This window comes from Crassostrea angulata, chromosome 3 (genome assembly GCF_025612915.1).
Source record: "Crassostrea angulata isolate pt1a10 chromosome 3, ASM2561291v2, whole genome shotgun sequence".
Taxonomy (NCBI): Eukaryota; Metazoa; Mollusca; class Bivalvia; order Ostreida; family Ostreidae; genus Magallana; species Magallana angulata.
Window position 1 is genome coordinate 25067856 of NC_069113.1, and position 563445 is coordinate 25631300.

At 33.2% G+C, this 563445-nt stretch overlaps 24 protein-coding genes and 1 pseudogene across 28 annotated transcripts; 13 read left to right on the forward strand and 12 right to left on the reverse strand.

Annotated features, from left to right (window-relative positions):
- Positions 1–999: 999 nt before the first annotated feature.
- Positions 1000–11749, forward strand: LOC128177793 (serine-rich adhesin for platelets-like). The gene is made up of 5 exons (XM_052844662.1): positions 1000–5573; positions 6276–6464; positions 7053–7172; positions 7961–8108; positions 10022–11749. Exons 1-5 carry the CDS (start codon positions 1065–1067, stop codon positions 10150–10152), a joined length of 5097 nt encoding a protein of 1698 aa, XP_052700622.1. The 5' UTR covers positions 1000–1064; the 3' UTR covers positions 10153–11749.
- A 180-nt stretch (positions 11750–11929) lies between these two features.
- Positions 11930–17262, forward strand: LOC128177794 (neurogenic protein mastermind-like). Its single transcript, XM_052844663.1, has 5 exons — positions 11930–13046; positions 13803–13985; positions 14225–14371; positions 14718–14868; positions 16978–17262. Exons 1-5 carry the CDS (start codon positions 12078–12080, stop codon positions 17181–17183), a joined length of 1656 nt encoding a protein of 551 aa, XP_052700623.1. The 5' UTR covers positions 11930–12077; the 3' UTR covers positions 17184–17262.
- Positions 17263–25334: 8072 nt separating this feature from the next.
- Positions 25335–46025, reverse strand: LOC128178052 (uncharacterized). Its single transcript, XM_052845043.1, is given in 32 exon segments — positions 25335–26790; positions 27227–27428; positions 27872–28057; positions 28340–28471; positions 28678–28785; positions 29092–29177; positions 29292–29451; positions 29688–29867; positions 30198–30329; positions 30554–30672; positions 30819–30951; positions 31040–31161; positions 31452–31573; positions 31771–31883; positions 32152–32289; positions 32540–32743; positions 33075–33350; positions 33505–33645; positions 33939–33991; positions 33993–34128; positions 34225–34506; positions 35219–35350; positions 36596–36719; positions 36986–37077; positions 37997–38102; positions 38951–39014; positions 41380–41524; positions 41717–41831; positions 42378–42521; positions 42594–42692; positions 43766–43849; positions 45771–46025. Coding segments are annotated over 32 exon segments (4602 nt in total). The 5' UTR covers positions 45939–46025; the 3' UTR covers positions 25335–26486.
- An 11778-nt stretch (positions 46026–57803) lies between these two features.
- On the reverse strand, positions 57804–82817 carry LOC128178053 (uncharacterized). Its single transcript, XM_052845044.1, has 32 exons — positions 82718–82817; positions 81923–82174; positions 77119–77211; positions 76455–76553; positions 76217–76360; positions 75007–75121; positions 74123–74267; positions 73619–73682; positions 73257–73362; positions 71782–71873; positions 71391–71514; positions 70390–70521; positions 69851–70132; positions 69557–69760; positions 69227–69367; positions 68782–69057; positions 68308–68511; positions 67908–68048; positions 67543–67655; positions 67205–67326; positions 66762–66883; positions 66513–66645; positions 66211–66329; positions 65987–66118; positions 65488–65667; positions 64237–64396; positions 64041–64126; positions 62922–63029; positions 62315–62446; positions 61696–61881; positions 60994–61195; positions 57804–58330 (listed from the first exon to the last, which is right to left on the reverse strand). The coding sequence occupies exons 2-32, from the start codon at positions 82088–82090 to the stop codon at positions 58027–58029; spliced, it is 4629 nt and encodes a 1542-aa protein (XP_052701004.1). The 5' UTR covers positions 82091–82174; positions 82718–82817; the 3' UTR covers positions 57804–58026.
- A 4469-nt stretch (positions 82818–87286) lies between these two features.
- On the reverse strand, positions 87287–130798 carry LOC128175740 (uncharacterized). The gene is made up of 51 exons (XM_052841577.1): positions 130634–130798; positions 124471–124558; positions 124290–124326; positions 124031–124151; positions 123676–123727; positions 123186–123286; positions 122514–122611; positions 122242–122288; positions 121238–121292; positions 120953–121028; positions 119304–119394; positions 118720–119006; positions 118541–118595; positions 118288–118434; positions 117860–118083; positions 117232–117362; positions 116811–116992; positions 116101–116246; positions 115329–115658; positions 114870–115012; positions 114604–114674; positions 113692–113852; positions 113289–113458; positions 112809–112983; positions 111842–112446; positions 111343–111602; positions 110914–111120; positions 110178–110378; positions 109927–110063; positions 109616–109787; positions 109283–109353; positions 108962–109119; positions 107592–108827; positions 107135–107229; positions 106254–106423; positions 105749–106115; positions 105172–105349; positions 104709–104893; positions 103443–104128; positions 101878–103325; positions 100825–101090; positions 92518–95664; positions 92129–92434; positions 91910–92038; positions 91628–91772; positions 90943–91106; positions 90585–90670; positions 89378–90471; positions 89235–89279; positions 89101–89133; positions 87287–88893 (listed from the first exon to the last, which is right to left on the reverse strand). Exons 1-51 carry the CDS (start codon positions 130796–130798, stop codon positions 88128–88130), a joined length of 15510 nt encoding a protein of 5169 aa, XP_052697537.1. The 3' UTR covers positions 87287–88127.
- A 286-nt stretch (positions 130799–131084) lies between these two features.
- LOC128175741 (uncharacterized) lies at positions 131085–142848 on the forward strand. The gene is made up of 25 exons (XM_052841578.1): positions 131085–131272; positions 131522–131730; positions 131854–132150; positions 132409–132734; positions 133537–133670; positions 133751–133824; positions 133960–134094; positions 134244–134417; positions 134616–135199; positions 135310–135448; positions 135621–135832; positions 135964–136091; positions 136351–136465; positions 136662–136706; positions 136808–136861; positions 137079–137303; positions 138262–138392; positions 138495–138798; positions 138895–138943; positions 139050–139795; positions 139905–139998; positions 140129–140316; positions 140464–140661; positions 141100–141290; positions 141509–142848. Exons 1-25 carry the CDS (start codon positions 131087–131089, stop codon positions 141779–141781), a joined length of 5211 nt encoding a protein of 1736 aa, XP_052697538.1. The 5' UTR covers positions 131085–131086; the 3' UTR covers positions 141782–142848.
- Positions 142849–144283: 1435 nt separating this feature from the next.
- On the reverse strand, positions 144284–191791 carry LOC128176808 (uncharacterized). Its single transcript, XM_052843356.1, has 46 exons — positions 191431–191791; positions 185592–185679; positions 185277–185313; positions 185019–185139; positions 184841–184892; positions 184517–184617; positions 182579–182676; positions 181368–181414; positions 181099–181153; positions 180888–180963; positions 180013–180100; positions 179413–179699; positions 179237–179291; positions 178991–179137; positions 178547–178770; positions 177242–177372; positions 176678–176859; positions 175702–175852; positions 173547–173617; positions 172828–172988; positions 171315–171484; positions 171044–171218; positions 170142–170743; positions 169707–169966; positions 168722–168928; positions 168240–168440; positions 167983–168131; positions 167687–167858; positions 167319–167389; positions 165729–165886; positions 163684–164898; positions 163391–163485; positions 162385–162554; positions 161906–162272; positions 161304–161481; positions 160873–161057; positions 159985–160670; positions 158434–159881; positions 157654–157925; positions 154286–157429; positions 153900–154205; positions 153692–153820; positions 153415–153559; positions 146826–146989; positions 146388–146473; positions 144284–146173 (listed from the first exon to the last, which is right to left on the reverse strand). The coding sequence occupies exons 1-46, from the start codon at positions 191587–191589 to the stop codon at positions 145022–145024; spliced, it is 14238 nt and encodes a 4745-aa protein (XP_052699316.1). The 5' UTR covers positions 191590–191791; the 3' UTR covers positions 144284–145021.
- A 3913-nt stretch (positions 191792–195704) lies between these two features.
- On the reverse strand, positions 195705–200650 carry LOC128175743 (translation initiation factor IF-2, mitochondrial-like). The gene is made up of 7 exons (XM_052841580.1): positions 200573–200650; positions 199996–200121; positions 199172–199406; positions 198819–198956; positions 197940–198104; positions 197379–197519; positions 195705–196037 (listed from the first exon to the last, which is right to left on the reverse strand). Exons 1-7 carry the CDS (start codon positions 200615–200617, stop codon positions 195868–195870), a joined length of 1020 nt encoding a protein of 339 aa, XP_052697540.1. The 5' UTR covers positions 200618–200650; the 3' UTR covers positions 195705–195867.
- Positions 200651–214588: 13938 nt separating this feature from the next.
- LOC128176809 (uncharacterized) lies at positions 214589–278925 on the reverse strand. Its single transcript, XM_052843357.1, has 48 exons — positions 276666–278925; positions 273066–273153; positions 272880–272916; positions 270392–270512; positions 269760–269811; positions 268428–268528; positions 267781–267884; positions 267438–267484; positions 265720–265774; positions 265501–265576; positions 263905–263995; positions 263357–263643; positions 263161–263215; positions 262920–263066; positions 262038–262261; positions 260908–261038; positions 260580–260761; positions 254188–254333; positions 253107–253436; positions 252651–252793; positions 250174–250244; positions 249796–249953; positions 249459–249628; positions 249207–249381; positions 248294–248898; positions 247851–248104; positions 246834–247040; positions 245915–246115; positions 245649–245785; positions 245322–245493; positions 243255–243325; positions 242965–243122; positions 238489–239724; positions 238226–238320; positions 237964–238133; positions 237511–237877; positions 236753–236930; positions 227984–228168; positions 227050–227735; positions 225441–226888; positions 223001–223266; positions 219656–222799; positions 219260–219562; positions 219060–219188; positions 218789–218933; positions 217996–218159; positions 216335–216420; positions 214589–215746 (listed from the first exon to the last, which is right to left on the reverse strand). Exons 1-48 carry the CDS (start codon positions 276828–276830, stop codon positions 214589–214591), a joined length of 14721 nt encoding a protein of 4906 aa, XP_052699317.1. The 5' UTR covers positions 276831–278925.
- Positions 278926–283557: 4632 nt separating this feature from the next.
- Positions 283558–307881, reverse strand: LOC128175742 (translation initiation factor IF-2-like). Its single transcript, XM_052841579.1, has 17 exons — positions 307724–307881; positions 304126–304409; positions 303236–303347; positions 301775–301840; positions 300694–300817; positions 298818–298978; positions 298347–298523; positions 290096–290145; positions 289721–289810; positions 288952–289076; positions 288347–288425; positions 287696–287821; positions 286828–287062; positions 286473–286610; positions 285782–285946; positions 285215–285355; positions 283558–283884 (listed from the first exon to the last, which is right to left on the reverse strand). The coding sequence occupies exons 2-17, from the start codon at positions 304396–304398 to the stop codon at positions 283715–283717; spliced, it is 2232 nt and encodes a 743-aa protein (XP_052697539.1). The 5' UTR covers positions 304399–304409; positions 307724–307881; the 3' UTR covers positions 283558–283714.
- A 7361-nt stretch (positions 307882–315242) lies between these two features.
- On the reverse strand, positions 315243–360164 carry LOC128175744 (fibrocystin-L-like). Its single transcript, XM_052841582.1, has 53 exons — positions 359118–360164; positions 356903–357160; positions 356482–356677; positions 354722–354830; positions 351347–351549; positions 348743–348816; positions 348204–348246; positions 347706–347884; positions 347295–347384; positions 346441–346709; positions 346117–346211; positions 344482–344768; positions 344052–344201; positions 343552–343712; positions 343079–343312; positions 342695–342822; positions 342288–342448; positions 341806–341972; positions 341058–341157; positions 340609–340766; positions 340003–340228; positions 339308–339580; positions 338762–338886; positions 338430–338568; positions 337737–337917; positions 337312–337559; positions 336795–336983; positions 336461–336643; positions 334549–336042; positions 334134–334283; positions 333538–333706; positions 332977–333133; positions 332542–332698; positions 332098–332177; positions 331459–331588; positions 330786–331154; positions 328780–330299; positions 328459–328630; positions 327690–327923; positions 326687–326944; positions 326048–326296; positions 325278–325454; positions 324639–324872; positions 324149–324445; positions 323633–324058; positions 323321–323486; positions 322806–323038; positions 321637–321879; positions 319338–319901; positions 318561–318868; positions 317744–318112; positions 317094–317490; positions 315243–316666 (listed from the first exon to the last, which is right to left on the reverse strand). The coding sequence occupies exons 1-53, from the start codon at positions 359182–359184 to the stop codon at positions 316533–316535; spliced, it is 13380 nt and encodes a 4459-aa protein (XP_052697542.1). The 5' UTR covers positions 359185–360164; the 3' UTR covers positions 315243–316532.
- A 6767-nt stretch (positions 360165–366931) lies between these two features.
- Positions 366932–372424, reverse strand: LOC128177638 (uncharacterized). Its single transcript, XM_052844436.1, has 6 exons — positions 372316–372424; positions 370915–371031; positions 368983–369290; positions 368206–368574; positions 367531–367924; positions 366932–367104 (listed from the first exon to the last, which is right to left on the reverse strand). The coding sequence occupies exons 2-6, from the start codon at positions 370979–370981 to the stop codon at positions 366971–366973; spliced, it is 1272 nt and encodes a 423-aa protein (XP_052700396.1). The 5' UTR covers positions 370982–371031; positions 372316–372424; the 3' UTR covers positions 366932–366970.
- A 13302-nt stretch (positions 372425–385726) lies between these two features.
- LOC128177780 (uncharacterized) lies at positions 385727–387647 on the forward strand. The gene is made up of 2 exons (XM_052844648.1): positions 385727–385959; positions 386750–387647. The coding sequence occupies exons 1-2, from the start codon at positions 385854–385856 to the stop codon at positions 387439–387441; spliced, it is 798 nt and encodes a 265-aa protein (XP_052700608.1). The 5' UTR covers positions 385727–385853; the 3' UTR covers positions 387442–387647.
- A 323-nt stretch (positions 387648–387970) lies between these two features.
- On the reverse strand, positions 387971–389422 carry LOC128176810 (putative nuclease HARBI1). Its single transcript, XM_052843359.1, has 2 exons — positions 389370–389422; positions 387971–389016 (listed from the first exon to the last, which is right to left on the reverse strand). Exons 1-2 carry the CDS (start codon positions 389420–389422, stop codon positions 388005–388007), a joined length of 1065 nt encoding a protein of 354 aa, XP_052699319.1. The 3' UTR covers positions 387971–388004.
- Positions 389423–397561: 8139 nt separating this feature from the next.
- Positions 397562–400597, reverse strand: LOC128176811 (uncharacterized; annotated as a pseudogene).
- A 3792-nt stretch (positions 400598–404389) lies between these two features.
- Positions 404390–408647, forward strand: LOC128178387 (ectin-like). Of its 2 annotated transcripts, none has more exons than XM_052845520.1 (6): positions 404390–404537; positions 404910–405005; positions 405292–405441; positions 405574–405744; positions 408066–408171; positions 408400–408647. In XM_052845520.1, exons 2-6 carry the CDS (start codon positions 404981–404983, stop codon positions 408440–408442), a joined length of 495 nt encoding a protein of 164 aa, XP_052701480.1. In that variant the 5' UTR covers positions 404390–404537; positions 404910–404980; the 3' UTR covers positions 408443–408647. The 2 variants fall into 2 exon arrangements, with proteins under 2 accessions (XP_052701480.1, XP_052701481.1); XM_052845521.1 differs by having other exon boundaries at positions 408093–408171.
- Positions 408648–411036: 2389 nt separating this feature from the next.
- Positions 411037–414752, forward strand: LOC128178385 (uncharacterized). Its single transcript, XM_052845518.1, has 3 exons — positions 411037–411131; positions 411392–411467; positions 413475–414752. Exons 1-3 carry the CDS (start codon positions 411129–411131, stop codon positions 414113–414115), a joined length of 720 nt encoding a protein of 239 aa, XP_052701478.1. The 5' UTR covers positions 411037–411128; the 3' UTR covers positions 414116–414752.
- Positions 414753–420657: 5905 nt separating this feature from the next.
- LOC128178386 (coadhesin-like) lies at positions 420658–423280 on the forward strand. The gene is made up of 6 exons (XM_052845519.1): positions 420658–420808; positions 420951–421046; positions 421359–421508; positions 421650–421820; positions 422504–422613; positions 423138–423280. Exons 1-5 carry the CDS (start codon positions 420748–420750, stop codon positions 422602–422604), a joined length of 579 nt encoding a protein of 192 aa, XP_052701479.1. The 5' UTR covers positions 420658–420747; the 3' UTR covers positions 422605–422613; positions 423138–423280.
- Positions 423281–426992: 3712 nt separating this feature from the next.
- Positions 426993–474344, forward strand: LOC128176384 (fibrocystin-L-like). Its single transcript, XM_052842670.1, has 55 exons — positions 426993–427111; positions 428819–428940; positions 433864–434121; positions 434449–434644; positions 435475–435583; positions 435878–436080; positions 436949–437022; positions 437764–437806; positions 438133–438311; positions 438539–438628; positions 439450–439718; positions 440513–440607; positions 440763–441049; positions 442054–442203; positions 443178–443338; positions 443513–443743; positions 444468–444595; positions 444914–445074; positions 445433–445599; positions 445725–445824; positions 446344–446501; positions 446869–447094; positions 447453–447725; positions 448301–448425; positions 448630–448768; positions 450314–450494; positions 451033–451280; positions 452038–452226; positions 453979–454161; positions 454354–455847; positions 456126–456275; positions 456843–457011; positions 457178–457334; positions 457758–457914; positions 458311–458390; positions 458952–459081; positions 459295–459663; positions 459776–461295; positions 461473–461644; positions 462059–462295; positions 462621–462878; positions 463115–463363; positions 463663–463839; positions 464963–465196; positions 465319–465615; positions 465707–466132; positions 466285–466450; positions 466731–466963; positions 467800–468042; positions 468243–468806; positions 468995–469305; positions 470799–471170; positions 471482–471875; positions 472190–472371; positions 473511–474344. The coding sequence occupies exons 2-55, from the start codon at positions 428871–428873 to the stop codon at positions 473856–473858; spliced, it is 13782 nt and encodes a 4593-aa protein (XP_052698630.1). The 5' UTR covers positions 426993–427111; positions 428819–428870; the 3' UTR covers positions 473859–474344.
- A 2031-nt stretch (positions 474345–476375) lies between these two features.
- Positions 476376–482007, forward strand: LOC128178869 (uncharacterized). Its single transcript, XM_052846256.1, has 21 exons — positions 476376–476636; positions 476973–477032; positions 477139–477210; positions 477472–477525; positions 477657–477707; positions 477884–477937; positions 478076–478135; positions 478419–478484; positions 478599–478655; positions 478784–478834; positions 478950–479003; positions 479230–479286; positions 480001–480042; positions 480171–480221; positions 480365–480409; positions 480538–480591; positions 480732–480794; positions 480912–480974; positions 481118–481195; positions 481383–481472; positions 481868–482007. Exons 1-21 carry the CDS (start codon positions 476592–476594, stop codon positions 481922–481924), a joined length of 1224 nt encoding a protein of 407 aa, XP_052702216.1. The 5' UTR covers positions 476376–476591; the 3' UTR covers positions 481925–482007.
- Positions 482008–488518: 6511 nt separating this feature from the next.
- LOC128178868 (uncharacterized) lies at positions 488519–503903 on the forward strand. Of its 3 annotated transcripts, XM_052846252.1 has the most exons (6): positions 488520–488885; positions 489146–489436; positions 491375–492825; positions 494476–494662; positions 494785–494933; positions 500022–503903. In XM_052846252.1, the coding sequence occupies exons 2-6, from the start codon at positions 489247–489249 to the stop codon at positions 503412–503414; spliced, it is 5370 nt and encodes a 1789-aa protein (XP_052702212.1). In that variant the 5' UTR covers positions 488520–488885; positions 489146–489246; the 3' UTR covers positions 503415–503903. The 3 variants fall into 3 exon arrangements, with proteins under 3 accessions (XP_052702215.1, XP_052702212.1, XP_052702214.1); XM_052846254.1 differs by lacking the exons at positions 488520–488885; positions 489146–489436 and adding an exon at positions 490294–490477; XM_052846255.1 differs by lacking the exons at positions 494476–494662; positions 494785–494933; positions 500022–503903 and having other exon boundaries at positions 488519–488885; positions 491375–494436.
- Positions 503904–508042: 4139 nt separating this feature from the next.
- LOC128178932 (uncharacterized) lies at positions 508043–512594 on the forward strand. The gene is made up of 2 exons (XM_052846367.1): positions 508043–508383; positions 510825–512594. Exons 1-2 carry the CDS (start codon positions 508197–508199, stop codon positions 512072–512074), a joined length of 1437 nt encoding a protein of 478 aa, XP_052702327.1. The 5' UTR covers positions 508043–508196; the 3' UTR covers positions 512075–512594.
- A 975-nt stretch (positions 512595–513569) lies between these two features.
- LOC128177368 (uncharacterized) lies at positions 513570–524349 on the forward strand. Its single transcript, XM_052844060.1, has 5 exons — positions 513570–513891; positions 518016–519442; positions 519862–520048; positions 520186–520334; positions 520810–524349. The coding sequence occupies exons 1-5, from the start codon at positions 513702–513704 to the stop codon at positions 524173–524175; spliced, it is 5319 nt and encodes a 1772-aa protein (XP_052700020.1). The 5' UTR covers positions 513570–513701; the 3' UTR covers positions 524176–524349.
- Positions 524350–534443: 10094 nt separating this feature from the next.
- On the forward strand, positions 534444–543538 carry LOC128177366 (uncharacterized). Of its 2 annotated transcripts, XM_052844058.1 has the most exons (5): positions 534444–534657; positions 535391–536856; positions 539057–539243; positions 539359–539507; positions 539776–543538. In XM_052844058.1, exons 1-5 carry the CDS (start codon positions 534489–534491, stop codon positions 543157–543159), a joined length of 5355 nt encoding a protein of 1784 aa, XP_052700018.1. In that variant the 5' UTR covers positions 534444–534488; the 3' UTR covers positions 543160–543538. The 2 variants fall into 2 exon arrangements, with proteins under 2 accessions (XP_052700018.1, XP_052700019.1); XM_052844059.1 differs by lacking the exons at positions 539057–539243; positions 539359–539507; positions 539776–543538 and having other exon boundaries at positions 535391–536980.
- Positions 543539–550500: 6962 nt separating this feature from the next.
- On the reverse strand, positions 550501–561026 carry LOC128177411 (E3 ubiquitin-protein ligase arih1-like). The gene is made up of 13 exons (XM_052844110.1): positions 560515–561026; positions 560202–560357; positions 559502–559579; positions 558976–559124; positions 558262–558328; positions 557769–557875; positions 557184–557298; positions 555426–555556; positions 554877–554934; positions 554403–554486; positions 553903–554076; positions 552484–552596; positions 550501–552013 (listed from the first exon to the last, which is right to left on the reverse strand). The coding sequence occupies exons 1-13, from the start codon at positions 560731–560733 to the stop codon at positions 551926–551928; spliced, it is 1539 nt and encodes a 512-aa protein (XP_052700070.1). The 5' UTR covers positions 560734–561026; the 3' UTR covers positions 550501–551925.
- Between the last annotated feature and the right edge of the window lie 2419 nt (positions 561027–563445).

Consider the following 563445-nt stretch of genomic DNA (forward strand, 5'->3'; position numbering starts at 1 on the left):
GGAAATGTAGAACATCATTTTGTGGCGAATAATTAAGATATTTATGTACCTATGTAATTTATATATCCTATGACTCATCTATCTTCAAAATATTTTCATGTAAATAATGTGTTTATCAATATTTGGATTATATCTAGACTCACGATTTTTAAAATACATGTAACAAACAATAATAATCGACAGACATGTCTTGTTTATTCCTTAAGTAATTTAAGGAAATTTTTACAGAGAACAGAGACAAATAACAGTGCACTTGTTGATGCATAAGAATGTTCTGTTTTAATCATAAGAATATATTTCATATATAAGATTATGAATTATGTTTTGATGCATTGCCGTTGTATTAAACTGTCTGTATTTCAAATTCTTTGCTTTGTATTAATATATCTTATACATATGTTCCAATATTGAGCCATTTGACTTAAAGAATAAATAAAAAAAAATTCCGGTTTAGGTGAATGTGCTAAATAAGCAAAAATTTCGCTCGATTACAATTCAAAGCAACAAGCCTATAATGATGACTAGAATATTCATTCCTCTAACCAACTGTTATACTCGGTCGCCTGTTCAATTCAGTTTACAATTTACAATTTAACTTCTCACTGAAATCACGTTTAATTCAACAATCGCAATAATATGTGCGTAGTTCGTCAACTGACAAATGCTGTAGTTTTTGGGCGATTTTTTTGGTTCTTTTTTTTTGTGTAGAAGTTGTCCAACGACACATCGCCGTGCCTGGAACGTGTCTTGGGTTTCGCGGGACGACTAAAAACCGCAAAACGTCTGGGCCGACATTATGCCGCAATAAATAAATAGTCACTGTTCATTCGGTATTCATGGTTGATCAGAGAGAAAAAATGCCGAAACATGATCCTGACAGGTAATGGCTAAATATCGATATAAATAAATACACTTATATCCGACCGTGTTTCAAATACATCACACGAATGACAAACATTTCTAGATTGCGTCCATGTCATTAAGAACAGAGATTTTGGTGCGAGGATGTGCTTAAGGTTCCATATCGGTGTACTGTGAATTTTTCAAAAATAATATCTGCAACCATGGTGATAAAATTCAATTTTCGTTTTGTTCTTGTTATTGTGTTATGTTTTTGTATATACGGATTTTCAAATGCAAAAACGAATTTGAGACAAACAACGAGTGAAACTGACACTGTAGATAAATCTAGAACTTCAAAAAGTAAGGATGCTGAGGCAACCTCAAAAGCACTGAGTGGAAAAAAATTAAAAATTGAAATGCCTGCAATAATTGTGAAAGAGGACCCTTCTCAAAAGTCTTCCTTCTTGCTTCCTTCACCAAAGAAAGAAGAAAAACCTTTTTCGCCAATCAAAAGACGGAAAGCAATTCGGCATAAAGCAAATGAATTTTATTCAAAGGAAGCACCGGGTGATAAAACAAATGTTGAAAATGATGTAAATTCGTTTCTTCCGGATCGAGCAAGAGCTTCTATTACTAGAAGCATGCATCAAATCGTGGTCGAAAAAGAAAAAGGTCTCAAACCTAAAATTGAATACAAAAGTGTGAAATACGTTATGATGCCAGAAGAAGTTGGAAATGAAATTCAGACCACTTCTAATAAAAAAGACACCCACATGAAGGACCTTGATTTTCCGCCTTCAATCAGTAAGTTTTTGATTAAACGAAAGTATTTAATTGGGTCACTGAACGGGAAAACCTCGGAAAAGAAAGACTTTCAAGTTATTGTTGACGGTCATACAGTTATGAACGATAAGTATCTCACTTCAACGGCAGATCCCATCGGTTATAAACAAAAGTCGGATCAGAAATCTGTTAATGCACTAGAAGAAGTAAAACTAATGAAAACAATGTCTTCAAAGAAAATGTATTACAAAGAGCCCGATATTGCAAAACAGAAAAAAGGAAAAAAAAGTAAAACGAAATCGTTGACAAAAAAATCTAAGCAGAATAAGTCCGAGAAGAAACAATTACCTAAAGATATTGATGTCAAAAGTTCCCCAATTACAAAATACGATAAGATGACGATGAGGGAGAAACTTGTATATACGCAACAATTTAACGAAAATAACCCTACTAAAACAGTGAAAACGGAATTTGGTTCCAGTAAGCCACTAGTAAAGTCAGAAAAAGTAAAAGCAAAGAGTCAGAAATCAGAGGTGTTTGTCACTCGAAGAAAGAGCATTAGACCAAAACAAAACGATTCAAAGTATTCGTCACAAAATGTACCGTTGAACATTGAAGTTGACACCAAAGATTGGAAAAGTAATTATCGCCGAAAGAAGAATGATTTAATGCAATCAATGCTGGAATCAAAACCTGTTTTGAGGAAAACGAAAAACAACGAAAATGCTAAATCATTTAAAAAGAAAAACAAAGAATATACAGTATCGATTAAAAGAAAGAGCAAAGAACATATAGTGTCCATGGGAAAGAAAAGTAAAGAACAAAATATTCCTGCAAAACTTGACCAAAAAGATACTGCTATGTTTGGAAAGGAGACATTGTATGGATCCAATCCAATAAACATCAAAATTGACACTAAAGATTGGAAAACTAATTACAGCAAGAAAAAGAACAAATTACTCCAAGCGATGTTAGACTCCTCCACTTATGAAAAAGGACGATTCAAAGAAAAGAAAAATAAAGCAAAAGCAAAATCAGTCAAAGAAGTTGTACAACAAAAGAACGTTCATAGTTATTTGATTAAGCCAAATACTGTTATCGAAGTTGGAAACACTGAAATAACTGTTGGGATTCCGCCCCATGTTGCAATACAGACTCGAATTACCGACCGAAAATCGAAAGGAAATACTTTAAAGAAAATAAAGACGGAGATTAAAGCTCCTGCTACACTGAAAGCTTTCCGCTCGGATGAAGTGAGAATAAAGATCGATACAGTGACTGTTCAAAACGCAGAAAAATCAAATGGGAAAATAAGTGCAATGCAGACGACAACAACAGCCCCGTCACCACCTAAAGAAGCCCTTAGAAGTACAAAACAACCCGCAACGACGACTCATTTTCCTTTGAAAATTGAATTCGTGACAGCAAAGATACCCGCTGAGCTAGAAGGTAACAGAAACAAGTCATCACTGACAAAGGGAAAAAACCACAAGAAATTCATCACTAATGGTTTATCAGAAGATTCACAGAAATCTCGAATAATCACTTCATCTGAAAACTTAAATGTAAATCTCGATCACTACGCCGATTTTACAAGGACGGGGATAACAAATGGAGAAAACAACATTGTTGTGGGAACCTTGTCCGGAATTAAAGACAGAGCCAACGCCGGAATGATTAATTTGCAAGTAGATACAGCTGAACGAGAGCAGGCAATGAATGTTTCAAAGACTACAGGATCAAGACCAAATGATCGGCAAACAACAAATAAAAAAGTATTCAATGTAAAAACCAAGCCATACAACATACACAAAACAATCAGTACTAATTCTCAATCACAAACTAGCCTTTCAAACGTGAAGAAGCAAGATAAAAGCATGACTGATTTTTCAATTTCACTTCTGGCAGCTCATGAGGTAGAAAAAGCGACGCAGGCGCCACTTAAAAAGAGGAAACCCACACCAAAGGCTCCTGTTAAGAAATCTCCACGATTTGTAATTCGCAATAACAATAACAGTGGGAAAAGTTTTGTGTTCAGTTTCAAGACGAACAAAAAACCCAAGAAAAATGTACCAAAGGTGACAAGCGTGCAATTTCAGCCTGCTTTTATTTACAAAGACACTGCCGAAATTCACAGGTCAGAGAATTCTCTCTTCGCAAATAGTATTCATGAAAAATCGGAGAAAACCCCAAACACTTTTTACAAACATAGTATCATGCGAGAGAACCACAAAGACTTTCGTTGGCCAGTACCGTCTAAGATTGTCCAGGGAATACCCGTGACACAACCTCCACCGGAAGTGAGTACACTAGGATTAATCATATCCGGAGACTTTGTTTCAAGCTTTGCCGAACAAGCTTTTAAAGATGAAAGTTCAGATAATAAAGTTTCTAGACAGTCAATCAACAGAACTACTGCCAAAACTAAATTTCAACCCAAACAAACAGTTAAAAGTGACTTCCTCTTCCCGATTCAGTCTTTTTATACTCCATCTCCGAAGGCAATAACCACCGTAGATTTAGCTCTTGTCACTAGACAAAGAAATGGACTGTATCAGAATGATAAATATTATTCCAGTGACATTCATTACCAAATTCAGGAGTTGTTAAATTCTACAGAAACCAATCAACTTACTGATATTCCTGGGAACATTGATATTCAAACCTCGACTGTTCCTTTACCAAAAATGAGGAACACTTTTATTCAAAGCCGGTCCAAAACTATGCCATTTGTTTACACAGCTGAATCGCAAGCTGGAAGGACTAAAATGCAGAGAATTAACAACAAACAAAACGTTCGAAACCAAGTGGAAAGGACAACCTTAGGAAACAATGCTCCGCCTAGTATAACTGGCTTTGATTTAGGTTTATCTATGAAAAGGGACAAGTCAAAGAAGAACCAAATACAAATGACCCAAGCCACCCAAGCTTTCGAAGAAACGTCTCAAAGTCCGATGAAAAATATAGTAAAAGGGAGTTCCTCCTTATCGAATTTTAGGAGAATGCAGATTCCTTCAAGACCAATAGAGACTGTAATTTATCCAACAGTTTCTGTACAAACAGAAAGAAAAGGCGCAACTGAAAAACCACGCATGTTGAAGAAGTTAACTTCAACAACAACAACGACGACAACTACAACAACAACACCCAAGCCTAAAACTACATCAACAACATCAACAACCTCAACAACAACTGCAGCAACAACAACAACAACAACAGAGGCGACGACAAGAAGACCAACAGTAGCTTCTACAACCACAACGGAAAAACCATCAACTACAACTACGCCTGGATCTATTAAAGAAGTTATTTCCGACTTATCAAGTCTAAATGATATTGCGAAAAAAGCTAAAGACGCTTTGCAAAGAATCAGCGAAGTTTTCAAAGGACCGCCTGACAATATTATTGCTGTTTCTAAAACCGACGCTTATAAGAAATACAAAAAGGCCGCAACAGAGGTCATCGAGATGAAGAAGTCTCCAACCATGGTTCCGGCTGTGGGTATTATCAAGCCTTTAAGAAAAAGTGAAGCTATATACAAGTTCTCTCAGTACGGAAGCAAGCGTAGTCAAGAAATGACTGAGGACAATGCAATCAAGAGAGAGATTAAGAAACTGTTAATTCAGCAAAACACGATTTATCCGGGTCCACTACAGCAAGGCCCAGTCTCGTATCCAAGAGTAACCCCTATGATGGACCAGAATGTCTACACTCAAAACGAAATTACATCAAACGCGAGGGGAATGTTGTATAATACACCGGAAATGACGTCAATGATGATTGCGACAGAAAGTATGGCGCCCGAGCAAAATGGTGGATATATTCAAAATTATAACTTTCCTGGAGCCAACCGACAGGCCCTAGGGAATTCAGCAAGACTTCCTTTCCAAAACAGTGTCAGGGTAACACCTCCAATGCCCATAGTTCAACCTATAGTTCAGCCTAAGGTATATTGCTTATTTAATAGTTTATTATTTCTAATTTTTGAACCTCCATGCAAAAGCCATATCATGAAAATTAAAACATATCAAATCACTGCGAGAATGATAAAACTTTTCCTTCTTTTCAAAATTATACAACGAGCATCCCTCTTTCGGAAAAGTACAAATCTATAACTTCTGATAAAGCCAGTGATTTGTTAAAATAATTGAAATTTGCAATATGTTGTTAATTTTAATTTTTGAAAGCTCCTCTCCTAGAAAAAAATTATATTTGAATAAAAAAAGACATTTTACAATAATAACTTTTATAATTATATTATTTAACATTTGCATGATGCAATTAATGCCATTGTTTATAGAAATTCTTCAACATTTGATCAGCCTGCGTCAAAAAAATTTAATAAAAAGGTTGATATAAAAAGAATAATTGATAATATATATGTACATATTCGTTTACTTTGTATAGTACCAAGCACTTTAAAAATTAAGAGGCCTTTAAATTGATTCCAATAAAAATAAGTTACTTTGGAAAGACAGAAATCAATATCTATTTTATAATGAGTAATTATAGACGTTATCATTGACACTTAATAACTAATCAAAATGTAAGCAAAAATCTTGAACGCTCTTTTCTTTGAATAGAAGATTTTCCATTGAACTGTGGTTTATTTTCTTCAAATTAAATTCTTTTTTTTAAAATAACTAAAGGTTTACCAGCCCTCGGGTGGGCGGGGCACGCATCACAGAATGTCGTGGACGACAGTTCTCCCGAACGGAAGTACCATGGACGAGTTTGCTATTGTGAAAGATGACGAGATGGTGATATTTTTGGTGTCCGATCAGACCCCAGCCCACTCCACCCTCGATAAATCGTCAACACTTCTGGACTTCACAGTTGTAAGTAAAGACTAAAACATATTACAAAGACTATGGTGAAACCCAGCCCAGCTCTTGGTTCATACTTAGGCATAATCAATTGAATTGAACAAAGTCTCATATTTTTTTTTATTGTATATACCATTTCAAACCAAGATGAGACTCGATTTTACTAGTTTTATGATTGTGTAACCGGAGGTGATAAAGAATTTATCAAATAAATATTGATAATCATAAGTGTTAATTTTGTTGAATTGTTGTTTACCATGTGTGACATGTAACTATGAAATTTATATATACATGTAGTTCAGATGATAATTACTTACTATTATATGATAATTTTTTTTACCTTCATAATTGATAATTGCAGGAAAAGTCAATATATTTATTTGAAAATAACCAATAAATATGTTATTATATTATATTATGTTATGTAAACTGTGCGGATAAACAACACAGTCAGGTATCATTTGGAAAACTGAAAACAATTTTGGAGAGGTGAATATACGTGTACGAGAGAGAGAGAGAGAGAGAGAGAGAGAGAGAGAGAGAGAGAGAGAGTATTATTTTATTAATTTACGTTTATATCTATTATATAATACTATATAGGGTCACATGGCTATGAGATTCAATATCGATGGCACAAATGGACAAATGTGTTTTGTAACACACACATCAGCCAAATATCAAAACACCAAAGAAGCTCTACAGAACAGGGCTTTGTCACAGGTAAGGTGCTCCAAATTCTCCCAAATAAGAGATTTCATGTTACATACAATAACCCTTTCAAAGTGAATCTCTTATAATGTAAAATTCTGCTATTTGTAATTTTCAATTCTAAGAATTGTAATGTACATGTAATTTGCAATTCTGTATAATATTTCCTGGGCATGCTAATAATCGCTACTTGATTACCCGAATTTCTAGCCAAGGATAGATCCATAGTTATTGACTCTCATCAAGTATTTATTTGTAGGTTAATAATTCGCAAACTTTGCTTTTTTCACATGATATGCGATAGGTTCAATTTAAAATCGTAAAAATATGACAGGGCTCTTTTTAAAACATGTTCTACATGTAAATTAAACAAAGGTATATGTGTTCGAACAAAATGGTACACATATCGACCTTTACAGATGTTTTTTTCAAAACAGGCACGCATCATCTTTTTTTAAAAGGAAGGCAGACCTACCCAAACATCTTGAAAATATGTTAACCGAAAGAAAACTCCCACTAACTTCACTAATCTTCAAAATTTTAATTTGTGGGATTAGAAAGAATAGTGTAACTAGTATATCATTTACAACAATTTTGTCGATTTATCCAAAGATTCGGTTTTGTGAAATAAATGGGGGGGGGGGGGGGTTGGGTTGGGGTTGCTTGTCCTCCACACTTTTGCTGCGTGCCCACAAAACACTTATGAGTGTATGGAAAGTGCGCTTTCGTATCCCTTTTGTTCCACTACTTATAACTATAGATGCATGTATACTACAATACTTTAATAAAATCATTTCCAGGTGGTGAGATTAGCGGACCCTATTCAGCTGTATGCAGAGTTAACTACCCACGTACCTCAGCATGATCTGCACAGAGTGGGCGGTTCAGCCTTCTACAAGTTCTGTAAGATTGCCATCAAACAAGACAATGTATACGAACTCGTAATGGGTAAGTCCGTCCATTTTTTTTACGATACAGTTTATGAGATTGTTATCACGATGAAATAATGACTTAAAACTGCTTTTTGGTAAAATAAAAAAAAATAACTTGATATTTAAATTTTGGAAATTAGTATATCAGCATAACTTGGATCTTGGAAAATTTTGTTGTTTAGATAACTTGTATTTTAGTAACAAGATGCCTTTAGTTGATCAAGTATATTTGTTAAATCAGAGTTGCATATATTTTTACCTCGTTGTCTCCAAGAATGCATAAAAAACTTTAAATCCTTTAGGCAATTAAAAATATTGCTTAACTTCCGTTTGAAACACGCTCCAAAACATACTTGTACCCAAATTGTGTTTATGTAACGTGTGCACCTCGTGTTAGAGGGTATATTGGAGCAATGTCTCAGAATGAAAATAACTTTCAATGGCAGCTACATAGGAATCAATATATTAATAGCTTAAAACTCTAATGGAATATGATGTTAAATACTAGAAAAACATCATACGTGTTATAAACGATTGATAGTCAGAGAACTTCAAAGAACTATTTTTTTCTGTGCGCATGCTCTCGATCGGAAGTGATAAGACTCGGCCTGCATTATTTACAAAACCCATAGACGCGTTGATTCTTTTGAAAAAATCTGCCTAAAACTACTTTTTGGTTTATTTGCAATTCTTACCGTATTCAAGATGTTAAGAAATATCCGAAAACCATTTTTTTGATAGATCAAGTGAATAGTTGCAGTTTCGCAAAAAACTAAATACATGGTTACCTGTAAATGGCAACAAACTTAGCTTTTTTATTAATCTGGAACAAATCGAAACATTTTTTTCCCATTATGTAGAATCCAAAAATAGAAAATTGATTGTTTATAACAAATGATTGAAATTATTAACCTTTAATATATGACATAAAAAATGTACTAAAAAATTAAAAATGATTGATTTAGATACATGTATGTATTCTTTAATAGCTCTGCTGTGCTCACGTTACATTCAACCCACCTATGACTATTTTTTAGACACTTGTTTTCTTTTTTCTCCCTTCATCAAAAAAAATTATCATATCAATTATAACCAACACAAAGGGTCAAACTAAAAGTATTCATTTCTTTCAATGGCTATCGCCGGGCAACACTTACACTATAAATGAACTCTTTTTAAAGCAAAGGAACGACGCAGATCGCTCAAGTGACATGTTTATTGGCATAGAGTATGATGAAAAACTGTTTTATATTGGCATAAGATGAGCAAGGTCTGATGTTACATGTTGTCAGTGGTCAGCGAAGGATCGCAAACGTCAGGAAATATTATTCAGGAAAATAGATTTATGTTTGAGCGCGAAGCCACGGTGTCACAATTGTTCTGTTGTCTTAAGACAAAACACATTAGAGATTAGGATCTAGATAAAGCGATTCCTCTAGAAATAGATAAACAACAGTCGGTGCATACATGTAGTTAAGTGTATCTTCAAGGAAAACACATTCGTTCTTCATGTTTGAGATGATTACGCATTATACATAAAAACAATGCAAGTTGAGAAAAAAAAATAATCTTAAAGGAGGATAACTGTTTTTATATTTGACTATTATCCACTGAAATATTAATGTTTTGAAGTAGAGAATTTTTTTAACAAATATAAAAAAGAAAAATTTAAATTATTTGTGTCGTATTTCAAAGAAAATTAAAAATAATAATTGAAGTCATACATGTAGATTTTGGTCAATTATATGCATATGACTAGTTGTGATATTTTAAAAAACATCAACAACAACAACAACAAACCTTGAAAAGTTTTACTTACTTTAAAAAAAAGATCAAACATGCATACAAACATGTACTTGTATTAAAACATGTTTCAGCAATTTAAATACATCTGTACAACTTTTTTTACAATCAATTTTTTAATTGTAGAACCAACCGGAAATATCGGTCCAAGATCATTTACCGGATCCGGACTTGTTTACCCTTCAGAGCCCGGATTGTCAGTACCAATTACCATCAATGTTGAATCAATGATCAATTTGAAGAAAAAGCGCTTTTAAAGGTTTCTGTGACACCCATCATAAAAGAATTCCATTGTACATATATGTTTTTTTTTTTCATTATGTCATGTTTTAGAATATCTGTACAATTGACTACTTGTTTATTTGTCTGCAAAATATTATCAAGAATGAATATCTGGTTATATTTGAACACTGTACATTTTTTCCGTAAGCTCATTGTCCAATTATTTTTTTTTTAGTTCTGTTATTTGATAATCATAACAATATTTTTTTGTCGCAGGTAACAAACAGATATGCAACTTAACTCAGATATATGATCAAATAATGTAACAACTATTATCTATGTATTCCTTAGTGCTTAGCAGAATTCAATTTATACATTTGTTTGTAGTTAATGGTCATGAAATTCTTTTTGCCTTATTTAATCTGAAACTTTGTACAGATCAGTGATTTTTTTTTGTTTATTCCATTATTTATTTTAATGTACATGTATGAGTTTTCATTTTGTGCTAAGTTGTAATAGTGCTGTATGATATGTATTTTATCATTAATTAAAGTTCTCCTTTTTTAAGCAGTGATTTTTTTTCTTACAAAAGTACATAATTTAACTGCTTACATGTACATGTATAGGGTGTTTTGTTGTATACTATAGTTTTCTGTGCTACTTTGTTTTCCTTTTGCACTGACTTCAAAGTATCCCTATGAAATTCCTATATTAACAGCTGTAGATAAAAGAACTAACTTAGCTCGCATTCTCAAACGGAACGGAATAAAAATGAAGGGTACATAATATTATTCACGCTGTAAACTTTGGAAGTCCCAACCGCAAAGTTAACGCACGTTTATATTCAGTATATATTTTTGAAACAGTTATTTTAACTTATCATCTTTAAGAATACGAACTTTGAACCTTAAAAAAACATTTCTATGAAATAATCGATTTCTTTTTCTTGATAAGTTTGCAAAATTATTGAATGATATAATATTGTTCCCTTGGCATAAACATAACATTGGTGAACACGTTTTTAATTTCTCATTTATTTAAGTCGTCAGTATGTCAGGTGACGTGCGTCATATTTCTAAGCTTACTGTTTCATTGGGACACCACGCATTCATTTTCGTTTCATGTTTCGAGTCTTTTGATTGTTCAAGACGTTTCGCCCAATGAAAATGCATGTTTTATCTCCTTGTGGTGATAGCGCCAACCAATCATCTGTGGTTTTAGATCAGCCATGCAAAGACAGGCTTATAGCAATTCATTACACCACCCCTTCACAGACATTAACTCTGCTAGATTTATAAATGAGAGAAATGAGTGATTTATTAAATCCAGCCTATTATTTGTGCTAATTATAAACACCATTTGCAAATAAAAGGGATACTTATTTCAAAAAGGCATTGGAGTGTATACTTTTATCTTTTTTCACACAGAATGACAAGAATTGATGATAAAAAAAAACTAAAAAAAAAAAAAAAAAAAATAGAGTTGCCAGATGATGTTATTACAGAGAATAAAACTAATGAAATTAACAAAAAACAAAAAACAGGAGAAATAAAAAAGCGACATTTTTTTGTTTATCAAGCAATTGATGTTTGATTAGTTTTTCATGAGTTATGGCTAATCGACATGCAGGCAGTGACCTAATAGTTATGTTACACTATGTTACACTATCGCTGGCACGTTAAAGACAATTTTAGACGGGATGAATTCATGAGTATGCCCCATGAACTATAAAATCTGACATCCCGCGACATTCTCTCTTTCTTCGCTGACAGTTGCTGTGACGCATGCGATGAACTATGAATCTGTGAACAAGACTAAAACGCGTAATATCACAAGAAAAATATTGATGCATTTCGGGAAGCCACCTTTGAGTACGTGTGGGTGTTTATATTCTTGATTTATTCGTTGATTAGTTGTCGCCAAAGTTTTTTTTTCATCAAAAAGGATTTATTCATTAACAATGTCTCGGATTCAAACCATACCTGCTTTTTTTGTTTTGCTATTAGTCTTTGACAGCTGTTATTCACAAAATCCGAATAGTTTTCGAAGAGGACCGAATTCAAGTTTTAATAATGGACAAGGAAATAATTTTGGAAACGGACCTCCAAACAGAGGAAACTCGGGTCCACCGGGACAGAGAAATGACAATGCAAGGTTATCAGCGCAGCAATTAGGGATGTTTGGTGCACAGACTAAACAAAATGGACGGAATCCGTTTAGAAATCAACCATCCCCGAACTCATGGGGAAATGGAAATTCAAACGGACAAAATAGTATGTCGCGGCCGCCATTTCAACCAAACGCAAACGGGGGAGCAAATCAAGGTCCTAACCAACTAAATATAGAAAAACTAAAACTTCGTTTAAAAAACGCACAACAGAGACTGCAGCAAAATGCTCAGAGTAATCCCAATCAAATCAGTCAACAGAACGCGCCGAACAATGGAAACCCTGCTAACTTTAACAACCCATCTGTAGCAGCAGGCCCGAACAGAGGGAACATGAATGCAAATGTGCAACAAAACATGAGAAACATGCAATTCCAGTTTCAATCGAACCAGCAACAAAATTCAAATCCATCCGTCAGGAACATGAACAACATGAACCAACAGCAACAGCCACAACAACCAGCTCAGCAACAACCTCAACCTCCTCAGCAGCCACCTCAACCTCCTCAGCAGCCACCTCAACCTCCTCAGCAGCCACCTCAGCAACAACAGCAAGGCAGGCCGAACGGCACGATGGGGCGAAATGCTGCGGGCAATAAGAATATGAGCAGGGGAGGAGGGGCAGGAGGAGGAGGAGGGGCAGGCGGAGGAGGAGGAGGAGGGGGAGGAAGAGGAGGAGGAAACGTGAATAAGGCAAAGAAAAACCGAGGAAATATGAAGAGGCCCAAAACAACGAAACCGGCAAATAATCCGAATGGCATGGTAAGTAAATGTAGGTGTAAAACACCCTCATTGAAGACAATAATTTTAAAGATTTAATTTTATTAATTTTTCATGGTCTTTTGATTTAAATGTCTTAATTTTTTTCCCTAGTGTTTATCATCCCCATTATAATTTGTGAAAATTGAACATTACCGCATCATATTCTGAAGTTTAACATTCAGCAAACTAGCAAGGAATAATATGTATGCTTCAGACAAAAAAATGACCAACAAAAAAAATATTCATGGAATGAATTTGGATTGAAAAAAAATATCGATAAATTATTCTGCGTTAACTGACAAATGGTGACCGATGCCCACATATAGACTTATATCTTATGTGTTGCTTGACCTAGCAAATGAACTGAAGATTGGCCTTGAGGCATACGACACACGTAGAAGCGCCATTCCCTTTGACATGTTTATTATGAGATGGTATTAATGGGCACTAGTCTTACCTAATGGGGTCATTTAGCTATTAGTCAGCGGTTAAAGGATTAATCAATGAAAGATTATTAATCAATTTAGAAACTTTTAGCTATAAGAAACGGCTGAATAATAATAATAATAATAATAATAGTAATGATAAAATAACACTTTTCTCATGTTGTGAACAAATATTCAGAAAAAAAGTATAGCGTGTACATCAATTAAAACAAACTCAAATTCTATTTATCACATTTATTTATGATGATTGATCCATACAAACAATTGTCTCATGAGATATATTACTCATTTATGAACATTCTTGTTTTAGAAGTTAGCCCCGAAAAAAGTATCACCAAGAAAATTCTACTGGAAAACTCTCTTCCCAAGCGGAACTGCTTCCGAGGAGAATGCGGAAGTCCTGTACAGCACTAAACTGGTTCTCATCAACTCGGAGAACGCCCCAACAATAGACGAATTCAACAAAGGAGGCATTCTAATGGACTTCAAAAGAGTAAATACATGTAGTAACCATTGTATATGCAAAATCTAGAGATAAACTCAGTGCTATTATTTCACTGATTTTTAACAATTAAAACACAGAAACAAAAAGATTGTAAATTTGCTGAGAATCATTCATTGTTCATTTATATATATATTAAGTTAACCCCAAACCCTTAAAAATTACGGTCCGAACAAAAAAAAAACCCAAATAATGTATATGCTTATTTGCCATTGTTTGTTTTTCAACAGGGAATGATGGCCGTTCGAATTGACGTAGTTCCCAGCACGGGCTTTCCTGGAATGCCGTTTAATGGACAAAGAGCATGCTTTTTACTGAAAAACATGACTACATTCGATCAAACTGTGAAGGAACTGCATACTAGAGGAAAAACAAAGGTAGAAAACTTCAACTTCTATGTATCCAAAAAAAATGTCTTAAAATGCGCACACATATTTGTACTTGAATTATTGCCATTTTGAAGTGAATTTACTTGGAAACAATCGATGGTTTTCACTTATCTGACAAAAAAAATCACTTTTTATACAGTCATACACTTGAATTATATTATCAAAATGATTTTATTTGAAAAAATCGATGCACAATTGAAAATAGTTTAATCTGACGTAAGATCCTAATATTTTAAAACATCACGTCTTATTGTATCCCCTTCCTAAAAAATTAAGTTTTATTTTAGTTGTTCGAATTAAGATAGAATTTTCATATATTTGAAATCTTATTCAGAGAAACCTGGAGCTCGGGGAGATGATCCACATGGTGGCCGCGGAGAAAAATCGTCTGACGGGACCGGAAGTGCGCCGGAGGGGTGGGGTTTTCATCACCCGATACTGTCAGGACGCCATCAACAGCAATAACGTGTTTCTCCTCCTGCCAGGTTTGTACTCGCTACTTCGTAATAAGGGCGTTTATTTCTCGTCCCCGACCTCGTTTCCGTTTTTTTTTTTTATTTTGGCTATAGTCTGTCCCAAGTTATTGCTTCCATCAGTTTTTGATGATTTTTAATGAAAATACTCAAACCTGTGCAAAAAATAAAGTTGAAATCGATGAAAGGGAATATATTCCCGACATCTTCTTGAACAATCATCATTGTTCACTCATAAAAGTTCACAGGAACGAAAACAAATTTCTTACGGAGATTTATAATGGGAAATGTTTACATCTTTTCTCCATTCGGAAGTACTCGGGATACCTAGCGCAATTTTTCAACGTTATCATCCGGGCTTATGAATGGCTGTTGCAATGCAAAATTCCCGTAGACTTTTTTGGGGGGAATGTGTATTGAAACCTGAAGCGGTAGAGGTGGCGTTTCAAAATAGATAATCTGGACATTTTTCATATTAGTGGATGAACGTAGTTTGAGCACAAAGGTATTTATGATTATCGAAATATCAAGCAAAAAGTGGTGGAAGCAAAAACTCGGGACAGAGTATAATATTTTGGCTTGGCATTTTGGTTCGGCGATCGTAGTTCGTTTTTATTTTTTAATTTTTGGCCTTTCCGACAAGCGGAAAATATTATAATTGAGGCCTGCATAAAGTCGTAAACAAATAAAGAGAGTGCTCAAAATGGCGTTCTGTTTTTATCATCAAAGACAACGTCAGATTGATAACTAAAATCCCTAGTAACAGCCTCTGTATGGATTCGGGGGGGGGGGGGGGGGGGGTTCAGACCTTTTCATTAGTCCAAGAATATGTTGTTTGTTAGATCCCCCCCAAGGTATTATTTTGTATATGTTTATAACATAACTGGTGACTAAGTTTGATAAAACAGTTGCCTGCTCTCTTGGAAGATTAATTTTGACAAAAATTTAATTCAACTAAAGAAATAAGATGAGCTTTGTGACATCATCATGTAAAGAAAAGAACGTTTTCTCCAACTTTTTATTTGGGAAAAAATTAATTTAGAATGATTTCACTTTTTATTTGAACTGAACCACAATTTACAAACTTGTACCAGATAATCGGGGACACCCTTTAAATATATTTTAGAAAAATCAGCAAACTTGCCCTTTCAATGATATTCTTCCTGATCAAAATATTGAGTTAATTCTTGCGGCTCTTGCTCCTCCCATCTTCTTCGAAAAACATGTATGTCCACGCCTGTCATGGAAAACCCTTTCATGAACCTAAAAATCAACACTGGGCAATGTATAATCTATTAAGATTTGGGCCAAACTATATAAAACTCAATGATAAATTCAAAATTAATATACAACAGATGATATTTTCAACAGTGTCAATCTAAAACTACAAAATGGTTGTGTATCATTTTAACATCCGGTGACGTAATCAAAATTTGAAGAAGTGTTTCCCCCAGCTTTGTTTTTTGAAATGGCCAACTCCAGTCCCCCCCCCACACTCCCCCCCCCCCCCCCCCCCCCCCGAAATAAACCCAAAGCAAAACAAAACAAAACAGGATAGAACATTTCTATTTACATATTGTCTGTATAAAATAAATTTAACTTATTCAAATGATGACACTGGTTATAATTTAAGGAAAATGAAATAGAATTTTTTCAAGAATAAAAATCAAGGCAAGCATGCTTGTTTGCGTGTCATATCATATGCAACATGTCCTCTCTTTTTTTTAATTTAATTTAATGATAATCCTTCCAATGTACATTAATGTTTTCGAGACATGTGATAATTAAAGTTGTGAAAAATTAGCAATAAAATGCCATACGCATAACTGTTATACAACTGGTTTACAACATCGAAATAGATATGGCTAGCAACTTTTGTTCACATGTGTTTAATCAACCAACAGATATATAGCTCCTCCAAACTAAAGAAGCCACTAAATACTGAATATGCCTTAAAACCGCTTTAAGAGAACAGACAATTTTTGGCTATTTCTTTTCTGTAATTATAACTGAATTAAAGGAATGAATTTGTTTAGCCAATCAAATGAGGCGTTACAACAAAAATTAAATTATATAAAGATATATTTTCAAAGGGTTTAAATGACTTCTATTTTTACATAGAGGCAGCAGTCGAGATGAGTCCCAAAACTTTCCAAGTGTCGGGCCTGGTCCATGCTATGGAACCCTTGTACCCAATTCCTGTCAACATCGCTGTGGAAATTACTATAGACTTCGGACCTCCTCCCACTATGACCCCCGCCATGAACTTTAACCCCTCCACACCCGGATGGGGAAAAGGCTGGGGAAACAGCGGCGGTTGGGGTTAAATGTTATTTTGCTAACTTATTTGGTTTTATGTTATTATTCTGTTTATTTGAATAAAAAACATTAAAACTTAAAAGTAAAGCTGCTCGTTAATACATTATACAAAATGAACATTATGTCTCCTTTTTTGTCAAAATTAGACTGTTTTGAATATAGTTACTTGCAGGCAAAACCTAGGATAACAAAAATTATTATTCAATTTAATTTTAAAGCTGATGAATTTATGTAGTAATGATAATCTCTCTCTCTCTCTCTCTCTCTCTCTCTCTCTCATTGCACAACTTTTACTGATTGCCTGTTAATATGATTAATAACAGTGACCAGCTTATTAGTTCCATAAGTAAATCAATAGTTAAATAATAGTGTACACGGTTTTTGACCTACAAGTATCAGTCATAGAGACCCACACGACGATTAATTATAGCTGCAGAACTGAAGCTCTTCGGAAAATTTGGGTTGACGGACTACAGTTATACAACAAAAATAAGATATTTATTGCGCACAAAAAGTTGCGCACGTATTTGGACTTATCTAATAGTTTAGGGATTCCAATTTATCATGTGAATTTTTTTAGCTCAACATATACAACAAAAATTAGATATTAGTTGTGCACAAAAAGTTGCGCACGTATTTAGACTTATCTAATAGTTTTGGGATTCCAATGTATAATGTGAAAATTTTTATCCCCAAAAATTTCTGTGACATTTTACTTCAGAAGTCATTACTTACTTGCCTCTAAGCATCTTTTAAACATCCTTACCAGCCCTGAAAAGAGAAACGATGCGGTTTGCATTTTTTTGTTTACAGGTAAAAAAAAATAGCGACTATTAATACAGACGTATATTTATCATACGTCAATTTCAAAGATCATTAGATTGTTTAGTAAAACGTTTGAGTCAAATTAAGTGGTTGCCTAGTAGCTAAGTCTCTCGAAGATTTTTTGGTATGAAAATATTCACAAAATATCTTTCTAAATGAATCCAAAAACCAAGCGCAAGTTTTAGTGTGCAATAAATTTACTTTTTTGTATGGATGGAACTGTAGCTCTACGGTCCGTCAACTTGAATTTTTCGTAGCGCTATAGTTCTGCAGCTAGGAGTGACTGAATAAAAGAAATTTCACATCTAAGTACACACACCCCTTCCCCCTTAAATTCCGAATTCTAAATAAGCAGGGGACGTCCTACTTACAATATTCAAAATTTTAAAAAGTGCGTAAATTTTGTTCTATTTTTTTTTTATCATTTTTTTTGTGCTGTTCATTACGTACCGATAAACTAAATATAGTCTGTTTGATTAAACTTTTTGAAATTAATTAATAATATTTGATACCCCAAACCTTATCTTGAGAGATAATAATCTTGCACGAAATACTGTAATGCAATCTGAAAGTAATAGATCAATTACTAGAAAGTTTGATTCTCTTAAGACTTTAATTATACTTTAGTCTGTAACAAGTAATGGCTTCCGTCACATTTTGATTTTTTCAATTTAAATAAACATTCCTGTCAATGAAGTACAATCAAATCGATAATGTGGGAAAAAATCAAAGAGTTTTCATGTTTTCCTCGGAGATATTCACATAAAAAAAAAATCTTACGGAGATTCAAAATGGGAAATGTTTGCATCTTTTCTCCATTCAGAAGTACTCGTGACACCTCGCACATATCAGGGGTACTTTCGTATCTTTAGCAATGCAAAATCGCCGCAGACTTTCTATTTTGGGTTGTGTATTGAAACCTGAGCGGAAGAGGGGGGCGTTTTTGAACAGACATAAAACCATTTTATCAAGAGCTTGGACTTTAGTAGTAGTGTCAAACAGCAATTGTGACGTAGATATGTGTATTTCATTTCTAGCCACTCAGCCATGGCTCTTTGAAACACGATTTGTTTGGATTATGAACAAAGACTATGCAATCGGTGCATATTTCGCTTGAAACCGCGTCAATTTTAACTTGTTTTGACGTAAGGAATGAATAGCTACGTCTTACTGAAAGTCCAAGGTCTTGTTAAAATGGTTTTAATCTGAGCTGTTTTCATTCAAGCGAATTGATGCATACACATGTAGTTTGGTTCCAAAGGTTTTTATGATAATTGAGATATAACGCAAAAAATGGTGGAAGCAAAAGCTTGGGACAAAGAAAACTTTGGGCAGTCAAGCTATTGTAATCCAATTTCATCCTTTAAAATAAAAAAAATACTAAGTGCACTACCTTAGCTGCACTACACACCGTACCTTACTCGGATATCTCGACGTTTTTAAACAGTCCTATCTAGTTTAAGATATCGAAGTGTGATTGTATGTGTCGACATTTCGATACATGTATATGTTAAGAAAATTGACTAACTTATCTTGCTTATAAAAAAATTTATAAAAATGAAATAAACCCCCCAAAAATACCTCATCCATGAACCAACTTGTAAAAAGCGGAAAATAAATGGTTTAACATCATGTGACCACCGCGAAGGTCTGCAGTCATTATTTATAACTAATGAGAACGATAAAAGTACGATCTCAGCAGGTTTATTTGTCATGGTATTTAAAAAGGTGTTAATAGAATGAACACTTTCGAAATCTTCAAAATAGATTGTAAGAATTTCCATAAACATCCACATGTATCCATGTAAGTATTTTATATTTTTACGGATAACTATGCCAGGGTCGAGGAAGTAATTTTACACCCCATTAAAAAGCAGCATAATATGTAAAACTAACATATATTATATATCTATTTACTGGCCATGAGGACAATAGCAAATTAATTGTCCCCCAAGACAGCAATTATTTCCCGAGGCGAAGCCGAGGAAAGTAGTTGCTATCGAAGGGGACAATGAATTTTCTATTGTCCGAAAAGTCATTAAATGAGTATTTTTTTTGTCGGCAATGCAGATTTTCTTGATAGTTAACAAAATAGAGTTATCGGACTTTGAATTTAATGTAGCGAGTTAGATTACACCAGAAGTATTCCGAGTTTAAGGTGGTATGGGGCATCTCCATAATGTGACGTACTTCCGATCGAAATATACAATAAAACCAGGTATAATTGTATATAATTGTTTACTACCAAAATTGTCATCAAACAGCGTAGAATAATCGGTTTGAGCGTTAACTACGAACTTTCCTGTCATTATTTTAAATCCCGCTGGGCCTTTTATAATTTTTCCCTTTCTAAACATTTTTTTAAGAATTAATTTTGGTCAAATATTGTAAACTCTAAAATTCTAAAACAGTGAAAGTACTTTTCATTCTCTCATCCCACACTATCTCTCCTTCCCACACTCTCTCTCCCACATACACTTTCTCTCCCTCTCCCCACTTTCCACACTTCCCTTCTCTCTCTAACTCTCCCCTCTTCTCCGAACTCTCTCTCTCTCTCTCTCTCTCTCTCTCTCTCATTCTCTCCACTCTCTTCCACCCTCTTGCTCTCCTCACCCTCTCTTACACACACTTTCCCTCTTGCTAACCACACTCTTCTTCTCTCCCCACTCTCTTTATCTTTCACTCTCTTTCCCTCCCTCACTCTCTCCCTTTCACATTCTTTCTCTTACCCTCTCTTTTTCCTTTTCTCTCCTTTCTCCTTCCCCTCACACCCTCTCCCCTCCAACTATCTCTCTACCCTCTCCCTCTCCCTCATTCTACCCACTCTCCCCCTAACTCCTGCTTTCTCCCACACACACTTTCTTTCTCCTCTTCTCTCTTTCTTTTTCCTCCACCTCAATATCTCCCTCCCTCCTGATCTCCACTCTCCCTTCCACACACTTTCTTTCTTGCTCTCCACAGTCATCTACTTCCCACTCTATCCTTCATTCACTCCCTCCGGAACACTCCTTTTTCCGCACTTTCTCTCCCATTCTCTTTCTCCACGTTCTCTGTTTCCCTCACCTTCTCTCTCCTCATCCTCGCTCTCTCCATTATCTCTCCCTTTTCTCTTTCCATTACTTTGTTTTCTCTCTCTCTCTCTCTCTTCCCTCCTCTCTCTCTTGAATACTCTACCCTTTCTACTCTCCCCTCCCCATAATTACCACTTTCTTCCTTTCTCCTGTTCTCTCCCACGCACTCTTTCTATCTCTTCCCATATATGCATTCTCCTTCCGACTCTCCCTACCTCTCTCTTTATTACAATTTTCTCTCCCTCCAACACACAATTTCTTCTCTCTCTCCCCCTCTCTCTTTCCCCCACTTTCTCTTTTCCACACTTTTTCTCTTCCAACTTTTCTCCAACTGTCCCATTCTTTTCTTCGATCGTCCTGTTCTCTCTCTCTCGCTCACTTACTCTCTCTACCCACTTTATCTTTCTTTTTCTCCCACTCCCCTACTCTCTTTCTTTCTCTCCCCACTCTCTCTCTCTCTCTCTCTCTCTCTCTCCACGCTCATTCTCCCAACTCTCTTTTCCCCTCATTCACTCTCTCCCTAACTCCCCCCTCTCTCTCACTCCTCTCTCTCTCTTCCCACTCCTCTTTCTTTCTCTCTTACTCGTTCTCTCTCTCTCATTTCTCTCTCATTTCTCTCTCTTTCTCTCTCTTTCTCTCTCTTTCTCTCTCTCTTCCCACTGTCTCAATCTCCCCACTCTCTCTACCTCATTCTCTCTCTCCACTTTCTCTCCTCACTTTCTCCATCACTTCTCTCGCTCTTTACCTTACTCTCCCCGACTCACTCTCTTACCCCTTCCCACTCTCTTTTCTCTCTCTCACTCTCCTCATTCTCTCTCTGCCTGTCCGTGTAGTGAGCGATCATCATTAATATTAGTTTGGTTGGGCAATTACAGGGGTATATGGTACACCTTCCTACAATAATTAAGCAAATAGTTTCCTTTTCTCCATATCTTTTCATCTAACAACTGAGCATATTAGAGTAAGGTGTAAGCCACTTATCTGCAGGTCCACAGGGGCTTTTAATTTTTTTTTAATCTTTGTATATTGAAAGATTTTTCATTTGCTGTCATATTTGGCATTTGAGTTGAGGTTATATTTCGATAAGAGTTTGTTTCTCCTATGCAATTCCTTTCGCCGTCCCATATACCATATTTTGTTTGGCAAACTTTAAAATCATCATAAAATGTAGATAAATTTTTTTTTGTTTTTTTTTGTTTTTAATCTTTGTGTTTCATTGAAATCTTAGAGTACGCGTTATTTTTACCTAAGAAAATTCTTAAAGACAATATTTACGGATAATATTAATACGTCCTTACTTATATTTTTTTTTTTTTTTTTTTTTTTTTTTTTTGTAATGAATTTATTAATTTCATACAAGCACAGTTATATCATAATGACAAAGCATGAAAGTTTTCAAAAAATGTTAAATGGCCTAAATTGAAAAAACTTGTCTCAGAGAGAGAGAGAGAGAGAGAGAGAGAGAGAGAGAGAGAGAGAGAGAGAGAGAGAAAGAGAGAGAATTATGTAAATAAATGTTGCCATATTTCCCATCTGTTATTAAATTCATTCATTTTATTTTCCACACCTGCAGTGTATTTTATTGCCTTAATATATGATTCGATCTCATGTAGTACTCCAAGGACTGATAAGTTACTTTTAAAGCATCTGCTTCTGTATATGTATTGCTTAACTAGCATAAATATAACATTGCTCTGTCTAATATTTTCTTTAGTTTTGTATTCTCCAAACATGAAAGTATCTTGATTCAGTTCAATATCTATATTCTTTATTTGACAAAAGTTTATGAAGTTATTAAGAAGCTGCTGTACAGTTGGGCAATTCCACATTAGGTGGCAAATTGTTTCCTCTTCACTATGACATAGATTACATAATTTTGAATCAACTTTCCCAATTTTAAACATAATACTATTTGTTGTTAAAATATTATGATTGATGCGATATTGTAGCCATTGTAACTTAGCACTATTGGTAGTAAAAAATGGGATAGAATATATCTTTTTCCATTGTAAGTCAGTAATTTCAAAGATTTTCCCCCACTTTTCCTGTGCACCTGGCTTGACTTCTGATCTATTTAATACATCATACATAGCTTTTGATCCTTTTCTTGTTGTGACAAAAATCTGGATATTTATCGGAATAAAAGGTTTATCTAAACATACATCTCTGTATATATTACACTTTCTCATATCAGATATTATAGCCTGCTTGATTCCTAAAAAAGTTACATAGTTTGTTTTTATATTAAACTTCAATTTTAGTGTATCTAAAGATATAAAATTCCCCCGTTCATTCAGTAGGTCGTTGACATATATGATATTATTTTTATACCAAGATCTGTAAAAAACTGTTTCTTTCCCTATTTTAAATCTTTTATTATGCCACAAAGGCTGGCTAATATATTCTTTCCAATTACTAATTTGGTTTTTATCTTGAATGTCCTTGAGCGCTATAAAAACATCTTTCCAAAAATCATTTTTAATATTCTCTTTTAGGCCAACTAAGTATTCAGTTCCTGTGCTTAATAAAAGTTCGATATCTACTATGTTTTGTAACAAGGTTTTCCACTTTGAATTGTTATTAAAAAGAATTCTTCTTATCCATGTAGATTTTAATCCTTTTATATAATTTTCTAAGTCAAGCATTTTCAGCCCTCCATGAGAATATTTTTGTGTAACAATCTTTCTTTTTACTTTATCAACATCAGAGTTCCATAGAAATCTAAAAATAATGCTATTTAGTTCTTTCATTAGTATTGGTTGCGGGTTTGGTAAAGTTATAAATAAGTGGTTAAGTTGAGATATGATTAGAGATTTTATAAGAGTTATTCTTCCAATTGGTGTTAAGTTACGCTTTTTCCATTGTTCTATTATACTTTTTATTTTTACCAGTTTTTTGTCATAATTCAATTTATTTATTCTTGTTAAGTCCACATCATAGTGAATGCCCAATAGTTTAAAGTTTGTTGTCCATTCGAAATTAATTTCTGTACAGATTTTGTCTTCTGAATATTTTTTACTTCCTATCCATACAATCTGGGTTTTTGCATTATTCATTTTAAGCCCTGACATGATATAAAACTTCTCCAACTCTTCCATTGTTGCATTTAATGACTTTTCTGATCCATCCAGAATTATAACTGTATCATCAGCATACTGTGATATTATATATTCATTATCGTTTATTTTTATACCTTTAATATCTTTGTTATGTTTTATATTTATTGACAATATTTCAGCACATAGCAAAAAAATGTATGGAGAAATAGGGTCTCCTTGTCTGCAGCCTCTTTCTAAATTAAAAAAATTAGATAAGATGCCTGCTTGAGTTACACATGACACAGACTTATTTTGAAAAGTTTTAACCCAATTTGAAATTGACGGGCCAAAATTGAAGTAGGATAGGACTTTATAAATGAATTTCCAAGACACCGAGTCAAAGGCTTTTTCAAAATCAATCATAGCTAGGACTCCAGGAATATTACATATTTCAGTGTAGTTCATTAAATCATATATTAATCTCGTATTTTCGCCAATATATCTGCCTGAAATGAAACCCGATTGGTCTGAACTTATTATTTTGTTTAAAGTGTTTTTAATCCTTCTAGCTATACATCCTGATCCAATTTTATAAACTGTATTAAGTAGAGTTATAGGTCTCCAATTTGCAATGTTAAATTTACTTTTACCCTCTTTTGGTACACATGTTATTATCCCCTGTTTCTGTGTTGATGATAATTCTCCAATTTCATAACCCCAGTTTAAAGATCTTATAATGAAATATCCTAACTTGTTCCAAAACATTTTAAAAAATTCAGCTGTAAAGCCATCACTTCCAGGGCTTTTGTTATTTGACATGTTTTTTAATATTGTTAATGCTTCATCATATGTAATTTTTCCCTCTAATTTTTCACGTTCTAAGTCCTTACTTATATAAATAAATATCGGTAAGAATAAGTGCAAATAAAACTTTGACAGTATATCGAAGCGGATGTTGTGCTTAATGTAAGTAATGTTTTTTTTAAGATAAACCACGCAGTCAATATCAAATAGCAATCATAAAAGTTTTCTTTAATAATGATTTGTTAAAAAAATCGGAATTTACAGGATATCAGTTTACACAGGCTGTGAAAGTATTATGCATTTAACAGGAACATGGTAGATGTAGCCTTTAAAAACTCTATAACAATTTATTTACTGTACGTACCATGAATTTTGGAGGAACAAATTCATAGATTAAACACAGTTAATATTTAGTAAGTAAGTAAGTAAATATTTTATTATAGTGACATGTTCATGTCAAAAGTATAGTGCATTATAATATCATACATCATTAGAGTACACTCAGCCCATTGGACATATATGTCACTTTGAAATCATTGAAAATACAAATTTAATATCATAGTAGATACAATAGTTTAAGGGCATAGGTTTACTTTGATTTGAACATTCAGATTATTTTGTCTTACTGAGTAAATTATATTGAGATATTTGGCGGTTGGTCTTTGATTTTTTCCCACTTTAATATTTGAGCTGACAGTCTCATCTGAATTCTTATTCAAATTAACAAATTAAAATTGTTTTCGTAAAATTTGCAATTGAAAGAAAATATGTTTCATCATCTGTCTTTACAAAAAACACATCAATTTTTTTGTAGAGATTCATTTCGATAACGACAAGAATTCTACCCAAGGAGGAAAGATTTCACGTCTGGATTGTGTCATCAAAGACCGTTCCTGTTTGGTTATGTTCATAATTGATACTTAGGGTTCTAATTAAACATTTTGTTTGAACGCCACATACATGTACATGTATGGCCTGAGCTTAGTTAGATACCTTGTTTTCAATCTCTATTTATTTTTATATTTTAAATACATGAATAAAAGATTTAAATTTGTTTTCGTCACAAATAGGGATAAAATCAAAATAGGAACACATATATGATTTATTTATAGATTTTTCTTTACTTGTCAGCACCATGTGTTGTTGTTACGAAAACTCTACAAGAAGACTTTTTGGTAAGACGGTCACCATTTTTAACCAGGTAAAACGTAATTTTGTCGAGTTGTGACCGCATGTTGTAAACTTTTTTGTGATTATAAAACCTTTTGTTCACTGTTAGTTATAATAATTAATACACATCGTTGTCACAATAAATTAAATACGTTAAAAACAGGGTTAATTTACATGTACTACAATTTTATTTCATGTGCAAGAAAATGCATAGAATATCAAAGAATAGCAAATATTACAAAAAAAAAAATCAGTACAGCAAATGAACTTCTGCAATAGTTTTATTATTTTCGATTCAATATGGTTGTTATTCTAACCTCTCAAAATGGCCAAATTCATCTCAACTATGCAATGCGAAGAACACCAGAAAATATATTTAAAAAAAAAGAAACTGGGGGTTAATCTACATAATAAAAGCAGTGACGGGTATTATCCTACAGCTATCAGAGACATCCTGAAACGTGTACTGTGTAGAAACGGACCAACCAGACACCGAGGATTTCTTGCTCACTGACTTCATGACTGACCCATATGTCTCTCCACTGGTAGCGGTATCACATCGCTCAAAAGGGATCTCCGCACTGAGAGAAAAAATGCCGATTAGATCTCCATTTTGGACGTCAATTTGGTTTTCAGTGGGGACTTCGAAAGTTCGAATCCCGCCAACAAAAGAGTTAGGTATCTCGTCCTGACCAATCAACATGTAGCTGAAAAATGAAGAAATCATAATCAGTAATCCAAGTGTAGTTTGTAATGTTCGGGGATTTTACGATAAAAAAAATGAAAGGTTATTTTTACATTAAATAACTATGGAAAAAAATGATACATGAATAGATAATATTAACTTAATTAAAACAAAAAAAATTAATACAATATTATTGATTTTTGATTTGAAAACCAATCGTCAACTGTAAAGCTACAATGAACAATAATACTAACAGAATCAAAACTTGGTTATAAATTAAACGTAAATTTAGCATATCACAAGGTCAACCTAGTGCAATTAGTCAACTTAAATGTGACTGAAATTTTACTTGAAAGTGACTGAATGGTATAAAACTTGCCCCCAGTTACATTTACAGACCGTTATGATTAGCTTTTTAAAAAAAACCCCAAAAACCTGATGATCATAATTTGCATTACGTTTTATCAGTGGGGGTTGGTCTCCAGACTTGTAGAGCCACCGTTCCGTCTGTCTCGCTGTAGAACTGCCATTTGACGAGTTTCCCACTCTTCTTGATCGTCATCATCTCGTTCATACCGGTGAAGCTAAATCGGGTTGAAAGAGATTTCCCCATGGAAACCAATGGTGCGTTATTGTTGGGTTCTAGCACTGTACTGGACACTGTTTAAAATAATATTTTAATAATCATGATTACAATTATGATTATTTTATTTGGTATTACATTGCTTATCACAGAAAAAAAATAATTAATGATTTTGACTTTCCACAAATATCATAAAAAGAGCATTAAAGAGACTGGGTGGTCAACAAATTACCCATCAACAAGAAATTACCCATCAACAACAAATTACCCATCAACAAATTACCCATCAACAACAAATTACCCATCAACAACAAATTACACATCAGATTTGTCTCAAACAAGATATTGACAATAAACTATAATATAATTTAGAAAAGAAAAACTTCAATTATTTTATATTTGAAGTTTGAATGTTTCCCTCAATAATAACTGTTAACGTTTTTATTACGTTGGTGTCAGAGTTCCAAATTTTACATTAAGCCGTATGGTTATCATACATATTGTAGTATTTTAAAATTACCTGAACATTGGGGTGGATCCCCTGTAAAAGACCCACTTCTTTTGCACGCTCGGTAGAGATCACCTTGGGTGTGGGAATATCCAGATTTACACCTGTACTGTAACACGTCACCGATTGCTAGAGCACTGTCGGTATTGACCAGTTCTGTGTTGCTCTCTAAGGTAATGCTGGGCACAGGGCAATTGTCTAATTAAATGAAAACAACAAAAGAAGAATACTGTAGAAGAACTAAATCGATTTTATTTTGTGTATAAAACAAGGACAATGAGTGAATTAAAAAAATTCAAAAAGATACAAGTCATGTACATGTATACGTACTTCGTATTTACAGAATGGCTTCTAATACTCAAATAAGGTGACAGAAATCTATCTTATATTTTATGAAATTGCTACTTATTTTTAAGATGTTAAATTAAAAAAAGAATCACTAAATCTCACTCTAGATTGAAAGAAATCAAATATGGTTACCGTCTATTTGGTTGCAGTATCCACAAGTCTCTGGACACGTGTGCCAAACAAACTCATCATTAGTGCATGCTTGGGCGTCAGCGTTTACATACTTCACGCAATTGTCTGTAGCATCTTTGCAAATCTTACGAGCTATGTAATATGTGCAATGTACTAAATCATCAACATTTAATAATATGACATGTTATCAAATACCAGATCAAAAACTTGTCATGATTTGATATGCTGCTTATTCATTTCTCTAATTAAATAATACCTTATCATAATACTGACTCAGGTGAGGTCAAAATGCAAAAACAGAGGTTAAGCCTTGACCTAGAAACACTAAGTACATGTACCTTGTGGAGAATACGAGCAGACGTAGGGGATGTAGTAGGCTGAAGAACAGCCTGTACCCTTCCATTTCCCGTTCCCGTCGGTTATGTATGCACAACTTTTTGTTGCACCTAAAACATACAAAGCATAATTCCACCTTTCAAAGTTAATATCACAACAAACTGGATAAAAAGTCTGTGAAATATTAAAGTTGAGTCATTGATATTATGATTGAACAGATAATTTTGGGTGCTGTAGACGACATGTATTAAATGCAAAATATAATACTGTCAGCATTTTTGGAAGTGTAGAAGATCTCTTTTTTTATTAACAGGCGATTTGAACATTTTGCTTTGTAGACGCGTATATTATCTTAAAAATGATATAAAGCATTGCTCTATACATGAGCTATACACCTTCATTTTACATGTTGCTACCTGATTTATAGTTAGTCCATTCCACTGGTTCTCCGTCCGCCCATAAATTGTCTTTTATACCAATCCAAAAAGGGACGCCATCTTGACTTAAAAACATCCAAATGACAGTGCTATATACCTAATATACCTAATCATCTTTCAATTTTCTCACAAATAAACTATCATTAAATCTGATATATATTTACTAATGAAAAAATTACACTAAGCTAGTCAGAAATCCATTTTCCTTTGTGTCTCGGCTTGACGCTAGTATCGCGTTGTTCTCAGACGCACATCTGGTTACTGCGGTATCACGGTCAACTTCATCGTAAAACGCCTTGTAGCATTGGCCCTGGTAAGGAATCCATCCGGTTTTACAACCTTATTCAAGGAGGAAACAGTGAACATTCGTAAATTTTCTTTTGATACAAGAAAATACCTTAATCACAATAAGACCGAAAATAGACAAAGAAATTACAACATCACGAAATACTGCGAGAACATATATGGTTTGCAAGGCCAAACAAAAAGAATTCATTTATGAAATAATCACAAAATAATATATCTTTTACGCAAGAAGTAATTACATTATTTTTGTATTATTACAACCAACTCACGTCCACAAGAAAAGCCTGCGTTCGACCATGTTCCGTCAGCTAAACAGGTGATTGTCTGAGTCTCGAACGCGTTTGTTTCACAGAAGAGTACCACCGTCTCATCAACAGAGTAACTTTCTTTCAGGACTCCACTTGTGGAATCTGAGGGTACCACCGGCATTCCACATGTCACAGAACCAACTGTTAATGATTTCGACTGCGTGAATACCATAATACATAATAATTTTTCTACAGATCTTTGGATTTGATTCACACCAGAAAACAACCTTTATTTTACATTTGCCTTAATACTGTACAGTGTATGCAGTACTTACATGTATGGCAACTTAAAATATATCACCATATAAAACAACGTTAACAAACTGATGTACTGGACATAATAGAGGTAAATTCATTTTCCCATCTCTCTCTGGGAAAGAGCGCACAACTTATGCATGGAATAACTTTATAATTATATCCTATTACATGTTACAATGACATGTTACAAGTTACAAAAATGTCTTTGAATACCCCCTGTTGCTGGTTGTCGGTTGCACAAATTGCAAGACATTCTACAGCTTCTTTGTAGTTCGGGATCTCTTTCGCAGCTCAGAGTATCAGTTACCCTTTCTTCGCAATCATCAAATATGTCGTAACATTTTTCTGCAGTAAATGATATTATATTTTAGATATGATGCTAGATGATTTTTTCCTGAATGAAATAACTGATATGAAACACGATATTAGGAAAATTAAGATTCTTTTAAATAAAATCATTATGAATAATGATGAATAATGATATCATATGCTATTCAGAAATTTTGATTTTCTGGATAAAGAATAACCAACAAAATTATGATATTTAGATATTGCGAAATAAGATTCACCGATCCCACAAACGTCACAGTATCCTCTGGTACACATATACTTGTTGGTTATACACCAAGGTCTGGTGCCATGGCCAGGATTTCGACAATAATTATTCAGAAGATCGTCATCAAGATCCCTATAAAATGAAAAATCAAATGTTAATTTTGGTCTACATTTTATATTTATATTGATAAATTGTACGTGTAGCAGTTCTCCAACTGTATCAAGTGCATTGCTGAACACGAATGAAATTTTATGTAACTACTATTGTTGAATGCTTACATAGGATTGTATGTACTACTTAAACAGTGTTTGACTTCTGACCAAGGCACACATTTGGCAAACCGTCTGGTTATATCAACTGTTCCTCTGTAGTTTTCTCCGTTGTTGGTGTAACAGAAGCTGGAATCATTTTCTGTGCGACCAAGAAAGGAATCCATAAATTTCAAAGTTTTTTGATAATGAGAGTGCAATTTCACAGTTTTTGGATTGCATGTACATACCATTAAGTAAAGTAACCCGAGCCGAAAATCCTTTTGCAGAATTACGGAGACTTGTTTCAAAGGTCAAACCTAACTGATTTTTCTCTGTAATAATTGTGTCCGGGAATCTGTCTCCACAATAACTGCAATTCATTTTATAGACATCAATTACTAACACCCAAAATAGTTTATATTAATCACTCTAAGGTTGTTCGGTGATACTGACATTCAAATTTAATTAAATCTACCTTACGATTGGGATTCATTGTAATATAACATGGTAATTCTATAATGAAAAATTCATTCCCGAGTTGAGAGGGATGAATTCCGTCATTTTTACATGGACATGTCCAAAAGAAAATGATTCTATCTTATGGCCTGTTTCAACTATCTAATACATGTGATTTGACTAAAAAATTTGGAACCAACTTACCTTAATCCAAATTGACCCGGAAGTGAATGCCTGATTTCTAACCTATCCTCACATGTTCCATCTGAATTAGCCACAATATCAAAATCATAGAAGTCAAGCTTCAGTTTGGATCCAGGAGGTGCCTTTAAATAAAGGATATTTTTTCAAGAACTACATGCATTTGCTTTTGGTGCATCGATTTTCATCAAAATTATTTTTTCCTCCAACCGATTAGGCCTGGAAAATTAACCGATGATGAGAAAAGGAATCCATGACCCTCTTTTTCAGATACATGTCCTTTGTTAATTAAGGTTGAGATTTATTCGACTGAGTTACTCACTATAACGTTCCAGTAACATTTTCTTCCAGAGGGGTACGGTAAGGGGTATTGAGGACTGGAGATATCGACAGTGGTTTGTCCGGTCGTTGACAGATGAATAGTCTCTCCACAGTCTGATTATAAATGAATAAGTAATCCGAATCAAAAGGAAAAAATACGGGTGTGTCTTAGTAATACCCATTAATGAAAGAGATAACATCAAAACATGCAAAATTTCTTTGTTTATGACATTTATAACATTAAGTGAAACAGTTTTAAATTTTAAATTCATAAAAGAGTTTATATCGCCAATACTTTCTTAACGGTATAAAATCGAGTAAACGAAAGCACAGTTGATATTGACACAACTCCCAAAATGATCTAAATCAATTTTGATCTTACCATATGTTGTTGGATAGTAGTAACAGAAGTAGAAATCGACTTTTCCGTATCTGGTAGATATTTTTGGAGTCTGTCCGGATTTTATCGGAACCTTGTTTTTTGTTCCTACGGAGTATGTTTCTTCCTCAAAACTCATATCTGAATTGGTAGATGAAAATATTTTTCACTTTTAACGTTTAAGATTAAACTGGTAATATTATTGCGTTCATGAATAGCATCCTGTAAAATAAAAAAATAAATAAAATTGATTCGCAGTATTTATATTTTCAATTTTACCGAAATTAGTCTAAATGCCTTTTGTTAATTATAAATTTTGCGATTTTATGATTTCATATCAAATTCAATAATATAATATATGCCCAGCAAATTTAAAACATCCTTATTTTACCATCAACTTTCTGGCAAGCTGAAATTTTTTTGAACAGAATAAAGGGTTCTTTGTTTGGAATTAAAAGCGGGTTTCTAGCGAAGCCATCCTCTCGACAACAGAAGTGGAGAGTAACGCTATCATCATAGGAACCATCAGGGAGGGATCCAGAGATGTCAGATGGGGGCTGGCTGTCCACCAGAGATATTGATCCTTCACTGAATCCTATCAATGATGTTGACTATAATTAGCAATGAACGAAATTCTTCAGAACGGTGGGTCTTGTTGCAAATTTTATCAAAATCATACACCTAATATATATCATTTATTTTGTTATTTTGTAATATACCAATTATTACAAAATACTCAGGAATGTGCTTCATTTTACGCGATCGATCATCAGATCAAGGGAATAGGGAATATAGAAAACGTATTCCTAAACATAAAAAAATTAAAGAAGAAAAATAAAAAATAAGGCACTAAATCAAAACATGAATGTAAATTGAAAAGAAGAATAAACCCACGAGTATAAAACGTTTGCAAGACGGAGAATTACCTTCAGGACAACTCCCTCCAGATCTGATGATACAGTAAGAACCTGGGCCCCACGTTGTTTGTTCTCCTATAGGGACAGTCTGAGGTTTTGTACAGAATTGATATTGTAAAGATTGGTCTGAGGATGTCAGAGCAGAATATGTATCTGAAGAAACCGAGGAGTAATAGGAGTACTCCACAAATTGCCCCGGCTCAAAACCTTTAGGACACCCTGTAGACGCCTGTATCAAAGAAAAGGGTTCCGCCGGCCATCTTGAATAAGAAGTTGATTCATCGTCTGTAGAAATTGTGAAAGGATATAAATAATTACATATCAAACCTAACATTTTTTGAAAAGGTCCTCTTGTATAAAAATTGTTGTTTATTGGTAGGAATTTATGTAACATATTTGATTATATACATGTACGTGGATCTTGATTCAAGACTCTCACCGAATCCCAGTGGTGTGTAATAACAGAAGTGCAGTTTGTAGTTGACAGTGTAACTAATCGTCATATATGGTATATCTCCATATCTATGCAATAATTCCTTGTAGTTTTTAATCCTTAAGAATTGTCGACTTGATGACATTCCTACAAATAATGAAAGAAAAACTAAATAAGCTAGCATACCCCACGCTTTCCCATAACTTGACTTTACATTAAACTTGTAGAAAACTTGAGTCGGAATATATGTATTGGTTTTATACATACATAAATAAATAAAGAACGCAGAAGTATTGTGTGCTGCTGGTAACTTAATATAACATCACAAAGAAAATGACTGACAAAAACATTAAAGGTTACAGGTTTACCATATTTTCACAAACGCTCGAAAAATGCGGATACAAGTATTACGTAAATGTATATTCCATTAACAGTCAAACCTGTAACTTCCTGACAGTATCTTGTAGACGGAAACATGATGAAAGGTTCACTGGGATGAAGATGTGGAACCGTCACTACGGCAACAGAAATAGAACCTTGAGTCGCTTTTAAACTGACCATCGGGAAGGATTCCGGAAATGTTAGAAGTGTTTTTCAAATCATCGTATTGAATGTATCCAAAGGTAAACCCTATAAATGAAAAAAAAATCGAAGAAAATTCCTCTAATTAAATACTAGTACGTTCGTAATCATTCTTTATCAAATTGATACATGTAACAGCATTACCTGAAGGGCATACTTCGTCTTGTTGATATATGCAGTATTTTCCCGCTGGCCAACTCAATGAAGTAGCATCTTTGGCCGTTTTTTTCTTTGTACAAAAGTTGTATGCCGTAGATGTCGGTTCATATATTACATCAGCACTAAAAATAGAACTGACGTGACTTTGTTTAGTATCCTTGTGATGCTGAGTGAGGCTGCCTTCATAAAATCCACTTGGACAACCAGTGGTCTGTGTACCGAGATTCGTAAAGGAATCAGAGGGCCATTTGGAAGCTAACATTCGGTCTGAAACCAAACAAAACTTTCAGAAGTGTTTTGGGGAAAAAACTATAGTTTGTCTGTCCTAAGATAATCATGCTACACATTTGGACCAATGCACATACCTGTGACAGAAGTGCAATTGAAATCCATGAAAGGAAAACTATCTAAGATATCTCAATTTACTCACTATCATTTTTTACTCGGAAAAATTCACAGGAACGATAATAGACATCTTAATGGAAATTTAAAATGAGAAATGCTTACATTTTTTTTCTTTCGAAAGTCACTCGAAATACCTCGCACAATTTTTAAACATTATCATCCGGGTTCTTTCATCTCTTTTGCAAAGCAATATCCGCGTATTCTCTTAATTTTTGTCGTGTATTGAAATTTGTCATGCTAGAGGCGGCGTTTCGAAAGGAAAATGGGATGTTTTACACTATTGAATGAATATCGTTTGAACCCAGAAGTATTTAAAAATATAGAATAATTAAAGAAATTTGCGGCATAACTATATATCTTTGGACCGATTATATATTTTTCAAACGTTTTTAACCATAACACCCCCCCCCCCCCACACACACACACACACAAACACACACAAACACACGAATACTTAAAATTGACTGAAAATGGATCACCGTCTGTTTTAAATAGAAAAATTGAACATCCAAGAGTTGGTGAAAGACTAAAATTTCAATCTGTCTACATCTCAAGAAATTCATAGTATGGGTACCTCCGTCATAACGAGTGCGACATCCCATAGCTGGATCAAGTCCTTCTGGACAGCGGCAGGTGCACTGGTCTTTGATGTAAGCTTGGTACCCCGAATTGTCACAGGTCAGAGAAAAATCGCTGCACTTTAGTCCTACATAACAAGTTTATTCATATTTATATATGCAAATATTTACAATCTTTATCAATAATTATACTACATAAAAGTCTGTTAACAAAGTCAATAGTTTAAAAGTAAACTGAGCAATATGTGAGAATCATATAAATACAAGTCATACGGAAACATTCTTTGAATACTATCAGGTGATCAAATACAGTCAGGAGTGATCAAAACCAACACAGAGCCCTTCAGGCTCTATTAATACCCCGCTTTGTCGGCGACCAAAAGTGATCAGTCTTTCCGTACGTCCGTCCGTCTGTCCATCCAAGATCTATTGTTCGGAGTTTATTTTCTCTCCAGTTCCTTAGCCCAATGTGGCTTATAATATACATTACCATACTTTACCCACAGAGTGCCTTTTGGTAAATTGTGTACAGTGACCTTGAACCATATTTCTGGGTCTGAGGTTAAGGTAATGGCGTAATGGCATGCAAAATTCTTGTCCTGAGCATATCTTATTTCTCTTATTTCTCTTTCATACAAATTGGCTCATATCTCGCCCACAGAATGACTTTGGTCAAAGAACATGCAGAAATCTTGAATGAAGTTTGTAAGTCAAGTGTCAAGGTCATAGTGGACCACTCAAAAGGATATTTTTAGAGCATTTATACCTTTAATATATTCCTTTTAGCATTAGTTGGCTCATTTTTTACTTAAACAGCTTGTGGGTGATGGGTGTGCAGTGACTTTGCAGCAATTTTCAAGGTCAAGTATAAAGGTCATCATAACAAATTTCTTTATAATCTATATTTAGCCCATAAATTATTTCCCATTTGTTTAATCTTGCTCTGATTAAACAAAACAAATAGGTGTAGGTAAGGGGTAATGATGTTGAATTAAAATTTATTTGTCAACTGGACAGGTTTAAGTTATAGGTTAAGGTCAAAGCAAAATTGCTGCATAGCTTTTAATCCTATTGTTATTATTTCAGCGGGACTCTTTGAGATGGTCACCATTTTTATGATTTCTTGTTTGATTTCATCAGCCCCATTCGGATTTGATCACCATTTAGAATGATTTTTATTCCTTAAGCAACGATTTTGTAAAAATAATCTTTTTTATTTTAATCAGAAATTGTTTATTATACGTTTCATCGTTATTGTAAATTAATTTCAATTTACTTATTACAGGTAGATAGTTATGAAAAATTGTATTTAAAACGATGTTTAATTCTGCAGCTCATAATTTTGTCTGTGATAAAATAAGTATGATCGGTACCTTTGCAATCTGTAATCTGAGACACTTCGCTGAACAAATAATATTGGTAAGGATCTGTTTTTCTTACAAGATATTTTAGATCCGGATCAAAAACAGACATCGTTGGACCACCAGTAGTAAAACCCTACAGGACATTGGATTAAACATACATGTTAATGGTCAGATAATTTTTCTCAAGTTTTTTTTTATCATTTACAATGAATTATAAAGCTTAACGACTAGTAATCACTGAGAAAATTTTATTTCAAGCTAGTGAAAATTACCATAATAATTGCAAAAAAAAAAAACCATAACAGTTTCAATTTGCAATCATCCATAACTACTTGTTCCGACCAGAATTTAATTTAGTACGTGTGATCACGTAACTGCAACATCTAAAAATTAACTTACATACATTCCGTAATGCATCACGTTTGACAGATCATAATACCCAAACAACCGGCTCCTTTTAATGTTACTCTCATAATACTGACTCTTGTACTCTAAAATAAAGATCGCTTTGATTAAAATATTTCGAAGTAAAATGTCAACGTAGCAGACTATTTGCACAGAGTATCAAAGGGGCATGGTCACGATTTTGGTCAACAAATTTGTTTTTTTCCCTATTTTAATATTTAGAATGCTTCATAAAGGTACTACATTTAAATTTAATAGGCACCCATAACATGAGTGTTGTTCGTTGAACTATTATAAGCGAGTTACAGAACTTACAAGTCTTTGTAATGTAAACAGACCTTTTCTTTACATTTTGAATTTCGAAATGAAAATTTTAGATTTAAAGTGATGAACGTTAAGAACTGTTTGTTAATGCTTAAAATGATTACAAAGATAGACTAATTAGCTTTTAAAAGATTTTTAACTGACCTATGTAAACAAAAAACAGGACAAAAGCCTTGTTTACATGACAAAGAATTGTGGGCCTTGTATCATGCTTATAACTCTACAATTGACTCTGATTATTAGAAAAGAATTGTAAATAATAAAAACAGGAAAAATAGAATTTGACCAAAACCGTGACCATGCTACTTTAACACTATAACATTTGTAGAGTGATGATTTGTGAAATAATCATTGTACATGGTATTGATGAACTGCAGCAACACGACGTGCTTATTTAATGATTGGACTAATAGATCATGTCAGGGAAACATCTGTCATATCAACATCTTAAACATGTACTACATAGTTACTGTAGCAATTACATGTACATTAATAGCATTGTAAATACAACTACTGATATTACAAATCTAGAACAAGAATACAGAATTTTTAAATATGCATGATTTTCAGTTGATGCTGATTTCAGTTTTACATGTATACAGTAATCACATACTTCATTGCGTAATATGATATGTATAAGCAAGTATATCGTAGTTACTTTAACACTATGTTTTTACTCACTCTCCTGTATGTTGCTGTATTTAACACTCAAAGAGTCATCATGCAGAGGGTTCTTCTGTTCGTGATGTAGCCCAAAAGCATGACCAAGCTCATGCACACAAATATCCTTTAAAAGTCGGTAAAACCGGAATAACTTTCATAAAATTCTGGACGAAGCATAGACCATTTTGGAAGTTTTTCCGTTTGGATTTGTATCTTCTATGTTAGAGTGTGAGTATAAAACACTGTACCGGATAATTTTGCCAGTGCCAAGGTGGCATTTTTGCACCCGCTGAAGATGCAGTTTCGGAAAAATCCATATATACCAAATTATAGAACATTGCCTAGAGAGTATATAATCACTTTTGGTGTTAGTGCGTTTCACCTGACAGGAGATAAATAAATATCCCATAGAAATATTATAATTCCCATATGAGAAATAATTCTCGTACAGGAAATATTGACAATCCTTTTACGATTTTTCTAAAATTCCTAAAGAAAATATATTTCCTATAGGAGAATGGTATTTCCTGCAGGAATTTGATTCAAACAGGTAGTTTCCCTGTAGGAAATTAAGATCTCCTTCGGGTTTTATCAAATCCTGTCGGAATTGAAATCCCTATAGTCAGTTATTGTATTCCGATAGGAAATTCCAAATTTCCTGCAGGATTTTTGTTTTTAGTCTGGGAAAAACTATTTTCCTGAAGGAATTTATTTTTGAAAGGTAAATATTTCACCAAAAGGTGAGATACAGTGATAGCTGAGGTGGTTGTAAACTCTTTAAGCAACGGTCTATCATATGGCATATTTGAATTTTACGATATATGCAGATTATATGCAAAAATGCCACATTGGCAGTGGCATCATTATCCGGAACAGTGTAATAAACTCATTTCGTCTAAAATACTTCAAAATTAATCACAACCATTATGAAGTTGGAAATAAAAATTTAATACATTGGGTTTGCATACTTACATTACCACAACAGTTGATATTTTGACCGTTCTTTTTAACTAGATTGCCAACAAATGACCAGCATCTAAAACAGAAAAAAACTTATGTAACTGTTTATCACTGTATTTGAATCTAGTCTTTGCTTTGTATATTGAATAAAAGTTATTCGGATTGGCAACTGATTTAACATAAAAGTTCATTGTTAAAACTAAGAAGATGGGTGTATAATATAGAGCAAATGCCCTTGTGGTCTAGTTGTAGAATACAATTTCAACAAATCTGATTTTTTTCAATTTAATTTTTTGATTATATTTTATTTCAATTTTGCATTAGCACAAATTCTAACTATACACTATATTCAGTTTTTACGAAAGCCCATTGAGCTCATTTTCGTAGGTAAAAATAATATTTTTTTCGCGAATAAACGCGAAACTTTCGCGATATAACGCGTTAGTTTCGCGAATAAACGCGTAACTTTTGCGAATAAACGCGAAACTTTCGCGAATAAACGCGTAACTTTCGCGATTTAACGCGTGCGTTTCGCGAATAAACGCAAAACTTTCGCGAATAAACGCGAAACCATTATATAAATATTGTCATTTCATACAAAACCCTTATGAAGAAAAATGATTGAAAACAAACACATTTTAAGTTTTACATCATAAAATATTTATTATTCATTATTATTATAATATCCGTGTTACGTTGATTTATGAAGACAAAATTATCTTTTTTGCATATAGATAATAATAAATCTGATAAAACTTTATAACATTTTTATATATTATTTGTCCAAAGTAGATAATAAGTTTGAGCATCATATTTAGATTTTCATTTGTTCGTCGACCCTGTGTTCGAACAGGCATTCATTGGTTTTCTTTTTTTTATAAAATTGATATAAATTCAACTGTTGGAAACCTTTAAAATCTTAGTATTAATTTTCAAATGACATATGTGATAAATTTGGAGGACGAAATAACGTCATCTAGATTTGAACAAAAGCTTAAAAATTTCAATTCACCGCTTGACTTATCTTTCTGATATTAAACTAGACGTTAATTTATGTCGCGGCGATATAACATATATCATAACGATTTAAACAATGATATCCTTTAAATTCTAAAATGATATTTAATAAAACGGTTAATTCGAACTAAAATCGTTATAATCAAAATATGTTGCTGCCTCTTTTTGAAATAATACAGCGCCCATTAGAATGTGAGAAGCGCGATGCATTATGTCCTTTGAAAATCAGTACTAAGATTTTAAAGGTTTCCAACTTTTGAATTTATGCTATTTTTTATAAAGTTAAATCTTATACATCTTTATATAATATCATTTTGTTTTATTTAAATTAATACATTTGTTTTTAGTAATTATTCTTCATAGGGGTTCTTCTATGAAATAACAATATTTATATATTTTGCGTTTATTCGCGAAAAAAAACGCGTTATATCGCGAAAGTTTCGCGTTAAAAATATTTTTTTTACCTACGAAAATGAGCTCAATGGGCTTTCGTACGTTTTGAATATTTAAACAAACGATAAAAATAATATTGCCTTACGTTTTGGTGATATCGAACCCACAACATAAAGAGCCAATATCAATGGGGTTACCAAATATATTAATGTGCTTTAACATCTGAGCCATTTCAGTCACAACAAAGTGATATGTTTAAATGCTATATGCGACTCTGGCCAGGAATGAACGGTCTTGTTATATTTTTAAAAACGTTTTATTGTTGGGATACAAAATTAATTAATTTACACGATGTTTGCAAAAGCTTCGTCGTCGCGAATATTTCTCCCCGTAAACCAGTCCTTGTGATATGTTTATATAACAACACGGGTTTGGATTAGGCTTAGTAGCGAAAATCAGTTTGTGTTCAGGAAATTTGCCAAAAAAAGTCCTCGCGAATAACATGAGTAAATTTCGGTGTAATGAAATCAGTCGTTTTCTATTAGACCTTATTTAGACTATTATAAAAATACGGAGCACAGACCCATTCTAAAAAAGAAAAAGTATTGAAGTTCTTAAACCAAGACTTGGAGGTTTTATACGCATACGCCAAATTAAATCAAAATACTCCAAGTATTGAACATATATTATGGTCGCAAATCGATGTTATGTTAAATATGTATTACATTAGCTTGAATGATTTTTTTAAAAAATATATAAGATTTGTTGACATTTTAATTTTACAGATTTTTTATTTGTCTTGATTAAGATATTTTAGATGCCATATTCACTCATCTTCTTTTTCCCACGAAATAATTAAAAAAGAATTCAATGTATTCTAAAAAGATTTTTAAAATAGTTTGATCGCCGAAATTCATACTTTGGCTGGTAAGTAACTATTCTAGAGGGAGTAAATGAATTTTGTAAAGGAAGCATCCTACTGATTAAGATATTTTTTGTCTATTTTAATCTTATCCAATATTTTCATTCACCCTCCTGTGTTGAGGTGTTTGAGGTAATTGTTGTGACTCAATCCGTAGTCATTCTGGGTGGTCTCTGTGTACGGGGTGAACCTCAGACATGTCCAGTACTCGTAGTGGTTGTGTGCGCGAATCCGACTGAACTGCTTTCTTTCGTCTTGAAAATTTTAAATGGAAAAGATCTTGTATACTAATTGTTTAATATAAATTCACTGCAAGTAAATGTTTTAGTGAGTTGGAAAAATGCATATTTTTTTTTAAATTCAATGATTTTGATTCAATTTTGAATCAAACACTGGGGGCAATTTATTTTTAACCAGACACTACAATGTAAAAAGAAACTACATACCAGACATTGATTCCACATCAAATAAGAAAGGCACGATCCCTTTATCCCAAACACCAGGATTCCAGGCGGCAAACCGTTTAGATCTTCCATTCATTCTTTTTTCATTCTGATAAATCTGATAAATACATGTAACAAATTAAATATTTTGTATTTTATTTTTGCTTAAAATTTCACGCCCTCTATCATATTTGAGTTAGATTCATGGATTCCTGTTTCCTTACAATTATGATAGCAATGTGCGTGCGTATTTGTTATAAACTTTTACCTTTAAATGCTTTTTATGAGGCGCAGTTTTGATAGTTATTGCCATTTAGTGATTTAGGTTAACTATTCAAATCACATAGGTATTATATATATTACAAAAGATGGTATTACATGTAACTATATAAGTTATATATCTCCTGTTTTCATTGATATCTTTATTTAAATAAAGAATAATCGCCCTTTTTAAACATTTATAGCTTAAAAATAAATACGATTATAAATTGCAAGACAGTGAGAGAACCGAGTATAACTGAAGTGAGGGCGTGTTACATATACTATATACTTAATTCAATAAAATAATGTTAATTTTAGATTTTTTTGGCTTCTTCGGTGAATATCATTTTTATAAAAAAAAAAAAGCAAGATATTCCATTGCACATATTATGTCTTGCTGCACCTCACAATCAGCACCCGGTTTTGGAACGTCTTCCGGTTTTCGGCCATGTTTAATCGCCAACTGTATTTGGTGAAAGTACTCCTTGCACTCCTCTTCCTGTTCTTGTATTACGCCTTCTGTGTTATCAGTATGGGCATCCTTAATCTGTTGAAAATAACGCAATAATTCAGTAAAAAGAAAGCGTAGGTGTATCACATTACATTTATTTCCACTCACGTGATCTTTTCTGTATTTGTCGTGGACAGCCTTAGAGTCGCCCTTTTCCCCCAGCACCTTGTAATCGTGCGCATTGTCCACATCCCCTTCGTTGTCGTTCTAGATTTGAACAATAATGTCAATTGCCATAAAAGTAGTTATTGAGTAATCAATTTACGCATGCTGATATAATCTCTTAATGATTTGTTGTTTTTTCTTTGCATTCCGTGTATCAATAAGGTTCGCAAAAGCCATTGTTTAATTGATCTTGGCATCGATTAGAATATACAAAATGAGGTGAATAATAAAATAAAAATAAAAAAGGAAACATGAGTTTGAGCCAAGAATTAGTTCATTTTTTTTAAATTTGAAGAAAATTGTAGATTTGAACAATATTTTAAAACTAGTATTTGCTAATTTATTTCATTGGTTTTAAACACCTTATGGCAGAGTGAGTAAATTACACTCACACCATACGAATACAATGAAAAAAATACGCTATTTACTATACACAATACAGTCACGTATATAAAAAAGATTGATGAAAAGAATTATTATATACTAACTAACTGCTAAATATTGTATTCAAGAATAATTTTATGATCACAAAAAATCATATAATTTTACAGAATTCAATGTACAAGATGTTTTGTTCTATGTTTTACTCATGAAAGTAAATAATCTATGTGAAGAAAATGATAAATTCATGAAGAATATTATGCGTGGTACCAGTAAATCTCAACTAATACAATAAAAATCAATAATGTTTTTTTTATGAAAATATTCAATATTTGAATTGAACAAATTAGTCACGACTTGGTTTGTCAACAACTTGTATTAATCAAAAGAATGTAATTGGCATCAAAAATAAAAAATAAAAATATAATTCATTAGAACTATTTACATTAAAAGTAAAATACATGTATTTCATAAATATAAAGTTTGTTCATTCAAATTGACTTACATCATTCAACTTACAAGTAAACATTTATCTAAATGGATTGTTAGCGTCGTTTTCGAAATATTGGTGTTAAATTTCGTTGTTTTTAAGCATTCATTAATCGTAATGACGTTGACATTTTGTCTCTTTTTTATTCATAGAAAAATTGATTAAACATGGAAAATCGCATCACTATGCAATTATAAACTCATTGCCAAATGTATATTAGATCAAGGGTTATTTGATTACTTACGCCAAGGTCATCGTCAGTAGCATTTTTACCGTATGCTTCGGGGTCACGCTTCACCGAAATTCTTCCACTAAACTGCAGACTTTTCTGTAAAAATTGACAAAAGACCAAATGAAAATCAAAGACTAAAAAATTGACCCCCCCCCTTCCCTTCAAAAAAAAAATCTAAAATATAATAAAACGATATCCTGAAACATATGAAAACGGCCCTTTTTAGTACAATGAATTATAGAAAATCTACCATGCTTTTGATAATTAAAACAAGAGTGAATAGAATATGACAACCCGATTAGCAATGATAGATTGGGTCGTATTTCATTTTAATGACTGACTCATTTACGAATGTTTGGTACACCCTGAAAAAGTTATTTCGTGGTTTCTGTTTCTATCGTTCCAATGAATAAAAATGAATAGAATGACTGGACCTTTTTTTCATTTTTTTGACGATTTATAAATGAAGGAATTTAGATAGAATGCAACATCAGATTTTATGTTTTGGTTTGGTGTATCGTTTCTGGAACATGATTTTGTTGTTCACAGAATGATACGTGTATACCCTTAGTTATTTTAGTACAGAACTTGCGTTAGCGCGCGGGCTATGTAATCCATTTCTCGAAATGATCGCTATCCCCATAGTCCACATTTCTCATGATGAATGAAACGATTTTATTTTTTATCTTTCCTTTAAAAGATTATTGAATTGATCAGAAAGACCAAGAAAATAGCCCATTCTTCTTTGTCTGTATAGGAACTTGACATCATTTTGTACAGTTCGACATTTTTAAAAGTTGCAGGGAGTTTCGATCGAACGATAAACTGGTTAGAACTGGATCGTTAATATATCAGTCATGTCAGTTTCTATAGAGGTATTAACCACAATACGTATTTTTAAGAAATAAAGATGAAAATACTCAGGGGACGTAAGAACATGTATATACCTATATTAATTAATCGGGGAAGATATGTATAGTATGTGTAAATAAATAAAAATTATCCGATTATTTAACACACTAGAAAAAATTCTTATCAGCATCTGCTACATGTATCAAAGAAACAGTTACTGTCAGAACGAATATTTTGGGAACATGGTTATTTAGGCCCGCCCGCAAGAGAAAACTAGCAACACGTTTTCCATTTTAACCTGGGATACAGTACTGAGATGGATCTAAGCGAGTGTTCCGCATTGCATGTGGTTTACCTTAACACCTTAAAAATAATATCTATGGACACCAAATTCACGGGAAAAGGGCTGAACCAAATACAAAAGACTAAATGCCAAGATCCTCTTCTCTTTCAAGGTGAACATATTTGTTGCATGCATAACAATCATAATTTTTACATTTACATGAATGCCTCATTTAACAAAAAAATATGTAATTCAAATGAAATGATTTAAAACAATGTTTGACACGTGTTTTACGATTAAGTGTATAAAGTTTCAACATTATCTCATCTTTGTCAATTGAGTAGTTCACAGTGGAAGGTATCGTGTTTATTAAGGAAGTCATTATACATGCAATAGCTTCCCGAAATTGGACGATACCGGATTTCCTAAGGTCCGCCTTCCTATGGTTATTAAGATTTAATGCACACAGGTCTTCAAAGGAAAACCCCTGCAACCATTATAACTAAAACAATCTTTATAGCAAATGTACATTTGCCCATAATTATTTACACCGCACATATAAATTATTTTATAGTGTTATTGCTCGTTCTTTAAGGAGTATTGAAATCAACTGAACCATCATAACGCTCATATCCTTGAGATATTTTCTTTCATCTAAACTATGGCGGTTATTTTTCTTTAACGCAACCTTAAGTATATTTGTAGTTTAATCCAGTTAGCTATATTTGCCATTTTATTTAAAAAAAAAGGACATTTTTAAAAACTGAAGTAAAAGATAACTATTTAATTAGCATACATCATAACATCATATGATAATTTTACCTATGTATCATGTTTAATCTAACGAATTCAACTGCAACAAACAGGTGTAAATCATCCTACCTGGGGATGACGTACATGGTTTCTTTCTATCAGCACCCGTAGAGCATTTCTCAAAATCGACTCTTCTCTCTCACTTCTGTGTAACTTGCTGCTGTCCTGGGCCAAGTTTGAAGACACAACCCCAAATATGAGCAGGGAGCCAAAAGCGACCCAGCTATGCAACTGCATCTCTCGACAGTTCTATATGAATCTGTAGTCCGCGTCTTTTTGAAACATGCTCTGTTTATCATAGATAACATGAACCAGTTGAGCCTGAAATGACACCAACCACCCAACAATACCAACATATAAATAAGGTACATGTTTGACAAATCTTGATGTCATGCTTCATTACGCATGAGATAATTGAAAATTTAGTTCTAATTGAAAGGTCATAAATCGTGCAGAAATATCTTTATAAGACCATGAACTAGAACGTTCACACATAAATGTACATCATCAGAAAGAAAATAAGATCTAGCTACTGTAACAACAATAGCTTTAGAAAGGTCGTTGAATTAAATACTCCAATTTGAGACCTGTATTTTCCATGATGAATACATGTTTAAAAGTACTAGTGCTAAGGATATATTTTGCATTGGGTAATGATGAAATAATTGATCACAATTTTAATACATACGCAAACACACAAAACGCACGGACGCATGTACCGGTGTTATATAGTGCCTTTTCCCCCTAGCCATCTTTCCCCCGGAAAAATGGCTATATAGCAGTTCTTCCCCCCGGAAAAATGGCTATATAGCAGTTTTTCCCCCACGGAAAGCTGACTATATAGTGGGCTTTCCTCCTTTTTATAGCCAGATTACCCCCACGGAAAACCTACTATATAGTGGATTTCCCCCCATTTTTACTTTCCGGCCATGTTAATTGCGGACCACACGTGACAATAATTTGCAATAACTGATATGATATTAATTTCTCACAAAAAAGGATAATTATGGCATTTATTAATACATAGAATAAAATACATGGTTTTTCAACCCCAAATATGAACTAAGGCATGCGCCTTCATAACATGCATGTGTCATCATCGTTTATTTCACCTGTTTTCACCCCTTTTTGGAACACCTTTTACACGGATTTCGGAATACTTCGAATCTTTTGCATCTAATCGATGCTTATCCACAGTTTTGACTTCGACGTTATGAACACGTGAGAACACATTTGAGTGAAAATACGCCGGTTTGGAAATTTGATTTTCCAATGTATTACCATCAATGTATAAGCCTCTCCCAGGGAACTAACTGACCAATCTTGACTTAATTTTGTAGAGGAAGGGAATAAAAAGTGGAAATGTATTACTCCCTTCGTCCAAAAGGTTATCAATTTTAAATTAATACCGTTAGAATTGACGATCTTAAAAACAAATATATATTTCTTCTGCTAAATATCAAACGGGAGACAGGATGCAATGATATGATGAGAAACTGAAATGTTTTAGTTTTACTTTGATTGATGGGGTTCTAAATCATGGGTAAGGGGTATTTTAATTATGTATTAAAAGCATATGTGAAGTTAGTGTTTACCATTTCGTTTTAAAGTTACGCATAATTTTGTTTGTAAATTTAATAAAAAAAGCAGCAGAATTAAAGTAATTTTCAATCATTTTGATAAAGAAATATATGAGTGGTTGTGTATTTTTAATTGATGTTTTTACTATCAAATGACCGTAAAAATATGTTCATGTGGTCATCTACAGTTTTTGAGATATGGGACCCTAAAAATACATATTCTTTATAATTGGATTTCAAACATCGGGCTCGAAAACAACAAAGGCTCCTACCCTGCATGGGGGCTTAAATTTTCGGTGTCATCTACTAGTGGTATACCACTATCACTGTGCAAATATGGTTAATTGGTCATCTCTAGAATTTGAGATTCGGGTCACCACTCATAGAACAAATTTTTAAAATCGAGCTCTGAAACATCGGAAACAAAATTTCTCTAAAACAGAAGTTTAGCCTGGATGAAATTTTCACAAATAGACAAACAGTCTGATAGATTTATCAAGAAAGTCTTAAAACATTCTCGTTTAATACAATTTCAGAACACAGAATTATGAATATAAGTGTTTAACTCGTAAAACTTTTTTCATTAAATTACCTAAATTAAGTTCTATGTGTAATTCCATTACACACATGTTCAACTTTCAGCATCGTCTATAAAGATAATAAATCGGCAAAACGAAACTTAACCTGTACAGATTATTGCAGATATACATGTATGCAACATAGGAGTGTAGAAACATTGATTTTAATCCTTATTGGATTTCCATAAATATTTTTTATAAAATCTGAACCAAAAACGTGCGGGAGAAACCCTACTATGGGGGAAAAGCTACTATATAGTAGCTTTTCCCCCGTGGGGAAAGGCTACTATATAGTAGGTTTTCCGGGGGGAAAAGCTACTATGGGGGAAAAACTGCTATACAACACCGGTACAAGTGAGTTGTACACTTAAATATTTACATTGAATTTGTGAGACGCGTTATATAAATTACTATTTCCGCATTTATAAGATCATTAAAAAGCATACTGGAATAAGCATACTAGGATTTTATTGCAAAAGTTAGGTGCAAAAGAAGCTGAATCTCAAATTTAAGAACATTTACACCAGAAAATCTATCTTTAGGAAATGTTATTCAGAAAACACATGTACACATCCATGTAAATCCTTTCTTCTCCTGGTTGACAAACAAAGGACTATGTGCGGTTTTATGCATTTTTCGCCCTAAAATCAAAGTTTTAGAAAGAACTTTAAAAATAAGGTGAAAGATAGTTAAAATCATATTGGAAATAATGGTATAAAAGGTTATCACCACAGTGACGTCATAATGTAGAAATGACGTCATAAAGATTGCAATATTTTAATAAATTGATGTTTTGTAGCAACATATGGGTGTTTTCCGATGGTTTTTCGACTGGGAAACATCGAGCGCAGGCTTGCTCAAGTACCAGTTTTTAGTATAATGTGTATAACTATCTGAAGAAAAACATATGTAAAAATCGCACATGAGCAGACCTGCGCTCTATACTTCCGAATGCAAAATATAGAGCAAAAATGAGAATATTTTCATTTGTTTGCAAATTTACGGGAATTAGGTCATTTAGGTGACGTCATAGATAAACAGCGAATGAGCAATGATGACTAAAATCAAGATTAAAGTTATAGGCATCCTCTATACAATGATTTGTAAAGTATTTGGAACGACTTTACTTTACCGGTCCCTCCAAAAACGCGCTAAAGTATAGTATCGCCGTAGGCGATTTCTATATATATGAGATCGCGTGAGCGATCGATAAAAATGAAATTGTGAGGTTTTGAGCTATTTTGACCCCAAAATCGAAATCTACGGTAGTTTTTATGGTTTAAAACTTCGTTTTTTAAAACGAGAGTTTTCAACCTAATTTTAAAATAAATTTCAATATATGTTGATGTTTATAAAGTGAATATCGATGATGTATGATCGTTAACGAAGCGCGAGCTGCGCATGCCTAGTGGTGTAATTTTCATAGTTTGACAGCTGCAATGTAAATAAATACACGTGATGCCGTTGAAGCTTAAGGATCTAGCAAAAATATGTGAGTCTACAGAATCTATTATTGCATGGCTAATTAATCTTAATTTACTCCTTAATCTTAAAGACTGTATATGCAAATTTTGTGAAATTGGGCGTTTTGGATTTCGAAAAGATTCCTCCTTTAGCCGGGATAATTACGTTTGGAGATGTTCAAACAAGAAATGTCATAAAAAAGTTTCCGTTCGAAAAGGATCGTGGTTCGAGAATCACAATTTGACATTAGAACAAATTCTTCACATAACCTATTTTTGGGTTGATCGATGTAACCAGGAGTTTGTGTGCCATGAACTGGGAGTTTGTGAAAGGACTATAGTAGACTGGTATAACTACGCCAGAGAAGTTTGTGATAACATTCTGCAAACCAATGAAAACAATGTCATCGGTGGCCCGGGAATTGTAGTGGAAATAGACGAAAGCAAGTTTGGGAAAAGAAAATATCACAAGGGCAGACGGGTGGATGGAGTCTGGGTGTTTGGGGGCATAGAGCGGGACTCAAAAAAGTGTTTTTTCACAACCGTTGAGAACAGAACTGCCGATACCCTTGTCAATATAATAAAACAACACATTAAACCCGGATCAACTATAATTAGTGATTGTTGGAAAGCCTACAATTCTTTGGACAAGGAGGGTTTTACTCATTTGACAGTAAACCACTCGGTAAATTTTGTAGATCCAAACTCAGGTGCTCATACAAACACCATTGAATCTACCTGGAGAGCATTGAAAAAATCCTTACCCTCCAACGGTACACAGAAAACCCTGTATGACAGTTATTTTTCCCAGTACTGTATTCGTAAACTATACCTCAACGATTCCACAGACCCATTCACGCGTTTTTTTAGAAATTATTACAAAAGTCTACAACCCTGAATCCATCAAATCCGACTTCATTACCATCACCCCCGCTATTACCACGAAAGAACCGACCAAAAAACCCCGAGTGGCACTTGTAGACCTCCCTCAAAATCCGAACAACAGTCTTGACGACTTTCAAATCTAAGGTAAGATTTTATTCCATTCATATCGTTGTATTTTGTGTCAACTAGAATCTCGGAAGTTTTCTGATCGAGAGCTCAAAATGGCCGCCGTAAATAGATGCATAGCAACGACCTAAATCTTACGTCATAGTGCAATATGCGCGCGGATCTTGATTTCTGGGGACCGGTAAAGTAAAGTCTACCCAAGATGTTATTTTTATACGATACTATTTTAAAATTGGTTGAAATCGGGGGCAGATATTTGACCATACCACACATAGTCCTTTAATTTCTCTTTGAGATAAAGTAATTAGAAACAGTATACAAATTGTTTAATACCACGTGGCGCCAAATGGATAGCTGTGGGTTCAATATCCGATCGCAACTAACCAATTTCGCAAAAAGCACGTAGCAATATTTAATGATACATGTTTTGGTCAGTTGGATACCTTAGCTTAAAGGCAACTGGATAGTCAACAAATTAACTATCAGATTTGCCTTAAAGTTTTAGATACGAAGTTCTTAGCCGTAATCATTAGTTTAATAAAGAAGAATTCAATATATTTTAGCTTTGTTTTCCTATATCTTCATACATTGCTCGTTCCTTTAAGGACTGTAATGAATATAACCTTCTAAAAACCTCAAGTCTCGCTCGGCATTGGCTCGATGAAGAACACTTGCATCTAGATCCCGATTTCCTTAAGATTTTTTCCTGAGTCCTGAGTTTTTATGTCATGTTACCGCCCCCCCCCCCCCGCACACACATGTACAGGTAGGCACATTCTAACATTCTACATGTACGTGTAGGTGAAAACTATTAACATCTTATCAACATACGTGTAACGCACTTAATGTTGAAATCTAAATGCTCTTTTGATAGAATTTACAAATCATGACTCTGAACTCAAACTAAAAAATTTACAAAGAAGATGGAAGTATTTTAAGAATGGATTGTCTCTTTTTAATGCAGTGTTAAACCTAGGAGTTATTAAAATATAGATTTACAAATGGTAATTGTATAAGTTCCAGTAGTGTTACATGTATCTCGTACGACTTTAACATTCATAGCAGTCATAAAAGAAATTATCCTCGAAATGTATATAAACGGTTTGGAACGTAATTTGAGCTTTGATTCATGATAGAGATGTGTTAGAAACGTTTTTTGTCCGACATCATTTGTGATGTCATGAAATCAAGTGAATGAAAAATGTGTTTTCAAACTGCATAGTTGCAAATTCTTTACAAAATCACACATGTTTTATGTGATTATCTATCTAAATAATTATAAGTACAAATTATTAACAACACAAAATAACCAAAAATTTTAAAAGAATTTAAAGGATTGAATAAATAACTTTTAACGAATTTTATACACCTTTTTACAATATTAAGAAGCCCTTGTAAAATTTTGTTTCTCTCAAAATAATCACACTTTAGATTTGGAAATAAAGACAGTTACACGTACTTGAAAATCTAGGCATGAATATATAGAAACCCTTACAAGTATAGACAGAATGTCCCAGCCTTTTATCGCTTTTCCGTTTGTATTTCACATGAATTTGACAGGTTTTATGTAAATGCAGCAAGTATACCTTATTCAAATTGACCTTTGTTTGATTTTGTGTGATACCAAATTACCAACACCTTTAAGACATAACGCATGAATGGTTTATATGATAATGGACACACTGAGGTAAGAAGTCACATCGGCGAGGGTATATATAAATCAGTTTAGTAAAAAAAAAAGGGTACATGTAGTTCACACCTGCTTATCAAAGCAATTAATTTTTTTTATTTCTGTATATTCTTTATATATATAAATTAATTTTCTCTTAAAAGAAATTTGCTTTAATATGATGATAATATTAACTAAATATTGGTAATTTAAAACTCTGGACGCAGTTTTGAATCTTGCCATTTAGCTTCTCACCGGTTTTGAAAAATTCGGTCATCTGCTTCGATTTTGGTGGGTTTTTTTTCGTCGGATGACAACATAATAATGATTTATATTCCATACGTTTTCGATTTGTTGAATATAGATTTCCATGCAATGGAAAGAGACGAAGAAGCCGGATTTCGTTCACGATCAGTGTGGATCCAATGGTCTGTCTATTGTCGCCCGAATCCATTCATATTCTATCTCATCGTTGTTGGGCATCAGCTGGTTAGCGCTCCATTTTTGGACGGTGGTGGGCCGATTCAAGTATGATAACATTAATTGCCAAAGGTCAATTGTCTCGTTATCCGACTCTGGTTTTTTTTTTAAAGTCCTTGTACCTGACCATCGGCTTTAATGCAACAGAAGCACATGTATTCATATGAAAACGACCCCCTTTGTCACCTGAACACATTCGAAAACAATGCAGATTGTGAAATGTATCAAAATTACAGCACATTGTCTCAATTGTTTGGTTGTCCGAGCGTGTCTTGAAGTTGATTATAGACCTTTTTTTAAAATTTAACTTAAATATTTTTTTTCATCCGCGAAGTGGTTACAAAAGAATTTGAACTACACTCGCATTTGCAACAGATTTTTTTTAATATAGGAATCGTCCGCAATGACTTGTGACGTTTGGGATTTGGTCAAGGAAGATTTCTTTATAGAACCATTTTAACAAGAGCTTGGACTTTGGGTAGTTGAGGCAAACTGCAATGTGACGTACATGTAGGCCTGTCTATTTCATTGTAGGCCTCTCAGGCATGGCTCTTTGAAATCAACACGATTTGTCTGGCTTTTGAGCAAAGACTACGCAATCGGTGTATATTTCACTTGAAACCAGCGTCATTTTAACTTGTTTTGAAGCAAGAAATAGATCGTTACATCCTACTGAAAATCCAAGGTCTTGTTAAAATGGTTCTATCTTCGCTATTTCGAGTTTTTTCTAGCTTTAGTTGGGGTTTGATCTGAAGTTAAATTACAGCTCCAATCTTGTGGTCGAAGCGAGTGGGATTGTGCAATAGAATTGTCAAAATCTGAGTAGGTATTTTTGTGTTAAAACGATCTAAAGGACGTATTATAAAGCGTGCTGTTTTTTGCAACAGAATATTCTCTTTCCAACTACCAAATGTTCGGGAACATAAGAATGAGGAAATACAAAGAAAATGGTCTACATTAAATTTAAGAATAATTTTATCACAAATATACATAACTGTTTGAAAAATTATATTGACGACATGTTTGTTCATGCTTTACTCCAAAGATTATAAAAAGATTATGTGAAGAAAATGATAAAACCAAGACAAATGGATACCATAGAATATGTGTCAATAAAACCTGCAAAATCCTGTATTTTATAAAAATATTTAAGTTTGACTTAAAAAATACAAGTATAATGATTTGATGTAGCAACAACATAAATTGTATCATCAACGAGAGGCTATGTAGTTTTTTAATTATGAAATTCTGAAATCAGGAATCTGTCCAATACTAATACCTCTTAATATCATTTAATTTATTGGATACTGCATCATTACTGTGTTGCTACACCGGATATTCTATAAGATCCGCCTCCGTAAGGGTATTAAGATTAAATGCACATAGGTCTTCAAAGGAAGAACACCGCAGGCTTGATAGCTATAATAATCTTAATAGTAGATGTGTATTTGCCAAAAATTGTTTAAATCGCAAATATAAGTAAGTTTACACTGTGCCATCGTTCGTTCTTTAAGGCGTGTGATTTAACTGAATCATTTTACGTACATGATATTAATCTTTTTGAGTATTTTTTTCTTCTTTAGCGCAAAACTGAGTATGAGTTTAATCTTATTCATACACTAGCTGTATTTACCATTTCAAAAAAATTAAAAACTAAATTGAAAGATAATTTAGTCTATCTAATTAGTTTACCATAACTACATATAGTTTTAACATAATATGTTTTTTAACGAATTAAAATGCAACAACGAACAGATGTAAATCATTATTACTTATTAGGTTAGCTACTGACTCACTACGGAAATATATTGGGTCGATCAATCTCATAGATGGCGAGGCGAAGCCGAGCCGTCTATGAGATTGATCGACCCAATATATTTCCGTAGTGAGTCAGTAACTAACATAATAAGTGTTTTTTTTCCCCCAAGGACTATCAAGCGACATATTTTTTCCCAAATAGTGATGATCTTTACAAAGCCATTTACAAGATGCCTAACATCTCGTCCAATTTATTCTCACCTTTCAAATACTCTTTAAAAATCTTTGCTTCACCCATGTTTACTTAAAATGTTTTGTTGCTATTCAATTTTTATATGTTTTCCCCCTTTCCTCTGCAGAGATTTGAGCAAATTTCGACGCTGCCATTTTATTCTCCTCCAGACAAAACAATGTGACGTCAATATTCTACAGGCAACTTCTCTGGTTTTAAAGAAATTCAAAGGGCAACTACTCCAAATACTTTGAGAACTTATAGCATGCGGTTTATGTATTAAATACTATGAAATGTCGAAATGAGTAATCGAAGCATCGGCCAATGACGGCCATATTGCCTAATATTATTTCTCACCGAACAAATATTATAATAGAGATATATGAGGCAATCACGTGCTTTGTTTAAACCAATGAAAGTGTGACATTTCAGTCCAAGGGAAAACAAAAAATAATATTAGTCTTTGCTGACAAACATGGTTTCTTTCTCTCAGCGCCCGTAGAACATTTCTGCCAATTTAATACTTCTTTTATTTCGCGTAGTTTGTTTCCTTTATGGACCGAATCTGAATACGCAAACCCAAAATATGAGCAAGGAACAGAAATTGATCCCGATGTAGAACAACATCTCTTAAGCCCTATATGAATCTGTGGTCCTTGTCTAGTTTTTAAAACATGCTTTTTCACAGAGATGACACAAACCTGCTAAGCGTGAAATTAAAATAACCATCCAGCAATACATATACATACATGAACTTACATATTTGACCCCCAACAATTCTTGATGGTACGCTTCATTACGCATAAAGTAATTGGAAGTTCAATTCTAATTGAAATGCCATAAATAATGCAGAAATATCTCTATTAGACCATGAACTAAAACGAATACATACATACATACATCATTAGAAAGATGTTACTAGATCTACAACAAAGCATTTGAAAGGTCGTTACACTTTATATTAATGCTCTAATTTAAATGTACTTATTATAAACGCATATATGTTCAAATAACCTGGGCCTGAAATTTAAAACAAGCACCCAGCAATGCACCTGTATTAAGCAAATACATATTTGGCCCAAACTGTAACAACCTTGAATTTATGGTTCATTACCCATGAAGTAATCAGAAGTTTAATTCTAATTGAAAGGTCATATATCGTGCAGAAATATCTTTATAGGACCATGAACTAGAACGGATACCCACATACATCATTACAAAGAAAATAAGATCTACAACAAAAGCTTTAGGATGTCGTTAATCTTAACACTCCAACTGGAGACATGTACAAATCATACGGTGAATACATGTTTAAAAGTGTTAGTGGTAAGGATATATTTTTCATCAATCAATTATAACGGGGCCTTCAGTAATTAATCTATTTCAGTGGTAATACGGATGCATGACAAGCTACATGTGATTTGTACATTTCTATGTTTACATCAAATTTTTGAGATATGTATATTTACTATTCAATTTCCGAATTTATATTCTCATGAATAATCATTATAGTATTTTATTATTTTGTAAGCGACAGAAGAAGATGAACCTCAAATTTAAAAATAATCTGTACAGAGTGATTTTTTAAAGGAAACACATGCATATAAATACTTTCTATTCGTATATGTGTATCGCTGATCATCATAAAATACTTTCTACATAATTATACTTTTGGCCTGTTGTATTTTATCTAAATCTTAGCTAATTTTTTTCTTTGAGATCAGATAATTTGTTACAGAACAATAATTCGTTAAAACCACCTAGGCACCAATGAAAAGGCCGGGTGTTCAATATCTAATCGCGACTGATCCCTATCGAAAAAAGCACGTCGCAACATATAAATGCTTTCATCGGTCAGGTACCCTTAAGACGGCTGGATGGTGAATAAATTAACTATCAGATCTCCTTAAAGGACTAAGTGCGGTTTTATGCAATTTTTGCCCCCCAAAATCAAAGTTTTAGAAAGAGCTTTAAAATAAGGTGAAAGATAGTTAAAATCATATTGGAAATAAAGGTGTAAAAGGTTATCACCACAGTGACGTCATAATGTAGAAATGACGTCATGAATATTGCATTATTTTGATAAATTGATGTTTTGTAGCAAAATATGGGTGTTTTCCGATGGTTTTTCGACTGGAAAACATCGAGCGCAGGCTTGCTCAAGTACTATTTTTTAGTATAATATGTATAACTATCTGAAGAAAAACATATGTTAAAATCGCACTTGAGCAGACCTGCGCTCTATACTTCCGAATGCAAAATATAGAGCAAAAATGAGAATATTTTCATTTGTTTGCAAATTTGCGGGAAATAGGTCATTTAAGTGACGTCATAGATAAACAGCGAGTGAGCAATGATGACTAAAATCAAGATTAAAGTTATAGGCATCCTCTTTACAATGATTTGTGAAGATTTCATTTTCATACGATACTATTTAAAAATTGGTTGAAATCGGGGGCAGATATTTGACCATACCGCACATAGTCCTTTTAAAAGTTATTTGCCTTTATTGTATTTTAAGCAAAGGAAAAAACCCATCCCCCCTTCGCCCCCAAACACACACCCATGTACACGTACAAACATTCTAGGTGGAAACTATAACATCTTATCAACATACGAGTGCAGCATTTAATATAAAATTCTAAAAGTTCTTTTGATGGTATGTACAAATGACTAAAATAAATGCATTAACAAATGTGGATGGAAGTACTTTAAGGGGGTATGGGAAACCTGTCGATATTGATGTAGGGAAAAGTACCGTATAATCAAAATACTTTCACCGTTTCAAAATTTTTGATTTTACAGCATTTGAAAAATAAATTTTAAAAAGGAACATTTTTAAAAGTACCTGCGGGATTCAAACTCAGACTTCGTAGCTAACGCTTAAACCCATTGTGCTACACTGTTTGGTAACAATTTTTGATGTAAACAATTATATAGATCTAGAATTATTCTTTATATTAAATTATATTTTATTTCGATAGGTGTTAAACCGTTTATGGGTATTTATATTTTTTTTAATTTTACACCACCCACATGATTTCAAAATCTGCAAATGTAGAGTATGTCACCCAAATTTTTCCAAACAGAGTCTGATGCATTAAACAGGAACATTGCATGAATGTTCTTTCTTTAAAGATTATGAATTTACAAAATTGTTTAGAAATTTTGAATTCTACTCATTTACAATATATATTTTTACATCTTATTTTTACCTCAGTAAAAAGAAAATTATAATAAATGTGACCTTATTTTTATATGGGTCCCCGTACATCTACCATGGTTTTTAATAATTTTTGTCATAATAAAAACACGTTAAAAATGATGTTGAATTAAAAAATTTATTTCATTAGCGAGTGAATGCATTAACTACCAAAGACTTGCTAATCCTACTGAAAACGGTCCATACTGGAAGTGTAAGGAAATACTTTTTCATTTACGATACAAAGTTTGGTTGTTTTTCTATATAAGTCAAAATTAATCAAATTCATTTCAACTATGCAATTTGAGAAACTAGTTTAAATGTTCATATTAAAGAGATTTGAAATATTAATCTACATAATAAAAGCAGTTACGGGTATAATCCTACAGCTGTCGGAGACATCCTGAAACGTGTACTGTGTAGAAACGGACCAATCAGACACCGAGTATTTCTTGCTCACTGACTTCAGGACTGACCCATATGTCTCTCCATTGGTAGCGGTATCACATCGCTCAAAAGGGATCTCCGCATTGAGAGAAAAGATGCCGATCAGATCCCCATTTTGGACGTCAATTTGGTTTTCAGTGGGGACTTCAAAGGTACGAATCCCGCCAACAAATGAATCAGGTATCTCGTTCTGACCAATCAACGTGTATCTGAAAAATGAAGAAGCTTACGTGTATTCTGTCTTAAACAGTGATTTACATTCCGCGCAATTGGAAGCAAGAATCAATTGATATTGAATTGTAATGCGCGGATCCAGAGGGGGGGGGGGGGGGGGTCCAGGGGTCCGGACCCCCCCTCGAATTTTGCCAAAAAGGGGTTATCAGATTCTATTGTATAAACAAAATTGAAACACCACCACTATCCGGTATAGATCTGACAAGATGCCTATTAGGCTTGTCATTCGTTAATGCCAATTCAGCTATAAATGTGATGTAATTAACATCACATTTATAACAACTATGAACAAGTCGGAAAAATATGACGTCACGATCCACGAAGAAACCCTGAAAAATTTGCCCTTTGTAACAAAATTCGTCGCTGGTAAGGAGAAAAAGTTGGTTGGATAAATATAAATGGTTGACACACAGTAGCGCACTTCAGGTGGGTCTTTGAAAAATTTGTATGCTGTTTCCTCAGTCAGATGTAAGATGTTACGACACCTTTGTAAGTAAACCATTCAAAAAATTCAAGAAAGTTGGCGGAAAAGATTGTTCAATTCTAAGACACGAACAGTCTGCCTACCACAAAAGTGCATGCATTGAATATCAGACTCTGAAAGCAAGCCTCACTTCCCCAGAAACCACAGTCCAGTACAAGATTAGCTCACAAAACAAGGACATGTATGACAAAAACTTGAGGCCCTTGAGAATGACAGTTGAATCAGCAATTCTCTGTGGAAAACAGAACATTCCCCTGAGGGGACACAGAGATGACTCCACAAGTACATCATCCAACAAGGGCAATTTCTGGGCCATTCTAAATTTACAAGCTAGTCATGACAAAGAGCTGGCTGATCATATAAAAAATGCACCAAAAAATGTAACTTATACCAGCAAGACCATACAGAATGAAATCATAGACACCATTGGGTCGCACATCAGATATCAAATATTGGAGGGCCTGAAAGGGAGGGGGTTTTACTCTACCATAGCTGATGAAGTAACCGATACGTTTTCAAACCAAGAGGTCCTGTTTTTTGTGTGTGCGATTTTTAAATGAAAGTCAAAGTGAGCCATATATTTGAGAAGAATTCTTTGATTTTCTCCATCTGAAACGTACTATTGGGGAAACAATTGCAAATAAAATAGTAGAGGTTTTAACAGAGAACAAAATTTCCAGTTGTATGAGGGGCCATGCGTACGATGGGGCAGCAGCAATGTCGTCAGAAAAGGTAGGTTGTCAAGCTCGAATAAATTCTATCAATCCACTTGCAGTTTACACACACTGCAACAGTCATGTCCTGAACTTGAGCATAGCCCATGCGTGCAAAATACCTCTTGTGAGAAATATGATAGATGGGGTAAATGCCACATTCGTTTTCTTTGACGTCTCTCCCAAAAGGCAGCGCTTCTTTGAACATGTCCTTCAACATCATGGGTTGGAATCAAAGCGTAAAAAGTTGTTGGGGTTGTGTAAAACAAGATGGGTAGAACGTCATACCTGCTATGATGTATTCTATAGCATGTATACTGCCGTCATTGAATGTCTCCGGTCCATCGTAAACCCAGGGATTGACGAAAATACCCAAGATGAGTGGTCGTGGGACGCCCAAACTAAAATCACAGCACAGGGATTGTTGGCCACTATGATGTCGTACCACTTTTTGGTGACGTTCATCTATGTCAGGGCTGTTCTGCAGACAGTGAAGCCCCTTGCATCAAAACTGCAGAAACATGATCTGGACGTGTATGAAGCCCGTACATTGATAACCGATCGTGTTGAGAGGGTGAAAGAGATGAGAGAAGGAGTAGATGCTGAGTTTGAAACGTGGTATGAAGATTGAAAACGAATCGCGTATGAGCTTCAAATAGAAGAGAAGGTGCCGAGAACATGTGGTAGGCAACCACAGAACAAATATCGGTAGCTCCACTCCGCAACAATATTACAAAGGCACGGTAGCTGTTCCATTTCTGGATCATTTATCAACTGAGCTCAATGACAGGTTTAACAAAGATGACAGTGTTGCATATGCTTTTGGCTGTCTGAATTTTTCTTCTGGGAATCGGACTTACAATCTTCATCTTCACAAGATCTACTAGGGCATTTGTTGGAATGGAAGAAGGCTGGTGGGAAACTCGGGAAAAGAGCATCACAGCAAACAATCTCCTAGATACATAGAGAATTGCATACGGAGACATTTTTCCAGATATCAAAACACTTCTTCACATTGGTTGCACCTTACCTGGCACCTCTTGTGAGGCCGAGCGCTCATTTCTGGGCTTCTGGGATTCGTCGCATTAAAAGCTATATGCGAAGTACAGTGAATGAGGAGAGATTGTCGTCACTAGCCTCATGCACCTACATCATGCAAGAACTATCAATGCCAGTGAAATCTGCCAAAAATTTCCTTGAAATAAGGTTGTATCTTTTACAATGCATCAATATGTTGGTAGGCTCTGTCGGACCCCCCTAGGAAAAATGTCTGGATCCGCGCTTGGTTGTTATGAAAAACGTGATATGTCTATACATCCTTGTAAACAAATACAATCATGTATATTCCTTTGTTTTAATAATTTTGATTTAAAAACCGACCATCAACTATACACAGTATAACAAATTAAACCAGAGGACTTGATCATCGGGATATTATTACGTTTTATCGGTGGAGGTTGGTCTCCAGACTTGTAGAGCCACCGTTCCGTCTGTCTCGCTGTAGAACCGCCATTTGACGAGTTTACCACTCTTCTGAATCGTCATCATGGCGTTGACACCGGTGTAGCTATATCGGGTTGAAAGAGATTTTCCCATGGAAACCAAAGGTGCGTAATTGTTGGGTTCTGGTACTGTACTGGACACTAAAAGCATTTTTTTTGAAAATCATGACTACGATATATATATATATATATATATATATATATATATATATATATATATCGATTGTTGATATAATATTCAATATATATATATATATTGAATCATTTTAAGACATACTTAAATAAACAACATGGGTAAACGTTTTCTTTACGCAAATATTACTCCAAAAAAGAGGGCTAAAGAGACTGTATGGGCAACATATTACCCACCAGATTTGCCTCAAACATATAATTTTGACCATACCCTCTAATTTATTGAATAAAAATTCCAAGTATTTAAGATTTAAATTTTTTTTTAATATACTTTTACAAGTATAAAAAGTTCTTCATCTAAAAGGGTTAAATATCGTTTAAAATTGCTATGACCATCAAAACTTAAACTGTTGATAACATGTAAAGATTCCATATTGCTTTGGCGTCAGAGTTCCAAATTTTTACATTAAGCCGTATGGTTATCATACATATTAGTATTTTAAAATTACCTGAACATTGAGGCGGATCCCCTGTAAACGACCCACTTCTTTTACAGGCTCGGTAGAGATCACCTTGGGTGTGGGAATATCCTGATTTACACCTATACTGTAACACGTCACCGATTGCTAGAGCACTGTCGGAGTTGACCAGTTCTGTGTTGCTCTCTAAGGTAACGCTGGGCACAGGACAATTGTCTTAAAAAAAACAGCAAAAGTATAAGATACAGGGTTGTATATAAGAATCGAATTAGTTTTTTTTTGTTTATACATATAAAAACAAGCAATCGAATTTAAAAGAGACAAAGGAATACTTCATAAAGAGAGTACTTCTCAGGCTCAAATCAACTGACAGACATTTTAAAGCTGTGCTACATACATATAATAATTCTCCAAAAGGTCAAATCTTTATCTAAAGTATTGTTTTCAAATGATTTATAGTACTGTATGCAGTATTATTTTCGCCCTTTCACACCTGAAAACGGCTTCATCCAGTCTTGAATTGGCATTAACTTAGTTTATGGTAGATACTATTTGTAGTCAACATAGCAATTAATTTTTTTTTTAATTGGTCCAAGTTCGCATTCTAACTGTATACAGTATAATTCTAGAAAAAAACCCATATGGTTACCCTCTATTTGTTTGCAGTATCCACAAGTTTTTGGACATGTATGCCATACAAACTCATCATTACTGCATGCTTGGGCGTCAGCGTTTACATACTTTCTGCAATTGTCTGAAGCATCTTTGCAAATCTTTCTAGCTATCAAATGAAATAAATCAACAACAATATTCAGTAATGTTACTTGTAAACAAAGGACTTGATCTGATCCATGCTTATTCATTCATTAATGTCTCTTACTCGTAACTGTCAGAAAGGCATTTGTTATAAAATTATCTAACTTCTTACTTCTTAGAGCAAAAAGCTTAATTCATGTAATGGTTAAATTCCATTGATAACTACGTAATTGTCATGCACATTAACTACTCAAAGTTAAGAATTATCGTAAGGGCAACATGTGTGAATCCTTTTCATGTCAAGGGGAAAAAGGATTCAAGGAGTTTAAATACAAAAAGAATTCATTAAATTCAAATTGCTTGTAGCACATTATTCTGTTTCTAGTTTTTGTGAGTTAAGAACCATGGCATTGTCTGACACCTTAGCTAGTAGAAATATTCTTAAGGAAAATAAAAATGTAAAGGCAAAGTTTGCGTCTAGACATGGAATAAGTGGGTACCTTGTGGAGAATACGAGCAGACATAGGGAATGTACTTGGCTGAAGAACAGCTGGTACCCCTCCATTTCCCGTCCCCATCGGCAATGTAAGCACAGCTCTTTGTTGAACCTATATATTGAATAATACAGAATTACAGGAGACCTTGTCAAATAACTCCCACATATGTTGAAATAAAACGTCTAAATGTGATTAAATAAAGTCAATGCTGCAGAAAATAAAATGATATAACAAATGATCGGTGATCTAGGAGAACACTCTCGGGTAGTGAATGAAAAATATAAAACCGTCGTTATCATAGAGAGAGTAAAAGAGCAAAATATGTTTAAATTAACAGGCTATTGTACAGTTTGTACTCTAGACGCATGAATTACCATCCAAAGGATTAAAAGAGCATCACTTTTAGTACAGCTTTTCCATACACGTAAACTCTATACAGTAAATTCCTAATTTTACGCGAGTACCTAAATCCGCGATTTAACTGTTCTGTATCAAATCGCAAGAATATAAAATAGCAATATCCATTTTTTATCTATAATTTCCTTAAGGTCAGACGACACGTTCCTCAATTTTAGATAACTTTTTCCAGGAATGTGTTAATGGTTTACTACTACTTTGACAAGCTTTCTTGCAAAAAATTAGGGTACCTTACCAGGCATTTCTGCAAAATACTTGAGTATGCAATTTCCTATATAATCTTCTTGAAAATACACTTGGATTACTGATACAAAAATAAATACAATGTACATCTACAGCACAGTGAAATTCACTATATTAGAACTATATCTTCGCCGGGGCGGGCTTTGAGCTCACGACCTCTAGAACTTATACGCTTCCGGCATTGAGCGGCCACGGTTCAAACCACTCGACCATCTAGACACATAACCAAAGCCAAGTCAATTTTGATCACTTTAAAGTAATTATAAAATTTAAAATTTTTATTGGAACTTCTTATTACGAGGAGATACAAAAAAATTCTCGAGGAACGTGTCGTCCGACCTTAAGTTCAAAACTGCCTGAAAAATAAAAGCGAGACTTTAAAATATGCGAGGATTGCTTCTCGTGATTATACGCGGAAATTAATTCCTCGCCTTTCATTAGGAATTTACAGTATGATGTTACCTGATTTATAGTTAGTCCATTCCACCGGCTCTCCATCTGCCCAGAGATTGTCTTCAATACCAATCCAGAAGTAAACACCATCTTGTCTTTAAAAATTCATCAAATACCTTGGTAATCATTCTCTTTATAAGTCAGCATTCCAGTATGTACTAGATTATCATTTCAGTATTTTAGAATAATAAAATAAGAAACGTACACTAAACTTGTCAGGAATTCATTTTCCTTTGCGTCCCTGCTAGAAGCTAGTATCGCGTTGTTCTCAGACGCACATCTCGTTACTGCGGTATCACGATCAACTTCATCGTAAAACGCCTTGTAGCACTGGCCCTGGTAAGGTATCCATCCGGTTTTACAACCTTAAGTAGAATATAAAGGTGCGGTTTCAAAAATATTTTTATTTTCTAAAACCATTGAAAAATCCTACAAACAACCTGATCCGAAGAGAAATATTAATTAAAAAAAAACACCACGAACTAAAAACTGATAATCGGTTTGTTTTGCTTTTGCTTTCATACCGAAACAAGTAGGGCTGATTGGTCGGAATTTTTCTCCCTTTTTTCACAGGTGTTTGAGGACAAAATCGACCATCCCACCTTCCACTCCCACCCCAAGTATATAGACCCGGACTTTATTTTTTTTTTAAATAAAATTATCCTTTTATGGCATATTTCTAATCTAATTTATACAATTATTGCACACAATTACCTAAAAAAAACATTTTTTAAAAATCAGGGGGTTGGGGCAGAAGGGGGAGTCGATCCTGTTCTCAAGCACATGTGCCTTATTTAGCAGTATCTATACGTGCCTGTTTGATACTGAACACTGCTGAGAGTGTAAAATGAGAATTCAAAATAATAATAAGTTGAACAATACCTGAATTCTTTGATATTTATTTTCCATACAATACATGCTACGTGCATATAAAACAAAACACTTGCATGGTCGTTCTAACGAAGTTTATTACGGAACGCCATTGTCTATTTTCACTTTGAAAATATAACAGAAGGTTACTTGCTTAAAAAGGAGCGTCATTGTGTGGTGATTCAAATTTGTGGATATATCGATGATCCAACTACCGTAAAAGGCGGTCACTTGATTAGGGCCGAGGGTTTTATGCAAGTGACCAACTATGCAGAAGTGTATGCTGAAAGTCGGATATATACTGATTTCAAAAGAAAAACTGCTACAAGCGACAAGATGACAAGATTTTTTTTCCAGATCGGACAAATACGGAAATTGACGATCTTCAGTTAAAATCATAAATAAAGTTTCAAGTTGGTGTAGCAGTCTAGGGTCGGTCAGGAAAGTGGAAACAAACCTTTTTTTTTTCTTGGCCATATAATAATAAAAAACAGTTTGAATTTGTAGAGCTAAACAAAATCAATTTTTTATGTATAATTGCATTATTACTGTTATGCAAGGAAAACTTGGTAAAGAATTTTCTCACGTCCGCAAGTAAATCCTGCGTTTGACCATGTTCCGTCAGCTAAACAGGTGATTGTCTGAGTCTCGAAAGCGTTTGTTTCACAAGAAAGTACCACCGTCTCATCAACAGAGTAACTTTCTTTAAGGACTCCACTTGTTGAATCTGAGGGTACCACCGGCATTCCACACGTTACTGAACCAACTGTCAATGATTTTAAGTAAATTTTAACAGTATATATTTATTATATTTGAATAACATAAAAGTAATTTAATACACATACTAGTATATGCATTAGTTTGCCTGACAATGCAGTACAAATAACTCTAATTAATATCTACATGTATTTTCTTCACAATGTGTTTACAGACTGACAGATTTGACAAAATACAGATAAGCTAGTTTTGTTTCCAACGCGAGGGGGAAAAAATCAAAAGTAAAAAAAGCCAAAATCAAAAGTCATACTAGAACCACATCAGAAATCATAAACAAATACAGTTCATTGTAACTAACAACTAAATACCTCCTGTTTGCAGTTGTTGATTGCACAGATTGCAAGACATCCTACAGCCTCTTTGTAGTTCAGGATCTCTTTCACAACTCAGCATATCTGTTACCCTTTCTTCGCAATCATCAAATATGTCGAAACATTTTTCTACAATAAAAATATTACTTTCTAGATACACCGCCAGAAGTTCATTTCTTGATATATCATTATCAAGTGTTATATGATATTCAAAAAATCACCGATTCCACAAACGTCACAATATCCCCTGGTACACAGATACTTGTTGGTAATGCACCAAGGTCTGGTGCCGTGGCCAGGATTTCGACAATAATTATTGAGAAGATCGTCATCAAGATCCCTGGAAAAAAAAAAGGGGGGGGGGGGGAATAATATTATCATACTATGTCATCGATTTCGGTCTAGAATTTATATATCCGTATTGAAAGCATTATACATCTACGTGAAAAGTTTCTTTAACTTTATCAAGTGCATTGATTAACACTTAATAGATATTGTGAAATCACTATTTTTGAATGCTTACATAGGATTGTATGTACTACTTAAACAGTGTTTGACTTCTGACCAAGGCACACATTTGGCAAACCGTCTGGTTATATCAACTGTTCCTCTGTAGTTTTCTCCGTTGTTGGTGTAACAGAAGCTGGAATCATTTTCTGTGCGATCAAGAAAGGAATCCATAAATTTCAAAATTTAAAAAAAATTAATGTGCATTTTTTGCAGTTTTTGTTGAGATTAGGTAATTCGAATTCGAAACTTCTGGATTACATACCATTTAGTAAAGTAACTTGAGCAGAAAATCCTTTTGCAGAATTACGGAGACTGGTTTCAAAGGTTAAACCTAACTGATTCTCTTCTGTAATAACTGTGTTCGGAAATCTGTCTCCACAATAACTGTAATTTATTTTTAGTATAGACATCAATTACAAACAATTTTTAGTTGTTACTTAAAAGTTTATCAATGATGATAATATTCTCAATTGATGTATACCTAACTTATGATTGAAATGAATAGGACTATTTCAGCATAATTTTCACTACAATATTGTACAGAAACTTAATGGTAATTCTAGGATGGAAAGGATAATTAAATTATATTAAATATAATTACATTATATTAACATGTACGTGTCTAGACGAAAACGATTTTTCTTCATGCCTTGTTTCATTTATTCTAAACATGTGATCTGACTTAAAAATTTGCAACCAGCTTACCTTAATCCAAACTGACCCGGAAGTGAATGCCTTACTTCCAAGCTATCCTCACATGTTCCATCTGAATTAGCCACAATATCAAAATCATCGAAGTCAAGTTTGAGTTTAAATCCAGGTGGTGCCTATTATACATAAAAACATGTTATTCTTTAGTAAAAGTACATGTTATTGATGCATCAACTATTATTACATTTTATCCATTATAAAAAAAATTGATTAGACGAGGAAGATAATTGATGATGATACATAAAATCTATGGGGTTATTCGTTTTACACTTTTTAAACATACATGTCTTTTGATAAGGTTGGGATTTACTCGATTCCGTTGCTTTACTCACTATTATGTTCCAGTAACATTTTCTTCCAGAGGGGTACGGTAAGGGGTATTGAGGACTGGAAATATCGACGGCGGTTTGTCCGGTCGTTGAAAGATGTATTGTTTTTCCACAGTCTGATCAAAATGGTAAATATCCGAATTCATAAAATTGAAAAATTTCATGTTATGTTATGTTTAGGGTATGATAAAAAATATTAACACATGTCACACTTCTTACGTTTAAGCGAGACAGTTTAATCCGAGTTTAAACCGCATATGATCTCACACCAATAAGCAATAATAATTGTGCAAAAGCATTGAACAATCAGTAATGACACAAAACTTTAAATCTGTTTAGATTTTGATCTAAAGCAATTTTGATCTTACCATAGGTTGTTGGATAGTAGTAACAGAAGTAGAAATAGACTTTTCCGTATGACCTGGCTAAGATTTTTGGAATATGTCCAGATGTTGTCGGAACATTGTCTTTTGTACCTACTGTGTATGTTTCTTCCTCAAAGCTCATATCTAAATGAAAAGAAGAAAGAAAAAATATTGTAATAGGGTTTACGTTCAAGATGAACAGTTGTAGTTCTGAATTATTGCGTACCTATCAATATTTTAATAAAAACATTTGCAACTGTCCATGTTTACTTTGTTTGCAACAAATCGCATCAAATGAATATCAATAAAACCACTTAATAATTTGCAGATTGATTTCTAAACACAGGCATTATACATGTGACATTTGCCAAGCGAATGCTTAATATAATGATGCTTGTACTACCATCAACTCTCTGGCATGATGAGGTTTCTTTGAACAAAATGAAGGGCTCTCTGTTTGGAATAAGAAGCGGGTTTCTAGTGAAACCATCCTCTCGACAACAGAAATGGAAAGTGACGCTATCATCATAGGAACCATCAGGGAGGGATCCAGAGATGTCAGATGGGGGTTGACTATCCTTCAGTGATATTGTTCCTTCACTGAATCCTATCATAAACAGTGATTTATTAAAATTAAAAATTGTACACTTTAGATTTTTTGGTATGATTGCCCTTTTTATCATTTTCAATATATCTGGTCGTGTGAATACGAATTAAGCCATGAAGAACCAACAAATTCAATTCATCAGATCAAGGGATGAATTGAATTTGAGCAAAAGCTCTATGAAGAAAAGTTCAATCAAACAACAAACAAAATCATGAACGTAAGCTGATAAATACATGAAAATGCTCCAGGCGTCGTAGGATAGATGCTTACCTTCAGGACAACTCCCTCCAGATCTTATGATACAGTAAGAACCAGGGCCCCACGTTGTTTGTTCTCCTATAGGGCTAGTCTGAGGTTTTGTACAGAATTGATATTGTAAAGATTGGTCTGAGGATGTCAGAGCGGAATATGTATCTGAAGAAAGCGAGGAGTAATAGGAGTACTCCACAAATTGCCCCGTCTCAAAACCTTTAGGACACCCTTTAGACGCCTGTATCAAAGAAAACGGTTCTGCTGGCCATCTTGAATAAGATGTTGAGTCGACGTCTGAAGAAATTTCATAAAATGCTATATTAAAACAACTATATTTTAAACTTTAAAATGTATGCTATTGAAAAAGTGAATATGTTTTAAAAATTTATATATATATATATATATATATATATATATATATATATATATATATATATATATATATATATATAAGTGCTCTCACTGAATCCCAGTGGTGTGTAGTAACAGAAGTATAGTTTGTAGTTAACAGTGTAACTAATCGTCATGTACGGTATATCTCCATTTGTATGCAATAATTCCTGGTCGTTTTTAATCCTTAAGTATTGTCTATTTGATGTCATTCCTAAATCAAATTGGAAATATAAAATCACATTCTAGATAAAGTCATGTTTTAACAAATAATAATAAATAATATTCAAAAAGTCAAAGTCTATTTAACTTCTATGAAGTTTTATAGTGAGGTCTCGTTAAGAAAAAAAACATTATATAAAAGATAATGAGTAAAACATTTTTATTCTGTAAACAGTCTAACCTGTAACTTCCTGACAGTATCTCGTAGACGGAAATATAATGAAAGGTTCCCCAGAGGGCAGATTTACTGGTGAGGAAGTCGAACCGTCACTGCGGCAACAGAAATAGAATCTTGAGTCGCTCTCAAACTGTCCATTAGGAAGAATTCCGGAAATGTTAGAAGGGTTTTCCAAATCATCGTATTGAATGTATCCCGAAGTAAACCCTACGAAGGCCAAAAGAAACCAAAAGAAATAAAAGAATTGTCTAATACCAGTTAATTTGTTTAAGTATTTTTCATCAACAATAGAATTACCTGAAGGACACACTTCGTCTTGTTGATATATGCAGTATTTTCCTGCTGGCCAACTCAATGAAGTAGCATCTTCGTCAGTTTTCTTCTTTGTACAAAAATTGTATGCCGTAGATGTCGGTTCAGATATTACATCAGCACTAAATATAGAACTGACGTGACTTTGTTTAGTATCCTTGTGATGCTGAGTGAGACTGCCTTCGTAAAATCCACTTGGACAACCAGTGGTCTGTGTACCGAGAATCGTAAAGGAATCAGACGGCCATTTGGAAGCTAACATTCGGTCTAAAATGAAACAAAGGTTGATATTGGGCAAATGCTGGAATAATTGTTATAGTCTGAGTAACGAAACATGATTAAGTAAAAGATTCCTTTTAAAATTGAATTTAAATTAAGCAAAACAGCCTTTTGTCTTTCCTTTTTTTCAAATTAGGTTCAGAATGGACAGATAAAGACTAGAATTGTGAAAGCGAACTTTTTATTCGCCAATCTTTTAATATATGAACGAATAAAAGAACACAGTAAATCTATCGTAGATGTACCTCCGTCGTAGCGCGTGCGACATCCCATGGCTGGATCAAGTCCTTCTGGACAGCGGCAGGTGCACTGATCTTTGATGTAAGCTTGGTATCCAGAATTGTCACAGGTCAGTGTAAAATCACCACACTTTAGTCCTACATAAAGAGGTTAATCATAAAGGTCAATCCAAAATTAAACATTTTTAACAATTCACAAGGAATTTATCAAATATATGGGAATTACTTAAACAGGTTGGGACCAATCTCCAAAAATGGGATATAATAGCCCGTTTGGGATTTAATAGCCCAAATGGGATATAAATTTAAAGTGCAAAAAATTAAAAAAAATTGATATAAATACGCATTAAAATAGATGAAATACAACAACTTTTGGTAGACAACCTTTTCTGTAATTGTACTATTACGGAGATTGATCCCTCAGTATCTCCAAAACTTCTTGGAGATCAATCTTACAAACTACAGACATATAGAAAAACTTCTTAACCATAAGTTGTTGCTTTTGATTTACATCAATGCGGACTATATCAAAAATTTTAAAATAAAAAAAAATATTGTTTGCACTTTAAATTTATATCCCATTTGGGCTATAATATCCCAAACGGGCTGTTATATCCCAATTGGGAGATTGGTCCCAACCTGTTAAATTTGTAGTTTAATGTTCAAACTTAATTTGTTAACGTAAATCAAAGGCATATTTTATATCTTAAGTAGGGAGGAATATAATGTGATATTTTGTTTAACAAGTATGTTTTACATGTTTTCTACCTTTAAAATGTTTAATTAATTTTGAGTAAAAATTTATTGCAATATAATTTGGTGTTTTGTTTTCATTTATCGTTTATGATTTGAGTAACTATATCCAAGGTAAATTTCTGTTTTGTGTTCATGATGAATGAGAAGGCATTAGTATATATATATGCAAACAATATTAAGGAATCTAATGTATCATCTTTATGATTGTGCTTTATAAACACGTACTATAGGTGACCCATATATACATGTACCTTTGCAATCTGTAATCTGAGACACCTCGCTGAACAAATAATATTGATAAGGATCCGTTTTTTTCACAAGATATTCAAGATCAGGATCAAACACAGACATCGTTGGACCTCCAGTCGTGAAAGTCTACAAGGCATGAGAAAAAAAATATTCATAAAAGGTCAAAAATTTTCTCATGGTTTATTTGACATATTGAATATTGATAAAGCTTCACGAATAGTAACCCACAGAGAAAAAAATATTCAAAAAGATTACGAAAATTACCAACAAACTTTTCGTGCCGGTTGTATTTCTTAAAAATTTGCAATCTGTCCTAACTTCTTGTCCCTATCAGAAATTAATGGAGTACATATGATTTTGTAGCTGCAATATGTAATGTAGAAATAAACTTACATACATTCCGTAATGCATCACATTCGACAGATCATAATACCCGAACATCCAGCTACTTTTAATGTTACGTTCGTAATACTGACTCTTGTAACCTACAATAGATATTGCTGAAGTTAAAATAATTCAATGTAAAATGTCGTCCTAGCAAAATATTTATTCAGAAAATGAACACCTAAACACCAATTAAAAATACAATATTTATAAAATCATTTTTGGCAAACATGATTTAGTGAACTGCAATTACACGGTTGGTTTATATATTGGTTGGCACAGCAGATCATGGTCAGTGTACCAGTGCCACAACGGTCATCGGAATTGACTGGAAAGCCTTGTAAACCGTACGTGTCAATCACCGTCTATACTCTGTCCCAAGTTTCTTATTCCACAAATTTTTGCTAAATATTTCCATGGAACGTCATAGCTGCCTAATGTGGCTATTTCATAAGAAGATGGTGCTTTATCATAGTATGCTGTGGTTATTGTATGTGAAGATGGTGCTTAATTTTATTAAGATGGTGCTTTATTAAATGAAGATGCTTTATTAAATGAAGATGCTTTATTATATGAAAGAATTAAAAAGCACCATTATATAAAAAGAACCATCACATAAAATAGCACAATCTTTATATAAAAAAGCACAATCTTCATATAAAAAGCACTATCTTTGATTAAAAAAGCACCGTCTTCACATAAAAAGCACCATATTCATGTAATAAAGCACCATATTCATATTTTAAAGCACCATCTTCATATAATAAAGCACCATCTTCAAATCATAAAGCACCATCTTCGTAATAAAGCACATGTTCTTCACATGAAATAACCACAGCATAATATAATAAAGCATCATCTTCACATGAAATAGCCACATAAGGCAGCAATGGCGTTCCATATATTTCGATAATCTTATGAACACCTTAGTTTGTGTCCAATCTACGTCCAGAAGAATGAAAAAAAATCCAATGTTTTTGTTTTAAAAAGCCCTCTCTATTGCTTCACCGAAAAGAAAAGAGTCTATTGTTATGTTGTATTGCGATCGAAATGATAAGATCTCGGACGATTATGTTGAAAAACTGTGCAAGGAGTCCGGATAATTTCCAAGCATAATTACTGTAAGATTTTCCAATCACAAAACCCAGTGAGAAACGTATTTTCGCTCTCATGATTTTAAGGGTATAAATATGTAACGTGAAAAAAGAAGAATTTAAATTTTCATATAATTTTTCATATTTTAATTTCACTTGTTTTCCTTTGACAGCCATTGTATCAAGAAATTACAATTGCATTAATAGCATATTAAATGAAACATCTGATTGTTAAAAACTAGTATCTTGGGCAAGAGTACAGTATGTATATTGTAACGAATTCCATTTCATTGTTATATGTATATAAGGAACAAATTATTTATAAAGTATTACATGTATATTATGTTTACTAGTAAGTAAATGTAGTTATGAATATATATTGTAACTCACTCTCCTGAATGTTGCTATAATGAACACTCAAATAGTCATTGTACAGAGGGTTCTTCTGCTCGTGGTTCAGCCCAAAAGCATGACCAAGCTCATGCACACAAACATCCTATGATAATACAATAATTGATATTAAATGTCGGTAATATTATCGGTAAAATTTAGATAACTACATAGTATAAATAATTCTACATGAAGCACCGAGCAATTTAAAGTTTTATTTCCCTTGATATTTATAACTTTTCTAAATATATATAACGTACATGTATTGATTTATTCCATCTATAGTATTTCAAAATTAATCATAATTTTATAAAAATTGTGATCTCAGCAAAAACTGTTTAACTAAATGTTTACGTGCTTACATTACCACAGCAGTTGATATTTTGACCGTTCTTTTTAGCTAGATTGCCAACAAATGACCAACATCTAAAACAGAAAAGAACTTACGTAACTGTTTATCACTCTATTTGAATCTAGTTTGTGTGCTATTTCTATGGAATGAAAAATTATTCGGATTCACTTCGGAATGAAGTAGTCAAACTCATTGTGAAAATACGTTTTTTTTTCTTCTTGAAATTAAAACAAATCATATTTTAGTATGCAAGTTATTGTTCTAGGGATATACACGTAACACCAAGGAAGGGAATGGGGAAAAGGTTATCTTTTAACATGAGTTTTTCTTAAACTTTTATACAGAAAGTTGACTTTTGAAGAGTTGCCCCCCCCCCCCAACATTTTTGAGTGCCTATAAAAAGATTGTAGAGATATCAAAATAAACATTCAAATAGTAGTTGTAGGGACTATGCCGCTCCCCTCCCCATGTATGTGGAATTTGAAGATTGACTGATAGATTTGTTTTCATTTACCCTCCTGTACTGAGGTGTTTGAGGTAATTGTTGTGACTCAAACCGTAGTCAATTTGGGTGGTCTCTGTGTACGGGATGAACCTCAGACATGTCCAGTACTCGTAGTGGTTGTGTGCGCGAATCCTACTGAACTGCTTTTCTTCGTCTTGATTATATAAAAGAAGATTTTATTTTTATTGTTGAAAGAGAACACTTGAATCAAACTAAAAATTGAGCTTTAAAGTGCAATACTGTGCACCGTATGTATGTCTTACATTCAATTTACTGCAGAAATGTAACTCCACAGGAAATTTGAATAGATGGACCGTGGAGCTACAGTTCCAACTATACAAACCTGTATATTTATTGAACACAAAAAATGAACACAGCTTTAAGATTATTAAACTAATTCTGCAAACATTTTCCTACCAAAAAAATAGATTATTTTACTACTCATTCACTCCTTATTTGCCTTTAAAGGTTTCCTAAGCACCCATTTTACTTTTTGGGACTTGTGAGGGTGTTTAAAAGATATTCAGAGGCAGATATAATAATGAAACATAAAGTAAAATGTGTCACTGATATTTTGGTATTTACTTCAACAAAATATTTTCTTAAATTAGGTTAATATGTCCAAAACGAACAATTTGTGCACATTTTATGCGCAATAAATATACAGTTTTTTTCTTTTGTATGGATGGAGCTGTAGCTCCAAGGTCTGTCATCCCGAATGTCCTTGGAGCTGCAGTAACTGTACAGCTTTAAGTATCGTTTAATACACTGTCGAGCTAGCAAATGTATCCAACCGACGAAAAAACGCAACTTTTTACAGCCCAAAATCAATGTTTGTTCAACTCGGTATGTTGGTGAGCATTTTGAGCTACGTATAGTTTATTGATACTTACCATACATTGATACGGCATCAAATAAGTATGGCACGATCCCTCTATCCCATACACCTGGATTCAAGATGGCAAATCGTTTAGATCTTCCATTCATTCTTTTTTCGTTCTGATAGATCTTCAATATATGAATAAATTTTAAAATTAAAGGTAAAATTTTTTTAGCTTTAAAAGATGACTGCACTTGAGGACATTTAATAATAGCGAAAATTGATTTTAAAAATGGCATGTTTCTTTTCATTGTAGGAATTGCCAATGTTTTAACTGCACCTGAATGAAATTTCATTGATATAAGTTTATATTTACAAAGAAATAAGTCGTTTTCATAGGTAAGAAAAATAATGTGTTCTTGAATATCCATAGGATACTAAAGAGGCCCACATTTTTACAGATTTAATACACAGTCAGTGCATGTTTGACTATTCTTCTCCTTTTCATGGCAGTTGTATATGTTTATATTCATAAGCTTGTGTTAGAAGGAGAACAAAAGACAAACATGCTCTCATGGTTAAATAGACAAAAATCTGTTATTTCTTGCGTTCGTGTTCTCTGTTGTAAACGGTATACTTTGACCTGTAAAATATTATAATTCACCACGTGATTTTTAACCCCAATATTCACCCCCGTTTAAATTTCGCCCTCGTTGTCAGTGGTCAAATTTAAGGCTGGACGAATTCCAATGCCCAAAATCAAAGCATAGTAAACACAAGCATGTCTGGGTGAATTCAAGACGGGGCGAAACTGTTTGAAAGTTTAGAAGAGCCAAAATTACACGGGGCGACAATAACCCGGTATACAGTATATCAGATTAACCCTTCATGCATATTCATGAGTCTAACCTTCAATCAAGGGCAGACAAGTCTAAGTTCAAGATTTGTGATGAGCATTAAGGTTTAGAAAACAACGAATTATTTCCAAAATTTCCATTAAAAGAAATCTTGGAGAAATGATTTTCGCGTGTGTTTGAATTTTGTCCCCTTCAAACGGAAGGTACATGTAATTTAAAAAAACGAGAAAATTATGATATGATATTTAATAATAATCTAAATGTACCTTAAACATATGAGACATGTTTAAACAGAAGTAATGGTTTGTTTGCATACACATATTTTGAATATGTTAATTTTAAAGTAGTTTTGCTTAATGCGTCAATATCGTTGTTTTTTCAACAAACAAATAATGGGTTTTTTTGTATATAACATGTTCGATTTACCTCACAATCGACATCCGGCTTTGAAACGTCATCTGGATTTCGGCCATGTTTGATTGCCATCTCTATTTGGTGATAGTACTCATTGCATTCCTCTTCCTCTTCTTGTACTCCAGCTTCTGTGTTATCAGTATGGGCATTCTTAATCTGTCAAAATTCAACCAATATTTTACTGCTTGGTTGTATGATTCAGTAGTAAAGGAAGACTCTGTATTTCATACATGCATGTATTTCTACTTACGTGGTCTTTTCTGTATTTGTCGTGGACAGCCTTAGAGTCGCCCTTTTTCCCCAACACCTTGTAATCATGAGCATTGTCCACATCCCCTTCGTTGTCGTTCTTGATTAAAACAAAGAAAGTAAAATATATATACATTGTATAACATTTTAAATAATCACTGTCTGTACCATTTAAGCAGCATGATATTTACCCTTTTATTGTGTATGTTTACTTGAAATAAAAAACTTTTTCAATTAAAAAAAAAATTAATTTCCCCTTTAAATTTTCAAAATATTTACTCAACAAAAATTAGTTTAAAGGGATTATAGAACAGCGCTCAGAAAAATACAATTTATTGAAACGATAAACATTACATGTAAAAGCTTTAGTTTGTTAATTTAAATGGTCTTCTATCCATTTACAAGTAAACATTTTAATCAACTTTATGGACTGTTAATATCGTTTCCGATATATTAATGTTCTTTATTTTTTGTTATATTTGCTAGCCTAATCTGTTTTTAAGCATCCAATTATCGAAATGATGGAGATATTTCGTCTATGTTTATTCATACAAGAAAAATTTAAACATGAAAAATCGCATCACCCTGCAATTTAAATGAGACCAAAACTAATTTCGATATTTCACATAATCAAAAGTGTATTAGATCATGAGAGATTGGCTTACCCCAAGGTCATCGTCAGCAGTATTTTCTTTGTTTGCTTCATTTTCTCGCTTCAGCGAAATATCAGCATTTCTTCCAGTAAAATGCAAACTATTCTGAAATAAATGACAATGGACAATGTTGTAAAAAATATTAACAAGTTTATACTTTAAATGTAGACCCCAAAAATCTCATGTTTTTTTCATTTGCTTTTCTTATTAGATTTTTATTGCAAATTTCTTTCTTGTATTGGTGTCAATCAAGAATATTAAAGTTCTTTTTTCTAGTAATGATTTTTCTTTTCCTTTCTTGAAATTCTCCGATTAAATCTTCAAAATCGAAAAAACAAAAAATTATTTTATTTACTACTTACAATATGCAATATTTTCATTTCGGTGTAAATCATATATGTCTAAAAAATATTTTCTCCTAAGGAATATTTCTTATAAATACAAAACACCTCTCCTAACAGGTATATGTACATGCATATAACAGATTAGATGGGGCCGATAAGTCTGCTTATTTTGTTTTTCTTACATTATGCCCGGCCCAACGATTCGTATCTTTTTGATGGCCCGGTTTTTTTTAAGCTTAAAGGACTTTGATCATACACATAGTCAACATTATAATAAAAACCAACTTAAATTTATTTTTCACCAAATGTTAATTATGTTATGAAATGTGGTTTTATAAATTAAACAAATTAGATTTCTTATATGTTATTTGATCTTTTATACTTTTATTATCCACTCTTCACGCTCTTGGTAAGATGACGTAAATATACTGCGACCTTCAAAGTTAAGAAAAAATATTTTATGACACACTTCTATCAGTGAAAGGTCACCATGACATCAAAATGCAATGACATTGATACTTATTGCTACCTTTTTTATATTTTCCCAACGCTATGTTATTTTGATCGTCTGTCATTTGAAAAAAGTAAGCGATGCATTTATTTGAACAATAAATTGCTTGCTTTTGTGATTCATATGGGTATGAAGGTAGCAAACAAGGCTTACCTGGTTTCATGTATATAAAACAAAACAATCTGCAATTATTGCAACCTTCGTAGCCCACATGAATCATGAAAGAACCATTTTATTATTCATTTTCACATATTTCTTTCAGTTATTGAATTAACTATAAAGATGAAGTAAATTATTGATTTGAATTACTGTTATTATTTTATTATTCAGCGGTACGTCTGACTGAAAAATCTTTGTATGGGAATTTGGGTGTAACGGGAGCTGAAAGGTTTGATCGATCAGCGTATCATACGGATTTCCTGACACACCAGACATCTGCAACTGCATCATTTTAAAAGCATTAATTCGAATAAACAGGCAGTTCTCAACAAGTGTTTTTTAATCAATCAAGCAAGTCATGTATAGCCCCCCCCCCCCCATTGCTTTTTTTAAACAATTGCAAAAACAACTAGAGCAAAGCTCGTTGCAAAGCAACGAGTGGGTCTTCCGTTAATGTTGGAAGTAAAGCTGGAAGTTCCTGTAAGAAGCAGAGCTCTTAAACCAATAACAAGAGTAAATAAAATAAAAAGATGAAAAAATCGAATTATTCCTGGTACGACTTAACAAAATCCGAATGATTTTAAGTACGACTTAACAAAAACCTTTCTGATTTCAAGAACGACTTAACAAAAAAAATCCGAATGTGGTCAAGTACGACTTAACAATTATTTTTGGTACGAGTTAATTTTACTTTAAACATTACGCTATTTTTTAAACCAAGGACGCGGAATCAAAATTTCCGGAAAAATCAATTTTTAAACCCCGATATCTCTGTAATGCATCGTCCGATTTTTAAAAGGCTTTCAGTGTTAAATTAAGTTTAATAAGCTCCACAAAACACATATTCATTTTTGATTTGATCAGAAAATTCATTTTTTCGAAAAATTTGTTTCACTTCCGGTTTTGACCGGAAGTGACAGATTTTCATTTCCAGCCTTATTACAGAGGTAAATTGACCAAATCATAACCATTGAAAATTTCAAGCCTCTATCTTAAAACGTTTTTGAGAAACGCCGCGGACAAAATGACTTTTTTAAAATTTTAAAAATGACGTTACGTCAAAACGGAAGTGACGTTGTCAAGTAAACTTTTAATATCTTTGAGCTATAATAGTTTTACATTATCTCTGAAAGTTTCATTAAAATCGGTTGGAAACTTTTTGAGTTATGAAGCCAAGAAGGAGTCAGAAAAAAAAGAAAAAGTATAATAATAAAAAGAAACCGAAGAATAACTAGAGCAAAGCTCGTTGCAAAGCAACGAGTGGGTCTTCCGTTAATGTCGGAAGTAAAGCTGGAAGTTCCTGTAAGAAGCAGAGCTCTTAAACCAATAACAAGAGTAACAAAAATAAAAAGATGAAAAAATCGAATTATTCCTGGTACGACTTAACAAAATCCGAATGATTTTAAGTACGAATTAACAAAAACCTTTTTGATTTTAAGAACGACTTACCATAAAAAATCCGAATGTGTCTAAGTACGACTTAACAATTATTTATGGTACGAGTTAACTTTACTATAAACATTACGCTATTTTTTAAACCAAGGACGCGGAATCAAAATTTCCGGAAAAATCAATTTTTAAACCCCGATATCTCTTTAATGCATCGCCCGATTTTAAAACGGCTTTCAGTGTTAGATTCAGCTTATTAAGCTATACAAAACACATATTCGTTTTTGATTTGATCGGAAAATTCATTTTTTCGAAAAATTTGTTTCACTTCCGGTTTCGACCGGAAGTGACAGATTTTCATTTCCAGCCTTATTACAGAGGTAAATCGACCAAGTCATAACCATTGAAAATTTCAAGCCTCTATCTCAAAACGTTTTTGAGAAACGCCGCGGACAAAATGACTTTTTGAAAATTTTTAAAATGACGTTACGTCAAAACAGAATTGACGTTGTCAAGAAAACTTTAACATCTTTGAGGGATAATAGTTTCACATTATCTCTGAAAGTTTCATCAAAATCGGTTGGAAACTTTATGAGTTATAAAGCCGAGTCAGAAAGGAGTCAGAAAGGAGTCAGAAAAAAAAAAGAAAAAGTATAATAATAATAAAAAGAAACCGAAGAATAAGAAGAGGGTCTTCCGTTGAAAACGGAAGACCCTAACAAGAGGGTCTTCCGCTGAAGACGGAAGACCCTAATGATTTTCCTAGTGTGGCGGTAAAGGCTCTTACAGGAAAGACGGAATGTTGAGAAAAAGGTGGTTTTGATTGGTAACCACCCCACTTCTACTTTTCATATCATCTATTGTACCTTGAAAACTAAGTGCAATCCACGGAATATGAGCTGAATCATTTGCTAGTAAATAAGTGGCTCGACCCGCCTCTGTTTTATGAGGTTAACAATTGTTACATGCTAAAACAATTATATTGCCTCAATCCACACAAAGTAGTAAAATTGGGTGAAATCCTTTTTCACAAAACATATATAAATCAAATAAAATTGAAAAACAATGTTTGAAAAGTGTTGTTTGATAACGTGTAAGTTTTAATATCCTTTTATCTTTGCCACTTAAGTGGCTCACTTGGAAGGTATCGTGTATATTTAGGAAGTCATTATACATGCAGTAAGTTCCCGAAATAGGACGACACCGGATATCCAAAAGTCAGCCTAGCTACCCTATCTATGTATATTACCCGTTCTTTACAATTCAGTTCAATGTTTTATTGACATCACCTTGTTGGCAAACAGTCAAAATGAAATCAAATGGCAGACAAAAGAATATTACAACTCAGAGGGTATAGTATGCAAAACAATTTTTAAAATTCTTCCGAGTCCCTGGAACTGTTTTCTCTGCATAAAGCATCTATCTAAGTTGATACATAGACGTGTTGTAGTATTATAATCACATGATCTTTAATTGGATATACCAAAATATAATTCATCAATAAAATTTTAAAATTACACAGGACAGTAAAGTACAATTTTTAACTTATAATTTACAAGCGTAGCATAAACGTTTTTCCTTTGGGATAATTGGTTTACAATATCTACCTGTTTAAATGAATAGTGAAAGTGCACTTATTCTTAATCTTGTAAGCTGGGATTTTTAATGTCTTTTCAAGTGAAACTTTAAATATTCTTGCAACTTATACTCGATAGAATTTAATATTTTACTGTAGAAAGGAAGATTTCTTGAGTAAGAAGATGAGATTTTGTTCAATTGTTCAAAGATCATATCACCAAAAGTTTTATTCAACTTAAACCTCAAATCCTTATGGTAAATATCTAAAGATGTTACATTTAGTTTTGTTGAAGATGAGAAAACTTCCTTTGCCATGAAGTATAACTCATTGTCTTACGCTTCTTTAAAAGCTGATACTGAAAGTGCATTATTATATATGGTATTTGATTTAATATTTCTTAGTCTGATGTAGAATTTAAACATGTTTTCATAACATAAATGGAAAAATTGGATAAGAACCCAGTTCAACATATGTTTTATATCTAATTTATAGTTAGTATTGGCAACAATTGTTTAGCTTAATATTAATGTTCTTTAAGGAATGCATTTCAATTGAACCGTTATAATTCCTATGTAATTGAAATCGTTTATTTTACATAAAAACTATGGGGTTATTTTCTATAAAGCAGCTTTGAGTAAGTATGGTTAAATCTTATTATATGTATCAGTATTGTTAATTTTAAATCAAATAAAGGACATTTTTCAAAAACCGAAGCGAAAAATAACTTTTCAGTTATTATACCCTAACTACATACTATAATTGTACCCAAATAATTTTAAGTCAACGAACTACACTGCAAATAACAGATGTAAATTATTTTAAAATAAACTCTACCTTTTGCTGACGGACATGGTTTCTTTCTATCAGTGCTCGTAAAACATTTCTCAAAACTGATTCTTCCTTTTCAGTTTCGCGTAATTTGCTGCTGGCTTGGACCAAATCTGAATTTCCAACTGCGAATATAAGCAGGGAGCTGAAAGCGATAGAGCTGAAGAGCTGCATCTCGTCAGCCCTTGTCTGAATTTGTAGTCCACGTCTAAAGTTTAAAACTTGCTCTTTTTATACAAAGAGGACATGAACCAGAGCCTGAAATTAAAAAAAAAACCTAACCACCCAGCAATTATACCTATACATATATGTATATACATAATTGACCCCCAACAGTAACAAATCTTGATGTCATGGTTCATTACGCATCAAGTAATCGGAAATTTAGTTCTTATTGAAACGACATAAATCATGCAGAAATGTCTTTTTAAAACCATGAACTAGAACGGATGCTTACATGTACATACATCATTAGAAAGAAATTAGATCTACAAAAAGCATTAGAGAGGTTGTTAAACTTAATATGAATGCTCTTATCATAAATATAAATATTATGAAATGCATTCAAATGCATTTAAAATATATACTAGTGCTTATATTTGGCATCGATTAATTATAATGGGACAGTGAGCAAATAATTAAACACAACACACGGGCAAACACCCACACATGGGCAAACATCCCCCTCCCCCCCCCCCCCCCCCCCCACACACACACGCACTTATGCATGCACTAATATGCGTAAATTGTTTACTCGACGTATATTTACATCAAATTGTCAGATGTGTGAAATTATCTTACCCTTAACCCTATTCGATTTCAGCATTTACAAGGTCATGGATATCCTCTTGAATTACCAAACGTAAGCAGCCGAAGATGATGAGCATCTCAAAGTGAAGGAAAAAATCTGCACCCAAAAAACAGGTCTTTGAAGTCTGATCTTTTTTAAGAAAACACATTTTCATGTATATACTTTTTATTTCTAGTTGACAAACATGAACACATAAGGCTGATAGTAAAATAATTTATATTTTTTGTCAAGTGGTATTTTAATCTAAATTTTAAAATGAAACAAACTTTCTTTGAGAAAGAATAGCTTGTAACCAAAAAAATAAAAGTTTAGAACTACTGTAGCGCTTAGTGGAAGACCTTTAAGTGGCAAATGGTCATGGGTTCAATATGCGGTCACGACCGACCTCTGCCATAATAAGCAGGTAGCAAAAAATGAATGATATGGATCAACCGAGTACCTAAAATACTCTTGTCTCCTAAGGCATTGGCTCGATGAAGAACACTTATGTCTCAATATTGATCGTCTTGAGCTCCAAATCACAGATTCTTAACATCGAATACCACGTTACTAAGAGTTTATTTCATCCTCCTCGCAATCAAACATGTTCACCCACTCTGTGTGAATTCTATCAACATGCACCATATACATGTGGTGTAGAATTTTAAAGCTCGTTGAAAGCTCCTTCATTTAAATAAAGTTACAAAAAACTCGATCGGCACTCAAGTCTATGTATATACAAATGTGGATGGAAATGCTTTAACTGCGGAACATTTCTTTTTCATGCAAAGTAATTTTTTATGCTGTAACGTTATACGATCGAAATTGTGCAATGTTCGTTATTTAAAAGACATACAGAGTTAGTCAATCACTCACACAGCATTCAAAGTATTTGACGTCAAACAACTGAACGCGGGTACATGTATCTATGTCCATAAAATTATATCAATGAAATTCTTGTTTCTGATATGTTGTCAATCCACCAAAATGTGACTCATTTAGAATGGTACATGTAGAATTTAGAGAGCGTATTGAGGAATATAGTTAAATTACCTGGAATATGCATGTTTTAAAATCACTTCAGTGATCAATGCTCCTTTTAAATGTGAAATTTCTTGTAGAAAGAAAAAAAGGGAAGAATGATCATGATTCTTAATTTTATTTGTAAATAAATACATGTATTTAATATTACATGCATATTACCAATGATAGAATATCAAAAGCTCGGAATGATTGAGAAAATCACGGGAAATAAAATACCGGAAATTCAGATTGACAATCATAAGACGAACACTTACCATTAGGATATCATTTAAATCTGGGAACACACCAATGAAAATGTTCTACCATCAGGCCTTATGACATCGTTTGATTTGAACAAAGATAGCTATTTTGATGCATAACATAAACCTACTGTTGTCAACTCTTGAAAGAAATGTGTGTAACGAAACAACCAGTCTAATTAAAATAAGTCCGTACGTATTATTATTTGTGAATAATAAAACGCTGGGCTAATTTATTACATAATAGACTGCGATAATCATGAGCAATACGTTAATGGAAATAAACTTTTTACATTTGTAAATTTAATTTCTTAACGTTAATTTGAAATAATGCGCATGCTTCTGTATTACATCACTGATGGATTATTATGGTATTACTTTCGCATATACCAGGCCCGTATATTTTGTTTGTCGTTGTGTAAAGTAAAAAAACTGTTAATTATTACAGGTACAAAGGTTTGATGCCAATAAAATATCTATTTCAGGAATGTGTATGGTGCTGAAATGGTATATTGCACACATTAAGTGTCAAATTAAGTTTTTATTGAAAAATAAAAGGATTCCAAAGTCTAATGTAAGTCATTTATTAAAACTCGTCATATGTCTCATTAAGAAGGCTGGAAGAACGTAGCCACTATTTGACTGTATAAATCTCCTTAAAAAGAGCTCTGTATAAAGACATTGGTAAACATTAAGCAAGATGAAATAAATGGAGTTTTTCTTTACAAAATGGAAGTCAATAGTTAAACAATTTAAGGTAAACTTTATATTTTAAAATAATATGCCACATTTTGTTGAATATCATATTTGATTATTTATAAAAGCTAACTATCACATTGTTTAGGGATTTTACCAACAGACAGCATAGTAGATCAAAATAATAGCTACTGCGGGATGCTTTGCCTTGCGTAAATTTTGTTAGTCGCATTTAATCAATATACCTACAAACTACATGTATCATCTCCTTTCTCAGCAAAATACTTTTAAAAAAATGTCGAATACTTACACAATAAGTATTTGTGGCATTTACATTGTAATATATGTTTTTCTTCTGTAGAAGGTCATGCGTTTTGTTTAAGTGCTATAATGCAAATTCAAAAATGGTTATTTAAGCATTGATTGCTTATTTTGGGATGTCATCAGTCCTGTAACACAACAAGCGGTGCAGACAAATTGAATACCGTGCGTTAGCATACATTGATGATATTATGTCTATTTGTATGAAATATATATGTACTGTCGCTGTAAAGCCATGAAACATACAGGGAAAAGCCATATTAACATGTTATTTAGTTTGCTTCCGCGACTAAAATTAAAGTGCCAGAAGCTTTGTAGAGAAAACAAATTTAATCAAGGACTAGATACAATTTCATGTTTATTTTTCATATACAATCAAATTTGTTATTTAAGATTGAACCTTGTATTTAATCTTACAAAAATAAATATACTCAAAACACGAACAGACATTTATTTGTGCTCATGGCGCATGATATTGCAAAGTGTATTCATAGAAAATTAAACGTCGCAGATTTCCAATGCAAACATAGGGGAAATTTACACCGAATGTTAATATAAGAAGTCGAATGTTAATTTTATAATTGGATCAAATCATTTGTTATTATACATAGCACGAACTGCAAATCACAAGCCCGATATACTAACCACTGAGCTATGATGATATACATGTACAACCAAATCCACTGATACAAACAATTAAATTCCCATTTTGTGACGTAGTATAAGTCTTGATGTAGTGAGCTACCTTAATGTGCTGACATGTTGTGTTTATATGCCGATTACATGATGAAATTAATCTAACCTTTTCTATCGCTAAAACATCTTTTAAAAAGTGTCTGGACTTCTGATACATGAAAGCTTTAGAGCCAAACACTAATCTAATTTAGGCCTATCTATATCATTGACAATCATCTCGTTTTTGACTGACGCAAATCAACAACATTTGTCGATTCTAAGTTGTTCGTACGTTATAAGCGTAAATTTCATCTTTATATACGTATACTTAATATAGTTATACATAGTTTTGTTTAATAGGTCTATAAATCTTAAATAGTAGAATTATTAAAAAATAAAAATAAGATAATAAAATCTCGCTCTTCCCAGTTTTGTAAATAAGTATCGTTCTTTATTGATAGCCTTAACTGAGAATCAATCATTTTCAAACTAAATTAAATCTTTTGCCAGCCGAACATTACAATCACACATTACACAGTTCAATCATATTTTATCCCATACAACACGGTATACTTATGATTGATCGAGAAAAAACCCAGCTTAGATAAATTAAAAATGAATATAAATAAAAGTGTAAATAATAGGTTTACCTTGATTATTCAAATGTATATGATTTAAGGAATTCAGAAAAAACTCTTTTATCGAGGGAGATGCATGTAACTCGGATTTTTTTAACATAGTTACATGTAGTTACATGTTCTAAGTGAAAAAACACTGACGCAGAGGGATTAATACGCGAAAAAATGTTGAAATCCAATCTTCTCATTCTTTATTGTATAAAACATATCCAATTAATATGGGAAAAATAACATCACTTTAAAAGCTTTCATTATGAATAGGCTTGATGTTCGTGAACATTTTTAAACTATATCTTAGTCTTATTTTCAGGTAATTTGTAAACCAACATGCATCTTCAAAACCTTTATATAGTTATCGTGGAGTGAAATTTTGACAAACTTGAAAGACATTTTCGGGAAATTTAACTTACTTTTATTCATTTGGAAAAGGATTTATAATGTACCTTTCCACTATTACAAGACATTTCGCTTTAGTTATAATTGATTATTTATTGTACACACTTTTACATCACACCTTTGATTTAATCGGTTCACTCAAAATAAAGTTTTACTCTATGCCATATTACTTTTACTATTTGAAGCATTTTTGTCTTATTGCCGCTGGCTATACATTCCCGTTTTCCTCGGTGTTTGTTATAATAATTGTGATGAATTGCGGTTGAAAAGCGATGTTCCCTTTACAATGTTGCACAACTCTATTGCAGGTTTGTTTATCAAGTATAAAAATAAATGACAGTGTACTGTAAAAAAAAAATATCTCTTCGAGATTTATACTACATGTACATACAGTAGTTATTATTATGTTTAATGATAATACCTTTTCTTCTTGTTTTATCACAAACGATATTTGTTTACATTTATAAGTCTCTAATGTATGCATTTGTAGATTATGTAATTAATTGATGCTATCGCTAGGTCAAGATCCTAAATTTAATACATACAATGACAAATAAGAGCCACACTTAAAAAAAATTATTTCTTTTATTGTTTTATAGATCCGAGTGATAATTATTTGCTAATCAAAACTAAAACTACAAAATTGTTTAGAGGCGAACAGCTTTATGTCAATATGGAATATTCACTAATAGAGTTTATATCTGAATTTAAAGTCTATACTTTAAATATTTTCTTATTTCGGAAAACAATCAGAAGAAAAAAAATAATGCTAATAAATGCCATCAAAATCAAACACCAAATGATTCCGGTAGTATCTACAAAATTTTTAAAGGTCGGCGGGAACTTTTCAAAATCAACATAATTTATAGATAGTGCTACACAAACATACTACAAGTAGATTATTCCTACACGATATAAAAATATTAGATTACACAGTATCTTAATGGACAAACACAAATCCTCTTTGGATGTTCATGTACTGCAAAGGCATGTGCTACAGAACTAAATAAATATAAAACCCCAAAAATCCAACCACACAAAAAATAAACTGAATCACAATAATTAAAAACAACAAGCCACTGGATGTTAATCTTGAAATAAGATCTTTAAAATATGTATGGAACAAACATCCCTACATTTTAAACCATACTTTATATTAAAATTTCGAATTTCAAAACAAAAACAAAATATCGTATACAGATTGTTGTTACCGTTAAATGACACAAAACAGTATGTTTTGAAACGCCAGTACAATTTTCATTTTTTTTTAAATTAATCATTCTTTTAATTGAAATTTGAAACAAAAAATATACATGTTGTAAACAGGTTTTTGATATCGTTAAATGACACAAACCAGTATATTGTGAAGAGCCCGTATCATTCTGAGTCTGTTTTATTTTTATTTTACTGTTTCAGCATTCTGAAAACATGTTGTTATCCACAACACCAATAGGTGTGGTAGTAACAGTCCTGTTTATCGAATCCACGGAATTCGATCGTCGACGATTTTTCTCATCAGGAGATGCAACTCGAAGGATGTGCGAGTTATATGTCTTCATTTCATCAGCAAAATTGAACTTATCAGGCAAATCAGGATATGGGTGTTCGAAGAATTCTTCGTTTGTTTCTTTTGGTCTTCGCTTTTTTGAGGTTTTTCCAGATTTAGCTGTTGTGGTTTGCTCTGAAGTTGAATGACGCCTCCCGTCTAGTGGTCGTATGAAGTGGGGTTTTGGAATAGGATCTTTAAAAACTGGTCTGGGGTTTTCATGGAAAAACGGTCTGTAGAACGTATTATGGACTGTTGCTGTGTTTTGCAATGGAAGACTCTTTTTCAAACCACTAGAAGGCGTTGAAGAACCGTCTCCCGAAGTAATGACACTACTATCTATGTTTTTCGGTTCGTCGTCGAAGTAATCATCAGAAGCCGAAAAAGCGTCGTTGTTGTAAAAGTCAGGGTAAAAGAAGCCCACCTTTTGCATTGGGCTCTTACTTTTGCTTTGAGGCCATTTTATCGCCGTTACATTTTGGTCATTCATTGTAGTACCATTTGGTGCTTCCGACGTTTCGAAACCTCCGTTGTGTGACGGCCCTGGGTTCTCCTGGTAAAACGGTATTGTTTCTGATTCTGCCAATCTGGAGCAGAAGTGTGTGTCACAAGGTGGGACCGTTTTTGTAGGCCTGCAATCCACATCATAATAAAATACGTATATATTTTAAATATCTATAAAGTTATATGCATATTGAAAACATATGTGGGAAGATAATAATTTACAATGTATAATCCCAATAGTGTTTAAGATAACTTGTTTTAAATTTTTAGATTGATATCTTCAAAATGTTTGGACGCACTACAAAATTTTGACCAACTTAGATAATTATACTTACAAAATGTCGTCATCAGAAAATAATTCATTGTCGCTAAAATAATAATAAAAAAAAACCTTATTAGTATTCAAATGTATATCATATAGGTAGGTGTCAACAAAACATTAATTTTTAATATTAAAAAATAATCTTACAATTCGCCAAAGTTGTTCTCTTCAAATTCATCTTGAAGTTCCTCCCTGCAAGTATAAATCATTATTATGAAAATTATACCAAATCCTATGTATTTGATTGGTGTAAAAATGTAACAAACAATATCTTTTTTACAGCAATTTACCTGGAATTCTTCTTATTATTCCTATAGCGAATATATATTATGCCAATTATGATAATTACAAACAATCCAGATAAAATCAGGCATGCCAGTGCTTCCGGTTTTATGACACAGCTGTAGTCGTTAATTTCATTAATACAGTTGTAGAGACTACCACAAGGTTGCTGCAGACATTCATTTATCTCTCTTTCACACCATTCACCGTCATATCCAGGATAACAGTTACATTTGTATGAATCAAACGAAGCGGCTCTTGAGACATCTTCACATGGTGGAGAATCGTTAAATTTAGGAGAACAAATTCCGTTAACACATGGTGACCAAAGAATATAGATATGAGTTTCTAACCGCTCAGTGTACACTTTCTGGCTGTCATACCCTAAAATATAATAGAAGAAGTCACCGTGAAAATTTTTGTTGATTGTCATCTCTGCCGAATATTCCTGATGTGTCCTTATATCAAAATCTCCGAACAAGTCTGGAATAAACAATGATGCATCACTCCGAATCATTGAAAAATTGACATTGTTTGGATTAGTGACGCTTGATAAAAACGATAAGGTTTCATTGTCGTCAACATCTGCAAAGCCGAAATCAAACAAATAGTGTGATGTCGTGTTGCCTTCGAACGTTAGCTCTAGACTTTTGTTTACCATTACATTATATGCTGAGTTGTTGTAAAGGAAACCAAACAGTGGCATATCATTCAACCCAGTCACAGTAATCCTCATAGTTGTTTCCACAACTGCAGGATAACTTGCATCATCTTGCAGTTTGATTTTTATGCTATCATTTCCGAAGAAATTTGTTTTTGGATAGTACGTTAGGCTTCCATTTAAAGTTATATTTGCATCACCGAAGCTAGGGTTTTCTGTCAAGTAAAACTGCACTGAGTCCAGGTCATCATCATGATAAGGTATGAGGAAGTTGATAATCGGTGTATCTTCTTTTGTCACTATTGTATCGATATCTATTACAGGTGGGGAGTTGTAATACGATACGTTCATAGCTGTTAGCGTAAACTGGTAAGGATGGATTACATTTACAGCTGTTGATCTCTTTTTCCGTGATTGGTTTTGGAAGATGTGCAAGCATATCTGAAGAAAATATTTTCAATTAAAACATTTTTAAAAATACCAGATAAATGTAAGACTACATATGTAAAACTTTGGACAAAAGAAATTGGAAAATGGACATAAATGAAAAAAACCTGAGTTTTATATATGTTTCCATCAAGTCTTGGTTTCGTAATATCTTCCCCACAGTTTTCTTCTACATGACGCCAAATTCCGTACGCTGTTGAAAACATGAAACGTATTAAAATATATTGTAATTACAAACATTCTTTTCTAAAGAAATTTACATTATTTTTTTGTTTTGTTAAAATCTGCTTTGATACGCATGTGCTTAAGGATTCTATTTGAACTACGCAGGTAAAATGAACACCAATATTAAATAGAACATAGTTTGCTCTAAGTACAAAGTTTGTTTAATGTTTTGTTCAACGTAACTTGTCACTAAAAGATGAAAAAGCTGTAATTTAAACACATTTTAAAATCACAGCGTACATTTGGTTTCAGAATTGAAGGCGTAGATATCCCATAGAAGAAGCGCCGGTACTGTGTTGTTAAGATATACCAAAGGATTGTACTTGATGTGAACATTAATCTTTTCCACAGCCATTTCAGGTGTAGGGGCGACAAAAAAATTGATCCCAATCGGCATTATTATTCTACAAAGAAATAAAGATTTTGTATTGAATATAAGTTAAGTTCAAATTTATGATTGCAATAAATAATGAACCTGTAACTGATAATATGTGCATAATAATATAAGACACGGGTTAAAAGTTAAGTTTATGAAATAAAAAATTTCATTCTTTATACATATTGAAAACATTCTTGTAAATACTACTGAGTACTAACTATTATATTTAAAAAGAACTGTGAGCAGATTGAACATTTTTATAAAAGGCTACCCCTTATTTTATTGACACTTTCACCTTTGTATATGTAATAAAGCTATAAAACGATTGTATTTACAATGTATACATGTATTTTGCATAAATACAAGTAGAAAACAAATACGTTTTAGAATTGCTGCCTTTTGTCAAGCATGTAATAACAAGGTCTCTCTCTCTCTCTCTCTCTCTCTCTCTCTCTCTCTTTCTCTCTCTCTCTCTCTCTCACACACACACACACACACACACACACACACACAAAACACTTAATTTTGCTTTAAGTAATTACCTACCTGTTTCGTATTTCGCGCGTTGTTGGCCAGCTCGTTGTATTAGGATTAGTTAGATACGTCCTGTAATCAAAGGACGAAGCTGATCCATACTCGTTGTTCAGATCTGCATCAGACAGGACTCCTACAGTAGCTCCAATTACTTGACCTTTAATATAAAAGAGATGTCAAGATTTCAATAAATATCTTTCAAAGCGTTTAATCCTAGTAAATGTAACAAATCAGTCTACACGATGCGGTTTTTTAACGCACATAAATATGATTACCATTTTAAACTAAACTTACCCGTTATTTGTAAAACAACATGTTCGTTTCCAATAACATGCTGTACTTCCTCAAACTTGTCATTAGAACTCCATCCAATAATCGTTATATTTTTTTGTTGATTATGAATAACCAAATCTTTGTCTTTTCCTGAAATACAAAACATAATGAATAATGTTGAAGTGTGTATCTATACTCTTAGATTTATTTTCTACTTTACTTTTACCGACATAAACTTACTTTTGAAGCAAAGTTGTTGCGTAGATATATTTGCCTCTAAGTTGGAATACCCAACAGCTATCAGGGAAAGATAAACACATCGACCGGGTTCCAACAAAAACCGAAAATCGCTCTCTGTGTTGCTTATTTCTTGTTCTGTAAAATTTCTCCAGGTGCTGGGTGATAATGCAGCGAGAGATTTTCCCGTCTTGTTGCCATTTAAACACAATTCACCGCCAATTACCTGTGCACTTCCTTCTTTAGTTAATCCTATAATGGTCGGTGGGATCACATCAGCACTTCCTTTATAGGTTCCCATTTGCCACTCTAAAAAGTTACATGTGCATTTCAAATCACCAGAAGTTCAGAATTATTTGTTGAAGAAATGAAAAGTTAGGAAAAATACTTACTATAATACTCTGTATCGTTCTTCTTGTTGTTCCAAGTAATTCCGAATTGGTCCAAAGTGTCCACAAAGCCAACACCAGTGTCAGTATCAAATCCCGAGGAATGTATTATTTGTGAGTCAATAGCTGATACGTTAGGCGGTGAAAGAATCGTTGTAACATTACAACTGTACATAGCTGAAAGACCAGCACCATTATAAACCAAAAGATTGACAAAATAAGTTGTTCTGTCGTCAAAGTATATATTATCTTCCAAATCGACTCGAACGTTTGAAACAGAACCGATATCTTTTTGCTTATATTTGTTTTCGTCTTCTTTATTGCCTCTATCTTTATTTGCAGTTCCGACTTTAATATAAACACTCTTTATTCCACTAATATTGTCATCGCATGACCAGTAAGCACCTATTGTCTTATTAGACCCCAGTGTTTGAGTTGGTGATTCCATTCCCGTTAATACAGGATCCACACATTCGACAAACTCACAAACAGGTGGTGTTGTATCGATGATAATAGGGTTTGTAGTACTTATCACTGACTGACCGGCAAAATTCACCATTTTCAAATTGACACGGTATTGTGTTATATTGCGAATTTCAGTATGCACACTTGCATTTAACCCATCATTCGAAAGAATGGTTGGTGTAAGAGTTAAATTGTGAAGTTTGATTGGTATTATTTCAAATTCTTGTAACTTATTATCTTTAAAAGCACAATTTGTATCACAGCTGAAATTACAATTGAACATGCAAGGCGTGCACATTCTCTTGTATAACTCCATTTTCTTGACATTACCAGGTTCATCGACATTGTCTGACACACCTGCCCATATTTCTGCTATCCCACTTTCTCTGTCATAGAAACCTGTTCCATGAATGCAATCCATTGTTTTATTAGAGGGAATTTTCATTTTTGAAAGGGTTGCTTGAGATCTATACGGATGTATGGGATCTATCAACGGCTCCTGATAATTATTTAAGTTCCATGTTTGGACGAAAATATTCATTTCCTTATCATCAACACTCAATCCATATATATTCGCCTTTTCCTCTCCGTCAATTAAAAATTGCAAATCCAATACAGCTCTTTTATCTTGTTCTCTTTTTGTTATCTTGATATTATACACAAGTTGTGATTCAAATGGGTTTCGTTTTATATTGGTCCATTTATGAATTTCTCCATATGTATCTTTTGCCCAAAACAGACAGTCCCAATACCTGCTTCCGTTGTGTTGATCCCCTAAAACTTGGAATCCAAATCCATGGGAAATTTCTGTATCTACGTTCTCGTATGTTGGTCCAGTTTGATTATTTACAACTAAAATGGGAGGAGTTAAGGATTTTGTTGTTGTTGGAACATTTGTGCCGTTCAAATTATTTGAAATGGTTTCATTTACAAGCTCAGTTTTAGAAATATTAAAGGTAACATCGTCCAAACTTCTTTGATAAGGTCGGACAAATATTTCTGGGAAATATGGATTTTCTTTTGAAGCTGACATAATCACTGACGTTGTTATATTTTTTCCTTTTGCTGCTGATAACGATATAAAAAATTTTCCTTCGTACAATGCACCGATTTTACGCGATATTCCACTTTTTAGAACTTTAGTTAGGGGAACGTTATAACCAATTTTGAGAACATACTTGTTTATATTTTTCAATACATTTTCAGGGGAAAAGTCACCAACTAAAGTTTCCCATCCAGATTCATCTTTGCAAGGAAAAAGTGTATCAGTGTTATCGCAAAGATATGCATCTTCTGTCCTTGCTATAGCTGTTAAGGCTTCAATTGTTGATGTGGAAGATTGGTACAATTGATCATGATCCCATTTGATTCCAATTTTTGAAGTTCCGACAAAAGGTGAACCAGTGTCAAGTAACATTATTGGACTTCTCAAGTGGGTTTGTAGTCCAGCGTTGTTACTTGCTGTAACTTCAATGTAATAGTACTGATTTGGATGTAGTTCTAGGCTTTTCATTCGTACTTTTGGATCTGTTAGGGCTTCAATTTCTTTGAGAACAATCGTTCTCTGTTTCTCAGATGTTGGACAATCCAAGTATTCATGTAAACGGAAAGTAATAATGTCTATACCACTTTCAGGGTCCTCCAGATCTAACAGTTGTATTTCAATTTCATTTGATTCTGTCACATAAAACTGTTTCAATCCACTCACATTCCAATTATTTATCATGAATGTAACGTTATCGTCAGCTGGTGGCGTCGTGTCAACAAGAAGTGGATTGCTTTGGGAAGAAGAGCATTGCCCAATTTCATCACTTGCAATTACCGTAATGTAATAGAGCATCCCGTGATTTAGAGTTAGGTTTGTAAAAGTTACGTAAGTATTAAGCCCGACTCTTGTTAAGTTTACAATATCAAAAAGCGAAGAAACCTTTAGAATGTCAGAGCATGAAAAGGTTTTATTACTCAGTGTAACGAATTTACTAGAAACAGCAACCGAGTACTCATTTATCCCAATATCTGATTGAAAATCAGTCCATGAAATAGATATTTCACTTTCGCTGCTCTGGACGACATTTGTTTCTATGGCTCCTGGGATAATACCCAAGCGATACCCTACTAGCACACCATTTGAATAATTTTCCTCATAAGCACCTGTGATACTATAACCTCTTACAGTTACGAAATATAGTATTATCTTTGAAGTCAGATTTAGACCAGTAAATGTGTAACTTTTGTTCAAACCGACATTTGTAAAATAATGAATGTTAGTTCTTGTTGTATGGTCTTTCGTGTCTTCTCCTATGGAAATCTCATAATGATCAATTTGTTGCGTAGGATCATCAGATAGCTCATCGCCAAACGCATCCCAGTTTGCTGACAGAACTGTTGTTGATTCTTGGTAGTCAATATCAATATTATCAAGACCATCTCTGACAGATCCATAATATGGGGGCTGGATCCTTACGGTGATGCCATCTGACACACCAGTTTTAGTGCGATTTAAAGCATCGGTCAGTTTAATTTTGACAAAGTAGTGAACATTGTTCATTAAATTAAGCTCATCATTGTAAAATAAGAAGCCGTTCCCTGGTATTATTGTAAAATTTTGTATGGTTTTCCCCGTTAAATCCTCGACAGACCATTCAGCTCTCGTGATAGGACAGTTGTCAGAGTAGCGGTAAGATCCTAAAAGATAAAGAATCAAATGAAATAAGTCTTGCAAATGTTAATTTTTTGCATCAATTTATAAAAATAAACAGCCCATATAAAATATAATCTTGGACAATGGTTTTTAGTAGTCTGAAATTTAAACGGGGCTAATGGTCATGTCAGCTAATTTATCTGTATCTACTTTTGGATGATTTCGCTTGTTAGCACGCACTATTATACTCAAAACTTACTTTGTCAGAAAAAAAGTCAACAAGCCTAAAGTGACTCACTTTATCTCGAAATATTTCTCAAATCTTCAGAAAATTACTTTATTATGATAGATAGCTTGATAAAAATGTACATAAAAAGTAAAACACGAAATCATATTGACGCAAGCGTCATATGGGCCGCAAAAAATATAATTGTTGTATGAATCATTGGTTGTTTACATTAAACACACCACATTGAAGAAAATAAAAGTTGGTTGTACTAATTTTTATGGTAAATTCTAATTTACTTTCAGCAACTTGTTTTGAAGTTTGACATTTTACTATCATCATAAAGAATCGAGTTCATTACTGTAAGCATTTCTAACGGTAATTCTATGGTCATTGCCATAGTATGAAGTAATGGAGAACACGATTATTTGTACATTACTGTAATACAATAAGTCCAACTCATCATTTTTCTCTTGGAGATTATGTATTTCAAACCATTTTTTGTTGCATTGTATTGAATGAAAACTTAATGCATTTTAAGGGACCACGTGATAAAATAATAATGGATTAGTTCAAATTTTCCAGTCAATTCAAATTTTCATTTTTGTCATATTTTTGCGTAAATTATTGATATGAATATAATTTCATGATAATTTCTACCACATTTTACATGATAATATTATAAATACACAAAGTCATTTTATTTGACACGGCACATAGAAATTCAAATATATCATTAATATAAAATTTAATGACATTCAGGTCTTTAGTATTTCGGGTCTATAGTACAGGTATGTCCCGCATACCGACCCCGATGCATTGTTTCGAAAATACAGGGCGAAAAACCATCTTTAAGCAAGTCCTTAAAGGTGGCTTAAAGGTGACTTAAAGGAGCTTAAAGGCTATACAACCTTTAAGCCGCCTTTAAGTCACCTTTAAGCAAGTGCTTATAGGTCCTTAATGTCCAAACTTCTTTAACCACCTTTAAGCCACCTTTAAGCCATCTTTAAGCATCTTTAAGTGGCATTTACGCTCTCTTTACACTGCCTTTACACTGTCTTTAAGTGGCCTTTAAGTCAATATTGATCAAGCTGAACAATAAAAACATATATTAAATGCAAAAGCTCTTTTATAGAGATGGGAGGGGGTCATCCAAGTGATAATATAATTTCCAAGGAAGGGGGGGGGGGGTGTTCCAGGCAGTTTTAATCGTTGCTCCATTAAACACAGATCGCTATCATCAGCACCGCTCCGATGGACACAGATTGCCGTTATAAAATTCTTTATAATTTTTGGGGGGTTTCAAAATTATTGTAGGGATGATCTTAATATGTGCATAAAACTAATTAAAGTATGTTTGTTTCCTATTATAAATTAATCGGTGAAAAATATCTCTCTCTCTCTCTCTCTCTCTCTCTCTCTCTCTCTCTCTCTCTCTCTCTCTCTCTCTCTCTCTCTCTGTTCCTCCGGTTATTAAACAAAATAAAGATAATGAACTTTTTTTCAATTTTCATTATTTCTAACTCTAGATCTGCTAGATACATGTTAAAGATGTAAAGACTCTCAACTGCCTTTGTTATATCGGGCAGGATATTACTGCTTTGTTTGTCTAGACATAGTTTTGTTCGTTTGTGTATATCTAATTAGAGTCTATTGTTTGTCCAACTTAAGAAAACCCCTGGAACTAACACAGAATATACAAGATATACACAGCAGTTGTGTCGTGTGCCCAGGTGCATGTTTGTGTATATCTAATTAAAGTCTTTTGTTTGTCCAATTTAAGAAAACCCCTGGAACTAACACAGAATATATACAAGATATACACAACAGGTGTGTCGTGTGCCCAGGTGCACGTCAGGGTTTCTAAAGGCGTTGAATCTTAGTATGTACGAGTATACGATAAGTCTAGTGAATAAAAGTTAATTTACATTTGTAATTCATTTTCAAAGTATTATTTCCTAGCTCTGGCTTTCAAAGATGTTACGTCTACAAATTAACGATACATGTATGTAAGAGTAAAATCTTGAGGCTTATTAATTAATGTACCGGTGATCATAAATAGGGGTTGATTATTTAAATATATGTATAAGGGTAAATATGTCAAATATACCCGGCCTGGCACATCATACAATTGTATATACAAGTCATTTGCAATTGCCACATGCAGTAAATACGTCACCGGTAATTGGTAATTTTGTTTGTTTTAGAATTGATAGTTTAAAAATCATGTACATACAATCACATGTAAATATTTAAACATATTGGAACGGCGCCGCGATCATGAAAACCGGGAAATTGCGGGAAATTGAACAAATACCCTAATAGTATCAATGCATTTCATAAAAGAAATGATTTCATTTTCTTTCTTACAATTTTATAGCTATAAATCAGATGAACGTATATCTACTCGGTTTAAATTTATTAACTAAGAAAGCCTACTATAGTGAACCTAACGGTTTCCATTTAGGTATAATATATTTTTGTTCACTGAAGACCAAGTTCCGTATTTCATTCTAAATACACGCATGCATGTAATTTAATATAAAAACGGTGTGACCGTTGGACCGAGCGCAGATTTCACACTGTGCAGTTTGATTTTTGTAGAACAAATTAAATTTATTCGAAACGCACACAGTAGGATCCGCCTGGTTGCCTACTCAAATCATTAGCCAAAGTTTACTAAACGTCGCGTGCTCTGTGTACATTATGACGTCATTTTTCAGACGTAAAAGGTACACGTTTTGTCTTCGGAAATAGCCGAAGAGAGTTACGTTTATTATTCCGAACTTTTTTAAATTTCATATTTTATTGTTTATCGATTTAATTCATATAAATGCCGCGGTAATAAAATTGAATACTTTATTCAGTATCTAAAAGATCAGTTCCTTGATGTTAATGTTTTTATTTTCCATCTGATAATTTGATAAGACATACATAGAACTAGTCGTGTTTCTTGATTAAAGCACTATTGGAACTTATCTGGTGTCCTCTTTTATTTCTTTTAATTTAAATTACCTTCTATTAAAACACTGGAACATTTCAATCGAGTTTAGGGGCAATAAACATCGATAAGTACCTGTCAATCAATGATCGAACTAACTTTTTCAAAACAAAATGGCTGCCAATATGGCGGCGCCCAGGGCTGGAAGAAATTTTTTTTGGCCTTAGTACCCCCGATTCAACATTCATTTTTCACTGATTTTCTTATATATACGTGTTACCATTAATCCTCGCTTCGCGAGGCGGGCTTCGCCCGCCTCTCGCTGCGCTCGGTATAAATTAGATATAATTGATTGTTACAAACTGAATGGTTTGTCAAAATCTTTTCAAGTAAACACATTCAATACAGTGATTCAATATCCACTAATGTATAGGATATAAAAACGCTCATATATATATATAAGTTGCCGTGGCGCAGAGGAAGTATGGTGATGCTAGTAAACTAAGGGTCGTGGGTTAAATTCTCGCCGTGGCCGGGTTTTTTGGTGTTTTTTTTTTTCATTTTTCTTTCTAGAACAAAAACCGTTTTAATACCTTTTCTTTCATAAAGTTAATACATTTTGTTGGAAATTAAGCACAATATTGAAATAAAAAATTTTAATGGCTTAAAGGTGGCTTAAAGGTAGCTTAAAGGTGGCTTAAAGAAGTTTGGACATTAAGGACCTATAAGTTGTCCTTAAAGGTGGCTTAAAGGTGGCTTAAAGATAGTCTTTAAGCTGCCTTTAAGCCATCTTTACGCTTTCTTTAAGCCATCTTTAAGCAACACATATAGCTTAAAGGTAGCTTAAAGGTGGCTTAAAGATCGTCTTAAAGCTACCTTTAAGCATCTTTAAGCTATCTTTAAGGAGAACTTAAAGATGGTCATTCATCCTGTGAAGAATGAAGAACTCCGAAATTTTCCGAATAGATTATAGTCTCGATAAAAACGCGCCAAACACGTCGGTCTATTAATTATGACCTATTTTTCTTTAACGAGTAAAACCAAAAATATGATATTTTTTATAAGGCATAAAACATATTTCTACATGCAAATTTACTTTCAATTCATAAAAAGAAGCAAAATATTAATTCTATTTAAAAAGAACTATCCCGAAGAAACGCAGTAACACTATTTAAATGTATATCAAATAACGGACCGCCTTCTGGCGGCCCGTAATAACTCAAACAGGCAAATAAATATGCAATTTTGTATCTAAAAACATAATTTCCCAAATTTTAATGAATACTAAGTCGTGATGTGCGGTTCACACGTCCGATACTTTGACAAATGAGCGATGATAACATTTAACCAATTCAAACAATACTAACAATTAAACACATTGATATCGCCACCTTGTGATGTAGTGTCTTAAAAAGTCCAAGGCTTAATAAAAAGAGGTACATTAACGATATCAATAACAAAATATAAATTCATATGTTCATTTGATTATTTCTACAAAACCTAAATTTTACATAAAATATTCCTATTCTGCCGAAGAAAAAACATGTTTCCCTTTACCGATACACTACTTGCATTTGGCAATGTTGAAAATCCCAGAAAATTTATAATAGATCAAAATGTTTGTTTCTCTTTTTGCAAATTCGTTTTTTTATCTATCAACACTTTTGCTTCATGAGCGATTCTGCATATTCATAGTTAGTCGTCACAGCACTGCGAACGTTTCCATAAATTTCTGTATAAAAAATTACCGTATTTTTTGCCTCTTTTTAAAGACTGCTATCCTTTAAAAACACTTTAAAAACATGATACCTTGATTTTTTTATTTTTTCATGTTTTGCTGAAATGATCTTGAAAGGAAAAATAATTTGTTTTCCATGTCATTTTTTTAGTACAATGGTGTTAATTAAAGTCAAACTGACATTTTTTACTCAGCTCAACTTAAAGAAAAACCCTAAAACACCAAATAAATAAAATTGCATTGCCCCCCCCCCCCAATAAAAATATAATAAAATAATTCTAAATAATACCCACACTTGCCTTGAATAACATGGAGATCACTTTGGTAATCAATATCTTTTTCGCCTTTACCGTCTAATACTTCAATCACAGGATCAGGACTCACTGTTATTTGGTCTGATGTCACGATATTGTGGAGTCCTACTTTGTTATAAGCTCTGACGGTGGCAAAAATCTTTGTTCCGGCGGACACAGCAAGGTTATCGATGGTAATATATGTTCCCCTCAGATCTTGATAGTCCTTGATATCATCCAACCCAGGTTTACTTCCAAGACAAATTTCAGCTCTAGATATATATAATATGTATTGGTTTAATAACATACAGTAATAAATTTAGTTTTTAAGACAATACGTAATTTCTTTATAAATACAAACAAATAACCTTATGCTGATATCGTATTATCGAATCAATATGAAAATACAACTTTTAAGTAAGTAGAGTATTATGATATGGCAATTTTTAAAAGCACAACAGTGCATTGGAAAATAATCAACCTTAGAACTGTAACACAACACGCCAACAAAACGTAATTTAGCACGCAGTTGCACTAATTAATAAATCTGCACAATATGCTCTCGCGCTGACCGAACTACGCACAGCACGATCATGCACTTACCTAACTTTGCACAATGCGACGGTGCTCTATTTCATTTAATTTGCCTTTGCGTAAACACGAATTTCTTAACTTGCAATCGCTTTGTCACACAAAAAGCCGCCGCGTTCACAAGTCGAAATTGTGTCAGAACGACGGCAAGTTGTGTGAATCTTTATTTATTGTTTTGAACGCGTTGTTTCGTTTTTGCAACAGTTATTCACATCGTTAGGACACCGTAATTCAACATCACATTTGTTAAATGTTTGAAACACGAATTGTAGTGACCACAAACGTTTCTTTTTAAGAGAGTAATATTTGTTGGTCAATAATATGGTTACACCATTAAACTATTTGTAAAAAAAAACATGAGATTTTTTCATATATCAGTTCTGTTTATAATTACCATACTCACAAAACAGGTGTAAGGTAAATATTATTCATTATAGATACAATGAATCTATTTTGCAGGACACATACCTTTCTATACCAGATTCTTTATCATCTAATACCGATATATTTACATCTACGTATGTCCATGGCTGTTGACAAATCTGCTTAAAGCGTTCTTTGTTAGGATTTGTCCAGGTAACAAATGCAACGTTTTCAATCAAAGGCGCTGATGAATCAATCTCGATCTGAAACGTTTCTGTTAGAGACTGATTCAATACATTTGTAACAGTGAGGGTGGCATAAATTTTGGACATATATTCAAGCTTAGAAGAGTTTTTAACATCAACCGTCCACGTATTTATGTTAGATGGCAAAGTGGTGTTTTTGATGATGTCATCAGACAGCTCCCTGGAACCGATACTTGTTGTTATTTGCTTCAACTTACTCTCCTCCTCTATTGATATCCACGAACAACTCACTACAGAGTGTTTTGTTGATATGACTTCGGTGCAACGAAACTTCTGAATGGTGGGCGGAGAAATGTCCGCAATGATGGGCAATGATGCACCTGTTGTGGCATATTCAACTTCATCCACCGCATAAACAGTAACAAAATATGACTCTCCAGCTGTTGGAGAAAACAAACCTGGTTCAATTTTTGGTTCTGTAGATGGTGTTATAGAAACCACATCACTTGTAAGCGGTTGTGTTCCGATTGAGAAATTCAAATATCTTAATGTTGATATATCACTTACATTCCATTTGTATTCAAATGAATCGGTATATGTCTGATAAAAACTTTGAGAATCAAAATCAAAAAGGTGTCCTTCATTATTCTGTGGTAAAATATCCGATATCTTTGGAGGATTGAAATCGGTAGTTATTCCGTCAGATGTTGATACGATATATTCTTCATGACAGTTATGTCCTGTTTTTGCCCTCACTGTCACATGATAAGTTTTGTTTTCTCCCAATTGAACATGAGTTTGTGCTTTTCCGTGAGTTTCGTTGTGAACAAGGCCGTATTCTGTATAGTCATTTATGTCGGAAAGGTATGGTTGCGATCCAATTGCCCATTCATATTTTATAATATTACACGCTTCACTTTCAAAGCCCTGGAAATGCATTGCAATACTAAACTTATCATTTGTAATGTCTTCGTCTACGTAATGTTCACGACCATCGTAAATCACTCCTGGTATATTTTCTTTTAAGATTTTTATTGGCTTGGAAAACATTGGGTTGGATAAAATGCCCGCACCATTTTCGGCTTTGACAGCTACGTAGTATATTATACCCGAGTCAAAAAACGTCTGCAAATCTACTTTTATGTCAGCAGAAGTTTCTTTACCCATATCAATGTAGCCATCTGTCACGCTTACATCTCCTTTGCTTGTTCCAATGGCAACAAAAAAATTACCAATGTCACTTTCTGGGTCCTCTCCAATCCAACTTACTCTCATAGATTGTGAATTTGCATGCTGAAGAAATCCGTCTTCAATTTCCTCATCTTCATCTAACAATCCTAGATGAACCTTCAAAACATAAAAAGTTAAAATATATAATCAATATTTAATGGATAAAACCGACATAAGGGTTCTAAGAGATATTCCATTGGAACATTACGTATCACAGTATTATATTAAGTTTACCTTAAACATGATGGGTGGAGTCGGATCAATAGTTACACCGTGTGATTCGTGAGCTGTTGACAGTTGTGCTTGGTTGATAGCAGTGACGTGAACTGAGTATGTAGCACCTGAGACGAGTTGTTCAATAAAATCAATTTCTGTTGGTTGTGATGTCAAACTTGGTGATATTGAAATATACATAGCTGTCTTCGGCCAAACTCGCTTTTTCAACCCATGCATTAACTCAAAAACTGAATATCGATACTCTTTTATCCCTGATTCGTTGTCCTCGAATTGCCATCGCAGGTTTAAATTGCTGTCATCAGTTTGATACTTTAATCCAAGCATGTTGTCTTGAATAAGAACTAAATTTGGCGGTGTGTGATCGATGGTGAATCCGTCCGTGCTAACAGCCACAGAAAGACCCGCTTTGTTAAAGCTTTCCACTTCAAATCTCACTTTATCATCATGCTCCATACTGACAGAGTGGTCAGTCATAAGCATGTTTTCCATAGGGACAAACGTTTTTGCCTTGACATCATTAACGTAAACTGATACAACATAGTGTTGAATACCAGACTCTGGATCGGTGAAATTGTCCCACGAAACACTTTTAGTTGCTGTTTCAGATGAAAATAACACATTTCCATTCAAGTTTGAACCATCAACAGCATAACCTGGGACTGGTGGAGTAGTATCAACGAGAACTGATAAAAAGATTTATATATAGCAGAATTATTTTAATGCCTTCAATAGTCTAACAAGATTTGTTGTGAATTCAAAGAAGACACAAAATGGCGATATTTGTTATATTTTTTCAGTATTAATATGTGTATACTGTAAATATGTAACGCTAGTGGTTACTGTAAGATTAGTATTGTTCTAGGTTGCACAATTTTTATGGATACTACAGTACTTAGCAACAAATTGGCATTACAATGAACATAAAAAAGGTTAATGTTCTTACGGGAATTATTTTCTCCAAATCATATTTCATTTACCCAGTATTTAAAAATGTTTTTAGAAAATCAGGAAATATATTGACAGAATTGCTAAAAAAAAAAGTAGTACATGAATCTTTAAAACTAATTTGTCCATCAATAAGCAAAGAAACAAAAACATGTGCCCCATATAGTCGAAGATAATTTGGACAGAAGTCGAAAATGTTCAAGTAATGTAGAAAATAACAAACGAACGAAAGTTGATTTCATGGTTTGTTCTGCTATGTTTTGTAAAAAAAATTTCAAAAAATATCTGATCCAATTTATATAGAAAAGTGATGGTTACCTCCATCAGAAGAACTGTTTGAATCCTTGGAGTTGAGGGCTGCATTAAAGACAATCAGAGTGGAATAGTACTTTGTGTTGTGCTGTAGGACAATGTCAACACATGCATGTCTCGTATTGTGGGAGAAATTACGAAAAGCCATCACATTGTCTACTTCGGGTTTCGTCCCAATTCCCCATCGAAAACTGAAACAGTATGTCTAGTGTAATGAAACGTTATATGATAAATATAATACACATTAGGATATCGGATTCAATCAATTCTTTTCATTGTCTTGTTATTCCAACTGTCGATGACCGAGTAAAGTACTTTGGCATACAAGCTTTAGATTTACTATTGATTATTCTTCTGTTCCAACACAAGCATTTCTCTTGACAAAGAACCAATCTTTTATACGTGTGATTTTTTTTGTCTTTAATTCAATATCATATTATGTATAATGGGATATAATGTAATTGCTTACTGGTCAATGCCAGACTCAGGGTCGTAGAAACCTGTCCACTGAGCACACATTTCTTTGTCACTGGATTGGTACATTATGTCGTGATGGATGACATCACCATCCAAAACGTTACCGGCTATTGGCGGTGATCTGTCAATCAAGATAGGCTCTGGACCACTACCCGCTTTAAACAAACCCACTACAACAAAACGTTCTTTAAAATTATAATTTAGCGACCAATTTAACATTGGGCATATTTACAATGAATAAAATTACACAATTTGTAGTTTTTATTTTGACTGCTGATATATTGCATCTAAAAAAGCTCATCATTGTGTTATTTATCAATTTATAAAATTCTCAATGAAAGAAAAACTAAAACAAAACTCTACAAAATCAATGACAGGTTTTCAGGTAATAAACAACAATACATTGACAAAGACAGCATAGGATATCTTCATTTCAAGTACAAATTAAAAAAAAAATGACTTTTTAGGATTCTAGTATATCATTCTGGTTTTAGGATTTACAACAATAACTTCATTAAAGTTTGTTAATTCATAAAACAATGTAAACAGTTCAATAAAAAGTCAGTTACCTCCATTGTCTACTCTCACTCGTGGCCATGCTGGAATCCCTTCTTGTAAATCCAGTTCTTCTATCACGATGAATGGATGATCATCCCCATTCATCGGAGGGTGATAGGAATACTTCCTTACGAGAACGTCGTACTTCGTTTTTCCCAATCCAAAGTCCGCGCTGGCCAATTGAGACTCATTGTCTCCAGCTTTATAATAAATTGCCAAAATATCAAAGTGCTCGTCAAAATAAATTTGTTCAACTCCATCAAAATATGGGGGAGTTGTGTCCACTGTAATAGGTAATCTGTGACAAACCGTTGTAACTAAGGAGCCACCAAATACCACATTGTTCAGACACTGGACTGTCATGAAGTACTTCCCATCCTATGAGAGAAAAAAACCCATATTACTAAAAGAAGCATAGAAAATAGATAACCAAAAACACAAGACAACTGAATTCGGAAAAAATTGATGTTATATCCTTTGTGTTTAATCTTTGAAAGGAAAAAAATAAATTGTCACCGATAAATGAAGATTTTTCTCGTATCCATTGTGAGTCCAGTGTTTTGCGCTGTGTAGGAACTCATGTGGATCAGAAAAGTTAACCACATCATGAGAACAAACGGACTGCCCGACAGCCCACGAGTATTGATATATACCAGACTCGTCATCATGGAAACCATCGAAATTGACTGGGATGATGAAAATAATAAACATTTTTGTTAATGATTTTTTATCCTGATATTATATATATATATATATATATATATATATATATATATATATATATATATATATATATATATATATATATATCCAAAGTCTCTTTTTCAATGAATAATAAAAAACTTTTAAAACACTGTGTCAAAATATTTCGACCGTGTTACCGGTCTTCATCAGTCGGTGTTTATTGTCTATAGCAACACAACGTAGAACATATACTATGACGTCACAATATGAATACAGTCTGGCAAGTGACGTCATACAACAATATTGCGCCAAAAACATATGAAATAAATGTGAGAGTCTATAGAAAGCACAGTGATAGCCGTAATTAGTACATAAACAAGTAATATATGAAAAATGTATAGATAACGGGACATAAAATAAAGGAAAAGTCTATACAAACTAGTAATAATGTAGTCTAAAGACAATAATGTTCCCTTTTGTTTATACCAAAAGGTATATAAGTATTTAATTTTTTCTTCCACAAATTTTCTCTGAATTTTCTGTAAGTTTCATCTTTGTACAATTTTTCGATACCTATTACAGAATAATCCTCAACTTATATATATATAAGCTTTAATAAACTGTTTTTGAACGAAACGCATTAAGGTTTAATTATAGATGCAGAATAATTTGATTGAAAAACAGATTTTTCTTGCTTTATGTTACATACATACCAGAAATGTAGTGATTAGATTTCGTATACAGTTTATCGACAAGCGGAGTATGACCATTAAACACCGTCGATGCTCCTTGCCCATCAATAATGTGCCTAAAGGAAGTCAGAAAAATGTTAAAATCATTAAAAATCATAATAAACATAAATAAATGAGTCTTTATGGTATTCATTTTCTCACATAAAAATAAATTATTGATAAAAAAAAATAAAATCTACAACGAATATAAATATGAGCTAAATTTATATCTACGTACATGTATAATGATTATCTTATATATAATACAAAACCGAATCAAACATGTCTTCATTTAAAATCTTAATAATGTAATGTATTGACTATAAGAATATATTAATTGAAGTTTTTTTTAAATAACTGCAAATTTTTGTATCATTTATATGTTAGTATCAGTTTCACTCAATTTCATCTAAGCAACGTTTGCACGTTTCATTTTTACCTATGATTTTCCTTCCAGGTAACTTCAACACAACGCTGTGCTACTGAAGCGTGACATCCATGTGCTGAAGTTGTTTCTTGAAAATCAGTACCCAATGGACCAGTCATTGGTGATGTGAAGTCAACCATTGTTCCAAATGAATGAAGGTATCCAACATATCCAAGAACATTTCCTATCCTAGCATTTATAAAATATACATTACCATGTTCAAGAGGAAGGTTCTCGTACCTCTCAAAGGAGTTATATCCTACTCCAAGCCTTTCGTAGTTCATATAAGTACCACTTACACGTAGTTTTGCGTTTGGTCCTTCTACTACATGTTGGAGCTCACACGACTCCGTAAAATATGCGTAATCAAATGAAACACATTTTGTTCCAGCATTGATACATTGTGTTGCACATTCATGTGATGTATGGGTAAAATGAGTGGCAAATGGTTGGGTTGTTAGTCGACCATCTTTAGGAACACTAAAATGTTTCAAATCGTTCATAATTCCAACCCTGTGTGTCGTTGAACCCAACGTTAGGTTTTTCCATGATACGATTTCGCTTCCGTACATTCCAGAGCTGAATCCCATTGCTTGAAGATGTGTTTGTTGCAACAGGGAATCATCAAAAACATTGATGGTACCTGATAAAACATTCGGGTGAGAACTGTATTTATAAGAAGGGTCAACTCGTCCGTCAGGTAATGTATTGTCATACGTTTGAAGCATGCAATACACGCGAGCATCAGAGCCTTGACTGTTCACTGCCTTCACTGTCCAGTATAGAGGTATTCCGTTCGGTAAGTCATCAGTTGCTACTAAGACAGAAAATCCACCCATTTCTGTAAAGTCAAGGACATTTGTGCCACCCTGTTGAGTGCCAATAGCATAAAACAATTTCAGGTTACTTCTATCATCGTCTGCTGCAACTTGAAGCTCATAAGCAGGGTCTTTATGATTCCGACCTGTCATTTGTTTAATGAGACAATTTCCCGTTGTTTCCCGTTTTCGCCGACTTTTTGGACCGGTTACACCAGGAGGAGAGAACTGTGGAGGAGAGGTGTCCTTTTCCTCGTTTATGTTGGTGAAAATGTTACCAGAAATTGGTTTTGTTGAAAATGTCCAAAGAGTGCCTCGGAAAATCGTTATGGTAATTTTGATACATTTCCAAACACAAATTTTGAATTCCAACATACAATAAGCTTCCAGCTTTAATCGCAGAGGTACCAGTGTGATATCAAGTCTTCCCCTAAAATTAAAATCAGCATTTACGTCTTTTACATGTAGTTACCAATAAGAACAGCAGAATCTTCAGTTAGTAACAGTTTTGAAAAAAAAATATGTAAAAATGTTTTCCCAAAGTATACCATCAATTAAACTTACTTGACATCTAAAGGAAATTTATTATACGTGATTTCTGCTGTAATTGGAAATCTTGTTTCAAGGAGATATCCTGTTAATCTTATACCAGCTTTAAACAGAAAAAATTGCACATAAGCACCTCCCCATGCTTTTGCACCTGCCCAAGGTATTAATGTTGCCTACAAAGACATAATTAAATCTCTTTTTAAGTGTTAGTTGAGAACCAAATATATTTTTAAAATGCCATGTTATTTGTTTGCTCCAAATAAGTAAATATTGTATTCTTGAACGATAATTATTGTGATATATAAATTCCAGAATGTTACATTCATCTTTACTTACTCTTGCTTTGAAACTCAGAATACATAGTCCTACTTCTATTTTTAAACCAACAGATGCTGCAGCTCCAAATTCTACGTAATTCAAAGTTAAAGAAAACAATCACTTGTACATCATCTGTTCATAAGATATGTAGTGTCTCTTTTATTGTGAAAAAGTCGTACACTGCACTCCTCATCGTAAAATTTTTACAATATTGTTAACATGAATCATTTATAAAATAAAATCTGCTGATCGTGGAATGAGAATCTCATCTTGATTTAAATTGAACTTCACCGATGTAACATGAGTGATAAAAACATTATACAATTCTTCATTTTCATAAGGGATACTCACCAAAAAAGATTGGAACAGGCCCAACCATTATAAATACTGGTGGATATAAGTCACTGTCGACAAACACAAAATCTATTACAGGAAATGGTATCTCCACGTCTGCACAGAAGTCAATTTTATTCTTGAATTCTTTCCCCATAATTTTTAAAAGTGTTCTTGGGTCGTTTATTAACTAAAATAGAAAAAATTAAAAAATATATAATAACCTTTTTTTTTTTTATCAAGAAAGCGTTTTGGAAAATAAAAGTCCATAAAACTTATATACTACTGGCAACATGAAAAACAATTATTGCAATTTATGTTTATTATACTTCGTCTATCATAGCTTCTCTAATGGTATCCAAAACTTTAAGTATTTCACGATCTAGGAGATGGTGATCTGAAAGATCTGCTATAAAGTCTTCGACAGTTATGTCATTCATGCTTGGTAATATTATACCAGCGTTATCTGAAAAGCATAAGATATGTTTTAATAGCTGTACAATTATCTTTATTTTAGAAGAAAAGTAAAATTAATCTTTAATTAAAATTAGTAAACAAAAATATTATTTAGTCAGCTTACCTTGAGAACAATCTGTTTCCTCAAGTTCGTAATTGAGCATTACGGGTATCGTACTAAGGCAACTTATATAATCCGATACACAAAGTTCTGCACTTAAAGAAACTACGGGGTTGGACCAAAGGAAAGAAATTGACACCACAAGATCTGCTGTCATCAGTGTCGACAAAGCAAGAAGTCTGACCCTTTCGTCTATTTCCTCAGCTAAAAGTATCATGAAAACATCTTAGAAGAGACCCGTTACCAACACAGTTCACTTGAACAGCGTTTTGGTCTTAATAACTGGCTCGCTTTTCTATGCAATAAATTATATAAAGCATGCACAGTACATTCATGCAATAATCAAAACTAGTAGTATCATAAAAAGTGTAAAATAATCTTTATATTTTTTTTTATCAAACTTAACAATCTGTAAAAACAAAATCGCAAGTTGGAAGAAATAGTGACAATTCATTTTCATTGTTGCCGATTCCTGATTCCAAAAAGGAATCACTTTCATATTAGGTTGTTTCCACATTCATTTCTAACGGACAGACATTTATGCTTACGAACAGACCGACGAGAAATTATTAAAATCTACCTATCAAGTGTTGAGCAACCACTTATATATACAATTTATCCTTTAAACAACTTTATAAAAGGAAATTCACATAATAGTGTTACTTTTATAAGATAACACGATCATACACACAATACTGGATTGATGACAATGTGACCCTCATAAATAAATAACACAAACCATTTTCGAATTTTATTACAGTTGTAGTTGATTGCGTGGTTATCTCAAGTTCTTTTAAACAGTTGTCCATCTTTATGCTGAATGTTGTCATTACTCTTTTGTTGGCAAAGGAAAGCAAAACAGCACATGAAATTTCGTTGCAACTTCGATGTACAAAGCAAACATTACCAGGACCTTTTGGTAGTCTGTTTAAAAATGATGGACAATCTAAAACAAATAAAATAAATTACAATCTACTCAAACTAATGGTTATGAGAATATTTTTGTTAACTGTTAATATCATCTAAATTTTAACCTAATGATAATGACAATGGTAAGTTTTTATTGATTTAGTAAAATATTATCAACAGATTGGATTTTAGTTAATAGGTTTAGACCCTACAAAAGGCCCTTCTTATATGTTCTTGCCAAGGACTGACGTATGTTTACCTTGTTCTGTTCTTGATAAAATCCTTGATATCATGTTGGATTTTGCTCCAGAATTTGAACTATAACTTGCCGACAGTAGGGATCGAAGCTTTGACATGGACAAGCCATCTAGATTCTGAGCAGAAATTGAAGATCGAAGCTGTTGGAGTTTATCAAAAACTATTTTCATTTCTGTTGCGACATTTTCTCCAAGTAGCTCATTAATTCTACCAAGAGTGTATTTGTTTACATCCACAAGGTCCAAAAGGTTTGGTCCAGTTCTAAAAGACATCAATGTTTTTATTTGAATGAACTTTAAAACAAGCAAAACATTAAGCGAAAAGTCAATGCACAGAGCATAAATGAATTATGCAAACAAAGAAATGTGTTTTACTGTCATTCAATCAGCTATATATGTGTTTTATTGTTTGGAATTTTTTATGTTTAAATAATTTTTCAGTGCATCAAATTTAAAATAAACTTATTTCCTGCTTCGTAATTTAATATAAATTCACTTTACCTGTTGTTTGAAAAATCGAAAAGTTGTTTGGCGATGTCTTTGAAATTGGCAACTAAACCTTTAAATCCATTTTTGAAATTATTCCACGCAGTCATGGCAACGGGATCGGATGGAACAGCAACTTCGAATTCTGGAGGTCTGTAATTTGGTTCCACCGGAGGGAACTCGCTTCCTGGATCTTGTGGGGAATCCGATCGAGGTATTTCTTCATTTTCTTCTTCTAATTCTTCTTCGCCTGCGTCAGCTGAAACGACGCTTATAAAGTTGATATAGGTATAGTCCCGGCAATCCCAAATCCATTGAGGAGTTGGAAGCAAATGGTCAAGGAAGGGAGATGGGTCTATGTATTCGTATTTTGAATCCGCCATCGGGGTTAATGATTTTTTACGAACGGAAACATGGATGCAGTTGTGTTCACATGGAGACTGATCAGCTTTTCCGATGATGTCTTTTCCAGCTATGAGAAACTGTCCACTTGTTGAAATATTTGATGTCGGAATAATGTTTTCTATAATGATTTCAAAGTCAATAAAATCCTCATCAGTTGGCAAAATTCTAACTCTCTTGTCCTCTCTGAATACCTCGCCACTGACAGGACATCGAATCTGTAGTGAACAAAGTGTGTTTAAATTTTAGAACATGTTGATGAGGCCGTGTCAAGAAACAAATCTGTTTTAAAAGAATCCCTTGATATATTAGAAAATTTAAAGCTCAATATGTTTACACCAACAAGTTACAGAATAGTGTTGTTTGAACATAGTTTTATTGGCATATATATATATATATATATATATATATATATATATATATATATATATATATATATATATATATATTTATCTTTTCATAGACAATTATTCATCGTCAAAGATAAAACACATTAAATTTACAATTATGTTTAAACTACAAATAAAATAACTTTTTTGCTTTGATTATTCCAAACGCAAGAATTAATCATATTACTTACATCTGAATGGTAAGATATCCGCACATCAACCCCCAGTGTTTGATACCTGTTCTGTTGATTGGTTGGCCAAACACCAACACCACAGGTTGAATCCTCACGTCTTCGACGATTGGGAAATGTAATATGGAATTTGGAACCAAATATTTTCTGTACGATGTTCTTTATTTTAATAAATCTGTAACAAACAAATTTCAATTACTGTACCATATCTTTTATCTCTGTTCTTCAAAATTAGAGGGGTCTGGGTGGTCAATAAATTAGCCATCAAATCTGCCTTAAACTTAAAAATTCAATATTCTGTGGACATTAACTAGTACTTAGTGAGTATTTAGTGAAGAAAACACTAAATATTTTAGCTTTAAAATTTTGGCATATTCCTTCATTTTTATATAGTGCTCTTCATCTTAAGGAGCTACATTTAGTTTGAAACAGCCACAACCCTACAGCCCTCTTAATGTTTTATTAAATCAAGTTCCTTACGTGTCTCTTATCGATGTATAGCCAGATTTCACTGCTTTTATAGCATTGAATACGGAATTAAATGCTTTGAAAAACGGAGATACTAAATCACTCAAAGATTCCTTCAGCTGGTTCGTTAGTTCTCCAAACGAGTCTTTGATAACTTCAATGAATATGTTTGTTTCCTCCTTCTGTAAATAAGCAATATGTTCAGACCAATTCCACACAATAAAATTCCACAAAACCATACATTTTTCTCAAACATTTGAAAATTTGAATATTTTTTTTCTTACTCTCAAAAATGGACACATTTGTGTCAAATAAGTATATTCCGAATAAGATTTACATGTTAAAGCTTGTAAACTTACTGTTTATATTTGAAATAAATCAAATAAGATATACTTTTTAAAGCCAATAAACTAACCGTCATTTTAACTCCATCTGTAAGTGCAGTTGAAAGCTCATCTTCAAGATTCACAGTAGATTGTGTGTTTTCCTTTTCAAAAATGAGTCGAAATAGATCTTGAACATCTCCAAGTATCTCTTTAAAATCTTCCCAATAGTCAATCCAGAAAGGGGTTCCACCTGCCAATCAATATTACATAGATTTCACAACTTTCTTACACTTGCTGAAATGAAAGTTTAAAATAATGATAACTGTAAATAATATTTTCAAATGCAACATAATCTTGGAGGAACAATATCCACAACAATAAATATTGTTCATGAACATCGAACTTCTGTTTATATATATATATATATATATATATATATATATACAAAGCACAGAGATATTCACCTTTTTTGGAGCTCCACCTCCGCCCCGGCCGGGGCTTGAACTCACGACCTCTGGAACCCATTCTCCTAGCAGTGAGCGGCCACCGCGCTAACCACTGGGCCATCTAGGCAAGACATATATATATATATATATATATATATATATATATATATATATATATGTGTGTGTGTGTGTGTGTGTGTGTGTGTGTGTACTACTGTCTTTGCCTGTGATAATACTAGATATCGATTTTGTACTGTATAACCCTTTCTTCAAATGACGCCAAATTGAGGCGCCAGCAGGGTTTGCTTATTTATGTTTAAAAATTTATTCGTACGATGGCTTAAAATAATATAAATATAAATAGTAAGGAATCATTTTTTTAATATTATGAGGTGATAATTTTGGTCGGGGCGTGATCAATTCTATCATAAAGCCTTTCGGGCTTTATTGGATTTGATTACGCCCTGACCAAAATTATCAGCTCATAATACTCAAAGAATGATTACTTATTTCCTAAATATAATTATATATAAAGTACAAAGGAAAACATATTACCTTTTAAAAAAGATAAAGTCTCGATCACTTTGTTTTTAACATCAAGGAACATGCCTATGGCAAGCTTTATGCTAAAATATAAAATTCAAATACATGTTGATTTTCTTTAAATCCTGTGACAAAAAAGTCATAATTTGTTTATGAATATCAATTACAAATTGAATTGAATTTCGTACTTTCATGTTTGTAGATTAGCTAATTGTTTTTAATTTTTTTTGCAAACTTTATTATTATATTCAAACAAAAACACGATGAAAAGTACTTACTCTAAAACTGATTTTCCAAAGATGGTGACTGATTGCACCGGATTTGATAAGAAGTTTTTCAATGCCGAAATTATTGATGCCACCGAATCAAATAATTTTTTGCCAACGTATGGAAGTGTCACCGTTATTGCATCAGCAATGGTCTAAATTTTAAACAAAGAAGCGCATAAGTTTCAATTATTAGAATGTTTCATAACATACAGCTGCAAACTCCTTTAATCGTTGTATTATGATTGTTCTTTTGTTGTGTTTTATTCGGAGTTAACTTGATGTACTACCTTAAATAGAACTTTATTCAGGCAAGAATTAAATGAGCATTCTTATTCTCTTTGCATTTGTTTTCATTTTGTGTAAAAAATTCTACTTTGGTTTTTATTAGGAATCGTTTATCCAATGTATGAAATTAAATCAACTCTTGTATAAAACACAACAAAATGAGCAATAGCTAAATTGACATACGCTATAGAAATTGGTAATATCTTCTTTGATGTCTTCAACAAAGTATCTAGCTTTGATGATAATTTTTTTAATCTGGTCTATCCAGGGAACGCCTCCGTACTCAATAACTTTCATTACTGCATCTACGGCTTTCTGAACAATACTCTCCAGGATAAGGGGAAAGTTCTTGACCACTTCTATAATTTTATTGACGATATATTCAATGCCTTTGTCAAATACTTGAATAAGGGTCTTGAACGCCTGCACAACTTTAACAACTGGATCGACTATCGTTTTTACAATCCTGTCGAATATCAAAGCAAGGTCCTCGATACCGTTTATTCCAAAATCCTGAAAGATTAATTTAAGATAAAATAAAGTTGTCCTTTAGTACATCGAAGTAAACTTTTCTTTTTCAAATAAATAAAAAGTAATTTATGAAAAGTGTCTGATCAGATTCCACATGTAACCACTTAACTTGTTGGCTTAAAATGTTGACATTTTGTTTATTTTTGCCACCTGGGTTGAGTTTTAACTTTCCAACAATTATTCTTATATACAAATACATCGTTTTAAACCAAGAAATTCCTAACATTTTATAACATTGTGCAGTGAAATTCTTTATAGGTATTGCTAATACCCCGACTAGTATAATAAAAATAATGTTATTTTATGTCCCTCTAATGAGAGCGACATTAGACATTAAACGAATATAACAAAAAGTATCAGCAACTTAATTTTTACAGAGAAAAAGCTTTCAAGGTTTAGTTTATTTTACTGTATTATACCATACCTTTAGTATATTGATATCATATCCTGCATGGCCTCTGTAACAGGCGTGTGCTCGAAAAAGATATTGTTCCACGTTAAACCAGCCCAACATTACTTTGGCAAAAACATCATCATACACGTTAAGCATGGCATGGCCACTGAGAGGTTCTTCAAAACAAATTTTAAAAAACTAGACATGTCATATATAAATTCAGATAAATCGGCAGTTTATTCATGTATGTGCTTCTCACACAAAGAACATTCATAAGCAAATCAGATTATGAGTAATAAAATAATTATTCAACATATACATAAATATACATGAATTGCGATGTGCATTTGTGCTTTTAAATGTCATGCGCTGATAGAGAAGGGGGGTCTGCCCCCTCCCCGCCATGAAAAATTTAAAAAATCTACATCAACATGGTAAAATTACAAAATATATGCCTCGGACCCCCTCTCTTAGTAAACATAATTATCCCTCGGACCACTGCTCCCTCGCCCGAAAACATGTTCTTGATCCGCGCATATATATCATCCTGTTCCTGTTTTTGCCAACACTTAAAGGCAGGCTGTCGGTTATCCTTATCACTTGCCTACGCACTTTTTATTCTATACAGTGTATGTCATCTATACTTACAATCTGTTTTGGTGACTTAAAATGTAGGACCGTTTAAAATGCATGTTCATAGATGAACAGCATGTTTCATATTCTATTGTTGATAAGCTTACTTATTTCTACTTCTAGTTCATTATTTAAAATAATTCCAAAAGCTGCTCCAAGGGCACTGTTGCCGAGTTCTTTCGTCCATTGAATGCCAGGAAGTTTCAATGAGAAGAAGATTCCATCTTTGAATTCCACGTCAAGAATGCCTCTTTTTACCCTCATTAGAGTCTTATAGTTGTAAGAACGACTGAAAGGATGTATTAAAAGACGCTCTAATGAACACGCAATTTAAACTGCATCATGACCTTTAATATTGAACTTTAATGACTAATTGTGAATTTCTAATATGATTGAAATAGAAAACAGAAACAGAATATACCTTTCTAATCTTAAAGGTTTTATGTGATATTAAAATTAATCAGATCTATAAATATGTTTCAAATGACAGTATATCGCATATTATCTGGTTATGATCATGAATTATACCTTAATAAAACATCCTTATGCTCTGGAATACTTCTATTTGATAAAGGATGTTTCTCAAATAGTTCCAACGCCTGTAGCTTTACAACAGAATGTCCATCATTGACCGCCAAATTAAGCAGAGCTGTCGAACTCTTAAATAAATTAAAATATGCAATATATTATTCTGCATAAGTCCCAGTATTCGAATGGGAATTATGAAGCTATATTTTTGTTTTTTTGAAAAATGCTTTTAACTAGAAATGCACACATTAAAAAAAAGAATACAGTTAAACATGGTTATAGCGAAGTGCCAACTGGGACGGTTGATTTTGCTTTGTTATAAGCGTAATTTGCTATATCTGTCAAGTTCAAAACATATAATAGAATGTTATCACTTTCCTGTAAGCGTCAATTCAATATAAGCGTATTCGCTATTACCATGTTTTACTGTAACAAGCTAAAGTTTTGATGTGTAATTTACAGAACATGTCCAAAAATTGCAATTGCTATTAATCTTTGTTACTTGTACGTGTGTCATCGCTTCCTATCATTGCTAAATTAACGATTCTTAATTGCAAACATCCAGTAAATGTGGTTGTCAGACAAAGATTGATTTTTTAACAATTTTTGGTAAGAGGTTGGAGTATACCTCCACACATTTAAAGTGTCTCATTGCTAGAATCGCCGCCCTTCTCCAGCTGTTGTCTCCTTCTCCAGGTTGCATGTAGGTCAGAAGATGGTCCCTGGAACTCCCAGTGTTTCCCAGAGCATGAATCAAGACCATCTTGGAGTAGGTGTAATTATGTAGCTCGCGATCAAACCCATCCACTGATCGGCGTGGTCTTCTTTTGTTTCGAAATTCTGTATACTGAGCTATTTACACATGCAAAACGTGTAAATAAATATTTACCTTTTTTTAAATTAACATTTATTTATGATTGTTCTTCGCAGGACTCTCTATTTTTTACTCTAGCATTGAATGTAAAAGTAAATAATTCCACATGTAACTAAGCAACTATAAAAATATTCACAAAGTTTGTGATAAAATCAGTATCCCTCTAAACCCTCTTAACTTACTTTGATTGTGGGGAGCCAGCCACCGCTGTAATGAATCTAAAAGCGTGTCCGTCTTTTCACTAAGCAAAGAATTGTTTCTAAAAGTTTTTATCAATGTTCCCAAGGCTAAACACGCATGTTTCTCGATTTTTGTCAAAGCCATTAAACCTGAAAATAGAAATCAAGAACTACAGCTAAAACTTAAAAGCTTTATCGCCCCGTGATAACTGATCAATATCTTAGAATTATTTCCGATAGACGAAAGTTTTCATACCTATATTTGAATTGTTTGGCCCGAGACATAGCTCTTCTACAGCTTTTAAAAACGCCTGCAAAAAACATAAACAATGTGAATAATCTTTATAACATTCAACTTTTCTCAATATATATATATATATATATCTTTACTAATATTCAATAAATTAACAGAATTATTAAAACAAACATATCTACCAAAGTTGGGGTTCGCAGGTTTGCAACATGGAAAAAAATACGAAAGAGATCGGTTTCGTTGACATCTTTGTTTAGGAAGAAATGTTGAATGATTAGATCTTGAGTAACATTGTCTCCCTTCATCAATAAAAGATCAATGAAGACGTTTCTACGTGAAACACACATCGTATCGTTGTGTTGACACCACTGCGATAGCTCTTTGGTAGCAAGTTTCTCGTAGTCTTCTTTATAGAGGCGGTCTACAAGCTGTACCAGCTCAGCAAAACAATCAGTTCTATTTCTACTAACTAAAACAGTAACAAAATCATTCACTTATGATTCTTTTGTAACACATTGCCAAAATAATATATAAAATATTTAATATGTCTTTTGGTGATAATATCTTTAACCTTTTAAAAATTACATTAATATCTACAAAGATATCTTGTGCCTACATTGCCGAATCAAGTAAATACGACTTTAACTATTCTGTTTTTTACTGATATTACTTGAATATTAAATTATCTTGATTGTTTGTATCTTTGGACTAAATCTATTACTTGTCTAACAAATATGAATATTATACATATATTTATGCACTTTACCTTCATCGTTGTTAGACTGAATACAGGCTACTTTGGATTTGAGAACTTCTTGAACTTTTACATCTTCCAAATGAACTTTTTCAGATTTTTCCTGCAATGAATTTTATTTCATGATTATTCCATTTGTAGCAAGCGATTTTGATTGGTAGAATAATGATTGACTAGTAATTCTTTAACAATAAGATAAGAAATATACCTATTCCTGAGTACATATTTAATAATAAACCTCGACATTCTTAGCTATTTATACTTCATTCAAAAATCTTAACTGAAGCGAAAAATTTAATTTTTGAAATTTTACACAAGTTTTTATTGAGATAAATGTCAGTTGTTTATTGGCTGTCAAATTACGGACGTAAAAAAGTAAGACCCCAGTCCCATTTCAGAAAAACGACAACGGCCAACGATTTTTAAGGAAAAAATAGAATTCTTCTGGCGACAGTCGGCAGATTATCAGCTATTTTGGCCGATTTCGACGTTTTTCGTCATGAGACCAATTTTGTGTCCATCGGGTCAAGTTTTACTATTTTTCTGCGTCGGTGGCCGATTTTTACAGTTGAAGCAGTCATTGAATAGTCCTTCGAGCAACGGATACCCTCGATCATTGTCGACTATCGGTACGGAGTTTATGTCTGTCGTCGGTCAGTCGACATTTACATATACACTGTAGGCATTTGGGTTTTTCTTAAATGTCGGCCGCAGATACCGATTGACGACCAAAAATCAACCGAGGGTCGACTGGTCCGTCAAGCTATTTTGGTAAATCTGCTGACGAATGGGTGACCGTATACGGTTTACTTTAAACATCTTCCGTCTATAGCTCGACTGATGGCGGTCACATGGACCACGCCATGCTTACTTGTCAATAATAAAACTTGTTTTTGTAATTAGTCGACTGTGAAAATTAAACTGTGGCCTAGCACTCGATAATTGGACGACGATTCGCCGACTAACAAATAATCAAGCTTTTTTAGTAATCGATGCTCCTACGAATTAATGTGACTGCTCGGCATCATCCGATACCAGTGTCGGGCAATACAAGAGCAATTTGTGGGCCGACCATTGGCTTATACGTGACCTAGGCATAATACTAGCATGCTAGCAGACGTTAAAGTTTTTTTAAAAGGTAAAAACTTTAACGCCTGCTACATAAGTTTTAGGGACGGCGTTGTCAAGCGTTCTAAAGTACCTGAACGTTGTACATGTGTACATGCAAAAATATTATTAAAACAGTTGACGTATGGTTTTTTTTAAGTTAATGGTGAGCACAGCAAAGTTCGGAAAAACTTACTACAACGTACATTTGCATTTAACTTACATGTCGACAGTTGACCTCAGGTGTATGGACGTTTACATCACTTGCATTACGATCTTGCAATTTGTTTAATGTGTTTGATAATTAAAATTGTTTATAAGAACATACTAAACGGATTCATAACTTTTAATGAAAAGTTTTTCACGGTTTATCTCCTCAAAATAAACGTTTTGAATGTTGTTAACAGAGGTCAATACCGCCAGAAATACAAATATAGGCGTGGGGTGATTTCTTTTATGTGTACGCTATAAAAACTAGGATGCAAATTTTGTCTATATCAACATATGTTTATCAATTCACTAAATAATCAAGTACATAAATGAACAAGTCATACCTTTTTAGCAACAATGATGTCCTTTACTTTGGATTTTATGTCGAGGCGTATTAATTTGTCTACTTTGTGAATTTTTCTGTTAATACATTAAAATTTAAAAAGTTTTTAAAAACAACAAATAATTGTGAATTCATTTTTCTAGATTAAATACAATCCAAAGTATTTAAACTATCTTTCAAGTCATATAATTTATCTGAAAAAAATTCAACAACAACCCCCACCCCCATTTCCGGATTTTTTAATGATGATTATTATTGTTTAAAACATTACATAAAATGTACTCACACTTTATTGACAAGACGTACTTCAGTTGCTGTGTTTGATTCAATGTCATTTACATCTACAACATCAACTCTAGTTTTAAATGAATTTTAAACCAATTTTCAAATAATTGATATCGATTTCATATGACGTTATCTTAAAATTGATGAATTTTTGTATACTGTAAAAAAAAAATGCATTATGGATAATAAAAGCGTAACGATAATTTTTGCTGCAACACAAGAAGTCCATCGGCCACATCGCTTACCTGAACAAGGTGCCTTTTTACTAAGTAGTTGTGCTTGTTAGATTTAATGACAATATTGTGACAGCTTTATTTTACATTTATAGAGAAAAAGGAATTGCTGTGACGGCATACAACGTAATGGACAGATAAACAATTATATTTACATTCTACTGTGTTTTCTCATAAAATTCTGTGATTTTAAAGGCCTCAATATGCAACGACATAATCACTGTGCATGTATTTACATGTACATGTACTTTACACAAGTAGTCCCCAAACATTATTTCTTTGTTATCAATATAAAAATATATTTCATACATATTGGTAAAACGCCATGCATTACAAATATTCAACATTTTAGTCGTTTCTATTGTAAAAAAAATTCAAGAGTCTTTTTTAATGGATTATATTTTCAAGGCTCGTCTCAACAATCTATGTGATAACCAGTTTAAACCGGATTTAGAGAACAGTTGTTCTTGCTGTTACTTGTTTACTCCCTCCATGATCTGCAATTTGTGCCGATTTATTTAATAAAATAAATGGTTTCATCGACAAAGGAATGTAAATATAAGCATTAAATAATTTATTTTTTGACGTCGTCGTGTCAATAAATGCCGTAAGTTGAGCATTATTCAATTTGTCTGCTCACCTAACGGAATTTATTCACACGACGACGTCAAAAATATATCAATTGATGCTACAGAGCGGAATGTGTCTGAAACTAGGTACCACTAAATGCCTGATTATTCTATTACCCCTTATATATAGTTTATGATCTTACCTCCACTGGATTCGACTTCTATTTCTTTTTCACCAGGGACAGAATGTCTGATTAAACGGTAATGACTTTTAAATATGAGCATAATGTGTTAATTACTTTTTTCTTCAGTTTTAATCTGAACATTTCTTCAATTAATTTAATATGCATATTTAATACATTTAATTTACATTTCATTTGATCAAAGCGAAGGCCATCTTGTACATTGTATATATCAATTTAACTTTTTCATACAGCAAAATTTTCAAATGCCCGAAATTCATAAAAAGTCTTACTTTACTTCCTGTTTCTTGTGTTTATTTTTGTTCTGAAGAATAACTTTGTCGTCTGCTTTGATAAATTCAATAACTCCATTGTTGGTGTAATGTAAAGTCTGGAAATATATGAAAAATTATTGCAATAATAATAAAATTACCAAGTTTTACATTTATGTTGACTTTTAATTACACATCTACGAAACAAAATTCAAAATTTGTTTGAGCCGGAACAAGCTTACTCGTGTTTATCATATGCTAAAAAATCGTTTCATAAGAATTTGCCTTAGAAATGTTTTTACAGTAGTATAATTCATATATGATACAACTTACCGAAGGTACTTTATACTTTATACTAAATCTTAATACTCATGTAACTACATGTACATGTAAGTAAATGTTAAATGGGTTTTTGTTTATACATTTAATACGACAAGCGTTTCCAATAAGCGTAAAAAAAAAAACCAGGAAGATTCTTGACAAATATGTTATTAAACAAACACCCCTGGGTAGAAAAAAAGGATCAAATCAATATTCGACTACTAGTATTAATAGAAGCAAACTTAAATGAAACTCCCAAACAATCAAAGCCACATTTGGATTTTTTTTTTTACAAATAAATGCACTTTTCATTGAGTGGTAAAGATTTTGATATTGTCAGATTTACGACTAAATGTAAAACTGTTTGTTTACCTTGGCGTGTTTTCTATAGACTTGCCCGTCACTCTCGTGAAATTTATGCACTTTATAGCCCAAGGCAGAGTTCTGAATTGCATAACGATGATGTATGTATCCTGAAAAAAAGTAAGAACATTTTTTAACTCAAGTGATACATCATACTATGTTTTATGGCAATTTATTGGTTCTTTGGGTAATCCAGTTTTCCTGTCTAGTGTCTTAATACATTCATTTTATTTAAAAGGGCTAGATGTCACTTCCAATTTCAATTTTTAAACTAATTTACCTGCTTGAGAAGAACTTGCTAGGTATAAAAATCATTTTGTTTTCTTTTCTGAATTCTATCATACTTAGCATAGTAAGGCAGAATTGACAATTTGATAATGTAGAATCAATATTGTTGCTAAAATATATATCATTCCGGCTAAAAAAAAATGAAGATAGATTAATTTCGGAATTCTTTAGCGTTTGCTTATGCTTCGTAATATATCAATACTGTACGTACCCGAGTGGTCGTATTCCCAGTTGATAAAAGCCTGGCTACTTAAACTCTGAGGCTACAAAATATCGAAATCTTTGGCATTATAATGTCAGACCCGACTTACATTCCACCATTTTCCTTTTTTTATCTCCACGGCGTTAGAATTATATTTCATTTTATACGATACTTTTTTATATGATATATAGTTTCAATGGAATAGAAATGCATATCAAGCTTAAGAATTATTAAATACATGAACCAAGCTCTTTCTTGCAAATACAAAGTACTGAAGGTTTTAGACATGTGGGTTGTTTATTTTTTTTTTAAATGTTACTTCATGAACAAACTTAAAGAAAATGGAAAGAAAAAACTATCAAACCTTTCCTATGGCTGAAAACACACTGGCAAGGACCTTTTTAAGATTGATGACCTCATGATGATCTTCCTTGTGATGGCATATATCTTTAATTAGACCATCTTCAGAAAGCTCAAACTCGAATCTGTAACCATAAAATAAATATTCAATTTAAAAAAAACCTTCTTATTAACACAGTTTAATTTATATGCAGTATCTGATAGAAAGTCATGTTGCAAAATGTGACGTTTTAAGTAAAAATAGTTTAAACAGTAAAATTTACCCTTTTGCAAAGTTCCATCCAGCTGGGTTGCTCTTAGCTATAGTGATAATGTAAATATATAACAAAATATATTAGAATATTTGTTTACTGCCTTGAAAATTTATGTCACATTAACTTTAAAATTCATGTATCATATTTTTGAAGATTTGTAGATAGATATCATGCATCTTTAAAGAGTTACTTTTTCCACCAGCTGACTGTGTGAAGCTATCCAAATGTATCTGACAGAGGAGCGACCCATTGTTTCTCACTAGTGGCAGGACACTGAACTATAAAGAAATGGAAATATTTTTAAACCAGGATCATATTTATGGGATAGTTTACCTTTAAAGGGGCATGGTCACGATTTTGGTCATTTTTTTTCCCGATTTTAATGTTTACAACATGATTCAGTAAAGCATTTTAAATAGACAACCAAAAATTTGAGTGTGATTTATTGAGATATAAGCGAGTTACAAAGCTTACAGTTCTTTGCTTTGTAAACAAAGCTTTTGTTCCCGTTTTAATTTTTGATGTGAAAATTCCTGTTTTTGACTTAAAATGAATGTGTTAAACGTTAGAAAACTGTTTATTTATGCTAAATTGAATAAAAATGGAAAAATCAGCCTCAAAAAGGTTCAAACAGGTTTTTTTTACTGGTATACTGAACCTAACTACGTAAGCAAAAACAGGGCCTGAGCCTTGTTGTCATGAAAAAATAGCTTGATCCCTGTATCTTCCTTGTAACTCTTAGACTGACTCTCAAATTTAAGTTGATCATAAGAAATGCATTCCTTAATCATTGCAAATAATAAAACCAAATGAAACAGACTTTGACCAAAATCGTGACCATGCCCCTTTCAATAATAGAGTAAAAATCAAATCATGTCACCATTTGTATACTAGTTAAAACAATCCAGATCTAGGCACTTACTTAAAAGCAAAAATTATTCGTGGTTCAAAATTCGTAGTTCATATTCGACAAAAAAAACCAGTCAGAATTGAATATAACGGTTAAAATTGTAATTATATCATTAATTGTTATGTACCAATGTATCTCTAGTCTTTCAAGTTATAAATTATGAAATTCATATAAACTGTTCATAAAAAAATGACAATAACAAACTGTCAACTATCCCAAATATCCATAAAACGAAATACAAATTCAAAGCAGAGCAAACCGGACCTCTAAAAAGATAGAGATAGGATGAGGTGCCATGGAGGAGTGAGCTTCCTCTGCTGACCGGTCACACCCGCCGTGTGCTATTTGTCGAAATCGGGGAAAAACGGGAAAAACCCGTTGACAATTAGGTGATTAATTATAGTCTAACAATTAGTATTAAAATTTGCTCACAACCAATCATAATCACTCTTCCGAACTAAACTTTAAAAAACGCCTTGCTATTTTGAGAATTAATTTCTTAATGACATATCTTAGACACAAAAATACAAACAACACGTACCGTTTTTTTTATTGTTGTATTTATTTTACAGATATTCGTGTGCTCCCATATTGATAACTTAAAATCTAATAAGTTTTTTTTACCAAATTTTGCAAATTAAAAAATGTTTCAAGGATTATAAACTTACAATTAAGAAGAATATAATTTTTTTTAGAAAATCAAAAGCGCCATATAGTCGTATTTCCATTTTCAGATAAAATTAGTCTTGTAAAATAATCTCATCGATAAGAGCTTTGTAAAAATAGTTCAAATCATTAACCTCAAATATTTGGAATTTGAATACCATACTAGATGACTGTTATGAATTTATATCTAAAAATGTTGGTTTGTTCATTACCTAGTCTTTCAATGACCCGTTTTAAAACACAGTTTGTGTTCTGTCCTATTCATAATCTTGTTAATTTTTGTAACTTCTAGTTCGAAAATGTATGCAAACTAAAGTTACAAAAATATGTATATATGTACACATAACATGACTGAACAATCTCATCTCATTAGAAAAAGAAATAAATAAAATCCCCATATTGTAGTTTGTAACATAAAAAACAAATCTACAACTTTAATCTAATGTTACAAAATGTGACGACTTCGAGATCGACGAACGTATATCTGCATACGCATTTGGCAACGATATATTATAAAAATGTTGTGTTATGTTAATATTTTGTTGCAATTTACATTTAGGTATAGGTATAAATCAAGAGCTGTGTTTACTGAATTATGTACAAATGCTACTGTCAAGGAAAACACGGATTTCATAAACAATAGGGGCTCGAGGGCTCAATTAACTATATTTTTTATAAATCAATCAAACTAATATAGGTTTTGAGTGGATGTTTTTGTATTATATCCTCTTTTTAGAAAAAAAATTGACCTTGAAGAAATGTCACCTTGCTGCAATAACGACCGGTTTTAAATTTCACATTACAGCTGAACAGCAAAGAACAACGTCGTGCCATACCCCACTAGCAGTATTTGATACCCCTGCATATTTTAAAAATTGAGAAATGGGTCAATGACATTTGAAACTGAGTCGAATTATTCTTGTTAGTCGGCACATAAGTAGCATTATACAACTATATATTGTATAGGATCTCTCGTTCTCTCTATCTCTCTCACTTAAAAAGGGGTGGGGGTATTAGCATTGTTTAGTGATATGTAAATAGTGTAGAAGTAATCTGATGGTATCCAACGAAGGCTTGCCGTTTTCAATGAAATCAATTTAAATCTACCTTGAGAGGATGTCTTGTATTTCAAATAAATCAGCATTATTGCAACAATATAATTAAAATATGTACCCACTTTGAGCTTGTGCCAGAACCGCATAAACAGATCAGACTCAAATTTGCATCTTTACAACTTTACGAAGTACATGTATATCATCATAGGCCCTGAATTAAATGATTTATTACAGATAATTTTATTGGGTTTTTTTTTAATCTTTCTGAAGCGTAAAGCGTATTATCGTCACATATATCTGTTTCTTTTCAAAGGACATGTAGAATAAATGCAAAATATATAAAGCTAGTCTAAAGCTGGTGAAATTGGAATCCGTCCTTAAATTTTTGGGATAAATTCGGTTATACTACCAGAACCAGCCTTAACCTTAGTTGTTATCCTAATGAGAATCGGGTTAGCTTTTAAACTCGTCAAACAATCGGGTTTGGTGTTAGCAATTTATATCGGATTCAGCATCCCTTTTTAATCACATTCTTCCATGATGCTGGATCATCAAATGGAATTTCACCCAAATTCACCCATCCTATTTCAAATGTGTGTTAGGATTGTATTACTTTGAACGACTGCCAGATTAAGTGAATTTTACTATTGTCTTTTCATTTCAATGAACTTGCTTATTTTGCAGCAAAATTTAAGATGTGTAGTTATTACCATGCACATGGCTCATATTTGAATTTATTTATTTGGATTCATGTTTTAATAGCTAAAAAAAAAATCTAATCATTACTATAGATTATTAAATTATGTTAACTTGGTAATAAGGAAAACAATCCAGAATTTATCAACTTTGATTAGAAGGTAATTTTTCTTTAAGTACAAGTAATAGAGACAGCCAAGTTTTATTTACACCCTTATCGAGTCTTTGATTAAAATCAGATTAATTTAGTTGCGCATTTGTGTAGTTTCGGTTCTGTTCTATTCTCCGTCCTGTGTTTTAGCAACACCCCTAACAATCTAAAAACTAAGGACCCGGAAGTTTAAAAAAGGCTTTACAAATAATCTCCAAGTCGAAATGGTTAATTACCCAACGTAAGTACAGGTATATAATGATTTTAAATTAGATAGCGGCTCAATTTCCCTAGTCTAAGGTCTTTTATCGAGTTTCGTTTTTAAAGAACCGATCACGCGTGCATATCTATTGGTTTAATTGTTAGACTTGGTGTCATTAAAAAAAAAATTTAATAGTTTTTCAGAGAAAAACTACGAAGATTTTCGAAAAACAATTTTTGAAAGCTTGACATACATAGAGTATTTATTAAAGTTAGAAGTATTTGCATAGCAAGTTTTTATTTCAGTTAAAAAGATTGAACTGTGTCAATTTGAATGAGCCTTGCAAGGAATCTAAAATAGGAATTTAAAACCGTTCATGTGTTCGATCTTTTGTTAGTGCGAGTCAGTAAATATTCAATACGGGGGAACGATATCCGACAATTTGCACGCATACTTCATATACACATGCATATTTTTGGAACTTTGTGAAATTTAAAGTATAGTGTCTTTAAATCTATCACCTTAATAAGTGCGAGTATATTTAGGTAGCAAAATTTGTTTTTGTTAATGCAATGATGCCATCTTCTTGGCCCTTATGAACTAAAACGAAGTATTTCTACTGGGGGGTTTTTTCATCACGTTTTCTTACCTTTCTATAAAAATCATCGGTAGAAAGTGTGTGAAAGTAAATAAACCATCGTTTATTCTGTACAATACGTCGGAAGTAGAGCCCAGAATAAACTCCAAGGAACATAATATATACATATATGATTTATGAGTTGACAGTGCAATATTTGCATGCATAATATTTGTAAAAAAAAAATTCCTCAAACTCTGCTAATTAATACGTTTTATTTCTTGTTAAAAGTCCCAACAATTTGTATACAGATGTATATGCCATACTAATTAACATTGAATATCTAATCTTTGTCTGAAAAAAAACTTTAACTCTGCCAAATGATACGTTTTATTTCTTGTTGAAAGACACAGGAATTTGTATATGCACACACTAATTAACATCATGTACGTAATCTTTGTCTGCAAGAAACTTTAACTCTGTTAAAATAAAATGTTTGATTTCTTGTTAAAATACCGAGGATTTAATATGTACAGTGATAATAATTATGCTCAACGCACAAACTGATTCCATGATACTAGACAGATCCAAATTTTTACTCAAAAGCAGATCATAAAAATTGATTTATTTTAATTAGCAGAGAAATTAATAAATGATGTAAAAATCAAAACATGGCTTTTCTCCTGCCAGATATGTTTTTGCAATTACCATTTTCAAAATGTACATTTAGAAATTCATGTCGATAATTACACGTTTAACGTAAATTTGATAAGATAGTATATGTTATCATTAAAATTTTTGAAATCGTGCAATTTTCTTTGCATTTCCACACTTTCAGCACTTATAAAATACATATAATATAGTTTTTTATTCAATGCTATTTGCATTAAATCTTGTCTTGCTTCACATTTATTTTACAGAAACAAAACCAAAAATATCTCTTTGGTCATGTATGGAAACTTAATACAATTATCTTTTTTTTTAATTTCAGTAAATTTTGGTCCCAATTCACTGACTTATGCAATGTACGCCGAATGGTTCTTTATTTGACTTTTATTTGATTTTTCCATTTGGTATACAGGGTGTTGTTCTTAACCGAGCAGACTACTTAAATCTCAAAGTAGAACATTCTGGTTTATCCTAATTCCGTTCATTGTTGGGTGACTGCTGATCGATTTTCTTTTGAATTAAAGAATGGATCACTCAGTAGATGTAGATATTGTCTCCTTTTAAATTGTAAAATGAAGATAAGCTCGAAACACATTTACATGATATTTACATTTGATGATCGTGATCGTGAAAAAGATTTCTAATTTATTAGTTCAATAAAACAAATGGGAAAATCAGGAACAAATTAAAATAAGTATTAAGCAGCAATCAAAGTCTTTCCCCTATGCCCAAGCTCGACTATAAACACCCATTTCTTCTAATTAGGCACGCATTTTTATTGAACATTTTTTTAATTTCTTATCTAACGTTCTACTACATATATAAAGCGTTGGCGTATACATATCGCTAGGGCATTTTCAAGTTTTCATCTAATCTTATATCATGTAATAAATTTTGTTCTTATTTACACAACGAAACTTTTGATATATAGTAGATGTAAAATTTATTGGTACTTTTTAAATAATCTTCTTAAAAAGCTGCTCTTAAAAGAGCATGTATCTAGAGATCACTATAATACAAGTAAAACACTGAACGCTTTCCAAGAACCCTTGTTTCGTTTTCAGTAACGTTTGAGTATGCAAGAGGCGGGACATATGTTTTCTATGGTATGAATGATAAAACGAGGCACAATGCAGAATTGCGAAATTTTAAGTAAATTCCAAACCCAACTAATCCCCTTACCCCAACAATCGGCTTGATTTGCTGTAACACTGGTACGAAAAAACGGACATTAATTGAGATGTCCAAAAAGGAAAACAGTTTCACCGCGTATTGCTTTCGAATCTATTGTCCTTTAAGGATATCCAGATGATAATATCAATACCCGGTGTGCATTACATTTCGAGTTTGAACGCTCATTTTTTGTACTGTCTACAAATACACTTGCTACATACAATACAAAAAGATAATTGTAAAAAATATGTTACCTTGACAATGGTAAGCACTTGGAAGTCCGCTAATACCACTGAGTCGGCTTTGTATTCATAATGATACTCGTAACCGATTTCAAAGTTATATGCACAGGTCTCTCTACGCAAGAAAAGTAGACAAAATCCACACAGAGTAAAAAGATGAACAAAACGTCCCATCATGATTACAAGAGTCCCATTCTGCTACACATCACTTTGGTGACCTGGATACACCAGGAACTGCAAAGACCATGCCTGTTAGAATATGCGCATTAAAACCAGTTTTCTATGATTGACGTTTACTGCTTTCATGTGCTGTGCCTTTAAATGGATCATAAACTAGGCAGAGGTTGCTCTATTTTGGACAAGCAGGAAGATTAAATGTGAATTATAATATGTGAAAGAATTCTTGCCTACAGAGGTGTAAATGTGCTACTAATGGTGTGCATAGACTTAATATAGGACTACAGGATGGCAGCTGTTCACTTTGCTTTGTCAGTACTTTCTGTTTGTGTGGTTTTGACTTTCGGGTTTGGCAATGAGATTTTCTCAGAAGAGTACAAAATAGAAGAGGACATGCATGGGAGAGAACTGGTGGTTGCAAGCCGTGGACGGATCCGTAAAACAATCGACTTAAATGATCAGAGTATCGTAGCTGTGAGCATTAATTTTAATCATTAAGTCAAATTTTTTATCCATATATTTATTCATTAATAAAAAAAAAGTCATTTACAACTATATTTTCTTGACTTTCGTTTTGAAAACGGTCTGACATTGTTTAAATATTTTAGCCTTCGATGTCCCTAAAATGCTAGTGATATGAATATTTAATGAATGACTAGCAAACGCTAACATACTAAATGAAATATGCAAATATTATTACACTAGACTGATATTTTTCTGCAGAAAACGATGTGTAAAGATAATACTATAAAGGTTTCCTTGGCATCAGACATGCATGAAGATGAGTGGAAAATAGGCGACCTTGTTGTAGGAAGTTCTGCCTTGGGCTGTCGTTTGTCCTTCACAAACTCAGATGAAGGAGTGTTTGGAAAAATTACTTATTTAAAGACCCAACGAAAGGGTCTTTTATATATAACTGTAGAAAATGCTAGGTAATTCATAATTATGCAACGCTAATATCAATTTTTTAAAATAATTAAAACAATCGTATTATATTGCTGTTTAAAAATCTGATTGCTTTGTCTATATTCATTTTTCGATTGTTTTTTCAAAAGTCCTCTTGATGTACTAGAAGAGGCCAATATATCACTTCATGTAAAACATCGAAGAACAAAACGCAGCAACACGAATTTTCTCTCAAACATCTTGGATAGCATTAATTGGGAAGAAACGTCAAACACGACCGTGTTGTTCAACAAAGACAAAAAACCTTTCTCTATCCTAAAGATGACGAACAACCCAACATCAGATGTAGGAATACTTGATTCCATTAATACAAGTCCGAACGCAGAGACGCATTTTAACTTCACATGTACTTCTTGCTTTGGAAAAGTTGAGTTAGCTTATCATCTGTAAGTATATGTCGAAATCTTACCTTATAAGATGATAAAAAAAAAGAACAAAAATACGGTAATCTGGTCACGCAGTAGCTATGGCTTTTTGTTTAGATATTTTTTTTTAAATGCAATCAATATTGCTTTATTAAATAAGAGCATTACAAAATAAAGAATATTCGTATACATTGTAAGTTACAATATGCCTTCATTTCGATTACATAATACTGGTATGTAATATTTAATTGATATAACATTTGTTAATAATTTGAACAGGGAAATGAGAATAAAGAGAGACGTCGATACAAACAAACCAATTGTGAAATCCTACCTCTCTCAAGTGGAAGGCGAGACCACAAACAACTATCAGTTTTCGATCCAATCACACAAAGAACTGACTCTTCTAGTTGACGAGAAAGTGATGGAAACGGATCCTTTGTTTCTTCATCCAATCACGTTAGCGACATTCAAACGATTTCCACCTTTACAACTTACAATCCGTGTCCAATCGAGCACGTACTTAACTGCCAGCATCATTACACATTCTTCTAAAGAGTTTAAGTTTGGGGATACTTTCCAAACGTCAGGGAAGTTTGTTGTGTGTGAGTATTAATTCAGGTGTTGTTATAACTGTGTCTTTTAAAGAACAGTTTTGGGGTTGTTTTTCACCAAATATTAAAATACGATAAGCTTTCATTTTAATTTTTAAAAATAGTTATTGATCTGAATTAAGAAATCATTTTAGCACTTTGAAATAAGTCTTTCTACTTATGATGCATTTTTAAAATAGAAAAAAATGAATGAGTTGAAATCCTAATTGAGCATTTTCCCTATTTTTCATTTGTTTGTCCGGAAATTTTTTGCTTTTTTTTAATTTGAAAAAATACGTCGTATATACCTTTACATTTCAATAGATATATTTATGCCAATTCATTGATCTTGAAGATTACCAATGAAGACTCTTCAACAAATAATCTCCATAAACTGCAGTTTGTTGATTTTTTCCTTGAAAAACAACTCAATAGTCATTGACAAAATATTGTCATTTTTATTAATGACGAATCAAAACTTACTACAAATAAACTACATCACAAACAAAGATAATATGAAAATTTAAACGTAATAAAATGACTTATTGAACAGGTACTCAGGGGTCTACCTTGTTAGTTAGAAGCATATGAAAAATTTGGAGATCACCAGGTTAAATGTATACAAAAATAGTAAACAACAATGGCAAGGTGATTTCCCTTAATATAAACATATAACACTTATTGTGGTATATACAAAGTTCCGACATACATCCAATGCCTATAAGATTCCCGCCATCCATAAAAACTTAAACTTTTATTTTTTAAGAGTTAACATCATAGTTTACTTTAACTTTGATATTACAATATGTTTTAGCTAATCAGCATAGTCAACATAATGGATTACCAACAAATCATATTTCTACATATGATTGGCAGACAAACCACGTTCAAAACGATGCCGTTGAGTCCAATGATTTGTTTTCAATGAGTTTCAACATTTCCCAACAGGTACAAATGTTCCTTTTTTTAATTATAAATCTACGATCTATTGAATTTATGCAATTTGACAATTTTTGTTTGTTTGACAGATTAGTTTAAAACCTTTCATTGAATGGGTAGAACGAGACATTAGACTTGATTTTGGATCACCCTTTACAATAAGGTAAATGAAAAAACCAGTTTGTTTTATATCCGTACAATATTCTTTGATGAAACAAAATAATTTATTTATCTTTCACCAAATGATATTCATATAAATGACATATACATATACTACAATGAGACACCTCTTTTGTAGGTTACAGCAAGAACTTAATTTAAAGTCAACAGTTTCTGATGTTTCACTGTGTTCCAACGTAGAGTCTCGTTTAACGAGCGCTTTCTCGTCAGAGAGAAATTCATTAGTTGTTGATGCTTTTGGAATTCCTATATGGTAAACAAATATCTTTTCTCTTATTAGTACTTCTAATATTTGTAAAGTTTGGTTATAACAAATTAACCCAGATAATGATCCATTGTCATTTGGCCACATTCTTTGTTTATTGACATATTTTGTGTTATATCATGTTTTGGTATGCTTAGGGGTGATGTATCGACACTGACTATGTCTCAGATTTCGAGTGCAGCATTGGATCAACAAACTTTATCCAGAAAATGTCAAGCCAACTGTTTTGAATCTCAGTCCCTTTCAACATCAATTGATGCATGCGGTGCGCCAGGTAGTCTTGTGCTTCGAAATTCGTCGACATTTTCTTCGTAAGTAGTAGACGTTCATCACATTACATTACTAGTGTATCATTAATGTCTAATTGATAACTAGCTTGCAAGTTTCTTGGCATAATAATCGATAAGGACCAAAAAAGTTGTGTCTTCTGTTGACGATTATTATAGGTCAATTGAAAGCAAATTTAAAAAAATAAAGAAAGCAATGTTTAAAAAAATCGATTATTTTAGTTTGCGGAAGTTATTTGGAGACACCATCATATTTCTGTCGGAAGAAGCAAGTGAATCTTCGTGGTGTGGTCATCCTGGAAATCCATGCTTGGACTGTTCAAATTACATTCAAGATGACAATGTTTGCTCCGACAGATATGTTACCCCAGAATTAGCAGAAGTGTTAACTAAATTAGCAAAATTTGTTGAAGCGGAATGGCCAGATCGAAAGCTTTTGATTTTGGAAGCATGGGATGAAGCTACATCAGCACATCCACTTGGTAGTCATGGTAACCAGTCCTTGTTTTACACCGGAAGAGCAGCAAGAGTTGCATTGAGTAGAAACTTAACATCAAAAGAACCAGAGACTGACCAAAATATATTCCAGAGGTTTACCCAATTACTGCAATGCTCTGATGCTGATTTCTTTGACACATACATGAGAAATTCCGTTCTGGACATTTGTGTTTCTGATGAATCGGCCGCTTTTTTCACGAACACCGAAAACAATAGAAAGAAAAGAGCTATTAAATCAAACAACATTGTAAAAACAAATACTTGGAGACAAGAGAAAGATAAATATGATGAACAAATTTCTGGTTTAGGTTTGTGTATCTATAAAATTAATTTATGTGAAAAACATTTAGAAGTACACCCTTTCAGCACACTTCTGTATGATCAGTCCGTTATATCAGATTGCCAATTTCTCTTGCAGTAAGTGTTACGTCAAGTGGATCTACCCTAAAAGACTATTTTGGAGGAGGAAAGTATTATCCATCAGGAAAAACTGCGATAGATGTTTGTGGAGAAGCTGAAGATACATATAGTATTGAAAATCTGGATAAAATGCAAAGGTATTTTTAATTTGTTTAACATGTTGAAACACGGTTTTTATTTAACAACACTTTTATTTTTTTTTCTTATGTTTTTAAAAATATTTTATTTACATTGCAATATCATGTAGTCTTCCAAATAGGTATATAACAGCCAGTTTTGATATTGCTTCGCATTTTAATTGTTTAAAAGACAAATTCAGTATCCACTGGAAAATGTTGCATTCGAGGCCGAAGGATCTAAGACCTCCTCATGTGGAGCATCAACGAGAGGCTGTAATCAATGTACTCGTTACGTGGATGTAGACAATCCATGGGACTGGTGCCTAACAAGGACTATGACCACAAGGGCTGCAACAAGACTTCATCGCTTAGCCAGACTTGTAGAAGAGGAAACAAAGTCAGGTAGGAAATTACTTCTAAAACATCTATTTTTCGGGAATTTATCCTTTCAGTCGTAACATTGTGATTTTTTGCATTTACGGAGTACACAGGAAAAACACAATAACAAACTGAAAAATTACTTTTACTTTAAGGCGGTTCAAGTTTAAGTTTAGCGGATGAAGAGTTAGGAATTTGTCGATCAGCTATGGTGATGTACAAAACCCTTGAGACGTGTAAAGAAAAAATGCCGAGCTCTACTACTAATAAAGAATCAAAGTGTGTAAGTAATCGATTTTGAAGAATCAAACAAAGAGTATGATAATTTTTCTTTATTTAAAAGAATGGCAGTTTTTATAAATAACGGAGTTCAATTTATCTTCTTCGAATTTGTCTTTTTAAATTTAATGTGAACTCAGAAGAGATTTTCATTATTCTGTTTAAAAAAGTAAATCATATAATTAATACTAGTTAAAAGTTTTTTATGCTGCCTATGAAACCTTATTCTTTTTCCTTTGTATATAATCATACATTTATATTAGTACGATTGCATAATGGACGCCCGTTGCTGTTACGGAAACGATAATATTGGCTGCATAAGAAATGCATGCTCCGGAGATGAGAGTTCTAGTGTGTGGACATCAATAGCTTGTTCAGGTATTTAGTCGTTCCAATAAATACTACCTTGAAACAATGTAGACAGAAGAACGTTACAACTTCACTTTCATTGTATTTTGCATCTATGCTTTTTTTTTGGGGGGGGGGGTGAATATTATTAATATAGTTTGAAAATGGGGATACTGACTATGTTTTTAACAAATATATTTTTCTTTTCTTTTTACTTTTTATACAGAACTTAATCCTTTTTTAAGTGATGTTACCATACCAACAACGCCAGGTATATAATAGACTTTTTATTTCTTTCAAAACATCCCTGAAATATACTTACAGTAAGCAGTAAATATTGTACATATAATTTTATTTGAATTTAATTTCTAGCATGTAACGATGGTGATAGTTCCAAGATGATCCTGTATGGAAATGTATGCGGAGGTAATATATACGATGACTTTTTAATATAAGCAATCGTGGATAATGACATTTTTAGATTAAATAGCGGCATTATCTTTTATTACTTTAATTGGAGTCAATTACATGATATACGTAATGTACCCTACGTTAAAAAAGTTTTCATACATTTTTGTATTTAGAAAATCGAATTTTAATAGGTCAGCTGGTTCGATTAATTATACATCATTTATTTCAATAGGCGATCCTTGCCAATTTTTTACTGGAAAAGAGTATCACCTTTTGTTAAAAGTGGTTCTAATATTCGAAGTCTGTTCTGGCAAATGGGATCAGACAAAAATCGACCAAGACATTCGGAATCTGAATACCGGAGAAAGTAATTTGATGACTTTTTTGTCTTCTTGCATGAGTAGCGACAACACAATTCTAAAACTTCACTACCCTGTTCCAAATGACCCAACAATCGGTAAGTTTTATTTAGATGACTGAATTGCATATCATACAATTTGGAGCCCTTAATATAATGTGTGCTTAAGTCTAAGACATTTCTTAAATAGGACTTAACACATTCTTCAACTTAAGTCCGCAACTAGAAAAGTGCTTACATGTAGCTAGAATAATTTACACAAAACTTAGACAGCCTTCGAGAACGACTGTTATTTGTCAAAACAAAAAAATAATGGACAAACTGCATCGACCTCAATCAATCGCTTAGTGATATACACAAAGTTTAGGTACATCTACAATAAACTCATTTCAAGGTTCATAGGCGTCGGAACCGGGAGTTAGACATAAACTATAATGATAACTTTTTTGTTTTGGGGGTTTGTTTTTGTCTGTCAAGATTTCTGACACTTTCAATTTGCTTTTGACGCCACTGCTACATGTATGTGCCATTACTAATAAGGTTAAGTATATCTACAGTATACCTATGCCACCTTGAATATTTTTGTATGTACCATTTATATGACTTCTAAACCCCCCAACCAACCAATCTAATATCAAAGATACTTACCAGTTTTATCTATATTTAAATTGTATTTTAACTTATGAACAATGATTATCACCAATACCCTTGAAATCGATGAGAAAAATGAACACTTCAGTAATGACTTTTTAACATAAGCATAACGTTTGCTTTATGTTACGGACTAAGTAAGTAGGTTCTAAGATTCATTGTCAAAAGTATGACCCTACTTAAGTCTAAATCTTGGCATGCTTTGTGTAATGAGCCCCAGACTGACAAAACTCTGATTTGTTGTGTACAATTAACTTAATGAATGTCTTTAAGTATTTTTAGTCGCTGTGTATATTATATATAATCAGTATCCATTAATTAAGCTGTTGCTTTTAGATAAGGTTGAAAGATAAAGTTAAAAAAAGATTTGATACACAATATTTAAAAAAATGCATGTAAATTACAGGAATAGGCTTTAGCCTTCGTTCATCGGAAAAGAAAGATTTGCTGTTGAAAATTTTACCAAACCTAGACTATGACCTCATAATGGAAGGCAAGCAATCCTTAACAAAAGAACAAGCACTTTATTTGTATGATGTAAGTTCTATTATTTCAAATTTAAAACTATAGATGTTTGGTATCGTTATTGCTAACTGTTATTCTAATTATTTTATTTTTGCGTTCTATGTCAATTTTTAGAAAACTATGAGGCGATACTACATAAAGACTATGAACAGTATTGTCCCATTTAAATCATTTATTCACTTGGACACTGCTACAAAAATTGCATTAGTCAATGCAAACTATAGAGGAGAGTTTCCATCGAATCTTAGAAAAAGATTTAACGCCGCTGTACAGGGTGGTCAGTGGGCTAATGCTGCTAATATTTATCTAAGTCATCCAGATTACAAGAGAAACAAATGTGATACCACTGGCCATGGGAGTATTTGTACTAGAATGACATGGAATGCGGAGCAGTTTAATAAACTTGCCAAAAAACAAGGTTGTATGATGTTATTATTGTAACAAATTTTGTGAGTGTTTAATTAATAATGCATGTATTTACAAAAAACTGTTTAACAATTGTTTTTTATATTAGTGAAGGTTTTAAAAAGAGAAAGCTCTTCGGCTCTTCAAAATGTTGGAAGGTATATACTTTGCATTTCATGTGGAAAGAAAAGAGATTTGCTTTTGTAGAAAAAAAAACATACATGTAATATATTCAAAATCCTTCTTTTATTATTGACATTACAGATCGCTCAAATTAGCTCTAAATCCTGGAGTGTCTCTGAGCACAACTACAGTTGCTAATCTAGCTGTCATCGCAGGATTTGATCACGTGACTAAGGCATCGGATCACATTGTGGCAAGTGTTCGACCAGCTACAGGTGTAAATAGCGTTTTAGTAAACTATCCAAATGTGAATATGCACGAAACCGAACCCCCTGTCGATGACATGGTTGAGTATGAAATTCCAGCAGAGGCAGACTATAGCCTGACTTATCCTTTACTTCTGGATGGATTTAATGACTCTATAAGACTTTCGGACTGTTACAAAATAGCTCATTTAAAATCTAATAAATTTAGATATTTTAGATTCGATCCAACACTTTTAGAATGTATGGAGGAAGCAAGTAGTCACTACACTGAGTGTATTGCAGTGGAAAGCGGTTCTGGATATCGAGTCAGATCTGAAAACAATAGGAACATTGATAGTAGGCATTCTGAGGAGAAATGGCGTTTTTCAGTTGGTCAGGCTGTGGAAATTGGTAAAGGCAAAACTCTAGAAGAACTAAAGCTTCTCGGATTAACAGTTATAAGATCATGCGTTCAGAATTTGATCCGCAAGAGGTTGATACTTGGAATTGGTGCGCACAAAGATAAACTTTATGTGGACATACGGGAATCTTCACCAGCAGCGGAGTTTGTTAAAGTTTGGGAGGATGGATCATCTGACTTGTACATGTATCTTAAAGACATAGAAAACGACTTCAAAAATGGTAACTAGAGAACATTTTCATAATTTACTTCAAAACAAATTCACGAAAGAAGATTTTATTTAGAATATGGGTTTTGTCATTTGGTCATTAAATTGTGTATCCTGTTTAGGAGGTGCTTTTATTGAACCAACAAACAAAACACGTGCATGTCAACCTTCACCCCTTGGAAAGAACGCATACTACATCAAATATTCTAATGAAGGGTAAGTGATCGCAAAGTTTTAGTTATACACTTTTATGAAAATAGTTTTTAGAATTGTGTATCATTTAAAAATTGACTTATAGAAGATAAAACAAAACACCATTGTCAAAGGCAAAATTTATTTCTTTTAGATCATGTAGTGCAGATACAGGGTTTTCTTCACTGTGTTCATCAACAAAATCTGAGAGACAAAAAGCTGCCGCAGATCTACTGAAACGTCTAGATGAAGTGATAGGAAACGGACCATTAGATAAAGCATCACTTAGAGAAAAAGTCAACAATTGTTTAGTGAATCTGTGCGGAGGATGCATTGGCAAAGGTAGAATTCATAATTTGGAAAATGCAATTGATTTACAAATCTTTTTTATGAGTTTTGTAAACCAAAAAAAGACAGAAGGAGGTGTAAGTAAAACATAAATCATACTGTTATCAAGAACCTAATATTTCATATTTTTCTATTATAAAGGAAAAATCTGGAGGGATAAGACGATAGCGTGTTTTGACTTCGTTACCTACTTTTTGGATGGGTCTTCTGTACCATTCCCAAATTTAAGAAATTCTGGAGCATTCTTCAATACAGAGAATACTAAATCTGAAGTTCATTCGTTGGCTTGTCATGATGGAAGTGCCTGCATTGAAAATGTTCAGCTTCATTCTTTACTTCGTACGAATATTTAACGTTTTAAAATAATAATAAAGATATTTTTTTTATTTTTAAACCACGCACACAAAGATTGTTGAACAACATTTACAAACACCATTCCTAGTTAAACAAATGTCATAATGTTTCTCGTTCTAATTGAATATTTAGTGAAACATTTTTTTATGAATGAACGTCACAGTTTAATCTATTTCTAAAAAACAGCATTGAGAACTTTACTCTAACATGGATAATACTCAAACGATGAATGTTAAACATGATATTGTTATCAAGAAGTATGCAAAGCGGATGCCTGACGAAAAAGTCAATTTTTCAGAGAAAATGATCATGGTAATGATACTATTCCAAAATAAACTAAAAGAGATTAGAAATATTTATCATAGGAGCTCCGTCATGCTATAAGTATACAAATATTGTGATACTGATTTTTTTTTATTTCAGAAGAAACATTGACGACCAAGTACAAACCAGACTCATCCCAAACTAACGAAGAACTAGTTTACGATCCAATGGACAATCCCTCCCCATTGCTCAATATTTTAGAACAAGAAATGGCCATACGTGTATCTGGGAACGTTTCAGTTTATATTGAAAACAATGGAGATATCTCAAGGTTGAATCAAATATTAAAGGTATGTAGAATATTAGTAAAAAATGAAAAGTTGTAAATACCTTGATTGTTTGTAAGTGTTGCAAATCAATCGAGAAACGTGCAATTGTTATTTACTTAAAAAATTAAACCTGAAAAATACACAATCATATAAGTACGCACAAACTCGCATACCATACACATATAGACAGGTGCATGACGATAAACAGAGCACTTTTAGAACGATTGTTATGTTTTCAGATTCTTATGGTCTTCAACACAAAGGTCACCAATGTTCATTATCATTTGACAAATTCTGTGAGGAAAAACCAAGTTGTGGGTGCTGTTCAACGTAAAATAGAAAGATGGGCGACGTCGACGTGTCCGGACATCTCCCGTGTAACGGTCGCTCCTTTCACGGTCTCTGAAATATCTCACGAAAGACACAAACGAAGTATAGATAACAGCCAAGACAGGAATTTCGCAAAGCAACTAAGAAACAATTGGGAGTTGGAGTGGCTTTCAAAAACTTAATTATATTATCCAATACCAAATTAAAGATATTTGTATTAGAGTTTATCTTTGGGGATTTGCTGAGCAATTTAGGGGTAGTGTGAAAATTATTTTATTAAACTCTGTTTATTATGTTTTAAATGGAACGTTTAAATTGTTTTTATAGTCCCACAGGGGAAAAAAATTAATCTTCTTTTTTTTTTAAACAATTATAATCTAGCTTTATAAGTCAAAATGTCATCTTTAGTACAACTAGTCCTAAGTGCAAACCCCTAACAAATCATAATTTCGCATTCGATTTCAGTACTTCATTAGATCTGGTTTACATCATTCTTATATCTACTTCTAACAATTTTTACGTTATAAAAACTTATTGTTACATCAATCAATTTCTGTGATAGTGACTATATCTTTTAATATTTAAAAAGAATCTCAATGCAATATTTTTTTTTTATTTCATCGAATAGTTTGTGTATATACTTGACAACATGAATTTATTACGTTTCTTTCGAGTTGCGGACACTGTGAAACTAATGAAATTACTCGATTTCCCACGGATTTGTGAATATTTCAATCAAAGTTTTCTTTAAAGCTCATAATATTTATTCGTTTGGATTTTTTTTTAAAATTCTACATAACGAAAACAAAGTGTGATTACTGATAAATTGTTGAAGTGTTGACTATTTAATTTGAATACTTACTTAAATTTTATTATGTTCAAATACATTAAAACAATTATCAGTGCACTACAGTATGATTATTTTTTGCATGTAACTCAGAATGTTTTTAATCTATTTACACGTGTATGTACTGCTGACAATAGCTAGTACTGTTTTGAAAAAACACTTTTCCATTGATGTGGAGGACCCTTAGGGGTGTCTTGCATCTAAAAATTTTTTTAGTTTTACATAGTGTAAAGTATGTAGAAAATAGGCGACTATACGTGTTACCAAATTCTGAAATTTAAAAAAGTGGAAAAGAAATCAAAGAGCATCAATGTAAGTGGATATTGTAAAATTGTCAATTTCAAGAGCAGGAAGATAAGAAAAAATTGTTTTGTCAATCAAATAAATAGTCAAATACTTGTATATTTTGATGAATAATATTTGAAATTTTAAAAAATTCAACGAATATTGATAAAATCACAATACATGATATTTGCATTTAAGTCTATTTTACGTTCAGTTTAAAGGTCATATGAAACGATTTTTAACACTATGATTTTCTTTCATAAATAAAAAGCTTGGTATAAACAAATGTTAAAATACGTGATGTAAGATTTTTTTGCGTTTGCATTACTGAAAAATAACCGTGAAAACTGAGCACCTGAAAAAATTCTTCCCCGCTTATCGTTCTTGATTTTGTGGATTTATGACGTCACACAGACCCACCGATGTAAACAATGCATCAAAACTAGTGTAATTTTACAGTAGTTTATCGATTAGATTTTAGTAATTTTTGCATCTATGAACGTGTCTTTCTTTTCAAATGAGATCATTTGATTTCGAAGTAGCCTACAGATGACTTAATTAGTTTCAATTGGTCGTTATAATGAATAAATCTAATATCAGCTTCTCACCAGAGTAAAATCATGATGAAGATCCCGTAAATTTAACGAAAGAAATGCTTTAACATTAACAGCTGATTAATGAATTATCCTTATCCTTTTGAGATAGAAACATCATTTTCTTCTTCTGTACGTATACTGATTGAGCAAATGCAAGGGAGGTAAGCCGCGTAAGTCAATGTTCCTTTTCCCGATTAAGTGATTTTGATCGACTGTGGCGCTCACATTTTGCATCAAATATTCAAAAAACAATGTCAGTCTTTTTAAATAGGCACTTAATAACTCATTCCCGTATATAACTGAATATGGTCAGGATATCGTTTCATATGACCTAAATTTAAGATCTGTCAGCTAAAACAATAAATTTAACTTCTCTTTATCCACGTCAGGTTAAGTATTGATCATTTGAGATTAAAAGAAAACACTGATAATCAAGTTGAAATGCAGGATCTTTCACAATCCTAACGTGCTAAAATTAAATGCGTGTCCGGCACGTTGAACTGCTTATCTTTTTTTGACTTGACTGTATTAACCAGCAGATATTACAAATAAACTTGAGCCGTGATAATGAAGAGTAAACCAAATAATTAAACCTTTTTGAAATATACAGCAAAGTTTTTATCGGTTGCTGTCTTATTTTCACAAATATGCACAAATCATTCAAACGATTTTCTTTACCTAAAGGGTTTGATAATTTATTTAAACAATAAAATGCTCTCTTTGGTGATTCATGCAGAATGTATAATTGGCGACATTGCAGAAAAATGCATAACCCGCGTTAGCAGGTTATGTAAAAAAAATTCAGCAATGATCGCTACCTTCATAACCTGCATGAATCAACTAAGGAAGCATTTCATTGTTTATATTTACATGTACACCTTTTAACAAATTTATAAATTTATTGAATAAAAAGTTAGTTAAATTAACTAAATCACTGTTAATGAACATAAGTAATTTAGCTAAAAGAAACAGCTAAATCTTCTCCTATGAGAATTTGAGTCTGAAATTATCATGATCATTTCGTGCAGTCTGTGATTTTTCTTAGGTTTTGACCATAATAAACGGGGTATGTAGATTTTAGTCCCATAAAATTATAAAACTATAAAGCAGCAATAATGTTCCACATGAAGTCGAGGGAATCATAGATGTAAATATAATACGTTGATTGTTGTTTATGTTTATATCCGTGTATTGCTGAACTATTCAAAGGCCAACTGGAATGGGAATACGGTCAAGTAAAATTTTACACAAAATTATAATTTATGATAAAATGATTTTTTAAGATTTCATTAGTCAATAGATCGGTAGTACCCAGTCCCTAGTGTTAGAATACATGTCGATCGTAAACCTAATCAATAAACGGAAACTATAACGAAATGACATATTTTATTCTAAAAAAAATTAAGGAAAGAATGAAATAAACCATTCTGCAATGTACACTTTAAAAATACATAGTTTATGATTCAAAAAACGTTTTGGTTATATTAAATATGTGTGTTTCATTGGACATGTAATAATTGACACAATGAAAGTAAGACAAATATACAAAATAATTTTGGCATTATTTACATTAAACATCATTTTTTGATAGATTTCTTTTCCGTTTCATTTTGCACCATTTTAGTAACTTTTGAAGTTCACCTACACAGAATCATTTCCACAATAACTTGTGCAAATATCGTGTTTAGTGTGATTTATTGGTCTATCTCTCCGTCGGAAAAATCTGCAACTTCAATGTTCTCCTCACCAGCAGGAATTTTCTGTTTCATCCTTATGTTGATACAAATAGCGATTATCAATATTATAAATAGAATGAATCCAAACAAAATCATACCTATAAGTGCTACTATCTTCATCTCACATTTGTAATTATTTATCTGATCAATGCAGTTTTCCAAAACTCTACAAGGCTGCTGCAGGCACTCATTTATTTCATTCTCACACCATGTACCAGTATATCCCGGGTAGCAGATACATTTGTATAAATCAAAAGAAGTAGCTCTAGAGATATCATTACATGGTGGAGAATCATTGAATTTAGGAGAGCAAATACCATGGTCACATGGTGCTAATAAAATATAGATATGAGTTTCTAATCGTTCAGTGTAGAAGTTTTGGTTGTCATATCCTAAAATGTAAAAAAAGAAGTCTCCGTGAAAATCTTTGTCAAGTACCATTTCTGCGGAATATTCTTGATGTGTAAAAAGGTCTTTTTTTCCAAACAAGTCTGGAATGAATGGTAATGCACTATTCCGAATTATTTTGACATTTACTTCGTTAGGGTTGGTGACAGTTGACAAAAACGATAAGGTTTCATTCTGGTCAACATCTCCAAAGCCGAAATCAAACATATAGTGCGACGTTGCGTTGCCTTCAAATCGCAGCTCTAAACTTTTGTTCGCCATTACATCAAATGTTGTACTATTGTATAGAAAACCAAACACTGGCATATCATTAACTGCCGTTACACTAATGATAATACTTTTCTCGATTACCGCTGGTAATCTGGCATCATCTCGAAGTTGAATTGTTATACTTTCGTTCCCAAAGAAATCTTGTTTTGGTAAGTAAGTCAATTTTCCATCAAGTGACAGATTTGCAAATCCAGTTTTGGGTTTTTGAATTAGGAAGAATTGAACAGAATCAAGGTCATCATCATGATAAGGTATTCGGAAGTTGATAATCGGTGTATCTTCTTTTGTCGCTATTGTTTCGATATCTATTACAGGTGGGGAGTTGTAGTACGATACATTCATAGCTGTTAGCGTAAATTGGTAAGGAATAATTAATTTTATTATTGTTGATCTTTTTTTCCTTGATGGCATTTGGAAGACGTGCATACATATCTGAAACAAATGTTGGTTTGAATTAAACAAAAAAGCTAATATCATTAAAACACTTGATTTTCTTGGGGTTTTTCTTGGACATTATTGCTTTCAGTAAAATGTCATTTTGTACATCATATAAGTTTTTATTTGCAAAAAACTAATATTTTTAAAAAATCACTGGGATAGCTTCAGCAGCTTATATATACATGACTGATAAAATGATTTGAAGTACCTTAGCTTTGTATATTGTTCCTTCAATTTTAGGTTTTGTAATGTCTTCTCCACAATTTTCCTCCACATGACGCCATATTCCATATGCTGTAATTATTAACATCCCACCTTTATATTAGGAAATACCATTGTAATACTTTATCTAACTATTATGCCAATAGATTTGCTTATATGGCTTTAATAAATACAATGTAGGTTTTATACTCAAAATTAAGACATTTCTAACTAAAAATATAAGGTACAGTGTACATAGGTTGACCAAACAAATTGAACTTCTTTGTTAAGGAAATCACAAAATAAACTTCGATTTTGTAAACATAATCTGGGAAGCTATTCTGTTTAATCTGCGACTAATCAGAGATGCAACATATGAATATCACTTTGGAAAGTTCTAAAAAGGCAGAATTGATTTAAAAACTATTTTTGTTGTTATACATACTTTTTGTTTTGGAATTAAAGGTGTAACTATCCCATATGAGAAGAGCTGGAACTGTGTTATATTCAAAGTCTTGTGGATTGATTTTGATGTGAACTTCAATTCTTTCGACATCCATTTCCGGAGTAGGGGCAATAAAAAAGTTGATTCCAATCGGTTTTAAAATTCTGAAGCAAAATTGATCAACATTGTGAAAATCCTGCATTTAAAAAAAGTCATTTCATCAAGCTAACTCGAAGCCAAATTGAATTATTTGATTTATTAATATCAACTTTCACATATTTTATTTATCTGGTTAACGTATATTTTTCATCCATACTAATACTTCAACACATACACAGTCATATATATGTAAACATGTGCATACACGAATTTTCAGTCTTTTTTGAATTTCGCCCGCATATATTTACTAGTAAATGAATATGTTCCTTCCATACATAGGACAACAAAGTAGTGCCTTTAAGCAAAATAGTCCCTATACTTGCAGAGTGTATATACATTTATTGGGACATTTTAAATCAGAATGCTTGACACATGTCAGAAAAGAGGATTTGCAATTTTTAAAACAAGTGTCAAAATTGAATTATCATTTGAAGAAGAGAATTGAAAATGTTTGATGTACACCCTTTCCAAAACTGAGAAATTCCCTACTTTTACTTTCATTTTCAGAGTTTTTCAATACAGACGCATTTTGTCGGAAAACGAATCTGACTTCAAACCACGAAATTTTAACAGGAAAGAGACAATTTGATGAGCTTTCATTCAAGAGGTCCCTCGTTGCTGAACGAAAATTAGGGCCGGAGCTATGAACCATAACGTTAACATTACCGCCTATGGAAAATGCATTAGTGGACTATACCCATATTGAGCTCCATGCTGGTAAGGCATATTTCTTGTTTATTTGCAATTATTATGATTAAACGTGCATTTTTCTTTTGTACATCTTCTCATTCATGTGAATAAACTAAATTTCCAACAAGTTCAACAAGTTTAATCATTTTAATAGCATATTTTCCAAAAAAATATCCATCACAACCCCCCCCCCCCCCCGGGATTTTCAAAAAACCAATTTGAATGAAAGAAATTGTGATTTTAACTTGAATGTTATTTATTTTGAGTATTTACATTAAAAAAAGAAAATGTAGGCGTGTTTCTAATTATATATGAGTTTAGAAGACATTTTTATAAATTTTGAGACCAAATATTACTTCGGGTTTTTAGTGCGATCATTTCAAGCGAGCAAAAGTGAAAGTAGAAAAGCAGAAAGTTTCCGGTGAGGAAAAATACTTCATTCTAGCAGTGTCCAGCTATCTAAGATTAGTTTGCATTGTAAGGGGATTGTATTAGTGTCCGGTAGGTTCCAATTCTATATTTATGATGATAGATTTGCATTAAATTTGAGTAAATTAATTTGTCATGCATGTGACATGACTATGTACCGAAGATGTAGGCATGCACTCTTTAACATGTAGAAGCCTACCATGTTGGTTAGTACTTAATCCACAAAATCTATCTTTGTTTATCATAATCAAAATTAAATGAAATTATCAGTAATCATTTTAAGTAGATATTTACTAGTATTTATTTATTTATTTATTCATACTATTGAAAAAATAGATCAATATGTTGGGGTGGGGGTTGATCTTGAATGTCATTGGGGGGGGGGGGGGGTCTTTAGGCTGTATAGATGTGTTGTGCATGAAGATGTAGTTATTGTTGCCTATCTGTTCTCTCTTTCTGTATCTTCCCCCTCTATCTAATTCTCTCTGTCTGTCTGTCTGTCTGTCTGTCTCTCCCTGTCTGTCTGTCTGTCTGTCTCTCTCTCTCTCTCTCTCTCTCTCTCTCTCTCTCTCTCTCTCTCTCTCTCTCTCTCTCACCATATGGCTGCTTTTGACATGGAATTGCTAATGTTGGGAATAGTGTTGGATAATGTAGAATTTAATTCAAAACATTTCATTTTAGATAACATGTTAATTGAAATGGAAGTCTTCTTAAAAAAAAAAACATTACAATGAGCCACACTTGATGTAAGTAAAATTTATTTTTGTAACTTAATTCACTCGTCCAAGTTTAAAAGAAGGAACCTATAAAAACTATATACCCTGCATGGCCAGTATTTTACATGCAGATAATTTAGAATATTATAGATACTGGGAAACTTTACATTGATTATACATATTTCAAAGACTTTGTGGGTATTTCTTGTTCTTCTGGATTTTGAACTTTAGTTAAATGTAGACTCTCTTCCACAGGATATGTCTTTTGATAATTTTTGTTAAATTTGTTACCATGGTAACAATATACAAGAGTAAAAGAAAAAGTCATTATTAGCAAGTTTCTTTTCCCTATGACATATATTTAATGAGTTAAGTCATGGTGCATTTGTTCCGAAATTAGGCTTAAGGTAGCTCGCGGGTTTACATGCTTGTGAGAAAACCTACCTTGAAAATTTGTCCGCGTGATCCATAGGTTTCGGAGTTTTATTTCTAAAATTTATTTGAGATTCGTCTGCGCGGTAATAATGTTACCATGTTTTAAATACAGTGTCATTAATAAAATCAAGCAACGCCATTTCAATGAAATATATAGTAAAATGCACATCTTAGTCGAGAAACGCATTACAAAACTATGCTCCAAACTTTTAAACGATTCAGACGAAATTAATTATACTCAACACAATAACAGAGGAGATAATTTTAAATCAATTCATAACAAATAATCGGTATGTGTTCTCGGCCAATTTTTGGCAAAACAACTTTTAAGATTTAAAAGATTTCTCAAAACCTTATATTTTCATTACGACGTTAGCCCGACGTCATTATTTCCTTACGTCTGCGAACCCAAAAATTGAAATGCATTTATTGACAAGACTAGCTGATTAACACATTTTAGAACATGTAAATACTAATTATACATTATTGTAAATGTTATCAAATGCACAAATGCAATAAATGTAAGGCTGTAAAGATACAGAAAATTGCTATTTTTGTTTTTATGAAACTCTGAGTCAATCAATGCAAAAAATTTCCAGGCAACTACTGACATAAAAGTTTGTAATCGTATACAATAATACAAAAGAATTCTAAAAATTTGATCGGTAGTTAAAATTACGGAAGTTATAATTGTAAAAAAAAAAATTAGCGAAGTTAATGCATACGGTTCAATTAATTTACTTGTCTATTTTAAAACATGATTTTAAATGGAGGAGTTCCAACGCACACTCATACTTTATAGAACAAAATGTGACAATGTATGTGACATCTTTAAATTTTCAGCACTTGATCATAATAAATGTTTGTATAAACAGTAATAAACTGCATTTAAGCTTTTTGAAATATTTCCCTTTATACTTCTAAATATCTAATTTGTCATTTAAAAAAAAAATGTAGCCTATGAGCTTACTATGACGGTCAACTCTTTACGTCGAATCCTACTGTGACGTCAGCAAACCCGCGAGCTACGTTAAATAAAAGTTTAGCAAATATTACACTTATATGAGTAAAAACAACTCATCACTATGACGTCATTATGACGTCATAGGTGAGGTAATCTCAAGCTAGCATCAAAATGGAGCAAAAATTGAATTGAGGGCCTCACATTATAGAGTCATATAACTTTATTATTTATAAACCATTACCTACATGTAATACCTTGATGGATAGGGAAATTCCTATACTTTTCTATTTAACCTTTTTCGTGGTGTTTGAAAACAATTCTTTTTTGTAACTAAAGAAAAACTCATGATTTTTACGACAACAATTTTATAAAATCAGACATAATTGAGCTTTTTCATAAGAATATATATATGAACAAAATAAATTTGGTAAAATATTGAATGTATATGTTTTAAATATTTCTTAATCCTTGAGATTAAAGTTTCCTCAATTTATGCAATTTGAAGAGCATCGAGTGCCAATGAGCTATATGTTGTTTAGGTAAATTATGACTGGACTGTTTCTTCAAATTTCATGCATGTGTATCAATGCTGCAAAATCCATAGTTATGTTTTGAAATTTTCCTAATTTGGAATCATGGTTCTGTATAGTGTCTAGAGTGAATATATAAGCTAAGAATTGTAAATAACCACAATGACTGTTTTATATTGAGTATATCCCTCTAACTATTTTTAGAATCGGTAGGACAACAAAGTAGTGCCTTTAAGCAAAATAGTCCCTATACTTGCAGAGTGTATATACATTTATTGGGACATTTTAAATCAGAATGCTTGACACATGTCAGAAAAGAGGATTTGCAATTTTTAAAACAAGTGTCAAAATTGAATTATCATTTGAAGAAGAGAATTGAAAATGTTTGATGTACACCCTTTCCAAAACTGAGAAATTCCCTACTTTTACTTTCATTTTCAGAGTTTTTCAATACAGACGCATTTTGTCGGAAAACGAATCTGACTTCAAACCACGAAATTTTAACAGGAAAGAGACAATTTGATGAGCTTTCATTCAAGAGGTCCCTCGTTGCTGAACGAAAATTAGGGCCGGAGCTATGAACCATAACGTTAACATTACCGCCTATGGAAAATGCATTAGTGGACTATACCCATACATTTTTTCTGTCTTCGGTGACGTATCATTTTAATGTTTCTTATGCAATTATAAATAATAATAATAATTAGTTCTTCTTTTAACAAGAATTGTCTTTCAAGTCTTGGGTTATCTCCAGTTATATTTTTTTGTCTGGGCAATTGTGACTTGTCCGATTTTCATTTAAACCAACGCTGTTTATTTTTGATATTATACATCATTAAATAATTTGTAAAACTTCAGATCGGAATTTGGTTTCGACACAAGGCAAGCGAAATTGCATTTCTGGTAGTCCGTCCATAACTATCAAATTTCATATCTAATAGATTGGAAGTTTAATCAGTAAAATCTTAAAGTGATTTTAAGGGGTTTATTAAATAACAAATATTCATCTTTGAAATTATAAAAAAATTGATTATTAACATATTTGTTATATGTTGAAGTTAACATTGAAGTCTATTGGAAAAAGTATTTTTAAATATAAAATTTAAGTACAAGTTATTTCCTCACATGACTCTTGGTAAAAATTTGATATTTCCTTTTCTTCTAATATCCTAAACTAATTCATAAATTACCATATATATTTTTATAAAATGATTCTTTTTAATTTCGTAACAGAAAAAAGTTTGTAGTGCAAAAAAAAATTCATTAAACTGACTATATACATACTCCCGATTTGGGTTTATGTCAACATTATGATAATTTTAAAATACGTATTTGATGTAGTATTGCTCAATCAAAATTCGCCTTAGTTATGGATGGACTACCTTATTACATCGATGTCAAATAATGACAATATACTGAAATATCAAAATATGCAGTGTCATTTTACCATATACATTTACATTGTATATTTTACAAAATGATAAAAATGAAACAATTACACATACAAATATTATTAATGAAGTAATTTCTGTTAACATTGACGCCGAACGGCTCAGCCAGCTCAATCGGTTCATCAAATCATATTGACATAACCAAAAGAAAAGGTTTGTTGAAACAGCATGTTTTATATTATATGTATGTTACATGTGATTTAAAAGTTATTAATTAGGGTTTTTTAATATAATAAATATATCTTATAAAAAAAATAATCTAATCGCATGAAATTGCTTTTACAAATTAACATTACTAATATACATGTACAGGTGTGTATGTTACATAAACCTCGTTTGAAAGATTTTTGGTTTGTGTATGTAAAAGGCCTTGTCAGAATCATTATTCTTTTTTTGCATTTGTTTTTCCTAAATAAAGAAGTTACATGATTGGATAGGACAGGATAGTATAAGATAGTATCTGTAGGATAACATGTAAAATAAGGGATATGATAAAATTGCAGAAAAATGGGGAGCTTTCAGGTGTGTGGCACTGTAGACATGCACGAACACACGTATGCAAATACATAGAAACATAAAAACAATTATGTGTACCGTATTTAGCAACTTCCAAAACTCGTCAGCTATGAAATCGTAAATAGTTTTCAAAATAAGCAAGAAAGTGAGAAAGATTGAAAAAAAGGAACAATAATTTGAACATGACATAATTATGAGTACTATACAGACTTAAATAATTAATGTTTATTTTACAACAACCATTCATGTTTAAAATTTAACTTCACTACGAAATGATGTTTATACAGAAAAATTAACCAATGCATATTTCAATAATGCACAGTATTTCAATCCAGCAGTAGTCTTTATTTTCAATTTAATTGATAAATACATCATTTGTGTCTTAATAAGATCGGGTACGGACAACACGCAATAATGCGTGAATTACGTCAGTTGTTGTTCTGTGACGTATGGATAATTACCTTATTGATAATATAAACCCTTTTTAAACTACCTCTAATTTATTTTCTTTAAAAAGTCTGCAAACAATTTTTTTAACAATGTTTAAAACAGTATCAAGGATTTAACACCCATTTTAGAATGCATTCATTTTCCTGAACATTTGTTTACATGTTATGTGATCAAATTTCTTCAAAATGTTAGTAATTTAGTAATACTTCAAAAACTTTCGATTGAGCGAATATACAAAACGCCCGTTACCTTTTTCGAATTTCCCGCGTGGACGACCAGCTTGTAGTGTGAGGATTGATGATATACTTTCTAAAGCGATAAGATGAAGCTGATCCATATTCCGTGGTGAGATCAAAATCGGATAAAGTTCCAACAGTAACACCCAAAACATAACCTTGGATATTAATAAGATTAAAAAAATGTTTATTCTAACACCTGAATAAAATTCTTTAATAAAACAGTTTATCGAGACACGTGTATATCAAAACATTTATGAACGGATATAAACATTAATTATCGAAGTTACCTCTTAGCTGAATTACAACTATTTCATTTCCATTTACATGCTGTAATTCCTCAAATTTGTCATCAGAAATCCATCCAATTATTGTTGAGATTTTAGAATGTTTATGAATAACCAAATCTTTGTCTTTCCCTATGGTACAAAAAGAGTGAAAATGTCAAGAATATGTTTTTTAAATATACATTGCTTTTTGTTACTCATGTTGACTTACTTATGAAACAGAGTTGATTAGTTGAGATATTAGCTTCCAAATGAGAATATCCAACTGCAATTAAAGAAAGATAAACACATCGCCCAGGTTCCATAAAAAACTGGAAATCGCTTTCTGTTTTGATTATCTCTTTGTTGGTTAAATTTCGCCAAATATTTTGGGATAGTGAGGCTATAGATTTCCCTGTCTTGTTGCCATTTAACCACAATTCTCCACCAATTACTTGGGCACTTCCTTCTTTAGTCAGTCCTATGATAGTTTTTGGAATTATATCGGCGCCGTCTTTGTAAGTGCCCATTTGCCATTCTAAAATGGTTAACATAATATTTATTATAATTAAAAATGACAATGCAATGCAATCTTTTATTGGCTCTTGCTATACTCACTATATAACTCGGCATCATAAATATAACGCTTGGTGTTCCATTTGACCCCAAATCGGTCTAGTGAGCCCATAAACACAACACCTGTTTGGTTATCAAATTCCAAGGAATGCATTATTTGTGAATCAGTAGTGGACACATCAGGCGGTGAAAGAATTGTGGAAACGTTACAACTGTACACAGCTGAGAGACCGGCACCATTATAAACCAAAATATTTACAAAATAAGTTGTTCTGTCATCAAAGTATATATTATCATCCAAGTCTATTCGAACTTTCGAAACATGTCCAATCTCCTTTTGTTCATATTTATTGTCGTCCTTTTTACTGCCCTTATTATCCTTTTCAGTCCCAACTTTGACATAAATGTTCTTTATTCCACTTATATTGTCGATACATGACCAGTAGGCACCTATGGTTTTGTTAGAACCTAATGTTTGGGTTGGTGTTTCCATTCCTGTGAAAACTGGGTCCAAGCATTGAATATACTCACAAACGGGTGGTGTTATATCGATGATAACAGGGTTTGTAGAACTCGTAACTGACTGACCGGCAAAATTTATCATTTTTACATTAACATAATACTGCAAAATTGATAGAATTTCAGTTTGCATAGTTGAATTTAATCCGTCATTCGAAAGAACTGTTGGCATCAAATTTAAATTTTGAATGTTAATTTGTAACATTTCAAATTCATTGACTTTATTATCGTCGAAGGAACAATTTGCGTCGCAACTGAAATAACAATTAAACATGCAAGGTGTGCACATTTTTCTATATAACGTCATTTCATGAATATTGCCTGGAGTATTGATATTGTCTGAAACACCTGCCCATATTTCTGAAATTCCACTTTCTTTATCATAGAATCCCGCTCCATATATGCAGTCCATAGTATTATTAGAAGGTATTTTCAATTTAAAGAGAATTGCTTGAGATCTAAAAGGATGAATAGGATCTTTTAATGGCTCTCGATAATCATTAAAATTCCATGTTTGGACAAAAATAGTGAGATTGCTTTCATCAGTAGTCAGTCCATATATATTGGCCTTTTCTTCTCCGTCAATTGAAAATTGTAAATCCAGTACAATTTTATCATTAGAGTTTCTCTTTTTCATCTTAATGCTATACTGAAGTTGTGAATCAACAGGGTTCGTTTTTATATCTACCCATCTGTGAATTTCTCCGTATGCATCTTTTGCCCAAAACAGACAGTCCCATTTATCACTTTCTTGCTGTTGATCTCCTAATATTTGAAATCCGAATCCATGGGAAACATCTTTATTAATACTTTCGTATATTGGTCCAGTCTTATTAACGGCTGCTGAAATAGGAGGTGATATTGTCTCTGCTATTGATGGGTCATCTGTAGTATTCAACAGATTTGGGTTATTTGCATTTCCATTCTCAAATTCAGAAATGTTAAAGGCGACATCATCAAAAACGGTTGGATTAGATCTTATAAAGGTTTTTGGGAAAAATGGATTTTCTTTTGAAGCTGATATCATAACTGAAGTTGAAATATTTTTTCCTTCTGCAGACGACAGTACTATAGAAATTGTTCCATCATACGGGGCTCCTATTGAACGTCTAATTCCACTCTTCTGTATTTTAGTGAGTGGAACATTATACCCGATTTTAAGGATATATTTGTCTTTATATCTTCTTACGTTGCTTGGCGAGAAGTCTCCCGATAGAGATGTCCATGCAAATTCATCTCTGGAAGGGAAAATTGTCCTTGTATTATCACAAAGATAGGCATCTTCTGTCTTTGCAATTGCTGTCAAAGCTTCAATTGTCGATGTGGAAGACTGATACAATTTTTCATGAGCCCAATCATTTCCAATTTTTGTTGAACCTACAGATGGCGAACTAGTGTCCAGTAACATAACTGGACTGCTAAATTGGGATTGAAGCCCAGCGTTATTGCTTGCTGTTACATCAATGTAATAGTATCGATGTGGTTGTAACTCTAAACTTTTCATTCTTACTTTTGGGTCTTTTAGGGCTTTAACTTCTATAAGAATAAATGAACTCTGTTTTTCAGATGTTGGGCAGTCCACGTATTCATTCAATCGAAAAGTTATAATGTCAATTCCACTTTCAGGGTCTTCCAATTCAAACAGCTGTATTTCAATTTCATTTGCATCTGTTACAAAGAACTGCTTCAATCCACTAACGTTCCACTGATTAATCATGAATGTAATATTACTGTTAATAGGCGGTGTCGTGTCAATTAAAATGAGCTTGCTCTCCGAAGAAGAGCATTGCCCAATTTCATCTCTTGCAATTACAGTAATGTAATACAAAATTCCGTGATGAAGAGTTAGGTTTTTAAGAGTTACAAAAGTATCAAGTCCAGCTTTCAGCATGTATACATCAAACATAACAAAACCGTTTTGAAAATCATAACATGAATAAGTGTTATTATTTCGTGTAACTTGTTTGGTAGATATACCTACAATATACTCATTTATCCCGATATCTGATTGATAATCAGTCCATGATAAAGTGATTTCACTTTCACTTCTCTGAAATTCGTTCACTTCTATTGATCCTGGAATAATACTTAAACGGTATCCCACTCGTACACCGTTGGAATAACTTTCCGCATATTCTCCTGTTTTACTATATCCTCTCACAATTACAAAATAAAGTACATTTTTGGATGTCAGATTTACATCAGTGAATGTGTAACTTTTATTCAAACCAACATTTGTAAAATTATAAACGCTAGTGGTTTTTGTGTCCTCCCCTATAGAAATTTCATAGTAAGCAATCTGCTGCAAATGATCATTAGACAGCTCGTCACCAAACGCATCCCAATTTGCTGAAAGGTCTGTTGTTGATTCTTGGTAATCAATATCATTGTGATCGAGCCCATCTCTTACAAAACCGAAAGTTGGCAGTTGGATTTTAACTGTTATACCATCTGATTTGCCAATGTATGTGCGATTTGATGCATCAGTTAGTCTTACTTTGACAAAGTAACAAAAATTATTCTTCAAGTCAAGCTCATCGTTGTAAAAGAAATGGTCATTCCATTGTATCTCTGTGAAGTTAAGGACAATATTTCCAGTTAAATCCTCCACGCACCATTCCGATCTTATAACAGGACAATCGCCAGAATAGACATAGCTGAAAGTGCCTATAAAAGTATCAAATAAAAAAAAGGTATTTATTATTAGCTTGCATCAATAAAACTGCACTAATAAAAACATAATTTTGATTATCTAATTTATTGATTGTTTGATGTTTCACGTCCCATCAATATTAGCTATTTCACGAAAGGTCTTCAAAATTAGTTTGATTTGTGTCATTCGAATGATGACAAACATAATACTCTCGGTATAATCATATTTTGCAACTTGCCTTGAATTACATGGCGGTTATTCTGGTAGTCTAAATCTTTGCCACCTGTTCCATCCAAAACTTTAATGATGGGATCAAAACTTAAACTGATTTGAATTGCTTCTGATGTCAAAACATTATGGAGTCCAACTTTATTAAAAGCTCTGACTGTGGCATAAATCTGTGTTCCAGGTAACAAAGAAATACCATCAATAGTTACATGTGTTTCAGTCAGGTCTTGATAGTCCTTGATATCGTTCAACCCAGGTTTACTTCCAAGGCAAATCTCAGCTCTAACAAAATAATTGTTTGATAATCAGTTAAAGCTTTTTTGATCTATTTATTTTACTATAGTTTGTTTTCCATAAAAATGATATAATTTGATCAAACTTTACTGTTACTTTACACCAAAACATATATTTGGTGATGATAATGTAAACCATCACATTTTAGAGAACTACTTTGAAAATTAGTATTAAGCTCTTAAAAAGACAGATCTGGTAGTTACATCAATATTGCACTTCTGTATTTCAGAATAATTAAGCCGGTCTTATCTGAAAGCAAAATCCACCTGTAAGCAGGTATGAAGCATTTGACAGTGATTTATTTGCAATTTATTTTTTACTTTTTGTATATAGTAATGTAAAGAACTATTGATTAAATGTTGTTTGCAATCACATATAACAATCGTTCCTTAAATCTATAAACACCAAATATATAGCATGTGTCAAGCCTTGCTTAAGTTCTAATTGGACAACCTTTTAGAATTAGAATCCTTCTTTTTTTGCAAAAAAGACATACCTATCTAAGCCAGATTCTTTATCCTCTAAGACCGATATACTGACATCCACGTATGTTTGGGGTTGTTGGCATATCTGTTTGACACGTTGTTTATCGGGATTTATCCACGTTACAAATGTAACGTTTTCAATTATAGGTGCTGAAGAATCAATATCAATCTGAAACGTTTCCGTTAGAGACTGATTCAATACATTTTTTACAGTAAGGGTGGCATAAATTACAGAGAGATGTTCAAGTTTGAAAGAGTTCTTAACATCAACACTGTACGTATTTATATTAGAAGGCAAAGTGGTGTTTCTGATGATATCATCAGATAGCTCCCTGGAACCGATGCTGATTATTACTTGCTTTAGCGCACTTTCTTCCTCTTTATGTATCCATGAACATTTTACTACAGAAAGTTTTGTTGAAATCACGTTTGTGCAACTGAAGACCTGAATGAAAGGTGGGGAAATATCTGCAACAATTGGCACAGATATACCTGTTGCAGAAAACTCAACAACATCCATTGCATGAACTGTCACAAAAAATGACTCCCCTGCTCTTGGTAAAAATACACCGGGCTCTATTTTCGACTTTAAAGATGGCCGTAAAGGAAGTTTATCATGTTTAAGCGGTAGTGTTCCGACCGAGAAATTAATGTATCGGAGTAAAGACAGATCACTTACATTCCATCTGTACTGAAATGAATCAAGATATGCCTGATATATATTTTGAGAATTAGAATCAAAAAAGGTTCCCTCATCATGTGATGGTAATATATTCGATATCATTGGAGGACTGAAATCGGTGGTTATTCCGTCGGATGTCGATACGATATATTCTTCATGACAATTATGTCCTGTTTTTGCCTTTACTGTTACATAATACGTTTTGTTTTCGTCTAATTGAACGTGAGTTTGTGCTTTTCCGTGAGTTTCATTGTAAACAAGGCCATACTTGCTATACTGATATATATCGCTATGGTATGGCTGCGATCCTATTGCCCATTCATATCCAATTATATTACATGCTTCACTTTCAAAGCCCTGGAAATGCATTCCAATACTAAACTTATCATTTGTACTGTCTTTGTCCACGTTTTGTTCACGCCCATCGCAAATTACTCCTGGTACGTTTTCTTTTACGATTTTGATTGGTTTGGAAAACATTGGATTTGATAAAATACCAGCACCATTTTCGGCTTTGACGGCTACATGGTATATTATACCGTATTTATCAAATGACAATAACTGAACGTTTATATCAGCTGAAGTTTCTATACCCATATCAATATAACCGTTGGTCACGCTTGTATCCCCTTGTCTCGTTCCAATAGCAACAAAAAACTTTTTAATGTTACTCTGTGGATCCTCTCCGACCCAACTCACTCTTAAAGATTTGGAATTCGCATATTGAACAAATCCATCTTCAATTTCTTCATCTTCATCCGAAAGACCCAAATAAACCTTTGATAAATATAGAGAATAAAGAGAAATTACCCAGTCTACGTTTAAAACAATAACATTATCCGAATCAAAACAACTTGCTTAAAAGAAATATTGGTCTTACCTTTAACATTATTGGTGGAGTCGGGTCAATAGTTACACCATTTGATTCGTGAGCTGTTGACAGTTGAGCTTGGTTGATAGCTGTGACGTGTACTGAGTATGTAGCGCCTGATACAAGTTTTTCAGTATAATAAATTTCTGTAGGCTGTGATGTCAAACTTGGTGGTATTGAAATGTACATGGATGTCTTTGGCCACACCCGTTTTTTTATCCCATGCATTAACTCAAAAACAGAATATCGATACTCCTTTATCCCCGATTCCTTGTCTTGATATTGCCATCGCAGTGTCAGACTGCTGTCATCAATCTGATAGCTCAATCTTAAATTGTTGTCTTCAATAAACACTAAATTTGGTGGCGTGTGATCAACAGTAAAACCATCCGTTTTAACAGCTACTGCAAGGCCTGCTTTATTAAAGCTTTCAATTCTAAAATGCACAGTATCACCATGTTGCATACTTACAGAATTGTCAGTCAAATGAGTGTGGTTTGTAGGGTTAAACGTTTTAACCCTTGCATTGTTAATGTAAATTGATATGACATAGTTATCGATTCCAGATTCTGGATCTGTAAAATTGTTCCATGAAACAATTTTAGTGGATATTTCTGATGAAAATACCAAATCTTTTTTTAAGTTTGAGCCATCTACAGCATAACCTGGGATTGGAGGTGTTGTATCAACGAGAACTAAAAGTGATGAGAAGATCAATATTGTGTATATTAGAATGGGAATGGTATCAAACCTAGTAATTTCAAATACAAGTGTGTTTATAGCATGCATTATTTTAGGTTTCATTATCACAATTAATTTTATTTACATGTACTATGTTTTAAAATTTGTTTTAAAGATTCAGAAAGGAATGATTTGTTGTGAGATGCCATGACTTACCTCCATTGGAAGAACTCTTCGAATGTTTAGAATTTAGAGCGGCATTAAAGACAATCAATGTGGAATAATACTTTGTGTTGTGCTTAAGAACAGTACTAACACATGCAGATATTGTATTGTGTGAAAAAGTGCGAAACACCATCACGTTTTCGGCTCCTGGATCTGTTCCAATTCCCCATCGAACACTTATAAAGTACAAAAATCAAAGCCATCTTTAAATGCAATATTTTTAGTGGGATATAATATTTAGCATGATATTCTTGATACATGCTGTTTATTAAAATCCAAGTGAAAGTCAACTCTTTTTTCACCGTCTCTTTTAAAATTATCATGGATAATGAAAAATATTCAAATATGTAGAGGATACAAAGAGTATGAGTTTTAAATATTCCCTTAAAATTTTATAATTAGAATGATAGACAAATTTTTACTGGTCAATTCCGGACTCAGGATCATGGAAACCAGTCCACTGAACACAAATTTCTTTGTTACTGGATTGGTAAGTTATGTCTCGAAAATGGATTTTTCCATCTATAACGAACCCCACAATTGGTGGCGATCTGTCAATAATGAAAGGCTTTGAACCACTGTCCGCTTTAAATAGGCCAACTATGGACAAACAAAACAGAAAGTTTGTATTCAAGCAATATCTTAAAAAACTAATTACAATGTTTGTAGAGTTATTAAATTTTAATGCTATTGCATGATGTTTTATACAACTTACAATTTAAGTAATATTGCTTTTTTTGTTTTCCAGTACGAAGCCATTACTTTTAATCGCCGAACGCTTTCTTTTATTAAACTTTTCATATTATTTAAACGTTTATAAGTGTCATAAGGTGTCAATATCTTATAAGGTTGAAAACAAAATTCAAATGGAAAGTAATAATTTATGTTATTTGTAACTTATTTTATTATTTAAATAAAATATAGCCGATATGTTTCACATTTTGAGAGGCCCAATTTAATGTAGTTTTTATCATAAATAATATTCACTCATTTATAACTGTTCGACATGATATAAATTGAATACCTCCATTGTTGACTCGTATTCTTGGCCATGCTGGAACTCCTTCTTTCAGACCAAGCCCTTCTATTACAATAAATGGATGATCTTCCCCATTCATCGGTTGATGATAAGATTTCTTCATGACAAGTACATCGTACTTTGTCTTTCCTAAACCAAATTCAACATCGGCCAACATAGATTCGTTGTCACCAGCCTTATAATATATTGCCAAAATGTCGAAATACTCGTCGTAATAGATTTGTTCAATGCCATGAAGAAACGGCGGAGTTGTGTCCACTATCAGAGGTAGACTGTGACATACCGTTGTAACTAAAGAACCCCCAAATACTACACTATTCAGACATTGAATTGTGTTGAAGTACTTTCCATCCTACGAGAGAGATCAATAAATTATAAAACTAAAGTTACTCTATACTCAAATCAAACAGTTAAACTGAAATTTGACAAATCTATAACAATCTTTTATTTGAAAACTTTCTCACCTGTAAGTGAAGGTTTTTTTCAATTCCATTGTTTGTCCAATGTTTATCGCTGTGCAAAAATCCATGTGGATCGGAAAAATTAACCACATCTTGTGAGCAAACAGATTTGCCTACTGCCCATAAGTATTTATATATACCAGATTCGTCATCGTGAAAACCATTAAAATTAACTACAAAATACATTGCAAAAGCATTGATTAATCAAAGTACTGAAGAACAGACAGGAGTTGATTTTATCGATTATTATTTATTTTAAAATCAACGATATATTATTTTGCATAGCAAGTAGTTTCCTATATGTATTTGAATTATGCACATTTGTTTTTAAAATATGAATTATTCTCCGACAAGAATTTCGCGAAAACCCCATATGAATCATGTTGTGTAATATTCAAAGAATTAATTCCATCAAACTACGTATCAGTGATCGATATTTTAAAGAAATAGTATAGATCCAAGCAATATTGAACTTTAGTCTCGTTCAACCAGTCGCTCGGCTGTCTCTGTTGATCTATGATACACATGTAAGCAAGAGATACTCTCTGCTTATCGGAGATTTACGGATATATTGAACTCTGGCGTAGGAATACATACAATGTACGACTACAAAAAATATCTAAATTGTTCGTGTCATTTAAAATTTGAGTATTAAAAAGGCATCTATAAATAAGTTTCCTCGAAAAACAATGTTTTAGAATACGTTACATCGAATTTATCGATTATTTTTAAGGACTAAATGTTATCAGCGGTGTTAGTTTGTGCTTAGGTCCAAACACTGTTTCACTTTCGGTTTGCCTGAGTAACTGCATAGGAGAGTTGATTTAAAATCAACTCCCAAAAAATGATGACATATATGCATCAAATCTATACAACCATGTGATATTAAGTATGAAAAGAACAGCTTCTATTTATATCTTTGAATTAATTTTAAGGAGCAAGGTATGTCGATGCAAATTTTATCGTCAGTACGACGTCACATTATGATTACGAACATAAAGATAGTTACCAGATATATAGTGATTGGATTTTGTATACATTTTATCCACAAGGGGGTTGTGGCCATTAATCACTGTTGATGCTTCTTTGCCATCAATTACGTGTCTACATCAAATAAGAAAATTTTGAGAAGTTTTTTAAACAGTACATTAAAGAAAATTTGATGTGCAAATGGATCACTTTAACTCTCTTTTTTTCACATTGATATACAAAAATGTAAGGATTCAAAAATAGTAAAATGTAAGGATCCAGAAATTGCAATATTATGCAAAAACCAATTTAATTATATTTTTTCAAAGTTACCTATGATTTTTCTTCCATGTCACTTCAGTACAACGTTGAGCTGTCGATGCCTTGCAGCCATCGGCCTTGAAAGTTTCTCGAAAGTCTGTGCCAAGAGGCCCAGTCATTGGTGGTGTGAAATCAACCATTGTTCCTACTGAATGAAGGTAACCAACATATCCAAGAATGTTGCCTATTCGGGCATTTATAAAATAAACTTTGCCATGTTCAAGGGGAATGTCTTCGTATCTCTCAAAAGAGTTGTATTGCAATCCAAGTCTTTCATAATTCTTGTAAGAACCACTTATGCGTAATTTTGCGTTTGGTCCTTCTACAACATGTTGGAGCTCACAGGACTCAGTGAAATACGCGTAATCAAATGAAACACATTTTGTTCCTACGGTGACACATCTAGTAGCACATTCTTCTGGTGTATGCGTTAAATGAATTGCAAATGGTTTGTTTGTAAGTCTTCCATCTTTTGGGATGCTGAAATGTTTCAAAGCATTAAAAACCCCTGCCCTGTGTGACGTTATTCCTAACGTAAGATTTTTCCAAGATATGATGTCGCTTCCATACATCCCAGAGCTGATTCCCACTGCTTGCATATGAGTATGTTTCAATAAGGAATCATCAAAAACGGTAATGGTACCCAGTAAAACATTCGGGTGTGAACTGTATTTATAAGAAGGGTCAACTCGTCCGTCAGGTAAAGTGTTGTCGTAAGTATGGAGCATGCAATACACCCGAGCATCAGAACCTTGACTGTTCACTGCCTTCACTGTCCAGTAAAGAGGTATTCCGTTCGGTAAGTCATTAGTTGCTACGAAGACAGAAAATCCACCCATTTCTGTGAAGTCTAGGACATTAGTACCACCCTGTTGAGTGCCAATAGCATAAAACAATTTCAGGTTACTTTTATCATCGTCTGCTGCAACCTGAAGCTCATAGGCAGGGTCTTTATGATTCCGACCAGTAATTTGTTTGATAAGACAATTTACCACCGTTTCCCTTTTTTGTCGATTTCCGGGAACATTGACGGCTGGTGAAAAAAATTGTGGCGGAGTTGTATCTTTTTCATTTTTTATATTCGTGAAAATATTACCGGTAATAGGTTTTAAAGAGTAGGTCCAAAGAGTGCCTCGGAAAATTGTTTTCCTCATTCCAAAAAAATCCAAGGTGCAAAATGCTTCAAGTTTTAGCCGCAATGGTATAAGACTGACATTAAGACTGCCCCTTTAGTGAAATAAAGTATACATAGAATGTAAATTATTGATATTTTGTTTTATAAAGTTATTTGATAACTTATAGAATAAATATTGGTTTCACTTTTACGAAGCGTTTTAAATATCCGATTTAAATTTTGCTCGTCAAGATTTACAAGAATTGTTAAAAAAATTCCCAAAAAACAAAAACAAAAACCAGAGAGCGTTATAAAAAACAATCTAAATAAAAAAATGCGAATTTCTTAAGAATAACAAACACATTATTTTATTGTTAAACTGTATCGATGGAAATTGGAGAAGTTAATAATACATTATTGTACGAATAAAATGGTCCCACTTCATATGGTACCTGTTGCTACGCCTTATAGCAAGGAACAAAATCTGGCAAAATTTTATTTAAATATTGAAATTCTTTTTGATAGATATTTTTTCTGTATGAGAAATTCAAGTTTAAGTGAATTAAATAAGTTCATATTAACCTATATTTATTGTGCATTATTTAGTGTTGTATGCTAATTTATCAGCATCCTAAAGTACACTTACCTGCCATACTAATAACAAAAGTAAAAATTAGGTTTAATGAAATGTTTATTTCTATTTTGTGTATCATATTGTACTTTTAAAAAATAATATATATATAGAAAAACGGACAACTACGAATCTAAAAATTGTCATTGACTTATCAAGGCGAAGGGAGATGCATTTTTTTGGGACAAATTTTTAAAAAATGGAGTTAACCTATGTTTTTATATCTATTCATCGCTAGGATCTGTATATCTTATGAAACAAAATTTAAAACCGATCATATTATTACAATAACGTTCCATTGTGTCAACTTACTTCACTTCTAAAGGAAATTTATTATACGTAATTTCCACTTTCATTGGAAATTGCGATTCAAGGAGATAACCTGTTAATCGTAAACCAGCTTTGAAGACGAAATAATTCACATTCACACTTCCCTGTGCTTTGGCTCCTGCCCAAGGGTTTAGTGTTGCCTTTGAAAAAAGAAATTCGTCTTAGTAGCCATTCTAATATAAACAAGAGGCCCATGGGTCACATCGCTCACCTGAGGAACAAGAGGTATGATAAAATCAACTTAATGGAGTCATAATACAAACTACCTAAACAATGTAGTATAATACATGTAGATCCTGTATAAATAAATATCAATTTTTTCCACTGGATATTCTTATTTTTATTATCATTAGTCCCTTTTCTAACAGGATGATTTAATAAAAATATCACCTGTTGAGCATTGCAAATCTCAAAAGGATCCTAAACAATTGTTTATAAATGGAATATGAACCTAAATCAAACTCTGAACCCCTTGTGAGGGCCAAGAATCGTCAAAAACCAAAATCTAAACAAAATTAAATAGTCACCCGGCTGAAGATTTTTAAAGATTTACTCTTCATATTCCTATGTTAACATTCCGATCCCCACTCTACCTCTGGGGTAATGATTTTCACAACTTTAAATATACACTACTTGAGAATGCTTCAACACAAGTTTCAGCTTTCCTGGCTAATTAGTTTCTGAGAAGACGATTTTTAAAGATTAACTTTATATTCCTATTTGGAAAGTTGACCCCCCCCCCTCCATTGTGGCCCCACGCTACCCCTGGGGGTAATGATTTTCTTAACTTTAAATATACATTACCTGAGAATGCTTCCATATAAGTTTCAGCTTTTCTGGCCAAATGGTTCTTGAGAATAAGATTTTTAAAGAATTACTCAATATATTCCTATGTTAAAAATCGACCCTCCATTGTAGCCCCACCCTACACCCCGAGAGTCATGATTTTCACAACTCTGAATCTACCTTACTGGAGGATGCTTTGACATAAGTTTCAGCTTTTCTGGCCAAATGGTTCTTAAGAAGAAGATTTTTAAAGATTTACTTTATATATTCCTATGTAAAAAGTCGACCCCCTCCCCCCCCCCCCCCCATTTTGCCCCATCCTACCTCAGGGGGTCATGATTTTCACAATTTGAATCTACATTACCTGAGAATGCTTCCACACAAGTTTCAGCTTTCCTGGCCAAATGGTTCTTGAGAAGAAGATTTTTGAAAATTTATTGAAAATTTTCATTAATTCCTAATCATCTCTCCTTGTAAGAGCGCTTGGTCCTTAATTTTCACAGCTTTGAATCCTCTTAGGCAAAGGATACTTAGTGCCAAATTTTTTTGAAATTGGTCCAGTGGTTTATGAGAAGATGTTCATAATGTAAAAAGTTTACAGACGAACGGACAGACGGACAGACAGACGGACGACAGACAAAATATGATCAAAATAGCTCACTTGAGCTTTCAGCTCAGGTGAGCTAAAGATAATACAGTATTCTTTCCATTTTTCTAAAAAATATAATCATCTTTCTAATTTTACCATCATTGTAAACCAGATTTTAAGAATGTTCTTCAACTTACCTGTGCTTTGAAACTCAAAATACAAAGTCCTACATCTATCTTAAGTCCAAGAGATGCTGCAATTCTAAATTCTGAAATTATATTCAACAAAAAGATGTCATAAACCTGCTTTTGTCACTTTTATACTTCCTTGTAGTCAAAGAATGATGTTTCATCTATGCTCTATGATGTATATTCATCTAAATCTGGTTCGTCAAACTCTCAATAGACAAATGTTAAAGTAGGTATTAAACCACATGTTCATAATTTTTCTAAGTACATAAACCCAGTGTAATGATTGGACATACCTTTTTCACCTGACTTCAAGTTCACATATCATTGACATGATACGAGCATGGCATAAGTTATTTTTTGAAAAATCTACTTGCCAATAGAAATCGGAACGGGTCCAACCATTATAAATAATGGCGGGTATGAATCACTGTCGACAGCCACGAAATCCTTAACAGGAAATGGAATATCTGCTTCTACACAAAAGTCAACTGTGCTCTTGAATTCTTCTCCCATGACTTTTAAAATAGTTCTTGGGTCACTGATTAACTAAAGAAGTCAAAAATTGATAAATTGAATAACGTGTATTGCATTAATCTAAATCAAATAATAAAAACTAAAATTCATGGAAAGCATTAGAAAGGCACAGTAAATATATAAATGCAATGCCCACTTCTTTTATCATAGCTTCTCTGATGGTATCCAGAACTTTAAGTATTTCTCGATCAAGGAGATTGTAATTGGAAAGTTCTGCTATAACGTCCTCGACAGTAATGTCATTCATGCTTGGTAAAACTGCATCAGTATCATCTAACAATATATCTACATATTTAAGAATGTGAATAATTAAATACAGAGCTTCATTGCAATTAATTATATAATCCTGGACGGTCTTAAAGAAAATATCAATCACCATGTATTCAAGTTTACCTGTGAAACAATCTGTTTCTTCGAGTTCGTAATTAACCATAATGGGTATCGTATTCAGACAACTTATATAAGCTGGTACACAAAGTTCCGCACTTAAAGAAATTACAGGATTGGACCAAAGGATAGAAACTGACACCACAAGGTCTGCTGTCATCATTGTGGACAAATCTGCAAGCCTGACCCTTTCTTTGATCTCATCTGCTAGAAATATAAATTGCATTCATGTGTTCATAATTTTCATTGGAACATTCCTGAATTGTTTAGTACACATGTATCATCATTTCCTTTTTTCCCATTGGGAGTTTCGTCCAATCATATTTCGGATTAATTGTAAAACTTAACATACAAAAAAGTAATACATTTATTTACTCGTCATAGATTTATTGTTCTTCGTAAACGATTCGACTGCAATCAACTCAAAGCAAAACATTTTAAAATGAATTAATAGTTTACTCATAATAAATGACAGAACAGTAACAAACCGTTTTGAAATTCAAGAACTGTCGTTGTTGATTGAGTCGATACATTGATTTGTTTTAAACAGTTATCCATCTTTATATCAAATGTTGCCATCGTTCTTTGATTGGCATACAAAAGCTGAACAGCACATGAAATTTTGTTGCAACTTTGATGAACAAAACAAAGGTTACCAGGGCCTTTTGGAAGTGTGTTTAAAAATGATGGGCACTCTGAAACAAAACAGATAACCATTAATCCTTATGAGTAAGCACACAGTAAGGTGTTTTAATCAACTTTATTTTAATTTATCAAAATTTGTTTAATAGTGATTTATATTGTACATGTAACTTGTTCTGTTCTTGCCAAAATCAAAGAAGTAGAATATCCTGGTAGTTCATTTTTAAATGTTTTAACATTTTATGACAAGAAAAGAAAACACAACGAACTTTAACACCACATATTTTCCTGTGGTCACAAATAATGCATACCCTTTAAACGATTACAACGAAAAATAAGAAACGTTGCGCGAGTCATTAATTATTTCTGTAAACATTCTCATTTTGTCAAATACGAGCCGAAACAAAATGAAATAGTATAATAAATACCATTGTTTTATCTTCAGAATATTAAGATTTTTCATGCCTTATTTTGATATGCCTTTAAGAGTTAAACTCTTTCCAAATAAAAGTCATAAATAAGAGTATAACTTACTAAATCATGCATGTTTTATGCAATGTCATAATTTAATTCTGAAGACCTAATAAGTTAAATACGTATAATGATATACTGCTATGTAATCCATTACATAATGACCTAACCTGTGTATTGATTATTTCTTTTTTCACATTTTCTTGTTATTAATAAAATCATAGAAATTTTATTTCAATTTTTTTTTATCAAAGTAACTTCCAGAATGCAGGATGAAATATATTTATTATTTGATTATAAGGGGGAAATGATAACAAACACAAGCGTATCGTTCTTCACCACGGATAATCGTGAGTTTACCTTGTTCTGTTCTTGATAACATTCTGGTAATCATTTTTGATTTTGCTCCAGAAGCTGAGCTATAACTTGCTGACAGTAAAGATTGAAGTTTTAACATGGACAATCCATCTAAATTCTGAGCTGAAACTGAGGACCGGATTCGTTGAAGTTTATCAAAAATGATGTTCATTTCTGAATCAACCTTTTCTCCTAGTAATTCTTTAATTTTACCGAGAGGGTATTTATTGATATTCACAGCATCCAAAAGATTAGTTGCAGTCCTGAAATACACGTGAATTAAAAATCAATATAAATTGTGAAATTCTATCATATGAACTCAAATCAAAAATTCATACTATTCTCAATTATTGAATCACTCAAATAATTACCATACATATATATTTGTTAGTGATGTTATGAAGTTTGAAGTATAATTCTACAGAAATACCCCACTACCTGTTGTTTGAAAAATCGAAAAGCTGTTTGGCAATGTCTGTGAATTGGGACACTATGCTTTTAAATCCATTTGTGAATTTTTCCAACGCGGTCACGGCAAATAGATCAGACCGATTGACTTCGAGGTCCGGAGGTCGATACTTTGGTTCGATTGGTGGAAACCCATTCATTTTGTCTTCTCCGAAATTTGATCGAACAATTTCTTTGTTGACTTTCTCTAATACTTCGCCTGTTGCATCTGCTGAAACTACGTTTAAATCGTTCATATAGGTGTAGTCCCGACAATCCCAAATCCAGCGGGGACTTGGAAGCAAATGGTCAAGAAAGGGAGAAGGATCTATATATTCGTAATCTGAGTCCCTTATTTGAATTGGAGATTTTTTACGAACAGATACGTGGATACAATTTCGTTTACATGGTGACTTATCAGCTTTTCCGATTATGTCTTTACCCGCTATTAGGAATTGTCCACTTGTTGATATGTTTGATTCCGGAATTATATTTTCTATAATGATTTCATAGTCGATAAAATCTTCGTCAGTTGGTAAGATCAGTACCCTGTTACTCTCCTTGAAAACTTCACCATTAACAGGGCATCTTATCTGCAAAAATTACTTTTGTCACTATTTTATATAGACAAACTAGTTTCAAGAAAGATTTCTTAACGCATATTTCCAAAAAAAAATTTAAATGCATGTAAAATGCACCAATTGATACAATTTGTATGATTTGTTTATCAACAAAATAATAGGGTGCCGTTAAGTAATTGGGGTAAAAAGGACAAATATTGGGTACATAATCACTATCATCTTAATACGATGCTTAAAAGACATGTTTTGTTCACATTTTAGAAGGAAAAAAAGACCTCCTCATTTTCAAAAAATTTCGAAACTATCACTCACATCAGAGAATTCGGTTACTTGGACATCAACACCCAGTGTTTGATATCTCTCATTTTGATTGGTGGGCCAAACACCGAGACCACAAGTTGAATCCTGACGTCTTCGATGATTGGGAAATGTAATGTGGAATTTAGAACCAAAGATCTTTTGAGTAACATTTTTGATTTTTATATATCTTTAAAAAACAAAACAGATATGTATGATACAGTATTTTTTCCAATATCTATTCAAATAGACTCAATTTTATGCAGTATCATTGAAATTGTCTTACGTGTTTCTTATGGACATGTAACCAGATTTTACTGCTTTTACAGCATTAAACATTGAGTAGAATGAATTAACAAATGGAGATAGTATCTCATCAAAAGTTTCTTTAAATTCTGTGCTGAAGTTCCCGAATGATTTTTGGATTGAATCTATAACCATGTTTGTTTGTTCCGCCTGTAAATACAAAAAAATCATAAATATCTAAATATCAGTATATACGAATGTGATATAAATACAAAAATGGATATAAAAAAAAAAGATTCGTAGATAGGCACAAAAAAAATTATGATTTAATTTAGATGATTTTATCAAATACAATATATATTATACATGATTTAAATCGTCATACATAATATCAGGAATAGAATGCTACGAATATGAGATACAACAAGATCTTGAATATTTAACATAGTTTTAAAGGGGAAAAGATTAATAGATTTCGTTGGTTTCTGAACTGCTATGTTCTAAAATCATGTAATGATAAAATCAATCAGGACTCATCAACGGGTATCTAGAAGCGCATATTTATTCACCGTAAGAAAGAAATGAAGTTAACACAAAACTTTTATGCTGAGGTTATGCATATACATGATATGACGTCAATTTCTCCTTCATAACACAGACGTCACAACTTCCGAATATATACCAAGAACGTAGATTAATCTCTTTCTTCACTCTATATGGTCGTTCCGGAACCACTTAAGTAACCCAATGATACTTTTTTCATATTACTCCCTAGATTTATTGTCTATTTTTCTTGCTGGTATACTTCGCAGTTATCATTGTTTACTTATCTTCCTTTCGTCTCAGAATCGTTTATGTAACTCATAAAAAGACCAAGATACAGCTGGAACGATTTGTGTTCGGAACAAGTCTACGTATCCAGCGAGCGCATGTACGACTTAATGCAATCTGTTGTGAAATGTAACTGTAAGATTTCAAGTTCTGATAATTTTATCTTTTTGATCTTCCACCCTTTCATGAACTACTTATGCTGCTTGAAAATTTAAGAACTTAAAACATTTAATCTTCCTTTTTATCTATTGTTTACGTTTAAAACTATCAAATACCACGAATCTATAAAATTTTAATTTCACACACATGTAACTATTTTCAAGATGAACGTAATGTAACCAGATGGTTGTTATGAACAAAAAGTACTACATTTAGCTTACTTATTTGTTATTTGCTTGTGTGACAAAATTGTCATCAATTTAGGCCTTAAGTATTTCAATCAAGTCCGGACTGATATATTCTCTTAAACACGATAGCCTTACAATATCAAAAATTAGATTTTTTTTCTGCTAATGCTTGTTTTATATTTACTTTACGTGATGAAATGTAATTTAAGGTGGTATCGAGTATAAAAATACGGCTATTTGAATGGTAAAGTTTTTTTTTCATTTACAACCATCATTTACCAAGCTAAATGTTAAAAAATGTTGATTGCCTTCTGAACTTGTAAAAATATGACAATAACAAAGTGTCAAAATATGTGTTGCATTAGTTATACAAACCGTCATTTGAATACCATCTGTAAGAGCTGTTGAAAGTTTGTCTTTTTTATTTATCGCTGGTATGTTTTCCCTCCTTTTAAAGATAAGTCGAAACAAATCTTGAATGTCTCCAAGAATTTCTTTAAAATCTTCCCAATAGTCAATCCAGAAAGAGGTACCTCCTGTCAATAAAAGAAGAACTTCTAACCTTTAAGGTAAGGATGCAAACAATACTAAATTTCATTCTATCCCATTTTCTCTCATACCCCCGTAAGTCATGGTTTTTCAAATCTTAAGATCTTTATAAAATCATGATTTAAATTAAGTCTAACAAATTGTGATATTCATATTTTTAAAATAAGTTTTGTGACCCAAAGGCTGGGAGAAAGCAAAGGAAATTCTAGTGAGATTGTCATTAAATATTAAGACGTTTGCTACGGCGGTTTTATTTATGTGTTTTGGAGAATAAAAAAAGATTAATTCTAAAAAATTATTTTCTATATTTTAGGCTCCTACAATAATTTAACATATAGATACATGTATAATACATGCAATAGGATAATGGTAACTTTATAGAATGATAGGGTAATTATAATGAAGAACAGAATTGTTCACTTTAAAAGGACACTGTAACCAAAACACTATGCTTCCGTTATTCAATGCACTGTTCGACGTCAGAAAATGTATTGATTCATAAAGAATACTACAATAAATAATCAGGAAACACGAGTATATACTACCTTTTAAATAAGACAAAGTTTCGATCATTTTGTTCTTCACGTCAATGAAAATTCCAAGTGTGAGCTTTATGCTAAAAATAACGGATTAAAAACATGTTAATCTATAAATAAATATGTTCAAACATATCATTATTGCAAACTGTTAGAGGGAAAAAAACTTCTCTAAAACATATTTTATAATTCAATATATCTATAATACTCAACTAAATTGTTCTTTCTGGGAATTATAAATGTTTTGCAAATATTTGGTTTATTCAAATAGTTTTTACCCTAGGAGGGTGGAAAAATAACAATAAATAGGTAGTATTTGATCATGGCACATACATAACCTAATTGTACTAGGTAGCATTAATACTGGAAATAGAAGAATTCTTTATTATATTCCCTTTTAAGAGGGCCTTGTCCTTTTTTTTTAACAAATTTGACTTCCCTTTATTCGGTAATGCTAGTTAAATTTGGCATGGTTGTCCTGGAGGAAAAATTGAAAATGTAAAAGGTTTATAGATGGACGAACAGACAAACAGACAGACGGACACCGTAAAAAAGTGATATAATTCGTTCATTTGAGAGTTCAGCTCAGGTGGGCTAAAATTACATTTACAAAATCATAAAGAACATAGATATAAACTAGAGTAAAAGTTCGTTGCAAAGAAACGAATGTGTATTCTGTTAATGTAAAAAGTTCGTTGCAAAGAAACGAATGTGTATTCCGTTAATGTAAAAAGTAAAAGTTAGCAATTATCATTCGTACGAATTGAGAAAAATCCGAACGATTTGAAAAACGAGTAAACTGGAAAAATCTTAATAAGTTCAAGTACGACTTTAAAAAATTCGAAACGTATTTAATTTTACTGAAATTATTATATATATAAATATATATATATATATATATATATATATATATATAATGGCAAATTGTTATCAACTTCAATCGAACAAAATATTTACGGAATGTTTTTTCTCAAATTTATAGTAAAATGTTTATATATTCATTAATTATCATTTGGAGTATGTCTTGCATACACCTTTATATAAGTTTTAAGGATATACGACAATTAGGGACACACGATACGTTCGTCAATCTTATATAAATTTCATTGATATATTATTCGTTATTCAATAACATTTAAACCTTTAAATTCCCTAAAATTCAAGGTACCGTACCAGGCTTTTTCCGGAGCTTGACTATTTAGAATTTTCCTTAAAATGCTGATGAATGCATATAAATAAAGTAATGTAATACATTTTCAATTGATCACTTTATATCTAAATTATAAAGTATCATATAACATGAAAATATGATTATGGATTTACTTGGTGGAAATCGTCCTATTGTGAATATTGGAAAAAGGGGGGTTGATGAGAGGTCGCGTCTGACCTTTAAAAAACTTATTAGAAATTAGGTCCATATGTATTAAGAGCTGTAAGGCATTAGCATTTGCGTTAGGTCAATACGTTGAGAGTGGTTTTATTTTATTCAGCAAGCACTGGTACAGCATGCGCTGGTTCAGTGGTATCATTCATGATGTTTGGTTAATGTTGTTTCTGAAATTCTTAGTTAAAGGTTACTTTTTTCTTTGTATAATTACGTTAAAGAATTCTTTATATAGCTACTTAAAGATAAAACAAACGCAATTTCAAGATACTTTAATGGGACAACTTTCACGAAAAATATGTCTCAAAGAAAAAACACCAGCAGCCCTAATATATTTGTTTGTTTCCGCATTTTCAAGACTTTTATTGAACTGTAAAATTCTGAAGAAATATAATCTGGGTTTTTTTTACAATCAATTGCTTTGAGTTTCAAGGAAAAAGATTTTCAAGGATTTTATTTCCTGTATATTTCAGTGCAAGACTTTAAAACAAAGCAAGATACCTTTCAAATCTCTGGGGACAATTTATTAAAGCATTTAGAATTAACAATGCTCAAGACAGACTATCTTAGTTATTTTTTTACTCATTCATTACAATATATTTATATTTGAATTCCCGGTTCTTCTCTTTGGTTAAGGCTTTAATTTACTTCACTTATTAAACCTGAAGAGTGCATATAAAAATATTGTAGTATTCTGATTATTAAAACGAAGGGGTCGTGTTATCAATAATTATAAGGGTATATTCTATAGTTAGACATATAGATAAAATGTTTATTTACCACACCTTGAGAATATTGATATCATATCCTGCATGGCCTCTGTAACAGGCGTGTGCTCGAAAAAGATATTGTTCCACGTTAAACCAGCCCAACATTACTTTGGCAAAAGCATTCTCGTACATGTTGATCATGGCATGGCTCCTAAGAGGTTCTGCAAAAGATATGTTTATAACTAAAATAATTTCATTAAAGAATAAATTACAAAAATTTATTACTATTATTGTAAACAACTAGCTGATTAAAAAAAACAAGTCTTAAGAAGGGTGCTTTTCTATATCCGATTTTCATTTTCGAAATATTGATAATGAATGAAAAAAAATTGCTGAATAAAAAGAAAAAAAATATTGGAGTATCCGCTTAACTTTTCTTTTTTAATTATTAGAGGTCTTCCCGATGCTATGTGCCTGTTTTTGCGACTAAACTGTGTACTTGTACCCTTTTATACAATATTTGATCTTAAATAAACGACCAAAAGTACACACTATGTCTAAGAACGTTGATACATGTCCTTACTTTAAACAGAAAAAGAAAGAAAGCACTCTGTGTCGACCCGGAAAGAAATGAGCTCTGCAGAAAAAAAATATGACCATAACCAAATTTTGTAAGCTATAAAGATGTGAGATTTTTTGATAAAAACCTTAGAATTGATAGATTACATATACAGTTGAAATTAAATTAATCAGAACAAACGTCTGTTTCCGTTGAGATTGTAAAACATACTAACACCAATGGTTATTTGTTGATTGCACTATAACTCAAGCTTCAGAATTCGGTTTAGACCATTATAATATTTGCTGGCATTTGCGTCTAGTCAAGTGATGATTCCATTTTATTTATCGTCTAATTGTTTTAGTTTTACTATGTAAAAACGCCACGTTTTCCCCGATCTTTTCCCGATACTACTTACTATACGCAATTTCACTTACTATACGCAATTTTCTGGCTTGAATATTTATCCATTCTGCTTATAACTTACTTATTTCTATTTCCAGTTCATTTGTTAAACTGATTCCAAACGCGGCTCCAAGGGCGTCGTTTCCAACTTGTTTTGTCCATTGAATTCCAGGCAGTTTTAACGAGAAAAAGAAACCATCTTTCAAACCTACATCTAGAATGCCTCTCTTTGTTCTCATCAGAGTCTTATAGTTATAAAAACGACTGAAAAAAGAATTGTAAAAGAAGCAGATTTTGCATGGTCCAAGTATGATTTGAGCCATCCAATTGTATTTGTTGTTGTTCTGATATTTTATTACTACTGTGGTTTCATTAATATTCAAGGGTATCAATATTTGTGGATATATGTAGTGAAAATCACAGTTTCAAAGATGCGCAATTCGTGGTCAATAACCCTATCAATACAAATTGTTAGTAGAAATTGCATTGCAATGAACATTTAATGTCACGGATAAACTAAACAACGAAATCCATAAGAATTGGTATTCAACGAATATTGATGAAACCACAGCATACAATGTAATTCTTCTGTATGTGATTGAAATCAGATTTATCGCATATATCATTGCACTATTATGAAACATACCTTAAGATAATATCTCTATGCTCTGGAATACTTTTATTGGATAAAGGATGATTCTCAAACATTTCAAGTGCTTGTTGTTTTACCACAGAATGATCATCGTTCACAACCAAATTAAATAGTGCTGTCGAACTCTTAAAATAATTGAAAAAAAATCGTTCAGCAACTGATTATTGATCATAAATGTATTACTCTTAATGTTGGCGTGTCAAAAGACCCTTTTCTGTTTAAGGAAGCAGTATGCACCATTCTTTACGTAAAAAGACTACATAAACTAAACTTTTTATAATCAGATATAACATAACAGGCGAGCATTGATGAAATTAAATATACAAAGTTAGAACTTTCGTTATAATTTCATCATATAAAGAATAACATTTTGTTCTGGCAAGCGGAGACTTTTGTAAGATTTAATCACTCAACATTGAATCTGCTAAACCATTTTTTTTGTAAATACAGCGAAATTAAGTCCGCGACCATTTTATTTGGTATCATGTACCCTTCATTTTATTTTTAAAGCCTTGTTCTGTACGTTTAAACAAGAGATATAAAATATTAAACTTCATTGTGGCTATTTTTCAGCAATTATTGAAAAAATAAAATGTGGTATTTTGCAAAGAAAAGTCTTTTGACTTTTGCAAAAAAAAATGTTCCAATACAAATTTTTGTTCGCCTCCACCCTCAACCAAACACCTGTTATAGGCCCCTAACTGAACCCCCATGGTTATAGTAAATACCACATATCTGTAAATAAGACATGTTTTAGCCTAGATCGTTTTTAGAAAAAAAGTTAATTTACAAACAAGCATGTATCTCTGAATAAACTTAAATTCTTATGCGCTAATTGTGGCTTTTATGTAATAATCTTGAAAATTCTACACTCTAAGAATGTTATAAATCGTTAATACTAAAGGAAGCGTTCCTTCTTTTTAGAGTTTTTTTATTACGTTTTTTATTTAAATTTTACATATCCCCTTATTATTAAACTATGCCCAATTTCAAACCCCTCTTAACCCTTGCTTAACTTACTACAATTTCTCCAAGATGTCGGAATTTATCAACTACTTTTCATCAATATCTGAATTAAGTTATCCTTGATCCCATTAGATTTTAATCTAAATATTGGTTACTCCTATCGTTGTGATTTGATAATTCGCAACAAAGTAACATTGTGCACTCAAAGCAATTTTAGATAATCAGGCAATGTGATTTAATAATAATCTTACTTCTACTTATGACTAAGACCAATCAGTTCATTTTTTTTCTCTTAAAAGCATTAATTCTAAATAGTGTATTAATAAAGCATACCTCCACACAACCAAAATGTCTCGTTGCTAGAATCGCCGCCCTTCTCCAGCTGTTATCTCCTTCTCCAGGTCGCATATAGGTCAGAAGATGGTCCCTGGAACTCCCAGTATTTCCCAGAGCATGAATTAAGACCATCTTGGAGTAAGTGTAATTATGAAGCTCGCGGTCATTTCTGTCTACTGAACGGTGGGGTCTTTTTTTGTTTTGTAGTTCTGTATAATGAGCTAATGGGAAATACAATGACGTACAAATTAAAAAACAAATGATCTGAGAAATTATAGGACGTAAAATTGATCTTCACAAGATTTTTTATTTTATATCTATTAAAAATATATGAAACGTTATAATCTCTTTCCTTTAATCACACTAAACATAATTAAAGCCTTAAATATACATGTATAAACAAATTTTTTAGGGAACTGCCAGACTATCCGTTTAACTTACTTTGATTATGTAGGGTCAACCACTGCTTTAAAGAATTCAAAAGTATGTCCGTCTTTTCAATGTGCAAGGAATTGTTTCTACAAGTTTTAATCAATGTGCCTAATGCCAAACATGCGTGTTTCTGATTTTTTGTCATGGCCGTATATCCTGGAAAACAAGATAAATCAATTCAAATCTTAAAAAAGTATTGGTTGGTCATTATCAAAAACCATTTAAATTTGTGACCCTACAAACTCTTTTTCATACTTATTTTCGAGTGATATGGTTCAAGACAAAGTCTTTCCACAGCCTCCAAAAATTCCTTTAAGAAAAACATACATTTAAAAGTTACCATTCTCTGTTAAATTATGCTGAAATTATTAAAAACTGAATTTGCTTTTCAGGTTTGAAAAAACACCAAATCAAAATAAAAATTCTTTTACCAAAGTGGGAGCTTCGATTTTTCCAACATGAAAAAATATGCGAAAGAGATCGGTTTCGTTGACATCTTTGTTTTGCAGGAAATGTTGAATGGTTAGGTCTTGAGTGATATTTTCTCCCTTCACCAATAAAAGATCAATAAATACATTCCTTCGTGATATGCACATCGTGTTATTGCTCCAACAATGCTGTGATAACTCTCTGGAAGCAAGCTTCTTGTACTCATCTTTATGAAGTCGATTTACTGTTTCTAATAGCTCAACGAAACAATTAGTTCTTTTTTCGTTGACTGAAAATTCAAAACAATTATTGTGAAAGTAAGGAATTTTTCGGCTGTAATCTGTAACAAATCATGAAACATTGTTTATATAAGGTATAATTTGCCTTTCTCCCTTTACATTTATTAATGAGGAAGGTAAACAACTTACTACAAATAAACTACCTTAACTACTAGGGAGATTCCAGATAAACAAAAAGAGACTTATCGAGCACCTAATTTCAGACAGGTAGTGGGATCTCCCTAAAGACTAAGTAAGACATAATCATCATTGATGACATTATAACAATCTTTATTTTCAAACACTGTTTTTGTAATACAATACCTGTGTTCTTGCTTAATTCAATGCAGGCTACTTTAGAATTTATAACTTCTTGAACTTCGTCGTATTTCAAATAAACTTGAGATTTGCCCTGTAATAAATATACTAGCTTTGAGATATATTTTTTTCATTTACATTTCAAAATATGTCAAATAGATTGATTACCAACAGAGTTGTTTGCAAGGAGATGCGAGAATGCAAGACATAAACACAAATACTTTTATTAAGGATGCTCTTTACTCAGAATGTTAAAAAAAATTCAATGATAATAATTAATAATCATTTATTGTATCTCATAGTTGATCGTGGTTTTATTTTTCACTTAAAAAAACTAAGTCAGTCACCTACTATTTGAGTAGTGCACATTGTTTGGAAAATGAGAAAAAAACTTTCAAAAAGTTTTTTTTATTCTTTGATTGAGTTTTTCTTAATTGCGAAAATGTTACAAATAAATTGTCTCTTTCAAAAATGAAATAGAGTTTATAAAGAGTTAGTGTATCTAAATAGATACAAAAATAGATTTTAAGGGACAGTTCCTAGAAATATTCCTGTCCGAATGCCCTATATCATTTATCTAAACTCTACCCATCTTGGATTTAAATTAACAAAAAACTAATTAATGTTAACAGTGAAAAACATAATCTGAAAATTTTAGTACAATTGTTTTGATCTGTTTTGCCACAAGCCTGTTTTTGCTTGAGCTTAATTGCATAATATAGTTAAACTTCCAAATGTATAATCGATATTATCATATCTATTTATATCTATGGTATACAGAAATAATTTTACTCTTGACATTGAACTTTTAAAAAATTCAAATTTGAAAACTTAAGCCCTGAGTAAACCACATCCTTAAGCTAGTATATGTTTTAACATACCTTTTTAGCGGCAATGCTATCTTTTACTTTTAATTCTGTTGCTAGGGGTAAAACTCGGTTCATTCCGTGTATTTTACTAAATATGGATCAAAAAATATAATTATTTTAAAAAATTGTTTACTCAAAGTTTTGGAAGCAAGACAATGGGTAGATGGATGGATGGATAGGTAGAATGATGTAGATATAATTATATAAAAGTAGATGTACTCACATTTTATTAACAAGACGAACTTCCGTTTTCGTGTTTGATTCTATATCACTAACATCTATAATGACAATGTTACATTTTTGAAAAACAAAACTGATTATGAAAATAAAATTAAAGTTCAAAGAAGTAATGTTTTATTGATTTATCGACTTGTATTGTCTCATTTGTGTTGTATTTTAGAAACTTCCATATTTTCTAGACATTTTATTTATCATTACTTGTCATTAGCGGAACACTCAGATCATCTTATTATTTTGTCCAAAATAGTTTACCTCCTCTAGTTTCCTCTTCTATCGCTCTTGCTCCAAATACGGAATATCTAATGAAAACAGTTTCCATCAGCGGAACACTCAGATCATCTTATTATTTTGAAAATTTAAAACTGTCATCTTTTAATGTTTTTAAAGCCAAATAGTTATTTGTTAAAGGGGCATGGTCACAATTTTTGTCAATTGTTTTCCCTTTTTAAATATACAATGCTTTAGTAAGACAATTTTAATAGTCAGTCAAAATTTGAGCATCAGTCGCCGAGTTTATGGGAAATACAGAGTGAACAATTCTTTGTTATGTAAAAAAAAAAGGCTCAGGTCATGCTTTTATTTACACTTTGAATGTTGAATAGATATTTCTAGGCTTAGACTGTTCATTCATGTTCAAAACAAACAAGCATTATATTAGGCAAATCAGTTTGAAAAAGAACTTTTATCGGCATATTGTACAAATGTAGACAAACACATGGCACAAGTCTTGTTTACATAACTCCACGACTGACACTCAAATTTTAGATGGTGACTATAAATTAATTACTTAAGCATTGTAAACAATCAAAATAAAAAAAAAGAAATTAGACCAAAATCGTGGACACGCTCCTTAAATTAAAATAATGATCAATTGACGGATATACTATACGTAAAATGTAGCTGAATTCTTTGAAACATTTAAATTAGTGTATATATCATTCTTAGATTATAAACAGTTTTTATTTTAAATTAAACTCTCAGAAAGTGAGTTAAGAAATTAATTTTATTTAAAGTACTGAAAGGTCGCTTACAACATGTAGAGCGTTTGTTCTCTTTGTCACTGTATTCTATTTAATCATTATGGTCCATAATCATCAAATAGAATTTGGTGTTATCATTTCCTTCTTTAAAAATACTAGTGTTAGACGAAATTGATCCTAAAGTTGTGAGGAGGTCAATTAAGGTGGTATGGGACACTTTAAGATATCAATGTGGATATAAGTAAAAAATTCCTAAATCATAATCCTTGTTTTCAATTTTTTTATGTACAATCTTCGACCATGAAAACAAAAATTAAATTCATTTTGAATTTTCTTTAAAGAAAAGGTAAAGAAAGAAAAAGCGAAAGTTTCCATTCAATATTTTCAGTATGTCTCATATTCTTTTTTCAATAACATGAACTAAATAATAGAATATCTTTGTAAGCAAGGAGAAGTGAAATGTCCTAATTTCTGTATAACTACCTTCTTTCTTGTTTCTTTTGTTTGTTTTTGTTCTGAATAATAACTTTGTCGTCTACACGTATATATTCAATAATTCCGGTGTTGGTGTAATGTAGAGTCTAAAGATAAACATCAAAAAGAATAAAAAACAAATATTTACTTTAACAAATCAAATGTACAACTTAAATTTACATTAAACTAGTTTATATATATATATATATATATATATATATATATATATATATATATATATATATATATATATATATATATATATATATATTAAGGTCAACATTCTTAAAATATTTAAGAGACAAACTTTAACAATGCAATTAAACATAAGAATGCTTAATAATCAAAAATCCTCCAATGAAGTTTTCTAATTTTTCCTTGAATATTAAAGGCGTTTACATCGTTATATAAGTTAGGTTTTGAAAGGAAATGCGAGAATCAGCCAAAAATTTTATGATGATATTAAAAGAAATGTTCTCACGTTACATTTTAAAACAAGGGTTCATAAAATTTAGTTCGAATTAAAAATTTTATCCTTAGTGCTTCATAATTATTTGGAGTCAAAGTCAACCTGTTCATTATAAATACATTTTATATTGATCTAAATTATTAAATAACTTTGATGTTTTAATGTTTCATATCAATAGAACTTATTAAGGTTCTTCAATTCTCAGCCTCAAAGTATTATTTCATTAAAAAGTGTTATTTCTTTAAAATTTATAAATTAAATGAAAATATTAGATGGCATCCATCAATTTTACGAAGTTTTTGTAAAATTGCCTACGATGGATATAATGGAATAACTAAACAAGTTGTCTTTAAAAAAAAGTTTGGTGTATTGGTGGTTCGAACTCTTTACCATCAAGTAAATGAGTAGGGGGTCATCCGTGGATCCACTACGCCAAACATGTAGTTGTGTGAATAATGATAATATCAATACTAGAATACTTATCAAATTTTCTGTATCAAAGTCAGATTTATGGTACGAATACAAAAAATCTGGATAATCTAGAGTTATCGAACATTGCTGATTGCAGAGATAGTTAATTCATATGTTTTTGAAATTAAATAAATATAAAATGTACTATTGCTGTCAATATAAATTTCAATTGACAATATCAATTTTAGATTCTTTACTGATATTTCATTCTATTGACAATGCAAATTTAAATTCTTCACTGAAAATTTAAAGTTAAAACTAGCTGTTTGGGTGTTAAAGAAAGTGAATGCCATATTGGAAGTCTTCATTTTCAAAATGAAATGCACTAAAAATCGTATGAATTAAATACATTTTGTTAACATATTTTAACAAATTATTAAACCTTATACAACGCATTTCAAAAGAATTGTTGCAAAGGATAAAATTCATTGTAACAAATGCAGGCATTCAGGCCATTTCAGATGAAGAGATTCGTGAAAAATAATAACAATTTTTAAATTTCTATATATTTCATTATAATTACAAAAAGTACAGACTCCATAAATATCTTTTCTAATGACAGGTTCCTAATCAGGACATGGTATGAGCAAACTTTCATATACATTTGCAAGTAACCTATGCAAATGTGTTTTTATTATTATACTGGGCACGCGGATCTGGAGAAAAGAGATATTAAATACATAAAATTCGTTACTTAATTATTATTTCCAGTTTTAAATGGGACACTTAATCTTTCCTATCTAAATAGAATATAACCCTGTGAATTACGAAATAATAATTTGTGGCAATTTTAGCTGAAGTTGAATTTGTGGTTCTGGGGTAAAAGATGATAATAAAAAATAATGACTGGAAACGACAAAACGACTAAAACAGCAAACGAATCTTGTTAGAATTAATATAAAAATAAGATTAAAATCCAATCCAAACTAACAAAAAAACAATTCGAGCAACATCTAGGTTTTCCCTTCAACGGATACTTTTACCATTAATGCAATATTTGTTTTTACCTTTCTGTGTTTTCTATAGACCTTTCCTTCACTCTCATGAAATTTATCCACTTTATAGCCCATAGTTGTATTTTGCACTTCATAACGATGTTGTAAGTAACCTGTAAAAAAGTTCTTCAAACCATCAGTGATACAAGTATATTAAATAGTTTTCAATGCAATGTGCCGCCATGACATATTCGCTTTTGAAGGTTTGCAGACATGCATTGGAAACCAGGCTAGCGAAAATGAATTATGACAGCGTAAAACATAATGTCACAGTCAAGTTTCTCGGAACCATTATTTTAACTCATATATACACATTTCATTTGTACTTAAGCATACCCGAATGATCTTGTTCCCAGTTGTTAAATGTCTTGCGAGTCGAAGTTCGAGGCTACAGAATATTATGGAATATAACAATTATAAAAACATATCATAGTGTGCCTTTTCAACACGATTTAGAGCAAGAAAGTATAATTAACATAACAATCTATTATATTTATATATATCAAAAACAAACCTTTCGTATGGCTGAAAATACACTAGCAAGAACCTTTTTGAAATTAATTACGTCATGATGGTCTTCGTTGTGATGTGCTACTTCTTTAATTAGACCATCTTCAGATAGCTCAAACTCAAATCTAAATTCAAAATTGAGTGTTATATCTTGAATTGAGAATTGCCACTTACCATTAACCAATTTTGCAAACTTTGATGAAATTAGTGACAACCTATAAACCATATCTGGTTTACTTATCATGCCACTGAATGAAATTACCCTCTTTTGAAATTCCATCCCACCGGGTTGCTTACAGCTGGATAAAAAAAGAAACAAAAGTCATATTAGTTAACAGTAACAACATTATTATCACATCCCATTCCTTATCCAAACGGTATCAATATTAAATATTATATCAAACCTTGGTCTTTATTACACTTTTCTGAGATATATAATAAAATCAAAACTATTATTAAGATCACTCTACTTGTTCTTTCAGGGAAGCCTATATAAATTTTCTGAATGTTATATTTTGTTTTTTGGCAATTGATCAGTCAATTGATGAAGAGTAAGATATAATGAATCTATAATTACTTTTCCCTCCGGCAGACTGGGTCAAACTGTTCATATGCAAGTGACAAATGATGGAGCCATTACTTTGCATCAGCGGCTGGATTCTGAACTGCAACGATACGGAAACCTTTGCTTACCATTTTGGCTGCTTTTTGTGATTTTCCAAATAATATACAAGAAATCTTTTGATGACATCTTAGAAAATATTCTCTTTTTTTAAGGGGGGGGGGGGGTCTTGACATAATACATGAATAGGTTGTATGAGTCTTTAACATTGGTCAGGTGAAATAAACTGTAACGTATTTCCGTGTTTTACTTTTTTTCTCATGAAATTTTGTCAAGGGTACTCATTGGTTCTCTATTGATTCCAAAGTTTGGATTTTTTAATTACAAGGATTTATTTGAACTTTGTACCTGTATTCAACATAATTATTTTTTTTTTGATATTATACATACTTACTTTTAATTAATGATGACTTAAAAGATTGTTTCTTACTATTTGGAGAAAAATCATGTAGAGGATGAAGGGTACCATTTCATGAATATTTTTAAAAAAAACTCCTCAAAAATTAGTTATTTACAGAGTGATTTTTTTTTCGTAGAAATGATCATGATTTTCTTTTTTATTTTGATTTTCAAAGATTTTCCATCTGAAATATTTTGTTTTGATTTCAGAGAACTTAAAATGTGAGGGGTGTATAAAATGCCAGTCACTGCTGAGAGGAATCAAATTTCAAACAAAAATTAAAACGCTAACAATTCAAATCGATAAAGTAGCAAATGACAGCGGGAATAATGAATCATTGTGTATAAGCCTAAATGCCTTTTGAATGGTTTGTGATTGAACGGTCATTTACCTGTTATCTACTAGATGGGCCTGCCGCCAATTGTTTTGTAGTATAAAATTGGATATTTATGTTGAGGTTTAAATATCCCGAAATGCATGCAAAACAAACTAGAATAGATGTAAAGGTTTGAATTTTTTGTCGCTTCTTTATATTAGATTTCCTCTTAAAATTTACACTCATGCAATTTATGAAACAAGAATAACACATATTAGGGAGAGAATTACGGATTTAAAATGTTTGAAATTTTCTTATATCACTATGTTACGACAATGTTACTTATTTCTATAAATGATCTCAGTAAGGGAAAAATTATTATCTATTGATAGATATAGGACTGAAAGTCAATATTGAGAATTTATTGTACATTTTGGATCAACCGGAGAACCTTATCAGATTCTGAAAAGGAAATTAAAAGTCGTCGTCAAAATTAAACTGGGACCATTTACTATTCTCTTCCATATAGTCGTGGTTGCATGAGACGAAAACATATCCTAGTTCATCAAAGTATTACATGAAACCAATGCCAGTAAAGCATAGTCGGGGGATGACCTTTTAAAGTGATAGTTGACTTTCCACTCGTAGACTACATAAAACAATGTGATAGTTGACTATCCACTCATAGTTTACATAAAACAATGTGATAGTTGACTATCCACTCGTAGTCTACATAAAACAATGTGATAGTTGACTATCCACTTGCAGTCTACATAAAACAAAGTTAAAGTTGACTATCCATTCGCAGTATTATACATAAAACTATGTGACAATTGACTATCCACTCGCAATCTACATAAAACAATGTGACAGTTGACTATCCTCTCGCAGCCTACAGAAAACAATGTGATTGTTGACTATTCACTTGCAGTATTATACATAAAACAATTTGACAGTTGACTATCCACTCGCAATCTACATAAAACAATGTGATAGGTGACAATCCACTCGCAGTCTATATAAAACAATGTGTTAGTTGACTATCCACTTGCAATCTACATAAAACAATGTGATAGTTGACTATCCACTCGCAATCTACATAAAACAATGTGATAGGTGACTATCCACTCGCAGTCTACATAAAACATTAATATACTTTCATGTTTAATACTGAAATCTGATTGGTTTAGACGCAGTTGATAATCCGTTCTATTACCCTCAGCGTTAGCAACTCACCTAGCAACGGGTAACACAACGAATTGTTACATGCGCGTAAATCATCCGCGTACAGTTCGCCGTAGAATTTATGTCATTTCTATATAAAAGCAGTAAAAAAATTCTCTAAAATTTAGACATTCAGTAAAATAAAATAAATAGTGCCTGTTTGGATGATTACAGTTGGAATTGACACCCCCAGGAAACCATTGTCAACCTACGCGAAGCGGAGGGTGACAATGGTTTTCGAGGGGTGTCAATTCCAACTGTTACCCTCCCAAACAGGCACTATTTATATAATGTGATAGGTGACTATCCACTCGCAGTCTACATAAAACAATGTTACAGGTGACTATCCAATCGCAATCTACATAAAACATGATAGTTGACTATCCACTCGCAGTCTTCATAAAACAATGTGATAGGTGACTATCCACTCGCCGTCTATGTAAAACAATGTGATAGTTGTCTTTCCACTCGCAGTTTACATAAAACATGTTGTTTAATGCTAATGCAGTAACAGCACTAAACTAAACATAAAGTAATAGCGAGCGCAGCGAGGCGGCGCGAAGCGCCGCTCGCGTAGCGAGCTCCATAGACAACGTGTACGAACGGAGGAAATTCTAGTTGAAATCTGCACATTGTATTTTGTGGACCCGCGTGAAAACGTTCTACTATCCCAGTGATCCTTTGCGGTGCATAGCAACATTGTGGAACAGGAAGCGATTCAACGGAAAATTCTTACCTCTAAATCGCATACATCATTTTCATTTAACAATAAAAAATCCTTCTAAAAACATTAAAGTAAATAACACATAAGCCTACGTAAAAAAAACTGTACCTATCTGAACTTTTGCTGACATATGACGTCATTTCCTTCCCCGAATTTGTCCGACAATTTACGATAACTGTCGAGCGCAAAAGAAAGTTAGCTATGACGTCACAAAGATCTCGCTTTTTAATTTCCCGCGATACATTTAGAGGCGGATCAAGCATCTGTACTGGATGTTACATGTAGGAAGTACTCAGTATCAGTGTTAACGGTGACTCTTTGGCTGATTAGTTTTGTTTTGATGATTCATTTTTTTTTGCTTAGTAAAATTAATACACATGCAAGTTCCATGCTAAAATTGTCATATTTATCCAATCATATATGCATACGTTAGGTAGGTGACAAAAAATTATTAAAAATGAAAAGTCTAATCATTATTAGATCTACGTGCAGCCACGTCATTTTGTAATGAATAAATAAAAGAAAAGAATTAAACTGCTAAAATATCTACATGTATTTGTTATATAGTTGCATATGTGGTCAAACCTTTCAATAATATTGGATATCACACACTAAAAAAGGGCACATGTCTACAACGCTTATATAGCGTACAAAAATTGAAAAGATTAAAAACAAAATTGATGTCACAGAGGAAAATAGTCAAAACACAGATAACACAGACACACAATTTATTGTTTACTGATTTTAATGATCATTATTTAAAGGTAAAGGAATGATAAAACATAATTGTATCTACATAAAAAAAACCAAACGGCTTTGTGTTTATCTAAATATTTAAATAATTCTGTTTAACATTTTATTAATGCTCAGTGGTAGTTTGTTTAAGTGTATAAGCCTAGGAAAGGACCATTGGAATAAAAGTTTAATAACTTTGGGTTCCTTGCGGCGGTAAAAGTTTTCAAACAAAGCCCATGTTTTTTGGTTAGGGCAAGTCCATAGGTTGCATTTAACAATGATGACAGATGTGTGGTTCCTTCTGCGCTCGCCCCAACGGTCACACCGTAAAACATATTAGCGAGCGCAGCTCGCCGGCGCGCGGCGCCGGCGCGAAGCGAGCTCTACCGGCAAGGCGTGTGTGAATAGAAAATTCGGACTATTTGCACATTCATTCAACGGATTTTTTTTGGTGTCAGTAAATCGGACCAGTAATGCCTTGTTTAAATCGTCCCAGTAGTTCCCTGTAATTATGGTTTCCCATTTCACACTCTCACGAGAACAAGATAAAAGACTATGTACATGCATTGTAAATATACTACCGACACAACGCAAATTCCATTACATAAGACTAACAGAGTTATCGTCCTTTCGAGTGACGTCACAATGGATTTCTTACATATTGACAATCTCTCACCAGAGGGCGCGTTCCGCAAGCTTCACTAATGTTGAAGCACAGCGTAATACGCCCTTTGGTGAGAGATTGACACATTGATCCGACAGAATTTTGAGTCAGTAAATTTCGACCCACAATGCAATTCCTCAATGTCGGACGATCTCACTAGACTGGATACCATCTCGCGAGAATCAAAGTAAAACTTTTGAGAAACAGATAAATTATGTAATTTCAAGAACATAATGTTTTTAAGTAAACAAAACAGTATATTTCGCGGAGTTAATTTTTTTAGGATGTTTTCAAAGAGACAGACGACACTTGACCGACGTGAACTTTGACGTCACAATAAGGGGAAATTACTCTAAGTAGTTATTGTAAAACTGCTAAAATATAAATACCAAGATCTTCTCAAAATCTTGCAGAGCTAACGAATAGGGACATTTCTTCAAAGATAGGAAACAACTATAACTTGCTCTCATTTGGATGAATGCTCACATTTATTTTATTCACTATATTTACGGTTATTTCCAGGAATGTTTTTTTAAAAGGGAGCGTGGCAACATCATTCAAATATTCTTCGCAAGCAAAAAGAAAAAAATTCTCAAAATCAGGAAAATTCTAGTCCGGGTGAAGAATTTGGAGTGCGTAGTATGCCTTTAGCTCTTTAGCTGCTCAATACTCAGACAATAGTATCTTTATTTTCACTTCCATTTATTACATGCTCCCGGGGGATCCATTTTCATTATATGATCAGCAAGTTTTTTTATACGTAAATTTGAATTTTTTTTTAAACAGGGGAGGGGGGGGGACTCTGTGATAAGTCAATTTTTCATGTAAGTTTAAGAAAAATTTCTGCTGCAAGAAAAGAGGAAATAAACTGTAATGTACATTATGTTAAAATCTTTATTATTCAACAACACTTAAATTTATCCAAGATAAATTCTATATATAAATAGATAACAAAATCTTATGAATTATGAATGATGAAAATTTACTGGAAAAAATAGGCATGCTTATTTCATTCTGCATTCAAATTCATTTACTTTACGTCGCTACTTTTATTTTTATTGTTTTATCATAATTGATTATTTTATCACATGCTGCGCTCGCCCCAACGGTTGCACCGTTTTACATATTATGTTCAAAAGAATATACTCTATCATATAAGAATAAAATCAAATACCCCATAAATAAAGCAAGACAAGTTACCTATACAATTCGCTTAGTTCCTATGAAAACCAGTTATAGAACTCATATGAATCTTTTAGCTACTTTGCATGTGCATTGTTTTTTAATTCCAAAATAAACATAGGCAAAACATTTATTATAACATAGGCAAAAGATTTATTACAACCGTTAATCTACATCTTAGAGGATGCATTATATGTTGCTTTCCAAATGCAAATTACTTTATCAGTGTGTTGCTTTAGTCTTTTAGAAGATAAACTTTGTTTACATGACGTCATGCAATACGTCACAATTAGGAAACATAAGATACGATTCATAAAAGTCTGTTGTGTGTGTATGAGTTACTTTCTGGGGCGAACAAAATTACCGAACATAGCATAGAAATTGGTAAGCTGCGCACAGATAAAGTGTTGCCATTTTTTAAAAAATTTCTTCTCTTATATATTAAGAATTTCACAAGCACTTTTACATGTAGTCTACATTTGCAAATTATACTTGATAGAATCCAAGCCTTATTTTATACATATAACACAAATTAATAATTAAGTTTACCTTGGCAATGGTCACCACTGGAAACTTTCCTAACACGACTGAGTTGGCTTTGTATTCATAATGATATTCGTAATCAATGTCAAAACTATATGCAAAGATTCCCCAAGCAATTAGATATCCACAAACAGTAACAAAATGAAAAGAAATTTTCCTCATCATCTAGTTCTTTATAGACCTAATATTCTGTTGAATAGCAGGTGTACGATCTGAAAAAACAAGGAAGTTAAAATGCTTATATCGTTCTGTTGTTTAAAACTTCTTTCAATCAAGGCATTGTCTGTGGTTTCATATCTTTTGTAGGTATACATGTACATTGTATTAGGATACGGAACTACATGTAGATCGGTTGTTCCATCTATAATAAACAGAACAAATCAAAGATAAAAATACATGAACGATGAGCAAGTTTTCTGACAGCAGCGTCAATTGAAAATAAAACTGAAACACGCTAGATTTACATTAACATACCCTAATATGACAGGATGACAACTGTTCAATATATTGAAACTGGGCTATATATATTTATATTTTTTGTGGCGATTGCATTCATTCCAGAAAACATCGTTATTACATGTAAATCTGAATGTTTAAGTACATTGTAGTACTAGTTTTATTACAGAGACGCATTAGTGGTGAGTTTGAATTCATTTTCCTTTTCTTTGTCCAACTTATTGTTTCCGTGTATTTTAATTTACGTTTTGCATTTCATTTTTTTTTTTTAGAATTCCGACTGGGAAAAACTTTTCATTTTATGCACAAGATCTGGAAACAAACATCAGAATTGATTTATCTAATTGACTTTTTTGTTTTTATGAATAAAATACAATGAACATGCACTATATTCATTTGAAACTTGGTACTTTAAATCACAATTGTAAATTGTCTTTATTTGCTTTATGTATGTCATCTATTTTAGTTATGGATTTTGCCCACTGCTATCAGACATGGAATCTCTAATGCTATTCAATAACGCAGACATGATTTTAAAATGCATGATATGCTGAAAAGAATAATTTATCAACGGTAACATCAAGGAGCATTTCCATTATGATAATAACAATATGTTCTAGCTAATCAGTTGAATGGGTCATCTACAAGTTGTTCCTCATTTTACGATTGGCAGACGTACAATGTGTAAAACGACGCTGTAAAATCGCATGCTACTTCGACCACGAGCATCCATATTTTTAAACAGGTAGAGCAATTTCGATCCAATGTAGTATAATGATGCCATGACTTCAAACTACAAGGAATATCAAATATACCTGAAAGTCGTGCTTTGGTTTTGAGTACAGCATTTGACATTTTAAATCATAACTATTCTACTATTCTTCTATTCAAAATAAGAAATATGAAAAGATGTGCAAGTATAAATAAGTGTAAATATAAGTTAAGCTATGATAACAAAAGCAGAACTTTTTTTTAAGAGAGAGAGATCTTCACAGGTTTCTGATTATTGAAAATAATAAAGGAATAATGGCATAAATGTTCATATTATTGTGAAATATATATATACATGCACATGTATGTATAATAACCAATACTTTATATTCTTTCGATCATTTGCTTAAAGAAAAGTAGCAGTATACACGACAGTCACCGCGTTTGATAATATGCCTAATATATATATAGATATATATATATATATATATAGATATATATATATATATATATATATATATATATATATATATATATATATATAGCTACAAGGTCTAAAGGATAATTTCAACGTATCATTTTAAGTATTTTTGTAGTGATAGTGACACCCAAGCAAAGGCAATGAACATGTCCTAAATAATTATAAATGCTTATTCTATTTAAAACGTGTTGTGTTAATGCCGGTACATGTATATCACTCCATGACTCTATTTTAAAATCTTTGTTTCTACATTTCAGTAACATTATCGTAGATAAACTAGATACGACGATGGAGCGTAAGAAAGAATTAGAAGCGAGCAATTTACACAGTATTGATGATTCTAACGTTCATTCGCCCGAACCTCATTTTGAATACCACGTGTACGACTTTGACGACGTTTCTATGGAACTAGTACACATATTGGAAGGGGGATATACGCAGGCACAGGCTTGAGTCTTCCTTCAAGCCAAAGGTCTCGTTCACCTGTTGACTCACGAGGATACGTAGATACAGACTCGAGTCCTCCAACGACTCCTAGGTCATTATTCCACAGCGATGCCTACTTTACTTCTGGAAATGTTGGTAGGCATTTTCCCCGAACACTCTCCTATCGCTAGATGAAGAATTGATTCATATACATATATACATTTGGCCTCCTTTACAAGAGCTATATCAGAATATATATAAAATGCTCAAATTTAAAAAGTAAAATATGTGTGTGTGTGGGGGGGGGGGTTAATTACTAATATTTTATACCTAAATTTATCATATCCTAAAATTAAGGCAGATCTAATGGTTAATTTGTTGACTATCCAGCCTCCGTAACTGCCTTTTGTTCATTACCCAAAATGACATTTTTGTTACTTAAAACTACCATTTTTCAATGAAAATTTTAAATAAGTTGATTCTTCTTGGCATGCATTGTTATACTACATGTATGTATTAATATTGCTTAATTAATTAATTTGCAGGTACATTTTTTCTCTTATTTCTCCTTTTTTTTAATTTTATGACTGTGTCATTATCAAAATGATGAGAGAAAAATAAAAACACATCAGTACTTGAAAGACATTGGGAAGTTTATTTATAATGACCCCGAGCATCAATCCTTTATACTTTTAACAGTATTTCTTTTCTTTTAATAAAATGTACATTATTGAATCAGCAAAAAACAAAATTAAAATAATTATCTTTATAACAGACAAAATGCTGTTGAATCGTTTGTTTTTACAACTACATACATGTGTTTACATTCAGTGTATAGTTTCCCTTATGTGTGCATTGGAAATCTGCGACGTTGAATTTCCTGCGAATACAGCCTTTTCACGGCGCATGAGCACATATACATGTACATGTATGTCATCATGCATTTTAAATACATTCATCATTGTAAGATTAAACGAAACATTCAAACTTACATAACCAATTTGATTTGTACTTATGAAAATTCATCATAAAATCAAATCAATTCCTTAATTAAAATGTTAGTTTGACAAAGTTTCTGCCACCATATTTTTAGTCGGGGAAGCGAACTAATATAAATAACATGTTTAAAATATGTTCCATGTATGTTTCAAATCCCTGACAAAGAGCGCATAAAGATGGCTTAAAAGTGATAGAACACAGTCAAATACGATGTACTTCATACAATTGCAAATAAACATCAATATGAACATACTAGATATAAGAAAAGAATGGTTATAATGGATGTTGTCGGTCCTATAACACAACAAGGCTTGGCAGACAAATTATGATATACCGCAATAACGCGCGGTATTCGGTTTGTCTGCACAGCCTTGGTGCGTTATAAGACCGAGGACATCCAAAATTAAGCATTCAATGCTTAATTAATGATGAAATCCCGAAGTTTATTCTGATTGCCTGCATCTTTACTAGCCAAGGGTTTGGTCCGCACCGCTCCTCATGAACCCTTAGCATAATGTACGTGCTATCAAAAGTTGGGTTTACTGAAAGCCTTCGACCAATCAAAAAACGCAAAACATATCTGATTTAAACAACATTGATTTCGCACTGCTTATTTACGAATTTCTCTAGCACGCATAGCTCAAAACCCTTATTTTTCTACGGTAGTCTCTCTGTTTGAGCCTTCATGATAAATAGAGCATGCAATGGTGCAATAACAAGTACACCTGATTGTGTATCAACAGAGGGGCATACACTTACAGATTAAGGATTTAACACTTTCAGTCTTACATCATTCGAATGAATTCGATCTACATATTTAACATTTAACACTATTCCTATTCATTGGATACACAAGGTATTAAAACGTTCTTTCAACTTGTCAATATCAAAGTCTTTGGAGGCTCCCATTACTGCACCAGTGACGTTAAAAGTATGACATCTTTCATAATTTCACTGATCTATAAATAGGCCAGAAGATCACGTGACGAAATAATCCCAACTTTTTATACCACATGCCAAGGGTTCGTGAGGAGCAGTGCGGATCAGAAACCCTTGGCTAGTGAAGATGGTCTCCCTGCAGGCAATATTCAGTATTTATACTCAAATGATCCTTTCATCCACTAGCCTAGCACAATTTTCAGCAACAATATGTTATTCCATAATGAGTTAATTAAGTAGTGAAAAAACAAGGCCCCGTAATAAGTACTTACTAGCAATCAATTTGCTTTAATTTAGATATGAAACTCACATTTCTTACATATCCTTTAACTCATTCATTCCATAATGAAATTCTCCAATCATAAAGAGAAATAAATAAGTCAAAGATCCAAACTTTTTCCATTTTTAAATTAATCACAATGCTTGAAAATTTAATCTGGAGCCCAATCAACTGTCTTCTTTACAACTTTCCAGTCAAAACACTCAATAACATCTCCTTGCTCAAAGATGAAATCTTCATCACTGACTAAAATTCCACACTCTTTTCCTGACGAAATAGTGTCAACTTCATCTTTGTGATGTTTCAATGAGTCTAATTTACCTACAAAAAGACAAAATAGTACAAAAAATGTCTATAGTCTAATGCATTTTACTAGACCTATTCCGTTTTTAAATAAAGCTTAACAGGCTTACTTGACATGAAACTTTTATTAAAATACATGTATAACCCTACTTTGAGAAGGATTTACATAAGTTTCATTGATGTCAGACTGACTGCATACTGTGGAATCATTAAAATTCGTGGGGGCCAATTTTCGTGGATTGCTTAAATTTTACAGGTTTGTGGGGACGTAATTTCGTGTATTTTTGTATACATGCAAGAGGAATATGACTTTATAGCTCTAATTTATTAATTCGTAGGGGATGTTAATTCGTGGATGAGAGGTACCCACGAATTTCATGAAAATTGAGCCACCCCGAAATCTAATGATTCCACAGTACATGTACATGAGAGTGGGGTTAAATCATTAAAAATTTGACTTCCAGCATATCTGTGTTATGTCCTTGACCCTTCAATGTTACACTGTGTCCGTTACCAGCCATTTAAGCATTGAATCATTATTTTTTTTAAAGATGTGATCTCATAACTGCAACGGTGTGTGCATACAAATTGAATAACACGCGCTTGCGCGTTATGAAAATTTGTTTGCAGACACCGTTGCAGTTATGAGACCACATCTTTCAAAAAATAATAATTCAATGCTTACACTGTATATTTACGTTTTTTAACATTTATTGTGTTTCCGAAAACATGATTTATTTTTTTTAAATCCCTGCCTTATTCAACGAGTAATGTGCAATTAACGGAAGAGCCATTGGAACAGCCGAATCATGCTGACAAAAATAGTGCACAGAGATTTGATAATCTATAAGGTTAGAGAATACTATTTTTCATTCTGTATTTGATGAATTTACTTTTGGTATACTAAGGAATTAATCGATTGAATTCATTTTACTGTTAAAATATGTTTACATCAAGAAATATTAATCAGCGTAAGTATAATATCAGGTCGTGATCTGGCTTGAAGTCGCGAGGAGAGTCAGTCATGTTCTTCGAGAAATACTAAAGGAAGACTGTATTCATACACACCAGATTTGGTGATTGGGTCTTTTGTGTTATGCGTAAATATTACTCAAATAAATCAATGCAATTTGATAGGGGGAAAGAAAGTATATGTACATGTATAGTATTCCCAGACCTAAATAAATGACCTTGACTTGTTAATAGCATCAGAATAAAAAATGAAGTACATTTATGATATATTAGAAATGGCTAAGGCAAACAAAGAAATGCCATAAAACACTTATGCATGTTATTTTTAACCTGAACTTCAATAGCGAGGATATTTTAATGAGAATGATGGTATCCAATTATTTGTACCTTTATAAACTTCTTCCCCATTTCGGAGAACCTTATATTCAAGTTTCCTTTGCAGGTTTCCTTGAGTACATCTACACCCAGCAACCATTCGCGTTGTGTCCCTAAATTTATACTCAAAGACTTGTAAGACTTCTGCTTCACCTGCAATGCCAAAGAAAATTTAAATACAGTGCAAATTTCTAATATTCAATTCTATAATTATTATCAATGATAAAAACAAAGAGTTTCATTAATAGATATAGTGTTACATCAAAATGTTTCCACCATACTTATAGGTAACCTTACTAACAATATAAGTACAACCTTTCTTGGCCTCTATTCAAATGATATTATCAACAATGTAAATAAGCAAAATAATTTCACATTCACGTACAATGTACGTGTATCCTGGTTTACTGATGAATAGTTCAAAGCAAAGACAATCAAAGTTGCGTAATTAAAAATGAAAAAGAGTAATAGAAAGGTTGGATGAGTTGGAAATAAAGTTCCATGAATTACCTGAATCAACTTCAGCTCCATTTTGATTACCTTCCCATTACTCAAAAATTATCTGACACCTACCTTTTTTATCTTCTTCCATGAAAGGTGGAATTCGACTGTTAGCACTCTCGTTTAGCTCGTCTATCAGCGTGTATATCACGTTGTTTTCCTTTATTACAACATTTGCCTGTTCAGCTTTCCTTCTAAGATCTTCAGAAACCGGAACATTAAAACTAAAAATTTCAGCTGAAATGAAAGTCAGGATACAAATAACTATAATTTAAGAATTTCATTGCTTTACCAGTAAAAATGCAATGCACAATACTGTACTTCACCATTAATTTTTTTTTTTTGGTTTGTTGAAGCATAGAATTGTAAATTCATTTGGAATTAACATTTATACAATGTTTATGTACCATTTCAAAAAGTTTTGTTTTTTTATACGTAAATGTAAATGATATATTGATGTACAGTAAAACACGCTTATAACGAAGTGCCAGGGACGGGCGATTTTGTAATTTTGAAAATCACTTCACTGTAAGTGTCAATTAAGTACAAATGTATAAGCATGTTCGTTATAACCGTGTTTTTCTGTATGTTCTCATTTCCCAACTCTAGAAAGGCCTTTTAGCATACTATAGTTTAGAATAAATAAAAATACATTTTTGGCACATTGAATTTGACATTTAATTCAAGTAAGTTTACAGTACACACACACCAGAATCTGGGTTGAGTTTAATTTAAACTGCACACGTATGCATATGTTAAAAACAAATACATTCAACATTTTCATCTCAATTTTGTAGCATTGAATTTAAAAGAGCAGACAGGCAGAAAGCCAAAAAAAAAATCCTACCCTCCCCCCTTTCCACTCATTCCATCAAAACTTTAAAATAGGCAACAAAAAAGTTACGTGTACATACTATTCCAGTTTTATGAATGTCAATCAATTTGACCTACCATTTAAACTTTCGGCTAAATTGACATCTGCTTCATTAACAGGGCCTACTTCATGATGAACGACCCGCAGTTCACAGAGCTGTGAATCGAATGTTGAAAACATTTCTAGTAGAGCTTCAATGGAGCCACATACATCAGCTTAAAAAGAAATCAAAATATTTCCAATTATTTCAAAGTCTATTAGTCTATTAAATACGGCAGCATCTTATCTAATGTGGAGCATGAGCAGCCAAGTATTAAATGTTGGACCATATCAAATATAATTTCTTTTCGGTAAATCATTAAATACATTAATTGATATGCACATGTATAATCCCAACAGATGTAAATCCAAATGATATAGCTTTACAAACCTTTAAGAACTATTGGTAGATTGCACTCCCCCAGCGTTGATGGGAGGTCCCCGTCCTTTGTAATTTTCCTTCGGGCCAATATGAACTTGAAGAAGCTTTCAGCTTTCACTTCCATTAATTTCTTCCGAATCTCTTTCTGCTCCTCTTGCAGCCTTTCAATCATGGGAATAAATTTTTCTATCTCCTTGGCTTTCCTGTCTGCTACAGATATTGTGATCAGTTCTTGAGCTTTCCTCTGCAAATGGTTAAAATATACTTAATAGGCAACTTGAACTACCAACTACTGTCAAATGATAAGACACTGCCTTATTGTGTCAAATACGCCCATTGATTAAGGTGGTAAGGGACACCTGTCAATATTAACATGAATAAAGGTACATTATAATCAAATTTCTTTTACTGGTTTAGAATTTCCAAATTTTGCAATATTTGATCAAAATATATACCGTGTTTCAAAATTTGTTGCAATTAAAAAAATTTATAAAAGCTCTTGATGGATTCGAACTCATGACTAACAGATTCGTTTATAAAATTAAGCTTGATTTTTTGCTTATTTCAATAGGTTTTATGTCACAATATGAAGGTCTTTCATACCACCTTAATTTTATTGCTACCAGTATTGATTGCAATGGTTAATAACTCCATTTTACAATTTTCATTTAAAGATTATTTTTGAACAACATTTTTTATTGCAACTACAAGGTAATGAACAAAGTCATATTTACTTTGAGTGAACATTATTGTTTCACCCTTAATACTGCATGGGATTTTTTTCTAGCATGTGTCTTCATAGTAAATAAAAAATGACATAGAAATAAGCTTACCATGCTCTTGACCTCAATAACCTCATCTCCAGCCTGAGGAAGCTCCCACCACCCATAAACCTCCGCACAAAATGAGGGGGTCACTGTTCTTACTGCCTGACCCTGGTTATTTATCATCTTTTTTATCTTGAAAATAAATGTAAAAAGAGTAAATTATCAAGAAAACAGACTTCTGAAGCTAACCAGCATATCATATCGAACAGAGTTATATTGCACTTAAATTAAGTTATTTTTTACAAGAATACCAAGTCATGCCTACTCCCTCTCTTACACTTTTCTGATAAATGAATTTTCAGAATATCTATACAATGTAGTATAAATTTCAATCTTATATCAATTCAATCTGTTGCGAGAAACATGACTCATATATGTAATGGTTCGCTAAATAACCATTAACATTATCAACTGAATTCATTGATTTCTTTATCAAAATTATTCATGCAGTTTAATCTTCATTGACTCTATTCTTTGAAAACTTTAACTTCTTTATGAATCACCTGAGCACAGAACAATGTTAGATCGTTGAACAGAAATCTCTAAACAAATTCAATATACATGTACATGTACATGAACCAACCTTCCCAAATGCTTCTCCTGCCACTACCATTGTTCTTATCTTCATTGTTCCTCTCTGCACCAAAACTGTTGCAACTAAGCTAATGACAAATATATATATATATGTAAATGTAAAACAAAACTAAGAACAATAAAAAAAAAAAATTAAATAATTAAAAAATAAGGTGGGGTCAAATGAGACCTTGTTTCTTCACAAACTTTCTTGCTGTAATAGACTTTACAAAGACTTACAAATGTAGTCTATATATGTGTCACAGGGATACAATTGAATATGATTTAGTATTAAGTCAATCATTTATTTACTCATTCATTCATCCATACATTTCATTATTAACTCATTCATGGTTTACTCGTATTTGACTGGTATTCGTGTTCTGTCACGTGATTGTATTATTTTGGGTTGTGATTCACCAAATACAGTAATAGCTACAATATGTCTATATTTGGTAGTGGAAAAACAGGTTTCATGGGTGTGTATTGTCAGTGCGCAAGTGTGAGTGATAACACTTAATTTATAATGTTTTGCACCATAATTTTAGAACATAACTCGTTTGCCAGCAGACAGCGACAGTTTTACGACTTGTCTGTTTAAATAGTAGACTGTCATTAGTTTCATCCTAATACATTTAAGTTCCACTGAAGGCGAGTTTGGTGAGAAATACTTTCTTTAGTTGTTTTTATCTTAAAGTTAAAATATCTAAATATTATAGAAATGTATCCATCAATTGTATGAATGTTTTCATTTCAGGTCACCTTCTCATCATCATTATTATTCACCATAATAAAGTAATGTTGGAAAACTGAACCATGCATCCTTTTATTTATTTTGTACGAGGAGTAACGACCCCGTGACACATATATCATTTCACAGTAACTTTTCGTTTTATGTACTTGGACAGTTTGCTAATGTTTTAAACGTAATTCATATATATTCTTTTTTTTTAATCTGACTACACGTATGCAAGCATGTTGATTAGCTAAACCTCTCTATTTAAATTAGAGGGCAGGGCGTCTGAAATTAAGCTCTCACACACAACAGCTGATCTGATAATATCAGTACTCACATCATTTATTAAGGATTTAGAAAAATAGCCAATAGATAAATATAAGTTATAAGGTCGACATTACATGTACTTTGCAATTTACATGTATGGTAATTTGTGTTCATGCATGTAGAAGTTCGTCATTACAAAAAACTGATGACATAATGCACATATTTTTCTTTCTACAGATACACGTAGGCATGCATGTTGATTAGCTAAACCTCTCTATTTAAATAAGAATTTAAAGCTGGGTGTCTGAAATTAAGCTCTCAGTATGGTGGTGTGGTTTAAAGTCTATGAGAAATTGATGTAAACAACACCCCTGCTAGATTAATCAGGGTAATGCTTAATTACAGTGTATAGGAGGGAAAACTGAAATTATTTAAGTATAATGTTTGAAGGAAAATCTTTTATTTAATTTTTGAAATTACAATGGACTGTCTTAAGACCTTAAGCTGATTCATTCTCAGCAATACTGAAGCCATGGTCAGAGAGAATTTTTCTGTGTTGAGACCTATATAGGTAAATTGTCTCACGTCACTCTATCAAGAATTCAGTTTGGTGATTTTGTGATTGTGAAAAGTATTGCTGTAAGTTGCCTGTAACCATTAAATTTTTGAATGTATTTAATTTGAGCGCATTGAGGTACAATTTTTTTCGCAAATATTGCTATATGCTCATATATTTTGATCGCTTTATAAAGGGGGAGGGCAGAACTAAAATAAGGGAAATTGGAAGTTAATAGTGTATCACTACCAAAATTTAGTTTTATCTTGCATAGAATCTTCTTATTTTCGGTAAAAATGGTATTTCATAAAGGTACAATGTCAAAGATTGAATGTATGCAAAAATAAGTGTAAAATTAGGATAGTTTACAGTATTTATTTTTTGTTATTCTACCGAGGTGCCATATGGCACAATATACTTTGAACGCCAATATAAAGCCATTGTTGCTCAGGTGAGCGATGTGGCCCCATGGACCTCTTGTTTATGAATATTATTAGTTATAGATTTGTCTTTTGTTGAAATTGGTACATGTATGCAATATATAGGCCCCTAATGTTAAGTAAATGGGCATCAGAAATTAAATGTGTAACTTGTGGCTGTAACTGTTGTTTTACTTTGAACAGTGAAATTACAAGTTTGAGACAGGAGGTAAACTACATGTAACATGAAGAGTAGGTGGATGGAACAAAGTAAACTGTTAAGTTTCTGACATGTTGTAAGTTTCTGACATGTTACATGTGATAGTGCAACATGCACACAATACGGAATGTCAATCCCCTGGCTAAAATGAATTGAATCATAATGCTGTCCCACGTACGCCTCTTTCAAGACTACATGTACATGGTAGTTTTAAATTTTTCATTTCACTGTAATTTTGAGTGTATATTGTATACAAAGTAGTATATTTTGTGAAAATGGATAATTTTGTTGGTTATAGATGTCATTGCATGATTTATAGCCATAATATACAAGGGGGTAACTCTCTGTTAAATGTGTAGAATGGCCACCACTAGAATAAATTGGTTTAGAAAGTTGGTATTTCCTATCCTGATGACAATAAATGGGCTTAAGTTAATTACAGAGATAAGAACACCTACCTTAGTTTTAATGAAGCAATTGAATCACAAATTTCAGCAAATTTGCTGTTTGATTTTATGAAATAACATGATTAAGCAAGCTAACTTGTAACTGATTTTTTTAAAAAAAAAATTTCTTCTTTCAAATGAGGTTTACATTTAGACAAATACAGTTATCAAAGTATACAACATATAAAATTGAGAACTGAAGGTTTTGCTCTTTCCTGTCTAAAAGTTATATTTTAAATGTATTTACATAATTGAAGCAAACCAACCCCTCTTTGTCTCTATTACCATTCCATGTAGGATATGTAAATGTACAACTACATTGACCTTGGAATAACATTTGCTATGATAATTACATTTGAAATAAACATGAAACAGCATATTTTGTATGTATGCATAAAAAATGTGGAAATAAGTAAAATTTAAACATTTGACATTGAATATTCTTCTGTTTTTAGCTAGTAGGGTTTGTTTGAATTTCATTCTAATAAAAGGCGACATCACAGTTGTAGGTCTTACTGTTTTAGGAAAGTTAAAAGAACACTAGAAACCAGGGGCCCGTTTCACAAAGCTGTCATAAGATTTATCATAAGACATGTCTTTAGATTGTCAAAAGATTTGACTTATGATTATCATAAGATATGACATAGCTGTTTCACAAAGCTGTCATAACTTTAACTTATCTTAAGATAATCTTTAGATTATTATTATAGGAGCGATTGCATTAAATTCAATCAGTTAATTATAAAGTAAAGAATTTATTTACGAAATCCGTAGTATAAATATATATTTAATAACATTACTGGATACTTTATAATGTACCGTATGTTTCTGTACTTTCTTTTGATAAGAACAATGAAAACAAACCAGTGAAGAAAATAAATTTACATGAATTCAACTGAAATGAGTTATATCAACTACTGCATGGTAGGTCTATATATGAATTAAAATAAGTGCAAAAACATTATTTATTATCTCTTATAATTATAACATTTACATTAATAGCATTTACGATGAGCATCAGTTATAAATTTGAAATAAAATGAATCAACATATATAAATGTTGCAGCCATACCATTTTATTATGTACACCTTAAATATAGCCCCATCATGCTACCGTAAAATCGAGTGTTCGATTGTATTCCCCGTGATTTAAAAACTGACCAGCGAACACCACGTGCATTTACAACGTGGAACTCTTCAAGAATGGCACGGAACAGCAAACGAAATCCCAATTTTTCGGCTTCTGAATTATCCATTTTAACAGAAGAAGTTGAAAAAAGGTAACAACTGCTATTTGCCAAGCATAGTACAACAGTGACAACAGTATGAAGAGAAAAGCCTGGGAAGATATTGCAGAACAAGTAAATGCAGTTAATTTTTCTGACGTCAGGCGTTCTGGGGAGGATGTTAAAAAGAAATGGATCGACTTGCATGTCTAGCGAAAGCAAGAAGAAGTTGGCGCTTAATAAAAGAGAACAAATAAAAGTTGGTAGGGGGTCTCTACCATCCAATGTGTCCATAACCCACATGGACGAGAGAATTGAAGGAATCATTGGTCCGACAGCAATTACAGGGGTGGAAGGGGGATAGACATGCTGAACGAGGCCACGACATCAGTCAGCAGTCCCAAGACCACAGATGCCCCTTCTATTATGGAAAGTACAGACAATGGTAAGCCAAATAGTGTTTAATTCGTACAATTAAAGAACATCTATGTTAATTGTCTTTTTTGTCTTTTGAAAAGCATTTTAAAAGTAAATACAGTTTTTTTCATTTTTGTAGGTGAACAAGTGACTTTGAAGAAAGGTGTGGGAAAGAAGCGGAAAAGAGTCGAAATTGGATATCAAAACTTTACGTGCACACTATTGGAGATTGAACAACAAAGACTAGTCCTAGAATAACAGCGTTTTCGTGTTGAGGAAGACAGGCTGCAAGTCGAACGAGAACGCCTCGAAATTGAAGAAGAGCGTCTCAAGTGAGAAAAACCAAAGCACAACTTATACTTATGTCAAATGGGCATTATTCCAAGTGTAGATATCAGTGTGCAACCGGAGTCGTAGCAGCATATAATTTAGTGAATTGTTTTACTAGTTTTGTGTCCGAGTTTAGTGTTCTTTTATTGATTGTTGATAATTAAGAAGGCTGAATCTTTGAAAGATAAATCTATAAAAATATAAAATGATAATTTTGAAACCATAGAATCTTAATTTTTCTATAGTAATTCAAAATTGTAATTTACTGACCATTTGGCCTCCTAAATACCTGAATACAAATGCATGTCTCACATTAAAATGATGAAATATCTTTAAATTACTATTACCTTATCATTACCAGTATATAAAGCAACAGAAACAATTTTGAAATTTTAATAAAATTTGAATGAACACAGTATTCAAAGAAAAGATGGCAACTACTTAGTTCTCAAAATCGAGTTTGCAATTCTGCGTCTAATGACATCTTAATCAAATTGATTGGATAAATTTTAATTTAAAAAAAAAAATTCAATTTAATTAAATCGTGTTCAAATGACCTCAGACTAATTTTAGAATAAATATCTAAGTTACACTTACCATTCTGCATCTAATGATATTTTTCTCGAATTGAATGGATGAATATTAAATATTTTAATTTTTCAAAAAAAATCAAACTGATTTAAATCGTGTTAAAATGATCTTATGCTAATTCGAAACTATAATATCTAAGTTGCGCTTACAATTCTGCGTCTGAGGACATCTTTCTCGAATTGATTGGATGTATTTTAATTTTTTTTAAAATTGTAAATTTAATTAAATCTTGTTAAAATGACTTCCGACTGAATTTAAAACACAATATCTAAGTTGCGCTTACAATTCTGTGTCTGAAGACCCCTTTCTCGAATTAAGTATATGAAATTTTAATTTTTCAAAAATATAAACTCATTCAAATCGTGTTAAAATAACCTCACATTAATTTTAAAACATGGCATCTGGGTTGTGCTTACAATTCTGCGTCTAATGACAGCTTTCTCAAATTCATTGGATGGAATTTTAATTGTTTAAAAACTTTAAACTCGTTTAAATCGTTATAAAACGACATCGCACTAATTTTAAAACATGATATGTACACCCCTGCAAATGTGTTCGGAATGTTTTCTTTATCGTTGCTAAGTATGTAATAAATCCAGAGGTGCTCGAGTGAAAGTTCACGAGACTTCACCGAGATTTGTTCAGTTCCTGTGAAATTTCGAGCGGAAGTATAAGTGTTCGGATAATATTCTCAAAATACGTAAGTACTGGTCGATTTTCATATTATATTCTACTTTGATTTATGTTAAAACATCAACATCTTTTAAGATGTATGTCATTTCACCATCTAGCGGTTTTTTTAATTAAACGATGATATTCAGAACAGAGTTATCGTTCGTGTTAAACCACGTGTAGAGTGGTTGATAATATAAACATTAGGTTGCTTAATAAAATCATAGCCATGTTTGATGCGTGTGGTGAGCAATACCAATTTTGAAAAAAATTAATGGGTGAATGTTTTGCATAAATAGTACAGTCTGTTTCACTATTGATGTCATTACTAGGTCAGGCGAGGATCGAAAATTAATTCTTAGAGGGGATCTCTACTACGCATGTTTATTGTCGCAACAGCAGAAAAAAACTATTTTTTGTATTGTCTTGTTTATTTCTAGAACACATTTTATCCACCAATTAATGAAGATAAAGTTTAAAATCAATAAACCTCTAGAATTTATATTTGACTACAAGTACCTATATTCTCTAAAATAGACTATAAACACGAGGCACGATTTTTACTGCGAAACAGAAAGGGTCAAATAAAACCACGTGGTCTAAAATTTAGATGTCAATAACATTCGCAGGGGTGATGTAATTTGCGCTTGCAGTTCCGCGTCTGATGACATCATTCTCGAATTGATTAGATGAAATTTTAATTTTTCAAAAACTTTAAACTCGTTTAAGGTCAAGATGTAGTAAATGTAAGGTGCCTACAGATTTATAAAATTTAAGATATAAATTCTTTCGATGATCCTTCATAACAATACCTTTGTTTCATAGGGTGTACCGGTGTTACATAGTGCCTTTTCCCCCTAGCCATCTTCCCCCCCCCCCCCCCGGAAAAATGGCTATATAGCAGTTCTTCCCCTCGAAAAAATGGCTATATAGCAGTTTTCCCCCAGGGAAAGCTGACTATATAGTGGGCTTTCTCCCTTTTTATAGCCAGATTACCCCCACGGAAAACCTACTTTATAGTGGATTTTCCCCTTTTTTTATATTCCGGCCATGTATATGGCGGATCATTCGTGGCAATAATTTGCAATAATTGATATGATATTATTTTCTCATAAAAAAAAAAGAATAATTATGGCATTTATTAATACATAGAATAAAATACATGGTTTTTAAACCCCAAATATGAACTAAGGCATGCGCCTTCATCACATGCATGTGTCATCATCGTTTATTTTACCTGTTCTCACCCCTTTTTGGAACACCTTTTACACGGATTTCATAATACCTCGTATCTTTTTTCATCTAATCGATGCTTATCTACAGTTTTGACTTCGGCGTTATGAACACGTGAGAACACATTTGAGTGAACAATACGCCGGTTTGGAAATTTAATTTCCAATGTATTACCATCAATGTATAAGCTTCTCCCAGGGAACTAACTGACCAATCTTAACTTAATTTTGTAGAGGAATGGAATAAAAAGTGGAACGTCCAAAAGGCTATCAATTTTAAATTAATACCGTTAGAATTGACGATCTTAAAAACAATTATATATTTCTTCTTCTAAATATCAAACAGGAGACAGGATGTAATGATTTGATGAGAAACTGAAATGTTTTAGTTTTACTTTGATTGATGGGGTTCTAAATCATGGTTAAGGGGTATTTAAATTATATATTAAAAGCATGTGTAAAGTTAGTGTTTACCATTTCGTTTTAAAGTTACGCATATTCATATTTTTAAGCACATTTCTACGAAACACGAGATATTATGATGTAAACATTTCAAAAAACAATGAAATGTCTTCACAACCAGAACAATGTCGGTATCTTTGCTGGTTACTTTGGAAAATGTGAAATGGAGCATGAACTAACTTTATGTTTATATTGTCACTCACTATTTGCTAATTTTTTTCACTTTTAAGTTTGCAACGTGATTTATAAATATACAATTTTGAAAACGATGCTATATAAATCAAGATATACGATTGAATTACCTAAAAAAAAATTATACTATTTGTTCCATATTTTTGCAATAAAGATTTACTTGTGTACCATATTATTTCTTCGAACAATTAAACAAGGGTAATTAAAAAAAACTAAACAAAAAACAACCAACACATATATTGTGATGAGTTGACTTTTTTAAATATAAGCTTGTTCTTCTAATCAACTAACAAGTAAACAAGTCGTATATGCGCTTAGGTTGGTTATTTATTTTTGATTTTCGGTTTCTCCTTTTATGAATAAAATGTTCATTGATTTATTTATCTAATTATTTATTATATCATTAGTCATCTTATGAATTGATTAAATGTTTTGAAGAATAATGAATTTTACCCGCGTACCTTTTTAAAAAAAATTGTTCGTAAATTAAAAAAATAAGATTTTGATAAAGAAATATATGAGTGATTGTGTATTTTTAAATGATGTTTTTACTTTTAAATGACTGTAACAATAGGTTCATGTGGTCATCTATAGTTTTTGAGATATGGGGCCCTAAAAAATACATATTCTTTATACATGTAATTGGATTTCAAACATCGGGCTCGAAAACAACAAAGGCTCCTACCCTGCATGGGGGCTTACATTTTCGGTGTCATCTACTAGTGGTATACCACTATCACTGTGACAATATGGTTAATTGGTCATCTCTAGAATTTGAGATTCGGGTCCCCACTTATAGAACACTATTCAATCATTATAATGGGGTTTTAATCATCGGGACCTGAAACATCAAGGGCCCCTACCCTGAGAGCTGAAATTTTCAGAGTCATCTTCAAGTGGTAAACCACTGCCACTATAAAAATATGGTGATATAGTCATCTCTAGTTTATGAGACATTGGACCCTAAAGAATATGCACTATAATTATTATAATAGGATTTTAAAAATCGGACTCTGGGATATCGGAAATAAAATTTCTCTAAAACAGAGGTTTAGCTTGGATGAAATTTTCACAAACAGACAAACAGTCTGATAAATTTATCAAGAAATTCTTAAAACATTCTCGTTTAATACAATTTTAGAACACAGAATTATGCATATAAGTGTATAACTTGTAAAACTTTTTTCATTAAATTACCTAAATTAAGTTCTATGTGTAATTTCATTACACACATGTTCAACTTTCACCATTGTCTATAAAAATAATAAATCGGCAACACGAAACTTAACCTGTACAGATGAATGCAGATATACATGTATGCAACTTGGGAGTGTAGAAACATTGATTTTAATCCTTACTGGATTTCCATAAATATTTTTTATAAAATCTGAACCAAAAAAGTGAGGGAGAAACCCTACTATGGGGGAAAAGCTACTATATAGTAGCTTTTCCCCCCGGGGGAAAGGCTACTATATAGAAGGTTTTCCGGGGGGAAAAGCTACTAAAGGGGAAAAACTGCTATACAACACCGGAGCTAAAAATTTTGGTAAACACAATGAACAATCGTGTTTTATACTGTCATTTTCGATGAAATATGAAAGAATAGAGGAAGAAATTGTGGAGTTTTGTCCATTTTGGACCAATAAAATATATCTAGAATGCATGAAGTCTCCCCCAAAACGAAATTAAACAAGCTCTTGACTTTTGACGTCATAATGGTTCTAGCACCAAAAAGAAACTCTGGAATTATTTACTAGACCTTGACCTTAAATCGTAATAAAATGACCTCGCACTAATTTAAAAAAAAGATATGTAATTTGCGCTTACAGTTCTGCGTCTGATGACACCATTCTCGAATTGATTGGATGAATTTTAAATTTTTTTAAATTTTAAATTTATCTAAATCGTGTTTAAATGACTTCAGACCGATTTTAAAATATGGTTTTTGAAATGCTATCGCATTTCTGCGTCAAGCGACATTTTGTTCAAAATCATTGGATGAATTATAGGGTTTTTGAAATTTAACACTCATTTAAATCGAGTTAACATGACATCAGACAGATTTAAGTCTCAATCAATAATCTCATCTCATTGCATCTGGTGTAAATTGGACGGAAGACCCACTCGTTGCTTGCAACGAGATCGCATCTATTTAAACCTATTATTTCTCTGTCTTGTTCTGACACTTTTTTGTTTAGTTTGATTACAATAGACCTCACGGCGGAGACTTTGGTTTTTCTCTGTAGATCGAGTCCACATCCAGGATCCCATTTGTTGGCTTGTCAAGTACTTTTGGCTAAGACATATATAACTGGAAGGGGGGCATTAAGAACAATTTTATTGCATATTTTTCAAATGTTTAAACACATAATGTATAAGCTCAGATTTTACCTAAAAATAAAGAAAATGACTTTATGATGTACACATGCCTCAATTACGTTCATAAAGCAGAATTTAAGAATTAAACCTCCAGAAAATGTCATAATCTAAGTTTCTAAGTAAGTCAATGTAAAATGTTATCCATTTGCATGCATATTTTAAACCAAAGTTGTCAGATTCATTTTCGGTAAACAAGCCCTAAATAGCAATCAAAGTACTGATAGTACTGAAATGCGCTAACCAAGCTTTTGTTTGTATACTAGTATAAAAGATATATGATATGTATATAACATTTCAGCTTCTGTATGCGCAATATATTTCCTCATCACTGCGTGGCAGCCCCTGCAATGATGTATGTAAGCCCCGTACAATAAATTCACAATAGCCCGTACTAGCCCGTGCAGTTATCTGCACAAACTCCTGAAACTGGTTCCCTAACCAGTTTAAATGATGTAAACTTCTGCTCATAGGGGGCGGTTATTCCTTGCACCGGAAGTAGTAGTCTAACGACAATAAAGCGCTGAGCTATGCTTAGCGCTTTAAAAATGAGAGTAAGGTGCTGTACACGCTTTGGGTGATTCAAGACAGGGATAGTCTCGATGAAAATAATTATACACTTACAATGAAATAATTTTGAATGATTACGTAAAGAGTGAATATATTTACTGTGAGCCTATTTAGAGAATCCATAGAAGTTAAAGGTATATTTGCCGTTTTAACGGCATTTTTGCAATGTTGAAAACCAGACTCAAATTTTGTCAGCATGACTAGATATATTAAAAAGAGGTTTATAGAAAATTTTGCAATTTTTTGATAATCATTAACGAGGTACTGGCCATAATTTGAAAATGAATAACGGCAATTTACCCATGCTTATTCATAAACGATCAACGTTTGAGGTGGATTTGCGCATGTGCGCGGAAATAGTAATTTAGAAAGGCAGCATGCAGAACGAGATAATACGACAGGTTTGTTTTCAGTTGTTTGAATTCATAAAAACAGGTTTGTGTGCTGTTAAAAGAAAAATATTGGATATTGTCATTTGCATTTTATGTGGATTGTTGCGTATCGGTGTCGAAGACAATCGATGAGAGCTCTTTTGCAACTGACCATTATTTTCATACATTGACAACATGTATTATTATATTCGAATGTCAAAATTATCCCGTCTGGAGCCCCTCGACTCAAAACACATTCAATTTATAGATTTTTAAGTATTCGAGTGATAGTTATACAAGTTTTATCATATTCAGACAATGCATATCGTACCATACACTTAACCTTCTTTTCCCTTATGAGTAAATATCTTATTAAACAAAGAAAACACACCACTGTATGACCCACCCGTCTATAACAAGAAACCGACAAGCCCATAGTTAAACACGAAGTTTCTAACACGTGTCCACCGCTCAAAGTGGTCATCAATATAGATTCTCATTTTACAACGTTTTCTGTCAAACTGTTTCTTTCTTTTCTCTTCGAACGCGTTATTCCACTGCCAACGGACCAACCATGTTTCCGCGCCTACATTTTTTGCACGTTCTAAAATTAGCTTGTCACGTCACGTGCTAATGAATATTTCAAAGTTGGGCTTTTATTGACCGGCCCGGTCAAAAAATAAATAAAGGTTCGAACTTATATTATTTTTAAATGCGTTTAATTTAGACTGTATAATTTGCAGAAAGTTAATAACTTTTGTAGCTTAATGCAAAACTGAAAAAAAAAATCCTTCTTTTAAACTTCTATTTAAAACGGCATAAGTTTTATTTACCTTTAATATTTGATCGTGTTGAATAATTAAAATGAATCAATTCATTTTCTTTAGTGGGCGATTTTAGTTTTGATGCTTATTTGCTTGTGAAGCACGACCTCTTGTGAGAGAATGGGATAGAACTTTCCAGAACGGGGTAACTAAGAACGCGGATTGACTAATTGACGAAAAGTGTAGGACTAGTTCATCATGCATCCCAGGCAGATACCCTAGGGAAGAAATATGAACTGTATATGTGCCCTATTGAATCTTCTTTTTTTCCTTTTTAATAGCCGCGGCAAATGCAATAATCCCCTTCAAAGAATTGTTCCATAAATCTATACATTTGTATCTGATCTCTAATAAATTGGCAAACACAATTCATCAGGCCTCTGGGATGAACTGAATGCAATGGTAGGATTAATGTTCTGCATGTATGTAGGAAGCTCATCCAGTATGGATCAGCGTATGAGAAACGACCTTGTCAATACCATCTGACGCTATTACACGTATCTCCCTTGCTGAAAAGAATGGACCGCCGTATCGGTGCATCGAAAACGAAATATCAATTAATATTTCATATATAAACACAACTATACATCTAAACTCAAAACGCACTTTGAAAAAAAAATTCAAAATGCGTTGATTTGGACCAAAATTTAACGCACTTTGAAAAATATTTCAAAGTGCGTAAAATTTAACCCACTTTGAAAAAATTTTCTAATGCGTAATTTTTTCAAAGTGCGTTGCCACACTGGTTTTAAGCATGCATAGCAATAAAATAAGCGTAGATGCTAGTGCCCCCAGGCGCTAAACAATATGATCGCTGTAATGTATCCTACACATTTCATTTTCCTTTTCAAAGTCCTGACACTTTTGACATCCCTGTACAGATTACCAAACATTACAGGAATTCATTGTTGTCTAATCCTAGATGTAAGCACATGAGCTTTGGAAGGTATTTTCATGCTTAGCACAATTTAACTACATTGTCCTCGTTGCACATACAGTATTTGTTTTTAAAAAGTTCCTATATAACAGCATAATTATATACATAATTATGTCATCTTTAAGAGAAAATTATCTTGATATCATGGGATCTTTTCTCGTAATAACGAAATGTTATTATTTATCTCGAGAGAGATCTTTTTTCGCAATTACGAAATTTTTCTTGTTACGCTAATAACTGAGCATTTTCTTTCGCAACATGTCTCTGCTAAAATAATGTAGTTTGTCTAGGCATTATACGAAAGCCCAGAACGCTCATTCGAGATTTGAAATACGAAATTTAAAATAGCGATATTCAATATTCAAGATTCAATATCTAAATTAACCAATCAAATCATTGATCAGAAAACCTGTATCTTAGCGACAGCTAACAGTTGTAGATTGTCCGTATATGTACTTATAGTTATATACATGTACATATTAATGTTAACTTGTGTTATCTCTAGTTAAATGGTTGTTTGTACTAAATGTATTTATTTTTACACAGAATATAATGATATGAAAATTAGTTAGTGAGAATGCAGCGTGTTTCGCGGATCTGAGTGATTTGCACGTCCTGCGTGTATCCTCTCCTGATGTGTTTGAACCCAAGGATATTCCGGGTTAAACCGTTTTAGAGGAGAATACATGGCGATCAAAATCACTTAGATTCGCGAAGCACACAGTAAAATAACTAATCTTTATGTTTATACTATGTGGGATAATTCATCAAGGTTAATTTGATCAGTACCATTATATAATCCTTATTTAAGAGATAAGAAGTTATTTATTTTTAGTTGAGAGAGAGAGAGAGAGAGAGAGTTTTCTGTGTTTAAACAACGTAGTATACAAAATAGATTTCATAAATGCAGTATAGTAATTTTATGTCAAACATCACAAACACTAATATATAATTAATCGTTATAATTATCTCAAGACTATTTTCTTTAAACTTAAAATGAAAAAACAATGAACGACACGTTTTCCTCATTATTAAATGAGCTTATTGTGCATTCGCGAGCTTGTTTGATTGACATGTGTAACACGTGGAATCTTACTGAACGTGCATTCTATAACAGTGTTTATTACTTTAACAATAGAGTTCATTTACATGGAAACTTAATGTTAAATATATATTACTGTATTACGAATGACATGTAAGCCTCATTTGTGACTTCCCAAGGGACGACATCTTCTTGTCCTTCGTTTCATCATCCTCTGTTGGTTTGAGTATACAAATCATAACCACTATAAAGATAGCAATTATAATAACCACAAGCATAATGATTAAAATCGGAAACCAAATTTTCACTTCACACTCGTAACTGTTGACCTTATCAATACAGTTATACAATTCTCCACATGGCTGCTGCAAACATTCGTCTATTTCATTTTCACACCATTCGCCAGTATACCCCGAAAAACATGAACATTTGAATAAATCAAATGAAGTTGCTCTAGAGACATCGTCGCAGGGTGGAGAATCGTTGAATTTTGGAGAACAAATTCCATGAACACACGGTGACCAAAAAACGTAAATGTGAGTTTCCAATCGCTCTGTATATGAGTTTTCGCTATCATACCCTAAAATGTACATAAAGAAGTCACCATGGAAATGTTTGTTGATTATCAAATCTACGGAATATTCTGCGTAGGTCCTTATATTTAAATGACCAAACAAGTCAGTGACGAACAATGATCCATCTGTTTTACTCAATGTAACAGTCAGATTATTAGCGTTTGTGACTTTTGACACATAAGATAAAGATTCATTGTCGTCTACATCGCCAAACCCGATAAAAAACATATGGTTCCACGTAGAGTTGCTTTCAAACTTTAGCTCTAATGTTTTGTTTACCATTACATTGCATTTTAAAGTGTTGTACAGAAAACCAAACACTGGCACATCATTTACTTTTGTAACTTCGATAAAAATAATTTTCTCTGACACCAAAGGGTATCTCGCACCATCCCGGAGTTCAACTTTAATTGTATCATTTCCGAAGACATTTTTCTTTGGATAGTATGTTAAGCTACCATTTATTGTTAAATCTGCTACACCAAAGCTTGCTTTTTCTGTTAAGGAAAACTGCACAGAATCCAGGTCATCATCATGATAAGGAACTTGAAAGTTGATAATCGGTGTATCTTCTTTTGTCACTATTGTATCGATATCTATTACAGGTGGGGAGTTGTAGTACGATACGTTCATAGTTGTAAGCGTAAACTGGTAAGGATGGATTATACTGACAGCTGTTGATCTCTTTTTTCGTGATTGATTTTGGAAGATGTGCATGCATATCTATAAAAAAAATCAGTTTATTTCTGTGGGCAGATTAAAAATTGATCAATTATTTATTATACTACAAAATTTGTAACTTTGAAATGCATATAGTTTCAAATTTACAATATCCTATTTTGAACTAAGTTGCGCTAGTTCTTGTGCGCAGGTGGATTGAGTTGGGGAACACTTTCTTTACTTTTCCATTGACCGTTGTTCCAATTGGCTAGTATTATCGAATCAGATCATTTCTATTATTATAAAACCCGGTAACTTTTGATTTTGTTTCACTGTGGGTCCGGCAATTTTGTACACCAACACCTTGCACTAGGTATTTATTGTATTAATTTATATAATGTATAACTTTTCTTAGTGTCTGCATTAAGAAAACTAAGATTATAATAAAGGTTAAATGTATTTGAATTACTGTGTATAAATTGTATAGATATTTACATGTGTTTATATTTATTTACAGAATCACCTTTTTGTACATATTAAAACATACTGAACAAAGAACCTTACCTTTATCATTTACTCGGTCACAATTCAATAATACTAATTTACCAATTATCATATAACTTTGCAGATCAAATTTCAATATTACACGACCTTAGATTTGTACACGTTTCCTTCAACTGTAGGTTTCGTAATATCTTTTCCACAGTCTTCTTCGACGTGACGCCATATTCCATACGCTGTAAAATTTAGCATAATATATACCGGTATTCGAAAGAACAATTATATATTTATGAATACTTACAAAAATTCAATAACTCTAAAAACTGAAAATTACCTTTCAGATGATCAAACTAATTCTATATGGTTTAATAGAAACCATTATTACCTAATCAAATGAATTTTGTTGTTTTATTACAAATAAAATATTTGCGTCTATTTTGAACTGCCGGTCAATAGACTGCGATCTATTAGACCGCCGGTCAATAGACTTCGATCTATTGGACCGCCGGTCAATAGACTGCGATCTATTGGACCGGCAACGTATTTCAGAACGCGGGTATGTTAATGTTACATCCTTTCTCAGGGAATGTATATTCCTTTACATAGACGCTGTTTTAGTACTTGGTGAAACCAAATTCAATGTTATCAAAATGGAGTATCAAATAATCAACAGTTTTAAAGCTTTATATAGGTAAAAGACTATTTAAAATCTAATGGGTTGAAGACTCACCCTTCTTTGTGTAAACTTATTTTAAATTGAGATGTTGTAATGCATGCAACAGGTTTTGTGCATGTAAAAGATGAAAAAAAAATATCTGAGTATATTGCATAATGGCACGAAAACCATCTGCAATATGCAAATTGTAAACTCCGAAAACTAAAAAAGGAATTAGGTAATAAAACAATTATTTAATGCTTGAACAGTCAATAGACCAGAATTTTTTCCCTTGGTGCAGGGAACAGCTCAGTATGATCTATTGCCCTCGGCCGTTAGCCTCGGGCAATAGATCATACTGAGCTGTTCCCTGCACCTCGGGAAAAATATTCTGGTCTATTGACTGCTCAAGCATTAAATAATTGTATAATATAAGATTTGGAGCTCATAAAATAGACTAAGGATATACACACATGTACATGAATATTGTAACTTTAACGTTTATATTAAGATCATTGTTTAAAGTCCGAAGTACTTATTTCAATGTATTACATTAGATGTAAATTATAATCAGCGTTTAAGCAGCCTCTCTTAATCACATACATCGCTTAATGTCATGCATTTAGTTAAGTGAAATCCTTCTCCGAGGCATTAAGGCGCATAAGGCTGTTATTTATCCCATGCTTCCGTGGTGCTAAGCGGATGAGAGTCATTGATTTCCCAAGGATGGAGCATCAGTCTTTACCAGGTTAAACCCCAGCGTATGATACATGTAGAACCCAATTCCAACTTGGTGGACTGAGACAATGAAGATAAAGTACTTTGTCTAAGAGCACACCATACAATATCGAGTGGCCAAGTACAGAGGAGCTTGAACCACCTACCTCAACGTAACTGGTCTAACGCCATGCATATAATATCTATATAAATATATTGTATGTTCATGTACATGTATATTCAGAAATGGTGTAAACTATTTATTAAATTGCGCTCACCCTAAGATAATCTCCGCAAAATATCTTATCCTTTCAATAGAATACGTTGACAGTATATATCAGCGAGAGATCAAATAATATAGTTTATAATCAACAACTCAATTATAAAATCAGGTTGACAATGACAATGACAATTAAAATTGTTGTTGTATAAAACATACCTTTGGTTTCGAAATTAAAGACAAAGCTGTCCCACACGAGGAGAGCTGGTACTGTATTATTATCAAAGTCCTGTGGATTTACTTTAATGTGTACACTAATCCATTCTACATCAATTTCCGGGGCAGGGGCAATGAAAAAGTTGATCCCAAGTGGAATTAAAATTCTACAGAATAAAATACATTGTGAAAATACGCGTCTATATGTTGTTGTTTTTTATGATTTATTCATAAGTGTAATTTGATTAAATGATTTATTTTAAGGCTGGTTTAAATTTTGAAAAAGAGTAAAATCTTTTTCAAATCATTAAATACATCATAACCTATATAGGTTGATATTTATTTTTGTCTATTAAGGAGGCTGTATGGTCAAATAAAATTACCCATCAGATCAACCTTGAAATTTCAAATATGATTTTATTGGTCATAAGTTCTTTGTTTGAAGAATTTTTTATAGTACAGATATAAACCATATATTGGTATATCAGCTTGAAAGATTAAATATCTTCTTTAAACAGAGCTATTCATCTAGAGAAGATTAATATAGTAAGAAATGGCCACGACCACCCCTCTTAGCAAACACTTATCTTTAATTATTTACTGTAAGAGAATCGTTGATATCTAAAAAGATATATTGCTTACCACTGAATTCCAAAGGATTAAAAATCGTATTATTCGGTTGTTCAAGCATAATTTTACAAACTTATAATTCAGGTTACTTCGTAAATCCGGAATATTTTCTCTTTCTTTTTCGCTCGTTGACAGCGAATTTAACAAGAATTTAAGCTTTAATTACCTATTCCGAATTTCTCGAGTTGATGACCACCTTGAAGTTAAAGGATTTATAATATACGGTTGATAATCAATAGATGCAGCTGTTCCATACTCGTTAGTAAGATCATGGTCGGATAATATCCCTAAGATGGCATCGATCACGTAACCTTTGAAGAAAAATATGAGAAATTTATCTTCATTCATATTTCAAACAGTTATATTTGTAATCATGTAACCATGAAGTAGTCGATGCATTGTTCATTCAATATGATGATAGTGATAATGATATTCACCTCTTAATTGAATAGCTACAACTTCGTTTCCGTTTATTTGACGTACTACTTCAAACTTAGCATCAGCACTCCATCCAATTATGATTGATCTGTTTTGTTCATTATGGATAACCAACTCTTTATCCTTTCCTGTTGAAAAAAGAGAATTATAAATAGAATGAATAGTTCTACTAACTTCAGGGTCCCCATAGATTACTTACTTTTGAAACATATATGTCGAGATGAGACATTCGCCTCTAAATTGGAATATCCAACAGCAATCAAAGAGAGATAAACACATCGTCCGGGTTCCATTAGAAACCGAAAATCGTCATGTGTTTTGTTCATCTCTGTTGGTAAAATGTTCCAAGTATTCGGAACTACTGCAATGAAAGATTCTTCTGTGTTGTTACTATCAAGCCACAATTCACCATCTAATACCTGTGCCATTCCTTTTCTAGTTAATCCAATGATAGTTGGTGGAATGATATCGGCACTTCCTTCGTAAGTGCCCATCTGCCACTCTGAAAAGTTTAAATATACATGTATATGATAGTTGCAATACCATTTTTGACACGTACAATCAAATATAAATGATAAGTTAAAGTTAAACTTACTATAAAACACTGTATCGTTTTGCTTGTTATTCCATTTAAGTCCAAATCTGGTCTGTGAGTCCATGAACACAAGACTTGTTTCATTTTTATACTCCGCTGAATGCATTATTTCTAAATCTATAGATGATACATTAGGCGGTGACAGAATTGTAGTAACGTTACAACTGTACACGGCTGAAAGACCGGCTCCGTTATACATCAAAATATTAACAAAATAAGTTGTTCTGTCGTCAAAATAGATGTTGTCGTCTAGGTCTATTCGAACTTTTGAAACAGATCCGATATATTTTTGTGCAAATTTGTTTTCATCTTCTCTATTGCCTATATCTTCCTTTCCAGTACCAACTTTGATAAATATTCTCTTAATTCCACTTATATTGTCATCACATGACCAGTAGGCACCCACTGTTTTGTTAGAACCTAATGTTTGGGTAGGTGTGTCCATTCCAGTAAACACAGGATCTACACATTCGACGTATTCACAAACGGGCGGCGTTAAATCAATAACAACAGGGTTGGTTATACTAGTTACTGGCTGACCAGCTAAATTTACCATTTGGACATTAACATAATACTGTGTCATATTTTGTATTTCAGTATGTACATTAGCATTTAATCTTTCGTTCGAAAGAATGGTTGGCGTCAAATTTAGACCGTCTATTTTAATTTTGATTATTTTAAATTCTTCAAACTTGTTATCAGAAAAAGAACAGTTGTCATCACAACTGAAATTACAATTTAAACTACATGGTGTACACATTATCTGGTTTAATTCAAATTCCCGGATATTACCAGGAGTATTAATATTGTCTGATACACCTGTCCATATTTCTGCAATTCCGCTTTCTCCGTCGTAAAAACCAGATCCGTATATGCAATCCATTGCTTTCTTTGAAGGAATTTTGAGATTTGAAAATGTTGCCTTTGATCGAAAAGGGTTTAAAGGATCTTTTAGCGGTTCCTGAAATTCATTGAAATTCCACGTATGGACAAAGATTGTTAAATTCTGTTCATCGATAATCAATCCATTTATATTGGCCTTTTCTACTCCGTCAATTGAAAATTTCAAATCCAAGATACTTTTACTATTAAAGGTTTTCTTTGCAATTTTTATACTATATTGAAGTTGTGAAACATAAGGGTTCTTTTTTATCTGAACCCATTTATGAACTTCCCCATACACACCCTTTGCCCAAAAGAGACAATCCCAATCAACGCTCCCTTGCTGCTGATCTCCTAATATTTGAAATCCAAATCCAAGAGCCATATCTCCATCGTATGTCGTTTCAGTATGATTAACAACAATAGGTACTGGAGGAGTTATTAATTCTGTTAATGTTAGAGGAGATGTAGTGTTCAACGTGTCCGAAAAAGTTTTATGCACGTTTTCTAATTGAGACATATTGAAGTTGACGAAGTCAGAGTATGTTGAATAAGGTGTAGGTCTAGTAAAGGTTTTCGGGAAAAATGGGTTTTCTTTGGAAGTTGAAATAATAACTGATGTGGAAATATTGTTTCCTTTAGCTGCTGATAACACTAAAACAAATGAACCCTCATGTAACTCTTCCATTGAGCGCGCGATTCCACTTTTTATCACTCCGGTTAGAGGGATGTTATATCCAATATAAAGAATGTAATTTTCGTTATCTTTATACACACTTTCTGGCGAGAAGTTTCCTGATAAAATAGACCAAGCAGAATCATCCCCAGAGGGAAATACAGTTCTAGTGTTATCACAATAGTATGCTTTTTCTGTCATTGCAATTGCCGTTAAGACTTCAATTGTTGATGTAGACGATTGATACAATGTTTCCTGAACCCAATCAATCCCGATTTTTGCAGATCCAGCATATGGTGCACTAGTGTCCAGTAACATTACTGAGCTATTGAATTGGGTTTTAAGGCCAGCGTTGTTACTTGCCGTGACAGCAATGAAATAGTAACGATGCGGTTGTAGTCCCAGATCTTTCATTTTAACTTTGGGATCTTTAAACGCCTCAATTTCTTCATGAACAGCTAATACATCTTTATTAAAAGTTGGACAGTTTAAGTATTCATATAAACGAAAAGAAATAATATTGATTTCACTTTCAGGGTCTTCCAATCCAAACAACTGTATTTCGATTTCATTTAAATCGGTCACATAGAACTGTTTCAATTTATTAATATCTCTTCCATTTATAATAAATCTAACTTTTCTGTCTACTGGTGGTGACATGTCAATGACAGTAGACTTGCTTTCGGAAGAAAAGCATCGTCCAGCTTCATCACTTGCAATCACAGTAATGTAGTAAGACACACCGTGATTGAGGGTTAAATTTTTAAGAGTTACATATGTATCAAGTCCAACCGTTACGTAATGTACAACATCAAATAAAGTAGTATAATGCTGAATATTTGTGCATGAGAACGTGGTATTACTTTGCGGAATATCGTCAGTAGATATAGTTAGGATATATTCTCTTATCCCAATATCTGATTTAAATTTTGTCCATGAAACAGATATTTCACTTTTACTGCTCTGAAATTCATTTACTTCTACGGTTCCTGGAATAATGTCTAAACGATATCCTACACGCAAACCATTTGAGTAACTTTCCTCAAAAGCTCCTGTAATACTGTATCCTCTTACGGTTACGTAATATAAAACAGCTTTTGGTGTCAAATTTAGACCTGTAAATGTGAAATTTTTGTTCAAACCGACATTTGTAAAATGATGGATGTTAGTTCTTGTTGTGTGGTCTTTTGTGTCATCTCCTACAGAAACTTCATAATGATGAATCTCCTGAGTAGGGTCATTCGATAGTTCATCGCCAAACGCATCCCAATTTGCTGAAATGACTGCTGTGGATTCTTGATAGTCAATATCATTGCTATCGAGTCCATCTCTGACAGATCCTTTAGTTGGCAATTGCATTTTAACTGTAATACCGTCTGAGACACCAACTTTTGTGCGATTCAAAGCATCTACGAGTTTGACTTTCACAAAATAACGCACATCATTTTTTAAATCCAGCTCGTCATTGTAAAAGAAAAAACCTTGCCCTGGTATATTTGTAAAATCCAATACTGTTTCTCCAGTTAGGTCCTCAACGGACCATTCCGATCTTATGACAGGGCAATTGTCAGAGTAGCGAAAGGAGCCTAGAAATAATCAAACGAATACTTTGGAATGAACATCAATTTTACCACAATAATGATCAAAACATCAACTTATTTAACCATATATTTAATTTATTTTTAACCTCCGCCTCACGCGTAAGGTTGTTTACTTATCTAAATTTACAGCGGAGTAAATAGAGAATTTCACATATAATACTATCGTGGTTTGGTACTCTTACTTGCCTTGAATAACATGAAAATCATTTTGGTAATCTGAATCCTTGACGTCGTTACCATCCCATACCTCAATGACGGGATCTGGACTAACTATTATTGGGTCTGATGTCACAACATTATGGAGTCCAACTTTGTTGTAGGCTCTAACTGTGGCAAAAATCTTGGTTCCGGCAGATACAACAATGTTATTAATAGTAACATATGTGTCCGTCAGCTCTTGAAAGTCTTCGATATCACGCAACCCTGGCTCACTTCCAAGACATATTTCCGCTCTTGAAATATTAATAATGCGTTGTTTCAAACATATTTTATAGAATAACAAAATGTTTAACTTGTATAACGCGCTGTTATTAGTTTCTGAAACAAGAGGCCATTGAACTTAACGTTCACCCGATTAAAATAGAAACACGTAACTAAACTAAACTAAAAAGATGACTATTCGGAAATATATTTTAAAGCAAGATAAAATTATTGATACATATAATTTATAAACGGAGCTATATGCTTTATAACGGTACAGGTCGCTTTTTGCATGATAAGGAATGTTTCGTGCATGATTTGGTTACCTAATGTTGTTAACGCTATTACGGTTATTAAATGGGATTAGTATCACCTAGATGATGCTATGGGTTTTTCGCTTAATATTTTTTTTCTCCGACCAGATTTGACCAGATATTTTGACACACACGGTTTTTTATATTCTATGGTGGCATATCTCTGCCCCTTGTGTGCAAGTTATTTTTCTATCAAATATGTCGACATGCAATATAAATGTTGACATGCAAGATAATTATGTCAACATGCAACATAATTATGTTGACATGCAAGATAAGAATTATACAAATCTCAAAAAATCTCAAATACCACCCACCTGTGACATCCAAGATGCTAGATGCTTCCTATTTATGTCGACATGCAACTTATTTATGATAAAATGCAAGATAAATATGCTGACATGCAACTTATTTATGTCAACATGCAACTTATTTATGTCGACATGTAACTTATTAATGTCAACATGCAACTTACTTATGTTGACATGCGATATAATTATGTTGACATGCAACTTAATTATGTTTACATGCGAGATAAATATGTTGACATGCAACTTATAAGTTTTTTATCAACATAACTAAGTCGCATGTCGACATAAATATGTTGCATGTCAATATATTTATCTTGCATGTTAGCATAAATAAGTTGCATGTCGACATAAAGAAGTGGCATGTCGACATAAAAAAGTTGCATGTTAACATAGATAAGTTGCATGTTGACATAACTATCTCGTATACTAAAATATGTATCTTGCATGTCGACATAATTAATAGAAAAATAACTTGCACACAAGGGGCAGAGATATGCCACAATACTATTCATTCATGTCATTAGATTTTTTTTAAAGGTCCCGCCATTCATGCTAGCCAGTGCAATAATATCATCCAAGTAATGATATGTAAACTAAATTGTGTCAATTAAAATGTAAAGTATTTAAGGTGGTATGGGACATCTGGTGATAATAATGTAGATAAAAGTACATTACACATGAGTAATCAAAATAATGTCACCGGTTTAGAATTTTTACGCTTTTTTCAATATTTTCCCAAAATATGCGTTTACATTTTTTTAGAACGGTAAAAATGCTAAAGGCCCCAGCGGGATTCGAATTCATGACAAACAAATTTGTAACCGGCTTTCTAACCTATTGCGCTACGCTCTTAGATAACATACTTTTAAAAGAAGTATATTTCGTTGTTTATATAAATAGGAATTTAATCGAAACAAGTCACAATATTGTGTCCCTTATCACCTTAACATAATTATACATTATATGCAATTAGTTTATATAACTTTTTTTCTCACAAACCCCCTTACTCGTTTGTAAACCCAATCATATGTATTATAAAATGTAAATTACAATGCGTTTAAAAATGTTGAACTATTCAACATGATATCTAGAAAATAATGCAATATACGCAATCAGTTTACAACAGTTTACTCGTTTAACCTTGTACATGTACTCTTTTTAGAACAACGTGCTTAAGTTGTTACAATAATAGCTAACTATGCCTTGGTATTATTAATATAGTATTACAAAAAATTACAATGTACATTCTTTGTACATAATTATCTTTTGTTATTAGATTCAAAGAAACATAAAACCCCGATAATAAAATTAAGAATTTTAAAACATCATGAAACTTATACTGTAAACTTATTTTACGTTAGAACGTAATTCCGCAAATCCGCTCAGCCTATTGTGTATCAAACTGCGAGAATATAAAATTGCGAGCATCAACTTTTTGTAAAAATATATTAACTGTCTGAAAAATAAAAGCGAGATTTTATAATCCGCGAGGGTTTTTTCTCGCGATTTAATGAGGATATTAATTCTTTGCGCTTAATTAGAAATCTACAGTAGAAAAAGGACTGAATACATGGTACATACCGAAATATACCAGATTCTTCGTCCTCCAAGACCGCTATTTTGACATCCACGTAAGTCCATGGCTGTTGACAAATCTGCTGAATGCGTTCTCTATAAGGATTTGTCCATGTCACAAATACAACGTTTTCAATTTTTGGTACTGATGAGTCTATTTTGATTTGGAACGTTTCCGTTAAAGACTGGTTCATGATATTTGTAACAGTTAAGGTAGCATACATTTTAGACAGATTCTCAAGTTTGGAAGAGTTTTTTACATCAATTATCCATGTATTTATATTGGAAGGTAATATTGTGTTTCTGATGATGTCATCCAAGAGTTCCCATGAACCAATACTAATTTTACTTTGCTTAAGCTTACTTTCTTCTTCTTTGAATATCCATGAACATTTTACAACAGAATGCTTTGCTGATACGATACTCGTGCAACTAAACATCTGAATAGATGGCGGAGAAATATCTGCAACGATAGGCAAAGATGTTTCTGTTGCAACAAACTCAACATGATCCATTGCATTAACCGTCACGAAATATGACTTTCCTGCTTTTGGGGAAAAGGCACCTGGCTCAAGTTGCGAGTTCAAAGAGAGTCGCAAAGGAAGAATATCACTTCCAAACGGCTGTGTTCCGACTGAGAAAGTAACATTCCTTAATGTAGAAAAATCATTAACACTCCATCTATACTCAAAGGAATCAGTATATGCTTGAAACAAACACTGGGAATCAGAATCAAAGAAATGTCCTATATTGTCCCATGGTAGAATATCTGATATCTTTGGAGGACTAAAATCCGTGGTTATTCCGTCAGAAGTCGATACGATATATTCTTCATGACATTTATGTCCTGTATTTGCCTTTACTGTTATGTAGTATTTTTGGTTTTCATGCAATTCAACGTGGGTTCGTGCTTTTCCATGAGTTTCATTGTGAACAAGTCCATATTCTGTATATTGATTTATGTCAGAAAAGTATGGTTGCGACCCGATTGCCCATTCATACTTAACTAAATTACAGGCTTCACTTTCAAATCCCTTGAAATGCATTGCAATACTAAACTTATCATTTGAACTGTCGTCGTCCTTATCTGGTTCACATCCATCGTAAACCACTCCAATTTTATTTTCTTTTGAAATTTTAATTGGCTTTGAAAATTTTGGGTTTGAAAAAATACCTGCTCCATTTTTAGCTTTGACGGCTACATAGTAAATAGCACCCGAATCAACAAATGCCAACATTTCGACTTTAATATCAGCAGACGTCTTTTTATTCATATCAATATAGCCATTGGTCAGACTAACATCCCCTTGACTTGTTCCAATACCGATAAAAAACTTCATAACATTACTCTCTGGGTCCTCACCCACCCAACTTACTTTCAAAGATTGTGTATTTGCATACTGAACAAATCCATTTTCAATTTCCTCATCTTCATCTAAAACTCCTATGTGGACCTTTAAAAGTAAAATAAAATGTTAGAAAACAGGGTTGCAAACAACATGTATTTGTATGCTCCTTTAATTCAATAATATTTGCAATCATAATCATAGTTTTACTTTGTAAATGAAAATAGAAAAAAGTACAAACCAGTTAATCTAAAAATATTCGATTTTACCTCAATCATTATAGGAGGTGTTGGGTCAATAGTTACACCATTTGATTCGTGAACTTTTGAAAGATGCGCATTGTTGATGGCTGTTACTTTAACTGAATATGTAGCGCCAGGTATCAGGCGTTCAATAAGATCAATGTCTATACGTTGTGACATGCTCTTTGGTGATATTTTAAGATACGTGGTTGTCTTTGGCCAAACTTTCTTTTTGATACCATGCATTAACTCAAAAACGGTATATCGATATTCCTTTATTCCTGATTCATTGTCCTGAAATTCCCAACGCAAATTAAGGAGGCTGTCATTTGTCTGATACCTCGCTCCATGTAAGTTGTCTAGAATCACTATTAAATTTGGAGGTGTGTGATCTATACTGAAACCGTCAGTACTAACAGCCACTGAAAGACCCGCTTTGTTGAAGCTTTCTACTTCAAAGTTTACTTTATCATTATGATCCAAACTTATAGAATGATCAACAAAACTTGTATTTTCTATGGGAACAAATTGTTTAACCTTCTTGTCGTTAACATAGACTGAAACAAGATATTTTTCAATTCCAGATTCTATGTCTGAAAAATTTCCCCACGAAACACTTTTAGTTGCTGTTTCAGATGAAAATAAAGTATTCTCTTTCAAGTCTGAGCCATCTACTGCATATCCTCTGGTCGGGGGTGTTGTATCTACGAGGACTAAAACGATAATAAGAAATATTTAAATATCTCAATGGGAATAGTTGTTGAACTAATAAGATATATTATTTATTCTATAGTGTTGTAGCACAGTATTTCTTCCCAGGAAAAATACAAGATATACACCCAAACTGATTGAGAGAGAAACCGTAGCAAAATTTGCGTTTTTATACCGAAAAGAAAAAAGAAAAACAGAAAAAGGTACTTAATAAACTTGTAATAAGCAAGGTAAATGATGTAAAGCTCACCTCCATTTGAAGAACTGTTTGAATCCTTAGAATTAAGAGCTGCGTTAAAGACAATCAAAGTCGAGTAATACTTTGTATTGTGTTTAAGAGTAATCTCAGCACATGAATGTATCGTAGTGTGTGGAAAATTACGAAACGTCATCACATTGTCTAATCCAGGTTTGGTACCAATTCCCCATCGAAAACTGAAATATTTGAAAATATAAATCGATCTTTTGGTAAAAATGATTTGAGATGTAAACAAACAGTTCAAGGTTCAATTTTATAACTTTATATGTACTCGTATTTTTTTAAAGACATACAGTACAGCTCACGAGTATCCCGACAAAAACACCGACCACCGTGTTTGAAAGTCCACGCTGAGCGTGGAAGTGTCGGTACCTTTGATCTATTGTTCTCTGTTACGGCCACGGAACGAGAAAAAACACGGTGCGACACGGTGCAACGCGATGCAACACGGACAATAACACGGTGTAACACGCGGTATTTACCTGTGAAAAAAGGTGGATTTTGGAATAAAACTTATAAAGAATAAAATATTTATTGATGTACGTAAGAGAATAAAAGAAAAAGACAAAGAAATAGAAATAAATAAAATTTTTAGGCACGCAATTTTCAGACGTATGTGATTGTTACGGTTGATTTTTGTTGATATTAAAAATCGATATCGCCCACATAAAGGTTTGATCAATTAAAACACTAACACTTTCTTTTCCTTTTTAACATTCAAATAAACGGTTCCATAAGTTTTTGTTTCAGTCCGTTTTTAAACGTAGTAGTAATCGTAGTTACTGTAGTTTGGCAGTTTCAATAGTGCATAGAACCATAACTGTGATCTTTTCTCACTTATACTCTATTCAACGATAACAAATCTAACGGGATGTCGAAAAAAAATGTACTTTCTCTAAGTAATATAATTATACAGCTTTATATCTAATATATTTTCAAATTTTCTTTCTTTTATACATATGTGTGATGTACTTGTCCATGTAGACTAAGTACCGCACGGTATTCATAGCGCTAAGATACCGTGGATCGGTACTTGATATTTTTTATTTCATCTTTATAGCAACTTGAGTTTAGAAATTATTTGTGTTCCAAGAAACTACAGTTTACTCAGTATTGCAATAATTACTGTTTGATTGTTTAATGATCGTCATATAAGAGAGAGAGAGAGAGAGAGAGAGAGAGAGAGAGAATACCAGTATGAGTTTGATTTAAGTACATTTTACTTGTAATTCAGTGTAATAAGTTAGATTTATAGTTTCCATTATATTTAACCCTTTTCCTAAAATTGCGATAGAATATATGCAGTCAGGGTCCACGTGCTATCCCTGTCAATCAAATCAGCCCGCGAGATAGACCACGTGCTCCTTCCATGATATGGAAAAATGCCGTTCTATTGTTTTTTTAAGTCCGCAAAATAGAAAAATGTTTAACAATGAAGTATTCAGTGTTTGAAATGTTTAGTTTCTTTATTCTTATACTGCATGTATGAGGGTTGGAATATTACGTTGTAAAATCTCTCTCTCTCTCTCTCTCTCTCTCTCTCTCTCTCTCTCTCTCTGTACTTTTGTGCAATCATTTTAGAATAATCAGAGTTCTATTTGTATGAATTTAATTCATTTATTTTATATCCATGGTTTTAATAACGATTTCAACACAATGACTAAAAGTTTGTTAAGTTCACGATGTAATAAGATTTTTCGTTAAAATTTCGACGCTATTTCACATCAATAAAGTTGTGTGTTCTAAATGCTTGCAAAAAGTGACCGGTATTATCTCATTCATCTTTTTAATCAATCAGATTTTTTTCGTACATACATGTATGTGCACCCGGTAAATAATTTGTTATCGTAAGTTACTACTTTGAAATTCCCGCATTTATAGAGTTGCTGAATTATTCCCCGGATCCACGCGCCGATAGTCTTACGTGTAGTTGTTTGTGTACATATCTACAGACAATTTTTTTTTTGTTAGAGATTAGGAAAAATCATTGAACTAACAAAGTAGAAGTAAGATATATTCAGACCATACACACGACGGGTTGTGATGAGTTACCAAACAGGTGTTCGCGGAAAGGTGTGAATAACGGCATCTCGAGTACACCTGTTCAGACGTCCAAATATACACAAAGTTAGTTGTAAATTCCAATGACACCTAACAAGACAGACAATAACACCTGTTGTGTATAGAACCCAAGATGAAAGACAATGCTGTGTATCTGATCAGCTTCCGTATATCGCACGAGTGATTTTTTTCATGTGAAATCACGAGGCCATTACCAGCTATACGGAAATAAAGTTGAAAAATATTTTATGAAATGTGGGTATATTTTTAATACATGTACAATGCTTGAATATAATTTAACAAGAGTTTGTTCATGTATTTATCTATGATCTAAAATATAAAAGTGATTTTTTGTTAATTAATTGCTACATAAATAGCTGAAGTCCAAATTATTCGAGTCACCGGTAATATGGGGTTGTTATTTACAACAGCACATCAACAGCACATGTTTTTAGAAAAACATGATCTGAAATGTTTTCATTTCTCATTTTTGATTGGTTTAAAGTAAGGCTGTAAATTAATTGATAAATCAGAAAGTGTTTACAGATAACAGAAATAAGACGTTTAAGCTCCCGACATTTTAATAGGATCGTCAGTTACATCACGTGTGTTAAGAAAAAAACAAAAAACAAGATGAATTAAATTGATTTGAATTTTGATTATATATTAATTGATTATTAAATATTTTTGGTAAATTTATTTCAATTTATTTAAGTACAAATGAATTAAAATGTACCCATTTACGTCGAGTTTTCAGATCACAAAAATTAACTTCACGTTGACAGCCTCGACAATTTTCTGGGTCCGTGAAACTTAAGTCGACATTCTATGTGAAAAGGATATATATGTTTCAACCCTTGTTTAGCCATAATTTCTTTATTTCTAAACATACGCTTTTTTTATCAGCGTCTCAGGTAACGATATCAACGGAGTAACACAGTGGCCACGGAGTTACACAGGCGGCCACGGTGCGACACCGTGCTTTTTCTTGAATTTTCCAATACACATACACGGTGTCACACCGTGTGCACGGTGCGACACAGACCGTTTTCCACCGTGTTTTTTACACGGTGGGTGTCGGGATACTCGTGAGCTGTACTGTAATTGTCCTAAAACTGCTTAGTCCAATTTTATATCTGATTTTATGTAGGCTGTAAAACGATGGTTTTGTTCCGCACATGTTTTTATAAGGCAACGATCATTCAAGAGATATTTCTTGGAGAATGGCGTGACTTATTTGTTTTCAAAACAAACATTACGTAAAAGGGCAACGCGTAATTTAGTTCCTTAAACAGGTTTGCCCCCCAAAGTCGAGGCATTTGGCTTTCGCTAGATAAACATGTAAAGTAAGTTAGTTCTGAAAAATGTGTTGGTAAATCAAGCATAGGTAATCAAAGATTATAAAGCCCATCAAGACGAGATATCACCTTTATTAGACATCATAATAAAATTATATGAATATCATAGAAGAATATGATCTATATAACAATATCGTTTTGTATGGCATGACAAATGTAAAATATTATCTCATTACATATAGTACAATATTTGTATCATGCCAAATGTAAAATACCGTATTTTTATATTCTAATATAATATTGCATCATATTATACAATATGATAATGTTTCATGAAACAATGACAATAACATAAGATTAAATACGATAATGTCTCATACAATATAAAAGTATATCATTTTAAAAAGTATGACTTAATATCATGTGATACAATATTGTATGATATGTAACAATATTTACAATATGATATAATACTTTGTTTTTTTCGCGGACTAAAATGTCACACTTTTATTGGTTTATAGATGACACGTGACTGCAAGATATATAGAGAATATCTATATTGTGTGATTTTATGTTTGCTTTTTCCAACGAGTTGAAATGGTTTATATTTTCGCGAGGCTTTCCGAGCGAATATAACCATTTCAACGAGTTATATAAAATATAAAATCACACTATTATAGATGTTCTATTTATCTCATACAATTTGATTATTAATATGAAGCTTTTGAGACAGTTTTTATGTGACCCGAATTAATTTTTTTTTCAAAGATTAAAAACGATGATGCAACGTTGTGTTATGCGGTTGTTGTGACCTTGCGCAATACAATTTAGTACGTCATATCTGAGATAAATCTGTTTTAATGTAAAGTTTCACTGAAATTAACCTTGAAATAATTTTTTATCTCTAAATACTTTTTCTTAGAGCTTATTCATTTGATTAAATTGAAATACTGACCAGAAGACTTGAATAATCAAGTGTGTTGGAATACACAAAGTTGCGAATGCTCGTTAGTTTGAATTGACTCGAACGAGGAACAGTTGTTGATGTTTTTTAACAAAAACACCAGCCTAATGATTCGAGATTAAAACAAAAGGCCCAGAAGTACATCGCTCACCTGAGAAACAATGACCTAAACTCTGATCAAATTAGCATTACAGTATCAAAATCTTTTGACAACTAAGTACATCTAAAGTAGATTTTGCTCAAATTTTGAAAAAAAAATCTTCCGATTTTTATCCACTGGCACATATTTTTATGGTAAATACCAATAACAGCCCCTTTTGTTGTTGTATAGATCTGTAAGAAGATTTATTTCTATTCCTATACCCCTCCTCCCCCCACTTTTCTCTATGGAATCATGGTATGATCAAAGTTTAATCTGTATGCACAACCCGTTTTTTCACACAAGTTACTGCTTTTTAGACTAAAGCTTTCCAAGAATATTTTTAAAGATCTCTATATATACCTATGTAAATTGTGGCCCCGCCCTACCCATGGGGACCATGGTTTAAACTAACTTGAATCTACACTATTTGAAGATACCTCCACAAAAGTGTGAGCTTTTCTTGCATTATAGTTTTTTAGAAGAATTTCTCTATGTAATCCTTTGTAAAAATTCACCCCCTATCCATTGTGGCCCCACCCTACCCCTGAGGACCATGATTTATAAAACTTGAATCTTCCCTATCTGAGGATGCTTTCACTCAAAATTGAGTTTTTCTGGCCTAATAATTTTTGAGAAGAAGATTTTTAAAGATTTTCTCTATATTTTCTTAAACAAAAATCAATCCCCTAATTGTGGCCCCACCCTACCCCTGGGAACCATAATTTGAACAACTTAAATCTACATCACCCGAGGATGCTTCCACTCCAATTTGAGCTTTTCTGGCCTATTATTTTTGAAAAGAAGATTTTAAAGATTTACTCTTTACATTCTTATGAAAAAATTATCCCCCCATTTTCCCATTTTGGCCCCACTCTACCCCCAGGGACCATGATATGAACAAACTTAAATCTACACTACCTGAGGATACTTCCATACAATTTACAGCTTTTCTGGCCTATTAGGTTTATAGAAGAAAATTTCTGAAAAATACCAACAAATTTCAAGAATTATAAATTATCTCCCATTGAAAGAGGCTGTGGCCCTTCATTTGAACAAACTTGAATCCCCTTCACCTAGTGATGCTTTGTGCCAAGTTTAGTTGAAATCTGGCCAGTGATTCTTGAGAAGAAGATGAAAATGTGAAAACTTTACAACAACGACAACGCCGCCAACGCCAACGACAACGCCGGCAGACAACAGACAAATTTTGATCAGAAAAGCTCAATTGAGCTTTCAGCACAGGTGAGCTAAAAAGTGAATAAGGATGCTTACTGGTGGTGGAATTAAAGTCTTATGAAACATTATTTTGGTAAGTTCTTGTATATAGTATCAGTACGCTCTGTTTTTATCGCGTCGTCATCATGAACTCCTTGATAGTTAACGTAATTTGCAGTTTTATAAACTACACAAAGCAAATTGAAGGTTTGAAGGGGGCTAAACTTATCAAAAATCTTGACAAACAAGAAAAAAGGTATTTTGGTAACGGTTATGTAGGCCTATAACTTTGCAAAAAAGGGGGAATGGGCTAACCCCCCCCCCCCCAATAGCCCGGTTTCCAACGACTATGATACGCAGTTATGTGTTTTCCTTCATATTTTTATTCAAGTCTTTGACAAAATCCATTTCATATCAATTTGTAGTAGATAAAGTTATGTTGACAGTACTAGCAAATCTTCGAAAATAGGTCACTGAAGCGTTGAAGCGAAGGGCTGTGTCGAATATTGTTCAGACCGGAAGTATTTGATAAAGCATCACCCGTTTGTAATAACAAAGGTTTATCACACGGGTAATATACACCACACGTATGGAATAAATCTCTTTATCCGTCTGTCGAGTATTAATATTCGACAAAAAGGCCAACGATTCGCCAACTTATCTCGACATTCCATAAAATTTGATACAGAAACTGTGTTCCATAAGCTCTTAAAATATTTGAAGTAGTTGCCCTTTGGAATTACTTTTAAATCAGCATCCAGATAATTAAGATCAAGTTCTGTATCTGACGCTATCGCTATAATTCACATCAATAATATCTGTGCGGTTCTGATTGGGTATGAGTAAGATTTACTTTTTTATATAAATAGATAAAAGACCCTAACACAATTTGAGTTATTCCTAAATCTTTAAACTGCCTAAGCATCTGAATAATCAATACTCTACTCTCTCTCTCTCTCTCTCTCTCTCTCTCTCTCTCTCTCTCTCTCTCTCTCTCTCCGTATCTTAACCTTGCTCTATAGTTTATTCACATAGTCAAATCAGTCATGCAAGTTTAAATCAAGGGCCATTATTTACCAAAATATGTGACCTGGTCAAAATCCTTAACCTCCATCAGCATCCATAACATATGGCCCAAATTCCGCATCCTAGCTTGTCGGGGGTTTCAATATCACAGGATGTACCATCCATTTACGTTTAGTGAATATAGAACCAATAATAATATAGAAATGGGCATCAAAGGACACCTGCTCAAAAACTTTAACCTCATCCAGCATACTTATCTTATGGCTTAGATCCAACATCAAAGCCTGACAAGTGCATAAGTTTCATATTATTATGGTGAAGGTAGGGCCAATTTTAAATCAGATATGTCCATCGAAGGTTACCTGCACCTTAAACCTTAACCTGCTCCAAAAACCTTCACCTCCTCCAGTATTTTAAAATGGTGGCTCAAATTCATCATCCAAGTTTGTTAAGTATATCAGTATGTCCAGATACACCTTCCATGCAAGTTTGGAGAAGATAGGACCAGTATTAACTTAGATACAGACCCGCTCCATAAACTTTCACCAACTACTAACTGCCCGGTGAGCTAAAACTAAATGTATAAAACGGTTTCAGAAATCGGTCTAAAAAAATTTGTGTTTGAAATCGATAAAAAATGGAGTTTAATAAAACCCAGACAATTTGGGACGATACAGAACGGTTCCCTTTTGTTAACACACTCGAGACGCATAAACTTTGGGGAGGGATATGTATTATCATACACATGTTATTTTGGGTACATGTTTCACAACCGAACGATATATTTTTGCTGATACTTGCTACACACCAATTTGTCCAAGTTTCACGGATTAGTTGCCATGCTATTGTAAACACATACATTTGGCCATAATCGGCAATAGTTGGTAATATACCAACTATCGCCGAATCATGGGTTGAAAGAATAAAACCCTGTTGATGCCTATTTGACGAATTAAACCTATTTAAAGCAATGAATTACAGTAAGCAAGAAATAGATAAAAATTAAAATGATGCTTTTAAACACCAATGAATTTTAAGATATGTAATATATCCCAATGAACGTGTATAGATTACTGTGGAGAACTATAACCAGCTGGTAACTAGACAGAAAATAAAACAATCTGCTCCTAAGTGCGACAATACATAACCTGTAAAACATACAGAGAATTTAAAGGTTATAACGAATTTGGATATAACGAATTAACGGATATAGCGAACTGATTTTAAATCCCAAGACTGAACACTTTTATAACGAATTTCTTTACAAATTAAAAAGTTTGCACTACCATTTAACATAATAGTTTGAATTATGATTGAATGAATTTATTTTCATATAGATTGTTCAATTCAATTTACAATCTGATTATTAAAGATCAAAGCAACGTATCTTTATTTTAAGCATCGTTTGGCAAAATTATAGTCAGGTGGAAGAAAACATGTATATAGTGAATTCACTATAATTATTATAACGAATTTTTAATACGGATATAACGAATTACGAATATAACGAAATAAATCCATTGGTCCCTAGAACTTCGCTTCAACCGGGTTTAACTGTACTCACTTGAAGAGTCACCAGTTTGAGATACATGTAAATTTGCGAGACGGATGATTTAACAATCATTATTACTAGATTAAGCGGTGAAAAAATTGTATCTTCTTTTGAAGTGAATAATATAATTTTGAACATGATAACTGACATAAATAGATTGTAAAAATACAGATAGAATCACAGATTTTTATTTTTTGTGTAAAACATGTGCTAAGTATGTTATTAAACGTTTCCTAACCATTCGATTTGGTCCCTCGCTTTGGTACTCGGAAAAAGTTTGCCAACATATACTTGTATACTTCAAATATTTCAATCTTTACAAAGAGATCGATTCTGCTGCTGTAAAAAGTGGAATTCTTTGATGTTGGTATGGAAAAATGTTTGATATTGTAATAGCCAAAAATTCAGACCAAGCAGTTTTAAGTAATGGATAAAATTATCATATAGTTATTCATTCATATCCGTTTATATCACATCATTGGAAAAAATGGCGATTACTTACTGGTCAATGCCAGACTCAGGGTCGTTGAAACCTGTCCATTGAGCACACATTTCTTTGTCACTGGATTGGTACATTATGTCGTGATGGATGACATTACCATCCAAAACGTTACCAGCTATTGGCGGTGATCTGTCAATCAAGATAGGCTCTGGACCACTACCCGCTTTATACAAGCCAACTAAAAGAAGAAAAAAAACAATAAAAAGAACTTGGAATAAATTGATTACACGTTCAAGGAAAATCGAATAAGTATACACTGTTTATTATATCAAATTAAGTTTTGCACAATTGAAAATCCATATCAGACGGATAATGCTATTTATTATTATTATAATATAAAACGAATCATTTGAAACATTTTTCTTTCATTACACTGTGTCCTTTTCAATGCTGTAATAATCTACAAATTAGTCACGTACTGTATAATGTACATTCCCGATTAAACGTAAGAAATAAAGTTTTAGCATTAAAAATGCGAGAAGCACCTCTCAAGGATTTTAATATTGTTATTTTTTTGACATTGCTGAACTAGATCAATATGATATTATACAAAAAGTTCGGTTCCGGAATTAACTACTTGCGTGCAATAAGAAATCTACAATATTGGTAAACGAATCATTTCAACTTAACAAAAATCGTCCATTTGATGCTTTCAATTCAACACAGATGCTGTGCTTAAATCTACAAGTCTTATAGAAGCTTTAATTTTTATCCTATTTCCTAAATTGTCATTAAAGTTTACAACGAATTGTATCTACCTCCATTATCGACTCGTATTCGTATCCAGGCCGGGATCCCTTCTTTTAAACCAAGTTCTTCTATTACGATGAACGGATTATCTTCTCCATTCATTGGTGGATAGTAAGAATTTTTCCTAATTAGTACGTCATACTTTGTTTTTCCCAATCCAAATTCTATATTAGCAAGGAGAGACTCATTGTCATAAGCTTTATAATAAATTCCCAAAATGTCGAAGTGCTCGTCAAAATAAGTTTGTTGAATGCCATCAAAAAATGGAGGAGTTGTGTCCACTGTAATAGGTAAACTGTGACAAACCGTTGTTACTAAAGAACCTCCAAATTCAACATTATTCAGACACTGAACCGTCATAAAGTACTTTCCATCCTACAAGAGAAAACATTTAAGTATATCACCAAAACAAGTTCTGTACAGTACTAATACAGTACTCAAAACAAAAATATACTTTTTACTTTTAAATTTAGGTTCTTCTCGTATCCATGGTAGGTCCAGTATTTGACGCTATGAACAAACTCATGTGGATCCGAAAAATTAAGTACGTCATTTGTACAAATCGATCGACCGACCGCCCATGTGAATTGATTGATACCAGACTCATCATCATGGAAACCATCAAAATTCACTGAAAGTGCAATGTTTACTTAATGAAGGTACATGAGTCATAAATAATCACAAATGTTTACATTGATGCGGAATCAAATTCAACTATTATACCTGATATGTAATGACTGGATTTTGTATACATTTGATCAACAAGAGGAATATGGCCATTAAACACCGTTGATGATCCTTTTCCATCAATTATATGTCTAAGGCAATCAGTACATTAATCATTAAAACAACAATACATAAAATAAATAAATTTTTCTAATCATTTTCTTAAAATCAGTATTAACCAATATCAAGAAACTTTTAAAATATTCATAATAATGTTTTATTTAAATTCAATTGCTTAGAATTACATAATTTACATGTACCTATGATTTTCCTTCCATGTAACTTCAACACATCGTTGTGCTATTGATGCATTGCAACCATCTGCCTTCAATGTTTCCCGAAAACCTGTGCCTAGTGGTCCAGTCATTGGTGGTGTGAAATCAACCATTGTTCCAAGTGAGGGAAGGTAACCAGTATATCCAAGTACGTTACCAATCCGCGCATTAATAAAATAAAGTTTACCATGTTCAAGGGGAAGGTTCTCGTACCTCTCGAAAGAGATGTGTCCACTTTCAAGTCTTTCATAATTCATGTAAGTACCACTTATGCGCAATTTTTCGGTTGGTCCTTGTATTGCATATTGTAGCTCACAAGACTCTGTGTAATATGCGTAATCAAATGAAAGACATTTTTTACCTGCATAAATGCAATGGGTTGCACAGTCTACCGGCGTAGTGGTAACATGAATTGCAAATGGTTTACTTGTCAGTCGTCCATCTTTTGGAACATTAAAATATCTTAAATCATCCGAAATTCCAACTCTGCGAGATGTTGAACCTAACGTAAAATTTTTCCAAGACACGACTTCGCTTCCATACATCCCAGAGCAGAATCCTAAGGCGTGCATATGAAACCGTTGTAATTTGGAATCATCAAATACTTTAATGGTACCTGATAACACATTCGGATGGGAGCTAAATTTATAAGAAGGATCAACACGTCCATCTGGTAAGGTGTTGTCGTAGGTATGAATCATGCAATACACGCGTGCATCATAGCCTTGGCTGTTCACAGCTTTCACTGTCCAGTATAAAGGAATCCCATTAGTTAAGTTATTGGTTGCTACTAAAATTGAAAACCCACCGATTTCTGTATAATCTTGAATATTTGTTCCACCTTGTTGAGTGCCAATTGCATAAAACAACTTTAAACTACTTTTGTCATCATCTGCTGCAACTTGTAGCTCATAAGCAGGATCTTTGTGATTCCGACCAGGTATTTGCTTTATGAGACAGCTCCTCTTCGTTTCTCGTTTCCGTCGACTACTAGTACCTAATAAACCAGGTCTAGAAAATTGTGGTGGAGTTGTGTCCTTTTCAGTGTTTATTTTCGTAAAAATATTACCAGATATTGGTTTTGTAGAATATGTCCAAAGAGTGCCGCGAAAAAATGTTAATGTAATTTTAACACATTTCCAGAGACAAAGCTTGAATTCCAAACCAAAATATGCTTGTAGTTTTAGTCTTATTGGCACAAGAACAATATCCAGACCACTCCTATAATAAGTTATATATATTCACGAATATTGAATTAACGTCGTACATTTTATTAAAAAATACGACATTTTTATCGGCTATCGTATGCTATAGAAGCTTCTGTTATCACAAAAATATTTGTGTGTAAAAATGTGCGTGCGTGCGTGCGTGCGTGCGTGCGTGCGTGCGTGTGTGTGTGTGTGTGTGTGTGTGTGTGTGTGTGTGTGTATTATGATATGTAGTCTGTATGGTGTCCGTCATTTTCATACGTCATTTGAAGCTATTTTCGACTAGCAGAGGACTTTTAAAAGATGTAACGGCAAGAACATGTCTTTAAAAACGCCTGAAAAAGCGGCGTCAGCTGACCACACGGAACAGCGCGCAATTATAAAATTGTCTCGACTGAGGTAAACAACGGATAAACAGAACAAACGATGGAGGAAACAGGAAAAACCAATATAGTTCAAGTTTACATTATCCACGAGTGGCACAAGCAATAATTTGATGGATAATGCGATTGAACCCTCTGAGCAAACGTTGAATGCGGTATATAACTCTCAGTTAAGGTCAGACGACACATTCCTCGAGAATCTTTTCTGTATCTCCTCTAAATAAAGAGTTCCAATAAAAAATATTAATTTTATAATTACTTTAAAAATAGTCACAATTTACTTGGATTTGTGTATGTGTCTAAATGGTCAAGTGGTTAGAACCGTGGCTGCTCACTTCCAGAAGCGTATAGGTTTTAGAGGTCGTGGGTTCAAAGCCCCACCCCGGCGGAAATATAGTTCTACTATGGTGTTTTTCGCTGTGCTGTAGATGTATTTATTTTTATATCAGCAATTCAAGTGTATTTTCATTGAAAATATTTCAAGAAGATTATATAGGAAATTGCATATTGTAGTATTTTGCAGAAATGCCTGGTAAGGTACCCTAATTTTTGGCAAGAAAGCTTGTCAAAATAGTAGTAAACCATTAACAAATTCCTTCAAAAAGTTATCTAAAATTGAGGAACGTGTCGTCTAACCTTAAACCCAAGACTACGACGCTAGACTGGGCCGTGCTGCCTGTATAGGCAATGTATATAATGATAACTCAAATACAAAAATATACATTGCTCTGATTTTTATACATATACATTATTAAACTCTATATTGAAATATCATAATACTTTCCTTATATTTGCGCCGTTATTTTGAATAAAATTACATGTGTACACGAACTTTTTGGACAACCCTATATATCTCTGTGTGTGTATATATATATATATATATATATATATATATATATATATATATATATATATATATATATATATATATATAAGAAGCACTAACAAACCAACAACACTCATTATCTATAGTGTCGGATTGAATGTCCCAGACTGGACAGATGCGGAGAGAAGAAATGAAGAAATTAAAAGTCGATTGGATTTTGCAATGTGGATGGAAAGGCAGAGACAGAAATTTGTGGACAGCATATGGTTTTCAGACAAGGCACGCTTTTATTTGAATGCATCTGTAAATAAACAAAACATGCGCTTTTGGGGTTCTGAAAAACCAAATTTTTATGATGAAAAACCTTTGCATGCCGAAAAAATCACTGTTTGGGCTGCAATTTCGTCTACAGGAATCATCGGTCCTTATTTTTTGTTAAGATTCTAATGGAGAAGGTGCGAGTGTGAACGCAGAACGATACCAAAATTTGCTAAAAAGGAAATTTTTACCAGCCTTTCAACGGAAAACAACAATCTTCTCGAGTGTTTGGTATCAACAAGGTGGAGCTACTCCACACACAGCTAAAAGAGTGCTTGAGTGGTAAGACAACACATTTTCAGGACGATATCTTTCACACAGAACTGAAAAACAATGGCCACCACATTCACCCAATTTAAATCCTGTGGATTTTTTCCTCTGGGGAGTTTATACTGACAATCTTGATATAAGGATAAAGGAACTGAAGAACAATATTAAGCGAGGAATCCGCCAGACATCCAGTGAAACGTGCAGGGCAGTGATCAGAATTTTCCGCACAGTGTCTTTGAAGTTATTCAAGAAAAAGAAAAATCTGGAGCATATCATTTGAGGTAATCGTTGGCATGGAAATGGAATGAGTTTGGTATCCTTGACATAAAATATTAATTTTGGAATCTGTTGATTAAAATGATACATAATATGTATATGTAGCTTGCGTTGTTATCATTCTTTCTGCCTTTAGATCTGTGACATATATACTGTAAAACGAGAAAATATGGCGCACTACAAATTTTAGCGCCTTTGGCGCAACTGCCTCTGAGCGCTAAAATTAGTAGTGCGCCAACGATTTTCCATATGTATTAAATTTCTTCAAGTTGCAGAACAATAACGTCAGTCCATTTTTAAGGCTATATAGAAGTGTTCATTTAAATATCAGATGCTGTCGGTTCTGTTTGTTTAAACAATTACACAGGTAAACGGTATGGGTTATCGGATTTAAGTGCCCAAACATGGATTAATTAATTCAGTTTCAATTGCATTTTAATATCTCTCATTAGCACCTTGGAAATTGGGCTTCTCCCCATGCCACTTTCATTTAGCGCCTCGAGGTGAAAATGTGATTAAGCGTGGCGATCGTTAACGCTGACAAACATGTTGATCATAATTTCTTTGATCTCTGATTAGTGGATATAAAGATAACAAGACGATACCTATTTTTGTGTTTTTTAATGTAAAATTACTGTGAAAAAGATTCTCTCATGGTGATCGAAACTCATGGTAAATGTAGCATTCGATTTCACTTTTAGTTTCGGGACTCTTCTAGTGTTATCCAAGTCGACACTTTAAATTCAAAGTCCGATAGCTCAAATTTGTTTACCAACAAAAATTACACATCATCGCCAATAAATGAGGCTTTCATATCTATCTACTGACGATTTACACAAAAGTAAGTGTATTGTTCTCAACGACAGTTTACCGTGCATGCGAGATAGAAATCAAAGTCGTTGTGTTCACCTGCTTGAGTGAACACAGAACTAAATTTTGGGCGTGATCGTTTATCAAACAACAACATTTTTTAAATTCTTTTTTAAAGAAAACATGCATGCGCTAAAATATAATTGCGCTAATGTACTGGCACTTGCGTTTGCGCTAAAATACGTATGCGCCAAATTTTCTCGTTTTACAGTATTGTGAAACACCCTATATATATATATATATATATATATATATATATATATATATATATATATATATATATATAATGTGTTACGTCGTTTCTACTTACTTAACATCCAAAGGAAATTTATCGAAGGAAACTTCTGTTTTAATTGAAAACCGTGTTTCAAGCAGATGTCCCGTTAGTATAATTCCTGCTTTCACGATAAAAAATTTCACATGTGCACTTCCCCAGGCTTTGGCGCTTGTCTCTGGAAGTAATGTTGCCTACCAAAAAAAGGGAAGAAAATTGCCCATCAGATACGAACATATTTTTTTTCTGAAAGGCAAGCGTGAATAATTTTACGCTCTTATAAAAATGATAAAGGTAAATAATCAGAAGAGTTTATGAATTCTTACCATTGCCTTACAACTCAAAATACAAAGCCTTGTTTCTATTTGAAGTCCAATCGATGCTGTAGCTCCAAATTCTAAGTAAATGAATTTGTTTTAACCATGACAGAAAGGAAATATTTGAAACGAGTTTACATTCAGTCAATGCATGATATATTGAATCTAATTGAATTTTCACTTTTTTATATATTTTTGTCCCTGACTTAATAAAAGAAAACCGAGATATTGGTCTCACTGCTGCATTCAAAATAATAATAATAGAGTCTTTTATTTGGACAGGATAGCACAATTAATAACAAAGTACTAGCATACATTGTGGTCCTGTATAAAACCTTTGTACAACAATAAGTATAAGACACATAGATAAATAAATTTAGATAAAATATACACACTCATCAATAAATATATATGCACTGATTTGATATCATAATCAATAAAATTTACTTCGCTAGATAATATTGCTGTAAATACTTTGTTTTAAAAGAAGACATGATATTACATGTTCGAACACATTCTGGCAGTTGATTCCATAAAATGGGTGTTGATATTCTAAAAGAGCGCTTATAATATTCAGTCCTTGATTTTGGTACATACATGTATAACAATCCACTAACACTACTTCATGTTTCTCTAGATCTTACTTGGTCTACATCTCTAAAAACATTCATGTATTCTGGTGTCATGCCCTTTAACATTCTAAAAGCCAACAAAAGTTTTCTGTATCTAAAATAATCCTGAATAGGCATCCATTGTAGAACTCTAAAAATATCAACAGTGGAAGTTTGAGTAGTTTTAACATTCAGTATAATTTTAGCTGCCCTTTTCTGTAATTTAAAAATTTTCTCAATTTGGCCATTATTTTTGGCTGAACACCAAACTGTACAACAGCGGTTAAAATGTGGGAAAATAACAGTATTATAAATTTTTAATAAAGCAGCATTAGACATAAAAACACGAAAACGACGTAAAATACCTATTTTTGAGCAAGTTTTTTGCTTAAAAAGTCAATGTGTTTTGACCAAGTAAGAGATTCATCTATGGTTACACCAAGAAGTTTAGCCTTTTCTACAGTGTTTAAAACAACATCATCAACTTTGATATAGAATTTTTTACACTTCGATGATTTTTGTTTTGTACCAATCAACATACACTGAGTTTTCTCTAAGTTCATAGTCAACTTGTTACTGTTCATCCAATTTACAGAATATATAAGATCCTCATACAATTTTTTGTTCAATAACATCAATAGATTTATGTGAAACATCTTGTGTTGTATCGTCTGCATAAATATTTACATTCGAATGTTTAAGACATTTTGGATAGTCATTTACAAATAATATAAAAAACAAAGGCCCCAAAATAGACCCTTGCGGAACACCAATTGTTACATCTTTTTCATCAGACAATACACCTTTCCATCTAACACTTTGTGTTCTTCCATGACGATACGACTGAAACCACTTAACAGAATTGTTACATATACCAAAAGATAAAAGTTTGTGTAATAATACTTCATAATTGACAGTGTCAAAAGCTTTGCTAAGATCAATAAAAAGAACGCCAGTTAATTTGCCATCATCTATGTTGTTTAACCATTTGTCAATGATGTTATGTAATGCCGTTTCACACGAGTGCTTAGGTCTAAAACCAGATTGTTGTTCAGTTAAAAGGTTGTTCGTATTCAAATACTCATTAAAGAATTAAAAAAAATGTCTTTCTATTATTTTGCTGACAATAGATATAGCTGACACAGGTCGATAATTGTTTACAATAAAATTTTAACCTGATTTAAAAAGAGGGGTAACTCTTGCCTTTTTCCATTCAGAGGCAACCTCACAATTTTTCAAAGACATATTTAACAAAAAAGCACTAATTCAAAATTGTAACAGTTTACAACGTCCAATATAAGTCAAGACAGGGAAAATTATTTTCATCAATATTTTCAAATTACATGTAACTAAAATCAAACTCTCACTTGGAAGATTGGCAGCTTTGATACAAATACTGTGATACGGAGTGACAATTACATAAAAAAAATTCTATCATTGATATGCCTTTAATATTCATACTCACCGAAAAAAATTGGAACAGGTCCTACCATAATAAATACTGGTGGATACAACTCGCTGTTGACAATCACGAAATCCTTAACAGGAAATCGAATGTTTGCTTCAGCACAGAAGTCAATTTTATTTTTGAATTCTTTCCCCATGATTTTTAAAAGAGTTCTTGGGTCATTGATTAACTAGAAAGATAAGACAAGTGTTAGCATTCTTCGAAAACATTAAAAAACACATTTTATATATTTATGTTACATTCAGTTGTATAAGATTAGCTGTTTCGTTATACAAAAAAACACATAACTGTACACGGCAACATATTGAATGCATTTTCGCATACCTCATCTATCATGGCCTCTCTGATGGTATCCAGGGCTTTAAGTATTTCTTGATCAAGTAGATTGTGTTCTGAGAGTTCTGCTATGAAATCCTCAACGGTTATGTCACTCATGCTCGGCAACATGGTATCATCATCATCTAACGATATACATGTACATATTACATTTTTACAGCAGTGTTATAAACTACTCGTAAAATGTAGCAAAATTTCAATCTTGAACTAGGATCAATCTAAAGAACAAAGAACAATTCAATGTTTTAGTTTACCTGTTGAACAGTCCGTGTCTTTGATTTCGTAATTAAGCAGCACCGGAATCGAGGTAAGACATGATATGTAATCAGATACACAGAGATCCACTCTTAAGGAAACTACAGGTTTGAACCAAAGATTAGAGATGAAAACCACGAGGTCTGCCGTCATTAATTGAGACAAAGCAACAAGCGGGACCATTTTTTCGATTTCCGTAGCTAAAAAAATGAATAGTTGTAGCAATTGTTTTGTAATTTTGATATCATTTTAAAGAGGATTGCAAATCTGTTTTGATGATAATCAACCAACCAATTATAAGATTTTGAGATTGAAAGTATACCATTTAAAGGGAACATTTTCGACAACATCGATGCATCTTCATATTTGCTTGAAGGTGATATATATGATAATTTAATCTCCGTACAGATTTGACTCGATCTGACATCTTCATCAAATCTCAGGACAGTGTATTATAATTTATGTCTGGAAATTCAATCATACTTATGTCGCTTTTCGTGGTTAAAATAGTAATATTCATGTGTCAGGTCCGATTCAATTTTCGAGAAATCAATCCGAGCCAAACCTATGTCGAGATAAATGTAAAGTGTAATGATATTGGCTATTTTCAAAATATTTAATGATTTTTATTTCATTGATTCAAATAGTCCCTTTCTCCACGGAATTGCCCATCATTATTTACATTGAAAATAAGCTGTTTTCTACCATGTTCTCAGTTTCAATATTTGTTCTTGATACCAAGTAAAAAATATTTTTAATATATGACTTATGCATCATTGTAGCACGAGAGCTTGGAACCATTTTGTAACGAAAGTTTTAATGCAACCTCTCCTGCATGCTATTACAAAATCATAGGAATAAATGTGAAATTGATATGGCAGTAAGACACACGTAAAAACTAACGACAGTAATACAAACCATTTGCGAATTCAACGACTGCCGTTGTTGATTGTGTTGATATTGTAAGTTGCTTCAAGCAATTGTCTATCTTCATATCTACAGTTGTCATAACTCTTTGATTGGCATAAGGAAGGGGAATGGCACAAGAAATATCGTAGCAATTTCGATTACGAAAACAAACATTACCAAATCCTTTTGACAATTTTCCTAAAAATGACGGACACTCTAAAACAAAAGTAAATGTAAGAATGTTATTTTTGTTTTCGACTTTTCAATAATCCATTTATGGCACAACACTTATGAAGATGCAAAACCCAATGTTCAACTGTATGGATAGTTAAAAAGTAACAAGTCCTTAAAAATTAGCCTTTTATTATAAATCACAAATTACTCTATATTATATTACAAGAGCCACATTCCCAACCTATACAGTTTTGTGTTACAGGTACTAATTTGTATATTTAACATTCAATAAGAGACATAAAAAAATTTTTGATCGACTTATCCATTTTAATTGCACCCACTCGCAGTATATGAGGACGTCAGAAAATTCACACGTATATTTCTTTAAATTCTAAAGATAAATAAAAAAGTAAAATTTTGATATTTGTTAAGAAGACGATTTAATGCCCTTTTAATATATTGACCCAGTAATGTGATGTTTTTAAGCTTCAATGAATCCAAATTTTACCAATTACAACAAAAATCTAAGAAAACATTTATGAGTCATTGTATTCATCATTCTCATGTCATTATAAAAAATAAAACAATCAGATTTATTCCTCAATATAATTCATTTGTCCAAATAAGAATATATATAATTATTCGAGAGATTGGTCTGTTGCTACTCACGTGACTTTATGCTAAAGAGATACTATACTTTTGTTTTAGAAAAAAAATTGCATATTACTTGACCTAACTAAAATATGATTTATAAATCGCGTCTTTATATTGACCTTATGGTCTGATTATTGATGATTGTTATACACAATGATGCATATCAATCGATTCCCTTAGCAAAAAATAATTCTTTACCCTGTTCTGTTCTTGATAAAATTCTGGATATCATAATTGATTTTGTTCCTGATGCTGAACTTCCAGGCGACAAAGATTGAAGTTTCAAAAGGGATAATCCATCTAAATTTTGAGCAGAAATTGAAGAACGAAGATGTTGAAGTTTATTTAAAATGATGAGCATTTCTGATCCAAACCTTTCGCCGAGTAAATCTTTGATTTTACTGATAGAATATTTGTTGATATCCACAATATCCAGGATATTGGGTCCAGTTCTGAAATATGCAAATTTTTAATTGACGAGTATTTTATGTTGTAGGAACTGAATGCAAAACTTATGTTTCAGGCATTGTAATTATCTTTTAAATGAAATTTTCATTACATGAAACCTGGTCAAGTGTACATGCACCAAAATACTGTTTTTTAGTGTTGGAAATTTATTTCTACAGAAAAATGACCATTACCTGTTGCTAGAAAAATCAAAAAGCTGTTTCGCAATATCTTTGAAATCTGAAATTAAACCTCTAAACCCCTTTTTGAAGTTATCCATAGCAATAATTGCAATTGGATCTGAGGGAATAGTAACTTCGAATTCAGGAGGTCGATAGTTCGGTTCGGCTGGTGGAAACGCACTATTTACGTTTGCAGGAAAATTCGATCGAACTATTTCTTCATTATCTTCTTTTAAGCTCTCACTACTTACATCTGCCGAAACCACGCTTAAAATATTAAAATATGTGTAGTCTCGGCAATCCCAAATCCACCGAGGAGTAGGAAGCAAATGATCCAGAAAGGGAGAAGGATCTATGTATTCGTAGTCGTTGTCCTTCATTTGCATTGCAGATTTTTTGCGAACGGAAACGTGGATACAGTTTTGTTTACAGGGTGAGTGATCAGCTTTGCCGATTATGTCTTTACCCGCTACGAGAAACTGGCCACTTGTTGATATTGTTGAATTAGGTAATATATTTTCTATAATGATTTCCAAGTCAATAAAATCATCGTCAGTAGGTAGGATTCGTATTCTGTTGCTCTCCCTAAAAACCTCACCATTGACGGGACACCTTATCTTTTAAATGTAAAAAAAAAGCACTGTTACAAAGTACACAGTTAAAAAAAATTGTTACATAGAAAAAGTGATCTTCATTTTTATGTTAGATATAAAAAATATATATCAATAAATACGCGATATTGTGCAAGCCACATCTGACTTGAATGACAGATTGTTCAGTTTACATAAGACGTTTTTTAGAAAATGTAAGGTTTAATTTACATTTATTATTAATATTATTTTATGCCGATTCCAAAATTTAAGATTTTAATTTTAATTTCTTGATGTAAAAAACGTTTTTGAAACATAATCAACAGCACACTTACATCTGAATAGTAGGATGCGCGTACATCAACCCCCATTGTTTGATATTTTTCACTCTGATTCGTCGGCCATATGCCAATCCCGCATGTTGAATCCTCACGCCTTCGACGATTAGGAAATGTAATATGGAATTTTGAGCCAAAGACTTTCTGAACAACATTTTTTATTTTGATGAATCTACAAAAATATGGTACATTATTACACCTATACATTTTTTTTACTTATGTGAAAAATGACCATCATCATTTTCTTACTTGTCTCGTATGGACAAATAGCCAGACTTTATTGCTTTAACAGCATTGAATACGGAGTAGAATGCCTTGAAAAATGGAGCTACCAAATCATTCAAAGTTTCTGTAAACGAAGTCGTAAGGTTCCAAAATGAGGTTTTAATAACCTCAATAAAAATATCTGATTGCTCCCTCTGTAAAAAGAAATGACTACATGAATATGAAAATTGAAAGTCAGATAAAATTCGATATAAAAAAAAAACGTTTTTAGATGATACTCTTAAAATTCCAAACTAGAAAAATGATAATGTATTGCGAATAAAACACCTTGAATGAAACATCATCACAATATTTTACAAACCCTTAATATGATACCATCAGTCAGCGCTGTCGAAAGCTCGTCTTCAAAATTAACAGCTTGTTTTTCTTTTTTTTCAAATAGAAGTTGAAAGAAATCTTGAACATCTCCAAGTATCTCTTTTAAATCTTCCCAATAGTCAATCCAGAAAGGGGTACTGCCTGTCAATGACGAAATTGCTCTAATTTTTTATTTATGTTATCTATTTATTGAAAGCGACGTTTTTATATAATAGTAATTGACTGCAAGAAAATACTTTTGCTGTTGATATTAATTCTGTAGATTAATTCACTAATAATGAATGATATATTATGTGATGATTGAAGTAAACCATTGGCATGCAATTAAGGTAAATTTGAACCTGAAAAACTCCAGCCTCACCTTTGAAGAAAGACAAAGTTTCGATCACCTTGTTCTTTACATCGAGGAACATTCCAATTGCAAGCTTTATGCTTTAATAATAAATGCATGTTAAGACATAAAATCATAACAAAGAAAATAAAACAAATTCAAGAGATTCATAAGTCAGGAGACTTAAAGCTGCAATAACCAATAGTAAAAAGCTAGCATCGTAATCAAAAATTTCACAATAACAAGATGCTAACAGGCCTTAACGGTCACCTAAGTACCATAGCTTATAAAAGACCTGTCGAGGAATATCATATATGCATTTAATTAAGTTTTATTCTGGAGTAAAAAAAATAAAATATTGTAATGCCGATCACCTCTCTTCCTGAAATCTTTCAAAAAGGACTATGGAACAAATAATTTTGTTTTAAGGTCAAAATAGAATGCATGGCCTGATATTGAAAAGGTGCAAGACTCTGAAAGGAAATATTTTCCCCATATTTGTTTACTCTCAAGATAGGTTAATGTGTATGTTTTCATAGATAAACTAAAACAAGATGGCTAGAAAACAAGTTTTATTTAAAACAACCTCCCATCCCCCATCCCCAGGGGCCACATAAACTTTCTCCATTTGAATGGGTCAATTAAACGACAAAACATAACCCAAAGGTATTTCACGTTTCTACTTCCATAACATATTCCAGTTTTTTAAATATCAAACAATTGTTGCTGCTTCATCATCATCTGGCATTCATCACAAAATTATTTTACATATATCGCTTATCAGTGATTTTGGCTAGCCAACTGTTACTTTACAATTAAAGTCTCTTTGATTTTTTAGTTAGTTCAAAAACTAAATATAAACAAGCAAGAGAGGATAACTCCATGACGAACAAGCAAGGAAAGATTATTCCATTAACCGTTACACCAAACCCCAGAACCCCCCCCCTCCCCATTTTCACAATATCTTAACTCTGATATACAGTTTCATTCTTTCTTTTTTTCTAAATATGTGAATCTACTTATTTCTTTCATTGAAATTCCAGAACAGAATTAAAAATAAGACATTCCCTCCCAGCCATAACCCTTGCCTTACATGAAGGTTACATGAAATTTAAATGTGATTAAAGATGACAGCTTGATTTTTTTTCTAAATATGCAGTCGGTTTCTAATCTTTGTCAGTGCACATTATTAAACATTATAAACATTAACTCTATATAGCCATTTTTGCCACACTTAACAGCAAAAATCCCTACCCTATACAATATATATTTCGGCTCCACCTCAGATTCAAAATGCCTACCTTGGGGGACATAAATTTTACAATTTAGGTATATGGGTTTTTTTTCTTTCTTTATATGCAGTCAGTTTTTTATTCAGTATCAGCAGAAGAAGAAAAAATAAGTATGAAATGCATTAACACTATATGACCAATTTGGCCCTCCATAGAGTCGGAACCCATCCCTCGGGGGACATGAAATTTACAATGTTGGTAGAGGGCTTCCTTGTCTATAAAATATAATGTCTATATAGGTGAACAGTATTCTAAAAAGGTGGTCTTTTTCTGTATAACTTAAAGAATAGTTTATATGACAGCTCAGTTCGTGTCTTGGTTACATGTAACCATGCAAATTCCACTGGGTGTTGACTAAACAAAAAAGTCGAACTATATCTTGGTACAAATTGATTAACTGAAATGAAGAGGTTGCTTCATGTATCCCTGTCATTGTTGATTTATATATTACAACTTATCACATGTTCATATTCTTGCAATTAAAAACACTCTCAGTATTTTGATTAAGATACATGTGTAGTTTTCTCAGTGAAATATTATACGGTTTACAATAAGCTACAAGCTATTTATACGCACTAACGCACTTTAAAAAAAATGTTTGTGTTTAAAAATTGATTTACGTATTGCTGGCCTCAGTGTTTTCATTAAAAAAATATTTTGGAGGTCAGTTTTCGGAAAAAAGAGGGACTGAACCCCTCTTTTTGAAATATTTTTCAATGATATTTTAAAAATTGAGTCGAGTGATTTCCCCACAAAACTAATCTTAAATAATTGTATTCAATGTTAACGGTGTTTAATAGTCAGCGCAATCAGAGGTGATAGAGATGTTTGTTTGCATATAGGGTGTTTTTTTTTTTAAAAAGGATGTATAACAATTTATTTTTATAAGAATTGTTCTCGCAATTTGTGGCGATATATATCAATGTATTCTTTCAAATAATGGAATCAAAGTAAATAAACCCCTTTTAACCTATAAAACTGTGGGATTGGAGTATATTTTCATTTTAGTCTGATTCCGATTTTATTTAACGAATCCAAACTAATTTAAAGATTTTTTTTCTTCTTTTAAATATTGGCCCGCTCATTGATTAATGATTTAAATTTTGAAAATCATTATTCTGTTTTTTTATATATTTCATATTTCATAATCAAAGTTTCTGGTCGAAAGGGATAATTAGCTTACACTATGGCAGAAGTGAAAGAAACAAAACTTACTCTAGAACTGATTTTCCAAAAATGGTAACAGACTGAATGGGATTTCTTAAAAAGTTTTTCATTGCAGAAATTATTGATGCCACTGAGTCAAACAACTTCTTGCCAACATATGGTAATGTCACTGTCACTGCATCAGCAATAGTCTAAATAAAAAAAGAAATAACTTAAATGCTAAGATTGTCATGCTAATCTTTTTTCTATAAATGAAAAAAATAACAATTACGTCTTTTTTTAATATAATGTTTAAAGTGCGATAAAATTCTAAATTAAACAGGTGCTTTTCTTTAACTCGGCTTTTAATTCTTTATTTTACCAAAAAATAACATTGTAGTGTGTGTGTGTGTGTGTGTGTGTGTGTGTGTGTGTGTGTGTGTGTGTGTGTGTGTGTGTGTGTGTGTGTGTGTGTGTGTGTGTGTGCGCGCGTGCGTGCAAAAAAGATGATCCAAACCTACTTACGCTATAAAAATTAGTTATATCTTCTTTGATGTCTTCAACAAAGTATCTAGCTTTGATGATTATTTTCTTTATTTGTTCAATCCAAGGTGAGCCTCCAAAGTCAATGACTGCCAATACCCCATCTATTAGTTTCTGAACTACATCCTCTAAAATAAGGGGAAAGTTCTTAACAACTTCAATGATTTTGTTGATGATGTACTCAATACCGTTGTCAAATAATTGGATGAGGGTTTTGAATGCTTGAACTACATCAACTACTGGATCAATGATTGTTTCCATGATGTGATCAAATATCAAAGCTAGGTCCTGTACACTGTTTATATTAAATTCCTGAAAAATAAAAAAAATAAAAAGTACATACAATACTTGTTCTGGATCATTTTTACACAATACGTTTTAGATCAAGACATTACAAAGTCTGTTAGTAATATTTTCTTCCTCCTCATTATATTTAATTTGTTTTAATAATAAGGTGTGTCTTTAAAATACTATTGGCAAAAAACTTGAGACTAGCCTGTGAAAATGATGGTTTTATTTTTAGTAAGTTAATTGATATTAGGTAAAGTTAAGTGAAAGAGAAAAGACTTGGCCACGTCTCTCTTTCTGCACATTCTTAATAATTAAATCTTTCCTTTGTAGTATAACTATTTCATGGTTATTGATTATGATTAAATGTTTCAAACACTTTTAGATCTCAAAACTGAAAAAAATTTATAGAGATGTAAATATACACAGTAACATGCTTTCCTTTGTGTTTCGTGTGGGTATGAATGTAGCAAGCATGGCAGAAGAATACACAATCCGCGTAAGCGTGAACACACCTGCTTACGCATGGCTGAACAGAGAACAGAGAATAAGTAACATCTACAAATTAGTAAAATTAGTAAAGGTATGATATAAAAAAGAATTATAGATAAATAACCAAGTGAAAGTTAAAAGAAATCAATGATATCTTGTAAAGTAATCGATTCCATCAATTACGACATTTACCACATAAGAAATAGCTAAACATAAAGTTTATTTTACCCATTTACATAAAGCTAGATATCTATATCTATATGAAAGTTTTCCTATGTTGTACCTTCAGTATGTTGAGGTCATATCCTGCATGTCCTCTATAACAGGCGTGTGCTCGGAAGAGATATTGTTCCACACCATACCAGCCCAGATGAACTTTTGCAAAAACATTTTCATATACGTCGAACATGGCATGTCCGCTAAGGGGTTCTTTAAAATACAATTCATCAAATAGAAGCATCATATGAGGAAAGTTGATGATTTTACAAACACATCATGAAGAAACACATTCTTTTTAACATAGTTGTTAAATGTATTTGCGGACACTTCAGGTGTGTATAATTAAAACTATAGTTTTTAATTCCGATTTCATGATATAAATGTCAAACGTTTAAGTTTACGTTAATGAAAACTGCAAGCACAAAACTTTTCAATGGTATTTTCATGGGACAGCTTGAAATAACTTATAAAGTAATTTCAAGCTGTTCAACATTGAAAGTTAACAACATGGCTCCTACACTCTTCTCACATCTTTTAATCGTTTAAAAATACAGAAATGGCCGTAAGCGAGTCACCAAAATGGCCCCCTTTTTATTATAACAAACGTCTTGATTGTATTTTAAGTTTTGGTCTTTATGATGTAGACAGCGAAAAAAATCAATCTTAGCCTTTAAGTATAAGCTAATCTATATTCATACATGACATCAAATGTCCCTGGCCTTTCTAAATTGTAAACATCGTCTGCTAAAACATGGCATAAAAACGAGGGAAATGTCAGCACCACAAAAACAGTTGATTATATCTTTACGTTGAGATGGATTCAGTCAAAATAAAATTGCTGACATTATTGGAATAAGTCAATCGTGCATAAGTAAGTTTCTTCGTAGATTCAATCGAATTGGAAACATCGAAAATTTACCTCCAAGCGATCGGCCTTGAAAAACAGATATAATGGGGGATAGGAAAATTTTACGTTGTGTTAAAACGGACAGATGACAAACATTAGATGAAAAAACAAATAAAGCAAACAAAACATAACCTTCTTTTGTTTCTAACCAATTCGTTCGAAGAGGATCCGGATTACGGTTTTTTATTTGGGGTTTTTAGCTGTACAAAGAGGGAAATTCGCAAAACATTAACAATGCGGAAAAAGAATAAAAGTCGTCGGATAAATTGGTGTAAATCAAAACTTGGATGGACTTTGGACAGATACTGAGAAAAAGTAATTTTAGTAACGAAACACAAGTTGTGGTTGACCAAAAAAAAACGAGTACATGTATATGTTTGGAGGAGAGTTACGAAGTCAAGCGACCGGAGTGCCTGGGGTTGTTTTGGAGTTGTATTTCCCATAATGGGATCGGAACATTTACACAAATTGAATACAATATAAATTCCAGAAAATATAAAGACATTTTAGATGGCAATTTGTGGCCGGTTTTAGCCGGGTATTTCCCTAACAACGATGATTTGTTCCAAGAAGACAATGCCCCCGTACATACTTCAAACGAAACAAAAAGATGGAAAGAACAAAAGAATATAAACTCTTAAAATTTCCAATCCCAATCACCGGACCTTAAAGCTGACATGAATTCATAAATAGGCATTATTTCCCTTTTATTTCCGACTACCGCCACATTATTTTTTTATATCTATTGTTCTGCTCATTGCTACATAACCCAATTATAAGGCCGATAGCACTATTCCTGCTTCACCGTATTTAAGTATTTCTTTTACCCCAAAAACGTAACATTGGACGAAAAGAATTGTAGAAACGCGTTCTAAACAAATATAATATGACAACCACTGCACGGATAAGAATTATCCAATGAACGACGAAACATGACAGTCTGAAATCCAGCCACAGTTATTAAAAAATCCTCAACAATTGTAGAACGTTTTCCTGTGTATGTTATAACCACACACTGTGGCAGATTGAGCAATGTCAATGGACGCATGGATTTTAGGTACGTAGTGTTTTTGTAGGTAGGATGGAAACGTGTTACGTTGCTTCTTCTTGGATTTACTATCATTTATCTACTGTGTTTGGTATAGTACCGCCGGGGTCTTCAAAAAGATGCAGACGATATGCACTCTGTATGAACGACACATGTGTCCGAAGTGCATGAAAGTAAGGCGGCATTTACTGTGCAAAATAATACGGATATCTTGATTTACAGAATAAATGTATTTTATGTTTTATTGATTGTTGTTTCCTATATTACAACAATGTGTAGTTAAAGCTGACATGAATTCACAAATACGCATTATTTCCCTTTTATTCCCGACTACCGCCATATTAGTTGTCGTTTTCTATTGTTCTGCTCATGGCTACACCCCCCCCCCCCAGCACTATTCATGCTTCACCGCATTCAAGAATCGCATACACCTGAACACGTTACCTTGGACGAAAAGACGTTTTGAAGAAAAATAAAATGACAACTGGCAAGATATATCCAATAAACGACGAAACAAAACAGATTGAAATCCAGGCGCAGATACTTATAAAATTCCTCCATAATTGTGGACCGTTTTTCTTGTGTATGTTATAACATCGCACACGCGCAAACCACACACTGTGGCAGATCGAGCAATGTCAATGATCGCATGGATTTTAGAAACGGAGCGTTTTTTGTAGGAACGGATGGAAACGATGTTACGTTGTTACTTTCTTGGATTTACTATTATTTATCTATTGTGTTGGATGTAGTGCCGATAGGGTTTTCAAAAAGACGCAGACGTTATCCACTCTGTATAAACGACACACGCGTTCGATGTGAATGCGAAGTGAGGCAGCACTGTCTGTGCAAAGTAATAAAGATATCTGGGAAATCCTTTCAAAGAATAGATATGTTTTGTATTTCATTGATTGTTGTTTCCTTTATTCTTTATTACAAAATTTTTACTACAATGTATAGTTTATACATTTCTAAGTCCAGGCAATCTGAATGCCTCTATCGGAAAGCAACCGACCGTAACTTTCTCGATCGGTATTCATACTCCCGTTGCATTTGATAAGCTATTGAAACTAATATGGCTACAAAATGTTTTTATGAGTTCATGTCAGCTTTAATATTATATCAAACGCATTGCGAACAATTAAAGTCCGCTTGCAAAGAGAAATAAACAACACCAAAAACATAGATCTTATTAAAATGGTTAAAGAAATATGGAGTTCATTTCCACGGCACTTCATTCAAGGATTATATGCATACATTCCAAAAAGTGTACAACAGGTCATTAGGTCAAAAAACCAAATATTAAATTTGAAGTAAGTTACTTTATTACTTTTTGAGATATTTTACTTAGAAGTCAGGCAAATGTGCACCGGTGTCTCATAACAGTGGTCATTTTGATGACTCCCTTATGGTGATATACTGTAATTCTCTATATATAACAAACTTATCCATTTTTAAGTACTTTTATTGAACTTGGAAGCTAAACTGTTCATGTTGCCCTTCTATAATTACATATGTAAAACATGTATAAAACAACAACTATAAGCCTAGTAGTATCTGTGCAACGAGGGTAATGTTTGAAGTTTCTCATACCCAGGAAACAGAACGTAAAGATTTTTATACATCATAGTCAATTACAAAGTGTTTTGAGCAGAATCTTATTTACAACTTTTTGATTCAATCAGTCAAAAGAAGAGCATATTTTCTCAAAATGTAGGAAAGGACTCACTGCGTCCTATTGGTTGAGGGTAATTGAACGCATTGAGACATTTAATATCAAGTAAAATGACCTTGTAATCATATAGTCTAACATAAATGTGTGTAATGGGAGAAGAAAATCGTTGACCATGCGTGACCTTACATTGATTGAATTTTGAGATATGTACATAGAATTGATTTTGTAAAGTTCAGACTGGTGAATATCAACAATCTTCACCCAAATCATAGCATTAATTCCAAATCTGTAACAATTTTTCACAATGTAATATAAGCCCATTTGAAGAAAAAAATTTGAAGTACATTTACATCTTCCCTACCTAATATCAAAGATGTCATGCACGTGTATCTATATAAACCGATGCATTCAAATTCGACAAAAGAAATGAAAAATACGTGTTTACTTTTTAACATAAACATGACTTATCTAAGACATTGCTAAGTTTGCTTTATGTTACGGTATAAGACATACTTAAGCAGGACTTATGTAGGTCCTAAGATTCCGCTGAAGTTCTACTTATGACCCTACTTAAATCAAATTCTTAGCATGCTTTGTGTTACAAGCCCCAGAAATACAATGTTCCAATAGTTTCGATATTTGATTTGTATTGCTTAAATTATATTGTCACAAAATTTTGATTTTGATTACATATATGTATCCGTTCCACGGAATTCAAGATAAACTACGCGTAGGAAATCAGGCAAGTTTATGGTTAAACTCATATTTAAATTATTTATCATTAATACATCACAAAAGTAGTTCTTTATAATTTCTTTATAAACTGTGTCATGTTTATTGATAGAAAAGCTCGGAGAATTCCGCGGTTGAAAATGTATGACATAGTATTCTATCTATAGTGTTGAAGTTTTGATCTGCTGAAAACATTCATGACTTTCACGTTCTCCGTTTTATTATTTTATTAATACATGATTGTACCAATATTTTGAAAATTATAATTTTTGTTTCTATCTTTCTATATTTAGAATTGTTATATAGATGTTTAGATCTTAGGTGTATGCCAAAGCTTTTTAAAGGCATAGGCTAAAACACTACATCCTCTCTCTAAAAAGAAGTTGCATATGTGTTTATATATAACTTTCTGACAAATGATAACTACCAGTGTTATTGTTGAGATGAAGTGTAAGTTGTTTCCTGAATGCGTATGATTCTGTTGTTGCAATTTAGAATATTGACTTTTTTCAAAAAAAAAAAACATCATTTGGATGATAAGTAGAAAGTTAAAATTACTTGCAGGCAACATAGGCTTTCAAGAGGCAATGAGTTTCAAAAAGATGAGTTTGCAATGATTTGAAAAACTTAGTTGATATATCCATCTAAACTACCACCAAAATCAAGGACCAAATGGAACACTTTATATTGACAGGTACTAAGTTTAATTTAATCTGTGATTTGAATGTAATGTATTTTTGTGTGTGTGTGTGTCTCGATCAGTTTATTTTTTTGGGTGTTTATTTTTTTTCTCGAAACGATAACGAGGGTTGTTTAACATAAAAAGTGTATTGTACGATCTCTCAAAAGCATTCGACTCAAATATAAATGAATCGATGAAATGGAGCTCAGATGTACATGTAAATGATGGGGCATTATCATATTATCATGCAGTAGACGAACATGCCTAAATTCTGATACAGGGCGTCGTTTATTATAATATTTAGTATGAAATCTCAGTAATACCGACCTGTCGAACGTTTGCCCTTCGGCATCGGAATTTGTACACATCTACACATGAGAAGAATATACAAACAAGAACTTTTTTGTGCTTATGGTTCTTTTGGCATCTACAGGCCATTGACTGTGTTAAGTTAGCCATATTTTGTTTCTATTTTTTTTTTACTGGTTCGAAATAGTGAACCAATGTTTCGTCAACAGTAATAAAATTTGAAAATTGTCTGCATTACCAAATGACCGTGCGGTGTGCAAACTTGTAAATAAGCTCTTATTTTTTAATATTCTCAACCATTTTTACAACAGTGGTCAACGACAGGCTCTATAGAAATGACTATGAATTTAAAACTATGTGGAGCTGAAGGCTCTAGTTTATACTGTTTAAACGGAGTTGAATAAAGTCATTAAAGGGTATCATCATCTATGAAATTGTGCAAAGCGCTATTGTGCTGTGCTACAATAAACATTACATATCAAATTAATAGCCCTCGCACATACGATAAAACAAACCCTTGATGAGAAGATGAAGAAATTCAGATGTCAGATGAATCTCCCTAAGAATTAAAATTTGGTCGACTGTATGACTGTATGATCAAATTCACGGGAAGATTTTTTGCAAAACAGTGTATGCCAAATATCTTGTAAACCTGTTCAGTAAGATCTCAATTTTATATGCATGTTTCAAATTCACTGTGTCCATATGTAAAGGAATGACTTTGTCTGGACATTTTCTGAAAGACTTTTGTATGGAATTTAATTTTAACTCCTTTTATTCATTCTATAAAGATGTCCATCATATTCTCATTTATGTTTTCTCACGCACTGTGAACTTAATTTTACAGCAAGACTCATTTCTTATAATAGTTATGATATTAAGTATTATAAATATGAGTTCTTAAAAACAAATTTTTGGATATGTGTGGGTATGATAAATAAATCAGCAATATCTCTGCTTTATCATTTAACAAATAACAAAATATGCTTTGGTTTTTTGTTTGTTGATATACCGTATTTTACTGAACTCTTTCCTGTGTTATACTGTACATACGTTATTGTACTACAAAATATTTTCAAATCTGATATTTTATAATAGCTTACTTATTTCTATTTCCAGTTCATTAGATACAACGATACCAAACGCAGCTCCAATGGCCTCGTTTCCAAGTCCCTTCGTCCATTGCATACCAGGAAGTTTTATTGAAAGGAGAAAACCATCTTTGAATTCCTTATCCAGAAAGCCTCTTTTTACTCTCATCAGAGTTGAATATTTGTATGAAGCACTAAAAAAGGATATTAACAAAAATAGAAATATATTTTGACTTCTTTTTAATTCAGCTGTTTATATTAAAATCTCATTACAGTCTATTTTAACTAAGATTAAAATAATATTTGTATTTTTAACTCTTTGAAATATTGTGATTAATACCTTAATATTGTATCTCTGTGCTTTGGAATACTTTTCTTGGATAAGGGATGTTTTTCAAATATCTCTAGTGCTTGGACTTTTACGACACCATAACCATCATTCACAACCAAATTCAACAGTGCAGTAGAACTCTAATAAATTCGAATTAAAAGTTCAAAAATGAAATCTTATATCTGTGGTTTATGTCTTCTCGTGTTATAATAAATATTTTCTCTTTGAAAGGTAACGAGTTTATCTTTAAATACTTTAGATTAATTTTACACGTAGATTGTAAAAAATGATCTTTTCAAAAAGAGAAAATAGACTTTGATTCGTTGAATTGTTGGATATTATATAAGCAGCGTGCAAATAGTTTGCTTAAATAAGGAAAGCGGTGCTTTTTTTTAATTTTGATTTTTAAAACGTTGATATAACTACATGGTAATTAAGATTTTCAAATGTGCTTTAGGTAATAGGTAATAGATAGGCAATGAAGGGTTATAGGTAATAGCAAAATTAAAAAGTGTAAGTTGCCTTAGGCAAAATTGATTATCAATTATAGGAAAGCATAACAAATAACATAACGCATAAAATTTCGATGTCGAACGATTTACCACGTGTTGTTAACAACTGCTAAGTTATCATTTCTTTTGTCCTAGCGACAGTTGTAATACTTAATACATGTACATGTAAATGACATGTATATATTGTTTGTGCCAAAAAGAAAAACATATAATTTATCAATACCAGACACAATTACCATATTGTACATCATAGGGCAAAAACAACTCTGACGAAAATTCCCGACAGAGTTTGATAAATCCCATTGTATCAAACATTTATTATTTTCCAGAGATGTGTTTATTTATAATAATTTCATGCATAAAATCACAAACAATATCAAAACATCACTCATTATCAATTTGCTGTAAACACACAATATTTACATATGCATGAATTTACACGTATTCTAGATTCCAGTAAGTTAGCTATAGAGTTCAATTTAAAATGAATTACAGTAAATTATTAAAGAGAAAGTTAGATTTTATGACTTAATACCATATGCGTGCTTAAATTATCTGAACCTAAGTAAAATCAACACCCAGATTATAATTTTTTTATTTCTCTATGTTTATCAAGTAAGTTAATACCTCCACACAATTAAAATGTCTCATTCCTAGAATGGCTGCTCTTCTCCAACTGTTATCTCCTTCTCCGGGTCGCATGTAGGTCAAAAGATGGTCCCTAGAACTCCCAGTGTTCCCCAATGCATGAATCAAGACCATTTTCGAGGAAGTGTAGTTATGAAGCTCACTGTCGAAACTACCCACTGACCGACGTGGTCGTTGTTTGCTTCGAATTTCTTTATAGTACGCTTTAAGAAAAATGTTGAACTTAACTTATTTATAAAGGACATAGATATGCAGTTACTCTGGCAAACCGAAAGTGAAACAGTGTTTGGACCTAAGCACAAATCAACACCGCTGACAACATTTAGTTCTAATCAATAAATTCGATGTTATGAGTTCTTATGCATTGTTCTTCAAGGAAACTCATTCATAAATACCTTGTAAATACTAGTCAGATTTTAACTGGTACGAACAATTTAGATATTTTTTGTAGTCGTACATTTTATGTATTCCTACGCCATAGTTCAATATAGTCTCGTTCAACCAGACGCTCGGCTGTCTCCGTAAATCTCCGACAAGCATAGAGTCTCTCTTGCTTGTCGGAGATTAACGGATACAGCTGAGAGTATGGCTGAACGAGAGTAGAGTTCAATTTTGCTTGGATCCATACAATTTAATTTCTCATAACTATTTCGATTACTAATACGTAGTTTGATGGAATAATTCTTTGAATATTACACAACATGATTGATATTGGATTTTCACGAAATACCTGTAGGATTCATATTATAAAAATGTGCGTTATTCAAATACTTGTAGGAATTTACTTGCAATGCAAAATAAATAAATAACAATTGATGAAATCAACCCCCGTCAGTACTTCAGTACTTTGATTAAACTTACTTTGATTATAAGGGGTCAACCACTCCTGTAACGTATTCAAAAGTGTGTCTGTTTTTTTGCTGTGCATAGAGTTGTTTCTAAAGGTGTTTATTAATGTACCTAATGCTAAACATGCGTGTTTCTGAGTTTTGGTCATTGCTGTTGATCCTGCAAAAAGATTAATTAATAATGTTAATGTTGATATCAAAAGCAAAGTGTTTTGCTTATAAGTTATATTGCTGGAAACTTAATAACGCATTACCTTTTAAAGTATGATTTGGACCAAGACATAGTTCTTCCACACCCTCCAAAAAATTCTGCAAAAATGTTTATTAGTATTTTCATACCATATTTCCAACTGATTTTAATGTAAGATGCGCTTACTTTTAATTTGAAAATATAGTACATATGCACATGTATAACCAATTTCAAAAATAGAAACTTTATCGGAGCATTACCAAAGTAGGGGTTCGCAAATTTGCAATATGAAAAAATATCTGAAAGAGGTCGGTTTCGTTGGCATCCTTATTTTGTAAAAAATGATGAATTATTAGTTCTTGAGTGACATTTCCCCCCTTGATCATTAGGAGATCAATGAAGACTTTTCTTCTTGAAACACACATCGCATCATTGTGTTGACACCATTGTGACAACTCTATGGTAGCAAGTTTCTCGTAGTCCTCTTTATAAAGACGGTTAACTATCTGTACCAAGTCAGCAAAACAATCAGTTCTATTTCTGTTGGCTAAAAATTGAAAAATGAATCCGATCAGTTATGTGTAATGAGTTCCCTAGTTTGCAGAGTGTAACACAAAGTTCATATAATTAACGTTTACGTATAACTAATTAAAAATCAATTAGACTTTATTTTTTCTTTTTCAATTTAACACTGAAAGGGGCAACTTTCTTTTTTAAAGATGTTTTATGATAAAAGCAGAATGTTATATCATCTATAACTTTTCTAAAACTAACATAATTGTTTTAAATACAGTTTACGTTTTCTTACCTTCATCAGTGTAAGACTGAATGCAAGCTACTTTAGATTTTATCACTTTTTGCACATCGACGTCCTCCAGATGAACCTTCTCGGATTTTGCCTGCAATATGTTTACTACCATAAGCAAAAATAAATCTTTGTTATATTATTATCTTTTTTTCCGAATCGGATATATAGACAGCGAGGGGTTCATTAAGAACGCCGATTTTTAGTGAATCTAATATTTTTCATGAGAATTTATTTTTTTTTAAATACACGTGCAATACTATAGAACTATTTAATAAATTGCACTTTTTCACACTTCAACGAAGATTTTTCAAAAACAATTCTTTTTATTTTGATATGTGATTAGTAATATCATTTTTAACTTCATATACATTTACAAGTAAAAGAAACTGAATAATATTGTTTCGTTTTATAGGGGTCAATTCAAGGTATGAAAGTACACACAATGTCCATTTTTGGATTATTTCACAAGTAGTTTTTTTTTAAATAGTTTTTTTTATGTTTTTATTCAGGACTTTTACAGCTCTCTTACATACTACATTTGTTTTGGAATCTCTACATCTTTTAACATACAATATACATGCAAGAATTGATATATGATAATTCACAATGGTGTGAAAGTTTTGGGTATTTTAGTAAAAGTGAGAAAGGACCGAACACATTGAGTGAAAAATTTCCAATATGTGATTATATTATACACAAGCAACAGTATGTTGGACATAATATTTAGCATGTAGTACATTTTTTATGAGAAAGAAAAAGGGGGAAAGAAAACAACCTATTGGGTATTGTTGCTTTAATTTGTGGCATAGCTGTTTATTAGGGTTTGCTTATTTAAAAGATGAATTATCTTTAAAAAGCATCATATATTTTGTTAACAAATAATTTGGGATATAGTAAATACTTGCTAAATTTTTTCAATAATTTTCTCCAAGTGTCTCTCCAATATCTCAAATTTACAATTTTTTAAAAGTAAATATTTTTCCACAAGAAGCCTGTTTTCAATTTTCCTTTTGAGTTCCAACACATTTAAAGTTGAGTATGTTTAAAGTCTAGAAGTGAAAATATACTGTTTTATAATAAAGCTTAGCAGGTTTTGTACTCTATTTTTTTTTTTTTTTTTATTTAAAAATTTACAAAAAAATAAATCATGATGATAGCACATCTTTAGATCTGTGTGGAAAATCTAGGAGGCGGACGCTTTTTTGCTTTTTTTAATTGTCAATTATTCACCTACGTCATAAATGCACATTGGCGACGTTCACCTACTGAGCGATGCTAAACTCTATTATAAATCTAATAGTATTGAATTATAATTGGAGCATTATTGGAATTAAAAGACAAATATAATGATAAGAATAATGTGATGGTTTGTGTATATTTGATTTTGTGTATTCATTTATTTTCTAGGAGGGGGGGGGGGGGGTTCGGATTCCAGCTTATCTAAATAACAAAGAATTTTAAGCTCTGTATTTCGTTTGTAATTCGGCTTTCACCGAATTCGTAAATTCAAATTTGTAATTCGACTTTGGTCAAGCATATAAAGCATCAATTTAGATATAAAAATTGATGTTTTAATTGGCAATAAATTAATCGTACCTTTTTGGCAATAATGCTGTCTTTAACTTTTGAAGCAATGTCTAGGTTTAAAACTTGGTCCACTCGGTAAACTTTGCTAAAAGTAAATTTGTTTTAAAAAAAATCAGATTAATTATTTTGTACATGCATCATACACTTCTTCTCGAAATATATTTTAACGTCTATACAATTCTATAGACAAAATGTCTTTGTAATGATAGTCTACTAATATACACTCACACTTTATTCACAAGATGAACTGTTGTTTTAGTACTCGATTCGATATCTTTCACATCTGAAAATGAACAATGATAACGCAAAAGCTTCAGGAGAAATGTATAGAGTTTATTATAATTTAAACAAATCCAACATCATAAGTGTGGTGTCATGCTTAAGTTATCTGTGCATTTTTTTTCAAAGCTGTGTATATTAAAAAATCCATCATACTTTTTGATCGATAGAAAATATACCATAAAATTGTCGAACAATATTATACGCAGTCTAGTTTTTACGCATGACGGTTTATATAATACTTATTGTGCAATGATATATTGAAAATAAAAAAAAATATATTGATATCACTTTGAGCTTTGTGAAAATGTCATGTTGCATCTGCAAATCAATTTACATGTTCCATTTGCTTCTTTTAACCTAAAAAATTACTTTTAACTCACATCTTGTTGAAAAAAAAACATTCAATTATAAAGGAATTCAACATAAAATCAATTTAATCATAAAAATCAATGATCTGTAAAGTGTTACTTTATGGTCTATAATTTTAAAAACAGGTTCTGACATAGTCTGGTATAATTGTACCCAAGCAACTGCAGAGTTGAAAAGGTACAAGTAAAAGCTGCAAGAATAATTACTGGGCTTAGAGTTAATTCATCTAGATCATGTTTGTATGATGAACTAGGATGGGAATCCCTACATCTTCGGAGAACAAAACATAAACTAAATTTAATGTATAAGATCAGTAATGGTGTAGCACCAGATTATTTAAATGAAGTAATTCATCCATTTTTCCCAGTTCATCATTCACACAATTTAAGATCAGGATCTAAAAACTTACATATGTATGTTTACCAATTAGTAAAACTGTGTCATATTATATTAGCTTTTTTTTTCATTCAGCCTATTAAGTTTTTGAATAATCAAAGTGAAAGTGTAAAATAAAGTTAACTCTCCCTCATTTCTAGATCAGAATATTGTAATGTAGATCTTCATATATTTTTATAGCTCTATAATTCACAAATAATATACTTAATATGTTATTATTCAAATACATGTAAATGACTTTAGTTAGATAGGTATATTATCCTATGGGGTGTGAAATGTTTAAGATATACCATGGAACAAAAAATGGTTTTCCCACTTCAAACAAATAGTGAAATATACATTCAAAATATAAAATTTACCTCTGCATCCCGCTTTTTTGGGGGGAGGGGGGGGGCAAACCTGTTTTTTTTACAAGCCTGACATAATTTATGTTTTGAAATGTGAAAACAAACGGTTGAAAAAAGGTAAAATATCTCACATACGCACAACAATTTACCATTTTTAAACATATAAAAAGAATATCTGGGTGGGGTGAAGACAATCGAACCCGAGGAAGGGAGCGCTCTCTTTCATGCTCTCCTCCTATAAAGTCCAATGAAAACATCGTTTGGAGAGAAAACCGGGTAGAAAGGGCATGGTTTCGGTATTACTTTATTTAATGCCACTCTTCAAATCCTGTTCATCTTACTCGATCAAACTGTTTGTGCACATATTATTTAAAGTCTTGTGTTTTTCTAAAGTCTCCTGATAGTAAATCGATGTTAATGAGCCGATAATATTAATAATAATAATTTAGTTAATTTAAAGATTAATGCTTTCCCACAGCAGTAGATCAAAATAGATAACATTTTTGCCCTGGTTATTTTATTGATGAACTTCCATAAGCTGTAAGATCTTACCTCCACTAGCTTCATCTTCAATTTCTTTTCCTCCCGATACAGGGTGTCTATTAAAAACAGTTTTGAGCATTTTGCTTTAATCCAAATTTTCTCATGTACATTTATTTGTAAAATATAATGTTATTTAACAAACTCAAGTTAATTAATAAAACCACATAGTAAATAAGAAATATGAGTATAAAGAATAAATACTTATTTGCAACATCTTTTTAATATGATTATCAAGCTTATTTAAATCTTTAACACACAAAGAAAATAATCCTAATTCAATATTAATAAAACTATTTATACTTATTCATCATTTTACTGATAATGCCAAACAATTTGAAAATAATGGCTTTACAGATACGTCACTTCCTGCTTCTTGTAATCAATTTTATTGTGGAGAATAACTTTATCGTGTGCCTCAATGAATTCAATAATTCCATCGTTGGTGTAATGTAAAGTCTGAAAATAACATACTTAATCAGAAATGAAAATGTAACAAAATGCTTAAATGGGTTTACAATTAAAGAAACAAAAAATTTAGCATTGATAAATTGTTCAAGAATTGTTTTCACAATCTAACAAAATTAAGAAGTCTATAAAGCTCGTACTATGCAAATCGAAAAGAAAGGTCAGGCCTTAGTCCGATTGATTTTTTCAGGTTTTACCAATGTTTATCAATCATTATTTTTTTTTCAAAACTCTAATCAAATCAAAAAACTTTTAATTTATGCATTGATTTAGTATAGCGATATGTGGGTTTTAATATGCATCTCCAATTAGAACAAAAGATGGACAATTTTATCGAATAAAAACTTTTTTTATTTATTTTGAATTATATAGGTTAGATCGACTCTTAAAGTCAAAGAAACGTTCACATATAAAGTCAATTGTCATAAAAAAAAATAATGATGAAGACATGATCTAAGTTCCAATGGTACAATAGTGAAATGCGCAATTTTTCTATGTATTTTGTTATTCAATGGCAGAATTACAACGTTTTACCTTTGTGTGTTTTCTATAGACTTGCCCTTCACTCTCATGGAATTTAAGGACTTTATATCCGGAAGTTGTTTTTCGAAGTTCATAATGATGTTGCAAATACCCTGGAATAAGTTTTAAAACCTCAAATAGACAAATTTACTCCTCTATCCACTCGACTAATTTCAGCTAAACATGGCAAAAAGGGAAACCACAACAAGGAATATAATATAAGATTAAGCTGTCCACTGATTTTTCTACTGCACCAAAAATGCATTGAAATTAACTTTACGTAGATTTTAAATTGTTCGAACGTCATCCTCACCCCGCTTCCATCCGGATCAATTGCGAGGGTCCAGTCCTAGGAGTGGTACAACGTTACACAAAACAATTGGAAAAAATAATGAAAGGCAGAAATTTGCACATTAAAATGCAAATCGCAAAACTATCTTTAAAAGATCTTTTTCTCAAAAACTGCATACACAGTGCTATCATTTGTTATCAATTTATTATTTGTCATATTTTAAAGTATTAAACTCAAAATTTGGCCCTCCTATCAATGTTCCATGAGGATGAACAGTTCAGTATTTGAATATATAGAGTGAAAATCTTTTAAAACAATAATGACACAATGTGATGTAAAACTATAAAAGTTTCTTGATGTTTGTTGTTTATGTATTGTTCAAATTGTGATACCCCTCCCCCTTTTTTACTTGAAAGGAGCCAGATACACTTTCATTAAGGAGTATATAGAAAAACATTTTCAAGAATATTCTTGTCAGGAATTGCAAGGCCGCATCTTTGTGATTTAACTTTTAAAGGATCATATTATAGTATAGATCATATAACCCTACGATCAAAAATTAGTCACCAGGAGGGACTTTAAAAGAATTGACATACAAACACACAAGGGAAAATCCTTCAAAATATTTTTAGAAGAACTACAATGTTAACGTTTATATATTATGTACAAGGACTCTCTAAGTTTTTGAAACTTGTGTTCAATCCTTTTGGCATTAGTCAATAAAATATGTTCAACTCAACTTTCACACTTTATTTAATAGTAAAACCACATAGGAATGCGAATATTTACAAAGGTATATAAGACTGAAAGATTACAATATTTCAGTTTACGCTATTTTTCAAGCAAGAAACAATAATAATTATTCATTTGTATTTTAGCACAGCATTGCCATTTCCCGCTAGATTTTCATTTTTTTGAAATACATGTAAGATAAACATAATTTGAAACACCCTAATGATTCATTTTAATATTCGCGATCGATTGTTGCCATTTAAAATCTAACTAAACATTATTTCCGTTGTTCTTAAATAGCAATATATACATATACATACCATTGTGATCTTCTTCCCAGTTTGTAAATGTTTTGGGAGTTGAAGTTTGAAGCTGAAAAATATCATAAGATTTAGAAATGTTTTAGCAAAATATCTGTTTTCTGCTATTCTCACGAATACACTTTATATTTTCATATATTTGTGGAATTTTATCCAGCAGTTTGCTTTGAAATAATGTTTATATGTTTCAGTTTCATATTTTGTACATTCAATGAAAGCTACGCAAACTTCATGGTGTTTTTATTTTTTATTTAAAGTTTTTACCACTTTCACTTAGAATTTTAAAGCAGTTTTAAAGGGGTTTTCTTAAACAATAATTATATTGAAAATAGAATGTCAAACTTTGGGGCCATGTATTGCTGAATACTGGACCTACTATTAAAAAAAATGCAAAAACAAAAACAAAAATCTCTTACACTTCTGAAGTGTTAAAACCACCTTAAGAGCAATTCAAAGAGAGAATAATGAATTGTGGAAGATCAATATATTGTAATTATAGAACATTAGTTAATCGAAACTATTTTTATATAAGTATATTTACCAACGGTAGGAGAAAATATTTAAATATTCCATGCGGAATCTCTTTTAAAATATTATTTTTTTGAAAATAATTTATAAAACGATAAACAAACCTTTACAGTGGCTGAAATTACACTGGCCAGGACTTTTTTGAGATTAATGACATCATTGTGGTCTTCAAGGTCATGTAAGACCACTTTCACCAGACCATCTTCACAAATCTCAAAATGAAATCTAAAACATACATTAAATGATTACACTGTTGCAACAAACTTAAAAAAAAAAAATAAAGCAATGTGAAAAACATTTTGGAAGCGAGTTGAATTTGGGGTCATGCATATCTCAACAACGCACTTTGAGAAAGATGTTTTTCAAAGTACGATAATCTATGGACCATACTACAGACTGAGTACTTTTGAGAAAAAAAATAAGTATGGATTGGTTGACCTTCTAAAAATGTTCATATTTGACAGATACACGTAAATAGCCTAACGTTGGTTACGTATTTTATCTGCAATACTATGTAACAACTTATAATGCTGCGACATCCACTAATGATATAAAGTTGTATTAATATTGGTGTTCAGACTTCTGACCAATATTGATTTAATTCTGTCCCATTTAAAATTATATCACTAAGGGTCAAAATTAACACTCACTACTCACCCCATCATACGAATGTTCCGAACGCAGATGACACTGCCGAATGCGGAGTAGCAGTAATATGCCATGAAAAGGGAAGGTTTTTAATTCTCCTTTAAACTCTCTAATAAGATATTAACTTCAAATTCTAGGTCTAAATCATAAAGGATGATTAGGCTTTTGTCGATTGTCAAAATTGTCGATATTTCTTTGTAAATAAATAGTTTAAGCAACAAGTATGACTATTCCTTGTCATTTCAACGCAATTTAATAGAATACAAATCTGTCAAAATCATGAATCTACAATGTCTCCAATTTTTTAGTCATTACATTATCTGATTTTAAATTATGAGCGTTTGAATGGATCAGGGTTGAAAAAATTGGATCGCATGAACGTACAAGTTGGTTCGTTTGAAAACGAAAGTTCATTTGATTGTTTCTACTGTACATATTTCTATATTTTCTTTTAATTTTCATTTAGAACCTAGCATATTGTGCTTGATTTCTTTAACTAACCTTCAAAGTTGACTAAAACAACAATTTTGCAGATAAACAGTCTATTTCTGCATGAAGTTTTGCCCAAAAAAATCTATCAGGACAGGCTTGTCCATACAAAAAAAAAGATGAAAGGAGTAAATTAAGGTAGCATCTGTTTGCGACACCCCTGCCCTGAGGTCGAGGAATGACCCCATACTAGGAATAGATGCATGCAGCTGTTTGTGTGTTATTACTGTCATTTAAAAATATACGATTTAAAGGACATGATAATAATAGACCATTGCATCGAAGTATTTTGAAACGAACGAAAATATAGAAAACTAGTTTAATTCAATCATTACAAGCATTGCAAAAATCATCTTTCTACAGAGCGATGTGGGTCCCCTTTACGAGTTATGGCAGCTCCGAATACTTTGCAAATTGGTATGGAATGTTGATTTTCTATATCTTTTACAAAATACCATGGAAAGTCATGGGAACTACAATGGCTTTCCGTACAAAAGGAAAGTGACACAGACTAAATAAAACCATTCACATGGTCTTGGTTTCAAACTTAAAGTAATAATTGTCACTTCCTTGATATTTTCATTGGTATATGTACGTTTTATGATATGATTGTTGCAAGTAAAGATTCCGCGTTCTACAAAGCAAATACATTTTTATCCCTGCGTTCGAATGTTATCCATTTCTTTTCGACGGTGTTCCATTCAAACTATCATAATTTAATGATTAGTGAAGATAATGACAAGAAAATTGGAGACATTGTAGATAGATGGTTTTGACAGTTTGTATTTCAAATCTCAATGAAAGGTCACCCTTGTTGCTTAAATTATTTATTTACAAAAAATATCTACGTTCTAAAAACCGATTGCCCCATTTTGAGGTTTAAACATCAACAGCGGAAAATAAATCATTCTCTATTTAATAGAATATTGTACCATTTTAAGGCTTAATCATCTGTATGATTTAGACCTAAAAAAAAAATTGAAGTAATATTCTATTGGAGAGTTTAAAGAGAATTACATACTAATTGTTAGGCCATAATTAATCACCTATTTGTCTACGGACTTTTCCAGTTTTTTTCCCCGATTACGACAAAGAGCACGCGGCGGGTGTGAGGATGCTCACCCCTTCTAGGCACTTGATCCTACCTCTATCTTTTTGAGGGTCCGTGTTGCTCTGCTTTGAATTTGTATTTCGTTTTATGGATTTTTGAGATAGTTGACGATTTGTTTTTGTCATTTTTTCACAGACCTTTCCTTTTCCGTGGCAAATTATTACTGTATCGCGTTCGGCAGTGTCTTCCGAATTTGGAATAGCCGTATGCTGGGGGTGTTACTGATATAAGAAAAAAAGGCAAATAAATGTATCATTGACCATGCATAAGATTAATGATACGAGTTGTATTGCATTAATGGATGGACTTAAACCATTTATAATACAATTATCATTTACAATTACCCGTTTTTAAAATTCCATCCGGCTGGGTTGGTTCTAGCTGTTTAAAAAAAGATAACATCATTTACAAAACAGTTTTATATATGCATTTTAAAACATGTAATTTGTTGTTATAATCGAGATATATTCATTCTGTGTTGAAAAGTTTAAAATATAATGCATATTAAATGTTCTGATTATTTATTTTACTTTTCCCTCTGGCGGACTGGATGAAATTGTGTACGTGAAGCTGGCAAAACAGTGACCCATTAGTTCTCCTCAGCGATTGAATACTGAACTGCAAATATATGGAATATATTGATGAATTTCAATAAAATTTAAAGACAATGCAAAATACGTCTTTTCAAGTTTTTCGACACGTTTCTTTGCATTGTAGGTTTGACAGTAGAATGTTTGGTAAAGAAAGTACATTTGGTTTCCGAAAGCATAATCTGTAATTTTCAAAATGATTTCTTTAATTTTAAAGACAGAATCATACACATTTGAATGAATCTCACGCACGCATGCACGCATGAATATGCTTAGAACTTTATGTACAAAAAATTGATATAGAATGTTTTCATATTGTAAATTTGAATTTACTGCGCGGGTGTAAATATAAAATTCACAATATGACAACGTAAATTGTACATTTACATCCACAAAAAAAAAAAGAAAATAGAAATTTACAATGTCACAATGTTTTCCTTTTGTACACGTACATCTACAAAAACTAATTAAAAGAAAGATACGAGGTTTATTCAAACTATAACTTATATTTTCTACTGACCGCTGTAGTGAATACATATAATTTAAGAATGTCATAGAACAATTAAATCGGTCTAAACCAGAGTCAGAAATCTTTAATGATGACTTCGAGTAGCCTGCGATAAAACAGCTAAATGTACAAAAATTCATTCTTTCTTTCATTAAGTTTTGCAGCTCATCCGATTATACAAATTAATATTATTAAAGAACATAGTAAAGAACAGAAGTGGGTGTTTTACAGGAGAGCAAAGTACATACATAAATATGAAATATGGCATAAGTAAAGGGGAAAGGAATCAAAAGAACAACATCTAAAGTTAATTACAGATATCGGTTCTTAATTTTTATACTAAAGTAAATATATTTTCCGAGGTTACACATATCTTTAAAATGTTCGTTTTAAACAATTGCACCAGTTTAAACATCGATGGTTTTATTTTAAGAATACTTTTTAATATATTTTTACGGTATTCAATACATGTATATGCTCGACACACTGAAATAAAATGGAATTTATCTTCAACATAGTTTTTACATGAAAAGCAGTTCCTTTGGGCTCTGTGTGTATGATTGTACCTTCCAGTTTCGATGGCTGAACGATGAGAAGACAATCTTAATTTTGATATACACTGTTGTAATTTTACAGGAACTGACTTTCTAAGATAATATTGAAGATAAAATCCATCAAATGAATGTTTATAAAAAAGACATTCCTGCAAATCCTCTATTTAACAAAAATATCTTGTTTAGCCAGGTCTGCAATTCGTTAATTTATGACTTTTAGAATACGTTAATCATTTTTTTTTTGTCTATTCCAAAGTTCATTGAACCCAATTACATTTAAAATTTTCTTTAAATCAGAGGCTCAGATTTGTCCATGTAATTCGCAGTTAATGTGAATTTAAAGGACCGATTCACCGTAAGATCATAATGATAACAGCTTTGAACAGGTACAACGTTTTGATAATTAACATTTAATAACTAATGCTTCAAATATTATTGACTCCCAAGGTTTCAGTTTTGCACCATATGAATACGTTTGGCAAAATGCCACCTTGGCACTGGCATAATCGTTACAGTGATCATGATCTTCACCTCTCAACTCTTCCCCTCATTAAAAATGCATTTCATATTAAAAAAATATTAAAAGTACACCGAAACTGGGTGCCCTATTTGGCAATCGATTGCTGCTATGTAATGCCGCGACCAAACCACTAATTAAGAAAGTTTTTGCTGTTTTTAAATTTCTTCTGTATAGATAAATGGTGTCATGTACCATGCAGGTGGTTGATTGGGTATCACGATGGATATCTACGTCAAGATAAACCACCGATAGTCAAAATTAAAAACAGAAACATTATAAAAATTCATAGTAGTATTTTAAAAGCAAAGTTTCAAGATATGATTACTAATAATTAGAATTAGCCTTCGTTGGTAACTACATTTGTACATGTATCGGAACATAATTTAAACGATTTGATTAATCTGCAACATAAAGAGGGCACTATATGCCTCATGCATTTTTAAAATCACAGTGTAGGGACGGAAGTGTACAGTTTTGGGTAGCGCTGTTTGTCGAAGCGAGAGAACAAGCAGCGCTGAGTACAGTATTTTCATCGTAGATTGAAAATACATAAATAACTAATATCTGGACGGACAGTGTCTCAATTTTATACGGTAGTAAACTAGAATAAGTTTATACTCATCATTTCCATCCTTAAAGCAACATTTCATTTTTTTCTATGGAAAAATTCTTATTGGATTTAAAACAGTACAGTAAAACACGCTTATAACAAAGTGCCAGGGACGGACTATTTTGCTTCGTTATAAGCGTAATTCGTTATATCCGTCAGGTTTACATCAATAAAGTCACGGGGAATGAAAATCACTTCACTGTAAGCGTCAATTCATTATAAGCGTGTTCGCTTTAACCGTGTTTTACTGTACAAATCTTCAATAAGAATTTGAATCACAATATCCAGAGAAGTGTTTCTCATCTTAATTGACAAGAAATAATGTTTCTTGTTGTTGAAATATTTTCCTAATATGTTAACTTTGAGACAAAAAAGTCACATGTTTGAAAAAAACCAATAAATTCTTCGTAGGTTCCCACTGTCGTGCGATAATTAAAACTACGATTGACAAATAGAAACTAATCGTGGAACTTCTGTATCTTACGTACGAGGTGATGCGAGTCGATACGTTCTTATGCGATTAATTGAGCTTTGAAACAGTTAGGTCCAAATACATGTAGAAATATTTCATGTGATGCAAACTGTCACTATCTTATTGCCCGTTTAGATCCGATTAAATACGTTTCGATAAAATTGCCCAAATATGATTTCCGATGTGACCTCGTTCTGATCCGAACAACCCAACATGAGTACAATTAAGACAACAATTGTAATAATGAATGAAGTTTGCATTTTGATTTTTATATGCCACAGGCGAATGATGCATATTCATAAAACGAGTGCATATTTCTGAGGTAATCTAATTCTCTCAGTTAGATGAGGATATTCTGATTCCCCCAACATTCCTAATAATACGAGGCAACATGAATAATTACTGTATGCTTAATCATTATGTGAGTAGTATTTTTTAAACACATACACAAACTATATTCTTTAGTGCAACCAGCAACTCTCTGGAGGTAACTAGCATTTACAATTTGATTACTCGCTTCGACGAACAGCGCTTCCCAAAACTGTACACTTCCGTTCCTACACTGTGTAAAAACCCTTTAAATAATTTTGTTTTGTATGAAGTCACTTGAGTCTTATAGAACTTTTTTTATTTATTGATTATATGTAGAGAATGAAATAAAACATACAGAATTTTCGAAAGTGTGTTTGTTTTGGTAATAATCTGGTAAAGGTATGTGTAACTTTTGTAATGCATGTTTTTTTTACATATTATTCAAATAAGGAGAACAATAAATTGACATTACAATTTATGAAAGCATAGATAAAAAAAAAGAGTACCTTTTAAATAGAAACAGAATGATAAACGATACGTGACATAGATTAATAAACAGGTTACCTTTACAATAGTGGATATTTTGAAGTTATTTTCTAGTACCACCGAGTTGGCTTTGTATTCATAATGATACTCGTAACCGATTTCAAAATTATATGCACACGTTTCCCCACGTAGAAAAACCAGCAAAAATCCGCAGAAAGTAACAAAATGTACAACGATTCCCATCCTTATCGAGGTAGACCCATTCTGTTAAACCAGTAAAGAAACTAGGAAGATTAAAACACTAAAATTTGTTTGTTAGAACCGGTTACTAAGATCGCAGTGGCTTGGTTTCGTTTCTTTTGTGACTTTATATAGATCTGAAACAAGAAATAGGTGGTTTTATTTTAGACAGACATTATAAACAAATATAAACAGAATATTTTACAGAGCAAAACTATCTCTAGTATTCAACTGAACGTTAAAATAAAGGCTTCTAAAAATTGACAAAAATTCAAAACCTTGTCATCATTTTTTTTAAACCCGAATCACCACTATGTTTATGTCTTTTGACAAAAACGTGTCTAAGAAGACGATTGTAGTAAGTATACATGGTATACGGTGATTGCATTTGAACATTTTCAACCCTTGCAATTGGTTAAAACGGTGTGAAGCATCTATAAAGAAAAAAGTACATGAAATATATTACACCAAAAAAAAGAGGTAATAAAATTCTTATGTATACTTTTTTCGGTGCCTTTCTGTGGTAATGCTACAAATGTTTGTAACGTATATTCTAATATATTCCATCAATAACGTAAATGACGCAGTGTGGGGCGCACGCAGGGTTAGCATGATAACTTTATAAAATGTAAATAAAGATTAATGTCAATAATTTGATATTCAATCGTATAGTTGCTGAAAATTATGTAAATTTAAGTAATAATTCTTTGAATATTATGAGGTGATCAAATACGGCTTTGTGTGATCAAATCTATCATAAAGCCATTCTGTCGTTACTGGATTTGATCACACCCCGACCAAAATTATTATCTAAAAGAATTTTTTTTATATTCCTTATGCCCTTTACAAAAATTTAGATTATTGATAATCAAAATTTATCAAAATTTGTACATAACTCCTCCCTGCTACAAAAAGTTTGGTCCCCAAACTTAAACTAATAAAATTTAAGCTCATTTTACACATGCCGCATATATGAAACAATTTCCTCTACGCAAAACTATAATTGACAGTCCACATTACAAAAAGACTAAAAAGTTAATGTTATATTGTTATGATTTAAGCACAAAGTCAATTCCGAATTTCTTTATCCACCGATGTTCTTTACGTAAAAACTCGCTGTCGATCTCCTATTCTGTCCTGCATACACATTTTCTTTTAATAGATTGCAAGATGATGTGTTCCATTTCATAATTGTCCAGAAGCCACTGGTACTCCGAAATTATGGGTCGCATTTTCCTTCCGTCCGAAACAACGCCACTTAGACAAACCGTATAAAATTTGATTTGTCGTCTTTATCTTCCAGTTCCGACGAAAGTTGTTTCACTTTTGAATCTACAATGTAGTTGCAAGTTGTCCGTTTTCAAAGTCGCGATAGTTTCTTGAAATTTCTTCATATTTGCTTTTAAATCTAACATGAAAACAGACTTATCACTAACACATTGTTTAAAAGCGGCGTCACTTAACTTGGAAAACGGAAGTGCTCTGACGAGTTTCTTTCTTTCGTTGTGTTCTCGGAGTCGCTGAAAATCTTTTCTTTTCGGTTCGGTTTTGTATACAGTACGGGATCCAATGTTTCCGCACGCTCTGCCAAAATGTCCTTCCTGTCCACATCGGTGACATCGTTTTTCCAAAGCGTTGCAGGCGTTGTAATGCCGTCGATTACATCTACTGCACACCGGCGCCGAAAACTGCCACTGTGGTCGGAACTGCATGTCAGTCCATGTTGAGGCTATGGGTCCTGGTAAGTTGAGGTTTGGGGAAAACTCGCTTGGCCAAGGTCCGTGGATCGTACCCGGTTATCTGCACCAATTATCCTTATTCCCCGGAATGTCCGTAAGGATTTTACCGGCAATGTCCAGTCCAGAAAGGTTTGGGACGATTACCGACAACTAAATTAGCACCGCCAATAAGGACTACTGTACAACTCGATCAACACTCGGCTGTACTATAACCCGATCAACACTCGGGTGGTAGCCCTCAGTTTGGTAAAAGTAACCGAGTAAAGTCCAATCAGCGTTTCAACATTTATTAAGGATCTGACAGTAATTTTGATACAGATCGGTGATATCGGGACGGCTGTCCGATTCCGACTAACGTACAAAAGAAATTCAACAGTATATAAAACAAAAATTATGTAACATATGTAAAACGATAAATGAATAATAGCTCAGACCATGACACCTGAGTTAATCCCTAAGTAAATTACCTAGCCCATTTAATTCCCTTTGAAGTACATAATGCCTGTAAATGCTTTTAGCAAAATAAAGATGACAGGTGAGGAAATTCAATTATCTGAAACTCTAAGACATTTGACGTTTTTACTATCATAAACGTAGATAAACGAGTAAATGAGATTAACCATCATTTGAACCATACAAAAGCTTTTTCCGAACAATATAGCCATATTCAACCCTGAGAAAGTATTTTGATTAAAATCGCGCTAAAATTTATAAGAAAAACAAAATAAACAGAAGTAAAATCTTCGACACGATACTTATATAAAATAGAAATTATTTAAAAACTTCTCTTAATGGGACATCTTGCGGGCATCGTTATAAAGGAGAGCCTGAGATAATTAAACGGGAATGGAGGGGATGAAGGGAGATATATAATCCTTATACTTGGAGAGAACATAAAGTCATTAATCAAAAATATTCAGCTCTGCTGCCGAACAACTAACAGGCAAACTATTTCAATAATTCGGGTGAGTACACTTTAAGAAATTTTTACCATAATTGAGAAATTCATTAACCTGAGGTCAGGGGCTCTAGTGTGAAGAAAGGGGCTCATCTGGGGGATTTATGCATTTATTCTTTTAAAATATATTTTTCTCTACTATTGGCAATTGCATTTTGCCTGCAAAAGGAGTACATAAAGATGTCAGAGTAAGAAGGTTTACAGAAAATAGCTCTTTTAAAATACAATTCTTCCTGAGTATTCAGCAGGAAATTCAGGTCAGACATAAACAAGAACGTCATAATTTTCCTACTGTAGTCGCTTAATGGAATTAAATTAGGGAATGTGCAGATTAGTATTTAACATACCCAGCTGTTTTTCCCTATCCATTCTCGTCTTATGAATCTTGTTTGTGAGCAACATATTTTCCATGGTACATCTTTTTTGCCTTATTTTACAATCATCAAATACCATTTTTTTTAAATTCAAATATTAATCGTTAGATCCCTTAACCCCTCAAGTCATTATAGTACATTTTTATGTTTTCTGTAATTTTATTTTAAATCATTCAGTCGATTAAAATTGCTAGGGAAAGGTTTGGGCTCGAAGTTAAATTATATTAAACATTGAGTCACAACAATACTATTAGTTATCTAGGTCCAATCAAGGGTGTGAGGGAATTTACCCAGGGTTGTATGTTGTATTCCAAACTTTTTTAGTCTAAAACTCCATCCGTTGTGTGCAGAACCAACAGGGTGAAGAATTGTTGGCATAGAGGGTACCACGAGGTACAAGGTCAGTTGCGCTTTGGGCCGTAAGGTAAAAACAAAGAATAGGTGTGTCGTATTCCCAAAGGTCCCCTAAAATGTAATTTAAGAGAAATAAGCCTGCCCGGGTAATGAAGGATTCCGAATTTATAGGGCGAGTTTCAAAGGTTTGAATGAATTAACAGGCATTTTAAAAAAGAGTCGGACGTGGTCGAACTCTGACTTTGTGTGAGTCGGACGTGGCCGAGGCGGGTCGTCGTATTCAAAACAAAAGAGACAAGTTGCTCTACGTGCTCAGCAGTTCTGAAAATTCATGTTCCAAAAAGTCAAAGGCATCCAATCTAACGCCTGTCAAAGGTTTGAATTTAAAAAAAAAATAGATGGACGATGGAATGTTACAAAGAATTCGAAGCGAGCATTTTACACAGTTTCGATGATTCTAACGTTCATTCGCCCTAACCTCATTTTGAATGTAACGTGTATGACTGTGCAGGCACGTAGCATCAGGGGGGGCCAGGGGGGGCCTGGCCCCCCCACTTTTTCTCGCAGCAACAAGATTTTTAAAATTTACATATAAAAAAATGAATTATAGAGGAGTTGGCCCCCCCACTTTTTTGGAAGTTAGTAAAAAATTGGTATTAAGAATATGAAATGAGTAGTCAAATTGAAGTTACCTCTCCCCCCCCCCCCCCCCGGATTAGGAATTTCATGATTTGGAGGGGAAAAAATTTTTGTAGGGAAGAATTTTTTTTTGGAAGTATAGTTGAGTCTGAGCATGTAGGAAAGCGAAGGCACGTAGAAACAGACTTGAGTCCTCTAACTAGCCCAAGATCACGTTCACCTGACGACTTGGGATCTGGATTGATGGGATTGCACAACATCAACAATACACATACGAAAAGACAAAGGCACAAAGATATCTGCTCAAGTCCTCCTACGACCCAAAAATCCCTTTCACCTGTTGACACGCAGTTTTGGTCTTTGGAACTACATCACATCAACAACACACATATTGGAAGACGAAAGATACCGGTACGTAGATAGAGGCTCAAGTCCTCCAACGACTCCATTGAAGGTCATTTTTCCACAGCGATGCCTACTTTACTTCTGGAAATGTTGGTAGGCATTCCCCGAACACTCTCCTACGCTAGATGAAGAATTGATTCATATATAGTCCGACTCAGAGGATGAGAGAAGCAGCAGGATTTTGACTATATAGTCCGCAATAGGTGTAGTTTTCCTGGCCTTTTTTAACGATTATGATATTTTTCTTGGCAAGTAAAATATCAAAATCGTTAAAAAAGCCAGGAAAATGTCAGATATCTCGCACTAGATTTTGACCATCACTCCTCAGCAAATGAGGAATCAGGCATCTCGACTATTGATTTGTGAAGCAAGAAATCCGTTATTTAAAGCTTTTTTAAGATTTCAATTTTGTAGCAATTTTATCATCATTATTTATGCAGGGTTTTTTAAAAGTAAAATATGTGGGGGGTTTTCTTTGCTCATTAATATTCTATAGCTAAAAATATATCCTTAAATTAAGGCAGATCTGATGGTTAATTTGTTGACCATCCTGCCTCCTGAACTGATTTTTGTTCATTAAAACTACCATTTTTCAATGAAAATTAATAAGTTGATTCTTCTTGGCATGCATTGTTATACTATGCTTTAATTACTTAATTAATTATTTACAGCTACAATTTTTTTCTTCTTTCTCTATTTTTTTAATTCATTTTTCAATTTTATGACTGTGTCATTATTAAAATGATGAGAGAAAAAAATAAAAACACACGAGTACTTGAAAGACATTGGAAAGTTTATTGATAATGACCCCGAGCATCAATCCTTTATACTTAACAGTATTTCTTTTTTATAAAATGTACATTTATCAGCAAAAAACAAAATTAAATAATTATCTTTATAACAGACAAAATGCTGTTGGATCGTTTGCTTTCACAACTATATATATTTACATTCAGTGTATATTTCCCGGAAATCTGCGACGTTCAATTTCCTGCGAATACATTTAGCATTTTCACGGCGCATGAGCACATATACGTCAACATGCGTTTTAAATATATCCATCATTGTAAGATTAAACGAAACATTCAAACTTGCATAACCAATTGGATATGTACTAAAATCAAATATCTTCCTTAATTGAAAAGTTTTTTGACAAAGTTTCAGCCACCATATTTTTAGTCGGGGAAGCGAACTAAATAACACGTTTAAAATATGTACCATGTATGTTTCAAATTCCTGACAAACAACGCATATGATGGCTTAAAAGCGACAATACACAGTCAAGTACTTCATACAAATAAACATCAATGTGAATATACTAGATATTAGAATTGAATGGTTATTTTGGATGTCGTCGGTCCTATAACACACAAAGGCTATGCAGACAAATTATGATATACCGCACAAACGCGGGGTATTCAGTTTGTCTGCACAGCCTTGGTGCGTTATAAGACCGAGGACATCCAAAATTAAGCATTCAATGCTTTTATAATTAATGATGAAATCCTGAAGTTTATTCTGATTGTCTGCATTTTTACTAGCTAAGGGTTTGTTCCGCACCGCTCCTCACGAACCCTTAGCATAATGTGCTATCAAAAGTTGGGTTTACTGAGAGCCTTCGACCAATCAAAAAACGCAAAACATATCTGATTTAAACAACATTGATTTCGCATTGCTTATTTACGAATTTCTCTAGCACGCATAGCTCAAACCCCCTATTTTTTTAACGGTAGTCTCTCTGTTTGAGCCTTCATGATAACTAGAGCATGGAATGGTGCAATAAGTACACTTGATTGTGTATCAACAGAGGGGCATGCACTTATAGACTAAAGATTTAACACTCCCAGTCTTACATCATTCAATGAATTCGATCTACATATTTAACATTTAACACTATTCCTATTCATTGGATACACAAGGTATTTAAATGTTCATTCAACTTGTCAATATCAATGTCTTTGGAGGCTACCATTACTGCACCAGTGACGTAAAAAGTATGACACCTTTCATCATTTCACTGATCTATAAATAAGCTAGCAGATCACGTGATGAAATAATCCCAACTTTTTATAGCACATGACAAGGGTTCGTGAGGAGCGGTGCGGATCAGAAAACCTTGGCTAGAGAAGATGGTCTCCCTGCAGGCAACATGCAGTATTTATACTCAAATGATTCTTTCATCCACTAGCCTAGCACAGTTTTCAGCAACAATGTTATTCCATAATGAGTTAATTAAATAGTGAAAAAAACAAGGCCCCGTAATAAGCAATCAATTTGCTTTAATTTAGATACGAAACTCACATTTCTTACATATCCTTAAACACATTCATTCCATAATAAAATTCACTAATCATAAAAAGAAATAAGTCAAAGGTCCAAACTTTTTCCATTTTTAAATTAATCACCATGCTTGAAAATTTAATCTGGAGCCCAATTTACTGTCTTCTTTACAACTTTCCAGTCAAAACACTCAATAACATCTCCTTGCTCAAAGATGAAATCTTCATCACTGACTAAAATTCCACACTCTTTGCCTGACGAAATAGTGTCAACTTCATCTTTGTGATGTTTCAATGAGTCTAATTTTCCTACAAAGAGAGAAAATAGTACACAAAATGTCAAGTTTTCTATAGTCTAATACATTTTACTAGAACTATTCCGTTTTTATAAATGAAGCTTAACAGGCTTCATTGACATGTAACTTTTATTAAAAAACAAGTATAACCCTACTTTGAGAAGGGTTTAAATAAGTTTCATTGATGTCAGGCTGACTGCATACATGTACATGAGAGTGGGGGGTAAATCATTAAAAATTTGATATCCAACTTGTCTGTGTTATGTCCCTGAATCTTTCATGTTACACTGTGTTAGTTACCAGCCATGTATTGCCAGTCACATCATTAAACAAAGAGTGTAGTACAGTAAAACTCATTTAGTGCGAACATGGATATAGCGAATTCTCGGATACAGCTAAGTTTTGTTGAGTACTCGGTAAAATTTTTAACAAATCTTGGCAAAATTTTACGGTTATAACCAATTCGAATATAACGAATTTACGGATAAAGCGAACTGATTTTTAGTCCCTTAGAGGTGAATAATAACAAAATTAAAAACTTTTATAATGAAGTTCTTTACAGTGTAAAAAGTTTGCACTACCATTAAACATAATAAATAATAAATTTGAATAAATTTTTTTTCATGTATTTGTTTTTTCAATTCTTAATCCAGTTATTAAAGTTATCAAAGGAATGTATTTTTATTTTAAGCCTCAATTAGCAATAATTATAGTCTTGCGAAAGAAAACATGTATATAGTGAATTCGCTATAGTTATTATTAAGAATTCGTTATATGTATATAACGAATTACTAATATAACAAAGTAAATCGATTGGTCCCTAGGACTTCCCTATAACCATGTTTTACTGTACTAGTGAATACAGTTGAACTTCAATATCTTGAACACTGATATCTCAAATACAGTGGATTGACGAAGTCATTTGTAAGCCCAAGTCACTTATTTTTTTAGGTATTTTACCCTTGATATCTTAAATAATCGGATATCTTGAAGTTTTTTAACAGTCCCATCTAGTTCAAGATAATGCAGTTTGACTGAAGTTTAAACTTATAAATTGCTAATTGATTGGTTAATTAAAGTATATGCCTTGGTAACTGAATAATCTAATTTACTTTGCCATAATCCCCAAAGAAAAAAGGCCGGGGGGGGATTTGACTTGATTAGCATCAACCTCTTGACTCTGATCTTTCACAAGAATAAAATATGATAGTACATGATGTATGATATATTAGAATTGGCTAAGGCAAACTAAGAAAGAAATGCCTAAAACACTTTTTTATTTTTAACCTGAATTCAATTGCGGGATATATTAATGAGAATGATGGTATCCTAATCATTTGTACCTTTATAAACTTCTTCCCCATTTCGGAGAACCTTATACTCAAGTTTCCTTTGCAGGTTTCCTTGAGTACATCTACATCCAGCAACCATTCGCGTTGTGTCCCTAAATTTATACTCAAAGACTTGTAAGACTTCTGCTTCGCCTGCAATGCCAAAGAAAATTTAAATACACTGCAAATTTGTAATATCCAGTTCTATAAATATTATCAATGATAAGAGCAAAGAGTTTCATTAGTAGATATAGTGTTACGTCAAATTGTTTCCACCATACTAATAGGTAACCTTACTAACAATATAAGTACAACCTTTCTTGGCCTCTATTCAAATGATATTATCAACAACGATAATAAGCAAAATAATTTCACATTCACGTACAATGTACGTGTATCCTGGTTTACTGATGAATAGTTCAAAGCAAAGACAATCAAAGTTGTGTAATTAAAAATGAAAAAGAGTACATGTAATAGAAAGGTTTGGATGAGTTGGAAATAAAGTTCCATGAATTATCTGAATCAACTTCAACTCCATTTTGATTCTCTCCCCATTACTCAAAAATATCTGACACCTACCTTTTTTATCTTCTTCCATGAAAGGTGGAATTCGACTGTTAGCACTCTCGTTTAACTGGTCTATCAGCGTGTATATCACGTTGTTTTCCTTTATTACAACATTTGCCTGTTCAGCTTTCCTTCTAAGATCTTCAGAAACCGGAACATTAAAACTAAAAATTTCAGCTGAAATGAAAGTCAGGATACAAATAAGTGAAATAACTTTGATTTATGAATTTCATAATTTATAACGAAGTGCCAGGGACGGGTGATTTTGCAATTTTGAAAATCACTTCACTAAGTGTCAATTAGGTATAAGCATGTTCGTTATAACAGTGTTTTTCTGTATGTTCTCATTTCCTAACTCTAGAAAGGCCTCTTAGCATAGTTTAGAATAAAAAAAAAACATTTTTGGCACATTGAATCTGACATTTAATTCAAGAGAGTTTACAGTACACACACACACACACCAGAATCTGGGTTGAGTTAAATATAAACTGCACACGTATGCGTATGTTAAAAACAAATACATACAACATTTTCATCTCAATTTTGTAGCACTGAATTCAAAAGAGCAGACAGGCAGAAAGCCCAAAAAAATCTCCTACCCCCCCCCCTTTCCACTCATTCCATCCAAACTTTGAACTAGAGAACAAAAAATTTACAGGTAGATACTATTCCAATTTTATGAATATCAATCAATTTGACCTACCATTCAAACTTTCGGCTAAATTGACATCTGCTTCAGTAACAGGGCCCACTTCATGATGAACGACCCGCAGTTCACACAGCTGTGAATCGAATGTTGAAAACATTTCTAGTAGAGCTTCAATGGAGCCACATACATCAGCTTAAAAGGAAATCAAAATATTTCAAATTATTTCAAAGTCTATTAGTCTATTCAATATGGCAGCATCTCATCTAATGTGGAGCATGAGCAGCCAAGCATTAAATGTTGTACCATATCAAATACAATTTCTTATAAGTAAATCATTAAATACATTTATTTATATGGACATGTATAACCCCAACAGATGTAAATCCAAATGATATATAGCTTTACAAACCTTTAAGAACTATTGGTAGATTGCACTCCCCCAGCGTTGATGGGAGGTCCCCGTCCTTTGTAATTTTCCTTCGGGCCAATATGAACTTGAAGAAACTTTCAGCTTTCACTTCCATTAATTTCTTCCGAATCTCTTTCTGCTCCTCTTGCTGCCTTTCAATCATGGGAATAAATTTTTCTATCTCCTTGGCTTTCCTGTCTGCTGCAGATATTGTGATCAGTTCTTGAGCTTTCCTCTGCAAATGGTTGAAATATATTGAGGCAACTACCAACTATTGTCAAATGATAAGACACTGCCATGTGTCACATCCCAACATTGTTTAAGGTGGTATGACACACCTGTCAACATTAATGCGAATAAAGGTACATTATAATAAAATTCCTTTTACTGGTTTAGAATTTTTAAATATTTGATAAAAAAAAAATATGTTTTATAATCTGCTGGAATTCAAAAAAATTATAAAAAGCTCTAACTGGATTCGAACTCATGACTTACAGATTTGTAGGTAACACTCTCACCCTTTGCCCTATGTAAGGCAACAAATTTGGGATAGAAAAAAATTATAAAATCAAACTAATTGATTCGTTTGGTTATTTCAATAGAAAGTACGTCACATTATGAAGGTGTCCCATACCACTTTAATTTTATTGCTACCAGTATTTACAACGGTGAATAACTCCATCTTATTTTCCAATTTTCATTTAAAGGTTATTTTTTTTAACATTTTTCTTTTAAATTACAACTACAAGGTAAAGAACAAACTCATACCACTTTGGATAAACATTATTGTTTCACCCTTAATACCGGGATTTTTTTCCTAGCATGTGTCTTTATACATAAATAAAACATGACATAGAAATAAGCTTACCATGCTCTTGACCTCAATAACCTCATCTCCAGCCTGGGGAAGCTCCCTCCATCCATAAACCTCTGCACAAAATGAGGGGGTCACCGTTCTTACTGCCTGACCCTGGTTATTTATCATCTTTTTTATCTTGAAAATAAGTGTAAAAGAGTAAGAACTTCTGAGGCTAACTAGCATATCATACATGTATCAAACAGAGTTATATTGCACTCAAATTAACAGTTATTTTTACAAGAATACCAAGTCATGCCTACTCCCTCTCTTACAATTTTCTGATAAATGAATTTTCAGAATGTCTATACAATGTAGGATAAATTTAAATCTTATATCAATTCAATTTGTTGCGAGAAACATGACTCATATATGTAATGGTTCATTAAATAACCATTAACATTATTAACTGAATTCAGTGATACTCATATATGTAATGGTTCATTAAATAACCATTAACATTATTAACTGAATTCAGTGATTTCTTTATCAAAATTATTCACGCAATTAATTATTATTTATTTATTATTAATAATATTAATTATTATTGACTCTCTTATTTGAAAACTTTAACTTCTTTATGAATCATCTGAGTACATAACAATGTTAGATCGTTGAACAGAAATCTCTGAACAAATTCAATATACATGTACATGAACCAACCTTCCCAAATGCTTCTCCTGCCACTACCATTGTTCCTATCTTCATAGTTCCTCTCTGCACCAAAACTGTTGCAACTAAGCTAATGGCAAAGTATATATATGTATATGTAAAACATAATTAAGAACAATAAAAAAAATTTTTTAAATGATAAAAAAAAATAAGGTGGGATCAAATGAGACCTTGTTTCTTCACAAACTTTCTTGCTGTAATGGAGTTTATAAAGACTTACAAATGTAGTCTTATATATGTTCTAAAATGATGTACCAATAGCTGAATATTGATGAATTTTCTTTTTTGGACAGCAAATGCTGTCTTAAAATTTTGAAATCATTGTTCTTATGAAACGAGACTATTTTCAATGATTAAATATGATTTATAAATCAAATTGCATCTGATAAACATTGTGTCTCAGAGAGAGAGAGAGAGAGAGAGAGAGAGAGAGAAGGTACATGTATTTATAAAAAAAAAACCCATCTTGCATAGAGATATTGATTCAATTTAAGTTATAGATATAGCCTGAATTGACAACCACAGATGAACTCTCACCAAAAGAACATTTCTACACATTAAATTAGAGTAAGACAGTAATACTGTGATCTCATTACCCAATCTTAGTGTCCATTTTAGACTCAATGATACGCCCTCCCATTTCACCTTTAACATCACATCTTAGATCCAATATTTCTGCTAAGGCTGCTATAGTATCTTGTAACTCCGATATATTTTCACCCTAATAAAAATGAACGATTGAGGTACATTTTGTATACTGAACTAAAGTTTGGTAATCACAGTATAATTAATATTACATGTTGCAACAATTATTTAATTGGATTCAAGTTTGCCAATCAAATACAGTCAATGTACTTTGCCAAATCAAGACTAGTTGAGTATAATTTCATCATCAGAAACATACAAATACATAGCCAATTGACATATCTTCTTAAAAGTGTGACTGAAGAAGCTGATCAGAAAAGAGCACAAATCAGAGGTCAATGGCCAACAGTCAGTGTGTCTGACTACAAATACATGTAGGTCGGCAGTAAATTATAGAATAGAATGTTTAACTTTTCAAAAGCATGTAAAGACAATTAGATGACAATGTAAGTAGAATTTTTATATTCTTCTTCCTGCGTAAATATGTAGAAAATTGATGGTTGCTACCTTAATTCTGATCATCAGCATTCACTGAGGCCAAATTCAGTCCTTTACCAGTAAATAATTCATCCAATCCGACATACTCGAATCATTAATCTTGTATGCTTTATTCAAGAATTGTTAGACCCTAATGTTAAATGTTTAACCTTTCAATGAAGATTAAGAGGTTTGTTTTTATAATATTACTTTTTTTAATCAGATCTATAAGCTTTTTGATACCTTTAGAGCAGATATAGGAACAGCGGGAACATCTCCTCCATTCAGTTCTGTCTGAACGCCATGTTCCAACAGGCTGTTTAATGTCCTCTCCTAGAAAAAGAACTCAACTGTTTAAAAGCATCCTTCAGTAACACCTTTCATCTTATTTGCTATGAAATGCAGCATACAACACTATCCTATTTCCACTTTCAAAATTTAAAAATTAAAAGTTTTTCACATTACTATATACACTGTACACTGTACACATGAGCTGTTGCAATGAGATGCAACAAATTCCCAAATTTGTAATTCTGATTCTCCTAAAACAACATTCATTCCAGCGAAATATGTTATTAAATGCTTCAGAATATCAATGTTAAAGGTACGTTCACTTACTATATCAGCATTTGGTCGATCAATTTTGTTTATGGCAATCACCAAGGGAACTGTAAAAAAACAAAAAATAAGATAGTAAGATATACTTTTTCTTCTAGCAAGGGAGATATTATAAAAATTCACTGAGAAAAATTAATACTGTAGATTGGCAAATAATCACGATGGTTTTAATTTCACTATGTTCGCGATTTAATATTTTCTCGCAAAAATAAACCCATCGTGAATACTATCATTAGTTTTCAAAAACGTTACAATGCTTATACTCTGATCAATTGATTTTTAAGCAGCATTAAATTATAACAATCGCAATTGGTACTTTAGTAGAAATCGTGAAATTTTAACACCGTGGACTTACAGTATTATGGGTAACTAAAGCATGGATCTTCGAAGAATCTCTTTTAATATAGGATTTCACATAAAAAGTATTTTGGTCAAATCACAACATTCCAGAATTCAGAATTATCTATTAAGAATACTAGATAACAAATAAAAAATGGATCTTCAAAGAATCTCTTTTGATAAAGGATTTCGCATAATAAGTATTCTTGTGAAGCAAAGTTATATTATTCATTTTAATTTTATCTAGTTTATTTCTTTCTTTAACGTATGAACTTTGTTTACTAATTGATATTAACTCCTCATCTCTGACCTAAATTGTATTTGTTATGAAACATAGTGAGGAGTTATTTTAAAGAGAGGAGTTGATTTTATTATTAGGAGTGAATTATGCACGTGATTGAGGAGTTATTCTAGAGACGTTATATATAAAGGGAGATTGGCTTAAGTTCAGTGCGGGTGGTTTTATCTAGCAGAGTAGTAGGTTAGAATTGCACAAGTTTTGAATGAATTTATACATATGTTTCTTGGATTATTACCTTTTATTAAAATTGTGAGAACCTTTAAAAAGGAGAAACGTTGAGAAAATAGAAACGCTACAAGTGGTGGCAGCGGTGGGATACAATTTTAAAATTGGTAATTATGGATTAAAGTGAAAATTTTTATATAATTTGATTAACTTTTGACGTGTGGAATTATTATTATTTTTGGAGGGATTTATTAATGCATAGTGCATAGTGATGGATTATCAAGGACGACAAAGATTTGTGAACTATTATGACATTGTAGAAAATGGAAATCTTATTCTCCTTGGACAAATTAATGTAAGTGACCGAAGAGAGTGTCCCAATTGTTTTGTTATGTTCAAGAACAACGAGAATCGTCACTACATTATTACAGCAATCGGAAAGAAAAGTGAATTTTACAAATGTCCGTTCTGTGGCTGCAGAATTAAAGCATTTACAGAAACACGTGTGGCGTACCGATAAACTTTCTGTGAATTCTTTCTAGATTTAGTTGTTTAAATAGTAGTAGAACTTAGCAAGCTGGATATTTTTGTAAGTGCTGTTTTAGTGACACATGTTGTTTTACTTTGTTTGTTGCATATGCAACCAGAAAATAGTGACATGATGACTACGCCTCGAGGAACTACAAATATACCGCAATCTTCACCGCGTACTGCCGTGCGTCGGAACTTGTTAACGGAATTCAATGAAGCTGATTCTCCTGTGTGTCCGATGTACAGAGAAGATTTGAATACCCCTGCTGTAGAAACAGAACTAGCAACAACCGAGGGCACCGCATATGTGAGCAATTCAACAGGATGGGGACAATTAATAGGATTTTGGTTCGGTGTGATTCCTATTTTTACAACTCTGTTGTATGTCGCCTATCAGTTCTTTCCTGGAGGAATAGTAATGTGGGCTACACGAGAACTGATCATTGTGTTAATATTTGTGATTATTTTTGTGATATTAATTAGTGTATTGTATAAATGCTGGATATCAACTGGAAGAACAGCTGGAAGATATCGACAACGTTCCGTGCGGGGTGCGATTCCAAGAGGTAGAAGTGATTTTCTGGCAACTCCAGAAGTTACTGACCAGACTGAAAGTAGTGTCAACATTCCAGTCAAAAGGACATTTTCCGGAGATGGATCGACTACCTGGACTGAATTCTTCAGATATTTTGAGAACGTTGCTAATTTAAATCAGTGGACTGTACAAAGAAAGAGGGGTGTGCTGTTAACTACTTTACGTGGCCAAGCAGAGACATATGCTTATGGACTTCCAGACAACACCATGGGCAATTATCAGCATTTGACAGAAGCTTTAAATCAGAGATTTGGATATACAGCTCTGAAGGATAGTTACATTGCTGAAGCAAAATTACGCCGAAAACACGTTAATGAGACATTTAGAGATTATGGACAAGCGATTGAAGATTTATTCAGAAGAGCTTATCCTGGAAACAGAGCATGCGTCGATGAAAACAGTTTAAAAACGTTTCTGGATAACTGTTCTGAATATGAGGAGTTCCGAATGTAAGTTAAGAGGACGAGGCCGAAAACAATTCAGGAGGCAGTTACATCAGCCATGCAAGAAGAGTGTATTCGGTTAGGCAAGGAACAGTCATTGAAAAATTCTAAGACAGTTAGAAGGGATATCTACACAGTCAACCCAAAACAACTATCCCGTGGAATTGATAAAAGTTATCAAAATGGAAAGAATTATAACACCAGAAAGAGATGTTATACCTGTGGATCATTAAGTCATTTGAGAAATCAATGTCCTAGTACAAATTCAGTTGCAAGGAGGGAGAATGGCGGAGCAGTTCCCCAGGGAAAAGACGCGCCGCCGAGGCAGTAGGCCATGCGTCGGACGGCTACATAGATTGGCCTGGTGCTAATTCTGATAACGATTCTTCATCTTCTAATTATCAAAGAACCACAACTAATGACAAACTCGTTGATGATGAAAATGGAAGAGATTTGACAGAAGAATCTGAAGATTTCCCATCTTGTTATAAAATAAATGCAAGTAAAAACAAGAGAGGATTCTACGTTGATGGACTGATACAAGGTACATTTGTTACGTGGAAGGTAGACACTGGAGCGAAAAATACCTTCATAACAGAAGATATATTTAATAAAATTCCTCCAGAAAATCGACCAGTGCTGGAGCCAGCTAGAAAGAAGTTTGTGACTGCAAGTGGCCAAGATTTATATGTACTAGGAACAGCGCATATGACGTTAAACTTTGATGATTTTGAAACGGATTTAAGGGTATTCGTTGGTAGAGTTTCTCAGAATTTAATAGGAGCAGATTTTTATTCATATTTTAGATGTAATTGGGATCATGAGAATGGGGGATTGTTTGTTAAAGTTCCTGGTAATAATGCTTGTCTTAGACGTACCAACTGGATAATAGCAAGTCAGGACATTTCTGTGCCACCAGGACACGAAGTTGTTATCCAAACGGAATTCACTTACCCGGAGAACAGTGAAGGAATACCAGTTGTGTTATCAGATTTTCTGCATAAACATAAGTTGCTGGTTGCAAGAACTCTGTTAAACGCAAGAACATTTAACGGATATTTAAGATTGTTTAATCTGGGAAGAGCAGTAGTGACAGTAAAACGCAATGCTAGAATAGCAATATTTTCTCCTGTTATTAAAGTTTCTAATAGTGAACGCCTGAATTCAGAGGAAGTTTATTTAGTGGAGGAAAAGAATCCAAAGGAATTACCTGCTCATTTAATTCCTGTGTATGAAAAAGGTCGGATTTACCTCTCTGATCAAGAGGCAAGTTTATTTAAGAAGTTTCTGCAGAAACGCGTTGCTACATTTGCTGATCCTAATGGACGCTTATGACAGACAACTTTAGGAGAACATCATATTGTTCTGAATGACGAACGACCTTTTAAGGAGGCATCGCGGAACATGCCTTTATTCAAGCGTGATATTCTGGATAATGAGATCCAGAAATTGGAGGACTTGGGAATAATAGAAAAATCCCATAGTCCGTGGTCATCTCAGCTTTTTTTGGTGCAAAAGAAAGACAAAACATGGCGCGTATGTGTGGATTATCGAAGACTCAATTCGAGAACGATAAAGGACGCATATCCAATACCAAGAATAGATGACAACTTGGACGCTTTAGTTGGATCGATGTGGTTTACCTCCCTAGACTTAAACATGGCGTATCACCAAGTACCGATGTCGGAGAGAGATAAGGAGAAAACAGCATTTGCGACTCCCAGAGGAGGACTATATCAATATAACGTCATGCCATTTGGGTTGTGCAACGCCCCGGCGACATTCCAAAGGATAATAGAAAAAGCTCTTTGTGGATTACAGTGGAACATTGCTGTTTTATATCTTAATGACATTATTGTGTTTGGAAAAAGTTTTCAAGAACATTTAGAAAATCTTAATCAAGTTTGTGACAGACTGGACTCAGCAAACCTAAAATTAAAGCCATCGAAATGCTTTTTCTTCAGACAGGAAGTAGAATTTCTGGGACATGTAGTTTCAAGATATGGTGTGCACACAGACCCGAAGAAAATAGAAGCAATTAGGAACATACGACTTCCTAAAAACGTATCAGATTTACGAAGATTTTTGGGAATTATGTCATATTACCGGAAGTTTGTCAAAGGATTTGCAGAAACAGCTAAGTGCCTTCATGCTTTAACTAAGAAAAATGGAGTATGGAACTGGACGCCGGAATGTGATCATGCTTTTCACGAACTTCAAGATAAGCTTATACATTCTCCTATACTTGGATATCCAGATGTAGATGGTGGACCATTTGTGCTAGATACAGATGCTAGTAATGATGCAATTGGTTGTGTTTTGTCACAAATTCAAAATGGTGAAGAAAAAGTGATGCAGTATGCCAGCCGAACTTTAAATTCCCATGAAAAAAACTAGTGTAACGAGAAAGGAAATGTTGGCTGTTGTTTTTTTTATAAAACATTTTAAACATTATCTTCTTGGACGGGAATTTATCTTACGTACTGATCACGGTTCCTTAACCTGGTTACATAGGTTTAGAGATCCAGATGGCCAAGTCTGTCGGTGGTTACAGCAGTTATCGGCGTTTGATTTTAAAATTATTCACCGACCGGGAAAACGTCACAGTAATGCAGATGCTTTATCGCGTTTACCGTCAAATTATGCAAATGACAGTGAAGAAGTTTGTAGACAGTGCAATCGAAAATTAAGTGACATTTATGATGGAAAGCAGCAATCGCATGTACACGAACTAAGGAAAGATATCAGTGAAAGTGGAATATGTGACCAAGAAAATATAATTTGTAATATTGTGAATTTATTTAGTGAGGACCATTGTTCTGAAGTAAAAAGCAAGAAGAAAGGACGCACGGAAAATAGACCAAAGCGAGCCATAAGTGTTGAGATGCCAGTAAACGAGTTATCGTACGAGAACATACGTAAGGCACAAGAGAATGATGACGGAATATTTCCTATTTTAAAGTTGCTTAAAATGGGAAAAGACAAACCCTCGTACCAGGACATTTCCCATTTACACCCAGAGTGTAAATTTTGGCATGCACGTTGGGAATTGTTACGAATTCATAATAATGTTTTGTGTATTCTTTGGACAGAAAAAGATGAAAATAGACTGCGTATTTGTACTCCGAATAGACTTCGCGAGGATGTAATGTGGTATTTACACGATGCGCCTACCTCAGGACATATGGGAATTTACAGAACACAGCAAAGAGCTTCCTTTTCATCATATTATTGGCCGGGGATGAGACAAAATGTTCGTGATTATGTGAAGTCCTGTGAAATATGTGAAGAACGGAAAAATCCTGGAAGAAAAAGACGACATTATATGGAAACCTATACCGTTGGTGGAAGATTTGAAAGAGTTGCAGCAGATATAGCAGGACCATTTCCTAAAACTGCAAATGATAATGTGTACATTTTAGTTATATCGGATTATTTCAGTAAATTTGCAGAAATATTTCCGATACCAAATATGGAAGCAAAAACGATAGCTAATGTATTTTTCCGGGGCTGGATAAAAAGATACGGGTGCCCATACGAATTTCACAGTGATCAAGGTGTACAGTTTGAAAGTTTAGTGTTTAAACATCTGTGCTCTATGTTTGACATAGCGAAAACAAGAACAACTGCATTCCATCCAAGATCTGACGGAATGGTAGAACGACTCAATCGAACAATTAAAGATATGTTGTCTAAGTATATAAATGTGAAACAAACTGACTGGGACGATTATATTGATTGTGTTGTGATGGCATATAACTCATCAGTTCACGAAACGACTGGAATTACGCCTTTTCGCATGATGTTTGGTTCGGAGATGACTATACCCGTAGATTTACAAACGGAATCTCTGGAAATCGGAAAAGGAGAGAAAATATCGGAAACAAAATATGTGAAAAATTTGTGCAAAAATTTGGAGCTTGTACATAAATTCGCTAGAGAGAGAACTTCGGGAGCAGTGTGCAGACAAAAGAGACATTATGATAAAACAGCTGTGCGGAAAACTTATAACGAAGGTGATATTGTACGGAGATTTCAGCCCAAACAAATTGTTGGCACAAAACTCGAAACTGGACTGGACCATGGATTATTACGAAAAAATTAAGTGATGTGTTGTTTGAAATTAAACATTCGAGAAAATCTAATCCCGTCATTGTCCATGCTGACAATATAAAATCATTCCAGATACGAAAAACAGCAGAGTTAAAACTGAAACACCTCCTCAAATTCAAAGAGATGCCGAGCAAAACTGTCAACACGCCTGAGCTGGATCCCTCCTCAAATTCAAAAGATGCCGCCGAAACACCGCGCGTGGGAAAAGCTAACGCGCCAAAGACAAACCCGAAGTTGTGTATTCCAATTCAAGATCCTCCTCGAACTGACCAACCACGTGATCAACAGACCGTGGGTATGCCTAAGAAAACTATGCGGGGAAGAGTCATTCGCAAGCCACAAAGATATTATGAAGACTGTATTATGTGATAAATGTGGAATTGTTTTTACCAGATTGGATAATTTTAAAAGACATTTCAACCATCAACACAAAGAAAATGTAAACTTATTTCAGTGCATGTTTTGTGATAGAGTTTTTAAGCGAAGAGAAAATCTGCGCAGACATTTTCACAATAGACATTATGATTACGATGAACAGCTGATAAATGATTTTGATTTGTGTTTTTAAACTGTTTATTCCAAAAATCATGGATTTTAACGACAGAATTATTAAAAACCCGGATTACAGTGACATTTCGTCAGATGAGAATGAAGATGACTTTAATCAAGACAGTGACACTATTGCTTATTCTAACGATGAAAAATCTATGGATTTCATCATGATATCAGATGAAGAAGAAGACGATCAACAGGAAGTGTACGAAGATACTCGTGAAGTTGTCGTGACACGATCAATCGGACTAAATATGACCAGTGTTTCTGTTATAAAAGATGGTGAGGTGATCAATGAACAGAGAACGATGGAAATTAATGTTTGCGAAAACATGGATAGACAAAGTGCGAACATTTTTGCGCAAAGAACTTTGGAGGAAATATCAATTTTCCTAGCGGAACTAAAGAGACAGAGTTCAAATCCCGAGTGACATTTTGTATATATGTATATATATCAGACTATTTTTAGTAATTGTATAATATTTTGTTTTGTTTTGTTTATCAATGTTTATTATTGTTTTGTCGGAGTCAAAACTTGTGCAGGGGGGAGTGAAGCAAAGTTATATTATTCATTTTAATTTTATCTAGTTTATTTCTTTCTTTAACGTATGAACTTTGTTTACTAATTGATATTAACTCCTCATCTCTGACCTAAATTGTATTTGTTATGAAACATAGTGAGGAGTTATTTTAAAGAGAGGAGTTGATTTTATTATTAGGAGTGAATTATGCACGTGATTGAGGAGTTATTCTAGAGACGTTATATATAAAGGGAGATTGGCTTAAGTTCAGTGCGGGTGGTTTTATCTAGCAGAGTTGTAGGTTAGAATTGCGCAAGTTTTGAATAAATTTATACATATGTTTCTTGGATTATTACCTTTTATTAAAATTGTGAGAACCACACAGACTTATTCTTTAAAAAGGAGAAACGTTGAGAAAATAGAAACGCTACACTTGTCATATTACAAAATTTCTGAATTACATTATCAATAACAATTAATAAAAGCATGCACATGTATTTATCATGAGCACTTATTTATCTAAGAGGACATGAGCTATAGTCTAAGCACATGCAAGGGCCAAGCTCGTTTTAACATTTATTTCAATGTAACCATAAATAAAGTTATTTATGGTTACATTGAAATAAATATTAGAACGAGCTTGGCCCCTGTGAGTCTAAGAAATAACAGAGTGGTTTAATAAATATTGTACCATTATATTTGCGGGCATGTTCTATGGACTCAATAGTTTGAGGCATGACCCCGTCATCCGCAGACACAACTAGGACGATGATGTCGGTAACAATGGCCCCTCTTTCCCGCAGGGCTGTAAAAGCAGCATGGCCGGGAGTATCCAGGAAAGTAATGTCATCTCCTGATGATGTTTTCACTGCAGAGAAAAAACAAATTTATGCCATATATACCAGGGCTATTCCTTCACTAAAAGATTTTCTTCAAAAGTCTGTTGTAGAAGTTTAAAACAGAAATTCAATATTTCAATATTTTAATCCCCTTTCCCCTCTCAAAAAATATTTAACCACCATAGCATATGTTAAAAATACTTCAAGGAAAATAAATGAAGCATGAAAAAGTATTAAACCATATCAGCAGGCAATCATATACATGTACATCGATTCTTGCCCTTCATCCTTTATTCAGATAATTAAATATGATTATAACTTACCAGTAAAGGCTCCTATGTGTTGAGTAATTCCCCCAAATTCCTCTGATACCACATTAGACTTGCGGAGTGCATCCAGAAGCGTGGTTTTTCCATGGTCTATGTGACCCATGATTGTTATGACAGGTGGACGAGGAACCAACTCCTTGGGGCTATGAGGTGGTCTGGAATTTAAAAAAAGGTCTTTCATAGCTATTATATGTAGTGTATTTTCAAACTGAATTAAAAATCACTACAAGTAGTTGCATGACTGTGCATTTTTCAAAAACCATGATAGATTTTGAATTTAGGCACAACATATAAAACCTGAAATAGATACAGAAAAGTGCACATGCAAATAGTCGATCATTGATACAATATAGGCAACATGGATCCCATATCCTGCATTTTCGTATATCCCGATCCCGCATTTAACCACACTCCTTTGGCGATTTCTTAATATTTTCCACATTACAAAATTGTGGCTAATTCATTGTGGCTTGTGACCTACCATTAAATAAAGTGTTCGGAGATTTTTACCTGTACGCTATTAGACAATAAGACAGCCACCTAATATTGAGAGTCTTTCTTTACGGGCCATATCTGATGTATTGTTTTCATTTTAACAATTTTCATGTACCTTGTAACTGGATTGATATGCATGTACCAGTGGCTATTATTTCAAAGACATTTTTATCATTTTTACTTATCTCTATCTATTACAATCTACACGTAGGTGAGGGTAAGACTATAAAATAGTTTTTTGTTGTTTTTTTATGATTTTAAACATTTCCGACTCCAAATATATTTCTAATACATATCAATTTGTAGCAAGTTTTAAGGCACAGTCTTTTGATGCTCAAGACACTTAACTAGTATGTGACAAGCACATGCTACATGGTGAATGTTTACCATACAATAAAGGTCATAATATGAAAATTTTACTTTACCCGTAATATACTAAATGATTATTAGTCCCCTACCGGTTTTCACCGGAGGGGACTAAAGCTTTCCTCTGCGTCCGTCAGTCCATCTGTCCGACCATCCGTCCGTCTGTCTGTCCCACTTCAGTTTTCCACACTTTTTTTCTTTATGCGTTTGAGGAATAATATGAAATTTGCTGAACAGCTTCAAAATGTCAAACTACAGATCAAGTTTACACTTTTGTAGCGTCTGGTTGACATATTTTCGAGAAAATTATTTTTATATATTCCAATTTTTTAATGTTAGGGTTCGATATTCTGCATAACAGTGCATTGTTTTCACAATTTCCACAAACCGGTAGGGGACTTGTATTGCTTATGCAATACTCTCAGAATGCTTGTTTATATCATTTTATGTGTGTTGAATATGAAGCTACTACATGCATACAAACGTAGTATCAGTGGGGAATGATGTTTTTTTGTAAACCCCCCTCACCCCCTTCAGCTCGCTAGGACTGTTACAGTAAACTGTGTATGACCTTAGTCCTAATTGTTTTACACAAAGGTGTGAAACCAATGCAATGAGAGGAAATCAATCTACACTTCAATGCACAGAATACACTTAAGGCATGAATATTTAATATTAGTATACATGTATTTCAAATGAATGTACGAAAAATAACCTCTCTCTCTCTCTCTCTCTCTCTCTCTCTCTCTCTCTCTCTCTCTCTCTCTCTCTCTCTCTCTTGTACAGTGCCACTTCTGCTATTTTGAATTTGATTTATTTATTTTTTTTAAGATAAAAGCATTGTACATGTATAAGAACCAAGGAAAAGAATGGGGACCAATTTTTCACAAAACAACAAAAAAAGTCTATATACGGTAACTCGCATTACTGTATATTAATTCTGCAATTGCACTTAGACTTTAACATTTGTTGAACTAATTAAAATTAGACACCACTGTACATAACATACCGTCTGGGTGTCTCCATTTGTTGCGATGCTTCTTCCATCTGCCTAAGGCGCTCTTTGGATGGTATTTTCGGAACCACTCCTAGCATTTTGCAGAGCTTCTTAATCACTTTGACATTAGAGATTTCTAAATAAATAAATCAAATGAAAAAAAACAAGCATCATCATTAGCCATTTAAATGTACATGTATATTTCATGTTTCATTAAAGCTTATTTTTCATTCCATTCATCAGTGACTCCCAGTACTTTATTTTGCTCAATTCAATGTAAAAGCGGTTGGGTAAGACAAATTTCATCATACACAATGTAGGTTGAAACAATTAAGAAATATTTACATTTTCCAGTGTTTTTATCTGTGATAACACTAAGAATCCATTTTGTATTATACAGTCCAATAAATTCAAATAATGTATTGTTGGGGCGCAAGTGGGGTTGGCATAATTAATATTCTAATATCTAATTGTACAACTGCTGAAAATTATATAAATATAAGGAATAAGGAATCATAAAGCACTTTGAGCTTTATTAGATTTAATCATGCCCTGACCAAAGTTATCACCTCATAATACCCAAAGAATGATTCCTTATTCCTTAAATATGCATGTCTGAAAGGTTTTTATGAAAAAACACAAATGAGACTGTAATTTTTTCCCTACAAGCTAGTCTGCTTCCATATATATCATATTTAACAAACTGTGGTCCCCTTATATCTCAATTGACTTATAGGACTTAGCTTTTTTTTTTCTTCATATAATATCTGTAGTAAACATGAACCCATAAGTTTTGATAACATTGGCTTCTGGAAGGGAAGATTTTCAAAACAAATGTACCCTATGAACTACTTTGTAATTACTATCCCTTAAAAAGAGGCATGGCCATGCAGTCATTTTCAAAAACCTTCCCAAAAGAATATGTTATATTGGGCTGAAATTGCCAAACAGTTGCAGAAAAAAAGAAATAAGTTTAAAAAAGATGATGCCATGTGAAAACAATGACTGTGACAGTGCTTGTTCAGAAATTTTGGTTCAGGTGAGCTAAAAAGATTCAAAGGAAGATAATCAACTCTAGATCATATATAATTACTTTGGTCTTTATTTTCAATGTGCTTGGCCAAGTCCTTGTCTTCAATCACAGTTCTCCATACTTGATCTACAAAATAAAATAAAATTCACTTGTTGTTACATGAGCATCAAGTTATTCAGAGAAACATGAAAACTTTCAAAATTTAAGAGAATTCTGCAATAAACACAACTGTATACTGATTCATTGTCACAAATGAAAGGAAATATGTACAGTGTACATGTATGATCCACTCCCATCTTGCTTTGGTTGCAACAGACAAGAATATCCTGCAGTTCATTAAATCATTGACCAGTGCATGTAAATTAAGCAAAGTCAGAAATTGACCTTTGATGCAACATTTGATTATCTAATCTTTGTCTAAATAAAACGTGTTGTTTATTGCCGAGGTTGTCGAAGCTGAAATATCATAACTTTCTCTGACTTTTTTCTATCTTCTTCCCCTCCCCTCCACTCCCCTTCCCCACCCTGGAAAAAAGGGAAAGGGAGGAAGAAATATTATTGAAGCAAAGGCTGTCGCAGTGCACTGCGTGTTCAATAACAACGGTTTAAACTTCACTATTAGATGAATACTGGTATCATGCTTTTTGATTCTTTATGTGTTCAAGCAGCTAGGAGTTTGAAAAGAGAAATAATTATGCAGACTCAGGACCATGGCTTTAGACAATGCTGTTGATTGTGCAATATATTAATTTTCCAGTATCTTTGTGATTACACTTCGGAACAATTTTGTAATTTATTGCTCAATACAATTCATCAATGACGCAATTGTCACGCAATTGACGCACTGCTGGGATGTAAGCGGGTTTTAAGCATTATTATACAAAATGAAAATAACATACCGTATATTATCAGCAATTTAATATTTATGCGTCATACAATTGCTAAATATAAGTGATAAGGAACCATACTTTGAATATTATGAGATGATCATTACAGACGAGAAGTGATCAAATTTATCATAAATTCAGAATTTGATCACACACCTGCAATCATAATGATTACTTCACAGGGGTTTTCCTACTGTTTTTAAACTGGGTCCAGGGTCTGTAGAATAGGGAAAATTGTCGCGCAAACTGTTGATATTGGGAAAATAAACATTTTTCCTAAAAGTGCTACTTTTTACATTTTTTATCTATTATGCTTCAAAATATAAAGAAAAGTGAAGAAAAAAGCTGTTTTGTTGCATTTTTAGTTATCAGTGATGTTCAGCATTGATTCTATGATTCTAATTACTTTATTTCAATGATATTTCTCTTTTTCTTGTCTTTAAATGTCAACAGCTCTTTCCAATATCTAAGGCCACATGATTGGGAAAAGAGGTCTTGAATTGGGAAAATATTAATGATTTTTCCTTTGGGAATGGGTCCAGTTAATGAACCCGAAAATAAGCTAGGAAAACCCCTGCCTGATATTACTTAAAGATCTATAAAAAGGATACAAAAAGTCATTTTACTCAATTACCCAAATCAGTCTCTAGTTTTTGGCAGAGTTCAGCAACAGTTATTCCCCGATTGACCTCCACAACTTGGCCTGGAGTTTGTTCTTGTGCATTTGGATCCTTTTTTACTCTTATCTGTATCAAGTTAAAAAAAAAAATGCTACAATCATAAAATACAATTATATCTGCCTCAAAATCTGGGCAAATCTTTATAAGGGGCAAAACCACGTTTCACCCAGTTATGTATAAAGTTTATTTTGTAAACACCAGACTTTGTACATCAATTTTTCCAGAAGAATTTTGCTTAAATGATCAAGAAAAGAACTGCATTCATTTGCATATTACTATACTGATTCTAAATAAAACCATTGTTTTACAACAATTAAGTTACCTATACAAAATTTGATATGAAACTTGACCAAGCATCTCTAATATATATGCAAGTTATATATATTACAACAAAATCTTTCAAAAATGAACTACCATGAACAATGATGATTCTACAGTCATCAACTTTTGAAGACCCTTGGTCAGTATAGCTGCAATATAATTTATTGCAGCAATAACTTAGTCGGTAGTAGATGTACAAAAATTGCAGTTTGATGTTAGAACCATTTTAACAAGACCTTCAACTTTCGGTTGGACGTAGCTATTGATTTCTTGCATCAAAACAAGTTCAAAATGACGCGATTTCAAGCGAAATATGCACTGATTGTGTAGTCTTAGCTCAAAAGCCAGACAAATCTTGTTAATTTTAAAGAGCCATGGCCGAGTGGCCAAAGATGAAATAGACAGGTCTACGTCACATTGCTGTTTGACACAGCTACCCAAAGTCCAAGCTTTTGTTAAAATGGTTCTAATTGATCAATTCATGTGGACAAACACACTGAAAAATTTCTGCTTATATAATTACCACAAATTTTTTCTTAGGGGTGTTAGTTGGTAAAGCCTTCAGAACGTTCATCAAACCAACATCATGTACATATTGCTTCCTGCTTGTATGCAAAAGTTGTCTTTGAACAATGATAGACTGCATAGCATAGGAATCAAATAAAATGGACCGAGTCCAGAGTCCTGACATTCTTTCAAGAGAATAGATGGCATGATTTTGCTGAGAGACTGCAGCTGAGAGTCTTTGCTGGATAAAAAGTTTCTGTATGCTGGTCAATCTGTATGCTCTTGACATGATCAAGGAATCTACAATTTAAAAATAATCCAAGAGATCAGCAAGGAAGAAACTAATACAATGTAGATCTAATTTTCAGATTTATATTTTTATCATTCAACTTAATCAATTTTTAATCAGAGTAACAGAGTTAATGAAATGTGCCAGATCAAACTGCAGGTGATCTCAAGTAGCTTTCATTTATTTTGGATAAAAGTTAATACTCTTTGGGACATCATGTCATGTTAATATTAAAACGCTAGTATAGAAAATAAAATTTAATCGAGTGACGTAAAGAGGTGAGTCGGTCATGTTGGTTGATATTTGTGTATTCATTTTATTTATCAATTTATTATAATAAGATGTATATTTAGAGGTAAGGAGCAGTTAAGGTGGTAAAAATTGATGACTAACAACCATTTAATGATCAAGTTACCATTGTTGAAGAGAAATAGTGACCAAGCAATGTAGTGGCGCTCATAAGCTGGAAGAACTTTTTTAAAGCTAATTATAACATGTATTAGTAACCCTCTATAGTTAGTTTTTAAGGATTTTCTTTAAGACATTAATGTTACCATGAAGCCTTGCCGCGCTCTGTAATGAATGTGTTCAAACAATGGCATTTTACAAAGCATCAATGCCTTTACTAAGATCAGAGGCATAAATCACATGTTATCTATGTCTCTGCTAAGATTCTACACAACGTGAGAATTAAGGCATTGCAAAATCTGGAGAAAACTGCAGCTTAGCAAAAATTAGAAAACCACTCTATATATTTCCATGCTTAAGGTACCTCACTACACCCAGACTTATACTTTATGAGACACTACGTCACAAGATGGTGATTTAAATGTTTTTTAAACTGTTTACATGTATATCGTTCGATTCGGTTGTATATCGTCCTAGCTCAGTGGTTAAAGTATTTGGGCTTCTGAACCACAGATCATGAGTTCGAATCGGACTGGAGCTTTTGTTTATTTTCACTGAATTAAATTTTCAAAAATGTCATTTTTCATCCAAAATTGCACATTTTTTTGCCTATTTGACTTAACTACTTCTTATCCATTATGATATAAATCATAATCAAGTAATTTTTTGCTGATATGAGAAAATATTTCAAGGTGTAGTGTGTCACCTTCAGTGAAAAATAACAGACTTTAAACTGAGTAAATGAGTGGGATCAATAAAAAATATCTTTACATGTTAAATGTGTTCATTGTCATTTTATTCAATTGTTTAGAGAATTTTCAAAATGTGCGGCAAATTTGGAAAATTTATGGGACACAGTGACAGACAGATTTTAAGGTCATTTGTTTTCTCTGCTGATTATTCTCTCTCTCTCTCTCTCTCTCTCTCTCTCTCTCTCTCTCTCTCTCGTTCTTCACTACAATGAAGCGATTCATTTACAGATAAAACTTGAATTAAACTATGACTAGGAATCTTAAAGATAACAGTTAGATCGAACTAACACATCAAAAATAAAACACTGTAACATATGTGTTTAGATGATACATAAGAGTTGCATTTTATTTTTGAATTTTAGAATATTTTTTTTAATATTTATGGTGTTAGTACAATACGATATTATTTATTATCAGTTGTATGTAGCCTACCTACATTGTATAGCTCCCTATAAGGAGTTACTGTACATTCTGTCCCACCCTTACTTAGGGTATGTACAGTCATTTTACCGGTAACGAATCAGTATGCGGTTTCGTCGTGCATGCGACTATTATTATCGGAATTCCAAATGTTTTTATTTTTTGTTTAAATCACGTTTCTTTGTCCTTCTAAACTGTAGTATCAAACTTACGAAAATATAAAGGATGAATTATGGAGATAGTTATTTCAACACCCCCTCCATTTTCCTAGTTTCGAATACGTTTTCCAGTATAGAATCAGGCGCCCTCTATCACTTCTGACCGAATATTTTGGGGCGGATTAATTTTAAAAATGCACTAGAGGTACATGTCAATAGACTTATAAATGAAGAAGGAAAAATAATTGTGGAAATATGTTATTTAAACAAATAATATGATCGTTATTTTTATCGTACAGTTTTCCTGTCAAATTAAAACTGTACTTGAACAGTTTTCATTTTGCGTTACTTTATGAAATTAAATTTTCATGAAAACACTTTATAAAAGTAATTAATGATAAGTAGTTGCCATTTGCCTTTGTTTTGCCCGTATATCTATCAATATATCCAGCCAAATAATACTTCTGTCGCATTGAACCGATACTAGGAAAACTACACGTGGTTCTATCTGAAGTTGTAATTTCATTCAAAGCTCAATTATTATTTGATATGATGCATAATCTCATTAAATGGATTATAATTACTAATTATCCACTAAAAAGGCTTCAAGAACAAACTTATTTTCATAGTTAGGTTTAATTGTTTTCACACTTTCGTTTTTTCTGCCTTGCACTTCCGGCAGTTCATATCTGGGTCACCTTTTTAATTTGTAAATAATACGGTAAATAATCGTGCAAATGTCAAACAACTCCGCACACTGATAGAATATTAATTTCTGTATTATGATTACATAGCTTGGATTTTCTAAAACCTTAACTTCGTTTTTCACAAATAATTTTTCTAAATATTATTCGATACTGGCAAATATTCGCTACCGGTAAAATGACTGTAATACATATATTATCATTTGTACTAACGTATTGTATTAACGTATAATGACCGGTGAATTACTTATACAAATCATGATACTATCTTTATATTTGTATAAACTACTTTTATGACTATATATTATATGCACACTGTTCATATGTTTTGACATACTGATGTATATTTGCCCGGCTGTTACAAGTTCATGTATGTATATGGACTATTTTTATATGTAGAATCTCTCTTTTAGGCATTTCTATCTAATATCTGTAATCTTGTATGCCCTCTGGGCCCAAAATTGGAAATAAACTATTATTATTTTGTAATGATTATTATTATTTGATAACTACTGTAAACTATTTCCAAATTACTTTCAGCTGATAATTTCAGTAGTATGGTACGTAATACTTGCATGAATTAAGTAGAGAGAAAGAGTTATTCTTTTTTAATACGAATATAGTTTAACTGATAATTTTATACTTACCCAAATTTACGTACTTATGAATGAAATGTTATATTGCGACATGTATAATTACAGTTGAGTAATTATTATTTATATCATGTATTTGTAGGAACGACACATTTATATCTAATATATTAGAATAAAGCGGAATCTCAAAAGTCTGATTGTTAACAACACCATCAATGTAACGTTACGTAAATTCGAATATTTCTTTATACTTCAGAATGAATAAAAAAATATCGTTTTAATTTACTTACTATATGCTCATATAAACATGTCACTGAATTTGGACGAAAATTTCATGTTTTGCGTGGAATAAATCACGGCGCGCTTGCATACAGTCAAAAATTACGGCATAAGTCCTCTACAGTTCGAATGATCTCTATACACTATGACAATCGTAACTGCCCGGCTATCTCTTTTCGCTATTCTTAACGGAAATGACCGAGTAGTTACGATTGTTCGCTTTGAAGCAATTTAAAATCCCGATCCCGATTAAAATATGACTTCATATTGAACGGAACGAGCAAACACATTGTTTGATTAAAATGAAAAAAAAAAAAAAGAAATCAAACTATCATGCAGTTATATGTACGTGTCCCATATTACACTGATACATATTATATATTTACTACAAGCTCACTCCTCAAGTTGTTGTATTATGAATTTCTCGTGAAGTATCATTGAAATTTTTCGACTATTATACTTCCAAAATACAAAGAAAAAGGGAGGATTCAGTGTTCATTCCTTTCCTCTGAGTAATGGCTTATTTAACTGGACCTTTTTGCACATTTGATGCAGTTTCAGTCCGATTTGTATTTAATATTTGCCAGTATTTACAGTAATATGTTTTACGGTGCGACCGTTGGGGCGAGCACAGCATGTGATCAAACAATCAATTATAATAAATCAATAAAAATAAAATTAACAACGTAAAATTTGATTGCAAAAAATAAAACATACCTATTTTTCAGTAAATATTCATTATTCATTGTTTATAAGATTTGTTATAATTTATTTATTTATTAGTAGAACAGTAGTTTAATCTCAGATACAATGTTGTTGAATAATAAAGATTTTAATATATAAATATTCATTGCACTCCATTTATTACATTAAATATTATTTTGATTTATTGTCAATGGTCAGATTTAAATAGAGAGGTTAAGAAAAACAATCTGGCCTGTATTAAGTGCATAATTTTTTGGGTGACCTTTTTGAACTTAAAACAGACAACTTCTTCAACAGCTACAATTTGTTTAAAAAATTAAAGCTTTCTTATTATCAAGATTCACAATTTTATATAATTACATTGTAGAGCAGTTTGTCTATAAAATTGCCGGTATTCGGTATTATTTTGACATAATGAAATATGGAGGTTAGTGATGTCAATTTTAGATAGAGGGCTTTAATGGTAAAATTTGTGTAAAAATTTGGCTTAAAATTTTCAGATTTTTTCTATACATTTAGCGTGATTTTATGCTGAAAGTCTATCAAACTCTTTATATTTAAATTTATACATATGTTGAATAAGACCTACAGAATAAGTTCTTAAAGGGACTTGGACACGATTTGACTTAAAATTTTCAAATTTTATTTTTCCACTTTCAATGTTTATACTGATAGGTATAGAGGTTTATAATGCTACGTCAAAATTTGAAACTCAAATATCAAGTTATAAGCAAGATACAGAGTTCATAATTCTTTGATTTGTAAACAAAGCTCGAATATTGTCATTTTTTACATATTCGTTGAATTTGTGTAAATTTTAATCAAATGTAACTTTCTTTTGTTGATAATAGTATTTAATAAGATATTGAATTAGTTTAAATTGTTTTTTACACTACATTACATTTTTGTAAACAACTACAAGACTCGAGCTTTGTTTACATAACTATCAATTTTTACCTCTGTATCTCGCTTGTAACTTGACTTGAACATTTAATATTTTGGTCAATCATTTAAAATGCACCAATAAACCATTTTATACATAGAAAATAAAAATAAAATTTTTGATTTTAAATCGTGTCCAAGTCCCTTTAACCTGTCAAATGCATGTTAAAAGTTTGCATTATAAATAAAGCATAATAAACCGAAAAGTTTATAAAATTGCTCGATTTTTGTAAGTTTCCCCCAAAAACCCCTCACGAAAAAACAGTTCCCAAAAAATATTTATCTATTGATTTTAATTAAATGGATTTTCTTAATGATTGGTGTGTAATATTGAGGAAATAGTTTTTTCGTGCTCTGTGTTTTGTAGATTTTCAACATGCTTCCGATGCGGTATGGAAGTATGCATGAGCTTTGGCATAAATTTCTTAAGAATGTAATAAATGATGAATGCTTTAACATATGATACATTCCAGTTAGGTTCCCTGATTTGCTGTCGGTGTACGGTCATACTTTGTCTCAAGGTGTCCGCTGTCTGACCAATATAATTTTCACCGCAACCAGCGCAACGTATGACATAGATAAGGTTTGAATTGGTGCCTGACATGCAGGTTTTGATTGAAAAATCGCTTCCAGTTTTAAAATGAAATATGGATCCTTCTGTCAGATATGGACATGTACTACATCTGGGTTTCTCGCATTTTTTGATGATGGGTGGTTCCTGGTTTTTACTGGAAAACGATGCTCTGGTAAGAATACATTTTAGAGAAGGGCTTTGTCGCTTACTTTTAATGATCTGTGAAGTATCTAATTTTTTCTTAAAATTCATGTCTGGATCCTCCTCTAGGATAGGTAGGTTATTTCTAATTATGATAAACACTTGTGTTCTGGATTTCTAGGGTTGTGCGTAGAAACGTCTGGTATAACATTTTTGACGGGTTTATTTTAAACTAAAAGTAGATCCTTTCTTTCGTAGGATTTGGCTTTGTTAATTCCGTTTTGAATCAGTTGTATGGGATAATTTCTTTGAAGTAGTAAATCTTGTAATTCTGTGAGACGAAAGTCCAAGATATATATGTATCGGAGATTATTGTACGTTTATAAACGCCTTCAGTTGCTCAATGTATGGAATTATCATTATTATAATTATAACATTTATATAGCGCTAAATATAATAAAATTACTCTAAAGGGCTTTACATAATAAGTTAAAACTACACAATGAGCATACAAAAATAAAATTGAGTTATTATAGGCATATAAATCTATAAAAATAGGTTTACATGTAGAAAATAGGCTAAACAGTTTTTAAAATATTCATAAAACATTTTTAGTACAGATTAAAGACTGACGATCTATTTAAACTGATAAAAGAGTCAATTATAAAACGCTAATTTAAAAAGATGTGTCTTGAGTGACTTTTTAAAACTGGTCAGATTTTCTTCGAGTCTTAAAACTGCGGGAAGACTGTTCCAGAGTTCAGCTGCACTGACATCGAAACGCCGATTTCCATAAAATTTGGTACGTGCCTTGGGCTTAACCAGAAATCTCGAGTTCTCTGATCGAAGTGATCTTGATGGAAAATATACATCAATAAGGTTCTGAATGTATGCCGGTGACTTCTCTTGCAAAGCCTTGAAAACAGTCAAAACTAGTTTGTATTGAATTCGAAATTCCCTGGCAACCAATGAAGAGCAACCAGCACCGGTGTGATATGATCATGCTTCTTGGTTCTTGTTATTATTCTGGCAGCTGTATTTTGAATTCTCTGTAGCTTTGACAAGGAGCTGGAGCCCAACCCATACAGCAATGCGTTTGCGTAATCAAGCCTTGATGTTACAAGGGAGCACACTAACGTTTTGCAAGCATTTTCCGATATGAGTTTACGAATTCGACCAATATTTCGAAGTTGGTAGAAACACTGTTTAGAAATAGAACTAATCTGGTCATCTAAAGTCAGCGTCCGGTCAAAGAGTACCCCAAGGTTTCTAACACAGGAAGTTGCATCAATAATATTATTCCTAGTGTGTCTAGGGTGGCACGAGTCAAATATAAGATATTGCTTAGTATCTGTCATTTTGTAGTAAACATTCGTTATTATACAGTCTTCTTTTTTAAGTTATAACCATAACCTCAAGGAAGGGTAACATATTACAATCTGATTCCATAGTGAATTTCAAAGTAGAGCTCAAAGTGTTGCGGATATTAACAAATTCAGTTAACTGATTCTCACTTTTGTCCCATATAATAAAACAATCGTCTAAATAACGTTTCCATGGCTTTTTCTTATGAAGGTTTCATAGTCGGGACCAAATCTGTCTTGAATGTTTGAAAATAGTTTTTCTTCTAAATAACCTACGACAAGTGTGGCATAATTTGGAGCAACTTTGGTTCCCATGGCTGTGCCTAATTTTTGTCTGTAAATAATATCATTGAAATGCATAAAATTGTTTTCCAATATTAGTTGAATACTTTTTAAAAGAAAGTCTTTGGAAAATCTGTCGTATAAAAGACTGGGAAATTTGTCAACCCAATGTTCTATGGCAATACGTCCAAGATCATGTGGAATATTGGAATACAGGTTGGTGACATCAAATGAAACAAGATTTGATTGAGGGTTGATTTTTTAGGAATGGTATTGAGAAAATTTACAGTGTCTCTTATATAACTCTGAACTTTGGAAATATAAGGTTTCAATAGAATATCCAATTGCTTACTTATTCTGTGGGTTTCACACATTGGTCCCACAACTATGGGTCTAATCGTGAGATCATCCTGACTTGTACCGTTGGTGTATGTAGATATTAGATTCGGGAACTTTGCACTTGTCCTTATAGGCCTATAAATATATATAGTTTGACGGATTTATATAAGACAAATAACTCAAGCTGTGAATTGAAATAAGTTTAATCTATACACTTTTTAAGCTATTGTTTAAATTTAGATAACATAAATTCGTCCTCTACATTAATCACATAATGTTGTTTCGTCTGACAATCAGTACTACGATTTTAAAGATTTTCCACGTTTGGTTTACTTAAAAAAGATAATTATACAATGCCTGTTCGAAAACAGGGTCGGCGAAAAAAAAATGAAAAATTATGCTCTACCTCCATATCTACTTGCAGCATCTAACATCTAACAATTACATGAAGTTTTATTTATATCTAGTATATATAAAAATAAATAATTTTGTTTTCATTAATAACGTAAAACGGATGATATAATAACACTGAATATTAAGGATTTATTTGAAAATAAAATCATTTATGTATTTGTTTTCAGTCATTGTTCTTCATAAGAGTTCGTGTATGACTTGACACTAATTATATTGAAGTTTCGCGTTTATTCGCGAAAGTTAGGCGTTATATCGCGAAAGTTTCTTGTTTATTCGCGAAACTAATGCGTGTTTTCGCGAATGTTTCGCGTTTATTTGCGAAAGTTACGCGATCATTCGCGAAAAATATTTTTTTTTAATCTACGAAAATTAGCTCAGTGGGCTTTCGTAGGAAATGAAGGTGGTGACATTGCAGAAAAAAAAACATAACCTGCATTAGCGGGTTATGTAAATTTTTTCTGTAATGTCGCTACCTTCAAAACCCGAATGAATCATCAAAGAAAGCATGTTATTGTTTATATTAACATCTTTCTTTTAACTAATAAATAAATTGATTATAAAAAGTAAGTAAAATTTACTAAATTACTGTTAATGTACAAAAGTACGTTAGCTAAAAGAAACAGCTAAGTTTTCTCCTTTTAAGACTTCGAGTCTGGCATCATCATGCTTATTTCGTGCAGTCCGTGATTTTTCTTAGGTTGCTGTAGGTTTCGACCCATCGATAAACGGGGCATGTCGATTTCAGTCCTGTCAGTTTCAGTCGCTGTAGATTTCGACCAATCGATAAACGGGGCATGTAGATTTCTGTCTGGCTGTTTCTATAGAGCTATGAATTAACTATAAGTCTCCGTAAGAAATAGAGGGAATCATACTCAGTAGATGTAAATCTAGTAGTTTGATACATTTTTCATTCCATTTGTTACGGATATATATTTCATTTAGTGATCAATATATTGTGCTGTGCTCGGGTATATAAATTCTTCAGATATAGAATAGGTGCTTATCCGCTGCTGACCTTCTAACGGCAGCAAGACAGTTATGTCTATATAATTTACGGCGTTAAAATCTAACAAATAGACTAATTACGTCTTTTTGAAGAAGAAAAAAAACTAAATCATGTAAGAAATAGTTATTGGAAGTAAAAAAGTACAATGTGATTTATCATTTTAAAAGTAAACGAATATAGGAAATAAAGATTTTTATCTTAAAAATGATGTGGTTTATGAATGAGGTTGCATAAATGAACATTAAGTTACTTTGATTTTAATATCCTTCTCGCTATAAAAACCATTTGAATCACTCACAGAAATTATCTTACAAAGCTACTGACTCGGGTTTTATTCAAAATCAAAAAATTAATGTTGTGTAGGAAGATTGTATTCAAAATGTTATTTTATAAATACACTCAAAGTTGATATAATTTTTATATTAATAAAGTTTCTTGTTCTGTTTTCCAGAGAGAATTCATAAATGGTATTTTTGAAAAACACAATAGAAGAGATAGTGTATGGACCTGAGATATGGTCTCTAACCAATACAAGAAAGAATATCTTTTGAATGTGTGAAGTTGTTCTGTTGTTATCTTGTTTACTTTGTCATTGACCCATTTACAAATGGAGAGTATATATACAATCATGTAGTACCTAGTTCACACACAATTATCCACTGCCAAATACCAATTTTCTTCAAATTTCATTACTATTTAATAGTTTGGGCAAGAAATTGCACATCGCAGTTAGTTTTATTTATAACTGAAGAGTAAATGACCTGCATGTAGCTACCAATAGATTATTACCGGTAGTAGAAATCGTTTTGAATTATTGGCAAGCACTGGGAAAAAATATGAAGTAAAATTCTCTCATCTCTCTGTCTCTCTTCAATTACATGCAGTAAAGATTTATTCCTTCTTTCCAATGTACATGTAATTCGTAATTCATATCAAGGCAACCAAATTTGTCAACGCAGCTATCAAAACTACCTTTTCAATGCGACGAACATTGAATGGGGGAGGAAAGTGGTGGAGAGAAAAAAAGTAAGTACTCTATGGAATATAATATATGATGTAACAAATGTAACACTTTATTTTTAAATGTACATATATTTATTCAAAATTATTATATTATTTTCACCTTGTTTCAGAAATTTTTTTTCAAAAGGGCCGTACAATTCTTCTGCTGCTGCCTTAGCGGAGTGTGATATTTTAATTATCATAATATCATGCACCTTATTAAAAGTGAATTTGTTGATTCATTTTTATTTTGATTAACACCATTTTTTGATACGTATTTTTTATTTTGATAGACAAAATTTATTTTTTTAATGTTAAATTTACATCTAGCTTTTAGACATTTCCTAGTTAATTTTATCTGATTTTTTATTTAAAAATTGCTATTAATTATAACAAATACAATTTCTGTACCTTTGATTGTGGTCTTTCTTATTTATTTATTTTTTGTTCCCTTGAGTGACTCTGCTTCTTACTCACTGACCCAGATAACTGTTTCAATTTTGGTGACTTTTTTAACAGTATGCAAATGTATGTGATTTATAGCTGAGACAGGTACTTTGCTTTGTAGTACTACAAGCCTATTACTACCAAAGTATTTAATCAAAGTACATGATCTAAAAGTTCCGTAACCTTTTTCTGCCATCTAAGACCCAAAAGGTACAAAATAATTGCTACACTAGCATCACATAATTATATAATACTAAAATCTGATTGGCTACCAAGGTAAGATCTCAAATATTAAAGGATTTTCAAATAACAAATTGACCAAGACAAGCAAGAGCATTTATTTCCAAAGACAACTGTAAAAAAATCATATAAAATGAACAGATGGACATATCAAATAGATAATGGCTTCAGTTGAATATGCTTTTTTCATACATAACATGATGAGACAATACATTTTGATCACTGAAATAATTTTTCACAATCTTAAGTCAATGTTCTGTGAACAAATCCTGAGTTAAAGACAGATGGTATAATAATATGGCTATGTCACTACTTATAGTATAATATTTTTCCAAATATTGGACCATCAGGTTTAATCTAGCTGCAAGTAGAGAGTTTAAGGTTAATCATCCTCCTCTTTTCTGTTGTGCAAGTAATGATCAATGAAAGATGTGATCTTTTACATTTTATGACAATCTGTGTTGTATTAAGTGGATTGCAATTATTGTAGAAGCACATATATTCGTTGGGTGAAAACTTTGTTGTTTTTAAACCAAATAAAACCTTTTCGTCATATCGTAATCTCTAAAATGCATTGTTGATTAATACTTTCCACTAAAATAGCGAAATTTAAATCTTCACCAAATATTTCTCCTTCTTTACACAGTAGTTTACTTTTTGATAATACATGTAATATATTCAAGATTTCCAAGAAAAGGTACATATTGTAATCTTACTCTAATTAGCTAGTTTAATGTTGTACATGTACATTGATCTACACATGGACAAGAAAAGCAAGAATGCAAATGTAAATATTTTTCAACTGACTAGAATATACGACATCGCCAGGTCAGTATCTTGTGATATACATGTCTTTGCATCATGAGATGAAATTAACAATTTACATGTCATTAATTATCAGTATATTCCTGAGATTTCCACATACCCGTAAACACAGATATTTAATAACAGATCAATAGGCCACATTGCTCACCTGCGCAACCAATATTTGTGAAACTTAACTAAACAAGCCTGCTCTCCTTTAAAACTATATAAATTTTCTGTTTACAGAAAGAAGTTTCCTTGCAGTCACTCTTTCCTATTTTTGGAGTCATGAATTCTATCTTTAAGAAATTGTGGTGAAATTTTGGTATCTAATAAATTACTGACCTAAAAGTTTTGAAAGATTTTTGAACTGCCTTTTCTTAATTTCATTCCTTATTGTTGCCCTTTCCACCTCCTTTGAAGAAAAAAAAAACTTGAGAAAGTCAAAGGAAGCTTAAGCAAACATTGTTGGAAACTGTGATCCCCTATTCCAAAAAAAAAAAATGAAATGAAAATGCAGACATTGGACAAATTTTCATCAACAAAGCTCAGCTGGGGAGTTAATTTAAAGTAATAAAATTCAACAATCCAAAAATTTCACTAGTTCCGTCGTCCAAAGCATCACACAAGGTCAGTGTGCCGTTTGTTTGGAGGGTTCCTCCCGATGTGATTTGATACGTGATTGTTACGCCTCCTACATAATAAAAAATAATATGTCAACACAACACCACACCAACCGATAACTATCAAAAAAGAGACCTAAGGCACCAGGAACATTTCAAAGTGACTAAAAAATTACTTGAACTCTTATACACCTTCTGAAAGAGATGCATAGTACACCATTCAAGAATTGAATTTTTTGAGAAATATGACTTTGACACAACTCAAAAAATGCCTACATAGACTTGATTTTGAAGATGCTGATTCTGATTGGAAAGGCATTCAGAATTTGTAATTTGCATTAAACTGCATACAAGTACTGTAGATTACTGATTAAACCTAAGAATTTAATACTTGCGTAAAACAAAGAATCTATAGTATTCACAGCAATATTCAATTTTATTACCAACATGAAGAAGAAGCAGTTTTCAAAATTGATAAATCACACAGAATTTACTGACCACTATCGATTTGGACAGAATCCAGATCAATATCTGGATAACGCCTGATCAGAAAGTTCCCGATCACAGTCTCGAACTGTAGCTGGTATCCGGCTGCAACAATGGAGCTATAGTCGGCTTCAAATCTCAGCTGCAGCATCTGGGTGCTGCTATTGCTGGAGGAGGCATACAGATCTGCTCTGCGAATATTGATCAGGAGCTGAGTTTCTAATGAATATTCAGCAGGAACAGAGGTCACGCCTATCTTCAGGATCACCATGCCTGGTTCAGTGAATCTGATGTCTGACAAAGTAGCCAGACCCGTGGTAGCATTGAATTTTGTGTTGAGCTCTCCAAATTGTTTTCCTTTGTAGAACTCCAGTCCATCCAATGTAACGCACACTTCCCAGTCAGTTATCTGTTTAAAAAGAAAGCAAGATGAAACTTTTCATTCCAGACTCATTGATTCCATTGAATTTTTCCTTATGAGTATACATTCAGTTTTTAAGTTTTTATTCCTTTTTTGGCTGGCTTAAAATTTACCATGGTAAGTATTTTTTCTACCCTTCATAACATCATTTTGTCATCAACAAAATGCACCATAGCAGACAACATAATTTGTAATCCCAGAAGTAAATTGGAATCAATAATAAATAAATACATGGACATACCCGCCAGTGAGTTTGCTCAATAATTTGGCTTGTAACTGCATCTTCCAGCTTTATCACTAGAGAAATACTGGAATTTGCGACAACAGTGGTTGGAATGCTCATGGCATTGACCTTGAGAGGCCGTCTTGGTAGTGAAAAGTTGGTCAAAGTAAACAAATTTACACCAGCTGGATATGTAACTGTAAAATTCAGGCCATAATCATCCCCGAAATGACTGATGGCCAAGTCTGTGAAGTTTGCCCAGCTGTTTTGGTATGGGACAGTGATGGTTCCAGTCAGTTGACTAGCTGCATTACCGGTGCCACTAACAATGGATGCTGTAATCTGCCATGGATTTATATTGGTTCCCAGCTTATCAATAACAGTTCCCTATATAAAGAAGAGAAAAAATCCATTATGTACTTCATGTATGAAATTTCATAAAAGCACTTGTGAAAACTTCATGCAAGCGCTTGAGAAGAAAAATACAGGTGGGTATTAAAGTATCTAGGGAGTAAAGGTTTTTGGTAAGTTTACGGATAAAATTTCTTGAAATTTGAATAAATTGAGATTTAGATGCTGTATGCTAGATTCCTGATTAAAAGCAAAGAATCTAATCTCTGCATAAATCACAAGAAAGCATCCCTTGCATATTTTCAAATCTAAGTATTTTTTTTCCAAGTATTGTAAACTTTGTGAGATTAAAACAAAAATTAGTCGTTAACGATTTTGATTTGATATGACACAAAATGGCAGAATCACAGAATTTTGAAATAACATAAAATAAGGAATCTACAGTACTGAAAATGTTACATGAAACGGACTTGAAGACACTCACGCTGCTATCATATATTTGAAGTTTAGGCTGAGTGGAGAATGGAGCACCTTCATGCAATGGTACAATGGTATTGGACAGTCTCATCTCGCTAGGCTGAGCCAGTGTTTGTAAAGCGATATTGGTGTCCGAGAGTACCACCTGCCAATTTGGGTCCTCAGGATCTGGGGGCGGTTCGGCAATGGCCACCCCTGTGGAGTTCAGGAGGTTGAGTAAGGTGGATCCAGCCTGTACGTCATTTACAATGGTTGTGGTTATGTTCTGTAACTCTTCTGTCGACAGATCACCGGCACTTGCTGTTGTGTTAAGCTCTGAACACAGAAAAATTAAACATGAAAAATTAAGATTTCGGTAATAAAGTTCTACATTTTTAACCCTTTGAATACATGTGTACAACTCCTTCATCAAATATGCTGTATGTCCATTTATTTTTCACTTTTTTTCTCTTTTGCCATGACTTTCACATCACATAAATACACTAAGTTGAAATTATGTTCAATATTGTATGCTACTAGAAATAATGCCTTGTACAAAAAGAAAAGGTTGCAGAGATGTCCAAATTTAGTTTAAAATGTTGTAATGTGAAAAAAAAAAATAAACGGATAATATGGTACATGCATCTGATAACACAGAAAAACAATACCGTACAAGGCAATCATCAGTTTCTTCCATTTTTTTTTCTCCATTTTTAAAAATGAAAATGATTGCTATCAAACAGTAGTACCCTGTCATACTAATTACAGTTATGTTGCAAATATGTTAATGAGATTGGTTCCATACCTTGAGAAGGAGGATTACTGATCTCGATTTCCACCCCTGTGATTCTACCGGTGGCTCTCTTTCTGCGTCCACTGACTGATGATGTCTCCCTCACAATCTTTGTGATTCGCACGCGACTGGCATCAATGTTAAGGAAGGAGGCCAGATTCATGATGATATTCTCCCCATAAAACTCGTTCTCTGGCATCGCTGGTAGTTGGAAGGACACTATAACTGTCTTCACTGTTACAATCCTCACTGGAGCTGGCCCTTTGATCATCAAAGTAATGATACCAGTATCTCTGTTGAAATAGCTGGTCCCAGATTTGAGTGCGCATCCTGTGACGTTTGGCTTGTAGTAGTCTGGCTGTCCGACAGGAGGTGGGTCTACAACATATTTTCTGTCGGCCCCTTCAAACCGAGCATTTGGAGGCAGGATGAAATTGCCATCATGGTAGACGTCCAATCTCCAGGGCTTAGAGTACCACACAGACAGGACAATACAGTCATTTGGATTGGCATCCAGCAAGAAAAAGCGAGATTTCTGAGGGGAGGTACTTGTGTAGTGCAACAAGAACTCTTTCTCTGAAAAATTTAAAATGCACTCTATATATTCATGGCACTTATAAAACCGCAGACAGATTTTGCCCTAATTAATTTCAAATAAAAATCAACTCATTTGTCTATAATGATTGCAAAAATCCTTGCGCATACACTAAATGTAAATATAGATCTTTTAATGACCTTATCAAAACTCCCAGGAAAGAAATCAAAGGCCTGAAGGCCTGAGCGGCGCATCGCATTGAGGGTAGATTAGCTGCAATAATGGAGCCCTCTCCCGATTTTTTTTGGGGAGGAGGGCTACAACTCCATAGGATCTCCGTAATGGTGCAAGTCAAGTGCACTCCCGCAACAATTTCATCTCAAATCGTACATAAATGACAATAACATTTGCATTTCTTACCTGAACTCAAACATTGTAGAATGATATCTCTGGCATAAATTAATCAAAAATATCAAGTAAAGTCTATATATCCGTTATTTTTCGTGTATGTCAAAAACATAAGTTGAATTTGTCCGCCTTGTTTACTGACCTTGACCGGTTTATTTTGGGACAGCCAATGAGAATTTAGGAGCGGATCTTGAACTGAATATAGGAATTCTCCTATTATAAACATAATTAACGCGGTAAATATGAATTTTCCATTATATACCATTTCCTTAAATGATGTTTTAGTGATAGAAGGAGGTATGATTGATTATCTACACTGACATTCACGCGAGAACTGTCATGGCTGCTGAAAAAGACGACTGATAATCATGCTGATATGTTTTATCTGGTTTAATTTGATTTATATTCGGTTAGTTTGTTCAACCTGAATTAAAAAATCATTTTATCTAAAGGAAGTCAAATATAAAATCGATCTTTTCAGACCGCAGTCAGTCACATTAAAAAATTAATTTTGCACAGTTACGGAGATCCTATGGAATTGTAGCCCTCTCCAGTAAACATCAGATATAAAAAAAAAACGGAGAGGGCTACATTATTGCAGCTAAGAGTAGTTAAAAACATCCCTACAAAATGTTAAATATCGCCATTCTACATGGGGAAGGTGGCGCACTTTTCCTCATTCAGTTGGACATCGCCTTATTCGTTTTATCAAGTGATTAAATATGAAATCTGTTCCTAGCTATAGGAAGACAGCCACTTACTCTCATTTTAATATAAAGATTTTATATACGAAATTATTACATTTTTTACCTCCGATATTCGAACAATTATCGTCATCGCTTTTAAATTGAAGAACGAACTGTTGTTATGCAAATTATCTCATCGGTTGACTGGTCCTCTGTCCCTATCGTACATTGCAGGCATTGCCAGTCTATTTCACCTGCGTATTAATCTTTGTTTTGTTCTTTCATTGATGTTGATGTTTTTTCAATGTGTAAAGGAGATATCTGTTGTAATGATTTGTTGATATTTTTAAAACGCATACTGAATATATGTACCTGGTTGAAAATACGTAACAATCAGAACGGCACTATATATTCATTGGCGCATTGATATTTGAGTTCTATGACGCTGCTTGTATATAAGCCGAGAGAAGTAAGCTGACAGCAATGAGGCTACATCGCTGATAGCGATGGCCTCAAAAAGTAGGAAAATCATATTGCTCAAGGTATGCTCTCCAAGCTCCCCCCTGTTTGATGGACAGGTCAATACTGGTACAATCAACAATGGAACATAAGTCAAGGGGTGCTAATTACAACTCAGATATTTGGATCTACCACTGAATCAATAATATTTTCCCAAACAAACCTGTAGCTACGATGGCTTGGAAGGTGGACAGTCTCTTCCTACAGGTGTAGCCACTGCACCAGCCGTGGTCCTGGGGTCCGTTAATCAGGTCCAGGTATCTGTCACCCAGAATGGCGACTGGGGACAGACGGCGGGTCTCTGTGTCGGCGTCCAAGCTCTCAATGACTAGTGTCTTGTAGTTTAGTTCATGGCACTCGTAAGCCTGCCAGGCGCCTTTGTACTGACAAGAGGATCTGATGATTCCTATTAAAAGAACAAGGAGATCCTCATTAAGTGCCCCCAAAAATGCCATACTGTAAATGTAGTGTATAATAAGCTTGTATGATATTTGGCAGAAAATGATTTTCCAACAAGTTAGCATGGATCTGAATTTGTATATTTCTGAATAAACCTATTTCTATACTATAATGTACATATTTTATGATTGGTATTTAGGAAATCACTTGATCAGAACATGTCACTGTATTTCTTTGAACAGGAGGTCCATGGTTCTATATGCTAGCCTGTGTAATATGATTTAGCCCTGTGAACGATTCACAGTGATGTATTTAAACAAAAAACAGTAATATCTTGTGCATTACTAGCATTTACTGATTCTGAATATTTTTTTAAATGCTATCTATCTTTATATTTGTATTTGTGTAGTATATGGGTAGAAACTAAGAATGTTTAAAAGTTTACAACAGAGGAATAAAGTGATGCCTCTTATGGATTAAATACTGTAAATTCCTTATTTTACGCGAGTACTTCATTCCTTGATTCCACTGTTCTGTATCAAATCGCAAAAATATATAATCTTTATCACCAATATTTTGCAATAGTTTACTACAGTTAAAAACTGTCTGAAAAATAAAAGCAAGATTTTAAAATCTGCGAGGGTTGCCTCTCGTGATTATATGTGGAAATCAACTCCTCGTGTTTAAATAGGAATCTACAGTATATATATGCACCTTAGCACACTCTTCCAAAAAAACTACAATGACATGAAAATAATCTAAAAGCATAAAACTCAAGAAATTCATACACTACCTATATAAACACAATACAAGATTTCTTTAAAAAAATATTTGAATATACATGTATATACCGATGCACATTTTCAAAACAATTGTGTGAAACAATTTTCTAAAAACAAGCATAAAATGTAGGCTTTTTACTAATATGTGTACCTTTGTGAGGAGCTATCTCTGCAACAGGAATTCTGCTCCCATTAGATCTCACAAGCATCTCTTTTGGGATTCTGTAATCCCCTAATCCCATCTTGGGATTTCCATTCCATTCATGCTCCGATTGGGGGATGACAAATCCCGGGGAGCTGAGGAACGTCCCGTCTAGATCCTGTAGGAGACACTTGACCTTAGCGTCACAGGCCATGTCCACACAGTTGGACGAGTCAATCTTCCTGCAAAATTGATAAAAATAACAAATTTCATGTAGTTTTGAAACTCTCAAGAGTAAAAACTTAATGATAAAAAAATTGCCTTAAAAATCTTCTGTTAATTACTATAATTAACATAATATTCAGAAATAGGACTTAAATTGGAAAAAGCACTTGATGTTTCAAAGGAAACAAGCATTTATACACTTAATTGTACATATGAATTTTACAAGTAAAATACCATTGCAAAAAAAAAAAACATTGTGAGTGCAAGGTCAACTCTATTGGTCACTAGAAAGACTTTACCCTATATCAGATCTCCAGTACAGAATCTTATTTTCCTCTGCCATATTGTGGAACTGAATTCTCTCTGTTATAAATGGGTGGTTTCCATCATCGTTTTCTTTATTAGGAGCCACGGCTCGATCCCCCCGACTGTTACATTTGTTGGAAAACTTGGAGAAAGTCACATCTGAAAGTTGTATGAAAAATGCCTATTTATTTTAAACAGAGATTTATAGCATTTTACATAATGGAACTATACACATAACTATATAGAAATGGTAATGTTAATTATGATGGATATATACAGTATTTAGAAATTACCAAAGCCCCTACCTTGCAAGCGAAATATTCCTTTGATGGTTTGGTAGGACATTATTCCAGAACAAGGCATGTTGGGGCAAGCATTGCCCCCAGAGGTAAATGTTGGCATGGTAACGCCAACACGTAAAGGAAAACTGTGACTTTTTATTTTCTCTCGGCTTTTGATAAAGTTGAAATCAGACCTGTCACCCCTAGCAGTAGAGCAATTCAGCTCGTCTGATGTACCGATAATCAGGGAGTCAATCACATTCGCATACTTGTCTTGGAATCTGTGTGAAAGGGATGGTGGACCCTCGACAAATTGGAACACACTGACTCCATTGTCAGCCGCCTTCAGATTTCTTACAGAGGAGCTGGCAGAGCCTTGGTAGAAAATCCCATAATCGAAATTCTTCCACACAGTGAAATTAGCATACATTGTGCATTGTTTAAGATAACCTGGAAAATAAGAAACGAAAAGGCTAATATTTTCTAAAGCAGTTTGTAACAGATAACACAAATTTACAAGTTGTCCAAGTTCCAACCAACCTGGTAAAGGATTGATAGTAAGCAAGCCGACCCCAACCAGAGCAGTATGGGCGACATTGCCCGTCCAAGAGTCTGCAGACGAGACACCACAGGGTTCCCCAGTGGTCCGGAATCCCAGCCTCTCTGCTCCCCCAACATGGTTGTTTTGTAAAACCAGATTGGTGGCTTTATCCAAGTTGAATGCCCCGTTATATCGGAAGTTTGAGCTCTCCCTACGACCTTGATAAGATCCCTCCCATTGAACCTTGGTCACAAAGTTGTTTCTGATGATGGATCCATCTCCCATTGCTTCAACAGCTGAAGATTTCAATTTTGTTTATGAATGTTTTCACAGGAAATTCTAAAGTTTTACATGTACCCGACTCACGTTCAAACATACTTTAAGTTTATAATCAGTCAAATTTATTTCACTGAATCCTTATCCAAGTACAAATCAACAATAAAAGTTAAATGTTTACATACAACAGTATATATCTGCAGACTTACTTACCAAACCACACAGTGTCTGTTATCACATTGTCTTCAATTGGAAGTTTGTTGGTAGCATAGGCCATGATGGCCGGTGAGAAGCCCTTATGGAAGGCACATTTCTTTACATAGGACGGCTTTATATTGGACACAGTACCAGCGTCGATGTAAGCTATGGAGCCGCGGCCATCAAAGGGTGCCACCCAGCCTTCTTGTCCAGAGTGGTAAAACTCCACATTGGAGATGCGAGCATAGCCTGAAAATATACCAAACATAGAAGGTGATTCTATTTGAACTAAACGAAAAATTTTCTTACAAGAATCACAATCATTTTACGAAATACTCTCTAATGAATTCTTTGTATATTGAAAATAATAAAATAATCCCTTTTTCAAAACCAAAAAGAATCAGTTTAGTGGTATCTTTTAAACTAGATTTTTGGAGTCAGAACTTTATTATTTGAATAAAATTTAACTTTTGTTTGAATATACAGACCAAAAAGACCCACAGATTGTAAAAGTATATCAAATTCCATCTTTATCGGTAAAACCACAACATATGCTTTACCAACATTTCAGGATATGGTCTACATGCATGCAAGTCACAGTCTATAAGTATAAAAAAAAAATTAATTATAATGAGCAAGAAATCTATTCCTCACCTACTAATAGACGATTGCTATCTGTTGGGTCCTGGGTTTGGCTGACCAGAATTCTGGCCCCAAAAGACTGGCTGTACAGTTTGTTGTAGCTGGCCCCCTCTACACGAATATTTCTGGTCAACAGACCAACCTCAGCCGCCATTGTCATCGACTCGTTGCCTGCAGTCTCTGTATGGGCTGAAATAATAAAAATAAATCTTGTCAACATGGTCCACAATATCACTAAAAATTGGTTTCATCAATATTCAACAACATTATGTTTTGTGAAACTAACAATTTTACCAAATCCGAGAAAATTGATGCCCCCAGATATAAGAAAAATTGCTCTACGGGACTGAAATTGAAACTTGAACCAAACTGTATTGAAATTTCACTATTTATAAATAAATAATCTGCATGATAATGCACTACAGAAAGTTTCAGACTTAAAAACAAATTGCATGGTCAGTTAAAATAAATCTTCATCAAATACAAATGGTACAATGGATCCCTTTTACCTTGGAATATTTTTGTTCAGTGCAACTGCAACAGCAAACTGCATTGAGCATGAACATTCACTTCATCAATAGTGTGCATTTTTTAATTTCAAAATGATCATTTAAACTTTAAAGTGGAGCAATTGCTTCTTAATATAATGAAAACTTCAAACTCAAATTGATGATTGCAGCCACATACAGTATGGTAAGGGTACAGTAGGTCTATACACACATTTATCTACAATAACTTTAGACCTACTCTGTACATGTATTCCACAGAAATGAAGAACATACCAATATGTTTGAACTGTACTGTGGTGTTCAGAGTCAGGGTTGTTCCCCCATTGGACACTGCAGTTATTGCAAACGTTTCTTTTTCCCAAATGGAGAAATCTGTGGGAGCAATGACGATTTCCTCCCCAACCTTCCACGTGACTGCTGTTGCCAAGGTGATCTGGCTGTCGCCAGGATTGGCTGTTTGGGCCAGCAACGTCCAGGAAGTTCCGACGTCTTTGCCATGAAGGTCAAGGCCACCAAACACGCCTGTGGATTAATGGAACATCAAAATAATTCCTTACATGTAATGCCATCATTAAATATCAAATTATACAGAGCTGCAAAGTTAACATGTATTTTGATTTTAATAAATTGCTCTCATTATACGCTCTCATTATACGACCTACACAAATTTGAATCAAAATAAAAAATAAGATATTCATACCTCATCCAAAAATATCCCTAAAAACTAGAAACTAGCACTGCTACAATACATGTACCAGTACAACATACTTTTTAAAAAATAGAATTATCCGTTTGATAGCAAGAAAATATAATGAGCTGAAGTATGAAAAAATAATGTGCTAAAAAGTGATAGAAAACTTTGTGTGGACTGGTAGTTTCCACAGACAACAAAAACTGACAGAGCCTCCCTACCTATTGCCTTTGATCCAAGCGGTGGGCCAGAGGTGGTGCGGAAGTACGGTGTAGAGTGCTCCCCCTGTAGCAGAATCAGGGCCTGACCAAGGAACGGTTTATCTGGCCATCCAATGATCAGACGCCCTCCCAAGATTACAATGTAGGTACAGTTCAGCTCAAAGTTCCTGGTGCCGTTAGCATCGTCTAGTTCTAGTACTCCATAAAGAACCAGTTTACCCATCCGTGGCAATGCCATGTCAGCTACTACCCATTGATCTGAGTTTTAAAATTTTATTAAATATGTAATTATATCAATTTGCATATTTCATAAATGTGTTGAAATGCCATTAATGCCCCTGTAGGCTGCCAAAATTTCAAAAAAGATCAAGGGGAATAACTCTGTAAAAGATAATCAAACCTGGATCAAATTCAACCAATATTTTCAGGTAAAATATTCTATATGCAACTTGATTTTAATATATATACATCCCTTCAAAAGTAAGAAAGTGGAAACGGAAATATCACTCCGTCAAAAATCACCAGACTTGAATTAAATTAAAACTTAATACCTGCATATTCCTATAAATCCTATGAACCCACATAATTATCAAATTTAAGTTGAAGTGTGGAACTCTTGCCGAGATAATGAATAGAAAGATATTGATGTTGGAATGAATAAAGACAAAGAAACAATGACAGAATGGGATAACACTATATGTCATTGGCCATTTTATGGTAGGGGCATAAAAACAGTTTGCATTTCATCTGCCTTAGTTATGGGGCAATATACATTGTATGGGCAAAAAAATGAAAATTGATTATTTTTCCTTTGGCTGGACTGACTACTTGCAGAAAAGATCATTGAAGTATTGTAACTATTCAAACAGTAAATCAAAGTCTTGGAGCAGATCTTTGAATACTCTATCAACATATCCATATCAAATGTGGGATGATCGGATATATGTAAATTTCTGTCACTATCCAAAGGAGAAAAACGTTGAATTACACTAACTACACATACCTTTACCGACTGTGACATTGTCATCATCTTGGGGAAGGTTGCCACTTGCCCATGTGTAGGATTCTGACCAGTACTGGAAGTCGTAGGGTCTGCTTGTGACGGGGGGTACAGTGTTGGGGTCAACGGGGGGCTTACAGTCCACGTAGTAGCACTTGTAGGCACGGAAACTCACACCGTAATCATTGAAGTCCACGACACTGCGCCTTCGTCTGGAGGCAGGTTTATTGGAGGAAACTAGAAATCAAGAAGACACATAAACAAGTCATGACTTACGCTCAAATTATTTGTAGTTTTTTATCAGAGATTTAAAAAATCTGATGAGTACCTGTGTCATCTATTTATATAATAATGCAGCTTAAAAGTATTTCTGTAGAATAAATTAACTCATTGTCATGGTCACAATGACAACTTTTAATGGCCAGGGTTTTTTTTTATGAATAATTTAGTTGAGTTCACAGTAATAAACATCTAAGCTAGATGTAAGCTCCATGAAAGAGATGCCCAAAAAATTTTAATATCTTATAATAAGCAAAGCCGCAAATTAAAAAAAAATCTAGATTAATATCAAACAACTAAATGCTTCAGTCTTGAGTAAAATCATCAATCGATTGCAAAATATGGTGTTAACATCAAGGTCAACATCACATTGCTTTACACTGAATTAATTAAAATGAACTCACTGATGTACCTAATCTCGCTGTCATTTGCAAAATATGGTGTTAACATCAAGGTCAATTGCTTTACACTGAATTAATTAAAATGAACTCACTGATGTACTTAATCTCGCTGTCATTTGGAAGATATTCCCATTGCCCATATTCACTGTTTCCATCGATGTTGCGAGTGGGCTCAATGTTAGTGCTCCCATCCAGGAAGAACCGGTCTGGCCTCCTCGAGACTTTCTGTCGCATGATGACGTACTCATATCCTCCAGAGTTATTCTGTTGGAAACTCTGACATTAAAGTTTATGGTAAACATGGAAGATCACGTTTGGACACAATTTTTTTCTCAACATCAATATGTATCACAGAGAGAGAGAGAGAATATATTACTGCAAAAACTGAAAAAAATAGTAAGACCATCATCTACCTTAGGAAACCTATCAAATCTTCCAGTGTAGCTAATGTTTGTTATCTGATCTGCATCCTTAAAATAATAGGAGTATTCCTCTCCATCCACAAACACCATCATCCAGCCAAGTTTGTGTGTTATAGCCTTCTTCCTCCACGGAACAGAGTCATTACCATAGCGATTCTTAAACACAAAATCTTTGAAATCTAAAGAGGATGGACTAATGCCATTGAAGGAGAACCGATGGTATTTGATCCCTGGTGGGCAAACTCTAGCTGGAGTGCTTCCATTGAAATTACTGAACTTGGGAAATGACACACAGGTAGGTGGCAATGTGTCTGAAGCTGAAATGACACTTTTTCCTACATTGGCTGCAATGGAGGCTGGATCTCCAGTTTCACCTATCAGAGTTCCATCCAAATCTTTCAGGACTCCAGCCCATGGCCATGGGTATGTTCCTTTATTGGGAGCTGACACCCACTTGAGATTTTTCGTCTCATAGTAAAATCCTCCACAATGCACTTTGCATGTTCCATCAATCCTTGCAAAATCAACACCAACACAATTGCTCTCATCAAAATTCACAAAGCGGATACCATCTAATGTTAGCCCATTTCCATAGGGCAGAATGAAGCCAGCTCTTGTACAGCCCTGTTCTTTTCGAGTTAGACTTGGAGCATGACCAACAATAAGCAGATCCTTAAAAAGCTGGTCGCCCTCAATGAGCAGTTTCCCTTCATATCCTGCCTTCTGGTTGTTTACCAGCACAAAGTCCCTGCATTCCAATGCTCCCCCATTCACAATCTCTGCTCCTTTCTCATTGTTCCAGGCGGTGAGGGATTCAAACAAAGACATGGCAGGAGTGCTTGACCCACATCCTCCTCCCACTCTAGTCTTGATGGTGGTGAAAATCCACAGACCAAACCAGCCGTTGGAGTGAGCCGTGTTGTTTCTGAACACACGTACAGGAATACGTTGAGGACAAATACTGCTGTCAAAGGACGGGCCATCTGGATGTACATGCATTCTGTACCAGAATCCAAAATGAGTGCCACCCACTGCCCGGTTATGCTGGATGGTGTTGTCTGGATTAGTGACCCAGTAGGCAGCAGGGGTTATATCATCATTCTGAAGGCTGCTGGATTCTCGCACAAACATCAGCAGATTGTATTGCACTGTGCTACCAGTCTCGATTCCGTCCTCGAAAAAGAAGGCTCCGCCCATCACGTTATAGGCCACATTGTATTCTACCAGAACATTATGTGATCCGTGAATATTGATAGCTCTGTTGAATGTGTTATAGATTCCACAGCCTCTGACATAGGATCCATTTGTATCTCCATTCAGATGGAAATGAATGGGATATCTTCCCAGTCGGAAAGCTTGACCAGCATGGGTCACTTCCACATATTCCAGACGAGCATGTGACATACTTCCAGAATTTTTGGGTGAGTGGATCATGATTTGGGCGCCAAACTGATCGCTTCCCATCTCTTCTCCAAAACGACCTTGGAAACAGGTCTGCGTGGCAAATTCACCTAGATTGTATAAGAGAAAAGACTCTATGTTAAAATAGAAATGCAAGTTTTACCTTAATAAATAAAATTTACTCCAATTTATTGAAGTGTGTGTCATAATATTGAAATTCAAAGATCTTTGATTTTCAAAATTGTATTGCATTTGTTTCATCAATGGTCTGATCTTCTTTTTTGTTTGAATATTCACTTCTCATTGAATATGCTCAGTGCAAATCAAATACCGGAATCTACAACCTTATTTTGTTAGATGTTAAAGTATTTACAGTTTACATCTAGAGCTATGAAAAAATAATTCATTTTCTGCAAAATCCTCTCTTCATTCAATATGAAAATAACGGTACCATTAAAAAAAACCCCATGAACATGCACAACAAATCTATGGCTGTTACCACAGAAAAAGTTATATTCTTCCAGTACCACTTACATTTGTCAAGCAATTAAGCTGTTAATTTGACATTACCTCTTACATTTCTTGGAAATACATACCTGTATCAAAGCCATCTGGACAAGCTTCAATTTTCTCCACAAAGTCTGGATTGCTATCCCCTCGTACAATTATGTTCCGTGAAACCATCCCCACTTCTGCTCTGAACTCCACGTCAGTGCCATCAAAGGTCTCTGTGACCCCGAGATGTTCATACTTCAGTGGCTGTGTCAAGGTCACGGTCCTGTTGTCACTGGCGACCGACTGGATGACCATGAGCTCCGTCTCCTTCTGGGAGTGCCTGTGACTGGTGGTTGCTATGACAACTTTGTCTCCGGCTTTCCATGTGACAGCCTCTCTCAGAACAATGGTGGAGTTCCCTGCGTATGCTGTGGCATCCAGTGTTGTCCACGTTACTGGAACAGGTTTGCCTAAAACAAGAATTTTAAAAAAATGTACCATACATAAATAAGAATATGATAAAATAAAAAGAATCAGGATCAATCGATGTATGATAAAATTCTGAAACAGTAAAATATTTGAATTGATAATATTACAATTAAAGCATGTATAAAATACATTAACACTCGCCAATGAATACAAGATAAAATGTGTATAAATTTCACTGAGCTATGTTTTATGGCTGAAGTGGTAAAAAATTTATTTACAATTTATTGTAAGAAATTCTATTTCAAAATTCGTTCTTGCTGTTCTTGTCTGTGATTTTCAACACACCATGTAGTTCAAGGTTGCCCTCTCTGACAGCCAGGGACTTGGTGCCATAGATAGGGTACTCCTTGGTGCGGTGGTTCCCATACAGAGTTATCTCAGCTTTGTGCTGGAAAGGTTCTTTCTCTGTACCCACCTATTCAATACAGAAATATGTTATTTCGAAGTGTTTGCCATTGATTATTTGACTACTGTGGAATCATCATTGTTGGAGAGGGACCAATGTTCCTGGCTTTCATGAATAACCCTTGCCCACAAATTTACATCCCCATGAATATGTATACATGTCAAGCATTTGCTTAATACTTATCAAAATTATCCAAAACTTGCTACCGACGAAATTATACCTCTCTACGAACCAGGAAAGTTTTGGCTGCCCATGAACATTGACCCCCATAAATAAAAATGATTCCACAGTATTACCTTTTCTAAAATTATATTGACAATGTAACTTTTAACTTTTCAACAAGAAAATGTCTTGATGAAGACTTTATACTAGATATATTTTCATCCATTTTCTTGTTAAAATCATATTATGTTCAAGCCTCAAGTTCAAAAAGGTGTTATAGAAAAGCATTGTTACCACAATTTGAAAGGGTAAGTTAAACTTTTTTCCCTGTAAAAATGCAAAATAAGGAAACATACTTGCAGTAGACCATTTTGTACTATAAGGATATTCACTGCCTTCAGCTCGATGTCTTTCTCATCAAAAATAAGAGCTCCGCCTGCAATGAATGATTAGTTACACAATTATCTCATGATATACATGTAGAATTAAAACCCTGCTGAAGTTTTTAACCTTTTGACAAAACATCAGGCATTTAAATTAATTATCCAAAATCATTATCTTGTGAATGGGTATAAAATTTGAAGAGAGTTATTCAATGAACATGTGCTCGTATTATCACATACATACACATGTGGTAAAATGAGAAATCATGATTAATTGGATTTCATATGATTTATTATGGTATCAAAATATTTTTAAAAATGAATCAACCAATCTAATACGCAGCAAGCGTTGGGCATTTTTATAAATTTTTTCCAATGTAAAGTGCACATTCTGCGGGTTAAGGACCTTGCTTTTACCTTGAATGAGTAGTAGGGTAAGCTTGGGGGTACTGACATCCAGCAAAATGGTCTGTCCCGGCGTGATCACAACCAAATCACCCTCCTTTGGTAAAGGACCGCCTCCCCAGGTGAACGGAGAGGACCACACATCTATGTAGAAAAACTCGGCCGAGCTCTGATAAAAAGTTAACAATTCATAATTTGTACTGCCTAATAAAAATACATGGCATTGCTGAAAAAAAAATTGCAAAATGCGACAGTTATACATTTTCAAAAAAAATTTTTTTTTTTCATATTTATTATCTTGATTCACAAAAAAAGTAGTACCGGTAAACATTTCCCTAGACTTTTTAATTAACAAGCAGAAAGATTTGTTATTGTAAGAATAAAGAATGATTATTTGTAGATTTTGATTTTTAAGGTTACTGTAAACATCAGAAGTTGCAAACCCACCTGCATGGCTTTCCCATTGCCAGCCACCTCTACCCTGACATTAGCTCTCTCGGACTTCTTGTGTTGGTTTGTCACACATGTGATCTGTGTGGGAGACACACTGTTTACATCACACACTGTCCCAGCAATGGTCACCGACACATCACCCTTCACAGATCTGTATAAAACATAACAAATCAAAAAAAATTTTTATCCATAGCTTTCAATTATACTCCTTTCGATTTTTCCCTATTTTTGTCAAATTGAATATACACATGTACATTCAGTGTTTCCATATGCCTACTTCAACACCCGCTTCCTTTCATATACTGTAAAACTTTTAGTTCTGTTCTTAAAATCATTCATTGCTCTCTTCAATTTTCATTAAAAAGTTATAAAAAATGTTCAGTGATTTACTACACTGGTCTGTTAATTAGCACATCTAATTTACTAATAAGGATAATTGTACTGATGAGTCACCAATGTGTATCAGTCACTGAATATTCTAGCAAAGCAATTGCTGTACAACTTGCAGAAAAGTATAATTTTTACCAAAAGAATTAAAAATTTTCCCCTTCTTACCCAAAGCCTGTTCCCTGAATAGTTAATGTAGTTCCTCCTGCTGTACCTCCCCTGGCTGGGGTTACCATGGTGATGTTTGGAGTAATGGCGGGGTTGTAGATGTAAGCATCTACTAGGGTCCTGGATACTCCATTACTGGTCAAATTCACCGTACAAGTCAGGTTTCCATCTGTGAAATATGTGTTTATAAAATGAAATTTTCATATTATATGTATAAGAAAAGGCACGTACATTTATTTCAGGAGGCCTGGATGGTTAGCAAATTTGAACATTTTCTTTTTATCTTTCTAAAAAGCTCTTCATCTTAAGAAGATTTAATTGTTTACATATGTATATAGTCTAAAAATGGCTTCGACCATACAGCCCTCTTAATAAACATTTAAGAGAATGATATCATTTAAATCTTAAAGTACATTTGTATAACTACAGTCAAAGCTCCAACAAACGGCTAATCCAAATACATTGAACCAACTAACATGCATATACAAAGGGGAATTTCTAACAAGTTAGAAAGCATTTTTTCCATCTTTCCTGCAATGAATATGGCATCTCAGGAAATACACAAAGAATTCAAGAACACAATTGACAAGCTTTACCTGCAGCCATTGGTGTTTTACAACTGAACTCCGAGGTTGACTGGTTGGCGGAGAGATCACGCTCACACTTTCTGTCACAAATCCAGACGGATGTGGAATTATCAAATCCAGATCCAGAAATAGTCACTAACTGGTCACCAGCAATACCACCTGAAATTCAAAGACAAAGTTTCAATGCATTTCTTTGAGATAGTAAATCAATCCTCTATCAAATAATCATACTTCAACATCACAGTACAATTTGTTAAAGAACATTAAATGTGAATGTATTAAATTAGTGGTTACATAAAATCAAAGACTCCTATTCCTTTTAATGCATGCCAAACTTTTACAGTGATGTCAAAACAAGAACTACTATCTTTCAGTGAGAAAATTCAAGTTGCCTTATTTTCAAACTCTTGGCGTACAAACTGACCTGTACTTGGAGAAATAGAGGTAACTAGCAGTTGGTATTCAAACTCAGAGCGATTGTCTGAGTTTCCTTTCCCATCCACTTTTACTAGTACAGGAAAAGATCCTATAAGGTTGGCTCCGGCAGTGCAGACGATTTCTGTCTCAGATGAAGAGCTCACGGTACAATCCGCTTTGTCGATACTGACGGTTATGTTTTCCTTCTGACTGACAAATCCAGTGCCGGTGATGGTAATCTCTGTGCCTGCTGAGCCATTGGTGGGATTGATGGAGGAAATATTAGGTGAGGATTGGTTACTGTAGTTAAAGGCCACCATTGGGTATGATATTGTATTGGAGATAATTCCAACATTCACACTCTCTTCTATTCCATTCAAAGGTGTGATACAGCTCACCCTGGACAAACTTGTACTGACAATCCTGCATGGCTTGCCTTTTATAGAGACAGTGGTTTGATCCTTCACAAAACCGTTTCCAGATATGGAAATCAGAGTTCCACCATGGATGCTTCCCTCGGCAGGAGAGATTTCTGTGATCACAGAGTTTCCTGTCACCCTGATGCTTCCTCTGGCTAGACCTTTCCCAGCCACTTCCATAACCACCTGGTTATTTGAACCTGCAGGGAGATTTCCTACTGTACATTGAACTGAGGAATTTGATAGGACTGTCACTTCACACCTTTCTCCTCCTATCTTAATTGTAATGTCAGCTGTTTCGTTCCCAAAACCACTGCCTTCAATTTCTAGAGTTGTATCACTTGTTCCATTCACCATCATGGGAGATACTGAGGTCATTTGAGGAGTAAAATCTGCATCATAGGTAAATTTACATGTTCCTTCACACACGGCTGGAATCTGTTGACCTTGTGAGGACCTGATTACGACCTGGACGTCTCTCTCACCTTGACCTTGACTTGTACGGCACACGATTCTATTGTAGTTGACAGTCATTACATCACAAGAATACCCTCCAATGGTGACAGACACAAAATCTTTATCCATGGAAAAACCAGATCCCATGATGTGAATCTCTGATCCCCCAACTTCTGAACCTTTAGAGGGCATGACTTCTGTCACAGAAGGCTTCAGGGCAAATGACCTTTCCATAACACTATTAATGGCCACCAAAGCATACCCAAGGTTATTGTGCCTCACTTTGATTGGCTGAAGAAGTCCAACTGAAGGAGAATTTGAGTTATCAATGTTACACACCACATCTGGTCCACTGTCTCTGTCACCAACACATTTCCCATCTCCGAAACTGATCTCGTTCTGACAGTCATTATTGGACAAGCCTGTACCTTGTACTGTGATGTTGGTATTAACTGTGCCATTACTTTCGGACACCCCTGTAACTATGGGAGTGGCACATGTCCAGAATTTAAAGTTGAACTTGCTGGGGTTCCCTCCAGTTGGTTCTGGAACAGAACAGTTTGACAATGGTGTCAGGTCTTGGCTACATCCCAGTCCTTGAATACTAATTGCTGATACTGCGGGTGCTGTATGAAATGAAATGTTCATGATCAAGTATTTTTAAATAGCAGCATTAAAGACTGACATAAAATACTGTCAGTCCAAGATACATTGTAGTCACTCTTATGAAAGATTTTTTAAAGCACTGATGCAAGTTAAGCTTGTGGATTTGGCTTAAACAAAACAAAAAGTTGTTTTCTATTAAAATGTAAAAATGTTTACTTTAGAACAAATGATATCATACAAATAATTATCATTTTATGTACATTAATGTAATTTTTTTTAGCAGAACATTGTACATATATATGCCTCACAGCTTTGCATAAATCTGTGTTATTTACTTTAACATGCAATTTCCTGTACATGTACGTAGATGTACTGTTAAATATGTAATATGAAAAAATTACATTTTTAGTTAAACGTTCTTTACATCTAAGTACTTACACTGTGGTGCCACTCTGTCATAGACGGCTTCAAATCCATTGACCTTGACGCTGATCTCCGCCACATAAGAACTGAGATCCTCCACCGTGACACACCCCCGGAACCACGTGGTCTTGTACTGGTCCACAAAGTCACTCCAATAACAGTACCTGCCCGCCACAGTGAACTGATGACGGAACACTCCTGGACAATTACAACAAAAGAAACTTTGTTTACAGATTTGTAATGAAGAATTTATGAATCCCTCTTTCCATATGTCAATGACTTGTAAACAGAACTTGTATGTTAAAGAAACTACATCTCCAGGTACAGTACAATCCACAGCTTCCCGTACCTGACTCCCTGCCTGGTCCACTGTTGAATCCTCCTTCAACCTCCTCCTTTGACAGTTCATCCTTGACCTCCACGACCCGAGGCTTCATCCCTGTGATGTAAGAGGCGAAGCTCCACTTCCACTCCACTATGTCACCCACCTTGATAATCAGGTACTGGGGATTCCAGGCATATCCACTCAGTTCAAACTCTGGTGATGCACATTATAACATTAGTTCAAATACATATTTAGGTTAAAAAAAATTAAATAATTAAAACATAATGAAAACTGTAAAATATTTCTTCACTTTATCAATAATACAATTTCAAATGTATGTTTCATTGAATCAGAAAATCTGGCATCAAATAAATCTTATCTCTTCTTTTTTTTCATTTGATAACTATTCAAGACGTTCCCTTTTTATTAGAAACAAGGATGCGGTCATGTTAACTCTATTTCCAATTGATCAAAAAATCATTTCCTTAATCTTAAAATCTTGCAGAGGAAAACTCCACAGTCTGTTATAATGATGACCTACGTGGATGGATCCCTGAGTTATCCACATGATGGACTTGTTCCGTATCCTTGACCCGACAGGTCAGTTCTGTGACCTTGGCTGTCTCCACCTCACATCGGTGTCGACCCACCATCACAGAGTTCCTGGTCTTGTTCAGAGAGAACCCGTCCCCCCGAACGGTCAGCATGGTTCCCCCTCTCAGTGATCCGCGGAGGGGGCTGATGTCAGTCACAGTCAATCTCCATTCCACAGAGGGAACCTCATTGGCACTACATAATGACAATGATTCTCAGTAATTGTTGAATGTCACAAAATCAATAGCCAATTATAACTACAAGTAACCACTAAGCATTTAATTGGTTATACTTCATCTAAATGCAACAGGCAAATTTATGTCTGTATGAAGTAAGATTCATTTCAAAAAGACATTAATTTCTTGGACCCACCTATCTACCGCCAGTCCACTGGGCCCTAGGAGTTGCATAGAGTACGCCCCGGCCGGTCTGGGGGGTAGGACTACTTTAATTTCTGTGTCTGAAGTGTTGGTGAAGGTGACTGGTACATCCCCTATCCTTACAGACTCCATACTGCTCAGACCAGACCCCTGTATCGTGATCTCTGTCCCTCCTGTGGGTACGGGAAAAAAACTCAGTTGTAAGCTACATGCATAGGGATTACATTGTAAAGGTGTTTCGATTTCCATTCATGTGATATTATTTTCTGCAATAATTTTCAGCACTTTTATGGTGTATTTTATAAGTGTATTTACATGTACATATTTCGTTTCATAACTACATCTGTGTATCAAATGATAAACATAATATACCATGGAATCATTTTTATTCATGGGGGTCAATGTTAGTGGGTAGAAAAAGTTTCGTTGGGACATAATTTCATTGGAATTGTTATCTGGATGGTTTTAATAATTTTTAAACAAATGCTTGTATATATTTGTGGGGATGTAAATTCGTGGGCAAGGGGTTATCTATGAAAACCAAAAACATTGGTCCCCCACAAACAAAGACTATTCCACAGAAACTGCAACTTCTATGCAGTGAATGAACATAGAAAAATATGGAGTGTAACAGTATGTAGTTGGTTAAATGAAAATTAATCTCATGTAAACTGGTGTGGTTTACCTGCTACATAAGTTGCATTGGGCTCGATAGAGGAAATCACAATCATATTCTCACTAGAATACTCCAAAGATTCACTATGAGTGAAATTTGTACCAGTATTCCCTTGTTTGACAATAACACTTGCAGTTTTGTTCTCCGCCTAAAATGGTTAATATTATTATTTTACACATTAATTTTGACAAACACGCTAGTGAAATATTACTATACACAGTAGGATGTATAAAATGAGAAATATGTTACAATTTTTTTTGTTTGTGAAATACTTCAAGTAGAAGACTGAGAAATCTTCATAAAGAGCAATTAATCTGTGATAGAACTTGAGTTGTACTCACAGAAGGGGGGATGAGACACACAGTCTGGGTGGTGGAACTTGACAGGGTATGACAAGCCTTACCCCCCACGTATACCTCGTCCTTGGAGGAGAATCCAAATCCTGCCAAGGTTAGGTTCAATCCACCTAAAAAGTCCCGATTATATAGAAGCAACAAGTCAATAAGATGATCCGTTACATATGAATGTATTATGTAGTTTAATTATTATTTAAATAATATTCTCCTTACAAATTTAATTATTCTTCCTTATTTTTTTTTCTTCTTCATTTTTACAGAATTCCATAACAAAATGGTGAGCCAAAATATATAATCATTCTCTAACAGCAAAACCAAGGTTCTTCCAGCTAAAAGATATTTTATAACTACAACTTCATCTAAACACATAAACAATATTTCTAGCTCAAAAACCGTTTCCAATTTTTTTTTTCCACAGAGCTTATGAAACTTTAAGTTGTGAACCATGATAAAGATATTAATTGGCATAAACCAAGAATTTAATGAGAAAAGAAAAACAACTCTGACCACACTCCATCAAAATGTCCTTACCACCAAGAGAGACAGAGCTAGGAGCCATGGACTGGATGCTGAACTGGTAGGTAAACGTGACACTGTTGTTCGTGTTCTCCGCATTCCCGAGCCCCTCCACGTTGACCATTACTGGGAAGGTCCCCGTTTCTCCGTCCCCTACTCTACACACAATGTGGGTATCATTGGACGAACTTGTCACACAGGCTACCCCTCCTATCATGACACGATTGAGGGTGTGGTTACCATGGAAACCTGTGCCCATAATTGTAATCTCTGTGGATGTTGGAAAACCTGAAATTTTTTTTTAGAGATATTTTACCAATAAAAAAATATTTGACCACTCTAACAGAAATGACATTTAATCAAATTTTTGGCACAAACCCCCTTTCCCCTAAAATTTGCATCACACTATATATATCCTTAAAACAAGTACATGTAACTGTAGACTCCTTACAATTTTATTCAATGTTATATTACTTAATTTTATTATTCAACGGTTTTACATCAAATTGTGGGAATAAAAAATTGCAAATCCTAATTTTTGTTCATAGTTTCATTAAGCTTACATCTGTCCGAAAAATAAAAGCAATTAAGTTTTTTAAATCTGGGAGGTCTCACATCTAATTAAGAAACAACACTAAAGAATGAAAGAACATATCTTCATTTCCTTCCAAATACCTTGATGTGATATATATGTATAAAAAAATTCCCACCTGTGTCAGGTGACACTGAGAGGATGGTGGGCGTGGCCGATCGTGACCAATCCCAGGAACAGTCCCCGGAGCACTTGGTGGGAATGTCGTTGATGTAGGCCATGACTTGAGGGGTGTCGTGGGGGGTGACCAACATGTCCCCGGGTATGGGGTTTAACCAAACTTTGCCATCATTGATTGTCTTCACTTCAACCGATACGTTCTCACCCTCCGCATAACTTGTAACCTACAGAATATTATTGGTTAAAATAAAAACATTTTTTATTCATCATTAATAAAAAAAAAAAAAAATAAAGCTAATTAGGCAGCTGGTTGTAGGGAACAAAAAGGCAGTTGAGTTGAACTGCAAGTCTCACATCTGCAGATATCATGCATTTGATTCAGATCAATTCAAGAAACAAAAATTTACTTTAACCTCCAACACGAGCAATACCTTAGTGAAATCTTTCAACTAAAAATGCAGAGAACAAGCCATCTTAAAGTGCTTAAAAGTTTGACATGTAAAAGAAGTTGGAAGCAAAATGAGTAACAAGCAAAATCTAGCCAAGACACTTGTCACAATCAGATCTGAGAACAGATAAAGTTTCTTTAACACCTGAGCAATACCTGTAAGGTTTCCTGGTCCCCGGCATTGGAATGGAATCCAACATGTAGGTCAAACCCTGCACAATTTCCGTGTTTGTAGGTGTATAGGTTGCCCATTTCTGGTATCCCCGATTGTAGAAGGCTTGCCAGCCTTGCCCCATCCACAGTGAATGGAATGCCTTAATGATCAATAAAAAAATGTATCTTTCTGACAAAAGCTAGTTTCAGAGCTCTCAGTTCAATTTAAAATGCACAAAAAAAATATTTCATCAGCACTATAGCTTTCAATATTTGCAACTGTTATGGTAATGTCACACAATGCGATTCTTCATCCTAATTAATTCAAATTGATTTGCACATGCAAGCAAGTCACTGATTAGCCAAAAGTTTGTATAATACATAAACAAAACTATCTACAGTGATTGTGGTATCCATCACTCATACTGTGAATTGAATTTATGTTCACATACCGCCCATGGTTTTGTTGCGAAAGGTGACAGAGAAGTTTCCTCTCACAGGGGGAGAGGCAGAGGACAGCCGGGATACGCTCAGAACCGTCCCATTGGAAATCTGTAGTTAAATAAATAATAATCTGTGAGATTAAGAATAACAAGAAAATTTCAATGTAAAAAAAGCTACAATGGTGTGCAATACACTTGAACAGTCATGACTTAATAGATTTTTAAAAAAAAAAATTAGACTTAGTTTTCTTTGAATAAAGTTATCATAATTTCATTCAACATCATTATAATAACAGAGTGGTCAGCAAAGATTTTTAACAATTGATTCATTATTTGGTCAGATCCTGTAGCAGTTGGATCTTAGCTGTCAATCAAAATTTCTGACTCAGAGTTAAATACTGTAAGGCTTCTCTGCCTGTATGCAAAATATTCTTAGAATTTTCAGCTGAATGAAGTAATGGTTGTATTTTTCAAAATAAACATTCAATGACATATTTATGTACAATGTACTGTTAATTATGCTCATTGATTAATTGCATTTGATTGTGAACCTACATTTAACTTTTCGGAAGAAAAGAAGCTTTCACTAAATTGAGAACATCGCTCAATGTCAAGAATGCTATAGAAATACAAACATTCAAACCAAATTAACGCTCAATCAAATCTACGCTAACATGTTGAAAAAATCACTTTCAACGAAATATCATTCACGCTAAATATAATACATTTACAGTATGCTTGTGTTTATAATACATACCTGCCCGGGTACCCCCGCTAACAAAGCAAAGTTGTAGGAGCAGGCCTGTGGTATGAACTCCACATGATAGACTGTGGTACCATTCTCCTCGGTTTTGTTTACATTGACTCTATCTACCAGCTGTCCACTGGGCATCACCGGCCTCAGTCTCATCAGGTTCGCATTCTCTACAGGATAAGGAATTCATGTTTTAAAGCCAATGTGTATAACCTCTTCCCGCTCCCCAAATCTTTGCTCCTCCTCCCTGAATTTACCCAAAATATTGCAAGTGGGAAAAATCAGATTTTATTGAATACATATTTATCAAACCTACATGTATTAAAGGTTGGAAACCTTTTTTTGTTTTTCTCTAATAAATCTTGTCCAACTGGTTTGGTTGGGGTTTTTTTATTTGTAAAAGTGAAGTCAACACTAATTCTTAAAATCGGCACTTCTGGACTAGCAAACACAATCATTTCTTTGGCCAATTCAAGTGTTATTACCTTGATCCATATTAGTGGGATTTTTGCCAATATAGACCTCGTCCAAGTAAAGGAAATCTTCAGAGTCGTCTTTCCTGACCTCAATTAGGAACACCTTGAATGTTGTTCCGATTTTTCCTTTTTGGACTTCAGTATACATATCTAAACATTTGTAGTTCCAACTGCTCAAATTGAAAATAATGTAAATTAGGATGATATATGTATTAAAATAATCCTTGCTCTACAAAAAGTTGACATTTTTTTTGCTCCAATTTTCATGAAAATGACACAGATCTTTTAACTTGATTACAAATTAATGAAATCCTACTACATGTAGCTCAAGCACTCCTGAATTTGCTGTAGAAAATATCACTGAAATATCCATTGACATGCCAGAATTATTTTAAAATAAAATTTCAAAATCCTACCCAGGAGACTGTTTGAATGTGACTGATGGGTAGACATATTGGTTGTCTATTGTGTTGCCTACATTGTCCTTGTATGAAAATCCCAACTTGAAGAAGTCCTGTAGCTTCCCACGATAGGCAAAGCAGACCTGTCAAAGAAATTAGAGATGTTTTTTGGTAGCTGAACAGCACATCTACACAATACAATGTAATAAGATATGCTGTTTTATTTTCAAATACATGTATTACAAACATTGTTCCCTCTCATCACTTTCATCAGAAGAGGCTTTAAATTTTCAGAAATTCAAATAACAACAAACAAAAACACAAATATAGCCTGAAATATAAGGCAAGGGGTAACATATGGGATTTAGGTGCTCTTCAAATCTCCTTTTTCAAACTTACCACTTTGACGTTCTCGCTAAGAGTGATTCTCGTACTCTTGTCATTGTAAATAAAGCTGGGATTCAGGATACTTTTCTTCCCACAGAAAGCCTCAACCTCCGAGGTTATGGTCCCTCTGTACATTGGGCCAGGTCTACCTCCTGTCTCAAAACTGTAGTGGAGCTCCTTACTGACAGGGTCCCCCAACACTCGGGGGCACCTGCTCACAAACATCTTACCCAGCTGTTCTTCCATCTTCAAAGACACAAACAAAATGATACACTAGGAAAAACTTACCTAACTATTATTGTAGAATATTTCTGTGGCATGGTATTTCAATGACTCAGCAATCCTTTTATTGCTGTTGATAGGTTTGATTCAAATGCACTGTGATCAACATACATTCGATTTGATTGATGACTTGTTAAAAATTGGTATCAAACCAATATGAAACTGGTTTTAATTCCCTAACTTTTTAAGGAAACAATATATACCTGCAATTCATTTGGCTTTCCAGTCAACAATGGTGAGATAACTCCTGCCATCTGTAAGGTGAAGTGTTCACCAGTTGCTTCCCCTGCGAGGACTTCTTCAACAGTGATATTTACTGTCACCCCTGTGCTCTTCATGATCACCTTCAAATCTTCAAAGTCACCTGCAAAGTAGATGCATATTGTAATATGGCTTCTATGGCCATTTGTCACTTTCATCGAAATAAGAATAACTTAGTCATTAAAAATATTAAATCTTGTTTCTAAAACTAAATTTTGAAAATATAATAAGGCACACAGGTATTTCACTTTTATACCTTTGTACATGTAAAAGGGGAATAACTCAATTTTATTACAAGTATTCTGTTTCATTAAAAAAAAATTGTCACTGCTTTTTTCTTTCAACAAACTGAAAATTTACTTAATCATTGAAGCAACATTTGATGCATGGTGTCCGAGAACAAATCATTAATTTGAATTCAATAAAAATTGGATTCACTGACCTCTATTTGAGATGAACTTGACAAAAATGGTTAAGCATCCATCAATCAGAGTCTTATTAACAACATTCACTTGCTCCTGAGAATCAAACAATGGCAGAGACTTCAAGGCATCTGAGATGCTTCTTGTTGTGCTTTGGGAAGTTAAAATATCTACAACAAGATGATTAGGTGAATACACAATATCATTCATAATGTATATTGAACAACATAAGCTAACTGAAGAGAAAGGGTGGAATTTTTGAAAAAGCTCTTATAAACTTATTTGCCATTATAAAACCACTAATTTTTTTTCTTTTAAAGAACATTGCAAAACATTAGTTGAATAAATCATGCAGTTTAAATAGATAGATTTTTTAGTGCTTGGAAGTGCTGATCAATACTCAGCAACATTGGTACATTGATTACAGAAGAATTTGTAACAGTTTATTACCTGTATACACATTATATAATCCAAGCCTAAACATCAAAGGGGCACCACTCTGCAGTGGATCGCAAATTTGAACTTTCTGAACTTCATAGACACCAGGTCGAACATCTTCAGTGACCAGTGAGATACTCTGGACCTCTCTCACGACTGTCGATCTGACTGCTATTATTTGATGTTCTTGTTCGGCAAACGATGTGCTCTGATTGGTCAGTTCTGTCTGATGGAAGCGGGCAGCAAGGTCTACACTCCCTGGTCCCCCGTAATCTCTGTGCAATATTACCATGCGATATCTGGAAAGATATACATCATTTAGAGGCAAACTGTGTGATAAATATCTTCATTTTTATGTATAAATAAAAAATGTTTTCTTGAGACTAGACATTACCATGATGTTAACCATCTCAAAGAGCCCCACTTATATAATGGAAAATGAAAATGAAAAGCACATCAGAAGATTTTGCTTGCCATAAACATACCGGTATGACAAAGACTTTTTCCACTTGGCATAGAACTTTGATTCAAGCTCATTAAACATGTTCACCCTCTTACCTACAAATGTTGATTTCATCTGAACAAGATTAAGCCAATGGAAAGTAATTTATGGTCTAAACCTTGATTTCATAGAAATCTACTATTATCCTTCACATATGACCTTGAAACTTCATTAAAGATCACTGCACATCCTATATCCAAAAGCTGTTTATTTGAAGTATGAACAAACAGGGCTGAGGAGAAAGTATGTATGCTCAGCTCTAAACAAAGATTTTTTTATATGGATTGACATGACCTGAACCCTTGACCTTGAAACTTCATTCAAGGTCACTGCACACCCTCTGACCAAAGGCACTCTATGGGTGAGGTACCAGACAGAATGTACCTAGTCAAGAGAATCAAGAATTTTTAACATAATTCTGCTATGGCATTAACCTTTGATCTAGATACTTGGTTTAAGGTCACTGCACATCATTTATCAAAAGGCACTCTGTGGATGAAGTATAAGCCAGATTGGGTCTAGGCTTGAGATCTCAGATGGACAGACAGACTAATCACTCCCACAGAGCAAGGGCCTAATGAGAAAACTACAGCTCATCTTCTATTCAATTTTTAAAAAAATAAAATCTCTAATTTAATGAATATTGAAATTCTTTAATTATATAACTCTTTTCATGCAGGAATTCTAAAAATATAAGCATCATCATAACAAGTGATCCGTAGGCCTTAAGGGTCACCAAAGTACCATAGCCTTTGAAGGGACCTGTCAAGGAGGAGTCTCATGTTTGCATTTTAATCTTTATTTTGGAGTCTAAACCATAATCTGATACTCCTCTGACTTTATCTCCATGAATAGGCAAAATACCCACCAAAATTGTCCCCCATGAATTTAAATGATTCCACAGTACATGTATTTGGTCCAGCACATGCACCCCAGGTGGTAAGGTGATAAATTTCATAATTTAAAATTATTCTATCCTAGAGATCCTCCAAACCAAAAATGGTAACAATGTGCCTTATACATATTTTTAAAATTTTAATTATTAATGGGCAACACACAACAAACAACGCACAACGATGGACCAAGAGCAATACGTCCCTCAGGTGACCTAAATAACGTCACTCCTGTGACCTAAATATACTTACGAGTTTCCCGCTGATAATCTGATTTTCTTTGATATCTGTTCATCTGGATATTTGAAAAAACTTGGAGCATACCTTCTGACCTTCAGAAGTTGTCTCTGCAAATAAAGTTTACATTCAGCTTTTTTAAGATTACAGCATCAATAAATGATTTTGGAAAGTTATAAAAAATAAAATAAAACTGACGAATCAGTTGCTTTTGAAAATAAAGAAAATAATTTTCAAATTGATTAATAAAAAGTTAAACTTTCACAACTCAGGTATTGAAGATGGATGACTCATAATGTAGACGACCATACATGGAAATATATACCAACGACGACTTACTGTATCATTCGGGTTTGTAGTATTACTAAAGTAAAGTAACGCAATGTCATCAGCCTTCATGGCAAAAGAGTAATCTCCCGTCCAAGGAGGTACAAAGAACCCACTGTGTCTGGTGACAAAATTCTGATACGTGTTATCATAGTATTTTGTCCTATCCGTGTGGGATTTGATGTAGTCAGTCATGTTCTCATGGAAGTCTAGGACTTCATGAAGACGATCTATATCTCGACCAGTCTTATTCCAAATCTCCAACAATAATCCACGATTTCCTTAAATGCAAAATCAATATCATATATACATATTTAAGTTTAATTCTCTTATCGTCTAAATATAACAAAACAACAATCATGTCAAATCTATACCATATATGCAGTTATTTCTGCGATTATCTAATTTTCGCTTTTATCGCGATCGTTATTAGATCTCCAAATATACAGCATGCAGAAATTTTATCAGTATTGTTTGCTATAGGAAATCATTAAAAATCGCAAAAAATGACTGATGCAAATAAATTTTTTTTTACAAATTTCCCATCTTTCGCATATTTGGTGACACGCAAAAATAAACGGATATATGATATATCAAACTCCCTGCAACAAGCTCATCTACATTTTTGTATAGCTATATATTGGTATTATCGATTCAATGGCAAATTAAAAGTATCAGCTTTGAACTTGTACATGCAAAGATTTAAGAAACTCCTCAATAACATATTACCGGGTATTAATTCTGAGCTGAAGTATGGTTTACCTAAACTAGATATGGAAAACCTGAACTTTTAAGCATGAATTACTTCAATGGGAGTAAGCAATACTAAGTAAGGAATACTTTAGGCTGCTCTATGCATGCATTACCTGGAAATTTGCTGTAGATGACATCAGGTTTGGATGGAGTCTTGCAAACAATCTTTGTGTCTGTTAGGGATCTGACCTCACAGTTTTGACCTATTTAATGACAATAAAAGAGTTACATGTATAAAAAGCCATCAGTGAACATATAATCCCATGTATTCTTCGCTATAACATATTCTGCTCTGAGTGCAATATGAATTCCTTCCATTCTTTTGATATGCAAACAACACAAAAATTAAACCCTGAATTATACATGTAAAACAAATTAAGAAAAATCTTTCTTTTTTTTGGCAACTTAGGTTACATGAAATACAAACATGTAAATAACATTCATAAATACACACAATGAAAAACTATGGTTAAAAATGCATTGCTCATTATTTAGAAGTCACTTAACAAAGTATGTATACAGACCTGCTATTTTCACTTTGGCAGGCAATCTTGTCTGGTCAAAGTTCTTTCCAGTGATTGTGACCATGGTGCCCCCACGAACACTGCCGACAGATGGATGGACAGACGTTATCTCGGCAAACGACTGGAACAGATACAGCTGTTTGGTCCTGCTCAGGTACAGCGAATGTGGTCTGCAGGCCCTGGACAATCAAACAAAAAACTTTCTTTGATAATTGTAATATCCACCAAAATGATATTTCTAAATGTGTTTCTGGTGTTTTTGTTTTCCAACAGCTGATAAATATTAATGCATCTGTGCCAGATCACAAAGTTATAAACATACATATTAAATAAAGTCAGTGGAAATTGTTTCATTATCAACTATTTTTCAGTTCAGTTCATAAAACATTTCAGGGAGAATGGCCAAAATGCTGCACAATTATCAAGAAACATGTTCAAATTTATAAAACTTGAGCACCGACCCATTAAAATGTCTTTGATGAGGTAACCAGGTCTTACCTTCCAAAAGCTCCGCTCACGATATAACTGACATTTTGATTACCTACAATGAAAAATTCAGAATAAACATCAGCTGATCATTGTAATCCAAAGTTTACAAAATATTACATCAGTGCTTTGAACAGGTTATATTCAATGACATATTCTTTTCATCCAATTCATCATAAAAACATGTCATTCACTGTTTTGCATGAAGCACTTTGTGTTTCATGATGATATAAAATCAATGTACAGTGGTAAACTTTCTGACTACCTGCATTCTGACTGATTTTTAGTTTCCGACAATGAAGTCAATATGTACCCTTTCTGACTACTAGCATTTCCTTTGATCTCCGAAAGTCAGGAAGTGAAAAAAATCAACCTTTTTAATGAAATCTCCACAGGACTTGAACAAGTATTTAATCCCGTCTCTTGAACACGGACAATCTCAAATCTAGTCAAATAGGCTATATCACTGACTGTCTAAAAGATTCAAAAATAGAGAACATTTGTGTCGATCCACAGTTTAACAAGGACTGACAAATATAAATGTTTCTCACCAACAAACTGTCCATTCATTTTACATTTCATACGACCATTCCAGGTATTTTCATGATTCAGAGAAAATCCAAAGCTGTAAAAGTTATTCAGTATTATATACATGTATTACAATTATGCATGAATCGATATTATCACTATAACAGCTAGAATTATTTAGTGAACAGTGAAATTACTCCAGTCATCACTGGGTCTACTGGCCCATGGTATATACGTAATTTTTTTTTTTGGTTAACAATTCACAACTTACATTGTAAACACCCTCCAGCAAATCTTAAATAATTGGCCAATAGCTAAACATTTATTTGCATTTTTTTTACTGTAATGTATTTTTTTTTCTTTAGCAATGTAACGGGATGGGAGAATTAATGACAGACCAGACCGGGTTTCGAACCCGGGACCCCTGAATCTCTAGTCAGGTGCTCTACCAACTGAGCTATCTGGCGCCGGTATTCGAACCGGTCTGACCGTCACTTTCCTCCCCCCTTAAATGATCTTCGTCCCCGAAGATCACCCCTGGCTCTTCCCCTGGCAGTAGTTCACCTGTCAGTTCCAGGGGTTGGTCACTGCACCAAATGTAACGGGATGGGAGAAATAATGACGGACCAGACCGGGTTTCCAACCCAGGCCCCTTGAATCTCTAGTCAGGTGCTCTACCAACTGAGCTATCTGGCGCCGGTATTCGAACCGGTCTGACCGTCACAGCAATATGAATTCAACAGCTACAATTTGTTAAAAATTATCTCTTTAACAGTTTCAACTCAGTCTTAATAAGTATACATTCTGTAGGGTATTTGTTTCTCAAAATTTGATTCTCTATAACCAGTTGCCAAAATATCTTCATAAATAACAATCAAATCTAAAAATTTAGAAAGTAATGTCATGCAGATTTTTCTGGTACACACCAATGGAATAGTGTGTTATTGAATCTTAAACTGTATACAGGGAAATATTTGCCCCGGGCCATTTTATTTTTGCCCCTTTTGCCCTATAGTTTTCAACAGGTGAATTTAAGACGGAGTGATTTGAAACGAGACAGCTGAGTTATCTCTTTTACAACAACTGTGTAGGGTGGTATTGGACACCTGTCAATATTACTGTAGATAAAAGAAAACAAAAATCAAAATGCTTTCACCATTTGAGAATTCTAAAATTTCACAATATTTGACCAAAACTAAGTTTTAAAAATTTTTGGAAAGGTGAAAAATTATAAAAGCCCCAGCACAATTCAAATTAACTCATGACTTTTATAGCTCGACCTAAATTGTGCTAAGCTGTTAGGTAACAATTTCGTTTGTTGTTTATTTTGATCAGAAATACATCACAATATGGAGGTGTCCTTTATCACCTTAAGGAGGCCAAGTACAGTTCTGGTGCGCATGACTTTGCACAATGGGCATCTTTTATTTCTATGCAACTGTAGATGCAAAGTTATAACTTTCTTGTGAATTGTGTTTTTAAACCAAAGTGTCATGATATGTAATGTTTATTAGTTGAAAAATTGTGGTTTCATGAATGGTAAAATGCTAAAACGGCACTTACTCATCATCAATTTACGGTATTTTATACTAAGCAGAAAGCCAAAGAAAAAGTACCATCTGCTCATTTATTCAAGGTGTCAGGTAATAATTTTCAAAGTTAGCATCTTAAGTAAAAAGTATTATTTCATTAAAAATTAATTTTTAAAAGCAAATTAATATATTCAATATCCCAATTAATTTTTTCAGAAAAAAAAAAACTTTGATATTACTGCTGGACCCAACCATAAGGTAAACATTTTATCATATTTCACAATTTGTTGACTTATTTCAATGAATAGTTTTCATATTTGTAAGAAATAAAAATTCCTAGGGCAGAAATATAAAAAATATGGGGAAACTGTGAAAACCTAGCGCTTTTTCAACAGATTTCCATATGGTCCCATAGTAAAAAGTGTTAACATTCTAAACAACCCCCTAGGAAATTTGGAATAAACTATAAAAATTATAAATTATTCATCGGTAAAAAGGCGACGAGAATAACAAATTTTAAAATCCTTTTAAAAGAAATCTGATTGTAATAGAATAATAACGGATACAAATTTCTAGATCTACAATACTTAAAATAACAAGATAAGTCAAAACATCAGACCTATATCAATCATTTTGGCTGAAAAATCGAATTTAATTTGTATAGCTTTGAAAGGAAATTTCCCTCCTGTTGACCTCGTGACGTCACTTCCGCTGAAGCCTCGTTATCGCCTAATTCTGTTTTCTCTTGATTAGATTTCCCAAAGCAGGTAAAAATAGCCACTTTGAAGAGGCGTAACTCCGTTATTTTTGCACCGATTTCGATGCGGTTTTTTGCATTAAATTTTGGTAAATAAACCCTTTAACATATGTTTCACATCGGCTGGGCTGCAGGTACCCTTTAAATAATTGATATAGTAGTAAAACATCATGCAAGAAATTTCATCAAAATATTTAAGGTACAAATAATTAAACTCACTAAAACTGGGCAAAATTGTTTACAAGTGCAGAAGGAGCGAAAATAAAATTTGACGAAAATAATCCTGTATACAGGTGATTTCTTTTTTGTTACTTTTTGCTTTCATCGATAATACTTACAATACATCATTGTCAGTCTTTAGGCTGCAAAGTTGAGGGCCAGCGTAAACTCTGGTGACTTTTTCCGACCTCCCATTGGTGGCCACAACCACATTGGTATCAAAAAGGTCGGTCACGATTCTTCCTTGGATTTCAAGTATACTCTGAGGGGGACCTGAGCTAGGCTCGACAGAGGTAATTGTTGGAGTATTGTAACTTCTCACCTACAGAAGAGAAATCAACCATCAAATTCATCTTATCTACATGCACCTGTACTGATAAGAAAAAGAGTTTATATCAATTTCAAGTATATTATACAAAAAAAAATTATTGGGCAATAACAACCTTGTATGTGTACAGTATACAATGCGTACCATCCACTGTATATCTCTTTATTTTCCCTATATCATTAAATCACACCCTAATAAAAAGTTATTATTTTGTGCTTTATCAGCAAAACAAACCCACTGATTTTTTTGTCTTAAAATTTGCCCCCCCCCCCCAAAAAAAAAAAACACCTAAAAAAAACAAGAGGCCCAGGGGCCACATCGCTCACCTGAGCAACAATTGCCTTAATTCTGATCAAATTAGCATTACAGTATCAAAATATCTTGACAACTAAGTACAGTAGATCTTGCTAAAAAAAAAATTGAAAATCTGCAAATTTTTATCCACCTCTTTTTTTTGGTAAATACCAAGCCCCTTTTGTTGTTGTACCTGTAAGAAGATTTTTCTCTATCCTATATACCCCTAACCGCCATCATGGCCCTGCCCTACCACTAGGGACTGTGATTTTGCAAACTTGAACTTACACTACCCAAGGATGCCTCTACACAAGTTTAAGCTTTTCTGGCCAAATAGTCTTTAAAAAGAAGATTTTTAAAGATTTTCTCTATATATTCCTATGTAAAAATTCATCCCCCATTGTGGCCTCACCCTACCCCTGGACTATTATTTAAACAAACTTGAATCTATATGATCTGGGGATGCTTCCACTCAAATTTGGGCTTTCCTGGCCTAATAGTTTTGAGAACAAGATTTTTAAAGATTCTCTCTATTTATAAAAATTTATCCCCCATTGTGGTCCCGCCCTACCCCCAGGGACCATGATTTGAACAAACTTGAATCTAAATAATCCAAGGATGGTTACACACCAATTTGAGCTTTCTTGGCCTAATAGTTATTAAAAGAATATTTTTAAAGATTTTCTTTATATATTTCTGTGTAAAATTTATCCCCCAATTGTGGCCCCACCCTACCCAGAGGGACCATGATTTTACCAAACTTGAATCTACACTACCTGAGGATGCTTCCACTCAAATTTGAGCTTTCCTGGCCTAATAGTTTTTGAGAAGATTTTTAAAGATTTTCTCTATATATTCCTATGTAAAACTTGATCCCTCTCTTGTGGCCCCACCCTACCCCGGGGACTATGATTTGAACAAACTTGAATCTACACTATCTGAGGATGCTTCCACTCATATTTGAGCTTTCCTGGCCTAATAGTTTTTGAGAAGATTTTTAAAGATTTTCTCTATATATTCCTATGTAAAACTTGATTCCCCTCTTGTGGCCCCACCCTACCCCGGGGACTATGATTTGAACAAACTTGAACCTACACTATCTGAGGATGCTTCCACTCAAATTTGAGCTTTCCTGGCCTAATAGTTTTTGAGAAGAAGATTTTTAAAGATTTTCTCTATATATTCCTATGTTAAACTTGATCCCCCAATTGTGGCCCCACCCTACCCCAAGGGACTAATATTTGAACCAACTTGAATCTACACTATCTGAGGATGCTTCCACTTAAATTTGAGCTTTCCTGGCCTAAAAGTTTTTTAGAAGAAGATTTTTAAAGATTTTCTCTATATATTCCTATGTAAAACTTGATCCCCCTTGTGGCCCCACCCTACCCCCAGGGACTATGATTTGAACAAACTTGAATCTACACTATCTGAGGATGTTTCCATTTTAATTTGAGCTTTCCTGGCCTAATAGTTTTTGAGAAGAAGATTTTTAAAGATTTTCTCTATATATTCCTATGTAAAACTTGATCCCTCCATTGTGGCCCCGCCCTACCCCCGGGGACTATAATTTGAACAAACTTGAATCTACACTACCTGAGGATGCTTCCATTTTAATTTTAGCTTTTCTGGCCTAATAGTTTTTGAGAAGAAGATTTTTAAAAATTTTCTCTATATATTCCTATGTAAAACTTGATCCCCCTCTTGTGGCCCCACCCTACCCCCGGGGACCGTGATTTGAACAAGCTTGAATCTACACTACCTGAGGATGCTTCCATTTTAATTTGAGCTTTTCTGGTCTATTAGTTTTTGAGAAGAAGATTTTTAAAGATTTTCTCTATATATTCCTATGTAAAACTTGATCCCCCTCTTGTGGCCCCTCCCTACCCCCGGGGACCATGATTTGAACAAACTTGAATCTACACTACCTGAGGATGCCTCCACACAAGTTTAAGCTTTTCAGGCCGATTAATTTTTGAGAAGAATATATTTGAAAAATACCAACAAATTTTCAATAATTCTCAATTATCTCCCCTTTAAAGAGGGCGTGGCCCTTCATTTGAACAAACTTGAATCCCCTTCACCTAGTGGTGCTTTGTGCCAAAGGACTATATATGGTATGGGCCTAAAATGGCCCCCTAAAAGGAATATCATTATTTTACTGTAATTCTTTGTTTTCTTTGTACAGATATATATGCGATGTTTTAACTTAATGTTCATTTTGATTCAAGTGCCCACAATTTAGAAATACGGCATTGTAAAGACAGCCTTTTCCCGCCATTTTTGCATTTTAGCATAAAAAAGCTTGTTTTCAAGAAGTTTTTCTTTCAAGAAACATAGAGCGCATGCTTGAACCAACAAAATATTTTAATCAGAGATGTATCTAGCCAAGACTAATAAGTGACAAAAAATTTGTCCTGGTTCAAGCATGCGCTCTATATTTCCCGTTCGTAAAAAGATGAGAAAAATGTCATTTTTGACTGATTTTGATTGGATTTTTGAAATAGCGTCACTTCTGACGTCATATACTGCAAGCGAGTGCAAATAAATCAAACAAATATGTGAAAAATATATTTTATATGAACTCTTCTAAATTATAGCATAACATTTTATTGTAACCGAAACACTTTAAAAATGGTGAATTATGGGGGCCAAATTTGACTCTTATCATATATAGTTCTTTGGTTGAAATCTGCCCAGTGGTTCTTGAGAAGAAGATGAAAATGTGAAAAGTTTACAACGACGACGACAACAACGACGACGACTACGACAACGACAGACAACGGACAAATTGTGATCAGAAAAGCTCACTTGAGCCTTTGGCTCAGGTGAGCTAAAAATGAATATAGAATACCATACTTCTGTTACTGACCTGAAATCTACATCTAAAATCAGTGGCATATCTACAATGATTCACTATGGGGACATCCTCTCCATCAACATTCAATCTCACATAATAGTAATCAGCTTTCATCCCAGGCCTGCAATATTAAAGAGTTTACCAAAATATACTCGAGATATGATTTACGACTGGCTTTTTAAAAAAGTTTTGCCTCCTTGATTCCATAATACACACATGCATGTACTGGTACATCAATTTTTTGCAATTTTGACTTGTGATTTTTTGAAATACTGACTGTAAAAAAAAACTTGTTATGATTTGCAGTTTAGATGATACCACAAAATTTTGTAAAAATTTAAATCTCTGCCAAAAATCCATTCCATATGGTAAATTAATTTTCACTTAAATATTGGTTTAGTATTACAAATAACTACTAGTATTATGATGTATAACGTGACATACACAATGATAATTTAACCATCAAAAGTGTAAAGCTTTGTTGATATCGGTCACTCTATAAGCTCCCACAAGATAAGTTTTCACATAGGGTAATTTCACAATGCACCGGACACCTTTGGATTTTTCCCTTTGTTCACGCATCAAATATCGTCCAAATATAAATAAAACTTGTTTTAAAAGTTACAGGTTTTCCCATTGCTTAATTATTGGAGAAAAAATTGTGAAATTGTTAAAAATGTAGAAAATAAAGCAAATTAATGAAGTGTTGAACTATTTCACCATGGATCGGACAATATTTACCAAGCATCGGACAGCTATAGCAGTGCAGTAGAGATTAAACATAACAACATTTTCTGGTTTCAATGCAAAAATACAAAGGTTCGGAAATATTAATTTATTCAATTGCTAATCATATTTCTTTTAATTTAAATCCTCAAATCTACATATAGGAATTTAGACTAGTGCTTCTGTTTAAAGGAATATTTATTATAAGGGGTTCTTTATCGTGCCAGCTCCTACAAGAACTTTGGACTAAAAAGGGTGTGTACGTAAAACTCGATTTTTAAGTGGTTTGAGGAAAATGTTTGTATCAATTATTTTTAAAATTTTTATTTTACTTCACATTTAAAGTATATCACAAGGAATGGGCACATAGTCTCCATATTATTAGAAGAAATCATGCAGTGAAAACCGTCCGATGCATGGTTAATTTGTGTCTGATCCCTGATGAAATGAACATTTGGTGCAATAATGACCTTGACATTAATTGTTCAAATTTCTTGGACCTATTTTAATCAAATTTTGTTTCAAAACTAACTTCTTTCTAATTATTTTACGCAGAGAGTGCATTGAACATTTGGTGCAATAATGACCTTGACATTAATTGTTCAAATTTCTTGGACCTATTTTAATCAAATTTTGTTTCAAAACTAACTTCTTTCTAATTATTTTACGCAGAGAGTGCATTTTCACTTATTCACAATCACACGCACAACATTCAAATAATGCTTTAGTCTAAAATCTTCGTAACTAAATTTTCAATAATGGCGTATTTGACGTCATTTTACGATGCCTATATTGCTATTTCTGTCAAATTTTTAATAATGATAAAGTTCATTTATTCTAATTCAGGAATATACGAAACAACACATGAGCGCATGCACATTTATTTGTATATTTATAAACAAAGTTGTCCGATCCAAGGTATGTGTCCGATGCATGGTTAAATCACCCTAATGGATGCCACATAAAAACTTTTCATGATCTTCAAGTTGAAAATTCTATCACAGTTAAAGACTTAAACTTTACCATATGCATGGTAAAAATCGTACTTGGTAAAGCAGAGAATGTCTTCCTCGGTGGTTCCGTCTTTGTTGACCGGACAGTCGTACGACATGGAGGAGGACACCAGGCGAACTTTGTTTCCCTCGTTGATGTTGTCCTTGGAGAACCCCTCCCCCCTGATCAGAATTCTCGTCTCCCCACACAGACTGCCCTGGTTGGGGGTTATTGAATTTACCAAGCTTCCTTTGATTGAATCGAAAAGTTTAGTTCCTTATATAATCATGTACATGTAAAGTCTGTAGCATATGAGTTGAAAAATTATACCTACCCTATTGTTAATACCATAGGGCTTATAAACTACAATTTATAAATTTTTTTTATAGGATGGATGATTAATATTTGTAACAATGATTTTCAGAAAGAGAGAGAGTGAAAAGAGAGATAAAAACAGATTGTTACAGTATTTACCACAAAAGGGAACATCGCAGTACTCCCATCGTTTTCGTCTATCCGTTGTGTAGCACCAAGGCCTTTTTTCCCACGAATCTTTGGGGTTTCTACAAAAATTCTCGTGAGAACTGGCACCTCCCGGTAGATGTTCGGCGTACCCAGAATGGCTGTGGGGTGACTGTGAGTCCCATCTTTGACAAGTTCGGCCGGAGGTAGTGGTAGATATTTTGCCACGATATTCTAGTCCTTTTATCGTCTTCTTGCAGTCCTCTTCACCTAAATGAAATGAAATCAAGAAGTTTCACTGTAGATGGCTTGTATACTCAACTTTTATAATTAATCAGTTTTACATACCCAGTCAAAAATACATGAATAAACAACGTTATTTAGTGAACATGGCGTTATGAATAGCAATTTCTCTGCGCTAGCGCATCATGGAAAATCATACTGCCCGCAGAGCAGTTGCTATTCACAGGGAGGTATATACTAACTATGTTAGTATATACGTCCCTGACAGAATCAATGATATGTTATAACAGTAATTCCTTTAAAATGTTATTATATACCAGTAAAAATCACTTTCAAACAATTGAGTTATCGCTATCGCTAAGGTCTGAAAGTCCGTGGGGCAATTGCGCATACAGACAGAGCAATTGCGTTTATAGAAAAATAAACACAGTTCCTCCGTATGGACTTACAGTGGGAAAGAACAAGGGATATGCAAATATATATATATAATATATAACGTTAGTTACCCTATTTAAGAAATAAACAATGTATTTAGTGAACATGGCATTATGAATAGCAATTGCTCTGTTGGCATATTCCATGATGTGCGCTAGCGCATCATGATAAATATGCCAGCAGAGCAATTGCTATTCATAACGCCATGTTCACTAAATAATCGTTGTTTATTACTTATATTTGCATTTTACCACTCGCAAATTCCCTGTATTAGCCTAGACTTTGACATTTAGCCATTGCATCAAAAATAAACAATTAGTCTGTAATGTATCTTTTTAATTCACATGGATTTGTTAACAGAATCAATGATATGTTATAACAGTTATTCCTTTTAAATGTTATTATAAGACTTGTTTTAATTAAATACATCAATTTTATGGAGTTGGAGATAAACACATGATGTATCGTATAATGGTTTAAATCTATAACGACATGTAAAAGTATATGACGTCACGCCTTTATGATGTCATAGTGTACAGACAGAGCAATTGCGATTATAGAAAAATATTTGCAGTTCCTCCGTACGTATGGACTTACAGTGGGAAAGCGCAATGGATATGCAAATATAATGATTATAACCCCCCCCCCCCCGCCCACTATATCCCTAAGTAATTTATTTGGGCATTGCGGATGACTGCATGATGCAGCCATCCCCAGTTCCTGAATTCACTATTTACCGTAGACAGATATAAGTACAAAACATAGTTTAACTATATACGTCCCTGCTATCCTTCTCCTTTCCACCCAGTACGGTTATCTTCTGCACTGCAAGTTGCAAGTTTATTGGAATCGTTCATGTCCAAGGGGTGTTGGGCTAGTCCATTTATTTTGGCGCGTTTTTTGTAATACATCCTCACAAATTTTCAGTTCAAAAGCATTAAGATTGGATCAGTATTGGCGGACTAAGGAGGGGTAAAACATACAAAGAAAATCAAAAACGTCAGACTTGAACGCACACATGCACGGAGCTGGGGTGGGAGGGGTCAAGACCACTATCTCCCTGCAAAATCCAAATTTCTTAGTCTGACGTACCCCCCACCCCCTTCCTTGAAAAAAGTTCCGGATCAGCCCATAACAAAGGTAATTAAATTGAGCACCTAATCTTCCCACTTCGCAAAAATTCTGAACTTTTCACAGGTGATTGGTTTTGGCTATATGGGAATGATGTACCAGGCATGTAGCATTATGGGGGGGGGGGGGGGGCAGGGTGGCCTGGCCCCCACTTTTTTGGGCAGTAAGGATTTTTTCATAAATTTACATACAAAAAATTGAATAAAGATGGAGCCCCCCCCCCCCCCACTTTTAAGGGACCATGTAAAAATTTGAATTGAAAATAAGCTCACTGAAGTTAAAAGTAAAACTCTCCCCCCCCCCTCCCCCCCCCCCCCCCCCCCCGGGTATAGGATTTTCAGGATTTTGGAAAGTAACTATTTCCCCCTTTTTTTTTTTTTGTACGAGAGGTGGGGCTGAAGAAATAAGAAATAAATACCTGTAGAATGAACCACAAGACACAGGAAAGAAATCCAGATAATCCATCGGGAAACAGAAGGATCCATGTTGTCCGTCCTCTGGACTTCAGAAAAAGTTTTTCAAAATCTCCCGCGGCCTCTTAAAGAAAACAAACATACAAGAACATCTCTATTTATTTATCGTTCATGTACGGAGTTTTGTTAATATTTCTCAGATAACAATTTGATATATTTACTCTTATATATTTTGATTAAAAAGAATGCGCAGAAAGAATGTGAATTTGTCATGAAATATATTCCTGTAATTAATTCTAACTCTTAATATTTCGGATTTTCTTTCTTTCTTTTTTTTGTTGTTTTTTTTTTTTTTTTTGCTTTTTTTTTTGGTTTTTTTGTTTTAATTTAAGTTATATCTTCTTTAGCTTTTTATTGGCTTTCCTAAAACTACTGAAATTTGAATTTTCACACGAAGCAAACGCAATATTCCCGTAACATCCTATAGATGGATGAATTGACACAGTTTAATATATAAAGGATGTAGTTTGGACAGCTTCCGATCTTTTGTTTTGTCGCTTTGTGACGTGACGGACAGCTGGACTTCCTGACCTACATACAGTCGTGTTGACCAAAGGAAATAGATTTAGTACCAAAAATTAGTGTGCACGTAAAAACGCAATATTTATGAAATCGAATCTAGTGTTATATCAATGCACTTCTGTCGATCATATGATATGTATTTGCGTATTGTTTTATGGAAAAGCAGATGGATGGATGGATATCTCAGTTGCCTTGCGATTTATAATTTGCTTTCTAAAAAAATTTTTTCTCAAACCGCTGAGCAGTTTTTTTTAAATATATACTATAAAAGCTTTAATTTTTTGTTCCATAAAAAAAAAATGAGTCAAAACTTTAGAGAAGGATTTAAAACGGCGGATGAGGCTTAGACAATCGAATGTCTGGTATTATGGGGTAAAATAGAAACCATTTTAACAGGACTTTGGTCTTTCGGCAGGATGAAACTTTATCGTTTTCTTGCGTCAAACCAAGTTAAAAATGACACCTGTTTTAAGTGAAATAAACAAAAATTGCGAAGTCTTAGCTTAGAAGCCAGCCAAATCGTATTGATTTTCAAAAGCCATGGCTTAATGGCCAGCAATGAAAGACCTACCAAAGTCCAAGCTTCTGTTAAAATGGTTCTCACAAAGCTTAAATTTGATCAGTTGTGATATCACTAATTAATTAAACAACCTCTTACTGGGTAAACTTATAATTGCCCTTAACTTCTTTGGTTAACGTAAGCAAAACACTATAAATTAAGTCACTAAAATCAAAGATTTCAAAATAATTCTGTAAGATGCAAAAAAAAAAAAAAGAAAGAAACGAAAAGAAAGAAAGAAATATATAGCCAAGTGTCAATATGACACTTTGATATATTTTTGTTATAATGTATTAAATCAAATGATATTTTATTTGATTACAACTGTTAATGATAATTTTTACAAAAAGATAGCTTACATAGTATAAATCTTACCTTCAGTTCCGCAGAGTGGAATATTATCTCTCTATTATTAGAGAAAGTTTGAAAAAAAAAAACACCTTACATATGGAAATCGCCAAATAAAACCCCGGGCCTGCAATCAACGAGGATATAAATGAAATGTAGGTAATTTATTATGTCGAAAGGAAGAGGATTACAGTAAAGATTGTTACAGAAATGATGATATATTTCAGCTTGCGTATTTAGTCAATTTCCTGTTGAACAGCTGTACATATACTGTACACGTATATTAGTTATAATGTAACAATTTGATTCATTCACAGATATAGTCGTTCTCTTTTTTTTTTCAATATTCCGACTGAGCTTTGATATACTAACTTTGGGGCAAAAAAGTACAACGGGCAATGCAGAAAAAATATTAATGAATATTTATTTCTGCAATGCTTGCTTCTTTCATATCCCGTAAAAACTAACAAAGGAAAGTGTTTTTTTTGTTTTTTTTTTTTTTTGTTTTTTTTTTTTTTGTAACTATCGCTACCTTCGTAGTACACGTGAAAAAGAAACAGCGACATAATTATCGCGTGTTTCAAACGATGGCTCAACTTTTCAAATTCGTGTCCTCAAATCACAAACTTGGAGGTAAAAAAAAAATGGTAAAATTTTTTTTTTAATCGATTACTGAAGTTTTCCGGCAAGTAGAGGAAGAATTTATATTCTTCTGTAGAATTCGCAGACGACAAGGCTAAAAACAATGTACCCACATTAACAAGATAGATTTTCATCGTATATGTAATAAATGCAAATGCCCATAATTTGTAAAATTACCTATTGTTAAACATAAAATCCAATTAAAATTAAACTTGTTAAACCGCTCCTCTAAGATACGCTTCATGTATATGTATATATGCACATGGATCTTGTATAGCGTATCAAAGAGCAGCGGTTTCACAACTAAACTTTAAACTGCATGCTATAAAATAAATTTTCCTCGTTCATTTTTTTAATTGGGTGAAGATTAATTTAGACATATTGCCGAGGCTTTAACATATCGAGGGGTCCGAACGACTGGATTGAAGACCAATATATATGCCTCTTGTAAATTAATTTATATAAATGTTTTTAAAACCCAGGAAATGTGACAGGGTCTCAGCTAGCTAATGTATAGTACAGATCATATAACCGATATTTAAGTATTTATCACATATTAAATTATTTTTGTTATGTAATCCTTTATGTTTTTGGTACATTATATAGCGTAATATATTAGGATTTTTAAAACTTGTGCATTAAGTTACCTGTAGCTGTACATTAAGTGGAAAAAACTGTCGATTCTTAACTTAATCGACAGCTTCTCCAACTTAAATGTACAGATACAGGTAACTTAATGTACAGGTTTTAAATGTTGAAAGCAATACACACACACATGGTCCTCAACAGTTAGGAAAATTTACTTTAATTCAAATATAAACATAAATACCAACATATAGTATTTAAAATGTTATTTTACAACAATATGAATTTATCATCTCCGGAGAAAGGTATACATGCTGACCATTTCAATGAATGGTTCTGTAAATGTGACTCCAGAAACTATTAGAATTTGAATGAGAAAGACATATTTCCAAGAGTAATATTAATTTCACTAGGTGCACTTCTATTGGATTTTCAGGTATGGCACATTTTATCTTTTTTTTTTCACACTGGCCATCACTTGAATTTCCCTCTTTTCCATCACTTGAATTTCCCCCTTTTCCATCACTTGAATTTCCCCCTGATCATCACTTGAATTCCCCCTTTTCCATCACTTGAATTTCCCCCTATTCCATGAATTATTTCACTCACTCTCTGTTGTTGTTGTTTTTTTTTTCCATGTGTAAAACTCAAAATGCCATCCGTATTTACACTTTCTTCTGGATCTCTAAATTTTGATTGCGTCAAAAATATACTTTCTCCATCTGATGAAGACATCTTTTCCATCACTTGAATTTCGCCCTTTTCATCACTTGAATTTCCCCCTTTTCCATGAATTATTTCACTCACTCTCTGTTGTTGTTGGGTTTTTTTCCATGTATAAAATATCACTCAGAATGCCGTCCGTATTTACACTTTCTTCTGGATCTCTTAATTTTGATTGCGTCAAAAATATACTTTCTCCATCTGAGGAAGACATCTTTTCTCGTTGGGTTTTACCCAGAGAGTAGTCAGAAATCACCTTAGGTACCATATAAATATAAACTAACCTGGCACTGTCCATTAAGTTCAACAATATACCTTTCGACAATCAATAGTGTTACGTAATCTTAGCAATCATTCAAGCCAACACCTGAGACAATTTATTAAGTAAACAATAGAGAAAATGTTTTAAGTAGGATAAAATCCTCAAACTGTCCATTCTGTGAGAGAAAAAAACCTGTTCTCGGCCCTACGGGCCTCGAACAGTTCTTTCTCTCACTGAATGGACAGTTTTCGGATTTTCTCCTTTACATACATGTACTTAAGGTGACGTCAATATTGTATCAGTTGTCGGAAGGGGGGGGGGGGTGCATTTGTACTGATATCATAATCTGCTAAGTTGATCGAGGAAAGGTTTTCTTTAAAGCAAACTGACCACCATTCTATATTAATTTCACCCAAACTTTGAGTGTAGAAAAGCCGAAGAAATCAAATCAATTAGACGTTATGGTATAAACACGTGTCTTTTCCCAATTATCAATAAAAACTCAAAAATCATTACATTACAAATTGTCATATAGCAAATTTAACCTTAGATTAAACATTTAGTTAAGGACACGTGTGTGTGTGGGTTTTTTGGATTGTCTACATCCGTTAACGAGTGGGATGACAAAATACCACATGATTTCAGGCTTTCTGCTTGTTTAAGATCGGTACTGTCCTTTCTGATATATTTCATTTTATCAAATAAGATATACAACATGACTTACACAAAATAAATATTATAGAAAGCGGTAATTGTCGTTGTGAATTACCCGAAAATGCTTACCATTTTTTCTTCAAATGCAAAAAGTATATACAATCGCTAGAAATAATTTTTTCTTAATCTGCTACAACTAGATCATTTTCATATACATGTAATTAATACTCATCTTTTATTATGGGGCGATGAGTCATTATCCATTGATATTAACAAGCAGTTATTCTCATTAGTTCAATTGTACATCAACGAAACTGGTAGATTTGTTTAATATAGTTTATGTGCATGTTTCTTATTCTCGTATATATCACGTATTTTCATTTATCGTATTAACAATTCTATATCATGCAATAACAGTTGTAAGTTTTGTATAATTTTTCTATTTAATGGTAAAGACCTAGTAAGTTGACAGAACTTGTGTCCAAACCATATGAAAATGTATCTTATATATATGTATACAATAAAATATGTTCAAATCACAACATGACTACTTGACCGTACCTTTACTGTCACAGTGTGAACAAAGGAAAACTCACTTGATTGAAGCCATTGAAGAGAGTTGTAATATAACACATCATGGTCGGATCTAGAAAGGGGGGGGGGGTCGGGGTCCCCCTCGGGACCCCCGACCCCCCTCCCTGGACAATAAACAATTATTAAATTTACATAATAAAATTATCGCAAATATGCCTCAGACCCCCCTGGCAAACACAATTATCCTTCGGACACCTCCCCCCGGAAAAAATTTCTGGATCCGCGCATGCACATTATTTTATTAATGATTAAGAAAAGAGCTTTTGATCTACATGTATACCAACAAAGCAAGTTAAAGGAGTGGTGTGAATTAGAAACCCAGACGTAACATAGAGTATTTTAGTCGTACTTTATTTTTCATTTTAGAACTCTTTGGTGTTTTTTTTTTTTGGTAAAATTGCTATACCAACTGGCAAGCCCGCCATTTATGCGGTTGAACACCGCGCTCTGTATTTTTTGTCAAGTTTAGCCTACCACAGAGTAAGTAATGATTTAAAACTTGTTTATTATTCTGTAAAAAAGATAATTTCTACATGTGTATACCTTTTTCAGTAGCCATATTAAGTTTTATGTGTAATATAAATAATTGAAGATTTCATATTGGAGTATTGTCGTCTGCAACAAATGTAAAAATGGACTTGTTTTTATCTGAACAACTTTTTGTTAATTCTTTGCTTAACTTTATATTGATAATTTTACAAGTTATCTTGAATGTTTTCTAATGGATTTGAGATAATATTTTAGGATATATAAATGTTATTCAGTAAAATTTTATTTCTATGGAAGCTTATAAGTGGCATAAGCACAAATTAACACCGCTGATAACATTTAGTCCTTGAAAACAATCGATAAATTCGATGTAATGTATTCTAAAACATTGTTTTTCAAGAAAACTTATTTATAGATGCCTTGTAAATAGTCAAATTTTAAATGGTACGAACAATTTAAATAATTTTTGTACTCGTACATTGTATGTATTCCTACGCCAGAGTTCAATATATCCGTAAATCAGCGACAAGCAGAGAGTCTCTCTTGCTTATCGTAGATTAACGGAGACAGCCGAGCGTCTGGTTGAACGAGACTAGAGTTCAATATTGCTTGGATCCATACAATTTCTTTGAAATATCGATTACTGATAGGCCTACGTAGTTTGATGGAATTAATTCTTTGAATATTACACAACATCATTCATATGGGGTTTTCGCGAAATTCTTGTCGGAGAAAAATCCATTTTTTTTAAATCACTGGCGTCGAAAGCAAATTGAAAGTGGGGGGGAGGGGCTAGACTAATCCTCAGAAATATTGAGGAAAAAAATGTATTCCCAAAATCATGGAAATCCTAATCTAGGGAGGGAGGGATATACCAATACTTCCACAAAAAAACTTACCTATACCAAACAATTTTTCTTGTAATTCCTAATCGGGATGGGGGGTTAGTATGCCTATCACTCTAACTTCTCAATCTTTCAAGGTAAATTTAGGAACAATTATCTTTGCTGCGAGAAAAAGTGGGGAGGGGGAGGGGGGCTGAACCCTCTATAATGCTATGTCCCTAATGGTTATGTCTAACTTTGCAAAAAAAGTGATTGGGTGGGGCTAAGCCCCCCCCCCCCCCCTAGCCCCCCCCCCCCCCGGTTCCGACGCCTATGCATATAGGAAACTACTTGCCATGCAAAATAATATACATGTATCTTTAATTCTAAAATAAATAATTATCGATAAAATCAACTCCCGTTAGTTCTTCAGTTCTTTGATTCATATTAGTGGATGAACGTAGTTCGAGCACAAAGGTATTTATGATTATCGAAATATCAAGCAAAAAGTAATGGAAGCAAAAACTCGGAACAGAGTATAGGCTCTTCGGGAGCGGAGTGGACCGAAAGTCATTGGCTAGCAAAAATGCTTTCTGGGTTACCGCATACTAATACCTAGCCATAGAACGAATTTAATCTTACTTTTTCCATATGTTCTTATTTTACAAGTGTATAACGGAAACCTCTACATGTATAGTTGTATTTTTTCACTTGAAAGTATGTTTCATATCAAATCAAAGCGTCTTGTCAAAAATTGCATTTAAAAGAAAGATTAACTCTTATAGTATGTCACAAATATGTACAGAATAGAAAGAGTCAGAATCGTGGTTTACAATATTCAATAGCTGAGTTGAGGCTTCGTTTTGTCATCCTTTCTGCGTCTTCACCTACCAAATCAATGATTGGGTCTATAAAAAGATTCTAGCCTTTCTAGGTAGGCGATAACTCTTTATATTAGCCTCTGTATCATTTAAATAATCATGAGGATTCGCTGATCCCGGAATATCCTTTGTGGACACAGAGCGTCGTCTGCTAATTATGGCAATTCGGCAGCTATTTTATTTCTTTTTTACATGTACGTAAATCGTTTTAAGAGTGCTTCGGATAAGAGCAACTTCCATCATAACCTATTGCTCGTAGACTTTATACATCTACTGACTGTCAAATTTACATAATCAATCTTATTCTTATACAACAGAAGATGTCTAATTCCAAGATGGGAAAGTTAGCAGCAAAGTCAGTGAAGTCTATGGAGGTACAGGATACAATAATTCATGGTGACAGTATCACATCATTTCAGATTCTTTACGATGACTGCAATATTACTGTTTGACTTTACTTTTTCCTTTAGTCTGTAACGTTAAAATCTTATATCTTATACAAATGCATTCCTGTTTTTAATACTGTTAACTTCAAATGGGTGCCAAATTATTCTGCACCCCGTTTAATAACATCAGTATGTTTATTTAAGCATTGAATCATTATTTTTTGAAAGTTGTTGTCTCATGACTGCAACGGTAATCCCCTATTCCGAAAAAAATGAAATGAAAATGCAGACGTTGGAGAAATTTTTATCAACAAAGCTCAGCTGGGGAGTTAATTTAAAGTAATAAAATTCAACAATCCAAAAATTTCACTAGTTCCGTCGTCCAAAGCATCACACAAGATCAGTGTGCCGTTTGTTTGGAGGGATCCTCCCGATGTGATTTGATACGTGATTGTTACGCCTCCTTCAAAGAATAAAACATAGTATGTCAACACAACACCACACCAACAGATAACTATTAAAAAAGAGACCGAAGGCACCAGTAACATTTCAAAGTGACTAAAAATTACTTGAACTCTTAAAAGCCTTCTGATAGAGATGCATAGCACACCATTCAAGAATTGAATTTTTTGAGAAATATGACTTTGACACAATTCAAAAATGCCTACATAGACTTGATTTTGAAGATGCTGATTCTAACTGGAGAAGCATTCAGAATTTGTAATTTACATTAAACAGCATACAAGTACGGTAGATTACTGATGAAACCTAAGAATTTAATACTTGCGTAAAATAAAGAATCTATAGTATTCACAGCAATATTCAATTTTATTACCTACATGAAGAAAAAGCAGTTTTCTAAATTGATAATCACACAGAATTTACTGACCACTATCGATCTGGACAGAATCCAGATCAATATCTGGATAACGCCTGATCAGAAAGTTCCCGATCACAGTCTCGAACGGTAGTTGGTAACCGGCTGCAACAATGGAGTTGTAGTAGGCTTCAAATCTCAGCAGCATCTGGGTGCTGCTATTGCGGGAGGAGGCATACAGATCTGCTCTGCGAATATTGATCAGGAGCTGAGTTTCTAATGAATATTCAGCAGGAACAGAGGTCACGCCTATCTTCAGGATCACCATGCCTGGTTCAGTGAATCTGATGTCGGACAAAGTAGCCAGACCCGTGGTAGCATTGAATTTTGTGTTGAGTTCTCCAAATTGCTTTCCTTTGTAGAACTCCAATCCATCCAATGTAACACACACTTCCCAGTCAGTTATCTGTTTAAAAAAAGCAAGATGAAAGTTTTCATTCCAAACTAATTGATTCCATTCATATCTATGTTACCAGTTGGATTTGTAATTGAATTTTTCCTTATGAGTGTACATTCAGTTCTTAAGTTTTTATTTCTTTTTTTGGCTGGCTTGAAATTTACCATGGAAAGTATTTTTTCTTCCCTTCTTAACATGTCATCAACAAAATGCACCAAAGCAGACAACATAATTTGTAATCCCAGAAGTAAATTGGAATCACTAATAAATAAATAAATACATGGACATACCCGCCAGTGAGTTTGCTCAATAATTTGGCTTGTAACTGCATCTTCCAGCTTGATCATAAGAGAAATACTGGAATTTGCCACAACGGTAGTTGGAATGCTCATGGCATTGACCTTGAGAGGCCGTCTTGTTAGCGAAAAGTTGGTCAAAGTGAACAAATTTACACCAACTGGATATGTAACTGTAAAATTCAGGCCATAATCATCCCCGAAATGACTAATGGCCAAGTCTGTGAAGTTTGCCAAGCCGTATTGGTATGGGACAGTGGTGGTCCCAGTCAGCTGACCAGCTGCATGACCGGTGCCACTAACAATGGATGCTGTGATCTGCCATGGATTTGTATTGGTTCCCAGCTTATCAATAACATTTCCCTATATAAAGAAGAGGAAAAATCCATTGTACTGCATGTATCATATTTTATGAAAGCACATGTGAAAACTTCACGAATGCACCTGAGAAAGAAAATACCGGTAGGTATTAAAGTAGTAAGGGAGTAAAGGTTTTTGGTAAGTTTACTGATAAAATTTCTTGAAATTTCAATAAATCGAGATTTGGATGTCATTAAAGCATTCTTTGCATATTTTCAAATCTAAGTATTTTTTTCCAACTATTGTAAACTTTGTGAGATTAAAACAAAAATTAGTTGTTAACAAGTTTTTATTCTTGTGTTTCCATTTGATATGACACAAAATGGCATAATCACAGAATTTTGGACTAACATAAAATAAGGAATCTACAGTACTGAAAATGATACATGAAATGGACTTGAAGACACTCACGCTGCTATCATATATTTGAAGTTTAGGCTGTGTGGAGAATGGAGCACCTTCATGCAATGGTACAATGGTATTGGACAGTCTCATCTCGCTAGGCTGAGCCAATGTTTGTAAAGCAATATTGGTGTCCGAGAGTACCACCTGCCAATTTGGGTCCTCAGGATCTTGGCGCGGTTCGGCAATGGCCACCCCTGTGGAGTTCAGGAGGTTTAGTAAGATGGATCCAGCCTGTACATCATTAACAATGGTTTTGGTTATGTTCTGTAACTCTTCCGTGGACAGATCACCGGCACTTGCTGTTGTGTTAAGCTCTGAACACAGAAAAATTAAACATGAAAAATTCATATTTCAGATATACATTTTTAACCCTTTGAATACATGTATTCAACTCCATCAAAAGCTGTGTGTCCATTTATTTTTCACTTTTTTCTCTTTTGCCATGACTTTCACATCACATAAATATACTAAGTTGAAATTATGTTCAATATTGTATGCTACTAGAAATAATGCCTTATGCAAATAAAATAGGTAACAGATTTGTAATGTGAAAAAAAAAATTTAAAAATGAAATAAACGGAAATATGGTACATATATCTGATAACACAAAAAAAAACATTACAAGGCAATCATCAATTTCTTCCAATTTTTTTTGTCTATTTTTAAAAATGAAAATTATTGTTATCGAACAGTAGTACCCTGTCATATAAATCACAGTTATGTTGCATAATATGTTAATGAGAGCACAGGGCCTGTTTTAACATTAATTTCAATGTAACCATAAATATGGTTACATTGAAATTAATGTTAAAACGGGCTTGGCTCCTGTGACATCATTTAAAAGATTGGATCAGTATTTGCGGACTAAGAAGGGGTAAAACATACAAAGAAAATCAAAAACGCCAGACTTGAACACACACATGCACAGAGCGGGGGGGGGGGGGGGGGTCGGGGTCAAGACCCCCTAATTTCTCCCTGCAAAATCCAAATTTCTTTAGTCTGATCCCCCCCCCCCCTCAAAAAAATTCTGGATCAGCCCATAACAAAGGTAATTAAATTGGGTGCCTAATCTTCCGACTTCGCAAAAATTCTGAAATTTACACATGTGATTGGTTTTGGCTATGTGGGAATGATGTACAGAGAGGGGGAGAGAGAGCTTATTTAAAGGTCATATGAAACGATATCCTGACCATATTGAGTTATATAAGGGAATGAGTTCATAAGTGCCTATTTAATAAGACTGACATTGTTTTTTGATTATTTTATGCAAAATTTTAAAGTACGAAACTCCAGTGAGGAATTAATTTAATATATGCATTATAATTCAAGTACTTTAAACCTTTTTTTTTTATAGATTTGATATAAATTCATTTTGAAATCATATGTTTTGGTTAATTATTTATTTGATTTTATTAATTTGTTAACATTTTTACGGAAGCCCATTTAGGACCTATCAAAAAATATTTTCCCCCTTTTTTTTTTTTTGGTTTTTTTTTTGTCTAAATGTATTTAACCCGTTTTTTTTTAACTTATTTTAATGACAGTTTATCAATGTAGGATTTGAAAATGTACACGTATTACAGAATTTTTGCTCTTAAATATGACAAATCATTTTAATTGTCATTTATTCAAAAGCTTGCTGTGATATGCCCACTAGGTTGTGCCATTTTAAAAGCTGAAATCCTGAATTATACACAAGTACGAATTAAGTAATTTATTTCCAGCTGGCTGAATTACAATGTAATTGTTTAACTTTGTTCATTTGAAGCACGGGGACGAAATTTTATATCTGATTGATAAAAGCATACAATAGGGGAAAAATCATGACATTGTTTTGTTTTCCCTTTTTTGTAGAAAATTTGCTTTCTTGATAAGAGAGCACATATGCAAGTAAACTTGTAAGAAAGGTTGGGCTGCAGAAATAAAAAAAATAAATACCTGTAGAATGAAGCACAAGACACAGGAAAGAAATCCAGATTATCCATCGGGAGACAGAGGTGTCCATGTTGTCCGTCCTCTTGACTTTAAAAAAAGTTTTTCAGAATCTCCGGCGGCCTCCTTAAGAAAACAAACACACAGGAACATCTCTATTTATCGTTTATGTACTGAGTTTTGTTAATATTTCTCAGATTATATTTTAATATATTTTTTATATATTAAAAAGAATGCGCAGAGAGAATGTGAATTTTTCATGAAATATATTCCTGTAATTAGTTCGCTCTTAATTTTTTCCAATTTTATTTTTTTGTTTTTGTAGATTTAAGTTATATCTTCTTTAGCTTTTTATTGGCTTTCCTTAAACTACTGAAATTTGCATTTTCACACGAAGCAAACGCAGACGCAATATTCCTGTAACATTCTATTGATGGATGAATTGACACAGTTTGATATATAGAGGGTGTAGTTTGGACAGTTTCCTGACGTACGCACAGTCTTATATTGACCAAAGGAAATAGATTTAGTACCAAAAATTAGTGTGCACGGAAAAACGCAATATTTATGAAATCGAATCTAGTGTTATATCAATGCACTTCTGTCGATCATATAATATGCATTTGCGTATTGTTTTATGGTAAAGCAGATGGATGGATGGATATCTCAGTTGCCTTGCGATTTATAATTTGCTTTCTAAATTTTTTTTCTCAAACCGCTGAGCAGTTTTTTTTAATATATACTATAAAAACTTTGATTTTCGATTTCATAAGAAAAAAATGAGTTAAAACCTTTGAGAAGGATTTAAAACAGCGGATGCGGCTTTGACAATCTAATGTCTGGTATAATGGGGTGAAATAGAACCATTTTAACAAAACCTTGGACTTTCGGCAGGATGTAACTTTTTCGTTTTCTTGCGTCAAAACAAGTTTAAAATGACACTGGTTTTAAGTGAAATAAACACAGATTGCGAAGTCCTAGCTTAGAGGCCAGCCATATTGTACTGATTTCAAAGAGCCATGGCTTAGTGGCCAGCAATGAAATAGACAAACCTACCAAAGTCCAAGCTTCTGTTAAAATGATTCTCAAAAAGCTTAGATTTGATCAGTTGTGATATGACTAATTAATTAAACAACCTCTTACTGGGTAAACTGATGATTGGCATTAACTTCTTTGATTAACGGAATCAAAATAATATAAAGTCACTAAAATCAAAGATTTAAAAATAATTTGGTAAGATGCAAAAAAAAAAAAAGAAAAAAAAAGAAAGAAATATATAGCCAAGTGTCATTATGACACTTTGATTTATTTCTGTTAGAATGGATTAAATCAAACGATATTTTATTTGATTACACCTGTAAATGATATTTTTTACAAAAAGATAGCTTATATAGTATTATATCTTACCTGCAGTTCCGCGGAGTGGAATATTATCTCTCTATTATTAAAGAAAGTTTGAAAAAAAAACACCTTTCATATGAAAATTGCCAAATAAAACACCGGGCCTGCAATCAACGAGGATATAAACGAAATGTAGGGTATTTATTATGTCGAAAGGAAGAAGATTACAGTAAAGATTGTTACAGAAATGATGATATATTTCAGCTAGCGTATTTAGTCAATTTCCTGTTGTACAACTGTACACATACAGTATAAACTGTGCACGTAAATTAGTTGTAATGTAACGATTCATTCACAGAAATAGTCGTTCTCTTTTTATAAATATTCCGACTGAGCGTTGATATACTTACTTCGGGCATAAAAGTATACAGCGGGCAATGCAGAAAAAAATATCAATGAATATTCTTTTTCCTGCAATGCTAGCTTCTTTCATATCCCATAAAACTAACAAAGGAAAGTGTTCATTTTTTGTAACAAGCGCTACCTTCGTAGCACACGTGAAAAAGAAAGAGCGACATAATTATCGCGTGTTTCAAACGATGGCTCAACTTTTCAAATTCAAAACCGTGTCCTCCAATCACAAACTTGGAAGTAAAAAAAAATGGTAAAAAAAAAATTGAAATCGATTACTGAAGTTTTCCGGCAAGTAGAGGAAGAATTTACATTCTTCTGTAGAATTCGCAGGCGACAAGACTAAAAACAATGTACCCACATTAACAAGATAGATTTTCATCGTATATGTAGTAAATGAAAATGCCCAAAATTTTTAAAATTACCTGTTGTTAAAATTAAAATCTAATTAAAATTGGACTTGTTAAACCGCTCCTATACGATACGCTTCATGTATTTGCACATGGATATTGTATAGCGTATCAAAGAGCAGCGGTTTTACAGCTAAACTTAAAATTGCATGCTATAAAATAACTTTTTCTCGTTCATTTTTTTTAATTGGGTAAATTTATATTAATTTAGACATATTGCCAAGGCTTTAAAATATCGAGGGGTCCGAACGATTGGATTAAAGACCAATATATATGCCTCTTTAAAATTAATTTATATAAATGTTTTTAAAACCCAGGAAATGTGACAGGATCTCAGCTAGCTAATGTATAGTACAAATCATATAACCGACATTTGGGTATTTATCACATAATACATGTACTTAAGGTGACGTCAATCTTGTGTCAGTTGTCGGAAGGGGGTGCATTTGTACTGATATCATAATCTGCTAAGTTGATCGAGGAAAGGTTTTCTTTAAAGCAAACTGACCACCATTCTATATATGAATTTCACCCAAACTTTGAGTGTAGAAAAGCCGAAAAAATCAAATTAATAATACGATATGGTATAAAAACATGTCTTTTCCCAATTATCAATAAAATTTTAAAAATCATTACATTACAAATTGTCATGTAGCATATTAACTTTAGATTGAACATTTAGTTAAGGATACGGGTATGCACAACATAAGTGGTATACCAAAAATTATACTAATATTATACTTAAAGGATTTATAAGGAAATTAATTTACCTATACATCAAAATATCTAAAAATTAGAGTGAAAACTAGCATTAAATGTGTGGATTTTTGGATTGTCTACATCCGTTAGCGAGTGGGATAACAAGATACCACATGATTTCAGGCTTTCTGCTTGTTTTAGATCGGTATCTTTACTGTCACAGTGTGAACAAAGGAAAACTCACTTGATTGAAGTCATTGAAGAGAGTTGTAATATAACACATCATGGGCGGATCTAGAGGGGGGGGGGGGGGGTCGGGGGGGGGTCCCGACCCCCCCCCCCTTCCTGGAAATTTTTTTTTATTAAATTTACATAGTGAAATTATCGGAAATTATCGCATTGTTTCAATTGCTTTCATAAGAAAATGGTAAAAGAAAGAGAAAATGTGCGCCAGAGAAAGAAAAGGTTAACAAAGAATTGATGGTGAGTGTGAATAATTAACACTTAAGTGTGCCCCTTCTGTTATAAAGTGGGTATGTGCTCCATATGTTTGTAGTGTAATAAAGGTTTAATGGAAAACAAACCAATTTCGATCGACAAAAAATTGAGGAGAGATGAAACACTATACATAAAATCTATCACTTTTAATCCCAACAAATGGGCATCTTAGAAAAATATTACAGGTCCGTAAATTCTTGGACAAAGTCGCAACAAAAGACTGTACTGTGACTAAATGGCTCAGTTGTTAGAGCACATTAGAAATTAGGTAAACTGGGGCCCGTTTCTCAAAAAGGCCTACGTCCAGGCGTAAGCTTAGTCGGGACTAAATCTGGGACTAAATCTCAAAACCAGACTAAGTTGCGTTTCACAAAAAGGCGGAAACTTAGTCGGGACTAAATTTGGGTTTAAATCTACGCCTGCTAATGGCTAGGCGTAAGTCCTTAGTCTGTGCACAAAAATGGCGAGTGTTTTGTTTTTAAGGCAAAATAAACAGAGAATTTTAATTTTTGGTTTGTTTTACGTGTTTTTAAGGTAAACATTCAAATTTATTGAAATATTTGTATATGTACGTATAACTTAAAAAAATACCAATTGTTCGATAAATGTTCCTATTTTTAAATAAAATAAGATTAAATCAATTTGATAATTAATGGGTTTACCTTATTAAACGCACATAATATACATTACTACTCGTTAATGAAATCTACTTTAAGTATGAAGAATTAAAGATGGGTATACCCCGATAAATGATATAAGCACAATAATTAGAAAGATGCTATAATTATATTTTAAACAAGTATTCCCCAACAAGATAGATGTATACATAAATACGAATATATTATTGATTTTTAAATCAATACTCAGTAAGCATAGACTAGAATTTAATGTTTCTAATCAAATTTGAACCTATGAAACGAAACTGATTTCAAAATATTGACAATACTCCTTTGAATAGGAGCAACTCAAAACGTTTACAGTTGTAATTTGTACTTGTGTGTTGCTGTATATTCTTTACCTACATGTATATTACTTACACTTTACAACACGTAAACATTCTCATTTTCATTTTTTTTAACTCCTAGTATCGTTACGAAAAAGTATGAAAGCTACATGTATTTTGAATGTTTATGAACTCGCATTTAGATACATCTACAATCAATTTTTGTTAAAATATTACTTAAAAATATGTTTTAAAAGCGTGCAGATTGTGTATCAGTTCTAGATCTATTGACAAGCATTTGACAAGGTTCTTGAAGATTCTAAAATTTCACATGCACACCTTGAATTTTCGGAGCTCAAATTAATTAATTTTATTAATTCTAGGATTAAGTGATCAATTGCCTTCATATTAAACATCGATTGTAATTCTTTTTAAATAGGTATAGTTTACATGTACTATCGATGATCGTCGTGCATATGCATATGTGTTGTTTATTTGTACTCATTTAACTGAATTGATCTTTGATTACTTGAATTCATGATAGTTTTGTTTCATCATATTTAAGATATATGTATATCAAGGGGTGTTCTTTTTATTTCGAAGTTGTCGACTTGCAATACAAAAGCGTTGTTTTAGCAGTTTTACAACAGTATGCATTATTTACAAATATTAATTTAACAAGCGTGCATTTGTCATACTTATTTTAATCAAGATACTGTATACAGGGTTATTTTAGTCTCGTGTAATTCCCGCCCTTTTACACTTGCAAACAGTTTCGCTCTGTCATGAATTCGCCCAGTCACAGTTGTTACTAAAGTTACTTAATATTAGACAGTGAAAATCAACAAGTCTTAAATTCACCTGCTGAAAACGAGGGTGAAATGATTGAAAATTAAACGGGGGAGAATAATTCTCTGTAGACAGTATATATTACTTTCAACAACCCCCCACCCCCACCCCCGAAAAAAACAAAGCCAAAAAATAGATCGATTAAACCAAAAACAGGAAAGGGAGTATGGGAGGCCCCGGCCACAAATGTTGATTATTTATGTCTTGTTAATTGTTAACAATATCTTTCAAAACTATTATCATTTGAATCGCAGAAAATCAAGAATCGTTGCCATGTCATTGTCTACAATATTGGAACAGATGGTGGATCTTTTCGACCACGAACGCACATTATCCTTGAAATTTCTTCTACGTACAACCTTGTTAACAATATCCATGAACCGACCTGGGGCCCGTTTCTCAAAAAGGCCTACGTCCAGGCGTAAGCTTAGTCCGGACTAAATCAGGGACTAAACCTCAAAACCAGACTAAGTTGCGTTTCACAAAAAGGCGGAAACTTAGTCGGGACTAAATTTGGCCATGGGTTTAAATCTACGCCTGCTAATGGCTAGGCGTAAGTCCTTAGTCTGTGCACAAAAATGGCGAGTGTTTTGTTTCTAAGGCAAGATATACAGAGAATTTTATTTATTGGTTTGTTTTATGTGTTATTAAAGAGAACATTCACAGTTATTCAAATATTTATACATGTACGTATAACTTTAAAATATACCTATTGTTCGATAACTGTTTCTATTTCTAAATAAATTAAGATTAAAACAATTTGATAAATAATGGGCTCACCTTACTAAACAAATGTAATATACATAACTTCTCGTAATGAATTTACCTAAAGTGTGAAGAATGGGTATACCCCGATAGATGACAAAAACACAATACATGTAATTAAAAAGATGCTTTATTTCTAAATTAAACACGTATTCCCCAACAAGATAGATGTATATAAGTACGAATAGATTATTGATTTTCCTATCAATACTCAGTAAGCATGAACTAGAAATTAATGTTTCTAATCAAATTTGAACCAGTGAAACAAAACTGACTTCAAAATTTTGAATAGGAGCAACTCAAAACGTTTACATTTGTAATTTGTCCTTGTGTGTAGTCGTTTGTTCTTTACCTATACAGTAAAACACGGTTATAGCGAACACTCTTATAATGAATTGACGCTTACAGCAAAGTAATTTCTATTCCCTGTGACTTTATTACATGTTTTAAACTTGACGGATATAACGAATTAAGCTTATAACGAAGTAAAATCGCCCATCCTTGTCCCTGGCACTTCGTTATAATCTTATAAGCGTGTTTTACTGTATTACTTAAAGCTTTACAACACGTATGCATTCTCATTTTTTTTTACTCCTAGTACTTTACAAAACCGTATGAAAGCTACATGTATTTTGATATCGTACACGCTTAATGTAATACATTAACAGTAATTCACGTACACTTTAAACCTCAAAATCAATAATAGGGATCCTCCAATCCTCTAGGAGAACCAAATTTGATGTCTGTCTTGCAAAGGATATGGAATGTTTATGAACTCGCATTTAGATACATTTAATTTTTATTTGTTAAAATATTACTTGGAAAATGTTTTAGAAGCTTGCAGAGTGTGCATCAATTTTAGATCTGTTGACAAGCGTTTGTCAAGGTTATCGAATATTATAAAATTTCACATGCACACCTTGAATTTTTGGAAGTCAAATTCATTAATTCTAGGATGAAGTGATCAATTGCGTTCATATTTAATAATTCTTTTTCAAATAGGTATAGGGCACATGTACTATCAATGATCTTCGTGCATGTTCATATGCATTGTTCATTTGTACTCATTTTATTGAATTGATCTATAATTACTTGAATTCATGATAGTTTTGTTTCATCATATTTAAGATGTAAGGATATCAAGGGATTTTTTTTTATTTCGAAGTTGTCGACTTCCAATACAAAAGCGTTGTTTAGCAGTTTTACAACAGTGTACATTATTTACAAATTTAACTAGATTGCATGTGTCATACTTATTATATAAATAATTGTATACACTCCCACCCCAATAGCCCAAAGCAGATAGGGAATAAAGTAAAACTCACATGCACTATTTAAAACCGCAAAGATGCAAAATATCTTATCCGGAAGGGGATAGGGGAATTTTTAGATGCCTTTTCCACTAAACTTGTAAAACCCTTTTATTTATAAAACTTTCTTTAAATATGAAGGGTGTTCTTAGATAACTACTTTTATATCTTTATTTTAATCAAGATACTGTATACAGGGTTATTTAGGTCCCGTGTAATTTCCGTCCTTCTACACTTGCAAACAGCTTCACTCTGTCGTGACTTCGCCCAGTCACAGCTGTTACTTAAGTTACTTAATATTAGATATTGAAAATCAACATAAATTCGCCCGCTGACAACGAGGGTGAAATGATTGAAAATTAAACAGGGCGAATTATTCCCTGTTTATGGTGTATATTACTTTCAACCCCCCCCCCCCACCACCCCCTAAAAAAACAAAAAAGAAGCAATCAATCGATTAAACCAAAAACAGGAAAGAGAGTTGGGAAGACCCCGGCCTCAAGTGTTGATAAATTGTGTCTTGTTAATTGTTAATATCTTTCAAAACTATTATCATTTGAACCGCAGAGAATCAAGAATCGTATCCATGTCATTGTCTACATTCTTTCAATATTGGAACAGAGGATGGACAAGGTTCATGTACAACTGTTATATTATTTATACAGTAGATATTTTCGATTTCAGTTAATTGCTGTTGTGCTCATTGTCATATTATTTTCTATAAATAATATAGTGAATTGATAAAAAAGAATCAAGCCTTATCCCAGCATCTGAAAATGTCTAAAGATCTACAGTGTCTATGAAGCATACTTATCAATCTGCAGACGTTTGGGGGCATAGCTACTGTACCCTGTCCCTGTGTTCTATAAATATTTGAAGTTTACACGAACATTGAAGTTAATTTCTATGTATTGTTTTGTTCATTTAATATGTAAGGTTGTGCCTCAATATCATCTACAATGCATTTAATTGTCACATATTTGGTCTTTGAAACCTCTTATACATGTATATGCCGCTTTCATGTCAACTGTTTTTCTCTAAAATTTCATCATGTTAAGAAGTGTATAGGCATTTGTTCTACTTTCATTAATATTGAAATATTATTGCCAAATAATATGTTTTATGTCATCATTGTATCGCTAATTCTATTTTTAGAAATTCTAATTGTTTGGAGTTCAGATCAAGTCTGCTACCATAATTATGATATATACAACTTACATTGATAGTAGTTTAGATCAGGTCTGCTTCTATGTCTGTCATCTTGGAATTAGATCATGGCATTAATTTACTTTTCCCCACTGCTTTCATTTTTCTAGATTAGATATGTTAGTGTACTACCCCCCCCCCCCTTTTTTTTGCATGTAGTTCAGATAAAATGTCTGCTACCACCCTGTCCTTAGAAAACATAGTTTTGTTTTTTAGTATTGTATAATTAGTGTTTTTGTATTAATGGGGTATGTTGCTGGCCATCTGTCAAAATCAGTTAATCATATTTCATATATATTCTGTCATATCAAAAACGTCAATTATTATAATTACATCTCAGTAGGTCATACTATTACATATTGTCCTAAGTTTTACTAAAACAATGTATAATACAGTTGTTAAAGTCTCCAGTTCCATCTATTTCCTTTGGGTGGCGGGAATCCAATGGGTATTGGATTTATGGCAGAACTTTGTATATGCCACCTTAATTTTTTACATGTTTATATTAAGGGAGATCACCCTGCCATTGTTGTTTACTATTTTTGGTTATATTTTACCGGGTGATCTCAATATTTGTTCAGGTGTTTTTAACTAATAAGGGAGATCCCACAGTACCTGTTACATAAGTCATTTTAATAAGTTTAAGTATTGACTATGTCAGGGATCTCCCTGTTTGTGATGTGGTTTAGTTGTACAAGTTTTTGATTCGCCATTAAAAAATGACATTATTTCGTCAATGACCATTTAGTTGTTTTTTAAGGTAAAAATTAACAAGCTGCAGTTCATAGATGGAACGAAAGATTTAAGTCTATTAATGGAATAAGCTTAATTGGTAACTGTTAAGATCAATGCATGGGCATAAAAACTGTTATGAACAATTTGATGCAGATTCAGTGGTAAAGAATAACATGCATACTTTCGGGTACTACATGTACTATGTATTGGAAAATTTATCCACCACATATAATCATAGCCTCAAAGCAAAACAAAAAACGATATGCGCATGCTTAGTACTCAGCGGAGATGTCTAAGTTTTTCGACATTTAAACCTTAACTTACGCCTCTTTCAGAAACGCAACTTAGACCCGACTAAATATTGGCGTAACTTCGTTAGTCGGACTAACTTAGGCCCAGAGTTACGCTATTTTGAGAAACGGGCCCCAGAATTTCACACACGTCGAACACTCTTCTTGACCCAATTTTCACTACTACAGATATCCAAGTTTACGAATCGGGTACATTAGTAATGGACTCGTCCGATCACAAAGCGACATACATAGCGCTTTCGTTTGGTCTGCGTATAGAAAGGTCCGAAATCAAATTATTATGACAATATAGAAACGCATTTAGATGATTCAAGCAAAAATAATACTAAGTTATACTGGAAGCTGATGAAAGACTCATTTCATATGAAGCTTTCAACGGAATTACCACCTATTTAAATTTCTAATATAAACGGTACAACCAAGTTTGTTTATTTAGATTTTGGGAAGATCGAATCTCTTAATACATATTTTTCTTCTATTTCTTCTGTAGACAATAAGAATGCGGCTTTTATTTTTGATATATGTCAATGATGTGGCGGTTAATATGTTATCATTGTGTAGATTATTTGCTGATGACAGTTCGCTTCAATATTCTTCAAACAACAAACTTAACATTGAATATATTTTAAATCACGATTTTAAAATTTTGGAATCATGGTCCAAAAAGTGGCTTCTTAAATTCAATTCATCGAAAACAAAGGTTGTTTTTTTTTTACGAAGAAGCATAACTCTGTTTTACCTAAATTATTTTTTGAAGGCGATAGACTAGAGTTTGTCTCGACCCATCGCCATTTAGGACTTTTATTATCGCAAAATCTCAGCTGGTCTGAATACATTGATGGTATTGTAAACTCTGCATACAAAAAATTAAAAAACTTAAGTATAATTTGGGTAGAGAGCATCTCTCTAAATTATACATTTCATTCATTAGACCTACCTTTGAATATGCTTCGATTGTGTGGGATGGCTGTTCTGTGCATGATGCAGACAAACTTGAAAAGGTTCAATTGTGTGCTGCACGAATTGTCACTGGGTTGCCAATTTTTGTACCAAGGGAAGCGCTTTACTTAGAAACAGGGTGGGAAATTTTACAAACCAGACGATACATCGCCAAGATGAAAACTATGTTCAAATTTAACATGAGGAGTCTGCCTGATTATTTATGTGATATTATTCCTAACAAGAGGAAAAATATATCGCGATACAACACACGAAACAAGGATCAGTTTAATGTTCCTAAGTGCAGGTTAGATTTACTTAAAAAATCATTTGTACCCAATGCTGTCAATCAATGGAATTCACTAAATATAGAGGCCAGAACAGCCACCTCAATCAATTTGTTTTGCAAACATATGCCTAAAGTTACGAAACCCCCTATTTATTTTTCTTTTGGTAAACGCTGTACCAACATTTTTCATACAAAGCTGAGACATAACTGTGTATTAAACTATGATCTTTCTAAACGTAATATTATATATAATCCGTTGTGTTTATGTGGTCAAACAGAAGATGTGTATCATTTCTTTTTTTCTTGTAAAAAATACTCTAGAGCGAGAAACAACATGTTTGATCAATTGTTTATGTTAGATTTAGTCAATATTGTAACTGATTTACTTTTATATGGCAACACCAACCTTCCTTTACATATCAACAAAGGCATTTTTGCTTCTGTACAAAAGTTTATAGACGAATCCTTGAGATTTAAATAATATTTCTTTGTGTATAACAGTATTATATTTTCTTTTGTTCTATATTCATATGCATGACAACTATTGTTATATTTAAGGAGAGGAACTTGTAAGTTGTTAAAACTTGTTTCTGATCCTTTTGTTTAGTCAATAAAATATGTTCAAAACATCTTTTCTTCCTTCTGTAGACATGGACAAGGTTCATGTAATGTTAGTTATACAGTAGATATTTTCGATTTCAGTTAGTTGCTGTTTATAACCCATGACCATATTATTTTCTAAAGATAATATAGTGATATGGTAAAAAAGAATTAAGCCTTATCCCAGCATCAGAAAGTGTCTAAATATATCTATATGAAGCATACTTATCATTCTGCAGATGAATGCGGGCATATTTACTGTACCCTGTCCCTGTATTCTACAAATATTTGAAGTTTACACGAACATTGGATTTAATTTCTATGTATTGTTTTGTTCAATTAATATGTACGATTGTGCCTCAACATCATCTACATGTACAATGTATTGAATTGTCAAATAATATTTGGTTTCTGAAACCTCTTATATATGCCTTTTTCATATCAACTTTTTTCTCTAAAATTTCATTATGTTAAGAAGTGTGTAGGCATTTGTTCTACTTTCATAAATATACACTGTTATAAACGACTTGAACTATACACAGTGGTACAGAATAACGTGCGTACTTTCGGGTACATGTACTATATATATGAATTGGAAAATTGATCCACCACATATAACCATAGCCTCAAAGCAAAACAAAACACGATATGCGCATGCTTAGTACTCAGCGGAGATGTCTAATTTCTTCGACATTTAAACCCTAACTTACGCCTCTTTCAGAAACGCAACTTAGACCTGACTAAATATTGGCGTAACTTCCTGAGTCGGACTAACTTAGGCCCAGATTTACGCCTTTTTGAGAAACGGGCCCATGATGTCTAACAAGAGGTTTTAGGTTTTTGGTTCGATACTATCAAAACTTAAGGCAATATTTTTTTATTGCAAGAAGAGCTTGACCACAAAGAGAAGCTAAACCATTTTGAGAAGTTGGACACTTTAAATAGTACATGTATCAGCCGAAGTTATTCTCGGAAAATGCAAAGAAAGTTTTAAGCGGGGGAAGCAAGATATGTTTAAAACTCGCGAAAATACTATTTCCATAGAAGACAGGTAGTCAATCCATAACTGAGGTGAATTTAACAATTTTGATTGATCCTAACTCCATTATAAACACATACATGCATACTGGTCAAAATTTCTAACGCCCCAGGCAAGTGTTTGTATTACACTGTTCCTAATTCTTATTATTTTGTCCATGACGATTATTAAATATCAAGAATAGAGATTAACAAAGCAGTATTTTAAAAAACTCGATCAAAATTTATTCAAGTGCTTTTTGAAAAAAATCCAGAAAGCACAGGTACTCCACGATATAAAAAGCACAGGTTTAAAACCACAACGTGTTTTCCCCTTTCTATTAATAACAGCATTTCATAGAGGCCGCACAATTGAATAAAAAAAAAACCTTTGTGGAAGTTTATTCCATTTGTTTATGTGATCGAGTTTTGCAAAATTCGAATGCTAAGGAACGACCTCGGTCTTGGATTTATCTCGTCCCATCTATAGGCCTACAGGCCATTAATGTGCTCTAAAAGATGACGTGCAGTTGCGCGTGCTGTGCGGTGTCTAGATATCTGAAAGGTGAGTTACCCTAATGCGGTGGTCATGTTGACGTGCCGCTACATGTACATGGTAGGTCTTCAACACTTCCAGTTGCATTGGTTTCCGGTCAAGCCTTAAAATGATTTTTTGTTGTCTTTAACAAATCTAGCGATTAACGCGATTTGTGATAAAAATCATTTATAATTAAGCAGATATTCTGAAAGAAAATAAACCTATTGTGAACCGCACTATCTTGGATCATTAATCTTGAGTTTTAGAACTATGAGCAGTTATCAATTAAAAGCAGGTGATCGATTATATCGAGTCCATTTGAAAAACAAATCCTAAAAAAATATCGAAGACGCACTCCACGCTTTTCAACAAATTCGGTCATGGACGAGTATTAATTTTTCTCTCTCGATGACAAATTTTTTGACATGTACAGTTAATTAGTTTTAACAGCAGTCGATAGTGGCAACGACTTAAAAACTGATGTCAAAGTTATCTAAATGATAAATAAGACTGGGGTGTAAGAAATTATTATTATGAAACTGATATTAACCTAACTCTGGAGTATGCATGTAGTCAATTGAATGAACTTTTTGATTCAATTTCAATTGAAAAATTAAAAAATTAAATGGAATCGAATCTTTTTCACTCAATTCATTAATTAGTTAAAAGAAAGATGTAAATATAAACAGTGAAATGCTTTTTTTGATGATCCATGCGGGTTATGAAGGTTTTAGATTAATGACGTAAATTTAAAACATAATTTTGAAGAAGAAGAAGAAGAAGAAGAAGTTGAAATAGAGAGAGAGAGAGAGAGAGAGAGAGAGAGAGAGAGAGAGAGAGAGAGAGTTCTGTCAATTGTTAGAATTAGAGTTATCTTTCTTTAATTATTGATTTTTCATTTTAGAACTCTCTTGTGTTTTTTGGTAAAATTGCTATACCAACTGGAAAGCCCGCCATTTATGCGGTTAAACATCGCGCTCTGTATTTTTTGTCAAGTTTAGCCTACCACAGAGTAAGTATTGATTTAAAACTTGTTTATTATTCTGTAAAAAAGATAATTTCTACATGTGTATACCTTTTTCAGTATCCATATTAAGTTTATGTGTAATAGTTGAAGCTTTCATATTGAAGTATTGTCGTCTGCAACAAATGTAAACATGGGCTTGTTTTTATCTGATCAACTTTTTGTGAATTCTTTGCTTAACTTTATATTGATAATTTTACAAGTTATTTTGAATGTTTTCTAATGGATTTGAGCTAATATTTGAGGATATTTAAATGTTATGCAGTAAAATTTTATTTATATGGAAGCTCATAAGTGGCATAAGCTTTATGGATACTGGCACTGTACCAGTTATCGGCTGAAATTTTAACGTTTTCTTTTCGTATTTCCTTATTTCTTGATGCATTTGGACAAAACTTGACGTAGTTTAAATGGTGAACTCCTTATTAATAAATTATATGTTAGAATATATCATTATTTATAGTCTGTCCCAAGTTATCTATGCTGCACATTTGGACGATTTTTAATAAAAAATACACATAGCAGTTGAAATCGCATCTTCGCTAGCCAAGGGTTTTCGGTCCACTTTGCTCCCCATAAACCCTTGGCGGATTTCATTACGAAAACTCGGTGATGTGGTGGCGCTATCTAGCGAGCAACTTGAGTTGCGCCCCTTGCATATTTACATTTTAATTGAATTAAACAACGGGTTATATACACATCGTGGCATTAATACAACTTGAAAAAACATGTTGAGTACCGAAAACGGATCATAATTAACGATGTTTTTAAATACGAATCAAGTTATAACCTAGGGAAAGCACGGGATGTTTTATTCATAGTGTTTTGTAAGGACCAGGGACGTATATACTATAACTATACGTCCCTGGTAAGGACCTGTACCGGGATTGAAAAAGTAGCCGATTCCTATGAAAGCTTTCATGCCATAAAACCAGGGTTGCGCTCCATTGACTGTTCGGAACACCCCGCACATGTGCAAAGTCAAAGGAGTTCAAAAATACACTGTTCTCGGACTGTTCTCTCTGTCCACGTGCGAGAGGTAGTGCAGTCAGAATTCAACATGGCGACTAATGCGCAAAACAGAGCCACGCTCTTTGAATGTGATACATGTCACCGCCTTTTCCGAGACATGGAGGAGTTTGCAAACCATGCATGTGATGATCCCGGTAAATATAAACTAATTACATAGATTTTAAGTTCTTCTAACAATCTAAACATCATTATTTCTAAAATGTGCCTTGTTTATACGACAACTCGCAACATTAAATGGGGGCCTAGCATGTTTAGGCAGATTTTTTGAGTATTTTGTTTGTGTATTTTTTTTCTATGAGCGATTATTGTGTACAATATATATACAAGAACAGTCATTTGAATTTAGAGGCTGCAGAACTGCAGATCCACGGGAAATTCGGGTTGAAAAACGGTATAGCTTTAAATTCAGCATGATATGCAGTATATTTATATGTATTTTGCGAAAAAAGCGTGCTTAATACCCCCGTTCCCCCCCCCCCCCCAAAAAAAATAAACGTAAAGGTTTTTCGACGCCGCCACTGACGTCCTGTTTGATGTCATTAATACAAAAATAATTAAACTATTTAAGTTGTGGTTGCCTTTTGAGGTCATAGCATGTTCTTGAACTTACAATTTTAATTTAATGCATAATATAAAAAACCTTATGCCTGTAAACATAAACATCATAATTGGCTTAGGAATTTGGGTGTCATTAAAAATGCCTGAACCACCTGAAAGAACATGAAGAAAGAACTTGCTTAGAAAAATTGTATTGATACATATCCCAAATATAAGTGGTTTTTACTTGTATACATGTACAATGCATGTAATGTAATGCCTCTGCAAAAAAAAATAGTTAATAAGTAATGTTTTGTTTCATATTTAATTTTTTTTTCTTAATTAATTAAGTTATTACATCATGTACATGTATAGTACTCTTAATAGGTAGTGGTGGATATGATGTTCAGACGCTTCAGCTGGAGGATGAAAGCCTAGATCTGGAAGGAGAAGATGGGAGGCCCATTGAGATTGCCCCAGACTCGTCAGTTCTTTGGACTAGACCTGCAACACTTCTATTAATCAGCCAATATAGGGAGAATGAGGAGTTGGTTACAAGTGGGAAGTTAAGAAAGAAAGCCTTATGGAACAAAATTGCCAAAGTACTAAGAGAAAAGGGAAACTGTAACTTTAGTGCAGTGCAGGTGGAAGGGAGGTCGAAGACTTTGATGAGAGGTTTGAAGAATGTTAAAGATCACAACAAAAAAAGTGGGGCAGAAAGAAGAAATCACCCTTATGAGGAAGAATTAGAGTTCATGGCAGCCAAGCCTAATGTTCAACCAGAATGTGTTGTTGGAACAGAGAACAAGTCGAGCCCAGAAACCAAATCAAGCAAAGAAGAAAGTGACTCAGGTAGGCCTGACACTCCTACAACTTCTACTAAGAGAAAATGCGTGTCTCCTGAAAAGTTAAATCAAAGTTCAAAAAGACGCCGCACAAATGATGTTCTAGATAGCTTTGAACAAATCATGAAGAATGAAAGTCAGCGTTTTGAAGAACAAGTGGAAAGGAGACACCGTGAAAAGATGGAAATGTTCGGAAATTTTTTGGAAATTCTAAAATCAAGCCAAACAAAATAGTTTAAACATGATAAGATTGAATTTCAATTCATGCATTTTATACAAATATGCTTTATATTTCATTTATAGACGAGTGCAAGATATGCATGGAGGATGGGAAAATTGCAGAAACTGTATTTGTTCCATGTGGACATCTGATAGCATGTGTGAAATGTGCATCAAATCTTGCTGGTAATAAATGTCCTATGTGTAGGAAGCAAATCAGCAAAGCCATAAAAGTTTTCAAATGTTGAACATTATTGTTACCTTCTACTTCAGCAAACTATTATTGAAAGGGAAATATCTGGTAGATTACCCCTTAGATGTAAGGATGTCTTTGTTTTTTTTATGAACAAGCAAAGTACAACACATGATTGTATTTGTTTCTTTTTTACTTTTATACTTATCACAGATAGTGCCAATTTCTGTTTTATTTCATTGTTATTATAAAAAATATGAGATTTTGTTTTATTTTTTATTGTTATTTTTATTTGAGGTTAAATATACATACTTGTGTTCAATAAAACAGTTTCAACCAATGATTATATCTTTTTGAATTGTGTAATGACAAATTAAGACAAGACTTAAGGTAAATTTCGTGCAATATTATCACGTTTCCTTAGTCCTTCTGCCTGATTGTCGACTAAATTTCCTTGGGGCACATAAGGTCCTTGATGATTGTCTTCAAAAAAATCTTGCACATCTTCATTGTTCAGGATGCATATATTATGAATAATGCAACATAAAATAATGACCTCAACCGATGTTTTTAATTCTGAAGTTTCCAAATATCGCAATCTTCTGAAACGTCCTTTTAGACACCCAAATGCGCGTTCTATAGTTACTCTTGTGCCTGAATGACGATAATTGTAATTCCTTTGTTGGGGTGTCAGACGTCCTGTGTCTCGGTAGGGAGTAAGAAGCCAACTTCTCAATGGATAAGCTCCATCTCCAAGAAAATGCCCATTGCCACAAACTCTCAAACCATTTTCCCATATATCTGTATTTTTCAACACCCTGGCATCATGGCAGCTTCCAGGCCATCCAGCAACACAATGAACAAATCTAAGGTCCTCTCTGCAAATTCCTTGCAAGATTATTGAGAAAAAACCCTTTCTGTTGACATAAGTTTCGGGATGATTTTTAGGGGCTTTTATGGCAATATGGGTACCGTCTATAGCACCTAATACATTTGGAAAATTTTGTTTTTGCTCAAACTTGTCCATTACGTCTTGGCGTTCATTAGCTGAAGGGAGGACGATAAATACATGTTTTAGATTATTAACAAAAATGTCTGTGATCCTTGTGCGACATCTGATAACAGAGGACTCGGTGACATTGAATCTATCTGATATGCTGTGAATGCTATCTTGGGTTGCTAAATACCATAGGGTAATTAACAAATGTTTATCTGTTGAAATAAATTCTCTTCCTCCAGTCCATCCAGGTTTTAAATGTTGAAAGTTGGCAATATTTCTACATAAACATTCAAATGTTGCTCTAGAAACCCGAAAGAACCGCCGAAAATCATCCAGGTTGTAGAAAGGTACAGTTTCTTCCGCATACATTTCTATTCTAGTTTTATCATCCCTTGTCCTACAATATAAAATACAATGTATAACTTTTAACTACATGTAGTTTTTTACTAATAATTTATATATATAAAATCGTCGTTAAACCAGTTATTATTTTTATGAATAAAATAAATTTAATATATTATAAACATATTCCAATCGGATAACTTTTTCCTGTAAAGAATAAACACGTACTCGGACCCCCCCCCCCCCCCCCCCTTATGGAAAAACATTCTGGATCCGCGCCTGCTTCTAACGCTTAAATTTACGGAAACTCATATATTTTTATGGTTTAATTACGTTGACAACATTGCTGCTGCGCAGAGTTGCATTAATCTTTGAAAATGTTGACGCATATTCCCCTCATTTTCAAACAATTCGTCAAGAAATATTGGCATTAACGTCTGTAATTGCAAACTGGCCGCCATAGTCATTGTTCAGTGTGCACCATTCGCATTGCGCGAGAATTTGTCTGGGACGTGTACGGAACAGGTCAATGGAGCGCGACCCAGGTATCGTTGTCGTGAATATTGCAGAACAAAGAAATTAAATAAAACGCAGCTCATTGAACCTTTAAAAGCAATAACCATAAGCAGGAATGTATATATACTAATACTTCTACATTCGCCATATTTACTTCCCATGCTATCACGCGAGCCGTGACAATTTTGTAGAACTGTGTTCAATCCCAGTAAAATATATAGGTTTTTAAAGCGATCTGGTTAGACCATCGTTTTGGATGCACTGTACTCGAGAACTTGTGTCTCAACTTGTTAAAAGCACCGAATGTTTTACCAAAGATCACACTTGTATTTTCTTTTAAAGTTTATATTCACCAGCACTGCTATTGGATCAGCTACTCGTAGCTGCAGCCAATCATAAAACGGAGCTTGTCACCGAGTTTTTGTAATGAAATCCGCCAAGGGTTTATGGGGAGCAAAGTGGACCGAAAACCCTTGGCTAGCGAAGATGTTGAAATCGATGGAAGGGAAAAATTCCAAGATTATTTCATTGAACAATTATCATTTTTCCCTCGTAAAAATTCACAGATTTCCTACGGAGATTTATAACATGTATAATGGGTAATGTTGACATATTTTCTCCATTCGGAAGTCACTCGGAATATCTCGCACAATTCTTCAACGCTTATCACCCGGGCTTAATTATGGCTGATGCAATGCAACTCCCCGTAGACTTTCTATTTTTAGCCGTGTATTGAGACCTGATAAGTTAGAGGGGGGCGTTTCGAAATGGAAATTGTGGGATTTTTTCATACTGTTGAATAAACATCGTCTGAATCAAGAGGTATTTGTATAAATATCGAATAATTTGAGAAAAAAGAAAGGCAAAAATATCTTCGGACTTCAGAACCAAAACCATCTTGTTTTGTGCTTTTTAGCACGCCCCGAATTTCCCGAGTTTTTACGATTTACTTAACCAGTTATCGGCTTCATGACAACATTGTAAAATCCCTGTACATGTTGATTTTATGCTCTGCTTATTATAATTTGAATACAATCGCAACTTCTCGTGCCTTTCCGGCAGGCTCGGAAAAACACCTCGAATGTATTAACATTACCGGATGTTAGAATTTTATACAAAATGGAGTCGCTTCCCATTAAAATAAGTATCGGCTAGACAGCCTTATAATTCGCTTCTGTGTTATATTTTAGGGTATATCATTTACTTTAATGAAGTCTAGCTTACATCTCAACAGATCGTAAATGTGTTGTATTTATATCAAGTTTTTTAAAAAGGTGTTTTTCCGAGCCTGCCGGAAAGGCCAAAGATGTTGCCTTTGAATTTGAATTATGCCCCTTGTGGGGTCAGACTAAAGTCGTCAAGGTTATGATACATTATAAATCAAACCCATGAAATTATTCGTTTATTATCATACGGTAATACACAAAGTCGTAGACTATTCAATACATAATTGTGCAATCAGGCGTTCAACTGCGCTATGAATCTTGGAATTTAGTGAATTCCTTTTGTTTGTAAATGTTATATGTATTGATATCATATTATGTCAAATCAAATAAGGGATATAATAACGTATCACAAAGGGGTTATGTTCTATTTTTTAACAGTAACTTATTACGTCACTTCCCCCTTGCTGAACGTTCAAAGATGTAAATTAGCGGTAAACAATGATCGTTTAAGCTTATGTATAATACATATTCAAGAAAGTTTTTCAAGCAAACTTACTTTTCTTTATTCAAAACAGACGACTGAATTGAAAATTCTTGAATTGTCTCGTGCTTTAAACCCTAAGTCTCAGTTTCGCCGATAACTGATCTTGGCCGATAACTGGTACAGTACCAGTAGTGTTATTATTGCTTACTATATATTTGAATCACTTAATAACAGTATACATGTAAATTTATTTTGTATCAAATTCAGTGTTTCATTTTTTTAGTTTATATTTTAGTCTTTTACCAAATACTTGTACATATACACATTTATTTAACACACAGAGAGAGAGAGAGAGAGAGAGAGAGAGAGAGAGAGAGAGAGAGAGAGAGAGAGAGAGAGAGAGAGAGAGAATTTGTTGGGAGTGTTTAAAAGAACTCGGTTTCCTGGATGAACATGAGTGTTAAAAAACTCTTATATATTGTAATGCCGGTATTTATTTTCAATAAAAAAGATGACCACGTTAAACCAAAATGAACTAATTCAATGTAGTGTACAAGAATGTTTATGGTTTTAAGTGGTTCAAATATATTATGTAACTTCCTATTGTATTCTCATCAATTTTCCATACGTCTTTCTAAACGTCTGAAGATGCTGATTTCATTGCTTTTTTTTCAACAAGTAATTGTGTAATATGCATTTCACTATATATATAATATTAACGAAATTTTGCATAATATTGAAAATTTCTGATGTTTAAAAAAGTGCTATATGTAGGCGAAATCGTATAGTAGGCATATTTTAAATTGAGCGCTTTTCCTATTTTTGGGAATCTTCGCTAAGCCAAGGTTTTCGATCCACTACGCTCCTCGGTAGCATCTTCACTAAAGTCTGTCACAAGTTATTGCTTCCATCACTTTTTGATGATTTTTAATAAAAAAAAACACATACAGTTACCTATGAAAGAAGTACAGTTCAAATTGACGAAATTGAAAATATCCAAGATACATGTATCTTCATTGAAAAACTGTCCATTTTCACTCATAAAATTTTTTAGTCCTGAAGGAAAACAAATTTCTTACGGAGATTTATAATGGAAAATGTTTACATCTTTTTCCCATTCGGAAGTACTCGGGATACCTCGCGCAAATTTTCACCGTTATCATCTGGGCTTATTAATTGCTGATGCAATGCAAAATCCCCGTAGACTTTCTATTTTTATGCCCCCTTCGAAGAAGGGAGGGCATATTGCTTTGCTGCTGTATGTCGGTCGGTCGGTCGGTCAACCAACAGTTTCCGTTCATTTTCTTCGCAGAGGATGAACATATTGAAATGAAATTTGGTATTCAGGTTTATCATGATAATATCTAGGCCAAGTTCGATATTGGGCATGATCGAGCAATTTTCGACAGAGTTATGGCCCTTGGACGTAGAAAAATTCCAGTTATTTGCAGTTTCCGCTCATTTTCTTCGCAGAGGATGCACATATTGGAATGAAATTTAGTATTCATGTTTATCATGATAATATCTAGGTCAAGTTCGATATTGGGTACGATCGAGCAATTTTCGACAGAGTTATGGCCCTTGGACGTAGAAAAATTCCAGTTATTTGCAGTTTCCGCTCATTTTCTTTGCAGAGGATGAACATATTGAAATGAAATTTGGTATTCAGGTTTATTGATATGATAATATCTAGGTCAAGTTCGATATTGGGTATGTTAGAGCAATTTTCGACAGAGTTATACTCCTTGGACTTAAAAAATTCCAGTTATTTGCTGTTTACATTTATTTTCTTTGTGAATGTTTCCAAGGGAGGGGGGCATAAGTGTTTTACAACCATCTCTTATTGGGTGTGCATTGAAACCTAAAGCGGAAGAGGGGGCGTTTCAAAACAGTGGATGAACGTAGTTTAAGCACAAAGGTATTCATTATTATCGGAATATCAAGCGAAAAGTGGTGAAAGCAAAAACTCGGGACAGAGTATAGCCAGGGGTTTTCTGTCCATTATACATAGTTTGTCCCAAGTTATTGCTTCCATCACTTTTTTATGATTTTTAATAAAAATACACATACCTGTGAAAGAAATACAGTTGAAATCGATGAAAGGGAAAATATCCAAGATATTTTCATTGAACAATTATCATTTCCACTCATAAAAGTTCACAGAAACGAAAACAAGTTTCTTACGAAGATTTATAATGGAAAATGTTTACATTTTTTCTCCATTCGGAAGTACTCGGGATACCCCGTGCAATTTTTCAACGTTATCATCCGGGCTTAATAATCGCTGATGCAATGCAAAATTCCCGTAGACTTTCAATTTTTGGATGTGTATTGAAACCCGAAGCGGTAGAGGGGGCGTTTCAAAACAGATAATCTGGACATTTTTCATATTAGTGGATAAACGTAGTATGAGCACAAAGGTATTTATGATAATCGAAATATCAAGCAAAAAGTGCTGGAAGCAAAAACTCGGGACAGAGTATAGTTTATTTCTTGTTTACGTGTACGTAAATCATTTTAAGAGTGCTGCGGACTGCTCTTAGACGTAAGAGCAACTTCCATCATAACCTATTGTCTGCTCCTCAACTATATACATCTACTGACTGTCAATTTTACATAATCAATCTTATTCTTATATAACAGAAGATGTCCAATTCCAAGATGGAAAAGTTAGCAGCAAAGTCAGTGAAGTCTATGGAGGTACAGGATACAATAATTCATGGTGACAGTATCACATCATTTCAGATTCTTTACGATGACTGGAATATTACTGTTAAATCTTATATCTTATACAAATGCAATCCTGTTTTTATATTGATATGCCTATTTATATAATTTTAATTGACAAATATTCCACTGCTGTCTACTTCGTATAATGTCACTAAAATTTGACTATGCCTTTAACTACAAATGGGTGCCAAGTTATTCTGCACCCCGTTTAATAACATCCGTATGTATATTATACTATAGGCTAAAACGATTTTGTCTAAGGCCAGTTATACACTACAGGATGAGTGAAGTTAGAAATTGAAGTCTAATATATCACGAGCCATAAACAACTTGCAACATACGTTTACAAATGGGAAGACATAATATTTAATTTTTTTCTGTGGTTATGAAATTAAAAAAAAGTATTTGTGAATGGGCATTAATTTTTATGTGCAATGCAGTTTTTAAAATATGAGCCATTACAACTTGCATATCCAAGGAAGTTGTGAATGGATAAATATGTGAGAGTGAATATTATATGCAAGTATTACATAGTACCATTTTAAGACAGAAATATATTTACATCTACCAAGTATTATTCCTTCTAATCTATTTCTTACGGAAATTATAACCTATAGTTAATTCATAGCTCTATAGAAACAGCCAGACTGAAATCTACACGCACCGTTTATCGATTGGTCTAAATCTACAGCGGCTGAAATTGATGTGAAAATGACAGGACTTAAATTGACAAGCCCTGTTTATCGATTGGTCAAAACCTATAGCAACCTAAGAAATATCACGGACTGCACGAACTAATCGTGATGATGTCGGACTCAAAGTGTCACAGGAGACGATTTGGCTGTTTCTCTTACATGTAGCTAACGACTTATGTACATTAAGTTAACATTAATTTAGTGAATTTTACTTACTTTTCGTAATCAATTTATTAATAAGTTAAAAGAAAGATGTTAATATTAACAATAAAATGTTGTCTTTGGTGATTCATGCAGTTTATGAAGTTATTAATCATTGCAGAAATTTTTTTACATGACCTGCAAACGCGGGTTATGTATTTTTCTGCACTGTCGCTACCTTCATATCCCGAATGAATCATCAAAGAAAGCTTTTTATTGTTTAAATGTATACATGTATACTGTACACACATACAAGTTGAGTTTGCGTATGCATGCTCAGACTAATTAAGTACCGGTTAATAAAAGTTTTTTAAATTTATTTCCGAAAGATAAAGTGTATATAGAGGAAATAGATTCCAATAAGCTAAGTACATTGTAATACATGTGATGAAAAGCCATTAAACAATATCATATTTTCCTAAATATGCTTAATCATTACAAAGATTTAAGACGGCCTTGTTATTAAGTATATGTAATTATGCTAAAAGTTATCACCTGAGACTGAGTGACTGGAATAGCTTAATAAATACAAATAGTACAATACTTTCAACATTTTAGGGGTAACTGTGAAAACGCTAAAGAAGAAAGTTGTCACGTTAACCCAGCGCAGATGGATGTGGGGGATATGCAGGCACCTTTTCCTGTCCCTGTTCCAAAGAAATAACCTGGTCCCTGCATGAAGCTTTGATGACTTTGATGCAGACTTGGTGAAGAGGACCATCCATGATATGCAGTTGAAAGGCTGGTATCTTTCACTCCGTCGACTGTCAGATGTTCCAGTAAAAAGGAAAGTGAGGATCACCAAGTCACCACTGCGGAAACTTGAGAAAGATCTTCCCCCATCGGTTCAGGTAAGCACATTGGGATGAATCATATTTTCTTCCCGCAAAACTGAAAAGTCACCTTCAATCCGTATAATAAAATGTATAAATCATTTAAGCAGATGCCACATTTAAAAAAATTCTTCCTTATTCAATCAATTTACATCATGCAAAAAAACCCCCAGATCATATCTTAAATCATCAATTATTCGCTTACTTGCGATAATTTTAAAAAGTAAATATTGTGAAATGAATTAAAAAGCCACTTTGAAATTCATTCTCGAAAAACCAGTCCAAAATAGCAAAAATGATAAGAAGATGATGGACACGCTTTGGTGGATCCATGTCAGTGGGAATTTACATTAAAATACATGCTTTCAATGAAATGATGTTGACGGATTACGTAAAGAGTGAATATATTTACTGGGAACTTATTTAGTGTGTTGATAGAAATTAAGATATGAGAAATGTTGAATAAATATAAGGAGCCAATTCGTTTCTTTAATGTGCAATTTAAGTTTTGATGGATAGAACTTTCCAGATTGAGAAAAGGGTGACCAAGAACGCGGATTGACTACATAACGTTAAGGCGGAAAGTGTAGGGCGGGCAGTTACTTTGGATCTGGCATCTTTGTTTTAAGATATGCATATAAATATCATAGCACCTGACGTTATATATTTTCCTCATAAATTCATAATTAATAAAACCCTATACTTAACAATACACATAGTACCCATCGCCGCCATCTGGATTTATTTCAAACTGTCAAATCAGATGAAATTTTTGCTTAAAACTCATCGATAAAATTTTTTTGCGATTCTCTTCGTCCTCTGATCCATGTTTCAACACCTTAGCTTACAACCGATTCAACCAAAACGGTGCATTTCAAATGTCTTTAATAAAATCATCCCCATTCTGCATCTGCTGCCTTAGATATGCAATAGATATCTAAAGGGCGGACGGAAGTAAGATATTCAAAAGGCGTCGATTTTGAATTCGATCAACGTACAAGTTAAAATTAAGAAAAGGGATACTATAAACTGTAACTAATAACTTTTATTACAATGATTATAAATGCAATTGTTTAATGAATTGATTGTAAGCTTAACTTATACGCTTGTATGTTGAATGATCAATCGGGAGACGGAGAATACGGACTTTGTCGAGAGAAATCTTTTTTATTAACGAATAGATATGATTTTTTATAAGTACATAGTAAATTGGTTATTTAAGTTTGAACGGGTTTTTTTTCATCTTACATTCAAATAATTATGCTCAAAACGCGTGATGACTTTTACATTTGTGCTAATAGCGCATGAATAGGCTAATGTATTCACAGGAAATTGAACGTCTCTGATTTTCAATGCAAAAATAAGAAGAATATACACTGAATGTAAATATTTCTGATTTCATTGACTAAGTTCACATCTGGTGCTAACAGGACATCCAAAGAAGTGAATCCCCTGAAGGTCTCTTTGTGTGAAGAAAACTGGGATAGGGACCAGTCCAAATGACAGAAATCATTGCTTAAAATGGAAATAATCCAAGGATTGCTCTGATTTAAACTTATTTGTGCCGGTCTACTCCTACAGTTGTTCCTACAACGTCTACACATTACAGCTCAAAGAGATGCTACGGGAAGAGCACAAGGAGATGTACTCTGTGTGCTCCAAAATGACCTAACGGAGATAAACCATGTGTGATCAAAGATGAGAACAGGGACATATACAATATGTGCTCCAGGATGTCCAAAATGTACCTATATGATCCTACATGTCTTAATTTTGCCCGCAGCCAACGGGAACAAAAAGCACGAAAATATAACGGGGGCGAATATTTCCCCTTTATACAGTATGACCTCAACCTACCATGAGAGTGAGGAAGGTGTGAGTGACAGGGACTTTAAAGATATTTTTAGCAATTCAAACAAGTAACATTTCTTTTTAGGGTGCAGATTGGTAAAGATGATAAAAAATCAAACTTTTATCAAAGCTTAAAATTGTACTTTGATCCTGCTGTACAGCAAAAGAGACGTTTAAAAAATCGTCTTATCCTCTTCATCCTCTGAAAAAAAAATGTTACATGATAAATATGAATTTCAAAATCATTCTCCTCAGCTGTGCTCTGTGTATTACTAGTATCATAATTCTAAATTGATCTTAAACTGTTATAGATAGAAAATTGAATTAAAGAATTGACAATATAGCGAAGTAATGATGTACCCTAATCATTGATGTACCCTAACACGTTTTGGTTTTGCCTCTTCTTCCGTATTAGCATTGTAATTTAACGAAATATTCTCTATGTTTTGGTCTGCTGGTCTGATTTCTTCATTTTCTCCTATTTCCCGCCTACATGTAGTTGCTTCTGAAAAAGAAGAAATGCAAGCTACATGTAGTACCCCGCATCTGATGATTATTTTTTTTTGTATCAAGATTACGAAATATGCCTGTTGCATATATACCAAAATAAAATTAAATACCTCTATATAATATGGATCTGGAGGCGACGTGCAGCAGCAACAACAGCACAGGTCAATCACGTTCACCTTAAATATGGTCCAGCCATTCTAAATACAAAACAAAGTGTGTACTACACATAATTAACAGCAATAGACTGGTATTATTGACTACTTCTTTGATTTAGTTTATAAATATGAGATGTATTTTTCATGATTTTTTCATAATTGTTTTTCTTTGTACAAAGGGGACATAAACATGTATCACTTTGCATCAGTTGATTAGCTGGCTGGTCAGTTGGTACAAAGACCAAGTCTAGTCCAATAAATATCTTGAGAACGTTTGGTTGGACGGACATAAATGTATATATCTATCTGTATATGTCGACATATTATCTTGAAACTGTACACTTGTCTGCTATGTATCTTATAAAAAAAAGTTTACACTTTTCTTAAAAATCGCCACATGTTTAGGGGATATATATTTGTATTCATTTTTTAATTATTTGAAATAATAATGTATATCGGTTCTTCCTGTGGCGGATGATCGGAATACGTTCTATGTACAACATATCTGACATCGTCTGAATCAAGATGCCATTCTCTGGTTTCCTGTTAAAAGAATAAAAATTAAAGAATTGACAATATTGACAAAATATTTTAGTATTGATGTACCCCAACACGTTTTGGCTTACTAGTAGTCTCTTCTTCCGTATTAGCATTGTGATTTAACGAAATATTCTCCATGTTTTGGTCTTCTGGTCTGATTTCTTCATTTTCTCTTATTTCTTGCCTAGTTGCTCGTTGGTAATTCTCTTTCTTCTGAAAAAAGAAGAAATGCAAGCTACATGTAGTACCCCGCATCTGATGATTATTTTTTTTTGTATCAAGATTACGAAATATGCCTGTTGCATATATACCAAAATAAAATTAAATACCTCTATGTAATATGGATCTGGAGGCGACGTGCAGCAGCAACAACAACACAGGTCCATCACGTTCACCTTAAATATGGTCCATCAACCATAAATACAAAACACAACAACGAAGTGTGTACTACACATAATTAACAGCAATAGACTGGTATTATTGACCACTTCTTTGATTTAATCTATAAATATGAGATGTATTTTTCATGATTTTTTCATAATTGTTTTTCTTTGTAAAAAGGGGACATAAACATGTATCACTTTGCATCAGTTTATTAGCTGGCTGGTCAGTTGGTACAAGGACCAAGTCTAGTCCAATAAATATCGGTTCAAGATTCTTGTGGCGGTTGATCGGAATACGTTCGATGTAAACCATATCTGACATCGTCTGAATCCAGATGCCACTCTCTGGTTGCCTGTTAAAAGAATATTTAGTAAAATTTCAAAGTGACTTAGGAGCTCATGAATAGAACAGTTAAATGTTGTCAGTTACCTAGATTTAGATACATGTAATGTTGAATTATTTTAATGTTAAGAATGCTCGATGGTCATGGCCATTTGTAGACAGTATCAATCTCCTTTAAAGATCTCTGTATAAAAAATTATAAAAATATCCAAATGGAAAAAGGAAAAAAATTGATTTTAAACAGTTAACATACTGCTATCTGTCCAACAGTTTGCTGATGTCTGAATGACGATATGTGTTGGTCGCCTTGTTTAGGAGTGAACTTTTGTTACAAAAAAAAAATACATTCAACTAAATTATGAACGGAATTGAATTAATTAAAAAAATTAGTTTCTTAAGGCAGTTAAAATAAATGACTGTTGTGATTGATACTTCGATGTCTTCTTGAAGGCCGCCCTCTATATTCTTCAAGAGCTCTCCTCCAGGGGAATTAGTTTCTGGCTTCTCTTTTTAAATCTTCATTTTTAGAGTCAAAGCAGAATCTTGTGGTCATCACTGGATCAAAGTCGATGTGAGGTTTTGGGGGAACTTCATCTTGATCTTTTTTCTTTGAGTCCTACTCATAGTTTGACAAGTATATACATGTATGTAAGGAAAGTGGAGATAAGTGAAAAAGCCTTTTTTAGATTTTTTTTTTACTTAAACGTAAAGAAATATCTTGTAGTACAGGTGTCATATAATATTTTTAATTTCGTGAAAAGTATATATATTGTGTCTCGGGTTAAATATTTTATGGTCGTGACATATAAAACAATCATTCTCAGATTTTATTTGTTATTGGAGAAAGAGTTGAAAATTGTATGGCAATGTAATTAATGAACATATCGTATGAACCTGGTCAATATTTTTATCTTCAATGTATAAAAAAAATTTTAATTGCTATATTAGATACATGTAGTAGCATTGTTTCAATTCAATTTTTACTTTATTTTGTTAAATCCTTATACAAAAACAAAGGTGATTCCACATCACCAGAGAATTACCGCCCAATACATTGTTACGTTGCCTTGGGGATTGGAAACGTCTGCCCTTAGATTCTTTGTTTCATGTTTGTATATATGTATATATTGGTGTTATCTACACTTTTTTACCTTTTTTTGTGTACACATCCTCATCTGATCGTTATTTTATTTGTTGGGAACAATTATGTTTTGTACCTTGTGTACCATTTTTGTGTGTGGTTTGAGAAAATAAATAAACTTGAAGCTTGATTTTGATGTTGTAAAAAAAACACACCAATCAAAACGTATTTAAAAAAAAAATCTGCGATGTTTCAAGTACATTTATGAAGTATTTTCACCAAAACAAAGGTAGTTTTTCTCACTTATAACTTGTAGACAGTGTTCATTAGTTGAATTTTTTAAGTATCATATTGATTACTTGATCCTATCAGAATTGTTTTATAGTTTGTTCAGCTCTTCTTCTTAATTCTTTATCTAAAAACAAAACTGTTTATATGCCTCTGCAATTCGTAACAACTTCATATATTTAAAAAAGTATAATACACGTATTACATAATATATATTTTTACATTTCATCAACGCTGAATAATAAATGATAGAATTGGATATATCAGATATTTTCGTCAACAATTAAAGTTGTATGGGACAACTTTATACAGTGACGTACATCCCATCAAAATAAACAATAAAATCTAGTAAAATTTTATATAATTGTTTACCTCTAACAGTGTCACCTAACATCGTTGCGTAATGAGTATGGGCTTTAGCTATGGAACATCTGTAAATTATTACTTCGTATCCCGCTTGGCCTTTTGTAATTTTTTCCCTTTTCAAAAATTTTTTGAACCCATTTTTGGGTCAAATATTGTTGAATTTTAAAATTCTAAAACGGTGAAAGTATTTTGATTATAATGATCTTTTATCCACATCAATATCAACAGGTGTCTTGTACCACCTTAAGCTGTCGATCACTTGTATAACCACTGTGTCAATCAACGTACGAGCAAGCACAGAAATCCATGTCAAAAAAAAAGTTAGAGCGTTCGATTAATTGATGGTTTGGTGGCTTCAGTACAAATATAAAGCTCGTATTTTTCAAAAGGAGAGGAAAACCATAAATATTACAAAAATCTACTGCACTTGTTTTACGGTTTTGCCAGCTAGGACCAACAGTTTAAACTATTACAAGCTTATCTTTTTAAAAGATTGGTGTGCTAGCGCTGTTGCCTTCATAAAACACAGAAGCAGATTTCTAAAACGTTGGTTAATTATTTTTAATCGATTAATTAATTTGTGTGTACTGGAATTGTGCTGGAGTGGGGTCTCATTTAATATATTTAGAATTAATTGTGAATCTAGAGTGGGCTTCACATCGGCAACAGCATAGCTTATTGACTGTGCCTTAATCATTATGTATGTACTGTAATTTCAATTTCGAGGTGAACATTTTCAAGAACCATTGGTACTGTTTTTTCGCAATCGTAATTTTCTCGGGCCTTTCCGACAAGCTCGGAAAACATATCCGAGGTTGTTTTCCGAGCTTGAAGGAATTTAAGATAAAGATAGTTATTTATAATATGCATTATTAGACCTAAGCTACCGTCACTTTTTGACATTTACAATAAAACGCAAAACTTCATGTGAAGATGATAAAACGAAATTCAAATGGTACAGTTTATCTACAGAAGTTCAGTATTCCCAGAATCCCCTACTATGGATTCGAGCATGCGAATTCTAGTGATAAAGACTAACGTAGTTTCTAGCGCTCGAGAGCTCTAGCAATATACTTTTTAGAGACTGTAAGACTTTGTCTGTTTTTCCTGTGTTTGCAAAAATAACTACTGTAATTAAATTATATCAAACAATCTGGGGGTATACATGTTCAAGAAACTTTCGGGCAAATATTAGCTCATGAGCTGGTCGGTTTAGAAAAACTTTGTTGTTGGGTTTTTTGGTTGTTTTTTTTTTGGGGGGGGGGATGTTGTTGTTGTTGTTTTTTTGCTTTTTTTCTCAATGGTAAGTAAAGGTTTAATAAAAATTGTATGTAAAATGTATTTTTTTATTTAGGAAATCAAAAACTTTGTTGTTGGGTTTTTTGGTTGTTTTGTTTTGTTTTTGTTTTTTTTTGGGGGGGGGGGGTTGTTGTTGTTGTTTTTTTTGTTTTTTTTCTCAATGCTAAGTAAAGGTTTAATAAAAATTGTATGTAAAATGTATTTTTTTATTTAAGAAATCAAAAACATTAAATTTTGGGTATTTTTGTATATTTCCCGTTGAAAATCAAAAAGGCTTTTACATTTAATGACTATCTCCACGAACCAGGAAAATTAAGAGGCTACTCAAGAATATTGACCCCCACAAATAAAAATGATTCCACAATATTGCAAGGATATGAATACCAATCTCATTGGTTGTATTATCGCCAAATAAAAAGAAAGAGATTTCATTCATAGTTGACCAGTTCCTTGTGAATATAGCAGCTGTTATGGCACGAACATGTAGCATTCCTGAGATATTAAGTAAAAACACCTCCCACGAAAAAATAAATACATGAATTACATGTAGTAAGTCTGAAGAAAGGATCCGTAAATTGAAAAAATATATATACTGTATGTATATTTATATGTATCACGCGTGTGCCATAACTATAAATCCTCTTTACTGTCATATTGCTGGTTATTTTCTGTTATGCTATTATGAATTTTGGCAATTCACTATTTTGCAATATAATATATTCAATGTATATGCCTGAGAGAGCTCAAAATTGAACCCAATTTAACTTATATACCTTATCTCATTGATATCATACCATTGGGGGGGGGGGGGGGGGTTTATTACCCACTTGGATGAACTCACTGAACGAAAACTTCGTAGCGTGTTATCTAAGTTCAAATGCAGAAAGTCTAATTTACAATGTACAGGTAGCATTTTATCCACAAATCGGTGTGCAAAATTAAGGTTACGCAAATTCAATTCTTAGTTTGACAATCTTACACAGACACAGCTGACCAAAGTAATCAATAGATATTTAGTATTTTCTCATTTTGATATTTTTTTTAACATATAAATGGTTCGAGAAGATGTTAAGTTTATGTGTGTATACATTTTTAATTTGTTATATAATGATAATGATAAAATGTTTATTTTTTTATCAGTTTTAATATTATTGTATAAAGTCCTAATATCTAACAGTATGACGAACTTGTTGTCCGACGATTGTCATGCTGCCCATCTGATATTTTTTTAACATTTGTTTCCTCTCCTCCATAATCATGGAGCCAATTTTAATTGAACTTGGCACAATGAATTTTTAGGCAAAGGGTTTTATTTGTTAAGATAAAGCTACACGTACGAGTTGATAAGAAAATAGTGAAAATAAACTGTCAAATTGAAATTAGTAAATAAAATTCCTCCCCGCAATGAATTAGTCAGTAATATGCATATTGAGATAGCCATCCATTTTGAACAATTTACACTTCATGAATAATAATGGAAATACACACAAGATAGAAAACTCTCTCTGTTAAAAAGCATGATGATAAGTGAAATGAATTCGAAAGCGAGCAATAACAAGTTTTCAGTTTGATTGACCACCCCATAGGCTGGATTCAAAGAGAGATGCCAAGCCGGCGATCAAGCACTTGTCTCCATATATCAGCATGCAAGTTGACAAGTTCTTCTAAAAACTGCGGAAGCAAGCATTCTACATGGGATGTTAACAAGATATATATCAATAATAAAATTTACAGTGTTTTTTATTTTGTCTCGCGAAATATCGGAAAATATTCTTTCGTATAGAAAGTGAATTCCAGAATAGCAAATCTATATAGTACAAGTTATTTGATAAACAAAATGGGAATTTAAAACCTCTAAAAGGAAGTTCATCCTACAGGAAAGATATATATATATATATATATATATATATATATATATATATATATATATATATATATATATATATATATATATATATATATATATATATATATATATATATATATACTGACTGATTACGTTATAGTCAGTTCGACCACTCGCTTTGTAAATAATTGTGTTTATGAATATTTGACTTTGAATATCAAATTTTCCCTCGTGGATTAGTCAATTTTGCGACATCTATTGATTTTTACGACATTGGCGATATTAACCGGTAAGTAGAATCATTACAAGAATTTGAAATATATGTTGTTCATCGGAACACCAACTTTTTGCTTTATGATATATTGAATATTTCTATTAAATATTTCTCATTGTTGAACTACGATTTCACGATTTATAATACATGTTTTTGTCATTTGCATCCCAACCAATTTAAATCAGCTTTTTTTTTTTCATTTTCATTGATTCAATAAAAAGATCATTTTGTGAATTGAGCCATCTGAATTTGAATGTGTTGTATACTCTACATGAGGCATATCGTTAAACGAATCATATAATAGATCTATTATATGTTTAAATAAATATTGCATAAGTCACAGTTAAAACAAACTTTAATACATATGTATTTTTTTATACGATATAGATTCACCAGTACAAGCGTTCCTGTGCGCCTCGGATGAGCATCTTGTTCAATCATGGAGTGGCTACCCTGTAATGGGAAATTATGTAAAATGTTCAGGTTTGAAAGCTTTATTTACTTTATAGACTCCAAAGGTCGAACCTCGAATCATAATTTATAATTGTATATCCCCCCCCCGCGCATCTTCATTGCTACGTGCCTTAAGTGCATTTCTTAATTAGAATGTATTAAGATCCAGTAAGTATTTTCACCTCGAAGTCTATATTGTTACTACATGTAATGTCCATATTTATTAATTGTGTAAATGACAAATTACTAACAAAATTGTACAAAAAGAGGTTAAATGCTACTGCATACTTCATTTAAGAATATATCTTTCATGCAGGTTCGAGCAGTGTTAATGTAGGAGAATGGGGTCGCTGCAGTGTGACTTGTGGGCATGGATCACAGTCCAGAACAATAATTAAAGTAAATCCATGTGGAAGGCAAAGTCGAAGGAATGAGACAAGATCATGTAACACACACACATGCCCAGGTATATAAACTTGTCTTAAACAAAAAAACGAGTCAAATACATGTACACTAATTGGAGGTGTTGTTTGTTATGTCTCTATGATATACTGTATAGCAGATTTTTTAATTCAACGAATTAATTTTTCCGCGAAAGTAAATGGCGGCTGGGGCACCTGGGGTCAGTTCACGCCCTGTGGTAAATCCTGTGGAGGTGGGATACAGGTCAGATTCAGGTCATGTGATCACCCATCCCCCTCCAATGGTGGACTATCGTGTATCGGCGATTCCCTGCAGACAGCCTCATGTAATAGTCAACAATGTCCAGGTAATTTCTGAACTGAAAGAAAAAGTTCATAAGAGCATGCAAAAACATGATTTAAAATTGACATATTAAGATTTTGTTTATTTTTAATGATATCGAGCGTGTTTTCAAGAATTTTTATGGAAGAATTAAGTGATTATTCATCTCAGTAGACTGTTAACTTTATTTTTAGACGGGGTCACGTGACCCCGTCTATTGGTTTACTGTCAGCCGAAGTCTCAAACCGGAAACCACGCGTAGAACACATGAATTGAGTCTACGCGTAAGAAAATAGTGCAGAAAGTTTTCATGCATTTCAGTAAATATGCATCATAAAAACACGCATTACATTTTTTTAAGTCCTCTGTGTATAAACAAAATTCTATTTAGAAAATAAACAAATAGTTTTATTGATCAAAATATTCTTGCTCGGGTTCAAATGTGGAATAAGTTACGTAACTGAATGCACAGCGACGTTGACGATTCAGTTGGTGTACGAGCTCGTTAATCAATAGAAGAGGTTGATGGTGGAATCGAAATTAAAGTTCCCAAACGCAATGTGCCATTTTAGAAAAGTTGTAAATTTTATTTTGACAATCTTTCACCTGAATACTACCAAACTTCATGCGCAAACAAAGTTAAAATCGGGACGTGTTATACAGATGTTTTACAAATTAAATAGGTGTTTCATTGGCTTCCAGTCTACTTGCGGCATGACTGCTGTTCGTCTCTTAAGGAATTTTGTACAGAGAAAATAAAAACAAATCTGAATTTGCCTTCTCGTTCGTTGGCTCTTTATTTGATTAAACTGAATTTAAATTTTAAACAATGCATTGTAAGCAAAATCTATAATAGATTATACATTTTGGAAGACTTATACATCATATAATATATACAATCTTAAATCTTAAATTACCATTACTTTATTTTCATGAAGTAATGCATTACATTACCATTACATGAGTAAAGTAATGCATTACCATTACTTTGTGAAAAGTCAATAAGTTTTAAAAAAGTAATTTTAAAACTAAATAAAGAGTTTCTGTAAATGTTTCATAAATAAAACATGCTTAAAATATATTTACAGGTTCATGTTCATGTTCACTATCAGATTCAAATTTAATGACTTATACATGATTGCTGTTGCACTTGTAGTTCTTAAAGTGAGATTGGTCCCGGAGTTGACAATCTCTGTTATTTATGTTTCTGATTTTCGGAGTATTATTTTTAATGAAAGGAACGGTTGTATCTTAATTCGTGTAGATGATGCTAGAGTTTACACAAAAAAGTAGTAAGTGGCGAACGGATTTATTTTTACCTAATAATTTTGCATGAATCGCAAATGAAGAAAATCGTGTCAGATAAGTCGGTCTTTAAAATCAAAATGGCGACCGTGACAAATCTTTTTATTGTCAAAGTTCTTGGAATCTTATTGTAAAAAAATATTTCTAACGTCAAGTGCCTGTGTTTGTTATCGGTATACAAATGTTCACTTTGTTTGTTAATTCAGCAGTTTTGGTGTTTTCGGGGTTTTCATAAAACTTTTATCACGGATACCGTCCGACTTGTGAATTTTCCCTTGGATAAAAAAATTTAATAAATCTAATATAAATGATTAAAATTATCTACTTTGATATAGTTGTTTGATTTTCCCGGTTAGTAGTAATTTTTAAAAAATTTCCTTGGGGTCTTATTTACATAAAATACCGTTGTGTCAATTTTCTACAATTATGAAGGCCGGGGTTGAGTAAAATTTAGACATAGTACCAGACAATTGCAAAAAAAAAAAGCCGAATTAACATAGATTGTAACAACTAATTCAAACTCATAAAATTTGGAAGCATATTCGAGGAAATCCAGGACAATTACAAATTCAAATTTTCAAGACCCCGTCTTTCAGTACTCTCAGTACTTTGATTTTCCTTCTGTACACTTAGTTTCATAGAAGAATAATTTTTTTTAAAATAAGTTGCCATTAAAATAATTCTTTAAAAAATTGTAATAAAGATGATTTCGTACAATATTTCCATACATAATGATATTTTATTTACATTTTGAATTTACGAGACGGCAGTGAACTACATGTATACAAAACGAGTTTTATAATATTTATACTTTTAACTCTTATCCATAAAAAAAATGCCTCTCTCATTCTCTTTAGGAAAGGAACGCTAGTCACGCTAAGGAATCAACATGAAATTAAAGTAATCAGAGAACTCAAAAAGCAAAATTTGAAAAAATAATCAAAAATATACATGTATAAAAGACGATATCATTTCATTGTTTTGTTGTTGTATGATTGAAGATATGATCGGTTTAGCATTTAAGATGATTTTGTTTTATAGTATTGGTAACAATCACAAACCCGACAGTCTCTGTGACGTCAACCAGTTCTCCGTCAAGAAAGCATGCTGGTACCAGATTAACTCCCAAAACACAGAATTACAAACGGTAATCAAGTCTTCAACACCATCAAAATAACAACCTTAGCAAATATCTTATTAAAGTCTGTTGAACTCCTAATTTATATGTAAAATTTATATGCAAAATGTAAAATTTCATACTCAGTGTAATCAAATTTGAAAATCACTAATAAATTAAGAATTTTAAGAGTTAAAAGAGTTAGGGATGAAAAAGTGTCATTATTTCATGAATTGCAATTTTCACATTATTTTGTAGACTGAATTGGCTTCTTCGGCTTTCAAACTTCGAAGATTATTGAGAGATTTCCAGAACATTGCTTGAAATGCAAGATACATAGTGTGGACATATCTTATTTTGTTATATACTCACTGAGAGAGATTTCTTTATATGTACTAATATCAAATTATTTATGTAACAGAATAATTTTAACGTTGTACTTATATCACAAAACACTGTTCAGTGAATGAGTGATCTGTGATTTATATTATAGTACTAATATCTAATATGATATAAGTTTTCTAACTATTTAATGTATTAATGTTTGGTATAGTCATAGTACATGTTATAATAGATTTGAATATGATTAAAACATTAGTTCAAGTAACAAAATAAGCGACCATAATAATAGGCATGGACTTAAATGAACTCAACTTCAATGCATAGCTTACTTGTACTGTTTATTTCTGACTGAATAAATTGACTAATAGTTTTCATTTGTAAAACTATAACTAATATAAATGTATACTGGTATGAGGAATAAAAATTATTGCTAAGTAAGCTTAATTGATACATAAAATTTTAAGAAAGATAACTCTACGTGTTCGTTACCAAATACTAGACTTGCGACAAACTCTGTACATCTAGCATTGTCTAACCACAGCTAACCGATTGAAATAGAGGAATAAGGGTTTTAATTTTTTTTAAATCTTACAGTTAATTCAACACGACTCTTGGTATTGCACTATATCGTCATATAAAACAAATCCAGTGCAATAAGCTTTGAAAAATTAAATTTAAGATGGGGATCTAGAGATGGGGGGGGGGGGTTCAGATCCCCTCTTCAAAAATTGCTTAAGATAAAAAAAATCTTACATTTACTCTTTTCTTAATTGTCGAATGATCTATTAAAATCAAAATATAATTTCGAGTCTTAAAAGTTTTATAAAATGGTAAAAAGTGTTTTAAAAAATCACATTACATTGCAACGTCGACGATGTTGAACCGATATTGAGTTTACATCGCAAACATTGCCGATATATTTTTGCTGTTAACATCGTCGACATTGTCGACATCCATCGCAATGTCGACGATGTTGAATCAATATTGAGTTTACATCGTCATCGAAAGAAGGCACACGATGTAGCCACGAGGTCGATTCGATGTAATATCTACAATGTCGACGATGTAAACAGGATATATGAGGTGCGATGTAGACACGATGTCTACACGGTGTCGATCAATATTGCGATGTCGACGATGTAAACTGGATATAGGAATGGTTCAATTCCACAAAATATAACGTATAAAAATTGTCAGTAACTTGTTATACTGTTTTTAAATGTTTTTATTGAGGCCCGTGTACATCTGTTAAGAATTTTTGCAAGACAAAATTTTCTAATGAGCGTGGAGATATACAAGCGACCTGGGGTCAACAAATCGCAGATTGAATTGTGCATGTTCAGTGGAGGCAATTATGCAAAAAGTTCAACCCCAAATTGTACATAAAGGGCCGCTCATGTGTATATGGAATGAGATCTCAATTTATGAAAATTATAATTTTTAAAAATTACCGGAAATTGCATGTAGCCTTCCTAATTAAAACTGGTACAAAGTGTTATTTAGTGACAAACACTTGGTGCGGGTATTGCTAATGTCTAATGACAGCATCTAGGTTTTTGTTGTTGTTGTTTATTGTTTACTTCCACTAAAAAGTAGGATGATAAGATATACTACATAATGTCAAGCTTTCTGCTTGTTTTGTTTCGGTACCTTCAATGACACAGAATGAACAGAAAATTTGATAAAATTTAAAATATACGTTACTTTTTTGAATAATCAAGAAAGTAGAACTGTTATCCATACCAATATTGCAAGGGAAACATTGTAGATCAGAAACTATTGGCCAACGATAATGCTCATGTAATACAGAGGGTATGTCAGTCATTTGGGTTTGGTAGATTGATATCAATCTATTTTTAATTCCTCATGTGCACTACTATATCAAGAGGACAATCACATGAAACCCCATATCATAAAAAGGTAGACTAAGTATATTGGTATAGTGTCGATTGCATATTAAATTTTAAAAGTATCGTTATGTAACAATTTCAAAGAATTAAATACAATATGAAATGTAGGGAAATTTTTACAGAAGCTAGAGACACTTTTAAAAATATTCATGTAATATCAATAACACAGGAAGTACGAAATAGATGTAGATGTCTAATGTATTACTTCTTGATTACTTCTTCACAGCCAAAACATATTTATTTACCGCCAAGCTTTAAAAATCACGAATGCTTTATGCTGAAAAGACCCCCAGTGGTTTGCGACGATGAACTTGAACGCAACGCTATGGGAAGTTAATCATACGCCAAAAAGGAATAATGATTATATATTACATCTTAAATAAACAAGGAAGGAAGGATGCTTATCATACTTATCATGATTATTTTTATTTCATTGTGAAAAGTAAACGCATAGTGTAAAGTGGACATTGCATTCTTCATATATTGTAAGTATTGATTAGTTTTTCTATAAATACGGGAATTTTTTTTTAAATGGTTTGATATCATATCTGAACGTAGAAAGGCGTTCACAGTTGCCTTTCATACCCTGTGACTTTTTACATTTTAGGACATGCAGTTTGTCAATAAATTGATTATTTTAAACTGCATTGACAAACTAATAATATTGGCATATCTGTTTATCTTTTCAGCGCTGTAGCTTCAGAATACACTGACCCGCGGACACCGAGTTCGAATATGGTTTGGACTTCTATTTATACTTGTTTTGCAAAAATATGATGAAATTTTTTATTGTTCCACAAAAATTGCTTTCTTTTCTTAGTCATTTTAAAATCGCATATATACAAACTGGAGTATACCTTTAAAAAGAATTACTTCTGTAGTTTTCTTAATTCGCTCAACTCTTATTTTTTCATTATGATAACTATAGTATGAATGACTCTTATCTATAAGAAAACAAAAGAATGTAGATTGTCAATGTATGTTTTTCTTTTCTCCAGATAAGGTCCAAAGAATCAAGATTCAGTTTTCTTCTAGTCGTATCACTCATGAATATTTTTATTGCAGTCAATTCAAGTAAGATTTACATATATGATTTATAAAGTACTGACCTGTAATACATTATTTTATCTTGTAATAATTTTTAGTGAAAAATGTTAAGTCGCCCGAATTTTCTGTAAAAGCTTCTTTTTTTATGATTAATTTATTTTGAAACGTATTTTTGTTGAATTAATCTAGTGCAAGCGAGTTTAAAAACATAAGATACTACTAGTAGGAGTACCGCAGGGAGTACCATTATCATCCATACTTTTCCCTCTTACCTTACCTGAGCTTGGGTACCCTCAGTGTCATTTTTTTTTTCTTTTATGCCTTTTTGGGGTTATGACCCATTATGTTGGATGACAGTTACTATAGTAACGATCAGTTGCTTAATACCGGTGATTCTTTAGAGCTGGTCTATTTTTAAGGAACGAATTGTCCAATAACAACCAGACATGGTTTGAGTGGTACATTTATGAAAGGTGCATCTAAGGTTTCAAAGTACCAGTCGGCTTCCAGATGCTGAAGTTTTTTGGACCTGGTTAAACATTTTAATAGGAGCGATTCCAAAGCATATACTAGTATATTGATAGCTTTGGTTTTCACCTTTAAGTTTGACTAAGGATAGACCTTTTTTCTCTCTAAGATTTGTCTTAGGAACCCTTTTTAAGAAGAATCGTTGGACATTTTCGTAAACATGCCTGAAGATAACCAAAATTTCAAGTATACCCACAGTGTTTATGAAAAACATAAAGATCGCCAGTATCCTACTGAAATACCTGTAGTAGCACAAAAAATCACGTCCATAATCATGATGATAACGTTATGTGCCAACCCCAACCCCAAGCTCCCCTCCCTTCGTTGTTCGAGCCGTCTAAGACTGTGTGCTTTACAAATGACTCATTAGATCCAACTGAAATATTTTCTTTTCATAAACTATTATTTAGAAAAGAAAGAAGTTTGAAATTAAAATTGAATATTTTCCAATATATTTAAGACAGAATTTTATCAAAAGTTGAGTATAAAATAGCTTGGTCTGACACTTAAAATACAAGTTACAAACGTGATAGGGAGCCCACTCTAAAATATTATACGTAACATCAGATTTTTGTCAGATTTCTTCTATAAAACTTTAATCAAAGTACTGATGTCTAACGGGAGTTGATTTTATTGTTATTATTTATTTTGATATCAGCGATATGTTGTTTTGCATGAAAAGTAGTATGTTTTAGCTCTATTTGAATGATTACACACATTTTTTTCCTTTTATGACTTATAGGGCTTTTCACACAAAAATTTTGAGCTATAGACGGAAAACCCATATACATCACGTTGTTTAAATTCAAATTAGAATTAACGCCATCAAATTCTACGATGTATTATGACTGTATCAAAAAACTGGAAAAAGTGTTCAAGTCCAGTCTGCACCAGAACCGGTTCTATTTTTAGATCGGATAGTCTGTCCTTTACCACTGTAATCGAACTCTGGCGTAGGAATACATTACACAACAAAACTGTCTACTGTCTATTTGTACCATTTAAAATCTGACTCTATTTAAGGTATTTATTAGCAAATTTCCTTGAAAAACAATGCTTCTAATTTTAAACATTACATCGAATTTATCGATTATTTTCAAGTACATGTACTACGTTTTGTCATCGGTCCAAACACTTTTTAACTTCCAGTTTACCAGAGTAACTGCATAGGAGAGTTGATTAAAATCAACTCCCAAAAATGATGTAAACATTCTGCCTTTTACTGGTTAGGCCTATATGATGCTGGGGTTATTTTCAATAGACAATCAAACTTGTTAATACTAGTATTCTTTTCCGGGTATTAATTATTTTCCATGAGCACAATCAAATTACACTTATTAATAAGATTCAGTAAAACCTCTCTTTCTGCTTAAGGGAAACTCATATGGAGACTTGTGAAGCGTTCTAAGTTTATTGTTGAGATTCGTTGAACAGTTTTGTACATGATCACACAACTTTCTATTATGAAAGAATATAAAAATATTGCAAATTTTGTTTCATTTAAAGGAAGTTTAGCACCAACTCATCGAACAAAACGAGAGCTGTATCCTGATTTCAAAGAAAAACACATCATATTCGTGAAAGAGGGAAGAAAAATTACTTTCAATCTTCTCAAAGGAAGGTTACCTGCATTTGCTGATACGGAATCGAGAACAAGGCATAGTTACATAGTCGTGTTCATCAAAAAGAAGGAAAGCGAGACCTCAAAGAAGAAACTATTTTTTAAGGAGTTGGACACATTAGTATCAGGCAAAATTCGCGACGGAAAATGCAAAGAAAATCTGAAACATGGAAAACAAGATAAATTAAAAGTAAAACCAAATACATGCGAAAATACTAAATCCATACTAGACAAAAAGAACAAAACAATACATTTCACCGAATTGTCCAACTATTTCCTTTGTCCTGTCGCAATGGAGGACTTGATGAGTAAAGATACTTATCTACTAGCCGAGTTCAACGTTCAAGACAAAAATCAGCCATGCAGATTTTCAAATAGCGGCAATAATCACTTAGGAGCTGGAAAACGAAAAGATGTAACCAAGGCCAGTCTTAAGAGAAACCCTACAGGCGGCTTTGTTGTTAACCACTTAGACAGTTCAAAATTAGACGGAGAAATCAAAGATTGCATCTTTGACAAGAAATAATGCCAAAACATGCATTTAAAGACTCTTCCACACTCCAAAATGAAGAATTCTAATTTTTGGTGACCTGTTCTTTGATTTAAAAAATCTCAGAGAAACTAAAATCTACAGTGTATGATAAAATATTGATTTTTGTTTATCATGACTTTTTCATATGGATTTTCCTTTTTGATGATGTGGTGGATCGCAGGTACAAACAGTAATTTTGACATATTTGAATTTACTTCGAACGAGATGCAAAAAATATTTCAAAATGATAGTCTTTAATTTTGTTTTTGGTTTAATAGATGGAGCACTTTCAATTATTTGATTTGATAGCTCGAGTACTCATGTTAATTAAGTCATTGTCTATAAGTACGGACAGTTCTTTGATTCTGAATGTGGTTTAATTGCTCTAGTACTTACAGATTATTTTTATTTTGTATGTGGTTTAGTTGTTCTTGTGCCAACAAAGTTTTTAGCTCACCTGAACCGAAGTTTCAAGTGAACTTTTTTGATCACCCGTTGTCCGTCTGTAAACTTTTCACATTGTTGACTTCTTTTCTAAAACCACTGGGCCAAATTTAAGAAAACTTGGTTCAAAGCATCCTTATTAGAAGGGAATTCTAAATTGTAAAAATAAAGTGGAGATAATTGCGAAAGAGTGTGTGTCTTTAAAAATCTTCTTTCCAAGAACCACTGCACCAGAAAAGCCAATATTTATATAAAAGCTTGTGTGTATATACAGTGAAGATTCTAAATTGTAAAAATCGTGACCCCCGGACGAAAACCGGGGCTACAGGCGGGGTTCAAAGTTTAACAAAGAATTACATGGGGAAACTGTTGACAAATCTTCTTCTCAAGAACCACTGCATCAGAAATGCCGTTATTTATACAAAATCTGTAATATATATTGAATATTCTAAATTGAAAAATCGTGGCCCTGGACAAAAACTGGGGCCCAACTCGGGGTTCAAAGTTTAACATATATAAAAACATGTTTAAAAATCTTCTTTTCACGATCTACAATGCAACAGTTTGGGAAATTACTATGCATACATCCTTGACTATTGTAGATTCAAATTTGTTAAAATCGTGACACCCGGACCAACACTGGGGCCCCAGAAGTGAAAGTTTAGCATAGAAATATATAAGGAGAGTGTTTTAAAATCTTCTTCTCAAGAAGCTACAGCATTTGAGAGTTTTATTCAAGCGTCCTCAATTTGTGAAGATTCTAAATTGTGGAATGGTGATCCCTAAATTAATACTGGGGCCCCAGGCGGGGTTCAAAGTTAACATAGAAACATATAAGGAACATGTTTGAAAATCTTCTTCTCAAGAACTACAGCGAACAGTTTGTGAGATTACTATGCAAGCATCCATGACTAATAATGTGGCCCCAAGAGGGGTTCAAAGTTTAACCTAGAAGTAAAAAGGAAAACTGTTCAAAAATCTTCTTCTTGTGAAATACAATGCTTCAGTTTGTTAGATTAAGTACTAAGTAAGCATCCTAAAATAGTGTAGGTTCTAAATCATAAAAGCCGTGACCCTTGATTAGTTTAAGGAATATTTTATTCAAAAATATACATATAAGTATATAAATGAATCTGGATTGAACAGCAGGCAAAAATAGCCTATATTAGTTCTCTCCATCTGAGATCAAGGTATAAATATTTATAATACTAATAGTACATGTATATACTTGATTAAATACTGGGGCCCCAGAAATGGCTCAAAGTTATCATAAAAATATAGAAGTAAAATGTTTTAAAATCTTCTTCTGGAGACCTACAGTGCTTCAATACGTTAGATTACTTTGCAAATCCTTAATCATAATGCAATGTAACTTTAAATTAATAAACTAATACTGGGGCCCTAAGAGGGTTTCAAAGTTTAACATAGAAATATATATGGAAAAATGTTTTAAAATTTTCTTCTCGAGAAATACACTGTTACAGTTTCTGGGATTACTATGCAAGGATCCTTAAATAGTGTAGCTTCTAAATTGTTAAGCCGACCATACACATTGGATCAATAATGGGGCCCCAGAAAGGGGTTCAAAGTTTAAAATGGAAATAACATATGCTACAAAATAGAATATTACAAGGAACTGTTGTGTCGGTGAGCGATGGGCCTCTGATCGTTATTTTATTTGTTTGGGACAATTATGTTGTGTACCTTGTGTACCATCTTTGTGTGGTTTGAGAAAATAAATAAACTTGAAACTTGATTTTGATGTTGTAAAATTTTTTCAAAAAACCCCAAAAACCACCAATCAAAACGCAATTTTTAAAAAATCTGCGATGTTACAACTCCATTTATGAAGCATTTACCAAAACAAAGGTAGTTTTTCTCGCTTAATTTTTTTAGACAGTGTTCATTAGTTGAATTTAAGTATCAGATTGATTACATGTACTTGATCCTATCTGAATTGTTTTACAGTTTGTTCAGTTTTGCTTCTTAATTCTTCATCTAAAAACAAAACTTTGTGTATGCCTCAGCAATTCGTAAAAACTTCATATCTTTACAAAAGTCTAATACACATATATTTTTACATTTCATCAACGCTGAATAATAAATAATAGAATTAGATACTATTATGTGAATATTTTCGTCAACAATTAGAGTTGTATGAGACAACTCGATACAGTGACGTACATCCCATCGAAAAAAACGATAAAATTTAGTACAATTTTATATAATTGTTTACCTCTAAAAGTGTCACCAAACAGCGTAGAGTAATGAGTATGGGCGTTAGCTATGGAACATCATTCTGTATAAGCTATAACTTCGTATCCCGCTTGACCTTTTGTGATTTTTTCCCTTTTCAAAAATTTTTTCAACCTATATTGGGGTCAAATATTGTTGAATTTTAAAATTCTAAAACGGTGAAAGTACTTTGATTATAATGATCTTTTATCCACAGCAATATCGACAAGTCACAAGTGTCTTGTACCACCTTGAGCTGTCGATCACTTGCACAACCACTGTATCAATCACGATTACTTGTATTGATTGATGGTTTGGTGGCTCTAGTACAAATATAAAGCTCGTATTTTTCAAAAGGAGAGAAAAAACCATAAATACATTAATTCTGCTACATTACTTCAATTTAAACAATGCAGAATTTAGTTGTGTGGTTTTTAAGTGTTATTTAGGTATTTTTTCACGTTAAAAAGCTTTTAAGCATACTAGTATTATGTTTTCTTAATCATAACGTTAGAATATTTTAAATAAACAGCAGTTTACCGTAACTTTCACAAGTTGTTGAAATTAATAGATCAGTTACAAATAACCTATCTAACCCATTGAAGTAGTACACCATCCTATATGTTTCCCTTTATGTATCAATGTATATACCAGAATGATTTCCTACTGTTCAAAGTTATTTACAAACTCTGAAAGCAAAATTGTACCTGTTTTATATAAGTTTTGGTCTTGCAATATCAAAGGGGAAATCTGTCAAACTCTTGGATTGCAGGTGTTAAAAATATTTTAGATATGTGTGGCTTTTCAAATATTTGGTCTGAACAAAATATAGTAAATGTAAAGTGGATTTCTACAATTGAAAAACAAAGGTTGCGAGACCAATATATCCAAAAATGGTCTAGTGAAATTGATGACTCGTCAAAATGTCAAATTTACAAGATTTTTAAGAAAAATTTTAGTTATGAAAATTACATTAATATATTGCCACATAAGCTCAGAAAGGCTTTTATGAAATTTAGAACCTCAAATTACCATCTCTCAGTGGAGACTGGGAGATGGTACAATACTCCTTTAAACCAAAGAGTGTGTAAACAGTGTACACAGCAACCACTTCGAGTTATCAAGAGTGGAAAACAATGAAATATGTATAACGGGACCAAGGTTTTACTTCGAGAGATCAAGAGTAAATTTGCTTAGTTATATAGAGGAAAAAATCGGGACCGTGAGCTCCATTCGAGAGATCAAGAACTTCGAGAGATCGAAGTTCGAGCCATCGAGTGTCACCTGTATTACAAAAATATTAGTGGAAAATTAATTGACGGAAAGGTTGGGGGGGGGATACTACTGCACTTGTTTCTACAGGTTTTGCCAACTAGGACCAACATTTTAATATTTACAATACAGTTTAAACTATTATATACTTTTTAGTGACTGTAAGACTTTGTCTATTAATTTATATATTTAGATAAACTTTGTTGTTGGTAGATATTTTTGTTTGGGTTTTTTTTTTTTTTTTTTTTTTTTTTGCTTGTTTTGTTTTTTGTTATGTTTTGTTCTTTGGTTTTTTTTTAATGTTTTTTGGTAACAAAATATATTTCTCAATACTAAGTAAAGGTTTAAAAAAAATATTATGTAAAATGTATTTTTTTTATTTTAGAAATTTCAAAAACACAAAATTTTGGGTATTTTTGGATATTTACCGTTGAAAATCAATAAGACTCTTACATTTAATGACTATCTCCACGAACCAGGAAAGTTAAGAGGCTACTCAAGAATATTGACCCCCACAAATAAAAATGATTACACAATATTGCAAGGATATGTATGCCAATCTCATTGGTTGTATTATCGTCCAATAAAAGGAAAGAGGTTTAATTCATGGTTGACCAGTTCCTTGTGAATATAGCAGCTGTTATGGCACGAACATGTAGCATTCTTAAGATATTAAGTAGAAACACCTCACACGAAAAAAGAAATAGATGAATTACATGTAGTCTGAAAAAGGATCCGTAAAAAAATATATATATGTACTGTATGTATATATGTATCACGCGTGTGTCACAACTATCAATCCCCTTTACTGTTAAATTGTGGGTTATTTTCTCCATATAAATGTATAATTATGAATTTTGGCATTTCACTATCTTTTTTATTCAATAAGTATGCCCGAGAGAGTTCCAAATTAAATTCACTATATCTTATCTACTCTCATCACATACCTCCTATGGGGTAAAAGAGTAAAATTTACCATCTCGAGTGTACTCGCTGAACGAAAACTCCGTAGCGTGCATAAGTTCAAATGCGGACAGTCTAATCTACAGGTAACATTTTGGAGCTCAATATCCACAAACCGGCGTGCTAAAGTTTACACAGACACAGCTGACCATAGTAAACAATAAATACATATATTTAGTATTCTCTAATTTTGTATTTTTTAATTTTGACAAAAGTACTATAGATATATATAAATGGTTCGAGAAGGTGTTAAGTTTGTGGGTAATGGGTATACATCTTTAATAATTTGTTATATTATGATAATGATAAAATGTTTATTTTTTATCAGTTTTAATATCATTGTATAAAGTCCTAATATCTAACAAGGTGACGGACTTTTCTGCATGATCACTTGTTGTCCGACGATTGTCATGCTGCCCATCTGTTAATTTTTTATTTATATATTTTTACAATATCTACATCTCCTCTATAGAACCACTGAGACAATTTCAACTGAACTCGGCACAATGAATGGCAAAATAGGGCTGTCAAGTTAGTAAAATAAAGTTCTTCCCCCGAATGAAATAGTAATATGGCGATAGCCAACTATTTTGAACATTTACCATATATTTTTATTGAAAATAATAATAAACGCATCTACATGTAATGGAAAATAATATTATTAGTTTTAAAACAAATTCCATCGATTTGTATAACTATTCAATTCCTTCAATGAAGGAATTAATGAGCATTAAAGATACGAACTTATGTCGCCGAGTTCAACGCTCAAGACCAAATCAGTCATGTAGATTTTCAAACAGTGATGGTTTTCAATTGGGAGGTGGTAAACAAAAAGCTGCAAGCAAAGCCATTCTTGATTAAAACCCTACAGGCGGGTTTGTTGTTAACCACTTAAACAGCTAAACTGCTATACCGCTCCTTTACGAAAAGCTTCATGTATATACATGATTGTATTCCCAAGTACTGTTTTGCGTATCGTGGAGGAGCGAAGATTAAGTAACAAAAGTTCATTGACACATCAAAAATTAATTAAACGCCTGCTAGTGTTCCACGGGAACTGAATAAATTGCACAATATTAAGAGTTGAAAGAAGAACAAGCGTTTTGGGGAAAAAAAATTAAATTTAAGAAAACAAAAAATAACCTTGATACTTTCACTTTTCAGAAAAACAGTGGCGATTCCCATTGGTCGCCAATTCTTCTCGCATAATGATATCAAACAAAACCGATCTATCAAAGAAAGGTGTGAATAACATGTAAGAGAGGAGAATGGAATTGTTTTTGCTGACCAAAGTCCAATTCATCTTGAGCTCTGATAACTTTCCTCTACAAGTTGACTACAGCCACCCCCCCCCCCCCCCCCCACTTCATCTTCGCAAGCCAGTTGTGGACAGTTAACCCTTGGCTGGCAGAAAGCCCAATGCTAGCTATGCAACAGTGGGTTCTCAAACTTCTCAGACTTTTTCTACATGTATACATATCAGTGGTGTCAGAAGCAAATGAAAAGAGGGGGGCAAGACTTAAGAGAAATCATCTTGACAAGCAAAAAAACGACCCCTCTAGCTCCCCGGTTCCGACACCTATGCATATACGACGTCAGGACAGATAAGAAAAGATAACATATAATATATATATATATACACACACACAAACACAAATATACGTGATTAAAATTGACAGTGTCTTCTGAAGAACACCAAAGATTTTTTCCTCATGGATTTGACGACTTTTGGATCTTTTATAATTTTTACCACATTAATAAATTTATTTATTGGTAAGTAGAATTTATTTCGGAAAAAAATTATATAGATTTTTATTTGAATAAAACATTTTTGAAATTTGTTTTGCACTCTACGAGGCTGAAAACTTGGTTTCTTTTAGTATGATATACATATTGCTTTTTTGACTTGATGCAGATTCACCAGTTCATGGCCTTTGGTTTAATTGCGGTCCAGGTGAACATCTTGTAGGAACCGGAAGCTATCCTGTAGCAAAATGTGAAAAATGTTCTGGTTTGTTTATTTCTATTTTCTTAATCACTTGGTTGAACGCCGCAGTAGCTATGTAGAAACGCCTCGGTCGCCGTGCGGACGCTTTGGCATAGTCACTTGTAAAAATTTTAAATAAAATTGTACAATTTTTTTCTGCGATCCTACGGCGATTCCAGGATTTTAAATCGCCGTTATCACTGTGTGCTAACTCAACTTTGTGTGACAGGGCCTAAAACTTTTTATCTTTGATACAGACTAAATATAAAGGTTAACAGTTAATGACGTTTGTGCTTCGTTAGTCGGTTTTAAATTTCATTTACATGTATCATTCAGGCTCCAGTAGTTATAGTGTTGGGGAATGGAGCCCCTGTAGCGCGTCTTGTGGGAACGGCTCACAATCCAGATCAGTACATTCCGTATATGCATGCGGCGGCTCAAGTCATCGTACTGAATCGAGACCATGTAACACACACACGTGTCCAGGTAAAGCGAAATAAATATGAAATTCATTTCAAACTGAATCAATTAAAATACTACATGTATAACCAGCATGTAAAATTGATTGATAAATGATTAATTGCAAATATTTTTTTTTTCACCTGGTTGATTTTTGTCCATGAAAAGTAAATGGCGGTTGGAGTACCTGGGGTCAGTTCACGCCCTGTGACAAATCCTGTGGGGCTGGGATTCATGTCAGATTCAGGTCATGTGACCAACCTTCCCCATCAAGTGGTGGACTGCCGTGTCATGGAAATTCCTTAGAGACTGCCTCGTGTAACAGTCAACTATGTCCAAGTAAATAGATCTTATTCTTCAAAACTGAATTTTAAAGATGGATAAATAGATACATGTATGAGTAATGGATACTTACAAAATCAGTAAAAAGGCAGTAAGATATAATTATATAAAACGACGATGTTATGATATTTTAATTATTTTCTGTCTTCTGGTAAAATATACAAGTTTACAAGACGCACCCTCAGAATATGCCTCTTTTTAAGGAAAGGAACTATACATATAGTTAGCTACATTAAGGAATCAACTAGTAGTAATGAACTAATAAAAAAGATAAGCTAATCTTAGTGTTACATGTATCTTGCACAGTTAGTACTTGCTGAGCGAAAAAAAAGGGTAAATTAAAAAGGTACGAATGTCAATATCAATGCTTCATATATGTGATATGTGTAGAAACGTCTCAAAGATTGTTTATGTATGCGTACAAGAAGTTGACAATGTTTGACTCCTATATGCTGAGAAGTTTCGAAGTCGACAGGTACGCTTAGCCGTAATGCAATATTTGATATAAATTTCTAATTTTTCTCTGTGTTGTCACCAATGTTTTTTGATCCGCACCGCTTATCTCTTCCTTGTGAGAAGCTGTTGCGGATCACAAAACCTTGGCTAGCGAAGATGCTGTTGTTGTATGATAGAAGACAGATCAATCTTTTTGTCTAATTTATGGTTTTGTTTTTATGTAGTATTGGTAACAATCACTAACCCAACAGTATCTGTGACGCCAACCAGTTCTCCGTCAAGAAAGCACATTGGTACCAGATTAAATTCCAAAAGACATGCATAATTCCAAAAGGTAATAAACTCTTCGACACCATCAAAATAATACAACCTAAGCAATTATCATAGTCAAACCCCGAATTTATATTTAAGGAATAAGGAATGGTTCTATGAGTATTATGAAGTGATAATTTCGGTCGGGGCGTGCTTGATCAAATCCAAAGCCCGAAGGGCTTTATGATAGATTTGACCAAATCCAATAAAGCCCGTAGGGCTTTAGATAGATTTGACCACGCTCCGATCGAAACTATTATCTGATAATATTCAAAGAATGATTCCTTTTTACTTATATTTAAATTAATTCCGATTTGTACACTTTAAAACAACATTATTTTTAAACTACTACTTTTTAATGTACCACGTGATATGTATTACTGCGCAGCGCAGCCAATACCGTTTTCGGTTACACTATGAGACACGCCCAATAAATGTGTCACTCATGTTTTGTGAAGTTATTGGGCTTGGTTCGAATTTAAAAAGTTAGTGATTACGAAATCTCGTGATGACTTCCTGAATTGCATTTTTCGCATTATTTTGTAGATTGAATTGGCTTCCTCTGCTTTCAAACTCCAAAGATTATTGAACTATTTGAAGAATACCTCTTGAGAGCATTATTTTAAATGCAAAATACACAGTGTTCTTTATGAGACGTACGATTATGTACAAATAAAATGTTAACAAATCTTATTTTGTTACTCACTGACTGAGACAAAGGTTAAAAAATATGTACTAATATTACACAAATTTTGTTAAACAAAATTATAACAGAATCAACGACTGAGTAAATCATTTTTAGCCGGGCTCTGCTGAAAGCAGAGTCCTGGCTGTAGGCAAGCAAATCGCCAATGTTACTATAAATAGCACAACTTTAAAAGTAAACAAAAAAAACAAACAGCGTCAAAGTAAAAGCTTCCGCTATACCAAATAGTTACAGAAAGAGCCACGATTTGTCAAAAGTGTTGGCATTCTGTTTCTTTTTTTTATTTCGATAGAATTGTCTATCTTTTTAAGTTTTCTTATTAATAACGTGTTCTAAAAACAAGACTATGCATTTTGGACACATTTAAAGCGCATGAATTTCCATGAACTACTTTGCTGCGCGTGGAAGAAATGGGGATTGAATATATAACGCTTGTTGCAAAATTCAAGGCAGCAACTGCTGAACATTTTTCTACTAGACAGACATATTTTTGTTTATAGCCGCTTACAAAATTTGAAATTAAATGCATGAGAGAGAGAGAGAGAGAGAGAGAGAGAGAGAGAGAGAGGGGAGAAATTTTTCAGTCTTTACTAGACAATATACATTAAGACACACCAAAAGAGCCCGGCTTTCAGTACTTCAGTTCGTTGATAAAAAGATTGTACCCATACCACAAAACATTGTTTATAAGGCGCAGTTTTTCAGTTGACAATGCACTCGCTACTCGCCACTTAACCCGAGTTTGATCTCCGTGATCGACTGTGGTTGTTCACATGTATGTGATAGAGTATGACTGTCACATGTATTTTCTCCGGGTACTCCGGCTTCTATCCACATCAATGACCTGCCAACGAGGAATATTTATATAAGTTGTGAACTTTTTTATCAATCGTTGTAAAATAAATAATATTCATCCCATTGCTCTGTGATTTATATTACTAATAATTAATTATATTTTCATCTTCTGTAGCGAGTATGTTTCCCTCTATTTCTTACGGAAAAGTATAGTCAATCCCTAGCTCTATAGCAACAGCCAGACTGAAATCTACACGCCCCGTTTATCATTTGCATGGTCGAAACCTACAGCGATCTAAGAAAAATAACAGACTGCAGGAAACAATCATACTGATGTTAGACTCAAAGTCCATTTGGCTGTTTCTTGAGCTGACGTATAATATGTACCGATGTACATTAACAGTAATTTAGTAAATTTTACTTATTTTTACAATCAATTTATCAATTTTATAAAAGAAAGATGTAAATTAATATAAACAATAAAATGCTTTCTTTGGTGATTCATGCAGGTTATGAAGGTAATAGCGATCATTGCAGGAAAAAATTAACATAACCCGCTAACGCAGGTTCTTTTCATGCCGTTTGCCATAGAAAACCCCGGTTGACATTTTCATTTTTATGTTGTGTATTCAACTTAGAGCAAAGAAGGAGAAATTTCTAACCAGAAAAATTGGACTTCTTTTTTCATTGTAGTGAATGAACGTACATGTATATAATTTTGGCACAAAGGTGTCTATGATTATTGAAATATAACTAAAATTGGGGAATTGATAACCTTTGGACAGAGTTTCATGTGATCATTAAAATTGAATTTTAAAAGAAATATTGCGTCGAACGCATCGCCTTACCATGTATGTAATATGACGTCATGGTATTAGCGTCAGCGATGCGGAAAAGTGGGAATGTGTCAATGTGAGTATGTTTGTTATACAGACGAGTGTATGTTTCTTTGTATGATGATTAATTCAGAATCATGACTATTAAAAACCCCTTTCTCTAATGAGAGTCATCGTTTTCCGACGACAGTTGTTAGATAAAAGTAGGTCTATATTTTCATTCTTGTAAAGGTAAAAAGTTGCAAATAAAGATTAGACATAAGAAGGTCTACTATATAGTATTGATAAACATTAAATTTTTTAAAAACAAAGGTGGGCATGCTGTTCTGTTATAATCAATATTAAAACATATAGCCGACGGTGTTGCAAAGCATATGCATGCTCTTGAATAAAAAAGTTTGGAACGCCATTCAAGTCAGAATTAAAGTAATAACTTTTAATGAAGAAACCTTTTATAGATTGGAATTTTTAATCTGCATTATTATCTAACGTTACGTGTGTTTTAAAATAAACCCTTTACAGATTTGATTTAGTAATTACATTATTAGTCGCTTTTAATTTCTCATAATTTCTAACAGACACTAGATATAGCCTTCTGGTAAGAATATATTCTTTCATGATGACCGATGTTAATCACAACATTCGTGCTTTTGATTGACAAATGGAACCGGTAAATCATTGTAGGATACCGTGCCTTGAAATTTTTATTTCAACCTCTTTTTATCTACTAATAAATAACCATGACTCAACAATGGGGGGGGGGGGGGTTTATTATGGTGATCATGTTATATCATGTGTTACATAAAACCATTAATATTCTAACCCATGTCCTCATCTCCGTCACGTTTCCTTTGAAATTTCCATTATCATAAATACATCATTGTCCAAACTACCAGATTCACTAGAATAAGGAAAGTCCAAGATTTTTCAGTGTTTTACAACGCGCTTCTATCCCATCTAGTGGCTTGTAAATATGTCCACAGGGATTCTGCTTTTAATGCAAACAATATGAAAGTATCCAAATGATAAATAAATAAATTTTGATGAAAAAATTCCAAATTATTCCGAAAAGTTCCCATTGTTGAGGATACAGTAACTACTAGAATAATATTACGACCTACTTCTGATGTATTTTGGTAGACTTACATGGCTTTAACCATGGATTGGAATGACTTGTTGGCTGATCTACCCAGGTATGTTCAAGGTTCCCTAAAAACAAAGTGAAATATTGCGAACTGCTTTAGACAAATTTTCTATAATTAAGAGGAAAGTATAACGAGCACTGAAGTGTATGCATCTCAAATTTTTTCCATAGATTCTATCTTAAACAAGACACATCTAATTTCACTTAGATTGTTCGGACTATTTACTAGAGAGAGAGAGAGAGAGAAAGGAAGGATGTATAGAGAGGGGGATAAAAGAGAGAAAAAAAGATTTCACTTGAAATTCGAGACTTATATTTGCAAAATTGGCCAACTGAATTATTTTCTTTGCATGGTAAGTGTATTAAATAATGAGAATAGAAGTTCATAACTACATAGCACATTTTTTTTTGGAAGAAACAAATTTAACTCGTAATTTTGTTTGTTTAGTTAAGATAAGGGGCGTGTTTGCTACTACATGTACATGTACTTTATTTATGAAGTTTATGTAAGTCATGTGGGTCAATAATGAGAATACACACTGAACTTTCTAGTATTATCAGTATATTTTTGGGAGCTGTTCAATTATTTATAAAATCCAATAGGATCTAAGGGGAGTATCATGACTATAATACATATTAAGTATATGTGCACTATTGATGCAGAGCAAGAACTTCGTACATGTATTTATAAAACCCGCTGTCTGCTTACAAACAATGTATGCATTCACGTACATGTATATATATAAATATCATAATGTATGAAGTTATGACCGCCGCTGTATCAGGACATGAACTAAACAGGTTGAGGATGCAGCGGTTACTTAATGGTTGCTGAAACACTTCCGGTTAGCGTCTTAAGGATGACATGCCTCTGTCTTGGTCGTTCAGCCTCTGTAATACGCTGTAATTTCATTGTCATTTGTCATTACAATAGAAATAGGCGTGGAAGTTATAAAGAGTACATGAATCCCATGCATTCGGTTTTACGACTTTAAATAAAGGGAGAAGTGTGATAATACTCCGTTTTGCGGACCTGCAGGTAAGATACATTTCATATAGAAAAGTATTTTATTTTAATTATTATTATTTTTTTTTTTACATTATTGAATTGTGAAACAATGCACAAAAATGCTATTTGTTTTATTGGGTATAGCATTCCTTTGAATTAAGAGGGAAACAATTCAAAGCCCTAACCATAATGTGGTTGGGGGGGGGGTGTATAAAAGTTATAGACTTGTATCCTCTTTTTCTCTTATTTAGCTTTCTCAAGTTCAGTATGGTTCTTGTGAGATTACTTTGTTCCATTAATGTTACTTAATTCTAAAATAATAATCTGTTCAAAAGGTTAATTTTGCTTACATTTGAGTGTTTTATGATAAGAGGAAGTTGCCAATTAATTTGGGGGAAGTGGATTTTTGTATGCACGCCATGTGTTAAAAGAAAAGTATTTTTCTGCAATGTCGCAACCTCATATCCCGCATGAATCGCCAAAGAAAGCATTTTATTGTTTAAAAATACATGTAGCTCGCTTAATTTACTTTTGAAATAATGGATACGAAATTTATGTGTATTCTGCTGGTACATGCAGCTTTGCCTTTGAATTGAGAAGGAAAAAAGCAAAGCCCTAACGATGAGGTTAGGGGGTAGGTTTTAAATTTTATTTTTTTTTGGGGGGGGGAAGGTTAACCCTGCGTTTGTTGTCCATTTGTGGGGGAATTTATGCATAATCATCATCTTTAAAATGAAAAACGTGAGATTAAGCTTGGTTCTTTACTGTATCCTTTCTTTTCCCACATCCTTAATCACAAAAATTCATCATCAGAAGAAGAAAAACAACAACAAAAATAAAAACCATTGCAAAGCCTGAAAACGAAACTATAAAACTGATGTACAAAACAAACGCAGCACGTCACTGTATTTGAGGGTGATATGTATACAATAGAGAAGTAAATAAACCTCGACTACGTTTTTCTTACAACCAGTTAGAAAGAGACTCTCTCTCTCTCTCTCTCTCTCTCTCTCTCTCTCTCTCTCTCTCTCTCTCTCTCTCTCTCTCTCTCTCTCCATTATACATGACGGTCAGTTAAGTTTAAGTTTATTTAATGTTAAAGTTGATCATCGAAAACGATCACTGGTAATCATAATCATATCTGGCGGTCATCATTGCCTTCCTTAATCACGTTCCTTTTAAATAAATCAAAGTATCAAGTTTACTCTATAAACCAGCCATTTCGTGCAATTCAAATCTGGCAGTCTAACTTACGCTTAATGTTGTGGATAATTTGTAACATGAAACCAGAGGCTCCATGCACATAGCACGTACTTGTAAGGGGAGTGTCATTTTAATTTGATAAGAGAGTGAAGGGGGGAAATTCCTCCCATTTAGGAATGAAGACGTTACCCACCTGTAATTTGCAATTTAATTCTAAAATCAGAGTTATAATTTTGTAATGTTCTTCTAAAGAAAAACTACGAGACTGTGCCGGACATCTTCGAGCCGATTAAATGGCAATTATAGTTTGCGGGGCCAAATGCTTATTGATCGCCCTTAATAGCTTCGAGAATTTTACCTGCCTGCTTCCTCATCAATAATGCAATTTTCTTCTAAACAACGTAGTACTTTGTAGGATGATTACCGCAATACACCTGTATATAGTACATTTTTAAGTGCATGTATGGTACTACATTTTATGGAAAAGTGTTTTGTGTACATGTACCTGTTTTCGGATGTTGTTTTTTTTGGCAGTGGCCGCAGGAGGTTTTGAAAAACTTTTTCTAAAGTCCAGAAGACGGACAACATGGATACTTCTGTCTCCCGATGGATAATCTGGGTTTCTTTCCTGTGTCTCGTGGTTCACTCTACTACAGGTAGATTTTTTTTACAGATTATTTTTTGTTTTATTTGATTGTTCGCAACTTACAGTACCGTCAACGCGGATCCCGTATTTGACCGCGCTCCCCCCGCGGTTATTTAATCCTTTCCGCGTTACACCATCGCGGTTAATTCATCGCGGTCCTCGTTGCAGCCATGTTTAAACCGCGGCGGTGTGACCTACCGTTGAACAAGGTGATAGAAGATTTTAACCTGTATGCTATTAGACATTAAGACGGCCACCTAACACTGAGAGTCATTCTATACTGGCCATGTCTGATGTATTGTTTTTATTTCACATAAAATGATTACGTATTTTTAATGCACGTTTTCAAAACTCCTTATCAATTATTTTAGAGATATTTTAATTAAAGAATCATCTGCACCCGTAATAATTTTCATGTACATTTGTAACTGTTGATATACCTTTTATTTCAAAAATATTTAATCATTTTTATAATATAATCTACATGAAGGAGAGGGTAAGAACTATAATATATTATTTTTCGATTTTTTAATGATTTATACAGTTCCGACTACAAAAATGCTTTTAATCCATATCAGTTTGTAGCTCATTTTACGACACTCTCTCGATGCTCAAGACAATTAATCTAGTCCGTGACAGGCACATGCTACACGGAGAAAGTTTACCTATGGTCAACGGCATGATATGACAATTTTACTCAACCCTTAAAATACTAAGTTATATTGATATAATTTTATGCGAGTTCAATATGAAGCTACAACACAAATGTACATGTAGTATCTGCTGCGAATACCGTTTTTCGTAACCGCCCCCTCCACTTCTTCAACGTTTTAATGACTGTCAAAGTACATGTAAATTGTACTTGACTTCAGTCCCAATTGTTTAACACAAAGGTGTGAAATCATCGCATTGACGGGAAATCACTCCACGCTTGAACGCACAGAATACACCGGTACATGTACATGTATATGAGACAGGTGAATAATCCGTGTAACGAGTGACCATCAGGAATTTCATGTTTTTCAAACAATTTTACTAACAGTAATAACAATAAATAGTTATTCATTTTACTGTTATCTGTTTAACTTTTAAACGTGTTTAAGATGCACCCCCCTCCGCAAAAACCTGAAACCTTCAATATAGACTAAACGAGAGAGAGAGAGAGAGAGAGAGAGAGAGAGAGAGAGAGAGAGAGAGAGTGTGTCAATACTCAAGACAATTAACCTAGTCCGTGACAAGCACACGCTACACGGTGTACGTATACCATACGATCAACGGCAAAATATGAAAATTTTACTTTACCCTTAAAATATAAAAAGATATTGATATCATTTTATGTGTGTTGAATATGAAGCTACTACACATATGTCGTATCAGTTGCGAATTATAACGTTTTTTCTACCCCCCCCCTCCCCTTTCCAACGTTTTAATGACTGTCAAAATGTACTGTATTTGTCCCAATTGTTTTACACAAAGGCGTGAAACCATCGCACAGACAGGAAATTACTCTTCGCTTGAACGCACAGAATACACGGGTATGAGGCAGGTGGATATTCCTTGCAACAAGTGACATCCAGGAATTTTACCCGTATATCAAACAATTTATCTAACAGTAACAATAAATAATTGTTTCATTTTACTGCCTTCTTAAACTGTAAAAGGTGTTTAACTTGTCTCTTCCCCCGAAATAAAGAGAGAGAGAGAGAGAGAGAGAGAATTAGTTTTCTTTTTAAATAACGTTGTGTACGACTAAACTTCACAAACACAGTGTCAAACATTAAATTAAACATCATTAACAGTGTTTAAATACTTTATTGTTAGAAAAACTTCTTTTTTTCCTGTACCTTAAAACTAATAGAACGAAACTGTTTTCCTTTATCAAGAAAGGAGCTCGTGGTGCAGCTCGCGGGCTGATTTGATTGACAGGTGAAGCACTCAGACAGAAACTGCATATTAGATTCAATCACAATGTATACGGTCCCTATTTTTTCATGAATACTAAACTTAGGAATATTTCATATTAGTATATTTGAATTGAATGCAGTGGCGTCGTGGGGGGGGGGGGGGGCTAAAGAGCATTACCTCTCTCTCTCTCTCTCTTTCTCTCTCTCTCTCTCTCTCTCTCTCTCTCTCTCTCACACATATAAACTGATAAAGATCGTAGATAAAATCAAGATCGGCGACACTAAATCAAGAAGCCTCCTCTGTAAGATAGTTGTACGGTTAGACGAAGCCGTACGCAATTTGGAGATTTTCTTTTGTCTTGAATAGGTGTGAAAACCCCAAGGGCATGCCTTTTTCTACCCTGGGTTTGTTAATCACTATACACAGGAAATGATCGCGACTTATAATTGATATACACAATAAAGGAAATGTGTACAAAATAGTTGGCATTTGAATGTTTTAAAAGTAACTCGAGATGTATGCATTTAATAACATGTACAACTTCCCATGTTGTTTTGTGATGTAACAACCTCATTCCATTTCTTGTAAAGAATAACACCTTAAATAATCTAGTTAAAGTCAGTAGTTACAACAATTATTTTAATATTAACAATAGAACTCTGATGTTAACCTGAAAAATATCCTCGCGACCTTTAATTGCCATAAACCGCTTTGCGAATATTCTTATATAATAAGTAACTGTTTTCCAGATCGTGAATTATATCATTTATACAGAAAACCTTGCCTATGATGAAGTTGATTAAGAACATAAAATACACACAAAATACAAATATGATAAATACATTTAAATGTGTACTTATTGTTTTCTATATTACAATTGCAAACTGTTTGAAAGTTTGTTGAAACTCGATCGCACGGACATATATAGATCGGCAAAAGCATGTCATCAATTTAATTTACCCGGTATGCAGTTTACGTAGATTAAATAGGAAACTTTCATTACTTGTTCACAGTTTAACAAGACTGAATAAACAAAAATTATAATCCGACTGCCACGCATACTTATCAATTTTTGAATTTGTTATGTCAATTTGAATGGAATGTAAAAATACACTGTCAAGTATCTAAATGAGGAAGCATTGATGAATGATTTTAAACACACTCTGTAAATTTAACATTTTAAAAATATATACATATCGTATGTTATTCTAGATCGTTCCATTAATTAAAATGATATATACATGTATACATGTAAGGTCGTGTAGCTGTCAATTTTTTTTTAGTCGAGGGAGATAACTCGCGTTTCAGTTCGATACTTTTGTTCACCTGTAATTTATCGTCAAGACCGCGGCGGTGTTGATTTGCTGGACAACTCTACCGCGGGGGTACGCGGTTTTACCTGAGACACCTGTTTTAAACCGCGTTGCAATTTGGACCGCGGGGGTGCGCGGAAAATACGGGATCCGCGTTGACGGTACTGTATATAAATATTGCTATTCTTCGTCCAATATCACGTGGTAAAAAGATCATGCGTGTGGAATATCGCCTTAATTTGTTTAATTATCAGACCGAGACTGATATAGGTTACCGAGCACACACGACTCTGAAAACCCACACCCCACCCACTCTCAAAGAGGAAGGGGGTCCTTAGTCTTTGTGATAAAAGTTTTACTCTCCACTTTTTCAACTGGATAAATGATTATTTAAACTTTCAATTGTGTGTAGTTTTTACTGAAATAAAAAGACGTATATGTTTCCAATTTTTGAGGTCCGCCAAAAATTTCATCAACTGCAACACCATTTAAGGTTTAAATGATGTTGCCATGATTGATTTTAAACATTCTTCAAGATATTGGTAGCTGCACACCGGATTTGAACACGGATCGAGTTCTTTTCTTTGATCATACTCAAAACGGGCCCCTGTTTCCTCTAAGCCATTTTCAATCTTATAATTAGAATTTTTAAAATGTATACCAGAATGTGATTTTTTTTTTTAATTTTCAACACAAACGCGCCCTGCAGTGGCGGATCCAGTAGTTAATATGCCATTATGGGGAAGATGTTTAGCCCGTATGGCCGAAGGATAGGGGTAGACATTTTTTTTTATGGTTAATTTTTCATAGATTTAAAACTGAATTCATTGACCCCCCCACCCCTCCTTTAGCGTTAAATATAATGTGACAGAAGTTAAAAAGAGGTTTTCTTATGACAAAACGAAGATAGTGATTCCTAGATACATTCGATCTGATGACGATATATGGTATCAACACAAATTACATTGCATGAATGTTGAATGTATGTTAATTAACATATGAATATAAAAAAAATACCGAGAAAACTACGAAATTCTTTTGAACCTGAAAAACACCTCTACTCTATGCCATAATAAATGAAACGTGGATGCTAGATGGTCGTTGCCATTTTTAGGCTATATTTACCTCATTTGCATGAAGAGCTCATTAAAAAGTATAGGAAAATGCTAATATTAATTAAAATATGTTTGTATTTTTTCTTTACGAAAAAATAGTTATCTTATTTTAAAGTTTAAGGCAGATCTCCTGCTTAATTTGTTGACCACCCATGACTACGAAAAGCATCTATATTACAAATTGCAAAAATACTGATATGTTCAGCTTATATACTCATTCAAGTATTACAACTTTAAACATGCATTCTACTACAGTTATTGCCGAGATCAAAGAGATGCTGCGGACATTATTCTCCAATATACCAAGAACGTCATCAGTAAATTGTCAGATCAGAAATACTTATTTGTCTCGCACTGATCATGAAAGTACAACTTTAAACCGTAAAAAGTTTTGAAACTATTTCAATTTTAGGCACGTAGCATCGTTTTTTAAAGTGGGGGGGGGGGGGGGGGGGACTCATCCAAAAAATCTTGACAAACAAAAAAAAGGAAATATTGTATTTTCCAAAATTTTCAAAATCCTAATCCCAGGGGGGGGGGGGGGGGTTGGCTGGCATAGTATATCTACAATTAAACAGCTTTTTTTCTACCGTATTTCAGGCGAGGAAGACTGCAAAAAGACGATAAAAGGACTAGATTATCGGGGTAAAATTTCTACCACTCCTTCCGGTCGAACTTGTCAACGGTGGGATTCACAGTCACCCCACAAACATTCTGGGTACGCCGACAATCTACCGGGAGGGGCCAGCGCCCACGAAAATTACTGCAGAAACCCTAAAAATCATTGGGAAACTAAGCCTTGGTGCTACACAACGGATCCAAGGAGACGATGGGAGTACTGCGATATTCCATTTTGTGGTAAATACCGTATAAATCATGAGTCTCTCTCTCTCTCTCTCTCTCTCTCTCTCTAACCAGACAACTTTCATGTTGTTTGTAATGCAAACCTCTATGTACTTTGAATCCTTTAGTTTTTAGCTTCCGCCTTTGTAACTAACATAAAACTGGTGGTTGTTTGGGGGAAGGGGGTGTCACAAGAGAAGTCTTAGTTTATTTTCATTTCCGTAAATGATGCAATTTTTGCTTAGATTATCAAATTATCAAAATTATATTAAGCATAACATATGATGCAAAAAAAACATCATGAGACAGAACAAATTGAAAATGTTTTCCATTCGATCACAGGAAGCTTGGTCCAGTCAATGACCCCCAACCAGGGCAGTCTGTGTGGGGAGACCAGAATTCTGATCAGGGGGGAGGGGTTCTCCAAGGACAACATCAACGAGGGAAACAAAGTTCGCCTGGTGTCCTCTTCCATGTCATACGACTGTCCAGTCAACAAAGATGGAACTACTGAGGAAGACATTCTCTGCTTTACCAAGTACAATTTATAAATGCAGTATCTTGGTACATATGTATCTTGAAAAAGGGAGGGGTTTTTCACATTTTTTGCTGACCATTTGGAAAAGAGAAAATTAAAATGATAGGACATATTTAAAAAAAAAAATTTGATTATGAAAAAATTGGATACTTTGATATTGGTTTATATGTATATTGTGTTAAAGTGGCATGATCACGATTTTGGTAAAATATTATTTTATCATTTAAATGTTTACAATGCTTCTGTAAGACATTTTTAATAGGCAACCAGATTTTGAAAATCATTTGTTGAGTTTTAAGTGAGTTACAAAGCATAAAATTCTTTGACATGTAAACAATTGAAAGCTAATGTTTACATTTTGAGTGTTGGAGTAAAAATTCAAGTTTTAGACCTAAATAAATGTGTTAAACATTAGAAGCTGTTTTTTTATGCTTAAAAAGAAAATGAAGATAGACAAATCAGCTTGAAAAAAGATCTTTTATTTTCACAGGTAAATATTGAACTTATGTTAACAAAAACAGGACATGAACCTTGCTTACATATTATTGACAAAGAATGATGAGCCCTGTAACTCTATTTGGTAATGCCTGGCTCTCAAATATCACTTGATCATTCCTAAAGCATTTTAAATAAATTTGACCAAAATCATTACCATGCCTCTTTGTTACATGTTACATGTACCGGTAAGTGTCTGCATAAAAATGAACTCAAGTGTAAATGTGTAGATTGATTAAAAAAAGGTTGGAAAAAATATTACTAATACTATGTTCATTGACTTGAGAATTTATACTCAAAATTATATATATACCTCTCTATTTCTAAAATTGCAGGCCTGGGATGAGAGCTGATTACTATTATGTGAGATTGAATGTAGATGGAGAGGATGTCCCCATAGTGAATCATTGTAGATACGCCACTGATCCTAGATGTAGATTTCAGGTCAGAAAGGGCGGAAAAAGTGTTCCTTTTATTTTTTCATTCATTTCAATATTTATACAAAACGAGTAAAAGATCTTTAAAACTGTATTAGTGATAAGAACATAACCTTACATAATTTGAAGTAAATTAAAGGGCAATTTCACATCTTTAATACATCTTCTTCAATATGAGGAAGTTGTGCAGCATATTGAAGTCAGCTGAAGTCAATTCTGTGCATGATTCCCATTTATTAATTTCATAAGATTGCTCGCCTATTATCATGTAACTTTCTCTTTATAAATTTCTCTTCTGTAGGTGAGAGCTTACAATACTCCAACAATTACCTCTGTCGAGCCAAGCTCTGGTCCCCCTCAGAGTATCCTCAAAATCAGCGGAAGAATCGTGACCGACCTTTTTGACACAAACGAGGTAGTGGCCAAAAATGGAAGAACGGAAAAAATCACAAGGGTTTATGCGGGACCTCAACTTTGCAGTCTGAAGGGTGCCAATGATGTATTGTGAGTATATATTGATTTTGATGATTGAAAATATAAGTTGAGAAAGAGATACATGTACTACAATATCATTGAATTTCAGCTTGTAACGAGCTTTTCTGAATAAAGACTTCTATAAATACTTTATTTATTGAAAATATTTTGCTAATGTCACAATTTAAATGGCTTGTACAAAGAAATGTACAAATCTGCATGGTATGTGCTATGTTCAAATTTTTTGCAGTTTAATATATTTTCATTTTTTATTTTGGAGGACAATTTTCTTAACTTCTGAACTTAATGATAGAGAATTTATTCATCAGGTGTAATAAAAAATTAGATTTACTCGTGACAGAATATATACCAGGTACTCATAAAATGAGTTGGAATAGTTTCTTTGTTTGTTTTTGTTTTTTGCAGACTTTATAAAGTGTTAACAGCCCAAACAAATATGTATAATTAAGAAAAAAATTTGTCGCTATTGAGGAGACCAAGCTAAAGAAATAATGTACCGGCATGCAATGAATTAATAACAACATAAAATCTTGAGAAGCACCCCTGGCAGATTAAATATCGAAATCATTTTCTGACAGTTTTGAATTATATAAAATCATGACATGCTCAAAATTTGGTGCTTGCAATTTTACATTCTCCTGATTTGATGCAAAAAAAAAAAAATATTTAAAGTACTCCTCAAAATAAAAAAATCTACAAGACTAACAAAATCTGACTGTGTTTTATGAGCCTGTGGATTGAGTTATTTCATCAAATAAATGAATTATGTGATTTACCGGTACGTTACTGGTCAACTAAATGATAATCGATATATACATGTATTTTAAAAGTGAGAATGTTAAATTAATTCGTATATTGTACTGTTTAACTTTTACAGCTTTGGATTTTCTCTGAATCATGAATCAACTTGGAATGGTCATATGAAATGTAAAATGAATGGACAGTTTGTTGGTAAGAAACATTCATTTGTCAGTCTTTGCTGAACTGTATATCAACAGAAATATATGATTGTGTTAAGGTGGAATAACACACCTAGAAAAATCACTCATATTTACAGTAATTTTTTTTATTATGAAAGATATAATGACAAATAAACTATACATATGTCAAATAAGCAAACAAATTGCAGTTTGGGATAAAAAATGATTATCTAAAAAGTAACAACAAAAAGCCCCTGCAGGATTTGAACTCAGGATGTATGGATCACAAGACCCAGGTCCTAATCCACTCGGCTATGGAGTAAGTTACATGTTGCCATCAAAAAAATTCTTTTAATGAAACGAAATATTGTTTCAATGAGAGGTCAGCCATTTGTTATTCCACCTTAATATCTATCATCAAGTCATTTAGAAAATTATTCATTTGATTAAATTTTAAATGATGTGTGTTATTTATGAGGGATCTAGGTTAATTGATTTGATGTATATAATCAAATGGAAATTGTACTTAAAAGGAATTTTTTTTTTTCATTCCCTGACTTTTTGTTTTAAGGTCAGTGAAAATATTAGTAATACATGTATTGATAATCAGAAGATGTTCCTCAATTTTGTATCGTCAAACATATAAATGTGCTTCCAACAGCCTTGTTTTGTGTGAAATTGGATTTGAATATTGAATGAGCAAGCATTTTTTTTTGGATAATATTTTTTTTCATTTTGAATTTTATCGATCATCTAAATTTGATCATTGTAGGTAATCAAAATGTCAGTTATATTGTGAGTGGAGCATTTGGAAGGTAAGACCAGGATACCTCATCAAAGCTATATTTTTATATTAGTATTTTGAAAATATATGGACAATAGCTTTCCTGCGTCATATTGTAATGTATAGTAACACTTATAAAAATGGTTTAAATAAATGATCAAATAAATCTATAAAAACCACAAAAATCCAATGTGGTGTATATGATACACACCCCTTTCTCCCAAAGAAATATTCTTGAAAAAAAGTGTGAATTAATATATTCGGCTATTAAATATATGGTAATGTATGTAATTTATTTAATAAGTGGATACATGTTAGAAGTGTTAAAGAATATTTTTGTTTGATGACATTGTTCAGGGCCTGCAGACCACGTTCACTGTACCTGAGTCGGACCAAACAGCTGTATCTGTTCCAGTCATTTGCGGAGATAACGTCCGTCCATCCCTCTGTGGGCAGTGTTCGTGGGGGCACCATGGTCACCATCACTGGAAAGAACTTTGACCAGACAAGATTGCCTGCCAAAGTGAAAATAGCAGGTATGTTTACCTTAATTGTTTAATAACTTTTTGATTTTGCTTAGATTTGATCATTTAATTCTGTAGAGCTCTTCTTCTGAAGAAGGTTAGTATAAAGTCCAAAAATTGCCTTCACCATTCAGCTCTCTTAATGTTCCAATACATACTTGTACATGTATATTATAATGCATCATGGAATGCACTTTTGATTATCAATATGTATACATGTTTTTTTTTTTATTTTACAGGTCAAAACTGTAAGGTCATATCCCTAACAGACACTAAGATTGTTTGCCAGACTCCATCCAAACCTGATGTCATCTACAGCAAATTTCCAGGTAATGCATGCATAGAGCAGCCTAAAGTATTCCTTACTTAGTATTGCTTACTCCCAGGTAATTTAGCTCAGGTACAGTAGGCCATTGTTTAACATGGAGCATATATATGGTTAATTGATCCTATGTTTGATAATTGGGTAGTAACCAAAAGGTTGCTGGTTCAGATTCTGCTAGTTGCATGTTGTGTCCAGTTTAGACAAAACACTTTATCTGCATTGTGTTGAACATTTACCTTGCTTACAAAGGGTACTTCCTATTAAGCTGAGAGTGACTGACTGATGTCCCATACAGGGGGTGTCAATACACTGTATCTCAGTCTCATCTGCTTAGTTAGCTTTAGCCTTATAAACATAACATGGCTTGGACAGGAATTAAAAACCTTACCCCCAGTCCAGTTATAATTGAAGCTTCCAATTCAGGTTATTCTTAAATACTTCAGTTCAGGTATAATTGAAGCTTCCAATTCAGGTTATTCCTAAATACTTCAGTTCAGGTATAATTGAAGCCTCCAATTCAGGTTATTCTTTAATACTTCAGTCCCTTTGATTTTGATAAATCATATCTAAACTACCGTAGTTTAAATCCATCTTCCAGTTAATTAAAATTATAATGTAAGAAACTAATTGGAACATTTAAAGAAAGCCTTAAAGGGGGGAAGTGATATGATACTTTTTTGTTTTACTTCATTGAACTATTTAATGGTCGTGCAGGCTGAAAATGTTTTTGCAAATTCTTTCAAAAAATTATAATGCTTGTTGCATTAAACTTTTATCAATAATCTGTGAATCATTTGCCTATAATGTGTTGATTTTGCATTAAAGGAAATCGTGGATTATTGTTGGAGATTTGGAATAAGACTGGTCGACATCTTGATCGTCTTCATGAAGTCCTAGACTTCCATGAGAACATGACTGACTACATCAAATCCCACACAGATAGGGCAAAATACTATGATAACACGTATCAAAATTTTGTCACCAGACACAGTGGGTTCTTTGTACCTCCTTGGACGGGAGATTACTCTTTTGCCATGAAGGCTGATGACATTGCATTACTTTACTTCAGTAATACTACAAACCCGAATGATACAGTAAGTCCTTGTTGATTTTTACCACTTTGAGATTGCAGATCAAATCACTGGGGTTTTTTTATCCATCCATCTTTCCTTGTCCTTTTCTGAAAAATTCTGACCTTGACCTATTTAATATCATAGTCAAGTAAAATTTCAAGGTCAGAGGTTAAAAGGAAAGCTGGGTAGATGGTCAGTGTTAGAACTGTAAGGACTTGTGATAAGGAGACTGGATGATTTACAAATAACCATTGTTGGACTTATAATTTATTAATAAGCTATAAACTATTCATAAGTAAAGAAAAAGTCCATGTATTTTACCTTAAAAATTTGGGTATTTTCATATATTTGTATATAAAGCTTTTCTTGGAAAGAAGATCAATACAGTTTAAAAATGGCCATGACCATCAAGCCCTCTTAAGCAATAAGGAGATTAATTTACAAACGCATAATGTTTGTTTTGCATATATTTGACATGATGCGTTAAACGGAGATATGCTGGTTGTTCAGTATATTTTGTTGGTGGTTGTTCTTTATATGACTTAATTATCTTAAAGGTCAAGGTCAGTGGAATAATTACAGTTTTTGGATACAATGTACGGATATTAAATTTGAGAAAGTTTAACATTTCAAATTTTCATCAAGTATTTTATTCTTTTCTTAACAATATTTCTTGTTATTTTGTTTTTCGTTTATTAATTTAAAAAAAAAATGTATAGAAATGTATGCTAACTGCTGATCCAAGCTGAGTTGTATACTAGTAGTGTATTGCTATTATGAAGCTTAAAAATGCGTAATGTAAACTTTGTTCACAGGTACAACTTCTGAAGGTCAGAAAGTACCTTAACACTTATTTCAAATATCCAGATGAACAGATATCACAGAAATTCAGACTAACAGCCGGAGATGCGTAAGTATTTTCAAGGAAAGCCTATTTCAAAGAAACAATTCTTGCAAAGAAAGAATTAATACCCTCAAAGAAATTCATTCGAAATAAAGTGTGATTTGAAGATAACGAAGCTTAAATCATGCAGAGTTTGTTTTTAATGAAGAATTTTTTTCCAGACATTACATGGTGATATTGCAGAGAGACTACTGGGGACCAGGGAGTGTAGATGTTGCTGCTCGATTCCATCAGACAGAACTGACCAATCAGAGCACATCGTTTGCAGACCAAGAACATCAAATAATAGCAGTCAGATCGACAATTGTGAGAGAAGTCCAGAGTATCTCACTGGTCACCGAAAATGTTCGTCCTGGGGTCTATGAAGTTCAGAAAGTTCAAATATGCGATCCACTGCAGAGTGGTGCCCCTTTGATGTTTAGGCTTGGATTATATAATGTGTATACAGGTAGACCATTATTTTTAATCTACAAGATGTTCTTTAATCTGTGTGTAACAGTGTGTTACAAGGTTAACACGTGTTTAACTTTCAGTCAATAAATTTGGTCTCGGTAGCTCAGGTTGGTGTGCTGGTTCAGTAAGTCAGACACCCCCAGGGTTTTAGTCCTGATTGAGTTTTTCCGACTTGATTTTTCAACCTGTGTTACATGTGTATAGATGATCTCTTAGTACTCATTAATTTCATCTTTGTGTACAAGTAGTTTTTTTAAGAATATTTATTGTTCTCCAATCCTCAGCCTCAAAGTATTTTTATCATCATAAACATTTATGTTATTTATCCTTCAAACTAAATAAATGAAATTATTAGAATACATTTTTTTTATGTTATCCATGCATTTTACGAGGTTATATTGCAATTTGGCCATTTTGATTATTTAAAAATAAAATGCTTTCTTTGGTGATTCATGCGGAATATGAAGGTGGCGGCATTGCAGAAAACATACATAACCGGAGTTAGTGTGCTATGTAAATATTTTGTCTAAAGATCACTACCTTCATAACCTGCATAATTCATCAAAGAAAGGATTTTACTGTTTATATCTACATCATTCAAATTGTCTCATAATGGAATTTGAGTGTGACATCCTCAGTTTTATTTTGTGCATGGAAGTCTGTGATTTTTCTAAGGTCTCTGTGGGTTTTGACCAATTGATAAACGGGGCGCGTAGATTTCAGTCCTGTCAATTTCCTGCCTGTTTCAGTCAATGTAAATTTTGACCAATCAATAAACAGGGCATGTAGATATTAGTGCAAAAAGTTTCCTGTAATTTATAATCATCGATCAATTTGTTCACATGAAGCTGTTTTGTTAAGTGCTAATTTGGACCCTGGACAAAATCTTTTTATACAGGATCTATTCTACTACATTGTCTAAATATAATTTTTTACCTATATATGACTCCATGAAGCTGATTTTTTGACTATTATAGTTTGTTTTTTGTTTGATTGTAGATGTTTTAACACCTCAGAGCACAACAAGTGGTATCAAAAATGCATTGAAGTCTCTGCCAGTATTTGATTCAAAGGAACAAGTGAATGTCATCAATAAGACTCTGAGTAATGGATGCTTTACAACTTTTATAGAGTTCATCTCAAATCGAGGTAAAGAGAAACTCCAAAAATATATACACAAGTAGAACCGAATTTGAGTCAACAAAATGTGTCAATTTTTGTTGGCATTTGATTCTGTAGTAAGGAAAGTTCTGCATATGTCTGTGTATTAATTTACATAATAAATATTGGTTAATGAATGTGAATATAAGCTCATGCGCATTCTGCCAAATAAACAAATGGCTAAATTGAATATACTGTCAATTATACATGTAGTCCGATGTATCAATCATACAGTATAATCTTTTTTATACCCCCCGCAAACGAAGTTTGGGGGGGTATATAGGAATCACCTTGTCCGTCTGTCCGTCCGTCTGTCCGTCTGTCTGTGCAATCGTGTCCGGTCCATATCTTTCTTATGGAGAAACATTGGAAGTTCTTACTTCACACAAAGATTGCTTATGACCTAAGGGTGTGTCATGACCTTGACTCAAGGTCATTCAGGCAAGGTCAAGGTCACTGGAAAAAAAAATTAATAAAATACAAAATTCGTGTCCGGTCCATATCTTTCTTATGGAGAATTATTGGAAGTTCTTACTTCACACAAAGAATGCTTATGACCTCAGGGTGTGTCATGACCTTGACCCAAGGTCATTTGGGCAAGGTCAAGGTCACTGGCAGAAAAAGTGCAAAATTCGTGTCCAGTCATTATCTTTCTTATGGAGAAGCATTGAATGTTCTTACTTCACACAAATATTGCTTATGACCAACAGTTTTAAAAAAATAGAACAGTTGTTATTTATAGAAAATGGACGGTGAAATAGATTCATCCAATATTTTCTATAATTAGAAAAATACACGCATTATAATTTTTATCTTAGCGGGGGGTATCAATTGTGAGCTTGCTCACAGTACCAAGTTTATTTCATCAACACAAGCATGCATTACGTTGAATTATTTTGGTTTTGTGCATTTCTGCATCAAAGAAGAAATCAGTAAGGTGAAGAAATGAATCTTTTTTACAGGTGACTTTGAAGATTTGAAGGTGATCATGAGAAGCACAGAGCTGAAAGTGAATATCACTGTTGAAGAAGTTCTTGCAGGGGAAGCAACTGGTGAACACTTCACCTTACAGATGGCAGGAGTTATCTCACCCTTATTGACTGGAAAGCCAACTCAATTACAGGTCTCCAATTATAAAATATTGATTCTTATAACAATTATAAGTTACATGTAAATGTTTTGATAAAAATAAAGTGATTGAACTGGATTTAATATGTTTTTCTTTGTGTCTTTATTGATTGCATGAAGGTAAATTTTTCCAGCTGTAATGATTATCATTGTGTTTTTGTCTTCATAGATGGAAGAAAAACTTGGTAAGATGTTTGAAAGCAGGTGCCCCAAGGCCCTGGGAGACCCGGTCAGTAAGCTCCACTACAGTTTTGAGACGGGAAGTCGGCCTGGTCCTATGCATAAAGGAACTATTACCTCGGAGGTTGAGGCTTTCTGTGGGAAGAAAAGTATCCTGAATCCCAGTTATATTTACTATGACAGGAGCAATCGAATCACTCTTGGACAGGATGCCAAAGTGGTAGGTTTAAATTAAGGATTGTTTCATTTATATAATCCCTGCAACAAAGTTTTGGGAGGAGTATAGAAATCACCTTGACCATCTGTCTGTCTGTTTGTATGTCAGCTGAGCAATCATGTCTGGTCCATAATTAAAGATATTGAAATGCAGAAGTTCTCTTTAAATGTATAGCTTAATCATATTAATATATCGAATAAGAAATATGTTGTAGTTCAGAACACACTGATGAAAAGCTGATTATTGCAATCATTAACAACCAATTGAAACTAATTCAATTTAAAAAACTCATCTGAACACAAAGACACATTCATACATACAAGAAATAGATAAAAATAACACCATAAGCTACGTCGTACTGAAAATTACACCATTCCAATGCATTGTTTACATCACTGGCCATGATTAGGTCTGTGTGACATCATAGGTCTGTGTGACATCATAGGTCTGTGTGACATCATAGGTCTGTGTGACATCATAGAATCACAAAATCATAGGAATGGAGAGAATTTTTTTTTCAGGCGTTGAGCTCTCATGTTGATATCCTGGTAAATAGTAATGCATTATGGCCAAATTCTACTACACGTAGTTAAACATTTTTTTTATATCAAGCTTTTACAATAATTATGAAAAAAATTCATAATGTTAAAAATCGTGACCTTTAACAAAATATGGAAGCTAGTCAGTAATGCTTTTACTTGACTTACTAGTTATTTTTCCATTGCAGGTTTGCTTTGCGTATCGTGGGAAGCTCCAGAACTTCTTCAAGTTGGGATTTTCCTACAAGAACAACAAAGGAGCGACAGTGGACAACCAATATGCCTACCCATCAGTCACATTTAAACAATCTCCTGGGTATAGAACTCAATTAGCTTTTGGTTTTTAGAAAAAAAAATATCTTTTGAAATTTATCGTGAAATTAGTTTGTTAGAAAAAAATCCTTTATTTAAAGGACAAAACGATATGAATATGACCCTGTATAATTACATTGTCATTGTCACAAAATTAAAGAAGTCAAAAATTACCCCAAAAATTGAAATTACAGATAAAATATTGTAAAGGTAATATAATAAATAAATAAATGCAAGTTATGGTTTATTGATAGAAATTAATCAATTATACATGTATTTAAGTGACAAAGATATTTTATGTATTTTTTGTTAATATTTGCAGTTGGAACTACAAATGCGTGGACATAGAAACTGAAGCGAAAAAAGGAAAAATTGGAACAGTGTTTAAAGTGTTTCTGATTGAAGTCAGGAAAGACACGTCTGAGGATTTCCTATATCTGGACGAGGTCTACATCGGCAAAAACCCAACCAGTGTGGAAGAAGGTACTGTACAAGGAAGGAAAATTCATGTTTTTTCTTCTATCATAGAAGCAGGGAGGAGATTACTGTACACAGGAAAATATTCGCACCGTTTTATTTTCGCCCCTTTCAACCTTGTTGTCTGCAGGCAAATTTATGACTGGGCGAATTCTTATGTATCAAATTATCTCTCTTTAAACACAACTACTTCTGGGCGAATTCAAGATGGGGCAAAACCGTTTGTAAGTAAAGAGGGGGGGGGACACAGGCAAAAATAGCCCTGTGTACAGTATCATATGTTTGTTTGGGTGGTAGGAGTAAAATGTAATTTAATATGCATTCATGGCTAACATCAAATGTGTATCATTTCCTTGTCCTGTAGAGAATGTGAACCTGATGAGACTGAGGCCGGTGATGCCCAGTGGACAGCTGGTAGATAGAGTCAATGTAAACAAAACCGAGGAGAATGGTACCACAGTCTATCATGTGGAGTTCATACCACAGGCCTGCTCCTACAACTTTGCTTTGTTAGCGGTGGTGCCAGGGCAGGTAGGAAAGCATAGTTTGATTTTTGTTGTTGTTGATATGAATTCTGTGAACTACCCTTTGCCTGTTACTTAAAATTTCAGATTTGACTGATGTGAAATAATTGGAGAGATTATATTTGATTACAGATTTCCAATGGGACGGTTCTTAGTGTATCCCGGCTGTCCTCTGCCTCTCCCCCTGTGAGGGGAAACTTTTCTGTCGCCTTCCGCAACAAAACCATGGACGGTATGTATTGGTACATGTATTTATATATCTAAACAAAGATGTGATTTCTCATCTATTGCTTGATCAGGTTCAAAGTCCATCCTTTCCTGAATTTATTAGGAATTGTTGGCTAGTTGAAATTTTTCTCTAATATAATGTTCGGAAGCAGATTGAAAGTTTGGGTGGGGGTGGCTGCATGGACTTTCTTTTCAGAAATCTTGACAAGCAAAGAAAAAATAAAAAAATGGTTTTGGTTATGTTATATGTCTAACTTTGCAAAAAAGTTCCAACACCTTTGTACTTAGTACATTATACATTGTACATTACACATTGCCATGCATTAATATATAAAGAACCCACACTTTATATCAAATGTCTCAACTATATACAGTTGTGTGAAATTGCAGGTATATTCAGAAAGCATACTTTAAAAGTTTATCATTGTTTTAATATACATGTATGTTTTGAATTGTACAGTTGTACTCTGGTTATCATCATTAAAGTCACCTTTACTGTGGTTTTTTTTAATTGATCATTAAGGCATTCCATTCACTGTGGATGGGGCGAGGCTGGCAAGCCTCCTACAGTCGGGGTTACCAGAAACGGGCAATCTAAACACCTACAAACACGGAAAATGTGCAGAGTTTGACCTACATGTTGGATTCCATTCCAATGCCGGGGACCAGGAAACCTTACAGGTATTGCTCAGGTGTTAAAGAAACTTTATCCACTCTCAGATCTGATTGTGACAAGTGTCTTGGTTAGATTTTGCTTGTTACTCATTTTGCTTCCAATCTATTTGCTTTTCACTTGAAAGATTTCCGCTAATTAAGTTAGCATTGTTGGTAGCTACAGTATTTAATCATCTCATGAGCTTAGATTAAGACATATCTTTACATGTTGCTATTAAATAGTATTTAAAACTTCATTCATCTAATAAGTGAAAGAAAATGAATGAATATAAATTCTCATTTGAAGATATATGCTCTATACAGCCCCAGATCTCTTGCTATTTTCAAAAAGATAGTAATATTTAATAGAATGCCTCATATGTATAAATTGTAGATTACAAGTTACGCTGAGGGTGAAAATGTGACAGTAGATGTAAAGACGGTCACTGACGGCAAAGTGTGGCTGAACCCCATTCCCGGGGACTTTTTGGTCACCCCCCACAACACCCCTCAGGTCATGGCCTACATCAATGACATTCCCACCAAGTGCTCCGGAGACTGTTCCTGGGATTGGTCACGATCGGCCACACCCACCATCGTCTCAGTGTCACCTGACACAGGTGAGTGATTAAGAGACAGTTGTCCAAAGTTCTTTTGAACAGAAGATCAACATAACATCAGAACATCAACATAATTTTTCAAAAGTGTACTCTGTAAGATGGAAAATTCAATGCATTGCATGTATTTGCAAAGTAAACAGGTAATAGAAATGGATTTGTTGGAGCCAGATTTGTGGGATTGCTAATTTTTCACTGGTTCTCTGGATGTACATGTCATAGTTTGCATTAGTTCTTTCTTTAATCAGATTTGTCAAATCACAAAATTGTTTTCAATGGGAATCCTTACATTTTCATCCATATTGATCATGCATCCATTGATATAGATATTGGAAAACTCAGTAGTCAAATTTCTTTTCAGGTTTTCCAACATCCACAGACATTACAATTATGGGCACTGGTTTCCATGGAAACCTCACCCTCAACCGTGTCATGATAGGAGGGGTAGCCTGTGTGACCAGTTCGTCCAATGATACCCACATTGTGTGTAGAGTAGGGGACGGAGAAACGGGGACCTTCCCAGTAATGGTGAACGTGGAGGGACTCGGGAACGCGGAGAACATGAACAACAGTGTCACGTTTACCTACCAGTTCAGCATCCAGTCCATGGCTCCCAGCTCTGTCTCTCTTGGTGGTAAGGACATTTTGATGGAGTGTGGTCAGAGTTGTTTTCTAAACTGGAAAATTTGTATATTGGCCAACAACATTTAACCAGGTTTTCTGACAGAAAAATCGGGTTATTGAAATGATGAAAATGGTGGGCTGGTGGCTGCCAAAAGGGTACCTTTATTGTACAGATCACTCCTTCTACAGTTTTCAAGATAGAAAGTTTGTTCTTTTGCAGTTCAATAGTACATATATCAGAGGTGTGCATATTGCTAGCATTTTGATATCTGATAATTTATGAAAAATATACTAGCTTTTGAACTTACCAGTAGTAATTTATTGACAAAATATTGCATTTCTCTGGATATGTTAGGTAGAGTTTATCAATTCAGGGTTGACATGGATTATGGATGCAGTTCACATATAAGAAAACCTAGTTTGCTGTCACATTGACAGCTTTTCACTTGTTGCTTAAATTTCTTTAAAAATGAGGAAAAAATTTATGGGATTAAAGTTTTATACATATACCGGTAATTATACATTCATATGTACCAGTTCATTTTATTGACTTTGTGCTACATTACCCTCTGGTCTTTATTTTAGGTGGACTGAATTTGACCTTGGGAGGATTTGGATTCTCCACGAAGGATGAGGTTTACGTGGGGGGTAAGGCTTGCCGTACCCTGTCCAGTTCCACCACCCAGACTGTGTGTCTCATCCCCCCTTCAGTGAGTACAACTCAAGTTCTATCAGTTAGACAGATGAATTGCTCTAAATGGGGATTTCTCAGTCTTCCTGTGCTGAATTGAAAAAGCCTAAACAATATATAGCTTTTCTCAATTTACACATCTTACTGTATATTAAAAATTGAGAAACATTTTTTCACTGTTGTCAGAATTTATATTCAATATTTTTTTTTATAATCTTTTCAGTCGGAGAGCAAGAATGAAAGTGTTCTTGTCAAACAAGGAAATACTGGGACGAATGTTACCCACACTAAATCTCTGGAGTATTCTAGTGAGGGCATGATTGTGATTTCCTCTATCGAGCCCAACGCAACTTATGTAGCAGGTAAACCACAACAGTTTACATGAGATTAATTAGAGCCCCGCAAGGATTTGCGGGTGCCCTATAGTAATCACTCTGTCCGTCCGTCCTTCTGTCCGTCCGTCTGTCACTCTTCCGTCCACAAATTTCCTGTTTTTTTCTAATAACTTTTTCTATGGTTGCCCAATCAAGTTCAAATTTGGTATGGTAGTTCAGTAGGCAGAAATACATATTTTGATGCTAAGTTTGTTTCTCTATGTCTTCTGGTTTGGAGCTGGGGTGGTGGGGTAGATTCCTAACTATGCATAAGAATGAATGGGCAAAGAGAGATAACTGCTGAGAATGAATGGGCAAAGAGAGATAACTGCTGAGAATGTTACCATGTTATACATGGAAGGCTGTGCAATATTTGTCCTTTGGGATTAATTAACCTTCCACAGGAAGAAAATCATAGCTTTATCTTTATCTGTCACATTGAGATTAATTACTGCACTGCCTGTGTCTGCAAATGAACTTTGTTTTGAAGTTAAGGTCAATTTTGAATGATGTGTAGTATTGTGTACATTCTTTGAAATATGGATTTAAAATATAATATTCATATTTTATTTTGGTTAAAATACTGTACACAATGATTTATAATAATTTTATTGAATTCTAAAATCAAATTCAAATCAAAATCAAATTCTAAAAAAATTACTACATATCATTTTTTGATTCTTTTTTTTTTCTTTTTTAATGGATGTTTTGGTGTTGTTGTTGTTTTTGATTGCTTTGTTTATATTAAAGGAAACTTAAGAATAGTACCTGAAAATGTTCCTTCTGTAAGCCCTGATTAAATTCAATAAATCGATGAGAGCAGGATAATTAATCCCCTGAGATTAATTATCTTGCCTGCATGTTTCAGAAAATCTAAGGTCTGTCTTATGTATTACCGTACACATGTGTCTGCAAGTGATGTTTGTTTGAAGTTGAGGCAAAGCCTAGGTATCATTGCATATTGGTATCAATTCTTTGTTTTTTTAACAAATTTGATTTCATCCCATGATAACCCACTTTATCCCCTGGATATGACTCATTGGATATTTTTTTGATATCCCACAGTTGTGACTTTACAATGGGATTTGCCTAGGCATAATGAAGTAAAATAATATAGAGTTTTATAAACAGTATAAACATTGATTGTGGTGTATAAAACATGGGATAAATAGAATCTCATATGATTTGTAGTATAATATGATTTTTATCCAACTTGTGTGTTTTATCCCCTCACTAAGGCTCAAGAAAAAAACACTTTAATTGTTGGATGAAAATCATATCAAACTACAAATCACGAGATCCTATATATTCCAGTTCTTTACATCTTCTACCGGGCATTTATTTTTCATCATTGTTAATATAAAGGGGATGGAATTCAAAGTTTTTTTCACTTCTCTATATTAATTGTCATAGCGGGGCCCTTCCTGACTGGTCAGTTTTCTAGTTTCACATGAATGGAAATCGACATCTCTACAATGTAATTCAAATGGATGTATGTGTATCTTACAACTGAGTTTTTCCCTGTACCCACAGGAGGGACGGAGATCACGATACAGGGGTCTGGTCTGAGCAGTATGGAGTCTGTAAGGATAGGGGATGTCCAGGTCACCTACACAAACTCCTCAGACAAAGAGATTAAAGTGGTCCTACCCCCCAGACCAGCTGGGGCGTACTCTGTGCAGCTCCTAGGGCCAAGTGGAGTGGGGGTAAACAGGTGGGTCCAAGAAGTTGTTATGCAGTGCTTTCATTTAAAATGTCTGTTACGAAGAGTGTTGCCATCTGTATTCTGTTAACCTATGTGTATTTGTGATGACTTAATTTTGTGATGAACTGGTTTGTGGTGACTGATTTTCACAATCAACAGCAGATTTTTTGTGAAGATGTTAAAGGACTTGTTTGCAACAAGAAATGTTCATGATAATGAGGCTCTTGTGAACCTTGCAGTCTGTATGAATTTACATGTACATTGTTTTGTGGAACAGTTAATACTTAGTTTTAGTCTTATATGAAACTTTTACTGTAAATTTAAACTTTTAATTCTGAAAAAAAAAACTAAAGTAGACTTTTAATAAAGTTAATCTTACTTTTTTTTATAATGAATGCTTTTTTCCCCATGTTTATTTTACTTTGAAACTTGAAGGTGTAGCAAGGATACGAAGTTGTTATAGTCTAGTAACAGCTGTAAATTTGTTTGATTTCAATTGTTCTTATATATGGTCAAGTTATACTGTAAATGCATCGTCAAAATGTAGTGCCAATGAGGTTCCCTCTGTGGAATGGAGATTGACTGTGACTGACATCAGCCCCCTCCGCGGATCACTGAGAGGGGGGACCATGCTGACCGTTCGGGGGGACGGGTTCTCTCTGAACAAGACCAGGAACTCTGTGATGGTGGGTCGACACCGGTGTGAGGTGGAGACAGCCAAGGTCACAGAACTGACCTGTCAGGTCAAGGACACAGCACAAGTCCATCGTGTGGATAACTCGGGAATCCATCCACGTATGTCATCATTATAACAAACTTTTGTCTAACATTTTTAGCCATTTATTTGATACAGTTTTAAGAAAGGATAAAATATAAAATAAAAAGAAAATTAAAATAATTAATTTTCCATAGGGAGTATTGCTTTTCAGTGGAGCATGGATTACTAGTACATCAGTGCAAAAGCATGAATAAAAATTTTTTTATACCCCTGGTCCAAAGGAGAGGGGGTATACTGTTTTACCCTTATGTGTCTGTCTGTCTGTCCGTCCGAAACAAAAATTTCTGTCGCATTTATCTCAGCAACTATTTATCGCAGATGCTTGAAATTTTTAAACAGTGTTTGTTAAGGCATGCCATATCGTTGGATATATTTTTGTACCAATCAGATGTCAACTTCCTGTTAAATGACAACTTTGCTTATTTTTTAACCAAAATTTTCAAGCTAATTTTCGTCAAAGATTTCTCAGCAACTATTTATTGCAGATGCTTGAAATTTTTACACAATATTTGTATAGGCATGCCATATCGTTGGATATATTTTTGTACCAATCAGACGTCAACTTCCTGTTAAATGACGACTTTGTTTATTTTTAGCGAAAATTTTCAAACAAATTTTTGTGAAAGAATTCTCAGCAACTGTTTATCGCAGATGCTGGAAATTTTAACACACTATTTGTTTAAGCATGCCATATCGTGGGATATATTTCTGTACCAATCGGATGCCAGCTTTCTGTTAAAATCATTTAAATTGAGTTGATCATTTGCATTACAGAGTTTAAACTGAGTGGATATGCCTGGAATCCCCAGTACCTGATTATCAAGGTGGGTGACATAGTGGAGTGGAAGTGGAGCTTTGCCTCTTACATCACGGGGATGAAGCCTCGGGTCGTGGAGGTCAAGGATGAACTTTCAGTGGAGGAGATGGAAGGAGGGTTCAACAGTGGACCAGGGAGGGAATCAGGTACATGGAGTTGAATTGTACTTTAACGTAATGCCCCTTTCACAATTGGCGCACAAGCAGAAGCGACAAAATATTCGTGCGACCGAAAAAATCAGATTTGGTTTGTAAACTTGTAAATAATCACAATCTCATGATTGCACAACACACACATAAACAAATAAACAACTATGAATAATCTAACGATTTTAAAATTATGCATTGCTCTTGTGAGTAATCAAAATGATGTCATTGCGTTGAACTATCTTGAGCGCATTTGTCAGAATAGTGTGCATGTCCACTATTTTTAGGAGACTTGATGCGACCACAAAAACTCCTGCAACAAATGCGAGAGCTCATGCAAAGTATGTGATAGGAGCAAAAAAATTGATCGCAAAAACTCATGCAACAAATGCAAGAGTTCATGCAACGTATGTGATAGGAGCCAAAATATTGCAATTGCAAAGTGTTGTAAAGTGCTTGTGCACCAATTGTGAATGAGGCTAGAGAAATGTAGTTCTTCAACAAATAAAATGGGGGGCGGGGAAGAAAGGTGATGGAATAAATGTATTTTACACTAAGATTATGTGCAGGTTTTTCTGTGCTCTTGTGTAAGATTTTGCCTTTGTCTTTAATTTTATTAAGGATGACGTTTACTCAGAATGAAAAAAAAATCCACTGATGATAATGAAAAACCATCTATTGTGTGTTATAGACCTTTGCTTGTATTGTTATTTTTCACTTTCAGAAAAGTAGGTCAATGACCTACTTTATGAGTTAATGGCCATTGAATATTTATTGAAAAATCAAGAAAAATCCCATAAAATTTTACTCTACGATTGAGATTTTCTTAATTATAGAAATATTACAAATAATTAAAAACTTAAAAAAATAAGATGCAGTTTATGAATGGTAGTGGCACTAAATAAGTACACAGCATTAGGATTTCAGCAACAATTTAAAAAAATAATCCAGTTCGAGTTTCCTCTATCAGTTTTCAAATCCCTTCCCATTTTTTAATCAATTTTACAAAAAATTGAATGATGATTATACAAAAACATTTATGGTATTAAACTACTTATATTGACCTTATTCTGTTGTCATAAAATGTATATGAGGTCAATGATCAAAATTTTGAGATATGGTTTTAAGCATTTTTCAATATTTTTATAACTCGTGCCATAAGATTATTTTAATGAATAAGTGAAGTAAAACCAACGGAAAATATGCAAAATTACATAGACTTAAATATAAAATCCTAACTTTTAATAATAGACTACTGCCAATAAACTTTCAGCAGAAAACAAAATCTGCAAAATTTAGCCCGAATTTCCTCTGTTTGGCTAAATGTCAATTTTTGTTTGAGCCTATTTCCATAAAAAAGTAAAAATATTCAATGTTTTGTCAATAATAATTCATTTCATAAATACTTTTTGTGTTTAGAACAAATTTTACTCATTAAATTAAACTTTATAACAATCAGAATTTGAGAACTCAAACCCTGAGTAAACAACACCCTTAAAACCTCATAAAAAATTATTGCAATGCCCTTAATTTCAGTTGCACCAAAGTTAACCATATGTGTATTATTCATAATCTTGAAATTCATATAATACTATAATGATTATATATTCTAATATTATTTATTTCACTGAGAGGTATCTATTTGTTAGAATCTAACCTAAGATCTATTGAAATAGAATAAGTCATAGGGTAAGAGGAAATTACAAATCCTATATTACAACTTGAATAAAATTTTTTTTTGTAATTGTCCAGGAGTGTTCCGTCATCAGTTCACTGTGGCGGGCAGGTACTGTTATTGGAGTGACTTTGTGGACCAGTACAAGACCACGTGGTTCCGGGGGTGTGTCACGGTGGAGGATCTCAGTTCTTATGAGGCGGAGATCAGTGTCAAGGTCAATGGATTTGAAGCTGTCTATGACAGAGTGGCACCGCAGTGTAAGAATTGAAGTCATATGTTTTGTTAATATTGTCTGTATCTGTAGTTTATTGAGTATTATCCCCTTAATTTCACAAATTCTGAAAAGTGTAGAATTTACAATGGGTCATAGGTTTTTACAAAATTTCATTTCAGTTCTGCATGTCTCGCTAGTAGTACTTGATCATGAGCCTTCATTTCATTCATTGCAGCACCCTCTTCATCAGCAGTTAATGCCCCTGGAGCAGGATGTAGCCAAGACCTGACACCATTGTCTAACTGTTCTGTTCCAGAACCAACTGGAGGGAACCCCAGCAAGTTCAACTTTAAGTTCTGGACATGTGCAACTCCCTTAGTTACAGAGGTGTCCGAAAGTAATGGCACAGTTAATACCAACATCACAGTGCAAGGTACAGGCTTGTCCAATAATGACTGTCAGAACGAGATCAGTTTTGGAGATGGGAAATGTGTTGGTGACGGAGACAGTGGACCAGATGTGGTGTGTAACATTGATAACTCAAATTCTCCATCAGTTGGACTTCTTCAGCCAATCAAAGTGAGGCACAATAACCTTGGATACGCTTTGGTGGCCATTCAAAGTGTTATGAAAAGGTCATTTGCCCTAAAGCCCTCTGTGACAGAGGTCATGCCCTCTAAAGGTTCAGAAGTTGGAGGGTCAGTGATTCACATCATGGGGTCTGGTTTTTCCATGGATAAAGATTTTGTGTCAGTCACCATTGGAGGGTATTCTTGTGGTTTAATGAATGTCACCTACAGTAAAATTGTGTGTCGTACAAGTCAAGGTCAAGGTGAAAAAGATGTCCAGGTCGTAGTCAGGTCCTCACAAGGTCAACAGATTCCAGCTGTGTGTGAAGGAACATGTAAATTTACCTATGATGCAGGTTTTACTCCTCAAATGACCTCTGTATCTCCCATGATGGTGAATGGAACAACTGATACAACTCTAGAAATTGAAGGCAGTGGTTTTGGGAACGAAACAGCTGACATTACAATTAAGATAGGAGGAGAAAGGTGTGAAGTGACAGTTGTATCAAATTCCTCAGTTCAATGTACTGTAGGAAATCTTCCTGCAGGTTCAAATAACCAGGTGGTTATGGAAGTGGCTGGGAAAGGTCTAGCCAGGGGAAGCATCAGGGTGACAGGAAAGGCTGTGATCACAGAAATCTCTCCTGCCGAGGGAAGCATCCATGGTGGAACTCTGATTTCCATATCTGGAAACGGTTTTGTGAAGGATCAAACCACTGTCTCTATAAAAGGCAAACCATGCAGGATTGTCAGTACAAGTTTGTCCAGGGTGAGCTGTATCACACCTTTGAATGGAATAGAAGAGAGTGTGAATGTTGGAATTATCTCCAATACAATATCATACCCAATAGTGGCCTTTAACTACAGTAACCAATCCTCCCCTAATATTTCCTCCATCAGTCCCACCAATGGCTCAGCAGGCACAGAGATTACCATCACCGGCACTGGGTTTGTCAGTCAGAAGGAAAACATAACCGTCAGTATCTACAAAGCCGATTGTACCGTGAGCTCTTCATCGGAGACAGAAATCGTCTGCTCTGCCGGAGCCAACCTTGTAGGATCCTTTCCTGTACTAGTCAAAGTGGAGGGGAAAGGAAACTCAGACAATCGCTCTGAGTTTGAATACCAACTGCTTGTTACCTCTATTTCTCCAAGTACAGGTCAGTTTTAATGTCAGTTAGGGACATGTGAAAATAAGGCAACTTGAATTTACTTTGAAAGAAAATAGATTTTGTTTTGGTATTACTATGATAAAAGTTTGCATTCTGCGAAAACTAGAATTTAAGGAATTTCAAAGCATTTTTAACCCAACAACTACATGTATCACTTTGAAGATAAATTCACTTTTTGGTTTTCTTGGGATCAATAGTAGAAATATGTTCATAATTTGATGGATGAATTAAATGAAATGCATTGAAACTTTGTCTTTGAATTTCAGGTGGTATTGCTGGTGATCAGTTAGTTACTATTTCTGGATCTGGATTTGATAGTTCCACATCCGTCTGGATTTGTGACAGAAAGTGTGAGCGTGATCTCTCCGCCAACCAGTCCACCTCGCAGTTCCAATGTCGAACACCAAAAGCTGCAGGTAAAGCTAAAATCTTACTTGATTGTTATAAATTCTTTTAGTATTTTCAGAGATGCACAATTAATGCATCCTTTAAAAAATACTTAAAGGGAGGGAATTTGCTCATGCATTCACCTGTATGAATCAAATTTTAGAATTTAGTTCAAATTTTAGTTATAAAGTATTAACTTACGGGTAGCTGTTAACAATAAAATTGTTATCAAAAACAAATCAAAATTAGTGTGTTCTACTATAGATTCCTAATTAAACATGAGGAATTAATATTCGCATAAAATGCGTGATTTAAAGACATCTTGCGACTTTTAAAATCTTTCTTTTATTTTTTGGACAGATGTAAACTAAATAAAAATATGATAAAACTTAAGTGTTTTCGATTTTATATTCCTATTTGATGCAAAATGTTTAATGTTTGAATTGCGGAATTAAGTACTCCCATAAAACAAGGAATCTACAGAATTAAACTTAAAATTAATTCCATCAATTTAATTTTAACTGATTATCTTATTCTTAAAAATAATCTTTTCTTAAAACTTTGCAAATCATAATTCATAAACACATATTTTACAGATGGAAACCTGACTTGTACGGTGAATTTGACCAGTAATGGAGTATCCAGGACCCTAGTAGATGCTTACACCTACAACCCCTCGATTACTCCAAACATCACCATGGTAACCCCAGCCAGAGGAGGTACAGCAGGGGGAACTACATTAACTATTCAGGGAACAGGCTTTGGGTAAGAAAAGAAGAAATTTCTTAAAAGTATTTATTAATAATTTTCAATTTTATTTTGTACAGTTATAGGAAATTTTGATTGAGCAAAATCTTTGTTTTAAATGGAATGAATGCAATATACTCTGGAATTAAAAAATGATGGCTGTTGATTTTTGGGGTTGTTTCAGATCTGTGAAGGGTGATGTGTCGGTGACCATTGCTGGGACAGTGTGTGATGTAAATAGTGTGTCTCCCACACAGATCACATGTGTGACAAACCAACACAAGAAGTCGGAGAAAGCTAATGTCAGGGTAGAGGTTTCTGGCAATGGGAAAGCCATGCAGGTGGGTGATTTCTGATGCTTGGCAAGCACACACTCGGGTCCTGTTTATTATATACTTTATTCTTACAGTATTAGATAAGTCTAGTTGTATATTCTATAAAAGCTTGAAAGATGTTTACTGTGTTATGTGAATCAACATGATTTAAAACTAAATCTTTCAAAAAATGTAGCATATTGCAATTTTTTTAAGCATACAGTAAAACACGATTATAGCAAACATGCTTATAATGAATTGCTTTTTGCAGCGAAGTGATTTTCATTCTCCATGACTTTATAACATGCTGTATAATTGACGGTTAAAACAAATTATGTTTATAACACTGTAAAATCGCCCATCCCTGGCACTTCATTATAAGCCTGTTTTACTGTATCTTTATTTAGAACGGTAAAATAATGAACATATGATGCGAACCTTTTTTTTCAGAGCTCTGCCGAGTTTTTCTACATAGATGTGTGGTCCTCTCCGTTCACCTGGGGAGGTGGTCCTTTACCAAAGGAGGGTGATTTGGTTGTCATCACCCCGGGACAGACCATTCTGTTGGACGTCAGTACCCCGAAGCTCACCCTGCTACTCATTCAAGGTATTAATTAGAAATATTGAGGTCCTGACTCTCAAAAAATTCACCAGCTTTCATTCATAGATGCTCTCTTGTGGCGGTATACATGTATATATACACCCAAATTTTTATACATGTACATATGTAAGCAGAGTTCAGGCAGAATACTTTAAATGCAGCATCAAATTGCTTCTGGTGTATTCACAATTTATAGTGTTTACTATCTTTGACTTTTTTGAGATGTGTAAGTTTCAAAAGTGACTATTCTTTAGTTTGAATCGAAAAGCTAGGAATTTATATTCAGTTAGTACACAACATGAAACCCTCAAACCCTCACCACCCCTGTTGTTAGATATATTATGCAGGTTCTGGTATTTCACATGTGAACACCATTTTTACATGCCTAAAAATCCATTGCAGGTGGTGCCCTTATCTTTGATGAAAAAGACCTTGAGCTGAAAGCAGTGAATATCCTAATAGTTAAAAATGGCCTACTGCAAGTAAGCACATATAATGGAATGTATTTATATATGTCATGATTGTCACTATTTATGCTTTTCTTGATATAAGCATGTACATGTGATGACTTGACCGTTTTATTTTAGGAAATTTGGTGATTGAAACTTTTGTGCAGGATTTGTGGGTTCAGACATTTTTATCAAAATACTTGGCAGAGAATCACAAAAACTATCACTTATATCTGCTTACTACTGTTCTTGTCAAAATTATTTAGCAGTTATTTATAGATACATGTACTTGAATATTTACAGATGATAGTCAACTTCATACTGCTACTTCTGTGGAATCATCAGATTTCGTGGTGGCTCAATTTTCAATTTTGGAATTTGTGGGTGCCTCTCATCCATGAATTAACATCCTCCACAAATTAATAAATTTGATTTATAAAGTCATATTTCCTTTTTATGTATAAGATATAACACAAAATTACTTCCCCAGGAACCGGTAAAATTTAAGCAATCCACGAAAATTGACCCCCTTGAATTTTAATGGTTCCACAGTATGTCTCAAAACTTCAGACTCATATTTAAAATATCGTACAGGTGGGTACAGAGAAAGAACCGTTCCAGCACAAAGCTGAGATAACTCTGTATGGGAACCACCGCACCAAGGAGTACCCTATCTATGGCACCAAGTCCCTGGCTGTCAGAGAGGGCAACCTAGAACTACATGGTGGGTTCAGAACATGGCAGTCACTCTTGTACTTGTGTATATTATCAAAATACTAGAACTATTCTTTAAAAAAAACCCAGTTCAAATACAGTCCAACCAGCTATAGAGAGATTTAGTTAATTATTGTTAAGTAATGTAATTGATCAATTGATCTTTTTTATATATTTTGTTGTGCATGTTCTTTTAAACTTGTCAAAAAAATTCTTGTTTTAGGCAAACCTGTTCCAGTGACCTGGACAACATTGGATGCCACAGCATACGCAGGAAACTCCACCATTGTTCTGAGAGAGGCTGTCACATGGAAAGCCGGAGACAAAGTTGTCATAGCAACCACCAGTCACAGGCACTCCCAGAAGGAGACGGAGCTCATGGTCATCCAGTCGGTCGCCAGTGACAACAGGACCGTGACCTTGACACAGCCACTGAAATATGAACATCTCGGGGTCACAGAGACCTTTGATGGCACTGAAGTGGAGTTCAGAGCAGAAGTGGGGATGGTTTCACGGAACATTATTGTCAGAGGGGATAGTAATCCAGATTTTGTGGAGAAAATTGAAGCTTGTCCAGATGGTTTTGATACAGGTACAGTATATTTAGCTTTGGAAGTCTTTTAGGTTTTGATCTCTAGGTACTTTATTTGATAAAATTGGTTTTTTTTATATAAACATACATTCATTTCTTGTTTGAAATCTAGGTGAATTTGCCACACAGACCTGTTTCCAAGGTCGATTTGGAGAAGAGATGGGAAGCGATCAGTTTGGAGCTCAAATCATGATCCACTCTCCCAAAAATTCTGGGAGTATGTCACACGCTCGTCTGGAATATGTGGAAGTGACCCATGCTGGTCAAGCTTTCCGACTGGGAAGATATCCCATTCATTTCCATCTGAATGGAGATACAAATGGATCCTATGTCAGAGGCTGTGGAATCTATAACACATTCAACAGAGCTATCAATATTCATGGATCACGTAATCTTCTCATAGAACACAATGTGGCCTATAACGTAATGGGTGGAGCCTTCTTTTTTGAGGATGGAATCGAGACTGGTACAACAGTGCAATACAATCTGCTGATGTTTGTGCGAGAATCCAGCAGCCTTCAGAATGATGATATAACCCCTGCTGCCTACTGGGTCACTAATCCAGACAACACCATTCAGCATAACCGGGCAGTGGGTGGCACTCATTTTGGATTCTGGTACAGAATGCATGTACATCCAGACGGCCCATCCTTTGATAACAGTATTTGTCCTCAACATATTCCTGTACGTGTGTTCAGAAACAACACGGCTCACTCCAACGGCTGGTTTGGTCTGTGGATTTTCACCACCATCAAGACCAGGGAGGGAGGAGGATGTGGGTCAAGCACTCCTGCCATGTCTTTGTTTGAATCCCTCACCGCCTGGAACAATGAGAAAGGAGCAGAGATTGTGAACGGGGGAGCATTGGAATGCAGAGACTTTGTGTTGGTTAACAATCAGAAGGCAGGATATGAAGGGAAACTGCTCATTGAAGGCGACCAGCTTTTTAAGGATTTGCTTATTGTTGGTCATGCTCCAAGTCTAACTCGAGAAGAACAGGGCTGTACAAGAGCTGGCTTCATTCTGCCCTATGGAAATGGACTAACATTAGATGGTATCCGCTTTGTAAATTTTGATGAGAGCAATTGTGTAGGTGTTGATTTTGCAAGGATTGATGGAACTTGCAGCGTGAATTGTGGAGGATTTTACTATGAGACAAAAAATCTCAAGTGGGTGTCAGCTCCCAATAAAGGAACATACCCATGGCCATGGGCTGGAGTCCTGAAAGATTTGGATGGAACTCTGATAGGTGAAACTGGAGATTCAGCCTCCATTGCAGCAAATGTAGGAAAAAGTGTCATTTCAGCTTCAGACACATTGCCTCCTACCTGTGTGTCATTTCCCAAGTTCAGTAATTTCAGTGGGAGCACTCCAGCTAGAGTTTGCCCACCAGGGGTCAAATACCATCGGTTCTCCTTCAATGGCATTAGTCCATCCTCTTTAGATTACAAAGATTTTGTGTTTAAGAATCGCTATGGTAATGACTCTGTTCCGTGGAGGAAGAAGGCTGTAACACACAAACTTGGCTGGATGATGGTGTTTGTGGATGGAGAGGAATACTCCTATTATTTTAAGGATGCAGATCAGATAACAAACATCAGCTACACTGGAAGATTTGACAGGTTTCCAAAAGTAAATACAGTTTGTTTTCCCTTTCTTTAATAAATTTACTGATCTAAGTTTATTCTTCATTTCTTTCCCTTTCCCTGTCTAAGTTTTCACCAAAAGGACTGTATAGAACAGGAAATGCATTTGAATTTTATCTGCCTATCTATAAAATCTTTGATGTAAATTTTTCTGTAAAAACAGAACAACACTGGAGGAGACGAGTACGTCATCCTGAGACAGAAAGTCTCCGTACGACCCGACCGATTCTTCCTAGACGGGAGCACCAACATCGAGCCCACTCGCAACATTGATGGCAACACTGTACATGGACAATGGGAATATCTCAAAAATGAAAATGAAATCAAGTACATAAGTAAGTAGACGCTGTCTCTTCTCTTAAATATTATAAGTGTCTTTCCCAGTAATTTTTTTCTTAAGTCTGTGTAGTCTGTTAAAGAATTGCAATCTTTATTTTTAAACCTCTTCTTTTTAATCAGCAGTCAAAAAGAATGTCTGCATTATGAATTTCAAAGTCATGTTTCAAGGTCATTGTTGAAAAGTTTGTGACATTTTCATGTGTCCATGTTTAGTTAGTGAAAATAAGTTTACTTAGTAGGAACATTGCATATCATACATCGTATCAAACATCAACCAAACATTGAAACCTGTTTGTTGAATTTGAGTTGGACAATGCACTAATTTTGAGTAATAAAAAGCTAATTTCCAGAAAATAATGATGCGATAATTAATAATTGTTTGAAATTCTTCCAATCCTCTTGACTTCCAGTTTCCTCAAAGAAACCTGCCTCCAGACGAAGGCGCAGTGTTGCGGACTACAATGATTACAGTGTGAGTTTCCGGGCCTACAAGTGCTACTACGTGGACTGTAAGCCTCCTGTTGACCCCAACACTGTACCCCCCGTCACAAGCAGACCCTACGACTTCCAGTCTTGGTCAGAATCTGACACATGGGCGAATGCCAGCAGAGTCCCTCAAGACGGTGATGATGTCACAATCAGTAAAGGTTTGGATATTTTGTTAAATTTAGTTTTTATCCCCTTTGAATAGTACCAGGATTGTTCATGTATCAGACCATCAAACATTTCTCTTAATGTGTTGATGTATTATTTTAACAACTTTTTAATTGGACTTTAATTTAATGATGGTTTGTTACAATTACAGTAATATATATTATTGATCATTTCTGTACTCAGGCCAGAGGAAAATTGATTAACTTTGCATTTTTTTTTATTGCGCTCTAATTTAGCTGGAATGTAATGCAAAGTTTTATCGATAAAATATGCAAATTAATATTTTCATAAAAAAAAATTATTTTGAAAAACCATTAGATCAGTGGGTAGTAGCTGACACAGCATTACCAAGAATGGGTAAACTGGTTCTCTATGGAGTACTAGAACTAGACGATGCTAATGGCACCAGGAACTTTGAGCTGAACTGTACCTACATTGTAATCTTGGGAGGGCGTCTGATCATTGGATGGCCAGATAAACCGTTCTTGGGTCAGGCTCTGATTCTGCTTGAGGGGGAGCACTCTACACGACCCTACCCCACTACCTCCGGCCCACCGGTCGGATCAAAGGCAATAGGTTGGGTGGCTCAGTCAGTGATTCATTACATATTATTAAACTTATCATTAAAAAAACTTGTCGTCGTCAATAAACCAATACATATTGCCTTTTGATCAGATAAATTGTTTATTTTCCTCCATATACCACTAGTATTTCCAATAGAATATCTTTCAGTTTAAGTTCTTGAGCAAGTTCATTAAAAGGAAATCGGATTCAAGCAAGATTTTTGACTTTCTTAATTATTATCTTCACAGGCGTGTTTGGTGGCCTTGACCTTCATGGCAAAGATGTAGGAACTTCCTGGACATTGCTGGCCCAAACAGCCAATCCTGGCGACAGACAGATCACATTGGCAACAGATGTCACATGGAAAGTTGGGGAGGAGATTGTAATTGCTCCAACGGATTTCTCCATTTGGGAAAAAGAAACATTTGCGATAACTGCAGTGACAAATGGTGGAAAAACACTTAGTCTGAATAGCACAATAAAGTTTAAGCATATTGGTAAGTTCTTTGCAGAATTGTAAGTTCTCCACACAGAATGAAAAAAATTAAGTTTGTAATTGACAAATTGTTTCCTTGATAGATTATTTCCATATGCAAAGGATTAATTTTTAATTTTAATGTCTTAAATGTAACACAACTTGTGATCTCTGAAAAAAATAGATGTTGCGAAGGTTTGAAATAAGAAAGATCAAATGCAATAATAAATATTTGTTATCATCACAGTTCTATAGCTATGTGGCAAGGTGGGTATACCAGTAAAATGTTTATATTTTCATCGTTGACACTCTGATTTATAGCCCACACAGAGACTGCAGGCAACGAGTCAATAACAATGGCGGCTGAGGTTGGTCTGTTGACCAGAAATATCCGTGTGGAGGGGGCCAGCTACAACAAACTGTACAGCCAGTCTTTTGGGGCCAGAATTCTGGTCAGCCAAACCCAGGACCCCAGTAATAGCAAACTTCTATACATAGGTGAGAAGTTTAAGATTACCTTTAAGACAAACATCTTTAACGTTACAGGAATTCGTAACCCCTATAAATAGAGGGAAGTTTATTCAGCAATCACTTCATTAAAATTGTTTACTTTTTTCATTATTTTCTTCAACAAACCTGAAAAACTTTAAAATTAAATAAGGAATAAGGAATCATTCTTTGAGTATTATGAGGTGATAATTTCGGTTGGGCGTGATCAAATCCAATAAAGCCAGAAGGGCTCTATGATAGATTTGATGACGCCACGACCGAAATTATCAACACATAATATTCAAAGAATGATACCTTATTACTTATATTTATATAATTTTAAGCCATTGTCAGATTAAATATTTAAATATAAATAAGCAAACCCAGCTGGCGCCTCAATTTGGCGTCATTTGTATTATGAGTTATATAGTACAAAATCGATACGTAGTGTTATCACAGGCAAAGACACTGGAAAATGTAAATATAATGATTTTTATTGATGTTTTTTTAACCATCTTTCTGTTTAATGACCTCCGATCCTCAGAAATGTTCGATAATAATTACTGATATCCGGAATTTTTTTTATTAATTAGTACCATAAATCTGCCTTTATGTAGACAATTGAATAAGTATTGTAGTGTTAATATTTCCCACATATATTCAACAAATTGTTTAGCTTAGTGGGTCCAGGGAGAACTACTACATAAAGGTAAAGCAGTTCAACCCTCGAAGGACCGGGGTTCGAGCCACTGATGCATCAGATAATCACTTTTTATTTTCTTTATTTGATCTCAGCTTGTGTAATTATTCCATTTTATTCGTTTTGGCCAAAACTACAATTATATCATAAAATGCTTGGATACCATTAGAATTTTTTTTTTTTATTTCATTTATAATGTTTGAAGGATAGATAACATATTAATGATGAAAAAATACTTTGAGGCTGAGGATTGAAAAACCATAATTTATTTATTAAAGGTTTTTGAAAATTAAATTATTAATAAATTAGCTAATTTTTTTTTAATATTAATTCTAATTTTACTAAAAATATCAGAATTTGCAAATCATTTTGAATGGCATCTGTTTTGAATACTTTAAGTAATTTAAAATGAAACTCTGTCTGCATTTTCAGGCTATGCTCGCATCTCCAATGTGGAGTTTTACCACTCTGGACAAGAAGGCTGGGTGGCACCCTTTGATGGCCGCGGCTCCATAGCTTACATCGACACTGGTACTGTGTCCAACATAAAACCATCCTATGTAAAGAAATGTGCCTTCCATAAGGGCTTCTCACCGGCAATCATGGCCTATGCTACCAACAAACTTCCAATTGAAGACAATGTCATAACAGACACAGTGTGGTATGGTAAGTATTTAGTAGACATACTTTCATAAACATTTCCCTTTAATCTTTGACTCATTATTAGATATGGATTGATTTTCTGTGTCATTTGACTGTTTAAATCTTTTGCTTACCTATTTCTTTAGCTGTTGAAGCAATAGGAGATGGATCCATCATCAGAAACAACTTTGTGACCAAGGTACAATGGGAGGGATCTTATCAAGGTCGCAGGGAGAGCTCAAACTTCCGATATAACGGGGCATTCAACTTGGATAAAGCCACCAATCTGGTTTTACAAAACAACCATGTCGGGGGAGCAGAGAGGCTGGGATTCCGGACCACTGGGGAACCCTGTGGTGTCTCGTCTGCAGACTCTTGGACGGGCAATGTCGCCCATACTGCTCTGGTTGGGGTCGGCTTGCTTACTATCAATCCACTGCCAGGTTGGTTGGAAGTCAGACAATTTGTATATTTATATTATCTGTTACATACTGCTTTAAGAAATATTACCCCTTTCTTTTTTTTACTTTCCAGGTTATCTTAAACAATGCACAATGTACGCTAATTTCACTGTATGGAAGAATTTCGATTACGGGATTTTCTACCAGGGCACTGCCAGCTCCTCTGTAAGAAATCTGAAGGCGGCTGACAATGGAGTCAGCGTGTTCCAATTTGTCGAGGGTCCACCATCCCTGTCACACAGATTCCAAGACAAATATGCCAATGTGATTGACTCCCTGATTATCGGTACATCAGACGAACTGAATTGCTCTACTGCTAGGGGTGACAGGTCCGATTTCAACTTTATCAAAAGCCGAGAGAAAATCAAGAGTCACAGTTTTCCTTTACGTGTTGGCGTTACCATGCCAACATTTACCTCTGGGGGCAATGCTTGCCCCAACATGCCTTGTTCTGGAATAATGTCCTACCAAACCATCAAAGGAATATTTCGCTTGCAAGGTAGGGGCTTTGGTTCATGTAATTTCTAAATATTGTATATATCCATCATTATCAACATTACCATTTCTGTATAGTGATGTGGACAGTTCCATTATGTAAAATGCTATAAATCTTTGTTTAAAATAAATAGGCATTTGTCACGTAACTTTCAGATGTGACTTTCTCCAAGTTCTCCAACAAATGTAACAGTCGGGGGGATCGGGCGGTGGCTCCTAATAAACAAAATGATGACGGAAACCACCCATTCATAACAGAGAGAATTCAGTTCCACAATATGGCAGAGGAAAATAAGATTCTGTACTGGAGATCTGATATAGGGTAAAGTCTTTCTAGTGACTAATAGAGTTGACCTTGCACTCACAATTTTTTTTTTTCCGCAATGGTATTTTACTTGTAAAATTCATATGTACATGTAAGTGTATAAATGCTTGTTTGCTTTGAAACATCAAGTGCTTTTTTACATTTTAGTCCTATTACTGAATATTATGTTAATTATAGTAATTAACAGAAGATTTTTAAGGCAATTTTTTTATCATTAAGTTTTTACTCTTGAGAGTTTCAAAACTACATGAAATTTGTTATTTTATCAATTTTGCAGGAAGATTGACTCGTCCAACTGTGTAGACATGGCCTGTGACGCTAAGGTCAAGTGTCTCCTACAGGATCTAGACGGGACCTTCCTCAGCTCCCCGGGATTTGTCATCCCCCAATCGGAGCATGAATGGAATGGAAATCCCAAGATGGGATTAGGGGATTACAGAATCCCAAAAGAGATGCTTGTGAGATCCAATGGGAGCAGAATTCCTGTTGCAGAGATAGCTCCTCGCAAAGGTACACATATTAGTAAAACCCTACATTTTATGCTTGTTTTTAGAAAATTGTTTCACACAGTTGTTTAGAGAATGTGCACTGGTATATACATGTATATTTGATAAAAAAAATTTAAAGAAATCTTGTATGTACATGTATATTCAATTTTTTTTTTAAACTTAAGAAATCATGTATTGTGTTTTATAAAGTTAGTGTATGAATTTCTTGAGTTTAATGTTCTTAGATTATTTTCATGTTATTGTAGTTTTTTTTAAAGAGTGTGCTAAGGTGCATATATCCAATCCATAAGAGGCATCATTTTATTCCGCGCCTCCATTGTAAACTTTCAATCATTCAAAGTTTCTACCCATATACTACACAAATAAAGATATAAAGATAGATCATATTACACAAGTTAGCATTTAGGACCATGGACCTCTTGTTCAAAGAAATGCAGTGATATGTTTTGATCTACATTTAACAAATATTAATTTGAGACAGAAAACTTTAGATATTTTTGTTACAAACTTGTATCATTTTCCTACAATGCTGTTATAGCTACACTTTTGAATACTGTAAACATATTCAGTTTTCCTCTGTAATCTTTTTAGTGTTTTTGGCAGAAAGCTGCTTCCACTAAATCAAGAGCTTGGCTGAATACCAATCATACAATATGTGCATGTATAAAAATAGGCACATTCAGAAATATACAAATTCAGATCCATGCTAACTTGTTGAAAAATCATTTTCTGCCAAATATCATACAAGCTAAAAATACTACATTTACAGAATGGCATTTTAGGGGCCTTTTATATTAACGAGGAATAAAAATCTTGATCTCCTTGTTCTTTTAATAGGAATCATCAGATCCTCTTGTCAGTACAAAGGCGCCTGGCAGGCTTACGAGTGCCATGAACTGAACTACAAGACACTGGTCATTGAGAGCATGGACGCCGACACAGAGACCCGCCGTCTGTCCCCGGTCGCCATTCTGGGCGATGGATACCTGGACCTGATCAACGGACCCCAGGACCACGGCTGGTGCAGTGGCTACACCTGTAGGAAGAGACTGTCCACCTTCCAAGCCATCGTAGCTACAGGTTTGTTTGGAAATAGATCAAAATTGCTGAATTTAAGCAACTTTCCCTTTTCTGGGAATTCAATTAATGTAATGAAAATATTATTCTAGTGACCAGTGTATGCTCAAGATTTCTGCTGTCATAATGATTATAGAAATATAACAATTAACAGTGTTGATGGCTAAATCGGTGCTTTGAATTAAACTCATTTAATATTTCAGGAAAGGAATTCTTGTTGCACTACACAAGTGTTTCACCTCAGAAATCTCGCTTCTTCTTACTGGATGCCAAACCAAATGACTGTATTGTCCTGTCTGTATGGTACTCTCAACCTTGGAGATTGGACGTCTACCATGATGGCAATTTCATCCTGCCTCCAAATGCTCGATTTGAAGGGGCCAAAAAAAAATACATTGTTGATCCTCCTCCTGTTGGACAGCCAGACTACTACAAGCCTAACGTCACAGGATGCGCACTCAAATCTGGGACCAGCTATTTCAACAGAGATACTGGTATCATTACTTTGATGATCAAAGGGCCAGCTCCAGTGGAGATTATAACAGTGAAGACAGTTATAGTGTCCTTCCAACTTCCAGCGATGCCAGAGAACGAGTTTTATGGGGAGAATATCATCATGAATCTGGCCTCCTTCCTAAACATTGATGCCAGTCGTGTGCGCATCACAAAGATTGTGAGGGAGACATCATCAGTCAGTGGTCGCAGGAAGAGAGCCACCGGTAAAATCACAGGGGTGGAAATCGAGATCAGTAATCCTCCTTCTCAAGGTATGGATAAACTAGCATGTGCATGTATTAAATGGTGTCATTTTATAGATGGATTTTAAAGAAGCATTTTTCAGATGGATTTTACAGTAGACTGATTTGCCAAGAGAAGAAAAAAATGCAATAATGAGAAAAGTTTGTAGTACATGTACTAGTAAACGCGTATGATATATTAAGTTTTCTGTGTCTAGAGCTCAACGCAACAGCAAGTGCCGGTGATCTGTCCACGGACCAGCTACAGAACATAACCACAACCATTGTTAATGATGTCCAGCTTGGTTCAACCTTAAAGACCCTCCTTAACACCACAGGGGTAGCCATTTCTGAGCCACCCCCAGATCCTGAGGACCCCAACTGGCAGACCGTGGCTAAGGAAAACAAAAATGAGGGCTATGAAAAACTGGTTCAGCCAAGCCAAATGAGGTTGCATAGCCCCATTGTACCACTGCATGAAGGTGCTCCATTCTCCACGCCTGCACGATTTCAAATATATGATGTTGATGTGAGTTTCAAAAATAAAAAAAAATCCAGCTTTTATAAACTGTAAACCTACTTTTATTTGCGAGGACTTCATTTCGCAAATTACTGCATGGTGATAAACTGCTGCACGAAAATTTCCCACACGCAAGTAAAAAATGGTTTACAGTACCATTAGACGAAGTAGGTTTTTTCTAACATTAAAGTTGTTCTCGTCGTGCCGATGTTACACTTGCAGACCTGTTTACTTGTAAGATTTGAAGAATATAATATGTTTTTCATATTGAAATACATCTGACGATGCTTATTATGTAAATGCAGGAAAGCGTTAAATTGCATTAAAAAATTACAGTGTGTTCATATGAAGATCATTTAACTTATAATTAGGGCCCCGCAAGGATTTGCGGGTGTCCTATAGTAATCACTCTGTCCGTCTGTCCTTCTGTCCGTCCGTCTGTCACTCTTCCGTCCACAAATTTCCTGTTTTTTTCTAATAACTTTTTTTATGGTTGCCCAATCAAGTTCAAATTTGGTTTTGTAGTTCAGTAGGCAGAAATACATATTTTGATGTTAAGTTTGGTTCTCTATGTCTTCTGGTTTGGAGCTGGGGTGGTGGGGTAGATTCCTAACTATGCATAAGAATGAATGGGCAAAGAGAGATAACTGCTGAGAATGAATGGGCAAAGAGAGATAACTGCTGAGAATGTTACCATTGTATACATGGAAGGCTGTGCAATATTTGTCTTTTAACAGGTAATCAGATAATAACCCCATTCTGTCATTTCTGAAAAAAAAATCTTATTGTAAATTTAGAAGAAAAGGATGAGAGAGCAGAACAATTAATCCCCTGGGATTAATTATCTTGCCTGCTGCAGAAAATTTAGAGGCTTATCTCTATCTGTCATATCGAGATTAATGAACACCTTTGTCTGCACTGATGTTTGTTTTGAAGCAAATTAAACTCTCATTCCATGAGCTGCACCCTAGTATTTTTACCCCTCAGTTTAAAGGATGGTATTTGATAAAGAATATATTTCATTCTAGTCCAAATACTTATATTCTGTAAAATAAAAAAAAATATATGAATCAAGAAAAAAACACATTAATTGTTGGATGAAAATCATATCCAACTACAAATCACGAGATCCTATATATTCCAGTTCTTTACATCTTCTGCCGGGAATTTATTTTTCATCATTGTTAATATAAAGAGGATGGAATTCAAAGTTTTTTTTCATTTCTCTATATTAATTGTCATAGCGGGGCCCTTCCTGACTGGTCAGTTTTCTAGTTGTATCGGTGAATTTCTTTTTATTTATTGATAACCATTTTGAAGTATCTGTAACGGAAATTTTGAGATTCAATTTCATTTTGATAAGAAAACAAGATCAATTTTCACATTAAGCACGTGAAAAAATTACTGTATTACATTATTGATGTAAAATATTCTTAATTCTAGAAATGTTATTTCAATGAATTTTAGTTTTGTACATTTATATATTTTGATGAAATTAACAGGGAAATGTTGTTAATAAGCTGGGAACCCTGGCAAATCCATGGCTGATTACAGCAACCATTAAAGCTGGCACCGGTAATGCAGCTGCTAAACTAGTTGGAACTACCACTGTCAAATACAACAATGGCTGGGCAAACTTCACAGACTTGGCCATCAGTCATTTCGGGACAGATTTTGTCCTGGATTTTGCAGTGACATATCCAGCCGCTGCCAGCTTCTCTTTGACGTCATCCAAATTTTCACTGACAAGACGTCCTCTTAAGGTCAATATCCGTAACATTACAACCACCATCCTGCAAAATTCTGATGTAGCTATTGAACTAGAGCTGCAAGACGGAGTTACTTCCCAGGTTGTAGAGAAAATCAACTGGCGGGTATGTGAATAATTTCAATAATATGATTAATATGCAGTATACAAAGCAGTTTGACTGGGATGTGACTAGTATCTCTGGATGCCCCTCTATCTAACACCCCCCCCCCCCCCCCCCCCCAAAAAAAATAAAAAATAAAATTGATGAGTTACTGTTAGGTACGATGGATTATTAATATTGATTGAATTTTGTTTTCTATTAATCCTGAATTGTATAACTATACTAATAGATTTATTTTAGGTCTTTCAATAAAAAACCAAACCCAATTGCTTATTTTCAGCATGTTGAATTTCTTGTATTATGTCTTTCAACAGAATCACACTTGGGCTGTAAATGTTTCATTGGATGGGATGGAATACTATCATGGCCAAATGAGTGGAGATCGTTCTACAGATTTCAATGACGCCAATGGCCTTGCTTCTCTGTCGGGCATCAGATTCACTGAACCAGGCATGGTGATCCTAAAGATAGGAGTGACCTCTGATCCTGCTGAATATTCATTAGAAAAACAAACGCTGATTAATATTCGTAAACGAAATGTTATATCCTCCTCCAATAATGCCTCTCAGAGAATAGGGTTGTTGTTTGATGCTGACTATGACACAGTTGTTGGATCTAGATACCAGCTGCAGTTCCAGGCCATGATGGGCAACTATTTGTCCCAGCTTTATCCGGACATCATTCTGAACTCAGTCAAAATTGAAAAAGGTCAGTTTAGTTTTATGACTCCTATATATGACATTGTACTTACAAGATGCAAAAATTTAAATCTGTAAGACCTACTGATACCAGTACATTGTAAATGTATAATACAGTGGAGAATTACACATACTTTTTTTATTAACTACCAGTGAAATTAAGTTTATTTAAAAATTAACTTATTAATAAGTAAAGATTTCAAAGTTTAGTTTTCAGTGTAAATTACCAGTAGAAAGTTTGGATAACTATGTACATACAGCCTATGGTCTTTTCATTAGAGGTCTCCTGATGTCAAAATGGACTGTCTTCTTGCCTTTTTGTAGGAAGCATCTTTGTGACCTTTGAGGTCTCTGGAGGTTCCAGCTTGATGAACTCCACAGTGGACAGTTTATGTGGCGCCGTGGAGAACAGAACGGTATTCAACTTCCGTGGAACTGCTCTGCAGCTGTCCAAGTACTTGACTGTGGATGGAGTGGATTACCATGGGACCAAGTGTGGAGCTCAGGTAAAAAGCAGTCTCAACAGCAAGTTTAGGCCAGAACATCAACCCTTTCCCTTATAATTAAGGTTTTTTTTCCAATTTGCCTTTTGGGCTGAAAAATGTTACATTATAACATTATATAACATACCAGTCATTCGAATTACATGTATAAGCATGTACTCTATATTTATCCTTAAATATTTACATCCACGAAGTATTATTCCTTCTATTTCTTACGGAAACTTATAGTTAATTCATAGCTCTATAGAAACAGCCAGACTGAAATCTACACACCCGTTTATCGATTGGTCAAAATCTACAGCGGCTGAAACTGACAAGAAAATGACAGGACAGATATCGACACGCCCTGTTTATCGATTGGTCCAAACCTACAACTACCTAGAAAAAATCACGGACTGCACGAAATAATCATGACGATGTCAGAATCAAAGTCTCACAGGAGACGATTTGGCTGTTTCTTTTAACTAACGTACTTACGTACATTAACAGTAATTTAGTAAATTTTACTTACTTTTCATAATCAATTTATCAATTAGCTAAAAGAAAGATGTTAATATAAACAATAAAATCCTTTCTTTGATGATTCATTCGGGTTATGAAGGTAGCGATCATTGCAGAAAAAAATAACATAACCCGTTTTCTACAATGTCACAACCTTCATATCCCGAATGAATCACCAAAGCAAGCATTTTATTGTTTAAATATTTACATTTGCAAATATGCTTCCTTATATGAACCTATAGAATGGTGAAAACGTTCAATTCTGTGTGAACGTTTCTGTGATGTCACAATGATAATCGCACACGCTTATCGCTTGGCGGTTGCAATATTGTAAACATAAAAGCACCGTTACATTAATGATTCTTCAAGCGTAAATATAAGTAATAAACAGCAATGTTAAAAAGTTCACCAAAATATGAACTTGGTTTGTACATGTTCAAATCTCCTGAGAAGCCCTTCGTGACCAACAAAGTTCATGTATCCCGGTGAACTTTTTAACAATGCTGTTTGTTTCTTAATTGAATGTTATAACTCAAGATAGTACATGTACATGATTATGCATGTTCAGAGGTGAAGATATAAAGTAGATGTTTGAATTTTGCTTTAAAACTCTAATTAATTAATTACATTGTATTATTCAGGTGCCAGTAATAGTCAAAGAGAAAGAGACATTGTCAACCGGTATAATAGTAGCTGTGGCCATCGTTGGTGTGGCACTGTTGATCATGGTCGTGGCTGTCATCTATTGGAGGTTGAAAATAGTTCCGAAGACACAAACATACGATTTAAGTTCTCCAGAATATCAAAACAGAGCTGGGAGCTCCAAAAGGAGTGCCAAGGGCGATGACAAAGTGGATTCTAATGTCAATAGCTTTGTGAACGAAACTTACAGTTCCGTAGCTCCAGCAGATACCGCTTTTAGTACGTTTAGAAAAAGTGGAGAATCCACATCAACCAGGGAATCAAAGCATGAAAAAGCGGAGAGGTGATTTAGGGACATGTCAATGACCAGTGATAAGCGTTGAATCCACATTAAGCTTTGTATCAAAACCTAATATGGAAACATGATTCAGGAACATGTGAATGACTTAGGACCATCGAAGCTGTGATCTGCCTTTGCAAATGCAAATCCAAAGTTTTATAAAATTTTTGATGAATACATGTACATGTATTAACAAGAATATTTCCTAATATGGGCAGTTTACTTGAATTTATAGACTCTTTAATTTCATTTATACATTGTATTTCTTTCCTTTTTATAAATGCAATTTCTGAGAAATGTTGAAGGAATATATTCATTTACATACTACTATTATTATTATATAAGCTTGCTTTTATATTGGTGCATTGATGTTTTAAAAGCTGTGATCTTCATTTAAAACTGATACACGTGAAATCTCAGGGATAATTTCACTTGAAATCTAAGGAATAGTTGACTTGCAATATAACAAATAAAATATTATATCATCTTGCAATCAGAGTGTTTACTTTTGATGCTACATAGCCTTCTTTAAGATTATTATTAAGGGGGAAGGGTGCTGGCACATACACTACGGCCAACGCGGTTTGCGTATTTAGCGCGAATCCTCATGGTGTGAAATTAATTGCGGTTTATCATAAGTAACTCGGGTAAAACCGCGCATCTTCGCGGTACAGCTTCTCACCTTGTCCACACCGTCGCGATACTGTGAAACCAGTCTCATTTGAAAAACTGTTCTTGTTTTCAACGCGAGTTACCTCCCCCAATTTCTTCTCATGGGAAATATGATTGAGGGAATTGATGAATATTAATTCATATTCCTTTATTTTATAAATGGAGTTGATTGCTACAATTTATTTGGTCATTTCTCTTAAATATGTTTTAAGAATTCGTTTAATGAATAACAAAGTACATGTAGATATGAAATGTTTTTAAAAAATTTAATGCACTCGCTTATAACCGCTGCGACCCGATTCGATCCCCGTGATCGACAGTGATTGTAAGTGACAGGGTATGGTAGACGCCCGCTTGGAAACGTGGGTTTTCTCCGGGCACTTCGGCTTAGTGTAGTGATCCAGTTCTATGTAAAAGAAATTATTTTATATGACAATCTTCCCAAGTCAAGGGTTTCTGATCTCTGAGATGTGTGGATAAGAAACTCATGTCATGGAAAGATGTTATCTGGTCAGTATATTGAAGAGTTGTTCAGGATTTGAAATTCTTGAAATTTTTGTTGATGGCCACAGAAAGTCCTGAATTTTCAAAGTATTCAAAGTTGCATCAGACTTAATTTTTTCGAAGATTTTTATATTTTTACTAAAGTTAATTGATGCGTGTCATTAATTATCAATTTGAACTTCATACATGGTTAATTGTCGCTTGGCAATATTGGATTAAATAGTTATTTTAAGAATTAAACTTTAATATCCTGTGCATTGTAAACTTGTAGAAACGAGCTGTATGCTTTTTGCGTGCTTATACAATGAAGCTGTGAATATTATAAAAGATTGACCGTTAAAAACCAATAGGTTTCTTATCACCAAAAGTCTACTGCATGTACAATTTTTGGCCCCTGGAGCTAGAAGGTATAGATAATCCGAGATTCCTCCGACCCTGACTCATGAGTGCATGTTTTTGAAATATCATATACATATAATAAAAGCGTGGTAACAATCGGAGGAGTCTCAGATTAGGGTTTTGACTTCAATATGAAGCTTAAAATGCAAATATGAGACTCTTTGACATGTCAATCTAAGGGTAATGGTACTCAGGTGACCGTCAAGGCCTGTGGGCCTCTTTTTTTGCGTTGATCGCCACCTTCTTATGAAGTCCCCTCTTGGTACTTATTGTGATAACAGCTAATCCAATTAAAAATATCACCAATTCAAAATTAAAAGAAAAATCTCAACTTTTCAGAAAGGTGAAATCACATAGTTATACAGATTATAACACCTTTTCAAAACGAGCACAATTGAGTGGCACTTATTTCATAAAAAAAGAGGAAGCAGTTTCGTGCTGTTAGTTTTATTTTCAAGTAAAGAAAAAAAGGAAGTATGTCTAACAATAAAGTATTTTGTAACACGATTTGTGATGTTTGATCTAATGTCTGAGATACTGTGTTTGTAAAGTTGAATTAGTATATGAACTCGGTTGTGTAAACAGAAATACCTCATTGCATTTTTACTGGCACGTAACGCGGAAAGGATTTATTTAACTAACCACGCGGGAGGGGGGGGGGGTAATTTCAGGATCCGCGTTGCCTGAACTGTATATGAATAAATTTGAAACAATCAACTAAGAGAGAACTTTCAATTTTCTATCCAAGTTTATGACTGTGATTTAAAAATGCATTAAATTTTTATAAAAATATTAAACGTTAGATCTGCATGATTTCAATTATTAATTTAAGTTTCCATTCCTTATTGTCATTAATAATGTTTTGTGGATTGAGAATGACACTCAAGAAATAAAGCTCTATGGCTTCACACACCTTTCCGGAGTCCGAATGACCGATCAACATTTGAATGTTATTTTGAGGTAACGTCATGACGAGTATGACGCAACAAAACCAGTGACGTAACAATCGTTGCTACAAACAGAAATCTAGGTAGAGGGAGGAATAGTGATTGCAAGGTATGGTTAGCAATTCTTGTTGGAATTTCAAGTGTTTATCAAACATCTTTTCAAAAATAATACTTTATCTAGATATATACGACGAGTTTTACATTTCCAGAATTTCAAAATGGAGAAGTTGTTTTATTTTGGAGATGACGATTTGGGCCAAGCGGTTAGTGATATTTTATACCGACCTCACTTTATGATTTTACGTAGATTCAGAAATAAACCGTTAAAACTTAAGAGATTTATAACTTTATTAATTAAAATTTGGCGTGCATACATGGTAATAAATAAATACACTGAAAAACCGCTACATAATAAACTATGTCTACATGTAACAATATAGCTAGTATTAATAGTGTATTATAAGTTGTTTCTTATAACTATGATAGATGAAATATACTGTACAAAAATATCTTAAAATTTCATACACAATGTAGCTGTTTTATGGAATTACAAAGAATATATTAATAACTAACGGTTCACATCGCTTGAATTCTTTTAGATGGAAAGAATGGATCAACTTTCGGAGTTAAAATTGAAGTTGACAGCAGCACAATATCTCGTACGTTGATGCATATTATATATATAATTTGTTTTTGTTTATGGTGTAGAAATTGTGGGGTTTTTTTTTTCTATGGCCTGATTATGTGATTCTGTTCAATTTTAAGGAGGACCTTCGCGAAGAAGTTATCGTAGAGAATTTGTACAGAACAGAGGAAGAGACAGAGAGACAACAAGAGGTAAATGTTATTATCAGTTATTGCGATGTGGAATATACTAATAGAATTTAAATTGCAGATATCTAGAGTTTTTTCCATATCAAATACCATAAGATATAATAGCACTTAACATTAATACATGTATATAGAATTTTTTGCCATGTTTGTAAAAAATTCTAAGTTATATACGTACACGGGGAGATTAACTTTACACGTTATAAATGTGTAATTATTTTAGTAATACACAGGGAGATTAACTTTACACGTTATTTATATCATCAGCTGAAGACCGAAAAAAGCCGAAGAATCATTCAAAGAATTCAAGCAGAAATACTGGTACATCAATAAATAGCTCAGTGTTGATATATTGTTAATGTGTTTACATAATATGAAGTAATTCGCGTGTATGGTTTGTGTGCATGTTCTGGTCTGATAGATATGTTAATTCTATAATATTTTGCTTACAGAAGAAGATTCTTCCCGTCAACAGAAGTTCCCAGATGGCTGTTAGATCGATGGTATGACTCATTGATTTGTTGATCGATTGCTGTTTCACGTCTCTTTGAGATTTATTCTCTCCTAGTGAACTTAAAGGTTCTATTTAAGAATAAAGATATCATTAATTCAAATGAATTAATCAAGTAATTTAGTAAAGAGCTTTCTCGGTTATGTTTTCCTTAATTTTCATTCTCAGAAAACAATCAAAGAAAACCATGTAAAAATAGCTACTGTCCAAATGGAGCTACTGGTGAGTCAAAAAATATATCGAAAATACACATATATATTTGCATAGATTTTTTTGTTGTTGTAATATTTACTATTTAGATGAAGCATATACTGTACATGTTTAACACATACCGGTTTTACTCAATGTCGTTATTTTCAGAAAAAACTTCGACAACACGATGCCAACAATTTCTTTGAAGAGTCTAACGGAGAACTAGAGGTATTAATAGACCATTCATAACGTTTCCCAGTGACGCATTAATTACTAGTATTTGATGATATTAGTTAATAATTTGTAATACATATGTAAATAATCAATATAAACTTCCCAAATATACTAGCAGTAACATGCTTGTGTTAACTTTATGTGCATAAATTAATGAGCAATAATCTATTTTGCACACATATGTAAATATAAAACGAAATTGAACACATTGTACTATTTCTAAAAGGATTTTTCTAATATGATGAACTAATTGTTTATATCTGTTAATTTTTTTGAGGTAAAGAATCAGTTTGACCCCATTGCAAAGAACTCGTCTGAAAGAGATGAGGCGAGAGAACTTAAGGTATCTACATTAATCAATATACATAAACTTAGTTCAGTTTTTATATTTGTGTCAGCGTCTTAAGGTATCACTGTGACAAGAGCTTTAGTGGATGATTATCCTAATTTTTTTTAGCTAGTGACCGCTGATAAGAATGCCCAGCTGATAAATAAGATCCAAGTAGATTTGTTGGTAAGATATATATAAAACTTAAAAAATCAATATATTTAAAAATCGAATCCGTTCATAGACCAAAAAAAAATTACCAGTATGCATAAAGTTTTTATTACATGTACTAATCCATAAAATTCCTGCTGCAGAGAACAATTCTGCCGATGGATAGAAGTGCAAGAATGGCCGTAAAATATATGGTATGAATATAATAATGAATCAAACTATAGACGTGTATAGAAACTTATTCCGAGTGAGAGAACGTGTTAATTTTCATTTGAAAGAAAAATCATTTTGAAAAGTTTTCATTTTCAGAAAATTATCAGAGAAAGTCGCACAAAATTGCTCACCATTCAAGATGAAGTGCTCGTAAGTCAGAAAATTTTCTATATAATAATCATTTTGTATAAAAGACTATGTCAATAATTAAAGCAACGTTAAATGTGAAACTTTGCTAAATTATATACAATGCTAATATTCCGTATTTGATTACAACTTCGTTAATTGTATAAATAAATTAGATGTACATACATTAGATTTGCATAGCACTTTCATAATTTTATCTTACCTAATTATCTATACATATTTTTTTCAGAAAAAGTTGAAAGAACGAGAAGACGATTATATGGCAGAATCTCTTAAAAAATTGGAGGTATCCATTATTGACCTGTCAATTTTTAAATTTATCATTTCTACATATATCGGAGATATAATACTTCTTCCAGGCACGTAGCATCAGGGGGGGGGGGGGGGGGGGGGGGGCAGGGGGGGGGGGCCTGGCCCCCCCCACTTTTTCTGACAGCAACAATTTCTTTTAAAATTTACATATAAAAAAATGAATCATAATGGAGTTGGCCCCCCCACTTTTTTGGAAGTACATGTAAGTAAAAAATTGATTTGAAGATAGATAAGGAAAGGAGGAGTCAAACTGAAGTTACCCCCCCTCCCCCCCCCCCCCCCCCCCACGGATTAGGAATTTCAGGATTTGGAGGTAAAAAACTTTGGGTGGAAAGAATTTTTTTTTTGGAAGTATAGTTTAATTGGTTGGAAAGAATTTTTTTTTTGGAAGTATAGTTTAGCCCCCCCCCCCCCCCCCCCCCCCCCCCCCCCGGATTAGGATTTTGAAGATTTCTGGAAACTTTAAATTGTCTTGGGGTTTTTTTTTTTTTTTTTTTTTTTGCTTGTCAAGATTTTTTGGATGGGTCTGGCCCCCCCCCCCCCCACTTTCAAAAACGATGCTACGTGCCTGTCGTCAATTTCAAATTCAAAATGTGGTGCTCTAAATAACATTTTTGTTACATTGAAACAAATTAAATTACATGTACAATGATTCAACATGTAATTCGGATTTTTCCAATGTTTGCAGAAAGTAAACCAGACCAAATGGAAAACAACGTTAGATGCATGGGTAAATATTTAAATTATATACAAGTACTTTGTAATAACGTTAATTTTCATTCATTCATTCATTCATTCATTCATTCATTCATTCTTTCATTCATTCATTCATTCATTCATTATTGTTATAATTTACAGGACAAGGACAAAAGAAATCAAATTGTATTCTTCATCCTCGTTGACCAAGTGGTATGAAATACAAATTAAAAATACTAGTTATCTCCAAAGGGCTAAAAAAATTAAAATTTGATTTATAATGACGTTAATTTTGTTTTATTTAAGTACATGACATTGTACTGATATTTGGATATGGGACTTTTTTTTCTTTTTAGAGAAGACTGAGATCAAGATGTCCCCAAATGTCGGGGAAAATAATGGTAAGAATTTTACAAAAGCAAAATATACCTGTACTAGAATATGAAAAGAAAATTATCAGATAAGTTATAAAATGTTTGTTATACATTTAGTTGTAATAAATTCATATTTGTGTTTTTGGAATATTTAGAAAAAAATCCAAAACCGCCAACTAATTCTACAAAAGCTTCATGGAGAGCTGGTGGTAAGTTTCATTGATATCCAAATATTCATGATAAATGGTGTCTGTGTCATCTACACTGATTTTATTCTGAAATGTACATGTAATTTACTTATTTCTAGGCGGTTTTTGTGTATTTTATTTTTGTTTGTTTTTGTAATTAGAAAAGGGTAAATGAAAGAGAAACTGTTCACCAAACAAGGGAAACGGTTCACAAGGAATTAATGGTGAGTGTATACGGCTTACTGTATATAACACTCCACAACAACTAAAAAATTATCGTTCATTTAGCAAAACCGAAACAAAAAGAGAACTCAAACATGACCTTTTCTGTGTTTTTAAAGACTGAAATCAAAAGGAGAGAAGAAATGAAAGAAAGGCAAAAAAGTCTGCAGATGGAAATAATGGTAAGATGTCATGAATGAATTCAATGTCACCAACTTCTGAAACATAATTTCACACTTTTTTTTTAAAACCGATTTATATTTTATTAAAGCACACGTTTTGCATTTTAAGAGTAAGAGAAAGACATTGAATTTTTTTTCTATAGAGAGCCGTTGATGATTCACATTTTATTCCTCGCAAGTTGTTTCTTAACGGAGTGGAAACGTTCAAGTCTGTCCCAAAGGTAAAAATCAAGATATATATATATATATATATATATATATATATATATATATATATATATATATATATATATATATAAATGAATTGACCTTTTTTTCAAGGACTGTTTTACCATATATACCAAGTATCCAAGCATAGTTTTTTTCCAAGTAGTATTGTAATAAAGTTTATCTTTTATCATCCTGCAGCCAAATGTTACAGCAAGAGTTGGAAACAGAGAAAAAAAGGAAGCGACGATCAGCCAGTGTAACGGAGCCAAATCCGAATCCAAACTGAAGGTCAATACCAATTATTGAAATAAATTGTCGAGTGAAAACTTCTGATAATTTTTAAAAGATTGTAATTTTATCCTTAATTTGAATAAGGTACAACACTACCCTTAGACTTGTTCTTTTTAAGACACTACGTCACAAGATGGCGATTTCAATGTTTTGTCAAATTTTTTGTGTCTACCAATTCCGTTGAATATTGTCATAGCTCAGTGATTAAACTCAAAATTGTGAGATAAAAAAAAAACTATCGAGTTTGTGAACCGCAGGTCATGAGTTCAAATCCGCTGGGCCTTTTGAACCCCTTAACATTTTAATTTTTGTTTTGTTTTTAGTTTATTAAAAACATTTTATTTTTTTGGTCTGTTTTTGTTTTATCCTTAACATTTGATTTTTTTTTACAGAGCGGGACAAAGCCCACACTTAAAAACCGACTGAAGAGGTTATTTGGATTCCATTGATTAACAGACTCCACTCGTGTTCACAGATGAAGAAAACATTTCTAAATTCTATTTATTCATACTGAATGTTGTAAATAAATCAAGTTGAACGTATTTTTTTCATTCACAAATGTGTCAAGGTTATGATTATTTCTAACATCATGGTCGTTATAAATTGAAATCAATTAAAAGTAAAAAACTCCTAACACAAATACTTTGTATTTTGTTAATTGCCTTTTTGCACTTATATGAGATTAAACCGAAAACAAAACCCCCAAAACCAACACTCCCAAAAAACTAATTAACTAATAAACATTATTCACTTAAATGATCGAATGTTCAAGTAATGGTGTTTAAAATGAAGGAACACTGGTTTGTTAATGATATCACCTTTATTACACTCAATATTTATATAATAAAATTACTATTCAGATTATTTTGTACAAAGACATTGGCACGATTTCAACAGATCTCTATCTACAACTCATGTTATGAGATTGGTCGTATGGTAAACGTTCCCTGTATAGACTGTGCCGTAAAACATGCTACAAATTGATATGGATTAAAAACCTAGTATTTAGATTCGAAAAGGTTTGAAAACATCATTAAAATATCGAAAATAAATGTTATAGTTCGTACCCTCTCCTATATGTAGACTCTACATGTATTTAGAAAATGATTAAATATTTTTGAGATACATGTAATAGCTTTATCCACAATTAAACGAAAATTTTACATGTGCAGATGATACATCTCTAAAATAATTGAAAAAGAATTTGAAAACATGCATTAAATACGTAACCATTGTATGTGAAATAAAAACAATACATCCGACATGACCAGCGGTTTAATCATGGCTGCAATGACGACCCCGCGATGGTGTAACGCAGGAAAGGATTAACTAACCACGGGGGGAGGGGGGGGGGGGTTTAAATAGATCCGTGTTGTCAGTACTGTAGTGCTGCAGATTCAAATTTGTTTAAATTATGATCCCCGTGGAAGGGTAGGACCGCAATAGGGGGTATAATTTTGACATAGAAATATAAAGAGAAAACTTTAATTTTTTTTTAATTAAACAATCAGCCAGAAAAGCTGTAGTTTGTGTGAAAGCATCCTGGTAGAGTAAAATCAATTTTCTTCAGATTATGATTTCCGGGGGGTAGAGTCGGCCACGATTTGATGGGGATTTTAATATAGGAATAGGGAAACAATTAGTTCTCACAAATACTAAAACAACAAAAATTCTTGGGGTCTTGATATCAAATTTAACAAGAAAATAGGTATGGGCTTAAAAAAAAATACGGACTTTGAAAAACAATTTTAAAGAGCGTTAAATTTGGGACAAAAATCAGCCCACTTTGAAAAATTTTTTCAAAGTGCGTTATGAAGGTACATCAAGATTTTTAGTATGGAGACTCTTAACGCATTTTGAAAAAATTTAATAAACCACAAATTCTGGAACTGAATTTTTAATTTTTTGAAAGTGTGATGTTTTGTTAACACTTGTGAATCTAATTTACCGTATTTGGTACGGGGATTGGGGTTAACCAAAGATACAGGTCAATTACAAGTGCATCATTTAATTGATTACAGGAAGAAGGTCCCCTACCCCTCATTTTTTCTTCCAAAACATATGATATTTAGATACTTTGAGTAAACGTTTAAGATCAGAGAAAGAAATATGCTCTGTTGTAAATTAAGTACATGCAGTGATATTGAAAAAGAGCGAGCTGGTCGAACCGAAAGTATCACTTCATAATATTAGAAGAATGATTCCTTATTAATTTTCAACAATTGTACGATTGTACGACTAATAATTTCTTTTAATTCGGTAAATCCCGCATACGTCACAGACATCTATAGACACCGAAAAATGCAAATATTACAACTTTAAAAGATTGAATCGTCCCTCTATCTTTATCAGGCTGAAGAACGGGACTAAACGTTACATGTCTACAAAGATTTGGCGTTGTGGACGACATATTAAAAGTACCCAGAAGATGATTGAGTTGATTGAAAAAATTTAAATCTTCTTATTATGAATTTCAGTTAGAAAAGTTATTTTCACCAGGATAAAAGAGATGACATATTAATGTAGAAATCTTGGATTAAGTTCAATTGTACATATGTAAGATATGTTTATTTTCATTAAAAATCTTCCAAAAATAATGGAAGTGGTAATTTAAGAAAGACTCTTTACAGTGCAAACATATATTAATAGTAGTTTATTCTATCCATACATGCACTGCCGTTAATTTTTTTTTTCATCTATACTACTATATTAAAATAATAGACTCGAAGATTTGGTCTTTAATACCGAGAAATCGGAAGAATACTGTCTTTTGTTTTATATATTTAAAACATCATTGATACTTGGAGATTACCAGTTTGTTTTTGTTTTTTCTCAGTTAAGCTTCGCTGATTAATAATCAACGAAAATTCCTCAAAAAATCCCGGAAATCACTGGATTGTTTGGATTTTACAATCTTGCGCTTGCGCAATTCATTCACGCTAACGGGATCTTTAGTTTATGTTTCCAAAATATCACATCGCCATGAATAAACTCAGAAATGATATAATACAGATACGGGTAAATTTTCATTGGACTTTTGTTATATATTCTGTTCATATATATATATATATATATATATATATATATATATATATATATATATATATATATATATATATATATATATATATATATATATATATATATATATATATATATATATATTAATGATTTCTTCTGAGAGAAAGTATAAAATAACAAATATACACTTTTGTCTTCGTGATGACAAAAAATATTTGATTACATGCAAAAAAGTTACATTATATTCGTTAGGAGAGATAGAATATGTTTTATCGTAAAAATGAATAATGTACTACGGACCCAGTTTTACAAAGAAAATACGTGTACGTTGGTGAAAAGGTGTTGAATTCTTCCATTCTATGGATTAACATTTTTAGTTGAAAGGTATTTATGCCTGCCTGCTCACATCTATACTATTACGTAGCAAAACTCAACTCTTTCGTAAAGAATAAAACAGGTCATTTATTGAAGAATACAATTTTATAAATTTAGGTCTCTAAGCTAAGTCACCCAGAGAACCTACTGGCTTGCTATCTGTGAATGTAGATGTAAGTTGTCATCCATGGTGCTTTGTGCCAATGTTGAATTTAATTTTCACCATTTGTTTTAGGAAAAAAATGCATGCAAAGTATCAAAATGGATATCGATTTTTGAAAGGAATTTAATGAGTTTTCTATTTACAAAGACTTATTTTTACCGGTTGCGATTGAGAGTCTTTTCAAAGGGTTTTTTTTATGTTCTTCACCCTCCCCTGCTTGCATTCCATGGTAAACTGCTCATATATCTTCTTTAAAAGATCTGTAGGCTGTAGAAAAGAACATGCATGATTTAGATTAAGTACACTAGAATCATTGCATAAGTGTTAGAAGCAGGGGGCTGGGGGCTTTTACAAAGTTAGACCTAACCATTAGGCACATAGCATCAAGGAGGGGCCACCCCCCCCCCCCCATTCAGGGAGGGGCCAACCCCCCCCCCCCCTTTTTCTCGCAGCAAACATAATTGTTCATAAATTTGCCCTTAAAAGATTGAAATATCAAATGAAATATCAAAAGTGATATTGAAATTTGGACCCACAGATTAGGAATTTTTCATGATTTTGGAGAAAAATTTTTTTTGGTAGGTAAGATTCTTTTTTGGAGTTACAGTTATACCCCTCCCCAACGGATTAGAATTTTCATGATTTTGGGAATTTCGTTTTTTTTTTTTTTGCTTGTCAAGATTTCTGATGATTAGTCTAGCGCCCTCCCCCCCCCCCCCACTTTCGATTTGCTTCTGACGCCACTGTATTCATTTGATTCAATACCTAATCATGTATAAAATTATGTTTTACTTGTATGAGTCTTTAATTTATAAGTATATGCTGTCTTATATTAACCTACAGAAAAACAAAAAACATCGAATTCTATGTAAGCATTTTAATGATGTCAAATTCATTACTGTACACGCTTGAAGATTGCATGATTTTAACATTAAACACACTGTTATCTTCATAAATCTGAATCGGATCAATTTGCCTTTTTAAAACATAGATATACCGGTAAGTAATAAACAGCTATGTTAAAAAGTTCACTGTGATACTAGGAACTTGGTTGGCACCCCAGATCTTGAAAGTGAAAATAAAAATCCTTGCCTATCTTTTTATTAATAAAATTTTATTCTATAGGTTAAGCTTACTTTTTTTTTAAACTGTCCCCAAAAATGTGTGGGGGGAGGGGTATCTTTATTTTAAATTTATTTTAAAATATGTCAATTTGCATCGTTCATTTTGAGAAAAATGCTCCATGGTGTATACCTGTTTATAGTATTCCAGTTTATTCTATTCAAATTAAATTTTGCAGGACAAGTATCTTATGTTTGTTGAAAATATATTCTGTCTGACTCTCTAGATGATAGTACACCTGAATATACACTCAAAAACCAAAGAATGTCAATTTTCCTTCTTTTCCCTTTACTATTTTAAAGTATTTTTCATGGAAAACAGATGGTGGCACTTGCAATTTTTTTAATATGTGAAAATTTTGATTTATTATGAATATTATTCAATGATTGCCCATTTTTAATATATTTTTTTTTAAATTTCAAACACTTCATTGAAATACAATTTTAAAGCTGTTATTTCCCTTGCAGTTTGTTTATGCAAATTAACTGATCTGATTAAAGAATGCTTTTTGCACATTAATGTAATTATCTTATATATATATCAAGATCAAGATGTACATAGCATTTATACACAGGTACCTGATAATATTTTTTAAACTATTTTTTACAAGAAAATAATTCCATGTACTGGTACTATATTAAACAAAATAATTCCATGTACTATAATAATACATGCAATTGTATTAATTATAGAACATGGAATAGTACATGGATTATTTTATTATAAAAATGTATAAAAAAAAGAAAAAAAAAAAAAAAAATGAACCACAGGTGCCTGTGCATTTAAAATGTTTGTCCATTCACAACTTAATGTAGCATAATTTTGATCAATATAAGTTGTGAATAGCTCATATTGTAATAACATTTGAAGTGATTTTCAATAACAATGCATGTAATATAAATATGACTTTGTCCATTCACAACTTGTATTTTACACCCCCATACACTTTTTTAAAAAATCCAAAATATTTCCATGTTATTGAAAGTTGTGAATGGCTCATGATATATCAGATTTACAAAAATGACTTCACTGTATTCTATATGTATACGGATTTGATTAATTGGGGTCTAAAATGACATGGTACCGGTTGGTATTTATACAAAGGTCATGGTCAAATTTTCGTGACATCATACAAAGCAGACAGCAAAGAAAAACGTTGAGGATGTAACTTGAAATTCAAATCTTGCAGTGTTATGTCCAGGTGGTGATATATGGTCTTGCTTTTGGATTGCTATGGCGGTTTTAAATATGAAAATTGTGTTGTTCTTCTGAGGATAAGTCCTGAATAGTTTCAACGATGATTTCAAGGTATAGGCCTATAGGCCAATGTGTTTTCAAAATACTGTATTAATCTCAGAGAAATAATTGAGAAAGAAAACATTTGGATGGAAGATTTTAACGTTATACGGTTTCAAATTACGCTACGTTGATATCATTAACGTGTATACTGTAGAATAAATAGAAACAATGAAGTCCTTTTTGCAATAAAATCGGAAAAACTCAAGTTGCAAGAAAAAAATTACCTCCATACACTTGACTGTCTTCCCACCCTTAATCTTGGGCATCTTTTTTTCTTCTTCTTGTTTTTAAGTTTTTATTTTAAGTCAAAAGCAGACTATATTAGGCGAGCCTTTATCTTTGGTTATTCTCGGAGCAGATGTGTTAAATTAAACGGCAAGTACAGAAACTTTCCGAACGTAAGCGTGAACGCGAACAACGTCCGCGACGTTATATAGGCCTACGTCACAAACGTAAAATTACGTTTAGACACGAACTTATGTGAATAATGACAGGCCCCTGCCGAAGTGGTAGCCATTTTCTCCAATGTTAAATTCCCGTAAGGATCGAATTTTTGGCTGTGTAGGTAAACTGTTTAACTTTGAAAAACTATGAATATAGCAGATGTCTTGGAAATTTTTCATATTATTGAATGGATATCTTTTTAACTCAGTGATATGTATAAATATCGAGTAATCGTGCAAAATCTGCATCCAAAAAATCTTGGGACAGACTATAGTAAAAGTTTTAGACCTTTGGCAGGAATAAATAATAAAGTACCTGGTATATAAGTAAAGATATGGGGTGTTCATCTGCCTTACAAATGATGTACAATAAAAAGGTGGAGGGGAGGGTGGTGGCAAACAGTGGACAATCATGGATGTTTACAAAATGAACAATGACTACGCATGCGCAGACTAGCTAATATGCATAACTTGCCAGTGCGCATGCCTAAACTAAAAATACACAGTAGTTGAAAACAATACCACGTGGTAAACAAAACATACAAATATTATTATAAAATATATTATAAAACTATTTATGGACATAAATGTGTTTTACAGTCTCAAAAAGGTTTGTTGTGATGAATTTGACTGTTATTTTCAATGCAACTTTATTAACTTTCTCCAAAATCGTTCCGGAGCGATTCTGCAATTTTCTGCTACATTACGGGTATATGGGAGGCATTCTAACTGTGGTGAGGGCCTTTCCCGAGACACAGATTATTCAAACTAAGGAAAGTGTAGTGTAGTGAAATTAATCGCATTATTGTAGGCTTATAGCTTTGTTATGTAAATGTCAATAATAAGGTGTGTCGATGTACCTATTTCGTAAATGTCCGATATGCAATGTCAACCCGTGCACGCACGGGTCAAAGTCTAGTTTATAATTTCCTGTACTATGATATTAGGAACAGGAAGTAATCTGTGGTTTTATCGCACAACAGGAAGGTGAATTTGTTTTGTAATGCGTTGAAACTCGATTTGAACAATCTCTTTATATTCTATCTCGTTTATTATTTTTGAAAAGGTTAATTTCTACACTATTTGACTAATTGGCAAATTCTTTTTGACGTGTGTCTATGTGTCAATCATCCGAACGGACCATCATGGCAGTCATTCTTTTCATTATGATTGATTCCAAATATATTCAGCTGTTGACCTTGAAACTATTGATTTTAGCAATTTCAAAAATCTTCTTTCATTTTCAGTTTGATTCCCCGAAGCGCAAAACGAAACAATGATTGATCTGTTAGGAAATATTTCTGGATAACTTGATAAATTCTTATGCAGTGTTTGTAATATTTTCAAAATGGCTACAGCTTCTGCGGATACTGAAGAACCCGATACGGATGCATCCGTTGATAGAAAGGAGGACATTCAAAGGGAACGTTTTCGTATTCGGTTCAGTTACTTAAAATCTGATGAAGAGGTTGTGAAGAACTGTTTTGTAGACAAACTACCGACACACATCACTTCCATTGATAAAACCGACAAGAAATGTAAGTATAAAACATATTTAGCATATGGGAAAGGAAAAGTTCACATTTGTGAAGAGACATGATGGTATTGTCAACTTACTGAAGTTTGTCATTTTCTCAACTGTTTGTTTCCTTGTAAGTATGACAAACTAAACTTTACGTTCTTATCTCGAATTATACTATAGTATGTCCCAAGTTTTTGCTTCCGTCACTTTTTGATGATTTTTAATTAAGATAAACATATACCTGTCAATGAAGTACAATTCAAATCGATAAAAGGAAAAAAAATCCAAGATTTATTCATCAATATATCATCTGTTTACTCCCGGGGAATTTCACATGAACAAAAACAAATATCGTACGGTGATTTAAAATGTGAAATGTTTACATATTTTTCTATTCGGAAGTAATCGGAAACCTCTCACAATATTTTAACGTTATCATCAGGGGTACTTAATGTTGTTTGCAATGCAAAATTCCCGTAGACTTTCTATTTTTGGTTGTGTATTGAAACCTGAAGCGGTGGAGGGGGCGTTTCAGAAAAGATAATCGGACTTTTTTCATTCTAGTGAATGGATGTTGTTTGGGTAGAAAGGTATTTAATATGATTATCGATATATTACACAAAAAGTGGCGGAAGTAGAAACTTGGGACAGAGTATTCTGTTCTAAGATATCCTCGATTTACATTTTGCTTAAATACTCGATGTTTGTAAATATACCTTAGGGTTCAACGATGTACATTCAAAAGTATGAAAAATTTCTAAGGTTTCTCCTTTGAAACGCCCCTCTAGCATATCAGGTTTCAATACACAGCTTAAAAATGTGATATCTACGGGGATTTTGTATTGCAACAGACCCGGATGATAACTTTGAAAAAATGTGCGAGGTATTCCGAGTGACTTCTGAATGGAGAAAAGATGTCAACATTCCCCATTATAAATCTCTGTAGGAAATCAGTTTTCGTTCCTGTGAATTTTTGCGAGTGCAAAATGTTAATATGTGAATGAAATTGTCTTGGATATTTTCCTTTTCATCAAATTCAATTAAACTTTTTTCACAGGTGTGTGCATTTTTATTAAAAATCGTCCACACCATTATTGATATCGTCTTAACATTTTCAATTTATTTTCTATAATACATTACCTGTAAAATTCTTGACCCTGTAGTTAGGGGTATTGACAATAGCCATGTATATTAAATAATATATAAAATTGTTACCTAGATTTTATACCTGTCAAACACACTATAAAAGATAGTAGTTACTAAATATAGTTAAAAAGATGGCTTGTAAAATTCCTGACTCCGGATTAAGGTCAGAATCTCTGATAGTAGAATAGAACTCTTGTGATCGTGCAGTTAGTTTGCATAAATTAAGCATGATAAGGGCTCACAATATTGAGAGACTTTATCAACCTGTGAGTGGGGATTTGTCATTTCTTTTTTCAGAACCGTATAGAAAAAATTGATCTAAACTCTATAAGTAGGTACGTTTGCACTTTACTTGTCGAATTAAATGATGTTAGATCTTGATGTCATAGTAAATGTGCAAGTTGTTTCGCCCTCGGACACAATGCTGTTTATATGAATTATCTATATAGTTTTCAAAGACCCCACTTACCATCTATTTATAATGTAAATCATGTCTCAAACTATGTTGCAACCACTATTGAAATAAAACCACTATTGAAATAAATTATTTCAATAGTGGTTGGGAATGTATATCATTAGAAAAATCCCTTTGCAACCACTATTGAACAAAGTTATCAAGATGTCTTTTAAAAAAAACAAGTTAAAGGTATATACTCTTGAATCTACGCCATAAGCTACTGCAGATTTATGTAATGTAAAGTTGTCATTTTATTGATCTTAGCTTGTGCATGCACATAGTTGTGTTTACCTTTGAAGGGTTAAAAAACAATGTGACTCATGAGACATATTTTTTTGTTTTTATCTTTAGGTTTTATAACAGCATACGGAGAATACAAATTGACCTTCGAGCAAGACTTTCAGACAACACAACCTGCATCTATTGAACAAGACGCTTACAAAACGTGGTTCTCGTATAAACCCACCACAGAAATGATGGCATGGATGGAAGTATTAAGAGAAAAACGTTTGTATCCTGATTCTGCCAAGTCTGGTAAAGATGTATGCTTTTATAGTGTGAGAGTGATAGGTGGAAGCATGACCTCACCTGTTACATTTGTTCGCCATTGGGAACTTGAAGAAAATATGTCAGTTTCATTTCAATTTGAGACGTCTAAAATTACGATTAAGAAAGACTTGATGGATCTCTTTGACCTTCAAAGATTTATTCTAGAGATATCTTTTGATTCAATACATGAAACAATAATTGTCCAGAAAACAGACACGGTTGACATTATGATGATAACATTGAAATCTAATCCAAAAATCTTCGACAACTTTGGAAAGATTGTAAGAAGATTTACTGCCGAAGACACGGGTTTTGATGATATAGGATGTTTGAGCTCTTACTGTATTGAGTTTGACGGACAAAATCGACGTTCTGAAGTAGAGCATATTTTATCGAGTTTGATCTGCTTTGGATTTCGAGTCGCTTATATAAAATTGCAAACAAAAACCCCTGAACCCAAAATAGAAATCTTACTGCCAGATGATTTCGAGTTGGAATATGCTTGGCAATGTGTTAATTCAATAGGTTTTAAAGTAACTGACCATCTGAGCCCTGATGTAAAAAGATGCATTGAACATTACTCTCGTATAGATACACGCTTAATGACAAAAGGATTCTACACTTTGGCAATCGAATTGATGGAGAAACCATTTTTTCACTTCAAAGATGAGTTCAACTCTGTAATAAGGAAAATCCGCACTACAAAATCTGCTGAAAATGAGCTACCCCCTCACTATTCTCTTGTAGCTCGAATGATTTTTACTCCAACTAGGTCTTTGTATTTGCCAAAAGAACCAGTGTTTCAGAATAGGTTACTACGTGAATATGGCGAAGACTTTTTCATAAAAGTAGTTTTCCGTGATGATGACTTCCAAAAAATTAATTCCGCCCAATCAAGTGCTCTGTCAAATATTTTGGATAAAATGAAAAGCTTTTTTAAAAACGGTTTTCTAATCAAAAACCGCCATTATGAATTCCTCGGGTGTTCGAATAGTCAACTAAGAGAACACAGTTTTTGGTTTTTTCATCCTCGTGGTGATATCTCATCGGAGAGAATTCGGCATCTTTCGGGAACTTTTTTGCACGAAAAATGTATTGCTTCTTACGTTTCCCGATTTGGCCTCTGCTTTTCTTCTACAAAGAAAACAGTTGACGTTGATAGGAGTTTTGTGAGTTACATCGATGATGTGAAGAACGAGAAATATTGCTTTACAGACGGTGTCGGTTGCATATCAACTAAACTTGCAAAAAAGGTCATTTTAAAGTTTTTACAAATTGTTTTCATTTTCTTTCTTCAATTTATATTTATATTTTTGTTCAACACTGTGCCAGATAATTAATTTATGCCAAAGTGCAATTCAGCATCTGAAAAATTTAAGCATGTTATTTATCATTGCTTAAAAAGTGTATAACCACTAATGTTATTGATGTTTCTTACATGTTAAGTGATATATTTATCTTTATAAAATTAATATCTTGAAGAAAATGATAAATCAAAAAGGAAAAACGTTTTTCCGACAAGGTATATACTTTTTTCTACCGGCTTTGTAGAAGTTTCCTTTGTCTGTTGAACTAGCCTAATTATTTGGGACAGTGTCATTTTATCAAATATTCATAGCTGAAGCTTTAACAAAAATCCAACAACCGATCTTTAATGTATCTTATAATCTTTAATTTAGTCTCGAAAAATTTGTCGAGCAAAGGTTTATATTCACTGCGATAAATTATAAGTGTGGGAGCTTTCCAAAACTTGCAGTTAAATATCTGTCGATGTGCAAAATGTTAACTATATCAACTATATCGTACACAAAATGTCAATATCGACATTGATATCAATCGTAGTATCATTCTAGTGAAGGATTGTCGTCTACATCGTTAAAATATCTTAAACGTAGGCCACAGAGGCCTTAAGCCATTTTCTTAAAGAGTTTGTACGACACCCGTTCATACTATATGGAGTTTCTAACAGATGGACACACTTTTTTTCCACCAATGATCTAGTTAGATTTGACACTTGTTTGAAAAACCAGTCTTGTACCAATGAACAGCTGACCTTTTCGATCTATAAACTAAGGAACACCATGTATTACAAAAAACAACAACAAAAAGAAAAAAAATTAAAACAAATCGATGATTATATTGTCATTATAAGCATGAAATCGCCAATATCTTCATAAATATATTCGATGTCATCGACATAACCAACATATATGTCAAAGTTTGTTTTGATAATGTACTCTAACGTTTACGAGTTCGTTATGGGTTTAGGCTGTTCTGTCAAACAAATCTAGAAGTGTATTTATTAAATAATTTTCTCAATTACCGATTTTGGTTTGAAATATGTACAATTGTATGCCTTCGGTTCTCAATGAGGCGCACGCATTTTAAGTGCAAATAGCGTATGTGCTCTTGGAGACAAAAACCGCGCCTTTTATAGACTACAACGTACCATCCATATTCAACAAGACAATAAATCAGTACAGTACTATGATCAACGTTAACCTTACAACCTTTGATTTTGATTACTGGCTGGCTTCCAACGTCGATATCACGGCCGTCAGACACTGCCTCTCCGATCATTCCAAATGTCTCAGCTTATATACAAGTTAGGTATCACGTGAACTGCTGATAACTGACTTGGAATACGCACATGAAACCAAAAATTTGCTCAGTGCTACTACATGGAACCAAGATATAACTTTGATTTTGATTACGAATTCGCTTCAGTACAAATTTATATCGATTTGATTCTCTTGCAGTTTGATTAAACTAGGATTGATATCGATATCGTCCTTTTGTGCAAGATATCGCTGATATTGACATTATGATTAATCTCGAACGTTTATGTTTATAATTTGTTCAGGTTTGACTACTAGTATATGATTCTTCAATATTTTTTACAGGTTGCAAATGCACTAAATTTATGTTCTGTACCATCTGCGTTTCAAATACGTTTTGGTGGTTGTAAAGGGGTAATAGCACAGAACCCAACCCTTGGAAATGATGTCGAAGCTCTTGTTATTAGAGAAAGCATGAAGAAATTTGAATCAAAATCGAATAATTTAGAAGTCTTGGAGGTTACACGTCCGGGTAAATTACAAATTAGTTTTAGATTTTAAAAATCTTAGTTGAAATTATAAATACTGAGTATTTTCGTCGCTAAGATGTTTAAATATTACATTGATATATCAAAATTTCACCAAAATTGACAGAAAGACTGCACTTAAACAGGCAAGTGATAACCTTGCTCTCTGGATTGGGGATTCCCGACCATGTCTTTCTTAATCTTCAAGAGAAAATGCTTATTGATATGGCAGACATGCTTTTGTACGATGAGATGGCTTTACCAGTGTTATTGGAGGTATGTTTGTTAGTTTAAAAAAGGTTACACGTTTTTGTGTACATTGTGTTTGCATGAAATTTGAATTCCATGTTACAGATAAGCTATGAAGATAAGATGAGACAAATACCTAAGCATAAACTTAGGTACTTACTTTTTATTTTTTTTCTTGAAAAAGTTATACAGTAAGGGATATATTATGCAAATCGACTTCAAATCTCACAAGTAAAGAATTGCAAAGACAATACACCGATTGATATGCCTATTAACTACCAGAATTTGTTTACTTTCAAATTCGGCCAAAATCGAGTTTATCTTTAAAAATATTCTCTATTGCTGGAAACTTAGGACGTTTTTTTTTTAAATAAAATGTATTAATTTCTTTTATTACAAAAGTGAGTGACGCAGCACTAAATGGTAAAATCAGCTGATTTTTTGAATGGATACCTAAAACGTTTTAGTAAATTGCCTTTATCAACACAGAGATATAATAAAAATAGTTAAGACAAATAAAAATTAGTGTAGACTTAATTCGGTCAAGTTTGAGTTATCTTTTTTGCGATATTATGACTATGGTTTTTAGATTTTGTAATTGGTTTTGGTCGTTCACAGATAAATTAATATGAGTAACCAGATGGGCCCTAGGGGCTCTTTTTTTCATAGTAAACACTATGCTGGATAATTATGCCAGTGCCAAGGTGCCATTTTCTGCACCCGTCTAAACTTTATGTATCAAAAATTTGAAATATGCCATATGATAGAACATTGCATACATATGATAGATCTCTTGGCAAGGGTTTATGGGGAGTGAAGTGGGCTAGCGAAGACGGACCATTGCTTAAAGAGTTTATAACCACCTTTGTTATCATCGTAGCTCACTTGTCAGTTGAGATATTTACATCTCAAAAATAAATTTCTACAGGAAATAATTTTTCCCATAGGAAAAAACAATATTCCTATAGGAAATTTGAAATTTCCTATCGGAATAAAAGAACTTCCTTTAGGAATTTCAATTCCAACAGGATTAGATAAAATCCGATGGGAGATCTTAATATCCTATAGGAAAACTACCTGTCTGAATCAAATTCCTACATGAAGTACCATTTTCCTATAGAAAATATAATTCCTCCAGGATTTTTAGAAAATTCTATAGGATTGTCGATATTTCCTGTAGGAGATTCATTTTTCCTATGAGAATTATCATTTTCCTATGGGATATAAATTTCTAAATGTGAATATCTCAACTGTCAGGTTAAACACACTAAAAACCAAAATGGTTATATACTCTCTTGACAATGGTGTATCATTTCGTATATATGGATTTCATCGAAACTGCATCTTAAACAAAAATGCCACCTTAGCATTGGCATAATTATCCTGTAACGACGAAAAGTGACCCCCGTAGAATATTGACCGAGGGTCATATTTCTACGTAGAAAAATGACCCACTCAGTAGTAGAATACTTGGAATACTTGGATTACATCGTAGAAATTATGGTCTTAGGGTCATATTTCTAGTTTACTAGTTTTGGGTCAATTCCTTAAGGGGGATTCAGGGATGGTGGTGATGGTAGAGGGGAGAATTTCATTGCCTGCTTGGTACTTAGATTTTTTTTATCGTATAACCTTGTACAAATAACCAGCCTGAGTTCGCTTTTCTGATCACTTGTCATTTCTTATCATCAATATTTCAGTTTGTTTGTTTTTAATTTTTTTAAATAAAAAAGAAAAGATATGTATTTCTTTTACTAAAATACATTGTTCAACCATGACTGGATAGGAACGACATCAATCTAAATTAAAAAAATTTACAAATTGTAAACAGGAACTGATACCAGTTTTACTGGAGAATAGACAATTATTAATCATGGTCTCTATCACAATAAGAAATTAATTATTAACAATTGGTCTGGAATAGGCACATGATCATCTCATCAAATGTGTGAATTCAGAAAATTTCATCCGGGGGGGGGGGGGGAGATATTTATGGGAAGGAGGGGTCGAGGCCTATTATAGGTAAATTTGATAAGTGACCTTAATAAGTTTGAACTACCCATTCCTTTGATCCGCGATCGATTGCATGCGTCATCCCATTTGGATATTTTTCACAATCAATTTTTATTGTCTTAAAAAGAATGTATTTAAAAAAGATAATGCTTGATTTAAAAACCATATAAACATTACTAATCCCAAAACTTCGAATTTAGAATTGAACAAAAGAAACAGACAGAATACTTTACAAATGATTTTGAATAAAGAAATCGATATCTGTTGTAATCAAATTGACACTAAGAATGTACTTGCAGACTTCGGTATATAACAGCTAGTACAAATTGCAAAGAAACAATGACACTAAAAAGAAGTTGGCATTGACTTTGACTCTATTTGAATATGACTCTGGTATGTAAAAACGACATTTGAATCTAATAAATAATACGGGCATATTCTTTCATAACTTTATACTTTACTTGGATTTACCATATAAGTTTCCCAGGCAATTATACTCATTTTTAGCAGTTTTTTAAAAGTAGAAACTACACCTGCTTTTTGTTACTTTTCTCGGAAAAGTGATCTCTTAACCGAGTCAGTCCGAGTATCAATAAAGTATAACATCTATTAAGATATCTTTGTTGATTAGTAAAAAACGTGGTATAAGAACTGCTGTAAGGACCAGATTGCATACAGAAAGATTTATATATACCAAACTTACAAATCATAAAAAAATAATACTGTGAAATCATTAGATTTCGTGGTGGCTTATTTGTCGTGGAATTCGTGGGTACCTCTCATCCACGAAATAACATCCTTCACGAATTGATGAATTAGGGTAATAAAGTCATATTCCCTTTTGTAGATATACATGAATACACGAAATTACGTCCCCACGAACCTGTAAAATTTAAGTCATCCACGAAAATTGGCCCCCACGAAATTTAATGATTCCACAGTACATGTTATCCCTAATCATGTCCTACTGTTTACTAGTAGTTGTAAAGGCTGGAAAGTTATGTACAACTTATCATTAGACAAAAAGAGAGAAGCTTGTACATCTATATCAAAATGGAGAGAAAGGGGTCATAATAATGCACAAGAAACCTGGAACAAAATTTTTGAACTCCATTTTAAATCTACACAAGAATCAAAATTACATTGATTACAGTTCCAGATGGCTATGTAAACAAAAACAGGGCACGAGCCTTGTTTACATGACGAAGAATTGTGAGCCCTGTATCTTGCTTAAAACTCATCAACGGGCGCCCAAATTTCATTTGATCATTAGAAATGCATTCATAAAGCATTGTACATGTATATAATAAAAACAGAAAAATTAAATATGACCAAAATCGTGACCATGCCCCTTTAAAACTGAAATTTTTACTTCAACGTTCAAAATGTTAACAAACGCTTTGTTTATATAGCGAAGAATTTCAATCTCTCTAACTCGATCATAACTCAACAAATGACAATCAAATTTTGGTTGCCTATTAAAAATGCTTTTCTTAAGCAATAAAAATCGGAAAAATAATTTTTGACCAAAATCGTTACCATGTCCCTTTAATGTAGATAAAATATGAAATTAAAATAGAGGCCACACATTTTTGTACAGGCTAAATTTGAGGCCAGGCCAAAATTTGGGGCCAAGCCAAATTTGAAACCAAAGGTCCTCATTCAAAAAGTGTTTGTTTTTGTTTTTTTGATTCCAGCTTTTAATTACACTTTGTTTATGCTTAAAAAAACGCAGTCAATTTCTAAACCTCTCCTCCCATGGTAATTTTTTTCAGTTTACAAGTAAAAAAATTGAATTTATAAGGAGCCCCCCCCCCCCGTCTTTGGAAGCAGATAAAAAAGTATAGAACCCCCCCCCCCCCCCCCCCCACCGTCCCACGCATTAGGATTTTAACAACTGGCGAATTTTTTTTCCTTTTTTTCCCTTCTTTTCGCTTGTCCTGATTTTGGATTAGTCTGTCCTATTTCCTTGAAAAAAAATGCTACGTGCCTGTACTTAACAACTTTATTGAGCTTATATAATGGTACCGATGCAGAGTTTGAAATTAAAGTTATCAAACATTTTTTGTAACTTTAGCGCAATCGTGATAAATCCAAAATTCCGAATTTACACGTGAGTTGCTGTCTTCTGTGTACCTGTAGGATAAGTCTGTTGGTGTTATGTTTGGTTTCAGACATTCAGTGTGTATCCAAATAGAAGATATACTAAAAAAATCCGCGTTATTTGTCAAAATTTCACATCTGTCTTCTGGGGTTTTTTTCTTTTAAAAATATGCAATACGTAGTCATTAAATTTAGGTTTGTCTATTAAATCATCTACTATAATAATGGGGCCTATTTAGCAAAACGAGCATAATGCAAAAAGGGAGCGATTGCGAGCAACATCATAATGCATATACCCCAGGGGAACCACAACCCTAAAAGGCTTAGTGAAGGGACAAGGCCACAAGGCAAGCTGACAAATACTTCAAGATAATTTTATATTATGTAAAAGGGTAAAACGGTAGTTCTGTCTAATCTTTCACATGCTTTCGCTGCCCCCCCCCCCCCCTCCCCTCACCCGCACACTTACCAAACATGAATGCTAAATGTATCGCCTTTAATTTCTATTATTTTTATGTAGTTCATAAGTTAGGTCAAAATTCTATGGGCTTCAAGATAAACACAGATATCGCTTAATTCATAATAATTTTATATTATGTAAATGGTAAAACGGTAGTTCTTTCACATGCTTTCGCTGCCCCCCCCCCCCCTCCCCTCACCCGGACACTTACCAAACATGAATGCTAAATGTATCGCCTTCAATTTCTATTATTTTTATGTACATGTAGTTCATAAGTGAGGTCAAAATTCTATGGGGGTCAATTTTCATCGTTTCATCGTAGGGGGGGGGGTCGTAGATCTACAGGTCTGGAATGGTTTTCTACTGTAGAAAAAGGACCCTACTTGTCATAGAATACTAACCCTGGGTAAGTTTTCTCCCCGGGTCAATATTCTACATGTACAGGGGTAACTTTTCGTCGTTACACCGGCACTGTGAACGTTGCTGACTTTGATAAGACTTATGTTAAATATTCATTCAATTGGCACTCTCTTTTGTAGTCTAGCCTTCGTATGGATTTTAGTCTTATTGCCGACAAGGGACTATCTTTTGTTGATGAACCATTTTTTCGATCACTTCTACAAGCAATATACCATCATAAGATATTAAATCTCATGAAACGAACAAGAATACAGATTCCGTTAGACAAAGGACGAATAATGATGGGCACAACTGATGAGACAAAAACACTTAAGTCTGGTGAAGTTTTTATCAGATATTCTCAGCAGACGACCACGCCGGGTAAAAACGCTTTTACATACGAAGGACCTGTTGTTGTGACCAAAAATCCGTGTTTTCACGAAGGCGATGTCCGAGTGTTTATTGCTACAAATGTACCTGAACTCAGCCACATGATAGATTGCATTGTTTTTCCTCAAAAGGGTACCCGTCCACACCCTGATGAAATGTCGGGATCTGATCTTGATGGGGACATGTACTTTGTGTGTTGGGATCAAGACCTTTGTAAATTTCAAAACCAGACACCGATGGACTTTCCTAAAGCAGAGAAAACACAACTCACAAGAGAAGTGAACTCGGATGATGTGATCGACTTCTTGGCAAATTACATACGGTACGATAAACTTGGTTTGATCGCAAATGCACATCTTGTCCACGCAGACAGCAACGAGAATGGTATTTTTTCAGAAGAATGTCACAGCCTTGCCAGATTGCATTCCGATGCTGTTGATTTTCCTAAAACTGGTAAAATTCCAAAAATTGATGATAAATTACGTCCAAAATCATATCCAGACTTTATGATGAAGAGCGATAAACAAATATATGCATCTACAAAAATTATTGGTAAACTCTTTAGACAATGCCGATCTTTACTGCGAACGCAAAATAAATTGGAGCTAAAGTTTGAAGTAAATAACGATTTTATTTTGCCTTTTCTCGATGCAAGAATATTAGAAGATGCGAAACTTCAAAGAGACAAATATACGAAAACAATTAATGAAGTTTTGGAATTGTATGGTATCAGAAACGAAAATGAAGCCATCACTGGTCTCGTTCAGAACATCAGGTCTGTAAAAGGGTGCTTAAAAGACGAAAAATTTCAGGTTGGACAAATCATTAAAGCTAAAATGTGCCTGATACGAAAGAGAACACGAGAAATATTTTTCGAAGAATTTGGAGGAGAATTAAATGTCTTTAAGACAGACGAACGAGTTTTACAAAAAGCATCTGCTTGGTACACTGTTACATACATGTATATGGACGAAATAGATCCCAGGCGTCCAATTCTTAGTTTTCCGTGGACGGTTGCCGACGTTTTAGTAGTTTTGAAGGAAAGATTTTCTCGTGAGCCAAGATTAAACCGACTTGAAGCATATCTGAATAAATATTACATATTTTTGCATACAAAGAGAAATGATAGAAGAAAATTCTTACAAAGCATGCTTACTTATGTCAAAACTGTCATTGGTAATACCCTGAGCCCAAATACCGAAGACATAATTGATTTAGATTTTTGTGGGCTTTTAAAAAACCAAAGTACTCTCAATGTGGCTACTACAAAATCTCAACTTGAAAGTATTTCCAAAGCATTGAGGAAAAAGGGAATGATGAAAATGAACAATCGTAATCAAGATCTATGTTATTGTGTGACTAGTAAAGAAAGCGCATATGTGAGGTTTATAGTTGACGCCAGAATCATAAATCTTAGCAAAGCTGTGAAAAGATATTTGATGGAAAGGCCCATGCTTTTGAAACCCGTTCAATTTTTATTAGACTTACTGCAAAACATATTCACAATTGACTCGGACAGGTACAATTTTTCCGATATTATCGCAGTCATGATTGTATTTTTTTTACGATTGAACAACGTGATTTTCAGAGAATTATTTTCTTCCAATCCTGGTGATAATAAATTGGTGAAATGCATTCTCGGAGTTTTGAAATATTTCATTTTGGATTTCAGATCTTGGGATTTAAATAAATTTGATCATTTAAAAGATGGATTAGATGCACTAAGCATAACATTTGTCGTCATGTCAGAAATATCAGACAGATTTATGATACTCTACCACAAGATTGCACTTGACGTCAATAGTAATCCTTTTCTGGAAGCCAGAAAATCCTACGGCGGAACTCGGTCTCTTCAAAACTTTGAATATGGTGAAGAACTTAATCGTGTATTTATTTTGCCTTTAAGTGTTTGGAACATCGTTAAAAGTGCTAAAAATTATGTTAAGTTTCAGCTGAGCAAACAAACAGGCGCAGAAATTATTTTTCAGGAAACTCAAACAGGTTTAAATAGAATTCAAGCATGGGGAAATGACACGGAACTTGGTAACGTTGAGGAAATCATTAGCAATATTTCAAAGACAAGCAGTGAATTGAATTTAAACACAGAAAGCGGACATTTAATCGTAGAAAATGCTTATTGTGTATTTTTTCAAGGAGGTTCTGAAGAAAGTGAGCTTTCCTTCGAAAGATATCGTGGTATTCACCATGCAGCACACAGTACGCGGGAAAAATATGTACCAAAACTGATGATTGTCAGTACTGATAAAAGTTATAAAAATTTTGAGAGAAAATTGGTTCAACAATGGAATATTTTGAGAACCAAGTATAATGCAGTTTTTCATGGAGATTTATATTTTAGCATTTCCTTTGGAACTCTGTATGTTATGAATATTAAACGTGATTCAAGGTTAAATGTGTCAGAGTTAAACAACCTTTTCACTACAATTGATACTAGAAAGAAAGAAGCATGGAGTGCGCCAAAAGCGTTTGGTTCAAAAACAAAAGAAGTTTCATATTCATTTTCATTTCATCCGGTTGTCTTTTCTAAGAGTGATAAAATAAGAAAAGTTCTTGAACGTCTTGGCTTTACTTATAATAATGACGACAAGAAAACAAAAATCTCCGTGAGATTCAAGGACCCAAATTTTACTATGCACGATTATGATGATAATTGCGAACTATGTTGGGTGAGATATTCCGATATCAAGTGGTTTACAGCAACAATTTTACCAGTCACTTTGCATAAATCAACACAAATTATGAATATAAGGTGCAAATTGCAGTCTTGTAGGGAATTAGACGGAAAAATTGTAAACAAAAAAAAAATTAAATGTTTGGAAACAGCTACAAATGGATACCAATTATTGTTGCCAATTGCTGTTTCCTATGCAAAAGAAAAACTCGTAGAGTCGTACACTTTAACAAACTGGTTTAGAGGATATAAAGTAATGGTAGAGATCGCAACAGTGACAGAGTTAAATGATGTTGCTGGAAATTTAGTGCGAAATAGTGCTCCAAGATTAGAGATTCTTGTTCTACCAGAAATACCAAATATTGATACATCAGAAGAAGAATTAAAATCATATACAAGACATATTTGGTCATGGACGCTTGATTTTGCTGCAAACATTGAAAACATGTAACTCGTTTGACCTGCATTTAAAAGAATCTATAAAACTGGCTATGAGTATAATAATACAAATTCATTCTGTGTGGATGAATGTATCAGACCAACAGTTATTTGATTTTTTCATTGAAGTTCAATTACTATTAAAGATATTTCTTTTTTTTATTAAATCAATGTTAGTTAAAAAGAATAAATGTACTCTGGAATCATTAAAATTCATGGGGCCAATTTTTGTGGATTATTAGTCTTGAAGATTTTTTAAAATTAATGTTCTTTTGTTTATAACCTTATTATGAATAAATGGCTGCTTTGTAAATACCGGTCATAATTGATTACATAATGCTCATTGAGAATATGGACTATAATCAATCTATCTATCTATCTATCTATCTATTTATCTATCTATCTATCTGTTTCAATGTAACATTGACTTGCTGTATGAATGATTGCAATTTGATTTGGCATTTATTCTTCATGATTAGTAAAACCTAAAGAAAACGTTTGTTTGGTCTATTCTGTGGATTTTATCCGAATAAGCGATAACTGGTTGAAATAACAGCTACAGTAATAAATTACAGAATTTTTGGCAAATATCAAATCAAAGCTTAGATAATAATCTATTTCTCTGATATTATTTAGTTTGTAAAGAATCCAATCCCCAAAATTTGCATTTTTTCACCCAAAAATTGGATTTAAAAATTGCTCAAAACTCTTCATGTGACAATGCATATATATGTCTATTAAAAAACGAAATGGATAATAAAACTATATAACTATACTTTTAACCAATTACTAGACTTGACTTTGACCCTTGCGTGCATGGGTTGACATTGCATATGATATCGGACATTTATGAAATAGATACATCGACACACAGGATTGTTGACATTTACATAACAAAGCTTTAAACCTACAAAAAAGCTGTTAATTTCACTACACTCTCTTTATACGAATCTATACTACTATATCAAAATAATAGACTCGAATTTTTTAGCTTTAATACCGATAAATCGGAAGAGTACAGTCGTTTGTTTTATATATTTTAAACATCATTGGTACTTGAAGATTACCAATTTGTTTTTATTTTTTCTCAATCAGGCTTCTTTAATTAATAATCAACGAAAATTCCTCAAAAAATTCCGGAAAACATCTGAATTTTTTGGATTTTATAACCTTGCGCATGCACATTACATTCACGCCAAATCACTACAGGCTCTTTATTTTATGTTTCAACAATATCATATTTGCATGGATAAATTTCAAAACGATAAAACAAATGTGTGTTAATTTTCATTGGAAATTTTTTGATGTTCATCAAAGAAAATACGGGAGATAACTTTAAGACAGTGCATTTACTAGAATTTGAATGTCAACAAGATGTGTAAAAAACGTTGTTGAAATTAATATGTTGGATTCTGCAATTATAGATTTAAACTTTTCGAGGAAAGGTATTTACAGCTTCAAAATGGTTTTTGTGAACACTTTGACTGTTATATTCAATGCAACTTAATTTTCTCCAAAATCGTTTTGGAGCGATTCAGCAATTTTCTGCTATAGTCTGTCCCAAGTTATTGCTTCCATCGCTTTTTGATGATTTGTAATAAAATTACACATACCTGTGAAAGAAATACAGTTGAAATCGTTAAAAGGGAATATATCCAAGATATCTTTATTGAACAATTATCCCTTTCCACTCAGAAAAATTCACAGGAACGAAAACAGATTCCTTACGGAGATTTATAATGAGGAATGTTTACATCTTTTCTCCATTCGGAATACACTCGGAATACATCGCGCAATTCTTTAACGTTATCATCCGGGCTTATTAATGGCTGTTGCAATGCAAAATCTCCGTAGACTTACAATTTCGGGATGTGTATTGAAACCTGAAGCGGTAGAGGGGGCGTTTCAAAACAGATAATCTGGACTTTTTTATATTAGTGGATGAACGTAGTTTGAGCACAAAGGTATTTACTATTATTGAAATATCAAGCAAAAAGTGGTGGAAACAAAAACTCGGGACAGAGTATACATTACGGGTATATGGGAGGCATTTCATCGTCGGAACCCACGGGTTATCTATCACTGCAGTGTAACGGATAGAAAACCCGTGGGTTCCGACGATGGAGGCATTTTGACTGTGATGAAGGCATTTCCCGAGACACAGTTAGAGTATTCCAACTCAACAGAGTGTAGTGAAATTAATAGCATTATTGTGGGCTTGAAGTTTCGTTATGCAAATGTCAACAATATACGGTGTTTCGATGTACATGTATATATTTTGTAAATGCCCGATGTCATATGCAATGTCAACCCGTGCACGCACTGGTAAAAGTCTAGTAGTATTATAATTATATATAATGATTAATAAGACAGTACTTTTCCAATTTCTCGGTATTAAATCCCAAAAATTCGAGTATTATTTTAATATGTAAGTATAGATTATTAGATTCAAATTTGCATAAGATTGACAATTGAAAGAACATTTCTTATCTAAGTGAACGTCTGCTGTCCAGGTAAACAAACAATTTTAAATGTATCACACGGCACTTGAATGCGGTTGTACGGTGTGTATGTACCAAACCACTTGAAACTTATCTAACCGAAGAGCTGGGTAAAACTACTACCCGCTAATGCGGTCTGCAGACATGAGTACGTTGTGTACGTAACTTCAGACAAAGATCAGTTATTTATCACGTGCATGTTTTTTTTATAAATTTATTCTTCAAAACCTGTTGTGCTATTTTATTTATTAAATAATCAAGCACACATTTCAGTCTTAGGTGGTACAGGACACCTGCAGTGATGTGGTAGCTAAACACAGTTTCGTATAAAATCCAGGTGGGTTTTCTCTGGGGAAAAGCATGATGGGTAGGGATTTTCTTGGTATTTTTATGCGGTATATATGAAAACTAATTTTTTTCATTCTCAGTTGCATAATATAGTGGATTATCTTTCAAATAAATGAGAAAAATATGTAGAAAAATTTTAAAAATTAATTTTGTGAGACTCTAAAATAAAGGGAGGTAACTCCAAAAACCTCCGGATTTTACACATGCAGAATCTCTTTGAATTTTTTAGCGGGTAACATAGCTCTTTTAAAAGCTAGCGAATGTACCCTGAAAATACTATGAAATGATGCCCAAGGACTTGTGTCTTGAAAATGTACAGAAATTAAAATGGCTGATTTGGTTGCATTCTGCTTTTAGGGGGAGCCTAAAATGCATGAGTGTTCTGTATTTAGAGGCATCATTTTGTCTATTTTCCGCATGATTTGAGTGCAAAAAAATTTATTTTTATAGGGGTCAGTTTTGCTTGCCCCTCGTCTGAAAACGCCCTTATAACGTTACATATAAAACTGTGTTTTGCACCCTGTACTCCCTATTGAAATAAACAATAAAGTATAAATATAATATTTTCCCCCAAAATAATGTTACCGAACAGTGAAGCGCAATTGGTTAGAGCGTTAACTTCTTGTTACAAGGTAGAGAATTCAAATCCTGCTGGAACTTTTTAGTTAAGTGTCCAAAAATTTAAAAACTTTTTGCCAAATATACATGTATTGTAAAATTCATGGTAAATTTTGGCGTCTTTTTATTTTACTGCGAAATACCGGTATGTGGAACATTTCTGTATAAGGAGGCGTTTTTGTTCAAATCTGGTAGCATACCATAGCATACCAGATCATTAAGCCCTTCATTTTAATTTCTCATAGCATTGCATTGAAATCTGATAGCATATCATTAAAATCGCATATCATAGCATAGCATAGAATTGTATAAGATATGCATGAAATGACTGTTGAATGACAAAAATACATTTTTAAAAAGTGTTTTACAAAGTCAATAATTCCTTACAATCGGATCAAACATTCTTTTCGATGCAAAAATAAAAACTTTTGTTTGTAAGATTTCCACATCACGTATACAGAACGGTATAAGAAAGATGGCTATATTTACACAAAATAGATCTCCGTGAGATCTAGCTGAGCTTTATTTTAAAGACATAAGAAAATAATTTAATTCAAATTTCAAAGCTTGAATCTTATCTTGATCAAATAATTATCGCGAAAGATATCACAATCAAAATCAATCGTATGGTGCAAAATGATAACATATGTCATTGAGTGCATATTTTTTATATATTAACTGATGTATATCCAGTAAAACATCAATGTAGAGATGTTATAGCTTAAAGGCGTCAGAAAAAGATACACCTAAAATTTAAAAGAATATGTATAATTACGATCCTCTCAAATTACACTTTAAGTGTTCAAAGGCCCTTAGCATTGGGCAACACCGTGTTAAAATTTGTCTCGTCATCAAAAGCAAAGTGTTTGATATGCCTAGATGAACAGGTTCAGTCATTATCTACTTAATGTTTCTGTCCATTAAAACAAATTGAGATTAAACGATCAACCTTTTTTTCTAAACTTTCTAAATCCCAATATATAATAATACTACACAGACTTTTAACACCAATTTGAATCTTATCACGCGCATGTGACTAACAAGGTCCCAACTGATAATGAAATCAAAGTCCATTTGCATGTTAAATAAATACCGCTTTATCTTCAAACGGAAATTATTTTATTTTCACAAAATTTAGGCATTTTTTAAATTTCTCTTTTCATTTTCTGTTTGATTTCTCGTTATAGATATCATATCTCAATACATGTATAAAATGCATCGATCGACCGTTATCTTACAGTGATCACTTGAAGCATATCTAACAAACACGTTGGGTTTGTGTTTATTTTTAATTGCTTTGCATACAAGCTAAATACATTTGGCTCATAATGGCTTCTGCTACTCGTTGGATTGATAATCCAGATACCAGGAGGAGAAAAAATAAGGAAACTGAACAGGAATGTTTTCATATTCGGTTCCATTACTTGAGATCAGAAGAGGTCGTAGAGAAATGTTTTATTGAAAAACTACCACCACACATCAGGTCGATTGATAAAAGCAAGAAAATTTGGAGAGGTTAGTATGCCTGACATTTATCTTTTTCATTTTTTTTTTAATTTTTAAAATTAAGAAGTTTTTTTTTAAAGTCCTGGTGACATTTAAAAGCTGAAAAAATATTCAATGTGCATCGAAGGGTTATTCTTATGATGATGTATATCGGTGAATAATAAAAATTAATTACATCAACTAAAGTTTACATGAAATTAAAAAAAAATATGAAATGTACATTAACTGAAATAAACGCGAAACTGATACGAAAATTGATCATTTTAACTCTGTACAGATTCCGGGTAAAAATGTTAGTGTGGAAGGAAAAGAGAGACGATCCAAATACACTAAATCAAAATGTTTTTAAGTTATTTGAGAACAACAATAATACCCAAATATGCACATTAGAGAGCTCTGCTATATGGGTATTGTCCACTAATGCATTTTCCATAGACGATAATGTTAACGTTGGGGTTCATAGCTCCGGCCCTAATTTTCGTTCAGCAACGAGGGACCTCTTGAATGAAAGCTCATCAATTTGTCTCTTTCCTGTTAAAATTTCGTGGTGTGAAGTCAGATTCGTTTTCCGGCAAAATGCGTCTCTATTGAAAAACTCTGAAAATGAAAGTAAAAATAGGGAATTTAACAGTTTTGGAAAGGGTCGACATCAAACATTTTCAATTCTTTTCTTCAAATGATAATTCAATTATGACACTTGCTTTTAAAATTGCAAATCCTTTTTTCTGACATCTGTCAAGTATTTTGATTTAAAATGAATGTTTATACACTCTACAAGTATAGGAACTATTTGCTTAAGGCACTACTTTGTTAAAGGGATATACCCATATATATAAGAATAATATTTTTTTAATTTTCCTTTGGGAAGTTTTTGGTAAGGAAATATTTATAGGATGTTATCTTTACGTTGTTAGGAAGGGAAATAATTTTTTTTAGATCGAAATGATACAATTAATCTTTAAATGCCTGATTTATCATATATTGAGAGAATGTTTCATTTAATCTTACAATAAAAATTTATTTAAAATGCTTTATGACGTTTACTCCTGCTTATACGCCGTAATCAAATTTCACGTGTGTTAATCAATATTGGACGTCACGGATTTCAAAATGCAAAGATAAGGGGAAATATACAACGAATGTAAATATATATTACTCTAATAAATAGTTTTTGTTATTTACTGAAGAAAAATAAAAAAATGTTGCTTATGCAAATGTAAACAAGTTCACACGTGTAACTAAATTATCGGCAACACAGCCATTTACGGATGTGCAGATGTGTATGGACATCTGTGGCTTCACAAAACCAAGTTAAAGCCCGTTTGACATTTTATTATTATTTTTTTTTTAAATCTAACAGAAAACGTGAGGAAAATACTTTTATTCAAGAAAAATCTACATTATAGTATCTGATATTAATATTAAATATAACTCAGGGTTGGAAAAAACGTCGAAGAATATGGTAAAATGGATAAATAAAAAAAGCAAGCATTTACTTTGAAAATGTTAGAAAAATTAATAAAATTACAAATGATTTTAGAAAACGTCATTAATCTTTATGAAACAAAAATAATTTGAATTTAAACTGTAAGCATGACTTCACTTCACAGTCATTATTGAACACCATCAAATGTTTTAAATCTTGCTATAATTTTTAATAGGACTACGTTAGTCCACAAAGTACTAATCAGATGAAACTGCAAATTTATTAATGGCAAAATGATCTAAGGATTCCGTTTACTCAGGGTTTGATATTACCAAAAACAAATTTCAAAGTTTAATATCTGAATTCAAAATTAAAATTGTTTTAAAAACAGTAAATAACAATGTTATCAAACAAATATCGATAGTGATATTCATATTTTGGTTATTTGAGGAATATATACTACGAGAAAGGTGGATTTTTATTGAAACAGAGGAAATTTGGGGGTTTTTTTTCAATTTCTTTTTTATCTTAAAGATCCTGTAGCAATTTAATTGCAAAAGTTAAGTTTCCAAGTGTTTTTTCGTATAATTTTTATTAATTTTTGATTGTATTGTCTTCTATATAATTTTATATCACTGGCTGGCACGAGAATGGAAACATCTAAAAAAAAAAAACACTGATAAAAAATAGTATTTCAGAAAATAAATCAATCTCAATCTTTTATTTTGTTATATCGTTGAACTAGTGACGAAAAGTTCAGTAGGTTACGCTATAATTTTTGCGCTACGCTTTTCGACATTACATTTATGATTGAGAAATGTATAAGAATATATTAAATCCTATTACATCAGTGTTATATCAGACTGATTTAAGACTAAATTAAAATAAAGATTGTTAAATGTTTTTGTTCCAACAACAAGACCAAATCAATTATATTCAAGCAATGAGATCAAAATCTTGGAAATTAGAGCTACCGGCAAAATCTGCTCTTTCGACCTCCTAAAATAATCTTTTTTGCTCTTAGGTTTAGACGGAGCCTACGGCGAATACCATGTTACATTTTACCAATCATTTCTGACAACAAGACCCGCATCTTTCGAAGACGACGTCCATAACACGTGGTCTTCGAACAAACCCTCGACAGAGGAGATGGCATGCATGGTTGTAACAGGAACAATTTGCGGAGAGTCCACAATTGAAAAAAATGCTTATTTTATTGTTTTTCAGAAAGGTTTCGAAAAAAGTATACTTACCTTTGAAAAATATCATGGAATTTTCAATGAAATACACAGTAAGCAAGAAAAATATGTACCGAAGCTGTTGCATGCTGGTACAGAAGACAACCTCTGCGAATTTGAGACGCGATTTGTTCAACAATGGAATTTTTTGAGAACAAGGTATAATTCGATTTTCCATGGATTTTTGTCATTTTGCATTTCCTTTGGAACATTTTATGTTATGAATATTAAGAGCGATTCAACGATGAATGTAGCGAAATTAAACAATCTTTTTAAAACAATTAAAGAAAGAAAGAAAAAAGCACTTCAGACGGCAACAAAGTATGGAAAGGAAAGAACACATGTTAGAGTTCCATACATATTTTCATTTCAACCGGCTGTCTTCTCTAGCACTACGAAGCTGCGCAAAATCATCGAACAGTTTGGATTTACTCGCGATTCCGATGAAATGAAGAGGACAACAATGGTTAAATTCAAATACCCAAACGTTGGAAAGCATAACTTTGATGAAAATGGCGAACTATTTCGGATAGAATTATCAGAGAATAAGTGGTTTATGGCAACAGTTTTACCTGCACAAAGTTCAGCTCAACTTACAAGAATCAAGTATGGATTGAAGTCTTTTAGAAATGTGAAAAGTGAAAATATCAGTAAAATTAACCTAAAATTGATTGAAACAGCCACAAATGAATACCAAATGGAACCGTCTTGCGATATTCATAGAGCAACAGAAAAAGTTTCAGAGTTGTACTCAGTAACTAATTGGTTTGGAGAAAAAAAAGTAAAGCTACACATCAAAACCACAACACAGTTAAAAGGGGATGCTAAAAAGCTAGTACCTTGCAGTTCTTCAAAGCTAGTGGTTTTAGTGTTGCCTGAAATTCCAAATAGAGATACATCCGAGGAAGAATTAAGGTCATATGCAAGACATATCTGGAAATGGGCAATAGAGTTTGCCGAGAAACTAAAATTGGCTTTAATCCCTGAAACAGATCTAGAGAGAGAGAACACGTTACCTCCTCCAAAAAATACATGAGGCATTCGTGACGCATATTTTTCAAAATAAAAAACTAGTGTTTGTATATAAATGTAGATAAATGCTGTAGTTTATGACTATTTAATATTCATATTGATACAAATCATGAATTCTTAATTGCTGCCAAACAAAAGTATGACTTTATTTAGATACCGGTATCGTCATCGTCGTTAACTTAAATGAAAATAAATGATTTGGATAAAATTTAAAATATATTGGTGTTTGATCATGATGAAACTCTATTTATTGTATGAAAAAAAGGAAAATATGTTAGCTTCATTAAAATGAACATGCTGACTTTTCTTTTAACAATGTAAAAATCATAATTTTTATCGGTTGTGATAAAATACCTTTAATGCTTGTTTCCTATGCATTCATCTGTATCCCGCTTTTCTGTAACAATTGCATTTGTATCTACTTTTTAGTTTTAGATATTATGGTTCAAACATACATTAATTATTATAAAGCTATCATGAGTAACTGTATTACTTTGTTGAAATAATTGATTAATAAATCACAATATTTTGGTTCAAGTGTAAAGAACACAAAGGAATGTGTTTAAAAGAAATTTTAAAAAATGATCTTTTGATGAAAATAGACCGTTAGTAATTATTGTCAGTTATTCTGAAGGTCAATAAAATTTACTATCAACAAATGAAAACAAAGCTCATACTGTCAACCATTTGTTGAATGGCTATAATTAAAGAAAGGCAGACAAATTGTTTAAATTATATATGTAAGAGATTGTTATACTTAAAGTGCGGATCCAGAATTTAGTCAGGTTCCGAAGCCGAACATTTGTATCTCTACAATGTACATAGATACGGTTGTGGGGGGGTCCAGAATAAATCAACTTCTTGGTCTCGATCAACACATGAACGCTTAATAATTAATTCACATTAGAGTTAAACATATACATGCAATTTTCTAAAGAGATCATTATGACCGTTTACGCTGAATTGTAACTGTTTCCAAGAGAACAGTGTACGGATTATTCGTCAGCAGTGATAATTATAGCATTTGTGATATGACGAGCAAAGTAATTTTTAAAAATTAAAAATTTTATTATTGGGCTTATAAACTGTGAGTGAATATTAATATGATTATTTATTAGTAGATGCACAAGATAGCTGAATCATTAATTCACTTCCAAGAAAAGGTATGAAGTAATGATTTATTGTCTTCCGGCGATTATCACTGAGCACAGATAAATCTAAGGCCAAACAGTTGCAACAGTTTTCATTGCATATGAATAAAATCCCATTTTGTTTATTTTGGTATTTCATACAATTTTTAAAGTTAAAACCAAAACATTACCCGCGTTAGCTATTAGTTGCTGCTATTTAAAGAATGATTTATAGATTTTTTTTTAGTTCAAACTCGACCCTGTTTACTATTATTGATTTGAACCGAGCGTTTTTAAAAAACCTCTTTTACTTTCTGTTTGAATTCTTGATAAGGATATAAAAATATACATATGACAATAAATCGACTTCTCTCAGTGGCTATACTCTAAAAACCACCTATACAGACATTTGTTTAAAAAAAAAATCTGGTTGTGTTGGCGTCATATCCGAGGAAAATGTACATCCCATTATTACTTTAGTCTTTTTTTAATTTTATCAAAATGGCCACCGCTGCGGGAGATGCAGATGAACAATGGGTTACGGACGAAGAGGGACAAAAGGAGGAAATTCAAAAGGAACGTTTTCATATTCGTTTTCAATACTTGAGATCGGAAGAGACTGTAGAAAAATGTTTTATTGATAAGCTACCACCACACATTAAACCCATCGACAGATGCAAGATTTGGAAAGGTTTGTATATACATTAGTTTATACACATGTAAAATACTGGCCATCTATTTTCTATTTATTTGCTTACAAATGAAGCTCAGTCAAGTATTGTTGTAGAAGTGGTAAAATATTTTTGGTGTTATGTTATATATATTCTTTAAAAGAATTTTATGAATAAACAAACATTTTTTTTTATAATTCTAAAATAGATTTGGCAATTCCAATATTTATTTTTAACAACTGGGTTACATATGCATTATATTAAGCAACAACTAAGTTTCGCAAATATACAAGTAATAATGAATTTAAACGCCAAAACGTTGAATGGTAAAATAAACCTCCAATGTAAGATTAGGTACACTATTTTATCCCGTTGAGTCTAGTTAGAAACAAAATATGTTTATGTAACATTGGTGATCTGGCTGGGACTATCAAGAACACAACACTTAATTAGTTCGAAACAAATTCTATCACTTAATCCTCTCATATCATTTAGTATCATAAACAACACTGAGAACATATGAACTTATTTACTGGCTATGAGGACAATGACAAATTTCATGTTCTCGTGGACAGCAACTTCTTCACGACGCAAAACGAGGGTTATAGTTACTGTTGAGTTGGAAAATAAACTATTTTTGTCTTCATAGCCAGTAAAATATGTATTTTATCATACAATGAACAAATTAGAGTTATCGGACGTTGAATTAAACGTAGCGACTCGCATTACACCATAAGGTGTTACGAAATTAAAAGCGAGGGAAATCGACACTGCCGGTGAATAATTTCGTTGGGTAGATAGCACGAAAACTATTTTACTGTTAGTAGATATAATATCATGTTTATTTTTTTTATTTGTTATAGCTTTACATAGAAAATACAGTATACACAAAGGTAAAAGAAAATATTACGACAAATAAAAAAACATGTTATAATTGTCATGCTTGTAATTTTAATTGTCATGCTTTTTTGCCCATGGTGAATAGTCATCGATTCTTTTCTTCGGCGGCATTCGATTCCTCTTGTGTTTCTGCATCGAAGAAAAATGCTATTTACTGACAACAGCATGTTAATTTCCACCCTCTACAGCATTATTAGGCTTTGCCTAAAAAATTGTTGTCTCGTGGTACAGTAAATATAAATTGCTATCGTCTTCATAGCCAATAGATAAACATACATATTTATTAATCCGAGTGGTTGCCAAACGCAAAGGAAGCGGACTGATATTAATAAATATATCTTAAAGTTGTTACTAGAATTCAGAATTGAGCAGACAATAACGATAGATCTAGAACGTGTATATTTAAACATAGAATCATTATTTTTTGAAAGATGTGGTCTCATAACTGCAATGGTGTGTGCATACAAATTAAAGCTGCTTGGTCCGATTTTTTTGTAATTACAGTATCAATATTTTTTCCATACAAATCATTTACCTTAGAAAGTTATGGACCTTCTCCTATTTACACCAGCAGAATCAGTCTCCTTTCAAAGTTAGAAATATTCAAAGTAAATAAAAATAATTTCTCTTTGGGCAAACGAAAAAACAAACCAAAATGCATCTCGGGAATGTTTAGAAAAGGAAACCGCTTGGTTTCGTCCCCCGAATGATTGGAGTAATTAAACCCGCATGCTATGCATCGATTGTAAAGAAAGCAGACTTTGGAAATATTAGCGAACAAAACGTACACATGTTTATTTGTAATTTGTCTGATCATTTCGACCTTTATTTAAAGCGATGTCAAAGTCGTAATACAACCATACCCGTCTCGTCGTCAGGGTTGAAATTTAATATGAGGCGAAATAACGCGGTACCTTTTAATGTCGTTTGTTTTGTTAGCAAATTTTGTATGTATTTTTCTTCATTGAAATTTGGCATAATTGATGGGTATAACTACTGCAATGTCTATTATTATACATATACTGAGCATAGCCATCGTTTAAAAGCGTGCATAAAATTTGATATAAAATCGGACCAAGCAGCTTTAAATAACGCGCGCTAGCGCGTTATTAAAATTTGTTTGCACACACCGTTGCAGTTATGAGACCACATCTTTCAAAAAAAAAAAATAATTCAAAGCTCATCTTTACGTTTTATAGCATTTATTTCCTTTTCGCAAATATGATTTTTTTTAAATCTCTGCCTTATTCAACGAGTAATGTGCAATTAACGGAAGAGCAATTCGTACAGCCGATCGAATTATTATGTCAAAAATAGTGCACAGCGTTTTAGATACTAATAATACAATTCTATTTTTTTTTCATTCTGTAATTAGATGAATTTACTTTTGGTATTCTAAGAAATTGAAGGAAGAATGAACGTATTAATTTGCACCAGATTCTCAGTGTTATGCGTAAATATCACTGAAATCAATCAATACAGTGTAATAGGGGGAATGAAAGTAAATATAAATATATCATTATGGCGATTTGGTTTTAGAGAGAAAACTAAGGATTAAATTAACAGCTTTCACGAAAAACATGGTTTTGTTTTATTTTGTCAATTCTAGATCTAAATCTGATAGAGTTGCGCAAAGTATTCATCAATATAGATCAAATTTTATAGCAGGTTTACTTTCTCAGGTTTAGTGGCAGAGATTCAGGGTGTTTGGTATATTTTTGTGAACAGATAAAAATGTTTTGCGTTCTCTCAAAGATATGAAAAAAATTCCACCAGTAGGGGTTCCCTCATTTTTACAAGAAGTGGTGTTTGATAAAAACGTCCCATTTTTGTGATTTGTTCATCTTTATTTTTCACCTTGAAAATGCTCAATAAGGTTCAGTATCCCTCTGATAAGAGAGATAACTTCTGTAGAAAATAAAATCACTTTGTTTCTGTTTACTCACAATTATTAAGACATGAGGCAACAAAGCGGCGATGCTAGGCTCCAATTTATTATGGAAGGCGACATTTATTTAAACTCACGTATAAAAAAACAAACTTTGACTGGAACGAACTGAACCCAAACTTTTGGCAGGGCGCAAAAAAGAATACAAAACTGCCACCCCAAAAATTACAAGAAATTAATTACATTGATCAAATTTTTATGAGGCAATATCTATGCCACCCCTCCCTACTACATTGATTATTTCCCTCAAATATGTGTAAACTGTATGAGCTAACACAATTGTATACATGAGTAATAGGTGTTTGATGTTTTTGGCCAGAAAATCTTTGGATGGAATTTTTTTTCATTTCTCTCTTCTCATTTCTCTCTTACCTGGTTCAAAGAGGTGAATGTATTATAATTGGGGGGAAATCACTAAGAAAATTGCAAGGATTTTTTTCCTTTGAGAGAGCAGAAATGGGAGCCAAAATTAAAAAATAAACAATATCACAAGTCATTTTATTCAAGACTAGATCGATATCCTTACTAATTCCATTTTTAGCATTTCTTACACGTATGGAACCAATTTACTTTTATCTTATCCAAATTTAAGAACAGAAAACCCTTTTTGAAAATTTAGATATTACGGCAATTCATCATTTATTGTAAGTAAATCCTTCAATATTTCACGATAAAGGAAGATAACTTTGGCTGATTGAAGCAATTTTTGTTATATACCTATACATCCGTTTTCTGATAGGAATGAACAGTGCATATAGCAATATCTTATTTTCATATACATTTCATATTTTTAATTTTATGCTGCGATAGTAAAACTTTGCTATTCTATTCTATATATTCATGATGTCTAATTTTCTTCATGTCACGATTAGAAATACTATCAATTTTTGAAATATCTAGCAGCGCTTCATCACTTTAACTTTGTTTCAGTGAATTTGAATCTTTTGATACTTATTTTGATGAAAATTAATATAATGAATTTAATAAAAAAAAAAAAATGGTAGAATTAATAGCAGATAGGGATTACACCTTAAGAAGGAATATCACATTAACATGCATCCTTACACTTAATTACCTAATTGTTTTTGATTAATTTATAGGGATATGTACCCCTTCCGCTCGGAAAATTTAAACTTATTAGATACATATACACTGTACATGTAATAAAAATACAGAAAATATGCCTACGACCCCTCCCCTCCTATCCTTCAATCCCAATCGCTGATATTCTTGTAAAATAAAGAATAAAAAATCTTGTAGGTAATATTACTGTAAATACATTTTTTACATTAATAGGTTTTGACGCAGCCTATGGCGACTACAATGTGACCTTTGAACAAAACTTCCAGACAACAAGACTCGCATGTATTGAAGAGGAAGTCCATAACACATGGTTTGCGAACAAACCACCGACAGAAGAGATGGCATGGCTAGAGATATTAAGAAAGAAACGTTCGTATTCCGAGTCTGCAAAGTCTAAACAAGAACTTTCCTTCAATCTGGATTTGGTAATTGGTGGAAGTATGACGTCACCTGTTATATTCGTTTGTCACTGGATACTAGCTGAAATACAAGAGGTTTTCGTTAAGTTTCAGTTTGATACGTCGAAATTAACAATTGAAAAATTTCGTGCTTTTGTGCTAGAGGTATCATTTGATGCACTTCACGAAACAGTGTTGGTTCAAAAAACGGATAAGAAAGTCATGATCTTGATAACATTAAAATCCGGTCCAAAAATTTACAATGCTGGAAAAAATTCGAAAAGATTAACTGCTAAAGACATTGGTTATCATGATATTGGACGTTTGAACTCATATTGCATCGACCTAGACGCAGAAATTGAAAGTCTGGAAGTAGAACAGCTATTATCACGTTTGATTTGCATTGGGTTTCGCGTTGCTTATATCAAATTGCAAATAAAACTCCTTGAACTCAAGGGCGACGTCTTACTGCCAGACAATTTCGAGTTAGAGTATGCTTGGCACTGTGTTATATCAATAGGTTTCAAAGTAACCGATCACCTTACATTTGAAGTTAAGAAATATATTGAATATTTGTTTCGAAAAGAGGCATCGTTAATGATCCAAGTACTCTATAGTCTGGCGATTGAGTTGATAGAGAAACCATTTTTTCACTTCAAAAACGAACTTGACGTAATGAAAAAGAGAACCCTTAAAAATTTTGATCATGACTTACCCCCTCACTACTCCATGGTGGCACGAATGGTTTTAACTCCCACTAGATCTCTATTTTTACCGAAAGAACCTATGTTTCAAAACAGAATAGTTCGCGAGTATGGCGAAGACTTTTTTATTAGAGTAGTTTTTCGTGATGAAGACTTCGAAAAAATAAGCACTGTTCAATCTGACGCAGTGGAAAATATTCTAGAGAGAATGAAAACTTTTTTTAAAGATGGATTTCAAATACAAACCCGACATTATGAATTCCTTGGATGCTCAAATAGTCAACTAAGAGAACACAGTTTTTGGTTTTTTCATCCCCATGATGATATTACATCGGAAAACATTCGCAACAGTTCAGGAGAACTTTCGACTGAGAGATGTGTAGCTTCATACGTTTCACGATTTGGTCTATGCTTTTCATCAACAAAGAAAACCGTGGACGTAGATAAGGGTTGTGTGCAATACACAGATGATGTACAGAACGACAAGTATTGTTTTACCGATGGCATCGGTCGCATATCAACAAAACTTGCAGAAAAGGTATTGCATATAAGATTTCATCAATACATAACCAATTTTGAGTCAAAATATTTGAATTTTGCAACCTAAATAAATTTCTTTATAAAAAAAAACTTTTCATTGTTAACGAATTCTGCAGGAAAATTGGGATGGATTTTCAGGCCACAAATTATATTACCTAAAGAATTTTACGCATATCAATCGGGTTGTTTTCTAAATACATGTATTTCTGAATGATTGATACAGATACACGTTCATTAACTAAATAAATTTCATTTTAAAAAGTGACAAAATGAAAATCCAAATCAACATTATTTATGATGCGACTTTTCTACATTCTCCATATAATTAATCAGTGAGATACTATTTAAATAGCAATCAAAATTTGTTTTGAATGATTAGAGTAGGTTTAGTTAAACAATTTAAAATTGTTTTCAAAGGTTTCAAATGAGCTGAATATCAGCCCTGTGCCATCAGCATTTCAAATACGTTTTGGTGGCTGTAAGGGGGTGGTAGCACAGGAGCCAACCCTCGGGGATGACGCTGATGTTCTTGTTATTAGAAAAAGCATGCACAAGTTCAAATCAGATTCAAACAATTTAGAAATCTTAGAAGAAACACGACCTGGTAATGTATGCAGATATTAATTTGTGTTGAAATGAATTTTTGTTAACTGACAATGTATCAAATTATTTTTTATCTCCGATTAAGATTATAATTAAATTTGATATCTCGAGATTAAACAAAACTTTTGTCCCGAACAGGCAGGCTTCATTTGAACAGACAAGTGATTACCTTGTTATCTGGACTGGGGATTCCAGACCATGTGTTTATACATCTTCAGGAAAAAATGCTGATTGATTTAGCAGAAATGCTTTTATACGATGAAATGGCATTGCCAGTTTTGTTAGAGGTTAGTCTTTGATAAAAACTTGACTAATGTATTTGCTGGAATTCCGAAACCCGGGTTATCAACTTCAGAGAGTGATGACGTTTAGCTTATTTAATATGTTTAAACACTTCATAACTCAGCTTTGTCTACTTATTTTAAAAAAGTGGATTAAAATTCATATTTTTAAGTAAAACTAAATAATGACTTTCTAGAATTTTTAGAGTTTGAATCAACTTCTTTATGGGAACGGGATAATAAAAATTCCTGGCAGATTAGATATATTATATATAGAATAAAGAAAGCGCTGAGATAAAAGTTCCATGTACCATGTTAAAACAATATAATTTTATTATCTTGTCTATAAGTCCTTACATTCTAGTTTCCTATGACTGACATGAAGATGGGTTTTTTTCTTCAAATATTAAGAACATCACGTCTTTCAAATTTTCACATGTTTTGTCGTTTAGGTACTTAAAACATTATCTTTAATTTGTAGTCTGCAGTCAATGTCGACTTTAATTTACTCGCAAACAAGGGGATTTCACTTGTCCAAGAGCCATTCTTTCGATCATTACTACTTGCAATTTATCATCACAGAATAACAAATCTTATGAAACGAACCAGGATACAGATTCCGTTAGACAAAGGACGAATTATGATGGGTACTACTGATGAGACGAAAACACTTAAGTCAGGGGACGTTTTTATCAGATATTCTCAGCAGACAACCAGGCCGGGTAAAAACGTTATTACATACGAAGGACCTGTTGTTGTGACTAAAAATCCGTGTTTTCACGAAGGCGATGTCCGAGTATTTATTGCTATAAATGTTCCTGAACTCAGCCACATGATAGATTGCATTGTTTTTCCTCAAAAGGGTACCCGTCCACACCCTGATGAAATGTCGGGATCGGATCTTGATGGAGATATGTACTTTGTGTGCTGGGATCAAAATCTTTGTAAATTTCAAAACCAAAAACCGATGAACTTTCCTAAAGCAGAAAAGAAACAACTCAGTAGAACAGTGAACTCCCACGACGTAATTGATTTCTTGGCAGATTATATACGATATGATAAACTTGGACTCATCGCAAACGCACACCTTGTTCACGCAGATAGCAACGAAAATGGTATTTTTTCAGATGAATGCCACAGACTTGCAGAAATGCATTCGGATGCTGTTGATTTTCCAAAAACAGGAAAAATTCCTAAAATTGATGATGATTTAAGACCGAAATCCTATCCCGACTTTATGATGAAACGCGATAAACAGATCTACCCGTCTACCAAAATTATTGGTAAACTATATAGACAGTGTCGTTCTTTATCTCGAATGCAAAAACAATCTGGACTCAAACAGCAATCAGATGTAGATAAACATTTGGTTTTGCCGGACATCAATGCAAAAACATTAGCCGATGCCAGAATTCAAAGGGATCAATATTCGAGTAAAATTGTAGAAGTTTTGGATATGTATGGCATCAGCAACGAATGCGAAGCGATTACTGGTCTCGTTCAAAGTGTGAAGTCAGTTAAAGGATGCTTGAAAGATGAAAAATTTCAGGTCGGACAAATTGTCAAAGACAAGATATGCTTGATACAAAAGAAAACACGAGAAATATTTTTCGATGAATTTGGAGGAGAATCAAATGTATCGAAAAAAGACGAACATGTACTACGGAAAGCGTCTGCCTGGTACAAAGTAACTTACATGAATGAGAAGGAAACGAACAGACATATTCGAAGTTTTCCGTGGATTGTAGCCGACATATTAGTACTCTTGAAAAGAAGCCATTGTAAGCCTCGACTAAACAGATATGAAACATTTCTGACAGAATATTACAGGTTGTCGCAAACAAATCGCGACGTTAGAGACAAAATTTTAAACATTATGTGTACGAATGTTAAAACATTGTTGCGGAGTATTCTAACTAAAGATGATGAACTAATCATAATAGGATTAGAGTTATGTGGGCTAATGAAAAGCCAAAATAATCTCAATATCGCAATACCCGGGTTAAAACTTAAAATGATTACCGAAGCATTGAAGAAACAAGGCATTAAGAAAGCAGACAAACCAATCCGTGATCCATGCCATTATGTTACTAATAATGAAAACGCATACGCGAGATTTGTTGTTGATGCAAGAATTATTAAGCTAAGTAAAGCTATGAAAACCCACTTGTCCGAAAAACTTATGAGTTATAAACCAGTTGTTCAGTTTTTATTGGATGTATTACAAGACGTCTTTCCAATTGATTCGGACAGCTTCATTTTTTCTGATCTCATCGCTATAATGATTTTATTTTTGACACGGATGAACAACCCTGACGATAGTGGATGTGCCAAATGCCTTTTTGGCGTTGTAAAAAATTACATTTTGGGTTTTAGATCTTGGAATTTAAGCGAATATGAAGTTTTAAAAGACGGGTTTGAAGCACTTGGGATGACAGATAATGTTATGTCGGAAATATCAGAAAAGTTTCTTTCTGTATTCCACAAGACTGTGCAAAATATCGACATTAATCCTTTTTTGGAAATTAGGAAATCCATCGACATCTCTCAATCTTCACAAAGCTTTGAAGACGATGATGAGTTATATGGGGCATTTCCTTTGTCTTTAAATGTTTGGAATGCGATCAAATATTCTGAAAAACATTTTGAAGCGCAACTAAGCAAAAAAACCGGTGCTGACGTAATTTTGAAAAAAACGCAAACAGGACCAAATAGAATTGATGCATATGGGTCTGAATCAGCGCTTAGTAAGGTTGAAGAAATCATTAGCAATATTTCAAAGACACCAGGAAATTTGAAATTGTACGCCGAAAAAGGTCATTGTATTGTAGAAAAAGCTTACTCCATTATTTTTCAGGGAGGTTCTGAAGATAGTATACTTTTTTTTGAAAATTATTATGGAATTCACCGTGAAACACACTCTCAAGTGGAAACATTTGTACCCAAATTAATGAATATCGAACAGGAAAACAATTATGGAGATTTTGAGACAAAGTATGTGAAACAATGGCACGTACTAAAAACTGAGTATAATGCGATTGTTCATGGAGATTTGTTTTTGAGCATTTCGTTTGGGATTTTGTATGTTATGAATATTAAACGTGATTCAAGGTTGAGTGTATTGGAATTAAACAACGAGTTTTCTACGCTTAATTTACGAAAGGAACAGGCAAAGAAGCAGACGAAAAGGCATAAAAAGAAGACGAAACAGGTTGTAGTCCCATACACATTTTCATTTCAGCCGATTGTCTTCTCTGACATTGGTAAAATTCGTAAGGTCCTTGAGTGTATTGGCTTTTCTAATGACAATGGCGACAGAAAAAGGAAGATTTCTTTGAGGTTTGGAGATCCGCTGTTTTGCATGCAAGAGTATGACGAAAACGGAAAGCTTCTCTTGGTTAATTTATCGGATATTAAATGGTTTATGGCAACCGTTGTACCTATTGTTTCCCAGAATACAAATATTAGATACAAATTGCAATCAAATAGAGATTTTGAAGGAAAATATATCAGCAAAAATAACAAAGTATGGTTAAAAACATTTGCAAATGGGTACCTAGTGCCACAATTTTGCAAAATTTATTATGCAAGAGAGAAGAATGTTGAGACGTACTCTTTGCCTAATTGGTTTGGAGGATATAAACTTAAGATAGAAGTTGCAACAGTAACAGATTTAAAGTACCGGGAAAAGACTGGGATGTTAGTGCGAAACGGTGCTTCAAGAATAGAGATTCTGGTTCTACCTGAAATTCCACTTATAAGTTCATCTGAAGAAGAAATAAAATCCTATGCACGGCACATCTGGCAATGGACATTAAAATTGGCAGCAGAAATGGAAAAAATATAATACGCTTAAAATACTAATGTTATAGAAAGTTTTATAGTTTAAGAATATAAAGAAATGTGACTAAAATTTGAACTTATAATTAGATTAAGTCCATATATTTTCTTTCATTTAATCAATATGAATAAATGTTTTATATTAACTTTAAAGAATAAAAAAATTATCAATCAAAAGAAATACGTACGTTAATGCAAAAATTGTTTTTAATGATCAATGGAATATTTTCTCTCTCTCTCTCTCTCTCTCTCTCTCTCTCTTCTGCACGTCCTCAATAAAAATGGTCAATGAAAGCGACAATATGAAAATAACAAAATAAGATGTAAATAGTAACTGAGGTTTTCATGTTTATGTTATTTGATTTTAATAAAGAAGTACTTTTGTGATAGTGTAATTGTAAAATGTATTAATTCCTGAATACAATTGATTTTCTGGTCATTTTACTGCATTAGTTATGTGAGGCCTAGAATTGTATGTACATTATTATTAAGATTTATGCGTCAAATGCAATGTCTGCATCATAAAGAATGATTTTTTTATGTTAAAATGTATGTAAGTCATATTCTCCCTTACTACGTTCGTCCGAATATAAAACAATAAAGTGCCAAATGAACTACATAGGTACGCTGCTCGCTAGGTTTTTTTTATTTACACAACACATTTTAAACAACCATATGTCATCCAAAAATCAACACTTTCCATATCATCTGCAGCCATTTTAACTTACATCGCTACTAGCGAGCGAGCTTAGAGTGCAACGCCAGCGCCTGGTCCTACTATTTATATTACCTGATCACGTGACCCGAAACCCTTTCGAGTACGTATGAAAACCCATCACGCACATAATTAAAATTTTATGTTTTTACACGGTCTTTTAATTATATATGTAATTATATATATATAGAGAGAGAGAGAGAGAGAGAGAGAGAGAGAAGCTAAATACCACTCCAGAAAAGGCACTGTCCGCCATACTTCTCTTTCATCACTGCTATTCCTTTATAAGCCATAGATCTTTTAAAGTATTTCGCTGTATAGGCATCACCTGTGTGGACGTACATCTTGCCTCGCCGTGTTACTCAGTCGCGATAAAATTATCAAAATTTACATAATTTTTTCAAGCCAGGAGAATACAAACATCAAATAATAAAGTCAATACATTATTTACAAACAGAATATGCACCTTAAATTAGAAAAATGCATAAACTCTAAAGACCATGCAGGGAATACTTCACGTCGACCACGAGTGTGCTATCGGGGATAATGAAAACGAAGGGTTTATATACTTGATGCCTGTATTTACGAGCGGTAATAATAAATGGCCCGTAACGAATCATATCAGGGCTATTGCTTATCTGTGTAAAAGTCAACGGAATACCTTAAAGAGACAATACGGCGCATCTTATCAAAAAACCGACTTGAAAAATTTTTCCGATCGGGTACGGTATTTTTGTACTACTCATGGATGTATAAACTTTCAGAAAATTACCATGTTCTCCGCGAAATAAATCTAATTATTTCATTAAAATTTATAATTACGTATATCCTATACATAGTTACATCGCAACGTGTTACGGGTTTCAGCCTTCTATTCTAATACGCATGCGTATTTACTTTAAAGAAAACACATGCAGGGCTCGCGAAGATTCTCCTGGACATGTTTATTGATAAAAATATGTTATTTCTACTTCTCCCAGGTAATAATTGTTTAAAGTTTTTAAAATAACCACAATTATTATTTTGTAAGCATGTATTTTGTGGGTTTTTCATAGGAGTTGCTACAACCTAAATTCATTTTTGTAAATGAGGCCCCTTGAGGGGTTATTTGACATATTTATGTGTGTTCATTACAAAATGAACCGAAATTGGTAAACCATAAATAAATTATCGAGAAAGTGATGATGGGTTCTGTTTAGATAGTCTCTTTAACCTCGTATACCATGATGACCGTAGTCGGACGAAGATCTTGTAGTTTTCAGCACGTGTCAGTTACTGTCAATCAAAATCCACGTGGTACAAATTAACGATATAAGATTATTCTGGTTTGTACGACCCTTAAATTTCCGAAAGCTCATAATTACGTTACTTAGGTATGTGAAAGGGATTTTTATGTCAACTATTACAACAACGTTATTTCTTATTTCTTAAAGATACAATGGGTAAATCTGAAGTTATTCACACATGTGTTTTCAGCTGTACTGTCTCTTTAAACAAGATGATATAATTCTGCTCGGTTTCAATTTTGGAACCTGATACTAATAAGATAATAAATAATAATAATAATAATTAGAAGAATCAAAGCTGTACACGCGATTGAAACACAAATTGTTCGCTACAAAACAAAATTAAATATATATTGAGAATAATAACAGGTATGAAATAACATTTTCCAAATAATTATTTCAAAATAAATCAATTCTAAACACAAATAAGAGGCCCATGGGCCACATCGCTCACCTGAACAACAGTTCCTTGTATCATTTGATATTAGTTTTTTTAACAATATATAAAACACCTTTTGGGACACCAGTATTAGTCCAGGGGTTACAATTTTAACAATTTAGTATCAACATGATTTTAGGATGCTTGCATTTTTAGAAATCATTTTCCCTATATATATCTATGTTAAACTTTGAACCCCTCTTGGGGCCTCATTATTTGTCCTATAGTCACGTTTTTTATAGCATTGAATCATGATTTTTTGAAGTATACACTCTCATAACTGCAGCGGTGTGTGCAAACAAATTGAGTAACGCGCGTTAGCGCGTTATGAAAATTTGTATGCACACACCGCTGCAGTTATGAGAGTGTATACTTCAAAAAATCATGATTTAATGCTTATATTTACATTTTTTAACTTCTTGCCGCGTCTGCAAATGTGATTCATACCTTAAAATTCATATCTTATCCTAAGGGTAAGTTAATATTAATGGAAGAGCCACAGAAACAGCCACAAGCGTGAACTTTGATTTTCGCTTGTGACGTTGCAGTTTACAGCGTTCAACGTTTGTGACGTCATAATAAAACTCATCAATTTGACCTTTGACTACTTGTTGCATTTAGAGGCGTTTAAAGATCACAGAATTTAATGGAAAAACACAGTAGAATGTAAATATAATATTTTAAAATCCACATTATTTGAGGATGCTTGTATAGTAATCTCACAAATTATAGCATTGTAGTTATTGAAAAAAGATTTTTAAATATTTTACCTAAATATTTCTATTTAAAATTTAACACCTCTTGGAACCTCAGTATTAATCCAGGGGTTACAATTTTAACGATTTAGAATCTACATGATCTTAGGATGTTGCATTGTAATTTCAGAAATTGTTGCATTGTAGTTCTTGAGAAGAAGGTTTTTAAATCATTTTCCTTATACATTTCTTTGTTAAAATTTGAACCCCTCAAGGGGCCCCAGTATTGGTCCAGAGGTCACAATTTTAACAATTTAGAATCTGCATTTTTTGAAGAAGCTTGCATAGTAATATCACAAATTGGGGCATTGAACTACTTGAGAAGAAGATTATATATGATTACAATTAGATCAAAACAATCTGACAAGGTTAATACAATATTATATCATACATTATCATTTGATACAATTTCATATCATATGATACACAATCATATTATACAATAACATATCAGATAAAAGATACAATATAATATAATATTGTTCAATATGATATTATATGATATATCATTTGATACAATACCATTTCATGTTGTTTCATATAATATTTTACAATATAATATCATGTGATACACTATACAGCAAAATATCATATTGTATGATAAAATATCCTATCATATTATTCAATATCATATGAATATCATATGAAAAGGAATTAAGATATATCACATATTAATAATCACATTTATCAAGAAAGTTTGAGTGAAGTAGAACACATTTTTTTTAGCATCATTGATAATAAAGATCAAGCTCCGTATCTGAAGCAAGTCTTATGTATCAAATCCGATGATCCGTGAAAACTGGTCAGGCAGAACTTTCTTCTAATATCTAAACCGGCATTTAACTACTCAAAAAAACTTACACCACCTAAACCAATAAGATAATCAAGATCAGGTTCTGTATCTGAAGCAAACTCTATTTACACATCTATATACATAATCATAATATTCACATTCCATATATTTTTTTCATGTAAAGTATGTTGAGAACTTCTGCAGTTATAACACTGTGTCTCTCACAGGGTACTGAAGGGTTAAACGATGAGGTATTTTTATGACGTCACAAACGTTAAACGCTGTGAAAGTGCAACGTAAAAAGCGAAACAATGGCTCTTTCATTAGTTTGAACTTACCCTCAGGACAATCTGATGATTTTTAGGTATATTTCACATTAGCGGACAACAAGAAGTTAAAAAATGTAAATGTAAGTAACAAATTTTTATTTTTGGATATCGTCTGTCCTATAACACACCAGGGAGTGACTGCTTGATACTTAGATTGTTCGAAAAACTAAGCTTGAGTACGCTTTTCTGATCACCTGCTATTGCGTAGTATCATTATCTAAGTCTGTCATTTAATTTTTCAAAAAAAAAAAAAAAGATATAGTCATGTTTTGTTATTTAAAGTACACTGAATAAAAACTGTTACCCTTTCATTACATCTTGGCAACAGAAGAAAAAGACATACCTTAGATAATGACTGCATTTTTGATAGATAGTTAAGATAGCCGCGGATCTAGAAAAAAAAATAGGCCTAAAAGGTTGGGGGCGTTGGCGGGGAAGGGGGAATAACGTAAATTTACATTGTCAAACCTTGACTGAAAAGGAATGATATCAATCTGAATGAATAAAAAACACACCCTTATTGTATGCAGAAGAAAACAGGGGAAAAATATCCATCAGTCTATATCGCCATGAGAGAGGATCTGAAATAGGCACATCTCATTACACGCGTGAATCCAGAAAATTATATCCGGGGGGGGGGGGGGGGGTGGAGGTGGTCCGAGGGATAATTATGTTTGCCAAATGGGGTCTAGGCCTATTATCGGTCAATATGATAAGTGAATTTAAAAGTTTGAATTCCCCCACTTCTTAAATCCGCGATTGCATGTATCATCCCAGTTCAGTTTGATATTTCTAAGAACAATTATTTTCTTGATAGATCAGGTTTAAGAAGACTTTATATTAGAATTATTTTAACAAGACCTTGTACTTTCGATAGGACGTAACTATCTATTTCTTGCGTCAAAACAGGTTTAAATGACGCTGGTTTCAAGTGAAATATACAGATTGCGTATCCAAGCTCAAAAGCCAGACAAATATTGTTCATTTCACAGAGCCTTGACTGAGTGGCCAGCGATGAAATAGACAGGCCTACGTCACAAAGCTGTTTGACACAACTACCCAAAGTTCACCTCTTGTTAAAATGGTTCTAAACAAATACAATTCTAGACTTAAAAACAAAATTAACGTCACAAATTCCAAAACTTTAAATTAAGAATTGAACAAAAGAAACAAAATACTTCATAGATGAATCTGGGCGAGTTTGAAATCGATCTCTATTGTAATCAAAATTAAAATTTACTTGCAAACTTTGGTATATGATAGAGATAGCAAATCGCAAATTAATAATGATACTAAAAGGGGTTTTACATGTAGCATTGGCCATGACTCCAACTGAATACAACCGCAGTACTTACATGAATAATCGACATTTGAATCTAGCAATTAAGGTAGTCCTATACTCGTCACTTAATGGGCTCAATCATTAAAAGCTTAGCTTTAAATGATAAATATACATTCTAGCAATACATATACAAAAGAAAATATGTATGTTTACATGCTAGTTTGTTTGTTATCACCTCTCAGACGGGTGTACCCCCTTGCGAAAATTATTGACATTTATGAAATTTGCCAGACGTCCGTTTTTCATAAAAATAATTACCAATTTTGGGAAAATTAGAACTGAACATACAAAATAGAGTACATGTATAAATATTTATTTAAGCCATATTTCATCAATAATTTTGCGCAAATTTTTGTAAGTAAGTACGCTTTATGGACCTGATGTATCAAATTACAATACAAAAAATGCAATGCTAGTGTCGCGTTTGATAATTTTTTAACTATTTTATGGACTCAAACTTACATTCATGTTTATTCTATAGATTGACATTTTAGAAAAAAGATTTGGTAAAATAAATTATATGTTGACGGATTACTTTTCACGCTATATGCTCTAAACCAAGTAGACCCTGACGAAAAAATCCGTAAAAGTAACATTTTGCTACAGTTTTCTGCCTAGATCTGTCAACAATGTTAGATATCATTTAAACATTAATTAATTGACGATTGATTACATTCGCAATAGCTTCTGTCTCTAAATTTAAACCGGTTTTAGTAAAAGAAAAAGAAAAATTCGGGGGGGGGGGGGTCAAAACAAAGAAGATATAAGCATACCTGAGATCCTGGTTAATCAGAAACTTCGTTTTTCATTTTACTTAACAGAATCGAGTTTCTCAACATTAATCATTTCTATCTCTCATAGAATGCATATATTACCGTTCTAATTGCTTATTATTGCCATTGTTTACAACAGCGATGTAGAGCAAAATCAATACCGGGTATCAAAAACGCAGTGTAAAAGTCGAACCAATATTGTAAAATCCGTATTATGACGTAGTGCGATACTCGGACTACTTTAATACAGGCATAATCTGACATAACTTTAAACTTTTCTTTGAATTAACATATTCATGTAAGTGTCCCTGGCACTTATACTCATTTTTTACAGTTTCTAAGAGTAGAAAAAACAGCGGTTATTTTATTCATATTATTAAAAAAGTGATCTCTTAACTGGGTGTTAATTAAGTATATCATCTATTGAGATATGTTTATCGATGAGTAAAAAATGAAGTCATCATCAACGAGTTGCATACTGCATACAGAAAGTCGGGGAAGGGAAGTCCTTTACAGAATTGCATTGCATTTGACGCTTCGTTACAGATCAGATTAATTTACGTATTTGAGAGTTAAAAAGCATTCGGTCTTATTTGTGCATAATGTTTAATGGTTTAAACAAAACTTTATCATGTAAAATATTACATGTAAATAGTATAATGTAATGTTATTTGTGAATCACTGCAACATTGCATCCTCCAATAACTTGATCCAGCAATGCGTTGATCGTTACCTTTTGATTAGAGTTAAGTTTCTTCCATGTGTTGTTTGTATATTTAGGAAACAATTTTTCTCCTATGGGGGTGGGGGGAACTTTGATATCAGAATTTGAACAAAGCAAACCATTTTGCAACCTTTCGTGTTGGTTAGATTATACAAATTGGTTCCTTCAATTGTTTTTTTCTCAAACAAGTATTTAATATAGGTATTGTCTGATCCTGAGGGCAGTTTGAGTTAAGAATATTGAAAAAAAAAACCAGCAGACTTGATCAAAATCTATTAGAATCAATCACTCATATCTGTAGTCATAAACATGTTCAATAGAACTATCACTAAAGTCACGTATATTGAACTTAAAATCAACAAAATCATCAAATATTAAAAAAAAAATATATGAAAATAAAATTGAGGCCAAACTTTTTGAAGAAACCAATCCGAATTTATAAAAAGTGAATGTGTACCTGTAACATATGTCTGTCGGTGTAACTGTGTTTTGTTTGGTTGTCAGACAATCACTATAGCTAAATAGAACAGATATTAATTGTTTAAAATCCACATTATTCGTCCAAATTTCACATCTGTCTTCTGGGTTTTTTCTTCTAGAAATGCAATACATGTACATAAATATGTCATTTTATAGGTTTATCCATGAAATCATCTTCTATAATAGTGGGGCCTCTTCAGCAGAACGAGCAGACGCGAGCTGTCGCGTCATTACCTCTTTAGTTATGCAAACAGGGAGCGCAAGCGAGTGCATCATCATTTATGTACCTTAAGAGGGAGACACAACCCTGAAATAGCTCAGCGAAGACGCACCATTAGGCAAGCTGACGAGTACTGTAAGTTAAACAAAGACGTCGTTTTGTTCAAACTGATATTGTATATGTAAAATGGTAAAACGGGAGGCGCATCCATCTTTTATACGCTTTCGCTGCCCCCTTCCAGATCCCTCTCGCCAAACATGAATGCTACACGTATCACCTCTGATTTCTATAATTTTTATGTAGTTTATCAGCGAGGTCAAAGTTAAATGGGGCAAGTTTTCAACGAATGGGGGTCGTAGATCTACAGATCTGGAATGGATTTCTACTGTAGAAAAAGGACCCTACTTGTCATAAATAACTGACCCTGTGTCAGTTTTTTCCCGTAGAAATTTGACCACCCGGTCAATATTCTACAGGGGTCACTTTTCTTCGGTTTGTACACCGGTATTGGTTTCTGTCTTTACAAAAAGCATATCGATTTCAGTTCAGCTTCTTGATGTTAGGTCATACGCAGTAAACTCTTAGGTTCAAGTTCTCATAATGTATATAGTATTGAAAAAAAAGTTTCAGTCATTCTCCGAGCAGTATGAGTTATGAACGCTTTTCTTACTTTCAATTTTCTTTTCAGTTTACTTTATTTAATACGATACATGCTCTTTTTATGCGTTTATTTATAACCAAGGACATATAAGCAACTATCGAAAGTCTCGCGTGACGCGATGTCAAAGGCCGCAAACCCTTTGACTCTTTGCGACAAATTATGCACGTTGCCTTAGTTTTTCGAACAGAAATAATAGGAAGAGTGATGTTTGGACGTGCAGGGATTTTTACGAGGCGTTCGAACACTATCATAATTCATTGAACATTCAACTGAACTCTTTTCCGCATTAACAGCTGCATCCTTTGTATAAGCGGTTGTACCTGATGCCGGGATGGCAAGAGGACGAAATACTCTAACTGATCCACTCCCAATTATTTTTTTAATCTCTAAACCTTCTTTCTGCATTTTTTGGCATAAAACGTCACCAAAAAACACGTTTTTTGCAAAGAACGAACTGCATTAACTTTCCAGTGCTTCTCTCACAATTGTACCATTTCTATGGATGAGTGAATGATTCTTGTCCTCAAACAAGAGTTCCGGTTGATTGCTCTTAGATGTAGTTAAGTATATACTTTTTTCATCTTTAATTCAAAGAGCAAATGTGCATTTAATGAAGAAGATTGAAATTTAATATACAAAATGCACAATTCTTCATAATAATAAGACAATAAAATGATAATAAAACGGTGTTTATAGATGCTGTGAATTTTAAAAAAGAAAAGTATGCCCACAGATGGATTCAATCCAGGGCATAAAGAACATCATTTGTGACAGACCTAGTGAGCTATCCAGAATTTACATTTGTGAATATTACACAATGTAAATATAGATCAGTATGTTAAAATTCAGTTACAGAAATTTTTGTTGGTTTTTTGCAAAATTCGATATCAGGGCCGGGGAGCCCTAAGGAAATTACTTTGAACAAAACCTATCAAAATATCTTGGATTTTTTAAGGATAGGGACATGCCGATCCTGAAGGATACCTAGGCCAAAAACCATGCACAAATATACCATTGTACTGAGAAAGTGCTGTTTTAGCAAACTTTTCAAGATTAATAGTAAAATTGCAAGAGCAAAATGATAGGTTCAAATGCAAATTCGAAAATTTAGATTTATGTACGATAGAAAATAACAACAAAATTTTTTTGATTTTAAAAAGTGATTTTCCCGAGAAATCCATCTCCTCTATAGGTCAATTCTTTTGTTATTTGTAATAATAGAGAGCAATATTCTTGTAAGTTTGGTGAATATAGGACCAGTAGTAACTTAGATAAGGTTATCAATAGTACCTGCTCCAAAAACATTTACCTCTTCTAGCATCCAAAACCTATGGCTCAGATTCAGCATCCAAGTCTGTCGAGTACATAGGTATATAAAAACACCACAATACAGGCAAGTTTAGTGAAGATGGGACCAGTAAAACTTAGATACAGGACCTGATCCGGACGCCAACGCCGGGGTATGCATAAGTTCCCCGACTTCGTTTCTGTGAGCCACCCATCTAAATGTAAGGTTTTCAAAAAATGAAAAGAAATCGATAAGTCACAGAAGACTGATTTCGTTTGTGTTTCTTTATTAAATGACGTTATATCTACAAATGCCATACATGCATTGATCAATACAGGTTTTCACAGCTTCTTTTATTGATTTAAGAGGTCAATGCAAGCAACGTGGCATTTAAAAAATATTCTTTCGATTTCATTTTAATTTCTTGCAAACGGTTTCATTGTTAAAAACCTACTTGTATATATATCATCATCATAGCTAAGGAACAAGAATAATAAATCTCCCGGAGTCTTAAAATGGCCTCTGTGGAGATTAGTCGGGTTTCTGTAACAAAACAACAGGAGGAAAAGGAAATCTTTCACATTCGTTTTTATTACATCAAATCAGAAGATTCAGTGAATGCTTATGTTGTGGATCAATTACCAGAACACATCATAAGTGTATGCAACATACAATTGTCAAAAGGTATGTTGTACGAATTTCTGTGTTTTTCTCGTCCGTCCCTCTGTTTGCCTTTCTGGTGAAAAATAAGCTTTTGGTTATTATTATACATGTACATAGTTTGTAAAGAAATTCACTTTTTAAACTATATCAGACATTCTTTACATAAAATCATTCAATGGGCTTTACGAGTGTGTATATATATATATATATATATATATATATATATATATATATATATATATATATATATATATATATATATATATATATATATATATATACACACACACACACAAATGGCATGGTTTTTAAAGAACAATATTTGTATTTTGATTTAAAGATTTCGTTTACGTATATATGTACGTGTGTTTATGTATATATGTACGTGTACTCGAACTCTCCAAAGAATGTTTTAACCATATTTGCGTCAACCGTTGCCAACTGTTACCTATAAATAGATACTCTTGAAAATATTTATTCTGCTTCTCGGCAGTATGCCAGTTTCCATCAGAGTATATAGCCTTATTCAGGTATTATTTTTATGAATAACAGCTATGGGATTAAAACACAAATACAGCACATTATGAAATACAAAAATTAAGTTTAATTAGTTTTTGACAATATTCATTGTTCTTTGAAAATAACAACGTCTGGATTTCCTCCAATTTAATGTTGGATTCCTCTTGCATCATTATAACATGGAACACATCATCGAAAAATCATGATTCCTTGCTAATTTTTTTTTCAAAATTAGATTCTGAAAACGCCTACGGAGAATACAATTTGACAAGCAAACAAGCCTTTGAGACAAAAAGGCCTGAATGTATTGAAGAGGACGTCCGTAAAACGTGGTTTTCAAACAAACCATTAACAGAACAGATGGCGTGGATGGTAATATCCAGAAAGAAACGATCTTATCCTGATTTTTCGAAGTCTGCTCAAGAGATCTCCTTTTCTGGGGTGAAGGTGATTGGTGGAAGCATGACGTCACCTGTTACATTTGTTTGTCATTGGGAACTAGCTAAATTAATTGATGAGTTGAAAGTTTCATTTCAATTTGAAACGAAGAGAATGATAATTGCCAAAGAATGTAAATTGGAAACGGGAAACGGTACCGGTTTTACTCTTGAATCATCATTCGATTCACTTCACGAAAATATCATTGTTCATAAAACAGATAGAACTCTTGTTATCTTATTGAATATGAAATGGAATCCAAAAATTTACAAAAACAATGGCAAAACTAAGAAATTGGACCGCGGAACTGCACAAGACACCGGATTTGACAATGTCGGGTGTTTAAGTACATACTGTCTTCAATTTGATGTAGACAACGAGGAACTGCATTCTGAAATAGAATTGTTCTTAACGCGTTTGATCTGCTGTGGATTTCATATTACTTATGCAGAATTGCAGACAAAACTTCCTGAACCTTATTTCGACATATCGCTCCCAAATAAATTCGACTTAGAATATGCTTGGAAATGTGTTCATTCATTAGGGTCTAAAGTAGTTGATCACCTCACATATGAAGTGAAGAATCAAATTGAATGCTTGTCGCAGAAAACCGAATTGTTGACGCAGTTACTTCATAACTTGGCAGTAAAGGTAATCGAGAAACCATTTTTCAATTTCAAAGATGAGCTCGATTTGTTAATGGCAAAATCTCCAATTACTGTTGAGAATGAGGTACCTTCTCACTTTTATATGGTAGGTCGAATGATTCTAACTCCCACCAAGACAGTGTTCCTACCGAAAGAACCAGTGTTTCAGAACAGAATACTACGTGAATATGGCCCAGATTTTTTCATAAGAGTTGTGTACCGGGACGAAGACTTTGACAAAATGAATACCGTACAGTCCTGTTTGCTGGATGATGTATTGAAAATAATGAAGCAATTCCTTAAAGACGGTTTTAGAATTGGAAATCGTCATTATGAATTCCTTGGGTGTTCAAATAGTCAACTTAGGGAGCACAGTTTTTGGTTTTTTCATCCCCATGATGACATTACATCAGAGAGCATCCGTAATAATTCAGGAGAATTTTCAAAGGATAGATGTGTAGCATCTTACGTATCTCGGTTTGGTCTTTGCTTTTCATCAACGCGAAGAACAGTGGACGTAGATGAGAATTGTTTGATATACGATGACGATGTGAAAAAAGATGAATATTGCTTTACCGATGGTATTGGACGCATATCAACAAAACTTGCTAAAAAGGTGACGAATTTTTCTCTTCATTACTGTACGTAAATAATGGCGGTTACAGCATACTGCTAGAGTTAACAAAAGATTGTTAATATCAATATATATTTTTGACACCGCATGTGTGTAAACTTGTTGAACTTTTTTTTTGATTTTGAAGCTCCTATTCATTCATATTTTGATTACAAGTATTGCATTTAAGGTAGCAAGGGACAGTTTCGGATAAAGTACCCGGTCAATACTTTTGTAAAATTGAGAGTTGCTGTACTTGAAGGCTTATGAGTGTTGCTAAAATTCATGAAATGATTTTTAATGATTATCATTAGTTAGAGGGATGTCTCTTGTTGAAATTGATATGCAATATGTAGGCCCCATATGTTAGGTACATGAGAATCAGAAGTAAAAAGCGAAACCTGCGGCTATGACTGTTGTGTTGACTTTACACAGTAAAATTGCAAGTTACAGACGGGAGGTAAAATAACGCGAAAAGTGGGTGGATGGGACATTGAAAACTATACACCGGTAAGCTTCTGACATGTGATAGTGCAATATGCACGCGGTACGGAAGGTCAACCCTCTGCAGGGAATTAGCTGGGGGAGGTCTTAAAAGCTGAAAAATCATGAAAAATTAGCAAAATACTAGTATGAAAGGGTAAAAATCTCATAAAACCATTATGTAGAGAATTTTGAAGGCTTTGACTAGTAATTGTCTTCAGAAATTGGCGATTGGCCTTATAAAGAGTGAATTAAAGGTATTTGTGCTGAATGGAAACTGAGGAAATTCTAGTTACAGAGTTCCGAAGACATGCATCCCTTGGCTACGATGAATTGTATAAAAAAAACTGTCCCGTGCCACCTAAGGAAGGGGTCTTCTCGTTATCAAACATACTTCTATAATAAGAAATTCATGAAATTTTGATACAGTCAAACGGATCATATTACCAAATGATTCTATCGGTTTAATCAAAATTGACCTTTTTTCGCATAAAGGTCAGGTCAAGGTCAATACCCGTTTCTTCAACGTAAAGGGTGATAAAAATAAGTGTAGCTCTTTGTAGTTCTGTAGACATAATTAAGTCACATTTGTTTAAGATTTGAATATTCTATTCTTTAATGAAACGATAGAATATCAGAATGTCTATCAGCTTATACTACTAAATTGGAATAAATATTTATAGTAAAAATTGATATTGTTTAGCCCACATTTCCTCTAATTGTCTTAAATTTTGATTATATTTTTTTATGCTTCCAATAATAAAATATTTCTGATTTTTTAGTATAATGAAGACTTTATGTAAAGATATAAATTGACAGAAAAGCTTATATATTGACCATTTAATAAGAGAGAAAAACTGATTTTGGTGATTTTTTCACAAAAATCAATGTATAGAATGGGTGCTTTAAAAAGCTTATATAAATGTAATTTGATAGGCAAATCATATTTTAAAAACATATTCTGAAACCCAAGTATCATTTCATTAGTTCAGATTAGTAAAAACATCCAAATTTTAATATTATTGCTTTTTAAATGTTAAAACAGACTTATTAATCTGCAGCAATTCTGAATTGCGAAACATGTGATATTTTCCTACGCCAATATTTCGCCAAAAATATAGTCCTTGTTAGATTCTAAACATTGAATACTTTTTCTATGCCAAGTTAAGTGATAGTAAAAAAGAAAAATATATTATTTTAATTTCCTTTCATCTTGATTTAATGAACAAAAACACTGCCATTTAGTTTAAATATCTATTTATTTTGAAACCTTATTGGTGTGATTATCATGCATAAATAACATGTAAAGTGGCATTCAAAACAACAATAATTAAATTTGCGATTCGTAAAACTTTAAGATTTTAAAATTAACTGCTGCTCTGTCCACTGAATTAGTTGTCTTTGAAAATTGCTTGAGATAAAAATATAGACTTTTCTCTAATCTTTCTATAGTTCTTGGTATAACAAAAAGACGCTCCTTTCACCGTTAAACAAAATTTTCTTACTTTGATGAAATTTATTTAAGTAACATGTACTGTTCATTGGTTTAATGATAGTTGTTTAGTATTTTTATTTTAAAAATTTGCCTGTACGATGAGAATATATATTTCAAATTATATATTAAGATTTATTTATTATCAATGATATTTTTAATTATTCTCATAAATATCATGGTTGACTTGTAAATAAATATTAATTAATTAGTTTATTATTTTCACAGGTTGCAGCTGAGCTGCATATAAGCCCTATACCCTCTGCGTTTCAAATAAGGTTTGGTGGCTGTAAGGGGGTGGTAGCACAGGATCCAACCCTCGGGGATGACGCTGATGTTCTTGTTATTAGAAAAAGCATGATAAAATTTGAATCGAAGTCTAACAATTTGGAAATATTGGGTGAAACAAGACCAGGTAAACTTGCTAATCATTGGAAAGTATATAATTTAAAATATAATCTCACCGTACTTTAGTGTGCAGAACTACATACGTTAAATTCTAAGTAAAGATGATAATGTGTACTGAACAGGAAGGCTGCACCTTAACAGACAAGTAATAACTCTGCTCTCCGGATTGGGAATTCCAGACGAAGTGTTTCTGGGTCTTCAAGAGAAAATGCTTCTTGATATAGCAGATATGCTTTTGTATGACAAAGTAGCACTATTAGCCCTATCAGAAGTAAGTTTTTTTATTTATTAAATCACCAATCACTAACAATTTTGGATAACAGCTTACTAAATATTAGTTGACATAAAAAAAATAATCAAAAAAAAAAAAAGGATAGTTACATAAACACGCCTTTGGGTACTTTTTATATTCTTGATACCAAAATCACTGTTCAAATGATATTTAATTTTTAGGCACTTAACAAATTTTTATATGTGAGAAGTACATTGTATTTGTATACCTCTGCTTTTGATTATTAAATGATGCTTTCTTCATTTAGTCTACAGGTATTACGGATTTTAAAACCATTCTGGGCGAGCAAATTTCGTTTATTCAGGAACCATTCTTTCGATCACTTCTGCACCTGATTTATCGTTACAAATTGACAAATCTCATGAAACGTACTAGGATACAAATTCCTGTAGACAAAGGGCGTATAATGATGGGTACAACTGATGAGACAAAAACACTTAATCCGGGTCAAGTTTTTATCCAATACTCGAAACAAACACAAAAACCTGGTAAATATACTATTATACACGAAGGACCTGTGGTTGTGACAAAAAATCCTTGTTTTCACGAGGGTGATATCCGAGTTTTTCATGCTATAAATGAACCAAGACTTCGGCACATGGTAGACTCCATTGTTTTTCCTCAAAAGGGTCTCCGTCCACATCCTGATGAAATGTCGGGATCAGATCTTGATGGGGATATGTACTTTGTATGTTGGGATCAAGATCTTTGTAAATTTCAAAACCAGAGACCAATGGATTTTCCAAAAGCAGAGAAAAAACAGCTCCCAAGAGAAGTGAGTTCTCATGATATTATCGATTTCTTGGCAGATTATATCCGGTATGATAAACTTGGTTTGATCGCAAATGCACATCTTGTCCATGCAGATAGCAACGAGAATGGTATTTTTTCAGAAGAATGTCACAGGCTTGCCAAAATGCATTCCGATGCTGTTGATTTTCCTAAAACTGGAAAAAATCCTGAAATCGACGGTGATCTACGTCCCAAATCATATCCAGACTTTATGATGAAAAACGATAAACAAATGTATTCTTCTACCAAAATTATCGGTAAATTGTTTAGACAATGTAAATCATTTATTCGACTGCAAAATCAATCTAGACGGAAAACATTTGTAAATTATGACTTTATTTTACCATCCATTGAAAACAGAATGATCGAAGATGCCAAGCGTGAAAGGGAACAATATGTTAAAAAGGTTGACACATTGTTGGATTTGTATGGTATCGAAAGCGAAAACGAAGCCATCACAGGTCTTATTATGAGCGTCAAGTCAGTTACAGGGCGTTTGAAAGACGAAAAATTTCAGGTTGGACAAATCGTTAAAGAAAAGATGTGCATGATACAAAACAGTACACGTGAAATTTTTTTCGAAGAATTTGGGGGAGAGACGAATGTAGTCAAAGACGATCAGCGGGTTATACATAAAGCATCTGCATGGTACAAAGTTACTTATGAGAATGAAAATAAGGCCATTCGTCAGATTTTGAGTTTTCCATGGGTTGTTGTCGATGTTTTAGCGCTAATAAAGAAAAAATCTACTCATGAATCTTATTCAAGCAGGATTACAGATTCTCTGAATAGGTTGTATGATACTTCAAAAGCGGAAAACGAAGATAAAGTCTACTTCCTACAACTGTTGCAAGTGAATGTTAAAACTTTGCTGGGAAATGTTTTGTATAATAATGCTGATTTAAAGCCAATAGGTCTAGGGTTTTGTGGGATATTGAAAAACCATGCAAGTCTTCTCTTAAGTACATCAGAAATTCAACTTGAGATCATTACCAAAGCAATGACAGAACATGGCATAGTGAGAATCGAAAATAAATTTCAAAGTCAAATTCTGTGTTATCGTGTGATGAGCGACGAAAACGGGTCGGTGGGCTTTGTCACTGACAGCAGAATCATCAATCTTAGCAAAACTATGGAACAATATCTGTCTAAAAGGTTCGAATTAAAACCAATTGTTCAATTTTTGCTGGATATATTGCAAGACACGTTTCCAAAGGACACGTGTAGCTATATTTTTTCCGATCTTATTATAGCCGTTATTGTTTATCACGGACAATCATTTTGCCAAAACTCAAAAAGTATCCTTCTCGGAGTTTTGAGACATTTCATAAACTGCTTTAGATCTTGGAACTTGAGTCATTTTTCAACTCTGAGAGAGGGATGGGATGCACTATGTATTGCTTCTAATACTTTGTCTAAAATCTCAGAAAAAATGATGTTAATATATCAGAAGATTGCAGTTGAACAATGTGAAGGAATAGTTTTCTTTTCCCAAGCTGTACAACGTGTTGGAGATGGGGATAAAGATGTTTTTTATTGTCATGAAGTTTTCAACATGGCTCCAAGCATGTTTGGATTTATAAAGTTTGCTGAAACATATATTAAACATCAGTTTAAAAAAAGAACCGGCGCTGACGTTGCATTCACGCAATTAAATCCAATCCAACTTGAGGCATTTGGAACTGACACGCAGCTTTGTAGAGTTGAGAATATTGTTGAACAATTTTCAAAGACGTCTAGTGCAGTGTTGTCGGGAGCAGAAAGGGGACATATAATTGTAGAAAATGCTTATTCTGCTTTTTTTCAGGGAGGTTACGGTGATAGCCGGATATCCTTTGAAATATATAATGGAATTTATCAGGAAAGACATAAAAAACGTCATAGATATATACCGAAATTGAAGCGAACTGGTACATGTATAGATGGAAATTTCAATGATGCTTTTACTGAAAAATTCATTCAACAATGGAAGGTTTTAAATAATGAATACAATAATATTTTCCATGGGGATATTTGTATGAGCATTTCGCTTGGAACATTTTATGTTATGAATATTCAAGGAAGAAAATCGTTGGATGTTACGGAGTTCAATAAGCTACTTACAACAGTTGAAGAAAGAAAGCCACAACCAAACAACACTAAACGATCCAACGTCCATATACCTTATATATTTTCATTTCAGCCAGTTTCTTATGCCAACAAAAACATTCGGAGTATTCTTGAAAGACTTGGATTTAGCTCTAATGATGAGAGGAGAAAGACAGTTACGGTAAAATTTAAAGAAACAAATCCAGTCGTGTGTAAATTCCTGGAAAATGGCGATTTTATTTGCATGGAATTACCAGATATCAAATGGTTAATGGCAAACGTTATCCCTACAGCTCCTCGCGGTTTAACTCAGTTTACACACATAAGATACAAATTGCAGACTTTGCGAAAAATCGACAGAGACTTTGCCAGCAGACTAGAAGGCTACAAAATACTCGGAAAAAAAAGAAAATTCTTAACGATTACTGAAGATGGATATCTCTTTGACGAATCATTGATGAAGTCTAAAATAGTTTCTTTCGCGAAAGATAAAGAAATAGAGACATATTGCTCTTGTGATAACAATACGTGTAAAGTAGAGGTCGCAACAGTAAGAGAGTTAGAACTAATCCCTCAAACAATGGAGCTGGTACCAAAGACTGATCCCAGAACAGAGGTGACAATTTTCCCGAGAATACCGAGTTTAAAAGCATCAGAAGACGAATTAAAAGCGTATGCAAGAGATATCTTGGAAACAGGTTTGAAGTTAGCGACCGAGCTTGAAAAGTCCATCAGTTCTGCTGAATCTTAGTGAACTGTTTTATTTTTAATTGGTGGCCAAAAAAAGAAGGTAAATTGTAGCCCATAGGACTAGGCTGTATTTTTGCATAAACGTATTTAAAAGAATTTGAGCGAGTTCTTAAGTATTTGTAAAAACAATATGCATCGTTTTTAGTTCTAAAATTTTCAGTTCTGTTTATTGCAAAACGTGTTAACCTTTTAACGAGGCCGAGTACAGAACGAGTACGCACGCTTTCGCGCAGCGTTTCATTTGTATTGTGACGTCATCTTTTTGCTTTGTTGACGCCATGGTGTGATAGTTTCAACTGCAGATATTCAGCGAAATTTGTTGAAAATAGCTCGTTTGATGCGTAAAATTGATATTAGATTGTGGAATAAACATAAATGTCTCGAAGTAGAAGAGAAAAAGAAATCCCTAGGGTTTAAAAAAAGTTTAAAAAAAATGTAAAAAATGTGCAAAATTGATACATTTCAAGCAAAATCCCACAGGGTCCTATATTAAAAATTAACAAACTTTTAGATGACCCCTTAAATAAACGGTGTGGTAAATGTCTTATTTTTTTTATCTTAAAATAATAAATATATAAGCAGAAATTCATGTAAAAATTTTCATTCAAAAATCTAGGGCAGAACAAATTAGACCCGGCCTCGTTAACAGTGAATGTATTCAAGTTCACGGTATAAATAAAAGACTAGTTTAAAAAAAAATGTGACAGTCACGTTTTAATACGGGAAATGAATGTTTATTACTCAGATATTATAAATCAAATATATAATTAATCACTGTGTATACATCCTGCATTACTGTATTTCTAATGCTGTTAATTATAGAAGATTTTAATGCTTTAAAAGAAAATTGTAGATATTACCACTTTTAATTGAACCAATGGTTGTTCACCGCATAAATCCCAAGCACATGAAGCAGTTGATATCCTCACTTGAATAACATAATCATCTGCCTGTATTTTTTCTTTTACGAAGCTTTTATCAGGCAAAGTGAAAGTCTGTTTTGACTATTTATTTGTCATCTTTGTTACGAAGTATTTTTTGGGTTTCCGTTTTTTGGATATTTTTATAATAAAAGGTTTTCCTGATAGCAAAAATTTTGTTTTTGATGCTACATGTATATTGCTGCTTTGTAATTATTCATTCATTATGTATCTTGCTTTATTTCTTCTTTTCGTAGTAAACATTTTGTAATAATTTTTGTGAAGATATTTTTCCGCAATATTTTTGTATGTATTAATTGCATAATCAATTCAAAGTCCAGATATAATAAAAGAATCAAGAACATATTGAAAAGTACAATGTATTTCAGTTTTTCGTATATCAGACTTTTAATCATGCAGAATTTCTATTCAAATCTTAAAAGTTGCAAGTTGAAAAGCGTCTTAATTTTGTTTTTAACCCTAAAATGTCATTCATCCGAAATTAATTTGTGGTTTGTTTTGGGGAGTTTTTCTCGGGGGGGGGGGGGGGGGGGGGGGGAGGGGGGTTGTTGTTGCGTGTATTTTTGGGTTTTTTTAAATGCGTTTTATTCGAATAAACTCAGTGCTGGTAAATTGTAAATTTCGGTTTTGTTTTTGTTTTTTTTTAAATTTGGTTTTAAAACTTATCTCGCATTCACATGACACATATAGGAAATACTAATAGAACGCAATTCTTTAAAATGCTAGGCTGATATGTACCAATATAAAACAGTTTAAAACTTCAAGAAATTATATCGCACGAAGGAGTGCATTTTAATAAGGGTCTTCCGTCTTCAGCGGAAGACCCTACTATTATTCTATTGTTTCTTTTTCACTTTTCTTATTAGGGTCTTCCGTCTTCAGCGGAAGACCCTTCTATTATTCTATTGTTTCTTTTTCACTTTTCTTATTATTAGGGTCTTCCGTCTTCAGCGGAAGACCCTTCTATTATTGTAATGTTTCTTTTTCACTTTTCTTCTTATTATTAGGGTCTTCCGTCTTCAGCGGAAGACCCTTCTATTATTCTATTGTTTCTTTTTCACTTTTCTTATTGTTATTAGGGTCTTCCGTTTCCAACGGAAGACCCTCTTGTTATTCTACGGTTTCTTTTTCTTTATTATTCTTTTTTTTCTTTTTCTGACTTTTTTGGAGCGTTATTTCTCAAAAACTATTCAACCGATTTGCACGAAATTTTCAGGACTGATTAAGCATCATCGGCGCTACATTTTATTAAATTTTCAAATGATGACCTCACTTCCGGTTTCAGATATTGACGATTTTGTAAATTTTTAAGGGTCATTTTGTCCACGCATCTCCTCCGAAACTAATCAAGATAGAAGCTTGAAATTTTTCCAGGATTGTAGATTAAAGTCTGAAGTTGTACCTCCCTGCTTTCAATTATTAAATTTGCGCAAGGCCTCGAAGCTCGCCTGAACCTGAAAATTAGGACCAAATTTTTTCACGAAATTTTCAAACATTTTCTCTAATATCTTTTGATGTGTAAATATTTTGTTAAAACATGTTATACAAAAGTTGTTTCAATTTCCACGGGCTTTCAATTGATATCAAGAAAAAAGGGCTGGCCCCTCAAATTAGGGGCCAAAGGGGCTCTTAAGTCTTTTTGCAATTACTCTATACTGAACAATAATTTGTTATCAATTATAGAAGCAAAAATTTTTATTGTACAGCTGTTTATCTATACATTACCACACCTTAATCATATGTTACGTAATTAGGGGTTTCAAGGGGTCAGAAGTCCAAAACTTTGATCATTCATATCTAGAAAAGGAGAAATATTTTGAAAAGCATCGTAGAACAAAAAATGCTCAAAATAATGTTCTCAACAATATGCTACCTAAAAAAATTTGTTGGTGGCCCCAGTAAGGAGTTTAAGGGTCGGCCCTTAAAACACATTAGTTCAGATATCTCTAGAACGGTCAACAATTCGTGAACACTTGTTCAACAAAATATGTTTATATTTGCGAGGTCTTTCATTTGATATCAAGAAAAAAGGGCTGGCCCCTTAAATTAGGGGCCAAGAGGGCTCTTAAGTCTATCAATAATAACTTTTTACTGAAAAATAATTTGTTTTATATTATAGAAGCAAAAATATTCTTTGTACACCTATTTATCTATACAGTACCATACCTAAGTCATATGTTACGTAATTAGGGGTTTCAAGGGACCAGAAGTCCAAAACTCTGATCACTAATAGCTAGAAAAGGAGAAATATTTTGAAAAGCATTGTAGAAGAAAAGTTGCTCAAAATAATGTTTTTAATAATATAATACCTAAACCTTTTTTGTTGGTGGCCCCATTAAGGAGTTTAAGGGTCGGCCCCTAAAACACAAATGTTCAGATATCTCTAGAACAGTTAACAATTCGTGAACAGTTGTTGAACAAAATATGTTTATATTTGCAAGACCTTTCATGTGTTATCAAGAAAAAGGGGTTGGCCCCTCAAATTAGGGGCCAGAAGGGCTACAAAGTCTTTTAAAAATAACTATTTACTGAAAAATAATTTGCAAAAATGTTAAACTTATTAAGCTTAATTTAAATCTGAAATCCGTTTTAAAATTGGACGATTCATTACAAAGATATAGGGGTTTAAAAATTGATTTTTCCGGAAATTTTGATTCCACATTCTTGGTAAAGAAAATAGTGTTATGTTGAAAGTTAAATTAACTCGTACCTAGAATGATTCGATATTTGTTAAGTCGTTCTTAAACACATTCGGATTTTTTTTTGTCAAGTCGTTCTTGAAATCGTTAAGGTTTTTGTTAATTCGTACTTAAAGTCATTCGGATTTTGTTAAGTCTTACCAAGAATTATTCGATTTTTTATATCTTTTTGTTTTAAAACTCCTAGTATTGGTTTTAGAGCTCTGCATCTAGCTTTTCTTTCGACATTAACGGAAGACCCACTCGTTGCTTTGCAACGAGCTTTGCTCTAGTTATTATTATTATTCTTTTTTTTCTCACCGATTTTGTGCAGACGATTTCTCGAAGATGGCTGGGTCGATTTTGCTCAAATTTTCAATATAAACGTGTTTTTATCTAAAGCTGATATTTTTTTTTTCATTTTTGAAAAAACACTTCCGGTCAAAAGTTATCGTCCGTTTACGATTTTAAAAAGTCAATTTTGTTGGTCGGGTTTCTCAAAAACGAGTAAAGATAAAATGCTGAAATTTTCAGAGATGATAGATCTAGCGTTTTTCTGGTGCACCTCGGTCAAGAGAATATCCGCCGTTACTTCCGGTCGTCACCGGAAGGAAATTTCAAAAATTGAATTTTTCGACTTTTTTATTTTTTAATATTTTTTTTTGAAATTTTAACACCTTATAGTGACCCTTTTACTGATTAAGAATATGTAATTAGTTTTGAAATCGATGAAGGCATTCTCGAGAAATTAAGCGTCAAAGTTCTGAAGCGGAGTCCGAGTAGCTCAGTCGTTATAGTCGTGGACATGGCCCAGGCGACCCGGGTTCAAGCCTCGAGTGCCGCAAATTTTTTTTTTCTTTTTTTCGCTTAGATCTACGATTTTATCTTTGAATTGATAAGTTTAACCTTATCTATTCAAAAATTGGACGGAAGACCCACTCGTTGCTCGCAACGAGATCGAATCTAGTTATTATTCTTTTTTTGTCTTACAAATTTTGTGCAGGCGATTTCTCGGAGATGACTCGTTCGATTTCCTTCAAATTTTCAGGGCTGATGCCTAGTCAAATGAATTTTATACCGCAGGAACAATTTTTAAAAATTCACTTCCGGTCGGAAGTTATCGTCGTTTTACGATTTTTAAAAGTCAATTTTGTTGGCGATGTTTCTCAAAAACGAGTAAAGATAGAGAACTGAAATTTTCAGAGATGATAGAATTAGCAATATCCTCGTGCACCTCGGTATAGAGAATGTTGGCCGTCACTTCCGGTCGTCACCGGAAGCATATTTAAAAAATGAAAATTTTCAACTTTTTGTTTTGATAAAATTTTTCAAATAAGATGATAGTGACCCTTTTACTGATTCAGAATATATAATTTGTTTTAAAATCGATTAAGGCATTCTCGAGAAATTAAGCGTCAAAGTTCTGAAGCGAGAGTCCGAGTAGCTCAGTCGATAGAGTCGTGGACATGGCCCAGGCGACCCGGGTTCAAGCCTCGAGTGCCGCAATTTTTTTTCCTCTTTTTTTCGCTTAGATCTACGATTTTATCTTTAAATTGATAAGTTTAATGTAATCTATTCAAAAATTGGACGGAAGACCCACTCGTTGCTCGCAACGAGATCGAATCTAGTTCTTATTCTTTTTTTTTCTTCTTACCGATTTTGTGCAGGCGATTTCTCGGAGATGGCTTGCCCGATTTCAGTCAAATTTTCAGGAATGATGCCTTGTAATCTGAAGTTTGTACCGCCGGAACAGTTTTTTAAAATTCACTTCCGGTCGGAAGTTATCGTCATTAAACGATTTTTTAAAAGTCAAATTTGTCTGCGACGTTTCTCAAAAACGACTGAAGATAAAGAGCTGAAATTTTTAGAGAGGATAGATGAAACGTTTTACTGGTGCACTATTGTCTAAAAAATGTCCGCCGTTACTTCCGGTCGTCACCGGAAGGAAATTTGAAAAATTGAATTTTTCGACTTTTTTATTTTTTAATATTTTTTCTGAAATTTTTACACCTTATAGTGACCCTTTTTCTGATTCAGAATATTTAATTTGTTTTAAAATAGATCAAGGCATTCTCGAGAAATTAAGCGTCAAAGTTCTGAAGCGAGAGTCCGAGTAGCTCAGTCGATAGAGTCGTGGACATGGCCAAGGCGACCCGAGTTCAAGCCTCGAGTGCCGCAATTTTTTTTTTTACTATTTTTCGCTCAGATGTACGTTTTTATCTTTGAATTGATAAGTTTGATCTAATCTATTCAAAAATCGGACGGAAGACCCACTCGTTGCTCGCTCGCAACGAGATCGAATCTAGTTATTCTTTTTATTCTTTTTTTGTCTTACAAATTTTGTGCAGGCGATTTCTCGAAGATGGCTCATTCGATTTTCTTCAAATTTTGAGGGTTGATGTGTCAGTATCTGAAGTTTGTACCGCCGTTTCAATTTTTTGAAAAAAACCCTTCCGGTCGGAAGTTATCGTCCGTTTACGATTTTTAAAAGTAAATTTTGTCGGCTAGAGATCCAAAAAACGAATAGAGATATAGGGCTGAAATTTTCAGTGAAGATAGACATCCACTTAACCTGTTGCAACATGGTCATAAAATCGTCCGCCGTCACTTCCGGTCGTCACCGGAAGGAAAGATAAAAAATCGGTTTTTTCAACTTTTTGCTTTATATATATTTTTCTAACGGGTTGATAGAGACTCTTTTACTGATTAAGAATATGTAAAATTTTTTAAAATCGATTGATGCGTTCCCGAGATATTAAGCATCAAATTCCTGAAGCGAGAGTCCGATTAGCTCAGTCGTTACAGTGGTGGACATGTGCCCAGGCGACCTGGGTTCAAGCCCTGGATGCCGAATTTTTTGTTTCCTAATTTTTTTGGCGTTAATTAACAATTTAGTCTTAAAAGTGAAGGATTTTATCTCATTTACTCAAAAATCGGACGGAAGACCCACTCGTTGCTCGCAACGAGAACGATCTAGTTTATCTTATTTATTTTTAAAAATATTTGACGGATTACAATTACTAAGCATAGTGAACATTGTAGAATGCTTTCTATTTATTTATTTTATTGAAAATGACAGATCCCTATTAGTAAACTTTAACTAGTTTGCAGGGTATAGAGGGCCCTCAATGACTAGACGTTTTGAAGTACCGGTATTTCATCGGGAATATTCCATCTCTATAAAGAGATCAATTCATTCAGGTTGAATTGCATAATAATGCATTAAGAGCTTATTTCTAATTCTACAGAAAAGTCGTCTTAACATCCTTTTATTAAGTATCAGTGTATTTTGACATTCATTAACCGGGGTCGTGGGGTCACAAATCTTTACTACTTAGTATGTGTCCGTGAGATTGTGGTTTTAAAATTTAACCTAGAATGGCATTTCAACAAAAGCGCATACTTAGGAATTGCCACAGAAACTTGACCTTAAAACATTTTATTAGATAAATAGATAGTCCCCCGTGCTATAATGATAATAATGAAGTTAATAAAATAACAGTTAATAAAGTATGTATTTATTTATAAAAAGGAATACTCTCAGGTGCGATGCATGTGGGCATTGCATATGAGGCTGCTATATAAATTGAAGGTTTCAGGAGACACTTGTCAATCATAAGACATTTTTCACATGAGAGCATAAATCAATTTTTTTAAGCAGATGAAATTACACATTCAATAAAGATTATGTCAGAAGCAAAAAGAACAGGGATCACACGCAAATTATTTCAATACTTTAATAAGTAAACATTTTATCACAATTACCTACATATCTTCTTTTTTTCCTTAACTGACAGATGTAACAAAAAGCTAACATTTTTTCATTGATTAATACAATCACTGTGTAGATGCTTTATTTTAAATTTTAAAAAAACGCAAGCTTTTATTAACGCATACATGTAACTCTTACAGACACATGCAATGTACTGGGAGGACTGCAGTGTTTACTGCCAAGTATATGAGTTAGTTTCGCTTTCATCTTCAATGATATGTAGAGGGCAAAAATGGAGTTCCTTCCAAATCATTTTACATTTGAGCATGAAACAAAAAGCATCAATTGAAGCCAAAGCATACGCATGGAACCTTTCTGTACAAAAATAATAGATGGTATTGTTCTTCACAAACTTCTGTTTTCTAAATTGATGGAATGAATGTTCTCAATTAAACAATGAACTTCAAATCTATAATGCATGTCATAAATATACAACTTTAAAAAAAAATTTCAAACAAACAAAAAATGAAACACATGTATACATAAAAAGGTTTTGTTTTTAAATAAACATCAATAATATATTGATGACTATTAAAATTTAGTATTAATGCTTCTCTTTCCCATCTTTTTCAATGAGTAGCCTTATGCACAGAAAATTTTCAATATTATAAAGAGAATCCCATGAAAAGTGCTTTTCAATATATATCTAGAAATTGCCTGCAACTAACGATATTAAGGTAAGATTTTAAAACCAGATCTATTATACATATTAGTATGCATAGTAAGAACTTAATGCCAAATTGTAATTAATTTATAACTGCAAATTCTTATTTACATTTCCTGTAACTTACATATTCTAAAATAATAATACTGTTGCAAACCTTTTTTTTTTTTAATCTGATTTTAGTGGTTTATATCTGTAAGAACATCCAATCCGATGTTCTACATAAATGGTAAGGTACTAGGGATTTTTCTATGCGGTGAAAAAATATTAAAATATAAAGAAAGAAAAAATCGAAAAATTGAGAATGAAATTGATGTTTCACGAGTACAAACAACAAAGAGGTCAGTTCCATTCTGAATTTTGTATGAGAGTCTGTGCATGAAATACGAAATCATCAGACATTTTTAAACCATATATTCATTCTTTTTTACCCTCTTTTAACAAACATACATGCCATTCAAAAAATGGCTGAAAACACCATTCTAGTTCTCAATATATCTTGTATACTTGAACATCAACAGGACAAGTCTTTCACAGAACCAATCTCATGAGGGGAAAACATGTTTGGTGAAAAACACTCGATACATTTACAGGATCAACACTCCGATCCATATCACAAATATTATAGAAAAAAATTATATCTTATTTTTAATTCTCTTTTTTTTCTTTCTTTTCATTCTTGAAGATTTTCAATCTTTCTCATCTAAATATATCAATAATCATTATAATATTCCCATAGATCTTTTTCATAGCCTTCATGAACATGGTCCAATAAAACGTTTCTTCTACTTTCACAATACCTGTTGACAAAAGAAAAATTCAACACATGATGTCTACTTAATCTCAACATTACATGACTTTCATAATACAGAGTCCACACTGAACAATGCATCTGTAAGTAGCACGTAGCGATTTATTGTATTTTACATCAAAGGAAAGGTCACTCTCAGAGCACAAAAAATTAACATTGTAGAGGGTTCATAGTGCAGTAAGAGTGATCTTCTCTTTGGTGTTCAATGAATTTATAATCAATTAATATTTTCCTAGTTTTTTTGTAAGGAAATAAAATCATTAATTTGCTTAAAAGGCAAAACAAATGTATCCTTACGATCAATATAAACCAACTCCTGTTTTACAAAATGATTTAGAAAAGTTAAAAAAAAAATTTTCCATCAATGTATGATGATATATTATAGAAAATGCTTCAACCACCTTTTTTAAAATTGAATATTTTTCTCTGACTAAACCAAGCATTCAACCACACACTCACCTATACTTGTCTTGGACCTTTTGTTTGATGTCATTTAACATATCACAGGTGATATCTCTCTCCAAATACTCAGACAACTGCTCTGTGGCATTCTCAAGATCTTTCTGGTTATCCTGAAAAGTCATATCAGATATTCAGCATATTTTCTTCTATTAAATACTAGGCATTTCTTAAATTTTGCAATTTTAATTTTAATGAATTAAGATTCAAATTTTGAACTATTATTTCCTGAAATTATGTAGTTGCATACATAATTCTTAACAAAATCTAATCAAAAGCATTCAGTAATTTTTCTAGTCTAAATCTTCAGACAGAAACAATAATCTTTTAATGGATTATGACTTCAGCATCACAACATACATTATCAACCGTTCATCAAATTCATTCAATTAGCTAATGAAATTGAAATAAACAGATTAAAGTTTTGTCAGTTGGGCTAAATTTTAGGGTTTATATTGATGTGGCTGAATAAATCTTAATTTTTATCTGACACATTCATTTACTCATTTTTATGAAATAACACTTCAGTAGCTGTGCTAAGCTTTATTTTTTTTTTTTACTCATTCTTACTATTAAATTACATTTCAGTAGCTGCACTGAGCTTTATTTTTCTCAATGTTCATTTCTAATGGTTTTAGAGTTACTTTGATTTCTTTAGACATACATGTAAACAAAAAAACAAAATGTTATTACTAATTTGTTACCAAAATTCCCTTACGGATAATACAATGTGTGTGTCATCAAGCTCTTACATACCAGGATGTTTGTAATGTACGTTTATATTACGCAAACTTCCTTGTTATGTCTAAATACCATGTGTCCTGATTATATAATAGTTTGTTATTCCTAACAGGTTGTTTATGTACTTTTGACTATCACTATCATTGAAGACTTTATGTTCATGGGAAAATAGTTCTAAATACTATATGTGTGAATATTACTTTATTATTTCTTGCAAAGTCTGAAATGGTATTTTATTTCATTTCATTGAATCACATTGTCTGAAAAATTTCATTGTACAGGTAAAACCAAATGAATTCACTGAAAATGAAGAGATAAAAAGAAATAATTAATAGATATGAGATTTGTTTTAAAAATATAAAGGTATTTAGTGTCTATGCTTTATAACTTACTCAATCCCCAGTTTTCATTTCTTTGGGGGTTTGGGGATTGGGGGGGGGGGGGGGGGTTAGGGCTCAACAAGTCTTTGCTTCTAAATATGTTTTTAAGTCATTAATGAAACTTGTCATTATAAGTTTGTACTTCTTTAAAAAAACATCTCTGTGCATAAAAAAATGCACAAAGTAAACAAGGCATAACCAACATGCCGGTAACAACTACCACATAAAACGGTAAAGACAAATTGAATCTATTACCATGTGAGACTAGGCATTGGTAACCTCAATAAACATGATTTACCTCAAATATGATGGATTGATTATTCTTCTTAAGATAAAAAGCAAACACGTAAGTAAACATGAGAGTTTGCCGACACAGACACAAGACGTCCACTGCTTTCTTCAAGAACTGGACCTCGATCCAGGACATGTGCTGCTGCATCTCCTCCATCTTCAACTTCACTGAGGCATACAACTACAGAAAGAGAACAACAGTAATATACTATTAACACACTGTAGGCCATAAACATGCACTTTTTTTACTGTAAACAATATGAATGCAATTCAACAAATAGATTCTTTTAAAACCACTGTTAAGTAGCTAGAATTAAATTCTCCAGCGAATGGTAATTTTGATTTATGATTTGTACAAACAATTCTTGTGATCAATTGCATCTTTTTTATCTTGTAACCTCTTGAATACATTTAATGTTAAAGTTTAAATTTTCTAATTTCATATAAAAGAAAATTTATCCAAAATTCAACAAATTATGAATCCCTCACAAAAAGAAAGTTACTTACTTTGTTTTCAAACTTCAGACTCTGCATATGATTCATGTATCTGTTGCAGTAGAATAAATATCGTTGAAGTGCTGATCGAGATTTCTGTAAAAAATGGCAATTTGAATTACAAATCACAACTTTTGTCTTTTCAAAAAGTTTGAAGGTACTACACAGACACATCCATGTCTTTGAATGGAAATATTAGAAAACAACTTTTTTGCATTTGTAATCCAGGACTTAGGAATAATTTTTGCTCATACACTATATAATAAACTTTCAGAAATTTCAGAAACTATTCCAAACTATAGTTTAATATAATTATGATGAATTCACCCTTAAAGCTCTGAGTCATTTCAATCTATAATTTAATTACACATAAAAAATATGTTTTCTTTACAATTATTATCAGAAAAACTGTAATCCTGAAAAATGTTCATATTTCATAATATGATTTGTAATGAAATTAGGGTTTTTTTATGACTTTCTAATCACCTCTTGGTTGTCTCTAGCCTTTTTAGCCTCATCCTCATCATATCTGTTACAATTGTACCTGTCAAAAAAAATTTTTTTAATCAATATTAGTTACCTAAATAAAAAAAGAAAACCGCCAACAAATGATTGACAAGATGCACTGGATACAATTGTGGTGTGGGATTATATTTCCTAAGAATATTCAAATATATCTGTGGCACAAATTTACTTGGTAATTGCTGCACTTTCATTTACCTGTTCATAAAATTTCATCACATGCACTGTACACACATAGTTAGCACGTTCAGTGAATATTCCAGAACATAGATAAGTTTATCATTATATAATCAAACTTTGAATGTACAGATATCAAAATAAAAAATTCAAGACTCAAACTTAGAAAAAAAATGAAATTCCACACCACTTTGTATTAAGGATTAAAAGTAAAAAAATCACCAAAAAAATTAAGAATATATATTCTCCAATACACCATCAAACCCACTGAGACAAAAACAACAGTAGAGGGATTATTCCACTTAGTGAATACATCAAACATTAAATTATCTTTACCATGAGGACCCATGAGGCTCCCAGGGTCCCAGGCACACCCAACAGAAGTCAGCCTTGCAGTTTTGGTTTTTGCATACCATATGGTTACAGCCTCCATCCTTCTCAATTGTGACATGGCATTTGGGACATTCCTATACATTAAAAAAAATCATTTTCATTGTTATACTTTGACAAAAAAAATAAATCACTTAATCTAACACATTCAAACAGTAGTTGCAATATTCTGAGGTTTATCAGTGAGCTCTGTATGAGTAGTAACAATACGTGAACAGATACTACTGCATACAGAGAAATATTCGCTTGTTTTATTTTCACTCTTTATGCCTTTGTTGTCAGCGGGCGAATTTTAAACTTGGGGAATTCCAATCTCTTTAAACACAACTGTATCTGGGAAAACTCAAGTTGGGGCGACACTGTGTTGCAAGTGCAGAAGTGCAAAAATTACATGGGCAGCTAAATAACCCTGTATACAGCATTTTTTTATGTTCTACTACATGGACATTACAGGCTATTCTGACAATATAAAAGTATATTACATGTTCCTTTATTTCCCATTTAAAATGCATAATATTATGAAAATCAATCCAATTCTGAGTCCATGCTCAATGAAGAAAAATCAATATTTATTCACATTACAAAATTAATGTTTGAAAGAAATCATCTTAAGTTTTTCTAATTCCTTTACCTAGGAATGAAAATAAATTTTTGAAAATACTACCAGTACATGTATCTTGTATGTGTTAGTGTCCCATAGCTAGGCTAATGTTGATATGGGTATATCCCTCTCTAACTATTTTTAGAATCGGTAGGACAACAAAGTTGTGCCTTTAAGCAAAATAGATCCTATACTTGCAGAGTGTATATACATTTATTGGGACATTTTAAATCAAATGCTTGACACATGTCAGAAAAGAGGATTTGCAATTTTAAAAGCAAGAGTCAAAACTGAATTATCATTTGAAGAAAAGAATTGAAATTGTTCGATGTATACCCTTTCCAAAACTGTGAAATTCCCTACTTTTACTTTCATTTTCAGAGTTTTTCAATACAGAAGCATTTTAACAGAAAACGAATCTGACTTCACACCACAAATTTTAACAGGAAAGAGACAATTTGATGAGCTTTCATTCAAGATGTCCCTCTTTGCTGAACGAAAATTAGGGCCAAAGCTATGAACCCTAACGTTAACATTACCGCCTATGGAAAATGCATTAGTGGACTATACCCATTTAAGGTGGATTTTGAATAATCAGTATCAGAAAGCTTACTTTTGCTAGCCAATGGTCTGATTTGATTATTGTCATTTCCCCTTTGGCAGATTTGGCCTAGATTTGTAAAACCTCAACATTCTGGTTACATGTTTTGACTTATCAGGGCATTCAATCAAATTGGTCCTTTTATACAGTTTATTTTCTGTGGCATGTTTGCGGAAAAAAAGCAACAAAAACAAGCATTTTCTTGGGTATCATTTGGCGTTCTTGATATTAATGTAACACGAATTATTGATTACTTCTTGCACCTTATGTGATGAGCAGGGGAAATACATGTACGTTTGCTGTTTGATGCTTTACCATTCTTTCTGTCACAATTATAAACAAGACTGCAGGTTTTTTTATGAATGTTTAATAGGTAGAACCGCTAGATGGCAGTCATATATTAGGTTAAATCAGCAAAGGAGAAGCTAAGAATAAATGAATTGGACCCTTGGCTAGTGAAGATGCAAAGAGCTGTGAACTGGTAAAACTCCATGGGACTTACTTTTGTATTGGCAGCAATCCAGTTTGAGGTTTCACTATCATCATCGCATTTCTTTATCCACTTTCTTAACCATTTACACTGCACGGGATCATGCCAGTTTTCTCCGCAAGCAAAACTAGGAAGAAGCAAAACTAGATGCTACAATATTTCCTGTGACTATCAAAATGCACATTAAAAATAATACAGCTTTCATCACATCTTGTTTGCTCTGGTTGCTAAATAACAGCCCTAAATCAAGGTACAAATTAAAAATAACATAAAGGCTACAAGGAAAATTAAATATAGAAAAAGGGTTTCTTCAAAAAAGATTTTAATTTGCAATCTCAATACAATAATGTTGCACATGGATTAAAATTATATACTGATTAATAATATCATATAAGTTCATGCGGGGCCTTTAACATTTAAAACAGCTATAAGTATTGGTATCCCAAAGTATTCCTTTGAGAATTAAAAATTAATGAATTTGTCATTGAAATTACTTCAGAAGATTTTTAAGCCCTCAAATACTGGTATAATATATGCTAAAAATAGATTGCATCTGCTTTACCTGTAACTAAAAATGACAAAAGTCTGAAGTCTTACCAGAAGGTGTGACCACATTTACAGGTTACTGGTTTTGTATCAAAGTACTGTACTTTGACTGCGTGACCGCAGTCGGGGGCAGGACACCACCTCAGCAGCCTATTACACTGAAAAAACAACAACCCATCACAACTAACTGAATACAGCATAGATCAATTGTCTGAATACAACATGTCTATACATGCATATTGTAATCCTGTTATCTCCATGTTGTTTCTACAGGGCATTTGTCTACACTATTACTCGAAGTGGGACTAACACAAGATTCAATTTCTCCATGGGACATTTTTAAGTTTAGAACACAAAGGTCATAAACAAAACAGAAAAACAAATATCTTTAAAAACTAGTAATTTAATTAAGCAACAAAATAAAAGAGCAGTTCATGTTTTGAACTAAACCAATTATTTGCCCCGAGTTCATCCATTGCCGATTAAAAAGTAATTTATCTCAGAAATTGTCTAGCGATGAATTAATAGCTGTTCATTGACTTACCTCGACAAAACTGTTTGTAATTAATTGCTGGTACTTTAATTTTACTTTTTTGTCTGTTACAAGGCTCCTACACAAAAACAAAAGAACATTGTTTTTTAATTATAGATACATTTAAAACAAAACAGACGTCTCTGTTCTGATGTGTGCATTATATATCATGTACTTGACACCTGCTGCAAGTATGCACTGTAAATTAAATTTTTCAGATTAATTTTAACATAAAATGTTGGATTTAATACTTCATGTTAAAGTCAATTAATAAAAAATCATGCCGATTTCTCATTTGATTTGAAACTAAATTCAATCAACTCATTATTCACTTAATTTAAATACTTCAACAATCTTGTAAATATTACATATTAGCACTTATAAAGTGCAATAAGATATATTGTTCAAAAATATTTACAACTTAAAAAAATTCAACTTCAAGGAAAAATGTATTGTACTTTTAAATTCAAATATTAAGCATATATAGGGAGTTCTGACTTGATTGGACAACAACCCTCAAATCTTCATAGTAAATACTCATTTTGACAACATGCAATCATGAACCTCTCAAGGACACACATGACTGTTTTAAAAACACTCCAACATTCAAAACTCATAAACTAATGATTAATGATAAATGACCCAAAAGATCTAGATGAAGAGCGAATCATGTATCATAAACTAAAACAAAGTTTTGTTGGTGACAGGTCTGATTCAACAACTTACATGACTGTGGCATCATCAACAAGTATATCACAACCATAGGCGGCACATGAAATGGTTTGTCCCATGCCCTCGTTCACGATTTTGGAAGTTAGGTAATCAGTCCAACAGGGGGCACAGAACTTGTGTCCACATTCCAAGCCGGTCATATCCTGTGTTGTAAGAAAAGTTTACCATGACCAGAGCACGAAAAAGCTAGAACACTCCTACTATAGTATGCAATATATTTTATCAAGATCTCTTTAATTATGATGTATGCAATAGGTGCATGCTTTAAAGGTTAAAACTTAATATGGTTTTTAAAGAAATTATTTGAAAAATTATGATATGAGGCACAACATCAATTGAGTCCAAAAATTTTTCCAACTCTTTGTGAGATACAGCTATGCAGGAATTTTTTTCTTCATTATACCGGTAACTCTCAAGATTTCACCGATTTAGATTTCCATTCCGGTACAAAGAAATTCAGTAATACTGAAATATAATTTCATTGGAATCTTTGATCAAAATGATTCAATAAAATACTAACTGCTCCAGGGACTGGCACACAGCAAATTTCACACATTGTCTCTGAACTAGCTGCTGCCGTGGCAGATCTGGTCATTTTCTGAAAAGATTATCAATTTTTTTTTTTCAAATACCTTATCTTTGTAATATCAGTTATTACTAATATGATACAACAGAGTAACTTATAGAATCTTTCCTATTACACTGTATTGACTTTGTATTCAGCACAGAAATGGCGAGTGTATGCATGCATTTGGCCCATGAGTGAATTGTATTACCCTTAAACCAACTACTGAACTATTTCCAGTATGATCATAATATAAGTACAACTTAGATGAATCAATACAAAAGAGGGGAATAAGAAAGAAGGTTGCAAAAAGTGTACTTAACTTGCGTTATTTCTTTCGTGATGCATTTTGCATTGTAACCACTGAACTATGATACCAATAAGAATACCATTCTTTGGCAAGCAAGAAGTGAAATATAATCATTTGTATTGTTCAGAAAGGCAAGTACATGTATTTTAATTGTTTATGTATTCTCATGATGATAGAGTCCTCATGACTCGGGGAGAGTTCTGTTTTATCTAGACTCCATAGATATCAGCTCAAATCATCCAAAGTTTACAAATGAATCAAAATTGAACTTACATGCTTGATAAGTCATAATTCAAACTTGGATAAGATTTTATTTAATATGCATTGAAAACAGCGATGGCAAACCTTTGGCCGAGCTCCCAAATCTAGTCTCCTGTGTGGGCTAATGACATGAGCCTCAGTAAACAAACGATCCTGATCACCATCGTAATAGCGCTCCATTAACTTCTCTTTGTCCCATTTAAAATGATTAAGTAAAATTCTTGTAACTGTTGAAGGAATCTGCAGGGAAAAAATTTCATCAACATGGTGTAAACATTAACCACAACGAATGATTATGCATCAAAATATGTGCATACCAAAATGTTATTAGCTGTTTTTGTTATAAATTGTTTATCTTGGATTCTATTTTGGGGGAAGGACTTAAATGGGCATTCACCTGAACTACGGCATTGACTTCTTTTATACAATCCACCATGAATTGCACAATTTGATCGGCTGGCAGTACTTCATAAGGAAAATCTTCTGCATCTCGTTTGTCCTGTGTTGTACTTGGTTCAGCTTCGAGGCCCATTTCTACGAAGTCATCATCTTCCTCACTGATTTCTTCGTCTCCTGATTGCTCTTCGTAGTCCATAAACCCATCGTCACTATCCATTTTCGATTAAAACCTTTATTCTAAAGCAGAACTACGAATTTTCTTTCAGTATGCTTTTGTACTGCCTGTAGGACCTAAATAGTCTGTCGTATTTACATCTGTGACGTCACAATCAAGACATACGGGGTTACCTTGGATTTGCAGCTCAAGAAAGGAATATTTGTGTTCTAACTAATTATGCTTCTCCATATTTTCACAATATTAATATTTTTACCTGAATCCATGTAAATAAAAGTGTTTTTACGAAGATGACATCATTCTCCGACTTTTCAACGAAATGAATTGTGGGAAAACTAAATACAGGTTCACTAAATACAGGAAGAGGTTGAAGGACGACGATGTCTGACTTTTTTTCCTTACAAATTCACTTATTTTCAAAAGCATATTATAGAATAAATCTCATTATACTTTGAGAAATTATCTCTTAAACTACGAATTAATTCTAATATATATATATAAAAGGAGTTTGGATTAAAATTAATTATAATTAATTAATAAAGGAGAATATTGAGAGAGAGAGAGAGAGAGAGAGAGAGAGAGAGAGAGAGAGACAGAGACAGAGACCACAAAATAGAAAAATAAATGTAAGAATTCGTTAATCTAATTCATATTTATAGGTTAAATATTTGGCACTTTATAATTTTTAGCGCAAGATAATTCGGCAATTGCAAATCTTATCGACCCCCCCCCTTCCAAAAAATTAGAATTATAGGACTATAATTCTTTTTATCGTGAATGTTTACTTATCATTTTAATGCCAAATAAAATCTAGTTCAGTTCAGTTTATTTTAACTCAAAAACCATATGATATTACACGAGGTACACGAAGAAAAAACATACGTACATAGGCCTATAGTATTCTAAACAGTTGTCAGAGGTCAAAAAAGGAAATTGGGTGAACAAACGTAACAATTTGATTAATTTTTGTAATAAACAAACACAATTTTCTTAATGTGGTATAGTTATTTGAAGACATTATTTCATGAATCAACTTTTAGTGTTAGGAGAAGAGCAGTAATTTGTAGCTAAAACTGATTTCGTAAGTTATTTATTGCCTTACATTCTAAAATAACATGAAATTTATCGCCAATTCTGTTACAATTACACAAATTACCATAACGTTCACTTCTTTCAATACCACTCCGCCTTTCTATTTCATCAGGAAGGTGAAGATTTGTAGATCTAAATTTATCTAATATTTTTCTTAATTTACTGGGTAACAAGAAGACGTAGCGTTCACATTCAAAATTTGTATTATAAGTTCTATATATAACCCCTTTAGTCGGTTCTGAATATCGTTATGCCATTTTTGTAAAATTGATCTCTTAACCTTTGGCTAATACAAATGTAGTCTTAATTCAACTGGTGTTATAATGGTATGATTCATGATCACAAATATATTTATAAAGTCTGCATTTGTGTAAAATATTTTTAAAGAGTATTTTTTATAGTATATTTCGTTTTTGTCCTTTACCAAAAGTATACGTACATGTATACATCCGATATATTTAATTTTGCCTAACTTTGCCTATCACTGCTATTGATAATGTTGACCCTAAAATGAAACCATTCTAGTAAAAATTGTTATATACATGCAGAGGAAATCGTTCAATTTCACCTTATTCCATGTAACTAGGTGAATAGCTAAAAAAATAATTAAACAAATTATGGGCCTATCATTATTTTGATAGTGAATGTTTTCTTTCCATAATACCCCAAAATGTATGTTATATTAACATGTTGATAAGTTTTGTTTAAAAGTTTATCTAAAGACACCAATTCATGTAAAATATCGTAAATTAATTACACGCTTACCGTTGTCCTCACATGACTTAAAGATTGAAACAGGGAGGTATGATAATTTAACAAGTGATTGTCGAAAATGTGAATCATGCAACCTAAATGAAATTGAAGATGAATTCCATTTTTTACTTATTTGTCCATCACTTCGTAGTTTAAGAGATAAGTATATTAAAAAATACTACTCCCGAAAACCAAGTGTCTATAAAGTTATACAGTTATTATCTTCCTCTAATACTAAAGAACTGTGTAATTTAGGTATATAAATATTTATATTATGCAAACAAGCAACGAACTCTTAATATGAATTATCAAAATTGATTATGTGCACTTTGTCTTACTGTTTATTTAAAGGGACTTGGACACAATTTGACTTAAAATTATCAAAATTTTATTTTTCCATTTTTAATGTTTATACTGATAAATATAGAAGTTTATAATGCTATGTCAAAATTTGAAAGTGAAATATCAAGTTATAAGCAAGGTACAGAGTTCATAAATCTTTGTTTTGTAAACAAAGCTCGAATATATTGTCATTTTTTACATATGTGTTGTATTGGTGTAAGTTGCGATCAAAAGTATCTTTCTTTTGTTAATAATAGTACTTATGAAGATATTGAATTAGTTTTAATTGTTTTTTACATGTGATTATGTCTACGAAATGGCAATTCTCTACATTACGTTTTTGTAAATAAGTATAAGACTCGAGCTTTGTTTACATAACAACCAATTCTTACCTCTGTATCTCGCTTGTAACTTGACTTTAACATTCAATATTTTGGTCAATCATTTAAAATGAACCAGTTAACCATTTTATACATAACAAATAAAAATAAAATTTTTGATCTCAAATCGTGTCCAAGTCCCTTTAATATGTATATGTCCACGTGTATAACCTATCAGATATTTGTC

Coding starts and splice junctions, on each gene's coding strand:
- LOC128177793 (XM_052844662.1), top strand. CDS start 1,065: ATGGTGATAAAATTCAATTTTCGTTTTGTTCTTGTTATTGTGTTATGT. Junction 5,574..6,275: donor AACCTATAGTTCAGCCTAAG/GTATATTGCTTA, acceptor AAATAACTAAAG/GTTTACCAGCCCTCGGGTGG. Junction 8,109..10,021: donor TGTATACGAACTCGTAATGG/GTAAGTCCGTCC, acceptor TTTTAATTGTAG/AACCAACCGGAAATATCGGT.
- LOC128177794 (XM_052844663.1), top strand. CDS start 12,078: ATGTCTCGGATTCAAACCATACCTGCTTTTTTTGTTTTGCTATTAGTC. Junction 13,986..14,224: donor TTCTAATGGACTTCAAAAGA/GTAAATACATGT, acceptor GTTTTTCAACAG/GGAATGATGGCCGTTCGAAT. Junction 14,372..14,717: donor ATACTAGAGGAAAAACAAAG/GTAGAAAACTTC, acceptor AATCTTATTCAG/AGAAACCTGGAGCTCGGGGA.
- LOC128178053 (XM_052845044.1), bottom strand. CDS start 82,090: ATGCAGCTCTTCAGCTCTATCGCTTTCAGCTCCCTGCTTATATTCGCA. Junction 77,212..81,922: donor ACCATGTCCGTCAGCAAAAG/GTAGAGTTTATT, acceptor CATTTATTTCAG/AATAGTTTGCATTTTACTGG. Junction 71,874..73,256: donor TTATAGCAACATTCAGGAGA/GTGAGTTACAAT, acceptor TATCTATTGTAG/GTTACAAGAGTCAGTATTAC.
- LOC128175740 (XM_052841577.1), bottom strand. CDS start 130,798: ATGATGGGACGTTTTGTTCATCTTTTTACTCTGTGTGGATTTTGTCTA. Junction 111,121..111,342: donor TTTATCAAGAACAGAACAAG/GTAAACATACGT, acceptor TATTTGTTTTAG/ATTGTCCATCATTTTTAAAC. Junction 106,424..107,134: donor ATCTAATCACTACATTTCTG/GTATGTATGTAA, acceptor TCATCATCCCAG/TCAATTTCGATGGTTTCCAT.
- LOC128175741 (XM_052841578.1), top strand. CDS start 131,087: ATGGCAGCTGTTCACTTTGCTTTGTCAGTACTTTCTGTTTGTGTGGTT. Junction 132,151..132,408: donor GTTGAGTTAGCTTATCATCT/GTAAGTATATGT, acceptor TAATTTGAACAG/GGAAATGAGAATAAAGAGAG. Junction 134,418..134,615: donor AATTCGTCGACATTTTCTTC/GTAAGTAGTAGA, acceptor CGATTATTTTAG/TTTGCGGAAGTTATTTGGAG.
- LOC128176808 (XM_052843356.1), bottom strand. CDS start 191,589: ATGATGAGGAAAATTTCTTTTCATTTTGTTACTGTTTGTGGATATCTA. Junction 181,154..181,367: donor AGAAGAGGAAACTAGAGGAG/GTAAACTATTTT, acceptor TTGTCATTATAG/ATGTTAGTGATATAGAATCA. Junction 159,882..159,984: donor CTCCACCAATAATGTTAAAG/GTAAGACCAATA, acceptor TATTTATCAAAG/GTTTATTTGGGTCTTTCGGA.
- LOC128175743 (XM_052841580.1), bottom strand. CDS start 200,617: ATGAAGATAAGAACAATGGTAGTGGCAGGAGAAGCATTTGGGAAG. Junction 198,105..198,818: donor TTTAGCCGAAAGTTTAAATG/GTAGGTCAAATT, acceptor CTTTCATTTCAG/CTGAAATTTTTAGTTTTAAT. Junction 196,038..197,378: donor TGGGGAAGAAGTTTATAAAG/GTACAAATAATT, acceptor GTCTTTTTGTAG/GTAAATTAGACTCATTGAAA.
- LOC128176809 (XM_052843357.1), bottom strand. CDS start 276,830: ATGGGAATCGTTGTACATTTTGTTACTTTCTGCGGATTTTTGCTGGTT. Junction 268,529..269,759: donor CTGGGAAGAAGATCACAATG/GTATGTATATGT, acceptor AACTTATTCCAG/GGTATTTGCAACATCATTAT. Junction 223,267..225,440: donor GAAGAATCTGGTATATTTCG/GTATGTACCATG, acceptor TAATATTTCAAG/AGCGGAAATATGTCTTGGAA.
- LOC128175742 (XM_052841579.1), bottom strand. CDS start 304,398: ATGTCAAGAGCATACAGATTGACCAGCATACAGAAACTTTTTATCCAG. Junction 303,348..304,125: donor CCCCTAAGAAAAAATTTGTG/GTAATTATATAA, acceptor AACTTGATACAG/ATAAGAGTAAAAAAGGATCC. Junction 289,077..289,720: donor TTCCTATATCTGCTCTAAAG/GTATCAAAAAGC, acceptor CATTTTTATTAG/GGTGAAAATATATCGGAGTT.
- LOC128175744 (XM_052841582.1), bottom strand. CDS start 359,184: ATGGATCCTTCTGTTTCCCGATGGATTATCTGGATTTCTTTCCTGTGT. Junction 346,212..346,440: donor CTACAAACCCGAATGATACA/GTAAGTCGTCGT, acceptor CTTTATTTGCAG/AGACAACTTCTGAAGGTCAG. Junction 330,300..330,785: donor TCCAGATGGCTTTGATACAG/GTATGTATTTCC, acceptor TATACAATCTAG/GTGAATTTGCCACGCAGACC.
- LOC128177638 (XM_052844436.1), bottom strand. CDS start 370,981: ATGGACACCTCTGTCTCCCGATGGATAATCTGGATTTCTTTCCTGTGT. Junction 368,575..368,982: donor TTCAAATATATGATAGCAGC/GTGAGTGTCTTC, acceptor TTCTTTATATAG/GGAAATGTTATTGATAAGCT. Junction 367,105..367,530: donor TTCTGTCCAGATCGATAGTG/GTCAGTAAATTC, acceptor TATTCTTTGAAG/GAGGCGTAACAATCACGTAT.
- LOC128177780 (XM_052844648.1), top strand. CDS start 385,854: ATGGCGACTAATGCGCAAAACAGAGCCACGCTCTTTGAATGTGATACA. Junction 385,960..386,749: donor CCATGCATGTGATGATCCCG/GTAAATATAAAC, acceptor TACTCTTAATAG/GTAGTGGTGGATATGATGTT.
- LOC128176810 (XM_052843359.1), bottom strand. CDS start 389,422: ATGGCGGCCAGTTTGCAATTACAGACGTTAATGCCAATATTTCTTGAC. Junction 389,017..389,369: donor CCAATATTTCTTGACGAATT/GTTTGAAAATGA, acceptor TTTATATTGTAG/GACAAGGGATGATAAAACTA.
- LOC128178387 (XM_052845520.1), top strand. CDS start 404,981: ATGGGAAATTATGTAAAATGTTCAG. Junction 405,442..405,573: donor TAACACACACACATGCCCAG/GTATATAAACTT, acceptor TTTCCGCGAAAG/TAAATGGCGGCTGGGGCACC. Junction 405,745..408,065: donor TAATAGTCAACAATGTCCAG/GTAATTTCTGAA, acceptor TTTGTTTTATAG/TATTGGTAACAATCACAAAC.
- LOC128178385 (XM_052845518.1), top strand. Junction 411,468..413,474: donor TTTTATTGCAGTCAATTCAA/GTAAGATTTACA, acceptor TTTCATTTAAAG/GAAGTTTAGCACCAACTCAT.
- LOC128178386 (XM_052845519.1), top strand. CDS start 420,748: ATGGATTTGACGACTTTTGGATCTTTTATAATTTTTACCACATTAATA. Junction 420,809..420,950: donor ATTAATAAATTTATTTATTG/GTAAGTAGAATT, acceptor GACTTGATGCAG/ATTCACCAGTTCATGGCCTT. Junction 421,821..422,503: donor TAACAGTCAACTATGTCCAA/GTAAATAGATCT, acceptor GTTTTTATGTAG/TATTGGTAACAATCACTAAC.
- LOC128176384 (XM_052842670.1), top strand. CDS start 428,871: ATGGATACTTCTGTCTCCCGATGGATAATCTGGGTTTCTTTCCTGTGT. Junction 451,281..452,037: donor TAACTCGGGAATCCATCCAC/GTATGTCATCAT, acceptor TTTGCATTACAG/AGTTTAAACTGAGTGGATAT. Junction 459,082..459,294: donor GGGCAACCTAGAACTACATG/GTGGGTTCAGAA, acceptor TTCTTGTTTTAG/GCAAACCTGTTCCAGTGACC.
- LOC128178869 (XM_052846256.1), top strand. CDS start 476,592: ATGGAGAAGTTGTTTTATTTTGGAGATGACGATTTGGGCCAAGCG. Junction 477,938..478,075: donor CTGTCCAAATGGAGCTACTG/GTGAGTCAAAAA, acceptor CGTTATTTTCAG/AAAAAACTTCGACAACACGA. Junction 478,656..478,783: donor AGATCCAAGTAGATTTGTTG/GTAAGATATATA, acceptor TTCCTGCTGCAG/AGAACAATTCTGCCGATGGA.
- LOC128178868 (XM_052846252.1), top strand. CDS start 489,247: ATGGCTACAGCTTCTGCGGATACTGAAGAACCCGATACGGATGCATCC. Junction 494,663..494,784: donor CTTGGAGGTTACACGTCCGG/GTAAATTACAAA, acceptor CAAAATTGACAG/AAAGACTGCACTTAAACAGG. Junction 494,934..500,021: donor CTTTACCAGTGTTATTGGAG/GTATGTTTGTTA, acceptor TCTCTTTTGTAG/TCTAGCCTTCGTATGGATTT.
- LOC128178932 (XM_052846367.1), top strand. CDS start 508,197: ATGGCTTCTGCTACTCGTTGGATTGATAATCCAGATACCAGGAGGAGA. Junction 508,384..510,824: donor AAGCAAGAAAATTTGGAGAG/GTTAGTATGCCT, acceptor TTTTGCTCTTAG/GTTTAGACGGAGCCTACGGC.
- LOC128177368 (XM_052844060.1), top strand. CDS start 513,702: ATGGCCACCGCTGCGGGAGATGCAGATGAACAATGGGTTACGGACGAA. Junction 519,443..519,861: donor CAACAAAACTTGCAGAAAAG/GTATTGCATATA, acceptor TTGTTTTCAAAG/GTTTCAAATGAGCTGAATAT. Junction 520,335..520,809: donor CATTGCCAGTTTTGTTAGAG/GTTAGTCTTTGA, acceptor TTTAATTTGTAG/TCTGCAGTCAATGTCGACTT.
- LOC128177366 (XM_052844058.1), top strand. CDS start 534,489: ATGGCCTCTGTGGAGATTAGTCGGGTTTCTGTAACAAAACAACAGGAG. Junction 536,857..539,056: donor CAACAAAACTTGCTAAAAAG/GTGACGAATTTT, acceptor TTATTTTCACAG/GTTGCAGCTGAGCTGCATAT. Junction 539,244..539,358: donor ATTGGGTGAAACAAGACCAG/GTAAACTTGCTA, acceptor TGTACTGAACAG/GAAGGCTGCACCTTAACAGA.
- LOC128177411 (XM_052844110.1), bottom strand. CDS start 560,733: ATGGATAGTGACGATGGGTTTATGGACTACGAAGAGCAATCAGGAGAC. Junction 554,077..554,402: donor GTCTGAAGTTTGAAAACAAA/GTAAGTAACTTT, acceptor CTCTTTCTGTAG/TTGTATGCCTCAGTGAAGTT. Junction 552,597..553,902: donor ATCAATCCATCATATTTGAG/GTAAATCATGTT, acceptor ATGACTTTTCAG/GATAACCAGAAAGATCTTGA.